The 553,706-nt window shown below is 43.4% G+C and overlaps 5 protein-coding genes, 1 long non-coding RNA gene and 1 pseudogene across 12 annotated transcripts; 4 read left to right on the forward strand and 3 right to left on the reverse strand.

Annotated features, from left to right (window-relative positions):
- Positions 1-44,229: 44,229 nt before the first annotated feature.
- Positions 44,230-56,514, forward strand: LOC144605502 (suppressor of IKBKE 1-like). Its single transcript, XM_078420854.1, has 6 exons — positions 44,230-44,297; positions 48,045-48,205; positions 50,395-50,500; positions 51,836-51,975; positions 52,349-52,462; positions 54,701-56,514. The coding sequence occupies exons 2-6, from the start codon at positions 48,047-48,049 to the stop codon at positions 54,791-54,793; spliced, it is 612 nt and encodes a 203-aa protein (XP_078276980.1). The 5' UTR covers positions 44,230-44,297; positions 48,045-48,046; the 3' UTR covers positions 54,794-56,514.
- Positions 56,515-86,941: 30,427 nt separating this feature from the next.
- csde1 (cold shock domain containing E1, RNA-binding) lies at positions 86,942-171,243 on the forward strand. Of its 3 annotated transcripts, XM_078420855.1 has the most exons (20): positions 86,942-87,026; positions 100,248-100,600; positions 111,899-112,097; positions 117,204-117,313; positions 122,179-122,277; positions 128,512-128,609; positions 132,151-132,232; positions 133,655-133,783; positions 137,801-137,926; positions 139,050-139,262; positions 139,554-139,694; positions 142,312-142,476; positions 146,485-146,592; positions 150,383-150,558; positions 153,036-153,148; positions 156,513-156,632; positions 157,863-158,041; positions 161,504-161,667; positions 164,537-164,669; positions 167,799-171,242. In XM_078420855.1, the coding sequence occupies exons 3-20, from the start codon at positions 111,899-111,901 to the stop codon at positions 167,844-167,846; spliced, it is 2,403 nt and encodes an 800-aa protein (XP_078276981.1). In that variant the 5' UTR covers positions 86,942-87,026; positions 100,248-100,600; the 3' UTR covers positions 167,847-171,242. The 3 variants fall into 3 exon arrangements, with proteins under 3 accessions (XP_078276981.1, XP_078276983.1, XP_078276982.1); XM_078420857.1 differs by lacking the exon at positions 139,554-139,694 and having other exon boundaries at positions 167,799-171,243; XM_078420856.1 differs by lacking the exon at positions 122,179-122,277 and having other exon boundaries at positions 167,799-171,241.
- Positions 171,244-185,919: 14,676 nt separating this feature from the next.
- Positions 185,920-223,096, reverse strand: LOC144605507 (uncharacterized). Of its 2 annotated transcripts, none has more exons than XR_013548860.1 (3): positions 223,016-223,096; positions 222,294-222,509; positions 185,920-186,799 (listed from the first exon to the last, which is right to left on the reverse strand). It is a non-coding gene; the product is annotated as an uncharacterized LOC144605507 (long non-coding RNA). The 2 variants fall into 2 exon arrangements; XR_013548859.1 differs by lacking the exon at positions 223,016-223,096 and adding an exon at positions 222,860-222,952.
- LOC144605506 (AT-rich interactive domain-containing protein 2-like) lies at positions 222,462-373,240 on the forward strand. Of its 2 annotated transcripts, XM_078420863.1 has the most exons (21): positions 222,462-223,193; positions 223,936-224,029; positions 270,016-270,113; positions 308,587-308,720; positions 310,080-310,298; positions 313,789-313,856; positions 323,248-323,317; positions 325,974-326,221; positions 328,926-329,022; positions 331,332-331,541; positions 333,904-334,065; positions 334,760-334,829; positions 336,565-336,699; positions 341,111-341,316; positions 348,718-351,080; positions 357,271-357,467; positions 361,482-361,620; positions 363,382-363,470; positions 366,310-366,433; positions 367,420-367,511; positions 370,215-373,240. In XM_078420863.1, the coding sequence occupies exons 1-21, from the start codon at positions 223,108-223,110 to the stop codon at positions 370,345-370,347; spliced, it is 5,034 nt and encodes a 1,677-aa protein (XP_078276989.1). In that variant the 5' UTR covers positions 222,462-223,107; the 3' UTR covers positions 370,348-373,240. The 2 variants fall into 2 exon arrangements, with proteins under 2 accessions (XP_078276989.1, XP_078276991.1); XM_078420865.1 differs by lacking the exons at positions 222,462-223,193; positions 223,936-224,029; positions 270,016-270,113; positions 308,587-308,720 and having other exon boundaries at positions 310,233-310,298; positions 326,024-326,221.
- A 23,559-nt stretch (positions 373,241-396,799) lies between these two features.
- Positions 396,800-503,833, reverse strand: LOC144605508 (DENN domain-containing protein 2C-like). Of its 3 annotated transcripts, none has more exons than XM_078420868.1 (20): positions 503,723-503,833; positions 457,119-457,211; positions 453,370-454,470; positions 442,821-442,969; positions 438,378-438,487; positions 434,618-434,809; positions 432,403-432,499; positions 430,113-430,157; positions 427,222-427,409; positions 424,377-424,486; positions 422,356-422,425; positions 421,277-421,354; positions 416,978-417,118; positions 414,648-414,796; positions 412,875-413,052; positions 411,405-411,446; positions 406,170-406,275; positions 404,953-405,187; positions 400,584-400,670; positions 396,800-399,596 (listed from the first exon to the last, which is right to left on the reverse strand). In XM_078420868.1, exons 2-20 carry the CDS (start codon positions 457,178-457,180, stop codon positions 399,590-399,592), a joined length of 3,147 nt encoding a protein of 1,048 aa, XP_078276994.1. In that variant the 5' UTR covers positions 457,181-457,211; positions 503,723-503,833; the 3' UTR covers positions 396,800-399,589. The 3 variants fall into 3 exon arrangements, with proteins under 3 accessions (XP_078276994.1, XP_078276992.1, XP_078276993.1); XM_078420866.1 differs by having other exon boundaries at positions 404,953-405,192; XM_078420867.1 differs by lacking the exon at positions 503,723-503,833 and adding an exon at positions 503,202-503,290 and having other exon boundaries at positions 404,953-405,192.
- On the forward strand, positions 449,301-450,624 carry LOC144605332 (cardiolipin synthase (CMP-forming)-like; annotated as a pseudogene).
- Positions 503,834-521,764: 17,931 nt separating the features above from the next.
- On the reverse strand, positions 521,765-522,364 carry LOC144605227 (achaete-scute homolog 5-like). Its single transcript, XM_078420326.1, has one exon. It carries the CDS (start codon positions 522,362-522,364, stop codon positions 521,765-521,767), a length of 600 nt encoding a protein of 199 aa, XP_078276452.1.
- Positions 522,365-553,706: the final 31,342 nt, after the last annotated feature.

The following is a 553,706-nucleotide window of genomic DNA, read 5'->3' on the forward strand; positions in this document are numbered from 1 at the left end:
ATTATCAATACTCACTTAAAAGAAACAGGTAATTTAAAGACAAGCAATATAACATTTTAAAAGGCAAATTCTGCCTCATAACTCTTAATAATTTATGCCTGAGGAAATAATTTATTGCACTCCTAACAAAGAAACACTATGTTATTTGCACGGAGTTCAAAAGCATTTCATGATGTACCAGCTAAAGAACAATGGGCAGAGAGAGCAGTTAATAAAAGCTTGATGGATAGGACATTGGAAACAATAAAATTCCTAGACTCATTAGACTCTGTTTCAGTGCTTTAAATGCCTGTCTCTGTTCACTACCAAACTGGAACGGTTCGTCTTTCCTGGTCAACTTTCTCAGTGGATCTGCCAGTGTAGCAAAGTTTTGAATAAACTTTGCACAGTAATTGACCAGTCCTAGAAAGCTCCTCATCTCAGTTGCATTCTGAGGTTCACATGCATCTGCAACAGCTTTTACTTTAGCCTTTGCTGGGTTCAGTCCTTCACTTGTGAGTCTGTGTCCCATGAAATCCATCTCAGAGACGCCAAATTTGCATTTGTTTTCATTCACAGTGAGACCTGCTTCTTGAAGTTTAGTCAACACTAGCTTCAATCTCCTGTCATGCTCTTCATGAATTGATGCATGGACGATGATGTCATCTGATATGTTTGCTGCTCCTGGTACACCCTGAATCACTCTGTGGATTTCGTACTGATAGATCTCAGTGGCAGCATTGATTCCAAACATCAGTCTTTTGTACCGATATAATCCGCAGTGAGTGACAAATGTTGTCACCTCTCTTGACTCTGGATGTAATTCCAATTGGTGATATCCCCACTTGAGATCAATTTTGGAAAACACTTTACTGGTTGATAACTCTTGTAGCACCTCATCGATTGTCGTAATTGGGTGTCTTTCTCTGATTATTGCTTCATTGGCTCTCCTCATGTCCACGCACAGTCTGATATCATTATTGGGTTTCGGCACTATCACTACTGGACTCACCCATGGTGTCGAATGTTCAAATGGCTCAATAATGTCCTGATCAATCAACTCCTTGATTTTAACTTCTACTTTCCCACAAAGTCCAAATGGCGTTCTCCGCACCAGTTGTGCTCTCGGCTTAACAGTTTCATCAATGGCTAACTTCACTTGCCAGCCTTTCAATTTTCCAACCCTTGGAATACTGAGTACATTCCTGCCTCATGTCATCATATGACTGCACTGAATTGACATGCACTCAGATGTGAAGAACTCCCAGCTCTTGAGCTGTACTTCTACTGAGCAGGGGTTCTCCCTTCTCCTCTATCACCACAAATTCTGCATCAGTTTTTCTATCTCCGACTTCTACTTTAGCCGTGAAACATCCAATGGTCTGCAATGGTTCAGTTGCGGTGTATGGATATAACTTCCTACTACACCTCCTTGACGTGCACTTGATTTTCTGCTGTTTCAAGCATTCCCAAAGTGATCTGTCAATTATGTTGCTGTCGCTATCAGAATCTACAATCACTGGCACTGTAACACCTTCGATGGTCACTGCAACTTTCTCCAGATGGCTATCATTCAATGTAAACTGATAATTCCTTTTAACAGCATGCTCACCAGGTTCATCACTGTCTTCATCACTTCCGAAATCACCTTCTACGTGACGGACGTGACTCTTCTTTTTCTGCCATGGTCTGTCTACCTTATCACTGGACTTCCCTTTCTTCCTTGCCTTGGAAAATTCACTTGTATTGTCCCTGGCCTTACTTTTACATTTCTTTGCAAAATGATCTTTGCCTCCACACTTCCTACATGTTCTACCTTTTGCCGGACAACATGCATCTTTCCCCATGTGTCCTTTGTTGCCACACCTGTAACACTCAATCTCACGTTCAGGCTTACTTCTTGGTCTACAGTCAGACAGTCAGTTAACTTGCCCAGTCTTGGAATCTTTCAATTTCATGCTGTGAAATTGTCCCTCAACAGCTTCCAGTGCCGCTGCAATCAACAAAGCATCATTAAGGTTTAACTCACCCCCTTTTTATAGCAGCCTTCTCCTGAGCTTGTCTGACCTGCAATGCTGGACAACCTGATCCAATAACTGGTTTTCCACATCAGCAGCCACATATTTGCATCTTACAGACACCTGTCTGAGGCTCGTCACAAATTGAGCAACAGTCTCGCCCTCTTCCTGTTTTGTTTTACGGAATAAATGGCATTGAAATGTAGCTTTCGGCACCACCACACAATGACTGTTCAATGCATCAACGGCTTTCTCATATTTCACTTGGATTGCTTACACCGCAGCGGTATGACCATTGACTTCTCTAACTTCAAATAGCCCTTGCTTTCCCTCTTTCTCTCCATCCCCTCCTCTTTCCCAGTTTTCCCACCAGTCACACTGTCTCCGACTACATTCTATCTCTGTCCTGCCCACTACCCTGACATCAGTCTGAAGAAGGGTCTCGACCCGAAACGTCACCCATTTCTTCTCTCCAGAGATGCTGCCTGTCCCACTGAGTTACCTTCGATTTAATCCAGCATCTGCAGTTCTTCCCTCAAAAGCATAGTTCAGCTTCCATTGCTGTTGGAGACCATTTTGCCAGGTCCTGTCGAAAGCAGATAAAGCAACACACGTCCTTATTTAATTCAGAAAATTTATAAAGTTTAAAAAGTAAACTCTCAGAAAAAATATGTGAATAAAGACATTCCCACTGGCAGGAGAGAGAACAGCTGGGAGAACATTGCTGAATTTCTGTAAAATTAATTGAGCTTTCTCATTGCCATCAAGTTCTTGGTTTTCCTCATTTAAGCCATAATGGCAAAACCATGTAGAGCAGCTGCAGAGAAATTTATCAATATAATACTAGAAATATAGAGGCTTATTCGCTTAAATAATAAAATTTTAAAAGCACACTGTTCCTAAGATTTGTTGTTAATAAAAATTTACAGTTATGTAGGAAAGGATACAAGTAAAATGTGTGGTGTCTACTTCGGCACCATCAATATATACTGGGGTGTGTGTACCGTTTCGCTTCCTGATATCAATTACAATCTCCTTTGGCTTGCTGACATTGAGGGAGAGGTTGTTGTTTTGGCACCTGGTTACGAGGTTTGCAATCTTCTTCCTGTACCCCATCTCGTCATTATTTGATATCCGGCCTGCTACGGTGGTGTTATCTGTGAATTTGTAAATTGAGTTTGTTGTTGCAATAGGCCTGGCCATATGGACTGCCTTAAATCAAAAGTTTTTCTTACATATTATGAAATTGCATGTAGGTCTGGCTTGGCTTGGCTTGGCTTGGAACTAAGCACGGCTTGGAGACACAAGAAACTGCAGATTCTGGAATTTTGATCAAAACATGAATGTTGGAGGAATTCAACAGGTCAAGGCAGTAGCTGTTCAGCGAATGGACAGGCACTTAGTTTCGAGATACAGCAAGGAAACAGGGCCTTCAGCCCACTAAGGCCGCACTGGCCAACAATCCCCCGTACACTCGTTCTATCATACACATTTGGGACAATTTACAAAATCAATTAACCTACAAACCTGCACGACTTTGGGATGTGGGAAGAAACCAGAGCAGCTGGAGAAAACCCACGCAGTCACAGGGGGAAACGTACAACCTCCATACAGACAGCACCCGTATTCAGGATTGCATCCGGGTCTCTAGTGCTGTGAGGCAGCAACTCTACCATTGCACCGCCAATCATGGTTTGATAGTCACAAACATTCTAATTATTATTGAAATTGCTGTCAGATTGAATGAAGATAAAGTAATTGCACAAGAAATAAAGTTTCATTGCTCTAGATTTCAGTGGGAAATGTATGCAAGTATAATTTCATTTTTATAATTTGGCTGTTAATCCCACACCACACGCCCCAAAGACCAAATGAAGTGAATGTTCATTGTCAGTGAGTCTAAACCCTGGTACAACCCACAGAAAGAATAAGTGGGATATATTCTCCATTAGAGGATATTTCACCACCAGCTTCCAAAAGGTAGTTAGAAATGAGCAATAAATGCTATCCGTAGCACTTATGTAAATTAATAACAAATTACCCAAACTCTCGCTCTCTGTTCCACTTCATCATCAAAAATATACTTAATTATGACATGTGTTTTGCTTTGCAGATAGCGAGTAGTTATTTTCAAACCAACTCTGCAATAAATGTGGATTGGAATTGATAATAAGACAGTCCATCACACAAACCAGCCCCCCCTTCCATTAATTCCATCTACACCTCACGCTGTCTCAGCAAGGCCGCCACCATATTGTAGGACCAGTCTCACCCCGGTCACTCCCCTCTCCCTTCGGGGTGTAATTACACAAATTTGAAAACGAAGACCTCCAGATTCAAGAACAGTTTCTTCACAGCTATTATCAGGCAACCAAACGGTCCTCTCATCAGCTAGCGTGTGGTCCTGACCTCCCATCTACCTCATTGGAGACCTTTGAACTATCTTTAATTGGACTTTATCGGACTTCAGTGTTATATCTGCACTAAATTTTGTATCCTTTGTCTGCACACTGTGGACAGCTTGACTGGATAGCAAGCTTTTCACTGTACCTTGGTACATGTGAAAATGATAAACTAAACTAAACTAAAAAAAGATTCTGGGAATATTTTATCTTTGCTTGAGGTGTTTGAATGATGATTCACTTGCCTTGAACCATTGCTTTAGTTGAGATCTGCACAATCAATTTCCTGTATTGTCAAATATGTTGGACCCCTGCAGAGATCACTTTTAGTAAAAGCATTCACATAAACAAGGAAATCCTATTGTTTAAATTCAATTATGTCAATGTCCAAACTTGCCCTTAGGTCACCTTATTTTACAAAACATACTTTGATTCTGGTAAAGGATTAACAGCGAGTTTCTAGATATAATAAACCTCTGATCATTTAAGGACAACACCTTCACCAATAGCTGCAAGATATGCTGGAGTTTGAAATTATAGACTCAGCCCCAGGGCCACAAGGCCCTTGTGTATGTAAAAGGGTCTCGACCCGAAACGTCACCTATTCATGTTCTCCAGAGATGCTGCCTGACCCGCTGAGTTGCTCCAGCATTTTGTGTCCGTGTATTAACCACCATCTGCAGTTTTTTGTTTCGACATAGGGCCACAAACGTGTTTGGTGAGAGAGAGAGATACCTTGTTTCCTCATTATCTGCTTTCTGCTCTATAATCTGGCAATATGAGGGCGAAGCCTCTCCCTCAGGGCATGAGTAGGAGGAAAAGAAAATGGAGAAGGAAGTAGTTGTAAGGCAGTACGGAAGGATGACCCTTTCTGAATGTGCTTTTGAATCCCTGTTGCTTAAGTGGGCTTCTCCACCAACTGAGGGCAGAAACAGAGAGGCAGCACATACCTCAATGCAAAAGGACGCTGCCTCCATTTTGATTTTGAATGATGTGGCAAGTTACCAGTGCCTAGACCCTTACAATATCCAACTATATCAAATAGAAGTCTCTGCATTATTCTGTTATTTAATAACATTGCTATTGCCTATTCCCTCAACATCAACACCTGGAAATTGCCACTGAGCTGAAAGTTTCTCGAAAGTGGAATTTAAACACCATAGCTGCAAGATATTTCAGAGTTATATATGACATAGTAGGGCAATAAAGTCCCAAATTCTCAAAGCCTTAAATTAGGCTTCAGGTTTCAAGGTCAAGGTTTCAAGGTCAGTTTATTGTCACATGTTCCAATTAAGGCACAGTGAAATTAAGGTACATCTTAAATTAGGGTTCTCAGAAGGTCCATTTAACTCAAAAGACTCAAAAAGACACAAAGTGCTGGAGTAACTCAGTGGCTCAGGCAGCAATTCCGGAGAACATGGATGGGTGAGTCTGAAGAAGGGTGCCAATCCAAAAAGTCACGTGTCCATGTTCTCCAGAGATGTTGCCTGGCCCACTGTGTTGCTCCAGCACTTTGTGTCCTTTTGTGTAAACCAACATTTGCAATTCCTTGTTTCTAAACTCAAAGATTCTACAGAATGCTTAATCTCATTACGATAAAAACAGCCCTTTGTACTTCCACTCCCATGGATCATTCTAAGCTTTCACTGCCTGCAGTGAGTGTCATTTCCAACTTAATTGCAGCAACTCACCAAAACTTCCTCTCCCCCTCAACCCAGACCATGCAGAAAGCCACATGCAAGACCACGCATGGCTATAATCACATGACCCAACCTAAAGCTCCACCTTCAATGCTGCAGCATTACAGCAGAACTGCCAGGCTCGATTATTTACTCAAGTCACCGACGGTTTAATACTTGAAAAGCACTAAAATAATTCATGAATGTTAATTTATAGTGCTTTTACAGGACATATATGGGTATGAAAAACAGCTAAACCTATAACTGATAAATATTGCATCAATGAAGTATGGTTGCCAAAAAGGATACAGTAATAGTTGTAAAGTGGTGACTTTATAAAGGCTGAAGGGGATGCTGGTGTGGTTTCTTCCTGGATGTCCTCCAGCCTCTGGACAGTAAAAGGGTAATTTTTTTAACTAATATGTACAAGAACCGACTAGAGGACAGGCCATCCTAGACTGGGTATTGTGTAATGAGGAAGGATTAGTTAGCGATCTTGTTGTGCAAAGCCCCTTGGGCAACAGTGACCAGAATATGGTGGAATTCTGCATTAGGATGGAAAGTGACACGGTTAATTCAGAAACTAGGGTCCTGAACTTAAAGAAAGGAGACTTTGATGGTATAAGATTTTTCTAGGATGCTTTCTGATTATGTAAATGCACCATGTAAAATCCACCAGTGGTGCAGGCAACAAATAGTTTCGACTTTTACAGACATTCACAAATCAAATTTGTCCATAAAACACTCACTGTGGGAAGCTTTACCACAGTGTTGGAGACAAAAAGAACTGCAGATGCTGGTTTACAAAAAAAGACAAACTGTTGGATTAACTCAGCAGGTCAGATATCTGGAGAACATGGACAAGTGACATTTCGGGTCAGACTGAAGAAGGGTCCCAACCCAAATTGTCACCTATCCATGTTCTCCAGAGATGCTGCCTGCCCCACGGAGTTACTTCAGCACTTTGTATCCTCCACAGTGTCATAACTAATGACATCAAAGGAAAAAACAAAACCAATAGGAAAGAACAATTACTAAAAATGTAGTGGGAGAAGAAACTAGTTCTGCCCTTTTGTAGGAACAGATGTATGTTTAAATATTGGACTTTTCAATTTAATAATGATATGGGAGCACGGAGTGTCCATAAGTCAGGGATTGTTAACCTGGGGACGGCTAGTAATTTAATACAAAAGGCACAAAACCAGCAGTCTAATTCTATTGCATGCATGTTTCTTTCTCTTTGTCACACGAATACAATAAAGCCTCTCTGAAGAAATGCGAATTTACTTATCTTAAATTTAATGATACAAAGTGTGAAATTATGCATTTCAAATTTACAAATGGGGATAATTAAAGTGGCTGCAGGGACAGAAGGCTCCAGATGTATGCACACAAATCTTTGAAGGTAATAGGGAAAGGTAACAATATTGTTTTTAAAACACATACTAGATCATAGGGTTTATAAATAGAAGAATGAGAATTATTTTGACACTTCACCACACTACTCAATTGAGGGATTAAAAATGAAACAACTTATCCAATGTGTTATCTTCCTTATGAGATTGAGGAGATTCAATATGTCAACGAATACTCTCTTGAACGTCTGCATGTGTACGGTAAACAGCATATTGACTGGTTGCATCATGGCCTGGTTCGGTAACTCGAACGCCTAGGAACGAAGGAAATTGCAAAAAGTGGTGAACACTGACCGATCCATCACGGGTACTGACCTTCCCACCATCGAAGGGATCTACAGGAAGTGCTATCTCAAAAAAGAAGCCAGCATCATCAAGGACCCACACCACCCTGGCCATGCTCTCATTTCACTCATGCCATCAGGAAGAAGGTACAGGAGTTTGAAAACTAACGTGTGCAAACTGCACACAGACAGCACCCACAGTAGGAATTGAACCTGGGCCTCTGGCGCTGTGAGGAGGCAACTCCATCAGCTGGGTCACTCTGCCACCCTTAAGGGTTCTATTGATGTCAGAACCCAGTTTCCATGCATTTCAAGTAGGAACAGTCAATGACCCACGCATTCAAAGGAATAGGGATGCCGCTGATCAGCTGCTTTCACTGTGCAACCCTCCTGTTGATGCCCATTGATGAAACTAAAGCAGATACCATTTTTCTTGCAATTAAAGTAGTGCTAGTTGGTTTACGTCAGTGTTTAGTGAATGACCACAAGATTAAGAGCCTGACCTATAACCGAGGTTGCTTTTTTAAATGGCATAGACGATTTTCACACAAACAATATACATCCATTGTGATATTCATAATTCTTCATATATCTTTAATTACCTTGTCTGTTTAATAGTAAAGATGTATTGAAACTGAATGCTGGTTTGGCACTCCCAAGAATTACAGGTTTCAACATCTTCTACTCTTAAAAGTGAGTAAGTTGTAAATTATGGTTTAAAGTAATTTTCTTAATTTTTCATAAAAACAAAGCATAGCCAATATTGTTATTAAGTTGCTTAAAGTCAAAGTTTGAATTTGTGACTATAGGAGTGAGGGGATAGATGGGAGTTAAGATTTAAAGAAACAATAACAAACATTTATTACATATTTACTGATTTTTGAAATGAGATAAGGATATCATGGAGGGATGATATTCCCAGTAGTGTAATATATACATTATTCTTTTTATTTGGATAACCTCAAAGGTCTTTTGAAATGCGTTTCAAATATTTTCACCATAAAACATTGGAAGGGAACAGGAATTTATCCCAGTGGGATGAAGAAATTCATTATCACTTTAATAACCCTGGAAAGCTCTTACTTGAAATAATCCACCAATAGTTCTTCTGTGAAGCACACTTGTAAGATGTCATATTGCCCTCGTTTCCCTTTACAGACCTTCATTATCATTGCAAACTTCCATTGCCAAGTGGTAGGTATTTGGGTGTATGGGAATATGTTTTTAATATGGTTTTTGTCAGCTGTCATATTACAAAAGACAGATGGAATACATATAGAATGAACAGGCGGCACAGTGGCGCAGTGGTAGAGGTGCTGCCTTACAGCGCCAGAGACCCGGGTTCGATCCTGACTTCGGGTGCTGTCTGTAAGGAGTTTGAACATTCTCCCTGTGACCGCGTGGGTTTTCTCGGGGTGCTTCGGTTTCGTCCCACATCCCAAAGACATACAGGTTTGTAGATTAATTGGCTTCAGTAAAATTGTAAATTGTCCCTAGTGTGTAGGATGGTGCTAGTGTACGGGGTGATCGCTGGTCGGCATGAACTTGGTGGGCTGTAGTGCCTGTTTCCGCACTGCATCTCTAAAGTCGGAAGACTGTGACATTAATCAATGTGCAATGCTGATTTGATGCTGCCGTTTTCTCTTTGTATTTCCACCTAACACTAAATATTCACCTCACACAGCTGAACACACATACAACAGATACATTAGCATGTTTAAAATATTAATTCCTTGAAGGTTGGTGCCTGCCTGATTTTTGCTGTGTAGCTTTGATTCCGCCATTGTTCGTCTCTTCCAGAATTCTTAAAAAACATCAGTCTACAGGGAGTGCTGTGCTAGGGGCTGAGTTCACTTTGACTTTTCCAGTTTCTGCAATAACCATTTGGTCCCAGATGTGGGTGGTTTGATAGCCGTTCCCCCAGGAGTGCACCATAACAAGCTGACAGCATAGAGAGCAAACCAAGCTGTTTGAAGAGGCAGAAGGGAGAAGGCCTGACAGCAGAAGGCCAAATACACTGAGGCTCATCAAGGAGCAAGTCTCCAACAATTACCTCAATTAATAGCTGTCCGTGAGCTGCCTCCAATTCACTGAGGAAGCATTCACTGAAATGTGGAATATGTTGCAGCCAAAACTCCAACTATATGTGAACCGCTTCAATGGCACTTGCTGAAGGCTGCCATCAACTTCTATCTGTATGAAGAAACTGCAGATGCTGGTTTAAACCGAAGATAGGCACAGAATGCTGGAGTAACTCAGCGGGACAGGGAGCATCACTGGTGAGAAGGAATGGGTGACGTTTCGGGTCGAGACCCTGAAGTCAGGTCCAGCATTTAGCGTCTATCAACTTCTATCTGCTGGGCTCCTCTCAGGTTTGGAGCCTGAGATATCTATAACATATCCCAGTTAGCTGTTCATGAGGAATATCGGGAGGGTAGCTGGGGCAGGCTATACAGGAGGTGTTACGAGGCATTATAGGTGCTCTGTTTTCCTAGATAGCGCAATACATCTACATCACCTTATAAATGGGACAGTTTTTTCACACTCTGGGTGAGACAATGTAGCCACAGAATCATACTGTTCCATTCTGGGCTCTAAATGCTAATTCCCAATAGCAATGTGGGAACATAGTCAGCAGATGGACACTGCTGTTCAAGATGATGTCTCACTGCTGCCTTCGCAAGGGTAATTGATTGATAGTCAACCAATGTAGTAGCACAGCAGTAGAGTTGCTGCCATACAGCACCAGACCCAGGTTCGATTCTGACTCCGGGTGCTGTCTGTACTGAGTATGTACGTTCTCCCCATGACCATGTGGATTTTCTACGGGTGCTCCAGTTTCCTCCCACACTCCAAAGACGTATAGGTCTGTAGGTTAATTGGCTTTGGTAAGAATTGTAAATTGTCCCTGGTGTGTAGGATAGTGCAGGATGATCGCCGCTCGGCACGGACTTGGTGGGCTGAAGGGCCTGTTTCCGTGCTGTATTCCCAAACTACCCGAAACGTCACCTATCCATATTCTCAGGGATGCTGCCTGACCCGCTGAGTTACTCCAGCATTGAATGTCTTGATTTGTAAACCTGCATCAGCAGTTCCTAGTTTAAAGATTGTCTACTATCATCAATGGACTCCATGATATCACTGCATTGTCCCATCTGTTGCATGGCAGTATTTTGAACATTAAAGCAGAAGCCTCACATAGCCGACCAGATACACGAGGGAGATGTTGTACAGTGATACAGCTGAGGGTGGCCTGGTGACCTAGCAGTTAGTACAGCTGCCTCACAGCTCCCGAGACAAGGAATTGTTCCTGATCTCAGGTCCTGTCTGCACAGTTTGTACATTTTAGCCATGACTGCAATGGGTGCTCCAGTTTCTTCCCACTTCCCAAGTACATGGTGGGGGGAGGGCTATAAATAGGCCTGTAAATTACCCCCTATTGTAGATTAATGACCAAAAAATCTAAGATGCGTTATTGGGCAAGTATGGGAGAAAATAACTTGAGGGTACGGGGAGATTGGGACTTCTGGCATTGCTACCCTGAGTGTCATAAACCATCCAATGCATCTTATGCCCTTCTTCTGGGGTGTTGTAAATAAAATACAATCATAAACATTGTTTATATGATCAGTAGAAAGACAATTCAAGTAAGATACCATGTTACCACACAGTTCTAATGTGTGCCGTGTGCAAACATTGCCTTCGGAACCAGGAACTCAAATGGTGAGCTTGGACAGCTTACACCAGAAATATTGATTTCTCTACCTTCAAGTAATCCTTGCATCCCCTCCCTCTCTGTCGCTCCCCCACCCTGCCTTCTGGTTCTACTAGTTTCACTGTCATTCTGGTGAGTTTCATTGTCATCCTGGTGAGTTTCATTGTCTCTATAACTTATTTTCACATGCCCCACAGCCTGTTTCCTTTATCATCGTCAAATTTTTGCATATTTTTCATTGATTTGTTCTAAATCTCTCTTTATCATCATCTATATTTCTTGTTTCCCTTTCCCCTGACTCTCAGTCTGAAGAAGGGTCTTGACCAGAAATGTCATCTATTTCTTTTCTCCAGAGATGTGCCTGACCCGCTGATTTACTCCAGCATTTGGTGTCTATGTTCAGTTTAAACCAGCATCTGCAGTTCCTTCCAACACTCAAACGGTTAATTTGGCTGCCGCTGATTAGTCCATTACTGCGTCAGAAGGATGTTATATTGTATCCAGATGGTTCTTCTCTTGATAATTGACTATTGCTGGTCATGATCTGGTTTCCAAATGTTTACTATGCTGCTGTAATTAGTTGCTATCTCCCTCATTAATGGAATGTAAACCACCTAGTTAGTTCATTCGTAGAAATTCACATCAAGGAAAGTTTATGGAAAGGACCAATCTCTAAGCTAACCTGCAGGGCTTCTGTGGAGGGTAGCTTATGCAAAAGCTCGCAAAAGGCATCTTCTTTGTCTCACAACTGTTATTTTCAGAAACCATCTCGAGGGCCATTTCAGACTCCTTGTACGGAAAAGTCATTCAACGCAAATCTTTCAACACAAATCAACAGCGAGAGATCTTGAGCAAAACATAACGGGGAACTCAACGGGTCAGGCAGCATCTGTGGAGGGAATGGATAGGCGACGTTTTGAGTCGGGAGTGTTCTTCAGTAAGGGATCTTGCCCTGGGCTGAACTGGTGTAATCTGGACATCCCAGTATCAAGCATCATTGCTGAGAAAAGCACTCTTGCGCAAGATTCCAACAGCAACATAAACACTGCACTGCACAGAAATCTGCCTCTCCATTTCAAGTGCCAGCCCACATCTCACCCTTGCACAAGTTACCCGTTGCGATCTACCTCCTCACTCGGGTGGATCCCAATTACAAATTTGGAATTTCATCATATGGGAGATATTTTGCAGTGGGAAACTGAAGCTTATTCCTGTCAGACTGAGGTTTTAGTTCACTTTTGGCACTATAAATTACAAAAAGCTTGTTCTTATAAACAGAATCCTTTCAATCATTATGCAGCATTTCAATCCAAAGATAACATGAAATTGTAATTACCTTTACACCAGGGTGATTACAAGTCTGAGGTAACTTGATGCCTCAGGAATCAGTCAGGGCTATTTTCTACATTTGCTTTGCTTGGCATTAAAAACAAAAAAAATATCCAGGAGCACATAATTCATAAATATTTCTTATGCTAAGACCAGAAATTCCAAACGAAGAGCAAACAATATGAAGCAAGGGGATTTGTAACGTTAAACTTCTTTTCAATAAAGAGGAACTTTTAATCCTGCCAACTCAAGAACCCAGACAAGTAGGCAATTAAAAATTAGTCATGAGAAATATGCTTTAAAATCATGCTGAAATTCTGTGGGTTCCAAAGCTCTGGATTTCGTTCCTGAGTTGTTCAGTGTCTCCATCTCTCTTTTAAGACCACAAGACCACAAGACGTAGGAGCAGAATTAGGCCATTCAGCCCATCGAGTCAAATCACCATTCAATTATAGGTAGACACAAAATGCTGGAGTAACTCAGCGGGTCAGGCAGCATTTCGGGAGAGAAGGAATGGGTGACGTTTCGGGTCGAGACCCTTCTTCAGACATCCCTTCTCTCCCGAGATGCTACCTGACCCGCTGAGTTACTCGATTTAAACCAGCATCTGCAGTTTTTTTTCCCGCCATTCAATTATGGCTGATCTATTTTTCTCTCTCAGCCCCATTCTCCTGCCTTTTCCCCTTAGCCTTTGACACCATTCCTAATCAAGAACCCATTAATCTCCGCTTTAAAAATTCCCAAAGACTTGACCTCCATGGCCGTCTGTGGCAATGAATTCCACAGAGTCACCACACGCTGGCTAAAGAAATTCCTCCTCATCTCCATTTTGTCGGTAGGTCTTTTTATTCTGAGGCTGCACCCTCTGGACCTAGACTCTCCCATTACAGAAAACATCTCCATGTCCACACTATTTTCCTATTTCTTCTTGAATTGGCTCCTGGCACACTTGACCTTTTTTGACCAAGTTTTTGACATTCTGCATTGATATTTCATTAAATGACACAATGTCAAATTTCCCCTTAATAACACTTCCACAGGGCTCCTTCAAATGCTTGACTAAATATTTGGAAATTGTACACTATGCACTCGAAGCAAAGTCATTAATATACATTAAGGAAAGTAGTGTTCCTGCTTCTGACTGCTGGGGAACTCCACTTTACACTTCCGCCCAGGCTAAACCACTTTTCGTTAACACTCTCTCGTAGGTCCACTCTTCCCTCTCACCCCACTCTACCCCAAAATTGGTGGCCAAAGAAAAGTCCATCTGGTGTATTTTCTTCTTAACTCTGAACAGATAACTTTGCTTCTTTTTTTCTCATGGTACAATATTCTCCTTAATTAACACTGCCCCCCTCCTTCCCTCGCTTTATCTTGCCCGAAAACCTTGCACCCTAAATATTTAACACTCATTTTTTTTAGTTTAGTTTAGTTTAGAGATACAGTGCACAAACAGGCCTTTTGGTCCACTGAATCCACGCCGACCAGCGATCCCCGCACTCAAACACTATCTTACACACTTGAGGGACAATTTACAATTATACCAAGCCAATTAGCCTTCAAACTGGGGACTGGAGACTATAGTCTTTGGAGACTATTTTTTAACCAAGTCGCTATTATTGTCTCAATTTCACCTACAACTCACCAACCTTGTTTAATCCACTTCTTATCTTTATCAATTCTATAAATCCCTTTAGTAGTAAGTGAAACAATAAAGAGATGAGAACAATTTTAAATTTGGTAGAAAATATCAGAACAGACTTGGTAACAAATATACAACAGTCTCATCTGTGTTGCGCAATACCTGAACAAAACTCAAATGCTGGAGGAACTCAGCGGGTCAGGTAGCATTTGTAGAGGGAATGAACAGATAACATTTCAGGTCGGGACTCTTTTTCAGAGGGGTGAAAGCAGGAAAAGAGAGATGGGGTTGGGACAAACCCTGACAAGTGATAGGTGGATACAAGTGACATATGGTGGAGTATCTGACAAAGGCTAGAGACGAAAAGGAGACAAAAGGGGGCGTCAGATCAGGAGAGGCAGAGTAAAATGGAAAGCCAGGGGAGGGATATAGATGGAAGGGGTATGGTACAGGGAAATGAGGAGGGAATAATGTTCTTTGATTTCTCTGAGAATTTCTTTGTTCTGTGAGAATCATGTTCTTTGATTTCTGTAGTGCCTTCAACACCAACCAGCCTGTGCTTCTGAGGGACAAGCTGGAGCACACAGGACTGGATCATCACCTCACATCCGGGATTCTGGACTACCTCACCAACTGCCCAGAGTATGTGAGGACAAGGAATTGTGTTTCTGACATGGTGGTCTGCAGCACAGGGAACAGTTTTGGCTCCTTTCCTGTTCACCTTGTACCCTGCAGACTTCATGCACAGCTCAACCAACTGCTATCTGCAAAAGTTCTCAGACGACTCTGCCATCGTCAGCCTCATCACAGATGACGATGACAGGGAGAACAGAGAACTGACCCAGGACTTTGTGGACTGGTGCCAGCGGAACCGCCTCCAGTTCAATGCGGGGAAAACCAGGGAGATGGGGGTGGATTTCCGCAGGTGCAGCCACATCCCCTCGACACCGATGAACATCCATGGAATGGACATTGAGAGAGTAGACTCTAATAAGTACCTGGGTGTTTACCTGAACAATGAACCTGACTGGACTGATAATATTAATGCACTGTGTAAGAAAGGCCAGAGCAGACTGTACCTGCTGAGGAGACTCGGGTCCTTTGGAGTGCAGGGGGCACTCCTGAGGACCTTCTTCGACACTGTGGTGACATCAGCCATTTTCTATGGAGTGGTCTGCTGGAGCAGCAGCATCTCAACTGTTGACAGGAAGAGACTTGATAAACTGATCAAGAAGGCCAGCTCTGTCCTGGAATGCCCCCCTCGACTCAGTGCAGGCGGTGGGAGAGAGGAGGATGATGGCAAAGCTATCATCACTGCTGGAGAACGATTCGCACCCCATGCAGGACACTGTCACTGCACTGAGCAGCTCCTTTCGTGACAGACTTCTTCACCCCAAGTGTGTGAAGGAGAGATATCGAAGGTTCTTCCTGCTGCTGTCAGACTGCACAATTAGCACTGCTCCCAGCAGACCAGTAAATAAAGATAATTACCGTTATTTTATTTTTTAATGAATGCTTATTTATTTTTGCTATCCACTTTGCTGCTGTGGGACGAATAAAGGATTATTAAATTAAATTAAATTATATTAAAAAGGAAAATAGAGGACTCGAGGATGTCAAACATAATTAATGTAGATACAACATTGTTATATATGATAAAATGATGGAAAGGTGTAGACAAAGTTGTCATTTATTCACTTAATTTTTCCATTTGATGTGAAGTTGATACCAATTAAAATTTGATGCACATTGCTAGGCATTCTAGCTTCTCGGTGGCATTAATAGAAAAGTAACCAGGATGTTTGCTAGATTTAAGATTCCTCCTTCCCTTACCTGACACTCTTTTGTCTCCTTTTCAACTCTTGCCATTGTCACATACTCCAACCATCTGCCAATCAAATCCCCCTCAGAAACAACACGGAAAAGGGCTCTTCGCCGAGTTTGCGCCGACCAGCGATCATCCCGTACACTTGCACTAACCTATACACACTAGGAACAGTTTTTACAACTTACCATAGCTAATTAACCTACAAACGTGTATGTCTTTGGAGTTTGGGAGGAAACCAGAGCACCCGGAGAAAACCTATGCAGTCATAGGGAGAAGGTAGAAACTCCATACAAACAGCCCCCTTAGTCAGGATCGAACCTGGGTCTCTGGCGTTGTAAGGCAGCAACTCTGCCGATGCGCCACTGTGCCGCCCCCTTCTCTTATATGTGGCTTGTTAGGTTGGGTTCTGGTCAATGGATACTGCCAGGATATTGATGATAGGGGACTCAATGAAGGTAATGCCATCGAGTACCCTTGCTCGGTCTGAAGAAGGGTCCCTACCCAAAACATCACCTGTCCATGTTCTCAAGATGCTGTCTGATCAGTGAGTTACTCCAGCACTTTGTGTCCTTTTGTGTAAACCAGCATCTGCAGTTCCTTGTTTTGATCCTTACAAGGTATTTGGACTCTCCCTTGTCGGAGAGACTCATTGCATGAATTTTACTTCATTTGTTCAAGTACATGACTGCCTTCTTGTCCTTACAACCAAAACAGGGCAATAAACGACAATCATGCCATAAAAATAAAGGATAAATCTTAAATTATAATAGTAATGTGGTACAGAAAAGCTTAAATTTCAAGAAAGCAAAGAAGGGAATTCCATACTTAGAGATTCAACTTATTGAGTTCAGCGGACAGATGGTGTTTCCGTCTTGCTCCTGATGATATGTTTTATTGCAGATTGTTTACGAGCCCTGCCACAGAAAAACATGTCTCCCACTGTAAATCTAACACAGTTTATTTCTCACTTCCTCATTTATGTACACAGACTGTCTTTTCTTTTTCACAGCTGGTAACATTTTGTGAAGTGTTTTATATTAATACTGTGGCTAAGTGCCAGCTCATTGAATACCCTTTGGTTTCTCACAGACCATTTTCTGAGGATTTTTGGCATCAGGTATTAATTCCACCAATATTTATATTCATATCACATGAACGACCTTTTTAAACTTACACTGGGGATGCCCAAGATCCAATATCGGTTCTGAAAATCAGCATAAAATTGCTCTAATCTGGGCAGGTGTCATTTAAGGTGATCAGATCCTCACTCTTTTATTCCTCTGCCAAAATGAGCAGAGAATTTATATGTTGTATGTATTGACGACCAAACCAGTTCAAAGGACATGTCCCCGGAATCCAGTGTTGTTGAGGTTTTCCTGCTGCATTCACTTGCAGAAGGAATCTTTTGAAAAAAGGGCCTTGTTTCTCACAACCTTGAGGAACACAGCGAACCCAGTGATCCTGTGGCAAGATCCTGCAGTGAATGTCCTCCGTTTGACCGAACGCAGGCACCCAGATTGTGTCAAAGCATCTAATCCCAGAGAGTGGCCAGGTTAGTCATTTGTAGGAACTGAGCATAAATTTAATGTCCCTGCCACGTAAAGTAAAGGGAAATTTTTGATTTATGCTCACGTTCCTTCATCTGTTGTACAGCTGATTTAGAGCGACAATTATAAATCCAATTTAAGGTTAGTTACCTCATTTAATGGACTTGAGGAGAGGAAGTACATCTCCATAATGTTACTGTCAAATCTGTTTACAGAGCAGAGTTTTCTAAAGGGATCTATTGCTTAAACTGTATTGCCATAATCATATTCCACAGCACCCAATTTATACATTACAGTGGCGCAACTGGTAGAGTTGCTGCCTCACAGCAGCAGAGACTCGGGTTCGATCCTTACCTTGCCTGCTGTTTGTGTGGAGTTTGCATGTTCTCCCTGTGACTGCGTGGGTTTCCTGCAGGGTGCTTTGGTTTCCTCCCACATCCCAAAGACATGCAGGTTTGAAGGTTAATTGGCCGCTGTAAATTGCCCCTCGTGTGTCGGGAGTGGATGAGAAAGTGGGATAACATAGAGCTAGTGTGAATGGGTGATTGATGGTCGGCATGGACTTATGGGTTGTATTGTTAATCTCTAATCTAAAGTGATCATAGACGCCATGCCCTATTAGTCTTTTATGTTCCAAAGTCATGATTCTACACATTCTTAATCACTATTTCCCTGGCAGAGAAATCAAGACCCTTAACTCAGTTTCTAATTCATTTTTCCTCAGGACTTCAAAAGCACCTCGAATCTCGGGAACTCCTTCCTTCCTTCCTTCCTTCCTTCCTTCCTTCCTTCCTTCCTTCCTTCCTTCCTTCCTTCCTTCCTTCCTTCCTTCCTTCCTTCCTTCAATGCTGCCATTTTCTACAATGTCCTGGACTCAAAAGCAAAACTTTTGATCATCAGGACTTTAGGTTATAATTAATTTAATTTAGAGATACAACATGGAAACAGGCCCGAGACTGTACCAACCAGCGATCACCTGTACACTAGTTCTATCCAACACACTAGGGACAATTTACAGAAGCCAAATAACCTATAAACCTACACATTTTTGGAATGTGGGAGGAAACCGGAGCACCCGGAGGAAATCCACGTGGCCACAGGGATAACGTTAAAACTCTGTACAGCAGAAGTCAGTGTAGGAAATTACTGCAGATGCTGGTAGAAATCAAAGGTATTTATTCACAAGATGCTGGAGTAACTCAGCAGGTCAGGCAGCATCTCAGGAGAGAAGGAATGGTTGACGTTTCGGGTCGAGACCCTTCTTCAGACTGATGTCAGGGGGGTGGGATAAAGGAATGATATAGGTGGAGACAGGAAGATAGAGGGAGATCTGGGAAGGGGGAGGGGAAGAGAGGGACAGAGGAACTATCTAAAGTTGGAGAAGTCAATGTTCATACCACTGGGCTGCAAGCTGCACAAGCGAAATATGAGGTGCTGTGACTTCAATTTCCGGTGGGCCTCACTGTGGCACTGGAGGAGGCCCATGACAGAAAGGTCAGACTGGGAGTGGGAGGGGGAGTTGAAGTGCTCAGCCACCGGGAGATCAGGTTGGTTAAGGCAGACTGAGCGAAGGTGTTGAGCGAAACGATCGCCGAGCCTGCGTTTGGTTTAGCCGGTGTAAAGAAGTTGACATCTAGAGCAGTGGATACAATAGATGAGGTTGGAGGAGGTGCAGGTGAACCTCTGTCTCACCTGGAAAGACTGTTTGGGTCCTTGGATGGAGTTGAGGGGGGAGGTAAAGGGACAGGTGTTGCATCTCCTGCGGTTGCAGGGGAAAGTGCCCGGGGATGGGGTGGTTTGGGTAGGAGGGACGAGTGGACCAGGGAGTCACGGAGGGAACGGTCTCTGCGGAACACAGAAAGGGGAGGAGATAGGAAGATGTGGCCAGTAGTGGGGTCCCGTTGGAGGTGACGGAAATGTTGGAGGATGATTTGTTGGATACGCTGGCTGATGGGGTGGAAGGTGAGAACGAGGGGGATTCTGTCCTTGTTACGAATGGGGGGAGGGGGAGCAAGAGCGGAGCTGTGGGATATAGAAGAGATCCTAGTGAGAGCCTCATCTATAATGGAAAAGGGGAAGCCCAGTTTCCTGAAGAATGAGGACATCTCTGATGCCCTAGTGTGAAACACCTCATCCCGGGCGCAGATGCGGTGTAGACGGAGGAATTGGGAGTAGGGGATAGACTTTTTGCAGGGGACCGGGTGGGAAGAAGTGTAGTCCAGATAGCTGTGCGAGTCAGTGGGTTTATAGTAAATGTCAGTCACTAGTCTGTCCCCTGTGATGGAGATGGTGAGGTCCAGAAACGGTAGGGAGATGTCAGAGATAGTCCAATTATATTTAAGAGCAGGATGGAAATTGGTAGTGAAGTGTATGAAGTCAGTGAGTTCTGCATGGGTACAAGAGGTAGCACCAATGCAGTCGTCGATGTAGCGGAGGTAGAGTTTGGGAATGGGGCCAGTGTACATCCGGAACAGGGATTGTTCGACGTACCCGACAAAGAGGCAGGCATAGCTAGGGCCCATGCGAGTGCCCATAGCTATGCCTCTGGTTTGGAGGAAGTGGGAGGAGTCAAAGGAGAAGTTGTTAAGGGTAAGAACCAGCTCTGCTAGGCGTAGGAGAGTGTTAGTAGATGGGGATTGACTGGTTCTATGGTCGAGGAAGAAACGGAGGGCTTCAAGACCATCCTTGTGCGGGATGGAAGTGTAGAGTGACTGGACATCCATGGTAAAGATGAGGGAGTGGGGGCCTGGGATCCGGAAGTTATCGAGGAGACGGAGAGCATGTGAGGTGTCTTGGACGTAGGTGGGGAGGGATTTGATCAGGGGGGATAGGATGGAGTTGAGGTAGGTGGAAATAAGTTTGGTGGGACATGAATAGACAGAAACAATGGGTCTGCCGGGACAGTTCTGTTTATGGATTTTAGGTAGGAGGTAAAATCGGGCCGTGCGGGGCTGGGGAACGATAAGTTTGGAGGCATTAGAGGGTAGAGCGCCGGAAATGGTGAGGTCCGTGATGATGTTGATGATTAAAATCACCCGTAGTCTGGATTGAACCCGGGTCTCCTGCGCTGTAAGGCAGCAACTCTTGTTGCGCCACTGTGCACTCGTCACTAATGGACTTCACAATAGGTTACTTGCATTTCGTAGCTGCATTAGGGTGGCACATTATTATTCTAGTCCATGCAGTGTACCTGCTGCGTGAAATGTTGTGAGACCAATCATTAACAAAAGGAGGTCTTTACCTCTATAAAGTGAAACAACGAACCTGTCATCTCTGACATGTTTGCAGTGACTTCATGCGGGAAATTTGGAAGCTGATTTCAAAAAGGATTAATCAAAAATAAATCAAATATGGTAGTCTCTGGAGCCAAAATGCATCACTGCTAATAAGTTGCAGATGACGGGTCTGCCCATATATCACTTTATATAGGTACGGATCTTGTTAAATTCATGACTCATCTTACAATCTTTCATTCCGTGAGTGTGTTGCGTAGACTAGTGTCACAAAACGTTAGCCTGACTCACCTATCAAATGCAAGTAATCTCCTTTTATTGTAATGCTACCATTTTGGCACTAAAAAGCGTTTTACTAACATGACTGAGTTACGCTTACGAAGACAAATTATCCAGATGTGTGGTCTGCCTTTCTTAACTGGCTTAATTCCTGACAATTATTTATCCAAACTCACCAGTCAGCATATTGTAAGATGATAAACTACGGAATTACTGAAGAAATGTGACGTCCACTTTGATCCCAAAAGTATGCTCTCCCATAAATAAAGAATCTTTCAGACAATGAAGCACCATTAACCAAAAATACTACTGATGAAAACTGTTAGAGCATGGACTTGGAATATGACACTGACACAAATATACTTATAAAGTATTTCTAGGATACACAATTAAATATCCTCCCCATAGCTACTTGTCACAAACATTGGATCTGAATAGTTTAGTTTAGTTTGGAGATGCTGCATGAAAGCAGGCCCTTCACACGAGTCCATGTTATTCCACTTTTACATCCACTCACTACACATCAGGGGAAATTTACAGAGGCCAGTTGATCCGACAAATCCGCATGTCTTTGGGATATGGGAGTACACAGGAGGTGGTCACAGGGAGAACGTGCAAACTCCACACAGATGGAAACTGGTTATTCCCCATCACTTCCAGAACTATGTGCATCTAAACCCATTCAAGGTCAGGATCGAACCTGGGCCTGTGGTGCTGTGAGGCAGTAGCTCTACCAGGTGCACCACTGTGCCTTCCACATACTGTAATTATTTGTGGAGAACTTGAATGAATCTAATTCCAACACAGTAAACTAGAAACTGTCAGCAGAATGTTTGACCAATGGATCAGCTGGTTGAAAATGAAATAACATCTTATAAGGTTTTATTATGAAGTAGATCATCCTCAATATTTTGGCTGAGCAACTGAGCAGCAATCTATTAAGCTTTTACAGACCCCTCGCAAAGGAGAAATCTGCCTACTAAAACATTCAAAGCTCCAATCGTCACACATTAAGGGCAGCACAGAGGTCACTGCCTCACTGTGCCAGAAAACCAGGTTCGATCCTGCCCTTGTGGAGTTTGCACGTTCTCCTTGTGACCGCATGTGTTTCCTCCGGGTGCTCTGGTTTCCTCCCACATCCCGAAGACACGCGGGTTTGAAGGTGAACTGGCCTCTGTAAATTGCCCCTGGTGCATGGGGAGTGGATGTGAAAATGAGGAAATATAGAACTAGAGAGAACGGATAATTGATGGTCAGCGTAGACCTGTCCACATAGATCTGTCATCACTCCTCAAGAAAACCAACAGAGCCACCTCATTCCTTACATCTGCTGCATCTTCAACTGTTCCTTTAGCTGGTTATTCCCCATCACTTCCAGAATAATGATCATCTAAACCCATTCCCCTTTGTGTCTGTCCCTGTCCCTGCACCGTATCCTTGAACTACAGCAATGCATGTGCTGAAGGTACCCACATACTGCAGAGAGATAGAGTCTCAGGACTTTACCCAGTGACAATAAAGATTGCCAAAACACATTGGTGTGTGACCTGCTGCACAAACATGTGGCTAATTCTGTTCAAATGTGTTTGCTGTTCTTGTACTCTGAGTGATGGAGATTATGGGTTTGTGAAGAGCTGCCAAAGAAATCTTGTTGAGTTTCAGAGGGGAATTTTGTAATTAATGGACACTGCAGCCCTGGTATAGCTTCGGAGGCACGAGGGAATGTTTAAAGTGGCTGATGGGGTGCCAGACATGTCAATTACTTTGTCCTGGATAGAATCAGACCGTGTGAGGATTGTTAGAGCTGCACTCATGAAGCAAAAGCTGAGCATTACATTACATTTTTGTGGATCGTGGAGAATTAGATGGATCAATTTCCACCAAAATCAGAGCTTCTGACCTTCCCCTTTCATCTTTGGGGAAGGTCAAATATCTCTAAGACAAGATTGTATATGGTTAGTCCAGTTTCTAATCAATCATGACTCCTTTGAATTGAATGGTGCCTGCCTTGTTGAAGTTCGAGTTTATTTGAGTTTAGCTTATTGTCACGTGTACTGAGGTACAGTGAAAAGCTTTTGTTGCATTAAAAACATTTCCTACACAGCTTTTGTTGCAAGCTAACCAGTAAGCGGAAAGACAATGCAGGATTACAATCGAGCCATCCACATGATGGCATGATAAAGGGAATAATGTGTATAACGTTTAGTGCAAGATATGATCTCAGCCATTTTCTGACCTCATGTGGAATGAAATAAGCTAGCCATTGTTTATGTGCCATGTTATCATTGTAGGTGTACATCTGTTTCTAGCCTTCTTACTGTTGCATTATTCATTATTTACAACTGGATATTGCAGGACTGTGGAATATTAATCTGACCCATTGACTGAGGGATCACTGAGTCTTGTTGATTAACTGCAGCTTCCACTCAGTATGTAATGAAACCTATGCTTTAGCCTAACCAGCATCATCCCATGCTCATTTACACCATTCATTAAACCAGGATTGGTCACCTGGTTTAATGCTACTAGTGGAGCAAAAAAATGGCGTGTAATGAGGATACAAATTGTGGTGGAACATAAATTTGATGTTTAGGAAGGACCTGCATGCTGGTTTAAACCGAAGATAGACACAAAAAGCTGGAGTAACTCAACGGGTCAGACATCATCTCTGGAGAAAAGGAATAGGTGACGTTTCGAGTCGAAACCCTTCTTCAGACACTGATGATGATAACCAGGGTACCCAAAATGCTGGAGTAGCTCAGCAGGTCAGGCAGCATCTAGAAGAGAGGGAATGGGTGACGTTTCGGGTCGAGACCCTTCTTCAGACTCGACCCGAAACGTCACCCATTCCCTCTCTCCTAGATGCTGCCTGGCCTGCTGAGTTACTCCAGCATTTTGTGATACCTTCGATTTGTACCAGTATCTGCAGTTATTTTCCTACATAACCAGGGTACCCGTTGAATGCCCAATTTTCTGCAGACTTGTCTACTTTGAATCCATCTATTCTGAACAATGCAATGCTAGTACATTATTCCCTTTATGCTGTATCTGTACATTGTGTACGGCCTGCTTGCAATCATGTATAGTCTTTCTGAGGACTGGATAGCATGCAACAAAAAAGCTTTTCACTGTATACATGAGTACACACTGTACACTGTACACAAAGCTTTTCATTGTACACATGACAATAAACTAAACTGAATAAACTAAATAGTCCCACATTACTCGATGGAGGATATCCTCAGTGTGAGCAAGGGAGGGAAGTTCATCAGTTGCAGATTTAATCTTCATTTATTTATGCTAAATTCTGGTTTTCCTTTACAAACAGCACTGATAAAGCAAATGAAATGTGAATATTTCCCACTTTAGATCCTTGGATTTCCATTGCACATATTTTAGATCAGAAATTATTGGAAGCTCTAACTTTGATTAGGGAGCAACTTCAGAAACAAATAAAAGAACTACCACTGAATTCTTAATTTCAAAGAGGCATAAAGATATGGGTTGATAAAACGTATGCATGACTGCATGCATTCAATTCAATCTATAGTTTTCTTTAGTGATACAGCGCAGAAACAGGCCCTTCGGTCCACTGAGTCTGCTCTGACCAGCGATCACCCCGTACACTAATATTGTCTTCCACTCTAGGGACAATTTACAATTCTACCAAAGCCAATTAACCTATAAACCTGTATGTCTTTGGAGTGCAGGGGGAAACTGATGCACCCGGAGAAAACCCACATGGTCACGGGGAGAACGAAAAAACTCCATACAGACAGCACCCATACTCAGGATCGAACCCGGGTCTCTGCGCTGCAAGGCAGCAACCTCTACCGCTGCGCCACTGTGCCACCAGGAGTGTCTCCGGAAGTCACTCACATGGCAATCGATCCCTCGGAGAAACTCCCACCAGGTTCCGACCAACCATGGATAACCTGGCGCACTCAACCTACTGCGGACAGGCATGGGGAGGAGCAAATTGAACATGCTGAAGTGGGGATATACTGAAGATGTGGCACACTGCGAGTGCGGACTATGGAACATCTGAGCTGCATGACACACGCACTGTAATGGATTTTGCAGAGGCCAACGATGTGGCACTAAAATTTGCTCGTTATTGGCAAACAGCTGTGTGATGACACGAATAAATAAATAAACTGTGCCACCAAAATGGAACCAGATTAACTTGCAATTGATCATGTAGCACTCAGTCCTCCTATGTGAGCTACTCACCTGATCTCCTAATGCTTACCACTGATTCATTCCTATACATTTCTTGTAGGTAACATACAATGTCCTACACAATATTACTGTAGTGCTGTTGAACAGCTTTATGTTAAATCCAAACTGAAGTTTCTTTTTTTTTTGGAAAGTAAATATCATTAGTCTAAAAAAAACAGAAATAATGCAAACAGGCAAAAAGCCACGAATGTATTCCAAAAGAAACTTGTTTACGTTTATCCCCAAACACATTTTTTGACAATTTTTCAACTTCAACTGAACCTTATAAATAGTTCACATTATTGAATCATATATTATAGTCAGTCAGGATTTGTGGGAGTCATAAGAGCGCGAGAGAATCTCTGGACCCCATTGTGTGCTGTTAATTTATTGTTTATTTATAGACATATAAACACTTACAGTTCCCAGGGCGCCAATTTATAAAAATTCCAAGGCTGGTTTCATTCCTCGTTGGTAGCATTTCACTATTACAATGTTTGGTCATCTTACATTTTTTTCTCTTAAAATTGGCACCACTAAGTTTACTGTCAAATTGAGTTTTGTACAATTGGCCAAACACAAGGACTGTTCTAACTGACTTTTTATGATTTTGTGTATGCCACACATTCTATTATTCTTGACAACGTAACATGTTTATTGCAATAGATTTTGGACAAATCAACTCAAATTTAGGACGGCCATTCACCATTCATTATATCTGAATCAAAATATGTTCTGCATGTATAAGTAGGTCATCAAGGAGAATTGTACCTCTTAGGATGTTTCACCTCATCTTGTTTAGTTTAGTTTAGTTTATTATCGCCACATGTACCGAGGTACAGAGAAAAGCTTTTGTTGCTTGTTATCCAGTTAAAGAAAAGCCTTTACATGATTACATTCAAGCCGTCCACAGTGTACAGAGAAAGGATAAAGGGAACAACATCTTGTGTAAGATAAAGTTCGATAAAGTCCGATTAAAGATATTTCAAAGGTCTCCAATGAGACAGATGATGAGAGCTGGTGAAAGGACGATTCAGTTGCCTGATAACAGCTGGGAACAAACATTGTGGCTAAGCAGTGACTTTAGCATCTACCTGCTAACCAATTGTCCATCTTGAACATAATGAGGAATAATAACACTGGGAGAGGACTTAAGAGGAGGCCAAACAAGAATGGAACAGATGGGTCAAATGGCCTACTTCTGCTCTGTAGACTATATATATGGTTTAAAAACATTATCCTGTTTATTAATACATTAATAATCCAGCCCATTAGGGACAGGCGGGAAAACAAATTGTAATTATTATTTTTCACCACCAAATCAGCTACATTTCAAGAACATAGTGCTTGCAACTGTGGTAGATCTTCCAGAGGGATTCCCTTCAGATTGGAAGATCCAAATCCCCACATGAAAGAAATTCTGGTGTAAAAAATAAACCTTCATACAAGTTTGTCCTCTAAATGTTAAGGATGCCTTGTGGCCTGGGTAGAATTTTAGTAGCAGACTCTTAGTAAAAAAAATTGTAAATGCAGATGTGATTTTTACAATTATGAGGCACCTGGATTTGTCAGACATACTGTCATCTTTAAAATGTACAAAAGATTAAATCATATTTTACAAGCTGATATCTAATGGTATTTTTGGAGCTTCACTGCGATCTAGAAATTCATTTAAGCCCCCGATTTGGTAGCTAATGGACACAGGCCATGAATCTTACATTAAGTCCAAAGGTCTTTACAATTTACAGAAGCCAATTAACCTACAAACCTGTAGGCCTTTGGAGTGTGGGAGGAAAGCAAAGCGGCCTGGGAAAACCCACACGGTTACAGGGAGAACGTACAAACTCCGTACAGACAGCACCCGTAGTCAGGATTGAACCCAGATCTCTGGCACTGTAAGGCAGCAACTCTACTGCTGTGACACTGTGCCACCCTATTTCATCAATTATTTTTGACCATCCTTGATCAATAGATATTAACATACAAAACTAATTTCCATTGAAGAGAACACAAAAGTGCTGGAGTAACTCAGCAGGTCAGGCAGCATCTCTGGAAGACATGGATAGGTGACATTTCAGGTCGGGACCCTTCCCAAAATGTTGCCTATCCGTGTGCTCCACAGATGCTGCCTGACCTGCTGAGTTACTCCAGCACTTTGTGTTCTATACAAGATCCCAGCATTTAAAATTCTTAAAGGATTGGAGAGGTTAGATGTAGGAAAAATGTTCCCGATGTTGGGGGGGGGGGGGTCCAGAACCAGGGGTCACAGTTTAAGAATAAGGGGTCGGCTATTTAGGACTCAGATGAGAAAAAACTTCTTCACCCAGAGAGTTGTGAATCTGTGGAATTCTCTGCCACAGAAGGCTGTGGAGGCCAATTCACTTGATGTTTTCAAGAGAGAGTTATATTTAGCTCTTAGGGCTAAAGGAATCAAGGGATATGGCGAAAAAGCAGGACCGGGGTACTGATTTTAGATGATCAGCCATGATCATATTGAATGGCAGTGCTGGATCGAAGGGCCGAATGGCCTATTCTGCACCTATTTTTCTATGTTTCTATGTTTATCTGCAGTTCCATGTATCTAGTTTTCTTTGAATGATTTTTTTTACCCTTTTCCATGCCAACCAGGTTTTATAAACCAGGAGTTAGTCCCATTTGCCTATGTTTGGTCCATATCCCTGTAAACTCTTGCCATCCCCTATACCTAAAATGAAGTGTCACAATCTCATCCTTATTACCAGTGTATCTATGTTCACAGCACAAAAACAGTCCAGAATTTAATCTTAACATACTAAATCTGTGTTGTGTTCCCACACAACTTATCCACAACCTAAAGCTGTAATCGACCCATTTAACTCAATAAAAAAGGAGAAAAACCATTTTCAAACTATAGTTTCTGCCCTTAACATGCCCCCAAATATTTCATCCATAAAAGCTGGCAACCATAAAAGGAATATCTGCGATCATACAATTGAATCTGACCATAACATCACAGTATGCACCTTTATATCATAACAATGCAGGTAAAAATACACTAACCCTATTAAAGCACAATGCTCACAATTTCCCTGATAAACAAATTCTGCAGAATGCTACAAATTAGTTGCAAAGCTCTAATCTCTTTGACAAGACACAGCAACTCACTGCCATGGATTAAAAGCATTAGCACATTAACCCCAGTAACCCTATTTCTCTGGCTGTTCATGCTCTGAAGTGTTTGAATCCACTTCTATTAGAAGGTCAGCAAAGACTTGCTCTTTCAGAAGTGCAAAAGTGCCTCCACATCCTGTTACTAATTGAACCTCTTTTGGCTGATCTCTCACATATCCAAACTACGAAAAACAGGCACCAGGGCCAACTGCTTGGTTTTGGAATAAATTGGATGAAAGGGGAATTAATCTCAACAAAATTCTTGCCCGTTTTTGTTTAAAGACGAGGAGCCTTTTTGATGTTTTTCCAAAGTAAGTATATTTATGATCACATTTACAAGCAATGAAAGTGTGCAGGATCTGGGATCTTCCACAGTTTCATAAGAAATCAAAGCATGGTGATGGTCCCTCGAGCCTCATCCACCATGAAGAACATGGAACCGAAATCCACTTTCTTGTCCAATATTCATGTCCAAGAATTTTCCTGGTCCAAAAATACTGACTCCAATCTTAAATGAGCAATTGACCATCCATAATACTCTGCAGTAGAGAATTTCAAAGATTTACAACTTTCCTCGTCTCGAACTAGGGGGAATACAATGGCGCAGCTGGTAGAGCGTTGCTTGAAAGCCAGAAACCTGGCAATTCTTTGTGTACTGCCTCAAACGAAATCTACTATTTTTACACTACAATTGTTGCACTCTTGTACTGGGGTGTCGAACTTCAGTTGTCGAACTATTTGAAGCAACTTTTCAAATGTTGATCTCAGCGTTAGAGTTGCTGCCTTACAGCCCTTGCATCATCGGAGACCCGGGTTCGATCCCAACTACTGGTGCTGTTTGTACGGAGTTTGTACGTTCCCCCCGTGACCTGCGTGGGTTTTCTCCGAGATCTTCGGTTTCCTCCCACACTCCAAAGACGTAAAGATATGTAGGTAAATTGGCTTGGTATAAGTGTAAATTGTCCCTAGTTTGTGTAGGACAGTGTTAATGTGCAGGGATCGTTGGTTGCTGTGGACTCGATGGTCTGAAGGGCCTGTTTCCGTACTGCATCTCTAAACTAAACATAACTTCTTGTCTGCTATCTGGCTGGAAATGCTAATGTTTTCAGTAACTTGTACATCTTAACAACAAAATGGATTCCATCTGCCCTTCTGCAAAGTTCTTTCCAGCTAAAAAGTGTTCCATCCTTTCCACATGATTAATCCATTATTCATTTGAACTATTTAAAGAATATAAAGTTCCAATTATGGCCATTTAGAAGAATATGCCACTAAGTAACTACTGCATTGCCTCTAAAATAAATCAGTGAAACATGGCTCAGTTTCAATGAACTATACTGATCCACAGTTCCAGAGAGAAAAAAACAAAGATTATGAATCATAAGCAATGCATACACCAGAAAATATCCTAATTAGTCTTTGTTCCTGCCCTTCACCAATTATCAAGATGGCACGGTTCAATGTATTCAAACATCATGTAAAATCAACACTCACAATTCAGCAGTAAAAACATGTCCTGTTCTTTGGCAGGAAGCCATTTTTTGTTTGCAGTCACCCACCAGAAGAAGTAGATAACAGTGAGTTTACAGAACAAAGTTTGCCCATCGCTAAATTGTTCTCATAACATAGGAATGTCGCAAGCTGCCATACCAAAGGCTCCTCTGACAATAATAGGCCTAAAGAAACCAACTGCTCTGGAAGGCAAATGCAATGTGAGCATTGATTTTGAGAGGAATGCAAAAGCAAAGATGTAATGCTGAGGCACTGGCCAGACCACATTTGGAATATAGTGAGCAGTTTTGAGCCCCATATCTGAGAAAGGATGTACTGTCAGTGGAGAGGGTCCAGGGGAGGTTCAGGAGATTATTCCCAGGGATGATTGGGTTAATGTATGAGGAACGTTTGCCTCTGGTCCTATAAGATCATAAGTGATAGGAGTAAAATTAAGCCATTTGGCCCATCAAGTCTACTCCGCCATTCAATCATGGCTGATCTATCTCTCCCTCCTAACCCCATTCTCCTGCCTTCTCCCCATAACCTCTGACACTCGCTGTAGTTTAGAAGGATGAGGGGAAATTTACTGAATAATGAAAGGCCTTGATAGAGTGGATGTGGAGAGAATGTTTCCAGTAGTGGGAAAGTCTAGAACTACAGGGCACAGCCTCAGAATAAAAACATTACCTTTAGAATGGTGATGAAGAGGGTTTTTTAGCCAGAGGGTGGTGAATCTGTGGAATTCATTGCCACAGATGGTGGTGGGTATTTTTAAAGGCGAGATTGATGGGTTCTTGATTAGTAAGGGCGCCAAATGTTACAGAGAAAAGGCAGGAGAATTGGGTTGTGAGGGAAAAATAGATCAGCCATGATCAAATGGCGGAGCAGACCTGATGAGCCAAACGGTCGCATTCTGCCTCTGTGTCTTATGAACTTATAGTCTTACAGACATCGTTCCAGCTTCTCTTTCACAGTCCTTATTCTTTCAGTCTCTTTCTCCCACTCACACAGCCAACCGCACCAACTCTCAGCCACCCAAGCACCTAAATATATGCATCGACCCTTACATTCAGAGAGACACGTACAGGGAAACAGCCAGAAATAAGGCAACCATGTCATTGTGAAAACCTGAAGTAATGACCCTGCCCTCAAATTCATCTGGAGCGTCTCTGACACCTTCCGCCCTTTTCATCAGTGCAAGCTAGAATACTCACACTTGTTAGAGTTCTCATAGTTCCCTTGTTAGATGATTACTAATGGAACCTCTTTTGGCTGATCTCTCAAATATCCAAATTGCAAAACACAGACACCAGGGCCAACTGCTTGGTTTTGGAATAAATTGGACGAGAGTGGAATTAATCTCAACAATCCGTTTAGTTTATTATAATCTGTTGTCAAGTCACAGGCCTCAAAATCCTCCACGACACCAAGATTATCTGCAAAAATGAATCAGTGCTACTAAGGACGTTATTGACCATTGTTCCTGAATTGGTTACATTGTGTAGGAAGGAACTGCAGATGCTGGTTTAAACCGAAGATAGACATAAAAAGCTGGAGTAACTCAGCAGGACAGGCAGCATCTCTGGAGAGAAGGAATGGGTGACGTTTCGGGTCGAGACTCTTCTTCAGACTGGAGGACTGGAGGTTACATTGTGTTCCTTTAAAACTCCAATTGACATGTTAAACATAGAACATGGAACATAGAACAGTGCAGTACAAGAATGTGCAGCATGGTGGCGTAGAGGTAAAACGGCTGCCTTACAGCGCCAGAGACCCAGGTTTGATCCTGACAACGGGTGCTGGCTTTATGGAGTTTGTACTTTCTCCCCGCAACCGCGTGGGTTTTCTCCAAGATCTTCGGTTTCCTCCCTCACTCCAAAGACCTACAGGTTTGTAGGTTAATTGGCTTGGTTTAGAATGAAAATTGTCCATCGTGTGTGTAGGATAGTGTGAGTGTGCGGGATTGCTGGTCGGTGCGGACTCGGTGGGCTGAAGGGCCTGTTTCCGTGCTGCATCTTTAAACTAAACTAAACTATACTAAACAAGCCCACCGGTCCACAATATCTGAGCCAAATATAATGCCAAGACCAACTCCTATCTGTTTGCACATAATCCATGTCCCTCCATTTCCTGAATATTCATATGCCTATCCTAAAGTCTCTGAAATGCTACCATTGTATATGCCTCAACCACCACCTGTGCAGTGTGCTCCAAGCACTCACCACCTTCTGTGTAAAAAAACTTGCCCCACAAAACACCTTTTAACTTTGCACCTCTCACCTTAAAACTATGCCCTCTTGTATTTGATAATTCCATCCTGGGCAAAAGGCTCTGACTGTCTATCCTGTCTGTGCCTCTCATCATTTTACATACTTCTATCAGGTCTCCATGTAACCTCTAGTGTTCCAGACAAAACAATCCAAGACTGTCCAACCTCTCCCTATTGCTAATATCCACTAACTCAGGCATCATTCTGGTAAACCTCCTCTGCACTCTTTCCAAAGTCTCCACATCCTTCCCATGAAGTTCCCAGAACTGCACACAATACTCTAAATGCAGCCTAATCAAAATCCTATAAAGCTGCATCATGACTACTCACTGCCCCGACATATGAAAGTAAGTACACCATATGCCCGCTTTACCATTCCACCTACTGGTTTTGTCACTTTCAGTGAGTTATGGACTTGGACCCATGATCTCTCTGTACATCATAGCTGTCAAGGGTCATGCCATAAATTGTATATTTTCCCCTTATATTCAACCTCCCAAAGTGCAGCACCTCACGCTTGCTTAGATTAAGCTCCATCTGCCATTTCTCCGCCCATTTCTGTAGCTGATTTATGTCCCACTGTATACTTTGAAGCCCACCTCACAGTCTGCGACCTCAGCAATCTTACCATATGCAAGCTTATTAATCAACTGGTCTATATTGATGTCCAAGTCATTAACCTATATCACAAACTACAGAGATCCCTGGGGAACTCCACTAGTCATAGAACCTCCAGCCTGAATATTTTCCTTCCACTATAATCCTCTGTCATCTGTTAGTAAGCCAGTTCTGAATCAATAGGACCAAGTCCCTGTTAATCACATGCATCCTAATCTTCTGGATCAGTCCACCATGGGTGACCGTATCAAATGCCTTACTGAAATCCACATAGACAACATCCACCGCCCTACCCTTGTCGATCACCTTTGTCACCTCCTCAAAACTTGATCAAGTTAGTAAGTCACAATTTGCCGTTCACAGAGCAATGTTGACTGTCCCTAATTAACCCATTTTCTTCCAAATGGGAGCAAATCTTATCGTGAAGAATTCACTCCAATAGCTTCACTACCACTTACTTGAGGTTCATTTTCCTATAATTCCCTGGATCTTTTTGTAGTTTGCCACGCCCACCATCGACCACCCATTCACACTAGCTCTACGTTATCCCATTTTCTCATCCACTTCCTACGCACTGGGGACAATTTTACAGAGGCAAACCTACAAACCGACACGTCGTTGGGTGTGATATTACATCGGAGCACCCACACGGTCACAGGGATAGCGTGCAAACTCCACACAGCCAGCACCCGAGGTCAGGACTGGACTTGAGTCTCTGGCTTTATGTTTTACCAGCTGCACCACCATGCTGCCCATTTTCTGTTTTTTTTTTTCTTCAGATTTTCAACATCAGCAATTCTTTCCTTTTCAACGAATCCTCTGTTTGGAGCCAAGAGAAGCCAAATGTAACCTTCTCCTTATCTACCCATATGTGGAGAAAGAAATGAGAGTAAATTCAGTGCACAGATTCATTTTTCGCTTTCTTTTTGCATCAGGTGACCTGTAACAAAAGGAAGCACGAACCGATGGCTTTGACCTCTTGTCATGAAATTGGAATGACTGGGAATGGTTGATATTACACATGCAGCCCCTTGCCTCGAAGCTTTCAAGCTTCTGCGATCAGACGGCACTTCTAGATAAGACCTCACTGTTACCAGGTTGAATAGAAAGCAGCAGATAATGCAAAAGTAGAAAACCTATAGAGTTGGGTCTGTTGGTAAAGCCACTGTTTTCAGTAGGATATTAAGCTGGAAAGTGTCCAGAGAAGATTACGAGGATGTTGCCAGGACTCATGTGCCTAAGCTATAGTGAGAGGTTGGACAGGCTAGGACTTTATTCCTTGGAGCCCAGGAAGCTGAGGGTAATCCTATGGAAGTGTATAAAATCATTAAGGGAATTGATAGGATGACTCTTGTATGCAGGATAGGGGAATCAAGAACCAGAGGACATAGAGTCATAGAGTGATACAGTGTGGAAACAGGCCCTTCAGCCCAACTCGCCCACACCTCCAACAATGTCTCAGCTGCACTAGTCCCACTTGCCCGCGCTTGGTCCATATCCCTCCAAACCTGTCCTACCCATGTACCTGTCTAACTGTTTCTTAAACGATGGGATAGTCCCAGCCTCAACTACCTCCTCTGGCACCTCGTTCCATACATCCACCACCCTTTGTGTGAAAAAGTTACCCTTCGGAATCCTATTAAAAAAATTTCCCTTCACCTTGAACCTATGTCCTCTGGTCCTCGATTCCTCTACTCTGGGCAAGAGACTGTGCATCTACCCGATCTATTCCTCTCATGATTTTGTGTACCTCAATAAGATCTCCCCTCGTCCTCCTGCGCTCCATGGAATAGGGACCCAGCCTACTCAACCTCTCCCTATAGCTCAGAGGTTAGGGCTGATGATGCACACCTTCACGATTCTGTACCTTCTGCTGGATGGCAACAGGGAGAAGAAGGAATGACCCGTTGGGACAAGACTTTGATTATGTTGACTGCTTTTCTGCGGCAGCGAGTAATGTAGATGGAGTCAGCGATGTAAAATCTGTCCTGCGTGATGGACTGGGCTACATCTACAACTCTCTGTAATTTGAGCAGAGCTCTTCTCAGGCCATGAAAGATTTTGGTGAACTGAAGTTGGAGGAGTGCACAGTATACTTTCCATGGTGCATCTGTAGATGTTGGTAAGGGTCACTGGAGACATGCTGGATTTCCTCAGTCTCCATGGGAAGTAGAGGCGTTGGTGTGCCTTCTTGGCAGTCACATCAATATCGTTGGTCCACAAAAGTTCACTGGTAATATTAACACCAAGGAACTTGAAGCTCTTAACCATTTCCACTTCATGCTATATATTTACAGGTCTTTCAATATGTTTGCTGTTGTGCTGAGGTGTTACATGCTTTCAATAAACTTTTAAAAGAGTTTTGAGTTGCTCTTCAAATCCTAGTTAATTTTGATTCAATTTCATCGGATGTAGAGGTGAATATAAATAATAAGTATCAGGAAGGTCCACACACCTGTGATGTCCTACAGGTTGTCCAAATTTCTTACTTATCCTTTTAGGCTTTGCCTGAAGCCAATGCTTGTCTTGCTGTTTCTCATACTCACCCAACCCCTATTAGCTCAGCAGCCAGACTGCCATGTCCCTACCCCCCTACTCGAGGCTGACCAGAGTCAGGGGTTCACCTCCAAGTTGTGCTGCTAGGACCATCACTGGGTAGAGATAGCGTAAATGTACATTACATACATTTTAAAAACCATTGGTGGGCACAATCAGAAGCTCCGGGAGGAGGTGATAGCCTTTTTCAGCAGCCCTTGTAACTGAAGGGCCTGTTTCCTCACTATATCTCTAAACTAAATCTCCAGCAAGATTTTTTCCCCCAAGATGTATTCCTTTTTTGTTCCTTACCATTTCCTTTCTATCCTTTTCTTTTGTTCTTTAGACCTTTCTCTGTTCTTGGACTGGCCCGTGTTACTTTGCTCCACCAGAATCAATTGTCTTTCATTCTTTCCATTTTAAGACTCAAATAAATTAAAACGATGATTTGAAGCTCGCCTTTCTTGTTTCCCCAAACGCATCCATGTTATTGGTGCATTTAACTTGGTGATTGCTGACCGTTCGATTGCCTCCAAGTTAGGATGGTGCACAACTCAGAGGGGAACCTGCAGGTGGTGGTGTTTCGACATACCTGCTCCTCTTGTCTTTCTTGGTGGTAAAGTAGTGTGTTTGGGAGGTACTGCCAGAATGAAGGGGTGTAGCTGATCTCTTTCAAGCATGGAGCTTTAGGGGTTTCTTTGTACTGTTGAGGAGAACATTCCTGCTTCTAATTGCCCACGAGGAAATATTTTAAAATTGACCATTTCTGGGTTCTTTGTTACCACTTCTTAATCAATCACAACCTATCAATAAAAGACACAAATGGCTGGAATAACTCAGCGGGTCAGGCAGTATCTTTGAAGGACATGGATAGATGATGTTTCAGGTCGGGACCCTTCTTCAGATTGATCCATGTACTCTAGAGCTGCTGCCTGACCCGCTGAGTTACTCCAGCACTTTGTGTCGTTTTGTGTAAACCAGCATTTGCAGTTCCTTGTTCCTACATTTTATTAATAGATGTAGTCAGACTTAGAGTGACACAGTAGAATCTGATTTTGAAGGCTTTGCCTATCTGGTTGAAATGGTGTATGGCTCAAAATGAGGTAAGTTCAGAGGAGTGAGATGCTGCCAATGTATAATTCTCCCATTTGCAACTCTCAACAGCAACAAAGGGTTAGAATTGGAGGGGAGGGTGTGGGAGGAGGGGGCAGCATGTGAGCTCTGTGCCAAAGGAATTTATTCACAAAATGCTGGAATAACTCAGCAGGTCAGGCAGCATCTCAGGAGAGAAGGAATGGGTGACGTTTCGGGTCGAGACCCTTCTTCAGACTGATGTCAGGGGGGCGGGACAAAGGAAGGATATAGGTGGAGACAGGAAGATAGAGGGAGATCTGGGAAGGGGGAGGGGAAGAGAGGGACAGAGGAACTATCTAAAGTGGGAGAAGTCGATGTTCATACCACTGGGCTGCAAGCTGCCCAGGCGAAATATGAGGTGCTGTTCCTCCAATTTCCGGTGGGCCTCACTATGGCACTGGAGGAGGCCCATGACAGAAAGGTCAGACTGGGAATGGGAGGGGGAGTTGAAGTGCTTGGCCACCAGGAGACCAGTTTGGCCAACGCGGACCGAGCGCAGGTGTTGAGCGAAGCGATCGCCGAGCCTGCGCTTGGTTTCGCCGATGTAAATAAGTTGACATCTGGAGCAGCGGATGCAATAGATGAGGTTGGAGGAGGTGCAGGAAAACTCTTCTCTCGACTTGAAACTCACTTGTAACCCACTTCTCCCTTCCCTTTCGAAAACAATTTGCCATTTGTTACTGTCTAGTTACTATCCTAGTCCCACAATAACCATGCCAAAGTAATAGGTGCAAGCTTGTAACGATGGAGAGGACGCCATTCAGCCCAATGGGTTATGCCAGCTCCCAGGTCAGTAATCCCATAAATCCAATAAAGTATTCCATTCCATCAGTTCCATTCTCCCACTCCTTATTTCCCTGAAACCTTGCAATTTATACTAACCCATTAACTTCCCTTGACTCCTTATCGCTGTCAACCTACACCAAGTAATTAACAACCTCTCTGTGATGTATGAGCTTTGAAAGAGAGAGATTTCAAATATGATTCTCAACAGTTTTAATGATTACCACCATATAATGATCTTTATTTTAGCTATTAGCACTGGTCATTAGCACCCGTCCTATGGTAAATACTTTTTTTTAACCAGCCAAAACAAGCAACTGTGGGCATTCTGCGATAAACCAAAGTCAAGTTTGAAGGATGGTCCCGACCTGAAATATCATGAGGCCATTCCCTCCACAGATGCTGCCTAACCCGTTGTGTTCCTCTAGAGCTTTGTATTTTGCTAAATTATTTTGTGGCTCCAAAAATTGCAGCCAAAGGCACTTATGGACTTTGTTTCGACTCAGTCATGAATGGGACATAGCAATGGGCAACACACCATAATGAAAGAGCAAGGAGACCAGCACCAAAAGGAAGAATGATAGCTTGGAATGCCAACCTTCTGGGATACGTGCTAAGAAAATTGGAGAGTTTAGTTTAGTTTAGTTTAGTTTAGTTTAGTGATACATTGTTAAAACTGGCCCCTCGACCCACCAAGTCCATGCCAACCAACGATCACCTGTACATTAGTTCTATCCTGCTCACCAGGGATAATTTGCAGAAGCCAATAAACCAAAAAACCTGCATGTCCTTGGAATGTGGGGGAAAACCGGAGCACCTAGAGAAAACCCATGTGGTCACAGGGAGAACGTGCAAACTCTGTACAGGCAGCACCTGTTGTTAGGATCGAACTCGGGTCTCTGGTGCTGTAAGGCAGCAACTCTATTGCTGCGCCACTATGCCGCCCGAATATTGAAGTCTTGGTTGATTAACCTTTCAGTTTGTTTTCTTTCTGCCCCCTTACCTTTGTTCGTTCAACAAATTAGCACCAGATATGTGTAGCTTTGAGTTCGCTGGAACCTAGATAAAGCTGACTTTGGTGCCTGTTAAAAAGATGCTCACTAATGACAATCAGACAGAGTCCAGTGCTGCCTTCAGGTTTGATAGGTGATAATGTGTTTAAATGGAAACGTCCAGATAGAAGCTGAAGGTAAAACAGGACAAGGCAGAGCAAAGAGAAGTCATCAAGGACAGAACTGTGGTATCTAGCGCAGTTGCTGAGTAAATAAATAGGAGTAACAGTGAGGTAGTACGGCAAGAGTCATATTGCTTTAGTCTGGATACGGGATGTTTACAATGAAGAAGCACAAACAAAAAAGACAGATAATGAAGTTGAATGATGGATTACAATCCAACGCTTATCAGACAGTTTATGAGGGCTATTTACAACAGAAGCTCAAGAGCAGTAAAGGTCAAGGATGAGTACAGCCTGACCTTCTCTGATGCATGATGTTACACAGCTGTACCATGTGAACCTGTCCCTCTGCAAAATGACTCATTAGGGATAGACAACCACTCACCAGTACCAGTATCTTTCCTGATGGGATCAGCATTCACTGCTGAAAGCGCCTTATTACCAGTTCTTAATTTACACCTTATCTGCCTTTTTATACTCTTTTTTTGTTCCCTTTTAAAACTTTCTATATTCTCTGAAAGTTTGCCCATATCGGGGTGGCACAGTGGCACAGTGGCACAGCGGTAGAGCTGCTGCCTCACAGCGACCCGGGTTCGATCCTGACCTCGGGCGTTGTCTGTGTGGAGTTTGTAAGTTCTCCCTGTGACCATGTGGGTTTCCTCTGCGTGCCCCAATTTCTTCCCACATTCCAAAGACGGGCAGGTTTGTAGGTTAATTGGTCCTGTAAATTACCCCTGGTATGTGATTGCAAAAGTGGGATAAGATTACTGTACGATTCTATGCTTCTACGACTCTTAGACAGAATTAGTGTGACTAGGTGATCAATGGTCGCTGTGGACTTAGTGGGCCAAAGGGCCTGTTTCCATGAGATATCATTAAACTAAACTAACCTCATTATCTTTTATCAACACTTTGTCGGTATTCTTCTTGGGCAGTCCCTCAAAGTTGAGGGCGGATCAGGTTATCCCTGGATGTTGAACAGCTTCCATTTTACAGAGGGAAAGAGAGCTGGAAGAGAGGAAGGGCAGAACAAAGCAAAGCAGGTAATAGGTCGATTGTAGAGCAGGAGAGCTGCAGGCATCACAGAGGGAGCAGTGAGTGAGGGGTCTCTCTCCAGTTAAATTATTCTCTTAATTATTTAATATGGTTTAAATTAATGTAATTTCCCTAATTTTCTGTACTGAGGAAATATTTATGTCCAAACCATCAATCATTCCTATTATGTAACAGTGAGAGACAATATAGCTTTGAGGAACAGCACCTTATCTTTCAAACAGCCACATGGCAGCGTGCTGTCCTGAACAACTTCAGATAGCGAGCATTTCCTGCACATTCTGCTTTCCTTTCAGATTTCCAATTCCTGTAGTGTTTTCCTCTTTCAATTTAAGATTGCAATTTGTTTCTCCAACATACACTGCCTCGGTTTTGTTTCTTTTTTTTTCTTTACTTGTCTAACTGCACTCTCTATCAACTTTTGTGCCATTTAATGTCACTTAGTGGCGACGCTGGTAGAGTTGCTATCTCGCAGCGCCAGGAATCCAGGTTCAATCCTGACCTCTGCTGCTACTTTGGTGGAGTTTGCACGTTCATCTTGTAACTGTATGGGTCCCCCTGGGTGATCCGGTTTCCTCCCATGTCCCAAAGGCATAGGGGTCAATACGTTAATTGCCCATTGTATTTTGTTCCTGGTCTATGAGTGAGTGGCAGAATATGGTAGGAGCTGAATGTCAGGAGAATGTGAAATTAGCATGAATGTACATGGGTTGGTCAGCATGGACTCGGTAGACCAATGGGCTTGTTTGCATGATGTATCTCACTGTGACTCTATTTAATTATTCTTCACCTTCTATTCAATCACAAACATTCACTTTCATTGCATCTTCCCCTTTCTACATCGTAAAACTGTTGTTTGACTTTTCCCAGTTTTGCTGAAAGATCATTAAAAGATCTCCTTTTCTCACCTCCACTGCCTGGACTGTTGAGAATTTAGGCAGTTTATGTATTCCCAGGTCTGCCATAACTAGCAATTTTCCTCTGAGATCTTTATTGCTCCAGCTAGCAGCATCTAAAGGCTGAAGAGTTATTTTCATCTGCCTGTTTCCGCAATAATATTCATTTAAAAACCATTTAAACATATAAAAATATATATTTTAAACACTAAGTGCCAGAGAAACTCAGCAGGTCAGGCAGCATCTCGGGGGAGAATAGTTTGGGTCGAGACCTTTCAGGATCCTCCAGCACATTGTGTTTTGTTCAGGATTCCAGTATCTGCAATCTCTTGTGTCTCCATCAAACATCTATAAAAATTGCTGGAGTAACTCAGCAGGTCAAGTAGCATCTCTGCAAGACACGGGTAGGCGACGTTTTGGGTCGGGACCCTTCTTCGGATTAATTTTTAAAAGATGGATCTCTTGCCGAATAGCCATTGAGGTCACATTGTCCCGTTTTACTTGCAGAGTCTCCAAATAGAGGCCAAATATTTAATTAAAGACAATAGACACAAAAAGCTGGAGTAACTCAGCGGGTAGACAGCATCTCTGGAAAAAGGGAATAGGTGACGTTTCGGGTCAAGACGCTTCTTCAGACTGAAAGTTCGGGGATAGGGAAACGAGAGATCGACGGTGATATCGAGAGATTTAGAACAAATGAATGAAAGGTATGCAAAAAAGTAACAATGATCAAGGAAATGGTCCGTCGGTGGCTCTGTGTTAGGTGTGTTCCAAATATTTAATATTTAATTAAGTTTATTTAATTATTTGGGTTATAAGCCCATGGTATCAGGCAACTGAACCAACCTATCACCAACTAGAGGGCATTCCTGACCTATCATCAACCTCATTGGAGACCCTTGGACCATCTTTAATTGGACTTTACTGGACTTTATCTTGCACTAAACATTATTCCCTTTATCCTGTATCTGTACACTGTGGGTGGCTTGATTGTAATCATGTGTAGTCTTTCCACTGACTGGATAGCATGCAATGAAAACAAAAGCTTTTCACTGTACCCTGGTACACATGACAATAAACAAAACAAACTAATATACAATTGCTCAGCAGTGCAGGATCCAGAGCAATAAAGCCACTAGCTCACAGGTGGAGCAATAGAATTTGCCCCCAAATATTTACTAGTGGCAAGTTTGCCGAGAGATTAAACAGTAACTGGTTTGACGAGCTTAGCCATTGAACATTCCTTTGAGGGCCTGCCACTTGGAATTGTGGACTACAAGTCCGTGGTGAGAGGAATGGCTCTCTCTTGATGGGGTCATGGTTAATGCGGTTTGGGTTTTGTTGGTGGGTCAATGGAGTTTGGCAGATCAGTGGGTTGGGAGACGAGGGGCAGGATTCAAATCAGATTGGCAAATCATTGGATAGGGGCATTAGATCCTAAGGAGGGGTGGTTCAGCTAAGCATCAGAAAGCTTCTGCCTGAAGAAGGGTCCCGACCCGAAAAGTCATCTGTCCACGTTCTCCAGAGATGCTGCCTGACCCGCTGAGTTACTCCAGCACTTTGTGTCTATCTTTGGTATAAACCAGCATCTTCAGTTCCTTTTTATTACACACCAACATGATGCCACCCAATCAAATTCCTAGATACTTATTCCTCTGTCTCCTAATCTTACCACCTGCAGCTTTTACTCGGATCCCCTGAAGTTCAGAACTTCAGCTCAGTTTCATGAAGGAATTACACAATGTTTTAAAAATATATTTTTTCCACCTCAAACACGCAGCTGTAATAATGTTTTAATGTTTGCACTTTAAAATGTTCTTTTCAGCTTCCAATTTTATGTTGCATATTGGTGTTAAAATGGTTCTGTGACCTTTTACTTTTTCCTTCCTACTGCTCTTTGGTGTTCAGAGAAATACTGGAACTGACGTCCCCATCAGAGAAGGAATGGCTGTGGTGACATCTAGTGGGCTCCTCTGCACCCACTTTCAGCAGCGTTTAAAGACAAAACCCATCGCCAATGTTTAATTAGGGCCAAAAAGATACTTCTTAAGAAGAGTTTGTTAAAGGAAGTGAATGAAGTTTAGAGAGGATCTTTGGTGGCACAGTGGTGCAGCGGTAGAGTTGCTACCTTAACGAGCAAGAAACCCGGGTTCGATCCTGACCACCTGTGCTGTCCGTACAGAGTCTGTATGTTCTTCCTGTGACAGCGTGGGTTTTCTCCGGGTGTTCCGGTTTCCTCCCACATGCCAAAGATGTGCAAGTTTGTATGTGTAGGAAGGAACTGCAGATGCTGGATTACACTGAAGATGGACACAATTTGTTGGAGTAATTCAGCGGATCAGGCAGCATCTCTGGAGAAAATAAATAGTTTGACATTTTGGGTCAAATCCATCGTCAGACTGAGAGTTAGGTTTGTAGGTTTATTGGCCTTTGTATGTTGCCCGCGGTATGTAGGGGGATAAGTCTTTGTGTCTTTTTCTTTTGAAGTTCTGAAGGACCATGATGTGCAAGTTTAAAGATCCTTGGTGGTGGAAGCACAGAAAGATAACGTGGTAAAGAGGGCGTATGGGGTACTGGCCTTTGTTAATTGAGACATTGAATCAAGAAGAAAAAAGTTATGCTCCAACTTTATGGCCTTAGGTGTAATAATGTATGTGTTTATGGTCACCGCACAATAGGAAGGAGGTGATGGTGCTGGGGAGGCTATGGAAAATATTCACCAGGAATTACAAAGGACATAATGGTTCAGTTATGAGGAGAGGACAGGTCTGTTTGCCCTGGAGGCAGACGTCAAGAGGGGTCTTGATTAATGTAAATAACATTTTGAGGGGTATGGATAGGCTAGACTGCTGGAAATATTTTCCTCATCAGAAGACATAGGCTTTGGGTAAGAGATTCAGATGGGACCCAAGGACTATCTTTCTCACCCAGAGAATGGTATGTGGAATGCACTGCCAGTGGATGGTGAAGGCAGAGTCACTGGCAGTATTTGGGAAGTGACCAGACTGGCATTGGAATTGCCCTGGCATTGAGAGCTATGGGGCAAGTGGGGTTAATACAGATGTATTGGTGTCTAGCATGAATGTGGTGGGCCAAATGGCCTGACTCCATGCTGCATGACTCCAATAGGGTCATGGTTTTAAGTGGGGGTGGCCAATGGACAGGTAGTGTGTACGAAGGAATTGTAGATGCTGGTTAAACTGAAGATAAACACAAAAAGCAGGATTTGTAACTCAGTGGGTCAGGCAGCATCGCCGGAGGAAAGGAGTAGGTGACATTTCGGGTCTAGACCCTTCTTCAGACTGAGAGTCACCAGTCAGGGGAGAGGGACACGAGAGATATAGATGGTAATATTGAGAGATATAGAACAACTGAATGAAAGATATGCAAAAAAAAAGTAACAATGATCAAGGCAACGGCCTTCTTGTTGGCTGTGGGCTGGGTGTTAACCAGTTGTACAGGCAATGGACAGGCAGGTCGGGCTGGAGACAAATAGGAGGCCGGGCGACGGGCGCTAGGACCCGCGCGGCGAGGGCTCGGCAGCGGATGTGGCGGAGCAGGAAGTGGAGGGAGCGAGCGGGCGGGCAAGGGGCAGAGTGAAGGAGCGGCGCGGCCCTGAGGTACAGAGTGAGGGAGCGGCCCTGGGGTACAGAGTGAAGGAGCGGCCCCGAGGGACAGAGTGAGGGAGGGACAGAGTGAGGGAGCGGCCCTGGGGTACAGAGTGAGGGAGCGGCCCCGAGGGACAGAGTGAGGGAGCGGCCCTGGGGTACAGAGTGAGGGAGCGGCCCCGGGGTACAGAGTGAGGGAGCGGCCCTGGGGTACAGAGTGAGGGAGGGACAGAGTGAGGGAGCGGCCCTGAGGTACAGAGTGAGGGAGCGGCCCCGAGGGACAGAGTGAGGGAGCGGCCCCGAGGGACAGAGTGAGGGAGCGGCCCCGAGGGACAGAGTGAGGGAGCGGCCCCTGAGGGACAGAGTGAGGGAGCGGCCCCGAGGGACAGAGTGAGGGAGCGGCCCTGAGGGACAGAGTGAGGGAGCGGCCCCGAGGGACAGAGTGAGGGAGCGGCCCTGAGGGACAGAGTGAGGGAGGGACAGAGTGAGGGAGCGGCCCCGAGGGACAGAGTGAGGGAGGGACAGAGTGAGGGAGCGGCCCCGAGGGACAGAGTGAGGGAGGGACAGAGTGAGGGAGCGGCCCCGAGGGACAGAGTGAGGGAGGGACAGAGTGAGGGAGCGGCCCCGAGGGACAGAGTGAGGGAGGGACAGAGTGAGGGAGCGGCCCTGAGGTACAGAGTGAGGGAGCGGCCCTGAGGTACAGAGTGAGGGAGCGGCCCCGGGGTACAGAGTGAGGGAGCGGCCCTGAGGGACAGAGTGAGGGAGCGGCCCTGAGGGACAGAGTGAGGGAGCGGCCCCTGAGGGACAGAGTGAGGGAGCGGCCCCGGGGGACAGAGTGAGGGAGCGGCCCCGGGGTACAGAGTGAGGGAGCGGCCCCGGGGTACAGAGTGAGGGAGCGGCCCTGAGGGACAGAGTGAGGGAGGGACAGAGTGAGGGAGCGGCCCTGAGGGACAGAGTGAGGGAGCGGCCCCGGGGGACAGAGTGAGGGAGCGGCCCCGGGGTACAGAGTGAGGGAGCGGCCCCTGAGGGACAGAGTGAGGGAGCGGCCCCTGAGGGACAGAGTGAGGGAGGGACAGAGTGAGGGAGCGGCCCCGAGGGACAGAGTGAGGGAGCGGCCCCGGGGTACAGAGTGAGGGAGCGGCCCCGGGGTACAGAGTGAGGGAGCGGCCCTGAGGGACAGAGTGAGGCTCCGGCCCTGAGGGACAGAGTGAGGGAGGGACAGAGTGAGGGAGCGGCCCCTGAGGGACAGAGTGAGGGAGGGACAGAGTGAGGGAGCGGCCCCTGAGGGACAGAGTGAGGGAGGGACAGAGTGAGGGAGCGGCCCCTGAGGGACAGAGTGAGGGAGCGGCCCCTGAGGGACAGAGTGAGGGAGCGGCCCCTGAGGGACAGAGTGAGGGAGCGGCCCCTGAGGGACAGAGTGAGGGAGCGGCCCCTGAGGGACAGAGTGAGGGAGGGACAGAGTGAGGGAGCGGCCCTGAGGGACAGAGTGAGGGAGCGGCTCCGGGGTACAGAGTGAGGGAGCGGCCCAGAGGGACAGAGTGAGGGAGCGGCCCCGGGGTACAGAGTGAGGGAGCGGCCCCGGGGTACAGAGTGAGGCTCCGGCCCTGAGGGACAGAGTGAGGGAGGGACAGAGTGAGGGAGCGGCCCTGAGGGACAGAGTGAGGGAGCGGCCCTGAGGGACAGAGTGAGGGAGGGGCCCTGAGGGACAGAGTGAGGGAGCGGCCCCTGAGGGACAGAGTGAGGGAGGGACAGAGTGAGGGAGCGGCCCCTGAGGGACAGAGTGAGGGAGGGACAGAGTGAGGGAGCGGCCCCTGAGGGACAGAGTGAGGGAGCGGCCCCTGAGGGACAGAGTGAGGGAGGGACAGAGTGAGGGAGCGGCCCCTGAGGGACAGAGTGAGGGAGCGGCCCCTGAGGGACAGAGTGAGGGAGCGGCCCCTGAGGGACAGAGTGAGGGAGCGGCCCCTGAGGGACAGAGTGAGGGAGCGGCCCCTGAGGGACAGAGTGAGGGAGGGACAGAGTGAGGGAGCGGCCCTGAGGGACAGAGTGAGGGAGCAGCGCGGCCCTGAGGGACAGAGTGAGGGAGCGGCCCCGGGGTACAGAGTGAGGGAGCGGCCCAGAGGGACAGAGTGAGGGAGCGGCCCCGGGGTACAGAGTGAGGGAGCGGCCCCGGGGTACAGAGTGAGGCTCCGGCCCTGAGGGACAGAGTGAGGGAGGGACAGAGTGAGGGAGCGGCCCTGAGGGACAGAGTGAGGGAGCGGCCCTGAGGGACAGAGTGAGGGAGGGGCCCTGAGGGACAGAGTGAGGGAGCGGCCCCTGAGGGACAGAGTGAGGGAGGGACAGAGTGAGGGAGCGGCCCCTGAGGGACAGAGTGAGGGAGGGACAGAGTGAGGGAGCGGCCCCTGAGGGACAGAGTGAGGGAGCGGCCCCTGAGGGACAGAGTGAGGGAGCGGCCCCTGAGGGACAGAGTGAGGGAGGGACAGAGTGAGGGAGCGGCCCTGAGGGACAGAGTGAGGGAGCGGCGCGGCCCTGAGGGACAGAGTGAGGGAGCGGCCCCGGGGTACAGAGTGAGGGAGCGGCCCAGAGGGACAGAGTGAGGGAGCGGCGCTGTGGAAGGTGCCGAGTGAGGGAAGCGGCGCCGGTACCAGGGTTGAGCGGGTTGGGAGCAGCGACATGTCGCCAACTCCACACAGTGTTGGAGTAACTCGGCAGCTCAGGCAGCATCTCTGGAGGGCCGGGATTCCGCTTCACACTGGTGCAGAGGGAGGGGAGGGGGCAAAGCTTGGCAAGTGATAGATGGATGCAGGTGGGGATGATTCGCACACGATTGGACAAAGGCCAAAAGGGATCAGATAAAAGGAGATCAGATAAGGAGAGGAGAGAGTGAAATGTAAACTTGGAGTGGGATAAGTGAAAGGTGATGGGGAAGAGGTCAGGAGAGTAGGAGAAATGGGTGCGTGCTGTGGAGAGCAAAATAGTGGGAGAAATGGTGTGCACTGGGTGGGGGAGAGGGCAGGATTGTGGGAGAGTTGAGTGCTAACTGGGTGGGGGTGAGAGGCGGGGGAGTGGAAGAAATGGGTTCTGGTTGATTACTGCGCAAACACCTCATAAGTGATTAACTCGTGCACTGGGGTGGGGGTCTAGAAGGGTGGGTGGGTGGTTACCTAATTTTGGAGAATTCAATGTTCATTGGGTATGAACAAGTGGAACATGAGGTGTTTTTCCTCCAATTTGTGTGGCCTCTCCCTGGCAATGGAGAAGGCCCAGGACAGAACAATCAGTAAGGGAATGGGAAGAGGAGTCAAAGTGGTTAGCAATTGGGAGATCCAGCAGCAAGCATAAGTGCTCAAAATAGTTGCTGAGTCTGCGCTAAAACATGTTGCTGCTACTCGTGCTCAGTTCCGGCATGCCCCCTGACCCCAAGGCAATCATTTGAATCAAAATGGCATACACATATTTGCCAACCAATAGTTTTAAAATAAAACCAGAAATGTTTACTGGTGCAGTATCTCAGTCAAGGGTCAAAGATCACAGAAACGAGACCTTCAGCCCAAATGGTCCATGCCAACCAAGATGCCCCATTGGCCCGAGACACACCCATATCCCTCTGAACCTTCGCTATCCATGTATCAATCCAAATGTCTTTTTAATATTGTTATTGTACCTGCCCCAACTACTTAATAAACCAAATGATTCAGGTTTTTGCCTAAAAGGGCAGCATTCGATCAGTCCCAATTCCAATGGTTGATCTCTGTTCCCTAGTGATGACATGCACAATCGATAAGGTGCTGGCTGATGCCAAGTCCCTGGTGGAGCGACTGAAGGATCATCATAATGCAGCAGAGTCCCTCATCGACCAGACCACCACCCTCAACAAGCGGGTGGAGAACATGAAGGAAGTCGGGACTGGAATCTCGGATCGGGTGAGATCAAGATCAGTAGACAATGGAGCCTTCAAATCCCACCGTACTGTTCCTCCAAGGAACCCTCGATCCATGTCTTTATGATTCCTGATATACCCACACTTCTCATGGTCCACTTAAACTTGTGTTTACAGTTTCTCCATGATTAAATTTTCCCTCAGCATCTTGCCCTCATCTTGGGCTTTTTCCCCAGTCTTGCTGCCTGTCCCGCTGAGTTACTCCAACATTTTGTGTCTATCCTCATTTGTTGCCCTTACCTCGTTGCTTTGGAAGTAGTGTTAGAGGGCTGCCTACTTGAACCATTGCGTTACGTGTAGTGGAGATAATTCTGAAGGGTCCTATCCCGAAACGTCACCTATCCACGTTCTCCAGAGATGCTGCCTGATCCGCTGAGTTACTCCAGCGCTTTGCATCTTTTTTTTCTCGTAAACCAGCATCTGCAGTTCCTTGCATTCATAATTCCCCAGCACTGTTCACCATTGGTCCTCCTTCACCCCTTTGCCTGCAGCACAACCTTCATTGCTGATTCATCCTCTACCTCCACAGTTACTGCCTGTCCCGCTGCAACATTATGTTTTTACTCCAGATTGCTGCATCTGCAGTCTCTTGTCTCCTGCCTTCAATGCTTTATGTCTACCTCTCTCATTTCTTACAAAATCAATCTTTTGGGCCAGGTTTCGAGTCCTGTGATCTACATCTCACTTTTCTCAACTCATTATCCTTTCTGTAAATTCCAAAATTGCAAGCTACCCTTGTTAATTCTAATATAAACTGCACAGGAACAGGTCCATCGGCCCACATGTCTGTGCCAGACATGATGTCAAGACGAGGGGATAGAATGATTAGTGAGTGCATTTTGCAGTTGTTCCGTTCTATTTGTAACTTGGCCTTTGTGATATTTTCCCATGTGTACGTTCAGTATTAAGACACTGAGTGGGATTTTGTTGCTCAACTTTTCAGTAGGGGTGTGATCATCTGGTGATCCAGGTCACACCTTTACAGTGATTCCCCTACTTGTTCAGAAGTGCTAAAGAGAAAGTGGAGCAGATTAATGAAGAACATAGAACAGTTCTGTGGAGGAACAGGCCCTACGGTCCATAATGTCTGTGCCGAACATGATGCCAAGACCAACTCTTATCTGCCTGCACTTATCCTTCCATTCCCTGCATATCCATGTGCCTATCCAAATGTCCCTTAAATTCCACTATCCTATGCGTCAACCTCCACTCCCAGCAGCACATTCCAAGCATTCTCCGCCCTCTGTGTCAAAAAACTTACCCCGCACATCACCTTTAAACTTTGCCCCTTTCACCTTAAAGCTATGCCCACTTATATCTGATTGTTCCACCCAGCGAAAAAGATTCAGACTTGCATTATCTGTGCCTCTCATAATTTTATATACTTCTATCAGGTCTCCCCACAACATCTGGCATTCCAGAAAAAACAAGCCAAGCCTGCCCAACTTCTCCCTGCACCTAATACATGCTAATCAAAGCATCATTTTGGTAAACCTCTTCTATACTCTTTCCAAAGGCTCCACATCCCATCTGTAATGGGGCAACCAGAACTGCACACATTATTCCAAATGCAGCTTAACCAAGGTCCTTTAAAACTGTATCATGACTTCCTGACTCCTGTACTCGATGTCCCAACCTATGAAAACAAGCATACCAAGAGATGATGCAAACAGGCTTTGAGAGAGTCTCAAACAACATTTGTGCTGGTTCAAGGCTTTAAAAAAAAAAATATAGTCATATAGCATGGAAACAGGCCCTTCAGTCTAACTTGCCCAAGATGTCCCATCTACACTTGTCGACCTGCCTCTATTTGGCCCACATCCCTCTAAATCTACACCTTTTCTATCCATATATTTTTATCGTTTCTTAATTAATCTCTAATTAAAGAACCATTGCTATCATAAGAAGAAGGGTCTCGATCCAAAACATCCCCCATTCCTTCTCTCCAGAGATGCTGCCTATCTCGCTGAGTTAATCCAGCATTTTGTGTCTATCAAATGTATAGATATATTTTATGAACCTGAATGCAATTTTTGTAGTAAAGTGGATAACCTTCTCCAGGGCAGTGAGGTAGGGGTAACAAATGACAGTCCAAACAAAAGGAACAAAGGTGAAATAGTGTCAACTTGAACCGTGAATTGCTTCGTAATTTTGATTTTCCCTTATTTTCAGAACCAAGAAGATTTTGCAAAGTTGAAGAAGATGGCCAGTTACAAACCGTACCCATTCCTTTCTGAGGAGAACACACAGATACGGGATCTGAAGCAGGAAAATAAAGGTTTCTCCTTTCTTACCAATTAAGACCTTGGTGGCGAACTAATGGCAGATTATTCTGGTTCACAAAAATATAAGACTCCAATTTAACAGCTATATTATGACTTGTTTCTAGCTTACCAGAGAATTCCTGCTGGCCAAATTGGGCTCTTGTTTTTCCTTATCCCTCGTGTTCATGCCAAGTCTGCAGATTGTGAAGGTCATGGCTGATTTAGAGCTGCCTTTGCAGTAACTTCGCAAGCTCGAACATTAAGGAGAATTCCCCATTGTACAACTTAACCTCTTGCATCACTCTCCCTTAACCAAGGGTTTTATCTTATAATCCCTGTGATTATTCCACACTCTCAAGATTGAATTAGTAACATTCATGACAGAGCAGCAGCTGTCTGCGAACCTTAAAAATAAGGTCTAAGTGGCATTGCCAAATTGTGCCTTTCTTGGTCTGTGGTTGTGTACATGCAGCAGGGAAGAGGATTCCTGAAACCCCCAAAAGAATGAGGGAAGGAAGAGGGAACAGGACAGAGCAGGAACGAGCCCTTCAACCTATTTTACAAGGATGTTGTCAGCGCTCGTGGACCTATGGTATCAGGAGAAGTTATGTAGGCCAGGACTTTATTTGTTGGAACGCAGAAGGCTGAGTTTCGATATTGCAGAGCTATATATAAAATCATGAGGGGAATAGATCGAGTGAATGCACAGTCTTTTTCCCAGGGTAGGGGAATCAAGAACTAGAGGGCATAAGTTCAATGTGAGAGGGGAAAGATTTAATAAGAGACTTGAAGAGCAACTATTTCACACATAGGGCAGTGAGTATATAGAACAAGCTGCCAGAGGAAGTAGTTGAGGCAGGTACTATGATAACATCTAAAAGACATTTGGGCAGGTATGTGGGTAGGAAAGGTTTAGAAGGATATGGAACAGATGCGGAGAAATGGGACTAGCTTAGCTGGGCATCTTGATCAGCAGGGACGAGTTGGGCTGCATGGCCTGTTTCCATAAGATAGACACAAAAAGCTGGAGTATCTCAGCGGATCAGACAGCATCTCTGGAGAAAAGGAATAGGTGACGTTTTGGGCCGAGACCCTTCTTTCTGTTTCCGTGCTGTATTGACTCCAGGTCATCTTGGATGTTAAGATAAGCCAGACACACCTTCTTCCTTCTTATTCAGAACTTCTCTGGAGGTGGCAGGCAGGCTCCCTGTCTCCTCGGTGTTGTGCAGTGCCCTGTTATACAATTGCAGTTTCATTTCACAACAAGGATTAACCTGTTATCTAAGTGGTCTAAAGTTAACGCAGTTGTCTCTTACTTAACTTGCTGGTGATTGTCTTGTTTCTCTCAGATCTGTGGCTTTCCCTGGAAGAGCACCGCTATGCTTTGGAACTCATTATGAGTAAATACAGGAAGCAGATGCTGCACCTTCTTGCCGCTAAGAAACTGGATAGCACACCAGTTACCAACATGTACCAGGAGCATTCCCAGGTAAAAAAACTGCAAACTGATCCTAGTTTAAACCAGGAAAAATCGCTCTGAGAGGTTGTGTGTCTCAGTTTTTAGTATTGAGTCAGTCCATTGCTGTTTGTCATCTACATCAACGATTTGGATGAGAATACACAAGGCATCACAAAATGCTGGAGTAACTCAGCAGGTCAGGCAGCATCTAGGAGAGAGGGATTGGGTAACATTTTGGGTCGAGACCCTTCTTCAGTCTGATCTCATTGACATTTGTAGTATTTCACATGGCTCTTTCAAATACCTACATCGTGTTGGTTTTAATTATTTACAGGACTGACCTTCAGATTTGCTGACTTCAGCTTTTCCGGGTGATAATTATTGCTTCTTCTTGTACCCCCAGGAGCTGCAAACTCACATTGAACAGATCTGTGACATGGCAACAGTCATGAGGAAAGCTGTACAAATCGACGATCCAGAATATTGCCAAATTCAAGAGAAGATAGCCCAGATGGAGGTAGGGTTTTCAGTGCGTGCTCCACAGGATTTCAGGTGGTCGCTGAGGCTACACTGTACTGATGCGGTGCCACAGACAACACCCGTTTCTGTTGGCAAAGCCAGATTCTAAGTTATTGTGCTTCACTAATAACTTAGCAGGATGCACTGGTTGACCTTGGGGCAGCACGGTGGTGCAGTGGTAGAGTTGTTCCCTTACAGCGCCAGAGACCCGGGTTCACCGTAGCCAGGATCAAACCAAGGTCTCTGGTGCTGTAAGACAGCAACTCTTCGATATGACCAGTGTTTCTCTCACACCCCCCCGTTCACAGCTATTATTTACATGGTCCCGGATAGTGAGTAGGTAGGTATTCAACAACAAGCATTCATACTCTAAGACTAATCCTCTGCTCATCTCGTTCTGGCAGCAGTTGTGGGGGGTACAGTTTGATTGCAATTGCACATGTAGTTAAACATGCTACAATTCACTAGCTGGGAAGACACAGCCAAATTGTCACCCCCTATAAACCAGCTGCTTGGCATTCAAAAATGCATCCAAGAATAGGAGGGACTTGAAAGATAGACAATAGACAATAGGAGTAGGCCATTTGGCCCTTCGAGCCTGCACCACCATTCAATGTGATCATGGCTGATCATTTTCAATCAGTAACCCATTCAACAGTCAATTTATTTGTCACATACACATAAATGTGCAGTGAAATGAAAGATTACCCACAGTCCAACAATATCTATATTATACTAAAAGTCAGATCTCGTGAATATATGTTATGTATGTATCTGTGATTTCGCTGATTACGGCAAAACGGTAAACCGTAGCGCCACGATTTTTGCGCCGCCTTAATCACCACGCTGACAGCTGCTGGAAAATGGTTTTTTTAATTTATTTTGGTCGCATGTTTTTTAAGTTACAGAGGTTTTAAAGCGCTGCCCCCCCTGGTTTATTGAAGGTTTTTAGGGGGGCGCTGTGGTGCGGCTGTGCTCAGTACGCATGCGCGGCATCTCCTCACTTGGATATATATTTCACTGATTCGGCTGATTACGGCAAAACGGTCAACCGTAGCGCCACAATTTTGGCACCGCCTAATCACACCGCTGGACGCTTGCCGAAAATGATGTTTTTATTTAATTCGGTCGTTTATTTTTTAAGTTACAGAGGTTTAAAAGTAAAGATATTTTTTCTCTCCGTTATTTCGGCTGATTTCGGCAAAAACGGTGAACCGTAGCGCCACGATTTTTGCACCGCCTTAATCACCACGCTGAACGCTGCTGGAAAATGTTTTTTTTATTTGATTCGGTCGCGTATTTGTTAAGTTACAGAGGTTTTAGTAATAAATTAAAAAAATCAGCCGTTTTTTCAATTGCCTTCAGCGTGTGACGTCAAAAACCTCGCGCAACCCCCCTCCTACTGATTTATTGAAGGCTTTCAGCGTGGAGCTGCTGTGTGTCTGTGCGTATGGGCTCACCTCTCCTCTCTCCCCTTGCTTCTCTCTTCCCTCCCACACCCGGGAGACCCTCTCCCCGCTATCCCCCCCCCCCCCCCCGGACCTTTCACTGATGCGCTCCCCCGCCCCCCACGGACCTTTCACTAATGCGCACCCCCCCCCCCGGAACTTTCACTGATGCGTTCCCCGCACCCCCCTCCCCGGGACCTGTTGGTGCTGGGGAAAGAGAGAGTTGGGGAAAGGGGTGTGCTGGGGAAAGGGGGGAGAGTAAGAGTGTGTCTGGGGGAGAGAGAATGGTGGCGGGGTCTGAGAATGGGGAATGGGGAGGGGGCTTGGTGGTGGGGGAAATAGGGGTACTGGGAAAAGGGGAGGTCGTGGTGAAAGGGGGGGTGTGGGGAGATTAAGATTGGGGTTGGGGGAGGAGAGAATGGGGGGTGTGGGAATGGGCCCAACGGGCCCTCTTCGCTAGTGACCAATAAAAATAAGCAATAAAAATATGCAACAACACACAATCATAAACCAAGACCAAACAAAAAGAAACATCCGTCACAGTGAGTCTCCTCCAGTCACCTCCTCACTGTGATGGAAGGCCAGAATGTCTTTTCTCTTCCCCTGCCGCTTTTCCTGCGATCAGGCTGTTGAAGTTGCCACGTCGGGGCGGTCCTGCCTTCTCCCCATACCCCCTGACTCCACTATCCTTAAGAGCTCTATCTAGCTCTCTCTTGAACGAATAGATTTGGAAAATGACTTGAAATGCACCATGACTAATGTTTTTTTTCCCTAACTTTCTTTCCAAGCTTGAAAATAAAGAATTACGGGAGCTTATGTCATTCAGCAAGGAAATAGCTCTTCAGGAGAATGTTGTTCAACTTCTTCACTGTGAAAAGTAACTACTGGCTGTGCTGGACGGACCCTGAATCAGGTAGCTGCACTGACTTAGAACCGATTGACTGATGTCTCCAAATGGTAACTGGCTCTGTTACCACCAGCGCTGCTAAGACTGGGATGGAGCTAGAAATTTCAACCAGAAGCTACTTTTTAATTTTAGTGAGAATTCTTAGTAGAATACTTCCACTTGCTTTGGAGAAGCTTTGAATTTGCAGGTTGCCTTTTCCCATTACAGCTCTTCCAATATTGACAATAGTCTTCAATAGCTGCCCATTCCACGCATCGTCCTGTGTGGAAGAAAACAGCAAGAACTGAGCCACTGGATTTCTTCAAACCCTGGATTTGTTCCATCAAATACCAACAAGACAAGGACCCCGAGCTTGGCAAATCCACCTCTGCCTGCTTTTAATTTCCAATTGGTTCTCCAACGAGAAAGATTATCTGCAACTTTAATGCATTGTAATGAGAAACAAAGGGTTAAAAAAGTGGGTCATCCACTCTGACTTTAATGCTTGTAACTTGAGTTTGATTAAAAATAGTGATGAAGAGCAGTATTGATAGCTAGTTTGAATTTTCTGATGCAGTCACATTGGCTAATGAAGCCCCGGGCTTTACTCTAATTGTGTCACCTAATCTCAATCTCTATCCTTTGCCTCAAAAGGGAGAGGAATAAGCTAGGAATCTTGTCCCTTGTCCCGTTTTCTTAATTTTAGAGTAGGGTTGTGGCCTTACAGCGCCAGAGACCCGGGTTCTATCCTGACTACGGGTGCTGCCTGTACAGAGTTTGTACGTTCTCCCTGTGACCGCGTGGGTTTTCTCTGGGTGCTCCTGTTACCTCCCACACTCCAAAAATATACAGGTGTGCAGTTTAATTGGCTTCGGGAAAATTGACACTAGTGTGTAGGATCGTGCTAGTGGATGGGGATTGCTGGTTGGCATGGACTCTGGGCCGAAGGGCCTGTTTCCGTGCTGTATCTCTAAAATAAAGTCTAAACTGGAGAGAACAGTAGGGATGCCCGTGTGTTTACCTCAAGACAGATCAAGCTGTCTGTGATGGCTCAAACCATGAAATAGGTGCTTGATTCTATCTATAGCAATTTTACACAGACGCTCATCCTCCTACATCAGGCACTGAAGTACTGGCCCTGCTCAATGTGGGTCAACACCATCAGAAGTTTTGGGGGCCAAGTAGATAGAAAACCTGCAGAGCACAAAAAGTTAACAGACTTGTGCTCGTCTTCTCTGAGCTGAAGTGGTGACAGTGCAAGTGTGAGTGTGTTATTTGCAACACTTCTGCTGGATCCCACTCTTGGAAAATTGCTTTTCGCTAAACAGAAAGTAGACTTCCCCCATTAATGTTTCGGCAACACATGAGACAATTCAGTTGCTTCATTTCCCTTCGTTGTTTCTCCCATTAATACAGGCCTAGAACTATGACTAAAAGCTTACTATCACTGAGCTCCAGATATTTTGCATCATCCATTTAATCCTGCTGTGATGCAAAATGGTGAGAGAATGTGGTGCACATTGGATTGAAAGGGGGAGACAATGGGGGAAGCTTTGCTCTTTGCATTTCTCTAAAAGCAGCCTGAAGCCTGGGGTTTATGGGAAATCTGCCGAGCATCTAATTTAGAAGCCTCTGAAACTAAAGCTGGAATCTTACAATTTGCTTGGCCAAGACCGACTGTAAATACCCAAATAAATTTCTGTTTGTATTTTTTAACCAATTGTTGCAAAATGTATATAATTTTGTGTGTTTGTATCATGAATGCACACATAGGTCAGAGCCCAAAATACATGTTCTAGTAGCATGGTGGTGTAGCGCCAGAGACCCAGGTTTGATCCTGACTACAGATGCTGTCTGTACGGAGTTTATACGTTCTCCCCGTGACCTGCATAGGGTTGCTCTGAGATTTTCAGTTTCCTCCCACACTCCAAAGATGTACAGGTTTGTAGGTTAATTGGCTTGGTATAAATATAAAACTGTCCCAAGCATATGTAGGATAGTGGCAATGTGCGGGGATTGCTGGTCGATGCAGACTCGGTGGGCCGAAGGGCCTGTTTCCACGCTGTGTCTCTAAAATTAAAACTATGTTTGGAATTTTACCTTGCAACCACAAATTATGCAACCCTTGTCCTTTCACCTCTTCCCTTCTCACCATCCACCGATGCAAAGTATTTCTAAGTGAAGCAGCGATTCACTTGCACTGTTATAGAATATTAGAGCTGTTCAGCATAGATACAGGCCCCCACGCCACATCTTGTCCATGCCGACCAAGTTGGCATTCTGGGCTAGTCCCATTTGATCCATAACCTTCTAAACCCATCCATATATCTGTCCAAATGTCTTCTGAAAGTTATAATTGTGTCTGGTTCTATAACTCCCTCGGCCAGCTCATTCCAGATACAGACTAACCTCTGTGAAAATGTTGCCCCTGAGGTCCCTCTTAAATCACTCCCCTTTCACTGTAAGCCTATGCCCTTTGGTTTCAGAATTTAAATCTCTGGGAAAAGACTGTGAGCGTTCACTTTATCCATGCCCACCACGAGTCTGTACACATTCAAATATATCATGCCTCAGCCTTTTACATTTCAAAGGAAAAAGTCCTAGTCTATCCAACCTTTCCCTACGACTCCAGCCCGCAAATCCAGGTAACGTCTTGGTGAAGCTCTTTGGCACCCTCTCCAATTTAATGTCCTCCTTTCATTAGCTGGGTGATCAGTACTGTACGCAGTACTCCAAGTGTGTTTTCGCCAAAGACTTGTCCAGCTGCATCATGATGGCTGAACTTTGGTACTCAATGCCTTCCCAAAGGGTCTTGACCCGAAACGACACCCATTCCTTCTCTCCAGAGATGCTGCCTGCCCCGCTGAGTTACTCCAGCATTTTGTGTATCTTATAAATTTGTATCTGCAGTTCCTTCCTACACATAGATAGATGACATTTCTGGTCAGGACCCTTCTTCAGACACTGAAGCAGTACCAAAACGCTGACTCAAGATACCTGATCTGTTTGGATAGTGTGCAAAACAAAAATTTTCACTGTACCTCAATACACATGACAATAATAAACCTAAATATTGTCGACCACAATGGTCCAAGATTAAATGAGCGACAACTGGCCCAAGTCTTTGACCATAGGAAGAAATGGGAGTTTGCACAGGATATGAATGTGGAACACTAGACTGGGTTCAGACATGTAGGGAGATTAATTTAGGAAAAGCTATCTTGGACTAGAACAAACCTATTCTGTTGTTTGAGTAATAAAAACGTCTTTATTGCCATATATGATCCGGACATCATCTTGTATATATCCTGCTCACCAGAGGCAAACTAATTTTTCAGTAATAAAAACAGAAAATGCTTAAAATGCTCAGCAAGTCAGGCAGCATCTCCAAAGAGAGAAACAAAGCCAGTGTCTCAAGCCAGGGACATTTCTTCGGAGTTTATTCAGCAGCTGTTTAAAGTATCCAGACACTGAATATTGCCGAAGGAACACAAAGTGCTGGAGTAGCTTGGTGGATCAGGCAGCATCTGTGGAGGGAAAGTATGGACGACATTTTGGTTTGGAACCCTTCTTCAGAATCAAGATTCCAGACTCTGCGAGTTTTCCAAGCTTTGTTGCTTTAGTCATGAAAGTATAGCAACATGATTCAGTACCAATATTTTGCGAAGGGAAAAATCAACTTAAGTTAATGCATTTGATTGCTAGCCAGTGACCCCTGCTGGAAAGTGGTGCATGTGCAAGTGGGATGAGGATAGCCTCTGGCTTGGAAGTAATGCCCCTCTTAATCTACAGGAGGCAGAGCAGCAGGGTGGTCTGAACCGTATTGCTCCTTCATTAACGCATTCAGAAGAAAAGTTGACATTTATTATAAACAAAGGGAAGAATAAAGTAACCTGATCTGCACAAAATTTGTTAGAGATAAAGTTATGTTCCTTTGCAAACTCCACGTTCTAATCAGGATGTACATTGTTTTTGAAGATAGAGTATTTTGTTGTGTCTATGTTATTTGCCATGAACATACAGATTTTTAATCATCTCACAGAATGTAATCTCGAAATTGATGTAAACAATTCCATTAGTTTCTAATGCTAAATACGGTCTGAAAATATTAATCTAGTTCAAACTAATCAATGTTTTTAGAATTTCCAAGATAAAAATTGTTTTTGATTCCAGAGTGAAATCATGAGTGCAAATTGGGAACAGCCACAGACCCAGCACCATCACCACTCCTCTTCCATTTCTTCCCCATACTTCCTCTGACTATTTGCCATCCCGAAGGCAAGTATTATGTGGTAATAAAAGAACATTGTGGTCAGAGTCACACAGCAGGGAAACAGGCTATTTGGCCCAACTTGCCCATGATGACCAGGATGCCCTCTCTATGCTAGTCCCACCTGCCCATGTTTGGGCCATATCCCTCTGAACATTTCCTATCCTAACACTGAGTCATGAAAAGAGAAAACTTTGCTCAGACAATCTTATTGGAGTTTTTAAAGGGATGAGGGAGTAGATAATAGAGTACATAGTAAAAGTGCAAAAATGCACTTGCATTTTCAAAAGACCTTCAATATGGCACCCCATAATTGATAATAAATAAGGTAAAGGACAAGCAGATGGATTGCTGGCTCAGGCATTCATATTTTCTAATGGATTATTAAATATATGTAATAATCCCACTGCTATTTCTTCCCAATATTCTTTTGATAGACTTGATGCAAGCCATTTGGATCAGCAGTGTTCACAACATTGAATTTGATTTAGCTCATTTAATATCCCTTTTCGATTTTAAATGTACTCATCTCATCACTGAAAGTCATGTCTACTTTTTTCCTTGTCCTGGTAAATATAGAAGCAAGATAATGATTCAATATTTCTGTCACTTTACATTTAATATGGCTCTCTACGACATTGTCCTGACCACCCCAGTAGCACCATTCCCATAAAAATTACACAAAGTGCTGGAGTAACTCAGCGCGTCAGGCAGCTTTTCTGGAAGACATGGATGGGCGATGTTTCTGGTCAGGACCCTTCTTCAGACTGAGAAGTACTTTTTGAAAGTAGATATACCTTAAGGAGATTCCACAGTGGAGTTGAAAAATGTAGGAACAAGGAACTGCGGATGCTAGTTTACACAGTGAACTGCACAAACTTTTGGAGTAATTCAGCTGCTCAGGAAGCATCTTTGGAAGACATGGCTGGGCGATATTTTGGGTCACGACCCTTCTTCAGACTCTATTCCTATCCCCATTCCAATCTTCCTTTTTTTTTAACACATCTGTAAAATAATGTACTGTTGTTTTATGTTTTGTGATGATTTAATTATGTGTTTCCCTTTTGTTTTCATTGTAATTTCGTCTCAGCGTCCCTTTCCTCTCCCCGCATAGGAAAAGGTGTTCTTCTCAGTACCTCCACCCCCACCCACCCTGTCATCCTGACTGGAGTCAGCAACTTATTGTGTGTGGTATCGCAGGACCCAGCCTATCTCCTGTTCCACTCATAAAAACGTGCATTGGCATATTTTTTATGCCTCATTAAAATCTGCAAATTGAAAATGATTTAATAATTTACCATCTCCAGCAAGAAATGACAACAAAACTTTCCGTTCGTCTTCTCTTGATGTTTAGTTTACTTCAGTTTAGAGATACAGTGTGGAACTAGGCCCTTCGACCCACATAATCCATGCTGACTAGCAATCCCTGTACACTAGCGCTATCCTACACACTAGGGACAATTTATAATTCTTACCAAAGCCAATTAACCTACAAACCTGTACATTTTGGAAACCAAAGCATCCAGAGAAAACCCTCATGGTCACGGGGAGGACATAAACTCCACACTGACAGCATCCGTAGTCAGGAGCGAACCCGTGTCTCTGGCGCTGTGAGGCAGCAACTCTACGCTGCGCCACTGCCACCGTGTTTTATTTCAGAATCAAGATTCCATAATACTTGTCTTCAGGACAGGAGGCAGTGAGAGAAGTGATTTTAATTTTAGAGAAGTGAGTTTAATTTTAAACACTGATTCTAATTTCAATCATTGATAAAAGGTTTCTACTCCCACTATTCACATCCCAGGATATCTTATTCACTCTTTCTTCGGGGAAATTAAATTCATGCTTTGTACAAGGTGATACCTCGTGTCAACTCCATTGCAGCAATTTAAGTGAAATGGAGCAGCTGTGATGGGTTAATTTAAAAACGGAGTCAGGCATTGTGTGTTGAAATGCTACAGATTATTCATGCTGTCAAAAGAGGCAAAGAAGAGGTGTAACATTAAGGAACAATTGAACAGATTGCTGTCTGCTCTGAAAAAAAGGGTTTCTGTTGGCTGTAACAAGATCTTTCATATTGCTTCAGTCAGTCAACATATGGAGTTTGACATGACTAATGGGAATTTAGACCTTGATGCATTTTATTTTAATAACTAGACCGTGCATCACAAGCCCCGACGCTGTGTCAAAGGATTCTGACTCTGTAAACTTGCCCTGATCATTTGCTTCTCTATGAAGTTCCTCCAACAACAGATCTGATTTGTTGGATACCTCTAACTGAAGCTTACTACAGAGTAAAGAGTAAGTAAATGAAATCTGGGTATTATGCTTTATGGAAGCATACTTGGGTGTAATACTTTATGGAAGAAAGTATCAATTCAGCTAAATCTGGAACCACCTTACTAAAACGCCAGGTACCCAAAACCCAACCGATGAAGGAAATATTTCTTGTCGGGTCAGGTCTGGTTTGCCTACTTTACAGCATTATCTGGAAAAATAAAAATAAAGTAGTAAACGTAAAGTTGTGAAATGCAGATCAGAACTGCTGCTGAAACCCTGAAACCACAAGAAGAGTGTTAAAAATCTCCAGCACATCACACATTGGCCGAAGAGATAAGGAAAACTGGATTTATATTACACAAGGATAACCTTGCACCAGAACTGCTGGGAATACTGTTCTTTGCAATCATATAGGGTTTATTTTTGGAACTGTGTAGAAGCCCACAGGTGAGGGAGTGAGGTGGAGAGTTAAAGTGACAGGCAACTGGAAACAGGGTCAACAATGCTGACTTACTGGAGGTGTTCATCAAACCTGCATGTAGTTACTCAAATGTAAGGGCAACCATATTGTGGACACTGAGTGCAGCAAACATTGGAAGAAGTGGCGGCACAGTGGCGCAGCTGTAGAGCTGACTTGTGCGCAAAGCCTGGTCATTGAAACAAAAATTATGGAGATGGAGGAACGGAAAGAATACACTGGGTGGCACAGTAGCGCAGCGGTAGAGTGGCTGCCTCACAGCGTCAGAGACCCGGATTCGATCCTGACTATAGGTGCTGTCTGTATGGAGTTTGTACGTTCTCCCCTTGACCCGAGTGGGTTTTCTCCAGGAGCTCCGGTTTCCTCCCACACTCCAAAGACATACAGGTTTGTAGGTTAATTGTAAATTGGTCCTAGTGTGTATAGGATAGTGGTCGTGTGTGGAAATCGCTCGTTGGTGCAGACTCGGTGAGCTGAAGGGTCTGTTTCCATGCTGTATCTCTAAACTAAACTAAACAATGGAATACTTCCAGGAGGTATTGCAAAATGCTGGAGTAACTCAGCAGGTCAGGCAGCAACTAGGAGAGAAGGAATGGGTGACGTTTCGGGTCGAGCCCCGTCTTCAGACTGATGTCAGGGGGCGGGACAAAGAAAGAATATCGGTGCACAGGAAGACAGTGGGAGAATTGGGGTGGGGGAAGGGAAGAGAGGGACAGAGGAACTATCTAAAGTTAGAGAAGTCAATGTTCATACCGCTGGGCTGTAAGCTGCCCAAGCGAAATATGAGGTGCTGTTCCTCCAATTTCCAGTGGGCCTCACTATGGCACTGGAAGAGGCCCATGACAAAGGTCAGAGTGGGAGTGGGAGGGGGAGTTGAAGTGCTCAGCCACCGGGAGATAAGGTTGGTTAAGGCGGACTGAGCGACGATGCCCTCCTACTGAATACTTCCAGGAAGCAAGATAGAAGGAATTATGATAGATGTAGTTGTGGGAATCTTGGAGCTTGCATTGAATCATTGAAAGATACAGCATGGAAACAGCCCTTTTGACCCACTGAGTTCATGCCAACCATCAATCTCCTGTTCACGTGAATACTATATTATTCCACTTTCTCTTTCATTCACCCACACACCAGGGGCAATTTACAGTGGCCAATTAACCTACAAACCCGCTCATTAAAGATACAGTGTGAAAACAGGCCATTCGGCCCGACCAGTGGCCATCCCGAAAACACTAGTTCCATCTTACTAAACATAATTTATAATTTTACCAAAGCCAATTAACCTACCAACCTGTACATCTTTGGGATGTGGGAGGAAACCAGAGCACCCGGCAGAAACCTACGCTGACACAGGGAGAAAATGCAAACTCCACACCGACGGCACTCAATGTCAGGATCAAACCCAGGTCTGTGGTGCTGTTAGGCAGCAGTTCCACTCGCTGCGCCACTGTGCCGCCCCCATTGTGCTGTGGATATTGTCCCCTATCCTATCCCTTCAGTTGGAGTGAGAGAAGTCTAGACAAGGGAGGGAAAAGTGTAAGATGGGCCATAGGAAAGTGAGAGCAGGGTAGAAATCGACTGCAAAGGTACTGAAAGTTTTGAGCTCTGTACAGGTGCAGGAAACAGCACCAAAGCAGTTAATAAATACTTCAATGAACATGTCCCTTTATGAAAATATAGTGTCTCTGCAACATGATAATGTATCATTGGGGATAAACACAGACTTCTTGAGTGGAAATTTGGTCTGAATCATGAAAAGGATTTTAATTTTCCCCTCGTATCCGCACAAACCGCCAATGATATTGCAGTACAGAGTGGTGCATACAGAATGCCGGTGATTGCTTTGGTAAGATCTTGCCATGCAGCTTTTGCTTCAGGTGTGGGTGGTTTAACTTGTTCAAAAATGTTCAACTTCATTTGATACAATAACAAGTATTGTGACTGACGCACATTATCAGTAGGGTTTATGTATATCCCATGTTGTTTGCTGTATGTTTTGTCTTCTTTCTATTTAAAGGAATTTTTGTTTCCATTTCTGTTATCCTGACTCTAGACACTGACTAGCCTTGAAAGGAAATAATCTATTATTGCGAAGACAGACACAAAATGCTGGAGTAACTCAGCAGGTCAGGCAGCATCTCTGGAGAAAAGGAATAGGTAACATTTCGGGTCAAGACCCACCGATCCATTTTCTCCAGGGACGCTGCCTGACCCGCTGAGTTACTCCAGCATTTTGTGTCTATCTTTGGTGTAAAACCATCTGCAGTTCCTTCCTACACATTGTGTCTAATCCGTAATTTAGTTTGCTATGACCACTGGTACGTGCTTGAAAGTAAATGACATGACTTGCCTTACATCATAGAACTGTACAGCACAGGAACAGACTCTTTAGCCCACAATGTCCGTGCCGACATGATGCCAAGTTGAACTAATCTCTGCCTGCACGTGATCCATATCTGCATATCCATGTACCCATCTAAAAGCCTCCTAAATGCCACTATTGTATCTGCTTCCACCACCAATACTGGTTTCATGTACCTGCCACTCTCTGCGTAAAAAAACTTGCCCAACACATCTTTAAGCTTTGCCCTGCTCACCTTAAAACTATGCCCTCTGGTCTTTGACATTTCCACAATGGAATAAAGGTTCTGACCGTCTACCCTATCTATGCCTCTCGTAATTTTATAAACTATCAGGTCTCACCCCACACTCTGACATCTAAAGCAAAGCCCACCACTTCTGTCAAGGGTAGCAGGTTAATCTGTCTGTTTTCTCTGCAAGTGCTGCCTATCCTTCTGTAATTGGTTCTCTGCTTTAGTTTCCATTCAATTGCAGGTGTTTGAGCCTATTGATTCTAAAGAGTCTGAGTATTCTGACTGAAGTCTGGCCCACCAAAGATTGGCTGGGTGAGACCTCATGGCTCATGCAGCTAAGAACGACCTTTGGCCAGCAGAAGCCAGAGGCTGAGAAATGTTTCCATAAACAGAATGGTATCAAGTGGCGAAACGGTGGCGCAGCAGAAGAACGGTGGCGACGTTTCTTACGGCGTCAGAAACCCCAGTTCGATCCTGACTATGGGTGCTGTCTGTACTCCCAGTGACCACGTGGGTTTTCTCCAGGTGCTCCTGTTTGCACCCACATTCCAAAGACGTGCAGATTTGTAGGTTAATTGGCTTCTGTAAATTGTCTCTAGTGTGTAGGATAGAACAAGTGTACAGGCAATTTGCTGGTCAGCACGGACTCAGTGGGCCGAAGGGCATGTTTCCATGCTGCATCTCTAAACTAACCTCTAAAAATGCCAAGTGTTTGAAAACCTCTGAATCAGATATTATCTCATTTCTGTTGTACAAAACTCAGCCAACATTTTACATGACATCAGCTGTTGAAACTCACTCTCATGACTATGTTGAAAATGCGAGAAAGGTCAACCGGTCATCATGAGAAACCAAAGGCGAATTTACTGCGAGTTTTTGCGTAAAATAGCCCACAACCCAAGTAAAGTCAATCACTTTGAAGGGTTTCCACTGATTGTCGGGTTGCAAACCTCAAAGGCTCTTAAAATGAAGAATTTTATCAGATATATTAATAGGGCATGGAGCTCTTCAAAGTGTTCAGCTGTTAGAAGATGGAATGGTATTCCTGCCAAAGTAATGAAATGCAGTGGTCAACAGGCTGGGTGACCATGTCTCAACTCCCACATGCAACATTCACAGTGAAGGGAAGATAGACCGGAAATGGTACCTTCACGAGTGCCAAGTCCAGAAGGCTTCCGCGTGTAATCCATTTGTGTGCAGGTGGTGTCAGTGTTTGCGTTGTTCATGTGTGCAAGTGATGTGTGTGAGAGATCATTATCTTGGTGTGATGTGGAAATGAAGGTGATGGTGGTGGTGCCAATGCTGTTTGGCATGGGTAATAAATGGACACTTTTCCAGCAGAGCCTGCCTCTCGTAAATAAATGTTTTTAAAAATCTGTTCTCCTTGTTTTTCCAGATTTTGCAGATCTGTTTAAGAACCCTGGAAATCAGTGCAGCAACATTGTGCTGGCAAATAGTGGTGTGACCTCAGTGTTTTAGGTGGGGAAAAAAGTTTACAGTTTAATTTATTATTGTCATGTGTACCGAGGTACAGTGCAAAGCTTCTTTGTTACGTCTATCCAGTAGACAAACGTACTATATATGATTACAATGAAGCAGTCTACATTGTATGCATACAAGATAAAGGGAATAACGTTAAATGCAAGATGAAGTCCAGTAAAGTCCAATTAAAAGTTGTCCAAAGGACTCCAATGAGGTAGATGGTAGGTCAGAACTGCTTTCTAGTTGGCGATAGAATGGTACAGTTGCCTGATAACAGCTGGGGAGAAACTGTCCCTGAATCTGGAGGTGCGCATGTCACACTTCTGTGCCTCTTTCTTTGCTGGTGGCCAGCGTGACGTGTGGATGGAGTCAACGGAAGGGATGTTGGTTTGCGTGATGGTCTGACAAAAAAAGTCCACAACTGTCTGCAATTTCTTGTGGTCTTGGACGGAGCTGTTCCCACACCATCCTGAGGTGCATCCTGATAAAATGCTTTCAATGGCAAAGGATTGCCACCCAAGCATGTTGCTTTCTCAGGATGGTGAATGCTGACAGTCGTGGCAGTAACTGTTGTCCAGGCAAGAGGGAGTTTTCCAGACCGCCCCGATGGTCGTTTAGGTAGCGGAAGGGATCTGGAGAATGAGTAGGTGGTTGCTCACCAACAGAAAACCTGTTCCGGCTGGGCAGTTGGAGCTGTAATATTTATGGGACTGGTCCAGTTTCCTGATCAGTGGTGATACAGGTGATGCTGGTGGAATTGGAAACAAAGTAATTTATGATCAAAAGGGAAGTGATTGTACTTTCCCGTCTTGAAGATGGCCATTGCCTGGCATGAGTTTGCTTTGAATGTTATTTGTCGCACACCCTGGAATGAAGAAGGAACATTTCTGAAGATCAGAAGTTCTCGATCCGAAACATCACTCATTCCTTCTCTCCAGAGATGTTGCCTGTCCCACTGAGTTACTCCAGCATTTTGCGTCTGTCTTCTATGTAAACCAGCATCTGTAGTTCCTTGCTACACACGACTATTGCTCATTCTGTTCTGATCAATCGGATGTCCAAACTTCAGATCAGATGACTAGTGATTCATTCGAATGTATAAAGAGTCCTCGCATTAAAAATACAGATTCCTTCCCCACCTGCAGGTAAATGCAAGCTGTGAGCCGAGTAATTATTGACCTAGCTCACTGAGATTGCATCAGCCACACATTTGCTGTCATGCTTTGATTTCACTGGCAAAACTTGGGGATCTCGGTAAAACTACAGCTCACGTGGGAGCGGAAAATGTTAGTCAATATTGTTTTGACTGGGAGTCAAACATTGATTGGAATCCCTCCATCTACTGGAGGTTATTGCAGATGCAGACCTGATAGTATTCACATATAGCCTTTTCTTTGACTGGATAGCATGCAAACAAAAACTTATCACTGCACCTCGGTGTACGTATCAATAATAAACTAAACTAAGCTTATAGAGTTGCAAAATGACTTCCTGATTCTTGGACTCAATGCCCCAACCGATGAAGACAAGCATACCATACGGCCACTATACTACTCAATTTAATTGTGTGGCTACTTTTAGGGAGCTACTGTTTTGGACCCCAAGATCCCCCTGACATTAATGCTGTTAAGTGTATGCCATTAACCTTACATTTGAATGCAACACCACATACTTGCTAAGTTTAGTTTAGTTTAGAGATACAGCGAGAAAACAGGCCCTTCCGCCCACTGAAGCCATCCACAGTGCAAAGATAAAGAATAAATGTTACAACATTTAGTGCAAACATATAACACTGAAGTCGATAAAGTCCATTTAGGAAAAGTTCAAAGGTCTCCAATGAGGTACATAGGAGGTCAGGACTACACTATGGCTGATAACAGAACCATTCACTTGCCTGATAACAGCAGGGAAGGAACTGTTCCTGAATTTTCAAACTTCTGTATCTTCTGGAAATCCTTAGAGGAAATATTAGAAAGAGTTTTGGGCCAACGTGTTCCTGTAATAGTGAAATGCAAAGCTGACGACATTAGGGATCATTCGATGAGAAAGAGTATTGAAGGCTTCTTCAGGAAAAGAAAGGAAACAAATATCAGGGAAGGCAATTAGAATTGAAGGTATCTCATGATGAATATAGTGTGTGTAGGAGAGAATTTAAGGAGGAAATTAGGAGGGCAGAATGGGTCATGAAACGTGCTTGACAATAAGATTAAGGAGAATTGCAGGACATTCTATAAGTACATAGCGAACAAAAGGGTAACTAGGGAGAAAGTGAGGTAATCTATGTGTGGAGCCAAATTGTTTTGCATAAATGTCAGAGTAAGAGTCTCTTCTTTCGTATGTCAACCACAACAATCAAAATTGGCAATTGGTGCTTCAGAGTACCGTAGTTGACGCTTTGCTACAAATTTTGCCAGTTCTGTAGAACTACCCAGGGTGGACAACAAGGATGTAAAGCAGCTCCCACCCTAGATAAGAATAAAATACCGTAGATACAAATGAAAAATTACTGCTACTTAACTTTTCTACGTTGAACAAACCATCTGTGGATTTACAATCTGTGTCCCTGCCTGATGCAAAATATTTTGAATTTGCTTACTGACAAAGTAAGAGTTTTCTTCCAGCCCGTCAATCGTTCCTGTGGCAGGAATACACCACATGGTTTTTCTGTGTAATTGTTGAAAACATACATATCAGGCATGAAAGTGCACCGAGAACAGTAAGATGAAAAACAATCTACATGCAGCTGGTGTCAGTTACGAAAAGCACAAATAAAATATGGAGCACCTACCTCAAAAACGTGGCATGTCTCACACTGTGGCGAAGCTTCCAAGTGTTGGAAGATGTCAGCTTTCAGATTGCAGAGAGAAGTATCAGAGGTTATCTAACTGCTGGCTGCTAATGCTAATGCTAATGCTAATGTCGCACATATCTGCTCTGCTGGCTTGCTTGTGAGGGATGCTGTTCAAATGAAATGGTTCAATGGTGCCACATTTCCAGAGTCGAAAGTACCATACACCCAAAGACGGAAGCAATTCCCGATCCAGCTAAGTGCCATGCTCCTGATGGTTGTGTCGCTGCAAGGCAGCATATTGTTGTGGTTTATTGGGACTTATCTCCTAGCTCTAATATTGTTCTTGCGATCAACGAGTACTACTGCCTGTATGAAGAACTGTGGAAGAAGGTCACTTCGGGCCACGGGCCGTTGCCATACCCCGGCAGCCGGCCTAGCTTGCCCGCCGCGGAACTGGGAACCCTCCTGGAGAGGGAAGCCCTCGAGCCCATCTCCTGCTCGTCCCGCAGGACCGGAGAGGAAGGATATGGTGTAGAGGGATATGGACCAAATGCAGGCAGGTGGGACACCTTGGTTGGCATGGGTAAATTGGGTCTAAGACTGGGTTAAATGGAATTCCATGCTATATGACTATGGGTCTAAGACTGGGAAACTACTGTTGGCCATGATTACAATGAATGGCGGTGCTGGCTCGAAGGGCTGAATGGCCTCCTCCTGCACCTATTTTGTATGTTTCCATGGCCCCAAGACTTTAGATTCTAAGGGGAGTAAGAGGCACCCGTGGCTGACAATAGCAAAGAAGAGCGGGAAACCAGAGGATTTGGACTCTTTTAAAGAGCAGCAGAAGATAACTAAAAAGGCAATATGGGGAGAAAAGATGAGGTACGAAGGTAAGCTGGCCAATAATATAAAGGAGGATAGTAAAAGCTTCTTTAGGTATGTGAAGAGGAAAAAAATAGTTAAGGCAAATGTGGGTCCCTTGAAGACAGAAGCAGGGGAATTTATTACGGGGAACAAGGAAATGGCAGACGAGTTGAACCGGTACTTTGGATCTGTCTTCACTAAGGAAGCTACAAACAATCTCCCAGATGTTCTAGTGGCCAGAGATCCTAGGGTGAAGGAGGAACTGAAGGAAATTCACATTAGCCAGGAAATGGTGTTGGGTAGACTGATGGGACAGAAGGCTGATAAATCCCCAGGGCCTGATGGTCTGCATCCCAGGGTACTTAAGGAGGTGGCTCTAGAAATCATGGACGCATTGGTGATCATATTCCAATGTTCTATAGATTCAGGATCAGTTCCTGTGGATTGGAGGCTAGCTAATGTTATCCCACTTTTTAAGAAAGGGGGGAGAGAGAAAACAGGAAATTATAGACCAGTTAGTCTGACATCAGTGGTGGGGAAGATGCTGGAGTAAATTATAAAAGATGAAATTGCGGAGCATTTGGATAGCAGTAACAGAATCGTTCCGAGTCAGCATGGATTTACAAAGGGGAAATCATGCTTGACTAATCTTCTGGAATTTTTTGAAGATGTAATAGAAAATGGACAGGGGAGAGCCAGTGGATGTAGTGTACCTTGACTTTGAGAAAACCTTCAAAGAGTCCCACATAGAAGATTAGTGTGCAAAATTAGAGCACATTGTATTGGGGGTAGGGTACTGACATGGATAGAAAATTGGTTGGCAGAGAGAAAGCAAAGAGTGGGGATAAATGGGTCCCTTTCAGAATGGCAGGCAGTGACTAGTGGGGTACCGCAAGGCTCGGTGCTGGGACCGCAGCTATTTACAATATACATTAATGACTTGGATGAAGGGATTAAAAGTAACATTAGCAAATTTGCAGATGACACAAAGCTGGGGGGCAGTGTGAACTGTGAGGAAGATACTATGAGGTTGCAGGGTGACTTGGACAGGTTGTGTGAGTGGGCGGATGCATGGCAGATGCAGTTTAATGTGGATAAGTGTGAGGTTATCCACTTTGGTGGTAAGAATAGGAAGGCAGATTATTATCTGAATGGTGTCAAGTTAAGAAATGGGGACATACAACGAGATCTGGGTGTCCTAGTGCATCAGTCACTGAAAGGAAGCATGCAGGTACAGCAGGCAGTGAAGAAAGCCAATGGAATGTTGGTCTTCATAACAAGAGGAGTTGAGTATAGGAGCAAAGAGGTCCTTCTGCAGTTGTACAGGGCCCTAATGAGACCGCACCTGGAGCACTGTGTGCAGTTTTGGTCTCCAAATTTGAGGAAGGATATTCTTGCTATTGAGAGCATGCAGAATAGGTTTACTAGGTTAATTCCCGGAATGGCGGGACTGTCATATGTTGAAAGACTGGAGCGACTAGGCTTATATACACTGGAATTTAGAAGGATGAGAGGGGATCTTATTGAAACATATAAGATTATTAAGGGGTTGGACACATTAGAGGCAGGAAACATGTTCCCAATGTTGGGGGAGTCCAGAACCAGGGGCCACAGTTTAAGAATAAGGGGTAGGCCATTTAGAACAGATGAGGAAAAACTTTTTCAGTCAGAGAATTGTAAATCTGTGGAATTCTCTGCCTCAGAAGGCAGTGGAGGCTAGTTCTCTGAATGCTTTCAAGAGAGAGCTAGATAGAGCTCTTAAGGATAGCGGAGTCAGGGGGTATGGGGAGAAGGCAGGAAAGGGGTACTGATTGAGAATTATCAGCCATGATCACATTGAATGGTGGTGCTGGCTCAAAGGGCCGAATGGCCTCCTCCTGCACCTATTGTCAATTGGACAGGTACCTGGATAGCAAAGGTTTAGTGGCAAATAGGCGAAACACCGGCAGGTGGGATCAGTGCAGATGGGCCTCTTGGTCGGCATGAGAAAATTGGCCCAGAGGACCTCTTTCTGTCCTGTATGATTCTATCACTCTAAAACAAAGGATTTCACTGTATCTAGGTATATGTGAAAGTACCATTGAAGCACAGCGGCTTTACTGGAAGATTTATTCCATCACTGTTTTACATGTAGAATAAGTGAAATAAAAGCATGTTTGTGAATCAAAATGCATAACATCCAATAGTCTGGCAAATCTGCTAGTCCAGCACCAGCAGAGTCCCAAGGGTGTTGGAATATCAGAAGTTTACTTATGTAATAACTAGTCGATGATAATATTCATTCTCAGCTGACTTGACTAACTATTTGAGCATGCCGCTCAAAGTAAGGTACATTCTCCTGGATTGAGCTCAATTCTGAAACGAAAAGCCTGCTTGCTGCACTTGCCCTCATTGAAATTAATGTAGATGAGGCTATTTCTGCTCCAGGCGACCTCTCTGATGTTGCCGTGAGCAGCCGAATGGGAGACTTGCCAAGGTCTGCTGCAGCTGCCTGGGAAGTTCCTGTGGGGAGGAAGTTTAGAGTCAATGTGACCTTCACTTCAGCGGAGAGAGCAGTCCGGGCTTGAGAGCATGGTTGAAGGTCTTTGTACAGAATGTCATGTATCTCAGAGAAGACGGCCTTGGGAAATCTGTGCCTGCGAATCTATTACTCTTCAGAGAAGTCCCGGTAGGTTCTGGGGTATTTCTGAAGGGTCTCTGGGATTCGGCTTCTTGTGGGTGGGCATGCGTGAAATCCCCAACCCATCCTGAGTGACCAGGAGTGCCCACGCCGGTGATGTCACAAATGAGTCACCCACTGAATGAGTAGTGCACCAGCTGAATTCTGGAGGAAACACTGCGGTTAGTTCGGGCACGTTGCACGGACTCTGCAAGGTGTTCGAGCAGCAGGCTGTCAGTTCTGCCGCTACCTAGCCAAGGCACCTGATTTCAGCAGAGCTTTCCTTCAAATAGCAGGGGAAGCAACTAACCAGCACCAAATGCTCCTGGTTTCCATTGAGATTAATAATTCCCAGTGGTTGTGACGTGGAACTTTCAGCTCCAATTTATCTAATTACATTAGTCAAATTATTGTGTCATCGGATACATGGAATTCATTCCCACAGACGGCTGTGGAGGTCAAGTCATTGGGTATTTTTAAGGCTGAGATTGACAGATTCTTGGTTAGTAAGTATGCAAGGGTTATTAGTAGGCAGGAGAATGTGGTTGAGAGGGAAAGATAGATCAGCCAGATTCTGACAGTCCACCTTATCTATGCCTCTCACAATTTTATACATTTCTATCAGGTCTCTCCTCTCCTCCAGCATTTCAGAGAAAGCAATCCAAGTTTGTCCATCCTCTCCCTGTTGCTAAACCCCCCAACTTCAGGCATCATTCTGATAAACATCCTCTGCACCCTTTCCAAAGCCTCCATGTCCCTCCTACATAGATACATAGAAAATAGGTGCAGGAGTAGGCCATTCGGCCCTTTGAGCCAGCACCGCCATTCAATGTGATCATGGCTGATCATCCACAATCAGTACCCTGTTCCTGCCTTCTCCCCATATCCCTTGATTCCGCTAGCCCTAGGAGCTCTATCTAACTCTCTTTTGAATACATCCAGTGAATTGGACTCCACTGCCTTCTGAGGCAGAGAATTCCACAAATTCACAACTCTCTGGGTGAAAAAGCTTTTCCTCATCTCAGTTCTAAATGGCCTCCCCCTTATTCTTAAACTGTGGCCCCTGGTTCTGGACTCTCCCAACATCGGGAAGACGTTTCCTCTATCTAGCGTGTCCAATCCCTTAAGAATTGTATATGTTTCTATAAGATCCCCTCTCATCCTAAATTCCAGTGAATATAAGCCCAGTCGTTCCATTCTTTCATCATATGACAGCCCCACCATCCCTGGTGCTGTGCTGCACTCTCTCAATAGCAAGAATGTCCTTCCTCAAATTTGGAGACCAAAACTGCACACAATACTCCAGATGTGGTCTCACCAGGGCCATGTACAACTGCAGAAGGATCTCTTTGCTCCTATACTCAAATCCTCTCGTTATGAAGGCCAACATGCCATTAGCTTTTTTCACTGCCTGCTTTACCTGCATGCTTACTTTCAGTGACTGATGTATTGTAATTTAGTTCGGTACCTCGGTACCGAATGACAAATAAAGCTCTGTATTCTGTGTTCTCTGTATTCTGTACAAGGACACCCAGGTCTCATTGCACTTCCCCTTTTCCTAATCTGACACCATTCAGATAATAATCTGCCTTCTTGTTCTTGCCACCAAAGTGGATAACCTCACATTTATCCACATTATACTGCATCTGCCATGCATCTGCCCACTCACCCAACCTATCCAAGTCACCCTGCATCCTCATAGCATCCTCTTCACAGTTCACTCTGCCACTCAGCTTTGTGTCATCTGCAAATTTGCTAATGTTACTTTTAATTCCTTCATCTAAATCATTAATATATATTGTAAATAGCTGAAGTCCCAGCACCGAGCCTTGAGGCACCCCACTAGTCACTACCTGCCATTCTGAAAGGGACCTGTTAATTCCTACTCTTTGTTTCCTGTCTGCCAAATAATTTTCTATCCACGTCAATACCCTGTGCTAATTTTGCCCACTGATCTCCTGTGTGGGACCTTATCAAAGGCTTTCTGACAGTCCAGATACGCTACATCCACTGGCTCTCCCTTAACCATTTTACTTGTTACATCCTCAAAAAAATTCCAAAAGATTAGTCAAGCAAGATTTCCCCTTCGTAAATCCATGCTGACTTGGACTGATCCTTCAATCCCATCAGTCTACCCAACACCACTGCTATCCAAATGCACCACTATTACATCTTTAATAATTGACTCCACCTTCTTCCCCACCACCAAGGTCAGGCTAACTGGTCTATAATTCCCTGCTTACTCTCTCCCTCCTTTCTTAAAAGGTGGGATCACATTAGCTACCCTCCAATCCACAGGAACTGATCCAGTATCTATAGAACATTGGAAAATGATCACCAATGCATCCACGATTTTTAGAGCCACCTCCTTGAGTACCCTGGGATGCAGACCATCAGGCCCTAGGGATTTATCAGCCTTCAGTCCCATCAGTCTACCCAACACCATTTCCACACTAATGTGAATTTCCTTCAGTTCCTCCGTCACCCTCGATCCCATGTCCCCTAGCTCGTCTGGGAGATTGTTTGTGTCTTCCTCAGTGAAGACAGAATCAAAGTATCTGTTCAACTCGTCTGCTATTTCCTTGTTTCCCGTAATAAATTCACCTGTTTCTGTCTTCAAGGGACCCACATTTGTCTTAACTAATCTTTTCCTTTTCGCATACCTAAAGAAGCTTTTACTATCCTCCTTTATATTCTTGGCTAGCTTACCTTCGTACTTCATCTTTTCTCCCCATATTGCCTTTTTAGTTACCTTCTGTTGTTCTTTAAAAGTTACCCAATCCTCTGGCTTCCCGCTCATCTTTGCTATGTTATACATCTTCTCTTTTAGTTTTATATACTGTCCAGATTTCCCTTGTCATCCATGGTTGTCTCTTACTCCCCTTAGAATCTTTCCTCCTCTTTGGAATGAAATGATCCTGCATCTTCTGGATTATTTCTAGAAATTCCTGACATTGCAGTTCCACTGTCATCCCTGCTAAGGTCCCTTTCCAGTTAACTTTGGCAAGATCCTCCCTCATGCCTCCTTTGTTCACCTGATTTTACCTTCTCCCTCTAAAATTGCAGATTAAAACCTATCATATTATGGTCACTACCTCCTAATGGTTCCTCCACCTTGAGTTCCTTTATCAAATCTGGTTCATTACACAACACTAAATCCAGAATTGCTTTCTCCCTGGTAGGCTCCAGTACAAACTGCTCTAAGAATCCATCTCAGAGGCACTCTACAAACTCCCTTTCTTGATTTTCCCAGTCTACCTGCATATTGAAATCTCCCATAACCACCGTAGCATTACCTTTGTTACATGCCAATTTTAACTCCTGATGCAACTTGCACCCTATATCCTGGCTATTGTAGAAAACTACCATTATGGTCTTTTTGGCCTTACAATTTCTCAGTTCTATCCACAATGACTCTACATCTTCTGATCCTATGTCACCCCTCGCAAAGGACTGAATTTCATTCCTTACCAACAGAGCTACCCCACCCCCTCTGCCCATCCGTCCGTCTTTTCGATAGGACGTATAACCCTGAATATTCTTTTCGATACGACGTATAACCCTGAATATTCAGTTCCCGGCTCCGATCCTCTTGCAGCCGTGTCTCTGTAATTCCCATAACATCATACCTACCAATCTCTAACTGAGCCCTAAGCTCATCCACTTTATTTCTTATACTTCATGCATTCACAACAATCCAGATGCGAAGAAGCTGAGAGAGAGCTGGGCTGACTTGACTCCCACTGGGCGAGCAGTTCCGGCACCCTTGTGAGTTTGCATACAAGGTGACAAATGTGAGCTTTGTGGAAGTGTTTCCCGGCACGGTCATTATTCTCTGAGAACTGTGGATAAGAGTGTGGCTCCTGTGAAGCCAGGTTAGGAATACCATATTGTCATGTGACTGGGCACAGAGAGATTCTTTGCTTGCATACACAATGTACTGAGCCCTTATGTGCAGCCTGCAGAAGTGATCCTCTTGGATACCTGGGATGTCTAGAAGGAATGTGGTGTCTTCCCAAGAAGATGGAGTTTGGAGACAATCACCACCAGCTTCAAGAATAGCTTCTTCTCAACAACCATCAAACTCTTGCACATTACACAGCACTACTGTCAAACTATGGACTGTTAAGATTGCACTGAGGACCTGTCTTTTTTTGCACTACTATTGGGTTTATTAATTTATTGAAATGTAATTTAGTCAAGTCAAGTCAAGTCAATTTTATTTGTATAGCACATTTAAAAACAACCCACGTTGACCAAAGTGCTGTACGTCAGTTCAGGTACTAAGAAACGAACATAACAGCACATACATAAACAGTTCACAGCGCCCCCTTAGAGGGCCTCAAACGCTATTATACATTATCTTTGTGGATTGTGCTAGGCCTGTAATGCTGTTGCAAATAAGAATATAATTGTCCTGTTGTCAATACATATGGCAAATGAAACACCCTTGACTTGTTAGATTAAGAGTGATAGCCACTAAACATCAGGTTTAGAAAATATAAATGTTACATTTTACTTGGAAGAATAATACCAAGTAAAATAAACGAGAAGGCATAATTCTCAAAGGGGAATATGCGCACAGTTAGTTGAGAGTGGAAGGGCAAGATGAGTAAGATGTGTTTAAAAAAAGCAAATAACTTCTTGTGCTTTATAAATAATGGTATTGAGTAGAAGAGAAAGAACATCATAATGAACCTTTATGAAATGCTAGTTCAGTCACCAATGACGTATTGTATCCAATTGTTGACGGTGTGCAAATTTACAAAAATAGTTGTGAGGACGAGGGGCTTTAATTATTTAGAAAGACTGAGGAGATCTGGTAGAATCATCTCGATAGAGTAGCTCAAAATTGTGCCCTGTGGCAGAGGGGTCAAGAGTTAGTGGTCCGAGATTGAAATTGATTTTGCAAAAGAACTGGAACAAATATAATGAAGCGTTTTTCCTAAACAGCACATGGATAGGGTCTGGGATGCACTGCAGGGGAAGAACTTGTGCAGCTAAGAGGACAGGATAGGTGGTGTGGGACAGACTTGATTGTTCTTACACAGAGCTAGTACAAGATGTAACAGATTGAATGGCCTCCCTTCGTACTGTGATTCTATGATCCTGTTTGCAGGAAGCAAGGTTCGGTGCTCCGTGTGAGTCGTGTTGAGAGTGGAATGTAGAATGGTGTGCAGCAGAGGGGTTTTATGTCAGGTTTTTGTGTGCTGGCCCCTTTAGTCATCTGATCCATTAACTTAGGCTGTTTAATCAGCGAGGAACAGTGACTATCATTCCAATTGATCTGGTGGAAAATCTCTGCTTTAGTGGTTAACATATGAGCTGCACAACAATTTAGAAACAGTGGTGATGTTAATAGAGATGTTGGTGGATGCATCGAAGGAGTGGTCAGTGAATATGTTGAAACTCATTGTGGATGAGGACAGTAATTAGACCCTTGAACAGATCTCTGATGTTGGCTTCATTTGGTTGAGTTAGATACTAAAAGAAAAGTATTAGCAAGCATGAGCATTATAGCTAAGAATGAAGATATAATGTTTGCAAGCGAGCAAAATTGCTTTACTCCGCACCAACCCAATTCTCAATGGTGCAGAAATTTGTTTCGAAAGGAATTTAAAGCTTTGGCTCCATATATTCTCCTCCACCCGCATTGGAATGATCTGACATTGTTGCGGGTCGGAACTATTCTTCAGACTGAAAGATAGAAGTGGGGGAGGGGGAGGAACTGGAGGCGAGAAAAGACCAGAAAACTCATGGGAGGTAACAGATAACCCCAGCCAGGATGGGTGGAGTCCATAATGGCCAATTGTTGGCTGGGGAAGGTGTGCTAATGAGAGAGATACAAGGATGTGAACAGTGGAACTGCAAGATTTATACCATGGGTTATAATCCGCCCAAGCGAAATATGAGGTGCTGTTCCTCCAAAATTTGTGTTTGGCCTCCAATTCACTGTAGCATTAAATTCAGAAGTTCCAGGAATAGAATTAGTCTATTCGGCCCATCAAGTCTACTCCACCATTCATTCATGGCTGATCTATCTTTTCCTCTCAACCCCATTCTCCTGACTTCTCCCTATAACTCTTGACACCCTTACTAATCAAAGCATCAAATGCCAAAACTCCACCCCCTTGAACAATTTTCAGTCCCATTCCTAATTTACACTTGTCCATGCCCTTTGGGACAATGGATTTCAGGATTTACTCAAGACTCCTATCCAACTGTGGCTACTATGTCTAGATTTAACTACATCTAATAGAAATTTGTCTACATAATCCAGAATAATAACTACGAGTTTTAAAGATGATGTAGTAATGACATTGGAAAACAAATATATTTAAGATTCAGAGTTGTACCGAAGTTAGCAGAAGAAATAACTTATTTGTATGGTGTGCACAGTATCTTCATGTGACTGCTGGTGTTCCTGAATTATGAAGCAGCTGTCTTTGCTTCTAAATATATCAAACAGCATCACAAGTTCCTTCCTTTGATAGAGTTTAATTTCATTGCCATGAGCTCTACCAAACATCAGACGAGCACGCTAGTAAAAACCATCGACATGACGAATTAATTGAGGATTTCAGCAATCTCGCATTTATATTTCAGTAATATCTCATCAATATTTCCATTTTTGTCATCTGGATGAGAATTGGGTGAACAATTGAAGGATAGGGCCAAAGGTCAGGTTTGTTGCTCTTGCATCCCCTTCCTCGATCTTACTTTGCATACTTTCAAGGTCATGTTTATGTTTCTGTAGTTGAGGCACAGTATCTCTTTGCAGAACACAGATTCGGTATCCTAGCAATGGAAATACACATAGTGCATCACAAGACCCACAGTTCAAGCAAGCAAAACAAGGATTTTGCCACACACACACCCAAAACAACAACTATGGTAACAATATTCATCCTCTGAGTTTATGAATTTTCATGTTCATTACCCTAACTAGTTAAACTAGTTACTTGCACCATAATGTTTAGATTATTACAATAAATATTTCCATGGACAGAAATTCTGGAGTGAATTGCTGATGCAATTATGTCCTGAAGACTTTAAAGATGCAGCCTGGAAACAGGACATTTGGCCCACCGAGTCCACGCTGACCAGCGATCACACCATACGCTAGCACTATCCTACACACTAGGGACAATTCACAGAAGCCAATTAACCGACAAACCTGTACGTCTTGGGAGTGTGGGAAGAAACTGGAGCACCTGGAGAAAGCCCCCATGGTCACAGGGAGAACGTGAAAAATCCATACAGACTTCACCCGTAGTCAGGATCGAACCCGGGTCTCTGGCACTGTGAGGGAGCAATTCTACCACTGCGCCACTGTGCCGCCCACAACTCCAAGATAATTTCAGGACTTCAGAGTTCTTCCTGCAAATTTCAAACAATAAAATGTTCTGTACAGGAGAAACTGCAGATGCTGGTTTATACCAAAGATAGACACAAAATTCTGGAGTAACTCAGCAGGTCAGGCAAAATCTCTGGAGAAAAAGAATAGGTGACGTTTCGGGTCGGAACCCTTCTTCAGGCTGAAAGTAGAGGTTGGGAGGGGTGGGGAATATACTGGAGGTGAGGAAACATCCGGAACATGTCAGGGCCAGCAACAGATGACCTTGATCCAACCTTGTGAAAGCAGACACTAAATGATCAATAGATCATTCATCCCAAAAAGAATAAATATCAACCATTCACGCGGAATGTGAACTTGAGCTGTACTTTGACTTTAATGGTTGGAAAATACGAATTTCAGAGATAGCTATTACTACTAAGTAAGTATGAAAATGCACACCTCCAGATTAAGGGACAGTTTCTTCCAAGCTATTATCAGGCAACTGAACCATCCTATCAACAACTAGCGAGCGGTCCTGAGCTACTATCTACCTCATTGGATCTTTAATCGGACTTTATCTTGCACTAAACATTATTCCCATTATCATGTATTTGTACACTGTGGATGGCTTGATTGTAATCATGAAATCATAGTCTTTCTGGTGACTGGTTAGCACGCAATAAAGGCGTTTCACTGTACCTCGATACATGTGACAATAAACAAAACTGAACTACTGTGTAAGAAGGAACTGCAGATGCTGGTTTAAACCGAAGATGGACACAAAATGCTGGAGTAACTCAGCGGGACAGGCAGCATCTCTGTTGAGAAGGAATGGGTGACATTTCGGGTCAAGATCTTTCTTCAGACTGAAGAATTCACCCATTCCTTCTCTCCAGAGATGCTGCCTGTCCTGCTGAGTTACTCCAGCATTTTGTGGTCTATCTAAACCAAATTATTAATCAGTATTTAGCCAAGTGTGCATAAGCTGCTTTGGGGAATTATATCCATTGGATTCCCTTGCCACTGTATTCTCAAGGAGAGATGGAGTTGGGAAAGAGAGAAAACATGTTAGTCTCAGTTCAAATTTAATTCCAAGTTCCGACGAAGGGTCTCAGATCTAAAACGTTAACCGTGTTTCTCTTTCTCCAGATGCAGTCTGACCTGTTGAGTGTTTCTAACATTTTTTTCTTCTCCAGCATCTGCACTATTTTTCATTGACAAGTATTTTCTTCTGCACAATGAGCTTTATATCCCCCTACAGTTATACCCAAGCCAGATTCAGCAGAAGTAAGATTGATCATCCCACATTTAGGTGTAGGAAGCAACTGCAGATGCTGGTTGAAACCAAAGATAGGCACAAAAAGCTGGAGTAACTCAGTAGGTCAGACAGCATCTTTGGAGAAAATAAATAGGTGACGTTTCGGGTCTGAAGAAGGGTCTTGCCACCTATTGCTTTTCTCCAGAGATGCTGTCTGACCCGCTGAGTTACTCCAGCGTTTTGTGTCTATCCCACATTTCGGTTTAGGTTTATAATTGACACGTGCACCGCGGTACAGCGTAAAGTTTTGTTTTGCATGCTTGCCACTCAGATCAGATACTTTACATACATAAATCAAGTTAAACTCAAGTACAATAGGTTGAGCAAAGGGGAAGATGCAGGGTGAAACAAAGAATTGCAGATGCTGGTTGAAACGAAAGATAGAGACAAAGTGCTGGAGTAGCTCAGCGGGTCAGGCGGCATCTCTGGAGAAAAGGGATATGTCCGAAGAAGGGTTCCGACCTGAAATGTCACCCATCCTTTTTCTATAGAGATGCTGCCTCACCCATTGAGTTACTCAAGCACTTTGTGTCTATCTTTGGAAAGATTCGGGGTGTAGAATATAGAAATATAGTTCTCAGAGCACATAATATAGTTCTTATCTATCTATGTACAGCTGTGGAGGCTGACAAACCTGCATGAATTATCATTCAGTCAAGGCTTGAAAGAAATTAAACTAATCAAGGATTGCCTGATGCCCCTGATCTTAATTACTAAAGATACGCAGTTATATTGGAATATGTCCCTGGTTTAATCACAGGTCTAACTGATCTCAGCTGGAACAGTGGTAGAAATTCATCTCTAGAAAATGGAGAGGAGAATTGGGCAGGACTTCTGCTCCTGAGTACCCTTGTTACTTGTAGCTGTTTTTGACCAGCTAGTCTGTGTTTTCTTCCATTTGGTTGTCCGAGGATGTAGTTGGGGATGTGCGTCGCTGGTAAAACTATGACGTAGTTGACAAATCTACTGGAATTTTTTGAGGATGTAACTAGGAAAATTGACAGGGGAGAGTCAGTGGATGTGGTGTACCTCGACTTTCAGAAAGCCTTCGACAAGGTCCCACATAGGAGATTAGTGGGCAAAATTAGGGCACATGGTATTGGGGGTAGGGTACTGACATGGATAGAAAATTGGTTGACAGACAGAAAGCAAAGAGTGGGGATAAATGGGTCCCTTTCAGAATGGCAGGCAGTGACCAGTGGGGTACCGCAAGGTTCGGGGCTGGGACCCCAGCTATTTATGATATACATTAATGACTTAGACGAAGGGATTAAAAGTACCATTAGCAAATTTGCAGATGATACTAAGCTGGGGGGTAGTGTGAATTGTGAGGAAGATGCAATAAGGCTGCAGGGTGACTTGGACAGGTTGTGTGAGTGGGCGGATACATGGCAGATGCAGTTTAATGTAGATAAGTGTGAGGTTATTCACTTTGGAAGTAAGAATAGAAAGGCAGATTATTATCTGAATGGTGTCAAGTTAGGAGGAGAGGGAGTTCAACGAGATCTGGGTGTCCTAGTGCATCAGTCAATGAAAGGAAGCATGCAGGTACAGCAGGCAGTGAAGAAAGCCAATGGAATGTTGGCCTTCGTAACAAGAGGAGTTGAGTATAGGAGCAAAGAGGTCCTTCTACAGTTGTACCGGGCCCTGGTGAGACCACACCTGGAGTACTGTGTGCAGTTTTGGTCTCCAAATTTGAGGAAGGATATTCTTGCTATGGAGGGCGTGCAGCGTAGGTTCACTAGGTTAATTCCCGGAATGGCGGGACTGTCGTATGTTGAAAGGCTGGAGCGATTGGGCTTGTATACACTGGAATTTAGAAGGATGAGGGGGGATCTTATTGAAACATATAAGATAATTAGGGGATTGGACACATTAGAGGCAGGAAACATGTTCCCAATGTTGGGGGAGTCCAGAACAAGGGGCCACAGTTTAAGAATAAGGGGTAGGCCATTTAGAACGGAGATGAGGAAGAACTTTTTCAGTCAGAGAGTGGTGAAGGTGTGGAATTCTCTGCCTCAGAAGGCAGTGGAGGCCAGTTCGTTGGATGCTTTCAAGAGAGAGCTGGATAGAGCTCTTAAGGATAGCGGAGTGAGGGGGTATGGGGAGAAGGCAGGAACGGGGTACTGATTGAGAGTGATCAGCCATGATCGCATTGAATGGCTCGAAGGGCTGAATGGCCTACTCCTGCACCTATTGTCTATTGTCTATTGTCTATTGTAGTAGATATAGTGGCAATGTCAAATTCCAAGAGAGAGTTTGACCTTCGTCTGTATCTTTGAACGTCCCTATTACTCCCCACAGATGCTGTATGTAGAAACTATATAGTTATACAATCTCTTTGGATTCTGCTTAATTTTATCTGCCAGAGCAATCTCAAGCCCCTTTTTTTCCCCCTGATTTATTTCTTAAAGTATACTCCTCAATCCCCCTGTACTCCAACATGGATACACTTGATCCATTTATTCTTTATGGATAAGTTGTTTATCCAATTGGATATATGATCAAATAATGGATTGTGATTGAATACAGTTAACATGAATGTAATGGATGATTGATTCCTTCAAAACAGTACCTTTGAATTCTATTAGACATTTCTAGATTTAATAATAGTTTGTCTTCTTCATACCAATTATAACCTGGCCTAAATTATATTTGTGTGCTTTGGTTTGCCCAGTTCCAAGGCCGGGGTGGAAATCATGAACTTTATGGCGAGTCTGGAGGCTTGTTCTTTGTTAAAGAAGTTTATTGCGGCAGCAATATTCGATTACAAAGTATAACAAACGAAATTACTACCATTAAATCAAACTGTTCGCTTCGAAGTTCTCTTCCCACTCACTGGTTTTGGGCGCCAAAACCACCACCTGACCTTGCTGGCCAATCCGAGGGTTCAACTCTCAGGACCAATCCCTATGGTCGCTACATGACCCCCCCAGAACCCGACGTACGGAATCTAGCAGGGAGCCGGATTTCGCGACCAGAACGAGTAAGGAGAGGGGCTGCAGGAACCAGAGGAGCAGGGGGTCCCGGATCAGGTGGAATTGCAGGAGGCCGGCCCCGCCGAGGCGGTTGGCCGACCAGGACAGGGCGGTCCTGATCCAAGTGTGCAGGTTTGAGCCTGGACACAGACGAGCTCACTCCTGCCCCCAACATCCAAGGTGAAGGTGACCGTGCCTTTACGCAACACGCGGAACGGCCCTTCATAGACCCTCTGCAACGGGGAACGATGGGCATCTCTACGCAGAAACACAAATTCACCGTCCTTCAAGGCAGGCGGTTCATGCACCATGGGACACCCGTGACGTGAAGTAGGAACCGGAGCCAGGGAACCCACTCGCGCCCGGAGGGATGCTAAAACCGACGGAATCGAGGGCTGCTGACCAGAGGACTCCGGAAGGAAATCCCCGGGCACTCTGAGTGGCGAGCCATATACCAGTTCCGCCGACGTCTCTGGCGGTAGGGCGCTGACCAGGTAATAATACTTTGTCTCGTCCACCGAGATGTTTCTCAGGTGGAACTGCGCTTCAGCATGGGCAAACCAAAGGTGTGGTTGATGTGCCCAAAACGGAGGAAGATGAACGCTGACCGCGTTTAGCTGCGGTACGCCGGGCGTTAGAACCGAAGATGGGGCGTCTTGTCCCTCCATGGTAGATGATCGGCTAGATCACGTCGGGGTCACCAATATGGCGAGTCTGGAGGCTTGTTCTTTGTTAAAGAAGTTTATTGCGGCAGCAATATTCGATTACAAAGTATAACAAACGAAATTACAGACAACCATTAAATCAAACTGTTCGCTTCGAAGTTCTCTTCCCACTCACTGGTTTTGGGTGCCAAAACCACCACCTGACCTTGCTGGCCAATCCGAGGGTTCGACTCTCAGGACCAATCCCTATGGTCGCTACAACTTTCTCTTTATTTTTTTTAAATCATCTTTTGCATCATAACCTATTTCCAAATAAAAGCCAATGACAGTGACACACAATAATTTTATTTCTTATCTTCCCAAAAAATGTGAGATTGCTTCTTGCTTTGCTGAGCTGCATCGTGATATTCTGACCAAACCAAGGAATCACACTTGAAAACCAGGAAGCCTTCCATTTCATCCTGAGAGAAAATTTAATAGGTTGCCTCATTAATTGCTTATTTACTTCTCCAGAGACTAAACTAGTTTAGCTTCGAGATACAGCTTGGAAACGTGTTCTTCGGCCCACTGAGTCCACACCACCCATCAACCACATATTCACGCCGGTTCTACGTTCTCCCACTTTTTCATCCTACAAACTTTCACATCTTTGGGGTGTGGATGGAAACCAGAGAACCTGGAAGAACATGTTAATCATAATTCAATATTTGATTTACTAACCAACAGAATGTATGGTCATAATGAGAACATGTAAACTCCATATAGACATCAGAGGTCAGGATTGAACACGGGTCTCTGGTACTATGAGTTAGCAGGTGTGCCACTGTGCCGCCCAACTTGATTTCATTATTCTTTATAGATAAGTATAGAGTTGGTTATTTGATCAAATAATGGATTATGTTTGAATTCCAGTTAACATGAATTCAATGGCTGTTATTTCCTTGCATCTCTCTCCACAGCTGGTAGAGGTGCTGTCTTACGGCGACAGAGACCGGGCTCTGATCCCGACCTTGGCTACTGTCTATGTGGAGTTTGCATGCTCTCCCTATGACCACGTGGATTTCCTCCAGGTGCTCCAGTTTCCTCCCACATCCCAAAGATGTGTGGGTTTGTAGGTTACTCATCTTCTGTAAATTGTCCCTAATGTGGAGGGACTGGATGAGAAAGTGACATAAAACTAGTGTGAACAGATGATCAATGGTTGGCGCGGACTCAGTAGGCCAAAGGGCTGTTTCATTTTTGTCTAAACTAAAGTTGCTGTCTGACCCATTGAATATCCAGCAATATAATTTTTTAATAATCTAATGAAGAGGCTAAATGGCATATTTTTAAATATGCTTTGTAAAAACCTATTTATACTTTCTCCCCCTCTGTTATCAGGCTTTTGAATAGTCCTTCCAGAAGCTACGCCAATGTTCGATTCACCTCTACCCCATCGAGGATATTGGACTTGGTCCAAGGAACGGATGCGCTATAATGCTGAGAACTATATTCTGCACTCTGTATCTTCCCCATTGGTCCATCTATTGTAGGTTTGAGCTGATTGTATCTATGCATGGTCTGTCTGATCAGTTTAGATGGCATGTAAAACAAAGCTTTTCACTGCACCTTCACTAAAGAAATGTAACAGCACAAGTTGACCCAGGAGAGCATCCCAGGCAGTGACCCTTCCCTTCCTATTATCTTCCTCCTCCTCTTGTTTCCCCTCTCCTCCCTTCCTCTTATTCTCTTCCCTGCCTCCCCTCCTTGCTGCTTCCCCCTCTTATTCTCTTCCCTACACCTCCACCTCTTTCCTTCCTCCTTTCTCCACCCACTACTCTTCCCTTTCTTTTGTCCCCTCCTCCGCTTCCCTTCTTTCTAATCCTCCTCTCTTCACATCCCCTCCTCCGTTCCTTTCTCTCCCATCCCCTCCTCCACCTACCCTCGTCCTTTCCTTCCTCTTCCGTTCCCCTCATTTCCTTCCCACTTCCTCTCCTCCACCTTTCCTCCTCTCTTCCTTTCCGCCTTGTCTTTTCTTCCCCTCCTCCCCTCTGCCTCATGTCCCTTCCTCCTACTCTCTTCCCTCCCTCCTTCCCTCTTACTCTTCCCTTTCTTCTTTCCCCTCCTCCTCTTCCTTTGCCCCCTTCTCTTCCCCTCATCATCTTCTCTTCCCCTCATCATCTTCTCTTCCCCTCATTGCCCTTACTTCTCATCCTCCTCCTCCTCTCTTCCCTCCCTTCTTTCTTCTACTCTTCCTTTCCCTCCTTCTCTTCCTCTCATCTTCCCTTCCCCCTCATTGCCCTTGCTTCTCATCCCCCTCTCTCCCCTTCCGTCTGCTCTCTCCCCTCCCCCCCTCTTCATCCTCTGCTCTCCCCCTTCCCCCCCCTCCCACTTCTTCCACAGCCCCTCCCCCCGCTCCGCACTCACGCGGGATTTGGCCGCTGCCGCGGGCGTCATCGCGAGATCCAGGCGGATCGCTACGTCATGTGCCGTGCTGCTCATGGCGGCGCTGGAGTGCTTCTGCTGTTGGGGTGAGTAGCGGGGATCGGGACTCCGCCGGCCGTCGCCCGTCTCCCATCCTCTTCCCGCACGGGCTGAGCATGCAGTGAAGCCGGCGGTGCGTGTCCCGGCGGGCGAGAGGGTAACGGGGGAGAGGTGCGCTGCGAGTCCGCGGCCGGGGCCTGGCCCTGTCGACCGCCGAGCTGCGCCACCGCGGGGGGAGCTGCTGCTGTTATTGTCCGTCATGTTGCTCAACGCCCCCGCGCCCACCATTTCCTCAGCCCCCGGCCTCCATTCTTATTTTCTTTCTCTTCACCCCCCCCAACCCCATGTAATTTTTTTTAACGTGCGTGTGGATCACCTTTTATGGGGTTGACGTTGATGGATGTGGCGTGGAACCAATCACGTGCGAGGAGAGAGGCGGGATTTCCGCCGCCACTTGTGGCGATGGTTTCCGTTTCCGGGCGGGTGGGGCGTTCGGGTGTCTGATGGGACTACAAATACCATGGTGCACCGCGCCTCTATCCCTCCCCCTCCGGCCCGGAACATCAACCCTCTGCACCAGCAAGCGCAATTGCGCAATCTCGTTAGCTGGCTGTAAACAAGATTAGAAGAAGCACGAGCGATACATGCAGTATTGTGTTTCACTGGAAAGTAGATTTCCTTGTTAATCTGTCAAATGTTGCGTTAAATATTGTTAAACATTCCTATGCTGTCCATTTCAGGATTAAGTACAGAACAAAGGTTTAGGCGGTGTAATTATACTACTAAACTAGAATACGTGTATTTGATTAATTGAATAGCTTCTCGAGGGCTTATGCTTGGAAATAGTGTGAAATTGTTAATCTTATAGTTATAGCCAACTTCAAACATTGACGTTAGTATTTATATGGTTTAACCTTGATAAACCAGTGGATCCAGGAAGGATGTTTTACTTTATTGAGGAGTCGGTTGTAATGAAATAGGGGGGTGGTAATTTAGGAAATGTTGGATAGGCTTGAAAGGCCATATGGCCCACTCCTCGTGGCTCTTGGGTTGTATCCTGGTTTGTTAGTTAAAAATAATTATATATGTAGGTGTTCACAATTTTAACATTCTAGTCAACTTCCAGGATGAGCGGTTAAAGTATTTGCTGAAATGCTTTTGTCAGCTTGTGTAATCAAGAAGAATGGTTTTAGTTTTAAATAGTAGTTGCATGATTAAGTCCATCTTGTGTGTATATAAAATATCCCAATCTCTGGTTAATATAAAATGTTGTGATGGCATGACTTTGGCTTAAGGAGATTCACTTGGCTAATTACTGGGATGAGAGAGTTGCCCTGTCAAGAAAGGTTAAACAGTTTGAGTCTGCATTCTTTGGGAGTTGATAGGAATGAAGGGTGACCTTATTCAAACATAGAAGATCCTAAAGGAGCTTAACAAGGTAGATACTGAGATGTTTGCATGTGCATGGGGACGGTTACAAAATAAGGGTTTGGCCTTTTAAAACTGTGTCGCAATTTCTTCAGGGGGTAGTGAATCTCTAAAATTCACTGCCTCAAGGGTGGCTAATGCCAGATAATTTCATGTATTTAGGTGACAATAGTTTTGAAAAAAAATAGGTAGCAAGGTTTATGGGAAGCTGCCATAGAACAGGTTGCAACATAGATCATCTTTGATCATATTGAATGGTGTGGCAGGCTTGAGAGGCTGAGTGGCAGACTCCTTGTGTTAAGGGGTTCAGTAGAACAAGTGGATCTGAGTACCAACTTGTAGTTGTTAATCAGAAGCTGTTGCTGCGATCTCCATGTGTGCATTGGAGACCAAGTTTATTCTTTGTTTTTGTTGGATTGTTCAATTATGGGACATGGTGTCACAGGCAAAGCCAACAATATTTGGCATCCCTGATTGCTTCCTGAGCTCAGTGGCTCGCTAGGCCATTTGGGAATAGCCAAGAGCCAATTACAATGGTGTTTGGAGTTGAAACTGGGGTACAGTATTTTGTGTAGGAAGGAACAGCATATGTTGGTTTACATGGAAGATAGACACAAAATGCTGGAATAGCTCAGTGGGACAGGCAGCATCTCTGGATGGAAGGAATGGGTGATGCTTCCGGTGGAGAGTATATTTTGTTGAGCCAGCTGAGTTTTTATAATTTAGTATTTTAGTGGTTTTAATTACTGTCACTAGTTTTGTTCCAGTTTTATTTATGAATTTACATTCCTCAGCCTTGATGATGAAATTTTTAAGCTTCTTTCCAGGCCTTTATTCCAGGGGTATCAACATTGTTCAGTGAATTAATCATTAAGCACCATGTGGCCTTGCTATTGTTAGTACTGAGGCTAAAACAATGCCTGTTAAAATTCTTATACTGATTGTCAACTTGTAACACTGCCACATCCCACACCCTTTCTGTATCTCCACCAGCACTATACCTAGCATCAAAGATAGCAGAACATCTTGGGAATAAATTTGTAAAGCTATTTATTTGGAAAACAGTATGCAGTTTTCAGTTGCATCAATATACTTTAGAGCACTGAATGAAATTTAAAGGTAAACTTGCTTTGATGTATTTTATTGGTGAGATTATAACAGTTTGTCTTTGCTGCTTAATTTCTGCGAAACTGGTCAATCAGAAACTTCAAGTAGTAGTTGTGAGAGTTACTTTGACATGATCATTCTAGCTTTCCACAATTTTAGTAGTGTAGGTGGGTACGCACCACCTTTTAAAATGTCAACCTTTATTGTTGGCAACCTTCACCATTTCCTGCATTCTGGGTATTTAATCTTGTGCTGCTTAATAATAAAGCACTGGACATTTTAGTATCTAGAAATCCATAAAATTATAGCTTGTTCTATCCTTTGAGAAGGACTATAAATCGGTGAGTTTTGGAAGTTGTGAAATCAATGTTAAACTTGGAGACTAATTTCATAATTGTCATTGATCACTAATGAGCACCAATTAAAATGTGTACATTTGAAGCAATGTGAACACCCCCTGAACAACGGCTGTTTTAAAGATATTTGGTTTGTTTTTACGGTTTATTCAATTCTGGGTGGTGCAGAAACTCACTTGGCAGCTTGATGTGAGTGTGCTTCCCAATGATGAGCTCGGGTCATTCATTGAAAATAATGTGCTGATTCACCACAAAATGTGATGCATTATGTTGAAACCCAGCAGGTTTCCATAGAATCGTCAACAGGAATTTTAATTTTGGTGACTGTTAGGATTTCTTTAAACCAGTAGATTTTGTTTTGAATTATCAGGACTGTTATCTAGCTGTTGCAATGTGACATGGCTCGCTTTTTATAATCTATATATTTTTCCATATATACTATGGTTTTCATCTGGAGGAAAAGTAATTGTCATGCTCATACAGCAATGAAACACTCTTCGGCCCAACTTGCCCATGCCTTTCCAGACTAGTTTGGCACATATCCCTCTAAATCTTTCCCATCCATGTACCTGCCCAAATGTCTTTTAAATGTTTTTATGATAGCCACCTCAACTGTTGTAATGTTAATATCTTCTTTACTAAAACTCTCATCTTGTTTGTATATATATGTGTCCGTTTGATCCTGAAATACAGCCAAAATGGTACACGATAGCGTGACAATTTTAGGCCCACCTTACTCACCATTGCCCTGGGGTGTGCATTAGCGAAGTTTCATTCAAATTGGTGTTCTATGTTTAAAGGTATTGACATTTTAAAGTTTAAAAAATCACTTCTCCATTTTCCCTGGTCGTCAGCTGCATTTGATGTCACGATGGGACCCGCCAGAGTGACTGGAATGGCGGCCAATGAGGGGGGGTGGGCTGCTGAGCCGTCGAGCTGCCGCTGCTGTTGAGCCATCAAGCTGAAACTTTAATAAATGCGCTTCTCCCCCCCCCCCCCCCCGGAGGACCGGAGCCTGTCCCAGCGTGCTCCACGCCTGACCTTCCTCCCGTGGTGCAACGCGGCGGCAGAGGGTCAAACAAGATGGCCACCAAGCTGCCACAGGAGAGGTTTCCACCCAATGGGTCCATGGCTCGCTCTGGCCGACTTGATGGCTGCCCGGGGCAGAAGTGAGTGGCCTCCTCTCCCCTTTCCTGTCCCCCCTCGCCTGCCCATGGCCCCTGGTGACACTCCCCAGCCGCCAACAGGACCATGGATTGTCAGTTGAGGGAGGGTTGCCGGGCCCGCAGGAGAGGCTTGCACCCAACGGGGGTTGCCGCGCCCGCAGGAGAGGTTTGCATGGAGGGTTGCTAGGCCCGCAGGAGAGTTTTGGATCAGTTGGGGGGGGGGGGGGTTGCCGGGCCCGCAGAAGTGGTTTGCTTCTAACGGTGGTGGGAGCGCCCACAGGAGAGATTTTGACCCAACGGGTCCACGCCCATCTAGTGATTCACTAAAATTATACTCTATTCCAAGTGAAGTTTTAACTAAGCATGCTGCACCATTTTGGTACTGGAAATGAGAAACATTCATTTGCAGGAATGAGTTGGCCCTGAGGATTAATATTTAATTTGAACCATTTTAGATTTTTCCCTGTTACTCTCTTGTCGTATCAAAGTCCTACTTAATTTGTCTTGTAACTACTTGAGCTCCTTCAATCTGAACTCTTCCATAAGTGGAAGCCACTTTAAGAATACATTTTCTTGAACTCTTAACATCTCCCATCTGTCCAGATTCTTGCACCACTTTCCTGATATTCCATTTAAAATTTCTTGGAGCAGTTGGTGGCTGCTTTCCTGTCATTTAAACCTTTTTATTCCAAATAGATTGCAGAGTTGAATTGTGCATAGTTACGCTGCTTAATTTATTTTTCAAATCATAGCCCCACTTTCCCAAATCCACTGCAGTCCATTTTCTTGTAATGTTCTGACATAATTTGTAAATCTGTGGTCAGTGTCACACTTAATAAACACGAATATAATGAAATCCAAGAATAAACTATTATGATTGGACCTATTTGAGTAGCAGTCTAAATCAAGACTGCATCATTTGCTGGCTTCAGCCATCTTGTGATTCTTCATGCCACATTGCCCTCTTGTATCACATATGATTTTCATTTGGAGACTCCTCACCAAAATGCACATGGGACAGTTGGTTTAGTTTGTGGAAAAACCAACATTGATTGAAACTGATTATCCAGTAGAATATTGTTGGGAATGTTTAGTATCTAACCAGGAAAAGCACAAATTCTATTGGATATGATGTCGCAATTTTCTTCTAGCTCGCAGGCGAGTGAAACATGTTTACCTTGGGATTGTCTATAAAGCCCTTCTCAATAATGTGCTGAAAATGAACCAGATTAATTTGTCTGTCTTGTCGATTGCTATTTTCAGAAATATGCTCTGTCTGCCAAAAGCCTGAAAGTGATATTTCTTCTTTCAGCAATAATTGCATAATCCTACTGTAATGGTGAAAGCATGCATCCTTTCCATCACAAACACTTCAGGAAATGTTACTGTACATTCCAGCTTAATAGATTCATTGAGACAATGTATTGTAGATGGTGGAAATCAAGTAAAAACTAAATCGTGGTAATCATCAGCACAAGTGATGTGTGGTGAAAGAACTAAAATAGTTTCAATTCAACCATTCAGCAGATTGGGAATGTATTAGTATTATGCATTTTAGAAAATAATTGGGGAGGAAGAGGGAAATCACAAAGTTTGACATAAAGCAGGGTCTCCAGTGAATGTTTTTACCTCCCCAGATGCGAAGAGAAGTCTCTTTATTCCATGGGGTTGATGCTGGGTAAATCATATCATTTCATGTATGCTATTGATTAGATTGTATGACAGACGACATGAGAATTCATTATTAGTTGAAAAATGTTGGATGTGGGTTAATAGAATGGGCGGATTTTGGGCAAGATGACATTTTATTCCAGAACAGTACAATGTTAGTTAATTACTTTAAAGAAACTTCAATTTCACACGTCTGAAAAACCAAGACGGTGAGGAAAGCAGTAAGTGCTTTGCATCTGAAGTATGTTGCTGAACAGAACATTGGTTCAATAATAAGGGGGGGGGGGGGGGAAGAGAAAATTGGCAAAGGCATAGGGGTGGGCAATTCTATACCACTTTTTTGAAGAGCTGGCAAAGTATCCTAATGTTACGATTATCATCAGATGATTCCACAACGTTTTTAGAAAAGTTTCATCGCAGTATTATAATTGGAACAATAAACTTTTGTCTGAAGAAGGGTCTCGACCCGAAACGTCACCCATTCCTTCTCTCCTGAGATGCTGCCTGACCTGCTGAGTTACTCCAGCATATTGTGAAATAAACTTTTGTTCTTTTTTTTGGGTTAGATTGCTTTACTTGGGCTTGAATGTTTTCCCACAGATCTGAATTGCATTGTAGGAAAATAACCCTATTAGGTGATTACACATAATGTTGTAAGGTCAAAGTGTGTGACACACGGAGTCGCTTAAGTCATCTGGAGTACATGGCAGCTTACGGCATACATTATTAATACATGCAACAGGTACCTTCTTACCTTTAAAAAGCCGCCAAAAGGCCAATTTTTGTGCTGTAAAAAATTAGGAAGAAGCTGGAGGATCTGGCGGAGGAAGAGGAACCAGGAGAAGGGCTACCAAGCCCGCGGATGCAAGAAGCAGCTGGGAAGACGTCTGGCAAGCTGGCGGGAGACGGGGAAACGCCGCTGGGAAGGGAGCCGGGAGAGCAAGGCCGAGAAGCAGAGGGCCGCCGACTGGCTGGCGGGGGAGAAGAAGAGGAGGAGAGAGGGGTTGAGCGAGCTGGGAGAGGGGCAGTGGGATGAACCCGAGCCGAGGGGCCTGGAGGTCTGCAGGGGCAGAAGCAGCAAGCACTGGAGGTTGGCGACCCGCCGGGGCCTGAGGGCTAAGGGCCCAGGGAGCCGTGCTCGAAGGCCTTGGAGGAGGAGGCGATGGAACACGAGGAGTGGAGTGTCGAGCCCAAAGAGGAAGAGGAGCCGGGGAGAGGCCAATCGGCAGCGGAGGCTGAGCAGCAGCGAGAGCTGGTCTGGGAACCGGGGCGGATGACCAGGCCCTTGCCTCGAGGTGTTGAGCATCGGTCAAGTGGAAGTGGACCCTGGCTGACGTAGAGGGCGAGCGGGGAGAAGGGCTGGAGGGCCAGCAGGAGCGGTGAGCGGCCGAAGAACCGCAGAAAATGAGGCGCGGAGCAGGGGCGCAGAGCCTTGAGGAGTGCGGGAACGGGGAGAAGTGTTGGGACGCCCGGAGCACCGGGAGGGAGCCAGAGACGCGCTGATGGGAGAAGACCAACCGGAGGGTCCGGGGAAAGCCGAGCTACAGCAACGTGCGGGTGCAACATTGAACTGCAGTACATGGCGTGCCCTCCAGTGGGCGTTGCGTGGCAACTGTACGGGTCAGGGGCCGTGACTTCGCCTGCCGTGAAATCACTCTTATAGTCTTTTACTCCTATGTATCCTACAATTATTTTCTCTTTTAATTAAATGACCTAGAGCATGATAGTTGCCCTCCATTAACTGCCCACTCGTCTGAAGAAGGGTTTCGATCCGAAATGTCACCTATTCCTTTTCTCCAGAGATGCTGTCTGACCCGCTGCCTTGCTCCAGCTTTTTGTGTCTATCTTCAGTTTAAACCATCATCTGCAGTTCCTTCCCACACACTCATATTTTATCCCAGCTACTGTTTTCCAAAAATAATCTTAAATTAAGTGTTAGCATGTTAATTTGGCATTGGGGGAAATGAATTGTATTGAAACCTAATTTGCAAGAGCAACAATATTTACAAGAGGATGCAATGCAAATGGAGTCACTGATTAAAAACATAGCTTTTCGTCATCCTAATCCTTCCTAGCTTGGGTTGTATTCTCATAGCTAACAAGATACGGTGATTTATATGAGGAGAAATCAAACTCTACCATGTGGTCTGTGTGATTTTATTTTGGCACCATGTAACCCTGTAGGGAATTACAGGCAATTGGAACAATCAATAGAATGTGGTGCTTTAATCCCAAACGATACGCACGGTCCCGTTAGTCTATACTAATACCATTAGTATTTTTAAAGTGTGATGTACAAATGGCAATTACCAACACAAACTAATAAGAATTTTAAAAAACTTTCAGGCATCCGGAACAGTAGCCAGTGTAAAGAATAAAAACATGCTATAGACTCTATAGGATGCTTTTATTCTTTACACTGGCTACTGTTTTGGTTGCCTGAAAGTTTTGTTTTATTCTTATTAGTTTGTGTCAGTAATTATGTGAGTACATCACACTTTTAAAATACTAATCCTTGAATGATAAACTATTATGAAGCTATTGCTGTGATTAATGGTGACACAAGAGACTCCAGATGCAAAATAGTGCTGGAGGAACTTGGCAGGTCAGACATCTGTAGAGTGAAATGGACAGGTGGCGTTTTGGATTGGGACCTTTCGTCAGACTGATTGAGTAGAGGAGAGGACGCTCGTAAAGAGGGGTGAGGGGAAGGGATGGAGCAAAAAATGGTAAATGATAGAGGAAGGGCTGGTTGGCAGATGAGGGAGATAGTAACAAAGGATGGTGAAGTTGATTGGAAAGTACAGATATGGAATCATAAAGACAGAATAGGAGATTTGAAATGTAAAATAGAGACAAGGGAGGGAATTTGTGCTTACAGTCAAGGGATGTAGGCAAAGTACTAAACAAGTACTTTGCACCTGTTTTCACCAAGGAGAAGGATGTGGAGGATGATGAGATCAGTGTGAAGAATATTAATATGCAAGGGCAGTTTGAGATAATGTAAGCGGTGTTGGGGCTCTTGAGGAGTAGTAAGGTGGATAAATTCTCAGGGCCTGATGGAATCGGTCCTGGGTTATTGAGAGAGAAATAGAGAAGATTGCAGGAGATTTGACAAAGATCTTTGTCTTCTCTTGTCATTGGGAAGGTCCTGGAGGACTGGAGAGTAGCCAAAGTTATTCCTTTGTTTAAGAAGGGAAGTAGAGAGATTTGATAAAATTATATACTGGTGGGCCTTGGTGTTAGAGAAGCTATTGAGAGAATTCTCCAGGATAGGTTTTACTTTCATCGGAAAAGAATGGTTTAATTAGGGACGGTCAGCAAAGCTTTGTGCTTGGCAGGTCGTGTCTTACTAACTTTGTTTTTTGAGGAGGTGATGGTGATTGATAACAGTAGGGCGGTGGATACATTTTAGTAAAGCATTTGATAAAGTCCCCCATGGTTAGCTGATCCTGAAAATGAAGATGCATAGGATTAACAGTGACTTGGTCACATGGATTCATAACTGGCTTAGTGGTAGAAAACCAAGGGTTGTGGTGAGAGTACAATATTCAGACTGGAGGTCTGTCCAACGGAGGTTTGCATGGATCTGTGCTTTTGTTGCTTGAAATATACCTACCTGACATGGATGTAGATGGGTTGGTTAATAACTTTGCAGATGTCACAAATTGTTGCAGTCGCTGGCTGTGGGGAAGGCTATTAAAGTAAACAGTGGGGTATAGATCAGCTCCAGAAATGGACAGAGAAATGGCGGATAGTGTTTAATCTGAGCAAATGTGAGGTTTTGCATTTTGGGAGGTCAAATGTGAGGGAAAATATGCAATAATGTCATGACCCTTAACAGCATTGATGTACAGAGGGATCTTAGGATCCAATTTCATAACGACTTGAAAGTTGCAACACAAGTTGATAGGGGGTATAAGAAGCCATATGGTATTCTTGCTTTCATAGATTGGGCATTGAGTATAAGAATCGGGAAGTCATGATGCAGCTTTCTAGGACTTTGGTTAGGCTGCATTTAAGTATTGTGTGCAGTTCTGCTCAGCCATTACAGTAAGGATGTGGTGGCTTTGCAGATGGTATAGAGAAGGTTTATGAGAATGATGCCTGAACTAGAGGTATTGTTTACAGGGAGAGGTTGGACCGACTTGGATCGTTTTCCCTAGAATGCCGGAGGTTGAGGGGAGTCCTGATGGAAATGTATAAAACTGAGACGCATTGACAGGGGAGACTGTCAGAATCTTTTTGTCAGGATTGAAATGCTAAAGGGCATAGCTTTACGGTGAAAGGGGCGAAGTTTAAAGGAGACGTGTGGGGCACGTTGGTGGTGTAGTGCTGGTGGAAGCAATGCAATAGTGTAATTTAATTGACTTTTAGATAGGGACATGGATATGCAGGGAATGGAGGGATATGGATTATGTGTAGGCAGATAGGAATTGGTCTCGGCATCATGTTTGGCATTGACACTGAGCTGAGGGACCTGTTCCTGTGATGTACTTTTCTAAAACAAGAGGGAGAGGTGGTGGATGGAAGGGAACCTAGAACAATATTTGCACAGGAACGGACCTGTGTTCCACAATATCAGTGCCGAACATGCTGCCATGTTAAACTAATGTCTTCTTGCATGTGATCCATATCCATGTGCCTTTCTAAAGTCCTCAATCATGTGGATGAGCTACCAGAGGGATGTTACCGCATGCCTTTCTACAATCCATGTAGACAACATCCACTGCTCTACTCTTATCTATCACCTTCATCACCTTTTCAATAAAGACTTTCTGTGGACAAAACCGTGCTAACTTTCCCTAATTAACCCATTCTCTTCACAATGCAAGTAAATTCCATTCTGAAGAATCCTCCCTATTTGCTTCCCTGCCATTGACATGAGGCTTGCCAGCCTATTATTTCATGGTTTATCTATAGGTTCTTAAACATAGGAGCAAAATTGGCTGCTCTCCAGTCCTCCTGGGTCTTGCCTGTGATAATGGAAAATGTCTTTCTTTTGCCTCTTTCCATAACCTGGGCTAGATTATGTCAGGCCCCTGGGATTCATCAATCTTAATTTGGTGCTTTTAAGAGATCTAACACCACCGCCACCACCTTTATTTCAAACGGCCCTAGCATATTAATATTCCCCACACTGATCTCGCTGTCCTCGTGTTCTTCTCCATGATGAATACAGATGTGAAGTACTCACTTAGTACCTTTCCTACAACCTCTTATTTTAAGCATAAGTTTTCTCAGATAACCTTGAGTGGTCCTACCTTCTCCCTGTGTTACTCTTGTTTTTAATGTATGTTATTAAATACCGAGGGATTTTCTTTAATCTGACTTGCCAATTACATTTCATGGGTCCTTTTGACCTTTCAAATTCCCTGCTTGTTTCTTTCCAGTTTGAGTCATTTTTCTCAAAGAATCTGTCTGATTGCATCTTTTTAAACATTACATATGCTTCCTTATTGACCAAATTCAGTCATTCTCTTCATCCAGGGTTCCCTTACCTTGCCATCCTTATTCCTTCTCATTACTAGACATCCCTGTCCGTCCTTCGCTACTTCATTAGTCTTTAAACTACTCCCACATGAATGATGTGCGAACTTGTCCAATGCCAGCTGCTCCCAATTTTTTTTTCTCTAGCTCCTGCCTAATAATGTTATAATCTGTCTTGCCCTAATTTACTACTTTCCCTACGGTCCAGGCTTATTCTTATTCATAACTTTCTTTAAATTTATGGAGTTGTGAACATTGTTCCAAAAATATTCTTTCACTGAAACACCTTTCACCTGGCCATGCTCGTTTTCCAAAGCAAGGTCCGATATGTTCCCTCCTTGGGTTGGACTATCCTCTTACTGCTTCAAGAAATTCTGCCGTGCACTAACAAAATCCTAATTACTGTTGAGAATTAAAGTCAACCATCCCTTTGCCTTCACAGATGTTGCTTTTTTACATTCTGTAATCTATCTACACATCTTGAAACTGGGTAGAGGTGGAAAATAAAAATGGGGACAATGAATAGGGAGAGGGGAAAGGAAATGGGTGTGGGAGAAAGTGTGTGCACATGTGGGAAACTGGGTAGATGAGAAGGGAGCTGGGGCATTTTATCTGAAATTGGAGAATTCAAACTGTTCATGTGCTCGATGCAGGCTACCCAAGCAGAATAAGGTACTGTTCTTCCAGTTTGCATGTGGCCTCACTCTGGCAGTGGAGAAGGCTGAGGGCAGCAAAGTCAGTAACTCCTACCTATTTCTCCCCTCCTGCTACTTTCCTCCCTCTGTCTTCAGTGTACAGCTCTCAATCCTGCCCCTTAACCTCCTGCTTTTATTTCTATTCCAATCATCTGCCTATCAAAACCCCCCACTGGTCTTCAACTATTACCTGCCATGTCTTGTCCTGCCTCTCCCCTCTTCCATCTTTCTTCTTGCCCTCTACATTCAGTCTGAAGAAGCGGCTCAACACAAAACATCCCCTATCCATGTTCTCCAGAGATGCTGCCTGACCTGCTGAATTACTCCAGCACTTTGTATTAATCAGCATCCGCAGTTCCTTGTTTCAGCATCATTCATGCCATTACATTGTAAGCTACTCAAGTGGGATATGAGGTGCTCGTATTCAAGTTTGCGTGTGGCCTCGTTCTGGCAATGAATGAGGCCATGGACAGAGATAACCCTACGGGAAGGGTGATTGGAATGGTTACTACACACAGCAGATCATCAGGGCTTGATGGAAAAGGGTATGGTGAAATGGTGGCCTAGTTTATGGTTGGTCTCGCCAATGTAGAAGAGGCTAAATCAACGCAGTGAATGGAGATGAGAGGAGGTGTAGGGACAGATGTTGAACCTCCTTTCGTTGCAGGAGATAGAACAGGATGAAGGCAGGGTGGAAATAGATGAGCAAATAAAGGAATTGTGGATTGAGTGCAAAAAAAGCAGATGGGGTGGAGATGTGAAGGTGGGACTGGTGGAGGGAATATGTTGAAGATGGTGGAAATGTCAAAGAATCAGGGTTTGGATATGGAGACTGATGGGGTAAAAGGTGGTACCAGGGTAACAACCCCTGTTCTGTCAGGGAGGAGGAGGGGGAAAGAGCAAAACTGTGGGTAACAGAGGAGACATGGGTTAGGGTTCCATCTGCAACTAGGGGAAATCCATACTTGCTGGAACGAGGATATCGTGATGTTCTGAGAGCAGATTCAATAGAGATATAGAAACTGCAAGTAAGGTATGGTGTCCTTGCAAGAAATTAATGATCCCTAATTCACTTTGAATAAATGTTCACATCTTGTACTTTTCTCTATTGTATCAATTTTGAGCTCTTAGTGGCTCAGTTTTTATTCGAGCTGTTCAACTTGCTGTGGGGTTTTCTTGACTTTTAAAACTGTTTAAAGACTTGCATTTCAATCACTTTTAAGTGGAGCGAAGTTATCAAAAGGTTATGTAAAGATTCCTTGACCCGAAATGCTGGATCTGATTCTTTCCAATGCTGTTTAACCATCAGTGCTCCAGCATTTCCAATTTTAACATTGATTCTATTGTCTTTCCAGTATGAAGTGAAATATAACTGAATTTACCATCTGAAACTGCTGCTTCAAGTTCGGATCACGTTGAGCAATAGAAAATTAAGCTGAACAACAACCAAAGAGCAAACCACAGCTGAAAACTTGATCCGAAACAGAAGTTTGTGCCTACTCAACAGCCTACAAAGAGCACATCCCAACGCTGCTAGACCTTCTACACTTCTTGTTGCTGTCCTGGGATGCTCTCTAGTGCAGCAAGAATAGGAATTCTCTGCTAGCTTGGTAGATCCTTCTCTGTCTCTGTCCACCCAGCATTTGTAACCGAACGTGTGCTAAACAGATCAGACAGCAGTGCGTGCAATATTCAACATCACTTCAAGGTATGTGATTCACTTGGATATTATCTGAGATTAAACAAATTTTGCTTGAGGTGCTTATTGAAATGTTTCTATCACTTGGAAAAAAACAATTGTTAAATTAATTTACATTATAGAGAAACATGTCTTTAATCTGGGACCATTTAATCTTGCTAGTTTTTCATTCCTTTAATAACTGCTCATTTAGATAAAAATTGAGGTGTTGATGGGGCAACGGTGAGCAGACTCAAGTGGGTCACAAATTATCCATGATTTCATTGGGGCATGTCGATTTGGAATTAAGTCTGTTTCAAAGAATGCATCCCAACAATTCAGGCTGGAACAACAATTTTTTTATAAAAGGAGCTTGATGGTAGACTGGTAAATGGTTAAAAGGTTTGACACTGGTAAAGTAATGCACAGAAAGCATACAGAGATCATTGAGATTGGACTAGGTAGAAACTTTAGGACTCTAGTGCATGCTATATCTTTCTGACCCACACCAGAGTCACCAAGTAAACTCCATTAGATCGGACGTTATTCCATTTCTTTCATGTGGGTGTTGAAATTTATTTTAATGCTTAAAGCTGTTTGAATTGCAACTGTTCTTTTAAGAAGTAAAACAACCTTGGGCACAAACCTTGTAATTGGCGAAGATTTTCATCACCCAGCTTGTAATGGCTGGTTGACAACGCAAACTAATCAACTATGTGTCATTCAATGACCATGTCTCCATCTCCAAATTCATCTCAAAATAATTAACTGAAGTCAACAGCAATAGCAGTAAACTTCATTTGCTGACAAACAGATGTCCAGCATGTAATCCCAGTAAAATGAATGATAATTAGTCAGCAAATTCTGTCTAACCAGTTTCTAGTTGGTAAACAAATTGGTTTTAAAATCATGGTTGTTCTCAGAATCATAGAAAATAAAGGCACAGAAGACCATTCAGCCCACTTTAATGCTGGCTAAAATGAGCTGGGTTAATCTTACTATCCGACATGTACCTATAGGCTATGGTTCATTAAGTCCTCATCTAGGTTTTTTAAAGTATGGTGGTTATTTCTGCCTACTCCACCTGTGGGCACCCAATTTCTCACTCCCATGCCCCTTCACCATTGAGTGAAACTTTCAGAATTCTCTAATATTTCCTTCTGTTAACTTAAATCTACTCCACAGATAGGACCTGTTACGTCTGGCTGCTCTTTTGCTACTGTACTTGTCTCTATGCCTCAACTCTATCCTATTTTGCCTTGTTCAGTCCCTTCCCACCTACATTCAGCACACCTCTTGTGTTTGCCATTTTGACAGCGTCCAATTCCTTGGCTCAGACATTTCATTTTCACTGTGGACATCATCTTTATACACCTCTCTCGCCATCAGGAAGGTTTTGGGGGCCCTCTGTTTTCTGAAACAAAGACCCAATATGTTCCTCTCGATGGACACCTAACTGCCGGGAAGAATTTATTACTCTGAACAGCTTGACTTTCAATTTTTCACATTGTTTATGAATCAAAGGTAGAACCATGGGCATTGGAGTGGGCCCCAGCTATGTCTGTATTTATGTTGTCTATATGGAACAGTCCCTGTTCCAAACCTCCCACAGATACTGCTTGATCTACTGAGTTTAGCAATTTGTTTGTTTGTTTCACATTTCAATCTTTTCTGTTTAAATTCAATACATTTTAAGCATATCAGTACTCAATGTATGAAAGACATGTGCACTTCATTTTTTCCATGACCCCAGCGACCCAATCAGTCCCCTTCCACCATCACTGAAAGGTTCCACAGCCATATGTACAAACTAGGTCTTTATGCTCCTCCGTATTTGTCTTCAAAAATTGAATTTTTAAACACACAAGGTACAGATATTTATTGCAACTGATTTGGATTGTTGATTTGGTCCTCAACCCTAAAATGTTGTGCACTCTTGCAGGTGATACAAGTGACTGGTGCATGTATCTGACATCAGTAATTTTTTTCCTGTCGGAAAGAGTACATCTCTTAGTGAAAGTTAACTTTTACACAGTTGTCTTAATGTATGTTCACAATCACTTTTATTTATCTGATTCATTTGTAAAATAATGATGGGTATTATAAGTGAAGAGATTTACTGCTTGTGTAAAATTTCAGCCTCCAGTGGGTGGCACAGTGGTGCAGCTGGTAGAGCTGCTGCACCACAGTGCCAGAGACCTGGGTTTAGTCCTGACCTCGGGTGCTGTCTGTGGAGTTTGCACGTTCTCCCTGTAACATCGTGGTTTTCCACACCCCAAAAAGTGCAGGTTTGTAGTGTGAATCATTTCTGACTTTGTTCGGAAGCATTTAGTATATAACCGCTTTTTCGTTTGCTAGTCGGTCTATCCTAGCAATGGAAGTATTTGCATTATTGTCATTTTAGGAAGCAGGATAAAAGATTGAGATGATCAGATTAGGATTTGCAGGTGTAACTGAAAAAATGTGGATGGAGTATTCTCTGTAATTTCTATATAAATCAGAAACTGCTCAATATAATTACACCCTCCTGCCAATAAAAGTTAGCACAAAAGAAAGTTGCCCAATTGCACAGATATAATGTAATTTTCCCTTGACATGGCCAAGCTGAGCAGTTTTCAAAGATGAAATATGACTGGAATGGGATGCAGAGATTTGGGGTTATATAAACTTTTTTAATCTGAAGGCTAATTTCCTCTTGCCTCTGTCTCAGTTTAGTTGTGTTCAAAATTTTTAGCAGAGGTTGCTCCAGGTTAAAAGCTAACCTGCACACGAGAAGCACATTCTTCCTGAGAATAATTTGATGTACAATACTGAGGAGAGATTCATGGAGGCTCTCAACATTAACCAGTTGAGGTACTGTGCAGTGAATTCATTTGGTTAGCATTTTTAACTTTGCTCTGCTAATGCAAGGCAAAATTACATTCCAAATTTAGTTCTGACACAGCATAGAAATTTGCCATGACAATAGAAAAATTTCAATTCGGGGCTGAACTTATTCGTTTGCCATAAAGTGTTGAAATGTAATCACTAATTAACTTGCAATATAATGTTTAACTAAATTAGAACTTGGTGTAGCGATAGACTGAGTTGCTGGAGTGGTTATTGGGTGACTGTTCTGCTTTATTTTAAATTTGAAAGAAATCAAACAAGTACCTCTATTGAATTGTACAGTGTTAAATTCAAAATACTTAATGTCCTTGTTCTTAAAACCACCTTGTGCTATAGGCTGGCTTTGTAAGCTAGGTCCTGCTGAAGAGATTGTGTCAATAAAGCATTGATATGAATTTCAAAAAGTCATTACAATTTTAGATGCAAGTACCATTCTTCACCGTAGACATTAGTGGATGCAAGTTCAGGGTAGGTTCTCAAAAAATCATCTTGACTTTGGGAGCAGTAGAAACAACTGGATTTTCTTCCAGTTACATTTACTTTTTGCAGACAACGTTTCTTCTATTCTAATGCTAGTGGGAAATTTTGGGGAATGCTGCTATCCATTATTTGATTTTGAAACAGATTTTTTCAAATTAGACTTTCCTGCATCTTTGCTCAAAGGGCTTTTAAAGTTGCACCATTATTTTGAGTTGGCAAGAGATAAAACAAGATACCTATCACAATTGGTGACATTGTATACAAAACTGGATAAGTTGTTTTTACTGCAGTTATGCAGTGGGCTTCTCGTTTTTAAATGCCTTGCATCTAAGAGAATTTTAGAGTGATTTGTTTAAAATTGTGGTATCTGATATTTGTAACATTGGATGGCATATTCAGTGAAGGGAAAGGAGAGAGACAAAATAAATCTCTAGATTAGATGTAATACTTTGGCTCTTAAAACAAATTGTCATCTGACTTTGAAGTCATCTCTGGAATGTAAATGGCACTTTTTATGCACACCTCATTCTGTTTAAATAGCAAGAAATGTATGCAAATAATAATATCAAACTGAAATGTTCTGTAATTTGGCATATCTTGATTGTTATTTTGAACTGTTTGCAGCTGTACAATATTATTTGATAAATTTTTCTTTGGCCTATGCTGAGATGAAGTTTATAAATATAACACTAAACTTGCAACATTTGCTTCAAGTGGCAATGGACTGCCAAAGTGCTCAAGTTTTCCCTAATTAAAAACAAACCTTGGTCCCATTGTGTTAATTATAGTTGTGGGTAGGCCATTTTAGCATCCTAAATTTTCTTGTTGATTTTTATTTCAGACTCCATTTATTGAGTGAAAGAAATGTGGATGTTTTAATACAAAAGCTTTTTGACAATGATGCAATGAAAGTTGATTTGTGGTGGCATTGTGGAAAAGCTTAGATTTTTTTTTGATTCTGAAAGAAGCAGAGATAACTGGCTTGATCAGTCTAGACAACAATTAGCAGCATTCTTGGGTTTCTGGATTTGCACAAGATTGACCTTAAGAGAGCAGTATGTTTATTTATGTGCTTTTAAAACTGTTGTACCATTCACTGGCTCCTCTTTGTCTGCTGCGTAGAATTCACTAATTTGGAGTTTTTGCATTTTTTGAGAAAAAGCAAGTGGGAGTTTTACATTTTCAACTTTTCATTTACTATAGGCTGCTTTTTAAAATGGATTGTATTTCAAAACTTGTATTTATAACAACAGTTGCATTTTTAATATTGGGTATTTTTTCAGCTGTTATTTTAGATGAGTGGAGTTGGCATACGATAGTGCACATTAAGTAATCTTTTTCATTTAAAATTATTGGAAACCATCCCTGTGAAGATTACTTCCATGTTCTTCAGGACTAATTGTTCTAAGGATGGTACCATATGCATGTATCCTATATTCCTTTTGAAAGCTCCCTTGATCTCTTCTGCTATCTCCAACTCTGAGGACCCACGAGGGAAAGTGTTTCTTGAAATTTGGGCCATCTGAGGAGGCAAGCTGTGTTTGATAAATGTGTTTGTATAATGCAGAATTCTAGGATTAAAAAAAAAAACCCCAATTCTAATGGGTGCTGAATTCACGCTTTTGCAGGTTTATAAATTCTGTTTCGTAGGTGATACTATAACTCGCAATCAAGTCGAGTATTTTATTGTCTTATGTCCTGAAATGGAACAATGAAATTCTTACTTGCGGCAGCAAAACAGCTATGTAAACATAGTACTCAGTAGACACCATAATAAACAACAAAAAAGCTCAACATATAACAACAAAAGAAACAAAATGGTTCTAAGACAAAAACAAAGCCCCAAGTCACTAGTGCAATCAATGCAGTTTATATTTCGGGGTTTAGTAGGAATTGTTAGTGTTTAATAGATGATGGATGTTGGAAAGAAGCTGTTCCTAAACTTGGATGTTAGTTTTCAGGCATCTGTCGTCTTCCCAATGGCAGGAGTGTAAAGAGAGTGTGGCCAGGGAGGTGTGGGTCCCTGGTAAAGTTGGCTGCCTTTTTGTGGCAGTGTCTCCAATAGATCCCTTTGATGGTGGGAAGGTCCCATGATGGACTGGGCAGTGTTCACTGGGTTTACCACTTTTTGTAATCTCCTTCATTCTTGGGCATCTGTATTGCCGAACTAGACTGATGCATCCAGTCAGTATGCTCTCTACCTGTAGAAGTGCAAGAGAATATTTGTTGACTTAAATCTTATAAGGAAGTAGAGGCATTGATGGGCTTTCTTTATAATTATGGAATAATAGTATTCAAATGACCCAATAATCTTTTTGAAAGCCGTTTACCCATTATGTTTTTATAGGAATTCTTTACTTCGAGTTGTTGGGTCAGAGTTTTTATTCCAAAGTATTAATTCTCGGCCGAGTTTATCTCTGCTCTTGGTTAAGAGTGGAATAGAATTAACTCTGGATTTTTGTTGATGATGATGTAGAAAAATGCATGAGGAATGGGTGAGACTTAAGTGCAGTTGTAAATATTAACAGTACAACCATGGTCCATAACCCACTGTTGGTAAAAGATACACTTTTCTCTGCTATGAAATTATTGTTGCCTATCTGTCCTCAGTGGGTAGGAGCAGCAATATAAAATGGTTTTTGTAATGTTTGATTTAACTGGATGTATGGTAGCATGTGGATACAAGGAGCTGCAGATGCTGGTTTATAAAAAAGAGAGAATGCTGGAGTAACTCAGTGGGTCAGGCAGCATCTGTGGAGAACATGGGTTGGTGATATTTCAGGTTGAGAACATTCTTCCCAGAAGAAGGGCCCCGAACCGATAAGTCACTCATCCATCCTCACAGAAGATGCCATCTGATCTGCTGAGTTACTTTAATATTTTGTGTCTTTGTGTGGTAACATGATTCTTTAAATAAGTTCTGGGAACCAGTGTCTGTAATATTCTGCATTTACAAAATGACCGATTTTTAATTGGTCAATTTGCTTAGTGTTCTTGAGTCTATTCAAACCTGCAGTAGCTGCAATCTCCGTAGAAGGATCAGTCCATCTGAAGCACCGATGGTCCAGTCAGATTTGCTTGTTGCTGCTTTAACAAGCATGCCTTTTATTGTATTTCAAAGCACTTCAAGTGAATTATTACGTTAACATTTGTTTAGTATTTTAAAGACCAGGCTTTAATGTTTTGTGTGCAGCCTGTATGTTCCACTTTGTGGAAGGATGAGGGGGGATCTTATTGAAACATATAAGATAATTAGGGGATTGGACACATTAGAGGCAGATAACATGTTCCCAATGTTGGGGGAGTCCAGAACAAGGGGCCACAGTTTGAGAATAAGGGGTAGGCCATTTAGAACGGAGATGAGGAAGAACTTTTTCAGTCAGAGGGTGGTGAAGGTGTGGAATTCTCTGCCTCAGAAGGCAGTGGAGGCCAGTTCGTTGGATGCTTTCAAGAGAGAGCTGGATAGAGCTCTTAAGGATAGCGGAGTGAGGGGGTATGGGGAGAAGGCAGGAACGGGGTACTGATTGATAGTGATCAGCCATGATCGCATTGAATGGCGGTGCTGGCTCGAAGGGCTGAATGGCCTACTCCTGCACCTATTGTCTATTGTCTATTGTCTATTGTCAGCACATTTTCCCTAGAAATCTATGATCTTGTATCTTAAAACACTTGAATGTTTGTTGGTGGGAACAAGAATGGTATGCAGTGCCTTTTCTCAGCTCAACTAATATACTCTATACTGTTTATTAGGAGCTTGCTATAATGTTGTGGAGCAGTAAAACAGTGCTACGAGTATCGGTTTGTCATAAATGGCAAAGAAGAGCATCAATTTTCTCTGCTGGGTACATAATATGAAAAATATATATTATTTGGATGGCTGTTATCCATTTTGAATATAACTGGTAACTTTCATCGTACAAATAGGCATGCGTTTATTGACTTCAGCGCTTGGTTTGCATTTAAGTCGTAAATACGCAAAATACAAGTAAATCGCTGTTTCATGTGCAAAAGATGATTGCTGAGATGGAAGGTGGAGGTGGAAGACTGAATATTGAACGTTCTTGCTTGCATTGGAAGGGGTGGGGGGAGAGTTCTTGTCCCCATGGCCGGAAGCAAGATCAGGTAGGCCACAGCCTGTTGTGGGAGGGGGGAGGCCGCCGAGCCAGCGATGATGATGATGGACATCATGGGCAAGGCGCATGTTCAGCAGGAGAGGGACTGGGATCTGGCCTACTGCACCCTCAAGGTTGGCTGTGGGAGGTGCCCCCAGGGCACAAAGGTGGACAGGTGAGGAGAGGGTCATCTGTTCGCTGGTCGATCCACACCTCCAAGGAAGGAAGTGGCTGGAGGCCCGCAACAGCCTAGTGTTTGCCTGGATCGGGCAATGCTCAAGACCCAGAGCATAGACTGAACTTTGAAAATGGCACCTAAAACATGGCATCTCCTGCATGTGGGCTCAGTGGACTAGTTCTGTACACTGCTAATCATAGATTGTGCTTGGGGATGACAATACTTTACTGGACTATGTAAGGAAAGAATTTCACTCTGCGTTTGCACATGTGACAACAAAAGCACAGTTGAACCATTGAAATGGTGCAGCAGGAATAGTTCAAGTGGCGAACAATGGCTGGAACGATGCACTTTGTGGACAATCTTGTAAACATTTTGGCAGTGTGATTGGAAATGAGCTTATCTTCGAATTTGTGATGTTCTAGAAGAATCTGGCAGAGGATAGAAATGTGGGGAAGTATAACTGAAAAATTGGTCAAAGATTTGGGCATAAACACCTTTACAAGGGTTAGAGGTAGGAAGAATTTGAAGAGAGTGTGATTAACTAAGATCCAAGGTAGGTTGACTAATATGATATCCTTTTAGCAGAGTTACATTAGGTATACTCTGTAACTAGATTTTACTTCAGAATAATCATAATTGATTTGTATCCCTCGCCAGTTAGGATTTATGGTGCTATGAACACTGAACAGCAAAATTGCATCAGTGGTGATTGGTTTATTTTGAATGTAAACCATGAGATTCTATTAATATTTAAAACTGGGGGTGGGGGGGAAACAGTATTTATGTGGATGATTGTGTCGCATTTTCAGTCAGTGACAATAGAGACACGACTGAACCAGCTACCTTAGTTGGCAAATGTTCTAAGCAGCTGCATAGAAGTGAGCTGTTTTAGATGTATCTGGCTTTGGGTGGGGGGCGGGGCTGATTTGGCTGCTGCAGCATTTAATAGCACCAAATCACATTTGTAGTGACTGGTACAGATGACTGTATCACCATTTTAAACAATGGAGCATCAGAAGTGTTTGGAATAGTTTTCCATGTCTGCTTGGCATTCTTCCATTCCACCACAGTCTCCCCCCCCCCTCCCTGATGTTCGTTCCTGTTCTAACTGCAGTGTGCTACAAATTTATCCTTTGCAAACCTCAAGCTTGGATGAAATTCAGCTGAGCTTGGCCCGGGTGGGTGTGACCATTAAAAGCATTTTTAAATGACCTGGCCATGAATAATAATGTTCTGATTACCACTTCTGCTGAGATCGCCAGTGGACTAAAGATTGAAGCCTGAATTTTCCTAGTTTGCATGGGTCTGCTTGCTAAATTGAGGCCTAAGCCATTTTTGTGATTACTGATTGTCTTCAATGTCCAGATATTATGGCACATACTGAAAATTAACATTTGTGGTGAATTTAACATCCTTTTCATATGGAATGTCCTTTTCATATGGGTGTTGTTTACAAAATGAAACTGGGTTTTCATAGATTTGTTCTATGATGCTTTACTTTCGCACTCCAGCTATAAAATGGAGAATCTCTACGCTGCGTCTTCAGAGCATCATAATCCTTCAACTTCCAGTACTCCCTGTCACCCTCTTTCAACACGTTCTGCCTCAATCAGTGCTAAAAAACAGAAGAGAATTCCACTTTATCAGAGATCAGTAAGTGGGGAACAATTGAGTATTTAATCTCATGTGCTAACAGCATGTAGTAGCAGCATTAGTTTGTGAACTTGGGATATAAGCACACTTGCATGGACATTGCTTTTTATTTACACCCTCAGCTTTTAACTATTTTTAGGGTGTTAGAGCATCGTTAATTTTGTAGTTGGTAATATAAATTTATCTATCAGCCACTTCTGTCATAATCTTGTAAACCAAATTTAAATTGAGGCATGCCAATAGTTGGAGCACATGGCTATTTGGTGACAGCCTGCTTGATGTTGCTGGCTTCTAAGATCTTTCTGGGAACAAGTCTAAAACACCTGGTATAGTTTACACCCTTACATGAGCATCATGTGTAAAAGTACTTTGCATCCTAAAGATTGTAGAAAGTAATGACCTTGGTCATTACAATTGGTCATCAGATATGGGGAGAACAGACTGGCTAATGTTTCTGGTATCGATTTTTCAGTTAAATGAGTTGGACACTATTAAAATCTGGGCCGAAAAGCTGTTCTGCTTAATTGCAGCAGGTTTTACTTTTCAGTTCTGAGTCCCATTTAGCATGAGGAAATGGAAATAATCTCCAATATTCAAACAAAATGTCACCACCCAATCTTTGTATCCTGTTATCTTGTGGCTGTCTTGGCTATTAAAGAACTACTATAATGGTTCCAAATAAAAATTGTCATGGTAGGAGCTACTTGGATCTTTTGATTTGAAGCAAGCATTCTAATTTGTCAGCATCAGCTTTTTGGATCCTAATGCTCAAAGCTGGTTTGTATTGCTAATTAAACAATGATTAATGTAGATGCATGTTGAATTCAAACTAACAAACATGCACCTAGTGATTTTATTTATTGTCCTTTTTTTCTGCATCTGTTTCTAAATCATTTAGTTGCAAATAATGGGCCAGTCTGAATTTTAATCTTCACTTTAGAACGTTGGTTGGATAAAACAACATGCAGGTAGTTCTGCTATAATTCCTTAACGTGAATTGGATATAAGATGATTGCTAAAATTGGAAATGCAATTTGCATTTGAGGCCAAATTATTTATAATGAGATTTTGATTGGGAATTGGAGAGGCAGTTAAAAGTTACTTTGTGAATTGTAAAGCAGAAAAAAAAGCTTTCTTGGATTTATATAGTATAGGGGAAAAAGTTTCCCTTTGTCTCAAGTACACAGCTACTACTATATCCACTGGTGGTCATTGAAATTGACAACCAATTGCTCTATTGCCACTTGTACGATGAAACTCTTAAAGAATGATGTAACATGTAGCCTTTAGTATTTTTAACATGCAGCAACAAAAATGAACTTGTACAAAAGACCTATTTTTGAAAATCATATAAGGTTTCTTAGGAATGCAACTATTGCGTTATAGCAGAATTACCTGTACTTTGTCATGAATATTAATCATGTTGTGAATATTGATTATAATTGATCTTTATTCTTTCAAACTTCAAATGTACATCGTATATTAATGCTGAAAATTAGAACCCTGGAGTAATTGTTTTAATTCCCTGAAAGCATTTATCTTTAAAGATTTTTTTTCCTCCTTGCTAAAATATTTGACGTCGAAATATAGTGGTCATTATTTAATTTATAAATGTTCCAAAAATGGTATTATGAAGCAACAGTTCCTGCATATTAGTAACAAAAGCAACCAACCTCATTCTGCAGTATGTGATGAGTAATCGAAGAATGTCAGTGAATCTGCTTAGTGTTCTTCTGCTGTTTCTCCCCTTTCTCATCCTACTCAAATATTGCTTTCTCATTCTGCAATTATCTGTGTTCTATTTTTTAAATAGCACTTGAATGGCTTGGTGAGATTTGTTATAGAAACCATTACTAATTTTTTGTTTAGATTTCGTTACATAGGTAGTTTTATTTTGACCGTCTGCATTTGTAATTAATGTTATCTGGTTGCAGCCTGTATTGGTTTGTAGTGAATTGGGATGTTCTTTTAGTTAAATTCATGAATATCTTTTTTTATATATCCTTGTCGCAGATGAGCTTTGATCCAAACCTCTTGCATAACAATGGCCACTCTGGTTTTGCTAACGGTACCTCAGGAGCCCTGCGCGAAACTGGTGTTATTGAGAAGCTGCTGTCATCATATGGTTTTATCCAGTGCACTGAACGTCAAGCCAGACTATTCTTCCATTGCTCACAATACAGTGGTAATCTCCAAGATCTGAAAGTGGGAGGTGAGAAATTGTCACGGCTTGATATGTGTAATGTTCTAGTTGTCCATTTTATGGGCACTCTATTTTGTTTTACTCTGTATGAAGTGGAATAATGTTATAAGTAGGACGCTAATTTATTTTAAAATTCCTTATTTCAATTCAAATAGTTAATTAACAAGTTTGTGTAAAATGTGTGTGTCGTGCTTATGTTTAAAGCTTTTTAAATGCACGCCATTAAATTCTACATTTTGCCTTTCTGACATGGGCAGTATATTCAAGTGAATGAGAGCACAACTGTTTTTCAATGAAAACTGCTGAGACATCCAATGCCGGGCTCCCCATCCGCAATGTTGTGTAATAGGATTGCCTGGCTATAGAACAGGGATTGGTGGGACTCTTTCAAAGTAAATCTGTATTTCACAAATGAGCTTGGGTATTTTGTTTTGGCAGTTTTGTGCATGCATAACTTGGAATTTTGCCTAAATGTAGGGCAATACATAAATAGATGAACACATGTTTGTTTTTAAGAAGTGGCAGAGCTGACCCACTGTAGACAGTTGACTCAAAGGAATAACAATAAAACTCTTTGAAAAGGATAACAAAACATTGAAGTGGAAATTGCATTAAAGAATATCAACAAAAAAAAATTTGTAGTTAAATCATGGTTACCAAGACATGCAAAGTCAGTCAGAAGAATTAATCTGAGGCCTTATTATCAAGAAAAATATCTAAGTCAATGAGTATACTTTACTTACTTGGGTGGTTGGCTCGACTTCTGTATTGGTGTCGTCTTGAAGTTAAGGTGGTTTTAGTCTTGGGCAGATAGAACCAGCTTCGCATTTTGTAAGACGCATTTTACTCTGGACCTCTGTAAAGGTCTTTAAATTATGTTGTTTAAAATCTACTTAAAATGATTAAGATTTTCATTCACCTTGTTAAGAATTCACAAAGTTAGTGATTTAAAAAAGTGTTTTGATGCTGTTTAGCTGTGTGTATAGGCATTGGCTTTATCCAGCTAAATGGAGAAGATGCCACAGACTCATGCTGTGACTTGTAGGTATCTTGGAGTCACTTGCCACAGAATATCTTATCTTTGACATGCTGTGGTTTCTGTGGTTGATCCATTTCAATTTTAGGTGATCCGAAGGCCACTGAGTGATTTGAAAGTGGTAGTGCTAATGAAAGTATTTGGAGATGTTTATATTCTTATGGACTTGGTCATTGACTATCAGATCATGAGGTTTAGACTACATCAGTTTGAGCTTGGACAGTATCCAAGTCTTATTGGCAACAGTCATGAATTATTTCATTATGAAGAATTTCAAATAGATCTGAACTTTGCCATCTATGGATAGCCTACTTTACGACCAAACGACGAAGGGAACACTACTGATGATGCAGCTGAATACCTCGATACTGACTGGCCGTTAAAAGGCCACAGCCATATTCTTTTTGTGCCTGGTACAACCCCATCCACATAAATTTATCTTCCCTTCCTGAGGCTATGCAACGATAAACATTCAAGATAAAGGTAAAAAAATTCTGTATATGCCACGTTAATTTTCTTGTTCAGGGAAAAACTTTCAAGACCGGTACTGAACTGCTGTTCTGAGAAAACTCCTTGGCTTTTTTACTCCTTGGAAATATTGGCTCCCCATCACTATGGAGGGGTTGCATTATTGGAACACCAACCATATTGCGATTTTATTTTGTGTAAAGCAATCCTCCTTTGTCCCATTGCATCTCTTGTTATAAGCACAAATGTATTCCTATGGGATAGATATTAGGTGCAGGAGTAGGCCATTCGGCCCTTCGAGCCAGCATCATTCAACGTGATCATGGCTGATCATTCTCAATCAGTACCCCGTTCCTGCCTTCTCTCCATATCCCCTGACTTCGCTATTCTTAAGAGCTCTATCTAGCTCTCTCTTGAATGCATTCAGAGAACTGGCCTCCACTGCCTTCTGAGGCAGAGAATTCCACAGATTTACAACTCTCTGACTGAAAAGGTTTTTCCTCATCTCTGTTCTAAATGGCCTACCCCTTATTCTTAAACTGTGGCCCCTGGTTCTGGACTCCCCCAGCATTGGGAACATGTTTCCTGCCTCTAATGTGTCCAACCCCATAATCTTTAATGTTTTGATAAGATTCCCTCTCATCCTTCTAAATTCCAGTGTATACAAGCCGAGTCGCTCCAGTCTTTCAACATACGACAGTCCCGCCATTCCGGGAATTAACCTAGGAAACCTGACGCCCTCAATAGCAAGAATATCCTTCCTCAAATTTGGAGACCAAAACTGCACACAGTACTCCAGGTGCAGTGTCACTAGAGCCCTGTACAACTGCAGAAGGACCTCTTTGTTCCTATACTCAACTCCTCTTGTTATGAAGGCCAACATTCCATTGGCTTTCTTCACTGCCTGCTGTACCTGCATGCTTCCTTTCAGTGACTGATGCACTAGGACACCCAGATCTCGTTGTATGTCCCCTTTTCCTAACTTGACACCATTCAAATAATAATCTGCCTTCCTATTCTTACCACCAAAATGGATAACCTCGCACTTATCCACATTAAACTGCATCTGCCATGCATCCGCCCACTCGCACAACCTGTCCAAGTTACCCTGCAACCTCATAGCATCTTCCTCACAGTTCACACTATCACCCAGCTTTGTATCATCTGCAAATTTGCTAATGGTACTTTTAATCCCTTCATCCAAGTCATGAATGTATAATGGATGGCTTTCTCTTGTTTGAAACCATTTTATTGGCAATGACACAATGACCTATCGCAATGATTTAACAGCTGTATTCAAAATTAAAGTTGGGGATGGGGGTGAGTGGAGAAAATCGATAAGGCTTGTGCAAAATAAACAAATTTTGTCAAATTTTATTTTGTCAATCAGTAGTGTGGAGCATTAAAATTTGGATAAAATGTCACATTGATGCATTGACAAAACTCCTTTGCCATGCCCTCAAGTCCATGGGCCGGTGGAGAGAGGTGTGGAGTGCCTCGCTCTTCAGCTGCAAGGTATTTTCTCTGATGCGCAAAACTCGTGCAGGAAAGGATTTGGGAACTTGAGATATCTGGGAAAGTGATGGGATTTGAGGATCGGATTTGACCTTGGCCCCTTGCTCTGCCAGAAAATTTAGAATGGTTAGCCCTTTTTGACCCATCTTTTAAGAGTGGCCTGGTTCAGTTTTGTTCTTCTGCACCTTCTGCAGAATTTATCTCTTCAATGTATCCTATATTTTGCGAGTTCTCAAGGCTGTGCTCCGGATAATTTGGTCCAGACCGGCAAAGATTTAAATCTAGTTGTTGATACAACTTGGCTGTTCCTGTGAAGCAAACATTTCCCACTTGGAAGTCAAAAAGCTGTACACATTTCCTTTCCGACCGTATTCATAAATATAGTGCAGTGTCAACTCTGGGAATCCCTTGAGCCCGACGCATATATCTTTTTAAAAGGTTGGTAGACTACTTACCAGGTCTTGTTAAGAGTAAATGCCAAGACCTTGGTATGTACTCTTACCAAGTAGATAACGAACTCAAATTTATTTAGATTGTGCCTGTGTCAATCTTTAAAGGATACACCCAATTTTGTGTTCCTGTGTTATGCAGTGATGGATTTGTGGTTCAGTACTGTTTTCCAGTCTTAGACAGTCAAAAAGCACGGAAAGGGGCCGTTGGGCCCAACTTACCCATGCCAACCAAGATGCCCCATCTCTACTAGTCCCACCTGCTGGTGTTTGGCCCATATCCCTCTAAACCTTTTCTATTCATGTACCTGTTCAAATGTCTTAAAGGTTGTTGTTGTACCTTCTGGCAACTCGTTCTGTGTACCCACCATCCTCTGTGTGGAAAACGTTACCCCCAGGGTTCCTATTAAATCTTTCCTCTCACCTAAAACCTATTTTCTCTGGTTCTTGATTTCCCCTACGCTGGGTCAAAGACTGTGTATTCACCCTCTCTTCCCCTCATTATCTTATACACCTCTAAGATTATTCCTCGACCTCTAGCACTCCAAGGAATAATGTCCTAGCCTTTCCCTATAGCTCATGTTCTGAAGTCCTGGCAACATCCTTGTATATCTTCTCTACACTCTTTCCAGCTTAACAACATACTTCCAACAGCAGGGTGACCTACTGTAATTTTGGATAACCATCTTCGCTATCTATGATACTGCCCACTTTGGTGTCATCTGCAAACGAGCTAATCATGCCATCTGCATTCTCAGCCAAATTGTTGCTCTAAACCACAAACAGCAATGGGTGCAGCACTGATCCCTGAGACACACCATAGTCACAGGAACAGGTTCCAGGCCTGTATCCCTGTTATAATGTCGCACCCATCTGCTAATGCAGTACCGCTGTGATTAGAGTAGGATCTGCACCCTGGTTCTGGACATTGGGTTGTGCCAACATGCTCCCTGACCTCAGTGGTATCCTTTACTGGCCCTCCAGGTGGACAGTACTGGTGTTAGGAGGTTAGACAATCCTGCAGCTACAATCTCCAGGGTATTCATTTGGATCCCCTGCCTTTTTTCTGGTCATGTTAATTTGCCCCTTTTAAGAAACTTATTTTCCTTGGGATGTCTGCCCAATTCCATTTTTTTGTAAGAAGTTTGGAGTCCTGTTTCAGTTTAAATGGGAAATCAATTTTCTCTAATATATGACTGGGGGCCCTACATGAGGCTTGGCTAGCCCAGGTGAGATGGAAATGGACCATGCTGGGTTGGGAGATTAGTGAGTGCAGGTGGATAGTCCCCTGAGCAGAAACTGTGTACCATGGAATGAAATTAATATTTTGTTCTGAAACTTGAGTAGATAATCATGCAAAATATATCAAATGGTATAACTGTAATATTCCCCAGAATGCAGATCTTGCTGAGTTGCTCTAAAACAATTACCACAACCTGTGGGAAGTACGCACATGGGATGCACCCATTGTATTCAACAAAATAGGTGTAATTGAGATGTAATGTCTGCTTGCTACCTCAAACTATTATCTTGCATTGATTGTTAATGAAAATATTGCACATTTGTTTAAAATATATGTACAAAATTGACAATTTCATGTTGTGGCATAGTAAGAGCTCCATGATAACCCATCTGAATAATCTGCAGATGATGTGGAATTCGAAGTATCCTCTGACAGGCGGACTGGAAAACCTATTGCTGTGAAACTGCTGAAAGTAAAGCCTGAAATTTTGCCTGAAGAAAGGATCACTGGTCAGGTAAAGACAATTACATTGCTGCATTGAGACCAGGGAGCTATCTTGCCAGCATCATTAACACTATTGGAAAGCGTTGGTGGGAATGTGGGGAGAATATAAAACTGGATTAGTGCGAATGGGTGTTTGAAAGTCAGTGCAGACTTGGTGGGCCAATGGGCCTGTTTCCATGCTGTATAATTCTGGCTCTTAGAACTTACCCACTGTAAACAATAAGTATTTACTATTCTGTAAAGCTACAGTTCTGAAGCTAAATTTACAATGCATTATCTGCTCCAAAAGCAAAGTAATTGTATTTAACAGGGATTGAAGTAGTTATCTTTTGGAACAACTGTCTTACAAACTTCAAATTGAGTTTTTCTTATAACAGCATGCAGGAAGCCTGATATTTTTCAAATCCTAAAATCTTAATGCTTGGGATGGGGATGGGTAGTGGGTGAAGGAAGGTCAGTATGTTAACTTCTTTGTTCTCCACATACCATATGTAGTTCCCTTAAATCAATAAATCCAATGGAAAGCTGATTGAATTCCTGCTCCTTTGAGAGAGTACCTTGTTTGCATCTCCCACCTGGTGGTATTGAAAGTAATTGTCATCTGTTGGGCTTAGACTTGAGGATTCAAGTTTGAAATTTGATATCCTTCATCTGGATGGAACTTGTGTGAGCAACATGAAAGAGTGATGCTTATTGATTTTCAGCTCTTCTGTTTTTGGAGCCCTAATTGAATATAGATGGACTATTTTTAATGAGCCACAGTTGTAGTGAGAACCTCTTAATTGATGGAACAGTCATAATTGACAATGTGCTGGCTTTCTGAAACTTCCATTCGGTGCTTCTCAGGAAAGATTCTTTATTTCCCCCCAACTTTGGCTGCTCCATGCAAATGATCTTTAATCACAATCCAATTTGTGTGCTCTTCCAATGCAGGCAACTTTTGGTAAAATCTTGAGTTTATCCTTCAGGCACAACAATGACTGGATTCGCAAGCACTTTGGTTCCACTTGATCCTCCATCTGTTCACACCTTTTTCTCTTGTGTTGCTGTCTGGTTAAATTTAAAAGTTCAATTGCGTTCTCCAAATTGGATGCAAGAAACTGTTCTCTTCACGTTAAGTAATATTTTGAGGAAAACTGGGCTAACGAGTACCAGCAATCTTAAGTATTACTGTCATGTTTGTAGAAGCTCTTCGGTATTTAGGTGATATTGTTTTCATCCATGAAGTGTGTGCTTTTTTTGATCTCCTCTGGAAAATCCTCTTTTGTTCCTTGTATTAAAAGGGTTATTTATATTACCAAGCACCTCTACCAGCATTCTCATTATTTTGAGATTAAAACTCATTATGCTGATTTCTGTTTCATTACTTCCTGGCATCACAGCCCAAACGAATATCTGGTGTAATCATTTTGGGCGGGTGAGAGAAGCCACTCAATGGTGCTGCTTAATTACCACTAACTTTATTTCTTTTAATCTCGGGTACCCTGCTCAAAAGGCCATGGCCATTCAACTAGATTTTTAAACGTATAAAAAAAAAAGGTTTTAAACATATAAAACTACAAATTCACGGAGCAGTTTTAATATCCACAGTAAATTGTTTGGGTCAAATACTGTCAAATTCTCTTTTTGAATTCCAATCTAAAGCATTATACTTAGACGTGAAAATCGCATCAGGCAAATTTCAGATGCCTTCAAGAAAGCAACTCTAGTTGCACTTTCACTGATCAAGAAATGATTGTGCTGAGGAAAGGTATGATTGTGCAACTGTCATTAATTGGATGATAAATTCTTTAATTGTTGAGCCAAATATTCCTGGTCCATACACATTTGATTTGTACGGTAAATGTGGGTAGGTCAAGAAGAGACGTGAAACTCTGGATGGTTGACCTGGGCACACAGTAGCTTGCAATATACTGTTGGACTATACCTGGTACATTTATAGATATGGTAATCATGATTTAGCATTGCTAATATTTGGTGGTGGTGTTCTTGGGTTTACATATAGGCTTCATTACCAGTGTTGAGCATTTAAACCATTATTTGTATTTTTAAAAAAAAACAGAATTGAATTAAGTTGCTTACACTTATGCCCCGTTTAGGTGGAACATTAAAGATCCTGCCTTACTCTAATCTGCAGATATATAGAATGCAGTTGTGTATGGTTATAGTATTTGAGCCCATCTGTTTTGGTCTTGCAGGGAATAAAATAAATGAACCTTCTCAATGGAGTCGCCCTTTTTTGGGACTAGCTTTTTTATTAGTGACTCTCATTTGATATTTAACCTTCATCTTTCTCTTTCCCCTGGCTGCCTCAAACTATAATTAAATCATGGCAGATCTATGAGTCAGCATATTTAACAATGGTAGAATTGTCATAAAGGGCCAGCACCTGGTGACAGTAATAAGATCTGCCAATTGTTTGGGGAGGAAGAGGATAATTGCATGACAGATGTGGCAATCTTGTACAAGCAGATTGCATTATGCATTTCCCAATAGCCTTCTCATTCCCTTCATGTTGACTTTGATTCCTGCACCAAAAAGTGGGCAGGAGAAAGTGACATTCACCTATTAATGAGTAGCTAGTTTGTGAAAATGGGGATTGGTCTGCGGAAGGAATCCAGACCCCAATGCAAACTATACTTGCCAGGAAATTCAATCATGGTGGTGTTTTGGGTTCAGTGAAATCATAATCACTAAATTGGGCATATTATTATTGGTCCTGTGTGCATATTATTATTATTATTTTATTTGCTGAATTTTGTTAAACTAAGGGGTTAGTCCTTAGGGTATTTGAGATTGTGTATCAGTACTAGCAATCAAATTTAGACAACTCGAGCTGCCAAAGAATATTCTCATAAAGACTCCAAAATCTGTCCAATATGGCAGGGGGTAAAACCCTTAAGCCCTGAAGGGAAATGGGTTCCAACCAACACTAAATCATCAGATGGCCATCTATTTTGAAAGAATGAGTTCTAATTTAATGTATCTTTATTTGAACAAGGTAGAGGAGAAGGAATTGGTTAATTCCAGTTATGTCCTTGAATTTTACTTACTTTCTGGACACTTAGCTTTTTGAACAAGGAGAAGCATTTGCATTAATTCCTTTCTCTGATAACTGAAAATACCAGTTTAACTATGGGCCACAGTTACAGGTATTTGGTTTTAAATACGGCAACCAGTGCACACTGGGTAGTGAAGAGGAATGATCTCCCATTCTTGGTAGCATGAGCTTGCCTTGTGTGCAGTTTGTAATGCCTTGTGGTCTGCAATGTTTATATAAAAAAGGTGTAGAACACTTCCATTGTGATGCACAAGAATTATAAACTGCATTCTGTACTCCACTAGTGAGGCTGAATGGGTAATCTATGTTACTAAAATTATGAAGGGGAGGACAGTAGTATGAGTTTGGTATGGATGTGTTTATTAATTAGCTTAGACGATATCAAATGTGGGAAGGTGTCATTGTGGCTTGAGCATCAGCCAGTAGGGTGAGTGAACAACTATTTCTCAATAAACACAAGGAATTGCAGATGCTGATTTACAAAAAAATAGACCTACGGTATTTCTCAGTGCTGTTTTGTTTTGAGATTAGGGCAGTTTTCTTGTAACACTTTATTTCATGTGGTAACTAAATTCTAGGTTTAACAACATTCCACTGTTATTACTTAATTTAATCCATTATTTACCTATTTTACAAATGCCAGGATTTGGTGCTAACAGGTGGATATTTTATTGGATGCTTAGCCTGGCAGAATATAGTCTTTCTGCTTATTATTTAAGATTCTACTGTGGAGATGCACATGGTGTGTGGAGGATAATGAAAAAAAATACTGAAAACTTCCATTTTGTGTTGAAGTAAGTCAACGTACTGGTCCTTTAATCGCCACTCTTCTCTGGTTCTGGGCCTTGCTTTAATAATCGGGTTCTTGGATATAGCTTTCCATTTTGTTGTACTTTGTTCCTGGTTCTAGGGAGCTCAGTCTGACCTGCTCTGGCTTTCTTAATGTAAGTACTCTTCTCAAAATTAATAAACTTTGTAGTGGATTTGAAGAGGTTTTCTGCATGTAACTTGGAAAAGGAATTCGATAATCAACAGCAACTATGTACATTTTTTCATTTGACAGCGTCTAAAGCACTTTTACAGCAAAATATTTTAATTAAAATGTGACTCCAAGCCACATAAGGAGGAATTAGGTTGGATGACCAAAATCTTGTTAAAAGTAGATTTTTTGTTTTGAAGGAAAGGGGCCAAGAAGTTAAAAGCATAACCACCAATGGCAGAAGGGCTAAATTTGGGGGGTGTTCAAGGGCAAATCTTTTAAAGGGACAGATGAATAGTGGGTTCCCCATTGTATCATGATTTTCTTTCTCCCCCATGGTATGTGGAGGATAATATCTTCATGTTTGAATGAAACTATACTTATTGGTGTGCAAGTTACCTTTCTCTAATGGAACAGTGTCATCATATGTTTTGACTATTGTTGTCTACAAGTTTCTGACTTTGTAAGAGAACTGTTTTTGCCAAAAAAATCATCTGGAAATCAGGGGTTGAAAAGTTAGATGTAGTGGTTTGGAAACAGACACTGGAATTTTAATCAGTTTGTCGGGCCATTGCAGGTCTGATTAGTTTGAGTACCGAATTACTGCTGCTAGATATGTGCTGTAATGTGAATAGAATAGCTAGTGGCAGAAATCTGGTACTATAATAAGTCAAGTTTTTCTACCAATTCGTAAGACATTGGAGGAATATTTTCTGCTGGTCTAAACCCAAAAACTAGACATACCTGGGGCCTTTGACCAGTGGCATTTTCAACCCCTGGAAAGCCTTCATGTACCCTCCTGACATTATTCTTTGTTATGTCATGGTATGTCCAGGTTGTCTGTGCTGCTCCCCTTAACCTTGAGAACAAATCTGGGCTGAAACCTTCATCTCCTGGTCAGACTTCAGGCAGTGTGTGCTATGAACGCAATGGGGTAAGATTGGATTTTGTCTTTCCAGGTAATAAATGATTTCAGGTAGGTCGCCCATATAGGCACTTGAGTTTAGGCATGCATGCATACGTCAGCCAGATTGATTTTAAATTAGATGGTTCCTATAAATATGGGTAACCTCTTGCCTCAAATTCCACTCCCTATTAACCTTGTTCTGTGCTAATTTTGGCTTTTACCATTTGGGTAGCATTTGAACAAAAAATCCGTTAGAGCTAAAATTAGTTGAGCCTTTACAAAACTAGAGTTTTAAGTATAGAAATGTGCCGAATTAAACAACAAAAATACTTTGTTTGGCAAAAGCATGAAAATGTCCAAATGTAGCTTTAAATTAATAACCAATTTTTACAACTGCAGGATTTTGGATCCAAGCTTAGTCCTTCAGTGAATGGTGTGCATGGTTTTTAAACACTGGTAGATGTTTCACTTTCTAAATTTGATGCAAATGCTTGTTTCAGTCCCTGAAAAACATTGGATCCTTTGCAGAACATTATCAACATCTATTTTACCTGCAGGTGCCTCATTAGCAAGCTTCAAATTACCACCCTATCCTGGTTTGATATTTTAAAAAGCAGTGGATTAGTGGGGAGCACATCGGACATGAGAATTTCTGGGTATACTAGAGATGTACATGGATGACCCTTGCAGAAGTTGCATGTTTTGACAGCCTGAAATAAGATTGCCATAAATGATGTGGACTACTTTGTGTCTTGTGCTTTTGGTCAGAGATTTTGGGCCCTAGCTTGTCTAAGCAAAGCAGACTTTAACTTTACATAAGTAATAGAAAGGTTTCAAGGTCAATTAGGTCAATCCCTGTTGTTTTTTGAAGTGTAAGACTTGACTGTCAGTTCATTTGGAAGAGCTTCCAAATGTGGGAAATGTTTAAATTATTATACTTGAAAATTTTGTCTGTAGTTCCAAGGGAGTAGTGCCTTCTATAAATCTGAGCTGTATAATTTGAATCCTTCCCTCCCGCTGCCTTGTTCCAATTTAAATGTGGATTGTTTCAAGTAAAGGTTCAAAAACGTTAGTCAGCCAGCCAGCCAGAATAATTTTAAAGTTTGAGTTTGTATTGATTTGAACGATTTAAACTATACTTTGCTTAATGTATTGGCTGTGTGTTTCTCAGCAAAGAGTTAATCTCTTGAACTAAAACATCAACTGCAATACATTAAGGCAAATGCTTTAAATGTTTCAATGAATGGCCACATGCAGAGGTTTGAAACTATTGTATTGACTTCATGCTCTTTAATTGAAGTCTGCACAAAGGTTGTAATTGCAAAAGGTTTCTGATTTTGCTTCAGGATTTGGTAACAGCAGAGCCTTAAAATTCTTGCTCAGTTGTCACAAGGTAGAAGTGGGGAAACCAGTAGTCTTCAATATCTATTCAACTGCTGGAACTAAGTTGGAAGAAGGACAAATTTGCCCTCGATTTGTTTTTCTCCATGAATGTTTTGGTGTGTTCTTAGTTCATTCTACATTATCCTCTACATACCATGAAAAAGAAATCCAGTAAATCCACTTAAAGGTATTAAAATTGCTTATTCCCCCTACACCCCTGCAAAGTACAATTGCACCTGTATAGGATAACAATGGAAAGCTATAAATGGACAATCTGCTTGTACTGAGTTGTTTAACTTTCTGCCTTGAATTTTGCGAAATCTTCCTTTTGCCAAGTACCAGATTCCAAATTTATAACTAAATGTTCTTGCTGCCCTCTTATTCTGTTTTCTGTTCACAAAAATAACAATTGGTGGAATTTGTTTTTTCCGGCTAGTTTGCTAGTATTTCACTATTTTGTACATGCCTTCTGTGCATCAGGAGCTGGGAGGGTGTTGTAGGGTTTAGGGGGTTGTGGAGAGGTGGCAATGGTAACATGGGATGGGTGAGATGACTTAAAACCCCAATTAATAATATTTGAAGAGGGTCTGGTGTTGATTGAGACCTAGAATGGGAGACCCCATTTAATCTGTGCTGCTTCAAAGCAAGCCATAGAAACCTAAAGGTCACCAACGGCAGTAGATACAATTGGTCATCTGTGATCAAATTTTGCATATTTGTTTTACTGTGGAAAGTGTTGGATGTGGCAAACATTTTTAAAGTGTGATTTCATGATGGGAAGGCACTGGTTAGATGTTTGGATTGATGCGCTTGACCTTGGAAATTGCTTTGCATTACATGTGCCGCCGACAAGGCAGCATAGTTATCAATATGTTGGTAAAGACGGTTCCTTGTGGGGAGCTGATTGCCATGCCTAGTTACTGCTGAACTATGTAATTGATTCAAATTGTCCACGCATAATCATTTGTCTGTACTTGGCTAAAGTCTTGAAGACTTTTCTGGAAAAATCTTTTATCAAAGAATAGTGCAGTTAATATTGTTCATATGAATACATTAAGGATATTTTTAAATGTTTTATGTAATGAAGGCAAATGCTGGAAATACTCAGTGTAAAACAGCATCTACGGAAGGAAACAAATATTTTGGGGTGAAGACTGCAGAACTGGGAATGCTCTATAGAACATAAAACTATACAGAATGGTTACAGGTCCTTTGACTCGCTATGTCTGGACTGACCATGATGCCATTTGCCTACACTTTATGTATATCCCTGTCTATTTATGTACCTATCTAAACCCCCTCTATCACATCTGCTTCTTCCACTTCGCCTGGCAACATGTTCCAACCATTACCACTCCATTTTTATAATTTAATAAATTGCCTCATAAATCTCATTTTCAACTGGGCTTTAATATATAGCATATCTATCTACCCTATGCCCAGTCTACCTTTAGTTTGTATGAGATGATGTATGAGACCACATCTTGAACAACTGATACAGTAGATGAGGTTGGAGGAGGTACAAGTGAACCTCTGCCTAACCTGAAAGGACTGCTGGGGTCCTTGGACAGAGTCGAGGAAGGAGGTCCCTCCCCCACCCAAGTCGCACCAGCTTCTCGTTCTCATCTAGCAAACTGCTAACAATGGCCTGTTTCCTTTATCATTATTACTTTTTTGCATATCTTTCATTCATTTGTTCTATATCTCTCTACATCCCCATCTATATCTCTTGTTTCCTTTTCCCCGATTCAATCTGAAGAAGGGTCTTGACCCAAAACGTCACCCATTTCTCTCCAGAGATGCTGCCTGTCCTGAGTTACTCCAGCATTTTGTGTCTGTCTTTGGTTTAAACCAGCATCTACAGTTCCTTCCTGCACATGTAAGAGTGATGGGCCTGGCTATTACCAATGCAACACAGGTAAAGCACAATCATCATCTATCCATTTGACTTGGTCTTGCCCTTTCAGAGTTGCTCCTTTTTTCACCCTGTCCATTCTTACTGCCACACTGCAATTTTAAAACTACCATTTTTATTTCTTCCCCAGTTCTGGCAAATAAATTAAAACATTAACTCTTTTCGCCTCTCTTCTCCTCTCCCCTGCCACAGATCTGCCTGACCTGAGTATTTCCAGAGTGTTCTTTTTTTATTTGGGATCTATCACATCTGCAAATTGTTTCATTACCTTTTTTTAAAATTCCAATCCCACGTGTAGACCAGGACCTTCTGTAATATCCTTGACTTGAATTATTTCTATTTAATGCTAATGGGAATAATATGTGAAAGAAGATGGATAACTGAATCTTTTTTTGGCTCCTCTGAAGGAGTTCCTGGTTTTCACTCAGTGCCTGCTATAATAATTTGATTTGGAAGCTATTGGTGTCCAGAAATATTGTCAATCTGGTTGTAATGGAGTGTTGTCTAATTACAGGCAAAATTGGATGTGATTTCACTTTAAAATCGAACCCAGTATTACCATTGCTTAAATCTTTTTGCTGTTTTTCTATCATCTATCTGTTTAGGCGTTTGCCAAAGATAATTAAGTTCTCCCTTTCAGTTTCTTTGACATTGTCAAACCATTCGGTCCCAATAGGATGCAAATCGTATTGTTTAGCTCCATGTGAAAACATTTGTTCAGACCACTATGATTGTGATGGAGGAACAACCGAGGTTATCTCCCAACTTAAAGTAGTGAGTGAAAATTTTGGAATTGGAAAAGTTCTACTTTACAATGGAGTTGTCCTGTCATAGAGTGTGGGGAGAAAAAAAGATGGCCATGCTTGTTGGTACTTGGCTTGCAATCTTGAACTGTTACATAAAGCTGTCCGTCAAGGCTGCAGTGTTTGATGTATGCAGGATTCAGTATTGTGTTGCAGATCATCATGCAAGAAGACCATGAGCCTTTAATTCCAGGTATGCTGAGTTCTGTTAAATTAGTCTTGATCTGTTTAAACTCTATTTTCATTCACTTCCTAACAAGGGTAGGAAGGCAGAGGAAAATTAAAAACAAAATGCATTTTTTTCCTTTCGCCTTGGATTCTTACCTAGTAGGAAATGCTGTATTCTTGAATTTCCCTGTTGGTGACTACATCTGATTGTTTCAGTAGCTGCTCCTAACACCCTTCAAAGAAGCAGTACTTAGTTTGGTTGGAACATAGAGGGGGAAAAAAGGCATGTTGCCACTTGACATTGATATCCTATATCAGATGCATGTGCTATTTCTTCAATCGGGTGGATCAGTAACCCAGTACCAAGACCTCCTGTAAATTCAATCCTGTTAAAACTGTCATCCACAAATGACTCTGGAAATGACTATCTTTCTAAAGCTTTCTAAAGATCAGAAGTGCAGCTTCTTGAGACCCAAAAACACTGTTGCGTGCCATTTTGATTATGTTATAGTCTCTTGCATAAATAGCTTTAAATGTCTCTAGTGCAAAACTTATCTTGCAGGGAATTATTACTGGAGTTAGATTCTATAGAACGTCTGCTCATTTTCCTGGGCTAAATGTGTTAATTGCCCTCAAGATTGGGTTAATCATTTGAAACATGTTATTTAAAAGGGGAGCAATTGCATACAAAAAGTAAACTCATAATTGGCACATTCAGAACTAAACTAAACCCAAGTGTATATGGGAGACTGACCTATGAGGAATTTTGCAATATGTGTGTGATATGTTGAGCATGTGGGTGATGTTTTTTTTACACAGCAATCGGTTTCCCTCTTAACACCATGATGCAAGAGTGTTGGGGGAATCTGCCTTATGGCCCTGTCAAACCGGTTACCCTCATCAAATATGCTTATTTGTTTGAGTGTTAAATATTTGTAACATTTCGCCAGAGGATTAGTGGACCTGGTATATTTGTTAGCCCTCTTCAGTGCTGAAACTTGAGGGGAAAATGGGAACTTTGTATTTTATGCTTTGCTACTAATTACAAATTACTTCAGGTACTCAAGTTGGATTTTTATATTTTAAGTGATCTCTCATCTCATTTCCACGTTTGTATTTGTATTAAAGCAAATTATTTGAATGTTCACTTTTCTTGCCTCTCAATCTCCACAGACTAATTTCTTAGGTCTCCACTGTTTGGCTTTGGTGGGGATATCATAAGGTGAAAAAATCTAAAAAAGAGGTCAATCAAGCATCTTGCTAGCTTCATCTACAAACCGAAAAGTTAGACAAGCATTGTTAAAAAGCAGTCCGGGAGGTGGTGGGATGGGATGGGATGGGGGGGGGGGGGGGGTTGAGAGAATAACTGGTGTGGTAATTGTGATGGTGCCCCATGTAAAAAAAGGTCTCTTTAGAAAATGAAGCAACATTCCCAACTGTGTTTCATCAGTTGGATAACCAGGTTATCAAGATGAGACAACTGCAAAATTTGATTTTCCCTCCCAAGCTGCATTAGTTTTCAACACGCCATTGACCTTGGTGGCTCTGGGTTTGGGGCAATTGGTCAGCGTTCCTTCTGTTCAGAACCATCTGAACAAGAGTAGCATGTGAGAGATTTGGATGAAGGTAGAATAACATTTGATTGATTATCTGCATTTAGTTAAGATTGACTGCAGTTTAGTAATTATTGGTCATTGCAAATTTAAATCCAATTGGCAAAAAAATAAGTGGTGATTAGAGCAAGTAAAAACATCAATGTGGAGCATCACATTTCTGAGCCAGTTGGTGCCATGAAAGGAAACATGATTGGCATCAGCTGTGTACTTTCCACTTGCTTGTTAAAGAAAATATTCAGTCTCACAAATATGCAATGTCATATATATCTGACCTTATTCTATTGTACCACAATCATTTTAATATGTTAATTTTTAATTGGTTTGGCCTGTGATTGTATTTAAACCACCAGATCTAATTAATTACTTTTTGGTTTAGGAAGTGTTTTATCTGACATATACACCTGAAGATGTTGATGGAAATGTCCAACTTGAAACAGGAGATAAAGTTTCTTTCTCCATGGAAACCAATAAACAGTACGTATGGTCTCCTTCATTTCCTGAATCTGTATGTAATGAGACTCCTTGCTTGATAAATTCAAACTGCAGCCCTATATTCTGAAACTAATGTCTGATCAGATGGCATGTGCAATTTTCATAAACATGCTTGCTTCCACTTAAATAAAATTTTGCTGTTAAGCTGTATCGCTTTCCAATAGCATCTCAACAAAATTCACTCATAATTTGAAAGGCCAGCCATATAACGGCCTGAATGTTCAAAATGATTTTGTATAAACCTCCCTTGTGGACATAAAATACCTGTTTTCCATACCACACCACAACATTTGATCTTTCAAACTGGCTTTAATTTTAAGCACATAGTTTCTACCTATCAAGCATTAACACAAGTTTCTACTTATCAAGCATTAACACAACATCCTGGAGGTACACGGGAGGTAAAGCAACATATTTTCAAGACAAACAGATTTAGCACTGAAGGTTGAGTTGTCCTCAAATTAATAAGTGAGAATTATTTTGAGCTGTGGGTGAGGTAAAAGGAATAAAGGCGATATCTGTGGTAGGGTGAATACCAAGATTGGCCATATGACGCAAGCTGTTGTCCAAGATGGGGTAATAAATGATTGTTAATCATATCTGAACTACTTCAGATAAATTAGTTGTAATTCATGGTGTCATCTGGGAAATATTAGTTTTTACCTATTACGGACGTACTTTGTGCTCTCCATGCCCACCTCCCGCCATTACCCCTGCATATCCGTTATGTTCACTTTTACAGTTCTGATGAAAGATCAACAACCTGAAATATTAACTGTCTCTTTACACGAGCTGCCTGAACTGCTGTGCATATCTAGCATTATCTGTTCTCCTGTGTAAGAAGGAACTGCAATATGCTGGTTTACATCGAAGATAGACACAGGACACGTTTCGGGTTGAGACCCTTAAGACTGTTAAGGCTCATTCTGAAGAAGGGTCTCTACCCAAAACGTCACCCATTCCTTCTCTCCGGAGTTGCCACCAATCCCGCTGAGTTACTGCAGCATTTTGTGTCTAACTTATCTGTTCTCTTTTTGGATTTCGAGCTTGGAATACATTACCTTGGGTGGTAGTCGAGGCAGATACGATAGGTTCAAGAGGTGTTTGGATTGTGGAAGTGCAGGGATTAGAGGGATATGAATCGTGTAGAGGCAGGTGAGATCAGTTTAACTTGGCACCATGTTCAGCGCAAACTTTGAGCTTAGGTCATAGATTCTAGGAAAATCTAGTCATAGATTTTGACTGCCTACCCTACCAGTTATTCTCATGCTTCTATCAGTTCACCTCTCAACCTCCTTTACTGCCGGTAAAATGGCCACAGATTATCCATTCTCAAAATTAATATCCTCCAATCTAGACAGCATCCATTTGAATCTTTGCATTCTGCAAATGCAACTACGTCTTCCTATGGTGTGGCAACCAGAACTACATATAATACAAAGTTTGACTAAACCAGCCTTTTGTTAAATTGTATCCAAATGTCATTAAAAAAAAAAAAACTTGCTGAGATTAACTTTCATTTGCCACTGCTCTGCCCAACCATCCGTCTGATCTATCCTGCTGTAGCTTTAAACTACCACCCATTTTCCTGTCATCCATACCTCAAGTTCATGTCCAGGTTTTAATGTATATCACAAATACCAAAGATCCTAGCATCAGTCACTAGGATACACCACTATTTTCAAACTTCCAGTTGGATAACTATCCTACCACCACAAACCTCTGCCTCCTCCATGCTAATTCTGGATCCATTTGGTCAGCTTGTTTAACTTTCTGTACTTTACAAAATTCTATGTCGATAATATCTACAGCCCTACTTTCTTCAATCTCCTTTATTACAACCTCCCAAAAAAACCACAAAATTAATGAGGGATAATTTTTTCTTCCCAAAGCTATGCTGGCAGTTCTTAGTTTCTAGATTCTTCGTTTCTACATGAACCCTATTCCCCAGTAATTTCGCCAATTATTCCCTACCACTGACATAAGTGCTCACTGGCCTGTAATTATTGATTTATCCCTGCTGTACTTTCTGAATAAATGTGCAACATTATATCGAGTTGATTACCTCCTTGTCTAACAAAGATGCACAAATCTTTCAGGACCCCAGCAATCTCCTCTTGCATTTTCATAACATTCTGGGTTAGATCTCATTAGGCTCTGGGTTAGATGTCATCACCACTCTTGTGTGTTCAAAGACATCTTAAAACTTCATATTAACTTGCTCCAGTCTAGCTACCTATTCCTCCCGGAAGGGCACACCTTCCCAAAGTTGTAATTGATGAATATCTTGGAGGAATATTCATTTAGGACCTGCCTACATACCCTGGCGACACACATATTAGCCCCTTTGTCCCTAAGGAAACTTGCTCTTTCCTGAGATGCCCTCTTGCTCATCATTTGACAATTGGATTTAATGTAACCATTTCATTAGTCAGATATTTATAATTCCCCCCTGATAAATGCTGGTACTTTTGCAGAATTTGCATTCTAGTTAACAAACTGAACATGATGCTTGTGTAGGCAGTTTCATTTGATGCAAGAAGTAGCTTCTTCATGTGAACTACCTTGTATGTGTTGTCCAAGCTATCCAAAATTTCTAGCCTACTCTGCTTATTTGCACTTGGCAACATGCAACCCCTTCCACTTCTCCCCAGCCCCCATCACCAATGCCAACAAATGACAGATGACGTTACAGACCAGTAAGACCAGATCAGGGAATTTGTGTTGTCCCAGTGCTGCTAGAGCCATATGTCTGACTCAGCTAGCATGCCGAGTATATTTTTACTTGTAAGCCTTTATAACTAAATTACAACAATATTATTACTCACTGACTCCCCACCCGACCCCAAACATATTGGTAGTCACTGGGTTAGACTGCTTCACACCAAGTGGTCAGGAACCGCTGAAGAACTTTGGCGTGTGCTCTGCATGCCTTTATCTCATCTGCAGAAAATCATTGAGGTAACTTTGTTGGAATGCTTATCTGAGTTTTTTTGTGATGTTTTAACTGCATTCTGAGAAACATATGGTAATTTTAATATACCTTGAGTGCATAAATATAATTCAACAAGTACAAATACGATTTTATGAAATTTTCACTTCTCATGGTAGACTGTTTCTTATTTGCTATGTGGCGGACTTGACGTGCTGGCTAAACCAGTATCTGTCCAGATGTTTATTCACAAAATGCTGGAGTAACTCAGCAGGTCAGGCAGCATCTCAGGAGAGAAGGAATGGGTGACGTTTCGGGTCGAGACCCTTCTTCAGACCTGTCTGTCCAGATGTGTTTTGTTGGCTCAGCTATTACCTATTGAAGTGCCAGGAAACTCAGCTTTTACTGTATTTTAATTGGCATTTGTGCAGGTTAATCGTGGATATGTTTATTGTACATGAAGTAATTTTTAGGTTAATTATATATGAATGTGTGAGGCAAAGCAGAAATAGGCCATTCAGTTTCTCGCCAAATCTAATTGTTCAAATTAATTAAATGAGTTCTCTAATTACAAAATCTTGTCTTTTTCAGTACTGGTGCTGTAAACGCTCACAATATTGTACTGGTGAAGAAGAAACAGGGCCGATGTCAAGGTGTAGTTTGTGCCATGAAGGTACGTTTCCTATTTAGAGACTTGTTATCATGGAAGGGATTGATAATGGTGATGGATGGAAAGCTGGTAAATTTCTTTTCGCAGAAAGATAGCAGATTTGTTTGTAAAGCCGAAAAGTACAGGGACAAAATAGTGAAGAAATTTGAACATTCAAGGGCAGTTGAACCTTAAACAAAATCTGCCAAAAAAAAATTGGATTGGTTTAATATTCTTACTGTTTTATATAGTGCATCTTTTGTGTCAGTCCTGAATATGACAGCTCTAAGTTTTGGTTATAAGAAATAGGAATGGAATATTTTGCATGCTGAAGCCTGTTCTCCCATTCATTTAGATAATGTTTGATCCTGTACCTTGAGTCCCATGTTTTCTTTTTGCCCAGTCTCAATACTGGGAGTCCCTGAGTTTAGGAGGTGGAGGAACAAATACAGAAAATATTTAGCATGTTTCTTTAATATCGTTAGATTTTTCTGTTTCCTTGTAATCACACTTCTTGGTTTGGCTAGATAAAATGTCATATTCCCGCTGTAATCTACTGGTATGTTATGGTGTTAAATAACAATATGAATATTTAATTATCATTTACTTGATTCATCCGTGATTTAGATTTTCAGAGGTAAATGAAGAATTGTGTAAGAAGGAGCTGCAGATGCTGGTTTAAATTAAGATGAATTGTTGGGTTGTGGGAAAAGGAAGCAGGAGTGGCTTGTTTTGCACCTCAAGCCTCTGACCATTGAATTGGATCATTGCTTATCAGAGCGACAATCCATGGGTCATGCTCAGTTGCCTTGTCCCCTGATTTTCTGAAAGTACCTCTGATTTTCAGAATTTGATTGAAGGTGCCTTTTTTAATTAAAAAAAATCATCCTTTATTTTGTTGGCAGTAGTTTCTTTGGATTTTAGGACAATGAAGGTTTGTAAATTTGATATCAGAAAACTATCTTTTAACTCATCCCAATCTTGTTGCTGTGGACTTCAAAAGAGGAAACATAGTGGCGTGTTTCAAAAGGGTCAACCAAATATGTACCTTAATGTGGTTTGAGTACTTTTCTGAATTGCGTCCAATATTTAGAACATACAGCATGGAAATTGGGCTGTTCGGCCCAGCTCGTCCATGCTGGCCAAGTTGGGCCGAAGGGCCCGTTGACATTTTGTTTGACGAAGTTAGTCACAAGTTTTGCTCGTATCCTTCTAAACCTTTCCTATCATGTACCTGTCCAAATGTCCTTCAAGTTTCAATACAGCAGGGAAATGATTGTACCATTGCAAGTGTACATTTGTTGTGGAAATTGTTGCATATTTTAACCCAAAAAACACAACCAAAATTTTATCAGAAAAAAATGTAAGTTTAATCCATGAGGATTGTATGCATGGATGTAATTTAAGGATATTGTGTCAATGCGAATTCTTTACTGAAATTTACAGGAAGCATTTGGATTCATTGAAAGAGGTGACCTTGTGAAAGAGATCTTCTTCCATTATAGCGAATTCAAAGGAAATTTGGACACATTGCAGCCTGGTGATGATGTGGAATTTACGATCAAAGAAAGAAATGTAAGCATTGTTGAAGGATAACTAATGTGGGCATATTTAAGGTGTGGGCGTACGGGTACAAAGCTAAAGCAACTGCTGAGGACAGCTTTACACGTGGGGGCGATGGTGAAACATCAACAGTAGTTGGGGCTGGAGTTAGACCCAGACTCTGAGGTGGAGAGAGGATGAGGGCTCGGATCAGAGGATGGAGTGGCGAGGAGAAGTCTCATGGTTAGCATGGGGATGTGAAGGGGCAGCAGGACCCAGCAGTCAGTGTTGTCACGGGTTTGAAGGCATCTAGCGGAGCGATAGGTGCCAGGAGGGTCAATCAAGAGGAAGCTATTGGAGCTGTTGCCGGCCTGGAACAGGCCCAGACTGCTGTCAAATCAGGCCGCATCGATGACCCGGGCCTGCCAGTGGCTGGGGATGCAGTGAGGATCGGCACAGACAGTGGCCCTGGTTTTAAGATACTGGTTCTGGAAACTAATTGGTAAAGTGCAAGACAAATTAAATTAACTGAGTGCTTGCCTAGCGTTTTACGAATGCTGCACCTACCAGGATTTAATACACACGTTATCCTTTATAAGAAACAATACTATTTTGGCTTTTCTTTGTCCTGCACTCAAACCTGTTCTGCCATACAGTACAATCACGACCCATTATCTCATATTCCTGTTTTTTTTTTAAAGACTCCTTTGTTGTCCAGAAAGCTCCATCCCTTAAATATATTCAGTTACTTAAACTCCAGTGTTATCTGATAGGGAAATCCATAACTTCAACATCCAAATGAGAAAATTTCTTCTAAAGGAACACTGACATGTATGGACAAAGATGAAATGTACAAAGCCATATGTCGATCGTATGCACAGGCAGAAGCTGATGAGACCTATTTTTACAAAAATTTTGCAAAGAACATGTTAAATTTAAATGGGCGGCATTTTTTCTCCCTTAAAGCTTTGGCCTATGGTTATGTAATCCATGAGGATTAGGAATCTGTTTTTGGGAATAGTGACATCTAGTGTGAGGATGAAAAGTGTCATCCTTTAGGCATACTGTGGATGTTCATTTTATTTGAGTATGAATTCCAGACTTTAAAAAATACTGGAAATATATATGTGCAACTTGTGGCTGATTTTCTCAAATCTACATTTATACACGTCACGTTGAACTATATATATATATATATATATATATAAACATAGCACAAAAAGTAAAGACATTTGTGTTTGGTAGATTATTTCTTTGTTGTAACAATGCTTCTTGGCAATAAATCTTATACCGTTGGAAAGCCTGTTTATTTCCCTTTTAAATGGTGCCACATTTGTAAGGAACATGCATTTGTGGGATGAGCAGCAGAGCTGAGTATGTGGGTTGCGCCCATGAAAAATCTGCCAAATCTCTGCCAATGCCAAACAGCTTATTCTGCCATTGACTCTTGTTCGGTGTTGTTTGGTGGATTGGATGATTGAAGTCTGAAGAAACAAGACATATTGGCAATTTAACAATTTATTCATTTAATAAACAGGAGCCTCAGTAGCGTGTGGAAGAACCATACACAGCCACAACAGCCTGGCACCTCCTCCTCATGCTGGTCACACACTGTTGTGGGATGGCATCCCATTCTTCAACCAGCATTTGTCGCAAGTCAGCCAACGTGGTTGTGTTGGTCTCTGGCACGAACAGCACGCCCAAGCTGATCCCACAAGTGTTCAATGGGGTTGAGGTCAGGACTGCTGGCAGGCCATTCCATTCTCTCCACTCCGAAATTCTGGAGGTAGTCTCTGAGAAACCCTGCTCTGTGGGGGCGAGCATTGTCATCTTGGAGGATAGAGTTCGGTCCCAGACTGTGGAGATATGGGATTGCCATTGGTTGCAGAATCTCATCTCGATATCTCTCTGCATTGAGATTGCCTCCAATGATGACAAGCCTCGTTTTTCCAGTGAGGGAGATGCCGCCCCACACCATCACACTGCCTCCACCAAAAGATGTTACTCTATCGGTGCAGCAATCAGCAGAGCGTTCTCCGCGTCTTCTCCACACTTTGACCCTATGATCCAACTGCCGTAGGCAGAATCTGGACTCATCGCGGAACATAACGTTCCTCCACATGTTCAGGTTCCAGTGCACGTGTTGCCGACACCAGCGCAAACGGGCCTGACGGTGAAGGGCAGTCATGGCAGGCCTCCTGGCAGCCCTATGAGACCGGAGATCGGCTGCGTGCAGTCTGTTCCGAATTGTCTGGGCAGAGAGCCGTCGGCCATATCGTCCTGCAAACCTTGACTGCAAATCTGTAGAAGACAGCCTACGGTTCCTAAGTGCTGACAGGGTGAGGAAACGGTCTTCTTCGGGTGTCATCTTCTTGGGACGCCCACTTCGTGGCCTGTCTCTGACATCCCCCGTTATATGGAACTTGGCCTTCACTTTGGAGATGGTACTAGGGCTCACTCCAAATAATGCCGCAACTTGGTTTTGCGGAACACCAGCTTGAAGTTGCCCTATCGCGATCAGTCAAACGTGGCATGCCGATTCTTGGAGCAGACACCTACTGACCACTGTAGCAGGGCCCATGCTCACAGATGCTGCCAATCAGGTGCCAATCAGGCACCTGATTGTCAGCACCTGGGGGTACCAGAAGCTCAAAACAAGTCAATAGCAAGTCAACAGCAGAATAAGCTGTTTGGCATTGGCAGAGAAGATTTGGCAAATTTTTCATGGGCGCAACCCATATACTCAGCTCTGCTGCTCATCCCACAAATGCATGTTCCTTACAAATGTGGCACCATTTAAAAGGGAAATAAACAGGCTTTCCAACGGTATAAGATTTATTGCCAAGAAGCATTGTTACAACAAAGAAATAATCTACCAAACACAAATTTCCTTACTTTTTGTGCTATGTTTATATATAGCTGAGGTTTTCAATTACAATCTAAGCCTATGCTTAACAAAAAGATACAAAGTATGGAGTAGCTCAGCGGATCAAGAAGCTTCCAGGGAGTACACATGGATAGGTGACGTTTTGGATATACCTCGGCCTGCTGGACCTCATTTCCCTTAGGTAGCTTACATTGGTATGAACATTGAATTCTCCAACCCTTTTTGTCCCTCTTCCCTGTGAACCAGCCGGATGCACACCCATTTCTCCCCCTGTCCCATTCTACCTATATCCCTTCCTCTAGCTTCACAATTTACATTGCTTGTCTCCTTACAGCCTTGTCTTTTCATTTCTGGTCTTTATCCACCCATCTGCCAATAAAATTCCCCCTCACCTGTATCCACATCACTTGTCCCACCCCCCATCTCTTTTCAATCTTTTGAATTTTGTGTTAAGATGGGTCCCGACCCAAAACATTGCCTTTTCATGTATTCCAGAGACGCTGATTTACATTTTGTCTTTTGTGGGGAATGATTGGGGTAGTGTTCCATTTTTAAGGCTCGGGTGACGTGACCAATCTGTGTATTCAAGATTTGTTAACTGAATCTGCCAAATTGAGATGTTAAATGGCAGAATCCTTGGATTATAATTTTGGCTACATTCATGACTTCCCTTTATAATACATTTTGTTTCCTTCTGAAATAAGGTGAGAGCAGTACATCTGCTGCCCTACCTGAAATGATGCTTCCATTAACTGCGAGCAAGTAAAATGATTTGGTATTGTTATAACAATGGCACAACATTTTAATCTGCCATAATATGCAACTGCAGGCAGATGTGATGTGACTGAATGTGTACTTAATCTCAGAACTATGAGGATTCCATATTGTAAAATCATAAAAGATTCCTTTACATCAGGTTTCTTACTGTTACAGCCATCTTAATGGGGTAGGATGTTTTATGATTCTAAGATGTGCAATTCTTTAGTAAATATCTAGGAAGCTAATCCTAACTCTTGGTTGTTAGAAAATTTTCAAAACTATTTTGCTCATTTTGTACATGCCCAGATTTAAAACATATTCAGAAAAAAAATTTAAATGCTCAAAATAAATTTTTGAAATAACCTTAGTGAAAACACAATGGTCTGATTTTTGTTTTTTTCTAGGGAAAAGAGGTTGCCACTGAAGTGAAACTGTTACCCCAAGGAACTGTTATATTTGAGGATGTTAGTATTGAACAGTTTGATGGAACTGTCACAAAAGTTATTCCAAAAGTAACCAGTAAAACCCAGGTAAATGTAGTACAAGTTGCTCTTTTTTAGAAGATACAAGTTCTTAAGTGCAGGATTGAATCGCGGTAACAAGTGTTCTCTGGAAAATATTATGTCCAATAATTCTATCACCATTTTTTGTAACTCTTCAAAATATTAGTAAATGGGCAAACAATTTTATGTTTAAACATTCTAACAAAAATTGGCATTAACTGTTGCTTCAGAGGCTGTGAGAAGAATCTCAAATCAAAAATACAAATGGGAAAAACAGGAACCAAAAAGAACACATCATTTTAAGTACAAGTGCATAATGCCCAAATGCAAGGCATAGAACACATAGAACAAGTCGTAGTACAGCACAGAAACAGGTCCTTCAATCCACAATATCTGTGCCAAACATGATGCCAAATTTAATCCCGTCTGCCTGCATGTGATCCACATCCCTGCATATTCATGTACCTGTCTAAATGTCTCTTAAACAACACTTTTGTATCTGCTTTTACCAATACCCTTTGCAGTGTGTTCCAGGCACCTGCCCCTATTTTTTAAAAGAATAAACGTCCACATACATTTATGACTGAGAAATAGAATTCATTGTGAATTAATGTCACGTTATAGGAGTAGAATTAGGCCATTCGGCCCATCCTGTCCTTTCTGTCATTCAATCATGGCTGATTTCTGCCTCCTAATCCCATTTTCCTGCCTTCTCCCCATAACCAGTGACACCATTCTAAACAAGAAATGTCTAATGTTAGTGATAGCAGTGAGAGGCATGGGTTACAATAAAGCATTTTCACTAGACTCTTGTGATTTCTATGCTAAATACCATTAGTGGTTTGACCTTTATGGTTTGTCTGCTAATGTGACAGTAAATGTCAACATTTTTGAAAATTCACAAAACCAGTTCAAGCAAATGAATAATAAAACCACTATATTCCATTACATGCAGTCCTTTTACAGTTTATTAATCCATAAACAATACCAGCCACCGTGATAAGATTCTTCCCTGCAAAAATGTTTCTGAAAAAATTACAAAATGTATTTATTTTTAATTTGGGTTTACTGTTTCAGCAATATTTTTCCGAATTATTAATCTTTGCATGCTATTACTTTACCTACTGTAATAGTTGTCACTTTTTTTTAGACTGATCCTTTGCCAGGACGTATCAAAGTAAACTTCACCATTTCCAAAGAACTTCCCTTTGGAGATAAGGACACCAGATCTAAAGTTACTTTATTAGAAGGTGACCATGTCAGGTTTAATATCTCTACTGATCGACGTGACAAATTAGAACGTGCTACAAACATTGAAATCCTGACTGATTCTTTTGAGTTAACTGCCGAATCCAGAGAACTGGTAGGTTTTTATACTTTAAACCACTCTTCGTAATCTATCCAATATACTGTTAGGATACTACTAGATATTAGTGACTTTAACAGCCACTATGGTATTATAAGGGGAAACAAAGTAGCAGATGGTGAGGTTAACAGTTGGGAGCACGAGTTAAGATCACCATTTAGATTTTCTACTGTGTCTAAAGACTCTGCTAAGGAAAGTTAAATATCAATGGAGATACTTCCACATTAAAATTTCCAAAGTTGTGTATTCTCCTTCCCTGAAGAGTTACAGGTTCTCTTGTTTCTATAGGGTGTGATTGCAGCTATGAGAGATGGATTTGGTTTCATTAAATGTGTAGATCGCGATGCTCGAATGTTCTTCCACTTTAGTGAGATCATGGATAGTCTGCAGCTCCACATCTCGGATGAGGTTGAATTCACAGTTGTCCCCGTAAGTGCTTTAATTATTGAGTGCTTTTATTAAAATCTAAATACAGATGTGTTCAACCTAATAATGGATCAGTACCCTTGGCTTCAGATCCTGGCTTGTTACTCGCTCTGTATAAATGACGTTGTCTCTATTTCACGTCTGAAGTTAGCTTGATGACATTATAAGCAAACTGCCTGTATATTATAACATTCCAAATTGGTAATTAATGTATAGTACTGTAATTTTAGTTCCAATTGGAGGAATACTAGGTCTGGTAAATATAAAATGCTACTTAAGAAAGGAACGGTATCTCATGGAACATATATCATCAAGTCCTTTACAAAGGAAGAAAACTGGGATGGGGGAAATGGGGGGAAAATAATTGAGTAAATGAAAGTTTGAAATCTCTAATGCCGAGTTATTAGAGGCAGACTGAGTTTTGTGTAGGAGTAATGTCTGCTTGCCCGCTACATTTACAACGTGTGTTAATCACCCATTGTTTTAAACTCAGTGCCAGATTTTGTTTTTGATACAAATATAAGAATTTTCAAAAAGTCTCACTGGCCTATTCTTGCATGCACACCAAGGTGTATTTAAAAATGTGAAATTTTGTGATCTTGCATTGTGTGCTTAATACACACTTATTTTCTCTTGTTCTATGGGAAGATGAACTCTTACAACAAGAGAAGGAGGATTCAGGATTGGAAACGGGTTTTCATTATACCTGGGCTCCTCCCAAAGTATAGTTGAAAAACAGGAAGAGTGCCTAATTCCATTTGTTGGACTGTGTACAGTAAAGCCACGTAGCTGAATGTTGACCAGCGTTTAGTATTCAGTTTCCCCGCAAGCCTTGTGAGAAATGTCTTCATCAAAATGAACCACTTACCCAATTCCTGTGGATTTTGGTTATCTAGATCACTAGGAACTTCATAAGACTAACAATAAAGCCCAATTTCTGGGGATGTGCTACTTCAGAGCAAGATCAAAGAGAAAGCTGTAATTATAATGATAATTTAAGCTGAAACCCTGCCAAATGGCCAAATGTTATGTCGCCAACAGTAGGGACAGGTGATCGGATCAGCCATTTGGCAGAAGTTGGGAGGTAAATCACTCGGATAGAGTTGGCATTTAAGGAAGGAACACCCAGATGGTCACACTGTCCCATGGATTTATTGCTGGATTAACCTGTGATGGTGATGAGCTAGCTCTGATGTCTGGGCGAATCGACTGACTGGAGTTCTTTGTGGACATATTCCATCCTTCCCTTCTGAGGTCCCCACCTGTTTTGAAAGGATATCCATAATATAGGTGTCCAAAAAAAGCATGGTGCCCTGCCTCAATGACTATCATCACGCCCATTGTGATGTTATCTTGAGGTTAGTTATGACATCAATTCCTGCCTCAGGACCTGGATTCCCCCCCCCCCCCCCCCCCCATTCATGTACCGCCTTAACACATCAGCATTGGATGTGCTCACACTGGCTCTCCTCTCTCACTGGATCACTTGGACAATAAAAATGCATGTCAGGCTGTTGTTCATCGACTCTTGGTGGTCGACACATCCCCTCTAAACTAGTCATTAAAGTCTGACCTGAGTTGTGATGCAATTGGATCCTCAATTGCCTCATTGGGGGACCTCAATCGGTACGAATTGGCGTCAACAATCCTTGTCTAACCATCAGCACAGGAGCACCTCAAGGCTGTGCTCAACCCCCTGCTCTATTCTCTGCCCATGTTGCATAAAGTGGAAACCACTGTCAGGTCCATCCAGGGTATTTACCTCCCTACCATCAAAAGGATCTGCAAGAAGTGCTGCCTCAAAAAGGCAGCCAATGCCATCAATGATTCACACCATCCTGGCCACACTCTCATCTTGCTGCTCCCATTGGGAAGAACTGTGATCTCCTGGTTCAAGAATAGCTTCCCATCATCCATCAGGCTGTTGAACAGTGCACAACTCTAACTACATCCCTACTTCAGCAGCCCTGATCAATGGACTGTCTTTGGCTGCACCGCTTACTTCCGTTTTGCACTCTGATAGTTTGGTTACCTAGCATTACTGATTTAATTTATTGTACATTGATGATTATATATTTAATTTGTGTTATTACATTAATTGGCTAGTAAAAGCTGCAGCAAGTAAACATTTAATTGCTCTGTCCCCAATGTACATGGCGGTTAAACACTCTCGAGTATGCTGGGTTCTGCTCTGAGCAGACTTCAGGGAGAGAAAATGTCAGATATAAAATTAAGATTACTGTATTCACATTTAATGTTCTGCTGGGACAGAATGGTTACTTCTGTTCTGCTGTCATTTAATCCCCAAATCGGACTTTAATGCAGCAGGTAGTAATTCAGTCAAAGATTATTGTAAATGCAGAGGGCAGGGAGACAGTCCTTCAAAGTAAACTAAGTCTGTCTAGTTGAGAATGGTGCTGAAGAAGAATGAAGGCGCTTCCATATTTTACACTTCTAATCAGAACAGTGTTCAAATTATTAATTCAGATATTTTACAGAAATATTAAACATTTTAGTCTTTGTCTATAGATTACACAGGGTAAAATTATTTCTTAGCAAAAGTCTATTAGGTATTAGCCTTATCTGTAAAAATCTGTAATTAAAGTTTGTTTTTTCTAAGGATGTCCTTTCAGCTCAAAGGAACCATGCAATCCGCATTAAAAAGCTTCCAAAAGGGACGGTGTCATTTCACACCCAATCTGAGCAACGTTACTTTGGAGCAGTGGAGAAGGAAGCTGCTGGTACAATATCCAAATCCACCAGCCCGGCTAAAAGTAAAGAAAAGGTAATATGAATTGCTTATGTGGTGCATTGGATTCAGGCTGCTTTAAGATGTCGATTCTGTAGAAATTTTGAGATGTTCTCTTGAATTCCTCAAAGCATCAATTATTTCCAGATCAAAACTGATTACAATACGAATGTTATACCTGCTTTAGAAATATAAATCAAAGCTGTTAGATATCTGTAGTTATTCTGATCATAGAATGATGATGCTGAAAGTGAGCTATGTTTTTCAAAGTGAGGGCTTTTAATGTAGACTTGATTTTTCTCACTTCAATTGTGGGTCAATAATAAGAGGTCCAGGTCATAGGTTTAAAACAATGGGAAAAGATCAATGATAAAATGTCTTTTCACTTAATTATCTGGAACTGCGTGGTATCTGAAAAGTGATGGAAGTTGGTTCAGTAAGTCATTTAAAAAAGATTGTGGACTTGAGCACGAGTTTAGAGTTGCAGAAAAAAAGGGTACGGAACCAAATGTCTGCTCTTTCAGTAGGTGGGTGGAATGGCCGTCCTCTGTATTGCAGGCATCTGGCTGTGAAAGAATCGTATTGATTCTGGGCTGGATCTCAATGCATGATTTTTATGTAGCTGCTGGAACCAGTGTCGGTTAGGGTACAGTTGTCTCATCTTGTACAATTGCTTCCAAACATATCCACTAATGGATTGTACGAAGTGTTCAATTTTTTTGTGGAGGTATTGTTATTAATAATGACTAATGAAAATTTTGTTCATCGTTCAGCACATTTGGTTACAGAATAGTTATTCTATTTATATTAAAATTAAGGCACAATGCCAGGTTAGAATTTAAAATCTTTTTTCCCCCTCTGCATGAGTGAGGAAGGCTTCACTGCAAATATTAAATGACTGCTCTAACCTAGCCATAAAATTCAGGCTAGATCTCCCATCAAATGCTACAGCAACTTCAACTGAGCAATTCATTATGGCAGAAAAAGATTAACTAATTGATCTCCATAAACCAAGCTTCATATGGGTTTGGGGTCTTTAGAAGACAGTGATGTTTCTACCTTGCTGCTTCATTTTCTAACTTTGAAGTCTGTGTTTCTATCCTCAGAATACAATTTTGGCTAATGTCACAGGTGTTATGATGGTGTGAATAAACTAGATTGCAATTCTTGTAAGCGTACAATGTTCAAGTCTGAACAGAGTTTGAAGAAGGGTCTTGACCTGAAACATCACCCATTCCTTCGCTCTGGAGATGCTGCCTGTCCTACTGAGTTACTCCAGCATTTTGTGTATATCTTAGTTCCTCCCTGAACATTCAATGCTCAATGGTTTCTTTATTGTCACGTGTACCAGGTACAGAGAAATAAATGTTTGCATGTAGCTCAGCAAGACTATCCTTGTACATTAGCACAATCCCCCGGTTAGTACAGAATGTACAGAACTGCCCACTGAATCTGTATGCAAGAGGCATTTTGCAGCCCTAGCTGCAACTGTCCACAAAGGCCCTTTGCAGCCATCGCCTCCATCCAGTTGTCCCACGGACTGATGTCCCTCTCCACACCCGACCCTCTTCAGCCATTGTTCCCCAGAGAGGGGGAGGGGCATGGAAGGAAAGACCCCTACAGACTAACATTGCTTTTTAACCATTTAAGCTTTCTCTAGGAACTTAAAGAAATTTCAATGACTGCATGATCGGGACGGATCAGCATCAAACAATCCATTGTACCAATTTTTCTAATGATCCAACAATATCCATATGATTGTAATCATACTATCCTCGGTCATATATTTCTAGGGTAGCACTGTTTTGGGAAGTAATGGAACTGAAATATGATGACGTTACCAATGGGAAAAAAAGCTGAAAGTCATTTTCGTGCTTAATTATTTTTTCCCCCTTCCTATTTGCTGCCTTTTCCTTTCAGCTGAAGGAGAAAGGATACCAGAGTTATAAAACTCCTTTTTATTGTGTGACACCTTTTGTTCAGGAAAAATGGGAGAATCCTTGCAAACTCTGTTTGTATTCCATTAATACATGCTGCCTTTTCTGAATGGGGCATATTTAGGCTTTTAATGGAATGAAATTTTAGCATGGTTTAGTTACAGTACAATTAATATTTGTGGTGACGCAGATTGAATCTTTTTGTGGATAAACAATTCTGGGACGTTGAATGGCTAATTTTAAATAATAAATTGTAGGGCTTTGCAGTGAGCAAGTTATTAGCTTCAATTTGTTTTTCTTGTAGCAGATGGTTATAGCCAGCAGCCAGAGATTATGCCAAATGATCAGACCAGGCTTGCATGCTGTCCAAGACCATGTGAGCAAGGACTTATGACAGGAGTTGATAGTTAAGCTGAGCACCATATAATCCTCAACTATTCACACTCCAAACTTAAAATAACAGGAAGGTTATTGAGGAACTTGAGGCAAGGGTCTGAAGAGTTTCAGTGGCAGTTTCATTGTTTGTGCTTGGAGTTTCTCCCACCCTAATTCATTTTCTTAATTAGGAACATAAGGAGCCCATCTGGTCCTTTTGTGTTTGATCTGCTATTCATCATGATCATAACTAATTTGTCTACCTTTCCCTTTGTGCAGAAATAAATGGGTCTCTTTGGAATGAACTCAGTCCTTCAGGGTAAAGAATTGCAAAGATCCGCATGAGGAAATCTCTTATTTCTACCTTAAATGGTTGTCTGCTTATTTTAAAACTGATCACTTGTTCCAGACACCTGAGGTTGATCAAATTCCATGCATTTATCCTATAATGCCCTGTGAGACCTTTGTACGATTCAGTGTGATCACCCCTCATTCTGAGTACAGTCCCAGTCTGCTTAAGCACTCCTTTGCATGACAAACCACTACAATGTTTTGACCCACCACGTCTGGCAGTCCTAGGAATTGACCTGATGAGCCCTTCCTTCATCCCCTCTAATCCCTATACATCCCCTTGGAGAAGGGGGACCAGATCTGTGTATACAATATTTCAGACTTAGTTTCAACAGGACCCTGGAAATTCAGAACAAAAAGTATATTTTCTTTTGTGTTCAACTCTTTGGCAATAAAAGCCTTGTTCCTTGCTGTACCCGCACGTACTATTCAATTTTGTGCAAAGGCACTCCATATCTTTCCCTTGTCTTTCACGCTGTTCCCTCCCACATATTTATTTCCTGTTGCTAAGGAAATTCTTGATGAATACCATTTAGATATGATAGTGCTTTTCACAAGTGAAAGTTTTAGTGTCATAGTCAGTTATATAGTATGGAAACAGGCCAATGAGCCCAACTCGTCCATGCGAAGATGTCCAATGACATCAGGCCAATGAGCCCTGAGCTAATCCTACTTGTCTGCATTTGACAATATCCATCCTTGCTATCCATGAACCTGTGCAAATATCTTAAACATTCGCATTTGTACCTGCCTCTAACTTCTTTTGGCAGTTTGTCCATAAACCCACTGTGGAAAAGGTTGCCACTCTAGTTCCTATTAAATCTTTCCCCTCTCATCTTAAATTTATTGCATCTAGTTTGGAATTACCCTATCCTAGGGGGAAAAAACAGACCATCCACAGTATCTATACCCTTTTAAAGAAAGGGTATACCCTTTTGAAGACCCGTCTGAAGAAAGGTCTCGACCCGAAACATCACCCATTCCTTCTCTCCTGAGATGCTGTCTGACCTGCTGAGTTACTCCAGCATTTTATGAAATAAATACCGTCGATTTGTACCAGCATCTGCAGTTATTTTCTTACAGTATCTATACCCTTCATGATTTTATAAGTTAAGGTAATTTCCTCAGCTGCCTCTGCTTCAGAGAAAAGTCACATCCTCTCCTATGAAAGAATGTAACCTTTTAAAATATTTCAAGTGTTAACGTTACATTTTAAAAAGTGGATTTTTGTGGCATGTCTCATTTAATGAAAATGGTTAAACTTTATTGGAATTGAACGAATCTGGCGATGAAGACTGTTTCCCTAACTCTGGTCTGACTTGTGTATTACTGGTGAGCTGACCTCCATTGTTGAACTTTTCCTGTTTTGTCATTTTTTTAGGATTCGGAAGAGGGAGTAATTGCATATGATGAAGCTGGGATAAGAATGACTGTACCATACCATATAAAAGAACTGGAAGGGTGTCCAATTCCACAGCTTGGTGATAAGGTATGTGAAGCTTGGATTTACCAGTTCAATTTTACATTTGTTACTTGGGTTAAATGTCAGCTATTAAGCATATTTTTAATGACAACTGAACAAAATGTAATACAAGTCTTAAAAATTGTTCCCTTACTAGATCTTGTGAAGAATTGAAGGTGCCTTCACTCTGGGGTGCATTTTGGGGTACAAGAGAAATGTAGAATTTCTCTGCTGCAAGTTATACGAACCACAAAAATTAATTCTTCTGAAATTATTTTATTAAAGAGATTATCCTACTGAAGAATTTACATGTGAGGATTTGAGACCAAAAGGAGTGTAAGGTTTGAGGATGGTTGGCGTACTGTGGGATGTTTGTGTGGTACCAGGAACTCGAGTACAAAAGACTATGGAATGCACTAGTGAGAAGAAATAGATATTTTTCACTTTTTTACAAGATGTCGGATACATTTTCCTTTCATTTTCTGGTGATCCCTAATTGCCAATGTAGTTGTTGTTTACCAGCACTGAGCAATTGCTGTCAGTGAGGTGAACACACACACACACACACACCCACACTGAGTTTGTTGGGTAGGTCGTTCAAGTTTCTAGACATTGTATTTTCCCTTAGATGGCATTCAGCTTTTTTTTTGGAGCTAAATGTATTCCATCACATTTCCGTTGTGTTGGTAGAAAGACTTTGCAAAATCAGGAGGCAGATTATTGATTTTTGATTTTTTTTTTCTTCCAGTTTCCAGTGTTTCTGTCAGTGAGTGTTTGTTTCTTTCTGTCCTTAACTCTCACATCCCACCCATGATTTTATGATGGGGTATACTGATAATACCATTGCCTTTTAATTGCATGGCAGGATGCTCTTTTGATTATTCCACTGTATGCCTTTTAGTGATTAACTATTATCCCTTTCACTGAAATTTCCCCACCTCTTCAATTGTTGCCATGATACTTGGGTATAATTTGCCCCTTTTAAATTGAGAAGCCGGTGCAAAGCCACCATGTGGCCGCAGTTGAGAACAGCAGAGTTATTTACCAATTTTTTTTAATCCAATGTTGCATGATAATTTTGAACTTTGGCTATGTTGTGTACAGGTGTAATTACTGCAGGCAACTAGTATGTTCCCAATGGGTATTCTCATTGAAGTATTGCAACAGGATATATTAATACATTTAGAAATGGTAGTGTCTTTTAAGTTGCACATTACACGTGCAATGGTTAACAATTATATATCTGTTTACAAGTCCGTAGGTCCTGTAATATTACTGAAGAAAATAATTTTGGCTTTATTGCAGTTATTCTTCTGTACTCGGAAAGAGTAAATTTTGCTTCACACTTATTTATAATCTGGTATGCTTATCACGATTGTTTCAGACCCATTATTTTGCTTAAGAATGCAATTGCTGACTGCATTTGGGTCCTGAGAATTAGTTTCTTCAGTTTAAATAATCTTCAAAACAGTATTAATTGGGGATAAATTATGCAGTCCCAAAAAGCCAATTCACTGCCAGTGAGTTTAGGTAAAACCATAATGGGCACAATATTCATAAAATAATTCAGAACCCCTGTACATGATATAGATGCCTTTTGAAAAGGAACTTCATAGAATTCACCACAGTAGTTAATATCAGAGAAGGTAGACATTTACAAAAGACTTTAAGACTACTTTAAGCACATTTCCACTAGCAAATTGTACACTGAATATGGTTTTGGAATTGGGCAATTTACGACTGTGCATGTCTGGACCCTTAATTTGATCTGGAATAAACCATGTTTCTGTAAAGGCATTAACATTGCTTCCAATCTATCTAAATGCTTTCAAGTTTTGGTGACATTGTCTGGATGATAGAAATATAATTTTCTCCAGAGACCAGGCATGCAATAAATTAGAGTACCTTCCAAATGAGATCTTGCAATGTGTAGGAAAACTCTTTGATTTTATTAGTTGGTGAAACAATTTTAAGTGCGTGAACCAAAACAATTTTAAAGGAGCTTGTCCAATTTTTTTAAAGTTGGCCCCATGCTCGGGCACATGGGCAGAAAGGCTCAAACACCTCACCATATGGAGTGATTCTGTACTGTTCTGGAAAGAATTGGAAATTAAGATGCCTCTAAACTGAATATAACATCACACAGCCTTTATTTGCTTTCTTGCATAAATACAATTGCTAGAATGTGAAGAGAGAGAAAAACAAGCAGCTGGAAAAACTGGGAGGGTCAGGCAGCACCTGTGGAGAAAGGAGGATGGTCACAGTTTCGCCCCTGATGCAGCATCACAACCAAAAATGTCAACCATACCGTTACCGCCTCAGATGCTACTTGACCAGCTGAGTTCCTCCAGCTGCATACTTTTTTTGGCTACAATTTTTTTTATGGCTCAGCCTAAAACAAATCATATCTATTGTGTAAGTTTCATCTTTTGCTTCATAAAGCAATTTGTTTAGGAACCTGTTTGGATTTGCTAGTCCTAACTCATGACATCTGAGACTTAATAAATGTGTGAAAGGTAGTTTATACCATGGAAAGCAACTGGATGAAAAATACTTGTTCCTGTTAAGGGAATGACTGATATCATGATCTGATATAAATAAGAAAATAATGAATAGAGAGGTTTGGGAGAAATTTATTTGAATTTATTGAAATAAATGATTTGAGAAAAGAATAATTAATACACATTCACTTAAAGAACTGCTGAAAAGATTTTACGAGCAGGAATTTTTTCATTGGTAAATAAAAGGGACGGGGAAATGTTTGCTTAGTTGACTTAATTATCTGTTAAAAACATGCTACATTTTTTACTTTTCACCTGCCCTTTATGAGTTTCGGGGTTTGCAATATTTGATCCAACTGAGATTCTTGGCTTCCGATTGTTTTCTCAGTGGAATAGTGTAGTGCCACAGCATTTTTTCTTCGGTTGAAAGAGTAGTGCAGATATATTCCTTTGTCATAATATTAAAGGGTGATGGTAAGGGATAGGTTTGAAAACTAGATCCGCAAGGGACATTCCTTCTCTCCTGAGATGCTGCCTGTCCCGCTGAGTTACTCCAGTATTTTGTGTCTACCTCCGTGAGGCATATTACAGGGTAATGTTTGGGTTGTCTGCTGCATGCTTTCTTTTCAAGATGTTTTCTATCTTTGGATGCATTACTAGTAAGTATGTGTTGATTTACCTCACTTTGTTGAAATGAAATGTATTATGAATTATTTCTGATGCATTGATCTGCCATATAAAACAGCTGTGTTTTGCAATTTGTGACAAGTTGCCACTGAACGATCAGGAACAGCAGTGCTCCAGTTCCCCTGTCTTTTGTAAATCATGAGCACAATTTCCTGAAATTCACTGAAATGACAAAACCTATCTTCGTGTTTTAAAACTAACCTTTTGAAGTGTGTCCCTTGCTCCTGTGGTGAATGGCAAAACCTATTTTTTATGGACTACAAATACAAAGGCAAAATTGTAATCCCCCTTCCCTTGAGTGGATTGAGGCCCCTCAGTTATTTAATATATACATAAAACAAACTACCTTTGACTGATACTATATTTTAGTGACCATTCTGCACGCTCATTACAATCACAACCAGCATTTTGGTATCAGTTGTTCATTGGCATCACTTCAGGTGAAATTACAATGGAAGAAAGCCACAAGAAGCTATGTTTGATCTGTTCTAGTACTATACCCCTGTGTGTATTTCCATCAATATATCCATGCTAGTATTAATCAACGATTTTGTTATATGAGAATATATTGTGATTTTAGGAAACCGTTTCTTGCTTAAAAGATCTCTAATTTCTAATCTTTCATACAGATTGAATTTAGCATTTGTGAAGTTAAAAGAACTGGTCTACAGAGTGCAGTATCAATCAAAATTCTAAATCGTAACCCCAATGTCAAGAGACTTGTAGGATATGTTGCAGCATTGAAGGATAACTTTGGTTTCATTGAAACTTCTCAACATGATCAGGAAATTTTCTTCCACTACAGGTGAGCCTCATTTGCGCTTGCACTGTATTTACTAAACATCATCTGAGTGCATGATGACTTTTGCTTGCATTTTTTGGTTACAAGAGCCCTTGGTTTTTTTTTCTCAACAGGTTTGACTATTTAGATTTGGTGTGCATTTTGCTAAAAATGGTTGCATAATTTTGTACTAGGCCACGTTGGATTTGCTAAGGCTGCCTGGTGTACACCTCAATTATTCTTGCAAGACTGCAAAAAGTAAACACAGCCACAGGGAAAGAAAGCATGGTAGTGGGATGTGGTTGAACATGGGTGGTGATGTGTGTTAAAGTATATCTGCTTCACGGAACGCCTTGCATTCCAAACCATGCATCCAGAGAAAACAATTCAAGTTTGTCCAAACTCTCCTTGCAGATAATACCCTCTAATCGAGGCTGTATCCTTTCCAAAGCCTCCACATTCTTGTAATGGGGCAACCAGAGTTGTATGAAATACTCCAAATATGGCCAAACCAAAGTTTTAAAGCTGCAACATGACTTCCTGACTCTTGTACTTAATGGCCTGACTGATAAAGGCAAACGTGCCATGTGCCTCCTTTACCACTTTATCTACTTGTGTGTACTCTCAGGAAGCTATGGACTTGGACCACAAGGTCCCTTTGCATATCAATGCTGTTGAGGGTCCTGACATTAACTGTCTGCAGATAGTTCTGCTATAACAAGATAGTTGTATTCCTAAAAGAACCTTGCTTTTATTTTTTTTTAAAGTTGATTATAAGAACATTAGTGCCACTGAGGGAAGAGGGCCAATACCTAGAGAGTTTGAGACTCGCAATAAGGTTTTTCCCTGCACGCTTTTCAAAAACAATGGGGGGTGTTTCAACACCATTGAATATTTTTGTTACTGCAAGTGCTAAATGCTGCATGTTTCAGTGTTTAATAGTAACATTGCATATCTGTCAATAGAAGTAAGTGCTTGTTGTTTTCAATGGCCTCTCGTGGTGAAACTGATAGACTGCTTAATGGACAATGGTACTTGATTACTGTGGTGAAGTTACATGGAAACAGTTTTTCCCCTGGAATTTGTAAACTGACGAGCTGAAAAAAGTCTCAGGGAACAAAGCAGCTCATGGTCCTCTAGTTCCCATTCAGAATTGTGTTGTAAGCAATTCGACCCAGATAATACGAATACTGTTCCCCAATTCATCAGTTCTCGTATTCAAATCATATAGACATGTGCATTGTGGCAGAACTAACTGTACTTTGCTTTGCCAAAGTGCAACCTCTCACTTGCCCAGATTGAACTCCATATGCTGTTTCTCTGCTAATATGTGTTACAGATCTATATCTTTTGAAAGCCTTTTTCATTGTGTGTATCTCTACCAATTTTTGTCCTCTACTAACTTGCTAAATCAGTCCATCTACATTTTTATCCACAAAATGCTGGAGTAACTCAGCAGGTCAGGCAGCATCTCAGGAGAGAAGGAATGGGTGACGTTTTGGGTCGAGACCCTTCAGTCTGAAAAAGGGTCTCGACCCGAAACATCACCCATTCCTTCTCTCCTGAGATGCTGCCTGACCTGCTGAGTTACTCCAGCATTTTGTGAATAAATACCTTCGATTTGTACCAGCATCTGCAGTTATTTTCTTACATTTTTATCCACCTCATTCCTAGTTCCACCAACTCAATGGATGTTTCCTTTCTGCCACAAAATTGTTTAAATATTATATTTTTTATTTTTTTTATTCTGAAAGAGGAGTGCAATAATACACCATGATTTTCTTTTCAATTTATACAGGCACGGGTCTTTATTCTTTTTGCCCTGTTTCACATGAGGAATTAAAACTTATTTGCATCTGTCTTCAATAATTTTTATAGATCAAGAATTCTTGATACAACATGTACTGAGATTTATTCTTGGATTTGATTCAGTTTAGAGATGCAGTGTAGAAACAGGCCCTTAGGCCCACCGAACCCACGCTGGCCGGCCTTCGATCACCCATGCACTAGTTCTATGTTATCCTACCTTTGCATCCTTCACACAAGGGGCAATTTACAGTAGCCAATTAACCTAAAAATCTGCATGTTTTAGGATGTCGAAGGAAACTAGCACCCGGAGGAAACCCGCTTGGTCATGGGGAGAACGTACAAACTCTGCACAGACAGCTCAGTCAGAATCTTTGTTGTGAGACCGTAGCTCTACTGCTGCACCACTTAATGGAAGTGCCGTTGTGGAATGCTGTTAATTGGCCGGTTCGATGATAGTGGGTTATTATTGATCTTTGCTGAACTGAATTTGCAGACCAGAACAGTTGTTCATAAAATGTGGCTTTTTTAACTGGAATGGCACTTCAGTCTTTTGGCCAAAATATGACTCTTTTAATGCATTGGACTTGGCACAGAATCTATATCTGGATGTCTAAGCTGAAGAGACTTCATTCTTTTAAGCATTGCTATAGTTGTGTTTGTTTCATTTCATGAATTGATTTTCCAATTCCCAGTGAATTCTCGGGTGATGTCGATGAGTTGGAGGTTGGGGATGCTGTCGAATACAGTTCGTCAAAGGGAAAAGGAAACAAAGTGAGTGCTGAAAAAGTTGCCAAGATTACAACAGGTAAGAACCAGATTAACTTTTTATTTAAATGCTTGTTCTTTTAATCTCGTGTTACAACTGCCAAATGACATTAAGAATTCGAGTTCTGATTTTTGGATTCTTATGGTTGGTTAAAATTCCTAGGTAACAATTTTGATGAGACTCTTAAGCGCCCAAAGAATATGGTTACTTACAAATTCTGTCTGCAGGTGACCACACCAGAATTTTGGTCCGTGCAGTCCTGCAATCAGGACATGTCACAACAGGATACACAACTGCATCCCACTTATTCCATGTTGAAGTTGCCAGAGGTTTTGTTGTACTATCCTCTTAGAAAGGTGTTAATACCTGAAACCAATAGAAACCCAAGCAAAAGTGTGTAGATCTATAATGTAAATCAGTGACTTGGTGTTTTGTTTTGACCATTGTGCCTAGAATTTCTTGAGTGCAGACATGAAGAAATTTTATGGATTACTTTATGTGGAATTGATCTAGGAAAATATTCAACCAATTGAATAGGATTCTATGATGTACTTGACTTGATGTGACTCTCACTTTCGTCGCACTTTAAAAAAATATTTTCAGCATCTTGGGTGTAAAACTCATTTATTATTTATTATTGGTTTTTATTGATATTGGTACTTGTTGTGTTGGTTCCTATGTTTGTGCGATTGTCTTTGGAAGATTTGCACTGTCGCACTGTTTCAGATGTAGCACTTCTAATTTCGTTGTACTGTTCGTACAATGACAATAAAGGCATATTATTATTATTATGTAATTTTATGCTCGTATTAATATTTATGATTCTGTTTTGTATTAATGTTATTACACTAAGTATTCTGTAGGGTTTTTAATCTTCAGATTATTTTTGTTTATTCACTTGCACAGCAGTTTTTTAGGTAGTTTCATCAAGAATTTGTACTGTTTACCTCTAAAATCTGGCTGTAAATTACTGTTTGTATTTCCAAAATCAATCTACATTCCCAATTGCTGTATTCAGGGTTTTGGTGAAATGGATATTGTTAAACCATTGAAAATATTAAATATTCTCCCCATGTAATCTAGGGCTTTGCATGGGCTGCCTTTTTTGTTAGGCCACAATGCAGTGGTGGAAAGATGAGAGGCAGTGCATTGAAATCTCTTCAAGTTCTATCAGATTTGATCGATTCTTCTGTGGGCTATCAATCTGAAATATTGGCAGTTGTGCCCACTGCTCTCATTAATTTATCCACAAGATAACTTCATCCATATTTATCCTAATACAACCCTGGTCTAGCCCAATCAGATTCTCTTTATCTTACTTAACCTTTTCTGTTCCAGATCTGATGAAGGGTCTTTAACCTAAACATAACTATTTCTCCTTTCATAGATGCTGTTCAACTTACTGATTGTTTCCAGTATTTTCTATTATTATTTTAGACAATAGACAATAGACAATAGGTGCAGGAGTAGGCCATTCAGCCCTTCGAGCCAGCACCGCCATTCAATGCGATCATGGCTGATCACTCTCAATCAGTACCCCGTTCCTGCCTTCTCCCCATACCCCCTCACTCCGCTATCCTTAAGAGCTCTATCCAGCTCTCTCTTGAAAGCATCCAACGAACTGGCCTCCACTGCCTTCTGAGGCAGAGAATTCCACACCTTCACCACCTTCTGACTGAAAAAGTTCTTCCTCATCTCCGTTCTAAATGGCCTACCCCTTATTCTTAAATTGTGGCCCCTTGTTCTGGACTCCCCCAACATTGGGAACATGTTATCTGCCTCTAATGTGTCCAATCCCCTAATTATCTTATATGTTTCAATAAGATCCCCCCTCATCCTTCTAAATTCCAGTGTATACAAGCCCAATCGCTCCAGCCTTTCAACATACGACAGTCCCGCCATTCCGGGAATTAACCTAGTGAACCTACGCTGCACGCCCTCCATAGCAAGAATATCCTTCCTCAAATTTGGAGACCAAAACTGCACACAGTACTCCAGGTGCGGTCTCACCAGGGCCGGGTACAACTGTAGAAGGACCTCTTTGCTCCTATACTCAACTCCTCTTGTTACGAAGGCCAACATTCCATTGGCTTTCTTCACTGCCTGCTGTACCTGCATGCTTCCTTTCATTGACTGATGCACTAGGACACCCAGATCTCGTTGAACTCCCCCTCCTAACTTGACACCATTCAGATAATAATCTGCCTTTCTATTCTTACTTCCAAAGTGAATAACCTCACACTTATCTACATTAAACTGCATCTGCCATGTATCCGCCCACTCACACAACCTGTCCAAGTCACCCTGCAGCCTTATTGCACCTTCCTCACAATTCACACTACCCCCCAATTTAGTATCATCTGCAAATTTGCTAATGGTACTTTTAATCCCTTCGTCTAAGTCATTAATGTATATCGTAAATAGCTGGGGTCCCAGCACCGAACCTTGCGGTACCCCACTGGTCACTGCCTGCCATTCCGAAAGGGACCCATTTATCCCCACTCTTTGCTTTCTGTCTGTCAACCAATTTTCTATCCATGTCAGTACCCTACCCCCAATACCATGTGCCCTAATTTTGCCCACTAATCTCCTATGTGGGACCTTGTCGAAGGCTTTCTGAAAGTCGAGGTACACCACATCCACTGACTCTCCCTTGTCAATTTTCCTAGTTACATCCTCAAAAAATTCCAGTAGATTTGTCAAGCATGATTTCCCCTTCGTAAATCCATGCGGACTCGGAATGATCCCGTTACTGCTATCCAAATGCTCAGCAATTTCGTCTTTTATAATTGACTCCAGCATCTTCCCCACCACTGATGTCAGACTAACTGGTCTATAATTACCCGTTTTCTCTCTCCCTCCTTTCTTAAAAAGTGGGATAACATTTGCTATCCTCCAATCCACAGGAACTGATCCTGAATCTATAGAACATTGAAAAATGATCTCCAATGCTTCCACTATTTCTAGAGCCACCTCCTTAAGTACTCTGGGATGCAGACCATCAGGCCCTGGGGATTTATCAGCCTTCAGTCCCATCAGTCTACCCAAAACCATTTCCTGCCTAATGTGGATTTCCTTCAGTTCCTCCATCACCCTAGGTTCTCCGGCCCCTAGAACATTTGGGAGATTGTGTGTATCTTCCTCAGTGAAGACAGATCCAAAGTAACGGTTTAACTCGTCTGCCATTTCTTTGTTCCCCATAATAAATTCCCCTGCTTCTGTCTTTATTACATCTGCAACTTTTTGGTCTTTTGTTGAAATGTTTCATTTATTTTCCTTTATTTTAGTAGGCAGTTTTGCAAAATGAAACAGTAATCCTCAAATTATAGTTTTGCTGCCAGCTATTTAAAATTACAATGACTGGTGTGTTTCCCATTTTAATGTTTTCTTTTCCCATTTACAGTAAATGATCCCAGTGACGAAGTGTATCCAACGGTCTATACTGGTAAAGTGTTGAGGCCATTGCGCAGTGTCGATCCACAGCAGGCAGAGTATCAAGGACTTGTTGAGGTCATAGAGGAAGGTGAATTTCTGTTGCATTATTTCTGAATGATTCTGTAATCATTCCTTTTGAGTATTTAGCAGATTTGATGTGCTTGTGGACAGGGGAGGGCGAGAGAAACAACTGTTAACTCCTGTTTATCTCTGCCTCCCTTCACGCCCCCCCCCCCCCCCCCCAATATTACAACCTTCATCTATGTCTTTATCAACCTCTGAGTAGACACCCATCCATCCTGCTTTCTGTGTTCGTGCATCATTGGTGTTGTTCGGCTATCCCTCCAGTCTCGATGACTCGGATTAGCTTTTGGTTCCCATATCTCTTCTTTCATAATTTTCATCCATGTTTTGGATGGATGGATCATTTTTTGAATTTCATTTACACCAGTAATTTTCTTCAGGCCTAGAAATGCCCAATTCCTTTCCCCACAAACTTTATATTTGTAACCCTATTCTCTCTCCCTTCCCTGCCACCAACCCCTGGTTTCAAACAATTGCTAACTTGCTAAATGGCACCTTGTGCTTAAACTTCATCTCCTTGTTCTTTCATAACTTAAAATCCAGGTCTTACTAAACTTGGTCACCACTCCCTATTATCTATTTGTTTCTCATTATACATCTGAAGCATCTTGCATTCTATTTGCCTCAAGTTGCTATTAAAATATTTTCAAACATCTGCTCAATTAATGTTGAGAATGGAGAAAGTACTAATAATCAGAATAGACTGGTATTCTTTAACACAATTAATGAATTCATCTTTTGTTCTTAATCCTAGTTTGAATCTTAAGGTTCATGAATTGTGGTCATTATTACTTAAGAATATTAATATTGGTCTCATCTTATTTCTCCCATGGCTATATTTCCCTCAACTGTTCTCTGACCATCGATCCTAATGATGCCAACTCTTGCAGTGTGCAAATAGCCATTTGTTATGTTGAAGCCCATACAATGATTATTCAATGTGGACTAAAACCCTGTTCTGTCCCCTCATTGTTTGCACTTTCCTGCAGAGAATCATTCATTAAAGGCAAAGAGCATTTTTTTGGCAACCTGGACCACAATACACAAGTCACTTGTAGCCTCAAATATGTTCTTAAATTGTGCCCGGACTTTCAGATTTAATGGCTTACTGCAGGGGTGCAATAAATTCTGAAAGTAGGCTAAATTCATTTTTCATAAACATTGAACCTTCACGCGAAACTTTATGCTGAAGACATTTATACTATTTAGTACTGAGGAGTTTGTGTTCTTGCAGGGTCTGAGAAAGGTGAAGTATATCCTTTTGGCATCATCAGTTTGGCCAACAAAACAGATTGCCTTCAGAAGGGTGAAACTATCAAGTTCCAGCTATGCACAGTGGCTCAGACAGGACAGAAGTTGGCCTACAATGCCACAACTTTACGGAGAGGCACTGTGGACTGTGTAAAAGACCAGGTGAGAGTTAATGTTGTTTGAACGGTTTATTTCACTGGATTCAGCGCATGGGCTTTCTGGTATACTTCCTCTTGGGTAGCTGTTTCTGACTTTTCACTAATACGTAAAGCTAGTGCAATTTGACATTGAGACCCCTTGCTGCGATAACAGATCCTTAGATTGACTTAAACTATTTCTTCCATCTTTTTGCCTGAATGTCAACAGGCCAACAATTTCCTAGATAATTGGTGGGGGCAATGCAGAGTTGTTAGAAGTGCAACTTTGAAATCAACGTGACCTTCATATGCATTTAAAAATAGGTATTCACTTTTCAAATTTGTTTGATATTTGACGTGATTACATTTTTATTTTCATGAACTAATTGGACGACTATAATCTAATATTTGTAATTGTTACAGTGGAGCCACGACAATATGTCATGTCCGGTTGCTTTATTGCCCTGATTTTAATAAATGTTTGGAGATTTGTAATTTAGTTATAACTGCCACGAGAGCTGTAGCATATTGCAGAGATGTGAAGGTATTTAAGAAACCACCAGATCTAGTTCTTTTAGTGGTGAATTTTGGATTTAAGCTATAGTGAACATTTTCAACGAAACAAAGTGATACACATCTTTCCTTGTACTTGATGATTTGATGAATGTGGCATTTGACATAATGTGGCAACAAGAAAGATCCCAACATTGATTCATTTTGTATCCAGACTAAGGTCAACAAGGTTGGTAGCGAAGATGGGGGGAGAAATATTGCAGTGAGAAGATAAAATAGGCCAAGATCCTTGCAATTGCCCCCCACGATTACCTGAAAGACAATCTCTAGTATCTTTTTCGAATAAATATTAAGCTACAGTATACAGCACACTAAATAACCTATGTACCCATGGCAGAATGCCGGTTTGCTATCTTGTTGCAAAAATAAAGAAATTGGTGTGTCTAGATAAACATTAATTTTATGATGGTGTAATTGAGTGACTGACCGCAACAGAGCATTTTGCGTAAGACGTGCTATTTCATGCATCCAGTCATCACAGAAGCTGGAGATTCAGTTGCCATGGTTATTGGAATCTTGAATGAATGGAAGGTGGACAATTGAATGTCCAACCCTGGGTTTGGGCACAATTACTAAGCGTTTCATAAATCAGTCCATTGTTACTTACATTTGCCAACTGTGTTGACTGGGATTTGGCCATGATTCAACAATGAATTGGTCACAAGCCAAAGAACTGGTCACCTCCATGATTCAAGTGTTTCTTGATGAGCAATTTTGATAGTGTTAGCACTGTAACAAAACTACTTTCCCTTCACCAAACATCCTGCCTGTCCCACCCTAGTCCGCCAAGTCCAAACCTTGATTTTCCCTGCTGTCCTCTTGCCATCTCCCCTTCACCCAAACTGCCACAATCTTTAACTGCTAAACACTGAGACCACTCACTGACCGTTGCCATTTGCCAGGTGCGCTGCTGACTAAAGTCCCAGCCGCTATGTTATCTGTAAGTGGTCCCTGTTCAAACCCTTCCTGGCTGCTAAGAGAACCACCACAAGACACTTTCTTGCTGAAGGCTTCTGTCGTCAGATTGTGGTCTCCTCGTACTCTGGGATGGTGATGTGCTGCTATCGGCTATGGAAATATCCCTGCCCTAGTTAGTTACAAATGTTTTGAAAGCTGTTGCTGTCATTTGACTCAAAGTATTCATTTTGAATTACTGAAATATTCATCGTATTTGTAATATTGCAGGTGTGTACTGCAGTTTACTTAACACTGCATCAATCTTAATCTGTTTTTAGGAATGCAACACGACAGTGAGTTTGGTTATTCAGGACAGAAGGAAATCTCTTGTTACTTACAGAATATACATATGAACATTTAATCTGTGCAGTTCTCATTATGTTTGATCTGCATTTTGTAAGCTTTGTAAGCAGTACCCAGCCTAGCCCTGCGGGAATGGTTTCCAAGGCAGTGCTTAATTTGCGCTGCATTTTTTAAAAGGGTGTATTGGGGGAGTAAGTTTCACTGCCCACGGATAGATCTACACATTGCTACCTTGCCTTATCACCTCCCCCTCCAACAAGTGCACAGAGTCACAGGATCCATTTGCTGAGTAGGATTTATATTCCATCTGACAATTAGCAATTCTTGTTAACAGCTTGTTTTATGTTAATTAAAATTTTCAAGAAGAGATATTTTGCCAATTAATTATATTTTAAACATGTAATGTGAGTTTGAGTTTTTAATAATCTTGTGGTTGAAGGAATTGACGGCAGAGTTGAATGTATCACAGGGGATAGATGACTAACCTTAGAAAGGTTAGCTCATTTGTTATACAAACGCATAATGGAATCTGAAGTAGAAACATGCCACACATGTTGAGCAAGTCAAACAACACAATGTAAAGAGAAATATAAAATGTAAGAAACACTCAACCGGTCATCTAGGAGGTGGGGTGATCAGTGGTCGGCATGGACCTAAGGGCCAGTTTCCATGTTCTATCTCTAAATTAAATTAAAAGAATAATAACTTTCTGTTAATTGCCTTTTAAAGTTAGTTATGGGCCTGAAAGAGATTCCCTTTGTAATAATGTGCAAGAAGGAACTGCAGATGCTGGTTTAAACCGAAGATAGGCACAAAAAGCTGAAGTAATTCAGCGGGACAGGCAGCATCTCTAGAGAGAAGGTACTAGTGACGTTTTGGGTCGAGGCCCTTCTTATAATGCTCTTCCCTTTATAATGTCCTTCCCTCCACCTTCACTGCAATGAAAACTGACCAACAGTCTCAGACCTGAAATGTCAACTGTTTCTCTTTCCACGGGTGCTATCTGACCTTGGTTTTCCCAGCCTTTTTGTATTTTCTAAGCTGTGCAGTTTTAACTTGTGCAATCTGAAGAGTAACGTTAACAATTCAGGCATGATTTTGTGCATATGTATAACCAGAATTAAAAAAGGTAAGCAATGCCTCACCACCCCCAAAAAGACATGTCCTTGATCTCATCCCACTTGACCTGCAAGTACTCAGTTGCTATTTTACAAGAAAAAGTGCTGTAGTAACTCAGTGGGTCGGGCAGCAATCAGGCAGTCTGAAGAAGGGTCTCATCCCAAATGTCAGCAATCCACATTCTCCAGAGATGCTGCCTGACCGGCTGAGTTATTCCAGCACTGTTTTACTTTGCCTTGTTTTTGTCAGGTTGTCTGGTTGACACTCTAAAGTAATAACCAAATACGATCTTGTCCCTGCACTAAATTCTTCATTTACGACCTAAATTATAAAATTTTGTTACCGGAGTAACTACCTGTTTTTTGTGTGCGTGTGTAATCTTTCAGCTCCTCAGCTTTTGCTTTCGTTTCTTTGGTCTATTATTTTACTGAATGCTCTACAAAAACAGTTCCTTGAAGAGCATTTTAGTGTGACCCACGTTTCTAAACTACTTTAGTTATTCATGTGTGGGAATATTTGACTTGTGTTTTCCCAGTTTGGCTTCATAAACTACGAAGTTGGTGATGGTAAAAAGCTGTTCTTCCGTGTGAATGAGGTATTGGATGGTGTGGAGTTGCAGCCTGGAGATGAAGTGGAGTTTTCTGTCATCTTAAATCAGCGTACAGGAAAGTGTAGTGCCTGTAATGTATTCCGTATCAGGTAAGCTTCTGGGGTAAATCCGCAACAATAAGTCATTGTAATCAAATATTGCAAAATGTTCCTTTGGAGGGAGAGGGGTTAAATAGTTTGTGCTCTTCGGTATTGAATTGACATTACAATTGCATGCATTTTAAATACAAGGCAGCATTTGCTTTGTTCACAATTTATATTGGCACTGTGCAGTGATGGACCAAATCCAGTTTAACTTCCATTGTTGAAATCCAGCATATCCATTGTAATACACATATTCCCCCCGAGTACCAACTGGCTCAACCTCACAAGGACACCTTGTGGCTTTTGTGTTTCTACACACTCCTTCCAATTTTCCACATCAATTTGTGCTGTGAGGTAATTGGATTGAGATTTGTCTCATTCGTTTCATTCAAGGTCCTTGCAGCAAAATCAATAGAACGAATCTGCTGTTGGATACAGCTATGCTTCCCTGTATGGAGGTCTAACTAGCTCCTTTCATGAAATGCAGGATTATGCTTGCTACCTTTCCATCTGTAGGAACTGATCTAATATCTGGAAATGAGTACAGGCCATCGATGGGGAATGACGTTGCTGGCTGTATGTATGTGCTAATTGCTTTGGAACTGCACTAAAAATCTGTTTACCACATTTTAGTATTCTGTGCTTTAGCCTTTAAATTGACAAACTCATCGATTTGCCTATTTTAAATGACAATGTCTTATACCACAATTCTATATTTTAAGGCTAATTGGAATGAATATATATTATAACAAAAATCAAATAAATGACTTCTCGCTGTCACGTGAAGTGCCAAATCTTCAGGGGATTTTGCAGCTGATTGATGCAACTGCACTGTCCTTGTTTATAAATGTAAACAAACTCAAACTGTCCTTTTATATTTATTTTCCATATCACTTGAAATAAAATTTACTCTGCTTATTTTCTTAAACAGAGCAACCTTACGTAGGCTATGCACAGACCTTTATGTTGCTTCTTAAACCAAAATTACTTGATTCTAAATGTCTAAAGGAGAGTGCAATTTATTTGCTGTGTTCTGGATACTCTAATTGCACCTCATTCATTCTAGATCTGTAGTGTGAAGGTTTTCTCTGTCTTTTGTGAAGATGGACATAAAATACTGGCTATTTCTCTGAAAATCTGTGTACTCTCCTCATTTCCCATGTAAAATTTCCCTTCTGGTTGTATTCCTTCACCAGAGGAACTTTCTTTGCACTCACTGGTTCCCATATGGACAACATTAACTAGATTCCTTCCCACCCCACCATCTCCTCCTCCTTGATCTCCAATTCCAATGAGATGTGCTTAACTTTGCCACCAGAGAAGGAATGTAGCCTTGATGACTCATGAGTGCCGAGAACTGCATCTAATCCCCAAACACATTGTCCCCATTTACTGTTGGATTTGTTTTAACTTGCCAGATTTGAATAGCTCCCTGTAGTATGGTGCTGTGGTCACTTTGTTCATCCACGTCGAGTCCTTGCACTCATCCAGATAGGCTGCCAGAACTTGCACCTGTTGAACAAATGCAAGGAATAAGACTGCTCTGCCACCATTTTAATTATAAAGATACCTATCACACCAAGTCACCTTGATCAACCCTGATTTTTGTTTAAAAAGTGGTGCATTGGTTTGGGAGAAAGGGGAAAATATTTGAAGCTCTCAAGCAGATTTCCTTCAACTTGCATGTTGTCTAAAAGTCCAGTAAAAATAGATTATTTTATTGAAAATGAAGAATGTTCACCAATTCTGGTAACATCTTTTAATTTTCTTGAGGCCAAATTGTGTTGGCTTCTATTTGTCAGCAGAAACAATAAAACTTTCATGTAGAGCTGTCGAATCAGATCAATATGTGGATAGAGACCTTGCACACTATGTAGTTATTCATTGTAAACAGTATTGGTGTCTGAAATGTGATTCTAAACCCTCTATTGTTGATAACCTATGTACTCTATAGAGAAAAGAACACATTTATTGTCTAAGATGAATCCAATTTAAACATCAATAAAGTTGCCAAGTCCAAATTTGGGTTTCTAGCTGCATTAGGTATCCAAAATTGCTACCCTTCCACATCATGGCATTAAGATTTTCTCTATATCACTGCAAAACATCCTTCTCAATAGGTGCCTGAGGCTAGTTTGTGAGAGGATCAAACAAAGTTTCCTTTACTGCCTGGGCAGTTTAAATCACTTACACAGAAGTTAGGGGTAGGCTCCTTGGCCCTGGATGCTGCTCCACCATTCCTTGGTGAGTGGAAGCGAGTATTCAATCAGGGTCCAGTAGCCGGAAGCTGAACTATTGCGATTTCTGGATGGCAGATTATCAGTTTGTCATAATTTCTCTGCTGATTGTAATCTCAGCTCAGCATCTTATGTTCCCATCTACCCATGATAATCTTTCACTGCTCGCATTATCAAGAATCTAAGTTTAGAATAGGTTGCTGTTGCTTGAATGTTTGCAGTATAGTTGTACTAACCATAAAGAAAGCAATTTAAGACACATCCTTTGCAAATTGCAAAATTAATAGTTTATAAATATTTCCTTTGATTGGCATAGCCTATTTATTTTCTCATTGAATGTTCCTTAGGGTCAGAAGATCATTTAAATCCCCCTATAGTTTTTTTAACCACATTATTCAAGCTGATGTACCTCTTAGATGTTAAATTAGAATAGCCTAATCTGGTGTTAAAATATCCTATATGAGCACTAGTTAACGACTTTTGCAGTTAACCACAATTGCTCTCTCAATTTGAGCAAGGATAATCAGTGTAGTAAAATAATTCTGAACTAATGGCTTGATTCTTTTCTATGTGGTTTATGCAGCCTAATAAAGCAACTTAAAATACTCACACTAGACATGTATATTTCTCCTTTTTAGTGAAGGTCAAAAGCTTGTGGCAGCACCACGTCCTGATCGCCTAGTACATCGTCTGAAGAGCATCACCTTGGATGACGCAAGTGCTCCAAAATTGGTTGTGGTTCGCCAGCCAAAGGGACCCGATAACACCAAGGTAAATGCTATTGATTACCTAGTGTCTCTCACATTGGGGGTAGGGTATTGACATGGATAGAAAATTGGTTGGGAGACAGGAAACAAAGAGTAGGGATTAACGGTTCCCTTTCAGAATGGCAGGCACTGACCAGTGGGGTGCAGCAAGGCTCGGTGCTGGGACAGCAGTCATTTACAATATACATTAATGATTTAGATGAAGGAATTAAAAGTAACATTAGCAAATTTGCAGATGACGCAAAGCTGGGTGGCAGTGTGAATTGTGAAGAGGATGCTATGAGTGACTTGGACAGGTTGGGTGAGATGGCAGATGCAGTATAATGCGGATAAATGTGAGGTTATCCACTTTGGTGGCAAGAACGGGAAGGCAGATTATTATCTGAATGGTGTCAGAATGAGTGTCCTTGTACATCAGTCACTGAAAGTAAGTATGCAGGTACAACAGGCAGTGAAGAAAGCTAATGGCATGTTGGCCTCCATAACGAGAGGAGTTGAGTATAGGAGCAAAGAGGTTCTGCAGTTGTACAGGGTCCTAGTGAGACCACACCTGGAGTATTGTGGGCAGTTTTGATCTCCTAATTTGAGGAAGGACATTCTTGCTATTGAGGGAGTGCAGTGTAGGTTCACAAGGTTAATTCCCGGGATGGCGGAACTGTCATATGATGAAAGAACAGAGTGACTGGGATTCACTGGAATTTAGAAGGATGAGAGGGGATTTTCTAGAAACATAAAATTATTAAGGGATTGGACATGCTAGATGCAGGAAACATGTTCCCAATGTTGGGGGAGTCCAGAACCAGGGCCACAGTTTAAGAATAAGGGGTAGGCCATTTAGAACTGAGATGAGGAAAAACTTTTTCACGCAGAGTTGTGAATTTATGGAATTCTCTGCCTCAGAAGGCAATGGAGGCTGATTCACTGGATGCATTCAAAAGAGAGTTAGATAGAGCTCTTAGGGCTAGCGGAATCAAGGGGTATGGGGAAAAGGCAGGAATGGGGTACTGATTGTGGATGATCAGCCATGATCACATTGAACAGCAGTGTTGGCTCGGCCGAATGGCCTTCTCCTGCACCTATTGTCTATGTATCTATGTTTTTTAGAATAGGATACCAACTTGGTATTTTGTATGGACAAGTGGAAAGATAATACAAACATTGATACTGGGGAAGAGGCAGGCGATTCATATATGGCGAGCAAATATCAAGGGTCCTGTAAACTAAAGTAGATGGATGGTCCTGACTGAAATGTATCTCAGGTGATTGAGAGAAGCCCGAGAGGGGATTGCCGCAGCTCGGGGTTATCTTCGTGACAAGCCTGATGGCTTGGAGCCATTGTGCAAGTATTGTTACTGAAAGGGATCAGACAGAATTTAGATGTTTTCTAACGTCATGTCCATAGTGGGCAAGTTATTGGGGAAAACTGAGGGAGAATAGATTTAGGAAGGCATAGATTAAACAAGGAGAGTCCACATGGATGTAAAGAAAGATGGTATTTGACTAGAAAATGAACTTTTGCTGCCTTCCATATAGATTATATGGATCCCAGCAAAATGTTTGATCACATTTCATGTGGCAAACTGATTGGAAAAGTGAAGTTGCAGAGTCTCGAGGTAGAATTTCCCTTCAATGGCTGAACAATTTTTTTTAAATCGTCATTAGTAGAAGCCTCTTCAATCTGATTTTGTTTTTAAATGCGGTTCACTAAACACAGGTCATAATAATGCAAATAATTGACTGGACTTTAATCCTTGTGCCTCAGTGAACAAGATGCACCCAGAGCATTTGAAGCATTATTTAGATGTCATTTTAGCACTTTCATCCAAATGTAGTCGACTATATTTTCCACCATAAAATTTGAGATGATGGGTCGCAAAGTTATTTTTTAACTGCGTCATCTTAAGTTGATTATAACACAAACTAAACTCTGAGGTTATCTCCGGATTAAAGTTCTGCAGCTGTTTTTCTAGAGTTTGAAAGAAGTTTATCTTCCTCGGTGAAACAGTAAATTTGATCAGTTCACCTTCCCTCTTCCGAGCATCCTTTTGTCATTTTTTCCTGACCTGAGTGTTACCGCATATTACACCACTTTCTATAGAAGTCAATGATTTGGCAAATAAGGAAATGGGCTTGTGTAGGAAAACTGATGGGCAGAATGTGGTTGTGGTATGTATGCATTGTAGTTTGCAAAACACTATCTATATCCTACTAACTGGAAATGCTGCCAAAATCTAAGTAGCTGGAAGCTTCAATAGAGAAACGAAATGTGGAATTTTATTCAGAGAACATTTCACACCCTCCCGTGGGTGTAGAGTTTTCTATTGAAGAATAGGTTCATGGTTCTGAAGAAATGAAACAATTATAGCCCACTTCTCAGTCCCATGAATGACCATCTCATTTGACATAGAACTGAGCCACAAGTATTGTATTAACATTTCGTTAACACTAATTTTGGGATGAGGCTGCAGTCGTGACGGCATGATTTTTGTTTCCTTGGTTGAGAATGTTGTTTTTAACAGTTTTCTGGTTCCTGACTGCTCAATGGGTCCATATGGGAGGATTGGGTATTGTAGACTGTAGAACCACTGATATCTATTCTATCCTCCTAACTTTTCACACTAACAAAATCTAAACAGCAGGAAGCCCCAATAGAGAATTACACTGTCCCTTCCTCCCTCTTTCCCCAACCCCTTACCCAAAATATTGCCCTGCAGATGCATAACATCCGGAATTACGATATTGTTGATTTGTGACCTTTGGACTTTGCACCTGTAGAAGCACTGTGTTCAGTGAAGCAGAAGCGGGGGTAGTGTGGGGATGGGCTGCCAGCCTCTCGTCTTTGTGAATCAACTACAGTAGAGCACCTGCTGTCCGTCTACCACACTAGGGTTATTTTTGATCACTTTAACCATTGCAAGTTTGACTTGCAAATGAAGCAGACAGTTATTCCAGATCAGCTCACAATTAGCAGTTACAGTGAGAAGAATTTATTTCCTGAGTTTTATCATACTGATTTCTGGCCAACTTGGCAGTCTACACAATTAAAAATATATATTCTAAAGCCTGTGTGTGTTAACTTGGTTCTGGTGTATCCAATATTGGAAAAATAACTATTTTGTGTTTTATCTTGCAGGGATTTACCGTGGAGAGAAAGATTCGTCAAGCAGGAGTCATAGATTGATTTCTTTTCTTCCCCCAGCAAGCACATTACCCAATGCAGTATCTTCGGGGAGGGAAGGGTTTACGCAAGGTTATCTGCCTCCACCACCCTCTTGTGTTTCCTAGTCCTACATGGAAAATGGAGCACAATTTATCTATTTTCAAGCAAAACTACAGTTCTACCACTTGTCTGTGCTTTTATCAAAAGCTTAAAAAAAAGTACAAAATGAAGCAAAAACAAAAAAAAGTTTTAGAAAAATGGTGACGCACAGGCTCGGGGCAATGAATGAGCAGAAAGCCTTAGTTTCACAGCCTTTTGGGAGCTTGATTTAAAATCCAAAAAAGCATCTTACATCAATGCTAATTTGAAATTTAAGTTTATTTGCCTTTGTTAGTAATGAGAGAAATCTGAAAAAGAAAAAGCTATACAACTGAAACATGAGTGCTGGCTTTCATTAAACCTTTCAGTACAAGTTTGTTGATGCTGTGGAGCACTGCAGCCTTGGAACATATTTTCCCTATTCCAGAAACTAACAGATTTGTGCATAAAAACAAATATCACTGTTATTTCCCACGAAGGGCACCCTGTGTAATGCCGAATGGAAAAGGAAGCGGCTGAATTTTTTTTAAAGTATATTAATGCATCAAGATGGAAATGTTAATCGTTGGTACTGTATATATGCCTTTTGCATAGAAACAGGGAGACTAGTTGATATCAAGCATTAGTAATCAAAAAGACTGGTCTGTGTTCCTATACCAAATAAGATCAGGAATTTAATTGATGTTGATGTGGGACAGAGGCAGTATCCCGTTTCTGTTTCGCCTCTGCTCACAGTTTGGGGTTTGTCTAAACTGGAGAATGCTTTGTTCTTGCAAGAAGGGAAAACAACTCCTGGCTTTCTCCTGTGTCCCTGTTAATGGTCATGAAAAAGAAACTAGAATAAAAAGTTTTACCATAAATTTTGAACTCTCGAGTGGACTTTGTCTACCCAGATGACTACACATTGTCATTCAGTGAGAATCTTTCCCTGGATTACACTGCTTAAACTTGGATAAATGATTTGGTTTAGACTGTGTCCCCAAGTTACAAATAAACGAAGCACTGGCCAGGAACTTTACAGTTGAAATTCCAGAGAATCTAGGTAAATGCGGGTGAGCATGAAACCTTCGTTTCAACTAAGATTGTCAATAAAGTCCGGTAAAAGAATTACTTGTTTTGTCACTGCCTGTTCCAGAATTCTGCCACTTTCCAATAAGGAGCGTTCATTATGGTAGGGGGAAGGGTGAAGAATAGAAAGTTTAATATAATAGAACAAACTGGCCCCCACACATCTCAAACCAATTATCTGCATTTAATTAGTTCCTTTAAGACTGGTGCTTCACATGCACATGGTTAAATCAAATCTGATAATAAGCTACACAGATATTGATGCAGGTGAACAAAAGGTTTAAATTAAATGGAGAGTTAGATAGGGAAACAATTCCAGAAATATTTACCTCATTAGGGAAAGATTCTGCTCCAATGCCTGATCTCGTATCACTTCAAGTCATAAATGTGTGTAGGGAATAGGGTTTGCAATGAGGCTTTACATTGAAGTGTTGAATTGGAAACCAGTGAATAATAACATGCGGGCAGTTGGTGATCTGGTCACCCGGCACGTCGGTCTGTGGAATAGTTTTAGACAAGCTCAAGTTTGTGTGATGGAAGGTAACAGACTTGCCAAAGCAGCAATGTGGCTGAATGATTACAAGGATATTGGTCAGCTGAAGCACAGTTACATTTGTGCCATGCCAGAAGTGAAAGCAGCTAATATTTACAAAGCAGATTTATAATCAAACCATCTGTCTACACCAAGACGGTACACCAAGACGGTACACCAAGGTTAGTTTGGGGAGTTATCAAGAGGAGAGATGAAGTTGAAGGCTGCGCAGTGAATTTGTAGTGGAGGTCTATGTGAAACTAAATTGAGAATTAAAAAAATATATATTTGCTGCCTGATGAGCAATGACCAATTGGAGATGGAAGAGAGATGCATTCAAGAGAGAGCTAGATAGAGCTCTTAAGGATAGCGGAGTCAGGGGGTATGGGGAGAAGGCAGGAATGGGGTACTGATTGAGAATGATCAGCCATGATCACATTGAATGGCGGTGCTGGCTCGAAGGGCCGAATGGCCTCCTCCTACACCGATTGTCTATTGAGATATAAACTGGAAAGTAGTTACTGCATATATGCAACTTGCTATCTCTTTGAATGGTATCAAACAAGTAGTATAAAGGTAAATACGAGATGGTGCTTTATCGTATGACTATTTGGAAATTTTAACTTGAAGAAATCAGTGTTGGCAATAAAAAGGACATTGTCAAAGTATAAAGAGATAAAGCATAATCTTGATTGTGACATTTCAATAGCTGCAGTTACACATCTCACTGGTGTGGCTGAAGAAGGGGGAATAAATGAGGGCAAATCGTGATGGTATGAAAATGAGCTGGAGAAATGAAAAACAAGGCTTTAAGGGGGCAGCTACGTCAGTTGAGAAGAACGAGGAGCCAGTAGGGCTTTGATGCACAACCAGGCCTGGAAGCACATGATCCAGTTTGCTGGGTAGAACACATTTTTGGCTCTTTGCGTGAGTGAAGATGAAGAATGCCCATCTCCGTTCCTCTGCCAATGTTACTGGTGTAATGGCAACTACGACAAGTTTGTCAGATGAGCCAAAGAATAGAGAATTCATTGTATGTAAGTGTGACTCGCAGCTTGGTGGGTCTGGCACCTTTCATAGACACCATCTCCTGGACATTGTATCCAGTTATTGTGCTGATTGTGAACCGCCTCTAATTCTTCCCTCTGTTGGAATTGTCATGAAGTGCACTACCAGCCACAAGGTGCCTCCATTTAGGATTGGAATGGCACTTGCCAGGAAGTTTGTATTGAACTGGTACAAGTTGTATATTTGGAATAAAACGCGCGAGTGTGGGAAGAATGTGCCAGAAGTGTGCAGTACCATAGGATCATTTGCATCCTTGAGGGCAGATGGGACCTCTGATTTCTCCACTTGGATTAGTATTGCACATCAGTTTCAGAACTTTCCATATGAGACTTGTATCTCCTAGCACTCCAATAACACAGGGGAATGCAAGTTTGCATGCAGCCATGAAGTAGTGTCCAGCGTTGAGATAGTTCCCTGTCAAGATGTTACTGCGAGTGTCGTGTGAACTTTTGTGCATGAGAGAAAGATTTATTTATTTGTTTGACCCCCATACGAAAGAACCTTAGACATGCAGTCAGGTCAACCTACAATGTCAAGCTACATTTTGGATTCTGTCCGAGTCAAGATTGTTACCAATTGATACACTGGTAACATTTTATAATTTGGTAAGTCAAATAATGAATGCTAATAAATGGAGTTCACTGCCAAAGTGTCCCACTCAAACAGCAATAATGTTCGGAATTATTTAATATGGATTTCTCCTGATCTGTTGCTGGGGTTTAAGCATATAACAGGTGACGGAATGGCAGGACTTTCTTTCCCTGTTACTACATTTCTGCATTGTCTGATCCCAGGTTATGTTTGTGGGGGGGGGGGGGGGGGGTGGAGGCTGCCCTTAGGTTTATAAAATCATGAAAGACATAGATAATGTGAACAACAGATGGACACAAAATGCTTGAGTAATTCAGTGGGATGAGCAGAATCTCTGGAGAGAAGGAATGGGTGATGTTTCGGGTCGAGACCCTTAAGACTGATGTTGCGAGAGGGAGATACATAGATAAGGAAGTGCAAGCTGTGAAAATACAACGGAATGGAGATTTTTTTAAATGTAGAATAGATCATTGTTAGCTGGGAGAAGGTAACAACAAAGCAAACATAACATCCAGTCAGAGAGAGTAAGACTGCTCAGAAAACGGGGGGGGGGGGGGGGGGGGGAGCGAGGGGGTGAGGTGGAGAGAGAAAAATCAAGGGTTATTTGAAGTTACAGAAGTCAGTGTTCATGCCGCTGGGGTGGAAGCTGCCCAGGCAAAATAAGAGGTGCTGTTCCTTTAATTTGCACTCGGCCTCTGACAATGGAGATGACTCGGGGCAGAAAGGTCAGTATTAGAAGGGGGGTTAGTGTTTAGCATCCGGGAGATCAGGTAGTTTAGGCGGACTGAGCAGAGGAGTTCAGCGAAACGATCGCCGAGCCTGCGCTTGGTCTCAATAATATAGGAATCTAAACCTGGAAGAGCGGATACAGTGGATGGTTGGAGGAGGTGCAAGTGAACCTCTACCTCACCTGAAAAGACTGTTGGGGCCCTTGGATGGAGTAGAGGGGGGAGGTACAGGGACAGGTGTAGCATCTCCTGCAGTTGCTGGGGAAAGTACCGAGAGAGGGGGTGGTTTTGGTGGGAAGGGACAAGTTGACCAGGGAACAGCTATGGTCTCTGCTCCTGGGTAGGCGTAGGTTTAAGGTGGGAGGGGAAAGATTTAAAAGGGACCTGGGGCTCTTCCAGAATAGTGGCAGTGAATAGATGTGGTCACATGATGGATCAAATGAGGGGTGAAGATAAGGGAGGGAAGCCATGTATCCTGAAGTTTGTACTGCCTTGTGATTTAAGCAGGGGTTACCTATCTAAGAAAAGGAGGGAGTAATGCCTTGCTGTGGCAACTGTAACCTGCCAGCTGAGCATGGCTATGATAGACATGGACAAAGATAATCATGAAGAATCACAATGTTCCCCTTTTTGATTTCTGCCTGGCGGATATTGCATTATACGCCAAACCAGTCTGGAGCCTCTCCATTCCAGTGCCCTGCATTGTGTATTATCTGACTGCTGCACGTCCATAATCAGGTGTCCGAGAAAGAACTACCAGGAGCCTTGACATCGAAATCCTGGAAAGGGGGGGGGGGGGGGGGGAAGAGAGATGGCGTCTTATTACCGATTGTCTGCTACAGCAGAATAAGGGGGCGAATATGTACATTACTATTTGAAAAACTCATTAAACATACCCTACACATTAAACAAAGTACACAATACCTTGGGACAGTTGCAGAGACCCGAGTTCGATCCTGACCTCTATGTGACTGCCTGGAACGTGTGGCCAGGACCGGTGATGGATACAGGTACGATAATGGCATTTCGGAGACGTGGATAAGTACATGGCTATACAAGGAACGGAAGTATATGGTTTATGTGTAGGCAGATCAAAGTTTGCCTTGGCATTATGGGGTGATGGGCCTGTGCTGCACTGTTCTAAATGAAGCCACAAAGAGAAAAATAAGTCATGCAGAAACAGCCTAAAAGATACAGTACTGGATGTGTTCAGAACTGCACAGAATTCCGCACAGTATTAAATACCGTGAATTACAGCATCGCATACCTCACTTGTTAAATAAACAAAGCAATGTGATGATGCTGTCTCAAAACTCTAGACGATTACATAAAATGTTATTTTGGATTTGAAAATATAATTTTCATGAAGTTTTTCTCAGAACTGGCAATGAGAAAGAGTCATACAACTTGGAAACATCCCAACTCATCCATGCTGATCAAGATGCCCGATCAGAATTAGTCCTGTTTGGCCCACATCCCTAAAACCTTTCCATCCACATGTTTTTTAAATGTTATCGTACCTGCCTCAGCCACTTCCTCTGGCAGCCCATTCCATTTGCCCACAACCATCTGTGTGAAAATGTTACCCCTCGGGTTCATATCAAATCTTTCCCTTCACACTTAAACTTATGCCCTCCAGTTCTTTTTCCCATACCCTGAGGAAAAGCCTCTGCATTCTATCCTATCCCCCTCATGGTTTTTATAAGATCATCCCTCGGCCTCCTGTGCTCCAACGAGTGAAGTCCTCGGCTCCACAACCTCTCCCAAAAGCTCAGGCCCTCGAGTCCTGGCAACATCCTCGTAAGTCTCTGCACTGTTTCCAGCTTAATGGCATCTTCCCTATAGCAGGATGACCAAAACTGAACATAATACTTCCAGGTGCGGACTCACCAGTATCTTGTACAACTGTTACAATGTCCCAGCTTCTGTACTCAATACCCTGACTGATGAAGGCCAACATGCCAAAAGCATTCTTCACCGCCCCATCTACCTGAGACACCACTTTCAGGAAACTGCTTGTATTCCTGGATTCCTCTGCTTTACAATGTTTCCCCGGGACCCCACCATTCACTGCAAAGTTCCTGCCCTGGTTTGACTTCTCAAAATGAAACACCTTACACTTACTAGAATTAAATTCTATTTGCCATTCCTTAGCCCAGCTGATCTAGATCACACTGTAATTCTTGAAACCAATCTTCACTGTCTACATGGGCCTGTTTCCATGCAGGATTTTTCTATTCCATAGAGGCATATGAGCCACCCTCCAGTCATCTGGCACCTCATCCATGTCCAACAATGATTCATATATATCAGCCAGCAATTTCCTCTCTAGCTTCCCACAGTTAGCTGGAATATATCTGATCAGGCCTGGGAGATTTATCTACCTTCATTATGTCTTAGAACACTAAACATCTCCTCGATTGAAATACAGATCATTCTCAAGGCATCTCCATTGACTGATCCAAGTTTCTGTGCCTTCATGTTTTTCTCCACTGTGAAAGCAGAGGAGAAACAGTCATTAAGGACCTTGCTGACCTTCTGTGGCTCAACACATAGATGACCACTTGGTTTCCGAGGGATCCTATTCTCGAGAGTTATTCCTTTCCTCTTAATGTATTTTAAAAATTTCTGTGAATTCTCCTTCATCTTATCTGCCATCTAAACAAAAAACTTACCAATCAAGTCATGCATTCTCATCCAAATGGTTGATTATAGTTGATAAATAGCAATGGGCCGATGTGATCTAGCCTTTCAGAGCAGCAAACCATGCAGGACCTTATTGAAAAGCCATGCTGATCAATATAGACAATGTCTCTCAACATGCCCTCATCAACTTTCTTGTTTTTTTTCAATCAAAGTTGCGAGACATGGTTTCCCATGAACAAAGCCATAAAGACTATCCCCAATCAACAGCTGTCTTTTCAAATGAACATTAATCCCTCAGAATCCTCTCCAGTAACTTTACCACAAATATTGGGGATTTTGGTCTATAATTCCCAGGTTTTTCTTAGCAGCAGTTCTTAAAATAAGTAATGGGTAAAACATTACATTAATGGCCAGAACCACCTCATGCTCCCTTTTTGCCCTTCTTCAGTACACTCCTCAGTCCCCTAAACTACTCCAGGGATACGCTTGACCCTAGCTACCTATTGCTAAAATTGTGGTGCCACTGGGAGTAAACATCGTGCCTTTTTCTTACGGAGTGTCAGTTGGGTGAGGGTAAAGATTGGTGATAATGTGCGAGCTCATCACGTTGACAGATTCTCCTGCAGCCAACAAATTGATTTGTGACTTTAAAATATTCATTCTGCCTGTGGCTGGGAGCTCAGACACACACAGTGATCCTCAAATACTAACTCAGAATTGTTGGTTTTTGTGTTGGCTTTGACACTCCCCACAGGGTTAGATACATTCTGACACACAGGGTTTGTTGGTTGAGAAAGTGGTCCGATACAGTTAAGCTTCTCTCATGCCTTGCCTTGTTGCCCCTTGCCTGGATGGCTTTAGTTTTAGTTTAGCTTATTGTCACGTGTACCGAAGTATGGTGAACATATTTTTTTTTGCCTGCTATCCAGGCAGCAGAAAGACAATACATAATTACAATCAGCCGTCCACAGTGTAATGATGCTGGTGAATATGTCCCGTTGATGGTTTCAAGCCACAACTTCAGCCTGGTCGTAGTTATACAGCGTGGAAACAGGCCCTGTGGCCCAATTTGCCCATGCCCCATGTACGTTAGTCCCACCTGCCCACATTCAGTGTTTAACTTCAATGGTTCAATGGTGCTTTATTGTGACACATACCGAGGTACAGGGAAGTTCTTCTTTGCATACAGTTCAATGAAGCTATTACTATACATAAGCACATCTTAGATTCAGTACGAGTGTATCGGAATAGTTCACTGAGACAGTGTACAAGAGTCATCAGGTTTGTGCAATTTTCAAGTCCAAGTTGTAAGTGCATAGTTAATAACCTGGCCATAAAGTCTGGTTGTCATGCAGATTTGGCCTCCTCCACTGCTGCATTGTCGCTGCAGGTCTTGTCCTGTCCGCATGCAGATTAAAGATAGTCCGAGGGTCTCCAATGAGGTAGATCGCAGCTCAGGCCCACTCTAGTTGATGATAGGATGGTTCAGTTCCCTGATAACAGCTGGGAAGAAACTGTCCCTGAATCTGGATCTGTGTGTTTTCACACTTCTGTACCTCTTGCCTGATGGGAGAGGGGAGAAGAGGGAGTGACCGGGGTGAGACTCGTCCTTGATTATGTTGGTGGCTTGCTGAGACAACGTAAAGTGTAGATGCAGTCAATGGAAGGCGAGGTTCATTTGTGTGATGGTCTGGCTCCGTCCAAAATTCTGTGCAATTTCTTGATGTCTTGGATGGAACTGCTCCAAAACCATGCTGTGATGACCCGCGACCCCCGCACATTAACACTATCCTGCACACACTAAGGACAATTTACACTTATGCAAAGCCAAATTACCTACAAGCCTGTATGTCTTTGGAGTGTGGGGGGAAACCGAAGATCTCAGAGAAAATCTACGTGGTCATACTGTAAGATTTGAGAAGTTTTCCCTCATTCTGCAAACAACAAAAACCAAAGAGCTGCAGTTTGGACATTTTACACGGGAGACTGGGGCTGATAGCGGAGAAAGGCTGCGGTCAGTTTACCAAGGGATGTCACAATCCGTGGGTCCTAAAATGGCCGCGGGACCTCGTGACCAGCCACAAAAGCAAAAACCTTACAGCCCAGTCTCTAGGTTTCTGCAAAGCCACGGCCAGAACAATGGATGGATATTGGCCATGCAGAAACCTGCGAAACCAGGTCGAAGTCCAGACACCGGGGCACTGACATCAGCATACTCACAATGCCCCAAGCCGACCTACACAGTTAATCTCGTTAAGGGGGCACAATAGCCCATAGAAACCTACCTGGCAGGTGATGGGAAACCAGTTAAACCCATCACCTCTCAACGAGAAACAGATTAACAGACCGTCTAGCCATCACCGGTACCCCCGGACATAACGCAGAACAGAGAGAAAACTCAAATACCCATCTTTGAAACAAAGAGATCCCGAGATCTGGCGGGAGATAGGACGGGTCAGAATTAGTATAACTGGCCACGACTTTTGGGTTTTAAACTCATGCAAGACAGAAGTCAGAGGACGCAACAAACGGCACGGAGAACGGAGACTCACCGAGAAGAACGGAAGGAAGAAACTTATGGAACAAGCACGACCCTCACGGAGAACAGCGGAGAAGCAGCACGAACAGCCAGTAACCCCAGTAATAGCCCCATGGTGAGCATGTACCCCGATCCTGCACATCCTGGACATAGTTTAGTGTAGAGGGGAGGGTGGTTTAATTAATGTGGGTGTATAAGTAAATATGTGTTGGCCAATTTTGCGATGTGTAGTACGTTCCCCATCTTACAGTCGTGTATATGTCTTGTAGAACTGTACGTTTTAGAATTCAGAGTAAAAAGTATTCATGTATATGTCTTGTAGAACTGTACGTTTTATGATTCATAGTCAAAAGTATTCATGTATATGTCTTGTAGAACTGTGCGTTTTATGATTCATAGTCAAAAGTATTCATGTAATTCGGTATGTGTCTTATAGATATGTCTTATAGAACTGTGAAGAGCATTCATGTACAATAGTCCCAAGCGCTCAATAAAAGCCTTTTCCATTAAAACCCTGGTCTTCAAATCTGGTCTGGTTAAGTTTTTCTGCACTATCAACGCTCCTGCATCTAAGTCCAGTGTCTAGAACCGTAGGGGGTGAGTGGGTCGAACCACTCACGGGGAACCAGTGTGCACGGCCTGGTCAAGGGATCAGAGCAAGGCACGGGGACCTTAGGTCGGGCGAAAGCTCGGCGCAGAAAACCCCTTGCAGATAATGGCGACCACGAAGGGACACTGGCAGCAGGATGATAGTGTGCCGGAAAAAGATTTGAAAACTAGGGACGTAATGGACGAGCGCATTGCGGACTATGTGTTTAGCAAGGTGAATATCACCAAACAATGGATGTGCGTTTTATTAGAGGACAAGCGCCCGCTGGATGCAGCGATCCGGTGGACGGCCAGCAAAGCCCACAAGAAAGCTGTGGAAAAGGCGGTCTGGCTGACCTGCTACAAAAAGCAGGTCCAGCTCTTGGACCGCGTGGTTGTGGCACAGGCAGCCCAGATTAGGGAACTCCTTGAGGAGGTAGAGGAGAAGGCTGCGGGTGGGAACCAGTTGATAGAGGCTCTGGACTCTTTAAACAAGGAGCGCCGGGTCGTGACCAACCGCCACGAAGCCAGGGTAGAGCTGATGGAGTGTCAGATCACTGAGGCTATGCTCAGTGAGGGCAAGCTCAGGGAGCAGTGCGCTTCCCTGAGCCGCCAGCTGGAGACCCAGGAAGAGAACCTCAAGGGGGTTAGGGCAGCCTATAAAATGGTTTTGGAGGACAGGTCGGAAGGGGCCGACCACGAGACCTGCCTGCAGGAGATAGAGGGTAGCGGAGTGCTTTAAATAAAGCAAGCGGGCTGGTCTATCTAATGAACCCCCCAGCGAGCCAGTCGCTGGCGGTTGCGAAGGTCCCGGTTCCGGTCCCCAGAAAGACCGTGGTGGCTTCGGCCCCCAGACTCCACAATTCCCCTAGCTACGAGGCATCCTGGAAAAGGGGTAGTGTAGGGGAGAGAGAGAGAGAGGAGCTCCCGGTCGAGGACTCGGCACCGGCACCCATGTGCCCGGTCCTGGAAACCAGACGGGGACCCACCTCGCTGAATGGGGACGCCGGACCCATTCAGAGCGAGATCGTGGTGTCCCACAGCTCCCAGCAGTTAAGAGCTATGATCGGGCATGTTGCAAAATTGTCCGAATCAGGGGACCCTTCGCTGCATTTCAGAGAGATAGAGCAAACCGCCGCAATCAACGGTTGCGACGAGGGAGAACGGGCAAAATTGTTGCTGTTCTCCCTGGACAGCTCGATCCTCCAATGCCTCTCAGATGAGAGTAAAAGAGGGACCAGGACCTACGATCTCCTACGGGACGAGGTCCTAGAAGTTTTGGGGATGGGCGATGAGGGTCCATTTGCCCGATTGGGGAAGACCCTCCAGATGGAGGGAGAACCCCCAAAGGTTTTTGCGGCGCGACTGTGGTCAGTATACCAGAGCAGTTGCCCACACGTCCCCGCGCGGGATGACCTGGTCGGGAATGGGAGAGCCCAGTGGCTCCGATGTTTGGTGTCAAACAGCCTGGCGGCCATCAGGGAGCAGGCGAAAGCCTGGTTTGATCCCACAAATAGTACGGAGGAGGCGGTTTTGGACCGTCTCACGGTAGGGTATAGGAACACCCGGGGTACGTCTACCCGACTCGTAAAAGGGAAGGTGCACGTGGCGGAGGCTACTGCACCGGCCCAAAAGGAGTGGCGACAGGAGGGTAACCCTACCGCACAGTCCAAGTGTTTCAGGTGCGGTAAGGTGGGGCACTGGCGGAAGGATTGCAGGGCCCACACCAAGGAAGATAGGGTTGGCACCACCCTGCGCGCCGATGTCCCAGTTAAGCCTGAGATTATCGAAACGATGATCGAGGTAATGCGGTCCCTCATGGCCACACAGGGGAAGGTGGCAGTCGCTACCGGCTCCCCGGGTGCGGGGGGGGGGGGGCACTGGACATTCCCCAATGACATCAGCCGGCACAGCCCGCCTATCTGTGTCCTCTCCGCTGCGATGCGCGGAAGAGGCCGCTTGTGGAGATGGTAGTGGAGAGGCAAAGGGGCAATTATCTGTTAGACACGGGGGCTTCATGCACCGTGGTCCACACAGAGGAACACTTTGACTCTCCCCTGTCCACGGCGGTCCCTTTCGCACTGGCGGGGTTCACAGGGAAGGAACAGGCTGGCGCGCGTTCCATCCCACTGTCCATTCATTTGGGAGCACTCCGCACCACATGGGAGTGTATCCGGATGAAATGGACAGCAGGGGGTGGGAAGGGGATTAGGGGAAAAGAGGGGAAAGGGACTCTGTGCACCATGAAGCCGCCCGAGGGTTACGACCTCGAGCGCATGGTGGCGGAGGTCCCGGCCGAACTGCAAGAGTGTGTGGGGAACAACCTGAACGCGTTTGCGACCCACAAACACGATTGTGGTAGGGTGGGTAGTTATAAGCCGGGAGCACAGGGGTCAAGCACAGGGGCCAGCCCTGTGAGTGGGGACTCACAGCCAAGGATGAGGCAGGTCACGCAGACAGGCAAGGTTGCCTGCGTGAGGGGGGAGGACATTCTCCAGGAATGGAGAGTCTTGCGTTTTGGGTGGGATTCAGACGAGGAAGGGCCTGATCAGCTCGACCAGGGGCTGGATCCCATTACGGAGGAGGAGTCGTCGGAGGGGGACTACAGTAACGTCCTCGACTCAAGCACCAGGAAGGCGGGGGTAGCGGGCGGAGGCTCACCACCTGTAGGTACAGGCAGGGTGAGGCCGGATGCCGCGGGTATACCCAGCACCAAGGGGGCAGAGCTGGATGAGGCGGGGCCAGGGTCGGCAGCTGCGGGGGGTACCCGAGCTGCGACACGGCAGGAACTGGTCCTCAGCCAGGCTGTCCAGGGGGCAGTGCCTAAGGTGACTCTCCGTAGGTCTAGCAGGGAACCTCAACTTAGAAAGTTTTGGCCAGAGGTCAATCACGCCCCGAGGTACGGGAGCCAAGTGAGGAGGAGGGAGTTATCGCTTCAGAGGAGATTTAGCCCCCGACAGGCAGCGACAGGCTGCGGAGGATCAAAGGTGGGAGACAGCGTGGTGCAGCCGCAGGAGACGAACCGCTGCAGCCCTGACTGGGATTAGCTGAGCCGCCCGGGGAAGGCGGCGCTGTATTATATTTTAGAATAGATAAGGATAAGTATTTTAGATAAGGATAAGTATTTTAGATAAGTTTGTGGGGAGAGTTTAGATAAAGTTGATGCGTCCAGGATGTGTGGGTGTGGGGTGCAGGCTGGGGGGTCAAGAGACCCGCCCGCAGAGGTGTTAACAAAGCCAAGCGCTCCCCAAGAGGCTGGCTATACCATATTTTATCTGTTTTCTGGAGTGGAAGGAGGCACTCGTATGGTGGATCGTTGCCACGGCGATCAGATGTGGGTGGGCCTATCGGGGCCGCACCAAGGACATCATCGTCTACGGCTGCACCGGGGACACGGCTCCCATCGCGACCGATGGGACTGGAAGGAGAGAAGCGGAGGAGACCACAGTTCACTTCCATGAAGGCCGGTGGCTGGGATCGAACTCTTCAGAGTATTCCAGCGCCTCAGGTTTTGTTTATCGGGACACTTCGTTATTGTGCCCGAGAGTCAAGATCATCGCCCAAAGGATAAGCGCCACCGTTGGCAAAAGGATCTGCCTGGTATGCACGGGGAAGGTCCCCGCGAGCAGGCGGTGGTGGCTGAGGAAAACGAGCGGGACAATGGCCAACTCCACTGTTGAGTGGGAGAGACTTGACAACAACACTCACAGAACTATTTCTGTGACTAAAGAACAGTTGAGTGTGTGTTGGGACAAATGGTGGGAACCGGATGAGGGGATTTATATGTGTATGTGGGGTTCGAGGTATCGCTGCCCCACGGGCAACAGCATATTTTTCCAGAGACAGTGGCAGGATGACGGCAAGGGGATGAGGTGGGATGTTAGCTCACGGGCTTGTGGGGCCCCCTTTTCCCCGATCCCGGTAAACGCCACTGAACTCAAAATTGTATAAAGAGTGATTGTGTTGAAGGAATGTACAAAATGTATCGTTTTGCTGTTGTGTTGTTTTCATGTCCTACATTAAAGCTGACACCAGTAGGAGGATAGCGGAGGCATCGGCCTGGGACAAGGTGTGAGTGTATAGGTAGACATGAAATGTAAATATTTGTAATATAGTTTTGCCCGGGACACGGACAGTATAGGTCAGCCTAAAAGATGGGGACTGTACGTTCGCAATGGAGCACTAGTTAGTTAAAACCTCAGGGGTCTGGATGTGGAGAATCGGGAAAACATTGCTCAACCACATTATTTAATTGATTCGATAAGCTGGGGTTATGCAAATCAACAGGAGGGACTGTAAGATTTGAGAAGTTTTCCCTCATTCTGCAAACAACACCAAACCAAAGAGCTGCAGTTTGGACATTTTAAACGGGAGACGGGCTGATAGCGGAGAAAGGCTGCGGTCAGTTTACCAAGGGATGTCACAATCCGTGGATCCTAAAATGGCCGCGGGACCTCGTGACCAGCCACAAAAGCAAAAACCTTACAGCCCAGTCTCTAGGTTTCTGCAAAGCCACGGCCAGAACAATGGATGGATATTGGCCATGCAGAAACCTGTGAAACCAGGTCGAAGTCCAGACACTGGGGCGCTGACATCAGCATATTCACAATGCCCCAAGCCGACCTACACAGTTAATCTCGTTAAGGGGGCACAATAGCCCATAGAAACCTACCTGGCAGGTGATGGGAAACCAGTTAAACCCATCACCTCTCAACGAGAAACAGATTAACAGACCGTCTAGCCATCACCGGTACCCCCGGACATAACGCAGAACAGAGAGAAAACTCAAATACCCATCTTTGAAACAAAGAGATCCCGAGATCTGGCGGGAGATAGGACGGGTCAGAATTAGTATAACTGGCCACGACTTTTGGGTTTTAAACTCATGCAAGTCAAACGGACGCAACTCATGCAAGACAGAAGTCAGAGGTCACGCACGCTGCCCTCGGGACGGCTGCTACGGAGAGGAGACGGTGGCCCACCTCTTCAAAGAGTGTGGATTTGCCAAGAGAGTCTGGAGAGGTCTGCAGGGGTCCCTGTCACGATTCATTCCGAGCAGCTCCGTCACAGAGGACTCTGCTCTACGGACTGTTCCCAGGGACGCATTCCGAGACTGACATCGAGTGCTGCTGGAAGGTCATCAACTCGGTGAAAGACGCTCTTTGGTCTGCCCGATCTTTGTTGACCTCCCAGCGGAGCGAGCTGTCCGTCAAGGAATGTTGCCGACTGGCCCACTGCAGACTGCAGGAGTACGTGCTGAGGGACGCACTGAAGCTTGGTGCAGCCAACGCTAAGGCCCTGTGGGGGAGGACCACAGTCTAGGGTCCTTCCGCTGCTGGACATGGGGGGCAGGGTGTGGTGGAGAGAGACGCCCCTCCAAATAAGGGATACTGGGTAAATGTATGTAAATTTGGAAGTAAATGCCTGTATTGAATGTGTAACCTCCGGAAATGTCGGATGGGTTTGTTTTAAAAAAGATGTTTTGTAAATGATATTTATTACTTGAATAAAGTATTTTTTGATATTAAAAAAAAAAGAAGTCAGAGGTCATCAGGTGTGAGGTGCTCTCGGGGCTGCTGTACTTGGCGCAAGTGTGGCCCGTCCCTCCCTCCTAAGCCAAGGGGATCACCCGGGCCGTCTTCCGCTTCATCTGGGGGTCGGCGATGGACCGGGTGCGACGAGCCAAAATGCACAAGTCGGCAGACAATGGGGGTAAAAGCGTGCCCAACGTCGCCCTCATTCTGATGGCCACCTTCGTGTGTGGCTGCATCAGGGGGAGCATAGAGCCAAAGCACGTGGGCACCAAATGCCACTACCTGCTGAGGTTCTACCTGTCCCCGGTGTTGCGAAGGATGGGCCTGGCGCAGATGCCACGCAATGTGCCAGTCAGCTGGACATTGCCGAACCATCTGTCGTTCGTGGAAAGGTTCTTCCGGACCAACACCTTTGACCACAAGTCCATCGGGCAGTGGTCAGCACGGAACGTCCTGCAGGCACTGCAGGGGAATCACTCCATGGATCCTGTGGCGTGGTTCCCAGAGCAGACTGCCCAGCTTGTCTGGCAAAATGCCTCATCGCCAGAACTAACCAACAAGCACCAAGACCTGGCTTGGCTGGCGGTGAGGGGAGCCCTCTCAGCCAGATCCTTCCTGCACCGCCGGAACCTCACTACCAGCGCACGCTGCCTCCGGGACGGCTGCTACGGAGAGGAGATGGTGGCCCACCTCTTCACAGAGTGTGGATTTGCCAAGAGAGTCTGGAGGGGTCTGCAGGGGTCCCTGTCACGATTCATTCCGAGCAGCTCCGTCACAGAGGACTCTGTGATCTACGGACTGTTCCCAGGGACACATTCGGAGACTGACATCGAGTGCTGCTGGAAGGTCATCAATTCGGTGAAAGACGCTCTTTGGTCTGCCCGAGCTTTGTTGGCCTCCCAGCGGAGCGAGCTGTCCGTCAAGGAATGTTGCCGACTGGCCCACTGCAGACTGCAGGAGTACGTGCTGAGGGACGCACTGAAGCTTGGTGCAGCCAACGCTAAGGCCCTGTGGGGGAGGAGCACAGTCTAGGGTCCTTCCGCTGCTGGACATGGGGGGCAGGGTGTGGTGGAGAGAGACGCCCCTCCAAATAAGGGATACTGGGTAAATGTATGTAAATGTCTAAATGAATGCCTGTATCGAATGTAACCTCCTGAAATGTCGGATGGGCTTGTTTAAAAATATGTTTTGTAAATGATATTTATTATTTGAATAAAGTATTTTTTTGATATAAAAAAAAAAAAAGAAGTCAGAGGACGCAACAAACGGCACGGAGAACGGAGACTCACCGAGAAGAACGGAAGGAAGAAACTCACGGAACAAGCACGACCCTCACGGAGAACAGCGGAGAAGCAGCACGAACAGCCAGTAACCCCAGTAATAGCCCCATGGTGAGCATGTACCCCGATCCTGCACATCCTGGACATAGTTTAGTGTAGAGGGGAGGGTGGTTTAATTAACGTGGGTGTATAAGTAAATATGTGTTGGCCAATTTTGCGATGTGTCGTACGTTCCCCATCTTAGTCGTGTATATGTCTTGTAGAGCTGTACGTTTTATGATTCATAGTCAAAAGTATTCATGTATATGTCTTGTAGAACTGTGCGTTTTATGATTCATAGTCAAAAGTATTCATGTAATTCGGTATGTGTCTTATAGATATGTCTTATAGAACTGTGAAGAGCATTCATGTACAATAGTCCCAAGCGCTCAATAAAAGCCTTTTCCATTAAAACCCTGGTCTTCAAATCTGGTCTGGTTGAGTTTTTCTGCACTATCAACGCTCCTGCATCTAAGTCCAGTGTCTAGAACCGTAGGGGGTGAGTGGGTCGAACCACTCATGGGGAACCAGTGTGCGCGGCCTGGTCAAGGGATCAGAGCAAGGCACGGGGACCTTAGGTCGGGCGAAAGCTCGGCGCAGAAAACCCCTTACAATACGGACAACATACAAACTCCGTTCAGACAGCACCCGTGGTCAGGATTGAACCCGGGGCTCTGGCGCTGCAAGCACGTTTACTGCTGCTCCACCGTGCCACCCTAGGTCTAGGTATAAGTGATAATGTTTCAGAAATATCCTGTAATTCTTCACCACCGCAGTCTTTCGAGTACTTACATCATCTTTGATTGTAAATCCTGTAATTGTTCAGACAAGTGAAGCATTTTTCCCAGCCAAGAGAATCCAGAATGGCTTTGGAACATACATTCAATGATAAGGTTAGACATGGATATCACTATCTTAACAATGTCTGAAATGCAGCATTATTGCACAGAATGTACTGATATCACTGTTTATTCAAGCATATACTTTCTTTGTTGGTTGTCCTGCTGGAGTCTGATTAATTAGATGAGGTGTTAGAATTCCATGTCTTGTTGGCAGAGAGTTTACTCAGCAGACAGACCCAGAGTATAAAGGTTGATCCTACACTGGATTAAAGATCAATGGCAAATGTACACTCTTGATGGTCTTTATAAACACAAAAGGCAAAAAACAACAGCAACTGCACTTCGAGTTCCTTCGTACTTGTTGTCAGTGTACACTACAATTAATAAACTTTTAATCTATCATGAATTAGAATAACTTCCACCTTATAACGCAGAACAATAACTGCTTTCATTACTACAACATCCGAGATATCTGTCATGCTCAGGCATAAATAAGTAGCTTGAGACACACAGTATTCTTAAACTAAAGTTTAGGTTTATTATGTAGGAAAATAACTGCAGATGCTGGTACAAATCGAAGGTATCACAAAAAGCTGGAGTAACTCAGCGGGTCAGGCAGCATCTCAGGAGAGAAGGAATGGGTGACGTTTCGGGTCGAGACCCTTCTTCAGATTTAGGTTTATTATAGTCACGTTTCCCAAGGTACAATGAAAAGCTTAGTTTTACATTCTATTCAATAAGATCAGATAATACTAAACATCAATTTGGGGTTGGCACGGTGGCGCGGCAGTAGAGTTGCTTCCTCAGCGCCACAGACCCGGGTTCGATCCTGACAAAGGGTGCTGTCTGTACGGAGCTTGTATGTTCTCCATGTGACCGCGTGGGTTTTTTCCCAGGTTTCCTCCCACACTCCAAAGCCATACAGGCTTGTTGTTTACAATTAGGTGCATCTAATTGGCTTCAATAAAATTGTAAATTTTCCTAGTGTGTAACATGGTGCTAGTGTAAGGGGTGATCGCTGGTCGGCTGGGACCCAGTGGGACGAAGGGCCGTTTTCGCACTGAACTCTAAAGTAAATACAATCAAGTCCACTTCAGTCCAATAGGGGGAGCAAAGGGGATGATACAGAGTGCAGAATATAGTTTCCAGCATCAGTTCCATAGACAAAATGCAGTGTCTGCAATGAGGTGGAGGTGAATCGGATGGAAGGACCATTCAGAAGCCTGATAGCGGGGAAGAAGCTGTTCCTGAGTCTGATGGTAAACACTTTCAAACCTTTGTGCCATCTGCAGGACGGGAGCAGGGAGAAGGAGAAAAAGGAAACATGCAAACAATAACAATTACTACCATCATCTTCATTTTCTCTCTCCAACCTTCCCTCCTCCACCTGCATCTTTTCATATTCCTCCTGCTTGGTTTCCTGAAGGAAAAAACAAAGGAAGAAGACTGAACAGAACAGTGATGTACATTTAAGATGCATCCAAACATCCTGGTGCTGTGTAGCAGCACACGTACTGAGAACAGACTGCATTGCTGATCTCTACCAAGGGGACATGAACATTGGTAAAAAGGGAGATGAAGGACATTGAATAACCTTCTCATTATCCCATATTCTGAGGCTTGACGTGTGTGGAGGATTGAGGGGTGCCCGGATAGTGATAGGATAGCAAGTGAGGATTGTACGGATTGTGATGTAACAATTCAGATGTGTGAGTGAGATTGAGTCTGAAGAAGGGTCCCGACCCGAAACGTCACCAATCCATGTCTTTCAGCGATGCTGCCTGACCTGTTGTATTAATCCAGCATTTTGTTTTTTTTGTAAACCAACATCTGCAATTCCTAAACCAAGCAGATTGCAAGGTACAATATTTCAATAGACAATAGACAATAGACAATAGGTGCAGGAGTAGGCCATTCAGCCCTTCGAGCCAGCACCGCCATTCAATGCAATCATGGCTGATCACTCTCAATCAGTACCCCGTTCCTGCCTTCTCCCCATACCCCCTCACTCCGCTATCCTTAAGAGCTCTATCCAGCTCTCTCTTGAAAGGCATCCTGATGCCTTCATCAAAATCATTGATGTGGATCGAACAACTGAGATCCCAGCACCAACCCTGCAGCACACAAGTCAAAACCATTAATGACCCTTTCATTTCCCCCGCACAGTGGCTCAGCGGTAGGGTTACTGCCTTACAGCGCCAGAGACCCAGGTACGGGTGCTGTCTGTACGGAGTTTGTACGTTCTTCCTGTGCTCTGGTTTCCACCCACACTCCAAAGACTTGCAGGTTAGTTAGTTAATTGACCTCTGTAAATTGTAAATAGTCCCTAATGTGTAAGATAGTGCTAGTTTACGGGGTGATCGCTGGTTGGCGATGGACGTATTTCCATGCTAAATCTCTAAAGTCTAAACTCCCCCCATTTTTCCCTCCTCCCCTGCCCTGACCCCTGACTGACTTTGTACTCTTCTCCCCCCCACCTTCCATTCCCCCAAACTATTCACACCGTCGATTCTCAAGCTGCACAATTCGCAACTCTATAATCCTTTTGTTTCACGCCTTGCGTGTGTTCATCTCTGGCCTTAGACCAACCATCTGCCTATCTAAATCCCCCTTGCCTGTGTTCACCAATTACCTGCCATGCTTTGTCCTCTCCTCCTCCCCGACCCCCCCCCCCCCCCCCACATCCCTGCAATCAGTCTGAAGAAGGGTCCCAACCCAGAAACATCATCTATCCATGTTCTGCAGGGATGCTGCCTGCTCAGTTACTCCAACATTTTGCGTCTTTCTTTAATTTCCTCTCTGTTTTCTGTCCATTAATGAATTCTTAAGACACAACAGGATATTGCCCCCAGTATCACGTACTTTCATTTTGTTTAATATTCTCTCGTGTGGTGCCGTTTGTAGTCTACATACCAAAATCAACTGGTTCATCTGGTCTGCTAGATACAGCCTCAAAAATCTCAAAGATATTATTCAAACGTCGAGAATCCCCAGAATCCAGGCCATTCCCTTTTCATGCTGATATCATCAGGCAGAAGCAACAGACCCCCAAAGTCCCACATCACCCAGTTCAGTAACAGCTATATTCCTATAATCAACAGGGTTTTGAACCAACTTGCTCAACCCCCATCCTACCTCGGCACCGGAGCATCACAACAACTTCTTACATTACCATGGACTTTTTTCCAAATCAATAAACTGTCCTTGTTCCAAATGAAGCCTGGCACCGTTCCCCAAGTCTGCTACATCGATGACTGCATTGGAGCTGCCTCCTGCACCTGTGCATAATGTCAGGTTGTACCTTACCCAAGCAGTACTGTTCTTCCAGTCGATAGACACAAACTCAGTAACTCAGAGGGTCACGCACCATCTCTGGAGAAAAGGAATAAGTGATATTTTGGGTCGAGACCCTTCTTCAGACTGAGAGTTAGGGGAGAGTGAAACTAGAGGCATGAAAAGGTTCAGAACAAATCAGAGCTGGCACCAATGGCCAAGGAGCCCACAATGGTCTATTGTTGGCTGTGGAGGAGGTGATAACAAAGGGATACGAACAGTGAAATTAGTAAGAAGACTAGGATGGGGAGGGACGGAGAGAGGAAATGCAAGATTTCCTTGAAATTAGAGAAATCAATATTCATACCGCTGGGGTGTAAGCTGCCCAAGCAAATATGAGGTGCTGTTCCTCCAATTTGCGTGTGGCCTCATTTTGACAGTGGAGGATGCCCAAGACAGAAAGATCAGTTTGGGAATGGGAATTAAAATCGTTAACAACTGGGAGATCCAGGAAGATCCAGGGCCATGGAGGACTTGCTGATAAAGATTGATTATCACTCATAGGATCATTATGTCTTTTCCAAGGTAAGGCTGGACTGCCATTGCTGTAAGGTGATCCTTATACTGAACATTTATCTCTTCAGTCTACTTCACATTGCACCAGTCCACCCACCACAGCTGAACTTGCTGATGATCATTCCCTTGAAACACAAACCCAGAACGTGAACACCAGATCCTGACGCTCCAATCCCCGAGCACCCCTGGCACTGGTGCCAATCCCCAAGTGCTCCCAATGTTTACACCAAGGAATCACCCAATTAACAGTGGCGCAGTGAGTGGTACAGTTTGCTGGCTTACAGCGTCAGAGTCCCCTGTTCAATCCTGACTGTCTGTGCAGAGTTAGCAAATTCTCCCTGTGACTGCGTGGGTTTTTTTCAGGCGCTCCGGTTTCCTCCCACGCTCCAAAGACGTGTAGGTTTGTAGGTTCATTGGCTTCTGTAAATTGTGCCTTGTGTGTAAGATAAAATTAGCTTATATATAATAGGTGATCGCTGGTCAGTGCGGACTCGGTGGGCCGAGGGGCCTGTTTCCACGTTGTGACACTAAACTAAACTAACAAGAGTTTAGACAGGCACATGAACAGTATGTACAGGCAAATGGGATTAGGTTAGATTGGCACAGACATTGTAGCTGAGGGGCTTGTTCCTGTACTGCACTGTTCTATGTTCTGTTATATTCCCCACAACTCCCAACTGTTTCGATCTCCAATCATACAGAATATGAATCAGGTACAGAAAAAACACTACTAAAATTAACAGAAATAGTTATATCTCATTTCCAATTTCTTCATTATGTATTATATATTGATCAGGACTTTTATTGCCTGCCTTATAAAACTTATATAGCTGCAATCTAATGATTCTTACCTGATTGCAATATGTTGTTAGTTATTGACTATATAACATTCAAAGTTGGTTTGGGCAATACAAGTTAACGCAATTGATCTGTACTTTAGACTTTAGAGATACAGCGCGGAAACAGGCCCTTGGTCTCACCGAGTGCACACCGACCGACCAGCGATCACCCCATACACTCGCACTATCCTACCACACGAGGGACAATTTTCAATTTTCAATTTTACCAAAGCCAATTAACCTACAAACCTGTATGGGAGGAGACGGGAGCACCCAGAGAAAATGCATGCAGTCACAAGGAGAACGTACAAACTCCAAACAGACAGCACCCACAGTCAGAATCAAACATGGGTCTCTGGTGCTGTAAGGCAGCAGCTCTACTACTGGATTTATTCACAAAATGCTGGGGTAACTCAGCAGGTCAGGCAGCATCTCGGGAGAGAAGGAATGGGTGACGTTTCGGGTCGAGACCCTTCTTCAGACGAAGGGTCTCGACCCGAGACGTCGCCCATTCCTTCTCTCCCGAGATGCTGCCTGACCTGCTGAGTTACTCCAGTATTTTGTGAATAAATCGATTTGTACCAGCATCTGCAGTTATTTTCTTATAGCTCTACTGCTGCACCTCCTATTGTAGTCCTATTGTAGTTTGGCAAAACTGGCTGTAATTAGATGAGTTTCAATGGTAAAATCATTAGTCATGTACTGAATTGTTACTACAATTTACATTAGGTCTGAAGAAGGGTTTGGACCTGAAACATCACCTATTCCTTTTCTCCAGAGACGCTGTCTGACTTGCTGAGTTACTCCAGCTTTTTGTGTCTATCTTCGGTTTAAAACAGCATCTGCAATTCCTTCCTGCACATTAGTCGTGCACTTTACAGTATAACAAAATAAACGCATAGAATATAGCATTAAATAACGACAGGGAATTAATTCACTCATCCCGAGATTCAGATTCTCTCAAGTTAAGAACAGGCCAATTCTGTTTCATATCTTCTTTCGCAATAACTTACAATATCTTACTTGTCACTGTCTCCTTTTTGAGAACGCAAACTGCAGAAAAAGAAATAATGTTAAAAAAAGCCCCTTGTTGTGTCTATTGTGCAGATCTCAACATAGTTCAGATAAAGTTAAATACTATGCAGTGCTAATTATTCTTGTGATATTGGCAAAAGCAGTTGTCATTTTGTACACTGATGGCAAAGGAATAAATGTTGATCAAGAAACTGGTGGGATATGGTCAACTTCTCAAAACAACAGCCTCTGTATTTAACATGTGCTCGAAGAAGCAAATGGGGAAGGTCAGATTTATTGAAGTTAAGTTCAAAATATGATATGGTGAGATTTGATGCTTTTGAATGTAGCAGAATCGGTGAAATAAAATCTTGGCTTCAATCAAATTTCCTCAAACTCAACTGCAACAAATCTGAAATCATCATCATTGGTCCAAAAACGCTCACCAAATCCACCCAAAACTTCATCCTCAATATTGATGGTCTCCCAGTATCCACCTCCCCTCACATCCGGAATCTTGGAATCATCTTTGATCAAACCCTCTCCTTCGACAAACACATCAAACACATCACAAAGACAGCCTTCTTCCACCTCAAAAACATTGCCCGTCTCCGTCCATCCCTCTCCTTCACAGCTGCAGAAACCCTCATCAACGCCTTCATCACCTCCCGTCTGGACTACTGCAACAGCCTCCTCTATGGTTCACCCTCAAAAATCATCAGTAAACTTCAATACATTCAAAACTCCGCTGCCCGTCTACTCACCCACTCCCCGATCATATCACCCCCGTCCTTTACAAACTCCACTGGCTCCCCATCCCCCAGAGAATCCAGTACTAAATCCTCCTCATGACCTACAAAGCCCTCTATAACCTGGCCCCATCCTACCTGACTGACCTCCTCCACAGACACACTCCCACCTGTACCCTCCGCTCTGCTGCTGCCAATCTCCTGTCCCCCCCCATCCGGACCAAACTCAGATCCTGGGGGGACAGGGCTTTCTCCATCGCTGCTCCCACCCTATGGAACTCACTACCCCAAACCGTCAGAGACTCCTCCTCACTCACCACATTCAAAACATCACTGAAGTCTCACCTCTTCAGCACTGCCTTCAACCACTGAAGGTCACCTCACCTTCTGTCTCCTTTCTCTGTTCGTTTACTTATTTATCTATTTATTCACTTCTCTATGTTCTAGAAATCCCTGTAAAGCGTCTTTGAGTGTTTGAAAAGCGCTATATAAATGTAATGCATTATTATTATTATTATTAACAGTTTGAAATAACTGCTTTAAAATCAGTGTGGAATTATTGGAAATGTGTAAATAGAACAGGAATTAGAGGAATACAGATCATGTAATGGACCGATAGATCAATTTAACTTGGCATCATGTTCGGCACAAACATTGTGGGCTGAAGGGCCCCATTCCTGTGCTGTTCCATATGTGGGAAGGAACTGCTGATGCTGGACACAAAGTGCTGGAGTAACTCTGTGGGTCAGGCAGCATCACTGGAGAAAAAGGATGGGTGACGTTTCGGGTCGGAACCCTGAAAGTAGAGGGAGGGGAACTCTTTTCTCCAGAGAAGCTGCCTGACCTGCTGAGTTACTCCAGCACTTTGTGGTCTATCTGTACTATTCTGTTGTGTTCCATGTGTATAGTGCAACTGTGAATGTGAGTTGTGATGAATTGAGTTGAACTCGTGACTGTTGGTCTTTTATTTTAATTGTAAAGTAATGCAGAATGTAGCAGAGTCAGTTAAGACCTGAACTTGCTGAATCTTTCATGAGCAGAACTAATTAAATATTTATAGTGAGTTCGCAGCCTGTTGCTGGGAGTTCATCAAAGTGGAAGGTGGGAAATGGTGTCAGAAAATCTAACCTGCTTCCACAAGAATCTGTTAATTTAATTTAGTAATTTCCACATGGAACCACATTAAAGGAAGCTAAATTATTCAACCTTTATCACTTTAATGATGTTTACATTGATCTTTCAAATTCTAAAAGGACTATTTGAGATTAAATGTGCATCAAAACCACCTGAAACAAATTGCCACAGTTAGACCATTGATTCTTTGTTCAACAAACAAATTGCTGGAGAAATTCAGCAGGTCAGGCAGCATCTGTGGAAGGAAATGGACAGGCGTTACAGTGGCGCAGCAGTAGAGTTGCTGCCTTACGGTGCTAGAGAACCAGGTTAGATCCTGACTATGAGTGCTGTCTGTACGGAGTTTGTTCTCCCTGTGACCTGCGTGAGTTTTGTTCAGGTGGTCCAGTTACCTCCCATACTCCAAAGACATTTGTAGGTTAATTCGGTAAGTTGTATAATGATCCCTATTTTGTGGGATAGTGTTAGTGTATGGGGTGATTGCTGGTCGGCACGGATTTGGTGGGGTGAAGGCCCTGTTTCTGCACTATATCTTGAAAGTTTAAAGAATTGGAAACAGGAAAAATGAAGAAACAATCGTGAACATTGTAGCTTGGGACAACACAGAGCATGAGGCAACAAATTCGAGGGTAGACACAAAATACTGGAGTAACTCAGCGGGTCAGGCAGCATCTTGGGAGAGAAGAGTGACAGAACTTCTTCAAACTAGACATACCTTGAGGAGAATTCGCAGTGGAGCGGCAAGATGTGTAGGAAAAAACTGAAGACGGGTCTTGACCGACATCAGTCTGGAGAAGGGTCTCGACTGACATCAGTCTGAAGAAGTGTCTCGACCTGAAACGGACATCAGTCTGAAGAAGGGTCTCGACCCGAAACGTCACCCATTCCCTCTCTCCTGAGATGCTGCCTGACCCGCTGAGTTACTCCAGTATTTTGTGTCTACCTTCGATTTAAACCAGCATCTGCAGTTTTTTTTCCTACACATCTTGCCGCTCCACTGCGAATTCTCCTCAAGGGATGTCTACTTTGAAGAAGTTCTCCTCCTCTCTTCGACGAGGGTTTAGCAACATGCTCTCTCACTGCTCCCCCCTCTGCGATTCCTCCTGCCCTCCAACTCTCTCTGACTACATCCGATCTTTGTCCCGCCCCCTCCCCTGACATCAGTCTGAATACGAGTCTCGACCCGAAACGTTACCCATTCCTTCTCTCCCGAGATGCTACCTGACCTGCTGAGTTACTCCAGCATTTTGTGTCTATCTTAGGGATTATAACATCTAGTCCTACTAATCAATCTGAAAACAACAAATTTGAGGATCGTTCTGTCCATTTCCCCAGTTCAGATCTTACATTTATCCCCACTCTGAAAAGGGGTACAAAATATCATACACTGTTACAATTCTCTTAAAAGGTCCCACCAACAACATTTTTCCTATACTGCCATTAAATATCTGGCAGAGGATTCTTAGAGCTCACACTGGCCATTACATCCTTTAATTAAACACTGCGAACTTCAGAACTCCTTCTCATATCCTGGAAGATGCAGGTTGTGTAATTAAAGCATAGATTAAAGCACAGTGCAGAGATCGAGAGGATAGATAGAGATGCGTTAGCAAAGGGGAGATAGGAACTGTTTACATCCTCCATCTCGGGGCCACAATAAGGTGAAAGAAAGCTGTTACATTTTTACATGGACCATCTCACATTCTTAGGATTCACAAAGCGTTTAGCACTTGATTAACTGCTGTCAATGAGTCATTTGCTCAGCGTGTCAGGTTCCTCTTTATTAAAGTCATAGTCATACAGCATGGAAACAAGCCCTCCTGTCCAACTCGTCCATGCCAATCAATATGCCCCATCCCATTTGCCCGCGTTCAGCCCTTATCTCGTTAAACTTTTCATATTGATGTATCTGTCTAATTGCCTTTTAAATGTTGACGCAAGGATCTGCAGATGCTGGTTTACCAAAAAAAGACAGAAAGTGCTGGAGTAGCTCAGTGGGTCAGACAGCATCTCTGGAGAACATGGGTCTGAAGAAGGATCCCAACCCCAAACGTCGCCCATCCATGCTCTCCAGAAATGTTGCCTGACTCAATTCAAGTTACTCGAGCATTTTGTATCTTTCTTTTACATGTTGTGACCAAAGTCTGTGTCTCTTTTTTGCTCTGGTTTATTTTCACTCACATGTTTAGACTGTATCCTTATTGTTTTGATGTGTTGATGCTTTATTCTTAATTGTTAACTGTATGTTTGTGTTGTCATTTGTGAGCAGAGCACCAAGGCACATTCCTTGTATGTGCACATACTTGGCCAATAAACTTATTCATTCATTCATTCATTCATTCATTCGTTGTTATTGTTCTGGGAGAGGAGAAAGCAGAGCTGTCCCGATGTGCAGGAGACAACACTGCTGAGAAATTATGTGTGGACTGAGCCGTCAGTAGCCGTGAGACAGTGCTGATCATTATTTACTGCAGTTCTTTGAGGAAGTAACACATGCTGTGGATAAAGGGGAACTGCTAGATATGCTATATTAAGATTGTATTTTTGATTTTTATTCTCCAGAGATGCTGCCCGACCCGCTGAGTTACTCCAGCACTCTGTGTCTATCTGTGACTTTGTGAAATTCCCTTCCACAAAGGGTGATGAAAGCAGAGCCTTTGATTAGGTAGATAGGCAGATAAATATCTGATAAGCAGGGAGGTAAAAGTGACCACAGGTGGACGAGGATTGTCATGTTGTGAATTGGATTGACAAGATCTTAAGTAAATCGGAGCAGGCTTGAGGGGTGATTGGTCTGCTTCCAAACCATATGGTTTTTTGTAACACATGGCATGCAGGGAATGAAGGAATATGGATCATGTGCAGGCAGATGAGATTATTTTACCTTGACACCATGTTCGGCACAGACATCGTGGGCCGAAGAGCCAGTTCAATGTTACATGCAACGGTGATACAAAACACTTGTCCGCCCACTGTTGGAATATTGCCAGACAATATGGGACCCTCGCCAGAAAAATAACATTGGCACCCTTGCCAAGGTTCAGAGGCGTGCAGCACGGTTTGTTTGTGACGATTACTGAAGACAGTCAAGTGTCTCCGATATGTTAAATCGCCTTGGCTGGGAGTCGCTGGAATCAAGACACACCTAAGCCCGCTAATGTACAGTCGACAAAGAGACTCATGGCATCATCCCCAGTAACATATCTCACTTCATTCAATCCAATACCCAGAAATTTACAAGACAGTCCTCGGGTCACTTCATTATACTAGAATTAGAGCAAACTAAAATAGCAACCTACAGTCCCAGAGTGGAACATCCTTCCCGACCCCACCAGATGTGCACCAACCTTGTCATTCTCCAAGTCACAGCTCGACAACTTGGACATGGACCATCTCACCGAACTTGTCCACATAAAAATCTAAATAACTTTTTTGCAACCAGTATCCATGCGAGTGAAACCTGCACAAGATCGCCCTGCTGTTGGCGGTTGTGCAGTAGAAAACAGAAACAAAAACAGATAGGGTGATTGCCGGTGATGAATGCACCAACAGGTCACACATTGTATGGCAGTGCCAACCGATGTATGAGATGGCAGTGTTGACACGAGGTGAAAATGCTGACTAACCGTATTGCGTGTGCACGTGTGAATCACAAGTGTCAACGTATGAGATGAAGGAGTGTGATGGGAGTACGGTGGTAGTTGTGGAGACACAGACGGCACTAGCATTCTGCTGCGTTGGATTGTAAGTTTAGCCAAGCCTGCGGCAAGAACACAATTAAATCCTGATAAACGAACATTGATTAAAAATTGATCAGAATGTCTCTCCGGACATTCTGTGAGGAACCAATGGACATCTGCATAAACAGGCTGTGAGCCGAAGAAAATGAGGTTCCATGGGGTTACTTTCCAAAGACTTAAGAACAAACATTGTAGGAAGGAACTGCAGATGCTGGTTTACACTGAAGATAGACACAAAATAGCTGGAGTAACTCAGCGGGTCAGTCAGCATCCCTGGAGAAAAGGAATAGGTGACATTTCGGATCCAGACCCTTCTTCAGACTGAGTCAGGGGAGAGGGAAATGAGAGATGCAGAAGGTACATAGAATAAATCAATGAAATATATGCAAGATGGTGGTTAGGGCTTATGACAGAGGCCCGAGATAAAAAGTCACAAGGAGTGAGGCAAAAGCATTGAAGAGTTGCGAATTGTGAAGTTGCGGAAAAGGTATGTAGGTGGAAGTGGAGGGGGAGGGGAGAAATAACATCCCCATGTTACTGGGGATGATGCCATGAGTCTCTTTGGAGACTGTACATAAGCGGGTTTTGGTGCGTCTTGACTCCAGTGACTCCCAGCCAAGACGATTTAACATATATGGAGAAATAGTCCAAATGGGAAATAAAGGAAACAGGCCATTGTTAGCTGTGGGCTAGGTGAAAACTAGATACAGCCAATGAAACTCACCAGGATAACAGTGAAACTAGTACAACGATTAGGGTGGGGGAGGGTCGGAAGTGAGAGGGGATGCAAGGGTTACTTGAAGTAAGAGCTTGAAGTAACAGCTTGCAGCCCAGTGGTATGAACATTGACTTCTCCAACTTTAGATAGTTCCTCTGTCCCTCTCTTCCCTCCCCCTTCCCAGATATCCCACTGTCTTCCTGTCTCCACCTATATCCTTCCTTTGTCCTGCCCCCCCTGACATCAGTCTGAAGAAGGATCTTGACCCGAAACGTCGCCCATTCCTTCTCTCCTGAGATGCTGCCTGACCTGCTGAGTTACTCCAGCATTTTGTGAATAAATACCTTCGATTTGTACCAGCATCTGCAGTTATTTTCTTACACTACTTGAAGTAAGAGAAATTAATATTCATACCGCTGGGTTGGACGCTGGAGTGAATTTTGTTCAGAGTCAGAGTTAAAGAGTAATACATGAGAGTTAAATTTTCAGTTTTAATTAAGAATTAAAAGTGCATAAAGTTGTTAACGTATAGAAATTACACCAGTGCATAGCATTTTATGGGGTTTTCGTATAATCTTCAGTAATTTCTTGTAAGACGGTCTAGTATTTGGTGTGCTTGTATTTGTAACATTAGCTCTGTCTGAATAAACTTTTACACAAGTTCTGGGTTTGCCTCCGCACCATTACCTGCCCAGTAGTTCAGTAGTGTAAGAGACAACGACCTACCCAGGTGCATGGGTCCAGTGACACAGCCTTAGGCTGCATGGGTGTTGCGATGGTGCATGCATGCTGCATGCATGTGATGATGGGAGCTGATAGTGTATGTGTGCATGACAACATGGCTAAGCAAATAATGCAATGTGTTCATGTGTTATAGGAGCAGAATTAGGCCATTTGGCCCATCAAGTCTACTCTGCCATTCAATCATGGCTGATCTATCTTTCCCTCTGAACCCCATTCTCCTGCCTTCTCCCCATAACCCCTGATACCTGTACTAATCAATATGTGCTGTCCATAACCGAGGTGAGCCCTGGATGGTCAGGAAGAGAGGTCAGAGGCATCAGAGGCCAGGGGCATCAGCGGTGATGTTTCCCAACAGAATCAACCATGTTATCTGCTGGGGATTGCTCCAAATGGACCTGTACTCTGGCAGTGTATGTGCTCCCACAATGTTTGTGCCAATCATGGTGCCGTTAAACTGATCTCGTCTGCCTGTACATGATCCATATGCCTCCATTCACTGCTTTTCCATGTACCTATCTAAAAGCCTCGCAAACACCACTATCCTATCTGCCTCCACCATCACCCTGGCAATGCGTTCTAGACCCCCATCTCTCTCTCTCTGTAAAAAAACAACTTGCTCCTTACATCTCCATTAAACTTTCCCCCTCTCACTTTGCAACGAGGCCCTCTAGTGTTGGACATTCCCACCCTGGGAAATAGATTCTGACCCAATCTATGCCTCTTGTAATTTTACATACTTCTATCAAGTCTCCACTCAACCGACGTTCCTGAAAATATATATTTAGCTGAAATCTATAGCTGAAATCGTCTGATCCAGGCAGCACTCTAGTCAAGCTCTACTGCACCCTCTCCAAAGCCTCCACATCTTTCTTGTAAATAGGGCAACCAGAGCTGCATGCAATACCTCAAATGTATTGCCTAACCAAAGTCCTATAGCATCATGACTTCCTGACTCTTTAATGCCCCTAGCAATGATGGTAAGCATACCATACGCCTTCTTTACCATCCTATCTATCTGCACTCTATTATGAACTTGGACTCCAAGATCCTCTGCACATCAATGCTGTTAAGGGTCTTGTTTTTAACTGTATACTTTCCCCTTACATTCAAGCTCACACTTGCTCGGCTTGAATTCCATCCTCCATTTCTCCAGCCATTTCTGCAGCTGATCTCCGTCCCACTTTATCTTCTGACAGCCTTCCTCACTGTCTGCAACTTCTCCAATTTTGGTGTTGATTTGGTATTGTATTTTACACGTCATTCTTCATCTTGTTCTTCAGTCATCAAGTAACACACACAGCTGGTAAATTTCATATACCCTGCTTTCATTGATCTTACCAGGACATGGCAGTGGGTGTCACATGACTTGTTTATGTATTTGTCTAAATAGGCGGGTTTACTGAACGGCACAAGAAGAATTCAGTGAGGAGACGCAAGGAACTGCAGATACTGGAATCTTAAGCAAAACACAAAGTGCTGGAGTAACTCAACAGATCAGGCATCATCTGTCGAGGGAATGGAGAATGAGTATTCACTAGTAAGTGAAAAGCAAATGGCATCTGGTCAACCTTGCTTTAAATTTAAGGGCGGCACGGTGGTGCAGCGGTAGAGTTGCTGCCTTACAGAGCCAGAGACCCGGGTTTGATCCTGACTACGGGTGCTGTCGTACGGAGATTTATGGCGTTCTCCCCGTGACCGCGTGGGTTTTCTCCAGGTGCTCCGGTTTCCTCCCACACTCCAAAGATGTACAGCTTTGTAGGTTAATTTGGCTTCGGTAAAAATTGTAAATTGTTCCTAATGTGCAGGATAGTGCTAGTGTATGGGGATTGCTGGTCGGCACAGACTCGGTGGGCTGAAGGGCCTGTTTCCGTGCTGTATCTCTCAAGTCTAAACTAAACTACACGTCAATGTCAGTTAACAGAAAATAATCAATCAGCTGTATTTAGATGGTTCTTGGATGGCAATCAGAGTGTTTCTAAGGTATCAATAAGGTTTCTCCTTAACATTTAAAAAAATGAATAAAAACATCCTGAAAGGCTAGTTAAAATTCTGTGCTATAAATATATGGCAACGATGCAGTTTACATGTTTTGTTTTTAGAATGCTGCAAGATGGTTTTCAAACTGCACAAAGAATATAGACAATTAGAACAGTCTGAAGAAGGGTCTTGACCCGAAACGTCACCCATTCCTTCTCTCCAGAGATGCTGCCTGTCCCGCTGAGTTACTCCAGCTTTTTGTGTCTATCTTTGATAATTACAATGTTGTTGCAGGTCAGTGATGAAAAACAACTGAAGAGTAAAAGTGTTGGAGATTAGTGAAGGGAAGTGAAGACTTTGTCAAAGTTGTTCCATGTGAGGGATTTTATTCCGGGTGTCACCTGTGCAAACTTTATGAGCGATCGTGAGTATTCAAACAGCTAACAGCCTCAGTTAAAAATATGAAATGTTCCCAAGGGCAGTAGTAAATGTATAAATAACCTGTGCAATTAATTACATCTAAAGTCATTTTAAAGGAACAATTGAGGTTTTTACAGTCAGATACTGAACCCTCCGAGGATCATTACCTGATGTAAAGGGCATACCTTTTAATTCAAGCTTGGGGTCTGGTAGCTTCAGAAGTGGCTGGAGCCTGCACAGATCATACAGGAGGGCAGGAATGTCTTGGAGTGAGTTGTCCAGAAAATGATCACCTTGCAACTAGAGAGAGCTCATGGGAACAAGAAGCGGGTGGTCACGTCGGAACAGGGAACTGCAGATGCTGATTTACAAACAAAGGACACAAAGTGCTGGAGTACCTCAGCGGGTCAGGCAGCATCTCTGGAGAACATGACTAGACGAGGTTTCGGGTCAGGACATATCTTCGTGACTGGTCATATGCCCCGTTAGGAAGGGGCGCACACTGTATGAACTTTTAGCGTTCTCAGACAGATCAATGAAAGTGAATTTGCTGCCATATGGAGTGCAGACAAGAGTCGATACACAGCACAGTGGGGAAATGACAAATGACTGTCGATAAACAGCAGTGGAAGGGCTTTAGATCGTTTAGAGAAAGGCAGATATTGCTCTAATCCTTATTCAGTGATGGCAGGCAAGAAGGTGCTGAGCCCCTGGGGGCAGGAGACAGTGACCAATGCCTTTGAGGAAAGACTAGATGTGGGGGATAGACCAAAGGCAATGTCTCCGACAGGGTAAAGCCAAACATGTTAATGAGGTGTGCAGAGCCATTTGTGCTTCTTTGTCTGTGTTGATCAGGTGTTGCTAATAGACTATATGGCTTTGGCACAAACCAGCAGGTCAGGTTACACTAAGCTAACTTAGAACATGGAACAGTACAGCACAAGAACAGGCCCTTGGCCCACTGAGAACAAGAACTTCTTTAGCCAGAGGGTGGTGAATCTGTGGAATTCATTGCCACAGACTGCTGTTGAGCCTATGACATTGGGTATTTTTAAAGTGGAGATCGATAGGTTCTTGATTAGTAAGAGCATCAAAAGTCACAGGGAGAAGGCAGGAGAATGGGGCTGAGAGGGAAAAATAGATCAGCCATGATTGAATGGCAGAGTTGACTCGATGGGCTGAATAGCCTAATTCTGCTCCTCTGTCTTATGGTCTTGAAAGGGATGATGTGGAATGAGGTCAAAAGGACAGCCATCTGTGGAAAGTCTGGATAACATTGGAAAACGTGCACCACGTTTACAATGCATAATATTTGATGACACTGCATGCAAAACTCATGCTCCCACTCCGTTGTCATGATTTTCGGGTGAAGTCAATGTTACAATATTTATGTTTGTTGCCTGAACACACGAGCATTTTGGATGTCTTAGAATGGAAGGAGAAATTGAGAGTAGGGGATAGCATCTTTTTGCAAGAGGCAGGGTGGGAGGATGTGTAATCTAGATAACTTTGGGTCGGTAGGTTTGCAGTAGACGTCAGTCGATAACCTGTCCCCTGTGATGGCGATAGACAGATCAGGAAAGAGGAGTGAGGTGTCAGAGAAGGTCTAAGTGATAGTCCACTTATATATAATTGAATAAAACAAAATGTACTTTGCTTTGTTCAATCTCCCCTTCCCCTCTCTTAAGGCTGAGAGATTTATTCACCATAGCCCGAATGTTACAAACTTGTTAAAGATTACCTAATATAAAGCACACATCTGAAACCATCCATGTCCAGCAAAGGTCTTGCAGTACTAGCTTTCCTATCAAACAGAAACAAATCTCTAAAATCAATGAGAATTGAAACAGCACTGGTTCTAAATAGGGGGTTTCCCATTGATTTTTAACAAAAAGCATTAGCTGGGTCACCAGGCTCAAATTAGCTATGATGATGTCAAAGCAGTAATGCACAAAGACTGATAGCAAGAACTGCCTGTTCTGCACATTCTATCATGTGTGAGTGATTCTAATAAACTCCACTATGTGGACTTGTTGACAGACAGGCGAGCTGCATTTAATTTGTGCGTTCGCAAACTGCAAATACAATTGGAACCAAGCCAACACCGTAGCAATGAGAAACGAGGAACATGCAGCCCAGTTCAGATCCAAAATCTAGTAGGAGTTTTTACCACACAGATTAAAGAACCTAGAACAGCACGCACAGGAACAGGCCCCTCAGTCCAAGATGTCATGATGACAAGTTAAACTAATCTCCTCTGCCAGCAAGTGATCCATATCCCTCCATTCCCAGCATATCCATGAGCCCATCTAAAAGCCTCTTAAATGCCACTATCGTGTTTCCCTGCACTTCCACCCCTGGCAGCGTGTTACAGGCACCCATCACTCTGTGTAAAGAAAAACTTTGCAAATCTCTCACTTTAAATATATGCCCTCTAGTATTTTACATTTCCACCCTGGGGAAAAAAATTCTGATCGCCTACCATTGCTATGACACTCATAATTTTATAAATTTCTATCATGTCTTCCCTTAGAAGACTTGAGAGAAAACAATCCAAGTTTCATTGAAGGAATCTTTGGAAAACATTAATGGTTTTCAAGAGACCCAACCTCCTCCTTGATCTCAAACAGCCCTTGCACATCAGTACACCCCACGCTGATCTCCCGAAACTCCATGTCCTTCTCCTTAATTAATACCAACGCAAAGTAGACAAAAGATCTTAAGACAGAGCAAAATTAGGCCATTTGGCCCATTGAGTCTGCTCTGCCATTTGATCCTGATTGATTTATTTTTCTCTCTCAACCCCGTACTCTTCTCCCCATAACATGGAATTAATGTGAATTGGTGATTGATATTTGGTGTGGACGGTGGGCTGAAGGGCCTGTTTCCATCCTGTATCTTGCGTTCATTTATTTAAATCAAAAACTTTCCAGCCCAACTCATGTAGGTGATGGATATGCCTGAGTTTTTGCATTTGTCTGTACTGTACACGACACTGCCAATGTAGGAAGCACGGATAAAAATACTACAAATGTTCTACTATTGTGATAGTACCTAATAGGTTGGCAGCCCTCAATGAAGAAATGTCATCAGGGGAATGCATTAAAAGTTAGAGGGTGGAGACTATGGAGCTGTGGCCACCCTTAGTCCTGCTTGGTTAGGGGAGACATGTAGGATGATCGGAGAAGGATACCAATTGCTGGAGGAACTCAGCGGGGTCCGGCAGCTTAGGTCCTGTCCATGTTCTTCAGTGCTGGAGTAACTCAACGGGTCAGGCAGCGTAGGTCCTATCCATGTTCTCCAGTGATGCTTCCTGACCCACTGAATTCCACCGGCACTTTGTGTCTTATTTTTGTAAATCAGCATCTGCAGTTCCTGGTGTCTAGGATGATTGGAGGGAAGCAGCCCTCTTATGTAGGTTTGATGCTCTTTTATGTAGCATTGGGAGAGGGATAGACCTAATAAATCCAGGTAAGCATACCTTTCACAGTAGATGCTGACCCCCGACAAACAAACGGATTCTGTTTTTCCATAAGTGGAATTTTTCCATGTTGAGAAAAACACAAAAATCACTCGATATGGTAATCATACCTCCACAATGTTATAATGACTGGTATCAAAAGCACAAAGGATTCAGATAAAAGGGCAATTACTAAAAATGGACAGGGAGAGAAGAAACTAGTCCTGCATTTCATTGGAACCAATTTATGTATATATGTTGGTACACATGTTGAACATTTGGATTTAATGCTATTATTATAGGAACTCACATGCAAGGGTGCCTATGAGTTGAGTGTTTATCATCCACAGACAATCTCTAATGGGAAAACTGAAATGAACCGTTGTTATGGAAAAATAATAAAAATTTGGAATGAGAATGCTAGCACAGATTTACTGAAGGCAAATTGTGCGCAATAGACTTATTTAAGGGCATATTCGAGGATGCAGATGAGATTTGCAGGAATGATAAAAGGATGGGATCTGCATCGTATGGGAGGCGCATTCCCAATCTCGTTGTACCCCTGCACAATGACAATAAAGATATATTGTATTGTATTGTATGACAGACACTGTAACTGCACTCCATTGAGCAGAGAAAGTTGCAGGAAGATTTCACAGGAGTGCTGAGAGTTAAGGAATAGAATACTTAAGAAGAGGATCCCTTGTCCAAACAATATTCTGAAGATTTAGTTTAAACAGGAATGGTTTAACAAAGTGCTGGAGGAGCTCAGTGGACAGGGAGCATCTGTGGAAGGAAACGGACAGGCAAAGTTTTAGGTCAGGGCCATTATTCAGACTGGGACCCACAATCAATCTGAAGAAAGGTCCCGACCCGAAACGTTGTCTGTCCATTCCCTCCACAGATGGTAATGATCCAGCGAGTTCCTCCAGCATTTGTGTTTTGCTTAAGATTCCAGTATCTGCAGTTCCCCTGTGTCTCAATGGTCCAACCACATTCTAATGCCAGACAAAAACCTAAACACAGCTGGAGTCAGGGTAATAAAGATCAAAGATGTTCTACCTAAACCCATTGAATATATCCAGAAGTTTGCCCTATCACAACAATTGCCGCCTCCTTGTGTTTCTATTTAAAATTTTCTATGGATAATTAAAATATTTTAAAAGTTGATCTCTCAAAAGCACTAGGTAAGAATGCACTAGGTGTGTGCAGATCATAAATTGTAGGCTGTGTAATCCTTGGAGAATCAAATGAGATCAAATGACAATCTTTTTGGGTCCACAGATGCTATTTGACCCTCTGTGTTCCTCCAGAATGTGGTTTTATTTTCCAGATTTCTGCATCTGCTATTCTTCATGTCTCAGGTGAGAACACTATTGAAGCACACAATCCCTTGCATCAATCCAGCCAGGACAAATACACTTATTCAAAACTCCTGGCTCTAATTTTTGGCTATGCATCACGCTCCTGTTAGTCATAATCTAGAATGCAGCACTCGAAAGAAAGATGAAAGCACACGAGATATATAATCGAATGATAAAGATTTTAGGACGATGAAGGAACGAGGGAGGGAATAAATAGATGTTTTCTTCTGGTATGATGGAATGAAAGGCCTTCTGTGCCCGCATTATTCAATGATTATTCCTCTTGCTCACATATGTTTAGATTGTCAACTTACCTACATGGATGGACAATCGGCCTCAGTGCACTTTACCTTAGAGTCTGGATCTTTTTTTTTTTACATCAGTGACATACAGAGGCTATCAATATATCAAAATTAAAGAAAAAAGCTGCAGTGCTAATAATCTAAAGTAAAAACAGTGAGAAGGGAAACAGTTAACATTACTGATTGAAGACATGCTTCTATTGTCTCCTTATGAGCGTTTTCTATTCCAATTGATATCAACGTTGCAGCTACAGCACTCCACAATTTACATCAGTGGCCTGGGTGAAGGTAAGTTTATGAACACAGGAAAGGAACAGAATATTCTTAACATTCAGTGGGAGAATTGTGGCAGGTGAACGGTGTAGAACCATGCAGGAATATGCTTGCGGGCATGGCTAATAACAATTGCTACCTGTATTTAGCACCTTTCACATAATAAAATATCCCAAGGCACTTCACAGAAGCATTATCGAACAATATTTGATACCAGGTGCAGGCACTTCAATCAACGAGGGAACAGTTAAGATCATGGGCAATCATGAAATCACTATTGGAGTAGGGATTGGTGGGTGCAACACTATACATTGAAAGAGTTAACAAAAATAGCTAAGAATGAGGTCATGGAAAGGATAGAGAAACAAAGATGAGCATCTTACAAATTGATGTTTTTTTAAATTGTAAAATACAGCATGGAAACAGGCCCTTCAATCCATGTAGTCCAAGGATTGCATCGCCTACAATTTATGATTTGCACACACCACCACGCTCGTTCTACTTTCAGAACCACTCCCTACATACTAGGGGCAATTTACAGGGGCCAATTAACTTACAAATCCACATGTTTTTTGGGATGTAGGAGAAAACCAGAGCACGCAGAGGAAATCCATACAGTCATAGGAAGAATATGAAAACTTCACACAGACAGCACCCAAGGTTAGGTTTGAACCTGGGTCTGCCATTATGAGTTAGTAGTTCTATCAGTTGTGCCATTATCTTATTGAACCAACAGCCAACGTGGGTCCGCAAGCATAAGGGTGATGGGTAAACAGTATTTGATGCCAGCTAGGACAGCAGAGGTAGATGATTCATTTGATGAAAGAAAGTATCAGAGGCTGCTGATCGGATGGTGCAAAGTACATCATGAGGATCTCATGTGGTGTTACACATGCATTCTAGGATAATCCTGGACTAGCAAACTGTTTCAACAGATGAAAGCAGCGCTTTATGTGATCTGGCAGTTCTGGCAATACTAACCTGCAGTGTTAACCTGCAGTTCTGGTATAGATAGGGTAGATGCACAGTCTTTTGCCCAAAGTATGGGAATTAAGAACCAGGGGACATAGGTTTAAGGTGAGGGGGGGAAGATTTAATAGCAAGCCGAAGGGCAACTTTTTCAGAGAGGTGGGTAAATGGAACCAGCTGCCAGAGGAGGTAGTTGAAGCTGAGACTAATAACAACATTTGAAGGAAAGGTTTAGAGGGATATGGGCCAAACACAGGCAGATGGGACTAGTGTAGATGGGGCATCTTGGTTGGCATGGACAAGTTGGGCCAAAGAGCCTGCTTCCATGCTGCATGACTCCATGACTCTAACATGAAAGCTAATAGGGTTGGAAGGGGCATTGGTGGGCAGCAATCATAAAAAAAGGCTCAACATCCGAGGACCTACACGCCACTGGAGATAAATGGGATTACTATGGATAGGGTGGGCAGCTTTAAATACATGGGAGTCCACATCACGGTGGATCTGACATGGACAACACACATTGCCAGACTGGTGAGTAAGGCAAGGCAGAGCCTTTACCACCTCAGACAGTTGAGGAAATTCAGAGACCCTCTGAGGATCCTTCAGTGCTTCTACTCTGGGGCTGTAGAAAGCATTTTGTCCGGAAACATCACAATCTGGTTTGGGAATAGCTCTGCCCAGGACAGGAACGCTCTGCGGAGAGTAGTGCGTTTGGCTGAACGCACTGTGGGAACTACACTCGCCCCCCTGCAGGACCTATACACTAGAAGGTGCAGATCCAGAGCCAACAACATTATGGGGGACCCCTACTACCCCAGCAACGGACTGTTCCAGCTGCCACGGTCAGGCAAATGCCTCCGCTGTCACACTGTGAAATCATAGAGGATGAGACGGAGTTTCTTCCCACAGACCATCAGGACTGTTAACTCTCATATCACCAGGGACTAATTTAATTTACTGTATTAATTTATTTTTGTGTTAAAAAAAAAAGAATTCTATTCTGTTTTGTAGTTTTAGCACAATCCGCAGGCGTTGCCACTTTCATTTCACTGCACATCTAGTGACAAATAAAGTTGACTTGACTTGATCAGGGATGAATTTAATATGGCTAATATGCTGAGATTAGCAAGGCTAAGTGGATGGACCTGAATATGGGCTATCTGGAGAGAGTCTATTTAAGGATAGGAGGTTAGCAAGTGCAGAGGAAAGATAACACAATCTATTGAGAAAGACTTTGCAATTTTCAAGAAGTAGGTGATTTTTTGGTGTAAAGTACGAGGGAGGAAAGCAATGGAAATATGCCATGAAGAAACTATTTGTGGTACGTGTTTGGTCAATAGAAAATGAGGATGTTAAACGAAAGGGAGGAGAGATGGAATGAAGTGAAAAGGAAAAAATGTGGGGTAAAAGATCAAAGTGATTGAGGCAAGTGATGGAAGGTGAAGCCAAACAATGGGGCAAGACTGAGCTTCTACAATTATATACATGAATTCCTTTTAGACAAAGCCAACTGTAATTATTCTGGGGAAGAAGGAACTGGTGGAGGCATTAAAATATGTTTTGCATCTGTCTTCACTTCAGAGGACATAGTAAATGTAGCAGAAAAGGAGGGGGTATTGGGATCCAAATGACAGTGATGAATTTAAGGTAATTAACAGTATCAGGTGAAATAAATTGAGAAAATACTGGAGAAATTAGAGACTAAAATCCCAATAAATCCTCTGGACCCGTTTTTCAACATCCCAGGGTTATAAAAGAGGTAGCTATATATTTTGCTTGGGCAGCTTACAACCTAGTGGCATGAATATTGATTTCTCGAGCTTCAAGTAACCCTGGCATTCCCTCTATCCCTACCCACCCAGATCGCACCAACTTCTCGTTTTCACCCAACAGCTGACAATGGCCTGTTTCCTTTATCATCATTACATTTTGCATATCTTTCATTCATTGTTCTTTATCTCTCTACATCATTGTCTAAATCTCTCGTTCCCCCTTTCCCTCACTAGTCTGAAGAAGAGTCTCGACCCAAAACGTCACCCATTCCTTCTCTCCTGAAATGCTGCCTGTCCGGCTGAGTTACTCCAGCTTTTTGCGTCTAGCTACATAGAAAGCAGATTAGTGATGAACACTGCCATTAAGGAAAGCGAGAGACAAAATAGGGAACTCCAGCTGGACATTAGCCGTTGGAAAAATGTTGGATTCCATTTAAGTATATGGTAACGGTTAAGTTTAGTATCTAGAGTCACAGCCTATGGAAACAGCCCTTCAGTCCACACTAACAATTAACAACCCATTTACACTAATAGACATCACTTTCATTTTAATTTTTTGAAATTTAAACAGAATGCTAAAGCACCCTTCTGCAAGACCGTTGTTCGCTCCCATCTGGAATTGTGTTCAAGCTTGGCTCTCAAAACGATTAATAGAAATGTCATTAGTTTAATGTATAGTTTACAAACCTTCAGATATAAAAGCAGGAATCTCAATTTCTGGCCATACAAAGCAAGGACTTTTGAAGATGTAATTGATGCAATTAAAACATCTCTATATTTGTACTTGTGTGAATTATATCCATCCATTAGAACAAAATGATTTACATTGAAATATTATTGGGAGATATTGAGAAATTCCTCATTTCACAGAGAACTTTGGAATAATTGCCAACTCATGCAGTGGGTTTAAGTTCACTGCAGCAATCAAAAGGGAGCTTATTTCTTGGTTGAGTCTCATATTTCTGTGTAAGAAATATAGTGAGGATGTTTGGTGACATCTATTATGGTCATTATTCTCCTGGAAGTCATTTTGGATTGACTTGAGATTCTGGGAGAGACCTCCCATAACTCTTTTTCCCAAATCACCTTTGGCAAGTTTTTCTTTGTACCATTTAGATTGTGATTACAATGTGTGTCTTTTACATAATGTACTGCAAGAACACACAAAGACTTTTCAACTACATCTCCCATATCTTCAATCTCTACAAGCCAGAAGCAAAAATGTTATACATAAGAACATCATGATCTCCAAGTTTTTTTATTTCACAAGACACACACCTTCATGACTTGGAAATAAAATTACTTTCTTTCATTGCCTCTGGGACAAAACCCTAGAAATATTTTCTTAACAGTACCGCATGGATCTCAATGCTACTGCAGCAGTTGAAGGATGCCTACCATTCTTTTCCAAATGAACTTGCAGTTGCACAATGAATGCAGACTGTGCCAGCAATGCAACTTTCTGCAAATGAATAAATAATCGGCTGAGAAATGCTTCAGGGTCAGCACATCCTGGGGATATGCATGATATACTATAAATACAGGTTTCTTCTTTCAATTATCCTGGTTGTTCATGGGACCCTGCCGTGTAAAAATGGTCTGTCACAGTCACTGGGATAAGAATAGACATTGTATCTCAAGTAATTAATGGCATGTAATGCTTTCAGGTATTTTGCTAAATCACCAAATAAATGAACGTATTATATGTATGCAGAGTGCAATTGGACGTGCAAGCTGCATCTTTGGATTTTTGGCCCATATTTTGCAGAATAACAATAGCAAAACTGTCAGCATTCACTCACTTTACCCCCACATAATTGACAGCAATTAGAAGATTTGTGTGACTGTAGATGCAGAGAAGAGAAGTTGCTACTGGCAATGTGTCTCTCGTAACAGCCACTGGAATCCTTCACTGGATCCACATGGAGTTCAGCATGGGAGAGGGAATTTGGGCTTAAGTACTCACCTGAGAATTCTGTGCAAGGTCCAAGGAGTATTCTCCTCATGATCTAAAAGGAATGAAGTAGCTGGAAAAGCCTCAGGTAAGAGAGTGATTATATAGAAAGACATTTAGATGGGTGTTGGTTTAAAAATACATTCCTAACTTTTTCTAAGAATTTTGAAAAAAAAATCTTATGGCTTGCTAATTTAGATTTCTTTGAATGTGTTCTTCATTGCAGATATGTAGTTTTAAAATTTTAATTGCAAGATTTTTTTAACAAGTCTTGGAATGTCTTTGGCAAGTTCAGAATGGTTCCAATGGACAATCCTTACTCTGATAAGGAGGTGGAAATCAGGAGCCTACATAGAGTCAACACACACCCACAGCTATCCTGCCCACTCATTTTTCTACAACCTCTCCTCTGTGCACACTGATCACCTCCCTTCTTCAACCCCTCTCTGCCTACCTTAATTAGGAAAGGGAAAATAGATTATGAGGGAAAACTGGCAAGGAACATAAAAACAGACTGCAAAAGCTTTTATAGATATGTCAAGAGAAAAAGATTAGTTAAGGCAAATGTAGGTCCCTTGCAGTCGGAAACAGGTGAATTGATCATAGGGAACAAGGAGATGGCAGACCAATTGAACAAATACTTTGGTTCTGTCTTCACTAAGGAAGACATAAACCGTCTGCCGGAAATAGCGGGGGACCGGGGGTCTAAAGAGATGGAGGAACTGAGGGAAATCCAGGTTAGTCGGGAAGTGGTGTTAGGTAAATTAAATGGATTAAAGGCAGATAAATCCCCAGGGCCAGATAGGCTGCATCCCAGAGTGCTTAAGGAAGTAGCCTCAGAAATAGTGGATGCATTAGTGATAATTTTTCAAAACTATTTAGATTCTGGAGTAGTTCCTGAGGACTGGAGGGTAGCTAATGTAACCCCACTTTTTAAAAAGGGAGGGAGAGAGACAACGGGGAATTATAGACCAGTTAGCCTAACATCGGTAGTGGGGGAAATGCTAGAGTCAGTTATTAAAGATGTGATAGCATTACATTTGGAAAGTGGTGAAATCATCGGACAAAGTCAGCATGGATTTACCAAAGGCAAATCATGTCTGACGAATCTTATAGAATTTTTCGAGGATGTAACTAGTAGAGTGGATAAGGGAGAACCAGTCGATGTGTTATATCTGGACTTTCAGAAGGCCTTCGACAAGGTCCCACATAGGAGATTGGTGTACAAACTTAAAGCACACGGTATTGAGGGTTCAGTGTTGAGGTGGTAGAAAATTGGTTGGCGGACAGGAAGCAAAGAGTAGGAATAAACGGGTCCTTTTCAGAATGGCAGGCAGTGACTAGTGGGGTACCGCAAGGCTCAGTGCTGGGACCCCAGTTATTTACAGTGTATATTAATGATTTGGACGAGGGAATTGAATGCAACATCTCTAAGTTTGCGGATGACACGAAGCTGGGTGGCAGTGTTAGCTGCGAGGAGGATGCTAGGAGGCTGCAGAGTGACTTGGATAGATTAGGCGAGTGGGCAAATGCATGGCAGATGCAATATAATGTGGATAAATGTGAGGTTATCCACTTTGGCGGCAAGAACAGGAAAGCAGAGTATTACCTGAATGGTGACCGATTGGGAGAAGGGGAGATGCAACGTGACCTGGGTGTCATGGTGCACCAGTCATTGAAAGCAAGCATGCAGGTGCAGCAGGCAGTGAAGAAAGCGAATGGTATGTTGGCATTCATAGCAAGAGGATTTGAGTTTAGGAGCAGGGAGGTTCTGCTGCAGTTGTACAGGGCCTTGGTGAGACCGCACCTGGAGTATTGTGTGCAGTTTTGGTCTCCTAACCTGAGGAAAGACGTTCTTGCCTTAGAGGAAGTACAGAGAAGGTTCACCAGATTGATCCCTGGGATGGCGGGACTTACATATGAGGAAAGACTAGATAGACTGGGCTTGTACTCGCTGGAATTTAGAAGACTGAGGGGGGATCTTATAGAAACATATAAAATTCTTAAGGGGTTGGAGAGGCTAGATGCGGGAAGATTGTTCCCGATGTTGGGGGAGTCCAGAACCAGGGGTCACAGCTGAAGGATAAGGGGGAAGTCTTTTAGGACCGAGATGAGAAAACATTTCTTCACACAGAGAGTGGTGAGTCTGTGGAATTCTCTGCCACAGAAGGTAGTTGAGGCCAGTTCATTGGCTATATTTAAGAGGGAGTTAGATGTGGCCCTATTTGCTAAAGGGATCAGGGGGTATGGAGAGAAGGCAGGTACAGGCTACTGAGCTGAATGATCAGCCATGATCATATTGAATGGCGGAGCAGGCTCGAAGGGCCGAATGGCCTACTCCTGCACCTATTTTCTATGTTTCTATGTTTCTACCTACCACTGTCACCCTTCCTTTAACTGTCCCTCTCAGTCTCTCTCCCTCAGGTCCTTCCCTCTTAGCCAAGTCAAGAGTGTTTTATTGTCATATGTCCCTGACAGAACAATGAAATTCTTATTTGTAGTAGCACAACAGAATACGTAAACACAGTACTCTGTAAACAATATACATATGTACACACACACACATATATACACATACATATATATAGACATACACATAAAAACAAAGTAGCAATAATAGTGCAAAAAGACAAAACCAAGGCCTCCAATGTTGATGTAGTTCAGAGTTTATTTGGAGGTTATAGTGTTTAATAGCCTGATAGCTACAGGGAAGAAGCTGTTCCTGAATCTGGACGTTAGTTTTTAGGCTCCTATTTTTTCTTCCCGATGGCAGGAGTGAAATGTGTGGCCAGGGTGGTGTGGGTTGCCTTCCCTCTTAACTTTATCCAATCTCCTGCTGCTCACTCCCTCTTAGAGCGAGGCTCGACACTCTACAGCCGATCACCACAGCTCATCTTCTTCAGAGCTGCACCCTGACTGCTCTTCCACCCCAGTCCCAGGAGCCATGCTGCACAAAGCCTATGGCCTAGACCAGAACATCATCCAGCTAATGTTGAGAACCTTCAGGTGTCTGCTAGATATCAGCAGGTCCATCACCCAGTGCACTGCACTCAGCTGGAAAGTCCTGGTGCATGCTTTCCTGTCCAATAGGAAGTAATTTGTTCTACAGGTGCATAGGACATAGAGTATAGGAGTAAATTATTATTTTCACCAGTAAAGGAACAAGCCCTTTGGCCCAAAGTGCCCAGGACAATCATGACGGAAAGTTAAACTAATCTCCTCTGCCTGCATTTGATCCACAGTCATTCAAATTGCCGCTGACAAACATTCCCATAGCACGATGCTGCCACCACCATGCTTCACCGTAGGTATGGTATTGGCCAGATGGTGAGCGGTGCCTGGTTTGTTCCATTACTTTGCTTGGCATTCTGGCCAAAGAGTTCAATCTTGTTTCTCATGGTCTGAGGGTCCTTTAGGTGCCTTTTGGCAAACTCCAAGCAGGCTATCATGTGCCTTTTACTGAGGAGTGGCTTCCGTCTGGCCACTCTACCATAAAGGCCTGATTGGTGGAGTGCTGCAGATATAGTTGTCCTTCTGGAAGGTTCTCCCATCTCCACAGAGGAACTCTGGAGCTCTGTCAGAGTGACCATCAGGTTCTTGGTCACCTCCCTGACCAAGATCCTTCTACCCCGATTGCTCAGTTTGGCCGGGCGACCAGCTCTATGAAGAGTTCTGCTGGTTCCAAAGTTCTTCCATTTAAGAATGGCGGAGGCCACTGTGCTCTTCGGGACCTGCAATGCTACAGAAATTGTTTTATACCCTTCCCCAGATCTGTGTCCTGACACAATCCTGAGTCGGAGGTCTACGGACAACTCCTTCGTCTTCATGGCTTGGTTTTTGCTCTGACATGCACTGTCAAATGTGGAACCTTATATAGACAGGTGTGTTCCTTTCCAAATCATGTCCAATCAATTTAATTTACCACTGGTGGACTCCAATCAAGTTGTAGAAACATCTCAAGGATAATCAATGGAAACAGGATGATCCTAAGCTCAATTTTGAGTGTCATAGCAAAGGGTCTGAATACTTATGTAAATGTGATATTTCAGTTATTTCTTTTTAATTACTTTGCAAAAATTTCTGAACACCTTTTTTCACTTTTTTATTATGGGGTATTGTATTATGGGGTATTGATGATTAAAAAAAAAAGAATTTAATCCATTTTTAAATAAGGCTGTAACGTAACAAAATGTGGAAAAGGTGAAGGGGTCTGAATACTTTCTGAATGCACTGTATGTTGCAAGGAAAACATTATAAGGTGGTGGAAAGCTTTGGGAATTATAGGTCCCAGGTTGTCTTGATCAAGCATATTTACACTGATTACACAAAGTGTCACAAATAACTGTACATATCTACATTGTTAAGAAATGTTAGTTTGAAGTTCAGATATTTTCACAAGTGGCTACAGTGATAAATAATAACACACAAATGAATCAATCTCCATTAAAATAGTCACCTTCCCTCTATTTGCAGCACAATGTTTTGTTTCACTTTGGGTGAAAGGGAATATGTTTAAATTAGCTTTTAATAATAAGTTCTATTGTTATAAAACAATTCCTGCATGTATCTGTATACTAAAAATAAAGCTCAAAATAAAGTGAGATTAGAATGTGTAAAATAAATCATTAAAACATTCTCAACTTCAGGCAGAATTTATTGTTCATCCTGATAAGACAATAATGAATCACAATATACGACAAAGTGATTAAATGCTTAAACATTGGGCTAATTGTCATTTATTTTAAAGAGAAAGTATGGGACATAACAAATATATATGTATATATATATAATTCAGCATCAGGTTGAATTAGATGAAAAATGTTTCACTTATCTGCTTTGACATCCCTTCCAACAATTTCTTCATAAATACTACCTAGAATTCATGTTTGAATTGCAGATTTTCTGTACATCGCTTTCCTTCCTCGACATTTTAAGTTAGACTAGATATCATCTCGATTTACAAAATTCCATTTAAATCATTGTATTACCAGCTTATTTTACCTTTCCTTCCTCACATTCCTCATTCTTTGTAAACCTCTCACTGAGTTCTAACTGGAGTCATATCCATAAATGCTAGAGTTCCCAATCCGATCACTGACTAAATCTTAGTTTACTTTAGAGATAGAGCCGGAAACAGGCCCTTCGGCCCGCTGAGTCCGCATTGACCAGCGATCCCCTCACATTAATACTACCCTACACAAGGGACAATTTTTAAAAAACATTTATACCAGCCAATTAACCTACAAACCTGTACGTCTTTGGAGTGTGGGTGGAAACCGAATGTTCTGGGAGAAAACCCATGCGGTCAAGGGGTGAACGTACAAACTCCGTACAGTCAGCACCCATAGCCAGAATCAAACCCGGGTCTCTGGTGCTGCAACCACTGTCAGGCAGCAACTCTACTGCTGTGCCACCATGCTGCCCTTTTACCTACAAAAGAGCCAACTTTACTTACAAACAGAAAGGAAATGAATGATTACTTAATTTGATAATAGATTAAAGGGATGAATGCTTCATAAAATAATTCTTAATGTAATAACAATGCCAGACTGTTTGCTCAAATGTTTAATCTTATCTGATAAATCTGCATAATTTGTTATCCTATGACAAATAATTTGTTAAAATCCTTATTTTCTTTCAGTTATACCAATACAAATAATTCTGAGTGTCTTAGAACAACAATTAAACTCCACTATGAGGAACAGACTTTTGAGAAGGCAAAAAAGGAAATTAAATGAAATTTTCTTTTGTCACCTCACTGGCATTAGGTAATGCACAGCCACTTTATCGTTAACTAAACAAATAAAGCTAATTGTTAAGCAGATCATATTCCAATCGAGTGCCTGAATGGGCAAGTGGCCAATGTCATCGTGATACATATCCGATTTATTCCAAAAGCTGCTTAAAAATTTAACATCAGCAAATGCATGGCTTTCAGTGTTGTTCTTTTAACTTACACAGAACAGAGTCTATCACTAACTCTGCACATTGCACAGATAATGTACAAGTACTTAAACAGAAGCAACAGGAACTGGAAAAGTCCTTGTGGCCAAATGAGCATGTTCTGCTGTACAACAAGATTATGGCTGACTCAACTTTCCTCAAATCCACTTTCCTGCACTTTTTCCCATTGCCATTGATTCAGCTCTTAAAAGTCTATCTCAGCATTGAATGTTTCAATGATTTACACAGCAGAGCTTCTATGGGAAGGAATTCCACAACATTTGAGAATAATTACTTCCTCATCTCAGTCTTAACAGAGTGCCTCCTATTCTAAGGCTCTGTCCTCTGGTCTGAGACTCTTTGACAAGACAAAACATTTCCCAGCATTTGCACTGTCATGCCCCCTTGAAATCTTATACGTTTCAATTTTATTGCCTCGCATTTTTCTAAACAGTACAGACCTAACCTCTAACCTTTGATCATATGACAAATATTCCAAATCTGGTGTCTTGTACAGCGGTGGCAAGACTTCTGACCTTCTTGGCTGACAGGGGCAGCATTCCATTAGCCTTCCCGATTATTTGCTGCACATGTATGCCAGTTTTCTGTTTCCCATACAAGAACTTCCAAATTGCTTTGTGCTACAGCATTCTACATCTCAACAATAGCGTTAGATTGTCCTTCTTTCCAAAGGGAACAACTTCACATTTCCACATTATAGTCTGTTTGCCAACCTTTTAACCTTTCACTGGACCTCTCCGTAGATTGTATTCTTTGCAAAAAATATTTCCATTTACTTATGTGCTGCAGCTTGATCACAATATAGTTGTTTCATCCCTCTAAATCATTAATCTGATGTAGACATCTACAGTGCCAACACTGATCCTTGAGGAACTATTGGTTACAGGATACCAACCTGTAAATGACCTGGAACAAAGAAGAGTACAGCACAGGAACTGGCCCTGCAACCCACAATATGTTCATGCCAAACATGATTCCTACCCAAACTAATTCTTTCTGCCTGCACATGCTCCATATCTCTCCATCCCCAACATACTTATGTGTCTAAAATTCCCTTAAATTCCCTACTATCACATCTACTCCCTGCTCGATAATCAATTTTTCATCCATAATATCTTCCATACTAGGTCATTTTTTGTACACACCTTTTGAAAATACAAATCTAATAGAATGCTTTAAAAACATCAATAATGAATTATCATAAATGCAACATTTGTAGTAAATCCCATTAAAAATCATAATCATAATAGTAATTTATTAGCCAAGAATGTTTTGCAACATAAGAGGAATTTGATTTGCCATACAGTCATACCAATGAAGAGCAGGACAATTCCTCAGGACAATTATTTTTTACATAACACAGACACAAACAAAAATTAGTACACATAATAATCTTGCTTTTTCCAGTATTGTATGACATACTGGTGCTGCTTTCTGCATTCACAGAACTCAAAAACATCAGTACCTTTGCTACCAGTTTCCGCAGCTGTTCTCGCATCTGACTCTGTGCCTCCATTTTTCAACTTTTCCATTTCAAGAAATGGTCAGTAATCAATGTCAGTTACAAATCCAGTCTCACACATCTATTTTAACTCCAAACGTATTTAGAAACATAGAAAATAGGTGCAGGAGGAGGCCATTTGTGATCGTGGCGGATCATCCACAATCAGTAACCTGTGCCCAACTTCTCCCCATATCCCTTGATTCCACTAGCCCCTAGAGCTCTATCTAACGCTCTCTTAAATTCATCCAGTGATTTGGCCTCCACTGCCCTCTGTGGCAGAGAATTCCACAAATTCACAACTCTCCGGGTGAAAAAGTTCCTCCTCACCTCAGTTTTAAATGGCCTCCCCTTTATTCTACGACTGTGGCCCCTGGATCTGGACTCCCCCAACATTGGGAACATTTTCCCTGCATCTAGCTTGTCCAGTCCTTTTATAATTTTATATGTCTCTATAAGATCCCCTCTCATCCTTCTAAACTCCAGTGAATACAAGCCTAGTCTTTTCAATCTTTCCTCATATGACAGTCCCGCCATCCCAGTGATCAATCTCGTGAACCTACGCTGCACTGCCTCAATTACAAGGATGTCCTTCCTCAAATTAGGAGACCAAAACTTTACACAATAATCTCTGGATTATTACCAGGGCCCAATACAACTGCAGAAGGACCTCTTTACTCCTATACTGAAATGCTCTCGTTATGAAGGCCAACATGCCATTAGCTTTCTTCACTGCCTGCTGTACCTGCACGCCAACTTTCAGTGACTGGTGTACAAGGACACCCAGGTTTCACTGCACTTCCCCCTTACCTAACCTGACACCATTGAGATAGTAATCTGCCTCCTTGTTTTTGCCGCCAAAGTGGATAACCTCACATTTATCTATATTATACTGCATTTGCCATGCATCTGCCCACTCACTAAACCTGTTCAGGTCACCCTGCAACCTCCTAACATCTTCTTCGCAGTTCACACTGCCACCCAGCTTTGTGTCATTCGCAAACTTGCTAGTGTTACTTCTAATCCCTTCATCCAAATCATTAATATATATGGTAAACAGTTGCGGCCCCAACACTAAGCCGTGCGTCACGCCACTCGCCACTGCCTGCCAATCTGAAAAGGACCCGTTTACTCCTACTCTTTGCTTCCTGTCTGCCAACCAATTCTCTATCCATGTCAACACCCTACCCCCAATACCATGTGCTCTAATTTTATTCACCAATCTCTCGTGTGGGACCTTATCAAAGGCTTTCTGAAAGTCTAGATACACTACATCCACTAGCTCCCCTTCATCCATTTTACTTGTCACATCCTCAAAAAATTCCAGAAGATTAGTCAAGCATGATTTCCCTTTCATAAATCCATCCTGACTTGGACTTATCCTTTTACTGCTATCCAAATGCACTGTTATTACCTCTTTAATAATTGACTCCAGCATTTTCCCCACCACCGATGTAAGGCTAACTGGTCTGTAATTCCCCGTTTTCTCTCTCGCTCCTTTCATGAAAAGTGGGATAACATTAGCTATCCTCCAATCCACGGGAACTGATTCTGAATCTATTGAACATTGGAAAATGATCACCAATGCATCCACTATTTCCAGAGCCACTTCCCTGAGTACCCTGGGATGCAGACCATCAGGCCCCGGGGATTTATCAACCTTCAGTCCCATCAGTCTACCCAATACTATTTCTCGCCTAATGCAAATTTCTTTCAGTTCCTCTACCCCCCCTAGATCCTCTGTTCTCTAGTACATCTGGGAGAATGTTTGGTCTTCCTTAGTGAAGATGGATCCAAAGTACCTGTTCAACTCTTCTGCCATTTCCTTGTTACCCATAATAATTTCACCCATGTCTGCCTTCAAGGGACCCACATTTGGCTTTGCTACTTTTTTTTTCTTAACATATCTAAAGAAGCTTTTACTGTCCTCCTTTATATTCTTGGCCAGTTTCCCTTCGTACTTCATCTTTTCAGTCCCTATTGCCCGCTTTGTTACCTTCTGTTGTCCTTTGAAAGTTTCCCAATCCTCTGGCTGTGTTATACATCTTTTCTTTTAGTTTTATTCCATCCCTAACTTCCCTTGTCAGCCACGGTTGCCTCCTACTCCCCTTAGAAACGTTCTTCCTCTTTGGAATGAAATGATCCTGCATCTTCCGGATTATGCCCAGAAATTCCTGCCATTGCTATTCCACCGTAATTCCTGCTAGGATCCCTTTCCAGTCGACCTTGGCCAGCTCCTCTCTCATGCCTTCATAGTCCCCTTTGTTCAACTGCAACACTGACACTTCCGATTTAACCTTCTCCCTCTCAAATTGCAGATTAAAACTAATCATATTATGATCACTACCTTTTAAAAGGGTTCCATTCCATTCTTCCAAATTTTATCATATTAGTTCTGCACTAGTTCTTCCGTGATGTCTGTTTGCACTGTTGTGCCTTTGCCTCTACCACAATGAAAATCTGCTATGCTTCCTGCTCTCTTCTCCCCCCCTTGCCAAAACCAGAAAAAAGAACAGACCCCTTGTTTATACTGTTCAGTCCATCAACCTCCACATTCAATTTCTCCCATTTTCAATGAGATTCCACCACAAGGCACATCTTTCCCCCGCCCCTTGCCGAATTCCAAAGGGGGCATTCCCTCCATGACGATCCAGCTCACCATTCCATCCCCATTCCCTTTCTCATAGCAGTTTCACATTTAAGAGCAGGAGATGCAACATTTGTGTTTTTATAACCAAGCAGCAATTTCAAGTTAAGCAACAAGCCACTTGCACTACTTTCAACCTAACCCATTTCTCAAAAAATGTGGCTGCATCTGTGTTGCATTCATCAACTGCAGATTGGGTGACTGCTTTGTAGGACACATCTACTCAGTCAACGAGGAGTGTAAGAAAATAACTGCAGATGCTGGTACAAATCAAAGGTATTTATTCACAAAATGCTGGAGTAACTCAGCAAGTCAGGCAGCATCTCAGGAGGGAAGAAATGGGTGACGTTTCGGGTCGAGACCCTTCTTTAGACTGATGTCAACGAGGATGTTGCCTATCACTTTAATTATTCATCCTACTCTAACTCGAGCTCCACCTTTAGTCTCCCATAGTATTTTAATGAAGCTTGATGCAAGCTCTAACAGCACCTTATCTTCTGTCTGGGCATATGTCTGCACACTACTAAAGTGAGTTCAGCAATTTTGGGTAACCCGAGTCAGAACTTGTCAGTACTGATGCAAGCAAGGTCAGCCATCTGTAACATTAATTTGTTTTTTGTTTTCTTTTTTCACAAACTCAGGTGATTTGCTGAGTGCTTCCAATGTTCTCATTTGTGTCAGGATTTCTAGCATCTGCCCTTTTTTTCAGTTTCTGTAAAGTTGTTTCTATGATTAGCTATGATTAACTTGTATTCATTTCCCTCCCTCAAGTGGCACTGAACGCAATTGGACAACCTTCGTCTCCACCTTGTCAGATATTCCCTTTGTTCTCTCCAACCTCCCAGCAGGTGCATGTTTTCTCACTTTTCCAGTTCTGATGACGGGTCATTGACCCGAAAAGTTGAAACTTTGAATTTCTTTCCGCAGATGTGGTCTGACCTGGTAAGCACCCGAATAGTACTGTACAATCTTTTCAAGCCAGCATTTCTCATATTTAAAGGGGTGCAAAAAACGATTGTAAAAATATACAAAGTCTACAAACATAAACACCTCTACTCAACGTTAACCAATGTTATCTCGTTATAAATAACCGTCCAAATATTTACTGTAAACCCAGCATCAGTTGGTGACAACTATACTGTTCAACTTGCATATTTAGGGAGATCAAAGGAGGCCGATTACCAACGATTTCCTGCCTCATCTGTACAATAAAACCTTAACCCATCTTTAAAACAAAAATCAGTTTCTTTAGCACAGCCTGACACCAAATCCTTACACATCGCCATTTTGGGATTTTGACGGAATCAACTTAGCCCATCGCGTTGCATGGCGGTGGATGAAGTTCATCACGTAGTACCCTTTCACTCAATCCGTCGGGATACAAAGCAAAAAGAAACTACACAACCGCGCCAGTCGCTGAAGAACCTCCGTTAACGATCTAGACTCCTTTAAGTTCGCCTCCGAGCATGGCAAACTACACTTCCCGACCATTCGCGCGCGCTCAAGCGCCTGCGCACTTACTTCTAACGGCACCTCCGCCAGCCAGGGAACCCAGCGATGCACTGTGGGAATTGTAGTCACATTCCAACGACCCGTCCTTGTTCTTCAAAGCCCCGCGACTGTGGTAAAACTCCAACTCCCAGGCTTCCCCGAAACGAGCAGGCAGCCATGGCGGCGGGTTGTTTGGTGGAATTGCAGGACCCCCCCTCTGGCGGGTAATTGCTCGGCCTTCATTGTCTGTGAGGGAAGACAGCCAGTGAGAGAAAAAAAATTCGAAAAAAATTAAAATTCGAATCGTTTATTTTGCAGGGGAAAAAAATATTAGCTGCAAATTTTAATCATAAAAATTCGGAGCCGATGGAGAGAAAGGAACCGAGCTCTTGCCAAAACCCCCGGCCCTTTGAGAGAAAAAAAGCAGGCGAGAGACGGTGATAAGGAGATTAAAATCTCTCCCCCTCCTCCCCCCCTCACAGGCTGGCAGGGTTGTTATAGGGAGAGCGGCGGAAAATATAGTCTCCCGGTGAATCGAACGGCGCGGGCCGAGCCGCCTCGCCTGCGAGCAACGGGCTCACTCGGGAAAGCCTTACGCTCTCCCGTCTCTTGCCCGGCGCTCTCCCTCCTCCTCCTCTCCGTCTCTTGTCGTGGCCAGCGATGGCTCGGGCTCGGGCGCCCGACTCTCCGGAGATGGGGGAGAAGAAACAGTAAAAAGAAGAACATACAGCAATCCTTTAGGATTAATTTACCTCCGGAGATCCCCCTCCGACCCTTCTTTTTGGTTTTATTATTTATTTGGGGGAGTTTTTTTCGTGTGTGTGTGTGCGAGAGAGGGATTATTATGGCCAAAGCTCCGAGTAAAAGCGGCGGCTTGAGGACTGGCAGGAGTTTCCTGGATGAGCTGCGGCACTTTCACAGGAGTAAAGGGTAAAGAGAAATATATTCGCCAGAAAATAAATATAACTTTTAATGGAAGGGGGGGGGGGGTGTATTAACCGTCTAAAATAATACAAGGGGAGGGACGAAATGTGTTGCTTTTATTCGGAGGCCTTCAAAGGCTTTCAGTTGTCACTCGGTATCTGAACATGCACCAAAGGCGACAGGGAATGGGAATTATTTCATTGTAAAGGATGAAATATGTTCACTTAAACTTTTTTAAATGGTGAGGGAGGTCGAAGAGCAGAAGGCTCGAGTATTAGTTGCCGTTGTTGCCTTGTTTTTGCCTCTTTTTTTTGCCAACAGTGGTTCTTGGCAAGGGAATTAAATTTCATTCGAACTCTTTTTTAAACAAAACAAAATCATTCGAATTACAATTTTAAATTCTGCGCAGTGTGGAGTTGTAATTATCTGTCAGGTTGAAGGGGGAGTGGCGGGGGGCTTCTGAATCGCTGAGAGTAGGAGGGATGTCGAATTTTAAGCATACCGTTTCAATTTGTTATAAAGTATTTGCTTTATAATTTGTCATGAGTTTGGATTTGACGCAAAAACCTGACCAACTTTTGAGACATCATTGGCAATAAGAGATTTTTTGCACATTTAAGCATGACGTTCATTTTGCTTCAAACTTTGAGTGGTACTTTTTAAGGCGATTGCTGCCTTTGTAAACAAGTGTTGTTAAAAAAAAGGTAAAACAATATGTAAACAAGATTTTATTTTTAAATGTTTTTAGGACATCCTTTAGGAAGATCCCGATCATCGGAGGGAGAGAGTTGGATTTGAGTGTTTTATACAGTAGAGTTACTTCGCTCGGGGGATTCGCCAAGGTAATTTAGTCATATGTGAAAAATATATATTATGCCGTTTAAATTTTATGGAGGTGCATATTTGATGCCCCATCACCATCCTTGTTTCTTAGAGGTCATGCGTGCGTTTGTTTACGACTGATTTGTTGGGTTAAAGAATATAAAACGTTGATTACTGTGAATTTTTTTACAAATAGATTCCATTGTTTACTGAAAACAGCGTGAAACTCACAAGTCTCTGACATAACTCTAAATACAAGCAGTGAAAAAAATCCCACAAACTTACAGCGTTTCTTTCCTAATGAATTTGTGGATTCCCAAAATGTATCGTTATTAACTATTAAAGTATATAGAAAATCTAGCTGTGGTATATTTAAAGACTGACTGCTAATTTGGTTTACGTGAACCCATACAAAGTTTGCCGCCTCTTTTAAATATACAATAAATATCTATGAAAATAACATTTATTTTTTTTAATGGGAAAAAAGAAACAATCGGGTTCTTGTAGAAGATGATTTATAGGGAATTTTGAAATACTTCGTTTTAGCTAAACGAAACGGTTTGTGTGAGCCCTTTTAAGGCCTGTCTCCTAGTCGGAGTGTGGAGCGAGTGAATGAACTGAAAATTAGCGACTGTGTAACATCAGTAATGTGAGCGGGATCCGTGAGAGTCAGTAATGCAACCGTCTGCTGCAATTAAGGTCTACTCTTAAAGGGGATTGATCGCTTATTTTGTTAAAGAAAGAAAATTGGTTGTTAGGCTTCTTGCACAGCTAGGCCTTGTAGAGGCCTAAATCAATATGAATTAAAATAAGAATCTACAAAAGGCATTTTTGACCTACAGAAACCTTTACTTGACATTTTGGAGATTGGATAACATTTTTTGACCACATGTTGAATATTTGTAAGAAAATACCCAGCATTAATGAAATATAAAGGTTCTCTTTCATAGATGCTTTCCACATTAACCTTGACAGAAAATCACTTATTTGTTGCTGTCATTGCCATAAGACTGGTGCCTCTTCTCATTCTTTTGTGCTGTGTGTGTTTTGGGGGAGGGGGTAGAAAGAAACTACTTATTTAAATTTACCAAATTGGGTTTGGTAACCTGGTATTCATTTGAACAAACTGCAGTTACTGATGGTTTGCTGCAATTGATTTTTTAATATAGATATATCTACATGTTGGATGAGACTATGATAATACTTTTGAGAATTGTGTGCTTCTATTACTCTTTGAAAGGTCAGGAAAGATTTGCTGTGGATATATATGAATAGTTTGTGGCGAGTTGAAAATCAAATTCCAGTGGCTGGAAACCGGTATTAAAAACAAAATGCTTGGATGCTCAGCAGGTCAGGCAGCATCTGTGAAAGAGAAACGGTGAACATTTTAGCTCAAAGACATTATGACTTCTAAATTGTTTCTCTTTCCTCGGATTCTATCTGACCTATTGAGTATTGCCAGCATTTTCTATTTTCAGTTTGTGGAAGTGTTGTATGTTGGAATGAATTGTACAGCTTTGGATATCATTGAAGTGAGATGGATCAGAATTTCATACATGTCACAACAATGGTAATTAAATGGATCTGATGGAAATTGGGATATGGGAAGGAGTATCTTGGATGATCTAAATTTATGGAAGGTTAGTTTGGACAACTTTGGAATAGTTGGGTAAAAGAATATGGATTAGGATTTCAGCAGCAGTTCTGCTGAGCCACTGATAGAAATTGGTAATATTTTGTGTCTAGGATACGTTGGAGAGAATATAGATTTGTATGTCTAACTTGGTGTCAAATGCCAGGTTTCTATACTGTTCAGTTCAGCCCAAATTAGTTGACCAGGAAGAATTGGTAAAGAGTTTTGTGTTGGGCAATGTTTGATGGGTGGGTGGAATCCAGTGCAATCATGATTAAAGGTGTTGTATCTGGTCATTCTATTATTTGACTGGAAGAAGTTTGACCTATCCAAGATTAGATATTGTATAAGGAGTCTGACCGTTTAACAATGTAGGGCTTAAAAGTGATAACTGGGAGGCAGACATCAGTTATCATCTCTAGATTAGTTATCATCTTTAGAAAGTAAAATAGTTAATGGTTTACCAAAATAGGTGTAATCAGGCAGAACGTGATGTCTTGGGATAATATTGTCAAGGAATATGGTGGCGATGTGTGTGAACAAATTAGATTTGAAAGCATAGTTGTGCTTGGCACTCTATCTATATTAATGGGTCAACATAGGCATAGTGCTGCAACTGATTGAGGTTGGGTCAGCCATGTCTGTTTCCATCCAATTCAACTGTCAAAAAATTACATTTAGTTTGTTTTGGGGGAATATAAAACATGGTAGATGTTTTATTTCTAGGGAGTGCTATATGGATTAAAAAAAGATTTGGTTTATGTGATTTAAAAAAAGTTTCTTGGGCCAGAGTTTACTAATACTTTTTCTTTCTCTGCCCCATTTCAGAGAATTTTTGCACTCTTAATTGAAAAAACTATTGAATCAAAACTTTTTGTGTTTTAATTGTGCCCCAACTCCCTCAAGTGTAGCCTGCTCCATCAAGGGATCTGCTAACACTTTGAAAGCTTCAGAGTTATTGATAAGTGAATGTGATCCGAAAAGCCGAATCTATGCTGTCACCGTATTAGGATAATGAATCGGGTAGTTCAATCAGCTATCCCAATTTCTAAGAAGGTACATCAAGAATTTTCCTCAGTTCTGTAGAAATATCTTTAATTGTTTATTGTTACGTGTTCCGAGGTACAGTGAAAAGCTTTTGTGTACTATCCAGTCAGCAGGAAGACAATACATGATTATCATGTGTCTCAGAAGATGCCTAAATTAAAAATATTGAGTGTTCTCCAATTGCAAAAAAAAAGATATTAATGTTGTTTCATCATATAGAAGCTGGGAGGATTTTTGAATTGGGTGGTATAGGAAAAGAATGTGCTAATATTTTAAAAGTGAGGCCTGATTGGGTTGGATATCTTGATTGTTTTGGAGTCTGTATACCTTTTTGAAAATGATTAGTTTAAATTTATAATTGCATATCGCAAGCCACTAGAATCATAGAGTTGTTCTTGCACAGAAAGAATCTATTCAAACCAGAAAGCCTGATAGCTCTTTGAAAAATACTTCCCAGTCCCAGTTCACCAGCTCTTACCCCGGGGCCTTAAAATTATTCTGTCAGATATCTATCCCTTACCCTCTTGAAAGTTGTTTCTATTAGTTTTCTAGGTAATGAATTCCAGATCACAACTCATTTTAAATAGTTCCTGATATTTGCTTTCATTCACTTTGTGTTTTCTTATTTCTGAACTATCAATTGATGGGATCAGCCGGTCTCAATTTACTCTATCCAAACTTGTCATGATCTTGTCCACCTTAACAAATCTCCCAACCTTTACTCCAAGTAAAATAACCCATCTTCTCCCATCCAACTTAATTGCCAAAGTTCCTCATCCCTGAAACCATTCTAGCAAATCTCTATTCACAGCCTCAAAGACTTTCACACCCTGTCTAACATGTGATAACCAGAATTCAAGAATTGAATGCAATAATCCAATCCAAAGATGAAATCAAAAAAAAAAATCCTGCTTTTGTACTCTTTGCATCTACGTATGAAGCTCACATACATGTGCTTTACAAAACTCTCACTTGTAACTATTGTATATTTCAAGATTATTTTGGAAAAGGCAGTTCCAAAATTCTCCCCCCCCCCCCTAAAAACCCTGCATACATTTTGGCTTTGTATTAGGCCTTTAGGCCTTGGCTACCCATGGGACATTTGTCCAACTTGTCGTTCCTCATGCTCGAGCCTGAGTGGAATGGAATTGGGCCTGATTCTGTCCTTAATACGTTCTTGCCTTAGAGGGAGTACAGAGAAGGTTCACCAGATTGATCCCTGGGATGGCGGGACTTTCATATGAGGAAAGACTGGATAGACTGGGCTTGTACTCGCTGGAATTTAGAAGACTGAGGGGGGATCTTATAGAGGTTGGAGAGGCTAGATGCGGGAAGATTGTTCCCGATGTTGGGGGAGTCCAGAACCAGGGGTCACAGCTCAAGGATAAGGGGGAAGTCTTTTAGGACCGAGGTGAGAAAACATTTCTTCACACAGAGTGGTGAGTCTGTGGAATTCTCTGCCACAGAAGGTAGTTGAGGCCAGTTCATTGGCTATATTTAAGAAGGAGTTAGATGTGGCCCTTTTTGCTAAAGGGATCAGGGGGTATGGAGAGAAGGCAGGTACAGGCTACTGAGCTGGATGATCAGCCATGATCATATTGAATGGCGGTGCAGGCTCGAAGGGCCGAATGGCCTACTCCTGCACCTATTTTCTATGTTTCTATATACACAGTGCCGCAGTAATTCCAACACGTTAGGCAGCATCTCTGGAGAACATGATAGGTGACATGTTGGATCGAGTCCTCATTCTGTCCTTGTCTTATGCAAGCACTGGCTTTAAGAGTATTTGCGTAGTGATCGTAATGTGGGAACTCTGGTTGTGTTCTTCGTACTACATTAGAGCCAAATGGCTTGCTATTGTCTACCTCCAATTGTTTTGTCTGGTGTCTATTAAAGCAGGAATTGAGTGTAGTCTGTGGGCCTAATTATCTCCCCAGCTAGTAATTTACCAATGGAGCAACTGAGCAGGACAATTTCAATTGTAATTTGTTGTTTTGAGGAGGTGAATTCCCAAGTGGATAATGACGTGATGTACCTGTGGCATTTTTTATGTAGACATCTAAAATTCTCTCGACATTTATGCACAAAAAGCTCTTTGCAATAGTTAATCAAGTAGAATCACATCCTTGGCAATTTCATTCTCCCTTTTGGCTCTCTCGTCTAACGTCATTGTACCCTGATCTTCCTTTCATCTTTTTTCTCGATTAAACTGCCATACTGATATTTATAGTCACTCCCGCGACTATGCAGTTAGATTGATCTTGCACTATTTCCCAACACTCTCCTAATTCCATTTTCTTTCAGTTTCTTAAAATAACTTTCCCCAACATACAGCTGCATTTTCAAATTTTCATCTGCTTGGGGATTGGCATTCCATTTTTCATAATATTTGTGCACCTACCAAATTGTAATACCACATCCTCACTTTCACCTTTTTCTCATTATGCTAGCTCCAATTAAAGCCAATTCACACCTGGTTAATCCTTTTATTGCTGCATCTGGCCAGATCACTGTGGTAATATTGGATTCTACCCTCTGCTGAAACAATTTGCGATTCCATGACTGCTGTAAAATATTAAAAAAGACCCCTCGCTTTTCCTCATACAGGTTGCTCCTTTAAATTGCCAACTCTTCCCACCTTCAGTCTTAATTTGGACAAAAAGGAACTCGTGGACTTTAGCTACTTGCGTCTCTTCTTTAGCGCATTGGGCCTTAAGCTTCATCTAAACCCCACTTCCCATCCGGAAATGATCTATCAACTATCATCACCTCCTCCTCTTTGCACCCTTTCATGAATTAATCTTGTACCTGAGAAATACCTCCTGCTTCCTTGATCTTGTTGTGCTAAAGCTGCTGGTGAACAACTTTCCCTTGACTTCCATGTTAGCTGATGGTTCCCTCTCATCTCATTATTCTTAAAATCTTCTGTCAGCACTCAAAATAAATCCTTGAACTCTGTTCATGAAAATTTAGGGTCCACTTATGCTCCTGAGAAAATTTACTCTCAGAGAAATCTGTCATTTTACTATGTTTCAGGCTTTCATAATTTTATACATCTCAATTAAATCTATCACCTTTGTTCAGAGAAAATTATCCCAGCTTAGTTATTCTCATACCTACAATTCTTCAGGCTTGACACAATTGTCATATAGTTTCTCTGCCATCTGCCTTGTGGTATCACATCCTTTCTGTAGTGTAGTATCTGAACTGTGCCTTAACTATGTCATGCAGCTCTAGAATGACTACCTGCTCTTCTGCTCAGAGCTTGAACCAGTGAAGGAAAGTATCCTCTATGCTGTCTTAAGTACCGTATCTATGAAAGTATCCTTGCGAATCATGTATTCATTGGTCTGGACATTGAATACAGGAGTTGTGATGGCATGTAACCACTCGACAAACTGCCTTTCTGGTCACCTTAGAGAAGGGTTATGAGGATGTTACCAGGACTGGAGGGCTTGGGTTGGGTTCTCAGGAGAGTCTGGATAGGCTGGGGCTGTTTTCATTGGATGATAGGAGGTTGAGGGGTGATCTAATAGAGATATATGAATCATGGGTAAGGTGGATGGTCAAAGTCCTTTTCCAAGGGCAGAGGAATCTAAAACTAGAGGGCATGATTTAAAATGGGAAAGATTTAAAAGGGACATAAAGGACAGCGTTTTCTACAGAAGGTATTGAGTATGTGGAACATGCTGCCAATGGAAGCTGCAGAGGTGTGTACAATTACATTTTTAAAAGACATTTAGACAGGTACACGGACACAGGTTTTGGAGGCATATGAGCTAAATGCAGGCAAATGGGACTCGCTCAAACATCGTGGTCATCATGGATGAGTTAGGTCAAAAGAGCCCGTTTCTGTACTCGATGCCCTTAATTGTGGACAAGCATTCCAAATCTTGCTCTGTTTCTCTGCAGTTCTCAGTAACTTACAATTTATTCCCATGCTTTATCCCCCCTCAAATGTCGCTCTAATTGAATTCCTTTTGCCACTTTTGCCCCACCTACACAGCCCATTGATATCTTATTGGGTCTTTCTTGATTTTTCACTGTCAGTGTTTTTGTCTTCCTAACTTTTAGAATTTCATCCCAGCATCTGTACTCCAGGCATTTTACATTGTTGCACGTCAACATCTGTTGCTTTATCCTGCCCTGTCTATTCTTCTACATCTCCGTACTGACTTAATAAGTTCTCTTGAATGGATTTCAAATCCTCTAGCCCTTCTGTCCTCTTATGTGTTGTGCTAGTAAATTTTAAGTGAAAAGTGAAATTCCCAACCATCTTCTTCTTAGGCCCCCCCCCCCCCCCCAGGTCATGGCTGACCATGGGTAATGCACACCTCGGCTAGAGCAGTGTCGCTTGTGGCTGAATAGGCCAATGCGGGAGTGACAGTCTCTGTCACAAAGGTCACATTTGTGTGGTCGCTGGTCTGTTGAAGTTGCTGCACTCCTTTCTGCGTGCCTGCTTGTCTGCCGCTGCGTTCATCAGTTTCTCTTCCCCCGTTTTAAGGTGTTGGTTTAGGGGACCTCTCCACCTCATGCGGTCAGCTGTAAGGCTCTCCCAGGGCTCCATATCGATGTCGAGCGCCTTCAAATCTCGCTTGCAGACATCCGTGTAATGTAGCTGGGGGTGGCCGATGGTTCTCCTCCCAAATGTCAGCTCTCCATAGAGGATGTCTTTTGGAATACGGCCATCCTCCATGCGGTAGACATGGCCCAGCCACCGCAGCCTGCGCTGCATGAGTAGAGTGTACATACTCGGAAGGCCAGCGCGAGACAGAATCTCGGCATTGGACACTCTGTCTTGCCAGGATATACCCAGGATACGGCGGATGCTTCTAAGGTGGAAGGTGTTAAGTCTTGTCTTCAGTCTGGCATATGTTGACACAGGTGTTATAGATTGCTATCTTCATTGTTAGCTTTGGATTGGTCCACACTCGAGTTGTGAGGCGAACGAGAGTTGTAGCTGCCTTCCCGCTCCTCTTGTCAGTCTCTGTGTCCAAGGAGAGGTTGTCGGTGATGGTGGAGCCGAGGTACTTGAACTGATGGACGGCATCAAGTTCGTAGTTGTCGATGGTGATGACAGACGGTGCCTCTGTATCCTGTCCCAGGACGTTCAGGATGGTCAGCCCGAAGTCCTTGCAAGCCCGATAGAAGCGGTGCATCAGTGACTAGTTCCTGGTGGGTGTGGACACAACTGCTGTGTCATCGGCGACCATGTCTCTGATGAGAGCTTCACGTACTTTTGTCTTGGCTCTGAGGCGGGTGAGGTTGAAGAGCCTGCCGACTGATCTAGTACGCAGGTAGATCGCCTCTGTTGCGGTGCCAAAGGCATGTTTCGGGAGCAGAACGAAGAAAATCCTAAAGAGCGTGGGAGCAAGGACGCAGCCTTGTTTGACGCCACTGCGGATGTTGAAGGGCTCCAAGAAACTGCCATTAAATTGCACTGTTCCCTTCATGTTGCTGTGGAAGTTCCCAACCATCACAACCCTGGTTATTTTTGGACATCCCTCTGACCATTAGTTGACCTAATGTACACTTCCATCAATGTGTTTGCACCTTTTTTATTCATGTGTTAACATTTCTAGACATTATCCTTTTCAGAGCAGTAATTATTTCATTTATGAATTTTGTGGGTCTCTGCATATTTCTTAAAAACCCTGCAACGAGGAACATTCTGTTTTTTGCATTGTTTTTGCAATGGCTAAAATTTGTGCCCACAGTTCATTGTCCTTTATTCCCTGGACTCCTTTGAATGAAAATATAAATGATTAAGCATTGCCAGTTTACTTTTTTTTCCCCTGCAGCTTCCAAACTCGTTCTTCGGCCTTCTAGGTTTGTTTAGTTCCCTACTTGCGACATTCAGTTTTTGCCAGCTGGTTTCTGAAATGCTGTGAAGTCTGTCTTCTCCTTGCCAAAGTAGTTTAAGCCCTCACCAATGGTTTTGCAGACCTCCAGAGAAGAATATTGGTCTTTGTCCTCTGTTGAAGTGGAATCTATTTGCCTGCAGATGTCCCACCTTACTCAGAACAAGCTCCAATATTCTAAGCCCTCCTGCATCACATCTTTAGCCATTTTAACGTTCTTGTTATTTCTGAACTCATTGGCTTATGACAAATGTTTGATATATTTGGTAACATTGCAGTTTGGATAATGCTGTTGATAACTGACTCATCACAAAACAAACTTTTAAAATTGTTATCTAATCCAACTTGTGAGTAATCTGATTTTAAGTAACTGAAAATTACTATGAAACTACACAGGACTGAATGTTTGTGTAGGTGTACACTGCTCAGATTCTATGTTAATTAAGCAATAGTCCAAAAACTTTAAGTGCCTATTGGTGTTTTTGTGCCCAAAGATGTATGATTTAAGCTTTTTGTGCAAATAAGATAAACTGGCTTTGGTGTTAATTCATTTTGAGAGCTAGTTTCCAGTGTTATGTTTCTTAAACTAAGGTAGAATATCGCACAGACTTAATTTGAGTTGGACACAGCCGTTGTGTTAATTTAGACATTGGGGAAATTTTGTTGAAGGCAGTTCAATGTAGTGGAAACTGCTGGTCATAATGGGAGTCAAGTTCGGGCAGATCTGAGATGAAATTCAATCAGATTTTTATCAAATAAATCAGTGAGCATGCTGATTTTAATGTTAATTATAGTAGCAATGAAGGAGGAAATCAAGCAGCTATCCACAAGTGAACTCTTCTGCCCAGAAGGAAGAGTTGGGCAATCTGTGGTCTCACGATGGAGGAAATGCCTATTTGCACACAGTACATATAAGAGGAACTACTTGTTCTTATAATGTTTGGAATCTGGATAGTTTGGATGAACAAATTAAATTAATGGATTTTACAGTTATATTTTTCTGAGATGCACGGGGAATGAAGCAGAATAAGAGTGGGGAGAGAAAGTACTCTGGAAAGGGAAAAGAGGGGTATGTTACGCGTGGAAATATTGTGATGCCTTGCAACAAATGTAGAAGGTACTCCTCAGGGGGTAGACTCAATCTTGCCGTTGTCGGGACCAAGCATATGTGGAAAATTGTTACAAGTATAATCTACCACCCTGTCTTCAGAGGTGATGGTGAAAGAGGAAAATATTTCATCATTAGCAATATAGAAATGATTTTCAAAGCAGTTCTAACTGGAGAAAACTGATAATTTACACCATGGACCTTGGGGAAGAAGCCTCATCCAATCAGTTTCCAAGTCAAAATCCCCAGCCAATTTTTAGAGACGTCAAGGAAGGGGAAGGTCAAAGGGTACAATAGTAAAGTGCTCAAGTTACCAGACCCAGCACCAGTCTGGCAATTGGAGAATTAATCAGAAAATATATAATCAGAAGGAGGCCTTTTGGCAATCATGACCATGCCAATCCGAAAAGAACTATTCACCCTAATTGCATCGTGAGCATTTTTTTTTTAGGCATTGCAGGCCACGATTCTTCAAGTGCACATGAAGTAGCTGCTATACAGGATAAGAGTATATTCAATCACTTTTAGGCATTGAGTTAGACATAGAAAATAGGTGCAGGAGTAGGCCATTTCCCCTTCGAGCCAGCACCGCCATTCAATGTGATCATGGCTGATCATCCACAATCAGTACCCCGTTCCTGCCTTCTCCCCATATCCCTTGATACCTCTAAACCTAAGAGGTGTACAAATTGTATTGGAGTTTCAATTTTCTTGGTAAAAAGGGGAAAATAATCCTGCCTCTTTACTCTGTTTGGGTCCCTCAATTTATTTACCTTGATTAAATCATCTTTATACTGTCCGTTCCAAAGAAGGCAATTCCAGCTTATCCAACCATTACTCAGTGCTACAGTTTTCCAATCCTGGTAAAAGGGAATGATCACTTGGGGATTGTATCATCTGTATTCCTTCTCAATAATCAGTGGAAATTGGGTGTGAAGGGAGATTGCAGATAGCTGTAAAAATTATAGGTGTGTTAGTGGGAGATTTCTTTTTTTGGGTCTCCCATAGTGTAAATGCTTGGGTGAGGTAGAATTTGTTAAATATGTCCAAGAATGTGTGCTTAATCAATATACAGAGTGCCCCACTAAGGAGGGCACAATATTGGTGGTCCTCTTAAGGAACGAGTAGAGCAAGTGACAAGTATCAGCTGGGAGGCGTTTGGGACCAGTGACTATAATTTCGTTAGTTTTAAAGTAATTATTATCGTGAAGATAGGACTGGCCCACATTAAGGTTCTAAATTGGGGATAGCAAGTTATTTTTGGGGGGGGGGGGGGGGTGGAACTGGGGATTGATGTAGACAAGGCTGTGGATCTTCTCTATGTGGACCTCAGCAAGGCCTTTGACAAGATTCCACATGGTGGCAGTATGGAAGGTTAGATCGCTTGGAATCCAAGGTGAGCTAGCCAATTGGATTCAAATTTGGCTTGGAGGAAGGGGTTCAAAGAATAATCGTTAAGGGTTGTTTTTCTGTTTGGAGGCCTGAGACCAGTGAAGTGCCTCAGGGGTCAGTACTGGTTCCACTATTTTTGTATCTACATTAATGATTTGATGACAATGTAGCTAATGTTGTTAGTACATTTGTAGATGACACCAACATTGATGATATAGTGAACAGCGAGGAAGGATATCTAAGTTTTTAACAAGATCTAATCAGTTGGGAAGATGGAGCAGGGAGTGGCAAATGGAATTTAACCCTGGCAAGTGTGAAATGTTGCATTTTGTTATGTCAAGCCAGGGCTAGACTTGCACAGTAAATGGTAGAGCCCTGGAGAGTGTGGCAGACCAGAAAGATCTAGGAATACAGGTGTATTTTCCCTAAAAGTGGTGAGTCAGGTGAACAGTGTGGTGGACAGGTCACTTGGCACACTTCCCTTCTTTGAGATGGATATTGATTACAATGGATTACAAGGATATTGATCATGATGCAACTGTACAAGTCATTGGAGAGGTCACAATTGGAGTACTGTGTGTACTCTGGTCACCCAACTGAAGAAAGGATGTCAGTAATTTGGAAAGGGTCCAGAAGAGATTCACTAGGATATTATCTGGGCTTGCAGGTTTGAGCTATGGGAAGAGGTGATAGGCTGGGACTTTTTCTTTGGAACGTAAAAGGCTGAGGGGTGACCTTATTGAGGTATGCAAGATCATAAGGGCATGGATAAAGTGACATTCGGTCTTTTTTCCAGGCTAAAGGATTCAAAACTAGAGGTTATTGGCTTAAAATGTGACAGAACGATTTAAGACGGACATTGGGGGCAACTTTTTCACTCTGATGGTAGTCAGCATCTCAAACGAGCTGCCAGAGGAAACTATAGAAGTGGATACAATTATGACTTTTAAAAGACGTTTGGGCAGATATATGGATGGGGAGGGCTTTTGAGGACGATGGACCAAATGCAGGCAAATGGGACTAGATGGGCATGGATAAGGTGGCCTGAAAGACATCTCTGTTGCAATGCTCTGTGACTAAATTTTGGCACCCTATTGCCATCACAATAGGGATGACATCATAATCCCATCACATTTTTCCTATCATGTGGTGACTAGGATTGTATACTGTTCCCAAGATGTTGCTGAACTAGAGTTGTAAACATTCTCCGTTCGTGTTAAATATAGCAGCTAATAAGGAAACTATGCCTTTGTAACTACATCTTTGACCTGTCCAGCTCCTTTTGGATCTATAGATGTACATTCCAATGTTCCCTTGCTCATCTAGCGCATTCAGTATCATGCCATTTATTATATCTTCCCTTACCTTCTTTCGTCTCTCCTTGCACTTCTGTGGGTTAAATTCCACTTGCCTTTTTTTCTGCTCAACTGACCAGATTGTCCTCTTCTTTCTCGAGCGTTACTCGTCCGTACCAACCACACAGCCAGTTTTGGTATCAGCTGTAATTGTAAAATTGTAGGCCACATTCAATCTTGTTACCCTTGAAATTGTTCATGGTGAGTCTGATAATACAGTCATAATGTTTATTAACTATTCACAATTTATAATTGGGATAATTAGTACTTGTTTCATCTCGGAATTAAATTAAAATAAAACATAATTACTGCAACAGTTTCACTAGTTTCTCTAATAAGGTTTGCTGTATATTTGGATGTAATACTTTTATATTGGATTTGGGATTAGGGGTAGCACACATTCAGTGACAGGCTGTGCACATAATCTTTGACACGGGAAATGGCAGTCGAAGCATCAATTGGAAACACCAAAGATACACAGCAAAATGAACTTTCCAAATGAGTCCAAAGCAGTATTTAATTTTTTTGAGAACATATGCTTAATTGTAATGGAAGTGTACATATGTTCACAGCACTATTGCACAGGCTTTTTCTCTGACCTGTTCACTGAAGTCCAATTTGAGCTTCACCATCAGTTGGCTTCAGACCTCATCACAGTTTTGGTGCAAGCAATGAACAAAAAAAGTACATTCTTGAGGTTAGGTGAGATTGCCCTTGACATCAAGGCAACATTTACTTGCACTGCAGGTAAAATACTGAAATCATTGGGGCCAAGGGACAGGCACACAACGGTTGGGGTTATCGCCTACACAAGGGAAAATGCTTGTGGTGGTTGGAAATTGATCAACCCAACTCCAAAGCATTATTTAATTGCATTTGCAATTTCTTAGGTGAAGCAGTTCATCCAGTTTGGAGGAATGAGAAAGCATGGATTGATGTAGCAAATATCATTCAGATCACAAAGTGCCAACAATTGACCATTTTCATTAGCAGTCTAACAATCTTGATATTCAGTGGCATTATTAAATATCCAACTGGTATCCAGGGAACATTATTGATCAGATACGATCATTGACCAAATGCCTATCTGGAGCAGCCACTTGTCACGATCGGAGCAGGCCAGAGGTTGGGTATCTGTAATGTTCAATTCATGGCCTGATATCCTAAAGCTTTTTGCAATAATTATAAGGCACAAGCCTGGTATTTGATGAAATACTTCCATTTGTCTGCTCTGCTAAATATTCATAAGCTACTGTGTTTAACAAGTACAGAATGCACTGTTTTTACTTGTATAGACTACTACAGCAGCACTTTCCAAATCTGTTATCTCTATAATGAAGTTAAATGAAGTTCCTGACAATATCAGGCACCATCCTGACATGGGAAATTGCTGTTGAAAATTTATCTACCCTATTCCATTATTGGGCCCGAATTTTGGAAATTCCTACCCAAGAGCATTTTGAGAGTACTTTCACCAGCTGGACTTAAACGTTTCCAGAGGATCATAAGTATCTTCCCAGGAATTGACCTTTGTTGTACTTTCTCTATCTTAGGAAAACCCTTCTCAAAGGAGATCAGACTTGTTATACATTTTATTCTAGATATAGAATCAACAGGGCCTATATTAATTGTAGTAAGATGTTTTAAAATCTGTTCTCAGTTCCTATTGCAATAAAATGCCCTTTCCCTCCTTAATTGCTTGCTGTGGCTGCACATTATCTTTCAGTGATTTGTGTACAAGAACATCCAGGCCTATCTGAGCACCAACTTTTGCCAGTCTCACGCTGGCTTGGAAAACAACGAGCATTGCTTGTCTTAATCCCATTGCTGGCTTAAGGTATTCTCAACAATACTGAGAAAACCGTGCCAAAGGAATGGCAGAGATGAGAAGGCAGCATGCTATTGTGCTCTCAAGGCTCTCAAACTGTTGGCTTACCAGTAAAACCTAGGTTCTGGAATGTGAATAAACAAAAATGTTTGCATTTATAGAGGTGGATTGTAGGAAAGATGTTCCAAACAAATTAAATGTATATAATATATGGGAAGAAACTGCAGATGTTGGTTTAAACCAAAGATAGACACAAAAGCTAGAGTAACTCTGGGTCAGACAGCATTTCTGGAGAAAAGGAATTGGTGACATTTAGGGTCGAGGCCCTTCCTCAGACCACTGGGGAGAATATTAATTTGGTTTTTGTTGTGTTGGTGTGACCCATGTATGCGCCCAAAATTTAATAGGAAATTTTAAGCAACGTCTGTGGAAAATGAAATGTCTGATGTTTCAGGTCCGAGACCCCTTGTCAGAAATGGGAAAGAAAGAAACAAAACAAGTTAGTTTTCAGTTGCAGTGAAGATGGGAGAGAAGTGGAGAACAAAAGGAATATCTCTGCTGTAGCAATACAAAGTGCATTAATGTGGTAGCTAAATGTACACTGTGTCTTTATCTGTGTTATGTAATGATAATGGGAGGACAAAGGGATGTTCCCCACAAGCATTCTTTTCATAGATGATGCCTTATTTGTATATTTCCAGCAATTTTTATTTGATTTCATTTTCTAGCATCTAAATTCTGATTTGATTTTCACATGTCATGAATAGTTATTTGTGGCCTGAATATGTCGGTGACAATGTAAAAGGTGTCTTTGGAGCGTTGGTGTAGCAGCAATGAGGATGCATGGAGTACTGTCATTATTCCCAATATCAGGAGAGGAATTTCTAGGCTTGTGTACAATAAAAATTGTGTTGCAGGTACTGTGTATATATTGGAAACAATGGTGAACTTCTTAAACAATAGTACATTGGGTGTTCAAAGGAGAAAACTAGATTGTAAGCATTTAGGAAGAATGTCGGGCTTATAGCTTTACTGGAAGCATGAGGACATGGGAAGTATAAGGAGGCAATTCAGTCCTTCAGACCTGTTGCTTCTTTCAATAAAATGATTGATTTAAAAAAAATCTTCGAACACCAATTTTCTGCACTAACCATATATCTCCACTCCCTTGAATCTAAACATCCATTGATCACTATCTTGCACACACATTTGTGCCTAGGCCCCATGGTCATCTTGGGTGGAGAATTGCAAAGGCCACTTACCTCTGGATGATGTAATTTCTTTGTGTGTCAGACCTAAATTACCATTTCCGTATCCTGAGACTCTAATTTATAGTTTTAAACACCCCAGCCATAGGAACATGATAGACTCTGTCACTTTCCAAGAATTTTGAACATACTCAATCAGGTCAGCTTGGTTGGCATGGGCAAATTGGGCCGAAGGGCCTGTTTCCGTACTGAATGATGCTGTGATTCCCCTCTGCTGTTCTGTACACTGTTTATTTTTCTTTTGCACTAACATATACTCGTGTATAATATGATTTGCCTGGATAGCACACACAACAAAGTTTTACAGGTGACAATGATAAATCAATGCCAATACATATGAAGTAAGCCCATGCCTGAACTTTTTTTTAACACGTGCATCTATTTATATTTTTATGTTAAGGAACCAATTTGAAAAATATTGTGATTCGTTTCCAGACCATTTGTGTCAAATGGCTCCCAGTGTACTGTTCTCATAAAGCTGTTTTTGATTATACAGTAGCAGCCTTCACTGCTTGTAATTATGTCATAGAGTATTATAGTACAGAAGAAGATATTGATCAGCTGTTATGTTCAACAGATGGAATGTAATCCTGATAAGCGTGTAGTGATGCATTGTGGGAGGTCAAATAAGGGTAGATCATGCACAATGAATGAATGGTACGACCCCAGATAATATTTGACGTGATGTATAAGTCTAAGTTGCTGAAGGTGGCAGCACAGGTAGTAAGGGTGATAGAGAAGGCATGTGGGATGTTAATTTTCATTAGTCAGGCAACATCTTTGTAATCTCCTCGGCCACATTTCCAGAACAGTCGTGTCTTTTCTGTACTGTGGCAACCAAACCTGCACACAGTATTCCAGATGTGGCCTGACCAATGTTTTATAAAATTGTACTGTAACTTCCCTGCTCTCATCGTCTTTGTTAGTGCACAGAGTATGAGTATCCCATATGCTGCCTTTACCACCCTTTCCATCTGTACTGCCACCTATTGGGGATCTTTAGACGTATACCAAGTCAGTATTCTCTTGGGCCCTACCATTCATTATGTCATTTCTCTGCCAAATTTACCAGCATATCAATACCTTTGTGTCGCCCAAGTCTATCCTCCTATAGTCACCGTGGAAATAGTTTATTAGTTAAATATTTAAATACATAAAATGAATTGGTATTTCATTTGTTAATGGAATTTAGAACATTTGGACTTATTTCTGTTTAATTGAGGTTGTGGTGACGACTTGAGTGTTATCTGTATTGTTTATCATGGGAAGTCAATGCTACTATCCCTAGCGGATAATGAGGGCCTAATATATTCCAATGAGATTGCCTTTCATTTAAAATTAAAGCAGTATCGGCTCCATCTACGTAATATCTTGTCATGTGACAAACCATTCTGGGAATTGTTGGTATACCTTGCTGCACTCTTGAGTTACCCCCAAGACTGGTTTTCAAGCGCACAAACACAGATGTTAACATGTTATTCTACTCATCATTTTTTTTTCTGCCCCTTTGGCAGAAACATTTGTACTGAAGTCCTTTGTCTATGTACTTCTCTTCAGATAGTTCCCTTGAAACAGTCTTTGCTTCAATAATTCCCAAGAATGTAGCATTCAAATGCTCCAAATTTCTATTTTAAACAAAGGACTTCAAAGATTGTGATTTTGGAATTATTTCCATTGACATGCACAAATGAGCATGAATAATAGTTCAATGGTACTTTCTTGTCGCCTATACCTAGGTACAGTGAAATTCTTTTTTTGCATGCAATTTAATAAAAATCTTGCTATACAGAGGCACAATCATACTAGGGTACAAAAATGTAGATTATACTAAAACAGTACACTAGTCACCACGATTCTAACAATAATTTGTATGATGCAGGTTCCAAGTTGTTGAAAATGTACAGTCTTTACTTGGCCATAAAGGCCCATTGTCCTGACAGTGGCTCTGGGTTGGTGTAGCTGGCCAGCCGATGTTGTTGGTGTCCCCCACCGCTGCTCCAGATAATGTCCAATCTGCGCGCTCAGCCATTTGGAGCCGCGCCTGATCTAATCGAGCCGCAGGCTGCTGCAGGGCCTCTTGCTCCCTACTGGCGCATCGGCCTCATCTCACAGGGCCAGTGTTCAGTCTCTGTGCCCTGGGCACCTCCCGTCGCCAACAGCTAGCACACCTCCAAGGGCATAGGAGTTAAGGCCCAAGCCCGCTTACCAGCACTGTTGTTGTTCTGCGTCTGCCATCGCTGCCATCTTGAATAAAGAAAACTTTTTTTTTTTTAAATGCCCAAAGTGATGTGGTGGTGGATGAGCACCAAGGTAATATATTAGAATGAAACGATGCCAAGGACTTGGAAAGACGAGACTTAAATTAAGATTAGTACAGAAATAGGAGGAACCTCTTGCATAATTTTATTCAAAATGCCTTAAAACAGCACTTTCAGAAGTGCAACTGGAACTAAATTGATTCCTAACAAATTCATACTTTGAAGCTGGAGTCACTAGAGCAAATTTGGAAAAACAACAGCTACTTTGTATGTGCCAAGATCCCTTTCGCAGCAATTTAATAATCGCCTAATAATCCACTTTGTTAGGTGAAGTTAAAGGATAAATATTGGCCAAGACATTGAAAATAGCTCCACTGCTCAACTCGGGAATAATATTGTGGGATCTTTTGCATCTGGTCACAAGGCCACAACTCGCTTTTATCTGCTGGGGGCTTTACCACATTCCCTATCGACAGAATTTCCCATCCCAACGTCTAACTCCAACAGACATCCGATCCTAGCCACTTCAAGGCCTCAAATTGCATCCAAACTGCTTCTTGCTCCCATCTTACCTATTTATGCACAAATCCCTCTCCTCTATTCTTAGTTTGCTCTTTCCATTTTTTCCAACTTTCACTCCTACCCAATAGTCATCTGTTCTCCCTTATTTCCTTCCCCTGACTCTTTGTCTCAATTCTCCTTCCGTTCTATCCCTTTCCTTGAATTCTGCTCTGACCTCTTTCAACTTGCATTTCCAGAGATTGGCATTTTACTAGAATAAGTTACTATTTCTAGTTTCCACATCAGTCTTCTGAATGGCATCTCTGAATTCAGTTTCTAATTAAGTCTGAAATTATGGGTGGTATTGTGCAGTGAACTGGGAATTGGACATTCCTTACTCGTTTCCCATGAAACTTTACAGACCGTTTTCATCAGTTGAAACACCTTCCCAATCCATTCCCGAAGGTGAAGCAAATCATTACAACTCAGTACTTAGTCTTCTAGATAGTATTTCAATAGCTAATTCCATCAAGTAACGAGCCAGTACTTTCAATTTTTATTAAGGGCTAACCCCTGCTTTATGATCAAAGATACCATTCTTTGTTGATGTATCAGCAAAATTTCATCTTTAAGCAGAGGTGGTTCATTATAGGTTCTCCCGAATGACATTTAACAAGCCTATTTATTGTGAAAGGGGTTGTCTTTTTTTCTCACTTGCTGCTCACCCTTTGTTGTTTTTCTATTCTTGCTGCTTTAGTGCACTCTGTAATTTGGTCTTTGAATTACCTTGCATATTATATTGATCCTCTGATATTTCTAAAGCTGCATAACATTTTAGATCATCCAATAACAGCAATCCTTTCTGCCTCTGTCTTGGGACATAATATACTGTAAATCTTTGAATAACACTGACCAATTTAACTGGTCAGTTAAATTTCTTTGCTGTTGGAATGAGCACAGATAGGAAAACATTTGTACTGATTTTACCAAGCAGGCATCTTGGAGTAGGCTTGTCAATATCAGTCGCCTTTGAGGCAGCTTCATTGAAAAACCATGCAAGGAAATGCAGTGCACCTGGTTTTATGTTTCTCAGGCATGTTATAATCAGTACAAATGAAATTATACAAACTGGTTTTAATTTAACGGGCCAATGTATCAATGACTGGGAGTATTGACTGCTTCAATGAATGCATTCATGTCACATCGTGTTCTTAGTGCACTGAGCTATGTCACAGGAACCTGAGTACATTGGAACTGTTTGTGAAAAGTGTGCACCTGTCTACATTAACGCCTTTTGGGTTTGAACTTGTACTAGTAATCCTTGACAGTCTTAACTTCAAGTTAAACCTATTAGAACTGCTGCACTATTTCCCTATTATAGTTCATATTTAAATAATAACTTTTTCATCCTACACTGTTTGTGAAATTTCAAATTACATCCATATCCATCAAAACCGGAATTGTTGCAGGTTAATGTGCTTTATTGTTGGAAACTACCTGCGGTGTTTTACTCTATATGTTATAAAATGCAATATATAGATATTCACATATTGACAGCGTCTAATCCTGATATTATACACATTTGGGGTTGGAATGTGAGTGGGTGGAGTAGAGAAGGGACAGAATAATGATATACAATAAATTGTTTAAAGCATGATTTTTGAAAACTGTTTTACACCCAAGGGTTTTTAAAAGCAATGTTCAGCTATTCATAAACTAAGCAGGACATATATCTGCAAATCTTCAAGCTGTTTCTCCTTTCTCCTTATCTTGTATCCCCTTCTGTAATTTGCACCTTTTTGGGGAAATGACTTGAAAAGATCTTCATGCCAAAACTATATGTCATGATATACACCATTCAAAAACATCCTTCCCAATTAAGTTGAAATCATGGTAGATGGGTAGTGATAAATTAATGCTTTGAAGACTTCAAACAATCAATGTCTTAATATTGCAACAGAAGTAGTCATTGAAGGATCTGGATAATATTTTTTGCAATTTGCTTTAATAATCAGACTGTTAACGGAATAGTCAATACAGGAGTGGGAAAGATGAAGGTTTTCTACTCGTTTTCTCTCGTCCTCTGTGCCTTTCAGTTCATAAAAAATAGATGCTAAATGGAAACCAGCCAAAATAAAGGTTTGTGAATTAAAAATCGAGTTGGCTATTAACTTTTTTGGGAAAATAAAACTCGCAGGGTGATTAAAATAAACAGAAAATGTCGGATAGTCAACAGCTCAAGCAACATCAATGTAAACAAAGTTTTAATATATTTCTAGATTTGCTAGAATGTATCTTCACAGCTGTGATGTTAACAAGGCCATGTTTGTAATATTGTATCTGACTAACCCTGTCTTCTTTAAAAAAATAAAAATAAAAAGCTCCTGGATAAATTTATGAAAATAAGTGCAAAGTTTTGAAACAACATGTTGGGGCACGATCTTTGTATATATTGCTGGTCACTGAAGGAACGATAAGTTCGATTAAGACTTTGGTATTGCTTTATTGTTGTGTGTACTGAGATATAGTGGAATTTTGTGTTGTATACAATACACACTATTACTTTATATAGACACAAAATGCTGGAGTAACTCAGTGGGACAGGCATGAGAGATTGAATGGATAATGTTTCGGGTCGAGACCCTTCTTCATACTGATGTCGAGGGAGGAGGGAGATACATAGACCAGATTTTTCTCAGTGTCTTTTGTTGCCACATGTCATAAAGCCATGTTCATTTGTATCTCTGCACTTTAAGTATTTTATGTTTGCATTATTTCTCACTTTCTGTCCTTCTAAGTTTAAAAAAATTGCAGTAGAATCCAGTTTGAGTTTTCATTTTGAGTATCCAATTTGTTTTGTGTTGGAACATTCAAATAAGGTTAAGTGAAAATGTTTTATTTCCTTACAATGGAAATGTAACATTGGAAAAGGAATATTTTATGGATCTATAATTTCACCAATCCCAACCACAAATTTTGGAATGTTTGCTATGAGGAATACATATTGCCTCACAAAAAAAATCATGCACAGGCAACACTTTACAACTTTTAAGAAATCTATTTTTGTGAATGTTTAATAGATGACAGATCTGAGTTGTAGCAGATTTTTCAGAACTAAATATGGCCTTTGCCTCAGATGAAAGAAGAAATTAAATTCATATAAATTCTGCAAGCATTTTTTTTGTTCTGCAAATAACAGAATTGGGGAAAGTGCAGGGTCTGTGTGATCAGATCTTGGGCCTTTTGGGGATTGATGCAAAATAAAGTGATGCTTGAATTGAAAATAAAGCATGCTGTCCAGATAGAAATATTCCAAATAAGTTTTAGATTGTCTACAAGATTTTTTTTTGTTCATCTGCAGAGTCTTAGCTGAGTATTGTTATTCCTGCCTTCCAGCAATGTGTCCAAAAATGCACATTTTGGATAGTTATGCATAGTTATAGTATTTTACTGTTTCCTTTACAAAGTACTCAGCCAGATTTTTTTTGCAAGGAGTTGAGAATAATAAATTTGCAGAATGTTTTTTGAGCATGTTTTTCAAAGTGACTTCAAGCCCATCTAACTAGATATTTGCAAGTGTTTCATGTATATACTGGTATCTTGCTTAACAGTCATGATGCTTTTCCAGGAATAAGAGTTCTAATACAATAGTCTGAAATTGGGTCATTAAGATATGATATATGTGTTATTGACAGCATAACTATGATGGAAATCAGGCAAGACCCACTTCCTTCCCTGTTTCTGTGTTGCAGTGCCGGTAATCTTGCATGAATACCTGCATTTCCCATGGCTGTGCTGGGAACATGATGAATTCTGGCCATTTGGAGTTTTCAAAATAATTAATTACCCATGCTTTTAAATGCCACAATTGGGCAACCTGAAGCAAGCATGAGGCCTCACAATCCTAAAATGTAGGCCGAGGACACCACCCTGTATGGCATGATGAGTGTAGGTCATTGGCAGAGTCTGTTCCATGAATTGACTGACTGCAGGATACTTTAGTCTTATCAGCTGTTGTCTATCAGCTGTGGCTCATCCCAACTGAAAGATCTCTCAGCAGTGTAGCCAGTCCCCAGTAAAAGCCTGCATGTGTTAGCCAGGATTCAGCCCCGAGACCCACATATTTCAGCACCGAATGTCCGCACTGCTCCCCCAAGCCCATTAAACGCCGGTCTCACAGGCAGCTTCTCTGGACAGAACAAAGGGGAAATTCATTGCTTTGAGAATGCCAGCAGAGAATGATTTACGCCAGGTTCCTGGCGTAGCAATGCATATCAACAGGGCGAGGGTTCACATCAGGTTCCTGTCATCCAAGTTCCTGGCACTTCATTAAGGAAGGCAAAGATTTGTTAGATTCCTGGCACAGCAGATTCCTAGTCTGGTAGCGCACAGCCTGCGAGGTGTGCCTTTTTTTAAGTATGGGGGGAAATGTACATGTTCGTGTTTGGTCTGAAGGATCAAGAGCAAGGATCAGTGCTTTGCTGGGTAGTATTAAGTGGAACATTGATGTAAGTGCAAGTTGTTTAATTTTAATATTTTAATTTAGCTTCCTGACCATCACTCTTCTGAGGGGAGGGGGGGGGGCTTTTTAATGCTTGGGCAATGTCATTTATTAGTAATATTTTGATGTGGACCATGAAGGATAATCTGATGTCAAAAATGTGTGTTTATGTGTTACATTTGAGCCTGCTTCTAAAAAGTGTTATGGAATGATGTAGCCATGTCTTTAGACCTGGCCATATTTTGGTTGGGTTGCAATGAGAAAAATGTGACATTTTTTAACTCCACATTTCACATTCTTGGATTGACTGAGTTTTAAGGCAATTTGAAGTATTTTTCAACTGAAGTCACTATGTAGGAAATCCACTTCCAATTTGCATACACCAAGATCCCGCAAATGTGATAATACCGATTCAGGGAGGTTATGTCCTTCTTGCTATTGTGCATGTGTTATTGCCCTGACATTCTTCTCGATCTTGTGTAGGATTCATACCAGCATTCGTACCGTACCAGCATTCTTCTGGATATTTCTCACCACATTGTCGAACCTTACCTCCAACAAACTTTCTGTGGCAGTTAATCCTCACAATTAATAGGAAGTTGTTCAACCTATGTTCCAGAATAGATACCAGCCAAACCTTGGTAGTCAAGTTGCAATTTGCAGATAAGGCTTGTGTTTGCACATGCTTAGAGGTTGAGCTCCAAGACATCGACTTATTCACCAAAACAAGTGATAGGATCTGCATAAAGCTTGAAGTTTGCAAGCTCTGCAACCACTCTGCTCCAACTGCACCAAGTTACCCTTCGACAATAAGGATTCTTGAAACTCTGAAAAATGTAGAGCACTTCCCATTTAGGCGCAACCTCTCGACAATGCTAGTCATCGATGATAATGGGGTTATGGGGAGAAGGCAGGAGAATGGGGTTAGGAGGGAGAGATAAATCAGCCATGATCGAATGATGGAGTAGACGATGGGCCGAATGACCTAATTCTACTCCTATTGCTTATGATAAAATTCAACACAGCCTTCAGGGCTCCAGCGTAACTTTTGGTTGATAGAAGAAAAGACTATTTAAAGACCCCTCAGATCTGGCACAAAGCTCGTGCTGACATGTGTAGCAGTAATCCCTCCTCGCTTATATGCTCTTGTGACTTGAATTGCCTGTAGTAGGTATTGTGAGAGCAGGGAAAGATGCTATCAACAATGTCTCTTCAAACCCACCAAATTTGCAGGTTGGCAAAATAATGCTGGTTATTGCTGACAATAATGATGTCCTTTTCCAGTGTAACATCCCAGTATTTAATTCGTGGTTAATGTCATTTGGCTATGTTGGGCTAGCAATATAATTTGCGTTTCTGGTACAAGATTGCCAAAACCAAAACTCTATTCGGAGCCTTTGAAGGAGACTATTGTGTGGACAGAGAAAAGGTTTTGAGGATAGACACAAAATACTGGAGTAACTCAGCTGGGACAAGCAGCAACTCTGGAGAAAAGGAATGGGTGACGTTTCGGGTCGAGACCCTTCTTCAGACTGAGCCGAAACGTCACCCATTCCTTCTCTCCAGAGATACTGCCTGTCCCGCTGAGTTATTCCAGCATTTTGGTTCTATCTTCAGTTTAAACCAGCATCTGCAGTTCCTTCCTACAGGTTTTGAAGATGCATGCTGTAGGAAAGAGGCCATTAAACTGGAAAGAGTGCTGAGAAGATATAAGAGTATGTTGCCAGAACTTAAGGGCCTGCTACCTGGTATCACTCTGTTTTCAAGCTTTGAAGAAATGCGACATCCCCCTTGAACATGTGGCTTCTGACCCCTCAGAATGGAGGAGGGGGGGGTTCATGATGGTATTGAGAACTTCAAGACCATGCATTGGGAGGATATAAGAGCCCTGTGAAGTGGAACCAGGAGCATACTACCTCGCAACTGCCAAGCTGCCTATCTTGTCAGCTCCTGATGGAAGAGTCCATTGTTCCTAAAGTAGCCATGTTGGAAGCTTGTCCTACTTGATGATGTGAGATGACCCAAGTAGAGAAGATAATGCTGATTTTAATGAAGTCAGTATGGCCGCCACACTAGGATTAAACTCCTCATTGAACAAATACATCAGAGGGAAGGAGGTTCTCTCTTTTAACATCTCATTTGAAGGACTGCATTCTCTTATTTCTCCACAGGAATTTTATATTCAAGCCTTTGGAACCTGATTTCATTTCATAGCCTTCTGACTTGGGTGAAAATGCTACAGGGTACCACAACTGGCACACCATTAGAAAACAATTGCTTTCCCTGCCCCCTCTTGTTTTTGTCCCAGTTCTGTCATTTTTGTTCAAGATCTTATCCAAGTGTCTACCTGCCTTGGTCTTTTTGAATAAATAAATCACTATCAAGTGCATCCAGACTTGTGTAACTAACAGAGCAAGGTGAATATTTTTGAGATGTCAGACACTGCAACTGTCAGATTTAACTATTTTTTATGCGATCAGATAGAGATTCAGTTTGAGCCATTTTTCAGTGTTATTACTCAATAAGTGGATTCTTTCTGCCTCTCTGGACATCTGAAAAGACTGCTGCTTTGAATTAAATTCTGTAATATCTAGTGGAAACGCATTCAAGGGACTGCCAGTGATGTTTATTTCATGAAGGATTGTTGTGAAGTGTGATCCAGATCTCAGTGTGTTCATCTTGTCTGCTCTGTCTCCATGAAGCTCATTTCCAGTGGGCTTCATTTGCTATTTATAATAAAATGTCATAGGAGCAGGTTTGTGTTTTCCGCAGTGATTGGTCTACTTGTGCTGCCCATAGCTATGGTTTTGTATCTCCAGTTGCTTCAGGTGCTTAAAAACGTCATGTATTTAGGTTTATGATGGAGTTTCTTGGGTTTGTTCCTTCAGTTACTAATTGATAAAACAAGTGATCTTCATCTCATGTCTTTGTAATCAGTAATGCAGTTAGGTTCTGTCATTTTGTCACTTGGTTTGACCCAAGCACACAAGTTATGTCTGATTTTGTTTTTTCTTGCCGTGCAACATGATATGAGTCTCCATAATCTTTCAGATGTGTTTTAATATGGTAACCTTGTAGAAAAGTTACATTCTACCTATTAACCTAACATAGTTCTGTGCATTGAAGTCAAGTCTTGCTGGCATGAGATGACAGTTACCATAGGCAAAATATGAATTGTTCTATTCTAATGTTTATAGGTGAGAGAGGTTGGGATATGCGTAAGACTGTTTTCCCCCTTTGTAATGTTCAACATTCTTGGCCTGGTGATTATTTGGATAGAAGTGTTACTAATTTATTGATGCCAATATTAGTTCCATTTGGAGAGGTGCAGAAAAACTCCATTAATAAGGTATGCTGAGGTCTTTGGTAGTGTTGCCAAGCAGTGTTTTGGGACTATTGGATGTTATTCCTGATGACATTCCAACACATTTCGATTCACTATTTTCAGATGTAGCATGGTAAAATATTTTTTTCCAGTGAACAAGGTGAGATTCAAGGGAGTGTGGAGAATGGGTACTGAAACTGGGGAGTAACAAAGAAACACAGGAATTGAGGTCTAGGTGACTTTCAATGGAGTTTTGAAGCTGGAGTCTTGGCAGATTTTGAGGAAATGCTGGAACTGTGGTCTTGGCATGTCAGATGCCAAACTATCAGTGTTTCTGGATTGTAAGACAATGGATTGTTAGTGTTTTTCTTTTTTCTATGGTCAACAATGGGTTTAACATCAATATTTGGTATCCTCAATAAGTTTGTTTTGTTGTTGGTGCTGCTGCTTATGGCTGTATATTTTGGTATATGTGGGGATGATGGTAGTTACTAGACCAGTCGTCCAGAAGCTCAAATCATCATTCAACCCTTCTCCCAGACTGGGGTGAAATCTTAACTCCTATCTATCCAGAGGACTAACTTCATCAGCAGAACTGTAGTCCAGGAAGGTGGTTCTTCTCTACTTTATTTTGGGTATTTGAGGATGGTCAATAAATGCTGGCCGTGCTTACTATGAGTTCATCACAAAAATTAATTTTAAGCACTTAAATTATCAGGAGAATATTCAAAATATATGCAATGGAACAATGTGTGTAGGAAGGAACTGCAGTCTGAAGAAGGGTCTCGACCCGAAACATCACCCATTCCTTATCTCCAGAGATGCTGCCTGTCCTGCTGAGTTACTCCAGCATTTTGTGTCTACCTGCAATGGAAGAATAATAGTATTGTTACTGACCATTGAAGGACTATGCTATTTACACTGAATTTTTTTCTTCCTTGACCAGCCATGATTTATAAACCATAATTTGTCATGGGATCTGAGGATAATGATTTCTATTTGATGCTCTGGTCCCTTTGTCAGTGGGATTTAAGATCAAAATTGCTACTTTCTGTTTCATTTCAAATGCATTATTTGCATCAGATATAGGTAATCTAACTTGATGGCTTTTACTTTTTTTTCGAAATCTACTTTGTTGTTTGTTTTCTCAAGCTTTCTATCATGTAAATGTATTCCATACATTTACACACAAAACAGTCGATTACGTTTGTAATTCTTTGGATCATCATTGGCAATGATATCAGCTTTACCCCAGATTTTTACGGAACCATTTATAGATGAATTGTTGGAATTAATGCTTTAACAAATGTATGTTCTGAGAACTATTTGATGTAGAAATCTGAAAATGCATATCACCTCCAAAACCATGCTTGGAATTTCTGTTTCACTTCAAGGGTGCTGAACATTGAATTGAATGAAATACTTTATTGTCACATGTGACAAATCACAGTGAAATTCTTTGCTTGCACACCCAAGGTATGCAAATAGTCGCTACGTAAAGGGCGCATTAATATTTTAGTAGAATAGAAGGATATCTTCAAGAGTTGATTTCCTTCTGAGTGTATTGCAATGTCTCTCATATGGCATTTGATATGCAAAACTGTTTGGAAATATTTTGTTATACTCGTTTTCTTTTTTCTAATTTTCCACATTTGGATCTGTTATTTTCTACACACTTCATCTTAATAATATATTCCTTTATTCGTCCCACACCGGGGATATTTACAGTGTTACAGCAGCAAAGTGGATAGCAAGAGAGCAAGAGATCATTCATTATCAATAAAGATACATAAATTGTCATCAGTTTTCTGTGTTCTTAGCTGTTATTGTTGACTCGTCTGCTGGGAGCAGTGCTGGTTGTGCAGTCTCACAGTCTAATGACATGCCAATAAAATTTATCTTCAAGAAGCGATTAAATAATTCTGCAACCCGTTGTGCTCTGTTTAACTCTGATTTATATGAAACTGACTTTCATAGCAGTTGGAAAGCTGACCATGTGCAGCACTGCTTTTGGACCATATGTGATATTATCAATGTAGTTAGCGAGCTTGAAGTGAATTATAATCTGCAAAAATAATCAGAGAAAAATCACAAGTTTCCGTCAACAATCATCCGAATTAATTGCTGTATAATGTGGTCCCAGTAGAGCATTGTAAAACTTCTGCTTTATCTTTGTGGTGATCTTAAACACTTAACAGATCAATCTGATCATACTCGAATGAATTGGATTTCCCAGTGGGCACATTGTTCTTCAGAAAGGAAGAATAACAGCCATCCTGGTGAAATCTAGATTTATTCTAAAGACAATCAAACTGAATATGATGTAAAGGTGTACACTTTTTGGAGGTAATCATTGATTTTGATTCTTCAGGAGAAGCCATTGGAACATGAATTGTTTGGGTTGCATTCCATGTCGGAAGTCCATTTATTAAGTTTTACTTGAGTCTTAGGCAGGTTGCTATGCCAAGCCGCACCTACAGCCTGGGTGAGTGACTGGACAAGGATTCCCCCTTTATTTAGTAACCCTGCATCATGCTTTGTCAGATATCCTTGGCATACTTGTTTGCTCCATTTCCAGAGTGTGACCAAAAAGAGCAGGATATTTTTGTTGATTTGCTTCTGCTGAGTGAATCAAGCAAGGATCATTGATAGTACTTAAAATTGAACCCCATTTAACACTGAGACCAAGGCTAAAATCCAAGCCAGCTAATCTGTATTGGCAAAGTTGCAAGATGGTTTTGTATATGTGAAGCTAGCTAGTGTTGTAGACTGTTGGGTGCATACCTATCCAGCTGTAAAATATTTTGCTTTCATCTATAATTTTATTCCATGAACTGAACGAAGAAATAAAAACTCCATTTATGATTAAATAAGTGAGATCGTAATAGTATTAGATTAGAATTTGTTACGATTAAGATTAAGCCAGTAAAGAAGACCCAAAATATATTGTGAACATATAAAATATAGGATTAAATTAGCAAAAAATATACGTTAAAAAAAATCATCATTCCAACCAAAGATACTAGAGGAACAAGATGGATAACTCCGTTGAAATCGCCTTTACTGAAATGTAGTACGCAAAGGAGCATAACGTCCGCCATTTTAGTAGGCAAAACCCGCCGTTCCCTATGCCTCTCGCAATGTAATCAGCGTTTTGGGGGACATATGTGTGATGATACCATTAAAATGCAGAATATATCTTGTCTATCAATTCACAGATTTTTGTTATTTTTCTTTTAAAATGTTTCTGCCTACTAAAATGGCGCCATGACATACTACGGTTTTTAGGGTCGAGTGGTCTATCTTGCTCCTCTAGTATCTTTGATTCCAACAGCTTCTAAAGTCTAGGAATCTATCAGTTTCCGATCAGTTTCAATGTAAAATCATTGGTTGCAGTGCAGAGTTCAAGAATTTCAGACAAAAACCATATAAACTTGTCTTCAAATATCTTTAACCATTAAATCTTAAAATAAAAATATATGTAATATATATGTGGACACAGCAAGAGAAACAAGCGCCTTGACAGAATGTGCAATTTTCTCTTGAGAAAACTGGAATTGAAGAGCACTGTCATAAAGCAGGGGTTTAATCATTTAAGGCAATAATAAAATGAAAATCTTTTTGAGGGATGTATATATTGGAATTATCTCAGTGTTAATCGGATGTCCATGTGCATTATTGTAGTCCAAGCTGTGAATATTGCTAGCCATTATCTGTTCAAGTTATTCCTTATTTGATTAAAGTGGCAGTGAAATGATGTTGGAAGACCAGTAATGTCACCCAGACTTTGTTAGGCCACCACACCATTGAAAGTTTGACCTTTAAAGCCCTTGGATTCTGAGTGATCACCCTTGACTTTGGCTCGAAGGAGAAGAATAAAATGGTCTTTGCTTACTGCCTGGAACACTATTCTCAGCCTTCAAGATTAATGTACGTGAAGTATTATCTTCCAAAAAGGCACACACCGCCCTTGTCCTTGTTGAACAGTTGCTCAGAAACATTGACATCTTCCTCCATGATTCATTTAAGTTTTTTGGGAAATTTTTGTGCAGCCACAGTATCTGTCATTTTATCCTTTTCTGCCGGATGAATGTTATGGAGGATTGCATTCTTATTAAAATGTTCAAACCAGCCATCATGAAGGGTTCTAATATGTTAAGCATTTGGTGGACATCAGCACCATCTACCAAATTTGCTTCTGTTAATTGCGTTCAGTTTGTATTCCAGTTTAGTATTAATGTTAATAGCTTGCTGGGATTTCTTATTGGTGCAATCTTCAGAGTAGTTCTGGTGTCCTTTAGCCATATTGAAGGATGTGTAAAATAAATTATGAAGAATCGTGGTAATGACACTGTGACCTCAACAATCTCAGCAAAGCCAAAATGGCATGGGTGAAAGTACGAAATGCATTATATGCAGAGCTGGTGCACATTTCCTGTGACAGGTCTATAAATTGTGGTATTACGATGAAAATTACAACGAAAAAAATCGTAAATTTAATGTTTGTAAATTGACGATTACCTGTATGTAAAAGGTAAATCGTCTTCCCTTGGGGTCAAACGCAGGAGGAATTATAATGGTAAAATGGCCTAGGGAATAGATACATTTATATTAGTAATATTTAATAAAGAGTGAGTATTAGATCAAGGAGACCAAAAGGCGATGACATCTATTTTGGTTGATTTTCACCTTAAGGTTGCAGGGGAAAAAAGGATTTGCGTAAGATTGGTGTAAACTCTAGTTAATGGTTGGTATTGTCTGGTAGGCCTGTTTCTGTGCTTTATAGCTTTATGACTAACTATATTCAAGACAGAATGAAATTTATGGAAATCAAAAGGAATGTGGATTGGACTGGCTCCAGGACTTGGAGTAGTGGATCAATTGTGACAAAAGCTATAGGCTTGTTTGCGGTTCCAGAAGAGCATGGTAATAGATCCTGGGATGGTGCCTCATTTATATGATTGAGTACAACTGCATTAAGGTTTTGCTTGATCAGTTAGCGAGATGGATTATCTACCTTGCGCAATTAGCCAAAAGTAATGTTTTAAGTTGATATTTAGGTTCTGATTATTTACCATTTATTGGAGATCGTCAGCTCCATATATAGACAATATTAAATCTTAGGTGTCGTCTTGCTGAAGGCAGTAATTGTTACAATAGTTAACCAACCATATTTGTCAACCCTCAGAATAGTCTCCTTGCCTACTACCACAGATGTTAGGCTCACTGGTTTATAGTTCCCAGACTTTTCCTTGCAGCCCTACTTGCATAGAGGCGCAGCATTAACCACCCTCCAGTCATCTGACACTTCACCTCTCTCCAACAATGATTTGTATAACTCAGCCAGGACTACTGCAATTTCTTTTGTAGCTTCCCACAGTGTTCTCACATATGTGATCAGGTCTAGGAGATTTGTTTAACTTCATACATCCTCCTAGGACATCGAGCACCTCTTTCACTGAAAATACTGTCCTCAAGACATCTGTTATTTGTTATTTGCCCCAAGTCTTTCTCCACAGTAGAAACAGTAGAGAAAAAATTATTGAGGACCTTGCTCGTCTCCTGTGTTTCCACGCATAAATGACCACTTTGGCTTCTGAGGGGTGCCATTCACTCTCTAGTTACCCTCTTTCCCTGAAAGTACTTAAAATATAATTGCTGCCTCTTGTCACGTGTTTGTCTTGTTGATTTTCTCCTTTAAGAATGCTCCTTAGTCCCTTAAACTACTCCAGGAATACACTTGATCCCATCAGTCCATCTGTCTATGCCTCCAATTTCCTGATCAAACCCTATTTTTTTTTTGACATCCTCGCTTCTTTTCTCCCACTTGCCTTGGCCTTCTCACTAACAGGAACAGGCGTACTTTAAACTCTCAATAAGTAAAGGCTTACTTAGGGCATGAATATGGGTCAAAGCTACTTGTCTCTTATCTTGGCTACATGCAGTAGTCTTTGTTCCAACCTTCTCTGGTATCATTCCTTAACTGTTTCTCCACATTGCCTGTATTGATGCTTCTTCCTATACCCATGCGTAACATCAATTTTATCATCTTCACTATCCTATTCTCAAATAAAGGGAATGTTTTTGGCATTTCTCTCCCCTTTCTGCATCCCCATCTCCATCTCAGGGAACAAACTGTCTGCAGACGTTTTCGATACCTTTGACTCCCATAGCCGCCTAGAGTACACTTCTTCCCTCCCTGGTCTCTTGTAAGGATATCACCCCACTCCCCAGATTCTTCATCTCTGCCCCTCGGTTCTCAAGATGAGGCCTTCCTTTTCTTCCATGTCCTTTTTTTTCAGCAAACTTTGTTCCTTTCTATTGTGGTTGATGGAACTCTCTCACATTTTCTTCATTTCTTGTATTTTTGTTCTCGCTCCCCCTCCTTCTTCCAAACAAAACATAGTCCCCTAGTCCTCTCCTTTCACCCTATTAGCCTCAGTATCCAGCAAATCATCCTTCATTACAGCCAGCTGCAACAAAATCACACCACCAGTTGCTTATTCCCTACCCCTTTCACTCCCTCTCTGATTCCCTCGTCTGCACACCCCTCCCTGATGCCCACCAATTTTCTCTCCAATTACAGGAGGTGCAACACAGTCATGCATCACCCCTCCTAGTTCCACCCATCACCATCTAGTTCGGTCTCATTCATCCTCCTTTCTTTATACAGGCTATCTTCTCTCTCCTCTCTCCTCTCTCAATCCTGATGTTGGATCTCGAGCAGAAATGTTGACAATTCCTTTTCCCCCCCACTGATGCTGCATGATCTACTGAGTTCTAACTGTTGGCTTTTAACTAAATTGTTTTTTTGCTTGCAGCAATTTGTTTTAAACTAAATGATTCTTCTAAGCTGGACTAAGGTTTGGATTACATAGAAACATAGAAAATAGGTGCAGGAGAAGGCCATTCGGCCCTTCGAGCCAGCACCGCCATTCATTGTGATCATGGCTGATCGTCCCCAATCAATAACCCGTGCCTGCCTTCTCCCCATATCCCTTGATTCCACTAGCCCCTAGAGCTCTATCTAACTCGCTCTTAAATCCATCCAGTGATTTGGCTTCCACTGCCCTCTGCGGCAGAGAATTCCACAAATTCACAACTCTGAGTGAAAATGTTTTTTCTCACCTCAGTTTTAAATGGCCTCCCCTTTATTCTAAGACTGTGGCCCCTGGTTCTGGACTCACCCAACATTGGGAATATTTTTCCTGCATCTAGCTTGTCCAGTCCTTTTATAATTTTATATGTTTCTATAAAATCCCCTCTGATCCTTCTAAACTCCAGTGAATTTGTTCTAAACTCCAGTGAATTTGTTATAAACTCCGGTGAATTCCTTCTAAACTCCAGTGAATTCCTTCTAAACTCCAGTGAATTCCTTCTAAACTCCAGTGAATTCCTTCTAAACTTCAGTGAATACCTTCTAAACTCCAGGGATTCTTTAAGATAATTCTACTGATCTTTAATGCAGCCTTGTATGCTACACCCACTCCAGAGGATCTCGTCTGTTTTCTTTTGCCTGCTCATACTTTTGCCTATTTTCTCCAGTTCTGAGGTTTTTTTGGTCTCATGTTGGGATATGATAAATCACAAAGGCATTAAGCAGACTGAACCTCAATCCTATCTCTTCACCTTTCCCCACCTAAATATATTTGCATGCTCTAAACTATGAAAATGTCTGACATTACATTTTGATAAGGATAGCGAACAAGTAGGGATGTTGACTTGAATGGAATGAGGTGAATGTTCTGCATGTTAACTTGGTGTCGATGTAAACCAATAGTGAGATGTTTTTGAAGCACCATTAGGTGGAATAACACACTTCTAAAGAGGTAAAAAGTCTACTGCTATTATATTAAACGTGCTGATTATATTACATTGCATAATGCCACACTATTAATGAATACAGAGATGATTCATTTTTTTCCTTAGATTTCAGTTAATCTCTTGAGGTGCTATTTTTTTTTCTCCCTGATCTTGCTTCATTTTTACATTTTGCTTTTTTTGTCTGCTGAATTTTCAAAGGCTTAGAAGAATTTAAAGCTTTAAAAAGTCATGCCTTGAAGTTTGGTTCTAAAGAATTGACAGATTTTTTTTAAGTATAAGTTCATAAATTGCTTTGGTTAAATGTCAGACTAGTAATCCAGAAATCTGGACTAAAAATTCAGATACATCAGTTAAAGATGTTCGCTTGTCACCAGCATCTTGAGGGCTATTGGGGAAGGGGATTAAATGCTGGCTCTTCAACTTGCACTCATATCCTGCAACTAAATATCAATGAATTGTATATAGTAGCTTTCTTACCACCTTGTGTTGTGTATTTCTTTTAAAATATTCACATCCAGTTAAGGACTTGATGACCTTTATATTTTTACTTGCATGCCCTTGTCTAGGCTCTCTCTTTTTGCTTTTTGCCCTGTGTTGTAGCACAAAATGAGTGACAAAGCAAGTTTTTGGCCCCCATTACAAATTTATTTCTATTGTGTGCCTTGCGAGTAGTTGGAGAAAAACCCAAACCCATATCTTGCATGCCATGATCACTTCCATTTCCCTTTTTGTTAGGAAGGTAAAAAAGTTGTTGTTTATTACCTTTTAAAAGTGATGGTCAGTCATTCTATGTGAACAGTAAAGCTTTCAATCATCGAACCTTACCACTGCCTTTTCATTTTATATGATTGACTCCTAATTATATTCAACTGATGTGGAACATACTGGACTTTTATAAGCCTTTTAAGTTAAAATGCCTGGAACCAGTTATTTGTAGGTCTATCTCCTCCTATTAAATCAGAGCTTTAAGGTTAGGAATCATCAGCTGCCTGACCCACCGAGTTTCTTCAGCAATTTGTTTTTTTATTCGGGATTCCAGCATCCACAGTCTCCTTTGTCTCTATTTTACTGCTCCATTGTGAAATCTCCTCAGATATGCCAACTTTGAAGAGGTTCTCTGTCCCATGAAGAAGGGTCATGACCAGAAATGGCCGCTGTCCTTTTCCCTCCTTGGATGCTGCCTAACCTGCTAATTTCCTCCAGCTGCATGTTTTTTCTCTCTCAAGACTCCAGCAATTGTAGTCTCTGGTGTCTCCAGGAATTATTGTTGTCTATCTCCTCTGAACTCATTGGAAATAATTAATTTAATGTTTTTGTTGTCCAATTCAAAGTAACTTCATGATATTTATACTCTTAAAGCAATGCTGGTGATTTTCCAGTATCCATGCGACAATTCTTTGTAACAGACTATTCGGCTGGCTTTCATGCACGGGGTGATCATGGTATTGGGGAGCTGCCAGTGCAACTATAATTGTACTTGTTGGAGAGCCATTAGAATTGAAACTTGGGGCAGATATCCTGGGTGTACTTTTTTGCATCTCTTCCTTCTCAATATAAATATCTTCAATCTGAAGGATGTTCCTTTGTAACTTCCATAGGCCTGGGTCCAATCATGGAGAGGAGGATTTGTACCCAACACATGTTTAAGTCATTATAGCTCAGCACCACCATATGAATACATGTATCCAAGGAGTGAACACTGCCATATTATTTTCCAAAGAGGTTAGTTGCACAATTCTTCCAGGAAGTCTTAGACACAAGGAACTGTAGATGCTGGTATACAAAGAAAGACATAGTGCTGAAGTAACTCAGCAGGTCGGGCAGCATCTCTGGAGAACATGCATAGGTGATATTTCAGATTTGGACCCTTCAGACTGATTGTAGTAGGAGGGAGAAAGCCAATTGAGAGGTGGGGGTGGCACAAAGCCTGGCAAGTGATGGGTGGATATATGCGAGGAGGGTTTTCACCTACTGAGTTACACCAGCACGGCGCCATCTTCTAGGAACACTGTTTTCAATCTTGGCCGCAAATTTCCAAAGTGCTCATTTCTCAATCATATGTTGCACTGATGTTTCAAATGATGCCCTTTCCCAAATGAATGCTTATTGTAAGTCTTATTTGAGTTCCAGTTGTATGCTGGAACAGCCCCAAAATTTGAATTGTAACATAAAGTTTTACCAGTTGTCACATTTGCTGGAGGTTAAAAACAAAATTAGTCACATAGGTAGACAAGGTGTGTGAAATGGTGTATAGTTAGTTAAAATGATGGATTTCAGCTCCATGTCATGTGTTTCTTTGCAGTAGAATCTTGAAAGAAATCTGATGTCGGATATGTTTTGGTGTTAACTGTTCAAATGAAGTTATGCTGTGGATAACTGAAGATTGTAACAAGCATTCTATTTTAGCAATGTACTCTGGGGAAAATAGTTTGCATGTTCTGCAAAGTTTTTTTTAAAGAAGGCAGTGATATATAAAAAATATCCTGAATTTTTAAACCATCTAAAAGCTGTTCTGATGTTGCTTGCTATTCCTTTTGGTATTAGTATGGTTGAGAAAGCAGTCTATGGTTCAACTGTAGGTTGCCAATCGGTCCAGTGATTTCAGATGAGGTGAAATTGAATAGTTATGATCTTTCTGCAGCATTCAACTTGTGAGTGATGGTCTGACTTTGGCCACAATTTGGGCTTTACCCCCATTGGCAACTATCAGTTTCTGAGATTTAGTTTAGTCTTGACCTTTAGCTCTGATGTCCAGGTGGTGTGGAGGAGTCAAGATACGGTCAAGAATGATGCCATGATATTTTAATTTTTCCATTGTGGTTGAATGGCCAGCCACGGAACTGAATATCAATTATAGACACAAAAAGCTGGAGTAACTCAGCGGGCAGGCAGCATCTCTGGAGAGAAGAAATGGGTGACATTTCGGGTCGAGACCCTTCTTCAGACGAGTTAGGGAAAAGGGAAACAAGAGATATAGACGATGATGTAGAGAGATAAAGAACAATGAATGAAAGATATGCGAAAAAGTAACAACGATAAAGGAAACAGGCCATTGTTAGCTGTTTGTTGGGTGAAAACGAGAAGCTGGTACGACTTGGGTGGGGGAGGGATAGAGAGAGGGAATGCCGGGGTTACTTGAATTTAGAGAAATCAATATTCATACCACTAGGCCGTTAGCTGCCCAAGATAACTATGTGATGCTATTCTTCCAATTTGTGTTCACTCTGACAATGGAGGAGTCCAAGGACAGAAAGGCCAGTGTGGGAATGGGAAGGAGAATTAAAGTGTTTAGCATCTGGGAGATCAGGTAGGTTCAGGCTTCCTTCTCTCCAGAGATGCTGCCTGTCCCACCGAGTTACTACAGTTTTTTGTCTATCTTCGGCTTAAACGAGCATCTGCAGTTCCTTCCCCCACTGAATATCAATTTCCCCTCTGGCTTTCAAATTGTTCAAATGGAAGCCTGACACAACTTGGCAGAATTTGGTCATAGTCACCATTTTTGTGCAGTAGTTTTTGAGAGAATACAGAACTTGAATATTTTTTCAACATTTTTAAAGAATCTTTAGGCTGGCAAGCCAGGACCATATCATCAACATGTTTGTAGAACTGTGATGATGTAGGATGGAAGTCATTAGTATTATTGTTCCGGGCAACACATAACATGTATGTTGAAGAAGATGCCAGGACTGAAGTTCAAGCAAGCCCATTAGTGATTGTGCATTGGCAGCTGATTTGACCTCGAATGTGGTTACTGATCATGGAATTAGTAATAGGATGTTCACCCAGCAGATGATTTTGGAGCATTTCAGAAGCATGCTGCCAACCATATTGTGCCAAAGGCACTGAGGATGTCTAGGAAAAAGGCACTGAAGATGTCAACAGGTATATCTCCTGAATCCAGCTTTTATTGGGAGGTCAATTACAGGACCTGCTCAGAACATTTATGCATTATGGAGTAGGCATTCCTGCCGAGAGTGCCTAACTGGTTCTAAGTTAAGGCACAGTCTATTTTGTAAAAGGTATTCCATGACCTGGTAAGTTACTGAGAGCAAGACAATGAGCTGGTAGTTCTGAATCATCATATTTTTTCCAGCTTAACAACGACCACTATCTTGGATTGATGACAGATGTTTGGACTGGTGCCTGTGTTCTGCTAGCCACACCCTTTCCACTGGTCTGGTACTGTTTAGGAATTCTGCTTAGAATCCATCAGGCTCTGCTACTTTTCCTAATTTGCCATTTGCTCCTGTGTGTGAGGATTTGAAAAGCATGCGCGTTTGGGACGTTGAAAAAAATCTACAAATCTACAAATCTACACATCAGTCTGAAGAAGGGTCTCGACCCGAAACGTCATCCATTCCTTCTCTCCCGAGATGCTGCCTGACCTGCTGAGTTACTCCAGCATTTTGTGAATAAATCGATTTGTACCAGCATCTGCAGTTATTTTCTTATACTACATTATCGCGGTATTGTCTGGTTATCACGGAATCAAGGAATATGGGGAGAATGCAGGAATGGGGCACTGATTTAGGATGATCAGCCATGATCGTATTGAATGGCGATACTAGCTTGAAGGGCTGAATGGCCTACTCCTGCGCCTATTTTCTATGCTTCTATCACCCCTGCTGGTCTGTGTCTGAGTTTTATTTACAAAGTGGACCCGTTGGGCCCAAACCTCTCCTACATTGGTGCAGCACCCCCCCCCTCCCCCCCCTCTCCCCACTCTCCTCAACCCCCCTCCCTTCTCCCCCACTTCCCCCTCTCTCCTCCCCTCCCCTCCCCTCCTTTTAAACATTAAAATGTGAATAACTTAAAAAATATAACACCAATTTCAATAAAACTACTTGCATTATCACTAAAGTGACAATGGTGAGTAAGGTGGGCCTAAAATTGTTGCACTATCGTGTACCGTTTTGGCTGAAGTTCAGTCACAAACAAGATAACAAACGAGAGTTTTAGTATATAGATGTGAGGGCATGGCATTTAGTGTGGTCTCTGGGCAGTTGGCTGCTCCCTGGCAATGCAGATGTTCCCATGCTTTTATGGATCAAATCTGACGTCGATGTTTTCCACTGTTTCCTTCTATCTTACGAGACAACCCTCACTTCAGGGAGTTGAAAACCACTTTGTGCCATATCAGAGTCGTCATTTTCCCATAGTTTTCTGAGGAGCTGATCACTTGTTGAAGTGCAACGAGGGTGAAGACTTTTCTGAACATCTTGGTAACACAATTAGTGACTATTATTTTGAGAAGTGAAATCAAGCATTCGTTGTTTTGAAGTTGGGCGAGAAATATTGTTAATGGTGTTTTTGTGTATCTGCGATTATGCACAATGGTGCTCTTCTGCTGATTCCAGTTTGATTTTATTTTGAGTTAATGGTTGGTAGTTCTTGGCCAATGTGAATGAGACATGAGTAGCATTGGGAGTTTGAGGTGCGATGAGCAGCACTCTAAAAGCCAATCAGTGTTTAGTCCAGAAGGGCTCGGCTTTGAAGCTCACATCCCTTGAATTAGTAATTAGTGAGAGAGAGAGATGTATTTATGAAGGTCAATCATTTCTTTTCCCTAACAGCCACCCTTTTGGTCAGTGGACTTTGATAGTTACAAGACTCTGAATTTCACAAGCAGGAACAAAAAAGGATCAGTGTCTAGTTCCCGTGCAGGGACGTTAGAAGTGTTAAATAGTCAGGGTTGAGTAAAAAAACATTAAAAGAACATCTCAATTATCCAAGCAAAAAAAGGGTGGGCAGTGAAACGCGACCTACTGCAACTGGCAAGGTCATCTTTCCCTGATTAGAGTCTGCTTCGGTTGGCTTCTGCTGGTAACTGAGCAAGTCATTCTTCCCTTCCCTGGCTCAGAGGCCTTTCTTTAAAGCAAAAAGTTTAAAATAATTGAAGATTTCCTTTGAATTTGCCCCCATCCTGAACAAACGAGATTTCAGCAGAGATCAAACTTCCCTTTCTTCTGCCTATATCGGTGTAACTTTTTGCAAAGTCACATTTGAATTACATTTCAGGTGATTAAATAGTTTCAATAATTGCAATGGGCATGACATTGCTGGTGGAGGTTCAGGTGGGAAAAGACAAATTCTAACGTTGCTTTGTCTCAACCTGTTGTTTCTTTACACATGGCATCTCACTTTAATGATCTGGAAAACTTGGGCAATATCAGTGATCAGGGGACATAAAAGTAATACATTCAAAAGGAAAAAGCAGGTGTGAAATTTTCAGGCTTGCATTCTCCCCATCTGAAGCCCATTGTAATTTTGTCACCTCACATTAATTGTAACTCAACAACAGCCATGAAATTGTCTTGCTATCTGGAATGTAGTTCAGATTGTGACTTTAATATAGTGAAATCGTTTCAAAGAGTGGATATTGAACAAAGGGAAGGTGAAACTAGGAACAGTCCAAGCTGAAATCCTGCTTGCTCAGGCCAGGGAGTGGGAATGGGAAAATTAAGTAAAAAGTGAAGGGAAAAGCCAAAGCTACTGGAATTTTCTCTGGAAGGGAGGATTTTCCAGTCATGAGGTTGCTGCAATTGGGTAAGAGTGATTTGCTCATTTACCATCAGATGTCAGCCAATGAATCACTGGTTATAATCACAAAATGCTGGCATAACTCAGCAGGCCAGGCAGCATCTCAGGAGAGAAGGAATGGGTGATGTTTCGGGTCGAGACCCTTCTTCAGTCTGAAGAAGGGCCTCGACCCGAAACTTCACCCATTCCTTCTCTCCTGAGATGCTGCTGAGTTACTCCAGCATTTTGTGAATAAATACCTTCGATTGTACCAGCATCTGCAGTTATTTTCTTATACTGGTTATAATCAGGTCAACTGTGACTTAATGAATCATGGACAGATTGGCCCTCAAACTAATGATGAGTATGTAAATCTTGGATTGTAGTTCAGACGTGAGGAAAAAGTGGAAAGTTATTATGTTGGTTATTTTAAAGTTACTGTAATCTCTCAAAGGAACCACAGAATGCTGAACTGCTCCATTGTCATTTATTACACCTTTGAGGTGTTACTTGCACAGCCAATGGGAATTTAATTCCTTCCCAATGTTAAAGTGGATGTGCTGGGAAAGACACGAGTCCTGTATTGTTGAAGTTAGAAGTGTGGATGGTTGGTTGCACTGAAGGCTATAAATAAACTCTTAGGCCACAGATATAATATTATAAATTGTAGGCATTTGTGGTTTGACCATTTGATGGGGATGGAACTGGGTCATCTGATTTTAGCCTTTTTGCATCTTTTGGCAAGGCTTTATGTGACATGGGTGAATGGTATTTCAGATTACAATTGGGATGATCAATCAAGAAAGAAATTTGTGTTTTTAGCATTGAGGCTGTCACCAATTGCTGTTTTTCATCTTTCTTTTTCTGTGTGACTAAGCCAAATGCTGAATTTTTGGTGGATCCAGTTCACTAGTTTCATACAGGATCTTCCTGGAGGCTGGAAGCAAATGAAGAATGCAGCCAAGTAAAATGTAAAAGATAGACAGACAAAGTGCTGGAGTAACCCAGCGAGTCAGGCCGCATTTCCGGAGAAAAAGAATGGGTGACATTTTGGGTCGGGACCCTTCTTCAGATCCGACCCGAAACATCACCTACCAACATCTGCAGTTTTTTGTTTCTATAATAAATTGTAAAGACAGTGTAATTGTATTCAGACACAAGGAACTGCAGATGCTGGTTTACAACAAAAAAAAGTATTGGAGTAACTCAGTGAGTTAGGCCGCCATGTTTCAGGGTGGAAACAAGGGCCACCATTCCATGTTCTCCAGAGTTACAGCCTGACCCACTGAGTTACTCGGGTACATTTTTTTTTGCTTAATCGTATGCAAACCATTAATATACACTTTTTGATTCTGTTGTGACTTTGGACTATGACAAATTAACAGATGGCATTCACCATGGATGGAGACAGTTTAATGAGATGAAGTTTATGTTTTTTGGTTTGGGTTAGCACATAACCCAAGGGTTCAAAAGTTTATGCAGAAATACCCCGTTTTAAGATCATGTTACTGAAATGGCATTTGATCACAGAATTATAGAAAGAAAGCATTTTTGGCGACGGGCTTCATTAGACTTGCAGTGCCGTTTAAATTGCTTGCTTACTTAGTGTTATCCTTTGCATGAATAATGCATTATTCTCCCCATGTAGATCCTTAAGGAACAGTTTTAAGGCAATTATTATCAGTTGGGTGTTGAAGTTAATAACTGGGGAGAAAGCTGGGGTGGTGCATTGCAGTCCTGTCACATTCTGAAATGAATAGTGGGCAATTAACAACTAACACGAGCAGCTCCAAAAAATATTCAACTTTTCAATAATTGTGAACCCTTCACATCTCCTAATAATGTTGAGACATTTAAATTTTCCTTCTGACTATGTGACATGCGGATGAACACAGTTTCTCCCCATATCACTGAGCTCACAGATGTAGGTTTTTCTACACTTGCACCTTTGTCTTCTCTCCAAGTTTATCTTGTCGAGTAAACATTTGATCCCAATGTTCACTTGGGATTTAGCACCCATCATGCCTTTCTGTGCCCAAATTAACTGATATTACGTATTCCTCCTGTGGATAGTTAGTCATACTATTATATGACCAGAGGCTATAGCCTTGGAATAAAAGGACGCCTTTAGAAAGGAGATTGAGAAGGATTTTTTTTTGTCAGAGGGTGGTGAATCTGTTGAATTCATTGCCACAGAAGGCTATGGTGGTGATTGATAGATTCTTGATTAGTGCAGGTTATGGGAAGAAGGCAGGAGAATGAGGTTGAGTGGGAAAGATAGATCAGTCATAACTGAATAGTGGAGTAGACTTGATGGGCCGAGTGGCCTAATCCTGCTCCTATAACTTGTGAACAGATCAGTTAGCATCTGCAGAGAGAGAAAATAGGAATCCTGAGTGTCTATGATTTGATGCACTTCTATTTCCACTCTTTAATGTAATTGCGACATCATTGACAGCTATATCTTCTGCTGCCAAGGTCTGAAATCTTGAAGCACTTCCATTAGCCATTCTATATCTCTATCTCTTTATTCAAGATCATCCAAAGTTACAATCCTTTTTCATTTTTGGTTGTCTGTTGTAAATTCTAAGTATACTCATAACTTGGATCATATCTTTGCCCCTGCACCAAAGCATAGGATATTTTACAATATTAAAACAACAGTAAAACTCCACTGATGGGTCACCCTTGGGACTTTGGTACTGGACTGGCTGGTTTTCTGGACTACCAGAAAATCCCAATTAATATTAATATCTAATATACTTTTAATTCAAAAGATAGACACAAAATGCTGGAGCAACTCAGTTGGGACAGGCAGCATTTCTGAAGAGAAGGAATGGATAATGTTTTGGGTTGAGACCCTTCTTTGGACTCGGGTCTCTGGTCTCAACCCATAACGTCTCCAGAGATGCTGCCTAAGTTATTCCAGCATTTTGTGTCTATCTTCAGTGCTAATCAGCATCTGCAGTTCCTTCCTGCACTATACTTTCTACTACTTTTAGAAACTCTATGCTATTACAATTTATTTCCCTGTGAATCAGTTAAGCTTTTTGGGAGTGGGCACCGTTGTCTTCATAAGTGGGGAAGGGAACCAAGTAACTTCTGGTGAGCCAGATGCCAAACAAGCCAGGATTTCCACATATTCAGATGTTTGATAATTATGTTTAACTGTATGTAGTACTGGTGATGATTGTGATGATTAGGCACTTCTAAAGAAGAAGTAATGCAGATAATGTAACTAATACTTTTACCCATAACTCTTTCTTTACTTCTGCATTTGCAGAGGATTTCCAAACATGAATTACAGACGAAACCTGATTTTATGTACTCCAAATTTAAATAAAACTGTTAGGATAATGTTTTCACTGGTGGCTGTAAGGTTTTCAATAATGTAATTAGTGATAGGAGCAGAATTAGGCCAGTATGGCCCATCAAGTCTACTCTGCCATTCAATCATGGCTGATCTATCTCTCCCCCTCACCCCTTTCTCCTGCCTTCTCCCCATAACCTCTGACACCTGTGCTAATCAAGAATCTATCTATGCCTTAAAAATATCCACTGACTTGGCCTTCACAGCCTTCTGTGGCAACGAATTCCACAAATTCACCACCCACTGACTAAAGAAATTTCTCCTCATCTCCTTCCTAAAAGGACATCCTATAATTCTGAGTCTATGGCCTCCAGTCCTAGATTCTCCCACTAGTGGAGACATCCTTTCCACATCCATTCTATCCAAGCTTTTTACTATTCTGTATGTTTCAATGAGGTCCCCCCTCATTCTTCTAATCTCCAGCGAGTACAGGCCTAGTGCTGACAAATGCTCACCATCGGTTAACCTACTCATTCCTGGGATCATTCTTGTAAACCTCCTCTGGACCCTCTCCAGATCCAACACATCCTTCCTCAGATATGGTACCCAGTATTGCTCTCAATATTCCAAATGCAGCCTTACCAGCGCCTTATAGAGCCTCAACATTGCATCCCTATATTTGTATACAAGCCCTTTTGAAATAAATGCTGGCGTTGAGTTTGCTTTTTTTACTACTGTTTCGACTTGCAGACTAACTTTTTGGGAATCCTGCACCAGCACTCCCAAGTTCCTTTGCACCTCCAATTTCTGGATTCTCTCCCCATTTAGAAAATAGTCTACGCCTTTATTCCTACTACCAAAATGCATGACTCCACACTTAGCTGCACTATGTCTAATGGCATTGTTATTAGTAGACGTTTTGAGGAATAAAATTGCAGCTATGTGTGAGTAGTAGTAGTTCTGTTGAGCTGATATTTGCTCCTCTGAGACTTTCATGCAGTGATGTCTTGGTTTTTTGGTGATTAACTGAACAAAATGTAAACCTTGTGCCATGTGGTAACTATTGGACATCTTGTTCGCATGAACCTCACTATCTAAAATATTGTATACAGATCAAGGTGATTAACGAAAGGAAGGATATAATTGTCTTAAGCGACGACAGTGAAAGTTCACCAGGTAGATTCATTGGAATGCATTTTTATGGTATGAAGATAAATTGAAGCGCATCTGAACCAATACTCTCAGGTTTAGAAGAATTTGGCATGATCTCATAATGAAATGTTAAAAATTCTCAAAATGAAATGAAAGGTTGAATATTATATAAACCACGGTTATTTGACACATCGGTTCTACATTTACATCAGGACAACAGAGAAGATTCCTCATATTTACTGGTATGGAAATTATTTTTATCAGGTTGATATTCTTGATACTCCGCCATATTTAATATTTTTTATTTGGCCTCTGTGGTTAAATTAGATATGGAGGGACTTGTGTGTTGGAATAACCAATGCGTTGATACCCACAATGATGTGGATTTTCAAAGACCGATGCATGTGATACCAAGTTACCCAGGTGCCTGAATTGAATCCTACGCCAGAGGCGATGGAGTCATTGTTATTGTACACCTGATGCAAGATTTTGACCTAAAATGTCCCCTATCACTTTCCCTCCACAGATGTTGCTTGACACATTGAGTTAGCATTTTGCTGCAAATTCCAACATCTACAATCTCTTGTCTCCATGATTATTGTAATGTTCAGTCATATAATGTGATGCAAAAGCACAAAAATTTGAAAATACTCGGGTCAGATAGCATATGGTAAAATAATTCTGGCGTAATCACTGTTTCAGTTACAATTAAAGCTCATGACCAGAAATGTGAACTTACTGCAGCATGATTTACAGAGCAATGTTGCTTTTTATGTTGGAGTTCCAGGCTCCACAGTATTTTGCTTTTGCTTTTAATATGAATAGATTTGTATTCACCAGACAGTAAAAACACCTGTTAGAGGTTTTATGGAAGAAAAAATACACCACTAATATCATAATTTTGATTTTATGCTCATCAATGTTTCTAATATGTGAAATCTTGACAAATGCATGGAAAGAAAATGTCAGCACGCAATATATGAATTAGCTGAGCTCAGCTCTAATTACTGTAATAGATTTTGCCAGTGTAATTTTAAGATTTACTTAATATTAGTAGTAGGAACATGTGATTTGGTCTCATTTTTGGTGCATACAACCTTAATATGCCTACATTTACTTCTCAGGTTACAGATAAAGGTCTCTGGGCAGATCTTTTGGAGGAGTTCAACTTTCCCAAAGGTTGCGCCAATGCAGCTTTTGCTTTGAAGCAGTACTACCTGAGGTGAGTGAAAATGAGAAGCAAATAGTTGTACTAATTGCATGTTAGATTTTTCTGTGCTGACTCGAGTAGGTGTGAAACTTTACAGGTTAAGCAAATGTTAATTGCTTAGCCGTTTAATTATTTTTCTCAAATTAGTTGTATCTAGTAGCAGAACTACAGTTTTTACCTCTGCATTTGTTAATTTTCTATATTTTATGAAAATTTTGGCTTATTGCAATTGTATAATGCTTCTGAAAATGAACTGAATGCAATGAATGGATGGGCTATGCAATTCCCTTTCCAGTTAGTACTCGTAGATAGAATCCAGAATATTGTCATGCAGTTCAAAAATTATGATTCTAATTTATAATGGAGGGAGAATCTAGGGAAGAGGTCTTGCATTTTTACAGGCACCATGCCAACAACAAAAAATACTTAAATAAAAAGTATAATAGTAATAAATAAGGCTGTGAGCTGCCGATGCTGTGTGAGAAGTTATTGCAGTGGCAAAAATGGCAATATAGCATAAGAAAAATAGGATTGGACACAAAATATTTTTGTTGACAAAGTGTTTAGGAAGGTGTTGGGGACAAGTTTTGCCTTAACGATTTAAAGCTAATAATTTGGTCAGGATCTTGCTGGCATTTACCAGTTTAAATGGAGCAAGTTCAAGACTTAATTGTGTTTATTGTGAAATGTGGAAGTCCCAAGCTTACTGATGAAATCAAAATGCTGGATTCATCAGATTGCTTTGCACCAGGATTCCTTATAAATTATCTCTTACAACCTTCACAGTTAAACGTGAATAAATTCTATAACCTCAGTGCGGAATGTGGAATTGCATATTATAAAACCAAGAGGAAGATTGCAAAAATTGAGATGGGAACTGCAGAAATGCTGGCTGTAATGGGTGGACACGTTCTTTATTACTAGGGAAGTGCCAGTGATGTTTTGGAAAGTGTTGCAAGGACATCCTGCAATGTCAAAGCAGTTTGTTTAAATGTGGAGGTCAGAAAGCTTCTAGAAATTATAAATCAGCAAAATATTGATAGCCACTTAAGGTCTGAATTGATTAAGCAATCGCTGATTTGTTAAAGGCAGACCATGTTTGTGTAACCTATTCATTTTTGATGGGATAAGAGATTGATGAAAATAATGCATCAGGTCCATCTCTGGTTAGGAGGATTAGAGCCCATGAAGTTTAGGAATAGAAAACAGTCCGGGGAAAAAAATAAATTTCAGATTGAAAGGAAGTAGGTATGGGTGATACCCAAATACCCAAAAGTTGTTGTTAGTGACAGTGTCTGTTTGATTTTATACTAGTGCTTTGAACATGGATGTGCAGGGGTTTATTTTATCACAGATTGCAAGGGCTATATGCAGTGAGATGTATTGTGATAGCTAAGAAGGCATAGAGGCACAATGGAATGAATATTCATGTGGCAGATTAAATTTTAAAACAGATGTGTAAAGTCATGCATCTTGGAAGAAAGAACAAGGAAAGACAAAATGGACTTAAAAGTGCAATTCTAGAGAAGAGGAAGCACCGAAAGCCTGATTTTGCATAAATCTTTGAAGGTAACTTGGGGGGTAATATATGGTTTAGAAAAAAACCCAGATGGATCCTGGGTATCATATATGCTGTACAAAAGTGAGGAATTGGCACAATTTTGTATGAGCTTAGTGCTGGAGTAGGTCACTTGAAACACTGAAACGGCTCTGACATTTAATAAGATGGTTGATCTGACTGTAGCCTTTGGAATTAAAGGGAAATGTAAGAGTTGGTGTTTGGGGCAGTTCCTGTTTGATATATGCTTGTGTTTTGGACATGGATGTGTAGGGGTTTGTTTTATTACAGATTGCAAGGGCTCTATGGAGTTAGGTGCATTGTGATAGATATGAAGGCATAGATGCATGATGGAATGAATATTCATGTGGCAGATGAAATTTTAATACAGATGTGTGAAGTGATGTGTCTTGGAAGGAAGAACATTCCCACCTACCTCTGGTACCCTTGCTAATCATGTATCCACCTGGCTGTGTCATAAAAATTGGTAAAGATGCCCCAGACCCCTGAGAACAAAAAAATGACCATATCTTTGTTCAATAATAAGGATTAACTTATTTGCAACCGTGGCTATCAAGTTTTAGGTTCTCCATAAGAGGAAATGTCCTCTCAACAGCTGCCCTGTCACAAGTACACAAGAAGGAAGGGCTAGTCGTTTACCCAGTCCCTCAAGCTTGGCCTGTATTCATGGCTAATCTATCCCAGGCTTTAAATCCAGTGTGCCAGATCTTCACAGTCCTTAATCCCCCAATATTTAAATACTTTATCTACCTCTACTTTAAATACGTTTGTTGAGCCAGCCTTCACACTCTCACCTTTTCTCTCCATTATGTTCCATTTACCAGGCATTCTCTATGTATAGAGAAATAAACTCTACTTCACTTTACCCTATCTTTGCCCACTCGAATAAACAGTTTATTTTCTATTGAAGCTCCTGTTCCCTTCTACTACTTTCCTCTTATCTTTGTGTCATCGGTAAATCTAGCAGTTATGTCATCATGGCCCCATCCAAGCCATATTCATAAAGAGTACGTGGCCCCATCACCTTTCTCTGCAGTACACCACCTGCTATGGTTTGCCTCCTAATGGGAAGATGATTCTTTTCTGCCTCGGGTGCTGTCTGCATGGAGTTTGCACGTGACCACGAGGGTTTCAGTTTCAGCTTAGTTTATTGTCACATTTCCTCTGGATGCACTGGTTTCCTCCCACATCCCAATGATATGTGGGTTTGTAGGTTATTTGGCCTCTTTAAATTGTCCAAAGTATTTGGGGAATGAATGCAAAAGTGGGATAACATAGAACTAGTGTGAACGGGTGATCAATGGTCAACATGCACACAGTGTGCTGAAGGGCCTGTTTCCATGCTGTATATGTAAACTTAAACTAAACATTTGTAGCTAGTAAAGGTGCCAACGGAGATTTGTCTGGTGGCAGTTGGGAGTATTTTGGGGAGTAATGCCTCTTGACTAAGTTGTCAGAGCTTCTCCCATACCAGAATGGGATAGTGAGGTTGGCTCTTTGCATCTGGATCACCAATGTTCTGGCAGAGCAACAATGTCAGTGAGTTTTGGGTCACTCTGTTCTCTTTATCTAAGGATTAATGGATTTGGATTTGAAGTAATTGGCAAAAGTGTGGGCGGGGATGTGAGGAAAGTTTTAATGCAGCCTGTGGCATGTATCTGGTGTGAATTGTGAAAGTATTGCAGACGTTAATTTGGTTGATGTTTTAAAGAGAATTGAAGAAAAATTTAAAGGTAAAAACTATTCAGGTGATTGGGATTGGGACTGAGTGTATTGCTCTACAGAGTTACTACAGGTTTAACCAGCCTGTTTTTCGCTATACTGCACTGAAATTCAACATATTAAAGGAAAAATTCAAATGAATAGATACAATAGGATCTAATTCTATGAAATACAGGCAACAGATCTGTTTAGATTTTTTGACTTAATAACTAGCATTCATTTCTGTAGATTGCTTTGTGATCAGCACGCACCAGTACCTAACTATAAGCCTGCTTATAATTGGAGGAGGTCCTCATTGTAGACTTGCTCAGACCTCAACAGATGTAATCTGACACCGAAAAGGCAGACGATCTTCCATCATTATTTTGCACTTAGAATTCAGTGTCAGAGCTCAACAGGAAAATCATCGTGAATTGGCTGAGAGGATGTTTTGGACTTCCACATTTGTATCGATGCCCTGAACTGTTGCATGGCAATGAAGTTAAGAGGATGGTGTTGCTCCAAAATTCAGGCACATAATTAATGTTTGTAGTCAACTGAATTCAAAATCTGAAGGTAAAGGCACTGTTGTTGGTGAACAAAGCACTAGTCAATAAAGTTAAAAAGGTAAGCTTATCCTGCCTTCCTTCGGTGATTTCTGATTCACTTGATCTGTTTATTTATGTTGTAGTGATGGTATTTTGTGTCGTTATGATATGCATAATATTTAATTTATTTCATGTGTTGTTTCACGGTCAGATGTCATTTAAAAAAAAAATGGATCTGTTCAAATTGGTGGCAATTCACTTTTAACCATTTCTTGACCCTGCTTTGTTCCCTATATTGATTTTTTAATTGTTGATGTTGATAATTTGCTGTTCTTAAATCAAATATTTACTGAACACTGCACTCCTTTCGTGTAGTTTTCCTGTAAATATGTTTGTTTTTATTTTCTTGTACATTCTTCTGGATGTGCCTGGAAGCAGATTTTTAAAAAAGCATTCAACTAATCAGTGTAGATGGACAGAGCAAATAGTTGATGTTTATAATGCATACGTATTGGACTGAAAAATAGAATGCCAAACATGAGAAAGCAAGGGAAGAGTAATACTATCAAAAACAGTATAATAATATTTGTAGTGAATCAATCACTGAAAAAAAATGGGGGAAAGGAATTATGTACCTTGGTCCTTGCATCTCCTTCCTTATTCAAAGCTTTTTTTTCCAATACGAGAAATGGTAAATTTTATGATCCTTCCGAGCAATGCACATACTTGGTTTCTGCCAGCTGGGAGTGGTGTCTGTAGCACTGGAGTAATTGTACTTTGAAAGCAATATATCAGCTCTTCCAAAGTAATACACAACTTGCACACCAGCCAGCATAGATCCATCAATATGTGTTAATATAAAAAATTCCTCTGATTTTCATGAAAGGAATTTCATGATGGAACCTGAAAGAAATGGCAGTCTTCCTGTCAAGGAGAGCAATCCCCAAACTTCCAGGGTGAATATATGCTCTGTTGACAGTAATCGCCTTACTAGCCTATTGTAGCCTATTGATTGATCATTGGTAGCAAATGATCTGCTGAGGTTTATGGTCTCCAACAGAGCATTGGTGTTCTGATCTTCGCAGTTGCTGTGCTAAGTTCCCACATCATGGCCGTAGGAGCTGCAAACATGACAGGAAATTGGATTTCGGAAATGTGGCCCAAATCCATTGTCTCGAGATTGAAGAGGAGTAGAAAATGATTGGTCAACAAGCAAACAATTCTAATGAGCTTCAATAATTTCTGGTCAGGCAGAAATAATCAGCAGGTCAGGCAGCATCTGTGACGAGAGAATCAGAGTTGATGTTTCAGGCTGATGATCTTTCACTGTGCAGCACAGTGACACAGCCAGTAGAGCGCTGCCTTGCAGTTCCAGAAACCTGGGTTCGATCCTGACCTCGGGTACTGTCTGTGTGGAGTTTGCATGTTTTCCCTTTGACCGCGTAGGTTTCCTCCGGGTGCTCCCTTTTCCTCCCACACCCAAAGATATGTGGATTTGTATGTTAATTGGCCTCTTTAAATTGGCCCTAATGTGTTGGGACATGAACAGAAATATTATACGGATTTTTCTTTCATAATCAATGTCTACTCTAAACAACTTTGTTATTATTTTCAAAGTTTCTTAAAGATTCCAGAATTTTACCTTCTATCAATGTTAGGCGATGGTGTCGTCTTGGAATTTCTTCTTTCGCTAGGTTCTGGGGCACCCAACCATTGGCTGAACCATAAAAAATCTGAGTGTGATTCGATCCAAAAGGCATGACAGAAAATGTCCATTGCCATATTCAAACTGGGCAAGTCGACAAACTGGGATGCTCTAAACCACTGTGCACTACAACACTTCCTGGAATATATTATGAATCATAAATCTCATTGGTAATTCCCCCCAAAATTGTTATTTTGACTGAAATACAACATGATCCTTACAGTGCACATGCAGTCATTCCAGTCCAAGATTGGCCCAGCTTTTGTCCATAAGTTCATAGGAGCAGAATTAGACTATTTGGCCCATTGAGTCTACTTAGCCATTCAATCATGGCTGATCTATCTTTCCCTCTCAACCCCATCCCCCTGCCTTCTCGTAACTTTTACTAATCAAGAACCTATCTCTATTTTAATCAATCTCTATTTTAAAATTACCCAAAGATTTGGTCTCCACAGCTGTTTGTGGCAATGAATTTCACAGATTCATCACCTTGTCAAATTGTTATTGGTAAATGTGTATTAAATGCTTGTTCCATTGGAATCTCCATACCATTTGTAGTTGAACATATCCTTTTTGACCCACATGCTTAAACTTTGTTTCTAATTTAGTCCAGACATAAGGAGGGATAAAGATTTGATCTGCAGATCAGCTAAGGCCTAAATAAATATAGGCAATAAGATATGATGTTGCGCTACTCTCGTGATGTGGAATACCAGGGTATGGAGCAGTCAGATTCCAACTGTGCCATCTATTTTTGCACGGAAGTGGATTAGTACTGGGGAAGTGCGAAGAAAATTTGAGCAATGTGGGCTTGAGGGTAGATGCAGGGTTGATGTTTCCCTTGGTGGCTGTGCTTAGAACCAAACTGCCTATTCCTGCTTCTATTTCTTAGAATGGTGGACTTCTGTGGAATAATTATTTGTGGGGGGTTTTTGAGAGAAAATTGTGACTAATGCAGAACATGATGTTAGATATCCAATCAACAGAATTGAGGAGAATCAAGAAATTCTGGGGACTAGCGAATTCTAGCGAAACGTCTCATTTTACAACAATGGAAATCTGAGTCTAGCCCCACATCCCACCAATGGCTGAGGGAGCTCGGAAATGTGATTCACATGGAAGGCCTCCGATATAAACTTGCCAACAAGGAAAATGTCTTCCTGAAAATCTGGAAACCTCTTCTCGACAAATGGTCAATAATTCAGCAGAAATGAACTGACTCGTATACCTCATGTGTTTGACAGGATGAGATAAGGTCCTATTCATGGTGTATCACATCCACATATCTTTGGGCCATTTATTCACAAAATGCTGGAGTAACTCAGCAGGTCAGGCAGCATCTCGGGAGAGAAGGAATGGGTGACGTTTCGGGTCGAGACCCTTCTTCAGACTTCAGACTTGGGCCCATACTTGTTGCCAATGTTAGTTTTTGTTTTGTTTTGTCTCCTGTTTTTTTTTTGTTTATTTCCTTCATTCCCTGAATAATATTTAGTATTTTTTTTAAAAAGGTAACTTTTATTTTTTTCTTCTTTGTTTGCTGTTTGTTTTTCTATACTTTGTTTCAATCCTTATGCTTTGTTTTAACTGGACATTACTTTATCTTGCCTCTGTTTTAACACCGAGTGCTGCCATTGTAAATGTACACATTACCTGTCCTTAAAAAATTCAATTAAAAAATATATTTTTTTTAAGAAAAAAATTCTGGGGACGGGCAGAGTATGGTGTTGTCAGATTTCGTTTGGTTTGATTATGTGGATGATGTAGCTATTGCGTAAGATTTAGATAGGGATAAAAAAAATAAGAGACTGGATAGATTCCTGCAGAAGTGTGGACAATAGACAGTAGGTGCAGGAGTAGGCCATTCGGCCCTTCGAGCCAGCACTACCATTCAATGTGATCATGGCTGATCATTCTCAATCAGCACCCCGATCCTGCCTTCTCCCCATACGCCCTGACTCCACTATCCTTAAGAGCTCTATCCAGCTCTCTCTTGAATGCATTCAGAGAATTGGCCTCCACTGCCTTCTGAGGCAGAGAATCCACAGATTCACAACTCTCTGACTGAAAAAGTTTTTCTTCATCCCTGTTCTAAAATGTGGCCCCTGGTTCTGAACTTCCTCAACATTGGGAACATGTTTCCTGCCTCTGACGTGTCCAACCCCTTAATAATCTTATATGTTTCGATAAGATCCCCTCTCATCCTTCTAAATTCCAGTGTATACAAGTCTAGCCGCTCCAGTCTTTCAACCTAGGATAGTCCCGCCATTCTGGGAATTAACCTAGTAAACCTATGCTGCATGCCCTCAATAGCAAGAATATCCTTCCTCAAATTTGGAGACCAAAACTGCACACATGACTGGTGGGAAGAGATGCTTCAGTTGAGATTTAATTGCAAGTGTGGAACTCGAAAATGACCCTTCTAAGCTGGACAATGAAAGAATAAAGTAGGGTGGTGTGATTAATCCTATTGGAAAAATAGCAGAATGATAAGTAAAGGTGGTGTATTGGAGTACAAAGGATAAATTTTAATCGAGTTTTCATTGCTCTTGACAGTTTACTTCTCAATTAGGTAGTTTGGCTGTTGTAGGTATAGCATTAAATGCTGCCAGTGTTATAGATTTTACCTGGTTATATTCTGCTGATATGTTATCTTCCCACAGGCCATCAGGACTGTTAACTTTTATAACCAGGGACTAAATTTTGTCTTCTCTATATTAACTTTATTAACTTTATTTATAGCCTGTAACTGTAATTCTTTTTTGTTCACAATCCGCAGGCATTGCCACTTTCATTTCACTGCACATCGTGTATGTGTATAAACTTGACTTGACTTGAGATCTTGCCGCTTTTGTCAGTATGATTTTGGGCTGTTTCTGCTTGTAGAAACAACAAATGCAGATGCTGGTTTACAAAAAAAACACAGTGCTGGAGTAACTCAGCCGGTCAAGCAGCATTCCTGGAGAACATGGATAGGTGATTTTTGGGGTCAGGTCCCTTCTTCAGACTGATTGTGATGGGGGTGGGAAGAAAGCTGGAAGAGAGGAGGGCCAGCAAGCGGTGGGTGGATACAATCGAGTGAAGTTTTGGAAAGGCAGATGATTGGACAAAGGCAAGGGATGAAAAGACTGATGGTGAGAGGTAAGGATAGAAGAGCTACAAATTGTGTAGCCAGAAAATGGAATGGAGGGGGAGGAAGAAATGTTGCGAGTCTGGATGGGGCACAGGGAAGGGATGGAGGGAGGGGAGAATAGGAGGAGAGGGGTGGGTTTTGCTAAGTTACCTAAAATTGGAGCATTCAATGTATATACTGTTGTGTTTTAAGCTACCCAGGCAGAATATGAGATGCTGTGGCGTGCGTTGGGGAACCTGAAATAAAGCGAGCAGCCAGGAGGGTTAAAGGCAGGTATTTTAATTGGTAAATCGCTAGCCACTATAATGCTGGGCGGTTGTATGTTCTCTCCGCTCCAGAGGATATCTGGAGACTGCCCCAGTGCCAAAAACTCACCCACTATTTAGGCCCAACACCTGGGCCCTCCCCGGACTATACCAAGTGCCGAGGGGCTCGATGCACTGGGTGGCCTGACCTCTGGGAGGCGCCACAATGATGTTCTTCCAGTTTACGTTTGGCCTCACTCTGGCAGTGGAGGAGGCTCGGGGCAGAAAGGTATGTAAATGGGAAGAGTTAAAATGGTTAAGCCTCGGCGGACAGACAGAGTGTTCGGCCAAATGATCACCGAGGCTGCCCTTGGCCCCCTTCCATTCTGCCTTCATTCCATCCTCTGGCTTTATAATTCACATCCTTTGTATCATTATCTCGCATCTTTAGAATTTGCATCTCTAGCCTTTGTTCAACCATCTGCCTATAAATTACGCCTCGCCTGTATTCACCTATCACTTACCAGGATTTGACCTGCCCCTCTTTTCCAGCTCTCTTATTTCCCCCCATCACAATCAGTCTGAAGAAGGGTTCTGATCAAAAACATTATCTATATTCTCTATAGATGCTGCCTGAGTTACTCCAGCAATATGGTTTTTTTCTGCTTCTGCATGGGCTGTTATTTCATGTTGTTATCCATCAGATTGCTTGGAAGGAATTGATTCACAACATGCAGGAACACAGAAAATAGTTTGACATTGGTGCACTAGAATTTGAAAATGCAAATAAGTGGCAATCATTCAGTAATTAAACAACCTGGATGTACCTGAATTTTCAGTTGATATGCAAACTTAAACTTTTAGTACATTTAAATAATCGAGGCAAAGGAAATGATGGGATATTCAGCACATTTTGAAGGTTGACAAAAAAAGCTGGAATAACTCAGCGGGTCAGGCAGCATCTCTGGAGAGAAGGAATGGGTGACGTTTTGGGATGAGACCCTTCTTCCTGAGGAAGGGTCTCGACCCGAAATGTCACCCATTCCTTCTCTCCAGAGATGCTGCCTGACCCGCTGAGTTATTCCAGCTTTTTTTGTCTACCTTCGATTTATACCAGCATCTGCAGTTTTTTTTCCTAGAGCACATTTTGAAGATCTTTCCTGTGCCTGTGCCAGGTGGTCATTCATCTTTGTGCTTCACTTATCTTTGTGCCTCGACCAGGGTTCATGTTTTACGAAATCATCAGTCAGCATACTTGTGTCTCATTTGAATTACGTCCGGACTTGAGATCTGAAGTTTAAATTAATCGTCTTTACTCAGGAATGCTGTTGGTGACGGTTTTGCATACTAATTTTCTGTGGTTACTTGCTAGTTAATGAAACTTTCCAGATTTTGAAAGCTTATTTGTAATCAAAGATTCTGGTCTAATTTCTGGACTGGTTAGAAGTTTTCAATGTATAAACCCTGCTTCGGTTGAGATTTCCTGTCTTGAGTTCTCCAATAAACAGTGCTTGCAGGTGTTTCTTATAGCAGGATAATTAGAGGATGATTTGGTCCATATAGTAAGTTATTTCTCCACGTTATCAGTGTTTCTTAATTAATGAACAAGGCATCCTTCATTGCTCAGCTAACTAATCTCTGTTTTTTCAGTACAATTAAAATCACCGTGCTCCTCTTTAAATATCTCCTTAGGATGACTATCTCTCCATTTTTTTGCTGGTCCCAACAGCTGTTGTCCAATTTTGTGACATTCAGCCAGCATTGGCCACTTGAAATAGTTGTTCAACAATAAATGTTTTAACACATGCTTCAGCTTTGATGGCAAATGTCTTGGTGAATGTAAAAGTGTATGTGGCAAAGACCATGACTTGAAAAGAATGCTAAAAATGTTGGAAGTACTTGAATTGGGCACTACCTGTGGACAGAGAAGTAGTTCACATCATCTGCCGATGCCTTGGCATTACCTGTTGCAGAAACCTTGTTCTATGCTTCTGTTACCTCAGATCTTGTTTATTCCAACTTACGATTGGTAAGCCTTTTCTCATTTTGCACACTATGTAACACAATGGTAATGGTATGATTATGCTGCTGGACTTGGTGTAAAGATGAGAGTTCAAATCTAATCATGGCAATAAGTGAATTTTAAGTCTATCAAGTTAATGATCCTGAGGTTTTACACTGCATGTAAACAGTCTGTTCTTCCCAACTAATCCATGCCAAACAAGACGCCCCTCTAAGCTGTTCCAATTTGCTTGAAGAAGGTCTCGACCCGAAACATCACCCATTCCTTCACTCCAGAAATGTTACTGTGCAAAATGAGTTATTCCAGCATTTTGTGTCTATCTTCGGTTGAAACCAGCATCTGCATTTCCTTCCTACCCATTTGCTTGTGTTTGGTACATGTTCCTCTAAATCTTTTGCATCCATGTACCTATTCAAATGTATTTTAAAAGTTGTAATATTACCTGTTACTACCACTTTCTATACAGCTCGTTATATATACAGCTGCCGCCGTCAGTGTGGAAAATTATTTTCCCTCCGAACCCCCATAAATCTTTTCCCTCTCACCTGAAACCTCTGCAATCTGTTTTTAAACTCCTCTGCCTTGGGAAAGGTATGATTTACCCAATTTATGTCCTTCATTTTATAACCCCTCTAAGGTTACTCCTCACCTTCCGTCTCCGAGGACAAAACAGTCCAAGCTTATACAATCTCCTGAAGCCCTGTGGTCTAGCTGACCACAGTGCAAACTCCCCTGTCATTTTTTTATGTTTTAGTGGGGTGCTGTAGGTTTTGTTTATTTGTTTATTTGAACAGGTAACCAATCAAGTAATCAACAAAATAAAATAATGCAATCATTCATTACTTAATTTCCAATTTTACCACATTGATTTTGGCTTATGTATTGAGAAACTGTTTTTGGACTTTTTCTGTTCTCCATGGTTAATGATGGAACAGCCAGTTACAATTTCCTGAACTCTTTCTACCGATCTTTCTAAAGCTGCACTAAGATGTGCTTTATCTGATAACGGCCATTAGTATTAGTTTGCCACATCTATTGCCATTTCTTACTGGTGGTTTTAGGGTGATGTTTAATGAATTCCTATACAGATTGTCAGTAGTGCTTTATTTAAAATCATTTCCACAATAAATGTCTTAAAGTTTCAGAGTTATGCAATGGTATTAGGATAATAAACTAATAAGCATTTTAATGAAAAGTTATTTTGTGATTCTTTGTGGGATGATTCACATCCCCAAGAAAGTGTACAGTCAGTTTCTAAAATAAAGTTCAAGGAATTGGTGGGATGAACAGTAAAACAACACAAAGACTGCAGTGCACCTCGGATGTGTTATTTTTTCCATCAGCACAGACTCCTTGCTTCTTGCAGGACCCCTACATATCTTGTAGCATCCTAACCAGTAAAGCATTTTAGTCATGTGGGTTTGGCAGGGAGGGCAACAGAACTATTTGATGGTCGCATTTGATGGTTGCCCATGGGGGTGGAAAAAAAGTTGAGATTTACAGTCAACCTGAAGTGCAGAAACACAGACTGAAGGTTGTAGTTTTGGAAAGATTACAGAGATAAGGAAAAAAGAATCTTGTTGAGAATCTTAATTAAATCATTACTGGTTTTAAAGACAAAATACTTTTTGTTGAACGATTTAAAGTGAAAGGTGAAGTATTTTCAATTGAACCATTCAAAAATATTATTTTCATTGTTTAATATTGTGCTTAAAACATATTAGCAGTTATCATTTCATGGGTAAAGGATTAGTTTCAGTACATCTACAGAATTCTGTCTGGACCTGGCCTGTTCTCTTTCTTCAAATTCCAGCAAATCAAATTGTTTAGACTACAAAACCAACTGAAGACTTCAGTGCAGTGCCTGGGTGATTTTGTGGTTTAAAGTACTGCCTCTTCATCTCCAGCAAGTTAAATTTAACTTGAGTTGAAAACTGTGGTTCCACAATTGAGATAACTAACTCGGTTTTCGGCAGCTGTAAAAAATTATTTGTTGATTCCAATGTGCAAAATTGCTTAATTCTCCCATCGTAAGGCAGTCTTGGGGAAATAATCTAGAAAAAAAATAAATCAAAGAATACAGTGATACTCTGATAATCTGCTGCCTGGCTATTTGGAAATGTTGAGGTTGCTCATCTGGCTCACCAGGCGATGGTTCCTCCCACAAGTTATACTCACAACATCCTTCTAAATTTGCTGGGTTCACAGTGAAATTTATTTTAACACTGTGTAACGTCTTTTTTGAAGAAAATAGATTTGAAAATATGTTAGGGTATCAGTAGAATTCAATAGTCCAGAGAATCTGCTAGTCGCTCCACGAAGATCATGAACTTGCCTGAATTTTTTTTTACTGTGCACTAGTTCTTTATTGAAAATGATGTTGAGTAGGATGTGTTTGCAAAATAGAACATTTGCACCAAATGTTAATATTGTAGATACTCATAGATACTTGTACGTTCTCCCTGTGACCTGCGTGGGTTTTATCTATGATCTTCGGTTTCCTCCCACACTCCAAAAGACATGTGGGTTTGTAGGTTAATTGGCTTGGTATAAATGATAATTGTCCCTAATGTGTGCAGGATAGTGTAAGTGTGCGGGGATCGCTGGTTGGTGCAGACTCGGTGGGTCAAAGGGCCTGTTCCCTAAACAAAACTAAATCTGTATCTCTAAACTAAACTAAAACATGAATGCACAGATGAAATCCACTTGGTCCCTCAAGCCTTCATCGGTTCTTTGTCGACCCATCTATTCTGTAGTGAAATAGTATAATTGCCTTGCAGGCCATGCTGGAGATTGCCTTGGGTGTTCATTCTTATTTTGTAATATCTTTACAAACCTACAGAAAAATATGTATCTAGTAAATCATTCGAGCACACAAAATCACTTTGTATGCTTAAATGATTTATAGATAGAAATTTTCAAGACTTAAGGTAGTTGCTTACATGTTTTCAACCCCCTTTTGCAAGTAAATGCTAAAATCAGATTGTTTACATTTGGATTGCATTAACTTGTAATTTAGCATGCTGTGACATCAACCATATTTTTTTCCCTGTAATTATGGCATTATGCAATTCTCAGTTTCTGAATTTATTGAAATAAATGTTTTCTCGCAGCTCATCAGATTTTAGCAAATGCATACTTTGGAAATCAAAGCTATTACCTTTCATATAATAAGGTAACATTTTATTTACAGTAGAATTCAGCAACCATAAAACATACATGGAACAATACAGCATAGGAACTGGCCCTTTGGCCCAACAATGCTAAAACCGAATATGATGGCTGCTGCGCTTGATCCATATCCTTCCATTTCCTGCAAATTCATGTGCTTATCTAAAAGCCTCTTAAATTCAACTATCGTATCTGCTTTCAACACCATTATGGCGAGTCTGGAGGCTCGTTCTTTGTTGAAGAAGTTTATTGCGACAGCAATATTCGATCACAAAGTTTACATAATGAGATGACAGACAACCAATAAAACTAACTGTTCTCTTCGAAGGAGTCTCTCAACTAACTCCTTTGGACGCCAAAACCACACATGACGACGCTGTCCAATCAGCGGTCTCCCTCCCTGGACCAATCCTTACGGTCGCACCCACACGTGACATTGCTGGCCAATCTGAGGGTTCGACATCTAGGACCACTCTCTTTGGTCGCTACACCACCCTTGGCAGTCCATTCACAGAACCCACCATTCTGTGTAACAAAAAGCTTGCCCTGCACATCTCTGTTAAACTTTACCCCTCTCATCTTAAAGCTGTGCACTCTAGTCTTTATAATACTTCCATCCTGGAAAAAGGATTTGACTCTTCACCATATCTATGCCTCTCATCGTTTTATATACTTCGATCAGGTCTCCTCAGGTCCCGCACTCAAGAAAAAATAATCCACGTTTATCCAGCCTTCCGGTAAACCTCTTCACCCTCCCCAGAGCTTCCAAATCCTTGCTGCAATGAGGCAATAGAGCTGCACAATGCTCCAAATGCAGCCTAACCAAAGATTTAACCAATGCCCTAACATTACTTCCTGACTCTTACCCACAATGCTCTGTCCAATAAAAGCAGGTATATAAGTCCATTTACTTGTTACTATACAAGTCCATTTACTTGTTGCTACTTTCAGGGAGTTCTGAAATTGGACCCCAGTATCCCTACATCCATGCTGTTAAGAGCACTGCCATTAACAGTATAATTTCCCCTTGCATTCAACTTCCCAAAGTGCAATATTTCTCACTAGCTCGGAATAAACACCATCTGCCATTTCTCCGCCCACATCTGTAATTGATTTACATTCCACTGTATCCTTTAACAGTCGTCTTCACTGAACACAACTCTAGCAACATTGGTGTCGACTGCAAACTAACCAGCGTGTCCACATTTGCTTCCAACTCATTTATATATACTTTTGGGACACCGCTGGTCACAGACCTCCAGCCAGAATGACACCCTTTCATCACTACCCTCTGCCTTCTATGTGTCTTCTCAGTTCTAAATCTAAACTACCAAGCCACTCTGGATCACGTGTATTATTATTTTGGATATGGCTATCATGAGAAACTTTATTAAATGCTTTACTAAAATCAATGCAGATAACATATGCTGCCTATTCAATCAATCACCTTCATTACCTCTTCAACCTCAAATAAGTTTGTAGGACATGACTTGCTGCTGCCCTAATTATCTCATCTCTTCCAAATGTGAGTAAATCCTCTCTGGAAGAATCCTCTCTAATAGCTTCCCTACCACTGAAGTGAGGCTCGCTGGCCAACAATTTCCTGGTTTATCTTTAGTTCCCTTCGTAAAGGAACACCACTGGCTACTCTCCAGTCCTCTACAGAAACAGTTTGTGCTGTTTGGATGTTTGCTGCTGTGGTTAGAGGTTTCTGCTGGCAAATTCTAATCGAATATTGTTGAGTCACGACATATGGTGACAGGTATTCCTGGGTTGACTGTGCCTGAACCCCTCTGTCAGTGGATCACCAACTTACTGACAGAGAAAGCAGCATGTGAGGCTGGGAAAGCACATCTCTGACTCGCTGACCCTCAGCATTGGAGCGCCGCAAGGCTGCGTACTCTCCCCTCTACTATCTCTTTACTATCTCTACACCAACGACCGCACCTCCACGGACTCCTCTGCCTGCGGCAGCTGAGAAAGCACAATCTGCAACAGGAAATGATGGTCCAGTTTTATACTGCCATCATAGAGTCTGTCCTCACCTTCTCCATCATGGTCTGGTTTGGTTCAGCCACCAAGCATGACATCTGGAGGCTGCAACGCATCGTTTGATCAGCCGCGAAGTTTGTTAACTGCAACCTTCCCCCCTCCCCCCACCTGTCAAAGCAGCCACAGCCAGACATAAAAACAGCTTTTCTCCACGAGCAGTAGCTCTGCTCAACAACCAAAAGTCTAGCCTCCTTTTGATCTGGTATTTTATTTCATTCTTCACATGTTTAAATTATAATGTTTCTTTCTTAATTGTTTACTGTATATCATATTGTTACTTGCGAGCAAAGCACCAAGGCAAATTCCTTGTATGTATACATACTTGGCTAATGAAATTTATTCAATTCAATTCAATGCTTGGAAGAAAATAGTTGGCTGGATAATTCTTGCTTTGCTTTTGTATGCTTTTGTTGTCTGTTAGTGATGGTGTGAGCAAAATAGACAATCACAAATTAGGTAATCGTCTTGGCACTGGGTATGAAATTCACAGTTGTGGACTATTTGTTTACTAAATTCAGATACCTCTGATCCTTCTGCCACTATCTCCACTCTCAATCACTATTCACTATATTCACTGAACTGTATTGGTTTCTAGCTCAGTTTTGATTTCAAATTTCTCGGCCTTTTTTTAGTCACATCCCATCATGGTCTCGTGTCTCCTTACCTCGCTAACCACCTTTAGCTCCATAACTCTTTGATCCTGATGCTCTTTCACATCATACATTTTAACTCACTTATTTGCATCATTCGGCTGGAAAAAAAAGACACCAAGTGCTGGAGTAACACAGCGGGTCAGGTAGTATCACTGGAGAACATGGATAGGTGATGTTTTGGGTCGGGATCCTTCAATCTGAAGAAGGGTCCACCCAAAACACCACCTATCCATGTTCTCCAGAGATGCTGCCTGACCTGCTGAGTTACTCGTGCATAGAAACATAGAAACATAGACATAGAAAATAAGTGCAGGAGTAGGCCATTCGGCCCTTCGAGCCTGCACCGCCATTCAATATGATCATGGCTGATCATCCAGCTCAGTAGCCTGTACCTGCCTTCTCTCCATACCCCCTGATCCCTTTAGCAAAAAGGGCCACATCTAACTCCCTCTTAAATTTGGCCAATGAACTGGCCTCAACTACCTTCTGTGGCAGAGAATTCCACAGACTCACCACTCTGTGTGAAGAAATGTTTTCTCATCTCGGTCCTAAAAGACTTCCCCCTTATCCTTAAGCTGTGACCCCTGGTTCTGGACTCCCCCAACATCGGGAACAATCTTCCCGCATCTAGCCTCTCCAACCCCTTAAGAATTTTATATGTTTCTATAAGATCCCCCCTCAGTCTTCTAAATTCCAGCGAGTACAAGCCCAGTCTATCCAGTCTTTCCTCATATGCAAGTCCCGCCATCCCAGGGATTAATCTGGTGAACCTTCTCTGTACTCCCTCTAAGGCAAGAACGTCTTTCCTCAGGTTAGGAGACCAAAACTGCACACAATACTCCAGGTGCGGTCTCACCAAGGCCCTGTACAACTGCAGCAGAACCTCCCTGCTCCTAAACTCAAATCCTCTTGCTATGAATGCCAACATACCATTCACTTTCTTCACTGCCTGCTGCACCTGCATGCTTGCTTTCAATGACTGGTGCACCATGACACCCAGGTCACGTTGCATCTCCCCTTCTCCCAATCGGTCACCATTCAGGTAATACTCTGCTTTCCTGTTCTTGCCGCCAAAGTGGATAACCTCGCATTTATCCACATTATATTGCATCTGCCATGCATTTGCCCACTCGCCTAATCTATCCAAGTCACTCTGCAGCATCCTAGCATCCTCCTCGCAGCTAACACTGCAACCCAGCTTCGTGTCATCCGCAAACTTAGAGATGTTGCATTCAATTCCCTCGTCCAAATCATTAATATACACTGTAAATAACTGGGGTCCCAGCACTGAGCCTTGCGGTACCCCACTAGTCACTGCCTGCCATTCCGAAAAGGACCCGTTTATTCCTACTCTTTGCTTCCTGTCCGTTAACCAATTTTCTATCCACCTCAAAACTGAACCCTCAATACCGTGTGCTTTAAGTTTGTACACCAATCTCCTATGTGGGACCTTGTCGAAGGTCTTCTGAAAGTCCAGATATAACACATCGACTGGTTCTCCCTTATGCACTCTACTAGTTACATCCTCGAAAGATTCTATAAGATTCGTCAGACATGATTTCCCTTTGGTAAATCCATGCTGACTTTGTCCGATGATTTCACCACTTTCCAAATGTGATGCTATCACATCTTTAATAACTGACTCTAGCATTTTCCCCACTACCGATGTTAGGCTAACTGGTCTATAATTCCCCGTTTTCTCTCTCCCTCCCTTTTTAAAAAGTGGGGTTACATTAGCTACCCTCCAGTCCTCAGGAACTACTCCAGAATCTAAAGAGTTTTGAAAAATTATCACTAATGCATCCACTATTTCTGAGGCTACTTCCTTAAGCACTCTGGGATGCAGCCTATCTGGCCCTGGGGATTTATCTGCCTTTAATCCATTTAATTTACCTAACACCACTTCCCGACTAACCTGGATTTCCCTCAGTTCCTCCACCTCATTAGACCACTGGTCCCCCGCTATTTCCGGCAGACGGTTTATGTCTTCCTTAGTGAACTTTGTCATTTTTCTGTAAACCAACATCTGTGGTTTCCTTTATTTCCATATTATCCTTGGCTGCACAGGTCCTTGATTCTAGCATTTGGTTTGCCAACACTCGTCTCCTTTTTGACCTCCCTCTGCTGTCCCTTTGCCCCAGCCTCACAAACTCAAATACTGGTATTTTCCTGGATGGTTAAAGCTCCAATAACAGTCAAGGCTCAACATCATCCAGGACAATGCCTGCTTAATTGACATTCATTCCTTGTACTGTCAGTGTGACTGCAGTGTGTGTCATCTACAAAATGCATTGTAGTTACTCAAACCCTCAAACCCATGACACCATCACAAAGAATAAGGACAGCCTGAGGCATGGAAACAGCACCATCTGCAGGTTTCCCCTCCATGTTGCAAACCATCCTGATTTGGAAATAAATTCTTTCTTCCTTCATGGCTTGATGAAAATACTACAACTCCTATCGAACAGCATTCTAGAAGATTTGTCTCAATCACTCTTAACGATTTCTCTAGATGAACAGTAGAAAGCATACTATTGGGATGGCTTGGCTTGGTAACCACTCTGCCATGAACGTGAGACATTGCAGTTGATAATGTTACCAGCCCATCATACAGACAAGCCTTTGTATTCATCGACTCATTTACACTTAACCTGCCTTGGAAAAGCAACCAAGGTAATCAAGGATCCTTTTCACGCCGGTCATCCCATCTCCTGTCAGGAACAAGCTTCTTCCCCACTATTATCGGACTATTGAGTGGTCCAACCATAAACTGGAGTGTGGTCAAGATCTTCCAACATGCCTCATTGTTGATACTTGCTCTGTTATCTAATGCTGTAACACTATATTCTGCACTTTCTGCACTATTTTTCCCTTTGCATTACATGTTGTGTATGGTTTGATTGTACTCGTGTATAGCATGATATGATTTAATTGGATAGCCCTCAACCAAAAGCTTTTCAGTTTTGCAGTACACATGACAATAATAAACCAATGATAAAAATAATCAAATACCAATCTTTATCAGATCTGTCAATCGGCATCGACCATGTCTGTATGATGAGCATACTGACATACTATGTGTGGTATCCCAGCTGCACGGCAGCGGATAGGAGAGCTCTTCAACGGGTCATCTGCAGAGCGCAGAGGATCATTGGGATACAGCTACCAGCCCTGGAGGACAGCTACAATGCACGCTGCCTCAGGAAAGCCACCAGCATCTACAAGGACTCCACACACCCATGCCACCATCTGTTTGAACTACTTCCATCTGGCAGACATTACAAGGCCTTCTACGCCTGCACCTCCAGACTAAGAAACAGCTTTATTCCTATAGCTGCTCTGAATCGGACCTGCTGAGAGCCTGCCATGATCTGTCTCTGCCCCCAGGGTCATCTGGCACAACTGACGCCTGCATGAACCTTTTTTGCACTTTACCTTGTTTCCTTTCCCCCCCCCCCCCCTGTTTTCGTTTTCGCCGCGATCTATTTATATATTTTGTAGCATCGATATGGAAGTGGCATTCTTAATCTCGTTGTACTTGTACAATGGCAATAAAGATATTGTATTGTATCGATATTAATACCAATCCACTAGTGGGCGAGTCTAGGGCGAGAGCTTATAGCCTCAGAATTAAAGGACGTTCTTTTAGGAAGGAGATGAGGGGAAATTTATTTTGTCAGAGGGTGGTGAATCTGTGGAATTCTTTGCCACAGAAGGCTGAGGATATTTTCATGGTGGAGATAGATAAATTCTTGATTAGTACAGGTGTCAGAGGTTATGGGGAGAAGGCAGGAGAATGGGGTTAGGAGGGAGAGATAGATGAACCATGATTGAAGGCGGAGTAGACTTGATGGGCTGAATGGCCTAATTCTCCTATTCCTTATGGCCTTATAACAATCTATATCAATACCAATACCGATCTATCAGTATTCAAAATAGGTGCATGCCATCCTGTTGAGCATCTGTTTCCAAATAAATTTATTAATTGCCACGCAGTGCACATATTAAAATGGTAACCAACGCAAGTTCCAGCATATCCCACTTTCTCATCCATTCCCTACACACCAGGGGCAATTTACAGAGGCCGATTAACCTACAAATCCACACTTCTTTGGGATGTGGGAAGAAAACGGAGCACCCAGAGGAAATGCACGGTCACAGGGAGAACATACAAACAGCTCTACGCAGACAGCACCTGAGGTCAGGATTGAACCCAAGTCTCTGCAGCTGTGAGGCAGCAGCTCTACCAGCTGAACCATTGTGCTGCCCAAATGATGAACACTTTCAAGAATTATTTAATCAATTTCACCCTTCTCGAGTCATGCTCAGTTAAATTATGTTATACTTTAATAAATACATTCAATAAATTTAATAGAAAAACAAGTAACTGCCAATGCTTGTTTACCAAACAGAACACAAAGTACTGGAGTACCTCTGTGGGTCTGTCAACATTCCTGGAATACATTGATAGGTGATGTTTTTGGTCAGGGCCCTTCTTCAAACTGATTGTGTCGGTGGAGAAAGATGAAGAGGTGGGGGTGGGCAGAATTGTGGTGAGCAATTGAAGAATTGAAGTGTGCCAGTCCGGTTGGCCTTGTACCACATAGCAGCATGGTTGCATTTCTCCTTATTTTCTCAGGATCTGTCACCCATGTCTTTCACAGTGACAAGTGTTGGTTTTGACAGGGTTACCTGCTCTGGACCACTACCCAGCCAAGCCTTAATCAAAGTGCTGAGTTCCAGAGATAAGGTGAGAGTGACTGCTCTTCATATCAAGGAGCCCAGGTAAAAAGAAGTTAGTTGACATCAAAGCGAAAACATTTGAATGGTTGGGGTCATTTTTCACAAGGGGAAATGATTGTGTTTGAGGTCAGTCATTCCAGCCCATCATTCTGTGCAATTCATTGGGGTAGTGTCCTTGATCCGAACATCTTGAGCTGCTTCATCAATGAACTTCCATCACTTTTGCTGATTGTGCAATGTTCAGTATCTTCAGTTGTATTGTTTCCTGTTCAACAACTGAAGCAGCTCATGCCTATGTGCACCAAATCCAAGAACCCCGAAGCAAAATGGAAAGTTGTATTTGTGCCAAAAAGTGACAAGCAGTGAAACATTTCCAACATAAGAGTCTGACCACCTAACTTTCACAGTCAATGGTGTTACTTTCACCTAAACTCTACATCATCCACCTGGGGAATTACCAGTGACCAGAGGCGCAACAGGACAAGCTGTACGAGTAAAACATTTTTTTGTTTTTAATCACAGATGTTGCTAATTTGAAATGAAAACAGAAAATTCTGGATTAGTTTAGCTGGCCTGGCAGCATGTGTGGAAAGCGAAGCATTGTTAATGTTTCAGATCAAAACCTTTGTCAGAATTAACGGCTTTTCAGTATTTTCTGATGAATTTTCTGAAATATTAACTTTATTTGTAATTGCATCAATATGCTGGGCCCAGGGCAGATCATTAAAGATGTGTACACGCAGAAACTTGAAGCTGTTAACTTTCTCCACCAGCTTTTCCTTCCTAAAGTCAATAATCTGCTCCTTGGTCTTACTAATGTTGAGAGCCACCCTTCCATTACGCCACCCAAGTAGTCCTACCAGTTTCACTGTTATCATGCTTAGTTTCACTCTTTCACTTTTTATCACCACCTCCACAGTCAACAATGGACCATTGTGGGCTCTGCCTTTCCTTGATCATTGTTGCTGGCTTTGATTTGTCCTTTTGCATACCTTTCATTCATGTGTTCTTTGTACCTCTTCCTATCTCTTGGTTTCCCTCTCCCCTGACACTCAGTCTGAAGAAGGGTCTCAACCCGAAACGTCTTGACCCTAAACGTCACCTATTCCTTTTCTCCGGAGATGCTGGCTGACCCGCTGAGTTACTCCAGCATTTTGTGTCTATTCCTTGGGAACCAGATTGTTGTACTGACAGCATTCAACCAGATTATTGATCTCCCTCCTGTACTCTGATACTTGTTATTTGTCTAGCAACAATGATATCAGTGAATTAAAAAATGTTATTGGAGCTATGCCTGGCTACAAAGTCATGGGTATAGAGAGAATAGAGCAGGGAACTAAAGATTAATAATGTGCTGTATAGGCAGTTTCTGCAGCTTATGTGATGTTTGCATTTGTTTCTAGAGTCCATGTTCATTGGAGCATGATTAGATTGGATTAGATTAGTTTATTGTCATATTCACCAGGGTGCAATGACATTTCTTGTTCACATGAAGCTCACAGAGTAGACATAAAGTAACGATAAAACAAATACAGCAACAAATACAAAACAGCAGAATGGTGCAAAATTGTACTGTGAAAGTAGTACAATGACAGAATAACTAAATGAGAGAGCTAAGAATAAGAGTATGTGGCCAGCCCTCCGGGAACAGGGTATGGAAGAGGTGATCTGTTCAGGATTCAGATAATAATGGGCAAGAAGCTGTTCTTAAATCTGAACTTCCAAGCTTTCACCACCTCTATCTTCTCCAAGAAAGTAGTAGAGAGAAAACGGAATATCCAGGGTGACAGGCAATCTTGCCGATACTTCCAGGCTTCCTCATTCAATGCACCAGGAAGATGGATTGGATGGAACAAAGTGACAACCCTGTGGTGGACTAGAATGTGTTCACCACTCTTTCCAGGTTCAGGTGGGCTCAAGAGAAGAATAGTTGCCCTACCATGTAGAAATTCCTGCGGATATCCTGATGGACATGTGTATTTTTACAATAATGGAGAGATTTTGAGGAACAAGATTATTATTCAGGTTTTTACACCAATACACTGTTCTTAACAAAAATCTGCCCAACATGTGAAACCTTTATAATTAACAGATATAAATTAGATAACTTCAAGACCGAAAGTCAAAAACTTTTTTCATGACAGACAAATTTTAATCGTTTTACCATCATTTTGGACACTAAAAATGTGACGTAAAAACTCTGCCACATTTAGTCATGAATATTTAATTCATAAATAAACTTCATATGGCCCCTCATACATATATGTTTTGATAATGATATAGGGAAATATCTTCATCAATGCCAGGAGAAAAATACATTAACATGTCTGGTATTCTGCCTAGCAAAGATCCTGTAACGGTCATTGTGCTTGGTGTCCATTGTCACAACGACCGTTATCGGGGTCGGTACCTCTGTAAGTTAATCCACGGAAGCTCCAAACCTCTTCTGCTTTTCACAATCCCTAACAAGGTATCCTATGGTAGTAGTGATTTTGGGGTTAGATAATTATTTTTTCTTATATTCAAATATAATATATCTAAAATATTGTGGTGTCAAAAACACAATGACCGTTCATGATATATTTTTCAACTTTTTAAAGTCAATAAAAAAAATTTGGGGAGAATAAATTGGTCATCAAAACTAAGAAACTGAGCCAATCTTCAATTTGGCAACACGCTATCTCTTGTTCACCTTTCGTACGGACCAAGTCGCTGACTTCATTCCTTCATGTCAACTTCCGGAAGCTCCACAACGACCGTGACAGAGACAAAAAACATCAGACCCATGTCAGCTACAAAGCTGTTACAGTGTCTGTGTGAATACTGTGTGAATATAAACTATTGGCAAGCAGTTGTGCGATGACACAAATAAATAAATAAATAAAACTTTCTCCTGCAGTCCCTGAACATGAAATGCCTTCAAGTAGGTCACAACAACAGTCTGAAGAACAAGGCATTTTTATTATATGTATGTATCAAATACGACTTGGTAATTTATTTCAGACTTTGCTTCAGACTGAAGAAGGGTCTCAACTCAAAATATTACCCAGATGACAATAAAACACTGTTGACATCTCCGAAGGACATGGATAGGCAGCGCTTCAAGTTGAGAACCTTCTCCAGACCAGATTGTCACCTATTATTTATAGCTCAATTATTTACCGGCAATATCTCCCAATTTAATTTATGTTGAAGAAACCAGGATCTGCGGATGCTGGTTTACAAACAAAGACAGATTATCTGCCCATTATCCCATTGCTGTATAGTGAAGGTCTGTGAAGTACTTTACAATGAGGTGCTTCAATACAGCTATTACTACAGTTATGAAATACATCCTTGGCTATAAAGCATTTTAGAACGGGCTGAAGAGCACAATAGAAACTAAAGTGTCGGAAGGAACTGCAGATGCTGGTTTAAACTGATGATGGACACAAAGTGCTGGAGTGACTCAGTGGGTTAGGCAGCCCCCCAGGAGGACATGGACAGGTGATGTCCTACAGAGCGCCGGAGCAACCCAGTGGGTCAGGCAGCCTCCCAGGAGGATGTCGACAGGTGACGCCCCGGGTCTGGACTCATCTAAGCAACAACAGAAATGTCTGAAGAAGGGTCCCGATCCGAAACGTCACCCATCCACGCCCTTCAGATACGCCGCCTGACCCGCTGAGCCACTCCAGCACCCCGCGAAACTTCACCCACGTTCCCCAGAGACGTCGCCTAACCCCTGAGCCACTCCAGCACTCCGCGAAATGCCACCCACCTCTCCAGAGACGCTGCCCGATCCGCCGAGCCACTCCAATACTCTGAAACGCCGCCAATCCACGCTCTCCAGAGACGCTGCCCGACCCGCCGAGCCACTCCAGCACTCTGTGAAACATCACCTACCCACACTCTCCAGAGATGCTGCCTGACCTGCCAAGCCACTCCAGTACTCTGTGAAACATCACCTACCCACGCACTCCAGAGACGCTGCCCGACCCGCCGAGCCACTCCAGCACTCTGTGAAACGTCACCTATCCATGTTCTCCAGAGATGCTGCCTGACCCGCTGAATTACTCCAGCACTCTGAAACGTCACCTATCCATGTTCTCCAGAGATGATGCCTGACCCACTGAGTTACTCCAGCACTCTGTGAAACGTCACCTATCCATGTTCTCCAGAGATGATGCCTGACCCACTGAGTTACCAGCACTCTGTGAAATGTCACCTATCCATGTTTATACATGGTCCCCCCATTTCAGGGCACCATGTTTGGGAAACATGGCTTCACAGGCGATTGTAATTGCTTGGGTGTGCTTAATTGCCTCCTTAATGCATGTATAAGAGAGCGCTCAGCACCTAGTCTTTCCTCCAATCTTTGCATCACCTTTGGAAACCTTTATTGCTGTTTATCAACATGAGGACCAAAGTTGCGCAAAATGAAATTTGCCTTTACTTACAAATGAAGCCAAAGATACAATGTATTGTGACGTATGTTATTTCTTATGTAACACGCGTCGCGGTGTCCACTCAGATGGATGCAGTATCTACTACATGATCAGGTGAATGAAGTGAAAACGGTGTTCATAAACATAGAAAGGAATAAGAAATACGTGCACTTACTGTGCCAACCAGGTCCCTGGTGGACACCACGCCACAACCCTTACACAAAATGTATTTGTGTAGTCTGATGCCATTTCTGGAAACTTGGCATCAATATTCTATCTTTGTTTATATTTTCTGTTGATACTATGTTAGTCATGAACCCAATAAAGTGCTTGTCAACTTTTTTGAAGGAATTTGAAATTTGACCCCCTTTGTCACATTTGTGCCAGTATTGATAAAATACACATGTACTAAATCCTCTCGGATGCTTAAGATAGTAAATATGCTGATGCATTTTCTTGATCAGCATCAAGGAATCAGGCAGGTTAAATTACTGGAGATACAGAAAGCTTAAGAACCTGAAGCTGTTGACTACCTCCACAGCAGATCCGTTGATGAGGACAGGATTGTGTTCAACCCTTTGTTTTCTTTTCTCAACAACAACTCTTCAGCCTTACTGACATTAAGGGCTAGGTTATTGTCCTATCACCATGAAACAGGTTTGTGATTTCTTTCCCACAGTCTTATTGTTGTTGATCAAACCGACAACGTTCTCCCCGTGACCTGCGTGGGTTTTCTCCGAGATCTTCGGTTTCCTCCCACACTCCAAAGACGTACAGGTATGTAGGTTAATTGGCTGGGTAAATGTAAAAAAAAATTGTCCCTAGTGGGTGTAGGATAGTGTTAATGTACGGGGATCACTGGGGCGGCACGGACTTGGTGGGCCGAAAAGGCCTGTTTCCGGCTGTATATATATGATATGATGATATGATGATAACAGTGGATTGGTGAATTTAAAGATCAAGTTAATGTTGTACTTGGCCACAAAGTCATGGCTGTACAGGGAGTAGAGCAATGGACTAAGCATATAACACTGAGGCACACCAATTTTGAGGCCACGCTGGAGGAAATATCATGACCAATTCTAACCAACTAGATGCCCTAAGGCCAAGGCTCAGACGTTTAGCAATGAGCTTATTTGATATGGTGTTGAAATCTGAGCTGTAGCCAATGGATAGCATTCTGACAACTGTGTTCTTATTGGCAAGGTGATCTAGAGTGGAGTTTAGTGCTAGAGAGATGATGTCCTCCATAGACCTAATTTTCCTGTTTGTAAATTGTAAGGCATCTAGATTGTCAGGAAAGAAAGTGGTGGGGTAACTCAGCGGGTCAGGCAGCATCGGTGGAGAACATGGATGGGTGACATTTCATGTCGGGATCCTTCTTCACCTATCCATAATCTTCAGAGATGCTGCCTAACCTGCTGAGTTACTCTGGCACTTTGTCTTGTTTTATAAACCAATAACTGCAGTTCCTTGTTTCTCTTGATTGTCTGAAAGACTGGGACAGTTGTGTATTATCAGTCTATCAAAGAACTTCATTGCTGTTCATGTTAGAGCTACTGGGCTGTTTTCATCGAGACATGTCACTTTATTTTCCCCAGTACCTGAATTGTGGTGTTCATCGTAAAGGGTATGGGAGGGTAGCCGATAGGCCGTTAATTGTTAAGATTTGGTAGGTGGTTACAATTTCCTTCTCACTTTATTCCTTTTATGCTTCTAGCACTCATCAGCTTTCATTTTAATGATAACTCTATTGTACCTTCCCCCAAATCTACCTTTATGTCTCTATGAATGAAGTGCTTTGTCTGTGCTGTTGATTTCACAATAGCATACAACTCTGAGGAACTGTTGGAACTGTATGTTTAAAAGATAAATATTGCAGATGTCTAAATTCCAATTGAAGTTCAATACTCAGTGCTGGGCTTGATGGACAATCATGAGGCTCATTTGGCTAGTGATTAGTGAGATTTTTTTTCTGATCCAAATGAAACTTTTTCAAAGTAGTGCGAAAGAAATTGTAGGTAATAGTACCAAGCGGGACAGTTTGACCTGTCATACTTCTTCAGTTGGAGCTACCTACTCATTACGGGGCTGGCAAAGAAGAGGGCCATTCAATCCACAAGCGAAGCTGCAGAGAAAGCCACTAGATGGCTTTGGATTACGAGGGCTGATCCTTGGGCGGTTGCTGCTGAGACGCAAGTCGGGGCCTGATCAACCCCGGCTGGGTGTCTGATGTTGTGAGACCCGAAACACCCGATGACCCCAGGTCACATCACTGAGGATGCGTCGGGAGGGATGTATCTTTCACATTCACATATGTCCATTTACTAGCTTTTTTTTTCATATCCTTTCTTTTTTTTAAATCGTCAAGTATTATTTAAGAGGTAATTGTACATTTCAATAGGCACTCACAATAAAGAACTTTCAAATAAGAAGATGAAAAGAACAGTAATATTACAAACAACAATGGAAACAGACGTGTTCTAACAGAGTACTGTAAAAAAAAAAATCCACAAAGGAACAATCACATTAAACACTTAAGACCCCATAGATGAAAAGCACCAAAGGAACAATTGAAGGTGAGGAGAGAAGTATACATAAAGTACAAAGTACAATACGAGAGAGTGGTGCAGGGTAAAAGGGATAAGGAGAGGTAAAAAAATATGGAAACAAAGAGGATGTATGAAAATTATTGGTTAGGTCACAGGAAGGATTTGGCAGGATGTAACTGATAGAATTTACTCATAATTTATACAGATTTTTAAAAGATTTTTTTTAGATACCTCAAAGCAAAAGTAATTAAACTAGGAGATTCCAGAATCAGGAGATTAGAATGCCATTTGACCTCAAGAAAAAGGAATGTGAGTAGAAGGCCTGCTCTGCAAAAGGTGGATATCGGTGATCTGTGCCAGGATTTATTGTAATTTACTATATTTTACTGTATTTATTATAATTTACTGTAATGATTTAGACTTTGTAATCTGAAACATGAAGTGAGCCACAATTAGATTGCTAAAGTTTCAGATCTTTCTGAGGCTTTTGTAGAAAATAGCCATGTCCTCCCTGACAATATTTCAAATGGTTGAAGGTGGAACAGGTTTTCTGAGGTTTAAACCAAGACTTCCATACTGTAGGTTTTTCCCGGAGCAGGTTGCAACTTCAACTGTGCTATTGAGGTAGTCCTGTGCTGGAAATGAATCGATCACTCTGCAAAAAAATGTATAAATTTGGAGTAACATTTGTGGAAGTTCAGAAGTTGTTTAAGGATCTGTTATTAAAGGTCAATTGCACATTCAAATTTGTTCTCAACAGATATTGGGAGTTCATTGTATGAAATTATGGGAATCTAGGTTGATTTCATTGTTCTCAGAATTGTCGTGGCTATTGTTCTTTGTGCATTAACCTTATTTGCATAACAACTCTTAAACCAGGTCGAGTGGAAGTGCTTCAGTATTGAGAATGTCAAAGCCAGCAAAATTGTATGTAATATTCTAACATTGCTACTTTGTGTCTGCCTATTTTCGAATGAGGAGCGACTGTGGGGTTGAGTAATAATGGAAAAATCAGGATGGTCGGCCAGTTTTGCAGCACCATTGGAGAGGGATTCACATTTAATTTAGTTTAAATACTGCACGGAAACAGGCCCTTCAGCCCACCGAGTCCATGTTGACCCGCAATACTCCTACACTAGCATTATTTTACACACTGGGGACAATTTACATTTTTTACCGAAGCCAATTAACCTATAAACGTCGCAGCTGCGGCTTGCCTGCAGTCCGTCTGTCTTTTGTGTTTTTTGTTGTTTTTGTCTGAATTGTAGTTTTAATATGAAGTAGTGTTGTATGTTATGTTTTGGGGGGGGTGGGAGGGAACGGGAACTGTAAAATTCTCTCTCCAGAACGGAGACGTGACCTTTGTTCTGTGTCGTGTCTCCGTTCCTGCTGCGGCCTACCACCGGCCATTCACCTGGGACCACCTGGGGCTCTGGTTCGCAGAGCCCACGGCCCGGACTCACCACCTGCGGCGCTGGCTGCCTGCGAATGCTGCGGGAACGGCTGAGACTCGTCTCCGGAGGCTCCGGCGCGGGCCGCGTGGACGTCGGAAGCCCACAGGCCTCTGGTTGGGGGCCGACATCGGGAGCTCCGGCAGCGGCAGAGGCAACGTGTTCACCCGCCCCAAATCGCGGGGCTTGGGTCGGCCCGCCACGGACCTTTCACCGCCCAGCGGGGGCTTCAATATCGGGAGCCCCGACTGCCCCGACGTGGCAACTCCAACAGCCTGACTGCGGGACAAGACGGCAGGGAAGAGAAAAAGACATTCTGGCCTTCCATCACAGTGAGAAGGGACTGGAGGAGACTCACTGTGATGGATGTTTCTTTTTGTTTGGTGTTAGTTGTGATTGTATGTGTTATTGCATTTTTATTGATTAATCTTATTGGTCTTATTGTTCAACTGCGGGTAATGTTTCATTTTACTACACATTTATGTGTATGTAACAAATAAACGACTATTGACTATTTAGAGTGTGGGAGGAAACTGGAGCACCCAGAGAACACCCACACAGTCACAGGGAGAATGTACAAACTCCATACAGACAACATCCACGGTCAGGATCAAACCCAGTTCTCTGGTGCTGTAAAGCTGTGCCACTTGCTCCCTCCCGACTGCCTAAATGTGACCTGCAAATGAGGGAGTTGTTGGGGATGTTTCTTTATTCTAGCAATATTGACAGAGATATAGAAGGAATGCACAATAAGCAACTAGAATTATTGGCGGGATGGAAGGAGTGGTTTATGAATAGTGATCGCAAAAATTTGGCAGTGTACCCTAAAGGGAAGATTGAGTTTGATTGCTCTATCGAGGATTGCTCAACAGTGGGGGAGCATTTGGAACCACTCTCTCGCCCTAGCATGTTGTGTATAAATTTAGAGTTTCAAATTACTTATATAGTGTATTTCATACACTGTTGCAACATACAGAAAACACCAACCTTCAAGTGGTAATCATGTTAGAGCGTGTTAGTATGAGCATCCTCTATCCAACATTAAAAAGGCTCCAAAAATAACTTCAACCACATTGACCAGCTGGAGAACTGAAGAGCCCATTTGTGCTTGAAATGGTGTCAATTCAAAATTGGAGAAACAAAATTGCAGTTACCAAGTGGTCAATCTTGTGAAAAGGCTCTCTTGGGAATGATGGCAGCAGCCAAAATTGATTTATTCAAATGGAAATTAGATTACTTTTGGAAATAACATTTTTGAAATATGGGATTTGAGACATAGAATTTAGTGTAGTAGGTTAGAGAGAAAGCGGTTCTGTAAGTTCACCATCACTTGGGTTTTCCTTAGGCCATTTCAGAGTCTGTTGTAGCTTAATTGAGAGATTGCCTGGCATGATTAGTCAACAATTACATTACTATTTTGTAATTGCATGAAGCAATGATAGGGGGCAAAGTTGATGAATGCTCAAAGTCTCCACTGGATTGTTGTAAAAAATCAGTTTGATTCACATATGTTCTTCAGGGAAAGAAATTTGATCTTGCTAGTCTGCTGTATACATGACCCCAAGCATATTGCAACATGATTACTTTAGCTTTTCTCAAATATGATCAAGCAACCCATGCATTTGTATTAGAATTGCTTTGAAAGCCAGTAATAAGAATAAAATCTGGTAAACTATCTGGTATCAACGAGGCACATCAACCGAGTATCAACCTAGACATGTACAGCCACACTACTGGCAATTATACCTAAGTGGAAAATTGTCCATGACTGTCATGTTATTAAAAAACAGGACAAATTAATTTCAGTGAATTATAGTTAGCTACACGGTTATACAATAACCTCTCACAGCCCCCCCCCCCCCCCCCCCCTTCTCTCTCCCCGTGCCCCAGCTGGACTTCCACCTATTTGTCCCTGCCTCATTCACCTACATACCTTTCCTTGCTCTGGCTTCACAATTTGCAACTCGTCAATCCTTTTACTCACACCTGTTTTAAAAAAAATGTCTGGCCTTTGTCCACCTTTCTACCTATCAAAAAATCCCCAACTGTGTTCACCTATCACATGTCACGCTTTGTCTTGCCCCTCTCCCTTACAGCTTTCTTTCCAGCCCTTCATCCCACTCCCCACTCCAACCAGTCTTAAAAAGGGTTTTGGCTCGAAATGTTCAAATTCATGTTCTCCAGGAATGCTGTCCAACCTGCTGAGATACTTCAGCATTTTGTGTCCTTTTTTGTAAACCAGCATCTGCAGTTCCTTATTTACACTTAAGTTAGTTACAGTTTCATCCATTTTCTCTGATCGGGCTTGTATTTTTTCCTTTAGAATGGAAAATGGCCATAAAGGCATACTTGGAAATTGGGGGTTTGTGTTTTCTTTACATCAACAGTGTAACAGCGCTGACAGAAAATGTTGACCAGATTTTCAATATACTGCACATTGATTTGAAAATGCACTGACCTATTTCCGTTTGGCTGTTTGACTTTGGTCAATGTCATAGGTGAAAAATCTAAAAGCTGAAAGGTATAGATGGAAATGCTCTACAAAACCAAACTGAATGATTAGGTGGAACCCCCCCCCCAAATTTCACCTTTGTTGTTTGGAGTGAGAGTTTTTCTTTCAAGAGGTGTTCAGCAAAAGTTTGATAATCAGTTATCTGACTATTCAGCAATCCTGAAAATTAGCAATTCGGTTCATCATGATGTTTCCTAAGCTCCTTTTCAGCTCTCAGGGAGGGAGAGCAGGTTTCTGCACTTCCTTATGCTTTTGGGGCCACTGAAATGTTATTTTGATACTGTATAACATTTTAAAACGTTGGAGTTTTCAAAGAAATAATATGCACTAGTTTGCAAAATCTGCCAAACCTGCATCGCCAGAGTCCAAGTATGTTCAATTATCAGAGTTGCACTGTATCATCTGCAAAAAATGTGCACATTCCACTATCCATCAAAACAGCTTGCTGCATTATTAAAAGAAAACTAAGAACATATCATGGTTGTTTGGACTACATTCCATGGCAGATTACAAAATAGGTCCCCTTCAACTCCAAAAAATGTCAGATTGTATGAAATCCACCATTACAAATGGAGCAGAATTAAAGCCAGCTTTTATCTCTGCATCCAACAAGTCCAGAACCAGGGGCCACAGTCTTAGAATGAAGGGGAGGCCATTTAAAACTGAGGTGAGAAGGAACTTTTTCACCCAGAGAGTTGTGAATTTGTGGAATTCTCTGCCACAGAGGGCAGTGGAGGCCAAATCACTGGATGAATTTAAGAGAGAGTTAGATAGAACTCTGGGGGCTAGTGGAATCAAGGGATATGGGGAGAAGTTGGGCACAGGTTACTGATTGTGGATGATCAGCCATGATCACAATGAATGGCGGTGCTGGCTCAAAGGGCTGAATGGTCTCCTGCACCTATTTTCTATGTTCTATGTTTCTATGCAAGGCAAATTCAATTCAAATTTCAAATTTATATCAAGAGGACTGGAATACAAAAACAGACGTAATGCTGCGGCTCTATAAGGCGCTGGTCAGTCCACATTTGGAGTAATGTGAGCAAATTTGGGCCCTATATCTGAGGAAGGATGTGCTGGCTCTGGATAGGGTCCAGAGGAGGTTTACTAGAATGATTCCAGGAATGAGTGGGTTCACATATGATGAGTGTTTGACAGCACTGGGCCTCAACTCGAGGGAGTTTATAAGGTTGAGGGGGGACCTCATTGAAACTTAAAGATAATGAAAGGCATAGAGTGGATGTGGAAAGGATGTTTCCACTGGTGGGAGAGTTTAGGACCAGAGGTCATAGCCTCAGAATTAAAGGGAGCTCTTTTAGAAAGGAGGTGAGGAGGAACTTCTTTAGTCAGAGGGTAGTTAATCTGTAGAACTCCTTGCCACAGAGAGCTGTGGAGGTCAAGTTAGTGGATATTTTTAAGCCAGAGATAGACAAATTCTTGATTAGAATGGGTGTCAAGGGTTATGGGGAGAGGGCAGGAAAATGGGATTAGGAGGCAGTGATCAGCCATGATTGAATGGTGGAGTAGACTCGATGAGCTGAATGGCCTAATTCAACTTGTGAACTTGTCAACAGTCAACAGAGCTTTATTAGTCATTCGGTACCAAGGCACCGAACGAAATTACATAGCAGTCACACAAAAAAAAAGAACACAAGACACATGACCGCAACACAAACGTCCATCACAGTGACTCCAAACACCCCTTCACTGTGATGGAGGCAACAAAACTTCCACTCTCTTCCCCACGCCCACGGACAGACAGCTCGTCCCCGACCGACCCGCACAGTCCCCGCAAGGGGATGGAAGTCCCCGCGGCCGAGCCGCACCGGGCGCTGAAACATCTCGCGGCCGAGCCGGGCGATGGAAGGCCCCGCGGCCGAGCCGTGCGCAGCTAAGTCCCGCGGCCGCGCCGCGCCGGGCGATGTTAGGTCCCGCGGCCGAGCCGCACCGGGCGATGGAAGGCCCCGCGGCCAAGCCGCACCGGGCACTGTTAAGTCCAGCGGCCGAGCCGCACCGGGCGATGTTAGGTCCCGAGGCCGAGCCGCACCGGGCGATGTTAGGTCCCGCGGCCGAGCCGCGCCGGGCGATGTTAGGTCCCGCGGCCGAGCCGCGCCGGGCGATGTTAAGTCCAGCGGCCGAGCCGCACCGGGCGATGTTAGGTCCCGCGGCCGAGCCGCACCGGGCGATGTTAGGTCCGGCGGCCGAGCCGCACCAGGCGATGTTAGGTCCCGCGGCCGAGCCGCACCAGCGATGAAAAGTCCCGCGGCCGAGCCGCGCCGGGCGATGTTAGGCCCCGCGGCCGAGCCGCACCCCGCGCCGTGAGGATGGGACCTAAAAGAGAAAGGTTTCCCCCACCCCCCCACCCACACCACCACCCCCCCACCCACACCACCACCCCCCACACATACACAACCAAAAAAAAAAAAAAAAACCCATCCCAACACCGACACACAACAAAAAAAGAAGGAAAAAAGACAAACAGACTGTTAGCGAGGCGCAGCCGTTAGGCGCCGCCACTATGTGAAGTGGCAGGGATCCTGGATTCTTCTAAATAATTTTTAATGGTTTTCTGTTTGCTAATAGACTTCACCCTCTGGGTTGCAAATTGTTCATAGACATGTTTTATTGATCCATACCTATGTTATCATTTTGATTTAGTTGTGTTTGTTTAGACCAAAGGTTGACTTATTAAGTAGAGGTTTTCAATAACAGAAATTCAATTTTGCCGAACACTTTAAAAAAAATGAAATATAAAAAAACTGAATAAGAATAAAACCGAGAAATGTTTATGCAGGAAAGAGTGCAGAGAAGATTTAAGAGGACGTTGCAAGGACTTGAGGGTCTGAGTTGTAGCGAGAGGTTTGGCAGACTAGGGCTTTATTGCTTGAAGCACAGGAGGCTGCGGAGAAACCTTGTAGAGGTACATAAAATCATGAGGGGAATAGATTGGGTGAATGCACAGTTTTTTACCCAGGGCAGAGGAATCCAAAACTATAGGTCATGGGTTTAAGGTGTGAGAGGAATGATTTAATAGGAACTTAAGTGGCATGTTTTCCACTCAAAAGATGGTGGGACATGGAGCGAGCTGCAAGGTGAGGTGGTTAATGTAGGTTTTAAAAACATTTAAAACAGCATTTAAAAGACACATGGACTGATACATGGATAGTAAAGGTTTAGAGGGATATGGGCCAGTTGCAGGCAAATGGGATTTGCTTTGCCTTGGTCGGCATGGATGAATTGGGCCGAAGGGCCTTTTCCTGTGCTGTATGTCTAATTAAAGACACAATCACCAAAATGTTGGAAGATTAGGTGAAATGTGCTACCAAATGATGTCTACTCACCAGTTGCCTACTCATTGGCCCACAGTTGAATCAAGCCACCTGTTCCTCTGACAATACTACTGCCTTGGACCAAACATGGATGTAGAATTACATTCGCAGAGGTGAGGTGAAAGTTACTGCAGGGGCCCAACAGCAAAATCTCATTTAACCAAATGTAGTATGGAGAAATGTTAGTCTAAGAATCTTGATGGTATAGGATGAGCTCTCCACTGGCTAGAGTCAAATTTAATATGAAGGAAAGTGGAGGTGTTTTTACATAACAAAAAATCTTTCTGGATTTGCTGCTAGATTCCTCAACACAACAAGCAAGGAAAGGTACATGGACCCTAGCAGTCTGCATAAATATCTTTAACTTTTCGTAAGTGTAGAAGTGCTCACTGATAGTAGAGTGTTTGTTTCCCTTTGAAACTTTTCATGACACAATTCATGTCTACATGCAGCAAAATCTAGACAGTTGAGAGTTATTACTCCCTACACACTAGGGGCAATTCTATGGAGACCAATTAACCTACAAACTTGCATGTCTTTGGAATGTCGGAGGAAACCCATGTGGTCACAGGGAGAACGTGGAAAAACTCCATGCAGACAGTACCTGAGATCAAGATGGAACCCTGGTCTCTGGTGTTGTGAGGCAGTAGCTCTATCAGCTGCGCCACTGTTTCCAATAAATAACTTTCATAATTTCTGCAAATGACCATCAACACATTCCAAAAATTACTTTGCCATTGAATATTCTTAATTAAAGTAATTTCAGTTGAAATGTTTTGTAATAAATTAATTGCTCTTGGCTTTGCAACTATATATGTGGGGGCATGGCTGTGTTCTGCAGCTGCGGCTCACCGGCAGTCTCTCTGTTTTTTTTGTTGTTTTTTTGTCATTGTCGTTGTTAAATGTACGTTTTGTTTTATTTTTAATTCTGTGTATGTAGGGGGGTGGTGGGGGGGTTGGGGGAAACCTTTTTTCAAATCTCCTCCTCAACGGAGATGCGACCTTTACCGTGTCGTATCTCCGTTCGCGCTACGGCCTAACATCGTGGAGTCGGCGGCCTCCAGCTGGGATCGACCTCAAAGACTCCGGTCGCAGGGCCTGGACTTACCATCTCGGAGGCTTCGGCCGTGGGCCCTGCAGACCGCAACATCGGGAGTTCGCAGGTCCCTGGCTGGCGACCGGCTTTTGGGAGCTCCAGCCGTAGCAGCTTCGACCGCCCCGAAGCGCGAGGTACGATCAACCCGCCCGCAGGCCCTTCATCGCCCTGCGTGGCTCGGCCGCAGCACTTTCCATCGCCCGGTGGGGGCTCAAGACTTTCATCGGCCTGCTTGGCTCGGCCCTGGGACTTTCCATCGCCCGGTGGGGGCTCAGGACCTTCATCGGCCTGCTTGGCTCGGCCCTGGGACTTACCATCGCCCGGTGGGGGCTCAGGACTTTCATCGGCCTGCTCGGCTCGGCCCTGGGACTTTCCATCGCCCGGTGGGGGCTCAGGACTTTCATCGGCCTGCTCGGCTCGGCCCTGGGACTTACCATCGCCCGGTGGGGGCTTCAAAAAGTTGGGAGCCTCGATCACCTCGTGGCACCACGGGAGAAGAATGAGGAGGAGATAAGACTTTGCCTTCCATCACAGTGAGGGTGTGCCTAGAGCAATCACTGTGATGGCTGTTTTGTGTAAAAAATTATATCTGTGTGTCTTGTGCTTTTTAATGTCTACTGCCGGACCCTGACGTGAGAGGACGCTGGCGTTGTGTATTAGCCGCTTTTCCGTCAGGATAGTTTGTCTGTTTGTTTCTATGTTAATTGTTTTTGTAAAGCGCTTTGAGCATGTGGTAAGGCGCTATATAAAATAAATGGATTATTATTATTATTATTATATATGAAACTGTGGAAGCATCTATAGCAGCATTGATCTTTTTTACTCAAGTTCACTTTTACAGTAAAAACACTGTACTTTGTGAAGGCCTACGTGATGTGATGTTCTTTATTTGCAGAGTGATTTATATGTAAGTGATTGCCAAGGCACGGTTTAAAGATGGTATTCTGCAGAGACTGCACTGTTGCTTTAAATCTTCTACTATCCAATATAATCTCAGTTAAATGATATTTACTTGGATGCTGTCAGTTACTGAGTTCATCTGGGAAAATCATTGCTTTGGTATCGAATTGATAGTATCCATGTTGGCCATTATTTCTTTTAGTCTTGCCATTTTTCCTTGAATATTCTTTCTCTGCACACATTTTACCAATTACTTTTAAATTGGTTGAATATTAACTTATGACAAAGCAATCCGTGCTTTACTAATCCTGTTGTATAACAATGGTGTGTGTGTGAAAACAGCTTATTTTTCTATATTAATCTTTGCCATAGTTACTAGAAATTATCTTTCACTTTATATTCTAAATAGTTTCAGATCTTTGAGCATGTGCAGTTTAAATCAGATAGTTTTGGTTTGTATATCAATACCAGACTTAAATGTTTTTTTATATTCTATTTTCTGTTGGCCCTCTGTTCAGTATTAATATTTTAGTAATTAAATATACCAGTTTTCAAAGGCGTATGTGAAGCACTTCAGTTATAATAAATACCTGTGTTCTGTTTAGACTCGTCGACTACAGTATAATCTCAAGAAAATATTCATCAGCTTAGTACCAATGTGCTTTATGCAGGTACCTGGAGAGCTATGAAAAGTTGCATCATTTCGGTGAGGATGACGAAGTACTTACACCAACTAATTCTCGACCACATGCTACAGTCTCTGGGGTTCATTTGTTTTATAATCGTCATCAGCACATTATCCCAGGTAAGTGCTAATGAGATAAAATGCAGAAGTAATTAACTGACTGACTTATACTGGAGATTGATTTAGAACTCTAAACAGTGAACGAACGTTCTCAGTTGCTGCTTTTTTAAAGATGAATTCTCTTAACCCTCCACTTTTGAGAGTGAAGTACTCATGGATGTTGGCGCTTTCAAGCCAATTGTACAACAACCCTAATCTATCTATTTCAGTTACTTCGCATGTGTGAAGTTGTTGGACCATGACTTTACTACAGAGCAGTTTTAAAGTAGTCTTTGACTGTGGTAGAATTATAGAATGACAGGGCACAAAAAACCCATTCAGTCAATTGTGTCTGACAGCTATTTGCAATTCGTTCAATTTCCCAGGCACTTCAGATTAAACTCATTAGAGTTAGTGTTGAATCTGCATCATATTTTGAGGCAATGCATTTCAAAATCCCTTCTAACATTGCCCTTAGTTCTTTTAGCTACTACCTAAATTATGTCCTCTTGTTATGGGCCTTCTGCCAGTGGAAACATTTTCTAATTTTTACAGACCTTTCAAGGTTTTGACCATACATTAAATTAAATTCTTAGTGCAGCGAAGGTTGACCTCTCTGGACTTTCCATGTAACTAACATTCTGCATCCCTGGTGTTGGCATCAATCTCCTCTGCACCCTCTCTTTGCTCTTTACTTTCATCTTAAAGTATGGCACCCAGAATCCACCAGTTCTCTTTCATAGTCATGAGCATTTATAAAGGATTGATCTTTCATTCCTAGTTTATTCATTTCTGTTGCTAAAAGTCTTGGATTCCTATGTACATTTTTAGCCTTCCAACGTGTCATAGCATTTTCAAGGATTTTTGTATGTATACTTCTATAGAGGCACGGTGGGTGTGGAAATATCTTTCTGTTCCTGTGAGCTCTTGTAAAAGCTGCTTAATTTATGTTGCCTATCTTCAATCTTTCTACCAAAATCCATTGCATCAACGCTGCATTAATTTCACTTTATCATTTTGCCTATATTCTTTGGAAGGCTGTAACTTTCCTCTACATTTTTGGCTTGTCATGTCATTTACAAACTGAATCTATGTATATTGCTCTGAGTTTTCATCTATCGGAAAATGCAGGAGTGTACATTTGGACACAACTAGGACATGTCACACCATTCTTCTATTTGTGCAGAAAAACAACCTTTCACTGTTACACTGTTCTCTAGCTCTTAACCAAATATTGTATTCATATTATTTTCTGGTCCTGCCACCAGATGAACTATTCAGCTCTACCGCTAACATTTTATGCACAGCTTTGGCAATTGAAAACTATTGTAATCATGGGGGGGGGGGAAAGAAACTTAAAACTTTTCTTTCATTTTCCAGAAAGTGTACGTCGTGGTTATGGCCTATTTACAGAATTTACTACAATCAGTGACTATAATAAAGTGGTGCTCTCTTTACTTTCGGGACTTCCCAATGAAGTGGACTTTGCAATTAACGTTTGTACGTTAATGTCACATGGAAACCAACAAATTCTGCAAATGGAAAAAGATCCAAAGGTTGTTACACTTCTTCTTGCACATGCTGGGATTTTTGATGATAGTAAGTAATATTTTTTTAATCCATAATTGCAAACATAAATTACAGCATTTAAATGGAAGTAGTAATGTTCCTGAAGTAATGGCATAGGAGGAGGGATTACATGCTTTTATCAGAGCAGTAGTAAAGAGCTGGACAATTTGGATAATGAGCAGCAATGGGAATTTTGTAACAGTGGGAAATTATTGATAAGGAGCAAATGAGCAGTAAATTAAAAGTTTCATTCCTCTCTAAAATGTCAAAACTACAAGGTGTTAGATAGAAAATAATTAAGTAACCTCACCAGAAGAAATAAAAATAGTAACCTTGTAATTCACACACTGTGTGGAGTGGTAGAACTAATAGAAAATGAAGGAAGCATCTTCTATCTATATTGTATATTCGTCAGTTCGTGCGTACCAGAAATACAGCCAAAACAGTACATGATAGCGTAACAATTTTAGGCCCATCTTACTCACCATTGGCCTGCGGTTCAAATGGTTGTTATATTTTCAAAGTTATTCACTTTTTAAACTTTAATAAATCACTTTTTAAACTTTAATAAATTTGATTGGCTCTACCACCTCCCCCCCTACGTGGGGTCCAGCGCGTCCTGATTGGCTCCCTCCGCTCCCCCTCCCCCCACGTGCGGTTGATTGATTGGCTTGACGCCCGATTGGTCGCTGTTCTGGGTCCCACGTGGGGGGAGCACCACAGCAAAGCAACGGCCGTCGCCGTCGAGCTGCCGCTGCAGGAGAGGTTTGCACCCAACGGGTATACAAGTTGCACTGGCCGCCTGGGGCTGGGGTGACTGGCCTCCTCTCCCCTTTCTTCTCCCCCCTCGCCTGCCCACGGCCCCGAGGGAGAGTCCCCAACCAGCCATGGGTCGTCAGTTGGGGGAGGGTTGCCAGACCCACAGGAGAGGTTTGGGCCCAACGGGTCCACGCCCATATAGTATTGTTAAAAAATTGCTGTACTGAATGGTTAGCAGTTAGTTTTAAGCTTTAATACAGTAAGTGAAAAGAAATTGAATACACATTTTAACTGTATTTAATTATATTTAATTTTACTGCTAACTGATAATTAGTGAGTTGATCACAGTAATTAGAACTATTAACATCAACCGTAACCATTTATTTTATAAATGTCGGCCTCAAATTACACTAATTTTGTTCAGGAAATGAACTGCAGACTTGCATCTAGGCAGATGAATGACTGAGTATAAAAGACATTCAAGTGAATAACTTGTTCATTGCAGTCGTTAGAGAGAGGTAGGAAGAAATGTTCACATTGGTGCATTCTGAGCCATGTTGGGGTAAATGTCCTAATAGAAAACGTACAATAGAACTATAAATAACATGGGAAAAGAACACCTTTGACATTATAAAAGTTTTACTTTTTCATTTCTAATGTGAAATGAATTGAAAGAATTGGTCAGTGATGCATGGTCACAGAGCTTCAGGTTAAATGTTTTTTTAAACAAAAGAGAGAACTGAATAATTCAAATAGTGTTTTGTAATCATTGTTGCACCTACGTATTTGGTACACTGGTTTCCCACGGTGCTGCCTTGAAGATAGTTGATTCATTAATGCGCTCATCACCTTCCAATCTCAATGTTCCGAGCTGCTAAAGCCAGGCACCTATTGTGAACTGTTACTGCCTCCATTGTTGCACATTGCTGTGCTTGAAATTTCGCCTGTAGACACCTGCCCCTGTCACTGGCAAATCACATCGTAGCCATTGCCTTGAACAGTGTAACGGTTTGATTATGCACCAACCAGGTGATGAGAGAGAAAACAAGAAAAATCTCATACATTCTAGATCATGTTTCAGCTGCATCTGTACATGATGGTATATATAGGGGTAACCACCTTGCAGTTGATTTGAATGAAGTTGATTGTACACTCTCCATGTTAAGGGGCACAATGGCCATTCGAAATGGGAAATATTTAAGGGAAATTCAGCAGCCCAAAACTGAGCATCTACTACGTCCCATGGGCCTTCAGCAGCACATCAATGTTCTTCCACAATCTCTCATTTTTTGGCATAGCATGAATCACACTCTGTCATACGCCTCAACCCTGGTTCAATGAGTGAAGAACAGCATATCAAGGAGTAGAGGCATTGGATATACCAACAATAACTTGAAGCAGCAGCAGATGATTACAGGCATGCTAATCGTCAAAATTGCCATTGCTATCATAATCGATGGGAAAAAAAGCCAGAAAATATTAAATGTTTTAGCAAGATACCGTGTACAGGAATTCACAATAGGTTCCTGGCACAAACACCCTGTCGGAAAGGCACATCTTAATATAAAATGCCAGCATGGAATTTAACACGGACATGCGAGGTGTTGCATTTTGTTAAGTGAAATCAGGGAAGGGCTTTGACTGTAAATGGTAGGACCCTGGAGAGTATGGAAGAACATAAAAATCTAAGTGTATTGTACATAGTTTCATGAAAGTGGCAACACTTAGGGTGTCGAAGAAGGCAATTGGCTCAATTGCTGTCATCGGTCAGAGCATTGAGTACAGGTGTGGATACTTGTGTAACATCTGTACAAGTTTGTGAGATAGCACATAAAAAATAGGTGCAGGAATAGGCCACTTGGCCCTTCGAGCCAACACCGCCATTCATTGTGATCATGGCTGATCATTTACAATGAGTACCTGTGCCTGCCTTCTCCCCATATCCTTTAATTCTACTAGCCCCTAGAGCTCTATCTAACTCTTTAAAATTCATCCAGTGAATTTGCCTTCACTGCCTTCTGTGGCAGAGAATTCCACAAATTCACAACTCTCTGGGTGAAATAGTTTCTTCTCACCTCAGTTATAAATGGCTTCCCTTTTATTCTTAGACTGTGTCCCCTGGTTCTGGACCCCCCCAACATTGGGAACATTTTTCCTGCATCTAGCTTGTCTAGTCTTTTTATGATTTTATGCGTCTCTATAAGATCCCCTTTCATCCTTCTAAACTCCAGTGAATCTTTCCTCATATGACAGTCACTCCATCCCCAGGGATTAACCTCGTGAACCTACTTGAAGTGTTATGTGCAGTTTTGGTCGCCCAGCTACATGAAGGATGTCATAAGCTGGATAGGGCGTGTAAAAGATTCACAAAGATGTTACTGGGACTGGATAGTTTGGGTTATGAGACTGGATGGGCTGGGATTGTGCCCTGGTGGTTGATGGGTGACCTTAGAGGTATATAAAATCATGAGGGCCATAGATGATCAATTGCTGCAGTTGGACATGCATATATGGTGCATTATTCATGGAAATGCTGAATGCTTAAGGTGAATGGGATGCCAATGAGGCAGATAACATAATCCTGCCAATGCACTTTGATATTTTTCTAGGTAAATTAATATGCTTGCATTCTTGTGCTCTCTAACTCTCTGCTCAATATAATATTTGTTAATGATATATTTGCAGTTGCATATGTATAGTTTGCAATTTGTTTCAAGTACCTTGTTCCCAGTTTGCTTCATGTATATTCTCTTTGTTTTAGGTCCAGGAACCTATTTAAATGTATATGAATCAGAATGGAAAATAAAATCTGGAAGAGACTTCATAAAGGTGACTGTTTCTGGCAGATTGTCGCACGCCTATTTTGTAGTTAATTGGAGTGCAGATATCTAGAATGTTTACTTAAATGTGTTTATTCTGCACCGTGGTTCAAAGTGTAATTATTTTGAAAGTATTTTTGACTTAAAATGTATAGCTTTAAATTTTTTTATAGCATATGCATACTTTAGAATCAAGGTGGTGAATAAGGTTGACAAACTGAAATATTTGCCTGACCAGTTTACAGACTTGTTCATATGAGCTCTTGTGAACTTCTCTTTTGGAATCCGCTTTCACGCTTTCATTTGAGCAATCTCATTTTTACCCTAAAACAAAATAAGCTAAGCAGGATTGTGTTGAACTATCAGCCTAAAGAGAATGTAATGCACTACCTAGCTTGCCATATACATTGATTTTAATTGCTTAGCCCCTGTTTAGGTTTCCAGAATGTAAAACCCCATTTCAAGATGAACTTTTTCCTGCAGGCATTTGTCTAATAAATTTGTCCAGCCTATTTAGCCCATGCTCATTTCTCCCATTTCCACAGTTAAAAGCTGTGGCAACCTGCTTCCCAAATTCAGCTTCTAATTGGCAAGACCCACTGTAACCTTGAACCTATCTGCCAAAAATGGTCGCTCCAGCTTCCAGAAATATATTGATCAATATTTGAGTATTTGCCCCAAGCCATTCCTGCCATCAAAATGGTCAAAGATTTTGAATGTCTTGAATTGAGTTTTTTGGCAGCACAGTGGTGCATCGGTAGAGTTGCTGCCTTACAGCACCAGAGACCTGGGTTTGATCCTGATTATGAATGCTGTCTTTATTGAGTTTATACCCTCTCCCTGTGACCGCGTGGTTTTTCTCCGGGTGCTCCAGTTTTCTCCCACATTCCAAAGACGTGCAGATTGGAAAGTTAAGTGGCACTAGCATGTGGGATAGTGCTAGTGTACGGGCGTTCGCTGGTCGGTGAGGATTTGGTTGGCCGAAGGACCTGATTCCACGCGCCGTAGCTCTAAAGTAAACACACACACACAGACTTTTAACAGTTAGCATATTTTAAGTGCATTGAAGTTACCAGTTTCATAATTGCTTCAATTCACTTAAGGGAAATTATCTGAAAGTTAACCTGTGCCTCTCAGATCAATTCCACTCCACGTCGACTTGACTTGTGAAGAGGTTCTGAACTTACACACATCAAATTGGTGTAGGTTTTTGCTGAAGGCTGGAGAAATTGCCTCTTGACTTTTGTGGGTTCAGCATTGGAAATCGGAGGAAATAACAGCAGTGAAGCCAACTCAGGATGCTTCGATCTTTCATGTTATCATATCATATCATATCATATATATACAGCCGGAAACAGGCCTTTTCGGCCCTCCAAGTCCGTGCCGCCCAGCGATCCCCGTACATTAACACTATCCTACACCCACTAGGGACAATTTTTACATTTACCCAGCCAATTAACCTACATACCTGTACGTCTTTGTTCACATGGGTAGACTTGCAAGTAATTTGGATTATTAGTCTGCCGCTTTTTTAATAAAAATAGTGTGACACAATGTTAAATGATGTTGTAATGGAGTAACAACCATGTTCAGTGGAAAGTCGACAGTACCCCTTTTATATATTTTCAGCAGGTTTATATTGAAAAGATCATCGTGTTCCCAAAATCTAATATTATATACAGTGTAAATAACTTCAGTGTTCATGGTACACAGGAGTGGTCAGTTTACTGCATGTCAGTTCTTAGTCTGTGTTTCACTTGGAGTCCAGCGGATCTTTTTATTAGTTAAATTGGACTGCATTAGTGATTAACTCTACTCTCAATTTTGCATAAGGTTCCGAATGCACACAAATATATGTAACAAAACTGAACGATGGAAAAGTCAGGTTACCTAGCAAGGGTTTTGTTTGTTGCACTTATTAAACTTTATCAGCAATAAGTTTCCGTACAAGCAATGGTTCTATGCTTTCTTCCCTGAAGTTTTAATGGAAGCTTAAAAAAGTGTTATTTTTATTAAGGAGATGGCTACTCAGGCTAGCAGCATGTTTCTTGTAATACCATTTGACACTAGAATTTCTGGTGGTGAGAAATAAAAACAATTTTGTATTAACATAAAAAAACATAAGCTTAATGTCAGAATTAGGAACAGTCTACACAGGTGATCAGCCTTTCTACCTTTGACCGGCACAAAATTTAAATCCAGTCTGGAATGAGGAGATACAAATCTCTTCTGTTAGCTATATGTGTTCTGTAAAAAATAGTTGATCTGCTTGCTGAGTTGACTCGAGGGACTAATACTAAATCACACTATATTCAACGTTAATTTACGGTATTATTTTGAATGCCATTAGAATGGAAGCTGCAGGTCTAGGCAATAAGGCATGGTGGGAGAATAACTTCCACACTGATGCTGTGGGCATGGTCTCTCATGTTTCAGGCTGAGTAGAGGAAATGTGAATGCATTTTAATGTGCTGCATTTAAACCTAACACAGGATGCCCAAATTGAAAAGTACACCATCTGTAGCATTATCCTCGCTCAGTTTGACAGGATCGAGTTATTTTTTAACTTTTTAGGCAATGGATAGCTTTTTATTTCATCTTCCTGCTACACACAAAATATTGGAAGTTGAGAAAAGGAAAAACTAGACAAAATTGTATGATATATCTAGTGGCATACATACTGACTTCAATATTTTCCTTTCCTCACCTTAACTTGAAAATGAGAATTGCAAGTTGACAGCATTTTGAAGGAAAATATGGTCATTACCTTTGTTGAATTAGATTTATAATTGGAATGTTTTCTGTATGTGTAAGCTAATAATTAAACCAAATTAAGCCAAAGGCTCAGAGCGACTGGAATTCACCTTAACCTGTTAGCAGCCTAAAAGTTAACAATTGACATACAGTATTAAGCAACATTTGTTAATAAAAATGCAGCTCAGCATAAAGGTGCCATCAATTATGTCTTAAATAGTGCTGAAGAATTGAGGATCCCGTAACCTGGTTATCAAATAACGCAGACACATTTTCTTGATCTCAAAGAAAAATACTTTGTTGATGGCAACAATTGAATAGTGCCAAGGTGCACATGCATTATGTATGACAGTAAATCTATTAACATGAGTGTTATTAAGTGAGGGTAAACAGAAGCTGTTTCTGTGCAAGAATCTCCAGTGACAATGGGAGATCCTTTCAGGGTAACGGGAGAAAAACTGTTTGCCCAGCACGGTTATGTTATTTCTGACACTCTTGTTGGTGCCGTATATTTAGAAAATCACAAGATACTCTTGTGGCACATCATGGCATGGCAAGAAAAGGTCCATATTTGCCATCCTTGCTTTTGCGGTATAGCTAAGCTGCTGTCAGACAATCTAAAGCAGAGACCGTTCCCTCCGCAACTCCCTGGTTAACTCACCCCTTCCCACCCCCTCCCCAGGTACCCTCCCCTGCAACCGCAGAAGATGCAACACCTGTCGGTACACCTCTTCCCTCGACTCTGTCCAGGGACCCCGACAGTCCGTTCAGGTTAGGCAGAGGTTCACGTGCACCTCCTCCAACCTCATCTACTGTATCTGTTGTTCAAGATGTGGACGCTTATACATCAGCAAGACCAAACGCAGACTGGGCAATCGTTTCTGCGGAACACCTTCGCTCAGCCCGTTTGAATCAACCTGATCTGCCGGTTGCTGGACACTTTAATTCTCCTTCCCATTCCCACACAGACCTTTCTGTCCTTGGTCGCCTCCATTGTCAGAGTGAGGCTAAATGCAAATTGGAGGAACAGCATCTCATATTTTGCTTGGGCAGTTTACAGCCCAGTGGTATGAATATTGATTTCTCTCACTTCAGGTAGTCCCGGCATTCCCTCTCTCTCTATCCCTCCCCTATCCTAGTCGCACTAGCTTCTCATTTTCACCCTACAAACAGCTTACAATGGCCTATTTCCTTTATCATCGTTACTTTTTTGCATATCTTTCATTCATTGTTCTTTATCTGTCCACATCATCGTCTATATCTCTTGTTTCCCTTATCTCTAACCAGTCTGAAGAAGGGTCTTAACCCGAAATGTCACCCATTCCTTCTCTCCAGAGATGCTGCCTGTCCCGCTGAGTTACTCCAGCTTTTTGTGTCTAATCTAAAACGAGCATTTGGGTTAGCATTGGTTAGGAGATATTAGGGTTTTATATCTGTTCATAACAGTTTAGTTTAGATACAGCAGGGAAACAGGCCCTTCGGCCTTCTGAATCAGTGCTGACAAGTGATCCCCGTACACTAGCCCTATCCTACACACTAAGGACAAATTACCATTTTACCAAACCCAATTAAGCTACAAACCTGCACATCTTTGGTGTGTGGAAGGAAACCGGAGCACCTGGGGAAAACCCACACGGTCACGGAGAGAACATGCAAACTCCTGTAGTCCTGATCGAATCCAGGTCTCTGGCACTGTCAGGTAGCAACTCTGCTGCTGTGCCCACCTGCTGCCCTACATTATTGATTGTACAATGCCGATCATGTTCAAAGCAAACTCTGTTGGGTTCATCAACAGACTATTTTAAACATGGGTGGCTATCCAAAAAGGGCTATTTCCCCAGAAACTTAATACTCTATTAAAACAATAGTTCCCAATACTTAAACAGACTTTAAACTATATTACCCATGTCTATTGGTGGTGAGGGGTAGAGCATGCTTGCCAGCAATCTCTATCTCGACCATCGAGAACATGTTCTGTAATTGGATCCTGGTCGAACCAGTTGAAGACACTTGTTTTCCATGAAACTATAGATGTAGGTTAGGTTTCAACCAACAGTGATGCCAACAGTCTCAAAGGTTTAAAGCACCACTGAGTTACTAGAATATCATGTGGCAAATCACTCCGTATCTGGCAAGCCACCTGAGCTTGCCTCACTGGTCACACTAGGTCACTCTTTCTTCCTGAATGGTTTCAGGTGTGATCTTCTGAGGGAGGCCAGTTTCTAGTTCCTATTTGATCAGAAAGGTGCTGTGCAGCACAGGATTTTTTTTGTAAGTGTTGTCTCTGTCCTATTACGGAGTGACGTGGTGAGTCTGAGCCCGCAGGTTCACCTGTTGCTGTGCAGGTGTTTTAGTCTTTAGAGATATAGCACGGAAACGGGCCCTTTAGCCCACCAAGTCCATGCCGACCAGCGATCACCCTGCACATTAGTACCATCCTAAACATTAGCGACAATTTACAATTTTACAAGCCAATTAACCTACAAACCTGTACGTCTTCATAGTGTGTGAGGAAACAGAGCACCCGGAGAAAACCCGCATGGTCACAGGGAGAATGTACAAACTCCATAAGGACACACCCGTAGTCAGGATTGAACTCGGGTCTCATAGAAAATAGCCACACTGAATGAAAAGATTACATTCTGCCAGCTTAGGAACTCTGGGATGAGTCTGAGATGGATTGAATCAGGTGGCAACAAACCACTAGTGTGACCCTGACCATCCAGGAATCGCAGCTCGTTGGTACTGAGTAGATCATCGATAATGTGGGTCCTACAGCGCAGTAGCCTGGAGATTCCATTATGTTGCAGAGCATTGGGAAGAGATAAAAGCAGAGTGGAGGCCTCCTTGTTGGGTGGATAAGTGGAAGACAGGCAAATGGTTTCTTAGCCAGTTTGGTTGTTTTCTGCTATGAACACCCTATAGTTTCAAACTGTCATGGGTAGCTGCAGGCACACTATCACAAAATTGCCCACTTTGTTGGATTATTGAGGTAAATTGAGGTTGTTTAAAACTGAGATCTGTCCAGGGACCTGTCATTGTCATTAGCCTGGATTGTGCTGGCTTTGGTCCTGTGCTTGAACTTGGTGCCTGCAGTCTGTCCAAGCCCATATTTACCTGGGTTGAATGTGGAATATTTACCTCGCTTGCGCTCTGCACCCAGAGTTCAGTGGCATGGTCTTGATGGCATTGTCAGGAGGCCTGACCCTGAGTGTCCCTGATCTTTGACACCAGGCAAAGCTGGGGACACAGCTGTGCCAGCTATGAAAGTTGTTTGATGTCAACTATTTTTAAATATTGCTAACATTCAACAACATTTATAAAAATAAAGAAGGGTCTTGACCTGAAACGTCACCCATTCCTTCTCTCCAGAGATGCTGCCTGACCCGCTGAGTTACTCCAGCTTTTTGTGTCTATGTTCGATTTAAACCAGCATCTGCAGTTCCTTCCTACACATTTAAAAAATCAAGTTAAGCTTAAAGTAGTTTTTTTTTTTCAATCAACATTTTGAAAAAATATATAATTGTAATTCTGTCGCGTATTTTTTAAGTTACAGAGGTTTTAGTAAAAAACAAAAAAACCCAGCCGTTTTTTCAATTGCCTTCAGCGTGTGACGTCAAAAAGCTCGTGCAACCCCCCTCCTACTGATTTATTTAAGGCTTTCAGCGTGGCGCTTCTGTGCGTATGGGCTCACCTCTCCTCTCCCCTTGCTTCTCTCCTCTCTCCCACACCCGGGAGACCCTCTCCCCGCTATCCCCCCCCCCCCGGACCTTTCACTGATGCGCTCCCACCCCCCCGGACCTTTCACTGATGCGCTCCCCACGGACCTTTCACTAATGCGCTCCCCCCCCCCCCCCCCCGCCGGACCTGTTGGTGCTGGGGGCAAGAGAGAGTAGGGGAAAGGGGTGTGCTGGGGAAAGGGGGGAGAGTAAGAGTGTGTCTGGGGGAGAGAGAATGGTGGCGGGGTCTGAGAATGGGGACTGGGGAGGGGGACAACAGGGGTCGTCCGGAGGGGGCTTGGTGGTGGGGGAAATTGGGGGACTGGGAAAAGGGGAGGTCGTGGGGAAAGGGGTGTGTGGGGAGAGTAAGATTGGGGTTGGGGGAGGAGAGAATGGGGGGTGTGGGAATGGGCCCAACGGGCCCTCTTCGCTAGTATATAATAAAAACACTTACAAAACAATTTAAAATATTTAAAAAATATATATTTTTGTAAAATAACTTCACTTTTGTCTCCCGATTCTTTGCACTGTAATCCTTGAAATCAATGAGTTTTTGGATCCTGGGCCTGACCTCACCTTCATAGAATCAGTGTACGAAGGAACTGCAGATGCTGGTTTAAACCAAAGATAGACATAAAATGCTGGAGTAACTCAGCGGGACAGGCAGCAATTGTGGAGAGAAGTGGATGACGTTTCGGGTCGAGACCCTTCTTCAGACTGACTCGGGGGAGGGAGATAGTTAGATAAGGAAGAGTGAAGGTGTGAAAACGGTAAAGGGAATGATGATCAAGGAAAATGGAGAATTATTTGTTAGCTGGGAGAAGGTAACAACAAAGCAGAGATAAAATGTAGATGGAGACAGTAAGACTGGTCGGAGATCTGGGAAGGGGGAGTGATGGAGAGAGAGGAAAAGCAAGGGTTACTTGAAGTTAGAGAAGTCAATGTTCATATCGCTGGGGTGTAAGCTGCCCAAGCGAAATGTGAGGTGCTGTTCCTCCAATTTGCGCTGGGCCTCACTCTGACATTGGAGGAGGCCCAGGACAGAAAGGTCAGTGTGGGAATGAGAGGAGCAGTTAGTGTCCAGCAACTGGGAGATCAGGTACGTTGAGGTGGACTGAGCGGAGGTGTTCAGCGAAACGATCGCCGTGCCTGCGCTTGGTCTCGCTGATATACAGGATTCCTCACCTGGAACAGCGGATACAGTAGATGAGGTTGGAGGAGGTGCAAGTGAACCTCTGTCTTACCTGAAAAGACTGTCGGGGTCCTTGGATGGAGACAAGGGGGAGGTACAAGGACACGTGTTGCATCTCCTGTGGTTGCAGGGGAAAGTACGTGGTGAGGTGGTTTGGATGGGAAGGGACAAGTTGACCAGGGAGTTGCGGAGGGAACGGTCTCTGTGGAAAGGGTGGAGATGGGAAGATATGACTGGTGGTGGGATCCCGTTGGTGGTAGCGAAAATGTCAGAGGATCATGTGCTGTATGCGACGACTAATGGGATGGAAGGTGAGGACTAGGGGGACTCCCTGTTACGACTAGGGGGAGGGGCAGCGAGTGGAGCTGCGGTATATCGAGTAGACCCTAGTGAGGGCCTCGTCTATAATTAGGTGTTCCATACCAGGACATCGGAGATGGCCTCATTCTTTAGGGAATGGGGGTTCCCCTCTTTTAATCATACTGTCTCCGACTACACTTTATCTCTGTTTGCTTTGTTGTTACCTTCTCCCAGCTAACAATGACCTATTCTACATTTTCCTTGATCTCAATTCCCTTTGCCGTTTTCACACCTTCACACTTCCTTATCTATCTCCCTCCCCCTGCCGTCAGTCTGAAGAAGGGTCTCAACCCGAAACGTCACCCATTCCTCTCCTGTCACTGAGTTACCCCAGCATTTTGTGTCTATCTTTCATAAAATCAGTCTTGCCTGCCGATTTCCTCTAGCAGTTTTTCTGCTCCAGATTGCAGCTTCTATGGTCATAATTTCATGTTTATCCAATTCAGTGCATGTAGGTGACTTATGATATAATTGCATATTAGTGTTTTTTTCATGTAGTGCATAGTTATATGTTTAACTCCACACTAGTGTCTTTTTGAAGCCATATCTACCATCTTTCATATAGTTTATTAGCTATAGTTTATATGTGACTGCAAATGTAATTGCAGTATTTATTATGGAAAAGAGCATTTGTAGAATGTGATCCCAAACATTTAGGAATGCATTGCAATCAAAAAAGTCTCGCCCCTTAATTTAAAAAAAAATCCACTTTGCAGTGCCTGATCGACTTTAGCATAATGGAAGGAACTATAGAAACAGAAGATAGACACAAAATGCTGGAGTAACTCAGCGACAGGCAGCATCTCTGTAGAGAAGGAATGGGTGACATCTGAAGAAGGGTCTCGACCCGAAACGTCACCCATTCCTTTTCTCCAGAGATGCTGCCTGTCCTGCTGAGTTACTCCAGCATTTTGTGTCTATCTTCAGACTTTAGGAGAATGATCAGGGTTCGTCAGGAAGTTCAATGCTTCCACGATTACACAACTTCAATGATCTATTTTTTGTTGATGTTGTTTGGAGGGCCAGACTGACAGCCTAGGTAGCTTCAAGGGGCACTTGTGTAATCGTGGAAGCGCTGAACTTCCTGATTCACCCTGATCATTGTAATCCGCCACAGCTCCAATGTCGAACTCTTCATGAACCAATGGATACGCCAACTTTTTACAATTTACCAACAGGGGATTCGGGTGCTGAACCTGCACCAGGCTAGAATTGTTGCAGATTCATTGACTCCAATAATTCAAGTGAAGGAAGAATGGCTTTGAAGGAGGCGGATGCTTCGGGCAGATTAAGTTTCCTTAAATAAAATGGTTAGAATGATTTCTATGTATTATCATGGTATCCTGCAACTACTAAACTTTCAAAATTGTTAACAGTTTTGGAAAGATACAGTTGAAGACCATGAAGTCCGGGAGCTTATCGGAGAAAAAAGTCTCAAACCTAAAGGTAAGAAAGTTGATTAACAGCAATAGCGATAGCTAGTGTAAATATTAAACTGTTAAAGAAGAATGCAGGATAGTAGTCCCAAAGGTCGACGAGACTTAGGTGTTCGTATGCATTTGCTGAGTTGTCTTTCTTTTATAAGGTGAAATTCTACTCCGAAACAAATCCTCCTGTGTAGGATACATCCTTTCCAATATGAGATTTCTAACCAGCTCTCTTGTGAAAAAACATAGTTTAGATTTATGTTTCAAGGTTTCAAGGTCAGTTTATTGTCACATGTACCAATTAAGGTACAGTGAAATTTGAGTTGATTTGAAGAAGAGGCTTTTGCAGGAATCCTTTGTTTTTCTGGGAACGGTGGCTAGGGAGGACTGGTGCTATCTTTGATACGTGTTATTTAGATATATGTTCTGGACTCGTTGGGTGAAGAAAGAGAATTTGAAGTTGAATTTTGGTTTGAAAAGGTGCATTGCTCTCAGCAGATGGTGCTGTTGTGATTTTATGATCTATTGGTTCATGTAGCAGTAGCTTCACCTGCTGACAGCAAGTGATATTACATGTTTAAAACTCCCCCCCTCCTCCCCCTCCATGCAGCATACTAGACGGGCAATGCCGCAATGTAATGACAGTTGCAGCAGAATTAAAGGTATTTAAAACTGACTTCAGTTTTATTTAAGGAGCTTCCAAGAAGTATTATCACATAGCTGTTAGAGCATATTTTCATGCCATGATCATAAATATGCAATATGAATTTTATCCAGAGGCAGGAAAAAATTATGGTTATTATTACAATACTCAGCAACAGAAACAATGTTTTAAGGTTTTTGAATCCAATGGTATTTAAAGTATGTTATAAATGTTGAAAAATTGACTGAATTTCATAGAATTTGTTAGAGTTTTTTTGTAGCCTGATACTAATCAGTCTCATTAATATCTTATTAAATACAGATTCTACATTTATGTATTTTGTTGCTCCAAAATACAACGAAACAGTTGTTGCCAGTTATTACAGAGTAAATTTTGGATCACTGGTAAAGTAACTGCACTTAAGTCACAATTGTAGTCTTTTTGTTCAACCTGATGCTTGTTTTATTGCCGAGTGCAAGTGAATTCAAAACAAGTAAATTTGCTTTCTAAAATTCTTTTTTTTTTGTTCTGGGGAGGACAAAGTGATTTCCCATTATATTTGTGCTAAACCTAATGCTAAGAGACATCAGCATGAAGAGATAACATCAATTTTGATGGAGTTGTTGACAGTAGAGAGTGATATTGATGGTGCTGTCCAGGCAGATCATGCCATACACGACTACCACAGGCAGTGCAAAGAGAAAGTAGAGTGCAGAATATAGTGTTACAGCTATTGTACCGTATAACAATAAACAAAACAACCAACCATTCACTATTTTACGCTACTTTCAACTTTCACTCCAACTATATTTAACTCTGTCTCTCAAAAGTGGTCAACATAATCAAGAACCACTCACACCTCGTTATTCTCTTTTCTTCCCTCTCCTGTCAGACTGAACATAGAAAAGTTTGAAAGCCCATACCTCCAGATTCAAAAACAACTGCTTCCCTGCTGTTATCAGATGCGTGAACGGACACCTCATATCCTAGGGATGAATTCCCGATCTTCCAATCGACCTTGTTGCAGCCCTTGCACATTTCTATCTTCACCTTGTCTGTAGCTGTAACATTATTCTGCACTGTTTATTTTTTCTTTTCCACTATCTGTTGTATTCATGCATGATATGATTTGCCTGAAAGATTTTCATTGTATCACAGAAAACATGACAATAATAATAAACCAATACGAAATGTCACATGCAATAAAATGTGTACGTTGTACATTGGAAAAGATGTTAGCTATTCAAGACAAAAATGCTGTAATCAGCTCCAGTGCCAAAACTTACCAGTTAATTCAATGTCTAAATTGCACCCATGAATCTTCTCTGAAACATTATAAGTTAAAAAAACCTTTAGAGAAGAGAGCAAATTTATGAACATATTTGATTAAAATTTAGAAACACAGGCAAGTATGTTTCCTCCTTAGTTATATGCTTAGTATATAATTCAAATTTCTTTTCTTTTGCCAATGGCTCTTTGCAACAAATCCCATTGTAATTGACTGCTATTGGCAAGTATTTTCCTTGTCTCTAAATAATCTGTGATTTATAACACACAAGAAAATTGGAACTTATTCTATAAAAGTGAGCAAAACAAAGTGCTGGAGTAACAGTCACGGTCTGAAGGAAGGTCATGACCCGAAACATTACCCATTTCTTCTATCCAGAGATGCTGCCTGACCCGCTGATTTACTCCATCATTTTGTGTCTATCTTCAGTTTAAACCAGCATCTGCAGTTCTTTCCTACACTTTGTGCTTTACTCTGGATTCCACCATATGTGATTCTTTGTCTTTTATAAAACTGACCTGGCCTACTTGCATAGACTTCAATTGATTTGTGATTTTTAATTGAACGTGGCGATTCTACGTAATGGGGTATATTACTCATTTTTAATTAACCATTTGTGTTAGTTCTATAGTGGAATTAATGCCACTTTAACAAAGATTTTGAAACCTGTATTGTAGGGCGTGCAAAATGACTTTAAATATCATAATTAAGTAATTTTGTTTCAATGTTTGCTCCTTATGGTAGAAGTTGCTAGCGATGATGGATGGGACTCTGTCTTGTTCCACCCTCCACAGAAATTGGGTATCAATGACCTGGAAGGACAAAGGGTGCTGCAAATAGCTGTTATCATCCACAATTTGTCCATGGAAGAAGGGAACGCCAAGTTATTAGCTAACCGAACGTGCCTGAGGTTTCTGCTGCTATGTGCTCACAGTAAACATGTATCACTTAAGCAAATGGGATTGGATACACTGGGAAATGTAATGGCAGAGGTAAGATTTTTGTTTTTCCATTTGTGGATTGAGCTAAGCTGCTCTATGTTGAATATGTTGGAATTGTAAAAAAATATGAAAAGCACTTATTGTTTGGAACTAGAAATATCTCTTATTTATTTAATCTCCAGTAATATTTACATTACGGCAGCATTTCAAAATGACCTTTCCATCAGAGGTTATGGATTATTCAATCTGAATATCATCTTGACATTGCATCGGTGTTCGGTGGGCAAATTATTTATTCACCACCATTTATTTGATTTCATGACAAAATAATAAAAGATATTGAAATACCCAACTTCGCAGTAGTTTGAATGTTGTCGGTCTGCAGGCAGATTCCTCACAGGATGAGGACGGAAGAGGGAAGGTGGTTTTAATATTTGGTTGGGTAAAAATCGTCTTATGGACATTAATTATTTTTATTTTTATGTTTTGATAAAAGCTTTTTTTTTAACTTGAGGCAGTTAAAGGGATTTTAATGTTTTCCACAAATTACACTTTAGGTTTCTGATATTTAAATTAGTTGAGTTAAGGAGGAATTTGGATACATTACATTTAAGATGCTTCAATTAATTTGAATTCAATAAATAAGGGGTCTTATCCATAGAACACAACATTTTGAGTATTAAATTGCATCTAGTTGATTTTTCTGGCGTGAATAGGATTATTGTATGCCATCTTGAAACTATGGCAGTTACCGAGCACAAAAATCCACACATGACTTGGAACGGCTTTGTTCACATGAGCTCAGAAGGAGTGGTGGGTGGATGGATGCTTCTTAACCCGGATGAGGTTATAGCCAATATCACTGGTCGCACAACAGGCCAATCCACATCAATGAACACGAAGACACCAATAATTTGGTTTATCTCTTAAAGAATTCTCATCTAGTTTGAAGGCAGTGCCCAAAGAGGCATTCTGCAGTAGAGAGTAAAGGAAAGATATTTAGTGTTGCTAAAAATACATTAACTGCTATATAATAGTCAAAAATTGTACAACATGAAACAGGCCCTTTGGTCCACTACGACAATGTTGACCATCATGTTTATTTATAAACATGCGGACAGGGCCTCCAGATTACGGAACATCACCTGAGCTGTGACATGCTGCATGACACATGCACTGTAAAGGATCTTGCAGAGGCCAATGACGTGGCACTAAAGTTTGCTCGCTATTGGCAAACAGTTGTGTGATGACACCATTTAAAAAAAATCTATACAAATCTCTGTTGCCTGCATTTAACTAATAGTACAACTCCCCTCCTCCCTCAGCTCCACTCCTGTCACACTGGAAGCATCAATACACCAGAATGCTGCCAATCTTGCCCATTCCTTAACATTTATGTAACTGCTACAATATCTCAATCCCATGCATTGATCCAGGCCTTGGGATTATTTATCATACTAATGAGGCTTCTTGCATTTTTAAAAATGCAGTGTGGTCTTATCAGACCTTCCACACTTCCTGTCTTGGCCTTCCTACTAGATTTGGTTGCTTTAACCAGTTTACAAAATTCTTTCAAAAAGGTTCCCACAACATCAGATGATACTAAGCTGGGGGGTAGTGTGAATTGTGAGGAAGATGCAATAAGGCTGCAGGGTGACTTGGACAGGTTGTGTGAGTGGGCGGATACATGGCAGATGTAGTTTAATGTAGATAAGTGTGAGGTTATTCACTTTGGAAGTAAGAATAGAAAGGCAGATTATTATCTGAATGGTGTCAAGTTAGGAGGAGGGGGAGTTCAACGAGATCTGGGTGTCCTAGTGCATCAGTCAATGAAAGGAAGCATGCAGGTACAGCAGGCAGTGAAGAAAGCCAATGGAATGTTGGCCTTCGTAACAAGAGGAGTTGAGTATAGGAGCAAAGAGGTCCTTCTACAGTTGTACCGGGCCCTGGTGAGACCGCACCTGGAGTACTGTGTGCAGTTTTGGTCTCCAAATTTGAGGAAGGATATTCTTGCTATGGAGGGCGTGCAGCGTAGGTTCACTAGGTTAATTCCCGGAATGGCGGGACTGTCGTATGTTGAAAGGCTGGAGCGATTGGGCTTGTATACACTGGAATTTAGAAGGATGAGGGGGGATCTTATTGAAACATATAAGATAATTAGGGGATTGGACACATTAGAGGCAGGAAACATGTTCCCAATGTTGGGGGAGTCCAGAACAAGGGGCCACAGTTTAAGAATAAGGGGTAGGCCATTTAGAACGGAGATGAGGAAGAACTTTTTCAGTCAGAGAGTGGCGAAGGTGTGGAATTCTCTGCCTCAGAAGGCAGCGGAGGCCAGTTCGTTGGATGCTTTCAAGAGAGAGCTGGATAGAGCTCTTGAGGGGGTATGGGGAGAAGGCAGGAACGGGGTACTGATTGAGAGTGATCAGCCATGATCGCATTGAATGGCGGTGCTGGCTCGAAGGGCTGAATGGCCTACTCCTGCACCTATTGTCTATTGTCTATCAGTGCACTTAACAGTGCATAAAGTTACCAACAGCATAGCAGATAAAGGAACTTTGTGGTACAGATTAGAATTTGATAAGATGTGAGCTGCCCAAATATAGGACATGAATTTGCTTAACTTTTTCATACACCAGTTCAATTTGCTTCATTAGAATCAATCAATGTGCATATTTGCAGTTAACAACTTTACTACATGACTTGCTTGGATCAATTCAGCTTTCAGGATTCTCATGTTTATTTTTCTCTACAGTTGCAATTGGATCCCATAGACTTCCAGAGTACCCAGGTGATTTTTCACACCATTACAAAATGCCTTCATTCTTCAGACAAGTGGTTTCGAATTCGAGGTACGTCTGCCATCTCTCTGCCTATCCCCCCCCCCCCCCCCCCCACCGTGAAATTTTGCTGCCTCCTCCTTACCTCCCAGCTCCTCTCCCCTCCCAGCTCCTGGCCTTTCTGTCCACCTCCGCCAAGCCTATCTAAGCTAGTCCCACGTTCCTCCTAAACCTTTCCTATCTACGTACTTGTCCAAATCTCTTTTAAATGTTGTAATTATGCACTTCCTCTGGCAGCTTATTCTGTGTACCCACCACGATTGTTTTGTTTAAAATCATTCCCCTCACTTTGAATTCTAGTTTTAGAATCCCCTACTCTGGGGAAGAGGGCTGTGACTATCTTATTTCTGCCCTCATAATTTAATAAACCTCTCTAACGTCATCCCTTAGCCTTCCATTGAGAATAAATGGAATAGATTTATTCCATTGAGAATAAATCCAGCCTATCGTCTCATAGGTAGTAAAGCTCTCTATTCCAGGAAACATCTTGGTGAATCCATGGGTTTCTTTCCAGTGCTGCCACTTCCTTCCTGCAGTGTGGCAACCAGAACTGTACAAAATACTTGAAATTCAGCCTGACCAATGTTTTGCACAGCTGCAATGTGATATCCCAACTCTTATACTCAATGTCTATGAAAGCAAGCTGGCCGAATGCTACCTTTACTCCCCTATTCACCTGTGTCACCATTTTCAGGAAGCTGTGAACTTGCAGACCAAGATCCCTGTGCACATCAATACTTCCGAGGTCCTTGCCTTTTACTGAATATGTCCTGTTAGTATTTGACGTCCAAAAATGCATTACCTCGTGTGTTCATGGATTAAATTCTATCTGCCACTGCTCCATCCAACTTTCCAATTGATCTATGTATCCTTTCAAAACCTTCTTCACTACTACTACACAATTTTTTGTGTTGTCAGCAGACTTGTCAATCAGCCCACATACATTCTCATCCTGGTCTTGCCAAGGCCATTTCATGTGTTCAATTTTCCCTCCAAGTTTAGTTTAGAGATACATCGTAGAAACAGGCCCTTCAGCCCTCCGAGCCCATGCTGGCTATTGATCACGCTATTGCTGTTCTTCCATTTTCTCATCCACTCCCTACACATAAGGGATCAATTAACCTACAAACTTGCACGTGTTATGGATGTGGGAGGAAACTGGAGCACCAGGAGGAAACCCACACAGGGATAATGTGCAAAGTCCACACAGACAGTACCCAAGGTCGAGATCGCACCCGGGTTTCTGGCACTGTGAGGCAGCAGCCCTATCAGCTGCGCCACTGTGCTGCTTCCTTACGTTCCCTCAGATATCCACAATAAACCTCAAAGGACTTGCACAAAACCAAATGCCTATGCCTGCAGATGCTTCCTTATTTCTAATCAATTCTTCAATTTCATTTTGGCTATCCCAAGCTATTTCAACTTTCTTACTAAAGTCGTTCTTGATCATCAAATATTTCATTGCTCTTTGAGCAGAATTTATCCTCTGACTGTGCTCTGCATTGCTTAATAAAGTCGAAAGCAAATTAAAACATGCAAAATTGCTTTGATATTGTTACGCTTTTCACATGGTTTACTCCATAAATTATATTGTAGATTCAGTTACTTAATAAGCCTGGAAGAGCTGGTAAAGCAATTCTGGCACAGAGTAGGCGTTTCGACATATTTCCGCAGCACCCCTGTATCGTGGCTTGAGAGATACTGATCACACCATGTGTTTGGGGCCAACAAATTGCATACCTATGGCCAGTACAGCATAGCTGATTGACCATGAATGACCTCAATTTCTTCAATAGTTAGTTGGGTGTCTAAGTTGTGTTAAAAGGATAGGCCATTTGGAGACCAGAACAAATCATATGAAGTAGGAGGGACTTTGGAGGGACACGGACCAAACGTGGACAGGTGGGATTAGCGTAGCTGGGACGTTGGTTGGTGTGGACAGGTTGGGCCGAAGGGCCTGTTTCCATGTTGTATCACACTCTGACTCTGTGACTCTAAGTAGGATAACTCATTTAGAATGATCGTACCTTTTGCACTCAACTACTGAAGTGTCTTCAAGGCACAGTATGATTATTTCAGACATGTAATGAGGGGGCACCTTCTTTGCATGATATTCAGAACTTTGGTGAGCAGGTGGCAATGGGTGCGACTTGAATTTGCACGATCACAACTTTTTAGTTTTAACTGTGTGATTCATGGTTTATCTGTTTTCTCTCGCAATTTATTTTTTAAATGCAAAGCCCTTTAAATGATGCATGTTAAGAAAACAGTGTTAATATGTCATATTAATGTTTAGCATTGATATATTTTCTTGATTTTAGGTATGGAGATCTTGGCTAAACTTTGCAAAATTGAAGAGAATGTAGATATTATCTGTGAATGTGTGGAACAGGAATCCTATCGTGAGATTGTGAACCATTTATCTCTCCAAGATATATTGCTGTTACTTGCTAGTTTGGAAGCTCTGTACATGCTATCAAGTCTGGGAGAGATGACCTGCACCAAAATCATCAAAGTGGAAAGAAGTATTGGTAAGTTGAAATGTTGAAATGTGGGTGATGCCTGCTTTTTAGTCACAAAGGTAACACTGTGATATTAGTAATCGTTTTTTTGTATATAGATACTTAATTAGAGAAAGATTGCAAGTCTAAGTTCCCCATGGTTTTATCTCCATTCATTAGTTGGTACTTTAGAAAATGTTTGTCCCTTGGTGAGAGATCAGTATTGCCATCAGAAATCTTGGCTCATAAGATGTAATGCTGTCTCCTGGTGCCTTATTTTAAGGATCGAAAGGGAATTTCTTTGCAATTCCTAATGTTTAAAAATTATAAGAACAAGAAATATAGATGGGTTGAATAGGAAGAATGCTGAAATAAAAACACATGGGCAGAGCAATCGGGTACCTATACACTTAAGTGCTTATGTGTATACACCAAATATATTGGTCCCATTGTCCTGGGCAATTCAAGAAATCTTGTTTTTGTTTTTGGAAAATACAGAAGCAAGCATCATTTCTGTTACTAACATGTAAAATTTGTATCTTCAAAAGAGTAAAGTTTGGTGGAATCAATTTTGAATATATCTCCTTTATGTTGACATACAAGAGAAAGTGCTGCATTTGTAATAGATGGTGAAAATCATTTAAAGTCTCATCTGAAATTCCACAGAATAAATAAAAAAAATAGTGCAGCCCTTTGCATTTAGGTGTATTTCATGACTTAAACCCTCAAAGGCCTGGCAGTAATATTTATAGCACCCACATCCAGTCACGTATTCCCAGACTTTCTTAACTGCAGAAATGGTTGTTCTATCATTTTATTCACAAAATGCTGGAGTAACTCAGCAGGTCAGGCAGCATCTCGGGAGAGAAGGAATGGGTGACGTTTCGGGTCGAGACCCTTCTTCAGACCAATTGCCTTTAATAAGTGACCAAAATACCATCACTGTTTCTGAATTTTACAGAATATGCCTTCCTTGTGCTTTTGCTCTTGGCTAACCAGGGCCATATTGAGGTGTGGCAGTCAAATCTGTGCACAGTGCCCCATGTGTGGTGAAACTTGGCTTTGATTGGTTGTAATGTAACTTCTATCTTCTTGCACTCCAGCCCCTCAGACCCCAGCGAATAAATCCATTTTGATTATTGTTTGGATATTTAGGGTGGGGCAGCAGCACAGCTGGTAGAGCTGCTGCCTCACAGCGCCAGAGACCCAGGGTCGATCCTGAACTCAGGTGCTGTCCTTGCGGAATTTGCATGTTCTCCCTGTGACCATGTGGATTTCCTCCAGCATCCCTAAGACACGTGGGGTTGTAGTTTAATTTGCCTCTGTAAATTTGTCCTAGTGTGTTGGGACTGGATGAGAAAGTGGGATAACATAGAACTAGCATGAACGGGTGATGAATAGTTGGCGTGGGCCAAAGGCCTGTTTCCATGCCTTATCTTTCAATCAATTCAGTCACATTTTTATGGCCTACACATGTTAACCCTTTCATCTTTTGGACCTCAACTCATTCTACTTTAACGATTACTTAAATGCACAGCTTCTCATCTTTGTATTATGAACAACTTTACATGGTTTTCTATCACATCTATCGTATAAACCATTCAGAAATGTAAATTGTTTCATCCAAACCACAGATTCTTATGGATTACCTTTAGATGCATGTGGTTCCACACGTTCTGCTACTCAATTTTATAACATTTTCTAAACCGATGAATAATTACCCCTAAATTCTATGAACTTCAAGTTTTTCATATGGAGAATTGTATCAGATGCCTCGTCTGTGTCCTTATAAATAATATCTCCAGACATTCTCCTACCTGCCTCATTAGACACCAGTTCAAATTATAAAACATTTGCATTTGTCAGTCTACTCTTGAGGGAACCCCCGTCCAATTAGATGAAAAATATTTTAAATCATTATCTGGGAAATAATATGGGAACCACAACAATAACTGTCTTATAATTTCCTAACTTCCCTCTTTTTAATGTTTTTAACTAGCAAAGTGAAATGCAATATTTTCTAATCCAAAGAAATGATACCTGAATCAAATTTGAAAGTTATAAGGACATCCGTGATACCTCTGATTCCTCTGATACCACATGATCTGTGATTCTCTTCAAGCTATGGGATGAAAGGCTTTTAGCCCAAGAAATTTGTCTCCTGCTTTCTCAGAAGTCCTGGAGAAAAATCTAAAACCACTTATGTTAATTCAGGTGGCTGCTGATTTAAAAGCAGGAATGTAGGCTTCTACTTTTGAAATTCTTCTTTACTAATCTATTTGTTCTGTATGTTTGGCTTAATATTGTTTGCAGTATGCCCATAGGTATAAGATGTTCTGATTTATATGGAACTTTTTTGATTTAATACTTTACTAAAAAAAAAAATCTTCAGATCAGCTTGTATGCCTGGTGTCTGTGGATACACAGAACTTCCCCCCTGATGCGCTAGCAGCGGTCAAGGTAGTTGAACAGCAGGGCATTCCTCGACCAGCATCCGAAACCACTCGGTCAGTTACGTCAGACAATGTTTCAAACCACAACGCCCCTGCAGCAGGTATAGTATTTAATTCCATTGCAACTTGTTAAAGATTTTGGCAATATTTAAGATCTTGTTAGTGTTTAACTAGTGTGTGTGAAATACATAAGATGAAGCAAAGAAGTCTTGGCGTTATTAAGATACAGTATTTCGGAAAGGTGCATTGTGTAGCTATCTATTTATCTTGTTTACATAAATCTAATCTTGTGATCAGAATTATCCATCAGTTCTATTTGGATATTGTATTAGGTAACATCACCTAATCTCGACCTGTACTGTGGTGGAGCAGCAGTCATGGAAAGGGGAAATTGAATTGAGTTTCTATTTCTAATCTCTTAAGTTAATTGTGCTGATCTGCAAGATTGCATTTGTGTTCAAGCTATTTTTAATCCTATGATTTCAGTGGTTCATCTCAAACCTAATGCTAATTCCAGCACTAAACTTGCTTGCTATTGAGGATTTTTTACTAGAATATGAGGAACTAATTTAATAATGCGCAAGTTAATGTCGTTCTCTTACAAATTTAACTTTTAGTTAGTTACTTTTATGGATTTAGTTGCTACAGAAGAATAATAATTTTCAGAATTGGAAGAGATAACTGCAGTTCAATGCAAAGTTAGCAAGTGTGACTACTGATCAATAGAACCTGCTTATTCCAGCTAAATTAGAACGGATTTTGTTTGACTGCTGGTATGTCTTCTGATTTCCAAAGCACCCAGACCAGTTGCTGTCCCTCCTGTTGGCCTCTTAGAATTGGACAGTGAGACATTTACATGCCAGTGGTAAGTGAAATTTGTTTTTATAAAGTCTTTTTTATTTCAGTATAATTGTGCTATTTCAGCACATTTTCTGCATCACTTTCCTTAAGAAATTCTTATTGAAACCATTATCTAGTTTGGATAGTTCACAACAGTATCATAATTTTATTAATGTCTGTGACCTCAAATACTTAATGCCATTCTATTCTCATAAAGCTACCACCCCACCGTGATGAGTTGTCTTTTCTCTCTAATACTTTAATTGCCTCTGTTAATTCTTCAATGCAACCTAGTTTCATGCATTTCACTGCCTCACTGAACTAGCCAACGAGTCTGAGCATATTACTGATCACACCAGAACTTCTAGCAAGGTTGCCTTTCAGCATAAAGGAGAACTGTTTTTATTACTTTATCCATGGGCTGTAAAGCTAAATTGTCATTTTGGTTGAATGCATGAGGTTAAAGTAGCAGTACATGCATTGACTGTTGAATTTATCTCTTTCCTCCAAGTTCTTTGAAATTATAAGATAGGAGCACAAAAGAGGGTATTTGGCCCATGTGTCTGTGCTTTTCTTTTGAAGGAACAATCAAAAACAAAGTTCACTGCCCTGCATATTTTCCATGCTCTAAGTTTCATCATCTGCTTCATGCAGTTATTCCCTAATATGTTTCTGAATCAACTAGTGTGTCTGGCAATACAGCAGCTCCTGTTTAAGAAGAAAAAAATCCAATCCCATCTCTCAATTTTAGTTGCTGTATTGAATAATATTGCCAGTGACGTTCAGTTCTTGTAAACAAAATAAAAGTTAATGACCCGTCAACAATGGCACTGAATCAAAAAATTGTTTATTCCTTAATCAGTCAAGAACTTCATGTTATTGTAACCATTCTGTCATCTCCATAAGTCGGTGCATTTCAATGAAATACACATTCCTCGCTATTTTTGTCCCACTTTTCTGTAAAATAATGTTGCTTCTGCCATCTCCTTTGATCTTTTCCATAACTTGACTGTCTTAGATGATAGTAGATCAGAACATTTGAGCTCATTGTTTTGGCTTTTGGAAAGAACAGTTATCTCTCCGTGTGCTGCCTCCTGCCTTCGTTTTCGTAAGCTGTAACTTCACGCATGTTTTTTTCAAATGATTTCTCAAGTATTCTCTTTTAATAAAATTCAAAAAGGACAGCATTTGCGAAATGTAATTGTTTTGATTTAGTGATCATGCTAAATGTTTTTTGAAACCAAGCTTTGTAAATTTCACGTTTGCCTATGTTATTTGTCTATGTTACTGTGCTGGTGTATGGGGATTGCTGGTCGGCGCGGACTTGGTGGGCCGAAAGGCCCATTCCCGCGCAGTATCTCTAAACTAAACTAATGTTTAATCTAATCACTGCCAAGTTCCTTTTTCGAATATTGCCCATGACCCGAGTATACTCGGGGGTGGCATTGAACAGGTTAAACTCTAGAATACATTTTGAATCTTTGTCTGAAATTATTATTCTTACCAATTCCTATAAAAATGTTTCAAGCCACCTGTCCTTTACATAAAAATCTGCATAAGGTCGTGGATTAAATTAATAGGGTAGAAAACACAACATTGTTTGGGAAAGCACAGCCAATGCAGGAAAATTTACTGTCCCAAGCTGCAAATACGTAGATTTACTTTAATTCCTTAAGATATTCCACTTCCACACCATTCCAAATGGCTCTAATGGGAATAGAAGATGAATGTCGTAACAAGTAATTTTTGTTCTGTTTTAGGTTGAAAGCCAACTTTGAAGAAAGTGCAGATAGTTCGATCTATCGAGTGGACCTATATTCTGAATACCTCTCACTGTGCAGTAAACTTGGAAGTGGTGCCATTCTGACATCTACAGGGTTTACTAAATGTCTCCGGTAAGTTGAAATCTAACTGGAAGTGCTCAAAGTATGTATCAAACAGAGAGTCATCGTTTTCCTATTTATATTAAGTGTCATTTCAGATGAGGGTTATAAAAATGACAGATTTTAACTGACTTCATGATGCATACGGCTTGCACCACTACTGCCTTCTTTCTAAGTCCAAAATCCCTTTTTCTACCACTATTTTAGAATCACTCGATGAAGCTTTTATTTGATCCATTATTAAGAACTTAAAGCAGTGCCTCATCGATAGAACTGAAGCAATACCAAACATATAAAGTATCATTTAAAAGATCTGATTAATTAAAACTTTTAGATTATTCTGTGCCTGAGTGGATGTTAGAATGTTGAACAGGCCAGAGATTTTGTCAAATCTTAATTTAATGCAAGTTCAGGTATACACTGGGCATTTGAATAACAGAACAGAATCTCATGACTGAAGGATCCAATGGCTCTTCACATGCATTTTTGATTTTGAATTCTGTGCAATATTCATCAAGTCTTAAACTATTTAAAGTGAAGGGAAGGAAGGAGGTAATCTGAAGCTAGTTCCGGGATATGAGAACTGGGCAAGTGGAATCTGTGTAGGAAGGAACTGCAGATGCTGGTTTATACCGAAGATCGACACAAAATGCTGGATTAAATTATTGGGTCGGGCAGCATCTCTGGAGAAAAGGAATAGGTGACATTCCCGGTCCAGACCCTTCCGCAGATTGAGATTCAGGGGAGAGGGAAACTAGAGGTATGAAAAGGTTCAAAACAATTCAGAGCCAGCACCGATGACCAAGGAAAGTTGGAGTCCACAATGTTCCATTGTTGGGTGTGGAAGAGGTGATAACGAAGGGATACGAACAGTAAAACTAGCAGGATGACCAGGATGGGGGAGGGATGGAGACAGTGGGAATGCAAGGGTTACTTGAAATTGGAGAAATCAATATTTGTACCGTTGGGTTGAATGCTGCTCAAGCAAAATATGAGTGGAATATCAGTACAAGAGTTAGGAAAATTAATCAATAATTTAATGTTCAGAATAGTTATGAAGTTGAACAAGGTGCATTAAGCATGGAGTAAGGGAAAATTCAGGTGAGTTGGGATCAAAAATTGGTTGCCAAAATAATACTTGAAAATTGGAACCTTCAAACGATGAACACTGGGTATAAATGCATTCACACAAAGAGTAAAGGAACGATATTCAAAACAGTCTGGATGACTAAATGTATACGGTTAAAGTAAGTCAGATAAATAATGTTTAGGAAAATTAGAAGGTTCATTATACTGTAGTGAGTCAAACTAAATGTATTAAGAGTTGATCATAAATAGCGAATGAAGGGCAAAGAATGGACAAGATAAGACTCGTAACTAACTTTAAGAAAGGAATACAAAAGATTTTTAGGAACAAATAATTAGTAAGAGGGTATCCAGGGGATTGTTGGGTTGATTAGAAATCAAAATGTAATCATGCAGCGATTGTACTAATAAACTTGCATCAAGAGACCAGGATGCTGACGATGTAAACAGTAAAGGATGACCTTAAAAACTTGGCAGCTTTCCAAATAAAGAAGTAACGGTCCAGATTGGAAGCAAACGGGTATTGAGGACATACCTTGGATATGGAGAATTGAAAATGTTCCCTTTTATTTTAGAGGGTGTGGAGGAATACACAGGGTTATTAGCCATTAGTGATGGGGAAAATACATTAAAACAATAATCCGGGAGAAAGTTAATTGGTATTTAAGTAAATGTACATTTTGTAAATGATATTCAGCAAGGATTTATTTAAAGCAAATTGTTTTACCAACTTGATCTATTTATAAGCCACTTTTGCAATGAGAATTGTAGTGTCAATGTGTGGCATTTGAAAAGCATTTGACAAAGTACCAAATGAATGCACATTAGCAAAATTAAATCCTAAAAGTTTCAAGGGTCAATGGCAGTATGAATACAAAATTAGCTAATGGACAGAAAAGAGGAAATGGAAGAATGTATTCTGTGTTGCTTTCAGGGTCAATGTTAGGACTTATTATTTTGATGGGCATAATGCCCTTGACTTTGTAGGTGATATAAAAGTCAGGAACCCCTTACCAACAAGGTATAATAAACTACCCAGGGACGGAGATGATTGGTGATGTGAGCAGATAAAGCTGAAAAAACTATAAAGCAGGAGAAGTAGAAATATTATCCAAATGGTACAGTTTTAAGCAAGGTGTACAGGGAGATACTAACAACTGCAGATTCTGGGATCTTGACTGAAAAAACAAAGGGCTGAAGGAACCTGGCAGGGCAAGCAGGTTTCCTTTCATTTCCAGTTAAATATTTTCCATATCTTGTATTTTCCAAGATTATAAATAAATCTAAGAACTAAGGATCCCTTTAAAAAAAAAATGGGGTCCCTTATTCAGACTGATTAGAAGAGGGGGACAGAAATCTGAAAAAGAAAGGGTGGATTGGCGCAAAACCTGGCAAGTAATAGGTGGATACAGGTGTGGGGAGGGGGGGATGATTGGCAGACAGGTGGAGTAAGTGACAAAGGCTAGAGGTGGAAATGATGCAAGAGCTTACAACCCAATTATATGAACATTGAATTCCCCAATTCCAAATAATGCTCCCTCTTTTTAATCCCTCCTCCCACCGTCCCAGTCACCCTACTTCTTTCCCCTCCTCCATACACTTTTCTTGCATCCCTACTTCTCATTTTACACCCTCACCCCCGCTTTTCCCTCTCCCTTTCCACCCTTCCTTATGCTTCCTTCCGGCTTTACTTTTCACTACCCTTCTTTCCTATCTGAGACCCTATTGTCTCCCTTTCACCTCCATCCAATCAGCCCACTCCACTCCCCACCTGTATTAACTTCTCAACTTGTCAGGTCTCCCTCCCCCCACCTCTCCTGTCCAGCTCCTCACCCCTCCACCCCCGCGGAATGACTTATGACCTGAAGTATCACCTGTCCATTCCCTTCACAAATGTTGCCTGACCTGATGGTATACGTCTAAAGCAGGTTATGGACATTGCAATTAGAAGCAGAATTTGATGGCTCCTCATGCCTGCTGAGCCGTTCAATAGATTGATGGATGCTCCTTTATCTCCTCTCCCCTGCCTCGTCTCCGTTGCCCTTGATTTTTCTTTGCTCCCAAATATTTTTTGACCTCTATATGGAATGCACTTATGGGGTCTTAGTGTTGCACAGAAACTAGCACTTCAGGCCAACTCATCCATGCCAACCAACGAGCCTAACTGCACAAGTGCCATTTGCCTGTGTTTGGCACGTATGGTACCAAACCTTTCCTGGCTGTGTGAAAAGTTGCCCTTCATGTCTCCTTTAATTCATTCTCTGAACTTACAAATTAGATGAGAAACAAAAAAAGTTGGACCTTTGCTTTAACATTTATGTTGCATGCTTAAAACATTTTCAGCACATTGAAGTGTTTGCACTCATTTCCAGTGAAACATTTTCCACATCTTGTATTTTCCATGCAATCACACTTCTAAATAAATCTAAATTTAGAATTAAGGATCCATTTTTGAAAAATGAATGCGGGAATAAAATACAGAAGCATAGAAGTTGTGCTGAACCTCAATGAGACATTGGTTAGGCTTATGCTAGGTTACTGTGTTTATTTCTGGGCCCTCCGCTATAGGAAGGTGACATTAGAACATCTGTAGAAATGTACTAGAATAAAAGTGGTAGAATGCTGGGAAAACTCTGTCAGAGAGCATCAATGCAGAGCGAAACAACGTTAACATTTTGGGTCAATTACTTTTCATCAGATCTTAGCCACTTGAATATTTTCATAATGTTTATGTTTTTTTTCAGATTTTGTGCACCTGTTTGTACTTTTTGTTTGAGTAATTACTAGGATCGTACTATGGAGGAATAATTTCAGTTATATAACATACGAGATTCTGTGATTGCTTTTAGGGTAGTGAAAAATAGTGGTTGATGGTGTTCATTAGTGAATAATCACAGAAGGGTCAGTAAATAGAGGACATTATATTAAGTTAATTGACAAAGGAACCAGAGGTGATAAGGAAAAAACTTTTATTTGGGATTTTTTTGTTATCTGACATGCACTCTGTCAGGTTGCTGAAAGCAGATTTAATGATATTTAAAAGGAGCTGGATATGTATGAAGGATGATACATCTAAAGAGTGAAGGAAAAACTGGGCAGTGATATTAATTGAATAGTTCTTCTTAAGACCTGGCACTGGCACAGTGGGCTGAACAGCCACATTCTACATCCTGCCACTCTCAGATACAATGTCTCTACTCAATCGTATTTAGTTTATGATGGTGACTAGTCGGTGTACAACTTGCAAAGTAAGAAACACGCAAAGGGAAAATCATTGTCTGGATGCTATAATCACTCAAAAACGTTAACACCGTTATTTTTATAATCTCTGATTTAGGTTGACCTTTCCGAATCATACAATAAAGAAGATAGAAGATGCTGGTGCTAATGGTCAGTCCCAGTTTCATGTGGTTGGGATCAAACGTAGGGCAGTACCTTTACCTATTGGAGCAATTCAACAAGAGCAGCAAATGCCAAACCATTCCTTGGTCACAATGAAAACCGGTTCAACGTCCAGTACAACACTGAATACCATTGCTATCGGTAAGAAAATGGGGAATGTCTTTTAATTCTATAATCTTAATTTTCAGGAAAATAAATGCTATTTCACTGACATAATCATCTTCTAGCTTTTAGCATATTTTAAATTATGAGAACAATTTCCATCTCCAAGAGTCGAAGAGCGGCTACTAGTGTGCACTGCCCAAATAGCTACTTTGATAACATTTTCACTTGATGTGGACCATAAGTCTAAGAAATGTGAAATTCATTTTGCACTGAATTTTACAACAAATATATCCAACTTGCATTTAAATCACGATGCATACATTTCATGCAGGTGACCAGATTACTATCCAAATTACTTATGATGGTACTCATGTTTTTAAAAAAGGTTTTATTTTAACTATGTAGGAAAGAACTGTAGATGCTGGTTTAAATTGAAGGTCGACACAAAATCCTGGAGTAACTCAGCGGGACAGGCAGCATCTCTGGAGAGAAGATTCTTCTGGAGAGAAGAGTAACTTCATGAGTTACTTCAGCATTTTGTGTCTACCTTTTATTTTAACTACTCAGCCAAATATTGGTGTTTTCAGTCATGTATATAAATATACAAACGTTAAAGCTTATTAACAGCCCTATTTGTATTCAGAGTGCTTCCAAGCAATAGCAAACCAGAAATGGTTTTCTTATTTAAGATTCAGAATTATAGCTAATATTCTTTACAGTTCGTTTAAAATCATCTTTAAAGCCTTTTTTAGTTCTGGAGATCCAATAACATGTTTGGTAACCTCATGATTGATTTCAACATTTTAAGGCTTTAAATGTAGTATTTTTGTTTACAAAATATTTGTCATTGTTACTTTGTTTTTCCTAAATTCTCTAACTTTACTTTCTTTGATTAGTTTATTCTCCACAAAATCATCCCACTGTTCATTTGAGGCAGGATAAATTTATTTTTGTGAAAAACCTTCTCAAATGTTAGCAATTTATGTTTGAAAAAATTCAGGTATTCTCCAGGAAAGGACTAATTTTTTGTATAGATGCTGCTTCTCTGGCTAAGTTTCGTGTAGAGATACGGTGCGGAAACAGACTCTTTGGTCCACTGAGTCTATGTCGACCAGCAATCACTGTTACACAGGCACACACTACACACTAGGGACAATTTTAGATTTTTACCTAAGCCAATTAACCTACAAATCTGTATGTCTTTGGAGTGTTGGAGGAAACCGGAGCACCTGGGAAAAACGCGGACGGTCACGAGGAGAACGTACAAACTCCGCACAGACCGTCCCATAGTCAGGATCTCAAGTGCTGTAAGGCAGCAATTCTTACAATTCAGACTATACTATAGTTGTAGTATGCAACTATATTGTTTTGGAAGGCATTGGATTTCTTGCCTTCAATCTTTATATTTGGAGCAAATGGGCCATTTTTTAGTTGGCACTTTATAATTGGTAATATGCCACCGGGATCTGTGTTGTGACCTGAACTATTCAGCAATTTTTATGAATGACTTGGAGGAAAGAACCTAGTTCATTATAATTAAATTTGGTGAAGTTAGAAAGATGAGAAAGCAAGTATCAAGGAAGACGCAGACTGCAAAGTAATATGGACACCCTAAATGACCGAGGAAAATGTAGGTGGGTGGAGTACGAGTTATCTGTTTTTTTAGGATGAATAGAAAAAAATGTATTAATGGAGTGACGCTGCTTTATAGTATGATCTGATCGTCCACATATATGCAACATAAACTGACATTTAATTAGGAGAGCAAATGGAATACTGGCCTTTACTGTAAGGGAGTTGGAATATAATAATAGGAAAGTCTTGCTGAAATTCATGCTACTCTTGTGATATTGCGTAGAGTTCTGTTCTCCATTTTAAAAAAGGGATATGCATGCATTTGAGGTAGATTCCTGAAATAAAGGGCGTGCATGATTTTTTTTAATGGATAAGCTGAATGGATATAAACACCAGAATATTTAGCAATAAACTCATTGAAACCCTGAAGAGGATCACTGTTATAAGAATGCTTTTCTTTGCAATGGAATCTTGCGGGCATTGTACCATTTAAAATGGAGGTGAGATTTCTTCTTTGGGCCACAAATCTTTGGAATTCTTAGCTCCGAGAGTTTTGGAGCCTGCCACAGTCCGGACTAAATATATTTCAAGGCTTTGGTTTGAGGATAATGAGGAACAGGTCGTAAGGCACAATTGCACAATTAAATCAGCCATGATCTTGTTAAATTATGGAGCAGATTTGATGGACTCTTGTTCGTTATGTTCTATGGTGGAATTTTATTTGATATTCACTTATTGGCAATTTGAACAACGGATTGGGGATTCTTGGAGACATTTTCAGAAGCAGCTGGGCTCATATAAGCACATCAGAGGCTACTGGGCAGGCCTGAAAAAGAAACCTCTTAGGCCAGCTGTGTGGATTTATGTTGTGCACCACAGATCTATGATATTATATCGAAAGACCAGCATTCTTCTGCGTTGGCTCGAGGTGGAAGAGTATGTGTCTATCTTTAACTTGCAATTATCCAGAAACATTCCCAATTATTTGGATAAGTACTTTATCTTTATTAGCTGACTTTTATTACCCTTTGTATCAACTCTATTCAGCCACTTCATCTTGATCTGTGGGATATATGTTTTTTGCTCCAGAGGATTTGTTTTTTCCTTAATATTTTCCAATACTTCATGTTGGTGATCACATATGTTCCTGACTTGGACCTTCCGTCTCATTGTTGAGGCATTTGCCTTCTGCATTGAAGAAAGATGCCAAATATTTGTGTAATGCTTCAGCCTTATTCCAACATGATTTTTCATTCCTTTCATTGTTTCTATGGAAACCATGTTTACTTTTGCAAGTGTTCCTTTCTTGCGTAGTTGCCAAAGCTGTAACAATCTGTTTTATATGTCTTGCACATTTACTTGCACAAGTCTGTCTTCTCCTGCATCATCATTTTTTTGTCATTCTTTGCTGCATTCACAATCTCAGTCTTGCTGCTTTACTCAGCAATGTTATAATCCATCTAATACTCCCATAATCGCCTTAGTTGTCCACAGATAGATTTCTTTATTTCTCAGGGGAATGTGTATTTGTTCAGAGTATTGAAATATTTCCTGAATTGCTTGCCATTATTTATCTACTGACCAACTTTTAATCTAATTCCATATCTTTATCATTGCCTTTATATTTCAAATCTCTAATTTTTTCTGACTGATCCGTATGACATTCCAACAGCTTGCTGAACTCTGCTTTATTGTAATATTTCCTCAGACGATCTCAGATTGCTATTAACATCATCTCAATGCAAAAAAGAAATGTATTTTAGCTTGCTTCTTTGTTGTTTCTATTGTGTATTTCAGAAAACTTCTCCAAATTCATTCTTTGAACTCTTCTAAAATGCATTTCCTCATTTAATTTCTCAGAATGTACCATGGCTAAAATTCCAACATGATCACTATTATTTTTGCTATGTACTTTTCCTAGTTCTCGTGTAATTCTTTGTCCAATTATATTGGTGATTTTAGGGGCCTGTGAGCCACTCCAAACAGCTTTATTTGGTAAAAATCTGAAATAAAAATGGAAAATGCTGGGATCACCTAGCAGGTGAAATTGCATCAGGAGAATGATAAGGAGATTAACTCTGCCTAGCAGAGTCCACCAATACTCTCCTCTGCCTAGCAGAGCTGGTCCTTACCCTCAACAATTTCTTCTTCGACTCCTCCCACTTCCTCCAAATCCAAGGCGTAGCTATGGGCACTCGCATGGGCCCTAGCTATGACTGCCTCTTTGTAGGGTACGTCGAACAGTTTCTGTTCCAGGCGTACACTGGCACTATCCCCAAACTCTACCTCCGCTACGTTGAGGACTGCATTAGTGCTACCTCCTGCACCCATGCGGAACTCACTGACTTCATCAACTTCACCACTAATTTCCTGCATTCAAATTCACTTGGACCATCTCCGACATCTCCCTACCATTTCTAGATCTCACCGTCTCCATCCCAGGAAACAGACTACAGACTATTTTAGCTTTGAAAAACTCCTTTATTGCTTTAGCAGTATGTTTGGGATCATTTTCTTGCTGTAGAATGAACTGCTGGCCAATGAGTTTTGAGGCATTTGTTTGAACTTGAGCAGATAGGCTGTGTCTATATACTTCAGAATTAATTATGCTACTACCATCAGCAATTGTATCATCAATGAAGATAAGTGAGCCAGTACCTTCAGCAGCCATACATGCCCAGGCCATAACACCCCCACCACTGTGTTTCACAGATGAGGTTGTATTCTTTAGATCTTGGGCAGTTCCTTCTCTCCTCCATACTTTGCTCTTGCCATCACTCTGATATGTTAAACTTCGTCTCATCTGTCCACAAGACCTTTTTCCAGAACTGTGGTTGCTTTTTTAAGTACTTCTTGGCAAACTGTAACCTCGCCATCCTATTTTTGCAGCTAACCAGTGGTTTGCATCTTGCAGTGTAGCTTCTGTATTTCTGTTCATTAAGTCTTCTGTGGACAGTGGTCATTGACAAATCCACTCCTGAAGAGTGTTTCTGATCTGTCAGACAGGTGTTTGGGGATTTTTCTTTATTATAGGGAGAATTCTGTCATCAGCTGTGGAGGTCTTCCCTGGCTTGCCAGTTCCTTTGCGATTAGTAAGTTCACCAGTGCTCTCTTTCTTCTTAATGGTGTTCCAAACAGTTGATTTTGGTAAGCTGATGTTGGTTAGCTGATGTCTCTAACAGTTTTATTCTTGTTTCTCAGTCTCATAATGGCTTCTTTGACTTTCATTGTGTGCAACTTTGGTCCTCATGTTGATAAACAGCAATAAAAGTTTCCAAAGGTGATGGAAAAACTAGAGGAAAGACTCGGTGCTGAGAGCTCTCTTATACCTGCATTAAGGAGGCAATTAAACCCACCTGATCAATTACAAACACCTGTGAAGCCATGTGTCCCAAACATTATGGTGCCCTGAAATGAGGGGACTGTGTATAAACACAGCTGTAATTTCTACATGGTGAAACCAAAATGTATAAAAATAGCTTTTAATAAAATCTGACAATGTGCACTTTAACCACATGTGAATTTTATTATTACAAATCTCAAATTGTGGAGTGCAGAGGCAAATAAATAAATGATGGGTCTTTGTCCCAAACATTATGGAAGGCACTGTATAGCGGGGGTTAATGGTGACAAAGTGACAATTCAGACATCCGAGTGTAAATTGTTGTGAGTACAGGGCTGTCAGATCTACCCTGGAGGTCAGTCTGTGCTACTGGGGAGAGAATAACTGATCCAAGATCAAAGCTGGATAACCTGCAGTAGACATGGACATTTCTCATACAGACAAAATGGGTTACTAGAAATTGTTGAACTTATTAAAAGAGTCCGGATTACTATAAAGTGTCCATTTGGAAGATGAGGCATTCTTCCTCGAGCTTGAGTTGGACCCTATTGTAACAGTGTAAGAGGCCATAAACAAACTTTGCAGAGTGTCAAGAAAGGTAGACACAAAAAGCTGGAGTAACTCAGCGGGTCAGGCAGCATCTCTGGAGAGAAGGAATGGGTGATGTTTCGGGCCGAGTCCCTTCAGACCAGCTTCTGCAGGTCTTTCCTACACATAGAGTCTTAAGGAAAACAGGCTGCATGCATATACACTGCTAAGTCATCACCCATTCTGTTTTTTGAATACTCCAGAGTAGAAGAGGTCATATTGTTAACACTAAATGTTTCCACTAGTTTGAAGGAGGTTTTTATTTTGTTTTTTTCAATCTTTCCCTTCGGTTGTCAAACTGAAATATTAACACCATTTCTCTCTTCTCAGATGCTGCATAATCTTCCGAGTATTTCCAGCAGTTTGTTCTTATTTGTCTTTGGGACTATAGGTCATACCTGTAGAAAGCTATTTCTGACCCTCTGACTGCCAGTCCCAGCTCCAGATCCATTTCATTCCATCTCCCTCCACATGAATGGTCTACAATCTGTGTTCAGATTGACTATCCTTCCAACAGTCTGCATGTCACATTTGTGGAGGCATCAAATGCATAATACCCGCTAAGCTATGTCTACGACCAAGGATCATACTTGCCTGATTTGCAGTTAAATCCTTTTATCTCTGACTACAGGGGAAATCTGGTATCTCTTTACCAATTTAACATCTCATTTAGACCACTATCTAGAAAACCGAGCAAAGGAATAATAGACAAATGTATGCAACCTTCTGCCTTTTACTTCGTCAACTTTGTGCTCATAAATACAATTTAGTGAGCCTCTTAAGTCATCGCTATCTATATATGAGATACTACTCATTCACCCAGATCAAGAACCTTGTGAAATGTTGCTTGTCACATATGCATTGGCTTATTGATGCTCTTTGTTTACTATCTTCCAAATAACTAGCAACCCACAGTATATTTTGCCAGTCATTATGCCGTTGGTTGGTTAAACAATAACTTAATTTTATAACACCTTAGCACTAATGCAAACCATTTGCACACTGAACGTAATAATTTTTAAGCAGATTGAGAGCTGCTTGAGGAGGTAAACTGGAGCTTCTTCATAAATAAGATATATTTAGATGGGTGTGTATGGAGAATACATGAATATTTTAGGAATAAATTGATGACTTTGGAGAGGAAATAGATGAAGTAAAGCCTGCTTCTGTGCTGTATACTTCTATGAATCTTCGATATTTACAAGATGCGGGATTTCAATTACATGGATAGTTTAGAGGGCCTGTTTTCTTTAGAGAAGAGAAAACTGAGGCAATTTAATAAATTTAAATTTGTGATGGATTTGGAAGAAGTTTATAACAAGAAACTGTTTTCAATGGTAAACATTTGATAGATAGCATAATTTCAGAGTGACTAGCCAAATTAATAATGTTGACATTCAACTTTTTCAGTTAGGCTTCTGGCTTCAAGTATATTTGAGTCTTGAAAGATAATATAAAAATTGCAGAGATTTAGCAAAATGGCAGGAAGTGGGAAAAGTCAATGCAGCTAGATCAGTTAAATTGTCATATTTATTAGATTATTCAGTTTCTATGAATTTGTGATGCAAGTGTCATATTTTAAATGATCTAGCTGATTGGGAGTTAAATTCGGCCTATTAATGACAGAGGGTTCACGATTTATTTGCTGAGGTTGTAATTTGCGTTTGAATTTTGTGCAAACATATTCAAGTATTTGGAGGTGTTCAGTTGTTCATAGAACACCTTCAGTGGTAGAAAAAAATGAGGAACAGAAAATTTAGGAAACAACAAGAGAAAAATAAAGCAACAATTTTCATGAATCATTCATGGAATCCTTTCATGCAGTTATATTTGGATTCATGAAGAAAGGGCATTTCCATCTTTACAGAATGCTATTGCAATAAAATTGTATATATCTTGCATTTAAATACTTATTTTTCTGTTGCTTCTAGGTACTGCTACTGCTGTTCAAAACCCTTCTGTTCAGGTGCATAGAAACCTTGTATCTACCTTTTCTACAAGTCAACCAGTCACCCAAATTCTCTACACAACTCAGACCCAGAGTGTTACCCCGCTGCCTCCTGTGATAAGTACACCTGTCCAGCATCTTCAGTACTGTACTATTGCAAACAAAGGAATACAACCTAATACTATTCTAACATCTGCTGTTCATCCAAATTTTCATTCTGGAGTAACCACAGCAGTTTCTGGAAATGCTGTAGTTCAGGTTGCAGCAAGCAAAGTTACTACTGCAGTGCAGCTGCCCACCATGACCGCCTCTGTTCATCTTCCTCACGTTGCAGTTGCTCACCAATCTCTAGCAGGACAGCAGCCTGCCTGTTCAACCTCAACGGTTTCTGTTCTCCATCAGACGCTGCCCAATTCGCAATTTGCTTCAAGAACGCAACCCATTACAAGTTCTGCCTTATTTTCCCAAGGACCACTGATCCAGTCTTCTACTGCCCAACCTGTGCAGGTGCACCTTCAATACACAGCAGCTCCCACTACTGTTGTGCCACCTGCTGCACTTCAGCTACCAAGCAATCAGACTTTTACCATTGCAGGCAGCCAAAACTCTTCACAGACATTTCAAAATATTAGTCCAACGCCATTAACCATTGTCAGCAATTCCACCCAGCTTCAACAGCAACAGCCCCAACAAAGTGTTCAAGTGATAGTAGGACATCAAGGCCAAGTTTACCCTGCCAGTTTTCATCAGATTGTTCTCACAAATCCTGGTGGAATTTCTTCTGCCCAAATGCCAACATCTTCTTTGGTGAGCCCAAGTACTTGTGGGCAAATGGTTTCTGTCCAGCAGCCCCCAATTCAAGTCCATGTTCAACAGCCTTCCATGGTAGGTCCGCAACCTAATACAGGTGAAACCAGCGTAATTAAACAGTTGTTGCTTCCTAAACCACCACCTCATTCACAAGCTGGCAAGCTCCTACTTCCTGTTCCGCAAGTATCATCTTCGGTTACCAGGGCTCAAAGTCCTCAGATAGTTTATCAAATGATGGCCAACACAGTACCGAATGCTCAACCCCAATCTCAGCAGCTGGTTGTGAGTCAACCAAACTTACAAATTTTACAGCCACACGGAGGCCTACAAACTGTGCAATTTATTCCTGGCCAGTTCATTTCTACCACCAGCCCAAGCACTATTCTCCAGGGATCGCCTCTAAATCAACAAGTCACGGTCACTGTCGTACCAAATACAAATTTAACCAACACAGATGTGAATCAATTAAATACAAACACAAACAGTCTTTCTGGAGACCTTAGTGGAAAGCCAGTCACCAGTACTCAACCTATCCGGCCGTCGTGTACCACTATCAACCAAAGCAACTCAATGGTAGATGAGTTTGAAGGAGAGAAAAAAGTTTGTCAGAAAACTGATGATGTGAAAATGTTTAATTCGCAATCTCAAGACCAACCTTTTGGACAGATAGAAAATATTACTGTGGCTAATGCTTACAATTCGAGCAATGGACACATAAATGGAAAACTTGATCAGACTGGAAAACTGCTTAATGGGGAAAGTAAGAAGGCGAACCCCAGCTCAGGGATGAATCATTGTAATTCTGTGGGAACTACATCAGTTTTACAGGAATCAAAAGCTAGCAGCGAGAGAAACTTGACAAATGGAGATCCAATTTTAGAAAAAACTGGTGCAGTAGAAATTAAAAATGCATTAAAAAGACCTATGATCAATGGGGATTCTGATTTTGCAAAAGGTGATCGTTCACACTTGGGAAAGGATGTTCCCAGTGAGAAATCAGTAGGGTCTAACCACTTGGGGAATGGGGAAATTCTTAACCAGGAGCAGCAGGATGTTCAGTGTCATCTGGATGGTGAGACTAGTCAACTGGGAAAAATGTGCAATGGACCTTCTTCAGTTTCCAGTTCGAAATTGCATGGACACACTACAGTAATAGTACAAAATCCTACAGTTCAATCACACCGGAACTCCATATTATCGACTGGAACTTCAGCAGTCACTTTTAACGTAACCATGCCTCTGCCTCAACACAACGGCAATGTGCTTGTACAGTCCAACTCTCCAGAGTCTTTGCAAATGATCACCTGCCAGAACAGCAGTGCAGTCTCTGCGTCAAAGCTTTCTACCTGTGAAGGTCAGCCATCTCGCCAAGCAATCAAGAGGCCTGGTGAAGAAGCGACTGGTGTTTCCATGGCAGGTATCCCAAATAAAGTAGGGGTGAGAATCATGACTGTTAGTGACCCTACAAAATCTGGTAGCAACACCATGATGGTGGCTGTTCCCGCTGGAGCCACCATTAATACAGCAACAATAGCAGTAAGTATATAAGATGCGCTATAAATTTAAATTATTCCAAAATAATTTAAAAGATGCTTGTAGGGCTTTGGCCTGAACATTTAAGCAAATTCCTGTATCCCAGTTGGCAATACATGCAATATATGTACAATAATCGTCTAGGGTATTAAGTAATTGCCTAATTAGATTTAACTCATTTTGTCAACGTATGTAGCACGTTATTTAAAAGGGTAACCTTGGAAACAACAGGCCATTAGATCTTGGAAAAAGAAGAGTAAGAAGAAATATTGAAAAAAGACCTTCATAAATGCAAACACAAAGAGATGGGAATATATTGAAATTTAAAATAAATTGAGGTCGGTCATTAGTGGAATGTCTCAAAAGTGCGACATGAATTTTGCAGGACAAAACAACCAAATCGAATGTGGAAAAGTTACGATGTAGAAGTGAGCACCAGACATGAATGATGAAGGCATTGTGGTAAAATTTTAACTAAATATGATGGCCTTAATTCAATGGTAGTGGTCTTACCTCTCAGTCAGAAAGTCAGAGATTCATGCCTCTCTTATTGAACATGCATTCTTGATGAGTCTTGAAAATTGCATTGTGTTTTTGTACTAAAGATTTCTACCGGAAGAAAAGTGCAGTTAAAATTGTGAACTAAAGAAGTTAGTTTATTGGAATTGAGAAACCAAGGACTAACTTGAGTATGCAGCACAGAATGTAGATTCAAAGTGCTTTAGCTTCCACTCAATGTAAAGATGTAGTTCAGCCCAACACACAGCCCAAACTGCCCACCATTGACTCCATTTACACTTCTCGCAGCCTCAGAAAAGCAGCCAACATAATCAAAGACTTGACAAACCCCAGTCATTCCTTCTTCTCCTCTCTCCTGTGGGGCAGATGGAACAGAAGCTTGAAAATGCGCACCATCAGATTCGGGAACATCTTTACTTCTGTAGGCAGGGTTCCGAAAGGTCCTTCCATTAGCCAGTGCAATCCGATTCACTTCTATACCATTGTGGATATTGGACTTGTTCTCTTGAACTTGTGGGCTACAATGTGAAGAACTATATTCTACACTCTATCTTTCCCTTTGCTCTACTTGTTATACTAGAGTCTGGCTTAATTGTATTTATGTACAGTATAATCTATTAGATTGGATAGCTTGCAAAACAAAGCTTTTCATTGTACCTCTGCAGAGGAGACAATAATAAACCGAAACCAAGAACAAGAATTTGATGAGCTTGTAAAGCTGGGAGAAAAGGTGCTGCTTTGTATTTTTCAAAAGAACAATTTAAATGGAAAATAACCATATCTCACAGCAATTGTTCACATCATGCATAATTAGATTTTAATTCATTTAGTAAACAGCAGACCTCATGAGCCCCATGGAGTGGACCTGTGCCATGTGGGAAGCCTGTGATCACATGCGTACGAAGTGTATTTGATTTTTATCTACAGTACAGTTGTAAAAAGGGGGGGGGAGGTTCCTTTTCAGAACCGTGTAACTGAATTATGATCATTGCCCCAAAATGTGCTCTTCCATTGCCCAGTTTATTTCCTTAAAACTATGTCTCATTGGGGTTGTTATGTGCCACTGCAAGTGATACATAACTGAACTACTGCAACATTTGTGGTCCAGTCACAGGAACGACTAGGAGGGCAGGTGTTTGTGTCAGATTCCCACCACCCCAGTTTCTGGCATAGTAATGCTTGTAATTGCTCATGAATCATACATATACCATATTTAATACTGGCTCCATTAGTACTCGCATTAATCGGACCACATTTTGAGTACTAAACAAGGTAGCAATGTGTCTTGGGACGTGATGGTGCCCAAGTAGTGGAAAGAGTGAACCTGCAGAGTAATGGGATACTTTGCCCTTGTTTGTATTGAGCTTGTGTACATTGTAGGAGCAACACGAATTCAAGCAAATGGAGAGTACTCTCTTCCCTCTCCTAATTTGTGCTTGTGAATGGTTATATTTTTGGGGTATCAGGATGTGATTTCTGCTCTTGCTTTCTGCTATAGCTACTTATTCATGCCAATAGGAATTTAATTGCACCCTTGTGTATATGCAATCAACTAATCAAATCTTCATGGTCATTCCTATTATGTTGCCAATCCTGTAACCCACAGGATATTGATGGCAGGGGTCTTGACTTTGGCAATGCTGTTGAACTTTAAGATGGTTAGACTGTTATTAAAGATATTTATATTAATGGCTTCCAAAAAATAAATTGTCATTGCAGTTTTTTAGGTGTTCATTGGATTTTGAAAGCTATTATATGGATGTTGTTTCTAATTGTTTTAAAGTATGCAGGGATGCAGGAGCTGTCTATTGTGTTTACAATTGGTAAATCTTTTCCAAAAAAAATCTTTCACACTTGATGTGCTAACATGATATTTATTTGTACTGTTTGATTCCTAGAAAATCTTTAATATACAGTAGTAACAAAATCTCCAATCAGGGGACAGTGACTGGGGTTCTGAAGAGAAAATATTGAATTAAATTCAACAGAGTGATCACCGGTGAACAGCTTGGGAAGAAGCTTAACTTTGTATTCTGCAACTCGGGGGAAACCAGCCTTTCAAGAAAGGCAATGTAGATTTGTGATGCAAAAGAAGAAAGTGTGGCCTTATCTCCTGCTTCAAGTATCTGGGTGTGATCTATCAGCAATGCTTGAGCAAGCAATGTGACTGGGGTGACATTAGCCTTGTAATGACAAGTATGGAATGATAAGCTATTAATATCATTAACAAATAGTTAAATTGTGTTTGAGAGAAGTATCTTCAGTTTAAACAACTATGACTGCTTATCTAGATTTGTTCTGAGTATTCTGGATTAATTTTCACTGTTAATTAATTTTCAATGATGAACGGTAAATTGGGTGTAATAATATACTTATCCTAGTTAGATGGTGAGAGAGATACAAAAGCTGAAATATGACTCTTTCCACATTGTTTAGCTGATCATCTGTGGTGTACATATTCCTTATACACCATATACCTACTGTTAGCCATAGAAAAAAACCCACAAATGTGTGGATTAGTGGAGCGGAAAATTAGAATTTTTGATAAGAAACATGATTTTTGGTTAGAAAGGTATAATTGTTTCCCCTATATATTGTAACTAATCACACAAACCTTAAAGACTTTCTCTGTGCAAATGAATCCTTTTTGCTTTTCTTGGTCGTGCTTAGCTGTAGTGATGTGGTAATAGGACGTGTATTAACTTTGGTTGGATGCCTCCGCATAAAAATAAATTTAATTTAAATAGTGCACATTATCTTATTACTGTCTATCTGCTCTAATGGGCAACAGTATTTCTGTGTGAGAACTGCAAAATTCTCCGTTTAAACTGACTGTTCCAAAACACAAACATTGTAGGTGGACTTTGCAGTTGGATAGCATATGTAGGAAGTCAGTGAAAATAAATCAAGATGGTCATGAAAGATATTTGAACAAATGTAATTCCAACAAGGATAGACCAAGGATGAGAACATTCACTGATGAACGGACACAATATCATTACATTGGAATGTTGATGTTATCTGCTCAGTGGCCTGGTGTGAGATCAACCCGTTTCTTTCTTCTGGCATTCTCCAGTATGAAATGGTTAAAGTCAAATAATATGTTTTCTCTTCTGATAAAGAAATATTGGACATGGAAACTGCTGTTTCGCTTGCCTTAAATTGGTGCACCTATGCTTGAGTTCCACAGCTAAATCTTAAGGCAAGAAGAAACTGCCCTTATCAGACCAACTGAAAATGCACCCAGACAATATCCAGTTTTTGACTGGACCACAGGTTTGCCTGTCAACGCCAAGTCATTCATCATAAATACGAGAAGAGTATATATTTTTTTTTTGGTGCTGAATTAATCATTTTTCAACAATTCCGTAAACGGGTAGTACTAAAACTGATCTTGACTATCAATGTGGATCAGACAGTTGTGAAGACCCATAATTACATAAAACACAGGTTGTAGAAGCAGATCAAGCATAACATGTACACTTATTGGCACTCCTAAATAATTGTCATTGTAAACTTTGAGAGGCATTATGAATGTACCAACTTTGGTAAATTTCAAGCTTTAGATTGAGTATTATATTTTCACCACCATCACAACTACAGCATCTGAATGTAAAGTTAGTGTTAAATTGTTATATTGCTAGATTTTTTTTTGACCTGTGTATATTGAGATTTGAATGGTCTTCTGCTGCCCCTAGTATGAAATTGTTTGTCCCCATTAGTACAAGCTATTGAAGCTCTCATGTGGCCACTGTCCTTGCCTTCATGGGGGTTTAACATATCTGCTCATTTGCTGAGTTATTGTAACCTATGGTTGCATATTATCGCATATTTGCACAAGATTACATTCCTACCCCAACCCCCATTTGACCCCACTAAATGACAATCACTGAATGGTGTAGAGTGTTGAACTAGGATCTTCACAACCAAGTCTGATCCATGTCCAATGTACTTGCAACTCAACTGCCATTGTGCATCAGAAGAATAGATTTTGTTTGATCCTTAGTCATTCAAAAGAAAGTTGAGATCAGTTGTAGTACTACCCATTTACAACTTTGCTGCAAAATTATTAATTCAGCACCAACAAAAAATTAAAATCAAGAGTTTATTATATTTATGATGAGTAACTTGGCATATTTAACTTCATCAGTACCATTGAAATGGGTAACTTTGACAAATATGTATTGTCGTCTTCAAGGGTTTGCAAACTTGCAACCACATTTTCTCTGTGACAGTGGTGATTACATTTCTTGCAATTCTGGTTCATTACACTGCAAATTAGATTAGAGCAAACATTAGAGTGGATGTTTAATGTACTGTAGAAAAAATAAAGCCCAGAATATCACGGAAACCAATGTCCCTTCCACTGACTTCCTCTATACTTCACACTGTCTCGGCAAGACCACCAGCATAATCATGGACCAGTCTCACCCCGGTCACTCCTTCTTCCCTCTCCCATCAGGCAAGAGGTACAGAAGTTTGAAACCACATACCTCCAGATTCATGGATGGGTTTCTTCAAAGCTGTTATCACTCAACTGAACCGTCCTTTCACCAGCTTGAGAGCAGTTTTGACTCCCTATCTGCCTCATTGGAGACCCTCGAACTCTCTTTACTCAGACTTTATCTTGCACTAAATGTTATTCCCTCTATCCTGTATCTGTAAACACTGTGGGCGGCTTGATTGTAATTATGCACTGGATAGCATGCCAATAATAAACTAGACTAAACATTCCACTGAGATACTATTGAAGATGCCATCGTTCAGATGCATCATTAAACTAAGGCCCTGCTCTGCCAGGTGTTGTAAAAGATCCTATGGAATTATTTTGAACAGAGCAGAAGAGAGTTCCATTGTTCACTGGCCACATATTTTTATTCTCATCAGCATCATTGACCTTGACAATTTTGCAATGTCTGTGCAGGTTTGGAAACATACAGCCGCCTTTTCCCCATTACAGTGAAAAAGCTTAAGAACCTTATTAACTCAAAATAACTTTGTGCCCTAAAGCCATTATCTGCAGCTGCATCTTTACATTTTCATATACAAATCTAATATATGCATGATCTGTCTTAAATACATAGTTTCAAGAGTATTGCACCCTATCCAGATTTGATAATTGGATATTCCCAATCCATTGATCATCCATTCTGACCAGTTAGATTGTTCAAATATTTGTGCATGTGGGTAATGTGAGGAAGTTCATTTGATGACGTTTTTTAAAAGTGTCTCAGATAAGTCAATGAATAGGTTAATTTAGTATTTTAAAGCATTTGTTGAGTATTTATTTTATTCTGTAAGTTTTCCAGAGTTTTCCAACTGTAAATGCTGCGCAGATAAATTGAGAGCCTGGGTGTGATCTGGCACAGGAAAAGAGTACAATTAAACTTGTCCAGAAAATATATCCCAGAAAAAGTTTGTCCAGAAAACAACCTCTTGATGTTAGTAAGAAATTTCTTTAAGTAACTGAGCAGTTTTTTTAATCAATCTCTGCAGTTTGTTATATACTGACATCATGAGAAAATTAAGCATTCATCTGTTTGGCCAAGGAGCATATTTTCTGTTAAGATTTATTTGTAATTAGTTGACACACCGTTTGATTGTATTTGTTATGATTTTCTCAAAACGTTGAAAATACAACAGTTTGGTTCAGAATGCTTTGTCTTGTTTACAGGGAGTTCCTAAAGTGGGTTCTCCTGTTGCAGTGTCCGTTCAGCAGACAGTGAGCCAACACCCACAGTCGCAGATTTCCCCTGCAGTGGAACCGTTTACGGGCCACCAGACCTCTGAGGTTTCGGTCTCCTCAGCTGAAACGGAGTCTGTCAAGAAAACTAGCCAGAGCTTTATGTGTCTGTGGAAAGACTGCAAGAGGTCAGTCACATATTCAAACTGCAAAAAGGAGAGACCAACTCTAACTCCTGAGTAATTACTTTGTGTCTGCTTAGAAATGGTACTGCCAATATTGCTAAATATGGCATCTCATCTGGGTAAATAGAATTTAGTTGCACAAATTGCAACTTTGCAGCCATAATTATTGAATGTTTGTTCATTTCAAGAATTAGTTAAGCACCCCTCCCAACCTTTCCGAATTTGGCGGAAAATTTCCGCTTTCTTATTTCATTTCCGCCATTCCGATTTCGCCTCACATTTTTCCGCAAAACAGTCGGTAATTGCAATTTGTCAATTCGGCCACTAGGGGTTCCGCGAGAAATCCCCCCCCACCCTGGAAGTCTCCCCGAACATGTGGCACCTAGGCTGGGCAAGGCAGCTAATCTCAACCTCATCGGGACTTCCATGGTCAATTTGTCAATTCGGTCACGAGGGACTCTGCGAGAAATCCCCCCACCCTGGAAGTTTCCCTGAAAATGTGGCACCTAAGCTGGGCAAAGCAGCCAATCACGACCTCATCGGGACGTCCATGGCCGATCGGTGGCTTCAATTTGCAACCTGCGGCCGGGGCTCTGGAACTCCAGCCCAGCTGGAGCCAGCACATCTATCCCCATAGCCGACTTCCTTGGCCTGCTGGATAAACCAGCGAAGCTCTGGAACCAAGAGTGCCAGGAAATCAGTGGTGGAACTGTAATGAGTAAATATTAAATTTAAGTGCAAGATTGCATAACTATATTGATTGAGACGGGTTAAAATATAAAACAGCAGAAAAGCCAATTACCACCTTTTTGGGCTGATTATCAATTAATGTGCGAATTTACTTCAACAAGTACTTCGTATACTTAGTTGAGTCGCATATATCAACTCTTCATTACTTAGTTATACATTTCATGACCATTGTTATTTTATTCAATACCAAGAGAATTGGGATGTGTAAGGAAAAAGCAAAATAGAAAAAACAAAAACAAAACTATTTTTTCTTTGTGTTGCAAAAAGTATCTGTTCAATAACCTTTCTGTATATAGCAGAATATCTGACATTGTACATATAGTCCAAGAACTACAGACTGTTGGAAATGACAGTTGTTTTTCACACATTAATGTAGCGCAACGCATTCGACGTGCAAACTTTTTGTGCTGAAAAGTTGCTTTATGCGCCATATTATGAATGATGTAAAATTCTGAATTTTGGACGTCAAAATTATGAGTTAAATGTTGGGAGGTCTGGTTTAGAGATACAGTGCAGAAATAAGTCCTTTCGGCCCACCGAGTCCGCACCGACCCGGGATCACCCACACTTCCACTATCCTACACAATGTACAATCTTTACCAAAGCCATTTAACCTACAAACCTTTGGAGTGTTGGGAGGGAACCGGAGCAACTGGAGAAAACCCATACCGGTCACGGGGAGAACGTACAGACTCCGTACAGAGAGCACCCGTAGTCAGGATCGAACCGGAGTCTCTGGTGCAATATGGCACCAGCTCTACCGCTGCACCACTGTGCTGTCCTACTGTATTGATATTATTGACAATTTTTTTTTTAAAGTACTTTATCATGAAAGTAGTAGTGAACCGGATACATTAAGACCAATTGTGACCAAAGAGTGTTAAATTAAGCTATTAAACAACTGATTCAGTGGCAGTTGTACATACAAGATGCTGTAAATACAAATGTATCATAATCAGTTCTTGTTCAAAGCTGCCCTACCTGGAACATCGCAGAAATGTTATCAGATCTGTCCCTTCTGCTAGAAGATAAGGTCTTTGCGAGAATCATATCTAGCTGTGACTTTTAAACCCATATTAGCCAGCAGTTGAACTCTTTCCTCATCTAATTCCCACAATACCCCTCTATCCCAATTATGCAAGTGTCTGAGTGCTCTTCCTCCACCCATTGCATATACATCCTCCATTGTGCATTAACCTCCCCTTGTCTCGCTGGCCCACCCATACCCTTCCAGCTTTCCTTACTATCCTCTGTCTTGCCCCCTCTTCTGCCATATCCATGCTGAGTATTTGTTTTCTATGCTGATTGGAAAATATTAGACAATATCTCGAGCTTGATTGCTTCATTAATCTTAGTGATCTTAGATAATCTTAGTGATGGCAGTGGAAGTCAATATGTACAGAAAACGGGGCTTCCCCTCCTCCATTATAGATGAGGCTCTCACTAGGGTCTCTTCTACATCCCGCAGCTCCGCTCTTGCTCCCCCTTCCCCCACTCGCAACAAGGACAGAATCCCCCCTCGTTCTCACCTTACACCCCAACAGTCAGCGAATCCAACATACCATCCACCAACATTTCCGTCACCTACAACGGGACCCCACCACTGGCCATATCTTCCCATCCCCTCCCCTCTCTGCGTTCCGCAGAGACCGTTCCCTCCGTAACTCCCTGGTCCACTCGTCTCTTCCTACCCAAACCACCCCAACCTCTGGCACTTTCCCCTGCAACCGCACGAGATGCAACACCTGTCCCTTTACCTCCCCCCTCAACTCCATCCAAGGACCCAAACAGTCTTTCCAGGTGAGACAAAGGTTCACCTGCACCTCCTCCAACCTCATCTATTGCATCCGCTGCTCTAGATGCCAACTTATTTACATCGGCGAAACCAAGCACAGGCTCGCCGATCGCTTCGCTGAACACCTGCGCTCGGTCCGCATTAACAAAACTGATCTCCCGGTGGCCGAGCACTTTAACTCCCCCTCCCATTCCCAGTCTGACCTTTCTGTCATGGGCCTCCTCCAGTGCCATAGTGAGGCCCACCGGAAATTGGAGGAACAGCACCTCATTTCGCCTGGGCAGTTTGCAGCCCGGTGGTATGAACGTCGACTTCTCCAACTTTAGATAGCTCCTCTGTCCCTCCCTTCCCCTTCTCCTTCCCAGATCTCCCTCTATCTTCCTGTCTCCACCTATATCCTTCCTTTGTCCTGCCCCCCTGACATCAGTCTGAAGAAGGGTCTCGACCCGAAACGTCACCCATTCCTTCTCTCCCGAGATGCTGCCTGACCTGCTGAGTTACTCCAGCATTTTGTGAATAAATCGATTTGTACCAGCATCTGCAGTTATTTTCTTATACTATATGTACAGTCTCGCCCACCGTCCACCCCGTCTCTTTTTATTCCCTCACCTCCCCTTCCCCCCCCCCCCCCCCCCCCCGCCCCCTCAAAGACACAGAATGTCCCTCAGGAAAGGAGGTGATGGAGCAGATAGGGAAGGGGAATAAATGGAGATATTCCCCTTTCCTGTCTTATTCCCATTCCCTATCTGCTCTTTCGCCCCCTTTCCCGAGGGACATTCTGTATTTTTATGGCAACCTTGCTTAGAAACATAGAAAATAGGTGCAGGAGGAGGCTATTCGGCCCTTCGAGCCAGCACCGCCATTCATTGTAATCATGGCTGATCGTTCCCAATCTATAACCCGTGCCTGCCTTCTCCCCATATCCCTTGATTCCAATAGCCCCTAGAGCTCTATCAAACTATCTCTTAAATCCATCCAGTGATTTGGCTTCCACTGCTCTCTGCGGCAGAGAATTCCACAAATTCACAACTCTCTGGGTGAAAAAGTTTTTTCTCACCTCAATTTTAAATGGCCTCCCCTTTATTCTAAGACTGTGGCCCCTGATTCTGGACTCGCCCAACATTGGGAACATTTTTCCTGCATTGGGAACATTTTTCCTGGAGTTTTCTTGCTGTCCTAGATAGATTTGACAATCCCATTTAGACTTTAGTAATCCACCAGATTTGATTGTTGTTGAGTAAGATGACCTCAGTTATGGCAGTGGTGGCTCGAATAGCAACAAGGAGATGAGCAATGATCATTTTAGGATATTTGCCAAACCAAAATTCTCCAAAGGCAGGATTGATAAGAAGCATTGTATAACTAACTTTTTCACAACTTTAAAGGAGAGACGTTAACTATCTTTACATGGTTAATGTAAAGTTACATTAGTAAATGTACATGAGATTAATTTTTGCTTTGGTTATTTACAGGTGGTTTGAGGTGCCCTCCCAGGTGTTTTACCATGCAGCTACTGAGCATGGAGGGAAAGATGTGTACCAAGGACAATGTCTGTGGGCAGGCTGTGAGCCACTCCCTCGGCAAAGACTGTCCTTTATTACACACTTGCAGGTAATATGACTTTCAGTTATGTTTACTACCTATCTAGTTTTAAATAATCGCTATAGTTTTTTCTAATTGTCATTATGTGCACAAATAGCGCAAAGCATATGTAGGAAAGAATCAAAGTGGTGAGAGATTATTGATTAGTTCCTTTTTCACCATAACAAGTAAACACTTTAATAGAGTTGCCAAAAGTTAGACTCAAAGCATATAAATATAATTCTGCGTAAATTCTAATTTCCTCCAAATCTTGCACATCTAATCTACTGTACCATTAGACAATTAATTAATAATTGGACAATATATTATGCAACTAGACATTAAAGAGTTGCCACCAAAAAAATACTCCCATTGTTAGCTACAAATCTCAGTTGTGATTAGTTTAAAAAAAAATCAAAGTGAAACAAAGTAATGGAGTTGCGGTCATTAGCCAATACCACCACCTATTATAAATTTTCCCAGCATGTGCTTCAGTCAGACCAGATAGATTTTCATGTATTGAGATGGGGCTTCAATGTACACAATGTAAAATTTGAGTTTTCAGAAATTCACAAGAGGGACAAGTGTTAAGACCAACTGAAAGAATTGTTACCCCTAGTTTTCATACTGATAACATTAGAGCATAAGTATATAGAGGAGCACCGAAATAGGTTGGTCTGACCTCCTGCCTCCAGAGGTCACTGCCTTCTTGTGGGTGTTAACTAGATACTTATCAAAAAAGGTTCCCCCAGTCTCTATGAGCATAGAGAAATGGGGGATTTGGGAGCAACGAAGTTACTCAAATACATGCCATCTTCATGTAGTGGCCAGGGAAAGGAAAGTAATAATAAAAGACACAAAAATGCTGGAGTAACTCAGCAGATCAGGCAGCATCTCTGGAGAACATGGATAGGTGATATTTTGTGTCAGAGCCCTTCTTCAAACTGATTGTAGTAGGGGGGAAGAAACCTGGAAGAGAGGTGGGAGCAGGACAAAGTCTGGCAAGTAATTTTTAAAAGAAACTGCTTGAAACGCACGTGGCCGCAGTAGTGAGTCTGGGCCAGAATATGGTCATAGAACAGGAGAGCAGCAAGAATCATGGGGGAGCAGTGAGAGAGGGTCTCGAAGAACTCCCATCGAACAGATGGTTCTTTAGTTTAACTGAACAGCAAATGAAGACATTCTGTGTAGCATATATGCGGTTTTCAATTGATGTTATGTTGCGGAGTTTGGAAGTTTACTGTAAATGGATTACTACTTTTTTCCTTTCTAATACTTGCACTGAAGATTTGAAAACATTAGGTGAATGAAGATTGTGCAAATATTGTGAGACCACAGCAATTTTTTTCTGACCATTAAGAAGCACATGATGGAGGTTTAGGCTAAATCGGTTCTTGGAACAGGATACTGATTTTTGTTCTTATTTATTTTCGAAGGAAATGCTGTACTTCCCTGGGCAACATTAGGTAGGGAAGGTTTACTTAGTGGTTATGATGTTACCTCGCCGTTCTTTCTGTCTCATGATCGAAAAGGATGGTTGCTACAAGCAAAGTGCAGTTTAAGATCAAGGTGATCAAAATACCTACTTGGCAGACACAAATAAGAAAATTGAAGTTCTTTATTAAACAGAGGTGGAGAGAAGGAACATATTTTAATGAAATATTTAAGAATGTCATAAGACTTGATGCATTGAGAATAGGATGATTCAGTTGAATGTCGATACTGTAGAAATTTAATATTTTCACTGAGTTCAAAACATCAGCCATTGTTTTAATTATGTCATTTAAATAGGACAAACACTGTTCAAGGGAGACTTTGCTCAATGGACTGAAGAGGTTGGAGCAGAAAGCACAAATTAATAATACTCAAGGTGCAATAAGGTAAATGCCCTCCTCTTGGTCTGGTACTGATTATTCAATGTATGATGGTACTGTTAAAAGATGGGTTCCTATTGCAGATGGTCATCTAATTGATCCTCCATCTAGGCTTTCTATTAGTGAATTCTGACTGGAGAACTGACTTTTTTTCCCAGCAAGCAAAAAGCTGGCACAAAAACGGTGAGTTGAATAATGGTTTTCTCTGCTGTGATCTTGTATGGCTCTGTGACAGATTGTACATGCACACCTATGTGCATGAAGTGAGTGGGTAGTTTTGGTTGGACTGGGATATGACACAACGCTGAGCAGGGTAGGTTAGAGAAAGAGCAGATCTTTTGATTTATTGGAGTGTGTGTATTGAGAAAAAAATTCTGTGTTACAAAGTTAACTATCTTCTAGATTCTTTTGTAATTAATCTGTTCTTCACTGGGAGATAGTGGCATGGCAATTTTATCGAGCATCATTTTGAATTTTTAACGCATGTTTCTTAACAAAAGAAAGGATGTCAAGGTTTATTAGATTTATTAGAATATTAGTAGAGTGAAAGACTAGTTAGGTGGAGGTCAGAGAAAAGATTGTTCTTTAGCACAGATAGATAACGCTAGATGTAATAGGAGTATTCAAAACCTTGAAGGGTCTTGATAGAGTAAATAAAGATTTATTTATTTTCTAATGTCAGAAACTTTGACAATTAAAGGTCACAGCATTCGGGGAATTTGCAAAAACATTAGTCATGGAAAGAGAAAATTGGCTTTAGAAATGCGTTACCTGAAAGTGTTCAAGCAGGTTAAATAACTTATTAGTGCAACTGGATAAACATGATAAGGGGAGATTTGTTGGACTGGAAAGAAATCACTTGGTATTGGATAGCTCAAAGAAATTATGTAGATGTAACAGATATTCTCTATTTAGTTTACTTTAGAGATAAGTTCAGAAGTTCATAATACAGATATAGCCTTCAGCCTACTGAGTCCACACTAGCCATTGATTACCCATTCACATTAATTCCATGTAATCCCACTTTCACATCCACTCCTTATACACTGGGAGCAATTTACAGTGGACAATTACCTTACAAACCGGTACGTCTTTGAGATGTGGGAGGAAACCAGAGGCACCGAAAAGAAACTTGCACGGTCACAGGGAGAACTTGCAAACTCCACACAGAGAGCACTTGGTCAGGAATGAATCTAGGTCTCTGACGCTGTGAGGCAGCAATGGTAGCAGCTGCTAATAAATTGCTCTGAATCATGATATATTAAAAAGATTCAACTTCAGTCTTTTTTACTTTCCAATTTGCACCCAAGTACTTCAAATCTGACAAGAACACAATTGTTGCTCATTATTTTCTTTCACTGTTGCTTTGTACTTTGTCCACAATTTACTTTACAACAAAAGCTTTTTCTAAAATAGGGGCGAAATCCTAAGTATTTCCAATGACTATTTATGATCTTTGTCTTTCATTTTAGAAATGTAAAGGTTGGAGAAGGAACATCAGTAGTTACTATTTCAGTACAAAGCAGGTTGTTCTATGTTACAGAATCTGCTAACACCTGTCAACTCCAGTTTAGTGAATTTAACACATTTGGGCTTGGAGCTTAATAACTATAATCAGTTAAAATGCTCTGATGACATACCAGAGAGGATGTAGGCATCATACATGAAGTTCGAGAGCCATGAAAGAGATCATTAAATAAATGCTTCCAATTACATAGGGTATTATTGAGTGCATCTTGAAAAATGTGTATGGATTTGGTCTCCTTATTTAGGAAAGGATATTAATGTGATGGAAGAGGTTTGGCGAAGGTTTGCTGGACGAATGAAAATCAAAAGAACTGTTGATGCTAGGAATCTGGGGGGAAAAAAAGCAGGAAATACTGGAAACTTATAGCAGGTCAGATGGTTTCTGTGGAAAGAGAAACAATTAATGTTTTGTGTCTGAGAAGCTTCTAGGCCCCTTTTTAAACTAATACCTAGAATAGTCCTGTTGTCTTCTGGACAGTGGAGCAGGCTAAGCTTATACTCGTGAGAATTTAAAGAGTGAAAGTGGACTTGTTTTTAAAAATCTGAAGGGTTTTAGCAGTGTAAGTGCAGACACGTAGTTTGCGTGTGGGGAAAACCAAGCGAATGGGATCGCCATTTAAGAATGGGTTGTCCAATAAAGAAAGTGATCAGGTGATTTTTAAACTCGAGTCATGAGTCTTTACAGTTCTCTTCCTCAAAGGACAGTGCAGACTTAGGTCTTTGAATACTTCAAAGCAGATTTTGAACAATAGTTGATAAGTAAAGGCATTAAAGGTTATCATGGTTAAATGGGGATGCAGAGTTTTAGTTACAATTGGATTCACCATAACCATGTTGAATGGCAGAGTGGGCATGAGGGACTGCTCCTACTCGCAATTCGTACATCCACCAACCTTCTTTATAGCTTTATAACTTTATAGAAATGTATAGCTTTCTGTATCTTTGTAATTCAATAGCAAAGATGAAATAACTTCTAATGGTGACAATGTTGATTTTGTTTGTTATTATTCTAGATTGTCAATTGTGGCCCTTTCAATTATCATGAGCATTTCAATTACCATGTTGATTTGTCTTGCCTGAGTTTATTTTCAGGACTGTTTATTTCTCAGAATAAAGTTAGAGGTCTTTTGTGGCACTGGCACTTCAGTTCTTAGATATCTTCTGGGGATTGTTAAGTGTTCTGAGTTTGTTCATTGCAAGTTATCACTTTGGATGAATTGTTGATTGCTGTTTACATATGTCTCATAGTTGTCTTTGAATTAATAATGCATTGTAAATTGGAATTCCACGCATTAATATGTCTTATTTTATTATTCAGGCAGTCTCCATCAGAGATTACGTCTCCGACAACTAAGACTCACAAGGCCTTGGCTAACCATCCCAGTGCTGCCCTAATGGCTCTAAGGAAAGGCTCCCGCAACCTTATTTTTAGGAATTACTTGGTAAATAAACCGTACAAACCTTCTGGAAGGGAAACATTTTAATTTTAACTTAAGAAACTGCTGAATATCTGCCTAGCTTAGTTTGAAGCTCAGTCACGTTTAAGTCAGATAGCCAGCTCTGCATTCAGATTCCCCTCCAGGATTTATGCTCATAACCTTGGCTAATGTTTCAGTATACTGCTCAATGGAATTGCCGCCTTTCAAGTGAGATACAGAAAGGAGGCTTGCAATGAAATAAAGAACCATCAAGAAAATCAATGTGTTGTACTAATGTCATAGTTAACATTCCTTTTTCAATTAACATTATGAAAAAATTGTGGACTGTTCACAGATTGTGAGATCTAATACTGGGTTCTCAAGTTTTTTCTCTAGTTTATTAAGCTTTCGATATGCAGATAATGGCCTTTACCCCCTCCTACACTGAATAATAAACCTTACTTCAATAAGGAGATGAATGATGTATATATCTAGTAAATGAGCCAAATGAATCTTGGGTCCGATCCTTGATCTGCACTGAGTTAGCTGAAGGGTAACTAGAGTGTTGTAATTATTATCAACTTAGGAGGGCAAAAATCAGTCATGGGCTTGTAATTTCTGCTTAGTAACTGGAAACTGAATGTAGATGTTGATGAGGACAAGATTAAATTCAACAAATTGGACAGGGTTCAGTGTCCAGACCCATTCCTTGCAAGTGATTAAGAATTCATGAGAGGAGGAGAATATTAAGGAAAGCGAATGAGAGGCACGTGGGCAACTGACCACTATCTTTGAATTGTAATCTGTTCTTGCGAATTGGATAGCAGCCAAGAGTTTAACCTTATCGGTATTGCTAGTTTTCAGTTGCGCAGTTGGAATGAAAGGTAAGAGTATGGACATGAACATGAAATCTTATCTCTATTAAAGAAAGGGCTGTTTCGCTCCTTGTTAATTTATTGTATAAGGTGTCTAGTTACCTGGATTTTTATTCTTGTTCTGTTCCTTGGCAGGATGAGAAGGAAGTGCCAATTGTGAAGCACATTCGTTTAACCTCTGCCTTAATCTTGAAGAATATTGCAAGATACTCTGAGCTTGGACGAATGTAAGTTGGATTTTACCTTTTATAACATGTATTCTTTATTTAAGGATGACCTTAAGGCAGTGATTATAATATGATAGAATTTAACCAGTAGCTTGAGAGGGAGAAGCTGAAATCGGATGTATCAGTATAACTGTTGAATAACGTTAACTATAGAGGCATGAGGGAGGAGCTGGCTAAAGTTGATTGGAAGGGGACCCGTGGCGGAAATTACGATGGAGCAGCAATGGCAGGAAATTCTGGGAGTAATTTGGAAGGCGCAGGATCTTTTCATCCCGATGGGGAAGAAAACATACCAAGGGAGAATGAGGCCACTGTACTGTGGCTGACAAGCGGAGTCAAATATAGTATAAAAGCAAAAGAGAAGGAATATAACATGGCAAAGCTTAGTGGGAAGCTAGTTGATTCGGAAGCTCTTAGAAACTAAGAGGCCAATTAAAAAACACAGTAAGGGGAGAAAAGGTGAAATATAAAGGTAATCTTGCCAATAATGTAAGAGGATACCAAAAGTGTTTTCAGCTATATAAGGAGTAAGAGTGGACATTGGACTGCCGGAAAATTATGCTGGAGAAGTAGTAATGGGGAACAAAGTCAAGTTGAATTAAAATGAAAATTAAAATGATGAATTAAATTATTTTTTGCATCTGTCTTCACTGTGGGAGACAACAGCAATGTGCCAGAAATTCAAGAGAGTTAGGGGGCGGAAGTGAGTGCAGTCGGCATTACTGAGAAAGTGCTTAGGAAGCTGAAAGGTCTGAAGGTGGATATGTCACCAGGACCAGATGGACTAAGTCCTACCCCCCCCCCCCCCCCCCCCCAAGGTTCTGAAAGAGGTAGCTGTAGAGATTGTGGAGGCATTAGTAGTGATCTTGCACGAATCACTAGTCAGGAATGATTCCAGAGGACTAGATTCTTGCAAATGTTTAAGAAGGGAGTGAGGCAAAAGAAAGGAAACTGTAGGCCAATTAGTCTGACTTCTGTGGTTGGAAACTTTTAGTCCATTATTAAGGATGAGGTTTCAATGTACTTGGAAGCACATGATAAAATAGGCTGAATTCAGCATGGTTTTGTTAAGGAGCGAATTTGCCTGATAAATCTGTTGGAGCTTTTTGACAAGGTTACATGCAGGGTAGACAAAGGAGAGTCAGTGGATGCTGTTGACTTGGATTTTCAGAAGGTCTTTGATAAGGTGCCACATGTGAGGCAGCTAAACAAGATAGGAGCCCATGGTATTAGAGGCAAGGCACTAGCATGGATAGAAGATTGCTGATTGAGAAAGCAAAGAGTGAGAATAAAAGTGTCCTTTTCTGGTTGGTTGCCGGTGTCGAGTGGTGTTCTGCAGGGGTCCGTGTTGGGTCCGGTACTTTTCTTGTGGGTTAATGATCTGGATGATGGAATTGATGGCTTTATGGCCAAGTTTGCGGACATGAAGATAGTTGGAGGGCTTGATAGTATTGAAGAAGCAAGGAGGCTGCAGGACTTGGGCAGGTTGGGAAGAGGTGGCAAATAGAATGCAGGATAGCAAAGTGCACGGTCATACACTTTGACAGAAGGAATAAAGGCGTAGACTACTTTTTAAATGGCAACAGAAATCGGAGGTGCAAAGGGATTTGGGTGTGTTGGTGCTGGATTCCTCGTAGTTAATTAGCAGGTTGAGTTGGCGGTAAGGAAGGTATATACAATGCAAGCATTCATTTCAAGGGGACTAGATTTTTAAAGTGAGGATGTAATGCTGAGGCTTTATGAGCAGCTGGTGAGGCTACATTTGGAATATTGTGAGCAGTTTTGTGGCCCATATCTCAGGTAGGATGTGCTGGCTTTGGTGAGGTTCTAGAGGAGGTTTAAGAGAATGATCCTGGGGATGAATGGTTTAATGAATGAGGAGCGTTTGAAGTCTCTGGGCTTGTATCGCTGGAGTTCAGAAGAATGAGGGGGGATCTCGTTGAAACCTACTGGATAATGAAAGGCCTGGATAGAGTTGACGTGGAAAAGTAAGTTCCCAGTAATGGGAGAGTCTAGAACTTGAGGGCACGGCCTCAGAATAAAATGATGTACCTTTAGAATGGAGATAAGGAGGAATTTATTTAGCCAGAGGGTGGTGAATTTGTGGAATTCATTGCCACAGGCAGCTGTGGAAGCCAAGACATGGATATTGGACTAATACAGCTCCGATGTCTTTTGGTCTTATTAAAATGTACGAAATTCAGTTCCTACTACAGCTGACACTGAAAGACGAGCAGTAGCTCTTTTGAATTTTCAAATACACATCCATTGAGCCAAATACATTACAGAAGTAACTCAGCAGATCTGGATAGGCGACATTTCGGGTTGGGACCCTAGTTCAGATTGGAGAACATGGATAGGTGACATTTTGGGTCAGGACCACCTTCGGACTGACGATTCAGGTCAGAAGTCTTCTTCAGAGAAAAGTGCTGCCTGGCCTGCTGAGTTACTCCAGCATGTCATGCGAAATCATTTAGTGAAGATTCCAGAATCTGCAGTCTCTTGTTTGTACACATCCAATGATATAGCTTTCCACTCAGATATGCTTTTTGTGTTCATTTTAAAATATTTTATCTGTCACTTACACTAGAGTAGTAGTTCAATGATTCTTGGGAATAACACTGGTGTGCAATAAGTAAATGTTTGTGCAGTTTTAAATTCTGATGAGCAATAGACATCAAACTGTTTTGCTTCCTGCCTCAGGTTGCTGAAGAGGCATGAAAACCACCTATCCGTACTGGCCATCAGTGGTATGGAGGCTTCCACTGCACTTGCTAAATGCCTTTATGAGCTAAACTCGCAAGAACAATCAGAGCCAACAGAAAGCAAATGCTGACAAGATTTGGACATCCATAAAAATCCAGCAACAGCAAACAAGGGCCAAAGGAAGAAATTGAATTATTGTGCAGATGAAGAACTGGAACCTAGCTGTCTACATTTTCTACCCGTTTGTTATAAAATGAAGTTAAAAGGTCTGATCTTTCTCAATGATTGGTTTTGCAGGAATGTCCCAGTTTTGCCATAAAATGGAACTTCCTGTATCACCTTGAACTCTCATCTCGGCGTTTCCGTCTGACAGAAGGTTTTTTGACACCTGAAGATGTGGTCAGTCCAAAAGGAGAACAGTAGCCAGATCACATGCATGCACGCACGCACATCAAAGAACCTGAACAGACTAACTGCTGGGTACTGTGACCAGGCATCTGTAACGCTGTACAAGTCAGTCTAGGCACCTGTAACCTGCATCTGGAAGCCTACAACTTGACTTGCTATTCTTCCTATGAGAGATTAGAAAACAAAATGCCCAAGAATGTCTGTCCATATATTTATAAAAAAATCTCATATTTCATTTCTTTGTACTTTTTTCAAAATGTTACAAATTTATCGCTCTTGAGAGCATCGATCGATCTCTGGTGTTCCTACTTATTCAGTAGGTTTCACTTGCCCTGAAATCCTGCAAGAAGCCCATTGGCCTCTGGTCACAACATGTGCCAAGAGCTGCAGTCCCTTAGCTTTCTGCCAGGATAGAATTTCCTACACTGAGATGTCTAGATACAGCTTTGCATTCAATGTTTATGGTTTTAAAAACTGCAAACTGCACAACACTTGAAGTTTTCCCACTTTGTCCCCTCTTTGAAGTGGAGCATTTTCCAATTATTTATTATCTATGACTACCCACAGTTTTGATGTCCCCATTTCAATCTTGTAAATATTTGTGAATATCAAAGATGCCTACATACCATTGCAGGAGAATGAAGGGTGGAGGAGTGCAACATTGCAAGTAGTGAAATCTGGGTGGGCGCTAGGGATAGAGCCTGAAACAGCTGCAGGTCAGAAAGACCAGGTGTCTCTCTCTCATCTGCACCAAGTGGTATTTTATCAGTTGCAGTGTGAACTTTGTGTCACTAGATGTCACCAGCATTGTTTTTAAAAGCACCTCTGGAACTAGTACTAGTAACAAAGCTTACCGGACGGACAGAGGTAAACTGAGTGCAGCAAATTTCCCACTGCAGTCGATGCTTCTTATTTGGGACACCAGGGTGATATTTAAATCTTCCTATTTATCAGAAATATTTTGCTTCAAAAGGGACAATCAGTATAGATCGAACTGCGTGGAATCAATAGGTTTTTGAAGAAAATATTCCATGTGAAAATTTGCACCCATCAACCCTCGTCCCTATTAATGGCATGAATTTGTCTTGACGGCACCTTTTAATTTTTATTTGGTCAACCTGCACCTCTGACTAATATGAAGAGTAAGCGCCCACCTAGAATCAAAGGATCTAAGTTTTTGTATGTTACCTGCCATATGTATGTAAAAGCATATACATAAGACACTGCATCAAACAGTGTGGAACTTTGTACATAACTTCACAAAGGTACTGATGCTGTATAATAAGATTGGCACAGTTTTGTGCAGCTGTGGTTTTTGTATTATACACCATGTAAAGCTTTTGCTTGTTATGAAATAATATATCACATCATTTTTCTATAAAAGGTAAAAATTCCAAAAGAATTTAAAAAAAAATCTGTTATAGCATTTTTCCTGAGATTAGGGCCCATTTTAGAAAACCTTTAGTCGCAGCACAACCTTCAGAACTTGTATAGGATTTTTTTTTTAATTTGTAAATGTATTTAAATACATGATGTTTTATACAGCTTTATTTTCACCTGTTATATTTGTAATTTGTGTAGGTGTGATAGTTCCCTTGTTATTCCTTTGTTCTGTTTTTTACCCGTGACATATTAAAAGTGTTTTTTAGTGTACAGTATAGTGCCTCCGCTTTTGGTACAATGTGGCTTTCCTGCCTATGGCTGGTTTGTGTTCCCTTGGTTTCTTTTGTGTGCCTCACCACTGATGATCCTGAAATGGTGGGATAAAGAGGGAATATATCATAATTAAATATAATCCACATTAACTGTAGGATGTCACTTTACTCAACAGATTAAATCTGAGAGGATCAGACATTCACAGACCAGCAATCACCTGAGCTTAAGTGTTGTTCAACATTAGCTGATCTCATCCACTTGTAGTTCTGCAAATGGCCTCGGCAGCCCTAAGCAAGTGAAAGGAAATGTAGTTATGTTCCCACTCTGATAACTGTTAAACAGCATCTTCCAGAAGTGCATGTGAAAGGTGTTGAGAATCACTTCATGCTTCGCTATCGTCTCGGTGTATGAGTTTGCAAAAACATTTTATCTGGCCTAGGCTTGAGGGGGATACCTCTAAAGAACTAAATCCTGATAATGACTTGAATGCCATTTGGAACATGGGCGGTGGAGAGGAGGGGGAGAAACAGTGTGAAAGAGTGAGCATTCCTCAAATACAAAGCAATCTGATAATTATTAATTCTCCAGAACGGGCATCACTGCAGCGCACACTGCAGAAACCAAAATATTCAGAATAAATCCATCTTTGCTTTATAGCTTTGCAGTTATTGGAAGGCACTTAGCCAGTCTTGAGGTTTGATTGACTTTCACAAACTGCTTGAGATTTACTCATTCAGTTTCTGAGCAGCATCTGAAGCCATTGATTAGATTGCCATGTTGTAAACTGTCCCAGATGTCCATTATTCTTTGTGTAATTGCAAGAAGTATATAAAAAAATAATTTAGTATCTCCTAGTACGTTCAGCAGAACTTTCACCAAACTGCAATGCAAAAAAAAAGTTTTTTTAAAGAATGTATTTTAAGATGTATGTGCAGTACTGTTTTTTGTGCACTGTATGACCCGAGTTCTGTTTTACAGTAAAAGTATAAAATATGGAACATTTTTGGTCGTTCTTCATAACGTGACTTTATTATCTAATTTCAAAGTTTAAGGTAGATGAGAAATTTAAGAGAGATTTTGTATAAACCATCTAATTTAAGGTCAGGTTACCAACTCAACAAGAGAATGTAAACATTTTTAATACGTAGACAAATATTGAACATAACATAAGGCCTTACTATGGGTTAGCGATAATAGAAATGGTCTGCCCCCCCCCCCCCCAACTCGAGCTTAATCGGCCAACATTTGTCAGATCAGGTTGGGTGTATCGTCCATTAATATTGTTTCCGTTACAGCATTCAGGTTCTTCTCCAAGTAAGGCTGATTTGCTCAGTATTAATGTGTGTCGCCTCTATTCTTGATCAATAGCAACCCAATAGCTGGGGTGGCACAGCTGGTAGAGCTGCTGCCTCACAGCACCAAACGCCCAGGTTTGACCCTGACCTCGGGTGCTATCTGTGTGGAGTTTTTTACGTTCTCCCTGTGACAGCGTGTTTTTTTTTACAGGTGCTCCACTTTCCTTCCACGCCCAAAGATGTGCGGGTTTAATTAGCCTGTGAATTGTCCCCAGTGTATAGAATGTGAAAGTGGGATAACTTAGAACTAGTGTGAACGGGTGATCAATGGTGGGCCAAAGGGCCAGTTTCTCTGCTGTATCTCTAAACTAAACGTATTTACAGCGCAGTCTATTTCCAGCTTGACTGCAAATGCAGCAGGTTTAGGTACAAAATAAGTGCCTGGTTCAGTAACTCGAACGTCCAGCAGTAAAGGAGGCTGCACTAAATGGTAGATATTGCCCAGTCCATCACGGGTATTAACATCCCCACCATCGACGGGATCGATAGCACTGCCTCAAGAAGTTAGGTAATATCATCAAAGACCCGCACTGTCCTGGCCATGCTCATCTAGTTGCTAACATCAGGGTGAAGGTACCCGAACCTGAGAACTGACCTCCAGGTTCAAGAACCGCTTCTTCCCAACTACTATCAGGCTCTTGATGCGCACAGCTCAACCCTACCTCAGCACTGAATCACTTTGGACTTTGCATGAGGTTGCATTATGGATTCAGTGCAACATGTTCGAGACCACTTCATCCAGTGTCAATGACTGGTGGTGTCACCAGTTTCTTCAACAAATGCATTGACAACTGTGTTTTGACAAAGATAAATGGGGTCAATCCTAATCTGAAGCCTTGGATGTACAGGGAGGTTCACTTTCTGCTGAAGTCCACATCCAAGGCTTTGAAGAAGGACGATCCCTCATTACATGAAGGCCAAGTATGAACTCTGCAACACTGTTAAGGATGCCAAGAGACACTTCCAAAACAAGCTGGAGGCTCAATTCAATCAAGTGGATGCTGTGTTACTGTAGCCTGATGATCATCAGGGCTACAAGCTGAAATCAAGGGCAATCTGTGGCAAAAGCACAATACTACCAGATGAGAATGTGTTTTACACCCATATTAAACATAAATAAGGTTCCACCAGTCTGAAGAAGGGTCTCGACCCGAAACGTTGCCCATTCCTTCTCTCCTGAGATGCTGCCTGACCTGCTGAGTTACTCCAGCATTTTGTGAATAAATACCTTCGATTTGTACCATCATCTGTAGTTATTTGCTTATACAACTGCCTAGGTGAGGTCTGCTGTATGATTTTACCCAATTGTATGCAAAGTCAAAGAATTTCACTTTACCTAGGTACATGTGACAATAAAGTATCATTGAAAGGATTGATAATGGCTCACTTCTGTGCCAGTCTTCTGCACAATCTAGACCCCTTGCAATCCATGTATGGAAAAGATAGGTCTAAAGAGGAAGCCACCCCATTTGCACTACACCCAGCTCTAGATTACCTTGACAATGAGCACCTACGTTAGGATGCTAATTGATGAAAGTATTGTCAAGCATGCCTGTTACCCTGGCTTTTCTCTCTTCTATTTTCAGGGAAAAGATAAAGGGGTTTGAAAGCCCATACATCCAGACTTAACAACAGCTTCTTTCCCACTATGATCTGACTCCTGAACCCACTCACCTCTTCCACACAACTTTCACAAAGGTGCTGCCATTTACCCTTAACTCCATCTCATTTGTTATTGTACGTTGATATTTTTTTGGACCTCTTCGGATGGCACTACAATCTTACAGCATTCTCTAGTTTTTCACTATTTATTGTCACATTTATCAGTACTGTTTGCATTCTGTGTACTCTGTGAGCTTCATATGAATGAGGAATTTCTTTGCACTCCAGTGTAAATGACAAAACGCTAATATGAACTTCACCTGAATCTGAGAATGTTCCCATGTTACTGTGTTCGTTGGTGAAAAGGCTTTTGTGTTGGTGTGTGAAGATGTCCCAGAGTTGGTGAAGGTGACCCAATGTTCATGTTGGTGGGTGAAGATGTCGCTGTGGTGGTGTTGGTTGGTGAAGATGTTCCTGTGATGCTGCCTGTCCCGCTGAGTTACTCCAGCATTTTGTGTCTATCTTCGGTTTAAACCAGCATCTGCAGTTCCTTCCTACACATGTTCCTGTGTAGGTCTGGTTGGTGAAGCATGTCCCTGTGGTGGTGTTGGTTCGTGGAGATGCCCATGTATTGGTGAAGATGTTCCTGTATTGGTCCGGTTGGTGAAGATGATGCTGTGGTGGTATTGAAGACATCTATGAGTTGGCACTGGTTGGTGTAGAAGTTTCCATATTGGTGTTGGTTAGTGGAGATGTCCCTAAGTCAGTGCTGGTCACTGAAGATGTGCCTAAACAGGTGTTGGTTAGTGAAGATATCATCATGCTGGTGTTGGTGGATGAAGATATTCCTGTGTAGGGATTGGTTGGAGAATATCGCCCTATCGTGCTGGTCGGAGAATCACCCCATGGTGAAGTTGGTTGGTGAAGTTCCCTTGAGTTATGTTGGTTGAAGATATCCCTGAGATGTGTTGGGTTGGTGAAGATGCCCGTGTGATACATAGATACATAGACAATAGGTGCAGTAGTAGGCCATTCAGCCCTTTGAGCCAGCACTGCCATTCAATGTGATCATGGCTGATCGTTCACACTCATGCCTTTCTCCCATACCCCTTGATTCCGCTAGCCCTAAGAGCTCTATCTAACTCTCTTTTGAATGCATCCAGTGAATTGGCCTCCACTGCCTTCTGAGGCAGAAAGTTCCAAAAATTCACAACTCACTGTATGAAAATGTTTTGCCTCATCTCAGTTCTAAATAGCCTGCCCCTTATTCTAAAACTGTGGCCCCTGGACTCTGGACTCCCCCAACATCTGGAACATGTTACCTGCATCTAGCGTGTTCAATCCTATAATAATTTAATATGTTTCTATGACATCCCCTCTCATCCTTCTAAATTCCAGTGAATAGAAGCCCGGTGGCTCCATGCTGTGGTGGAGTTGGTTGGTGAAGATATTTCCAATCTTGGTGGGTGAAGATACCCTTGTGGTGGTGTTGGTGATGGAGATATTCCTATGCTGGTGTTGATGGATGAAGAAGTCCCCGAGTTGGGGTTGGTTGGAGAACATGACCTGTTGTAGTGGTACTGGTTGGAGAATATCAGTCACCCCGTGGTGATGTTGGTGGGGAACGTTGAAGATGTCCCTGATGTGCGTTATATAAGAAAATAACTGCAGATGCTGGTATGTTGGTTGAAGATGTCCCTGAGATGTTGGGTTGGTGAAGATGCCCTTGTGATACATAGATACATAGACAATTGGTGCAGGAGTAGGCCATTCGGCCCTTCGAGCCAACACTGCCATTCAATGTGATCATGGCTGATCATCCACAATCATGCCTTTCTCCCATACCCCTTGATTCTGCTAGCCCTAAGAGCTCTATCTAACTCTCTTTTGAATGCATCCAGTGAATTGGCCTCCACTGCCTTCTGAGGCAGAAAATTCCAAAAATTCACAACTCTCTGTGTGGAAAGGTTTTTCCTCATCTCAGTTCTACATAGCCTGCCAACAAATAGCCAGCAAAATGCTGGAGTAACTCAGCAGGTCAGGCAGCATCTCAGGAGAGAAGGAATGGGTGACGTTTCGGGTCGAGACCCTTCTTCAGACTGATCCCTGAGACGCGTTGGTTGGTGAAGATATTCTCCTGTTGGTTGAAGAATGTTCCTGCTGGGTTGGAGCCGGCGGGTTAAGATTACCCTTGGTTCCTCCCCGCCTTCAGTAGAACGAGGCTCTGCTCAACTCCTGCAGATGTCGCTCATGCGAGTGTATCGCTTGCCCTTTACCCCAGCCAGGAACCGCAGTACGTGCGCTCCCTCACGCAGGCAATGGCTCCATGCACACGCAGCCCATCGCCAGAGGGGAGCAGCCAGGAACTTGGCCAGAGCACCCCTGACTGCGGGAACCGTCCGGGTGGACCCACCCCACCCCCGTCCCGGGACAGAGCGGAGGAGGGTCGGGCATTGTGTGGGACGGAGATACCTCCTCGCCAGCTGTGGGGGAAGCAGCCAGCGGGACCAGCGGGACCAGCGAGCCAGAAAGTGCAACATCTTAGACTTAAACCTTCCCACTTCCCCAGTGTTTGCAGAGCGCCGCACAAGCCTACAGGTGAGCGATCTGAACTACCTGAGACGCGTGGATGTACCTGAGAACCTTGCCCAACCCGGTGCCCTGTCCCATCCCATCGCCCACCGACCACCGACCCCCACCTCCCTCCCCTCCGCCTACCCTCCAAGTGAATGCGAGGGAGCTAGCTGTGCCTTACTGCAAGTATTGCCCGAGGAAAGAAACTCAGAGGGAACACTCGGCGCTGCTCGACCCTGGCAAAGTTTCACGCTGAGGACTTGGTGACTCTACTTCCTCGAGTCCAAGGAATTCCTCCCTCCCTCCCTGACTCTCAAGTCGACCCCTTTGCTGGTTCCTTCTCCCACCATTAGCGCCCACTTAGTGTGGCCGTTCTAAGAGCAACGTTTTAATGGTCAACGGGGGCTGGTGGAGAGGAATCATTTGAACCTTTGCTGGTCAGTTACTCTCAATAAAAGGCCAAGGAGTTTGGTGCCAGGAATGGAAGTGCTGACTGGGTTCTCCGCTCACTGAGGGATCTTGAGACCTCAGCTGAACTCGTCACAGAGATCACGACTGAGACCATCTGGCCCAACTTCCATCAAACTTTACCAACTAAAGCTTTGGGTAAACTCAGATTGCTCCTTAAACAGCTTTGTTGCTCCAATTTCTTCCCTAGGGCGAGGTTTCCCTGAGCTGATTACTTTTGCTCCCTCTGTAGCTCTGTGCTGGTAATGGTTATTAATTGCAACTGCCTGAAAATGAGAGAAGACCTATCTTTAGGTCTTTGAGCATGGATCCTGACATGTTCTTTAGCTAGAAGTGTGAGCTACGTTATTGACTTGGAAGTGTACAACTAAGGGTGTAAATGGTTATTTACAACAAAAAAAGTGTCTAAAAATAGACGTTGATATCATATCAGAACTTAAATACTTCTGTGAGAGCAAGTGCACCACCTTGATTAATGGCTACTCCTGGCACCTTGCCAGCTGGATATTTCTGTCATCAGAGTCTGCTCCTCCCTTGTCCTTCCCTCACTGATTGCGATGTCATCATTTTGTTACGTTTCCCTTAAAACTGTCTCATCCTTTTGCCTTTCCAACCTTCCTTGTGCCTATCCTGATTTCCACGTGTGTCTGCCCCCTTTCCCACATTATCCTCATATCTTGTGGTCCCCCAAATCCTTTGAGGACGGTCCTTGCACAACCTCCTCACTTGTGCCCCTCCCCCCCCATCTCTCTCTCAACTAACCTCCCATGCCTCTCCTCTCATAGATTCCACCCCCACCCTCTCACCACTTTCCTCTCATGAGCAGCACTTTGGTGATGACCTCTTCTTGAGACCTCCACGTTCAAGACCACCCTTCTCGAAGCCAAATCTCTCACTGCCACACTAAACCTGTTCCTGAACCCCGCCCTCATAATCTCCTTGGTAACCCCTTCACCATCAACCCCAAACTCTCTGCCACTTGACACTCCCCTTTGCAAACCCCATGCCCATGACCTTACCCCAGTTCACAACTCCATCGCATGCAAAGTGTCATCCAACTGCGTACCCTATTACTTATGTTCACAACATCCCCCATCTTGTGTACCCTTTAACCCCACAGCCACCCACCCCCCGATTCTCTGAAAACCAGCAAAAATATGAGCCAAGATTTAAAAGAGGTGGGCAATTGAGTTGTGAGTGTTGCATCTTTCCCGAATGAGATGGATTTTACATGGATAGGACAGGTTTAGGGGAATATGGGCCAAACGCAGACAGGTAGGAATAGTGTAACTGGGACATGTTGGCGGTGTGGGCAAGTTGGGCTGAAGGGCCTGTTTCCACACTGTATGACTATGACTTTATGAGAGCTGTGAGCAATATGTATTGTCTTAGAACCAAATACAAAAAATTGTTAACAGTGTCATAGAGTCAAACACAGTAAAGCCCCTTCAGCTCACCATGTCAATGCTGGCCTTTTATCTATCTACACTAAACTCATTTGCCTGCTTTACAACTATATTACTGTAACTACTAGATAAGAGATTCCACTGAAGGTGCATGGAGTAGGGTCTTAATTTCCAAGCAGAACCTACTGTGTGCAAAGGGTCAAACATATCAGTGTGTCGAATGTGTGGTGTGGAAGAAAGGTGTTTCCATTCATGGGATCTTTCCACAGTATTGAGAAAAGAAGAGAGCTGCTTTATTGAGACATTGAATCGAGCTGGGATCAGTGTCCCGGCAAATTGAATAACTGGGACTATGGATAGAGTTTTAACATAATGGAATATACAACATTACAGGAGACACAGAGAACTGCAGGTGGTGGAATCTTGCATGGGACACAAAGTGCTGGAGTAACTCAGCAGATCATGCAGCGTCTCTGGAGAAAAAGGATGGGTGACATTTCGGGTCGGGAACTCTTCTCCAGAGATGCTGCTTGACCCGCTGAGTTACTCCAGCACTCTGTGTCGATCTTCTGTAGAACCCTGCTGCACAGGTACCTGTGTCTGGATTAAGTTAAATGGCTGCGGATTAAGTTAAATCCAGGAAAGGATTGTCCAGTGAGATGAAATTTGAATTGTGCAGAGATGTGGGTGTTGGTAAGCAGTGAGCACCAGGAAGAAACTGAGCACATGTTACATACACAGAGTGCTGTAGCAATTGAATTAAAGAAGAGTGCAAAAGTAAAGTGAAAGACGCTTTATTCTGAATGCGCAGAGCAATTGTATAAAACATATGCACAAGTGCAGAGATTGAGATGAATATTTTGATGTGATAGCTATTATGGAGATATAGTTGTAAGATGACCAAGAATAGGAACTGAATATTCCAGGGTACTTGATGTTATGTGAATACAGGAATGTTGTAAAGGATGGCTGCCCTGATAATAAAGGATGATATTGAACTTTAGTGCCGAAAAGTCGGCGCAGTGGTAGAGTTGCTGCCTCACAGCGCCAGACATGCGGTTCGATCCTGACTACGGGTGCTGTCTGTATGGAGTTTGTACGTTCTCCCTGTGACCGTGTGGGTTTTCTCCCAAACTCCAAAGACTTGCAGGTTTGCAAGTTCATTGGCTTCGGTAAAATTGTAAATTGTCCCTAGCATGAAGCATAATGTTAGTGTAATGTAGATGGCCGGTCGGCGCGGACTCGGTGGGCCGAAAGGCCTGTTTCAGTACTGTATCTCCTAAAGTCTTAAAGTCTGGACCAAAAGATTAGAAAGAAGAATAAGTTTAAGCGGAAATAAAATGTAAGAGGTATCAGGAGTAGTCTATCCCCCCTAAAGGAAGCTATATTATTGGACTGATTATCTGTTGAAATGTGACACCAATAAGCAATAGCCACGGGTAACATTAACCTTCAAGTACATTAGACCATTCCAATTGTCAAAAGTAGTTTTGAGCTCATGAAATGTACCCGAGTGTTTTTTAGGTGAATTCTGAACTATTCTGATGAAAGGTGATGTAAACGGTTAACTCTGTTTCTCCATCCACAGATGCTGTCCGACCCGCTGAGTGTCCCCAACGTTTGATATTTTTTATCTCAGGTTTCCAGCAACTGCAAATTTTTGCTTTTTAAACCCTAGATATCTACCAGGGAAGAAACTGTTTCAAATGTGATCTTTGTAATAAGACAGGAATAATGAGTAATCTCATAGCAAGTTGCTCTGAGGGCAGAGTGATCACAATAAAGTAGTATTTTACATTTAGCTTGAGATTGACAATTTGACACTCGCAACTGAGTGTTAAACTCAAGTAAAGACAATTATATAAATGAGATAACATGTGTTGATTATGATAGATTATGAATTTCTTCAAATGGAATCACAGATTTAAAAAAAGTTAGACATTTATTAGGTATAAATGCCATTAAGAAATAAAAAGTTAACCTTTCATGTTTAAGTCAGGAGGTTAAGGATAATATTTGATTTTAGACTTTAGAGATACAGCATCGAGCCCAGAGTCCGTGGCGATCAGCAATCACCCCGTACACTGGCACTATCGTACAGACTAGGGACACTTTACAATGCACAGAAGCCAACTAACCTACAAACCTCTATGTCTTTAGTGCATGGAAGGAAATCGGAGCACCTACACGCTCACTGGGAGACTGTACAAACTCCATACAGGATCGAGCATGGGTCTCTGGCACTGTGAGACAGCACTTTCAGCTCTGTGCTACTGTGCTCTGCCATTGTGCCGCCCACTTGATTAAAAGAAGCCAAAAATGTTGCCAAGAAGAAAAGCAAAGCTAGTGGATTAGATGAATTTTATCAGCCAGCAAAGAATAGTTTTAAAAAATGACATAAGGAATTGGATTGACTCAAACTGCCAGGAATATAAAACGATTGCAACAGGCTTTACTTGTATTTAAAAGATAAAGAACAGCTAATGTAAATGTTGGTCCATTGGAAGCTGAGGCACAGTAATTAATAAAATGGAACCTGAGACCAACTAACCTAAATTAGTCGCCAGGAAGATGTGGAATCGCTCATTGAGTAAGGGATACAGAGTGCTTAGAAAGGCATAATGTTTAATGATTAGGCAGAGTGACATGGCCTTATGAAAGAGTTCAAAAGTATTAGGAGCAGAAGTAGGCCATTCAGCTCATCTAGTGTATTCAGCCATTCAATCATGGCTGATCTATCTCTCCCACCTCACCCCATTCTCCTGGCTTCTCCCCATCAACCTTGACACCCGTACTAATCAAGAAAGAGAAATGATGTTCGGCAAATATAATAAAGTTCTTTGAGATGGAAGTTCAGGATGGGTTTAGTGTAGTTTATTGTCACGTGTACCAAGGTACAGTAAAAATCTTTTGAGTGAAGGAGAGACAATGACTGCAGTGCATTTGGATTTCCAAAGGTCATTCAGTAAGGTGCTGTATTTCAGGTGGTTCGTGACGTTTCAACAGTCAGAGTATGGCAAGATTGGTAGAGCTGTCTTCTGGCAAAGGGATTGATGGGGATGAGTGCCACTGAAACCGTTTGCATGCCCCGTGGATAACAATACATTCTGTAAGCGCAGGTTGGAAGCAATACTGGCTCCACACAGGAAACTCTGTCTTCCCGTCAGACTGGCGAACAGCCGAAGCCTGAGAGAGTCCAGGATCCAAGTCAGCCTCTGCCTCGCGCATACTGTGTATCTCAGCTCACTGTGCGTGTGACAGCGGCTGACGACATTCTGGAAAGTCATCGTTTGGACCAACTTCATCTTCTCCATCTGGGACCGTGCAATGGCGTCATCAGTTCCAAGGGGTCAGGGCCAGAAATGTCGTCTATCCATTCCTTGCACAGATGCTGCCTGACCCACTGAGTTACTCCAGCACTTTGTCTTATGCTCAGGTTTTCAGCATTCAAGATTCAAGATTCAAGATAGCTTTATTTGTCATCCAAATTGGACAAAATTCAGTCACCCACAGTCCAACAACAAAAGCATTAAATAGGCATTAAAATTACACAACCCCAAAAACACACAAAAAAAGAAACATCCATCAAAGAAACATCCATCACAGTGAGTCTCCTCCAGTCCTCTCCTCATTGTGATGGAAGGCCACAATGTCTTTCCCTTCTCCTGCCGTCTTCTCCCGCAGTCAGGTTGTTGTGGTTGCAACATCTGCAGTTCTTTAGACTTGAGACTTTAGAGATACAGCGTGGAAACATGCCCTTCGACCCACCAAGACCGCACTGACCTGCACACTAGGGACAATTTTACTACTTACCAAAGACAAATAACCTACAACCCTGCACATCTTTGGAATGTGTGAGGAAACAAGTGCACCCGGAGAAAACCCACTAGGACACAGGGAGAACATACAAACTCCGTACAGACAGCACCCACAGTCAGGATTGAACTTGAATCTGTGGCACGGTTAGGCAGCAACTCTATCTATGCGCCACTGTGCCGCCCCTGACTTAAATCTCTGACGTAAATACTGTTCACCATTTACACTTGTGGCATTCCTCTGGGATTTCCAGTGTTTCTTCCCCTGCAAGCAACTGCAGGCTTTCGCTGTTGTTATTTGCTGTATTTGGAAATGATGCAAGTTTTTCTGTTGAGTTGCAGTTTGAGCAGCAGATTGCCGTGTGAGTGGCCACACCAAGTGGGCACACCAAGACTTCCCTGGAATCGATGTCAGGAGCTCTCACCTACAACCTAAGGGTTTGTTGCCGCGTGGCTTGCTGGCTTTCCACTTGTCACAGCTTCTGTCTCTCCCTGCCTTACCGCACACTCAGTCAGCACTGCTCTTGCAGTAACACCACACCCATGCCATAACAGAACCAAAGCACTCACATTATTCACTGGCCTTTCCATGATGGCAGCAATCATACTTGCCCAGGTCTGGAGACAAAAGAGTTCAGTATGATGAAGGGTCTCAACCCAAAACGTCACCTATTTGCTTTTTCCAGAGATGCTGCCTGACCCGCTGAGTTACTTGAACATTTTGCGTCTATCTTCAGTGCAAACCAGCATCTGCAGTTTCTTCTTGCACTAAAGAGTTTAGTTTAGTTTAGTTTGGGGATGCAGCGTGGAAATGGGGCCGCCACTGCCCATCGGTCACCCATACATTAGTTCTATCGTACACACTAGGGACAATTTACAGAGGCCAATTTACCAACAAACCTGCACGTCTTTGGAATGTGGGAGGACACTTAGCACTCTGAGAAACCCCACGGTGAGAACGTACAAACTCCACACTGACTGAATTGTGCCCGGGTCTCTGGTGCTGTAAGGCAGCAATTCTATCACTGTACCACCTGCTGAGCCTGTTATCTCTCTTCAGCCAATCTGTACACTAACCTGACCCCCAGAGCTTGGACCAGGAATGTTGTGACACAGAGGAACAAGAACTGCAGATGCTGGTTTACAAAAAAAGGACACAAAATGTCAGAGTAACTCAGCAGGACAGGCATCATCTCGATAGAACATAGATAGGTGGCATTTCGGGTCGGGACCCTTCTTCGGACTTAAGACCCAATTGGCTGTAGAAGGGTTCCAATCCGAAATGTCACCTGTCCATGTTCTCCAGAGAAGCTGCCTGACCCGCTGAGCTACTCCAGCATTTTGTGTCTCTATCTTTGGTGTAAACCAGCATCTGCAGTTCCTTCCTACATATCATAGTCAGTTCTTGTTCAAAGCTGCACTACCTGGGATATTGTTTATGTATGTGCTGTTATGTTTGTGTACCATTGTATGTTCGTTTTCTTAGTACCTGAACTGATGTACAGCACTTTGATCAACATGGGTTGTTTTTAAATGTGCTATACAAATAAAATTGACTTGACTTGACTTGACATAGCAGAAATGTTATCAGATCCATCCTGTCTGCGAGAAGATAAGGTCTTTGTGAGCATCACATCTTGTTGTGACTTTTAAACCCATATTAACCAGTAGCTGAGCTCTTTCCTCATCCTGTTCCCACAATACCACTCCATCCCAAATATGCAACTGTCCGGCTGCACTTCCTCCACCCATCGCATATACGTTCTCCAGCATTCTGACATGGCCGCCTCTTGTACAGTCTCTCTGTTTCGCTGCAAGGTCGCTGATTGCAATTGATTTTGTGAACCGGACTTGAGGATGCTGATTGTGCTGGGATGAAGTGTGGCCTCAGCTGCCTTGCCACTGCATCTAACAGGTTGACCATTGTCACCAAGTGTCTCCACCTACTCCCACCAAAGGTATGGATTCCTTTCGCTCAAGAATCGCCACAATTTATTCCTCGGCATTTACAATTACACCTTCTACAAGAATATTTGCTTTGAACAATGCATCCGGTCTATCATAGTTTAGTTTAGAGAAACAGCACAGAAACAGTCCCTTCGGCCCACCGAGTCCGCACCGACCAGCGATGCCCGCACATTAACACTATCCTCACTAGGTAAATGTAAACATTTGGTTTAAACCAGCATCTGCAGTTCTTTCTTGTGCACCTCTCAGCCTCCTTTGCTCCAAGTACATGCCAAATGGACGGACCTTGCATTCTATTGCATTTACCGAATTTCCTAATAAACTGCATGGTACAGAATCTTGAATGAATGCACCACCAGACTCAGGAACAGCTTCCTCCCCACAGTTATCAGGCTACTCAAGGGTCTTCCATAAGCTAGAGTACAGTCCAATTCTCCACTATCTGAGTGGGACATTGGACTTTGTCTCTGGTACGGCTGTTACAATGCTGAGAAATATATTCTGGGCTCTGTATCTTTCCATCCGCTCTGCCTATTGACTGGAGTTTGACCTGATTGTACGTAAGTATAGTTTTATCTGATCTGATAGTGTGCAAAACAACTCTTTATATTGTACCTTGATACACACGACAATAATAAACCTGAACTAAGACACTGGTGCCATCTCATCGTTGATCCTTTTTATTTCTTGCTTCAGTGTTGAGGAGTTTGACTGCAGGCGAAGAGTCTCAGCTTGGCAGTGCAGACCCCTGCCATCTTCCAGTGTGGTGAGTTAGGGTCCCCTTAGATACAGCTCTTCGGGCCAACGGAATCAAGGGATATGGGGACAAAGCAGGAACAGGGTACTGATTTAGGATGATCAGCAATGATCATATTGAATGGCGGTGCTAGCTCGAAGGGCCGAATGGCCTATTCCAGCACCTATTTTCTATGTTTCCTGTTTGGCAGTCTGTGATGTAAACTCACATGGAGTGTCGGAATCTTACAGCCAGCGCACGCTGCCCTCGGGACGGCTGCTACGGAGAGGAGACGGTTGCCCACCTCTTTGCAGAGTGTGGATTTGTGAAGAGACACCCGAGAATGATGCAAGGCTCCTTGTCACAGTTTATCCCGATCAGCTCTGTCATAGAGGAGACTCTGATTTATGGACTGTTCCCAGGGACACATCCGGAGACAGGCATCAGGTGCTGCTGGAGGGTCATCCACTCGGTCAAAGACGCTCTTTGGTCTGCCCGAAACTTGTTGATCTCCCAGCAGACGAGATGTCCGTCAGACTGTGCACCCTTTCCAGCTTGACAACAACCTGTTGACAAACTCCTGGAAATATTGGAAGGAACACTCAATGTTGGAAGGGATGATCAATATTGGAAGGAACATTCAATATTGGAACATTCAATATTGGAATGCTCAATATTGGAAGGAACGTTCAATATTGGAAGGAATACTCAATATTGAAAGGAATACTCAATATTGGAACATTCAATATTGGAAGGAACACTCGATATTGGAACATTCAATATTGGAACATTCAATATTGGAATGCTCAATATTGGAAGGAACGTTCAATATTGGAAGGAATACTCAATATTGGAAGGAATACTCAATATTGAAAGGAATACTCAATATTGGAACATTCAATATTGGAAGGAACACTCGATATTGGAACATTCAATATTGGAAGGAACACTCGATATTGGAACATTCAATATCATATCATATCATATATATACAGCGCGGAAACAGGCCTTTTCGGCCCACCAAGTCCGCGCCGCCCAGCGATCCCCGCACATTAACACTATCCTACACCCACTAGGGACAATTTTTTACATTTACCCAGTCAATTAACCTACATACCTGTATGTCTTTGGAGGAATATTGGAAGGAACACTTGATATTGGAACATTCAATATTGGAAGGAACACTCGATATTGGAACATTCAATATTGGAACGCTCAATATTGGAAGGAACGTTCAATATTGAAAGGAATACTCAATATTGGAACATTTAATATTGGAAGGAACGCTCGATATTGGAACATTCAATATTGGAACATTCAATATTGGAACTTTCAATATTGGAACTTTCAATATTGGAAGGAATACGCAATATTGGAACACTCAATATTGGAAGGAAGCGAACACTCAGCATTTCCTTGGACAGTTTCCTCCCTTATCTGGCTTCCTGTTGCATAAGTTAATGCTGAACTATTCCATGTGATGGCTGAACCCAATTCTTACCACTCCCTCTGCCGGAGGGTTTTCTTCAGAATCTCCCTGGTGAATACGTTCCATTCATGTCCTTAGTTCTTGTTTCTTCAGTGCGAAATAGCTCTCCATCTACTCCTTTGAAGACCTCAATCAGTTCATGAGTAAGCTTTTCCAAAGTAGCCCCAGCTTGTTTAATCATTCCTGATTATTAATTTAGTTCAGAGATACAGGGTGAAAACAGGCCTTTTGGCCCACTGAGTCCGTGCCGACCAGGGGTCACCCATACACTGGTTCTATCCAGTGCATTAGGGACAATTTACAGAAGCCAATCAATCTGGAAGTCTTTGGAATGTGGGAGGAAACCGGAGCACCCAGAGAAAGCCCCCGTGGTCACAGAGAGAACATACAAACATTGTACAGACAACAGCCGTGGTCTCTGATGCTGTCAGGCAGCAACTCTACCGCTGCGCCACGGTGCTGCCCCTATTTGGAGTATTACGGGCAATTCTAGTCGTCCAGTACAGGAACCATGTAGAGGCTTTGGAGAGGGTGTTGAGAAGGTTCACCAGAACGCTGCATACATTAGAAGATTTCAACTACAGGGAGAGGTTGGATAAACTTGGATTGTTTTCTCTGGATCATTGGTGGTTGATGGGAGACATGATAGAAGTATATAAAATTATGAGGGGTGTTGATGGGGTAGACAGTCAGAACCTTTTCCCCAGGGTGGGAATGGCCAACACTAGAGGGCGCAGCTATAAGGTGAGAATGGGAATGTTTAATGGAGATGGAGAATGGGGAGGGTCTGGAACACATTTCCAGGGATGGTGAAGGAAGCAAATACAATAGTAGTGTTTACAAACCATTTAGATGGCCACATGGAAGTGCAGGAAATAAAGGGGTATGGGTCTTGTACAGGCAAATCAGATCAGTTTTTCTGCATCATGGTCAGCACAAACATTGTGGGCTGAACTGTTCTATGTTCTGTAACGTTTTGGAGTTTTATTTTCCTTCTCTACTACAGACTTTGAAAACCATTTTATAATTCACAGGCCAGAATTCTGCAAATTCTTCCTAAAAATAAAATGCGGCACAGTGGCGCAGCAGTAGAGTTGCTGCCTCACAGCACCAGAGACCCGGGATCGATCCTGACAATGGATGCTGGTCTGTGCGGAGTTTTTATGTTCCTCCCTGTGGCTGCCTGGGTTTCCTCCGGGTGCTCCGGTTTCCTCCCACATCCCCAAAACGTGCAGGTTTGTAGGTTAATTGGCTTCTGTAGATTGACCTTAGTATGTAAGATAGAACTAGTGCACAGGGGTTGCTGGTCGGCAGGGACTTGGTGGACCAATGGACCTGTTTCCGCTCTGTATCTCTAAACTAAACTAAGCCTCCAAGTAATAATCTAACATGTCACATATACACAGTGGCCATCATCACAACAAGGCACTGGCAGTGAAGCTCTCCCTCCACAAGGGGGCACAGTTCCTGGGGCATCGTGTGGATGAAAGGGTTTGGTGAGGAGCCAAGACCACAGTGTTGTGTACCCATTCACAGGGACGATTGGGAGCTTCCTGAGTTTTCCTAAAGGCAGTATTCCCAAATGGATCCTGACTGTTTCTGTGAGGCATACTTTCCACAGAGAACTGGGGAAATGCACTGTGACTGTATTTCTCTGAATTTGCAGCAAAACTTCCTTTGTCAGGCGAGGTCAGTGTGTACCACAGGACATGGCTGATTGAAACCAAGGAACATCACAGACTCTGCCTTCAGTGTTTGCCTGTGTAATCCAGAACATATGTACAACGCAAAACTTCTTAAAGACCACCAGTCTTTGAAAACTGATTAACATTTTATTTCGTTGAGATAATTCTAAGTTATTTATAAACAAGCAATTGGATCTAGCGCCTCCTTTTGACGATGTGGAGATATCCGCCTGTAGTCCTTCCTCCAGCTTCACAATTCACAACACTTCAATCCTTTTGTCACATACCTTTTGTCGTTTCATTTCCGGCCTTTGTCCAACCATCTGCTTATCAAACGACCCTCCTCACCTGTGTCGGCCTGTTACCTGCCAGGCTTTGTCCAGTCCCTTCTCTCTTCCCACTTTGAGTTGAGTTGAGTTTATTGCCACATGCACTAATGCATGCTAATCAGTCAGCGAATCTGCCTGACCTGCTGAGACCCAGCACTTTGTATCCATGTTTCCTTTATATGTTATCAGCATTTATAAAGAGGTTTTATAGAAACAACATGGAAACAGGCCCTTTGCCCCATCCGAATCGATGTTCTCCCAAATACACAACCTCTACCATCTATAAGGGCAAAGGTAAAAGAACCAAACCTAAGTACCTCAAGTAACCCTATCAATAGACAATAGGTGCAGGAATAGGCCATTCGGCCCTTCGAGCCAGCACCACCATTCAATGTGATCATGGCTGATCATTCACAATCAGTACCCCATTCCTGCCTTCTCCCCATACCCCCTGACTCCGCTATCCTTAAGAGCTCTATCTAGCTCTCTCGAAAGCATCCAGAGAATTGGCCTCCACTGCCTTCTGAGGCAGAGAATCCCACAGATTTACAACTCTCTGACTGAAAAAGTTTTTCCTCATCTCCGTTCTAAATGGCCTACCCCTTATTCTTAAACTGTGGCCCCTGGTTCTGGACTCCCCCAACATTGGGAACATGTTTCTTGCCTCTAACACGTCCAATCCCTTAATAATCTTATATGTTTCAATAAGATCCCCTCTCAACCTTCTAAATTCCAGCGTATACAAGCCTCGTCGCTCCAGTCTGTCAACATAGGACAGTCCCGCCATTCCGGGAATTAACCTGGTGAACCTACGCTGCACTCCCTCAATAGCAAGAATGTCCTTCCTCAAATTTGGAGACCAAAACTGCACACACTACTCCAGGTACGGTCTCACTAGGGCCCTGTACAACTGCAGGACCTCTTTGCTCCTATACTCAACTCCTCTTGTCATATAGGCCAACATGCCATTAGCTTGTATTACTATTACTACCAAATATTACTATTTCCTCAGTGCTCCCACCAACACCATGTGGAAGCACCTTGACAAGGGACTGCAAACTATCACCTTCTCAAAGGCTATTAACGATGCCACATAGATTAAAAAAATTACAATGAGCACAAATCATAAGTAGTTTGTAAGAGTGCCTCAGTCATTGAAAAGCAAAAGATATCAATGCATTGTAAATTACATTGATCCATTTCAGAGCAGTGAACAGATTCAATACACTGATATTAACCAACTGTGACTCTGTGGACTTACTTCATGGCTGACGAATGACAGAAAAAGTCCTTTAATTTGCCCGTAGTAGAGTAATTGTAGAAATAGACCAGCTTTGTGAGGGTGATGTCAAGATACGGAAGCAGTGGTTGGCAGCGTAAAGACCAGGTAGCCACGAAAAAATGGTACAAATTTAATTGGTAAATGGTAACAAATAGCAGTAGAAAAAAATGGCCATTGGGAGGTTCCTAGTCTGCAGGGTGCAGTTATCAAACATACAAACTCATTGAACCAGAGGGGAGAATTGTTAGGAAAAGTTATTTTTTATATGCATTGTGCAATTTTATATTGGCTTAAGAATACAGTAACTCCCAATTGTTCACGATCATACAATTATTTTTCCATTGAATGGATGTTACTTTTATTAGCTATTTAGGGAAAAGTATATTTAGTCAAGTTTTAAAATTGGAGAGAGTCGATGGATAAAGATACAAACGAACTGGAAAGAAAATAGATACAAAGTGCTGGAATATCTCAGCAGGTCAGGCAGCATCTATGAAGAACATGGCTGCCTCACCAACAGTCTGTCTCGCCCCTTCCTTCTTTGTTGTTTTTTAGTATGTGTTAAATGTATGTTTTAGTGTTCTTTAGCTTGTTTTATGTGCGGGGGGGGGGTTGGGGGAAAGTTTTTAAAATCTCTTACCTCGACGGAGATGCGATTTTTTTTTTCCTTATCGTATCTCCATCCGCACTGCGGCCTAACATCGAGGAGCTGGCAGACACTGCTGGAGACCAACTTTGGGGGCTCCAACCACGGGAGCCTGCAGGACTTAACATCATGGAGCTGGCGGTCCCTGTTGGGGATCGACTTTGGAGCTCCAACCGCGGGAGCCTGTGGACTTTAACATTAGGGAGTTCGCGGTCCCTGGTTAGAGAACGACTTTGGGAGCTCCAAGCCACAGGAGCTTCGATCGCCCCGATGCGGGAGCTTCGATCGCCCCGACTGCGGATGGTTTGACTGCCCCGAACGCAGGAGAATAAAGAGGAAGTTGATTAGACTTTATTGCCTTCCATCACAGTGAGAAACGTGGGGAATCTGCTGTGGTGCATGTTTATGTTAACTTTTATGTAGTTGTGTGCCTTGTTGCTTTTTTAAAAAAAAGTATGGCTGTCTGGTAATTTGCGTTTCACTGTACCTTAATTGGCACATGTGACAATAAACTGACCTTTGAACCTTAGGTGACGTTTCAGGTCGATACCCTTCTTCAAACTGAGGAAGGGCCCCGACCCAAAATAGCAGAGATGCTACAGTGCTGCTGCAAGTATGAATTTCTTGCTCTATCTGGGAATTGTTCTATCTGGGACTTAGGACAATAAAACACTCTTGACTCTTCTCTCTTAACCTGTTAAGTTACTCCAGCACTTTTTGTCTTTTTTTTTGTATCCCATCATCTGCAGTTCCTTGTCTCTTAAAGGAACTGGAAGTTGTGTCCTTCTACACCACAAATCATAAGCAATTCATTATCGTCCCTTGGTCACTGAAAAGTGGTCACATCGATTTAATGTAATGAATTTCAATACATGTTGTGGTTCGACCAGATTTAAGATGCTGGAACAAGGCAGCAGAGACTCAGTGGCTCCAACACACCCAGATAGCCTTTGTTCCTTGCGCTTTCATTGAGCATTGTTAGAACAATGTACGGGGATGAGACATAGGTCCATTAGAGAGTCAGAGTGGACAGCTATGTGCTGAGCCGGAAGAAATGGGGGAGATATTAAACAATTTCTTTTCTTCGGTATTTACCGAGGAGAAGGATATTGAATTATGTGAGGTAAGCGAAACAAGTAGAGTAGTGATGGAAATTAGGAGGATTAAAGAAGAGGAGGTACGGACACTTTTGAAGAATATAAAAGTGGATAAGTCTCCAGGTCCTGATAGGATATTCCCTAGGACATTGAGGGAAGTTAGTGCAGAAATAGCAGGGGCTATGACGGAAATATTTCAAACGTCATTAGAAACAGGGATGGTGCCGGAAGATTGGCGCACTGCGCATGTTGTGCCTTTGTTTAAAAAAGGTTCTAAAAGTAAACCTAGCAATTATAGACCTATTAGTTTGACGTCTGTGGTGGGAAAATTAATGGAAAAGATACTTAGGGACAATATATATAATTATTTGGATAATCAAGGCCTGATTAGAAACAGTCAACATGGATTTGTGCCTGGAAGGTCATGTTTGACTAATCTTCTTGAATTTTTTGAAGAGGTTACCAGGGAAATTGATAAGGGCAAGGCTGTGGATGTTGTCTATATGGACTTCAGTAAGGCATTTGACAAGGTTCCACATGGAAGGTTGATTAAGAAGGTTAAATCGTTGGGTATTAATAGTGAGGTTGCAAGATGGATTCAACAATGGCTGAATGGGAGATACCAGAGGGTAACGGTTGAGAATTGTATGTCAGGTTGGAGGCCAGTGTCTAGTGGAGTGCCCCAAGGATCTGTGTTGGGTCCACTGTTGTTTGTCATTTACATTAATGATCTGGATGATGGTGTGGCAAATTGGATTAGTAAATATGCAGATGATACTAAGATAGGTGGAGTAGTTGATAGTGAGGTAGATTTTCAAAGTCTACAGAGAGACTTGGGCCTTTTGGAAGGGTGGGCTGAAAGATGGCAGATGGAGTTTAATGCTGATAAGTGTGAGGTGCTGCATTTTGGTAGGACAAATCAAAATAGGACGTACAGGGTAAATGGTAGGGAATTGAGGAATGCAGTGGAACAGAGGGATCTGGGAATAACTGTGCATTGTTCCCTGAAGGTGGAATCTCATGTGGATAGGGTGGTGAAGAAGGCGTTTGGTATGCTTGCCTTTATAAATCAGAGCATCGAGTATAGAAGTTGGGATGTAATGTTGAAATTGTACAGGGCATTGGTGAGGCCAAATCTGGAGTATGGTGTGCAGTTCTGGTCGCCAAATTATAGGAAGGATGTCGACAAAATGGAGAGGGTACAGAGGAGATTTACTAGAATGTTGCCTGGGTTTCAGCACTTAGGCTACAGAGAGAGGTTGAACAGGTTGGGTCTTTATTCTTTGGAGCGTAGAAGGTTGAGTGGGGACTTGATAGAGGTTTTTAAAATTTTGAGAGGGACGGACAGAGTTGACGTGGGTAGGCTTTTCCCTTTGAGAGTGGGGAAGATTCCAACAAGGGGACATAGCTTCAGAATTGAGGGACAAAGGTTTAGGGGTAACATGAGGGGGAACTTCTTTACTCAGAGGGTTGTGGCTGTATGGAATGGGCTTCCGGTGGAAGTGGTGGAGGCTGGCTCGATTTTATTATTTAAGAGTAAATTGGATAGGTATATGGATAGGAGGGGATTGGAGGGTTATGGTCTGAGTGCAGGTAGATGAGACTAGGTCAGGGAGAATGGTCGGCGTGGACTGGTAGGGCCGGACAGGCCTGTTTCCATGCTGTAGTTGTTATATGTTATATGTTATAGGAACAGAATTAGGCTATTTGGTCCATTGAGTCTACTCTGCCATTTGATCATGGTCAATCCCGATCCCGATCAGTGGCCCTGAGACCGAGGGCCCAGATTGAGGACCTGCCCCATGGACTGGGAACCCACCGGGAGGTCCAGCCTCACCGTCTCGAATGGAAGGAGTCGGAGTGCCAGTACGTGGACCGGCTGTGGGAGGCAGTGGGAGGCACTCGACGGGGGAGTGGGCCACTGGAGGCCCTGCTACAGCCTGGGGCTCGGCTGGACTCACAAGAGGCCGAGCGCGTGGACCGGACATGGCCTACAGCGGTGGAGCAGCGACGGAGGACACCACGGCTACACCAGGCCAGGACTATGAACTTGATGAAATGGCCCCAAACATGGCGGCGCCAGCATTAAATGCAAAATGAATTTCACTATGTAATGTTTAATTGCATGTGTGACAATAAATATCCATATAAATAAATATCTATTTTCCAACTCAACCCCATTCTCCTGCCTTCCCCATAACCTTTGATGCTCTTCCTAATCAAGAACCTATCAATCGCCGCTTTGAAAATGCCCCTTGTCACAGCTATCTCCACGACGCCTCTTCCCATCCCTGCATTCCATTCTCGCTCGCATCCTGTCGGCTCCGATGGCGAGACTCTCCACACCTTCATCTTTGAGATGGTTTCCATTTTCCCTTCACCGTGGCTTCCAATCTACAACAGTTGACGGGACTCTCAATGAGATCTCCTCTATTTCCAAGCTTCAAACTCTCACCCTCCCAGCTCAAAGGCGAGATTTCTTCTGGTCTAAGTTCATAAGATACAGCAGGGAAACATTGACCGAGTCCATGCCGACCATCGGTCACCTAATCACACCAGTTCAATGGTCATCCCACTTTCTCATCCACTCCCCACACATTTAGGAGAATTTACGGATGCAAAGTAACCTACAAACCTGCACGACTTCGGGATGTGGGTGGAAACTGGAGCACCTGGAGGAAACCTACAAGGTCACAGGGAGATAGTGTAGGATAGTGTCGTGTATGGGATCGCTGGTCGACATGGACAAGGTGGGCCGAATGGCCTATTTCCGCACTGTATCTCTAATTAGTTTAGTTTAGAGATAGAGCGTGGAAACAGGACCTTCGGCCCACCTTGTCCATCTCGACCAGCGATCCCATACACTACACTATCCTACACACTAGGGACAATTTACAATTTTTACTGAAGCCAATTAACCTACAAACCTGTACGTCTTTAGAGTGTGGGAGGAAACCGGAGCACCAGGGGAAATCTCACGTGGTCACAGGGAGAACGTACAAACTCCACACAGACAGCGGCCGAGATCAGGGTTTAACTCCGGGTCTCTGGCGCTGTGAGGCAGCAGCTCTACCAGCTGCACCACCGTTTCAACGTTACCAGCCTCTCCACTCGACAGATCATCCACTGTGATTTCTGGCACCGTCTATAAGGTTTCTGCCCAGCAGATTCATCTCCCTCTCCCCCTTCTGCATTCCTCAGGAACCGTTCTTTCCACGGCTCCCAGATTGTTTCTTCTCCCTTTCCATATTTCCTGTCTTGCCGGGCGAGATACAACACCTATCCTTTGCACCTTTCATTTTTCCCTTTCTGTTATCCAGGGACACAAACATTCCTTCTGGGTGCAGCGGAACTTCACTTCCACACCTCACAACCATTCGGTATTCACGGTGTGGTCTCTTCCATTGATGTCAAACGCCGATCGGCAAGCTTGGTCGCAGTGGTCTTTCAGTCACCCATCATGTGACCCTCAGACCCAATCTGACCTCTACTCCCAACAACAACCAACCTCAGGCCCAGCATCTCTGGGCACATTGTAGACTTCACTATTTAATAGTCAATAGTGTTTAATTGTCATAAGTACCAAAGCGGAACAATGAAATACATATTTAGAGAGTCCTCCAGCACGAAACAGGCCCATCCACCCAACTTGCCTATGCCGACCAAAATGCCCCATCCACACTAGTCCCACTTGCCCGTGTTTGGCCCATACCCCTCTAAACCTTTCCAATGCATGTACAGGTCCACCACCGATTTTGTTTGGCAACTGGTGGTCCCCTTTAATCCGGACAAAAATGCTGAGTGCACTTGAAGTCCCCCCTGGAAGTTCCCCCGAAAATGTGGCGCCTCGGCCAGGTGAGGCGGCCGATCTGGATCTGGATCTGGATCTGGATAGCACGCAACAAAAAGCTTTTCACTGTACCTCGGTACACATGACAATGATAAACTAAACATACCCCTCCATTCCTTGCACACCCATGTGCATGGACAATACTCATCGAAGAGGAAATGTGAGAGTTGGTTCAAAATGTTTATTTTACAATTCACATGTAAACAAATATCTGTTGCAGTTATGTCTCCTAGATACACAGATAGCCCTGCAGCGCCAATGGATCACATTGCAAGGGTTTAATGCTACGTGGTACCGCACCAGACCTCTCTGGTGTCGCTGGCTTCCGACAATTGGGTTTACTACAACAGATTCTCACTGCAGTTCTCCGAAGATACACCCCATCCTCCGGTGTAGCTTGGAGTGCCAATAGTTCAGGACCTTGTTGCTCCTGGCTTGGTCCCTAGAGCTCGATAAAAGGCTCAGCACCAGGAAGGATCAGAACATAGATTAACCAGAGAGAGAGAGAGAGAGAGCGAGAGAGAGAGAGAGAGAGAGAGAGAGAGAGAGAGAGAGTGTGTAAAGTGTCCAATCACCCTCTGTGTAACAAAAGATTTGTACAAAAGTTTTTACAAAATAATCTGTACAACGCCACCTCAGAATACCACAAAGCGCTTTACATCCAATGAAATAGTCTGTGAAATCTTTCTCCATACATTACGTCCAATTCATTGGCAAACGACGGGTAAAGTCAGGAGAACGGTTTGTGCAAATCAGGTCCCAGGGAGATAGTCACACCTGCCCGCAGGTGCAGGTCTGACCCGGGACAATTGGCTAAAATAGACCAAACTTTATGCAGGTACAAACACAAAGATAGCGTGCCGTACCAGGGAGGAATGAGAATTTCCTCCCCATTTACTGTAGTGTTTTTGATGTACATTCTTTGGCTATTCCAACAAACGGCGATATGGAATGAAAAACATTAAATGCAGCAAACACTCAGGAGACCCGGCAGCATCTGTGGGGAGAGAGAGTTGACGTCTCAAGTCTGAAACCATTTTTCTTTTCCTTTCCAGAACAGTTTGACCTCAAAACGTTAACTTTCTCTTTCCACAGATGTTGCCAGAACCGCTGAGTGCATCCATTGGGGGAATGGCACGTCTATTCTGACTGAACAAGGGAAGAGACGTGGACTTTGAACTGTTTTGGAACTGAGAAGACAAGAGCCATTGTCTGGGCCCAGAGCTCAGTATTGCAACATCTGCCTTTGGTCAGACCCTTAGGGCTGTGTGGCTGTGACTGTGGATGTTTCTAGGAAGTATGGTACCAGGACTAGGACTGTTGGATGCTTGTAAGCTCAAAGGGCTCCCTCCTACTGCTTGGCAAGATCTTTTGCCATTTAATAATTCTCTATCCTGGTTTCCATGGATGAATTAATCCCTCACAGACCGTATCAGGTACGAGTGTTTCAGTCCGATTAGTATGGATGTTTGCATTACCAGGAGAGCAGCCAATGAACATCACCATTACCAGCTCAGAAACATTAACAAAACCCATCGACACTCTGCTGAAGATGAATCTTACTGAGTGTACCAGGGCTGAGAGACCACAGGCCACATTCACACTCTTGAGCCTTGCAGGAATCACAGCCGATGAGATGAATTACATTTGTGAAGCGTTCACGGAATCCTCGCATCCACTGGATACAGGAAGTTCCCAGCCTTAACAACTCTGGCACTCTACTAACTGCATGAACACAGGAAGCTTCTATTATGCTCTGATATCCCAGTGGAAGCTTGCTTTGAGCCTGAACTTCACCCAGCCCTTGCTTCTCAGTTTGACATTTGTCCAAGCGGCTTCAGTCACTTCCCCACCGACGTGAGGAAACTAAAAATCAGAGAGATCTCCCATTTTGGATCACTTTCTAACGATTTCTAACGATAAGAAATATATCCAACTGTAACTTTCCTTAACATACATTAACATTTTCCAAATCCAAGATATTCCACTCGAAACAATCAGGATATTTAAAGGAGAAATTCCTTTTAATCCCTCCCCTCCACCATCATGACTCCCACATTGACTCACAATGATCTATTTCATTATAATTCTATTACATATTTTGACTGGGTAGACCTCTGGAGCCAGTGTGAGATGCAGGGGTCCTGATTTAGCCCTCGGCTGGCTGCTAACAATCACCTATCACTCTTCGTATATGTGTCCACCACCAAATTCAAGCCCGGAGTGTTGATCCCGGTCATAAAATGAACCACCAGCTTCCAGAGTGTGGGACACTGTGAGTGCACCAGCGTGAGTGAATCCACACTCGGACATTGATAGGGAGAGGGGAGGGGTTGGTGCAGGGTAAGAGTGCAACGTACTTTCCCGATACTCTCATCTAAAAGATGGCCACCATGCCGCTTTGTGTCAAATCTGTGATACTCGACAAGCGAGATTAAGACACCAATTACTTCAAGGAGGACCCACGTCCTGAGAACACATTCAAAAATAGTGAAAGTCACACTGAGGACGACTCTGTGAATGCTTTTGCCCGCTGCGATACGTGTGGTGTGGAGTGGAGTTAGACAGAACGGCAGAGCAATCTGAAGTGGACATTTGGTTAGCAGGGACAGCTCTTTGTGCGTAGATCACCAGCATTGATCCAGTGATATCTTTCATTCACAATCTATCTCGCATCGGAACCTCTTCATTTTGTTGTGGGCCCGAAAACGGACGTGCTGTTATAAAGCAGGCTGCCAGTCCTTATCAAAGGAAAATCCAGTAACTTGTCAGAATAATTCTTCCAAAGGGAGTGCAGCAAACACGCACACAGACGCACACGGGCATTGTGGCAAACTGCACGAGCCAAGGTCACTCCAGCCTGTCCCATGACCAGCAAAGGCAAATTCTGGAGCGAATGTTTCCGGTCCATATACTGCCTGGTTAGAAGATGCTTCATTATAGACCCCCGTGGTGAAGTCTTGGCATGGCCAAATCTGGTGTCATTTCTTGGAAAGAAATTTCATCTTATTCCCTGTTGGTGAGAGGGGGAAAAAAAAGGTTGAATAGTCAGAAGGGTAATCAAGTTACAAGTTATACACGCATGGTACACTTGTTCCTCCCCCAATAGAACCCAGTTGAGCTGTGGCATTATACGTTCATTTCAAGTAACAGCCATACATCCTGAGTACCGATACTGTCTGTGTGGAGTTTGCACGTTTTTCCTGTAATCATGTGGGTTTCCTCCGGGTGGTCCCACATCCCAAAGACATGGTGATGGCTTGCCAGTTAATTGGCATCTGTAAATTGCCCCTAGTATGTAGGGAGTGGATGCGAAGGTAGGATAACGTTGAACCAGTGCGAATGGGTGGTCAATGATCGGCATGTTCCATGCTTGTATCTCCAAATTAAACTAAACATCATAACACCAAAGTCAAGCCCATTTTCCAGCATAATGATCCATGACGTCTGGAAATAAGTGGATAGGACAGGTTTAGAGGGCTATGGGCCAAATGCAGGCTGGCGGGACATGTTGGTCGGTGTGGGCACGTTGGGCTGAAGGGCTTGTTTCCACACTGTATGATTCTATGACTCTATGAGGTGGCTGGAGTATTGCAGGAGCTGCCACGCGAGATGATTATCACAGGGTAATAATTCTCAGGGTAGTGAAGGAGGGTTGTTACCATATAATCTATATTAAAACCATGAAAAGAAAGATCAAAGCACACAATTCTGGAGGGTCTCAGCAGGTCAGGCAACATCAGTAGAAGGAATGAACAAATGTTTCAGTTCAGAACCCTTCGAAAGATTCTGAAGAAAATTCCCGACCCAAATGTCGCCCGTCTATTTCCTCCACAGATGCTGCCAGACCTGCTGAGCTCCTCGGGCACTCTGATTTTAGCTCGAGATTCCAGCATCTGCGGCTTCTCGTGTCTCCACAAGGAAGAGGAGTTGGTTGCCGGGCAGAGCAACTGACCGCGGACGCCGGTGGAAGGAGGACTTTGAACTCATCAATACTCACCAAGGCCTTTGAGGAACCTGTTGACGCTGCTTGGTCCAGTTTCGGGGATGGTCTCCAGATATTCTGCAGCTCGGACCTCGAAGAGACCTACAATGGGAACATCCAGATATCACTGGTCAATAGAGATCTCGGCTTCATCCATCTGCAAACACAACTATTCCCTCAGGATGCGAGTTGGGATGTGACGTGGCGGGTTGCGGGAGGGGGAGAGCATTGTAAATGACATGACTGTATGAGGAGATGGGGAGACTTGGAGTTGAAGACTTTGAGCTGGTTCTTTCTGTTCTATTGGTCATTCATCACTCATACCTCTTCTCCTCTCTTCCTCTCTTCCTCTCTTCCTCTCTTCCTCCCCTTCCTCCCCTTCCTCCCCCCCCCCCCCCCCCAAAGCCAGGACCTCCCTGTTCAATGGACAAACCTGCACAGCAGCAGTGCAGCACAGCGCCTGGTTGCGATGATGGTCTGGGTCTTTACTGGGACGAGGAGGGTGGTGAATCTGTCAAATTCATTGACTTAGAGGCCGCAAATGGATATTTTTAAAGCGGAGATTGACAAATTCTTAATTAGTAAGGGTGTCAGGGGTTATGGGGAGACGGCAGGAGAGTGGGGTTGAGGGGGATAGATAGATCAGGCATGATTGAATGGTGGATAGGCTTGATGGGCAGAATGGCTCAATTCTGCTCCAATAACTTATGAAGTTATCAATCTCTCTCCATCACCATTTTGTGCACTGTTCGATCTGCTCTTTAGTTTGGCTCAGATTATGATTGTCACATATTGTCACAAGCTAATATTGTAAAAAGCTTTTGTATCCAGTCAAATACTATACATGAACACAATCAATTCATCTACCATGCACATATAAAGGGTACAACATTCAGCGCAAGATAAAGTCCGATTAAAGATAGTTCAAAGGTCTCCAATGAGGTAGATGGGTCAGGATTGGTCGGAGGACTGATAACAGCTGGGAATAAACTGTCCCTGAATCTGGAGGTGTGCGTTTTCACACTTCCGAACCTCTTGCCTATTGTGAGAGGGGAGAAGAGGGAATGACCTGGGGGGGGGGGGGGGGGGGGGGGACGACGACACTGGTCCTTGATTATGTTGGTGGCCTTCCCAAGGCAGCTGTTTGATTTTATAATCAAAAGCAAATCAGCACTTTCCAAAACCAGGCCTTATGAACTAAACATAACATTTGAGAAGCAGCGTAATGGAATAAATATAAAACAGGCATTGGGAAGACAGCATCAACTTTCAGCATTGGCGGCATGCAGCTGGTCTTGCAGCAGGGTGGCACAGCGGTAGAGTAGCAGTCTTACAGCGCCAGAGACCCGGGTTCGATCCTGACTACGAGTGCTGTCTGTACGGAGATTGTACGTTCTCCCCGTGACCTCGTGGGTTTTCCCCGGATGCTCCGGTTTCCTCCCACACTCCAAAGACGTGCAGGCAAATTGGTTTTGGTAAAATTGTAAATTGTCCCTAGTATGCGTAGGGTAGTGTCAGTGTGCGAGGATCGCCGGTCGCATCTATGATATGATAGACACGAAAAGCTGGAGTAACTCAGCAGGACAGACAGCATCTCTGGAGAGAAGGAATGGGTGACGTTTCAGGTCAAGGCCCTTCTTCAGACCAATAAAACTCCAAATGCTCAGATAACTGCCAATCTAATGAAAAGCCCAATTGTAATGGCACTTATTTTCACCCCATCTTAAAATGGGTTCCACAAAATGAAAGTTGCACATAGAGCTGGAAACCTTCGTGCGACAGGCAACTGTTCTTTCTGTCGATGATTGTGGGCTGATTTGATAGATGATTTGGTCTCTTCCTGTCTATGTGTGAACACTCTTGCTCATGTAGCAAGTCACAAGAAAGCCTGGCTTCAACCAGCCATACCAAATATACCCAAGGGCCACAGTCAGAAGCAGCCCAACATCAACTTGTTGGGCGGCATGGTGGCACAGCGGGTAGAGCTGCTGTCTCACAGCGCCAGAGACCCGGTATCGATCCTCACCTCGGTTGCTGTCTGTGCGGAGTTTGTGTGCTCTCCCTGTGACCACGTAGGTCTTCTACAAGTGTCCCAGTTTCCTTCCACTTTCCAAACACATGCATGTTTGTAGGTTAATTGGCTTCTGTAAATTGTCCCTAGTGTGTCGGATGCAAAAATGGTCTAACATAAAACTAGTGTATGAATGATCAATGATCAGCGCCACTGGAAATAAATGGGTCTACTGTGGATAGGGTGAGCAGTTTTAAATACCTGGGAGTCCACATCAAAGAGGATCTGACATGGGCAACGCACATTGCCGCACTGGTGGGTAAGGCAAAGCAGCGCCTTTACCACCTTAGACAGCTGAGGAAATTCAGAGTGTCTCTGAGGATCCTTCATTGCTTCTACTCTGGGGCTGTAGAGAGCATCCTGTCCGGCAACATTACAGTCTGGTTTGGGAAAAGCTCTGCATTCGGCAGAACGCACCATGGGAACTACACTCGCCCCCCTGCAGGACCTGTACATCAGGAGGTGTAGATCGAGAGCAAGCAAGATCATGAGGGACCCCTGCCACCCCAGTAACGGACTGTTCCAGCTGCTACGGTCAGGCAAATGCCTCCGCTGTCACGCTGTGAAAACGGAGAGGATGAGACGGAGTTTCTTCCCACAGGCCATCAGGACTGTTAACTTTTATAACTCCAGGGACTAAATTTTGTCTTCTCTGTATTAACTTTAATTTATATGCTGTAACTGTAATTCTTTTTTTGCACAATCCGCAGGCACTGCCACTTTCATTTCATTGCACATCGTGTATGTATGTGTATGTGACAAATAAACTTGACTTGATCGGCCTGGACTATGTGGGCCAAAGGGTTTGTTTCCATGCTGTATCTCTAAACCAAGCTAAACTAAACTTCTTCAGTGCAAAGCAGATCGGTGACACCCTCAACATCAGCTGCTAGATAGATTAATGGAGCTACCGACATTACACCAGCTGATGTCTTCACACAAAAGGAATAAATTGGCTGAAAACCACAAGATCGAGCCAAAGGAAATGAACTACATAAACAGTGTTACCATGATAGCATGTATAATTGTGCTTGAGGGAAGATGGGATCGTTGCTGATAACATTATACAGAAATTATACAAAATTGCAGCTATTTGTTTTACACAAACTCACAATTTGGGATTGGGCTATTAAAAATAGCATTAAGCATGGGTTAGGATTAGAAAATTGACCAGGCAAGGGGTACAAACCGGGCAATGTCGTCAACTGCAGACCTTAAGATGAAGTGGTGGAAATGTTAAAAAAAACACTGGAACAAACACCAGTGTATACTTTACTAGGGGCTATGTTTGGTTTAGACAAAGTGCTGGAGTAACTCAGTGAGTCAGGCAGCATCGCTGGTGAAAAAGAATAGGTGACGTTTTGGGTGGAAACCCTTCTTCAGTCTGAAAGGTTCTGACACGAAACGTCAAGACTGAAGAATGGTTGCAAGGGTTCCTACCTCAAACGTTCCCTGTCCCTTTTCTCCAGAGATGCGGCCTGACCCAGAGTTATTCCAGCACTTTGTGTCCAGCTTTGGTATAAATCAGCACCTGCAGTTCCTTCCTACACACTATGTTCAGTTTAGTTTAGAGATTTAGCATGGCCCACTGGGTGCACGCCCACTATCGATCACTCGTTCACACTAGTTCACGCCCACCATCACCCGTTCACATCAGTTCTATGTTACCCCGTTTTCTCAGCCACTCCCTGCACATTAGGGGCAATTTACAGAAACTAATGAACCTACAAACCAGCACGTCTTTGGGATGTGGGAGGAAACCGGAGCACCCAGAGGAAACCCAAGAGGTCAGAGGGAGAACGTGCAAACTCCACATAGATGGCACCCGATGTCAATTTATTGTCTGCTGTGGTGTCAATGAACAGAAGTTGGCCTTTCCCAAGGGCAGGGCTATTGGACACAATTTTATTTGGAAAAAGTGGAAAGAGGAATAAGTTCAGAAAACAAGATTTAGGAATAGAGACACAAAACCACAGAGAAAAATAAAATCTACAACCACAAGCCTAATGGAAAACACCAGAAACTACTCAGCGAACAAAAGTTGATCAAATCAACCATGGGGTGGATTACCATGATTATGGAGCCGTTGATTTTGCTCAGCCATCGAGGAGCTGCAGTAACATTGTACTCTTCCATATCTCTAGTTTCCCTCTCCCCTGACTCTCAATCTGAAAGGTCTCGACCCGAAACCTCACCCATTCAGTACAAACTCCATACAGACAGTGCCTGTAGTTAGGTTTTCTGGCGCTGTGAGGTAGCAACTCTACCGCTGCGCCACCGTGTCTCGGGGAAGTGGGGAACAGCAGCACTAACCTTTGACGCCACTTTTCCGGAGCTCTCTGTCCTGCACGAAGCCAGCGAACATCTGTGTCTCCATGAAGAGCTCCAGGAACTGTCGGATGCTCTTGGAGGTGTGGGACTTGCGAAAGGCATCCCTCTGGAAGCACCGCTCGCCTTTCTCGTTGACCGACATGTGGAGGGAGTAGTGGCCTGCGATCTCCACAAAGAACCTGACGCACGCTTCCGACACCAGTGTGCTGAGAGTGTTCTGGGCTGGGGAAAGAGAGCTTGAGTTTAGTTTATCGATTGTCGGATCCTGTAGTCGGGGTTGGCTCCCAGACCTGGGAGGCCTGGAATCGAGATTAGTTTATTGTCGTGCAAACTGAGGCACGGTGAAAAGCGTTCGTGGCGCGCTATCCAGTCAGCGGAAAGACTGTACATGATCATAATCGAGCAGTCCACAGTGTACAGATACAGGATGAAGGGAATAACGTGAATAACGTTTTAGCGCAAGATAAAATCCAGTAAAATCTGATCACAGATAGTCCAAGGGTCTCCAATGAGGTAGATGGACTGCTCAGGACTGCTCTCTAGTTGTTGGTCAGTTGGTTCAGTTGCCTGATAACAGCTGGGAACAGACAGGATGAGCAGTCACTACTGTAGAAAGTACAACAATTTACACTATATTTACATTTATTTTACACAATTTCCCAAACAGGGTTTGGTCACCCAAGATGCCTGCAAGAATTTTCTTTGGAGTTCCTGAGTATTTCGCCTCTTCGGGGATCCCACAGTGTCTTTAGACGTTAGACTTACAGCGTGGAAACAGGCCCTACGGCCTCTCGAGTCCGCGCTGACTAGCGCTCACCCCGTACAATAGCATTATCCTACAGGCTAGGGACCATTTCCAATTTACAGAAGCAAATTAACCTACAAATCTGTATTGCCTTTGGAGTGTGGGAGAACTCGGAGAAATCCCGCAGGGAGAACGTACAAACTCCATACAGGCAGCATCCGTAGTCATGATCGAAACCGGGTCTCTGGGTCTGTAAGGCAGTAACTCTGCCGCCGTGCCACCGTGTGTTGGCATGGTTGGAGTGTCTGAGACTGATGCTGGCTAGATTGTCCTTGTACCTGTAACCTCATCACACCGTGTGGATATGACAATAAACTCGAGGTGATCATTAAGCTGCTGATTTTCTAAGCAAGCAGCATGTGACAGTCTACTCGCTGCAGTTCATTGTACTCACCAGCTCCCTCTCCCTCCTCTGTCGCAAGCATTTCACTTTTCTGCTCAAAGATTAGCTCCAGCGCGGCTTGCAGTTTGTGTGGAATGATGAAATCTTCGTCATCCATCTGTGGAGACAAAAGTCAGGAGATTTAGCCATGAAAACCATACCCCCAAGACTGTGGAGCACTCTGATGGGAAGACACAGAGTGCTGGAGTAACTCAGCATCTCAGGCGAACGTGGATAAGCGACGTCGCGGGTCAGGACCCTTCTTCAGGCTCGTTCCCGAAGGTGGCTTAATTTAGTTTTTAGTTTAGAGATGCAGCGCAGAAACAGGCCCTTCGGCCCACCGAGTCTGCACCGACCAGCAATCCCCGCACACTAACACTATCCGGCAAACACTAGGGACAATTTACAATTTTACCGACCCAATTAACTGCCAAACCTGTACGTCTTTGGAGTTTGGGGAAGGAAACCGGAGAAAACCCACGCAGGTCACGGGGAGAATGCACAAACTCAGTGCAGGCAGCACCCGTAGTCAGGATCGAACCCGGGTCTCTGCCGCTGTGAGGCGGAAACTCTACCGCTGCGCCACCGTGCCACTCTATGGCGGTGCAGCAATTTATAATTCATGCCGACAGAGAGGCTCAGGCTCCACAATCACAGTGGGCTTCACATGGGCTTCACGTCCTTCACATGGACGTCGGAAGCCCGCAGGCCCCTGGATGGTGGCCGACATCGGGACCTCCGGCAGAGGCAGCGTGTTCGCCCGCCCCGAATCGCGGGGCTTGGGTCGGCCCGCCGCGGACCTTTCACCGTCCGGCGCGGCCTGGAATAGGCCGTGGACCTTTCACCGCCCAGCGGGCGCTCCAATGTCGGGAGCCCCGACCGCCCCGACGTGGCAAGTTCAACAGCCTGACCTCGGGAGAAGACAGCAGGGAAGAGAAAAGACATTTTGGCCTTCCATCACAGTGAGAAGTTGACTGGAGGAGACTCACTGTGATGGATGTTTCTTTTGTTTGGTGTTAGTGTATGATTGTATGTGTTATTGCATTTTTATTGATTATTCTTATTGGTCTTAATGTTTCAACTGTGGGTAATGTTTCATTTCACTACACATTTATGTGTATGTGACAAATAAACAACTATTGACTATTGATTAATGCAATGGGATTTCAAGAATGCCATTAGCAATTGGTAAACACTTTAGACTGTCGTTTGGCAAATACACACAAACCACAGCACGAAATGTTCTGAAGCACATCAGTACCATGGAGCCACAACATTAACGTGGATGAGATCAGATTACTTCTATCCCCAAGGAGGACATCAAATAGTCAGGAAATCTCAAAGAAAACAGGCAAAAATACAAAAAGGACTGCAGGAAGCAGGAAACCCCTAATAAATACTTCCTGTTGCCCAGTCTGTGTGGAGCGACACACACGTTTTTTTGTTGTTTTAGAGATACAGCATGGAAACAGGCCCTTTGGCCCACGGCGACCATCAATCACCCATTCATACTAGTTCTATCCCACTTATCCCAGTCACTTAAGCTACCCAGTTAACCCACTTTCTCAGTCACTCCCCACACACACACACTAGCGTGCAGTTTATGAGGCCAATTAACCTACAGACCCACACATCTTTGGGATGCGTGAGGAAACCCATGCAGTCGCAGGGAGAACGTGCGAACTCCACACAGGCAGCACCCGAAGTCAGGATGGAACCCGGGTCTCTGGCGCTGAGAGGCAGCCACTCTACTGCTGCGCCACTGTGCAGTGTAAATGGGGTGGGTTTATATAGACGGGGTATATATTGGTGTGGGAATGAAGATCAGAGTCAGATGTGGCAGGGGTGGATAGTGCTGGCTGGGGAAGGGTGGTTGTTCCAATAGTTACTGGGCCCAGGTGTGAAGTTACCCCTCCACTCTCATGTTACTCATTCCACTAGCTAGACGGGAACATATAATGGCAACAATCCATTGGTGTCAGTCAAATACAACGTGCAGGTCTACCTCTGATTTTCTGGCAACTGGTGGTCCAACCCTCCCCCTCCCCGTTTAATCCAGACAAGCACCTCCCCCCCCCCCCTCCCCCCCTCAGAAGATACCCAAAAATGTGGTGCCTAGGCCGGGTGAGGCGGCCAATCTCAACCACAACGGATTTGCCCAGGGCTCTGGAACTCCAGCCCAGCCTGAGCCAGCAGATCCACTCCCATAGTCGACTTTGCGGGCTGGTATCCCCGCTCTCCTCCACCCTCCACACCCTCGACCATGACCTCTGCTGGTCCGGCAAAAAGGCTAATCCATAAAGGCACTAGAATCAAGGGTGCTGGAAAATCAGGGGTGCTGGAAAATCAGGGGTGGACCTGCACCGATGGGAAATTATGGCATTATCTGGTGGTTTCAACTGAGGGTGTGCTTTTCCTTGTTCTTTCTTTACCACCATCGATCCTCAAGAGGGAAACTTGATCCTCAAGGGGGGGAAATCGTGGGGTACTCAATTGGGGCAGCTCCTCGAGGCCTTGAGACTTGCTGCATTAAGTCAGAGGCTCAGATCATAGGGGAGGTTCGGCGTGCATCTCCATTCCAGCCCCAGTCACATCCACTGAAAATCCTGAATCATCTGTGCTCGATGCTCAAGGCATGGAGTCTATTTAAGCAGGAATGTGTTTACAGTGGTTGCTTCCTTCTGTGGTCGGGTGCAGAGGGAATGAATTGTACTGTACAACAAGCCGCTTCCAAAATGACTCCATAAAATTGCCTTCGCCATCTAAACACTAAAGCACCATAAAGCTAAACTCCTAAATAAAGATGGTGGAGAGGTTTGTTTCTAAAAGATTATTTACTTTCAAGATGAGAGCGATTCAGCAAAGGCTGGAGGGGTTAATGGTGGAGGGGTTCTCTGTATCTTGACCGAGCAAAGGACACAAAGTTCAGAAAACCCCAGTGTGGCACAGAAGGAAGTCTCCAGTCCGAGTACAGAAGTTGGGAGGTCACGTTGCAGTTATATAAGGTGTTGGTGAGTCCACATTTAGAGCATTGTGTTTAGTTTCGGTCACCATGTTGTCGGAAAGATGTTGTCAAGCTTGACACCAGGTTCACCAGGATTTACCTGGATGTTGCCAGGACTGAGCGAGAGGTTGAACAGGCTGGGACTCTATCCCTTGGAGCGCAGGAGGATGAGGGGTGATCTTAGAGAGGTGTACAAAATCATGAGAAGAATAGATTGGCTAGATTATCTTGCCCAGAGCAGGGGAATTGAGAACCATGGCTTTAACGTGCGGCAGGAACGATTTACTAGGAATTGGAGGGGTAACTTTTCCACACAAAGGGTGTCGAGTGTATGGAACAAGCTGCCAGAGGAGGTAGTTGATGCATACCATCGCAACGTTTAAGAAACATAAAGACAGGTTCATGGACAAGGTAGATTTAGAGGGGTATATGGGCCGAAAGCAGGCAGGTGGGACAAGCTTAGATGGGGCATGTTGGTTGGCATGGAGAAGTTGGGCCGAAGGGCCTGTTTCCACGCTATATGACTCTATGACATCATCACACATGGAGATAGTATTGCACTTACAGCATCGATGTACAGAGGGATCTTGGAGTCCAAGAGTATAGCTCCCTGAAAGTGGCAACACAAGTAGATAGGTGGCATACGGTACGCTTGCCTTCATTGGTCAGGGCATTGAGTATAAGAGTCAGGAAGTCATGCTGCAGCTTTATAAAAGCTTGATTAGGCTGCATTGAGAGTATTACATGCAGTTCCAGTTGCCCCATTACTATTAATATTGATCTGATTTACGATTGTCACACATACAGAGCTACAGTGAAAAGCTTTTGTTTGGGTGGTGTCCAATTAACTCAGATAGTACATTAAGCCATACACAAGAACAACAGGTAGAGCAAAGAGAAAAAAGTACCAGAGTGCAGAATATCGTTTCGCAGCATCGTAATGTTACAGTTCCAGAGAAAAAGTCCAGTGTCTGCAATGAGGTAGATTGGAAGATTGGGACTCTAGCTTATGGGCTGACAGTTCAGAAGTCTGATAACAGAGGGGAAGAAGCTGTTCCAGAGTCTGGTGGTGCACACTTTCAACTTCTGTATCTTCTACCCAACAGGGGCGGGAGAAGAGGGAATGAAAAAGGTCCCTGATTATATTGGCTGCTTTCCCGAGGCAGCATGAATTGCAAATGAAGTTAATGGTGGGGTGTCTGGTCTGTTTGATGGACTGGGCTATATCCAGAACTCTCTACAAGTTCTTATGGTCTTGGCCAGAGCTGTTCCCAAACAGGATGTGACGCAGCGTATGCTTTCTTTGGTGCATCTGTAGATGTTGGTAAGAGTTGTTGGAGGCATGCCAAACTTCCTTCGTCTTCTGACAAAGTGTGCTTTTTTGGCCATAGCTTCAATTGGTAATATTTAGGTCAAAGGATCCTGAAACTCTGAGCCATTCCCACTTTGTTACCATCGATACTGATTGGGGCATGTACCACACCATGCTTCCCGAAGTCAATAACTAGCTCCATCATCGCGCTGACATTAAGGGGGAGGTTGTTGCATCGACACAGAGTTACTCAACTCTCTGTCTCCTTCCTGCATTCAGTCTCATCATCGTTCAAGATCCGGCCCACTACACTGGTGTCATCTGCAAACTTGTAGATGGAGTTAGAACTTGTGTTTGGAGTTACAGGAAGGATGTGGAGGGCTTTGGGAGGGTGCAGAAGAGGTTCATCAGGTTGCTCTCTAGATTAGAGGGTACAAGCTGCAAAGAGTGTTTGGACAAAGTTTAATTGTTCTCTCAGGAGCGTCGGAGGTCGAGGAGAGACCTTATAGAAGTTTATAAAATTATGAACGGCATAGAGAGGGTAGAATCTTTTCCCCAGGATGGAAATGTTAAGGACTAGAGAGTTATAGATTCATACGGCGTGGAAACAGGCCCTTCGGCCCAACTTGCCCACACTGGCCAACATGTCCGAGCTACACTTGTCCCACCTAGAAGGCATAGCTTTAAGATCAGCAGGGGAAGGTTTAAAGGAGATATGTGGGCAAGCTTTTCATTTTACATAGAGAGTGGTGGGTGCTTGGAACGCGCTGCCAGAGATGGCGGTGGAAGCGGATACGCTAGTGGCATTGAAGAGGTTTTTAGATAGGCACATGGATTATGCAGGGTTCAGGTTAACTTGGCATCATGTTTGGTGCAGACGTTATGGGCCAAAGGGCCAGTTCCTGGGCTGCGCAGTGTTCTATCTCCTTACCTTTCTCAAGAACTTGTTGGTACATAAGTCCACCACCAGCACCTGGAGAACAGACAAGCAGCGAGTTAACATTGTTCCCAGATGATCCGGCACTTCATACAGGCACACAGCTCGGTCAAACCTGAACCCACTCTGGTCTGAAGAACTCAAACTGTCAAACCATCAAGTGGAATGTGCTAGAAAAACTGGAGGCACAGAGGTTTCAGACCAGATAACAGTCATTTGCTCCTGAGACTGAAAAGTCCACCCACACAGTGACTGGAGTGCTCCGGTTTCCTCCCACACTCCAAAGACGTACAGGTTTGAAGGTCAATTGGCTTTGGTAAAGATTGCAAATTATCACTGGTGTGTCGGATAGTGCTAGTGTACGGGGTGATCGTTGGTGGGCCGAAGGGCCTGTTTCTGCACTCTCTCCAAACTAAACTGACTATGGACCTTACACTACTGAGGTAACTCTACACACTTTGGCTTGCGCTATCATGGCCTGGAAAAAAAGCTGGAGTAACTCAGTGGGCTAGGCAGTATCTCTGCAGAAAAGGAATAGGTGACGTTTTGGGTCGAGACCCTTCTTCAGATTCCGTTCCGGGTCGAGACCCTTCTTCAGGTCCAACCCAAAACGTCACCCATCCCTTCTCTTCAGATTTATTGTATGTTTATTTGTTGTGTTGTTGCATCTGATGGGGTCTGTAAAGCTGCAGCCGGTAGGAATTCCATTGTTAAGGTTCCGGCACGTATGACAATTAACCACCCTTTACCGCTGACCTGTCGAGTTCCACCAATTGTTCGTTTTGAACATAACACGACCCCCCAGAAATATTAGACAATTTAGTGATAAAAAAATAACTGCAGATGCTGGCTAATACACAAAAGGACACAAAGTGCTGGAGTAACTCAGCAGGTCAGGCAGCATCTCTGGAGAACATGGATATGTGACATTTCGGATTGAGACCGTTCTTAAGACCCTTGAAGACTTTTAGAGATCCAGTGCAGAAACAGGGCTTTTCGGCCCACTGAGTCTGCACTGACTAGCAATCACCCTGACACGAACACTAACCTGCACACTATGGACAATTTTACCAAAGCCAATTAACCTACAAACTTGCACGTCTTTGGAGTGTGGGAGAAAACCCACAGGGTCTCAGGGAGAACGTACAAACTCCATACAGACAGCTCCCATGGTCAGGATCGAACCTGGGCCTCAGGCGCTGTAAGGCAGCAACTCTACCGCTGCGCCAATGTGCTGCCCCTGAAGTATCACAACGCAAAACGTAACCTATCCATGTTCTCCAGAGGTGCTGCCTGACCTGCTGAGTTACTCCAGCACTTTGTGTCCTTCAGTGATAATTATGAACCCACGATCATTGAACTCGCACCAAGGCTAGTCTGCAATTCTATCTTTTAGAGAGACAGGTACTTTTCATTTCCAGGACCGAACAGGCGATTCCCGATGTTTTTTTCCCGAAGTCTCACCTCCTCGATCGGCAGGTCGTTCAGCAGAGGCAGCGAGTTGGACAGGATTCCGATGAGGAAGGGTGTGGGAGAACACGCGATGTCGATCATGACCGCGGGGAGCACGGGGATGTAGGTGTGCTGCCAGGTGAACGGGTAGAGCATGGCTACAGCCGCGTGCCCACACTTGGAGAGGGTGCTGGAAAACAAGAGGCAGCAGGTAAACATCACCATCACTAACTAGGGCAGCAGGTAAACATCACCGGCACTAACCAGGGCAGCAGGTAACCATCACCGGCACTAACTGGGGCAGCAGGTAAACCTCACCCTCACTAATCGGTGCAGCAGGTAAACCTCACCCTCACTAATCGGTGCAGCAGGTAAACCTCACCCTCACTAATCGGTGCAGCAGGTAAACCTCACCGTCACTAACCAGGGCAGCAGGTAAACATCACCATCACTAACCAGGGCAGCAGGTAAACATCACCGTCACTAACCAGGGCAGCAGGTAACCATTAGAAAGTGGACAGAAATCCAGGCGGCAGGAAGATTGGAATAGAAAGCCGGCCGCAGGGAAAGATGGCCGACAGGTGTTCATATTGCGCTCACATTCCTGACGCGAATGAGTGGATGAATTTCAGTGGATGAATAAGCCAGTGGATGAATTCCAAAACTCATGTAAACGAGCAGACTGTGTGGGAAGGAACTGCAGATGCTGGTTTTCACCGAAAATAGATGCAAAAAGCTGGAGTAACTCAGCGGGTCAGACAGCATCTCTGGAGAAAAGGAATGGGTGACGTTTCGGGTCGAGACCCTTCTACAGATGTTGTGTTCCCTTAACCACTTCAAGGCAAGAGCTGAAAATTGGTTGTTCCAAGCGCAATACGACGTGGAGAGGTTAACCCAGGCAAGGGTAGATAAAGGTTAGAAGCTCGAGGGTAGAGGATGCGTTAGCAAGAGAAGAGAAGTAACAGTGGTATCTAAATCTAATTAGGAAGCAGTGGAGTAGGCTGAGTCTCTATTCCATGGAGCGTAGGAGGACGAGGGGAGATCTTGCAGAGGTATACAAAATCATGAGAAGAATAGATCGGGTAGATGCACAGAGTCTTTTACCCAGAGTAGGGGAATTGAGGACCAGAGGACACAGGTTCAAGGTGAAGGGGAAAAGATCTAATAGGAATCCAAGGGGTAACTTTTTCACACAGAGGGTGGTGGGTGTATGGAACAAGCTGCCCGAGGAGGTAGCTGAGGTTGGTTCTATCCCATCTTTTAAGAACAGTCGGACAGGTACATGGATAGGACAGCTTTGGAGGATTGTGGACCAAGCGTAGGCAAGTGGGACTAGTGTAGCTGGGACATTGTTGGCCGGTGTGGGCGAGTTGGGCCGAAGGGCCTGTTTCCACACTTATCACTCTATGGAAAGAATTACAGCCCCAGATTATTACCTCATGTTTCGACACACACACACACATTCTCAAAATCAATACCAACATTCAACGCCATTGAACCCAAGAATTAAAATGGATCGAATTTATGCTCAACACTGGCCTTTTTCCACTCTGCTCATGGATTTTTATCAGCGCACCCTTTTATTCTTATCCCCTTCATGCATTTATCTGATTTCCTCAACAACGCTCCTCTGAAATTCCTCTCAATTGCAGCTGTGTGTTCCAACTTCTAACCAGTTACCAAGTCTAGACGCCTTGCCCCCAAAGTCCTCCTTGGATGGCCCCCAGCTCCTGGTTTACGAAGCAGATTATCCTTGTGTGCACAACTCGCTTTCAGGGGTCTTACCTGAGCTTATCTGCGATGAAGATCACTCTCCGCTCCAGGAGGAGAGAGGCAAACACGTGGATCACATGCCGGACGTTCAAACAGCCAAAGAGGCATTCAAAGTCTACGTGTTCCAGTCTGGAGTCAGCGGGCCGACACAGCTCAATAACCTGTAGGACGTCAGCCTGGTTTCAGTGTGGGTCATGACAGCTTAACCAGCAGCAGTAACTAGCAATGACCAGCAATAACAGGCACAAGTAAAGATTACTGACGACAATCCCAAAGAGGGAGTTGTCGGAGGATGACAATGATCCCAAAGATAATTACGAGTGAAGTTAGAGAAAATTGCATAGTTTGGTTTGGTTTGGTTCGGGGCATCGGCAGAACTGCTGCCTGACAGCTCCAGGGTCGATCCTGCCTACGGATGCTTGTCTGTATGGAGTTTGTACGTTCTCCCTGCGATCTGTGTGTGTTTGCTCTGGGTGCTCCCACACTCCAAAGACATACTGGTTTGTAGATTAATTGGCTTTGGAAATTTTTTTGTTGTAAATTGTCCCTAGTGTGTAGGATAGTACAGGGGTTGCTGGTCACCATGGACTCGGTGGGCCAAAGGGCCCATTTCCGTGTTGTATCTCTATAATATGCTATACACTAAGCGGTTCTTATGTCAATAACAGTATTGGGCATGTCCCCACCCACCATTACAGCAGCTGCTTGGATGAGGTTTGTCACTATTGCTGTGCTCCCGCTCACCATATTCCAGTTACTAATCCTGTGGTTGTCATTTTCCCAGTGTGGTTTCCCAGTTAACAGCATGGAAACAGGGTCTTCAGCCCACAGAGTCCACGCCAACCAAAAAAACACTTGCTTCCACATCCCCAGGGCATGCAATCTGTTTTACAGGCCATCGGTATTTGGATGTTGTGTTTGTGTTAGGAGGTAGGAAACCCGACAATTGGGTTGCCAACTATCTCACTCCTAAATAAGAGACAAGGTGATGTCACCGCCCCGCGCCCCACTTGACCTCACCCAGCAAGCGGCCACGTGCTCCCACTCTATCAATGGCGGTCGCCCGGGCCAGGAGGCTGGTTGCTACACAACCTCCGTTAGGTGGCGCCCGGGCCTCCGGGCCTACGCTGTCCGGGCCTAGGCTGTCCGGGCCTACGCTGTCCGGGCCTAATACAGGACAAGGGCGGTCCCGTACAGGTCAAACCAATTTTGCCCAAAATACGGGATGTCCCAGCTAACCCTACAGTTGGCAACCCTACCCAGCAACCAAATTCACACAGCAAAGCAGCGCGGTTTGGCCCAGGAACAAATATTGACCAAGACATTTAGAAGTCTTTTGTTGTTCTTCACAATTGTATCATTGGATCTTTTGCATTTCCATCTGAGGGGACAGACAGGACCTTGGTTTACCATCTCACCTGAACTACAATGCAAGTTCCATAATCTATTGCAGCACGACAGCGCAGCAGTGTAGTTGTGGCCTTACAGCACTTGCAGCACCAGAGACCCGGGTTCAATCCCGACTACGGGTGTTGCCTGTACGGAGTTTGTACATTCTCCCTATGACCACATGGGTTTTCTCTTAAATCTTCGGTTTGCCCCCACACTCCAAAGACGTGCAGGTTTGTAGGTTAATTGGCGTGGTATAAGTGTAAATTGTCCCTAATACGTGTAGCTGTGCCAGGATCACTGGTCGGTGCAGACTCGGTGGGCCAAAGTGCCTGTTTCCGCACTGTATCTCTAAACTAAATTAAACTAAACCCTTCCGCATGGCGCTAAAGATGACTGAGGTACTTGTGGTAGAAGCTCAGCGGCAAGTAGCACTGGCATCTAATTACCAAGCGAGTTACATGGAACTGTACAGTACAGGAACAGGTCCTTTGGAACATCATGTCCATGCCGAGCCGCGATCACCCACACACTAGTTCTATCCTACACACGAGGGACATTTTACAGAAGCCAATTGACAAGGCAGCTGGGTAACCAGCATTGACGATTGTCAGAGAACACCTTCCCATGCCAACTACCCTGCTGGAGGCCATCTGTTGCTGGCCCTGATTTGGCTTGGTCTCTTCTCACCTTCAGTTCTTCACCACCCCCCTTATTTTCAGCATGAAGAAACATCTTCTATCCTTTACCTCCAGGGATCCAGGATTGAGGTTTCTACTGAATATTCTTACCGTTGGCTTGTATGCTACCCAAGTGGGACTAGCAAATGGGACCAGCTTAGATGGGGCACCTTGGCTGGCATGGACCTGTTGGGCCAAAGGGCCTGCTTCCATTGCTGTTTAACAGTATGTCTCAAGTCCCATTTTTTGCCGAGGAAACGCACCAATCATTACCTCATTTCCTGAGCCCGGGAGGAAGTTCTTCACGGTGATGACGCGGCCAGGAGCAGGGAAAGGGGCCTCCATGACGCTCCTCATGAAAGGATGGACCAGGGCAGGCGAGAGCTCCCTTCTCTTCTCCACTTCATCTAATATCTGGGGCAGGGATGCAGATAGACACAGGATGGTGAGCAGAGATGAAAGGTCTGCTGAAATGCAGAGTGCATACCAATTAAGCACAAAGAGCTGGAGTAACTCAGCGGATCAGGCAGCATCTCTGGAGAAAAGGAATAGGTGATATTTCGTGTCGAGTAACTCGTGCATTCCTTTCTCCCACCCCCCCCCCCCCCCCCCCCCGTAGTCATCCCACTGGTTCCACTGTTTACAACCTTGTCTCCCTGTCGTTAGCACATCTTCCCCAGCCAACAATGGGTCATTGTGGGCTCCACCCTTCCTGAGGTCATTTGTTGCCGGCCCTGTTTTGCCCTGGCCTTCTCTATCTTTCAGTCTGAAGCAGGGTTCTGAGCTGAAACGTCACCGATTCCATTTCTCCTGAGATGCTGCCTGACCCGCTGAGTTACTCCAGCATTTTGTATCCATCTTGTTTTAGTGAGCTCGGTCTTGTCAGACTGACACGTGGTTATGGCAAACGTGGACTAGAAACTGGCACAAGGTGGCAAATCGTAGCAGTGGAGAAGGGTGGTGTGTAGAATGGGGAGAACATGTTGAGGGCTGAGAACAAAAAGGCAGCGATCGCCCACATGTAGTTCCCAGAGCTTCAAGTATCACGCTGGGTGAGATAAGTACCAAGAAAGGAAGCTTGCTACCAATGCCTACAGCTCAGCGTTGCAGGAACCCTTTCAGAGTATGGATGGTGCTGGCATAAAATTATAAAAAAGACATCAGGAAGGAGGGGTAAAAGAGTGAATAGTTGAAAGATATGGCACGAAAACAGGCCCTTCCGCCCACCAAGTCCACGGCGACCATCAATCACATGTTCACACTAGTTTAGTTTAGAGATACAGCGCTGAAACGGGCCCTTTGGCCCACCGAGTCCTCGTCGACCAGCGATCGCCGCACATTAACACTATCCTACACACACTAGGGGCAATTTACAATTTTCACCGAAGCCAATTAACCTACAAACCTGTATGTCTTTGGAGTGTGGGAGGAAACCGGAGTTCCTGGATAAAACCCACGCGGTCGCAGGGAGAATGTACAAATTCCATACAGACAGCACCCGTGGTCAGGACCGAACTCGGGTCTCTGGCGCTGTGAGGCAGCACCCCTATCGCTGCGCCACCGTGCCGCACCTAACTTGCCGGGAGATGAATCCACGGTCTGGCACAAGTTGGCGGGTCTCAGCCTGTGTGGCAATCGAGAAAATTGGAGCCAGATTCTGACTTAAAATTGCCATCTCTTATAATGTTAGTGCAATCACACTCTGACTAGCATTATTCAGTGGCTTCTGCTGAGAACCTCGATCATTTTCATTACTAGGCTACACACTGGGTGATATTTTATTGCAGCCGGCGGATGTGAAGGGGATCAGATTTTACGATGCAGCAATACTTGCAGCTGTTTCTGAGTGAAAGAGCAAAATGATTCGTACGATTACTTAAACGGCACGGTGGCGCAGCGGTAGAGTTGCTGCCTTGCAGCGCCGGAGACCCGGGTTCGATCCCGACTACGGATGCTGTCTGTACGGAGCTTGTACGTTCTCCCCGTGACCTGTGTGGGTTTTCTCCGAGATCTTTGGTTTCCTCCCACACTCCAAAGACGCACAGGTTTGTAGGTTAATTGGCTGGGTACGAGTGTAAAATTTTCCCTAGTGTGTGCAGGATAGTGTTACTGCGTGGGGATCGCTGGTCGGTACGGACTCGGTGGGCCGAAGGGCCTGTTTCCACACTGTATCTCAGAACTAAACTAAAAAAAAAACGAAGTTACTGTGCTGAATGTGAACCTGGCCTTTCTCCAAAAACACAAGAGGTGCTGGAACAGGAAATACAAGGGATCCCCTTAAAATACACCAGAGGCCAGACCAGTAACAGCAGGTAACAATCTGAGGCAACAATCAGTCTTACTGCTGCTTCCTGCATTTCCTATTTAAGCACTTCCGAGGTTTGTTTAGGCAGGAACTAGTTGCGGGCTTTTATCTGGCGGATTGTATACAAAAGCTGCACATCCAGGAACCTGAGAGGGCCGCTGAGATTTTTTCTCAAGTGAGAGGGGTTGTCAGGAAGTGGAGGAGAAGCTATTTAAAGGCTTGGCCTTGCTTTCTGCACACACACACCTTCTCCCTCATCCCCCCCACCCACCCCCCCATCCTTCCCACTGGACCGGGTTAGTTCTCCGTACATCCCGGTCGGTGTCAGGAATACGTGGGTGGGCAACATATTGACGGCAGCAGATGAATAATATTTTAACCTAAAGCAGGGATGCAGATCATGGAAACAAAGCCCGATACAACACTACAGCATTACAGCAAAGGAACAGGCCCTTCGGCCCACAACGTCTGTGTCAAATATGCCACCAAGCTAATCCCATGTGCCTGCATGTGAGCCGTATCCCTCTATTCCCTGCATATCCATGTGTCTATTTAAATGCAACTGAAACAGCACCATCCTACGTGCATTCACTTTGAAACAAGCAACTACTGATGCCGGTTTACACAAAAGGACACGAAGTGCTGTAGTAACTCAGCGGACTAGTCAGCATCTCTGCAGAACATGGCACCATGGTGGCTCGGCGGGAGAGTTGCTGCCTTACAGCGCCAGAGACCCGGGTTCGATCCTGACTACGGGGGCTGTCTGTACCAAGTTTGTACGTTATCCTTGTGATCTGCGTGGATTTTCTCCGCAATCGCCGGTTTCCTCCCGCGCTCCAAAGACGTACAGGTTTGTAGGTTAATTGGCTTGGTATCATTGTAAAAATTGTGCCTAATGTGTGTAGGATAGTGTTAGTGTGTGGGGATCGCTGGTTGGCACGGACTCAGTGGGCCGAAGGGCCTGTTTCTGCGCTGTATCTCTAAACTAAACTACACTCAGCGGGTCAAGCAGCACCACTGGAGAACATGGACAGGTAACCTTTAGGGTCAGAACAACTTCTTCAGACTGAAGAAGGGTCCCGACCCAAAACGTCACCTATCAATGTTCTCCAGAGATGCTGCTTGTCCCGCTGAGTTACTCCAGCACTTTGTGTCCATTCTACTTTCAGTACTGCCCCTGGCAGTGCGTTCCAGGCACCCACCATCTTCCCTGTAAAACAAACTTGTCCTGCACTTCTCCTTTAAACTTTCTGTACCCTCTGATCTTTGGAGTTTCCACCAAGGGACAGAAATTCTGTCCTATCTACCCTATCCCTGCCTCTCATAAATTTATATACTTTTATCAGGTTTTCCCTCAACCTCCCGCCAGCCAGAGGAAAAATAGGGCAGTGAGTTTGTGATCATGGCACAAAGTAGATAGAAGTGGACAGTTTCTAATAGCTAACGGGTCAAAAAACGAGGAGCTGTTGATGAATGATGAATGCAAGAGATTTAGCACAGTTTCAAGAAACTCTTGACATCAAGTTGTGAGGTTATTGAAATTACTTCCAAGTTAAGCAATGTGGTCATGGTGGAATAGCAATAAATTAGGTTTAGATCTGATCGACACCAAAGTGGTTGATTGCAGGAATATGTAGAAACAGAGGTCGCAGTCTTTAGAAATACGTTTATACGAAGGATCAATGGGACCACTTTGATGGATCAGAGACCCGTTACCGTATCTAATTTCCAGAGTTTCTTGTGACTAGATTTACTGGCATGGTTTCTCACCCCCTTTCCCAGACTGGAAACATCGCTACGTTTAAAAGCCCAGTGCTTCACCATTAAAACGCAGCCGTTCAAGTTTGTGGACACCCCAGTGTGTGTCAAAGGTCAAAGATCCTGTAATGGGGGCAGGAAGGTCACTGTGCCCGGTAACAAGATGGCACACAGAGAGAGACAGACACGCACAGACGGACACACAGGCAGACGGACACAGGCAGACGGACACACACGCAGACGGGCACACGCTGACAGATAGATGCACACGCAGACAGATAGACGACACACGCAGACAGACACACGCAGACACACGCAGACAGACACACGCAGACAGGCTCACGCAGACAGACAGACACACGCAGACAGACACACGCAGACAGATCGACGCACACGCAGACAGATCGACGCACACGCAGACACAAATAGACAGACGCACACGCAGAGATGCACACGCAGACACACGGGGACACACACACACACACAGACACTTTTCGATTTGCTTTTACCTTTGAGAAGAGATTGAAGCAGCCTAGACGACTGACGATACAATAAACCTCCGGCAGTCTTTTACCTTTCCCATTCGGCTAGACAAAGCACATGGAATGAAGCAGATGAAATAGTCAACTCAAAATAGTTGGAAGGTAACATCACACTTCTATGATTCTAAGCCTTAAACTGACACAGTGGAACAACCGTCACCTAGGCATGTCAAGTGTGTGGGGACATCAATCATCCCCAAAGCCCCGTCCATCTCCGACGCTCCTCTGCCACCCCCTTTCCTCGTAGCACCCTTCTGGATAATCCCCCTGCCCCTCCAGAGTGGCACCCTTCACTTTGGGAATCGTTGATATAAATTACATTGAGATGGTCTGTCAGCCCCAAGTTGGGGAATCGAGAACCAGAGGACCTAGGTTTAAGGTGAGGGGTAAAAGATTCAAGAGGGACCTGCAGGGTAACTTTTTCGCACAAAGGGTGGTGGATGTATGAAACAAGCTGCCGGAAGAGGTAGTTGAGGCAGATGCTTTTGCAATATTTAAGAAACATTTAAACAAGTAGAAGGATACGACATGTTTAGAGAGTGCAGGAAAAAGCGTCTGAAGAAGGGTCTCGACCCGAAAAGTAACCCATTCCTTCTCTCCTGAGATGCTGCCTGACCTGCTGAGTTTCTCCAGCATTTTATGATACCTTCGACAGGTTTAAGAGAGATATGGGCCAAACGCAGGCAGGTGGGACTAGTATGATTAACCTGTTAATTAGCATGGGTGCCAGGGGTTATGGGAGAAGGCAGGAGAACGGGGTTAGGAGGAACAGGTAGACCAGTCAAGATTGAATGGTGGAGTAGACATGATGGGCCGAATGGCCTAATTCTGCTCCTGTCACGTATGACCTAGTGCAGGTGGGACATGTTGGCGGTGTGGGCAGGTTGGGCTGAAGGGCCAGTTTCTACGCTGTAAGGCTCTAATCACTAGGACTAACCACTAGGTCTCAAACACAGCTCCCCTGCTACTTTTTAGCTAACACACAATTTGTGGAAATTGGTATTCCCACTGTGCAGGTGCTGGGTGGGGATGAGTGAAGGACTTACCAATAGCTTCCTGCAGTACCCAAACCTCCTGCTTCCATCCTCACCGGTCAGAACAAAGGAGAAAGTCTCACTGTAGACACAAGGATGACAAACTGGTAACAGCCACCATTAATCAGAGAACATCAATGGCAAAATGCAAATGCTGGAGGAACTAAGTGGGTCAGGCCGCATCTGCGGAGGGAATGGGCAGCCAACGATTCGAGTCGGGATCCTACTTCAGACTGATCATCAATAGCAAGCTCTGCTACTGTTAAGATGTACCATTAATGACAGAACATGCATCTATTGTTCGTGGCTTGTAGTCATGCTTAGTATTTTGTAGTATATCTTTTGCATGCAATGACTGCTTGAAGTCTGCGATTCATGGATATCACCAGTTGCTGGGTATCTGGTGATGCTCTGCCAGGCCTGTGTTGCAGCCATCTTTAGCTTATATTTGTTTTGGGGGCTAGTCCCCTTCAGGTTTCTCATCAGCATTTAAAAGGCATGTTCAATTGGGTTCAGATCGGGTGATTGACTTGGCCACTCAAGAACTGACCATTTTTCAGCTTTGAAAAACTCCTTTGTTGCTTTAGCAGTATGTTTGGGATCATTGTCTTGCTGTAGAATCAACAGCCGGCCAATGGGTTTTGAGGCATTTGTTTGAACTTGAGCAGATTGGATGTGTCTAAACACTTCAGAATTCATTGTGCTACTACCATAAGCAGTTGTATCATCAATGAAGATAAGTGAGCCAGTACCTTCAGCAGCCATACATGCCCAGGCCATAACACCCCCACCACCGTGTTTCACAGATGAGGTGGTATGCTTTGGATCTTGGGCAGTTCCTTCTCTCCTCCATACTTTGCTCTTGCCATCACTCTGATACAAGTTAATCTTCGTCTCATCTGTCCACAAGACCTTTTTTCTAGAACTGTGGTTGCTCTTTTAAGTACTTCTTGGCAAACTGTAACCTGGCCATCCTATTTTTGTGGCTAACCAGTGGTTTGCATCTTGCAGTGTAGCCTCTGTATTTCTGCTCATGAAGTCTTCTGCGGACATTGACAAATCCACACCTGACTCCTGAAGAGTGTTTCTGATCTGTCGGACAGGTGTTTGGGGATTTTTCTTTATTACAGAGAGAATTCTTCTGTCATCAGCTGTGAAGGTCTTCCTTGGCCTGCCAGTCCCTTTGCGATTAGAAAGCTCACCAGTGCTCTCTTTCTTCTTAATGATGTTCCAATCGGTTGATTTTGGTAAGCCTATGGTTTGGCTGATGTCTCTAACAGTTGTATTCCTGTTTCTCAGTCTCATAATGGCTTATTTGACTTTCATTGGCACAACTTTGGTCCTTATGTTGATAAACAGCAATAAAAGTTTCCAAAGGTGATGGAAAGACTGGAGGAAAGACTAAGTGCTGAGAGCTCTCTTATACCTGCATTAAGGAGGCAATTAAACACACCTGAGCAATCACAAACACCTGTGAAGCCATGTGTCCCAAACATTATGGTGCCCTGAAATGGGGGGAACAATGTATAAACTAAAGATACTAGAGGAGCAAGATGAACCACTCCGTTGAAATTGCCTATACTGAAGTGTAGTACGTAAAGGAGCGGAACATCTGCCATTTTAGTAAGCAAAACCCACCGTTCGCTATGCCTCTCGCAGTGTAATCAGTGTTTTGGGGGAAACAGTATGTGTGATGATACCATAAAAATGCAGAATATATCTCATCTATCAATTCACAGGTTTTTGTTATTTTTCTTTTAAAATGTTTCTGCAAGTTTCTGCCTACTAAAATGGCGCCGTGACATACTACGGTTTTTTAGGGTCGAGTGGTCTATCTTGCTCTGCTCTATTATCTTTGGTATAAACACTGCTGTAATTTCTACATGGTGAAACCAAAATGTATAAAAATATCCTTTAATAAAATCTGACAACCACAGGTGATTTTTTTCTATTACAAATCTCAAATTGTGGAGTACAGAGGCAAATAAATAAATGATGGGTCTTTGTCCCAAACATTATGGAGGGCAATGTACCTGGTCAGCTGGGAGACTGGAGTCCATTCGTTGATGTCTGGAAAGCAGAACTGCGGGATGGCCTTCAGTCGGTCCTCGGCATCACGGGCCTGCCTGGTCGCCTTCTCCAGCTGCAACACAAGGGGTGAATAAGCCTCTCGTCAAGCAACCAGTCAATGTTTAGTTCAGACACAAAATGCTAGAGTAACTCAGCGGGACAGGCAGCATCTCTGGAAAGATGGAATGGGTGACGTTTCGGGTCTCGACCCAACTTCGGACTGGTCTCGACCCGAAACATCACCCACTCTTTCTCTGCCCGGCGGGGGCTTCAATGTCGGGAGCCACGACCGCCCCGACGTGCAGCGGCGGCATCTTCGCCCGCCCAGGATCGCGGGGCTTGGGTCGACCCGCTGCAGACCTTTCACCGTCCGGCACGGCCTGGAACGTGGCAGCTTCAACAGCCTGACCGCGGGAGAAGATGGCAGGGGAAGAGAAAAGACATTCTGGCCTTCCATCACAGTCAGGAGGTGACTGGAGGAGACTCACTGTGATGGATGTTTCTTTTTTTTGTTTTTTGTTTTGTGTTGGTTGTGATTGTGTGTGAAATTGTTTATTTTTTATTGCTCTATTCCTGGATTGTGGGTGAACTTTCATTTCACTGCACATCTTGTATGTGTATGTGACAAATAGACTTGACTTTCCTACACACAATGTTTAGTTTAGCTTAGATAAGCGATACAGTGCAGAAACAGGCCCTTCGGCCTACCGAGTCCACGCCGACCAGCGATCTCCGCACATTAACACTATCCTACACACACTAGGGGGATAATTTATATTTATACCAAGCCTGTGTAGCTGGGTCATGTTGGCCAGCATGGGCTAGTTGGGCCGAAGAGTGATACAGTGTGGAAACAGGCATTTTGGCCCAACTAGCCCTTGCCAGCCAAAATGTCCCAGCTACACTAGTCCCACCTGCCTGCGTTTGGCCCCTATCCCTCTAATCCCTTCCTATCCCTGTAACTGACCAAATGAATTACTGTTAAAACACAAAGTACTTGTGCAAAACACCAGGATAATCGTTCAAACAAGAAAACCAAGCCCAATGCAAAAGTAGTATCTAAACTACCACTTATGCTATAGATCAACAGGGCGGCATGGTGGCGCAGTGGTAGAGTTGCTGCCTTGCAGCGCCAGAGACCCGGGTTTTGATCCTGACTACGGGTGCTGTCTGTATGGAGCTTGTATGTTCTCGCCGTGACTTGCATGAGTTTTCTCCAGGAAGCTCCAGTTTCCTCCCACACTCTGAAGACGTACAGGTATGTAGGCTAATTGGCTTGGTATCAATGTATATGTTTCCCTAGTGTGTGTAGGATAGTGTAGGTGTGCAGGGATCGATGGTCAGCCAGGACTCGGTGGGCCCAAGGGTCTGTTTCTGTGCTATATCACTATTACTAAACTAAGACAATGCTAACTTCATATTCGGTAATAGGCTATCTACATGTTAACAAACACACAAGCTAAGTGTTTAACCAAGAAACCCAATCCCGCTGCCACCTAAAAATCCAAAATGCCTTTACACAGTTAAACTACTGAACAAAAACTAGGTGTGGAGATGGCAGTATATCATTGGGGGTATCAAGTGCGCACTGGTCTGTTAAATGTTATGATAGAACCTGCCTCAACTACCTCCTCCGGCAGCTCATTCCATATACCACCACTGTCCTTTGAGTAAAAACAAGTTGCCCCTCAGGCTCCTATTACACCTTTCCCTCCTCACCTTAAATATATGCCCTTTGGTTCTTGATACCGCTACTCTGGGTAAAAGACTGGGTAAAATACCTTTTTATTCACAAAATGTTGGAGTAACTCAGCAGGTCGGGCAGCATCTCGGGAGAGAAGGAATGGGTGACGTTTCAGGTCGAGACCCTTCTTCAGACTGACGTCAGGGGGGCGGGACAAAGGAAGGATATAGGTGGAGACAGGAAGATAGAGGGAGATCTGGGAAGGAGGAGGGGAAGGGAGGGACAGAGGAGCTATCTAAAGTTGGAGAAGTCGACGTTCATACCACCGGGCTGCAAACTGCCCAGGCGAAATATGAGGTGCTGTTCCTCCAATTTCCGGTGGGCCTCACTATGGCACTGGAGGAGGCCCATGACAGAAAGGTCAGACTGGGAATGGGAGAGGGAGTTAAAGTGCTCGGCCACCGGGAGATCAGTTTTGTTAATGCGGACCGAGCGCAGGTGTTCAGCGAAGCGATCGCCGAGCCTGCGCTTGGTTTCGCCGATGTAAATAAGTTGACATCTACCTTATCCATTCCACTCATGATCTTATGCACAAGCCACAGGTCAAGCCCAATTCACACACACCAATGCTCCTTGTCCACCAGTAGCACGGTTCACAAAGCACATGGGAAAAGTAGGCCATTTAGCCCTTCAAATCTGTTCTGCCGTTCATAGTGAAACATCTAAATTTAGGAACCTGTTCGAGCTGTCTCTCTATGCTAAGTTTAGAGATACAGCATGGAAACAGGCTCTTTGTCCACGCCGTGATCACCAGTACAATTGTTCCATCCTACAATCTAGGGACAATTTATAGAAGACAATTAACCAACAAACCTGCACGTCTTTGGAGTGTGGGAGGAAACTGGAGCACCCATAGAAAACTCACGCAGTCACGGGAAGAAAGTACAAACTCTGTACAGACAGCATCCATAGTCAGGATCGAACCCGGGTCTCTAGAGCTGTAAGGCAGCAACACTACCGCTGCACCTGTGTTCAACCAGGAATTCTTGGTCAATGTACACAAGAACATGGACAAGTGGTCATGCCACTAAATGTACACACACAAGGGGTGCAATCAGTCTTACCTTACTCGGGAACTGCTGTGTGACCTGTGGCTCATAGTTATTAGAGGGGGCCTTCTTGCGAAGAGATACCACCACAAAGTACTCAAAAAGCTGCTGTTCCTGCAACTCGATTAAATCTCGCTCCAGGGTTTGGTAGCGTGCGTTCCTCTTCAACGTGGAGTGCACATACACCAAGCGCTGACTGTGTGCTGCAAGCATTAAAACCATGAAAACATTAAAACCACACACAAACAAGCACTGCAGCAATATAATACAGGAGAAATCTACTTTCGGGCAAGCCAAGGGCTTTTGAAGTCCGAGGAGCAGAATTAGGCCATTCGGCCCATTAAGTCTACTCCGCCATTCAATCATGGCTGATCTATCTTTCCCTCTCAACCTCATTCTCCTACCTCTGATGCCCCACACTAATCATGTATCTGTTAATCTCCCCCGTAAAAATATCCACTAAACGTGGCCTCCACAGGCGTCTGTGGCAATGAATTCCACACGTTCACCACTGAAGAATTTGCAGTCAAGAAGCAAATTGGAACAGAATTATTATTAGATGACACAGTGCTGTTGAACTCCCGGGCTGGTGACATGCCTGTATAGAGCAACATGCCAGCAGGAGGGATACACATGCATGAAAACATCGGCGGATGGATTATATGCCATCAACAGGCAGCTCTAACATATGGGTTATGTTGGTTGGTTGCCAACACAAGAATCCCAACATGGTTGTGTTTATGAGATTGTTTCAAGTTGTTAGATAGAGTGATACAGCGTGGAAACAGGCCTGTCGGCCCAGTTTACCCACACCGACCAACGTGCCCTACTTACACTACTCCCACCTTTGGCCCATATCCCTCCAAACCCTTCCTATCCATGTACCTGTCTATATGCTTCTTAAACGTTTCAACAGTGTCTGCCTCACCTACCTCCTCTGACAGCTCGTTCCATAGACCCACCTATTCTTCACCCTTGGTTCCAGACCCTTGCCGTCACGGCATGGGGGGGGTGGGGGTGGGGGTGGGTGGCAAGGTACCTATCCACATAGCCGGCCGCGGAAGTGGGGACGGATCTTCCGGCTCCGGCCGGGCCTGAATTCCAGAGCCCTGAACACAGACGGCAAATTCGTCCCGCCACTCGGCCGTGGACGTCGGCTATGGGAACGGATTTGCCAGCTCTGGCCGGGCTGGAGTTCCAGAGCCCCGGCCGCAGGGGGCAAATTTAAGCTGCCAATCGGCTGCGGAAGTCCCGATGAGGTCAAGATCGTCCGCCTCACCCAGCCTAGGCACCACAATTATGGGGGGATTCCAAGTGCCCCCCTCGTAATTTTAACCCAGTTTAAAGGAGCCGCTGAACCACCAGTTGCTGGAAAACCATTGGTGGACCTCTATGTCATGTTGTACAGCAACCTCACAATGGCACTACACTCCTCTGTCCTCAGTAGCTTGCCTCATTAAACCCAAGGGACAAATCCCAGCATTCATAACATCGCTACACACCATTAGTTACATTAGACTGACCACATTGTTGGCACGTATTATTCACAAAATGCTGGAGTAACTCAGCAGGTCAGGCAGCATCTCGGGAGAGAAGGAATGGGTGACGTTTCGGGTCGAGACCCTTCCTCAGTCTGAGGAAGGGTCTCGACCCGAAACGTCACTCAGTCTGAGGAAGGGTCTCGACCCGAAACGTCACCCATTCCTTCTCTCCCGAGATGCTGCCTGACCTGCTGAGTTACTCCAGCATTTTGTGAATAAATCGATTTGTACCAGCATCTGCAGTTATTTTCTTATACTACTTGTTGGCACGTATGACCCCAGACTCCCAAACCAGATGCCCCATTCTACGTACGCCCTGTCACAGGAAAGGACCACGTGTCAGACAGAGGAAAAGACGCAAGGATGTTTAGTTTAGTTTATCATTGTCATGTGCACCGAGGTTCAGTGAAAAGCTTTTTGATGCGTGCTATCCAGTCAGCGAAAAGACTATGCATGGTTACAATCAAGCCGTCCACAGGGTGCAGATACAGGATAACGGGAATAACGTTTAGTGCAAGATAAAGTCCGATTAAAGATAGTCAGATAGATGGAAGGTCAGGACCACTCTCCAGTTGGTGACAGGATAGTTCAGTCGGCTGATAACAGCTGGGAAGAAACTGACCCCGAATCCTGAGGTATGCATTTTCACTCTTCTGTACCTCTTGCCTAGTGGGAGAGGGGAGACGAGGGGGGCGAGACCCGTCCTTGATTGTACTGCTGGCCTTGCCGAGGCAGCGTGAAGTGTAGACGGAATCAATGGAAGGGATGGGCTCATCATCCCCTGTGTCTCCAGTGAATCTCTGGTCCACAACCACTCAGACTGAGGAAGGAGCATTCAGAATGGTATCAAGAAGGGATGGTCTATGGATGCTCACAACGTTTACCAAGGTGACTACCAGTACACTCGCCAAAGCAACTCTTGCCCCATTGTGCAGAGTCTGCAGTCCCATATTAACCTGCTGCAGGACACATAACCTTTAGACACAGCGCGGAAACAGGCTCTTCAGCCCACCTAGTCCGTGCCGTCCAGCAATCATCCCGTACACTGACACTATCCGACACACTAGGGACAATTTACAATTATACCAAACCAATTAACATGCAAACCCATACGTCTTTGGAAGGTGGGAGGAAACCAGAGCACCCGGAGAAAACCCACGCGATCGCAGGGAGAACGTACAAACTCCGTACAGACAGCACCCGTAGTCAGGATCGAACTCGGGTCTCTGGCACTGTGAGGCAGCAACTCTGCCGCTGCGCCACCCCATAATCGTAGGATGTAATCCTTGATCCCAGACTGTCTCAGAGTAAAGACCATTGTCAACGTTCTATCAAAATGCACACGCCCATGAGGCACTCCATTACCTTTCTGCTGCTCCTCTGTATCACTCTCCGTCTCACTGTTGTCATCTGAAAGATACAAGAATACAGATGGATTTGAAATATTAAAATGGCACATGGAACTGCAGGGAATGGAGGGGTGTGGATCAGATGCAGCTAGAGGTAACTTGGCATATTGTTTGACAATGGTGCTTTATTGTCACATATGCAAATACACAGTGAAATGTTTTTCTTACATACAGTTCAGTAAACTATTGCTGTACCCAAGAACAATCTCCGATTAGCACAGTGTACAGAAATAGTCGTCTGAGACCACTTGCAAAAGACGCCAGGTTTTGGCGTCTTTTTCACAGTCCAGTTCGGCCTCTAGTTCTTATGAGTGGTTCCCAATCCAGGCAAACCCCAGGCTGCTGCCTTCCTTGGTCGAGTGGATCGATCAATGAATCAACGTCCCTCTCCTCAGCCGCCCACCTTTGTAGCCCTGGGGCGCCTCCTGCAGGCAACCTCGAGGGTGTGGTAGGCCAGACCATGGCTCCTTCTCCTACCGGCCTTCTCCTACCATCCTACATGGTCCCTTCTCTCTGGTAGGAGCAGGAGCCGTGGTCTGGCTTACCGCTGGTCTCTGGTCTTCGAGGGATGAGCAGGGGCTGGCATGGCAGCTTCCCTGCTACAGGCCACGGCCCGGGTTCGATCCTGACTACGGATGCTGTCTGTGCGGAGTTTGTACGTTCTCCCCGTGACCGCGCGGGTTGTCCCCGGGTTACTCCAGCATTTTGTGTCTATCTTCATGCTTGCTACTGACAGACAGCAGATTGTGAGCCTTTACTGTACATGATTAAGGGCCACACCATGCAATGGCTCAGGAATACCGCAGTAGATTCACTGAACTGACTTGTTTCGGAAGCGTTCATCAGACATGCAGAGGGCAGCCTCAGCTTTCCCAGCAAGAATAGTTCACAGGAGTAGTTGAACAGTGAAAAAGCCGTCTCCTGAATAAAACCTGCAGCCTTTACTTTAGCATTAGAGACACAGCGCGGATAAAGACCTTTCGGCCGAATGAATCCATGCCGACCAGCGATCGCCCCGTACACTAGCACTATCCTACACACAAGAGACAATTAACAATTTTACCGAAGTCAATTAACCTACAAACCTGCATGTCTCTGGAGTGTGGGAGAAAACCGGAGCACCCGGATAAAACCCACGCAGTCACGGGGAGAATGTTAAAAACTCCATACAGACATAACCCGCAGTCAGTATCGAACCCCGGTCTTTGGCGCTGTGAGGCAGCAACTCTACCGCTGCGCCACTGTGCTGCTGTGATATTTTTGGTCACATCACCTCTTTAACTAGGCTTCCTATCAAAGCACACACGAGCTCTCTATCTCCCCATCACTCACTATCGAAGCACACACAAACTGCACAGTGGGTCAGTTTGACCTTTGGCAAACCACAGTAGAATCTCCACTCACTATTTTAACCATTCTTTTGGAATTATTTGTAGAAACAGAAAACTGCAGGTCCAGGTTTATGCACAAAAGGACAGAAAACGCTGGAGTAACTCAGCAGGTCAGACAGCATCTCAGGAGAACATGGAGTAGTGACATTTTGGCTCGAGACCCCTTTTTCAGACTAATTGTAGGGGGGTGGGGGGGAAAGAAAAAAAAATTGGAAGAGGCTAGAGGCAAGAGAAAGCATGGCAGGCAATAATAGGTGGACATAAGCGAGATTGGCGAGGCGAGATTGGCGAGGCGAGATTTTGACAGGTTGGAACAAAGGCCAAAGATAAGAGCAGAAGGTGAGAAACAGGTTTGACGAGTTGCAGAGTGTGGTGGGAACCCAGGTGGGGCTGAGGGTGGGGTTAGTTAAACTAACATGCACTCTTGGGATGTTAAGGACGTTGCTGAGAGCCCTGTGATTCCGTACTGTTGCAATCATCAACTTTCTCAGCCAGTGCCTTTCAGACAGTTTCCTACCAACATACCAAACACAATGCACCACTCTCAGAGAGGAGTTATCTGAAGTGACAATCTGTCATTGTCTGCCTCGTAATAACCTATATCCTGCTGAATAAGTGGTAACGCCAGTGATCCCCACAGTGAGTGGAACATACTCCGAAGAGCACGAGGGGAACTAAAAATATCCACTGTACAACTGACTTTTATATCATCTAAACTCAGTTGTGCCACAACCAGATTGTCAGCAAGACATTGTTTGTACAGACTTTCCAAAAATTCTAATGTATAACATTGCTCATATCTCTGCATCTACAACATACATTTAAGTTGTAAACATACGGATGTAAATTTTGCACCTTTCTGTGGTGTGGACTCGGGACCCGATGATGTAAAAGCCTTCACTTTTTTCTTTCCTCGTTTAGCATCGTACGCGGCCTGGATCTTCAAAACGAGCTGGAACAAAATGGCCGCAGTTAATCACCGCGGCAACACTGTGCCGTCTACCTGCCAGAGTCTGTTAACACAGGGTACCAGTAACATAGGATGATACACCACGAAGCAAACACCGAAGATGCTTTCTACAGTTTATAAGTTAGGCATAAGCACTGCAGCTCCAAATACTGGGGACTGCTTCCTATAGAAGGGACAGCGGTAGAGCTGCTGCCTTACAGCACCAGAGACCCGGGTTCGATCCTGACTACCGGTGCTGTCTGTACGGTTTGTACCTTCTCCCTGTGGGGGTTTTCCCCAGAATCTCCGGTTTCCTCCCACGCTCCAAAGACGTGCAGGTTTGTTGGTTAATTGGATTGGTAAAAATTGTAAATTGTCCCTAGTGTGCATAGATAGTGTTAATGTGCGGGGATCGCTGGTCGGCGTGGACCGAAGGGCCTGTTTCCACACTGCATCTCTAAACCAAACAACAAAAAAGTACAAGATGCAGCATTCAAATATTGGAGTTCCATAACAGGTACCTCTGAATGTACAATGTAATGTCACGCCTATTTGATTGATGTAATTTTGAAGTAACACACTTGTTTCATTTGAGACCATAGCTTGATTTACCCGCTCGTATTTTTGGAAAGATGCACCCAAATTTACTGCTGGCAGCTTAGTCATTTAAATGTTTCATTTACACATTTTTAAATTACGCGCTGTTTTTCAAGCACATAACCACCGCATAAAACACAAGGTGCCTGTTAGGTGTCAGAGGTTATGGGGAGAAGGCAGGAGAATGGGGTTAGAAGGGAGAGATAGATCAGCCATGATTGAATGGCAGACTTGATGTCCTAATTGACCTAATTCTGCTCCTAGAACTTATGACCTTACTAGTAAAGACTGATTATAGTGGGGTATCCCAAAATGCTGGAGTAACTCAGCAGGTCAGGCAGCATCGCAGGAGAGAAGGAATGGGTGACGTTTCGGGTCGAGACCCTTCTTCAGACTATATATATTCAGATTATACTGGGGTAAAACACAAGCTGACACTAAAATACACCAAGTGCTGGAGTAACACAGAAGGTCAGGCAGCATCTCTGGAGAACATAGATAGGTAACATTTCAGGTTGGGACCCTTCTTCAGATCTGAAACGGTCCCGACCCAAAACGTCACCGATCCATGCTCTCCAAGAGATGCTGCCTGACCCGCTGAGTTACTCCTGCACTCTGTTCTTTTGTGTAACCTAAATCTGCAGTTCCTTGTTACTAGAAGCCGACTCACTTCATAGTAACACAAGTCTGAACCCTTCAGGTCCCAAGAGCGATGAAGAGTCCTGACTCAAAAAGTCACCTATCAACATCTTCCAGAGATGCTGCTTCAACCGCTGAGTTACTCCAGCACTTGGTGGTTTTTTTCCCCCAGGAAGTGATAGGTGGATACAGGTGAAGGCAGTTTGATTGATAGATGGGTGGAGTAAGTGACAAATGTTAGAGGTGCATAGGAGACAAAAGGGCTTCATATACGGAGAGAAGAGGCATTTCATTTAGTTTAGAGGTACAGCGTGGAAACAGGCCCTTCAGCCCACTGAGTCCACACCGACCATTGATCACCAGTTTACAGCAATCCATGTTATCCTACATTCTCATCCACTCCTTTCACACTGGGGGCAATGTTACAGAGGCCAATTAACCTACAAACCCAAGATAGACACAAAAAGCTGGAGTAACTCAGTGGGTCAGACAGCATCTCTGGAGAAAAGGAATATGTGATGTTTCGGGTTGAGATCCTTCTTCGGACTCAACTTATTCCTTTTCTCCAGAGATGCTGTCTAACCCGCCGTTACTCCAGCTTTTTGGGTCTTCGGTTGGAAACCAGCATCTGCAGCTCCTTCCTGTACTTCACCTACAAACCCTCACCTCTTCGGGATGTGGGAGGGAACCGGAGCACCCGGGGGAAACTCACGCGGTCGCAGGGAGAACGTGCAAGCTCCGCACAGACAGCACCCTTGGTCAGGATGGAAGCTGGGTCTCTGGCGCTGTGAGGCAGCAGCTCCACTATCTGCGCCACTGTGCCGCCCGCAAGTTATGCAAGTGGATCATTGGCGTTGTTGCACAAACAACATCATCTTAACTCACCAGGGGGATCTTCTTTCTTTTCTTCACCAGTATGTCTCCAGCGGCAGAGTCTTCAAGGTTGCCCGATAGGGACAGCGGACTGGAGCGGAGCAGAGGGACTGTGCCGTCTTTACCAACCTTCCTCTGGTCTGCCACTTTCAGAGTTTTACTTTCCTGAGCTTGTCCCAGCAGAATGGGGGGTTTTGGTGGAAGCTGACAAAAGTGGAACAAACATACATGCATTAGATTGGGGGGGGAGGGGGGGGGGGTGGGGGGGGTTAGGTCACCAGCTCTTGGCCACAATGAGTTGGAAAATAGCCCCGTCTTTTCTACACAATACTTCAATATCTGCCAATAGAGATATCGGCCCAGCTTGCCCATACCGACCAGCATATCCCATTAACACTGCCTGCGTATAGCCCATGTCCCTCCAAACCTATTCTATCCATGTACCTGTCCAAATGTTTCTTAAATGTTGTGATAGTACCTGCCTCATTTACCTCCTCCAGTAGCTCATTCCATACACCCACCGCCCTTTATGTGAAAAAGTTACCCCTCAGGTTCCTATTAAATCTTTCCCCCCCTCCCCTCACCTTAAACCTGTGTTCTCTTGTTATCGAATCCCCAACTCTGGGCAAGAGACTCTGTGCATCTACCCAATCTATTCCTCTCATGATTTTTTCCACCTCGATAAAATCACCCCTCATCCACTTGCACTCCCAGAAATAGAGTCCTAACCTGCTCACCTCTCCCTAGAGTTCAGGCCCTCGAGTCCTGACACCATCCTCGTAAATCTTCTCTGTACCCTTTCCAGCTTCCCCCCCCCCACCCCCCTCCCCCCCCCCCTCTCACCTTGAACCTAGGTCCTCTGCTTCTCGATTCCCCATCTCTGGGTAAAGGACCCTGTGCATTTTTCCCTATCTATTCCTCTCGTGATTCAGGCAATATAGGAGTAGGTTCCAACTCAAATTCAGTGAACGTAGCCGCTAGAAAACTGCACTGCTTACACAACAGTCCGCTCAGGCCAGAGCCAGACAGAACAGAAGCAGGCCCTTCGGCCTTCCATGTCTTTGATGGCCATTTATAAAGTTACGTTGGAAATTTTTTACACAACGTGCGATGGCCTTCAAACGTTGTAATGGACAAAGTCCACAAAAAAGCAGCCCAATGATCAGTCGTTTGGTATAAAGGCTAGTACAAAGAAGCAAAGCCCTGGACTACCCACTCACCGCTACTGCCTCTGTATCTGAATCACCACTAACAGTAACCTTTACAGTTACCTTTGTGATGAGTTGGTTGGCTCTCAGCTTCAGGGATGCGGTAGACTTTGATTGCTGCTAGAAAACCATGCGGTGAATTACAGAGGCTTCCTCCCACTCACTCCAATCAGGGCCTGCGCACTTGACTGCAGGCACTCAGTTACTTCTGCTGTAATAAACTGGGGCTGGGACAGCTCACAGTTTGTTCAATGCAGTCAATGGCAATTATGTGGTGCCCCTTCCAAATATTCACTTAGATAGCAATTGATTCAAATCTTAAAAATATATAGTGTGTGTACATATACACACACACACGTGTATATATGTGTGTTTACATATTCATACATGTATGTGTGTACACATATATTTATACACACATATACATATGTACACACACACACATATATATAAACTCTGCCCTAGATCCAACAACACCCCTGTACTTTGCAAAAACACCCAGCAATCTTAATTTTGGAATTTTGAATTAATAACTTGAGAAGGACGTCCAACTTTCTGCTGCCTTTGTGTGAAATATTCCCTGATATTAACCCACAGGTCGTGGAATCTGATTCATACAACTCTTCAGCCCAACTTGCCCATGCTGACCAAGATGCCCCATCTACACTTGTCCCACCTGCCTGTGTTCAGCCCATATCTCTATAAACCTTTCTTTTAAAATGTTGTTATAGTAGTTGCCCAATACTCTCCTCTGGCTGGTGTAGGTTGATTATCATCACGTGTACAGAGGTACAGTAAATAGCTTTGTTTCGCATACTCCCCAAACAGATCAGATAGTAGTTCACGTAAATACAATCAAGTCAAACTCAAGTACAATATGTTGAGCGAAGGGGAAGATACAGAGTGCAGAATATACTTCTCAACATTGTAGCGCACCAGTTCCATAGACAATAGACAATAGGTGCAGGAGTAGGCCATTCGGCCCTTTGAGCCAGCACCGCCATTCAATGTGATCATGGCTGATCATTCTCAATCAGTACCCCGTTCCTGCTTTCTCCCCATACCCCCTGACTCCGCTATCCTTAAGAGCTCTATCTAGCTCTCTCTTGAATGTATTCAGAGAATTGGCCTCCACTGCCCTCTGAGGCAGAGAATTCCACAGATTCACAACTCTCTGACTAAAAACGTTTTTCCTCATCTCAGTTCTAAATGGCCTACCCCTTATTCTTAAACTGTGGCCCCTGGTTCTGGACTCCCCCAACATTGGGAACATGTTTCCTGCCTCTAACATGTCCAACCCCTTAATAATCATATGTTTCGATAAGATCCCCTGTCATCCTTCTAAATTCCAGTGTATACAAACCTAGTCGCTCCAGTCTTTCAACATATGACAGTCCCGCCATTCCGGGAATTAACCTAGTAAACCTATGCTGCACGCCCTCAATAGCAAGAATATCCTTCCTCAAATTTGGAGACCAAAACTGCACACAGTACTCCAGGTGCAGTCTCACTAGGGCCCTGTACAACTGCAGAAGGACCTCTTTGCTCCTATACTCAACTCCTCTTGTTATGAATGCCAACATTCCATTGGCTTTCTTCACTGCCTGCTGTACCTGCATGCTTCCTTTCAGTGACTGATGCACTAAGACACCCCGATCACATTGTACGTCCCCTTTTCCTAACTTGACACCATTCAAATAATAATCTGCCTTCCTATTCTTACCACCAAAGTGGATAACCTCACACTTATCCACATTAAACTGCATCTGCCATGCATCCGCCCACTCACACAACCTGTCCAAGTCACCCTGCAACCTCATAGCATCTTCCTCACAGTTCACACTGCCACCTAGCTTTGTATCATCGACAAATTTGCTAATGGTACTTTTAATCCCTTCATCCAAGTCATTGATGTATATTGTAAATAGCTGCGGTCCCAACACCGAGCCTTGCGGTACCCCACTAGTCACTGCCTGCCATTCTGAAAGGGACCCATTTATCCCCACTCTTTGCTTTCTGTCTGTCAACCAACTTTCTATCCATAGACAGAGTCCAATGTCTGCAATGAGATGGAGCTGAATCAGAAAGTGCCCGAGCTTATGCAAGGACCGTTCAGAAGAATGATAACGGAGGAGGGGATGGGGGGGGGAGGAAGCTGTTCCTGAGTCTGGTGCTGCCGCTTTCTGGATTTTGTACCTTCTGCCCAACTGGAGCAGGGAGGAGGAATGAGCAGGGTGGGACAAGTTTCAAGATTCCGAGACCTGCATGTGTAAAGGACACACCATTTACAAACAAATTTAAAAAATAGGTGCAGAGTGGGCCATTCAGCCCTTCGAGCCAGCACCACCATTCAATATGATCATGGCTGATCATCCAGAATCAGTATCCCATTCCTGCTTTCTCCCCATATCCCTTGATTCCGTTAGCCCTAAGAGCTATATCCAACTCTCTCTTGCAAACATCCAGTGAATTGGCCTCCACTGCCTTATGTGGCAGAGAATTCCACAGATTCACAACTCTCTGGGTGAAAATGTTAAATCCTCTAAGCGGTTTGAGATTCATACCCCTGGAGGCCGCCTGGGACGGTTTGTCGGCGATCCCCAAACTCGCCTTCCTCTGGACAGGAGTGACGGGGTGAATTTGACGTCTTCATATGGATTTTCCTTAGACGGACCTGAAGGCAAAGCGGAGGAGGAACATATCATTCAGGATGCCTTGCCTGTGAATACAAGAACATTAGGAAATAGGAGCAGGAGAAGGCCACTCGGCTTCTCTACCCTGCCCCACCATTCAATATCATGGCTCATCCACTCCAGGCCTGTGCCAGATCCCAAAAGCCCACAGCCTCCAGTCTTTCAAACGTTTATCTCCTTCCTTAACTTTACTTTAGACTTCGGAGATACAGCCCAGAAAGAGGCCCTTCAGCCCACCGAGGCCATGCCGGCCAACACTCGGGACAATTTACAATTTTTAAATGAAGCCAATCAGATTGACTTCATTTAAAATGAAGTCCACAATCTTTGGAGTGTGGGAGGAAACCGGAAGCACTCGGAGAAAACCCAAGGGGTTACAGGGAGAACGTACAAACTCCTTAATTTTTCTTATTCGTAGTTTAGTGCATATTTACTTTTGTTGTTGCATCTAATCTGTTTGTAAAGTTGCAGCTGGTAAGAATCTCACTCTTCCAATTCATTACAGTGAATATGACAAATAAACATGTCTGAATTTTGAAATGGAAGAAGTTAGCAGGTTATTGTAATTAAATGTAAATGTAATTTATTGAACAGTTTTTTTAATAAAGCAGCTTCCTTCTACAGACCAAGAGCTTCCAGCTGATCGTATCTCAGATACCACCACCTCCTCTCACCAAACATGGTACAGGTTTTAGTTTAGTGCAGAGATACAGCGTGGAAACAAGCCCTTCAGCCCATCGAGTCCACACCGAACAACAATCAGCCATGCACTAGTGTTACCCTACACACTAGCAACAATTTACAGAAGCCAATTAAGCTACAAACCTAAGATAGAAGCATAATGCTGAAGCAACTCAGCGGGACAGGCAGCATCTCTGGAGAGAAGGAATGGGTGACGTTTCGTGTCAAGATCCTTCTTCAGACTGTTACAAACCTGCTTGTCTTTGGAATGTGGGACGAAACCAGAGCACCCGGGAAGACACACACGGTCACAGGGAGAACATACAAGCTCCGTACAGACCGCACCCATGGTCAGGATCGAACCCGGGTCTCTGGCGCTGTAAGGCAGTAACTCACTGCGCAGCCTACAAAGTTGGTCTTGGGAGCCCATTTCCCTGCTCCAGGTGAGGGCTGTTGACTAACGCACGAGACGTGTTGACACTGGAGCTCCGGGACTCTGGTGGAGCAAAGTACTGCTCTAACTGTGAGGCTCCATGATGTAGAGTCCCGCCCGACAGCTGCGAGGCTGAAACTAAAGAGGAGGCCCCGGGTTTCCAACAACACCCTGCTACCGCTCCAGCAAATCAGCTGGCAATCTCTCGCACATTCCAGGAATTTGACAGGCAATTTGTAACACGGGATATAAAGTATTGTAGCGACGCTCCAGAGGACTGCTGGACCTCTTCCAACCAGGCGGAAGGAGTCTGTGTGGAGGCCACTCTGTATAATGAGCGGCTGAATCCCATGCTGGCCATTTGCCCAGTTCCCCAGCGGTCCCATTGTGCTTGAGCATGGAGGACGTGCTCTTCACCCGTCTCACCCTGCCCAAAGGGCAGCACGGCGGCCCAGGTGTTGCCTCAAGGCGCCAGAGACCCGGGTTCAATCCCGAGCTCGGGTGCTGCCTGTGTGGAGTTTGCATGTTCTTCCTGTGATCACGTCGGTAACCTCCGGTTTCCCCACATCCCAAGTTTCAGTTCAGCTTAGCTTATTGTCACGTGCACCGAGGTACAGTGAAAAGCTTCTTATTGCGTGCTAACCAGTCAGCGGAAAGACAATACGCGATTACAAATGATCCATTTACAGTGCATAGGTACACGATAAGGGAATAACGTCTAGTGCAAGGTAAAGCCAGCAAAGTCCGATCAAGGATAGTCCGAGGGTCATCACAGAGGTAGATAGTAAGAAGTTCAGCACTGCTCTCTGGTTGTGGTAGGATGATTGTTTATAGGATATTTGGCGGGACTGTCATATGTTGAAAGACTGGAGCGACTGGGCTTGTATACACTGGAATTTAGAAGGATGAGAGGGGATCTTATCGAAACGTATAAGATTATTAAGGGGTTGGACACGTTAGAGGCAGGAAACATGTTCCCAATGTTAGGGGGAGTCCAGAACAAGGGGCTACAGTTTAAGAATAAAGGGTAGGCCATTTAGAACTGAGATGAGGAAAAACTTTTTCAGTCAGAGAGTTGTGAATCTGTGGAATTCTCTGCCTCAGAAGGCAATGGAGGCCAATTCTCTGAATGCATTCAAGAGAGAGCTAGATAGAGCTCTTAAAGATAGCGGAGTCAGGGGGTATGGGGAGAAGGCAGGAACAGAGGGGACTGATTGAGAATGATCAGCCATGATCACATTGAATGGCGGTGCTGGCTCAAAGGGCCGAATGGCCTCCTCCTGCACCTATTGTCTATTTGGCCTCTAGTGTGTCCTTCGGAACTGTGCGCAATTATTCCCTGTGATGATGACAGGGGTGCTACGCAAATGGGACAGTGTATATGACCCTAGTGTGTACATGGGTGATGGAATACAGGGAGAGTTGATGGGAATGTGGGGAGAGAGAAAAAAAATTAAAATGAGTGCAAACAGGTGGCTCATACTCACTGTGGACTTAAGGGGCCAAAGAGCGTTTTACAAGCTGTGGGCCACTACGAGAAATGTAATACAGGGTGTTTGGGAATGGAGTGTCGTTTGACCTATGAGGGCAGATTGAACAATCTACTGCCACATCCTGGAGAGATCACGTTTTATTGAAGTGTATCAAATGCTCGCAGGGCTCGATAGTTTAGCCCCGGTGTCGAATATCAGGAGGTCAGTCTCAAAATAAGGGTCAACATTCATGGAGAGCGGGAAGCAAAAATGCCTTCATTGGAGATTAAACCAAATGGCTGGGATTATACCAGAGAGGGCTCTGGAGACTCGGAGATAGATAGATAGATAGATAGATAGATAGAGAGAGAGAGATTTTAGAATAGCAAGGAAATCAAAGATTGAGAGGTCAAAGCAGTTGAGGGGCATTGAGGAAAGGGACCAGTCTTGATTTACTGAATAATGTTGCAGGCATGAGAGGACTAGTAGACTGCTCTCAGTTTATATTTCTTTCCTTCATACTTGCAGGGGAATTAAATCTGAAACAAATCCTATCTTTGGGGAGAACTTGTTTTTCAAGAGACTGCAAATGCTGGAGCCTGGTGCAATAGAAAGCTGCTGGAGGATCTCAGTGGGTCGGGCAACATCTGTGGGGGTGGGGAGAGAGTATTGTCGATGTCTTTGGTGCTTCACTGATGGGCGGCACGGTGGTGCAGCGGTAGAGTTGCTGCCCTACAGCGCCAGAAATCCAGCTTCGAACCCGAATACGGCTGCTTGCCTGTATAGAGTTTGTACGTTCTCCCAGTGACCTTTTTTCTCATCTGTACTTTTTCCTTTTTGCTTGACACCTCCCAGTGTGACCTCTGAGACCTCTGGGTTTCCTCCCGCACTCCAAAGACGTAGAGGTTTGTAAGTCAATTGGCTCAGTATAAATGTAAACAAATTGTCCCCAGTGTTTGTACGATAGTATTAATGTGCGGAGATGGCCAGTCGGTGAGGACGGTGGGCCGAAGGGCTTGTTTCCGTGCTGTATCTCAAAAACTAAAAAATAAACTAGAAAAAACTTCAGGTCGGAGAGTAGAGAGGCAAAATAGCTGCTGCAAAGAGACAAGGGGGAAAGTTTGAGGTAGGGGCCAGCAGGTAGACCGAGGAGAGGTGACAGGCAGAAGAAGCCATGTGGAAGAGGAAGGGTGGAGTTGGGAGATGGAGAGTGGAGAACGATGAAGTAGGAACCGCACGGCCTACAGTGCTGGAGGGGTGAGGGGAAGAGGGAGAGAGAGAGAGACAGGAGGTGTCAAGCAAAAAGGGAAAAATACAGATGAGAAAAAAGGTCAGGTAAGCACAAAATGCTGGAGTAACGCAGCAGGTCAGGCAGCACCTCGGGAGAGAAGGAATGGGTGATGTTTCGGATCGAGACCCTTCTTCAGACTGATGTCAGGGGAGGGGGTGGGACAAAGATAGAATGTAGTCGGTGACAGTAAGACTAATGGGAGCATGGTCAGCATGGACATGGTAAAATAGCCCATTTCTGTGTTGTACAACTACGATTTAATTGAAGGAGCCACTTATTCCCCCCTGACCTCTGGAATTTCCATTCCCATTGATCGTTTAATAAAAGAAATAAGGAATTATATGAAGGGGTTAATACATAGAGGAGCAGTGAGGTGGAAATCACCAAAAGGCAGAGTAGAAATAACCCACTGACCACAGTCAAATTAGACTCCTTACTTATAATATCCTCGTAGATGTTCTCCTCGGACAGAGTATGGGGAAGTGTCTTCTCGGTACCTTTGCCACCTTGTTCGTGTTTTTTCTCCAGCCCCGCAGGAGTCAGGAGGAGCTTAAGACCATCCGCGTCCTCAAACTCATAGGATTTCCTGCAAAGAGAGAGAGTAGTGATACACGGACACGAGGTTCCCAATATCTTCCTGAATGCTCCTTCTCCATGTCGAGCAGCTATGGGCCAGGGGTTCCCACCGTTCCTACCCTAACGATGCTTGAAGAACATCCTTGGATCTTTCCCATTTGTAAAGTCTTTCCACGTCAGACCACTGAACGCTCATCACCAACCAACAGATAAACTGGGTCAATTCAACAGCTCGCTACAGCCAAAAGGCACAATCCAGATCTGAAGACTCAAGTGGACGGGAAGCAGTCAAGCAGGGATTTCTCCTACAGCAGTTAATCCCATTCCCAGAGCACGCGTCACTTTTCCCACACTTTCATCAAAGATTAGCTGTTGAGGGAGAAAGAAGGCCAAGAAGGAGGTTTTATTTGGTGAACTGGTTCTTTATTGACACCGCCCAGTCCATCACGGGTACTAACCCCGCCACCATCAAGCATCATCAGAGACCAATACCACACACTCATTTCACTCCTGTCATTGGGAAGATGATATAGGAGCCTGCAAACTCTAATGTCCAGGTTCAGGCTATTACACAACTAAACAGCTATTAAACCTCCAAATAAGCTCTGAAATATAGACTTGTGTGCGCCTCTCATGCATTTTTTTTGTTATTTATATTGTTTACAAAGTACTATGTTTACATATTCTGTTGTGCTGCTACAAGTAAGAATTTCATTGGTACGTGTCAAGTGTGTTTTATAGCCACATGCCCCAGAAAGAACAAAGTACAATGATATTCTTTTTTTGTATACAGTTCAGCAACAATCTTACTATATATTACGCACATTCGTACCCAAGATCAAGAGTGTACGCCAGTTGATGCCTCCCTAGACACCATCTGCTTAATTGAAGAGTTTCTGCACTTCTGGTTACATTGTAAACTGGCTAAAGCTCGGTTGAAATACCAATGGATGGCGTAGGCAGACTTTCCCCATTCATTCTCCTCTCCAGCTGTCAAAGTGCCCCATTGAAGAGATGGTCAAGCCCAGAGACCACGAGGGGGAGGTGTGTGAGAAGTACATCACAGGACCTAGTCACACAAGTGCCAACTCCACAGTGCTTGGAATGCAAGGTCAGTTACACAGCGTAAAAGCAACCCCCGCATCAACTGCTCACAGAGTGCAAGGAAAATAGACCCCTTGTTCCGTCATTTTCTCCCGAAACAAATTTCTTCTCTCTCTTGCTGCCTGCTGGAATGGTGCCCCTCCCCTCCCCCGGGATCCCAGCGCCCTCTGACACTTTCCTCGAACTGGCATTGTTCATTGTGAGAATCAGCACAAGACAGATTGATGAATCCAGATCCTGACATCCTGGTGCAGACATCCAGCCAGCAGGGGGAGCACATGTAGCCTCCCCCAAACTCCTAGGCAAAAATAATAGAGCAGAGCAAGATAGACCACTCGACCCTAAAACCATGGTATGCCATGGCACCATTTTAGTAGGCAGAAACTTTTAAAAAGAAAAATAATGAAAACCTGTGAATTGATAGACGAGATATATTCTGCATTTTTAGGATACTGTTCCTCCAAAACACTGATTACACTACGAGAGGCATAGCGAACGGTGGGGTTTGCTTACTAAAATGGTGGACGTTCTGCTCCTTTGCGTACTATATACTTCAGTATACCTGATTTTGACGGAGTGGTTCATCATGTTCCTCTAGTATCTTTGCTCTTAAGACAGACACACACATACACACACATACACCTACATCTTCCCAATGCATGGAGCTGAGCAATCGAACATGCTGGAGTGGGGATATACTCAACATGCGGCACACTGCCAGTGCGGACGGGGCCTCCAGACTAAGGAACATCTCCTGAGCTGTGACCTGCTGCATGACACATGCACGGTAAAGGATCTTGCAGAGGCCAACGACGTGGCACTAAAATTTGCTTGCTATTGGCAAACAGTGCTGCGATGACACGAATAAATAAAATGCAATGATCAAAGAATCCACCTGACATTGACCTGGCCCATTATGTTCTCATGGTTTTCATACCTATCGTTTTCACTCCTTACCCTTCCATGTCTCCCTCTCCCCTAATTTTGTTTAGTTTAGAGATACAGCGCGGAAACAGGCTCTTTTGGCCCACCGGGTCCGCACTGACCAGCGATCCCCGCACACTAACACTATCCTACACCCACTAGGGACAATTTTTCCATTTACCAAGCCAATCAACCTACAAACCCATACTTCTTTGGAGTGAGGGAGGAAACCGAAGATCTCGGAGAAAACCCACGCAGGTCACGGGGAGAACGTACAAAGTCCGTACAGACAGCACCCATAGTCAGGATCGAACCTGGGTCTCCGGCGCTGCTTTCGCTGTAGGGCAGCAACTCTACCGCTGCGCCACCGTGCTGACAGTTTTTCAGTCTGAAGAAGGGTCTCGACCCGAAACATCACCCATTCCTTCTATCCAGAGATGCTACTTGTCCCGCCGAGCTACTCCAAGATTTTGTGTTTATCTTCAGTGTAAACCAGCATTTGCAGTTCCCTCCTGAACATGTTTTCATGGTTGTTAGCCAGAAGCCAGGCCTAATGTCAGAAGGAACTGGCGGACTGGTGCTCTGATAACAACCTGTCCCTAAATACCACCAAGACCAAGGAGCTGATCATGAACTTCCGTAGGTCACACAATGGGGAATACGCCCCGATCTTTATCAACGGGGACAGTGTGGAGAGAGTGTCCAGCTTCAAGTTTTTGGGCACTCACATTTCGGAGGACCTAACATGGTCCAATAACACTGCTGTGCTGGTCAAGAAGGCACAGCAACGACTGTTCTACCCAAGAACACTGAAAAAGTCTGGTCTACCCCAACAGCTGCTGACGACATTCTACCGCTGCACCATAGAGAGCATCCTAACACATGGCATCCCTGTGTGGTGCCTCAGCTGCACGGAGGCAGAGAGGGAAGCTCTTCAGCGGGTAGTCCATAGAGCTCAGAGGGCCATCGGAACACAGCTACCAGCCTTGGAGGGCATCTACAACACACGATGCCTCAGAAAAGCCACCAGCATCCACAAAGACTCTTCACACCCCTGCAACAGTCTGTTCGAACTTCTACCATCGGGCAGACGATACAAGGCCTTCTACACCCGCACCTCCAGACTCAGGAACAGCATTATCCCCAGGGTCATAGCTGCTATGAACCAGTCCTGCTGAGCCGGATGGTCACATCGCACAGTGAACCGGCACTGATCTACTTGCACTTTATTCTGTTTTAAAACTGTTACAATTTGTTTCATTGGGTTGTTTAAATTAATACTGACTAGCTAATTCATTTATTGCGTCGTATGGGAGGCGCATTCCCAATCTCGTTGTACCCCTGTACAATGACAATAAAGATATATTGTATTGTATTGTATTGTATGCTGGGGTATAAACTGCCCAAGTGCAATACGAAGTGCTGTTCCTCCAATTTGCATGTGGCCTCACTCTGACAGTGGAGGAGACATGGGACAGAGAGTTACTTGAAATTAGAAAAATCAACATGGTATGGACGTCCCCTCTCCCACTCTTAAAACATGAATGTGAGAGACTATGATGGATTCTCTACCATTCCATCACACTGTTTAGGATCCTCCCATCTGGATCTTGTGACAACGTACAAAAAGCTAGTCAATTTATGGGAGTGGCGTGGTGGCGCAGTGGTAGAGTTGCTGCCTTACAGCGCCAAGAAACCCGGATTCAATCCTCACGACGCGTGCTGTCTGTACGGAGCTTGTACCACCTCCCTGTGACCTGCCTGGGTTTTCTCCGGGATCTCCGTTTTCCTCCCACACTCCAAAGACGCACAGGTTTGTAGGCTAATTGGCTTCGGTAAAGTGTAGGAATGCAGATGCTGGTTAGACACAAAAAAACTGGAGCAACTCAGCGGGACAGGCAGCATCTCTGGAGTGAAGGAATGTTTGACGTTTCGGGTCGAGACCCTATTTCTTCTGAAGTACATCTCGGTACAGACCGTAAATTGTCCTTAGTGTGTAGAATAGCGCTAATGTGTAGGATCGCTGTTTCCGCTCTGCACTAAACAAAAACACGGGGAAGGTGGTCACTAATTGGCAACCTCAGGAAACAGACTCGCAAATTTTGAAACTTTGTTGGAAGTTTTTGGAAGGAGTCACGGTTTGCTCATCAGTGTCTCAGCCAAGATTAGGACCACAATAGTGACTCACAGAGACATAGTCTGTCTGCATCTCAACAGGGATCATGAGATCATACAATCAGAATGGAAGGAAAACAACAAGATTACATCCCAATACAGTGAAACTGTTAACTGGGCCTCGGTTACTTGCATGCATCAGCTCTGCTTTCCACTGTACCTCACTCAGTACACGTGACAATAAACTAAACAAAGCTAAACTAGCATTAGGAAAACCACCAACCAGATTGATGTTTATTCACAAAATGCTGGAGTAACTCAGCAGGTCAGGCAGCATCTCAGGAGAGAAGGAATGGGTGACATTTCGGGTCGAGACCCTTCTTCAGGCTGATGTAGCACTTTTAATGGAATGAAGCCTCCGTAGAATTTAAAAATGTTTAGTTATCAGGCAAAGTTTCACACCATTCCACATGCAGGGCAGCACGGTGGCGCGACGGTAGAGTTGCTGCCTTCTAGCGCCAGAAACACGGGTTCGATCCTGACTATGGGTGCTGTCTATACGGAGTTTGTACGTTCTCCCCGTGACCTGCGTGGGTTTCCCCCGGAAGCTCCGGTTTCCTCCCATACTCCAAAGTCGTACAGGTTTGTAGGTTAATTGGGTTGGTAAAATTGTAAATCGTCCCTAGTGTGTGTCGGATAATGTTAATGTGCGGCACGGACTTGGCAGGCCAAAGGGATTGTTTCTGTGCTGGATCTCTAATACTAAAAACATCAAGTCATCCGTTTTGTCTTTACTGCAGTCAAGGTGTCCAAGAGGCAAGTTTATGTGGGAGAAGGAGCCAGAGAGATTTAGAAAGCTCTGAACACAGCCCTAGTTGGGTGACGACTGGACAACCATTGGTGGCCAAAGGACGGGTTGTGCGAGATACAAGATCAAGATTGGAAAGACTTTGAGGGCATCGTGGAGCTGGAGGAGCTTGCAGTGAATGGGAAGGGTGAACCCATTTCAAAAACAGATGAAAGCTTGAACATAGGGCAGGCTACAACACTGGACTCTGTCCAGGGACCCCCTGACAGTCCTTTCAGGTTAGGCGGAGGTTCACTTGCACCTCCTCCAACCTCATCTACTGTATCTGTTATTCAAGATGTCGACGCATGTACATCGGCGATACCAAACGTAGACTGGGCGATCGTTTCGCAGAACGCCTTTGCTCAGCCCGCCTGAACCTCCCTGATCTCCTGGTCGCCGGACTCTTTAATTCTCCTTCCCATTCCTACACAGACCTTTCTGTCCTAGGTCTCCTCCATTGTCAGAGTGAGGCTAAACGCAAATTGGAGGCACAGCATCTCCTATTTCACTTGGGCGTAGGAATTGGAACGCAATGTTAATGCTGTACAAAAATTTGGTAAGGTCACATTGAGTACTGTGGGCAGTTCTGGTCACCATTCTATGGAAAGCAGGTTTTCAATGTGTAAAGGGTGCAAAAAGAAATGTACAAGAATGTTACCGGGTCTGGAGGGGTTGAATTATGAGAGTTGGACAGGTTGGGTCTTTCCCTGGAGCGTGGGAGGCTGCGAATCAGTCATAGAGTCAGCGCACAGAAACAGGCCCTTCAGCCCTCCATCTTTGTCCATGCCGACCAAGATGCCTCATCTAAACTAGTCCCACCTGCCCGCATTTGGCCTATATCCTTCTAAACCTTTCCTATCCACATATCTGTCTAAATGTCTTAAATATTTGTATAGTACCTGCCTCAAAGCAACGGCTCACTCCATATACCCACTTTAACCATATATACACACTCGGTGTGAAAAAGGTTGCCCCTCGGGTTCCCATTAAATCTTTCTCTTAACATGTAGATAGGAAAGGATTGGATGTGTATGAGCCAGGGGGAGGGAAGTAGAACGAGCTAGATTAGTCAATTTGGTCAGCATGGACCAGTTGGGCTTAGGGTTGCCAACTGTTCCGTATTAGCCGGGACATCCCATAATTTGGGCTAAATTGATTTGTTCCGTACGGGACCGCCCTTGTCCCGTATTAGGCCCGGGGGGTGCTGCAGGCCCAGATGCCGCCTAACGGAGGTTGCAGAGCAACCCACCAACGCCCTGGACGGCCGCAAATGGTGGAGCGGGGTGGGGGAAGGGGGGTATAGAGTCCTGTCCCGTCCCGGTGCGGGGATGTTCAATGCGGTGGGTGAATGGCGGCGACTCTCCCACTGACGGCCCTCGGGGGGGGCCTGAGCCTGTTGCTGCGCTAATGGTGCTGGACTCTGGGCGGCGTGAGGAAGGCGCTGAGCCGGCCGGGGAGAGGAAGGGGGACAGGGGAGCCGAGGGCAGATCCAGCGCCAGGCTCAGGCCTCGGCCTCCACCAACACCCGGCCTCTGCCACCGCCGCCACCGCCATTCCCCTTGGCCCACCTCAGGCTCACGGTTACCCGGTCACATCCAGGCCCAAGCCCAGGCTCCGACTGCTTCCCCCGGCACCAGGCCTGGCTCTCCCACCGCTATGGAGCCGGCAAACCCGCCCCTAAGAGGCAAACGACCGAGCCCTGCTCGTACCAGAGGGCCGCGGAGGAGGGCGAGGAGAGAGCGGCGGCCGGCACCGGGTCTCCAGAGCTGTAAGATTATTAAGGGGTTGGACACGTTAGAGGCAGGAAACATGTTCCCAATGTTGGGGGAGTCCAGAACAAGGGGCCACAGTTTAAGAATAAGGGGTAGGCCATTTAGAACAGAGATGAGGAAAAACTTTTTTAGTCAGAGAGTTGTGAATCTGTGGAATTCTCTGCCTCAGAGGGCAGTGGAGGCCAATTCTCTGAATACATTCAAGAGAGAGCTAGATAGAGCTCTTAAGGATAGCGGAGTCAGGGGGTATGGGGAGAAAGCAGGAACGGGGTACTGATTGAGAATGATCAGCCATGATCACATTGAATGGCGGTGCTGGCTCGAAGGGCCGAATGGCCTACTCCTGCACCTATTGTCTATTGTATGAAAATCCATGGACAATTCCAAACTTACTCTGTATGTCAAGGATTGGCTTGTCACCATACTTGGGTTACCTAATAGTAGAAGAATTCTTCTTCTTGGTCTTTTTACGTTGGCGGGCATTACTGATCTGTTGGATGGGTACATTGCACGAAACTGGGTGGATCAAAAATCGGCTTTGGGGAGTGCATTGGGACCCATTAGCAGACAAAAGTCTGACCAGTGTTCTGTACGTCAGTCTCATGTGCTCCTCTCACTGTTTTGGTTCTAATGCAAGATGTCATTTTGGTTGCAGCGGGTTTCTATATTAGATACCGAACGGTTCCAGCACCAAGAACACTGAGCAAATTTTTCAACCCGTGTTATGCTACTGCCCAATTGAAACCAAGTTTTATCAGCAAGGTTAACACTGCAGTTCAACTTGTACTGGTGGCTGCATCACTAGCAGCTCCAGTTTTCCAGTTTGTGGACAGTGTGTTCCTTCATACTTTATGGTACGTCACAGCCCTGACCACGGCAAAAATACTGTGCAAGTCGTGAACCAGGCAAAGTAAACCAAACTGCATGGTTCACAAAGCAGGAAATGGATCTTGATTTTTATGCAGAAAAGACATTGATTAAAATAATACACAACACAAGAACACAAGAAAATAGGAGCATGAGTAGGCCAACTGGCCCCTCGAGCCCGCTCCGCCATTCAATACGATCATGGCTCATTCTACCCCAAGCCCCGTTCCCACTATCGCCCTTCTTCCCACCCAAAAGAACTGTGTGATCTCCTGGGAGAGGCGAAAAACCAGATAAAAACCCAGGCCAATTTGGGGAAAAAATCCAGGAAATTCCTCTCCGACCCCAAGCTAGGCGATCGAAACTTGTCCAGGAGATTACTCAGGTCTTACTATACTAAACATAGCTCATGTCCACTTCCCTGCCCGCTCCCCGTAACCCCTAATTCCCTTGTCTATTAAAAAACAATCTATTTCCGTTTAAAATTTATTTAACGTTCCTGCTTCCACAGCTCCCTGAGGCAGCGAATTCCACATAATGTACATATATATGGATTTTTTTTCCCTACAAAAATACGAATTTAATAATAAAAGTTTAAAAATCTGGAAAAAAAAATTGGTGGAGCGGGAGCACGTGGCCGCTGGCTGGATGAGGTCACATCGGGCATGGGGCAATGACATCACCTTGTCCCTTAATTGGGAGTGAGATAGTTGGCAACCCTAGTTGGGCTGAAGGGCCTGTTTCTGTGCCATTCAGCTCTATGGTAGCAGGCAATCTTTGTGATTGAAAGGGAAAAGGAAATAGACATTTAGCCCCAGATGAAGTTGTTGTGAAGGTGTGACCCGTCTCCCTGGCAATCGGCAAGGACGTGGTTGGGATTCACAAGGGAATAGTTTGCAGCTGGAGCCAAAGACAAAGCTGTGGTTTTCCTAGCGATGGGCTGGAACAAGGATTCAGCACGAGCAACGCTGAATGTTGGACAAATGGTCTGGAAACACCAAGTGTATGGAACGGAGGGGTGGGTTCATAAGTTCAAGGAGCAGAATTAGACCATTCGGCCAATCAAGTCGACCCTGCCATTCAATCATGGCTGATCTATCTATCTCTTCCTCTCAACCTCTCAATGGGTACGGCACGGTGGAGCAGCGGTAGAGTTGCTGCCTTACAGCGAATGCAGCGCCTGAGACTCAGGTTCGATCCTGACTACGGGCGCCGTCTGTAAGGAGTTTGTACGTTCTCCCCGTGACCTGCGTGGGTTTTCTCCGAGATCTTCGCTTTCCTCCCACAGTCCAAAGACGTACAGGTATGTAGGTTAATTGACTGGGTAAAATTTAAAAAATTGTCCCTAGTGTGTGTAGGATAGTGTTAATGTGCAGGGATCGCTGGGCGGCGCGGACTCGGTGGGCCGAAGGGCCTGTTTCTGCGCTGTATCTCTAAATCTAAAAGCTAAATCTAAAACCCCATTCCCCTGCTAATCAAGAATCTGTTCTTACTAATCAAGAAACTGTCACCCTCCGCCTTAAAAATATCCATTGACTTGACCTCTACAGCCACCTGAGACAATGAATTCCACTGTTGTGAGGCAGGAGAGGATATAGTCACAGGAAATGTGGTTGAGGTTGTCAATGGTGCACAGATGTGAAATAGGAGGTGAACTAGAATAGATTCTTGGAGCAGGACTAGAAGCAATTTCAGGGCGGGAGTGTGGAACCACACAAGGACAGCACTCTTCAGCTGGACTAGACAGGAGCGGAGTTGAATGAGAACACTGTGGTTACCTGTACTAAAGATGGCTGAACGAGCAACGAGTGTGGCACGGTGGCGCAACGGTAGAGTTGCTGCCTCACAGCGCCAGAGACCCGGGTTAGATCCTGACCATGGCCGCTGTCTGTACGGAGTTTGCACGTTCTTGCTGTGACCGTATAATATTTTTTTCGTTCAATTTGCATAGACTAAGAGGAATCATTCTGGTTGAAGTTCTTCCTGATGACAAGGCATTATTTTTCTCGTGCTGTCAAAAGTGTTGACACCTTAAAACTCAGTTTTCAAACGAGGAAGTAAGGTGAAGATTGATATATAGTTAGCAGTCTACTACGGAACTGTCTACATTCTGGTTGACAAGGGAGGAAGTACGGCGAAAGGGAAGGGAAGCAAGGACCATAAAAAGTTAGACCAACAAAACAAGTGAATGGATTACAAGACTGTTGAAGTGCTCTGAATTTGTCCTATCAATAAACACAACAGAATGAGACAGAGTGGTCACAGGGTGACAGAAGTATCTTGATACTCAAAGTCAGGTACTTACCATTGCAACATGCAAAACACTTGGATTAAACACTACCTATAATCAAACATTGCAGTAAATCACGAAGATAGACACAAAGTGCTGGAGCAACTCAGCGGGTCAGGCAACATTTCTAAAGAAAACAGATGGGTGACGTTTCGGGTCGGGACTCTTCTTCAGACACCATCCATCCTTTTTCTCCAGAGATGCTGCCTGACCCGCAGAGTTACTCCAGCACTTTGTGTCTATCTTCGGTATATACCAGGATCTGCAGTTCCTTTCTACACACTGCAGTAAATGAACCGCACCGGTTAATATGATATTTCAGTGGCAGCTTTCACATTGCCAACCCATGTCAATCAGATGGAAGCTACAATGCACACCCTGGTGTCATGGCCTGGCATCTACCCACACCTTTCAGTCATAATGGTGTGTGATAAATTGGTCTCTCCTCCAAAAGTAATAGGCTCCAAAATGAATGGAGGTTGGCCTACCTTTTTGCCTTTATTAGTTGTGCTTCTGTCCCGAGTGTCTTGGTTGAAGGAGGGGGGTGGGCTGGCAGTGGGGGAGTGGACTGGGCATTTTCTTTTGCAGATATTCCCTTTTCTTGTGAGGCAGAGTCACCAGGAGTTTTATCTACCGCATACTTAAAGGTCCGTCGAGGTTTAGGAACGGGATTAATTCCGCGCGATTCTTCAGCTTCCTCAGAATCTGTGTTGTACACGTTCTCCGTATTCCTACTGGCAATCTCTCTGTTCTTAAAATTCGTCAAATCCAAGTCTTTTTCAGTTGAGCTGGAGCTTTCCCGCTTCCTTTTCAGCTCCAAGGCAGATATTGCATTTTCATCCTGTGGAATGTCTTGCATCTTCTTCCAAAATTTCTGGGATGTGTAAAAATTCCCTGGAGGTAGCAGCTTTGCAGAATCTGCAGTGTTCTTGGCCAAACTATCCACTTTCTTTGCTTGAGGGAAGACAGGAGACAACACTCTCGAGTTAGCTTCTCCCCCATTTTTCTCAACAGTACTGTTCACCTTTTGGTCACTTGCATTCCATCCTTCCCTGAAATCCAGGCCCAGGCTTTTCACTTTCACTAGGTCTCGCTTGTTGCCACCCGCCGGGCTCTCAGTTTTTGCCTCAGAAGCAAGTGGACTGCCGCACTCTGGAGGTAGAATGCCCTCCGGGGGCTGGACCGTGCTGGGGACGACGTTCGATTTCCCCTCCCATTGCAGAATCTTTTGTTTAATGTTGACGGCACGGTGGCGGGGGATGAAGTGATCTGCGAGATTGGGGGCACTGCCCGATGAGTGCATCTTCTCCAGTAAGCTCTTCACAACCAGTCCATTTTGAGCACCGCCCCCCCACCCCGAAGCTCTGTGTCTGGGGGATGGCGTCTCATTTGGCCTGGTTATGCCCGAACCAAGGTCCGCAGAGATCACAAACTTTCCCGAAGGTTCGACTTTCTGGGCTCCAGTGTTGGGGTTAACCTGGTCCAAATTCCTGGTCGGAGGACAGCTGTACTTCCGGAGAACGTCGCACGTTGAGGTACGAGAGGTTTGGCTCAGGGAATCTTCGATTCTTTTCACTATGTTCTTGACGCTGCCAAGACAAAAAACATATGACTGTATTAAAACCTGATTAGTCACTCTGTTGACTGGGAGGCGGAACAGCAAGAGGGGGGAAAATTGGCAGCCAAGAGTCAAAAGGGACTACTACTTGGCGGGGAAGTGGGAAAATGAAGCCAAGGATTAATAATTGTTCACTTGACGATCAACCGCATCGGAGCTGGCAGCTCGGATGGATAACGTCCAGTTCATGTGTAACACTGAAAGAAAAATAGTTTTACCAGAACATTAGCGACCAATCATTAAAAAAAAACCTCAGAGACAACTCATGAGGTAAGATTGAGAAGCCTTCAAGGAATGCCATTAGTAGGCACCAATAAAAAAAACATGTGCCATTAATATTGAAACACTTTTAAAGTCAACTTAGTTTTCTGTCCTGTGTTTTTTTTAAAAAACAAACAGAGACCCCAGTCACTGTAGCATCATAACAAATATCCTATATTTCAAAAAAATATACGTGTAGATAGGAACTGCAGATGCTGGTAATCATGTATTGTCTTTACGCTGACTGGTTAGCATGGAACAAAAGCTATTCACTGTACCCGTGACAATAAACTAAACTAACTAACTAATACCGAAGATAGACACAAAGTGCTGGAGTAACTCAGCAAGTCAGGCAGCAATTCTGGAGAAAAAGGATGGCTGACATTTAGGGTCGGGACCCTTCTTCAGACTCTCAGACTCTGAAGAGGGTTCCGTCCCAAAACGTTACCCATCTTTTTCTCCAGAGATGCTGCTGAGGTACTCCAGCACTTGGTGTCTCTCTTTAGAAAAAGACATATTTGTCTCAATTAGCCAGTGACAGGATTCCAGGAGTAGGAATTCACTTTTGGATCTCCGGAATGGCAAAGAGCCAGATACTGGAGGAGAGGGAATCAGACGGTGTGTGCTGTAGGGGTGAGAGGCAGGCACAGTTCCCCATGTTGTGTGGCCACCCAAGTGGGGTGAGAGGGAGAGGTGGTGGGGGTGTGGATGAACAATGCTGTATCATTGAGCGCATCCTCTCTAGAGCTCTGGCTGCACTTGCATTGGGTCAGGAGAAGAGGCGACCATTTGTCAACTCTCTCGTGCCTCGTTGCATAAGGCAACGGATGGCACAGCTGCTGCCTCAGAGCCCAAGATACCCGGTTCGATCCTGACCTCCGGTGCTGTCTTTGTGGAGTTTGCACATTTTCCCTTTGTTTGTGTGGGTTTCCTCTGGTGTCCTCCCACCTGTGAAAGACGTGCGGGTTTATAGGTTAGTTGACCTCTCAGAATTGCCCCTGGAGTGTAGGGAGTGAATGCAAAAAAGCAGGATAACATCGAACTATAACATCAGCATGGACCAGTTGGGCCAAAGGGCCAGTTTCCACGCTGTACGACTCTACTAGTATGAATGGGTGAATACTGCGTTGCTCCAGATTGCAGCATCTGCAGCCTTTGAGATTTTAGACTTTAGAGATACAGGGTGAAAACAGGCTCTTCGGCCTACCAATTCAGTGCCGACCAGCGACCATCCCCGTACATCTACACTATCCTACACACGAGGTATAATTTACAATTTTTTTAAAACTGAGGCCAATTAACCTACACACCTGCGTGTCTTTGGGATGTGGGAGGAAACCGGAACACTTGGAGAAAACCCATGCAGTCGCAAGGGGATCGTACAAACTCCGTACAGACAACGCCCGTAGTCAGGGTCGAACCCAAGCACTGTGAGGCAACAACTCTACCATTGCGCCACCGTGCCACCCAATTTTGGAATTTCAAATGCGATGGCACATCAGGAGGTGTAGATCCAGAACCAGCAACATTATGGGGGACCCCTACCACCCCAGCAACGGACTGTTCCAGCTGCTACGGTCAGGCAAATGCCTCCGCTGTCACGCTGTGAAAACAGAGAGGATGAGATGGAGTTTCTTCCCACAGGCCACCAGGACTGTTAATTCTCATATCACCAGGGACTAATTTAATTTACTGTATTAATTTATTTTTTGTGTTAAAATTTTTATTTTTTAAATTTTTGTTTCTATTCCATTTTGTAGTTTTAGCACAATCCACAAGCGTTGCCACTTTCATTTCACTGCACATCTTGTATATGTATGTGACAAATAAAGTTGACTTGACTTGACTTGATCCCACCAACGATCATCATCGATAGCCAGCAGGAAAGGAAATCTGCCATCCTTTCCCCCCACCAATGCACCATTGCGGTCGATCCCGAACTTTACATGCCTAACTTTACTAACTTCAGTTTAGTTTAGAGATACAGCACGGAAACAGGCCATTCAGCCGATGGAGACTATGCCGCGCATAGACGGCCAATTCACACTCGTTCATTGTTATCCCATTCTCCCGTCCACTTCCTACACACGACGGGCAATTAACCGACAAATCCGCACGTCTTTGGGATGTGGGAGGAAACCCACATGGTCACAGAGAGAAGGTGCAAACTCCACACAGACAGTACCCGAGGTCGGGATGGAACCCGGGTCTCTGGCACTGTGAGGCAGCAGTTCTACCAGGTCTTGCAGGTAATTGGGGATGGTCACTAAATGCTGGCAACATCAGTCACTTCTGCAACACTGCGACAAATTAAATGAAAACGGTACATGGGTAGCACAATAGCTCAGATCCACTGACCTGCTGGAACCCAGGGGATTGCGGGGGCTGATCGAAGTTATTCCAAGCCTGGTCTCACTCATTACTCCATCCCCAGACAGATCTCACTCTCATCTAGAATGGAAAGAGACAGAGTGGTATTTAGACATGAACGACGTTAAATCAAAAAGCTGTCAAGAATATAACAATGGAGAGAGGTTGTCTGAATAAGCTATTATAACAGGGTAGCTGGATTCCTGGAAGCAGTAGTTTACACATCCAAAGGAGGCAAGTTTAGTTTAGTTTAGAGATACATCACGGAAACTGGCCCTCTGGCCCATCGAGTCCATGCCGACCATCGATTACCTGTTCTCGTTAGTTATCCCACAACACATTTGGGGCAATTTAAGGAGGCCAATTAACCTACTTACAACTCCGCGCGAGACTGGGATATGGGATGAAACCAGACCACCCAGAGGAAACCCACGTGGTCACAGGGAGAACATGCAAACTCCACACGGACAGCACCCGAGGTCAGGATGAAACCTGGGTCTCTGGCGCTGTAAGGCAGCAACCCTACCGCTGAGCCACTGTGTCGCCTGAACCATTTAATCACTATAAACGTTCAATCCCTCTACCACCCGTGCAGGGTGGTTACAGTGTGCATTGCTGTCAAAATGCGCTGCAGTTGCGTACTAAACCCTGGCAGCATCTTTCACATCCATGATCTCGACCCCCAAGAAGGGCAAGGCAGGTGCATGCAAGCAATGGCATGATTTCAATAGTGAATTTGACAACCATTTAAAAGTTAGTTGAGAAATTGTCAAGTGGAAAAAAAGCTGTCTTGGAATTAAACAGTATTGGGGACAAAAAAATATGTTTCTATGTAATCTCCCGCCAGTATTCAGGCACCATTGTCTCTTAAGAAAATAATTTATTAGTTTCACCACTGAAACTAAAGCCATTATGTCTATAGTCACTTATACCACAATACCTTAAGAAGCAATATAATGTACAGCCTTTAGTAATGTTAGCGTGCAGTAACAAAAGTAAACATTGCTATTGAAAAAACCTTTATTTCTGAAATTCTGGCCACCCCACTATAGGATGGATGTGGAGGCTTTGGAGAGGATGCACAGGAGGTTTGCCAGAATGCTGCCTGTATTTGAGGGCCTCAGCTCCAAAGAGGTTGGATAAACTTGTATTATTTTCTCTGGGACGAAGGTTGAGGGGTGACTTGAGGGAAGAATGCAAAATGACGAGAGACATTGATAGGGTAGACAATCAGAACCTTTTTCCTCCAGGGTGGACATGTCCAACAGTAGAAGGCACAGCTGTAAGGCGAGAGGGGGAAAAGGTTTAATGGGTGTGTGCGCGGAACGTGTTTGCTTACACCGAGTGAGTGGGGCCTGGAACGCATTGCCGGGGGTGGTGGTGGTGGAAGCAGATACATTAGTGGCGTTTACGTGACTTTTAGATAGGCATATGGAAGTGCAAAGAAGAGAGGGATATGGATCACATGCAGGCAGATGAGATGATTAACGGCATCATGTTTGGGGTGAACATTGTGGGCTGAAGGGCTTGTTTCAGTGCTGTAGTGTTCTTTCCCCCACAGGCCACCAGGTCCACAACTTGCTGCCACCTCCTGAGTTCAACATCGGTCCAAGATCCTGTGCCCTGTTTTCGCTCATCTCCCTCCCACACAGGTTGTGTAAAGAGAGACAATCTGGTCGTCGGTGGCTCTGCAACACTCAACAGCCGATATACACAAGATGGGTGACTTACATGGGAGCGTTGGAGGGCAGGCGGAAATTCAGAGAGCAGGAGAAAAGAGAAAACTATGCTTAATAATACAAATCCATCTCCAATTATGCCACAACTGTAGGTGCTTTTAAACAAAAATACTGGACAATGTTTTTATTCTCCTGGCTTCAAGTTCGATCTTTCCAGGTAAGTGTGGGAAAACCAACTATCCATCATGGTATGATATCATAGAGCATCATATAATACAGCAGAGGGCAGCACTGGTAGAGATGATGCCTTATAATGCCAGAGATCTGGGTTCGATCCTGACTACGGGTGCTGTCTGTATGGAGCTTGTACGTTCTCCCTCTGACCGTGTGGGTTTTCTACAGGTGCTCCAGTTTCCTACCACACTCCAAAGACGTACAGGTGTGTAGGTTAATTGGCTTGTGATAAGTGTATATTGTCCCGAGTGTGTAGGATAGTACTAGACATGGGGTGATCATGGTCGGCATGGACTCGATGGGCCGAAGGCCCCGTTTCCACGCAATATCTCCAAAGTCACAGGACAAGGCTTGCCAGCCCACAATGTCTGTGCCAAATGTGATGCCAGGATAATCTAATCTCATCTACCTGCACCGAATGTATATCCCTCCACGTCCATTTGAACAGTATATCCACAAGTCGTAGCAATAACCTTCAGGCATTGCCTGACTTCCTGCTATCCTCCACTTTGTGTGGCTCATACAGATTGACCCTGCCCGCTGAGAAGGGTAGGGCAACACTTATTGGTGCTAAAGATAGACACACATTACTGGAGTAACTCAGCTGGTCAGGTAGCACCTCTGGAGAAAATGAAACATTACCCAACCTATGTTCCAAATGTCAGGCATCCTGCTGCCTGACCCGTTGAGTTACTCCAGAGCTTGCCCAGAGTAGTGGGAATCGAGAATCAGAGGACATAGGTTTAAGGTGAAGAGGGAAAGGAAACTGAGGGGTAACATTTTCACACAACAGGCGGCAGGTGTATGGAACGAACTGCCAGCGGAGGTAGGGACTATCGCAATGCTTAGGAAACAATTAGACAGGTACATGGATAAAACAGGTTTAGATGGGTAGAGGGGCCAAAAGCAGGCAGGTGGGACTAGTGTAGATGGGACATGTTGGTTGGTGTGGGCACGTTGGACCGAAGGGCCTGTTTCTACACTGTATAGCTCTATGACACTTTGTGGCTATCTCTGGTATAAACCAGCATCTACGGTTCTTAGCGTCTATATTTATTGGTGCTACCTCAGGAGTTCTGATTTTGCAAGCTGCCGTTTGTAAAGTTTGGAGATGGGCATCAAGCTACGAACTGAGATTCAAAAGCATTTTAACGGACCAATATGTTGTTATTGGGGATGGCGTGATGTTGTGAGGGAGGCGGCTGGCAAGATGAGAAGAGGCACAAATACCAGTTGAATATCTCGTGCAGTAAAATTCCATGGGATTCCGCACTTTGCCGCATGCATCTTTGCCAGGTCAAGGACACGTTCTACAGACGTTCACTTGTTCAATAACCACTTGGAGGAATGCACAAAAACTCCCACTGCTTTTGAAACCAATCCACCTTCACACGTCGGTTTATTTACATGTTGAGTAAAGTGCAGGGACTGACAAATTGAGCCCTTCCACTGAATCCTGATCTTTAGACTTTAGAGATACAGCGTGGAAACAGGCCCTTCGGCCCACCGAGTCCGCGCCGAGCAGCGATCCCCTGCACACTAACGCTATCTTACACGCTCTAGGGACAATTTACAATTATACCAAGCCAATTAACCTACAAACCTGTACGTCTTTGGTGTGGGAGGAAATCGGAGATCCCGGAGAAAACCCACGCTGGTCACGGGGAGAACGTACAAACTCCGTACAGATCCTCACAGCAAAGCTGGGCAGGTCACGAGGAGAACGTACAAACTCCGTACAGACAAGCACCAGTAGTCAGGATAGGACCCGGGTGTCTGACGCTGTGAGGCAGCAACTCTACCGCTGCCCCACCATGCCGCACAACTGTAACATTTAGGCCAAGCAAGAAATGCACTTTACAGAGGTGCCTTTCTTCAGCCGAATCATTTAAACAAACCCTTACCTGCTCTAAGCTACAATGCTCTAAGATCTCAATACAGAAAGTGTATCAGAATGAACTGCAGATGCTGATTTACAACAAAGATAGACACAATAGACAATAGGTGCAGGAGGAGGCCATTCAGCCCTTCGAGCCAGCACCGCCATTCACTGTAATCATGGCTGTTCACAATCAGTACCCCGTTCCCGCCTTCTCCCCATATCCCTTGACTCCACTATCTTTAAGAGCTCTATCTAACTCTCTCTTGAAAGCATCCAGAGAATTGGCCTCCACTGCCTTCTGTGGCAGAGAATTCCACAGATTCACAACAGGGAGAAAATGTTTTTCCTCATCTCAGTTCTAATGAAAAAGTTTTTCCTCATCTCAGTTCTAAACCTCATCTTCCTCGGCTGAGTCTGCTGCTGCCGCCTGTATCGCTCTATTGAGAATAGACGCAAAGTGCTGGTGTAACGCAGCGGGTCAGGCAGCATCTCTGGAGAAAAAGAATGAGTGACGTTTCAGGTTGGGTCAGCTCTGAAGGAGGGAAGAAAGAGGGGTAACTTTTTCATGCAAAGGGTGGTAGGTTTACGGAACAAATTGCCAGTGGAGGTAGTTGAGGCAGGTACTATCACGATGGTTAAGAAGCAATTAGACAGGTACCTGGATAGGACAGGTTTAGAGGGCTATGGGCCAAACGCAGGCAGGTGGGACTAGTGTAGATGGGACATGTTAGTCGGTGTGGGCCGAAGGGCCTGTTTCCACACTGTGAGACTCTATGTTTCCAGAGAGACGAGGAAAGAAAGTACTGAGCTGTCTAAATCACATTGAATTTCATTAAGTAACTGGCAAGGTCAGTAATATCTCAAGCAAATCAGAATGCAGCTCATTTCGATTTAGCGTTTCCATGGAAATGACCTCAGGCAAGCACATGACTGCAGGTACATTAAGACAACTGGAAAAGCAAACTGGAGCAGATCTAATCTTTAGACGTCACTTTTTATAGAGTTGAATGTAGTTAGGGTGGTGATTTACAGGCCTCGCCCTTCTATGTTTAACCTGCGAGTTAAGTCAACGAGCCTCCACAGCTTTTTTGGCAACACAGAACTCTGAGAAAATAAGCTGGCCATTCAGCCCATCCATCCTATTCTATCAGATCATGGATGATCTGTCAAGATTCAAGTGTGTTTTGCGTAGGAAGGAACCGCAGATGCTGGTGTACACCGAAGATAGACGCAAAATGCTGGAGTAACTCAGCGCCTCGGGAGAAAAGGAATAGGTGATGTTTCGGGTCGAGACCCATCTTCACACTCGTTGAGTCTGAAGTTACTCCAGCATTTTGTGTCTATCTTCAAGAGTGTTTTATTGTCATATGTTCTGAAACGGAACAATGAAATTCTTACTTGCAGCAGCAGCAGCAGGACAGATTTGTAAACATTGTACTTAATAAATAACATAATAAACCAAACAAAAGAAGAAGCTCAATTTTAAAAAAGTACTCAATATTATGCAAAGATAACAAAACAAAGCCCAAAGTTCCTAAAGCAACCCAGGCAGTTCGTAGTTTAGTCAGATTTGGTAGTGTTTAATAAACTGATATTGGTTGGGAAGAAGCTGTTCCTGAACCTAGATGTTGCAGTTTTCAAACTGCTGTACCTTCTTCCCGAGGAGTGAAATGGGAGCTGTGCCAAGGTGGTGCGAGTCTCAGATGATGCTGGCTGCCTTTTTGAGGCAGTGCCTCCTATTAGATCCCTTTGAGGGTGGGGAGGTCAGTACCCATGATGGGACACATGTGCATCTTGATTCCCCTGTGCATCAAGATCCTGTCCTTCCCCATCAAAAAAATATCTCGACTTTAAAAGCTCCCCATTACCCCTCCAACCCAGCCACTCCTCCCCTCCTCAACTGACTCCAAAGACGTACAGGTATGTAGGTTAATTGGCTGGGTAAATGTAAAAATTGTCCCTAGTGGGTGTAGGATAGTGTTAATGTGCGGGGATCACTGGGCGGCACGGACTTGGAGGGCCGAAAAGGACTGTTTCCGGCTGTATATATATGATGATGATATGATTGGGGAGATGGCCCGACACTTTCATGACACAGTGTATGAAGGAGGGCTTCCTTCACTGGCCAAAGTTCATTCAAATGATAAGCCTCTTTGTTCGGGACTCCTAACGGAGGTAAGAGTTCCTATTTTTCCTTTAAGTAGTCATCGGCTTTCTCTAAATGGCACAGTGATGCAGCTGGGAGAGCCACTGCCTCAATATAATTCTGACTGGTATTGAATGGCCTCAGTGCCTTGAAGTCATGCCTTCAATTCTGATGGTTTCTCAAGTGTCACCATACTGGGGCCATGACGGAGGTGACCTCAACTTTTCTAGGTGCAATTAAACCAAAACACAGAACTTTCACTGACTGCCCGGTAGATCGAGACAGAGTATCTGAATACCGAAAGTCAAACATCAATCCTCATCTTATTTACCATCCTGTTCCTTGTTGAAACCCTGCAAATGTTTCCACAACCTCCATTGTTGGTCACTTCTACATGCGTTAGTTTAGTGTAGCTTAGAGATACAGTGCGGAAACAGGCCCTTCGGCCCACTGAGTCTGTGCCGACCAGCAATCGCCCCGTACACTAGCATTAATCATTCACAATGGAGACAATTTACAATTCTTAGCGAAGACAATTAACCTACAAACCTGCATGTCTTTGGAGTGTGGGACGAAACCGGAGCACCCGGAGAAAACCCACGCTGTCACAGGGAGAATGTACAAACTCCATACAGACAGCGCCCGTAGTCAGGATCAAACTCCGGCCTCTGGCGCTGTAAGGCAGCAACTCTACTGTGCCAGTCCTTTAGTGTGGCCCCCTTATGCCGACAAGACCTCAGTTTAGAAACTTCCCTTTTATTCCCCTGATAAACTTCTCCAATTGCAAATGAGTGTTTAAATTCTCCACAATGCAGAAAAGAACTTCAGTGTTGACCAAACGGGCACAGTGGCAGAGCTGGTAGAGACGTTGCCTCACAGTGCCAGTGACCTAGGTTTGATCCTGACCTCGGGTTGCTGCCTGTGTGGGGTTTGCAAGTTCTCCCTGTGAACACGTGGGTTTCCTCCGGGTGCTCTGGTTCCATCCCGCGTCCGAAAGACGTGCGGCTTTGTAGATTAATTGGCCTGTGTAAATTATCCGTAATGTGTGGGGAGTGGATGCGAAAGTGGGATAACGTAGAAGTAGCTTGAGAGGTGAACGGTGGTCAGAATGGAGTCGATGGGCCGAGTAGCCTGTTTCCACGGTGTATCGCCAAATCTAAAAAATCGATACACTTGTCACATCATGTCAGTAGCTTCTCTTGGAGGATAAAGACCCTGGCGGACAATTTATTATTACATTGGCTGATATTATTGCATGGTCACTCTGGAGAATGTTTGATGTACTACTGGTAAGTTGATAAATACCGCACAATACATTATCACAGATAGTCAAGCAATGAGCCAATCATTTATTTTTGCTCTGGGGGATGTTGGGGGCAGTATTCCAACAGCAGTAGCTAAATTGGAATTGAAAGGATTAGGGCCCGTATAAATCTCAATGTATCTGAACTATCTCAATGTATCTGAAATTAAAAGAAAATGTCAAAAGTAGAAAGATTCAGTAAGTGAAGCAGCATCTGTGCGGGAGGGGGTGGGGAACAAAACAGTGGTTATTTGGTTATTAACTTAATGATTATAATTTATTACAGTTATTAACGAGGCAAAGCACCCGAAGAAGGGTCTCGACCCGAAACGTTGCCCATTCATTCTTCCCGAGATGCTGCCTGACCTGCTGAGTTACTCAAGCATTTTGTGAATAAACCCCATTATAAGTTGTCAGAGCAGTTGAAAGTTGAAGCACTGATATTGACTAAAACGCGAGATTACAGATTCATGTGAAGACCATTGCAAAGTTGTATGCAACCAAGAGGCTGTGTGTCATCTTGCATTTTGTGGGCATTATTTTGGTTTTCAAAATAGTTGCCCTGGGTGTATTGACAAAAGAGCCTTTCTTGGCAGTCATTAAAATGTTAAACCACGCACAGTTACTATTCCACCAGGGCAACTTCATCAAACATGTGGTTCATCAATAACCGCACAGGCTTTACCACAGTTCAGCACAATGCCGTGCAAATTCCACACCACACACATTGTTGGTGCACAGTACAATGTACAATGATGTATGTAGCACTGCGTGTATTACTGCACAACCTCAACTTGCTTCTATTATTTGGCGTCACATTCCAATCTCATAGACACTTGCTCAAAACACACTGCAGTTTACTTGAAAGATGCATTACAACACAAACTGTACTGCAGAATAACTGTGCATATTCCATTCTGTTAGGGCGGCACGGTGGCGCAGCCGCAGAGTTGCTGCCTGACAGCGAATGCGGCGCCGGAGACCTGGGTTCGATCCCGACTACGGGTGCTGTCCGTACGGAGTTTGTACCTTCTCCCCGTGACCTGCCTGGGTTTTCTCTGAGATCTTCGATTTCCTCCCACGCTCCAAAGACGTACGGGTATGTAGGTTAATTGGCTTGGTAAATGTTTTTTTATTTTTATCCCTAGTGGGTGTAGGATAGTGTTTCTTTATCCCTAGTGGGTGTAGGATAGTGTTAATGTGCGGGGATCGCTGGTCGGCGCGGACACGGTGGGCCGAAATGGCCTGTTTCCGTGCAGTATCTCTAAACTAAACCCTAAACCATAAACCATAATGCATACTGTTGCGCAGTTTGTATCATGAGAACTTTATATTATTATTTTTCGAGTGAATTAATTCCAATATGACTTCACAGTTATTATGATTGTAGTTATAGCGCATAGGACAGTACAGCGCAGGAACAGGCTCTGTGTCCCACAATGTCTGTACTGAACACACTGCCAGGTTAAACTAATCTCCTCTACCTATAATCCATTTCCCTTCACATCCATATGCTTACTCAAAAGCCTGTGAACTGTCATTATCGTATATCCGCCCCCACCCCCACCACCCCTGGCAATGCATTCCATGCACCCACTACTGTGTGTGTGCCTGCACGTCCACTTTATATTTGCCCCTCTCATTGTCAAGCCATGGCTTCTAGTCCACGACATTTCCATGCTGGGAAATCGGTTCTGACCATCTACCTTATCCATGCCTCTCTTAATCATATATATTTCTATCAGGTCACCGCTCAGCCTCCAACGCTCCAGAGGAAACAATCCAAGTTTCTCCAAAAGGCAAGACAAAGAACTGCAGATGCTGATTTACATTGGCAAGGCCAATCGTTGAGTAGGCTCAGTGAACGTTTCGCCGAACACTTGCACTCGGCCTGCCAATGTTGCTAACCATTTAATTCCCCTTCCCATTCTCATACTGACCTTTCTGTCCTGGGCCTGCTCCATTGCCAGAGGGAGGCCACATATTCCGCTTGCATCTCAGGAGAGAAGGAATGGGTGACGTTTCGGGTCGAGACCCTTCTGAAGAAGAAGGGTCTCGACCCGAAACATCACCCATTCCTTCTCTTCCTGAGATGCTGCCTGCCCTGCTGAGTTACTCCAGCATTTTGTGAATAAATACCTTCATCTGCAGTTATTTTCTTACATATTCCGCTTGGGTAGCTTGCAGCCCAGCAGTACGAACATTGAATTCGACAATTTTATTTAACCCCCGCACCTTCCCCCCCCCACACCTCATTTTTATTCCCCCCCCCTCCCCTGTGCCCCAAGCTGGACTCACACCTATTTCTATCCTACACTCCTTCCTCTAGCTTCACAATTTGCAAATCTTCAATCCATCTGCCTCACATTCCCGTTTTCATCCCTGGCCTTTTGTTCCAACCATCTGTCTATCACCTGTGACCACCTATTACCTGCCAAGCTTTGTTCCGGCTTTCCTCTCTTCCAGCTTTCTTCCTCCCCCCCTCCCATCGAACTGAAGGACAGTCTCGACCCAAAACATCACCTATCGTGTGTAGGAAGGAACTGCAGATGCTGCTTTAAACCAAAGAAAGCCACAAAACTCTGGAGTAACTCAGCAGGATCTCTGGAGAAAAGGAATAGGTCACATTTCGGGTCGAGGCCCTTCTTCAGACCTATTCACGTTCTCCAGAGATGCTGCCTGACCCGCTGAGTTACTTCAGCACTTTGCGTTCTTCCACGTCTGTCCGTCTCTTATTATAGCTAGTACCCTTTGCTCAATGCAGTTGAACATTAACAGGTTTAAGGATTCAGCCATTCCTACAGTTGTTATCAGTGAGGTTTTGGACCATTGTCGACTGGAGCTTAGAGCACCCAGATTTCCCTAAAGCCCGTGTCTATCCGTGTGCGAGATCGCATGTTACATTTACACCGTTCCGGTCCATGCACATATATTGATCTTTCACTTCACATTTACTTTGCCAGGATCATCCGACACAAACGCAACTTTCACCAGAGAGAGAATGGAAGCAAACTCTCAAAACAAACCACACGGAGCACTGATAGAAAGAAGGCAGGACTGCTGACTTGCACATTTACTTTATTCTGCAGACATTCATCTGGAACAGATTCCCGCTGGAGCTTTAGTCTGCTCACCAACCACAGTTCCCGGTAAAAAAACTGAACTGCAGTTAGAACACATCTTCCAGTTGCAAACCACTTTACCTCCCCTTCCCATTCCCATACTGACATTCCAGTCCTGAGCCTCCTCCATTGCCAGAGCGAGGCCACACACAAATAGGAAGAACATATAGGCAACCCATATTTCGCTTGAGTAGCTTACAAACCAGTAGTATGAACATTGATTTCTCTAATTTTAGTAATTCCTGCTTTCTTTCTTTCTTTCCTCCCCCCCCCCACCCCCCCCCCCCCCCCCATCCATCCCCCACTCCTTCCCCTCCCCTTGCCCCAGTCACCCTGGGTACAAACACCCGCTTCCCCCTTCTTCCGTCACTCAACCCCCCCTCCCTCTCCTGCCCTCCCCCCACCCTTCTTCCCCTAAAAGTCAGGTAACCAGTTCCTCAGTTCACAACAATGATCCCTCATGGGATCACAGCATCCCCAGACAACAATCAACTTATCAGGAACCTCCCTACACCAGGGCATCTGTTGCTGGCCCCGATTTAATCTTGCTTCCAGCTCCTCTCCCCCCCCTCCTCCCCCCCACACCCCAATCAGTCTGAAGAAGGGTCCCGACCCAAAACGTCACCCATCCATTTCCTCCAGAGATGCTGTTTGACCCGCCAGCATTTTGTGTCTATCTTTGGCATAAACCAGCAGTTCCTTTTTTATTACATTACGGTCAGAACAAAACTGTGCTGGGCTTTAAAAAAAAAAATATTCAAGCATCAGCTTTGAATCCAAACCAACGTGCTTTGTGACTTTGGTCAGACGCCCAGTCTGATTGTCGGTTCATGAATAGGGATGAGAGATCTAGGCCTGCCAGTGGAACAATTGCATTGCTATCCCAGTCAATTCAATTGGTGCCAACATTCCTCATACCACATCAGCTGTGGGGCAGCCACTGCCTGCCTCACAACCTGCTGAAACTGGTACCAAGTATCTGGACAGAGCCCCTTTGTCAGTCACCACTCACAACAGACGTGTAGCTACAACGCACTAATGGTTTTGTTCTTCATTTCTGCTGACAGCTAAGAAAATAGATGCAAGGGGAATTGGAAACAGCCCAACTCTGGAGTCGTTGTGTTTTCAGGAGGGGAATTGGAAACAGCCCAACTCTGGAGTCGTTGTGTTTTCAGGAGGGGAATTGGCCTTTCTCCTCCCCATTTCCTGCATTTTAATTAAGGTGCATTCAATGTGTTCTCTCACTCGATGGACATCTAACATTCAATACAAAGTTGACTTGTATCGGCAAAATTGACTGTTTAGTTTAACCGTCTGTCTAGTTTAGTTTATTGTCACGTGTACCGAGCGAGGTACAGTGAAAAGCTTTTGTTGCCTGCTAATTAGTCAGCGGAACGACTATACATGATTACAATCGAGCATAGGCACAAAAAGCTGGAGTAACTCAGCGGGCGGGGCAGGCAGCATCTCTGGAGAGAGGCCATCCTCAGTGTACAGATACATGATAAGAGACTAACGTTTGGTGCAAGATAAGCACAAAACGCTGGAGTAACAGCAGAACAGGCAGCATCTCTGGGTAGAAGGAATGGGTGGCGTTTCGGGTCGAGACTCTTCTTCAGACCAGAGCAGGATAAAGTTCAGTCAAGTCCAATTTAAAGATAGTCTGAGCTTCTCCACTTTTGAACCTTGGTGGCTCACCCAGTGGCTCAGCACTTCAACTCCCCCTCCCATTCTGACCTTTCTATCATGGGATCAGCCAATCTTCCCTGTCCCGCCTGCAACTGGTCCAAAACGCCGCAGCGAGACTCCTGACGGGTACCCGTAAAAGGGACCACATCACGCCGATTCTGGCCTCTCTCCACTGGCTCCCTGTACGGTACAGAATCAACTTCAAGCTCCTCCTATTCACATATAAAGCCCTAAATGGATATCCCCCCCCCCCCCCCCTACATCAAAAATCTTCTAACCCACCTCTCTAACTCCAGGTCCCTCAGGTCGGCCGACTTGGGGCTACTCACTATCCCGCGGTCTAGGCTTAAGCTCAGGGGTGACCGCGCTTTTGCGGTTGCAGCTCCTAGACTGTGGAACAGCATCCCTCTCCCCATCAGAACTGCCCCCTCCATCGACTCCTTTAAGTCCAGGCTCAAAACCTATTTCTATTCCCTAGCGTTTGAGGCTCATTGAGGAGGCGCTGTGAACTGTTTTGTATGTGCTGTTATGTTTGCGTGCTACTGTGTGTTTCATTTTTTTTCCTTTGTACCTAATCAGATGTACAGCACTTTGGTCAACGTGGGTTGTTTTTAAATGTGCTATACAAATAAAATTGAATTGAAAAAATGGGCCTCCTCCATTGTCATAGTGAGGCCCAGGGCAGATTGGAGGAACAGCATCTCATATTTCGCTTGGGCAGTTTACACCCCAGCGGTATGAACATTGACTTCTCCAACTTCAGATAATTCCACTGTCCCTCTCTTTCCCCTCCCCCTTCCCAGTTCTCCCACTGTCTTCCTGTCTCCTACTACATCCTATCTTTGTCCCGCCCCCTCCCCTGACATCAGTTTGAAGAGGGGTCTCAACCCGAAACGTCACCCATTCCTTCTCTCCTGAGATGCTGCCTGACCCGCTGAGTTACTCCAGCATTTTGTATCTACCTGCTCCACTTTTGAGGTAGATAATGGCTCAGGACCACTCTCTAGTTGTTGATAGGATGGAAACTGCCCTAGTTATTTTAACTGGCAACCAACAGAGGTGAAGCCTTGCTTTTTAAACTTCAGGTTTGTTGTCCGTCTGCCCAGATTGTGTAGGGAGTAGGTTTTACTGGCAAACTAGTGAGGAATGATCTGTTCTTTAAGTTAAATGAAGTCACCTCCCATTCTTCTAAATGAGACGCATCTTCATTTGTCTTAAAGAAAATAACTTTCCTTGAAGTTTAAAGTTTAAAAAGATGTTACCAGGATAATAAAATTCCATTCTTTAACACAGTGAATCTCTCCTAATGGGTCATTTAGGTTTCAATCAAGTCAGTTATCAGATGCTTATTTGAAGTACTAATTATGAAATGTAGAAATAAGGAACTGCAGATGCAAAAGAATAGTGCTGGAGTCTGAAGTCTGAAGAAAGGTCCCAACCTATCCATGTTCCTCAGGAATGCTGCCTGACTCCATCATTTTGTGCACCTGTTTTTTAAAACCAAGTAGAAAAACTAGGTGTTTAATCTAACCATTGTCATCTTTCTCTGATAACAGGCATTGAACAAGCTCAGTCTGAAGAAGGGTCTCGAGCCGAAACGTCACCTATTCCTTTTCTCCAGAGACGCTGCCTGACCCGCTGAGTTACTCCAACACTTCCAGTCACGAGTGTTTCATTGTCGTATATGTCCCAGATAGAACAATGAAATTCTTACTTGCAGCAGCACAACAGGATATGTAAACATAGTACATAGTACACTGTAAACAAAATAATAAAGGAGAGCAGAAAAAAAAGTTCAATGTGTGTATGTTGTATAGGAAAATAACTGCAGATGCTGGTACAAATCGAAGGTATCACAAAATGCTGGAGTAACTCAGCAGGACAGGCAGCATCTCAGGAGAGAAGGAATGGGTGATGTTTCGGGTCGAGACCCTTCTTGAGACCTGCTGCCTGACCTGCTGAGTTACTCCAGCATTTTGTGATACCTTCAGCGTGTGTATGTTCGTCATTTACTGCAATGTTTTTTGCATCCATCTTCAGTGTAAACCAGTATTTGCACTTCCTTCACACACAACATGATTTGCAGTTTGTGTCTGCAGCAAGAAAATTAGGTTTTAAATCTACGGAATGCCTGGGCAGCATCAGAAATTAATCAGATAACTGCCGAGCTAGACACAAAATCACAAACAGGCAGATTCCAAGCTTCTTTCTGTGAAGTGTCCAACGACAGAGGAAACAGTACAGTGACACGCAGAGTGCTGGGTTGGATGGAAGCCAGGCCACTCTGCAGCATTGGCTATGCAGAGCTGTTCAGCACAATAGTAAATAACAGCACATTGTCTTGTCGAGCGTGGAAGGAAGCAACTCAAACGTTTCCAACAATGACAATGACAGAGACAGAGAAGACATCCGGCAGAGAGTCAGGCAGGCAGACGGCAAGACGTGCTCAGACCAACCTCTCATTCCCCGCCCAGGCTCCTGTTCCAATCTGCGTGAACGATTCCCACTCTCTCTGCTAAACATGAACTTAATCCACCGCCCCAAAGATCAGCAAGGGTCTCGACCCGAAATGTCACCCATTCCCAAGATGCTGCCTGCCCCGCTGAGTTACTGTAGATAGATTTTGTCTATCTTCAGTACCTGTTTACTGCCTCTCTCCTGGTGGCTGAGCACTTCAACTTCCCCTCCCAGTCTCCCGGTGGCTGAGCACTTCAACTCCCCCTCCCACTCCCAGTCTGACCTTTCTGTCATGGGCCTCCTCCAGTGCCATAGTGAGGCCAACTGGAAATTGGAGGAACAGCACCTCATATTTCGCTTGGGCAGCTTGCAGCCCAGCGGTATGTACATTGACTTCTCCAACTTTAGATAGTTCCTCTGTCCCTCTCTTCCCCTCCCCCTTCCCAGTTCTCCCTCTATCTTCCTGTCTCCACCTATATCCTTCCTTTGTCCCGCCCACCTGACGTCAGTCTGAAGAAGGGTCTCGACCCGAAACGTCACCCATTCCTTCTCTCCTGAGATGCTGCCTGACCTGCTGAGTTACTCCAGCATTTTGTGAAATACCTTCGATTTGTACCAGCATCTGCAGTTATTTTCTTACACAAGGAATATATTATTATTATTATTATGTCATAGTTTTGCCTCCTTATTACTGGTTCTGCAGTCCTATGGGATGTCATGCAGCCTACCCAGATTGTATGCCCAAATGTCTACTGATTCAGTCATACCGCACGGAAACAGGCCCTTCAACCCAACTTGCCCATGATGACCAAGATGCTCCATCTATGCAAGTCCCACCTGCCCACGTTTGGCCCATATCCCTCCAAACCTTTCCTATCCATGTGCCTGTCCAAATATCTTTTAAATGTTGTTATGCAATGGCTTGCTTCTATTTTTGGCATCACAATCCAATCTCATAGGGGATCCTCGGACTATCTATGATCAGAATTTACTGGACATTATCTTGCACTAACGTTATTCCCGTTATCATGTGTCTGTACATTGTGTATGGCTCGATTGTCATCAATGTAGTGTCTTTCCACTGACTGGTTTGCACACAACAAAAGCTTTTCACTGTACCTCGGTACATGTGACAATAGACTAAACTCAACTATTGATACCTGGGATAGTTCGACCTCAAATGGATGTGTTGATCATGCTTATTTAGATTAGGTTTATTGTCACATGTACTGTGGTACAGCGAAAAGCTTTTGAGTGCTATCCAATCAGCGGAAAGACTATACATGATGACAATAGAGCCGGTTCATATTGTACAGAGATACAGGATAAAGGGAATGACATATAGTGCAAGATAGAATCCAGTAAAGTCCAATTATGCTTCCTTCAATGTATACATGTCACCTCCCTGATCATATGATTTTCAACCTCGGTCCTTTAGTTCCCTTTCCCATCCCAAAGACGTGCAGGTCGGTGGGTTAAATAGCGGGTCCAAACGATTATTAGTAGACTCAAAATGCTGGAGTGACTCAGTGGGTCAGGCAGCATCTCGGGAGAGAAGGATTTGTTAGTTCCAAATGATTGTTAGTTCTGTGAACAGATTACAGACAAATAAGTGGGGAAATGGAATTGACAGGATTGTTCCGAGAGCTGGCATAAAGTTGAAGGGCTGAACAGCCTCCTGGCTTGTAAGAGAATTTGGGAATGTTTACGATGAAAGAATTTTAGTATCACTTCTACAGTAATTGCAACAGATCTTGGTCTAACATTTACCTCACATCCCTTTTAGTGCAACGTGTAGATTCCTTCACATCACACGTTCGCGATTTACCAGCAGAAATAAATTTGAAGTGACTTCAAACTAACCAAATAAACCAGAAATCCAAAGATAAACGCACAAAGCTGGAGTAACTCAGCAGGGTCGGGCAGCATCTCTGGAGAAAAGGAATAGGCGACGTTTTGGGGTCGAGACCCTTCTTCAGAGAGAGTCAGGGGAGAGGGAAAGGAGGGATATAGTGGTGATTATAGAGAGATAGGGAACAAATGAATGAAAGATATGCAAAAAAGTAAAGCTGATCAGGGAAAGTTGGAGCGCCCAATGGTCCATTGTTGGCTGTCGGCTAGGTGATATGCAGACAGTGAAACTCAACACAACGACAGTGAAACTAGTATGACGAATAGGGTGGGGGAGGGACGGAGAAATCCAGGTGGTTTAAGGCAGCTGCTAGTCAACGTAATGTGTGTTTTTCATAACCTCATGTACCGAGAAAGCACGGGGCGATTAACAAAGAAAGTAAAAGTGAAGCATGTGTGGAGAGAAATCTCCACAAGTACTGGACCATGAAAGGGTTAACACAGAACAAAAAGTTAAAAGCTTACATCACGAGGCCTCTTTTGGCCCCGGTTCCTCTACATATCACATAGTGAAGCCTTTACGGTCCCTTTACAGTCTGGCTCTCAGGGTAACGCTGCACTCAGCCATAATTTGCAAGTTAAAAGGAAGCCTTCTTGGCCAAGTCTGGACGCTTTATTCCTGCTGGTGATTCAACGTTGCACTGGGACAAAGAATAGCTAAATATCCACTTTAATCAATCCTTCGCCTCAGAGTGAAAACATCAAGAATTCACTGATCAGGCTGGGCAGTGTAGAGATGGATGAAAACTGACGATAGTTATTTGCACTTTCAGAAAAGTATTAATATCTCTCAACCAACTCATCTTGAAAATGCTAACTTGTGACCCGGTTTACAGCTCGGCTCTAAGAAAGTCAAGATTGTCTCAGTTACAACAACATAAAAGGACAAAGTACTGGAGGTCTGGTAGCATCTCTGTAGAGCATGGATTGGTCTTAAGGAATAGGAGTAGAATTAGGCCATTCGGCCCATCAAGTCTACTCCACCATTCAATCATGGCTGGTCTATCTCTCCCTCCTAACCCCATTCTCCTGCCTTCTCCCCATAACCTCTGACACCTGTATGATAGGCAATGTTTCAGGTCGGGAATCTTCTTCAAACTGATTGTCGTGCGGAGGGAGTGGAGATGGGGAAAAGAAAATTGGACGAGAGGTCGGGGCAGGACAAAGGACAAAGCCTGGCAAGTGATAGGTGGATATGTGGAGGGGGTTGATGGTTGGACAAAGGTCACAGATAGAAAGACAAACAATAAGTGCGGGACTGGATAGAGTGAATTGTGAAGACAGAGGAAGGAATATAGATGGGGAAACAAGGAATACAGAGGCTGATTTACTCCCAAAAAAGACAAAGTGCTGGAGTAACTCAGCGGGAAGGGAACGGGGTAGGGTGGGGAAAGAGGGGAGAAATAGGTACAAATCCTGGTGGGGCACAGGGAAGCGATGGGGGAAATAGGGAGGAGGGGGGTGTTGTTTGTAGGTTAGTTACCATCTCAATTAAGTTTGTGCAAAGGCAACTTTCATTCAGTTAGTTTAGGCGAACATTTTCTTATCAACAGAAACGTGGTTTCAAATTAGTGCCAGGGATGATTTTATAACCAGAGTAAACTCTTGTAATAACGGACCACATTGGGGGTGGGGGGGTGTCCGTTATTGCCGATTGTCCACTATAACAGAGCAAGGGGTTTTCTTCCCCCGGGCCAGAATCCTGGAGCCCCGTGACTGTGAGCCCAGTGGGACCTCCCTCACCAAACGCAACGGCCCAAGAAGGCCACCGCGGTATCTCCCTGTCCAGCGTAACCGGGGAACGGCAATAACCGTTGCCCCTGCGGCTGTTCCCAGCACCCAGATTGGTCGTTGGTGTGGCGGGTTGAGGAAACCCTGTCTCGCTTCAAGTCAGACTCCCCCGACAGGTGCCCGCCCGGACCTCAGGGTGAAAGGACATCCACCTTTAAGTCTGAAGAAGGGTCTCAACCCGAAACATCACCCATTCCTTCTGTCCAGAGATGCTGCCTGACCCGCCGAGTTACTCCAGCAATTTGTGTCTATCTTCGAATAGAAACATAGAAACATAGAAAATAGGTGCAGGAATAGGCCATTCGGCCCTTCGAGCCTGCACCGCCATTCAATATGATCATGGCTGATCATCCAGCTCAGTAACCTGTACCTGCCTTCTCTCCATACCCCCTGATCCTTTTAGCCACAAGGGCCACATCTAACTCCCTCTTAAATATAGCCAATGAACTGGCCTCAACTACCTTCTGTGGCAGAGAATTCCACAGACTCACCACTCTCTGTGTGAAGAAATGTTTTCTCATCTCGGTCCTAAAAGACTTCCCCCTTATCTTTAAGCTGTGATCCCTGGTTCTGGACTTCCCCAACATCGGGAACAATCTTCCCGCATCTAGCCTCTCCAACCCCTTAACAATTTTATATGTTTCAATAAGATCCCCCCTCAGTCTTCTAAATTCCAGAATAAACCAGCATCTGCAGTTCTTTCCTACAAACCTTAAACATTAACTCAGTTTCTCTTTCCAAAGATGCTGCCTCACTTCCCAGGTGTACAAAGTTCTTTTTAAGCAGCCAACAATTGTATTTTTGTGGCTGCAACCTAAAAGATACGAAGGACTGATTGCCTGTTACATTGTTCAATAGAGTCAAGTGTCGATCTGAGCAACGGAGCACAATTCCTCTACCTCTTTTTGCCTCCGAAACAATGAAACCAGGAGCGTTGAACTGCTAGTCCGGACTCTCCTACAACCACATTTCCACAATGGCCACAACATCATAGTCCCAAGCATCAATCCAGGCTCTATGTTTATCTGCCTTCTCTACAATACTCCTTATCGCTAAACCTCAACTGATGGGTTGAGTGTACAGAAGCGCAGTGCCCCTCATTTGATTTGTCTGTACTTCCTGCTGACATTTACTGCAGCGCATTTCAAAACCTGTTCTTATTTTTCTCTCAGAATCGACTTCTCTTTCTGAGGACTATTGCGAAAGGCCGACTGAAGCTGGGAGATCAAGGAGCCACACAACCTTCAAACACTCAGTCAAACTACTTCTTTCTAAATAGCCTACACCAGCTGATATTTCATCAGGTTCCGGAGAAGTTAATTCATTGCTAAACACTTTAATTCCCCTTCCCATTCCCACACTGACCTTTCTGTCCTGGGCCTCCTCCATTTCTGAGAGTGAGGCCAAATGCAAATGGGAGGAACAGCACCACATGTTCTGCTGGGCAGCTTACACCCCAGCGGTGTGAATCCTGATTTCTCCAACTTCAAGTAAGCCTTGCATCCCCTCTCTCTCTCTCTCTCTCTCTCTCTCTCTCTCTCTCTCTCTCTGTCCCTCCCCCACCCTAGTTGTTGTACTAGTTTCATTGTCGTCCTGGTGAGCTTCATTGTCTGTAACTTGTTTTCACCTAGTCCACAGCTAAAAATGGCCTGTTTCCTTTATCATTGTTACTTTCTTAGCATATTTTCCATTCATTCGTTCCATATCACCACCTATATCTCGTTTCCTTTACCCCTTACTCTCAGACTAAAGAAGGGTCTCGACTCCAAACGTCACTTATTCATTTTCTGCAGTGATGCTGCCTGACCCGCTGAGTTACTCCAGCTTCTGGTCTACCTTTAATTAACAGCAATATATTAAGGTAGCATTATACCCTCCCCTACTACACATATTTACTGGGGGAAAAAACCTAACAATCTCAGAACAGAGTAGAAACAAGGAACTACAGATGCTGATTTACAACAAAAAAAAAAGACACAAAGTGCTGGAGTAACACAGCAGGTCAAGCAGTACCTCTGGAGAACATGGATAGGTGATGTTTCGGGTTGGGACTCTTCTTCAGAACATATGCTGTTCATGCAGTAATATCAGGTCAGTTTGTACATCAGTTTAGTTTATTGTCACGTGTACCGAGGTACAGTGAAAAGCCTTTGTTACGTGCTATCCAGTCAGCAGAAAGGCAACACGTGATTGCAATCGAGCCATTTACAGTGTATAGATACATAAGGGAATAATGTTTAGTGCAAGGCAAAGCCAGCAAAGTCAGATCAAGGATAGTCCGAGGGTCACCAAGGAGGCAGATAGTAGCTAAGCACTCCTCTCTGGTTGTAGTAGTTCACAGCCAATCCTTCTAACCCCCAATTCCCAAGGCATCAATAGTCAATCACACATACAGCTATCACACTCCAATGCACAGTCACTGCTGGCTCCATTAACAATGGCAGCAAAAACCAGAACACTGAAACACGGCCTACAAAGCAGGCACTCCACATTCTTATGTCTTGGGACGGCACGGTGGTGCAGCGGTAGAGTTGCTGCCTTACAGTGCCAGAGATCCGGGTTCCATCCTGACTTCGGGTACTGACATGTATGGAGTTTGTACGTTCTCCCTGGGACAGAGTGGGTTTTCTCCGGATGCTCCGGTTTCCTCCCACACAGGGGTTTGTAGGTTTAATAGGCTTCTGTAAAATTGTAAATTGCCCCCAGTGTGTAAGATAGTGCTAGTATATAGGGTGATCGCTGGTGGGCCAAAGGGCCTGTTTCCGCGCTGTATCTCTAAAGTCTAAGAGGACAGTCTAAAGTCAACACACCGCCAGTTTAAACCTTCGTTGTTTTTGTGCTACAGTCTATAATGGGAATGGTTACAGAATGGTTTGACACATGTGATGCCAGGAACAATAGATTTGAGGAAGATCTCATCAGCAAAGAGCACAAGGTCAGTGTCGGTCACAGTTCATCTTCCAACACCTCCCGGATGCTGTGAGTTAGAAATGATTAGCGGGCAGTCAGCTTATTCAGCACGAGGCAACAACTGAACTTGCAAACCTTCGTGCTCTGTCGTGCTCAGTACCATAGTGGTACAAACATAATCGGGAACTTATTCACACGATCTTCTGATTCTGTTTAGTTACGACTATGTTTGTTCCGTAACTAAACTGTTCACACCGCAACTGCCCAGGCCAATGCTTTTCACTGTACCTCGATACACGCGACAATAAAATAAACGAAATTTAGATTAAATTTTTTTTTAGAGATACAGCGCAGAAACAGGCCCTTCGGCCCACCGGGTCCGCGCCGCCCAGCGATCCCCGCACATTAACACTATCTTACACCCTCTAGGGACAATTTTTAAAAAACATTTGCCAAGCCAATTAACCTACAAACCTGTACGTCTTTGGAGTGTGGGAGGAAACCGAAGATTTCGGAGAAAACCCACGCAGGTCACGGGGGGAACGTACAAACTCCGTACAGTACAGCACCCGTAGTCAGGATCGAACCCGAGTCTCCGGCGCTGCATTCGCTGTAAGGCAGCAACTCTACCGCTGCGCCACCGTGCCGCTCAATAAACCAAACTAGATGGGAAAAGGAAAAAAGTAAAGGCAATCAAACAAAACGGTGGCCCAGCAGTGAAGCTACTGCCTTACAGTGCCAGAAACCCAGGTTCGATCCTGAATATGGGTGTAGTCTGTACAGAGTTTCTATATTTTCCCCATGACCTTTGTGGGCTTTCTCCAAGATCTTTGGTTTCCTCCCTCACTCCAAAGATGTTTGCTGGTTAATCGGCTTGGTATAAATGTAAATTGTCCCTAGTGTGTGAAGGATAGTGTTAATGTGCGGGGATCGCTGGTCGGTACGGACTCTGTATAGGTGACATTTCGTGTCGAGATCATTCTGGAGGTGCTACAATCTTCCAAAATGCACTGTGCCATTTGCTACAGTTTCTCCTCAGTTCAGTTTAAAGCTTCAGAAAAGCTTTTGTTGTGTGCTAACCAGTCAGCGGAAACACAATACATGATTATTAAAGAGCCATTTACAGTGTATGGAGACACGATAAGGGAATAACGTTTGGTGCAAGATAAAGCCAGTAAAGTCCGATCAAAGATAGTCCGAGGGTCACCAATGAGGCAGATAGTAGTTCAGGACTGCTCTGGTTGTGGTAGGTTGGTGTAGTTGCCTGATAACAGTCGGGTAGAAACTGTCCTGGCTAACAGGACATTGTAACCATTCTGCACAAAACTCAAGTTTTATTCAAAGTCCTGACCTGATGCATTGGTTTTATTTGTGAGGTCTTTTATCTGCAACCTTTAGCTGGAACTCCCCCAGATGTGAAAACTCCTTCACTGTTTTAAGCAAATCAATCATTTCACAACTTTTAAAAACACAAATCATGGAATATCTGTATAGTTTTTGGCATGCCCCAGTGAATCAACCATAGGAAAAAAAAAATTTATTCTTTGAAAAAGCAGCTGCTTTCAATGGTGCAAGTCTTGCAGGGCATCCTGGACAATACAGCTCACCCCCTCCATGACACACTGGTCAACCTGAGGAACACCTTCAGCAACAGACTGGTTCCACCAAGATGCAACACAGAACAACACAGGTCCTTTTCCCCAGTGGCTATCAAACTATACAACTCCTCCCCCCTTCTGTCGTGGGCTAGACTGACTCTTCCCTAATCCCCCCAATCTTTGCACATCCCCAATCCTAGACTTTCCACTCGTCACTTTATTTTCATCTTTCATGTATCTTGTTGTGTTTCATGACTGTTGGCAGGCCAATTTCAAGTCAAGTTTATTTGTCACATGCACATACACAATGTGCAGTGAAATGAAAGTAATTACAGTTACAGCATATAAATAAAGTTAATACAGAGAAGACAAAATTTAGTCCCTGGAGTTATAAAAGTTAACAGTCCTGATGGCCTGTGGGAAGAAACTCCGTCTCATCCTCTCTGTTTTCTGCCGAACGCACTACTCTCTGCAGGGCCTTCCTGTCCTGGGCAGAGCTGTTCCCAAACCAGACTGTAATGTTGCCGGACAGGATGCTCTCTACAGCCCCAGAGTAGAAGCAATGAAGGATCCTCAGAGACACTCTGAATTCCCTCCTGGGATAAACAATGTTCTATGGTAACATTTCACAAAATGCTGGAATAACTTAGCAGGTCAGGCAGCATCTCAGGAGAGAAGGAATGGGTGACGTTTCGGGTCGAGATCCTTCTTCAGACTGATGTCAGGGGGGCGGGACAAAGGAAGGATATAGGTGGAGACAGGAAGATAGAGGGAGATCTGGGAAGGGGGAGGGGAAGAGAGGGACAGAGGAACTATCTAAAGTTGGAGAAGTCGATGTTCATACCACTGGGCTGCAAGCTGCCCTAGCGAAATATGAGGTGCTGTTCCTCCAATTTCCAGTGGGCCTCACTATGGCACTGGAGGAGGCCCATAACAGAAAGGTCAGACTGGGAATGGGTGGGGGAGTTAAAGTGCTGGGCCACCGGGAGATCAGATTGGTTAATGCGGTCCGAGCGCTGGTGTTGAGCGAAGCGATCGCCGAGCCTGCGTTTGGTTTCGCCGATGTAAATAAGATGACATCTGGAGCAGCGGATGCAATAGATGAGGTTGGAGGAGGTGCAGATGAACCTCTGTCTCACCTGGAAAGACTGTTTGGGTCCTTGGATGGAGTTGAGGGGGGAGGTAAAGGGACAGGTGTTGTATCTCATGCGGTTGCAGGGGAAAGTGCCCGGGGATGGGGTGGTTTGGGTAGGAAGGGACGAGTGGACCAGGGAGTTACGGAGAGAACGGTCTCTGCGGAACGCAGAGAGGGGAGGGGATGGGAAGATATGGCCAGTGGTGGGGTCCCGTTGTAGGTGACGGAAATGTTGGCGGATGATTTGTTGGATCCGCTGGCTGGTGGGGTGGAAGGTGAGAACGAGGGGGAATCTGTCCTTGTTACGAGTGGGGGGAGGGGGAGCAAGAGCGGAGCTGCGGGATGTAGAAGAGACCCTAGTGAGAGCCTCATCTATAATGGAAGAGGGGAAGCCCCGTTTCCTGAAGAATGAGGACATCTCTGATGCCCTAGTGTGAAACACCTCATCCCGGGCGCAGATGCGGCGTAGACGAAGGAATTGGGAGTAGGGGATAGACTTTTTGCAGGGGACCGGGTGGGAAGAAGTGTAGTCCAGATAGCTGTGCGAGTCGGTGGGTTTATAGTAGATGTCAGTCACTAGTCTGTCTCCTGTGATGGAGATGGTGAGGTCCAGAAACGGGAGGGAGATGTCGGAGATAGTCCGGGTATATTTAAGGGCAGGATGGAAATTGGAAGTGAAGTGTATGAAGTCAGTGAGTTCTGCATGGGTGCAAGAGGTAGCACCAATGCAGTTGTCGATGTAGCGGAGGTAGAGTTCGGGGATGGGGCCGGTGTACGCCCGAAGAGGCAGGCGTAGCTAGGGCCCATGCGAGTGCCCATAGCTACGCCTCTGGCTTGGAGGAAGTGGGAGGAGTCAAAGGAGAAGTTATTAAGGGTAAGAACCAGCTCTGCTAGGCGGAGGAGAGTGTTAGAAGATGGGGATTGGCTGGTTCTACGGTCGAGGAAGAAACGGAGGGCTTCGAGACCATCCTTGTGGGGGATGGAAGTGTAGAGTGACTGGACATCCATGGTGAAGATGAGGGAGTGGAGGCCTGGGAACCGGAAGTTATCGAGGAGATGGAGAGTGTGTGAGATGTCTTGGACGTAGGTGGGGAGGGATTTAACCAGGGGGGATAGGATGGAGTCGAGGTAGGTGGAAATAAGTTCGGTGGGACATGAGCAGGCAGAGACAATGGGTCTGCCGGGACAGTTATGTTTGTGGATTTTGGGTAGGAGGTAGAATTGGGCCGTGCGGGGCTGGGGAACTATGAGATTGGAGGCACTGGGGAGTAGATCGCCGGAGATGATGAGGTCCGTGATGGTGCTGATGATAAACGTCTGGTGTTTGTCGGTGGGGTCATGGTCCAGGGATAAGTAGGAGTTGTCGTCTGACCTTGGTCCGGTAGAGGTCAGCACGCCAGACTACCACAGCACCTCCCTTGTCAGCGGGTTTGATGATCAAGTCCGGGTTGTTGCGGAGTGAGTGGAGGGCTGCACGTTCAGGAGGGGAGAGGTTAGAGTTAGTCAGGGGAGTGGAGAATTTGAGGCGGTTAATGTCACGCCGGCAGTTGGAGATGAAAAGTACTAGTGGGGGTAGTTGGTCAACCGGGGGGGTCCAAGAGTAGGGGGTCTGTTGGAGACGGGAGAAGGGGTCATCAGTGGGGGGTGAGGACTCCTTCCCATGGAAAAAGGCTCGGAGGCGGAGGAAGAAGAGCTCCACGTCATGGCGGACGCGGAACTCGTTAATGTGGGGGCGGAGGGGAACAAAGGTAAGGCCTCTGCTGAGGACAGATCGTTCGGTGTCTGAAAGGGGGAGGTCAGGGGGATGGTGAACACCCGGCAATGGTGGGGGTTGGGGTCGGATGAAGGCAGGGGGGCAGGTGGAGGTGGAGGGGATGTAAGGTGAGGGGGTGGTGGGTTAGAAGGGCAGAGGGGGGCATGAGGACAGATGTGGGGAGTACTAGGGGTCGCCTGGCTAGAGGGGGAAGGGGGAGATCCAGTGGAGGACTGGCTGCGGTTACCTGCAGTAGAAGGTGGGCAGTAGGACCCAGCGGTGCTGTGGGACTCGGGCTGGTGGGGGCTGTGGGCCCAGCGCGGTGTCTGTGGGCCGGGTGGTTACCTGTAGTAGAGGGTGGGCAGTAAGACCCAGCGGTGCTATGGGACTCTACCTGGTGGGGGCTGTGGGCCCAGCACGGTGTGTGTGGGCCCAGCACGGTGTGTGTGGGCCCAGCACGGTGTGTGTGGGCCCAGCACGGTGTGTGTGGGCCGGGTGGCTACCTGCAGTAGGAGGTGGGCAGTAGGACCCAGCGGTGCTGTGGGCCCAGCGCGGTGTCTGTGGGCCCAGCGCGGTGTCTGTGGGCCGGGTGGTTACCTGCAGTAGGGGGTAGGCAGTAGGACCAGGCGGTGCTGTGGGGCTCTGCCTGGTGGGGGCTGTGGGCCCAGCGCAGTGTCTGTGGGCCCAGCGCGGTGTCTGTGGGCCGGGCGGAGCTGCGGCCTGTTGTTGGTCCCGGGGGCCGGGTACAGCGACGCCTGCGACCTGCTGCTGGGTGGTGGAGCGGCGCGGGTCGACACGGTCACTGGGGGAGGCCCGCGGGGAACTGGAACCCATCTGCAACGTAGATTTCTTTCCTTGTCTCCTCTATTTAGACAGTTATTATCCAGACGGTATAAATGACTAATTTTTCCAACCAAGACACAAAATCTCGCACGAGTCCGTGTCACATTTGTTTCTCAAATGCACACCTACTCCAATAGCAGATCAACATCAGTTTGCATTTTGCCTAGGAAGTAACTGCATCTGCTGGTTTATACCGAAGATAGTCACAAAATGCTGGAGTAACTCAGCGGGTTAGGCAGCATCTCTGGGGGGGGGAGGAATAGGTGACGTTTTGGGTCGGATCCCTTCTTCAGACTCTATTCTGTTGCACACAGCATCGGGAAATTTATTTTAATTGGAATCTGGCCATAGTGTCAAGAATGCAATTATCACGTCTGTTTTGCCAAACTACGAGAAATACCGAGAAACTACAGTTGTTTGGCTTTTTAAAAAGGTCATATCCTTCACGGGAAACAGGACACAGAGGAACTGACTTCATAAGGTCACGTTAACTTTGACCCACATGCCTGTACCTGGGTTTTGAGCTGGCTGCTCATCATTCCATTAGGAATGTGGAATAAAAAGATACTCGTACTGGGGGCAGGGAGGCAGGTAGGCAGGTGCCAAGGCTTTAGTGAGGATCATTCAATGCCTGCTGTCCAAACATTCCTGGTTAGGGAACTGAAAACCTTTTTAAACCCAGTTTTTGCCCTTAACAGGAACTGACTGCATTTCCTGTTTTGCTGCAAGAGATTGTGGAGTTTTTCCTCCACCTCCTTTACTCGCGTTTCTCCCAGTTTGTGGAGCAGCCGAGACCAACCACAGGAATCACTCAGCTTTCCATCCGCTCCCCACTGCCCCTCCTCGTAGCGCTTGGCTGCCATGCGATGCATCACGTATCAGTCCACCACACATTGCCGCCCAATATTAACTGACACCCTTGCACACAGAGATAAACTGGTTGCGGCACGGGCAACCTCTCTCTGATGTTGCATAGCTCAGCGAGGGACTAGTACCCAAAGAACACAACCTGTAGCTAATATGGACACAAATGCTGGAGTAACTCAGCGGGTCAGGCAGCATCTCTGTAGAAAAAGGATGGGTGACATTTCGGGTCGAGCCCGAGGAATGGTCCTGACTCGAAACGTCCAGAGATGCTGCCTGACCCACTGAGTTACTCCAGCAATTTTTGTCTAACTTTGGTATAAACCCGCATCTGCATTTCCTTCCTTTTACAGCCCATAGCTCGACTGGACACGCAGCACACAATGGCTGCACTGCGACTAGAAGGACAGCCTAGGGTGGACATTACATGGTCTGTAGCTTGGGGTTTCGGATAAATTCTACTAACGCAGTACCTGATTGTCATTGATGGTCACAAAGGCAGAACTACCTTTGTTTGATCAAGAGTCAGTGTGTTGAATTGTCATACGTAACAAAAACTGAACAATTACATTCTTATTTGCAGCAGCATTACAGGCCTACAAACACAATACTCCTGGATTAACTAGTTGCTATGAGGCCAACAGTTGGTATCACACAAACACCAGATGAATACACCTTGCAGCCTTGCTTAGTGATCAAGAGGAAACCACCCAGATACATTGGAGAAAATTATTTGTGCATAAAATAGTGTAGGAAGGAACTGCAGATGCTGGTTTACACCGAAGATAGACACAAAATGCTGGAGCAACTCAGCGGGACAGGCAGCATCTCTGGAGAGAAGGAATGGGAGATGTTTCGGGTCGAGTCTGAAGAAGGGTCTCGACCCAAAATATCACCCATTCCTTCTATCCAGAGATGCTGCCTGTCCCGCTGAGTTACTCCAGCATTTTGTGAATAAAATAGATTAATTGGGAAGAGAACAATGACTGTACTCAGCGGAATTACTCAGTGAATTCTACAGGAGTCCAGACCAACAACCCTCCCTCAAACAATGGCAACAACAAAATACTTATAAAAAGAAAGACTGGATAGACTAGGCTTATACTCGCTGGAATTTAGAAGACTGAGGGGGGATCTTATTGAAACATATAAAATTCTTAAGGGGTTGGAGAGGCTAGATGCGGGAAGATTGTTCCCGATGTTGGGGAAGTCCAGAACCAGGGGTCACAGCTTAAGGGTAAGGGGGAAGTCTTTTAGGACCGAGATGAGAAAACATTTCTTCACACAGAGAGTGGTGAGTCTGTGGAATTCTCTGCCACAGAAGGTAGTTGAGGCCAGTTCAAGAGGGAGTTAGATGTGGCCCTTGTGGCTAAAGGGATCAGGGGGTATGGAGAGAAGGCAGGTACAGGTTACTGAGCTGGATGATCAGCCATGATCATATTGAATGGCGGTGCAGGCTCGAAGGGCCGAATGGCCTACTCCTGGCACCTATTTTCTATGTTTCTAAAAGATCTGCTGTACATTTGTCCTTGTCTGTGCCTTTAACTCAGATGTTTCCCATAAGCTATGGAACTTCTTCAGGGTATATTAAAAATAAAAGCAAGCTCAAACGAGAATATCATGCAAATCGGTGTAATGAATTGGGACTGGGTTTAGTTTAGAGATACAGCATGGAAACAGACCCATCGCCCCACCGTGTCCACGCTGACCGACGATTGCCTGTGCACCAGCGCTATCCTACACATGAAGGACAATTTACCAAAGCTAATTAACCTACAAACCTGTATGTCTTTCGAATGTGGGAGTAAACCTGAGCACCCGGACGGAGAAAACCCATGCGGTCACAAGGAGAATGTAGAAACTCCATACAGGCAGCACCCGAAGTCAGGATCAAACCCGGGTCTCCGGCGCTGTAAGACAGCAATTCGACCACTGCACTACTGTGCCACCCAGTCTTTCCTCACGACAGAGAGAGACTGCCTTCTGACAAGCTGTGTGTAGCTACAGACAGTCAGCCACCAAGAGGATACGCAACTGACTTGTGAAATCTCAGGTGAAATAGTTCTGTCAGAATTATTCGCATTGGAAAATAATCACTTTGGCAACCCAATTCAGCAGCCCTTTATTGTCTCAGCTTCGAGATCTCTAGCTATGTCTCGACTAGAAACCAATAATTCCACTGAGGGATAGACGAGAGGGTCAGCCAGCGTCTCCAGAGAAAAGGATTCAGTGAGCGGTCTCAACCCGAAACGTCACTATCCCTTTTCTCCAAGACAGGCTGGGAGTCTTGGTGGGGGCGGGGGCGACTGATGAAAGACCTTCAAGAAAGAAAATTCAGCAGGTGGCAGCACGGTGGTGCAGTGGTAGAGTTGCTGCCTCACAGCGCCAGAGACCCGGGTTTGATCCCGACTAAGGGTGCTTGCCTGTATGAAGTTTGTACGTTCTCCCCATGACCTGTGAGGGTTTTCTCTGGGTGCTCCGGTTTCCTCCCACGCTCCAAAGCCGTACAGGTTTGTAGGTAAATTGGCTTGGTGTAACTAGGATGGTGTTAGTGTGGATAGTGTTAGTGTGCAGGGATCGCTGGTCGGTGAGGACTCATTGGGCCGAAGGGCCCGTTTCCACATTGCATCTCTAAACTAAATTAAGATGAATCGGACAGTGCCCTAGCTTATGGAAGGACTATTCAGAAGCCTGATCACAGAAGGCATGAAGCTTCAAGCCTCTTCTGCCCAAGGGGAAGGGGGAGAAGGAAAAATGACTGGGGTGGGAAAAGATCTTTGATTATGTTGGCTGCTTTCCCAGGCCAACGTAAAGTGTAGATGGAGTCAATGGTGTGGAGTATGGTCGGTACATTGGACTGGACTTCATCCAGAACTTGTTCCACTGGACTTCATCCAGAATTCTGCACAATTCCTTGCAGTCATGGTCAGAGCAGTTCCAAACCAAAGGCACACAAAGTGCTGGAGTAACACAGTGGGTCAGACCGCATCTCTGGAGAAAAAGGATGGGTGATGTTCCAATTCGGGACCCTTCTTTGGGATCTTGACTACGGGTGCTGTCCGTATGGTGTCTGAAGAAGGGTCCTGACCCGAAACGTCACCCATCCTATTTCTCCAGAGGAGGTTCCCGAACCTACTGAGTTGCTCTTGCACTTTGTGTCTATCTTCGGTATATTGCAGTTCCTTTCTACACAGTTCCACATCAGGGTGTGATGCAACCCTTCAGGATGCTTTCTGTAGGAATTTGTAAGAGTCCTTGGAGACAAGCTCGATTTTTTGGTCTCCTGAGGAAATCAAGGCTTTGTTGTTCCTTTGGCTGTTACTTCAATGTAATTCTCATTAAAGGACATTGCTGGATTGATTCAACGTATTGATTGATCTTTTCAAGGTATATAAAATCAGGAGAGGAATAAATCAGGTAGACGCAGAGTCTCTTGCCCAGAGCAGGGGAAATCGAGGACCAGAGGACCTAGGTTTAAGGTGAAGGGGAAATGATTTAGTAGGAATCTAAGAGGTATCTTTTTCACACAAAGAGTGGTGGGTGTATGGAGCGAGCTGCCGGAGGAGGTAGATGAGGCAACGTTTAAGAAACAATTAGAAAGGCACACGATAGGACAGGTTTAGAGGGATATGGACCAAATGCAGGCAGGTGGGACTAGTGTTGATGGAACATGTTGGCCAGTGTGGGCGTTGGGCTGAAGGGCCTGTTTCCACACTGTATCACTCTATGACTTTAGAACTTAATAGTCATAACCCGTTTACAACTATCCAATTTTAACTTCTGCACTTTAAAAATAAACCTTAATTTTAATTCATGTGGCACATTAAGTTGCAATTGCAATCTCTGGACAAGGCCAGGAGCAAACTGACTGAAACCACCAAGTCTGAGCAAAGCTCCCTCCATGCCCCCAAGCATTCAGTTCCAGCAAACCTGGCGTTTCATTGTTGCACCATAGTCCCAACACTGACATTCTTGGCAGCTGCCGACTTGGTGAGTCAATTTGTGATGGAGTTTCTCTGCAGTCAATTACCTGAAAACAAATAGTTTCAAGTCTCCTCAGACTAATTTCTTATCACACCCTTGTAGCCAGCAAGCAGTGTAGGAAGGGACTGCAGATGCTGGTTCACACTGAAGATGGACACCAAGTGCTGGAGTAACTCAGCAGGGCAGGCGGCATCTCTGGAGGAAACGGAAGGGTCAGGACCCTTCCTCAAACTCTAGGTGCAGAGTAACCTGGTGTGTTACCAGCCTTGAGCAGAACCTGCACCCAGATCCCAGAGGTGGAAACAAGTTACACCAGCCACATATCACAAGTAGTTAACCGTACTACTCCATAGAAGTATTTATTCTGTTGCCAGGATGTGTACACTGTGTATGACTCACTGACTTCCTATTCAGCTGATCAAAAAAAACAGGTATCACAAAATGCTGGAGTAACTCAGCAGGTCAGGCAGCATCTCTGGAGAGAAGGAACGGGTGGCGTTTTGGGGTCGAGACCCTTCTTCAGAATCCCTCTGTGATTCCTTCTGCCCTCCAAGAATCTCCAGAGATGCTGCCTGACCCGCTGAGTTACTCCGCGTTTTGTGATACCTGCGATTTGTACCAGCATCTGCAGTTATTTTCCTACACAACTTGACGCTCCACTGCTCCACCTTTCTCCTCAAGGTATGTCTACTTTGAAGAAGTTCTCCTCCCCTCTTCGACGAGAGTTAAGCAACATGCTCTCTCGCTGCTCCCCCCTCTGTGATTTCTCCTGCCCTCCAAGAAACTCCAGAGATGCTGCCTGACCCGCTGAGTTACTCCGGCACTTTGTGATACCTTCGATTTGTACCAGCATCTGCAGTTATTTCCCTACACAGTATGACCATTCTGACCACCCAGTATGACCACCCATTCCTTCTCTCCTGAGATGCTGCCTGACCTGCTGAGTTACTCCAGCATTTTGTGAAATAAATACCTTCGATTTGTACCAGCACCTGCAGTTATTTTCCTACACAGTATGACCAAAAAAAACAGGTAGCTGTTGGAGTGAGTTACCTGCACTGCACTGCACTACGCAAAGGGTTCCAAGCCAACCATTCTGTTGGGAATGTTCCTACATGAAGTCGGTCACATTTCAAAACTACGATTATATCTCAAGCCGGATACATGGATAGGACAGGTTTAGAGGGATATGGGCCAAATGCAGGCAGGCGTGACCAGTGTCGGTGGGACATGTTGGCCGGTGTGGGCAAGTTGGGCCGAAGTGCCCGTCTGCACGCTGCAAGACTCTACGGTGATTTTGATTGCTGTACAGGATAACAAACCTAATTCTAAGTTGTCCTTTGCAATTTTCCATACAGCGCAGCAAACTAGAGCCTTTACACATGGTCATTTTTTGGATTGTGTCCATCCATCTGCCTGTCAAATAACCCTCCTCACCTAGGTCCAACTATTACCTGCCAAGCTTTGCCCCAGGGGCACTTTTACAGAAGCAAATTAACCTACAAGCCTGTGTGTCTTTGGAGCGCGGAGCACCCGGGGAAAACCCACGCGGTCACGGGGAGAACGTACAAACACTGTACAGTCAGCACCCATAGTCAGAATCGAACCCGGGTCTCTGGCGCTGTAAGGCAGCAACTCTACCACTGCGCCACCATGCTACCCTGAGAGATTCTTTCCTCTCCTACTTCAGAAACCCTGGTAGTAACCACAGCCCATGAAGACTGCCACAGAAGGCAGTAGAGGCCAATTCACTGGATGAATTTGAAAGAGAGTTGGATGGAGCTCTAGGGGCTAGCGGAATCAAGGGATATGGGGAGAAGGCAGGCACGGGTTATTGATTGTGGATGATCAGCCATGATCACAATGAATGGCGGTGCTGGCTCGAAGGGCCAAAAGGCCTCCTCCTGCACCTATTTTCTATGTCTATGACTCACACAGGTGTAACCCAAGATACCCTCCTATTCAATCCAAGGACACGTGCCAGCTGAGAACGTGTTAAAGTGTGAGGTATTTTATCCTTTGGCGTTCCGTGATCCTTAATTGTCACGGTACAGTAAAAGGCTTTGTTTTGAGTACAAGCCGGTAAAACCGTACAGCAGACCTCACCTAGGCAGTACACAAGTTGGCCATGTGTCTGTCGCTGCCAAAGTTACAAACGTTCACCGAACAGTCCTATGTACTGCCTGCCGCCATGCGTGGCAGAGGTCGTGTGTGTTCTCCCCCCCCCCCCCCCCGCCCTCCTCCCTCTCAGTTATCGACAGCCCCCCGCCAGGACCCCCTTCAGATGAGACACAAAGTGTTGGAGTAACTCAGCGGGCCAGGCAGCTTCTCTGGAAAGAAGGAATGGGTGACGTTTCGGGTCGAGACCCGTCTTCATGGTCCCCCTTCACCCTGGAAGGGACCCCTTCATTCTGGACGTCCCTGCCGGGCCCCCCTTCATTCTCGCCTGCCCTCCGCCGGCTTCTCCCTGCAGAATGGGCCAAGTAACATCACAACCAACGGGCCAGATCACAACTTTGTCACGTCTAGCTGTGACGGTCAAATGGTTTCTCCGGAGGTGGCAGTTCCCAGCGTGCCCACCATGAACGACGGCAGGGCCCCAAGATGCGAGTGCCCGAGGGAAGGTTGAAGCAATCGTAAACATATTCAGCAGGAATTGCTGAGTTGATATTCAACTAGGCTTCCAACGGAGATCTCCACTGTCCCAGAAACCGATTCCATTCAATTCCCCAGCGATAACAAGAAACAGCCAAGACCATTGGATAAAGCAACAGCTCTTATTTTCCAGTGAAGCACTGCACTTGTACAAAGATCTGAGATCCTTGGGCAGATGGTACACAACAGGCCTCCATCAGCTTTAAACCAACCTGTATTGCAGTTGCTTCGATAACCGTGCAGGGGGGAAAGGAAAAGGAAAATTCCTTTCAACAACCAAGGAAACTGGTTCAGTTTTGCTACATTCAATTCAATGTAAAAGCTCAAATGTGAAAGGGTGGTGGCAGGGCGAATACTTAATTCCTGCGATCCTCAAGTTGCGACAGGTTGGAGAAAGGAGGGCCGGGACATGTTCCATACATCCTTCATTCCGAGGTAAGGAGTGCCCAGGAGATTCAGCAGCAGCCAGGATACTGGTGCCAATTGTGCATTAGCCCAGAGAACATTCACTTTTGGCGTTACAAGGAGGCGGGGGCACAGTGTGGTGCAGCTGCCAAAACAAATATCTCACTGTGCCAGGGCGGCAGGTTCAATCCTGATCATTGGGTGCCATCTATTGTTGATTGTGCGTTGTTCTTACATGTGTGTATGCAAGTTTAGATACATATAACAGCCCATCACACAAACCAACCTCCCTTCCATCGACTCCATCTACACCTCACGCTGCCTCGGCAAGGCCAGCAGCATAATCAAGGACGAGTCGCACCCTAGCCACTCCTTTATCTTCCCTCACCCATCAAGCAAAAGGTATAGAAATGTGAAAAAGCACACCTCCAGATTCAGGGACAGTTTCTTCCCAGCTGTTATCAGGCAACTGAACCATCCTACCAACAACTAGAGTGCAGTCCTGACCTACCACCTACCTCATTGGAGATCCTTGGATCATCTTTAATCGGAGTTTGCTGGCTTTTCCTTGCATTAAACGATATTCCCTTATCATGTATCTGGACAATTACTCAATTGTAATCGTGTATTGTCTTTCCACTGACTGGCTGGTACCCAACAAAAGCTCTTCCCTGCACCTCAGTGCACATGACAATAAATTAAACTGAACTAAACAAACAAGACAAAAAATATTTATCTTTGTCTCTGTGTGTGTGTGTGTGTGTGTGTGTGTGTGTGTGTGTGTGTGTGTGTGTATATTTACATATTCTGATGTGCAGCTGCAAGTAAGAATTTCATTGTTCTGTCTGGGACAGAGGACAATAAAACATTCTCGACTCTTGATCTGTGCGGTTGGTGTCTGCCTGTTCTCCCTGTGACCTTGTCCATTTCCTTTGGGTGCTCCAGTTTCCTCCCACATTGTACTGGTTGGTTAACTGGCCAATGTAGATTGTCCCCAGTGTGTAGGTGAGTGGTGGAATCTGGGGGAGGACGATGGGAATATGCGGAGAAAAGGTTACGGGGAAAACTGATGGAAGAATGGGGTTGCTGTGAGAGCGGGAATAGTCTTGATGGGCCTAACAGCCTCCTCCTACATCATAAAGCGAGGTGAATGGGTGTGCTTCTAATTTTTTTTTTTTTTTTTGAGATAAATTTTTTATTGGAGATAGGTACATCTTTACAGTCATACATTTTTAAATTGATAATATTGTCAATTATTATTATATTGTCTCCAATACCTTTTGCCCCCTTTTTTTTTTTAAACTAGATAGAACTAAAGAAATAGATGAAGTAAAGAAAGAAAAGAGAGAGAAGCAAAATAAAAACAAAAACAAGAACAAATTATAAAGATAAGGAAAAAGTTAGTTAAAGAAGAATGGAAAAATTTATTAAAATAACAAAAACTTCATTCGAGATATATACGTACATTTCAAAGTATAGCATTTCATCCATTCTTTAGTCCGAGTGCTAGTCAGGTTCCTGTGCTGAACCATTCTGACCCTTTAAGTAATCAATAAAAGGAGACCATATTCCAATGAATAATTCCTGTTTGTCCAACAGGGAAAATCTGATTCTTTCCACGTTTAAGGTCTCCGTCATTTCTATAATCCACATTTTGATTGTGGGGACCGTAGGGCCTTTCCAAAATTTTAGAATTAATTTTTTTCCCGTTATTAAACTATAATCCATAAAGTTTCTTTGTATTGTTCTAAATGTTTGATTTAATTCTAATATTCCGAGTATAATTAATTTTGGATCTGGGTCCAATTGTGTGCTGGTTACTTTAGATATTATGCTAAAAATATTTACCCAGAATTTTTTAATTTTTATACAGTTTGCGAACATATGAAATAATGTAGCTTCTATTTTAACCTACTCTCTACCATCCACCCATTGTGTAATTCCAGGTTGGAAGAGCAGAGCAGAGCAGGGCCATGAAGTAATACAGTGCAGAAACAATCCCTTAGACCCAACTCACCCATGCCAACCAAGATACCTACATCCTTCCTTTGTCCCGCACCCCCTGACATCAGTCCGAAGAAGGGTCTCGACCCGAAACGTCACCCATTCCTTCTCTCCCGAGATGTGTGCCCGACCTGCTGAGTTACTCCAGCACTTTGTGAATAAATACCTTCGATTTGTACCAGCATCTGCAGTTATTTTCTTATACCTAACCAAGCAAGTCCCACCTACCTGAGCCTGGCCCATAACCTCCAAACCTTTCCTATCCATGTACCTGTCTAAATGTCTTTCAAATATTGTAATTGTGCCCAACTATACCAGTTCTGCTGCAGCTCATTCCATGTACACATCACCTTCTGTGTGGAAAATATTACCCCTCACTTCCCCTTTGGATATTTCCCCTCTCACCTTAAATCGATGTCCCGGAGTTTTAGTCTCCCCTACAATCTGGGGGAAAATACTGCGGCCGTTCACCTTTACTCCGCTGTTCATAATTTTATAAACTTTAGAGATCGTGTGGAAGCAGGCCCGAGGCCCATCGAGTCCACGCTGACCTGTGATCGCCCCGTCAACTAGCACTATCCTACATGCTCGTGACGATTTACAATGTACAGAAACCGATTACCCTAGAGACCTGTACGTCTTTAGATCGTGGGAAGAAACCAGAGCATACCTACGCAGTCGTGGGGAGACGTACAGACTCCCTAGAGATGGCACCCGCAGTCAGGATCAAACCCAGGTCCCTTGCCGCTAGGCTACTGTGCTGCCCTAGATTGTAGAAGCTCACTCCTCAGCTTCCTATACTGGAGAAGAAAAAAAAACCCCTACAGGACAGTGGAGTAGCTGGTAGAGCCACTGCCTCAGAGCACGGGAAACCCGGGCTCGATGCTGACCTGGGGTGCTGTCTGTGTGGAATTTGCACGTTTTCCCCTTTGAGCGTGTCGCTTTCCCCCGGATGCTCCGGTTTCCTCCCATGTCCCAAAGATGTGCGGGCTTGTATGTTAATTGGCCTCTGTAAATCGCCATCAGTCTGTCGGGAGTGGCGGAGAGAGTGAAATAAGAACTAGTGTGCAGAAGCAAGGAACTACGGATGCTGATTTATACCAAAGATAGATACAGAGTGCTGGAGTAACTTCTTCAGAGTCTGAAGAAGGGTCCCGACCCGAAACATCACCCATAGAACTAGGGGAAAAAACTGCAGATGCTGGTACAAATCGAAGGTATCACAAATCGAAGGTATCGACCCAAAACGTCACCCATTCCTTCTCTCCAGAGATGCTGCCTGACCCGCTGAGTTCCTCCAGCATTTTGTGATACCCATAGAACTAGTGTGAACGGGTGATGGATGGTTGGTGTTGGCTCGGAGGGCCGATGGGCTTGTGTCCATGCCATGAACCTAAACTCAAAACCTCCACATCCTTTGAACCTAAACTAAACTCAGGATTTATAACTCAAATCCTCCACATCCTTTGAAGTGCACCCGCGATGTTTAAGGAGGAATGTAACAGAGTTGCACAAAATTACGCAGAGCAATCAGAAGAAGCCCTTACCCTGGCAGTGTCAATAGCTGAAGGCGCAGGTCAAAGAACATCGGCAAACGAGATAGAGGGGAGAGGGTCAGTCATGGTAATATTCTGCCTGAGAAGGGGCTCCAAATAAATTCAATAGTCATCTTCAAAAGTTGTCAATAGTGAGACCCAGCGCAAATTGGAGGAACAGCATCTCATATTTCCCTTGGGCAGCTTGCACCCCCGCAGTATGAACATTGACTTCTCCAACTTCAGATAGTTTCTCAGTCCCTCTCTTTCCCCTCCCCCTTCCCAGTTCTCCCACTGTCTTCTGTCTCCTACTACAACCTATCTTGGTCCCGCCCACTCCCCTGACATCAGTCTGAAGAAGGGTCTGAGTTACTCCGGCACTGTATGTCCTTCTGTGTAAGCTAGCATCTGCAGTTCCTTGTTTCTGAACTCTCAGGTTGCTGATCATTCATCAGAATCAGATGATGGGGGCTCGACCCAAAATGTCACCTGTTCCTTTTCTTCAGCGATGCTGCCTGACCCGCTGAGTTACTGCAGCATTTTGTGTCTCTCTTCATGGTTTACCAGCATTTGCAGTTCCTTCTTGCCCACTGAACAATTCCTGTATTGTTTTGCAGCTTTATGGCACTTTGGTTAGTATGCTTTTGGAGTATTGATCATGGCGGAAAGGCTGTTTGACTTATAGCCACTTCATTAACTAATTGGATGTTTCTTGGTTGTCTTATGTTCCAACTGGTAAACAAAAAACTGATGCACTTTTTCACCCCCTAAAATAACATTGATGAAAGGAACAATTGTAAAGAGGAAGAATTGTAAAGGGCATCGTTTCTCAAGGAGTAGGGTCTCTACCCGAAACGTTACAACATTCCTTCTCTCCGGAGATGCTGCCTGTCCCGCTGAGTTATTCCAGCATTTTGTGTCTATATCAGGTTTAAACCAGCATCTGCAGTTCCTTCCTGCACATGGGTTGGGTTTTGCTATATTTGGCCTCCCTGGCTGTGACTGATGGACATGTTGCATGGACAGCAAGGGGTTAATTAGAGACCGTCTTGATCCATTTAGATGTAATAGGTTTCTCCGTGCAATGTGAAGAATTTCAAAGAATGTCTCATCTAGCCTTTGGGTGCCCAAAGAAGGCCAGTTTACTCTGTGTGAATGGCTGGTGTATTATTTGTCACTCTCACACTCTTGCACACTTGGTTCCGACTGGACAAAGGCTTTTCCTATTAGCATCCCACCATCCAAGAATGCAAGAAATCGCAGAGAGTTGTGGACGTAGCCCTGACCATCAAGCAAACCAACCCTCCGTTCCATTGACTCCACCTACACTTCACGTTGCCTCGACAAGGCCACCAGCATAATCAAGGATCAGTCACTCCCTCTTCTCCACTCTCCCATCAGGCAAGATGTACAGAAGTTTGAAAACGCATACCTCCAGGTTCAGGGACAGTTTCTTTCAGCTGTTATCATTAACTGAACTGTCTTCTCGTCAGCTAGAGAGCTGTCCTGAACTCGCATCTACCTCATTGGAGACCACTAAACTCTCTTTAATCTGACTTTCTCGCACTAAATGTTATATCCTTTATCTGTAACTTGTGGATGGCTTGATTGTATAGTCGTTTCATTGACTAGATGGCGACATAGTGGTGCAGCAGCAGAGTTGCTGCCTTACGGCGCCAGAGACCCGGGTCCAATCCTGACCAAACCTCATGCAGTGGCTGCTGAATCATTGGGAATGGGTGTGACCAACACACTGCTCAGTGTTGTTGTGCTTGCTGCCGTTATCTTAAATGTAGAGAGCAGAGAAAAGTCGTACAGCCATCATGCCTCCCTGAAAGAATTGGGTTAAATCAGAAGAAGGGCCTCGGCCCGAAACGTCACCCATTCCTTCCCTCCCGAGATGCTGTCTGTCCCGCTGAGTTACTCCAGCGTTTTGTGATACCTTCAAAAGTTGAATAAGTACTTGAAAATAAATCTCCTGCAAGTGTTTGGAAGAAACAAGGAAGTGAGCCTAATTTCTAATTTAACCCAAAGATAGACACAAAAGGCTGGAGTAACTCAGCGGGACAGGCAGCATCACTGGAGAGAAGGAATGGGTGACGTTTCGGGCCGAGGCCCTTCTTCTGATTTAACCCAATTCTTTCAAGGAGGCATGATGGCTGTACGACTTCTCTCTGCTCTCTACATTTAAGATAACGGCAGCAAACACGACAACACTGAGCAGTGTGTTGGTCACACCCATTCCCAATGATTCAGCAGCACTGCATGAGGTTTGGTCAGGATCGGACCGGGGTCTCTGGCGCCGTAAGGCAGCAACTCTGCTGCTGCACCACTGTGTCGCCATCTAGTCAATGAAACGACTATACAATCAAGCCATCCACAATGCAACATTTAGTGCGAGAAAGTCAGATTAAAGAGAGTTTACTGGTCTCCAATGAGGTAGATGTGAGTTCAGGACCCCTCTCTAGCTGACGAGAAGACAGTTCAGTTAATGATAACAGCTGAAAGAAACTGTCCCTGAACCTGGAGGTATGCATTTTCAAACTTCTGTACATCTTGCCTGATGGGAGAGTGGAGAAGAGGGAGTGACTGATCCTTGATTATGCTGGTGGCCTTGTCGAGGCAACGTGAAGTGTAGGTGGAGTCAATGAAACGGAGGGTTGGTTTGCTTGATGGTCAGGGCTATGTCCACAACTGTCTGCGATTTCTTGCGTTCTTGGATGGTGGGATGCTAATAGGAAAAGCCTTTATCCAGTCGGTACCAAGTGTGCAAGAGTGTGAGTGTCAAATAATACACCAGCCATTCATACAGAGTAAACTGGCCTTGTTTGGGCACCCGAAGGCTAGATGAGACATTCTTTGAAATTCTTCACATTGTACGGAGAAACCTATTGGATCAAGACGGTCTCTAATTAACCCCTTGCTGTCCTTGCAACATGTCCATCAGTCACAGCCAGGGAGGCCAAATATAGCAAAACCCAACCCATGTGCAGGAAGGAACTGCAGATGCTGGTTTAAACCTGATATAGACACAAAATGCTGGAATAACTCAGCGGGACAGGCAGCATCTCCGGAGAGAAGGAATGTTGTAACGTTTCGGGTAGAGACCCTACTCCTTGAGAAACGATGCCCTTAATTCTTCCTCTTTACAATTGTTCCTTTCATCAGTTATTTTAGGGGGTGAAAAAGTGCATCAGTTTTTTGTTTACCAGTTGGAACATAAGACAACCAAGAAAAATTCAATTAGTTAATGAAGTGGCTACAAGTCAAACAGCCTTTCTGCCATGATCAATACTCCAAAAGCAGACTAACCAAAGTGCCATAAAGCTGCAAAACAATACAGGAATTGTTCAGTGGGCAAGAAGGAACTGCAAATGCTGCTAAACAATGAAGAGAGACACAAAATGCTGCAGTAACTCAGCGGGTCAGGCAGCGTCGCTGAAGTAAAGGAACAGGTGACATTTTGGGTCGAGCCCCCATCATCTGATTCTGATGAATGATCAGCAACCTGAGAGTTCAGAAACAAGGAACTGCAGATGCTAGCTTACACAGAAGGACACACAGTGCCGGAGTAACTCAGCGGACCAGGCAGCAACTCTGGAGAACATGCATAGGTGACGTTTCGGGTCAGGACCCTTCTTCAGTCTGAAGTGCCGTCTATCCATATTCCCCAGATTTGCAGCCCGACCAGCTGAACTACTCCAGCACTTTGTGACCTGAAAGTTCAACTGCTTCTCTCTCCAAATGTGCTGCCTGGTCAACTGAATGTTTCCAACATTTCCTGTTTTGATACCATCTTTATAATTAATTCGTACCATTTATAGCACCTCTATAGCTTTCCGCTATCTTTAGTATTCCTGTGATTCCGTCAATTGGCTCAACGGCACCTTATTGTCACATGTACCGAGCTACAGTGAAACTCTATTTTGCATACAGTTCAGTAAAAGTATTACAGGTCCATCACCGATTTTCCGGCAACTGATGGTCCGGCACCTCCTTTAATCCGGACACAATTACGAGAGCGCACTTGAAATCACCCCCGGAAGTCCCCCCCTGCAAATGTGGCACCTAGGCCGGGTGAGGTGGCCGATCTCGACCCCATCTGCGGGACAAATTTGCTCCCTGCGGCCATTTTGGCAAATCTCGGGTCGGCAAGGGTTGGCCCGGTCGGTAGTCCTGCCCGGAAAGCTGCCCCTCGGTCCGATACCCTTCCAACCCTCATCTGTGGAATTCTCTGCCACAGAAGGCAGTGGAGCCCAATTCACTGGATGTATTCAAGAGAGAGTTAAATTTAGCTCTTAGGACCAACAGAATCAAGGTATACGGGGGAAAAAGCAGAAACAGGGCACTGATTCTGGATGATCAGCCATGATCATATTGTTCATATTGATTGGCGGTGCTGGCTCGAAGGGCTGAATGGCCTACACCTGCACCTAGTTTCTATGTTTTCGAGGAGCCTGAGAAATGCAAGTTTCGCTGTCAATTTAATTTGCTTTTGATAATTCTTTTACTTAAGATTCTAGCAATGCATGGTACTTTCCAGACACGGGAAGGATATAATTAGTGGGTCAGTGATGTATTGCTGTATCATTATTTCATGACCCCTGTTGTTCCGGCAAAATGCATAATAAGGCAAGATCTCTGGAACCAATGGTGCCGGAAAATCGGCAGTGGACCTCGGTTATATTTAGGCACAATCTTAGATTAAGTACAAATGTATAGGAATAGTGCACCGAGACAGTATACAAGTCACTAGGTTTTGGGCAATCAAAGAGAAAGACCAAGTCCTACTTAACCAAGGGACATTCGCTCCAGTTGGTATCTCAACTTCTTACATATTGATATGGTTCGAGTAGTCAGCTCCCTCCCCATACCACTGATATACTCTCTCTCGAGAGGTATGGGTGCCAGAGGTTATGGGGAGAAGGCAGGAGAATAACTGGAAGGAGAGATAGATCAGCCATGGTTGAATGGCAGAGAGGACTTGATGGGACGAATGGCCTAATTCTGCTCCTATCACTTGTAATCTTATGAACCCAAGCAGCAAACTTTGTTAATTCCACCACTCAGATACCGTCCCAGCCTCTCCATCTCGTCCCATCTCGGCCATTCTGTGGCTCAGTGGCAGGCCGCTCCCCTCCAAGTCACGTTAGTGTGCTCAAGTCTCCAATCTGACAGTCCCGAGCTGACAAGATCATAGATCATGTATTCGGCCCACTGATTCCCTGCACCTACGTACACATCCCACATTCTCATCACACCTCCCACAAATTCCATGCCATGGAGTCACGCAGCGTAGAATCAGGCCATTTTACCCATCATGTCCACATCAACCAGTGGGCACCATTCCACAGGAATCCTCTCTTCCAGCACTTTTAATAGTACTACTATAGGGATACAATGTGGAAACAGGCCCTTCGGCCCGAGTCCACGCCGATCAATATGCTAGCACTATCCTACACACTAGGGACAATTTACAATTTTAATTAACCGACAAACCTGTGCATCTTTGGAGCGTGGGGCGAAACTCAAGGAAAATTGTGGAGAAAACCCACCATGAGAAAGTACAACCTTCATACAGACAGCATCCGTAGTCAGGATCGAACCCGGGTCTCTGGCACTGTCAGACAGCAACTCTACCGCTGCGCCGCTGTGCCACCCACTCGGCCCATGGCTTCAATGCCAGGACAATTCAAGCATTCATCAGTGACTCTGCTTCCAGCAGTGCATTCCAGATACCCACCACTCCCCGGGTCAAATTCCCTCTTACTATCTAGAGCTGTGCCTCGGTCTAACTCCACATCCTCTGGTTTTATTCAATCTGATAAGGGGTAAAGATTCCTGTCATGTTCCCGTTCTACTTCGCTCATCATTTTATACGTCTCACTTAGATCCCCTCAACTTCCTGGAGTCGCGGTGCGTGGAAACAGGTCCTTCAGCCCAACTTGCCCTCACCGATCAAACATGCCCTATCTACACTAGTCCCACCTGCCTGCGCTTGGCCCATATCCCTCTAAACCTATCCTATCCATGTACCCGTCCAGATGTCTCTTAAACGTTGCTCCAGGGTAAACAGTCCTAGCCTCTCCAGTCTCGCCTCATAACTGAACTGCTCCGTCCCTGGCAACAGAGGTGTACAAGATCACGAGGGAAATAGATCAGGTAAATGCAGAGTCTTTTACCCAGAGTAGGGAAATCAAGAACCAGAAGACATGGGTTTAAGGTGAGGGAGAAAAGATTCAATAGGAACCCGAGGGGCAACTTTTTTTAATACACAAAGGGTGATGGGTGTATGGAACGAGCAGCCTGAGGAGATAGTTGAGGCAGATAACATCACAACGATTAATAAACATCTGGACAGGTACATGGATAGGACAAGTTTAGAGGGATATGGGCCAAAGGACCTGTTTCCACGCTGTACCACTCTATGTTTTGCTTTCAGGACTCAACAATGCCACAATTCCCTGTTTACATCAATGACTACAAGGTTATAAAAGTACCATGTGTAGGAGGGAACTGCAGATGCTGGTTTACACTGAAGATAGACACAAAACGCTGGAGTAACTCAGTGGGTCAGGCAGCATCTCTGGAGAGAAGGGGTGACTTTTCGGGTCGAGACCCTTCTTCAACCTTTTGAGAGTACCAATCAGCTTCAAGTCATCTTGAGGCAAGCCAAGGTCAAGAATGCCATTGTATAAGGTGCAAGTCTATAGAGGCTGGCTGTGCCCAGCTGGGCTAATCTCCACTCTACTTCCAGGGCTTATTTAAGGGATGTTTAACAAGTGCATCGTCCAACCAAATGACTGCCTGCTCCATCCAGCTGGGCGTTATGTCAACTCACAATCTCCTCCGTCGCCCACAAAACTATCTCGCATCCAGATGCCAGAAAAAAAAATTGTTTCATAGAAACATAGAAAATAGGTGCAGGAGTAGGCCATTCGGCCCTTCGAGCCTGCACCGCCATTCAATGTGATCATGGTTGATCATCCAGCTCAGTAGCCTGTACCTGCCTTCTCTCCATACCCCCTGATCCCTTTAGCCACAAGGGCCACATTTAACTCCCTCTTAAATATAGCCAATGAACTGGCCTCAACTACCTTCTGTGGCAGAGAATTCCACAGACTCACCACTCCCACTTCAACATTTTTCTAATTATAACCACAAAAAAAAAATATTTGAGGGAAAGCAGAAAGTATGGGTTTGCATCACACATCATCAATATCAACCCAAAGGTCAACCTTCAGGTTAATAGAGACTCCACAACAGTGCTTGAGGATTGGAAACCATACTCCTCTCCTCTGGCTTTCCCCCCACCCCTCCCCACAAGGACGCCGGCTTGTGCTCCAAACATTGCCCCCGGAGAGCTGGGGGGGGGGGGTTCATATAGAGCAGAGGCGAAGCTGCACACGCTCACTGGTCTTCGCTAAATCTTCATGACACACACTGTGTGCTCAGATGTGGAAACGCGGCGGCCGCAGCAGTCCAAAGATCGGCAGGCCGGGTTGTGGGGAAGGTTTTGGGAACAATACCCAGTCTGCCTGCCCCAATTCCTCTCTCCTCTCCTCCCCTCCCCACCCTTCCCTTCCCCTCCTCTCCCCACCCTTCCCTTCCTCTCCACTCCCCCTCCACTCCCCACCCCTCCTCTCCACTCCCCCTCCTCACCCTTCCCCTCCACTCCTCACCCTTCCCCTCCCCACCATTCCCCTCCTCTCTTCTCCCCACCCTTCCCCTCCTCTCCACTCCTCACCCTTCCCCTCCACTCCCCACCCCTCCTCTCCACTCCCCCTCCTCACCCTTCCCCTCCACTCCTCACCCTTCCCCACCATTCCCCTCCTCTCTTCTCCCCACCCTTCCCCTCCTCTCCACTCCCCACCATTCCCCTCCTCTCTTCTCCCCTCCCTCTCCACTCCTCACCCTTCCCCTCCCCTCCACTCCACTAGCCACTGGACTCCTCGCGGTTAACAGTAGACACAAGTCAAGTCAGGGGGAGGGAGTGGGGGGGTCTAATCACAAGGACGAAACAAAAGTCTCTCTAAAAAAAAGGGACCCCGCCCTCGCAGCAAACCAGAACTCGACACATTTGTGTCTGTCTTTTTGTTTTTGGACACACACACACTGCGGTCCGGAGCCGGAGCCGGAGCCGGAGAGATGATCTGGAGTCATTCACTCACCTATTTCCGCAGTCTTCCAGTCCACTTCCCAATCTCGCACAGTCTCACCAAACACGTTGCCAGGAACAAGCAAGAAAAAAAAACTGCCCGCACTAGTATGGGAGAGGGAGGATCGAGGGAACTCCAGACTGCCCGGTTTAGTTTTGTTTCTTTTTTGTTTGTTTGTTTCAATCTCTCTCTCCCTCTCTCTCTCTCTCTCTCTGTCACTCTCACTCTCTCTCTCACACACTCTCACTCACGCACTATTGTGCGTGTTTTAAATCATTTTTGACAGGGAAGGAAGGCAACGCGAAGAAGAAATGGTCTCGGGCCGGTTTTGGACGAGGAGGAGTTTGAGTAAGTTTGCAGAGTTTCTTATTGGAAGCCCGGCGAAGTAGCCGCCCTCTCCCGTCTTTTTTTTCCACACATTTACGTAAAATCCTACTCCGCGGACGAAGGCAGAGGAACGGGTCACTAGATAAGCTTTTAAAACAACAAACTTAACAACACATTAAGGTAACAAGACGCGTGTGTGTCCTTACCAGCCCAGTGTCCAGGCTGCTGTCAATGTCCATGCTGCCGGCCGGCCGGCGCTGACTCAATGTATCCAATTGGACTGAAGTGCTACACCCGGGCGGGCCCCACACACACACACACACAACTCAAGTGCGCCTTGCAAACTTATCCACTCTCACTGTGACTGTGTGCAGACCGAGACAGATCCTGAGTGGACGGATTTCTCAAGCGGAAGTCGTGTGCCTTGCATACTAGTGTGTGAATGACAGAGGAGTCCCAGCCACACGGTGCAGGCAGAGGAGCAAAGAACTCCAGCAGAAAAAAAACCTGCAATGCAAACGTTACTCGCACACACGGAGTGCAGGCGCAAGGAACTGCAGATGCCGGTTTACACACAAAAGACACAAAGTGCTGGAGTAACTCAGCGGGGCAGGCAGCATCTGACACACACACACACACACAAAAGACACAAAGTGCTGGAGGCAGAATCTGAAGAACATAGGGATGTAAGACAGCTGATAACTTAACGAACATTGAATTCTCCAATTTAATGTAACCGACCCCCCTTCTCTCTCCCCCGTGCTTCACTTGGTTGCACACCCTTTTCCACCTTCCGTCACCCCCTGAATTCCTTCTCACCACATTTCACGCTTCTTCTATCACACTTGTATCTTTATTCCCCTATTCTGGGTAAAAAAAGGAACTGCATTCACTCTATGTATTTCCCTGACGATTTTATACACCCCCCTCCTCTCTCTATATACACACACCATTCAGCCTCCTGCACCCCAAGGAATAAGGTCCCAGCCTACCAAACCTCTCCCTATAGTTCAGGCCCTCAAGTTCCAGCAACACCCTCATAAATCTCTGCACCCTTTCCAACTCAATGACATCTTTTCTATAGTAGGCGACCTAAACTGAACACAATGCTCCAAATGCAGCCTCACCAACACTTAGCTTTATTAAACTACAGTAAAACTAAATTAAATAAGTTTTAGTTATTCAATCAGCGAAATAGACTACAGATGATTACAATCAAATGTACAGATACAGGATAAAGGGTATAATATTTAGTGCAAGATGAAAGTCCAGTAAGGTCCGATCATAGATAGTCTTAGGGTCTTCAATGAGCTAGATGGTAGGTAAGGGCCACTCTCTTTTTGGTGGTAGGATGTTTCAGTTGCCTGATAACAGCTGAGAGGAAACTGTCCCTGAATCTGGAGGTGTGTATTTTCATACTTCTGTACCCCTTGACGTCCTTGATTTTGCTGGTGGCCTTGCCGAGGCAGCGTGAAGTGTAATTGGAAGCATGGAGTGGGTAGATGGCAGCTTGAAATGTAGTTATCTCCCTCGTGCTAGGGCTCAAGGACAGCAGGAATTTAATTCTAGTCGAGGTTGGCTGGGTGGAGCAAGGGGCAGTGAGGGAATATTAAAGCAGCGGTCAGCATAGAGGTGTAGAACTACACAGCATGGAAACATGCCCTTTGGCCCAATGCCAACCAAGTTGCCTCTAAACCTTCACTTATCCATGTACCTGTCCCAAGTATTTTTTAAACGTAATTGTACCAGCCGATCCCACCTTCTTTAGAAGCTCATTCCACATACCCACCACGCTCTGTGTGGCAATTTATTTTCCTTGGGTTCCTTTTAAATCTTTCCCCTCTCACCTTAAATCTATGCCCTCTAGTTTTTGACTCCTCTACCCTCGGAAAAAGACTACCACCATCACCTTATCTCTACCCCTTAAGATTTTATACACCTCTATCAGCTTATTCTTCAGTTTTGTGCACTCAATGGTTAAAAGTTCCAGTCTATCCAGTCTCTTCTGAAAAGAGAGCCCTCCAGTTGAGTTGTGTTGAGTTGAGTACGGACAGTGATGTAGAGAGATATAGAACAAATGAATGAAAGATATGCAAAAAAGTAATGATGATAAAGCTAAACAGGCCATTGTTAGCTGTTTGCAACATAAGCATGTACAGTAATGTTAATAATAATCGCGATAGTTGCCTTGGTACAAAATCAGGTGTTATAGAAAAACACGGTATAAAAACTATTGTGTCAACTGGGGAAAAGAAGTTAGAGAGTTTCAGACCCGCAATAACAATGTTATTTTTCCTGCAGAATTTTCAAAACTAAAAGCCTTTTCAATTGCAATAAGCATATTTTTGCCACTGCAAGCTAAAAGTACTAAAGGCTGTATGTTGCATGGTTTAATAGAGTATTCTTGTATGTGTCAATAGAAAGGATTGCTTGTCAACTCATCTTTAAAGTGGCAGCTGTGTTCTTACGAGACAACGGAGGCTAATTACTGTAGGGAAGTTATATTGATGCAAGTTTTTTCCCCTGTGCTGTTTAAATCCAAGACAGCTTTTTTTTTCCTGTGTGCCAATTTCCACAGTAACTTTTAAGTAGTTCTCTAGTTCCTGATCAAAATCTTGTTATAACCAATTCGGTCAACGAAATACAAATTGTGTTTCCTAATTCATCACTCACTTTATATCAAATTCATATTTTCGAAGCATGTGCTATAGCAGAACCGCCTGTACATAGTGGTAGGGAAAATTTCCAGTGAACCCAGTGAATTTAAAGGGAAAGGGAACCAGAACCGGGTGGATTTCAGCTTGTATGTTTCTATTGGTGATCCGATCTCACTCCTGCTCTGGCCACCCACCTGGCTCCAGTCACGGCTCCCCAGTCCTGGCTACTCGCTAGATCTCTGGCTTTGACCACACAGTCCAGATTCCAGGCTCCCACGTTAACGAGTGATCCAGATGCCGAAACATCTGGCTTTCCGATTGATCGGATTGCCCGGAAGAAATGTAAGGTGATCAAAACCAGAGCTCCTCGGAAGGCGACCGAGATGGAAAATAATATGGTGCAGAGAAAGGGAGGGTGGGTATAGCTGACGTTAGAGTGACAATCCAACTGAGAACCAGACGGAATTTAGAAAGTACAGGGAGAGAGTGAGGAAGGAGATAAAGAAAGAATGTTCAGAAGGACAGCCTGAAGAAGGGTTCCCACCTGAAACGCCACCCATCCCTTTTCCCCAGAGATGCTGCCTGATCCGCTGAGTTACTCCAGCATTTTGTGTCTATCTTCTGTATAAACCAGCATCTGCAGTTCCTTTCTACATGTGAATAAAGAGAGGATATGGCAGCCAACACAAATAAAGTCTAAAATCTGCGATAGGCTTTTAAATGGGAAAAATAAATAAAAAGAGAAAGTGCAAGGCAGACATGGGACCAAAAGAGATTTAGTGCTAAAGGAAAATCTTTACCACAGTCATAGACAAAGAAGTAGCTGAGATGTCGCACAGAATGAAAATCTGACAAGGCACTAGTAAGACTGTCCTTATTGCAGATAATTCACCAAGTCCACATGGGAATCATTCAGACTTGCTGAGAAGAGAAAGGCTTGAGATAGCAGAGGCATTGCCCAGAACTTTCCAATTAGCCTTAGATTCAAGGAATGAGCCAGAATAGAAGCCATTTGCAAATGTTTACTTACTGAAAATGAAGGGAAAATGAAGGGAAGAAAATCTCAGAGGCCGGTCAGTTTACCTCAGACGTGTGGAAGCTTTTAAAAACAATAATCCAGAAAAAATCATAACAATCAATTGGACACTCTTATGGATACTGTTATAAAAAACAGTTCTTATTTGTAAAAGGCAAGTCTTGATTGGCAAATCTGATTGAATGTTTAATGAATTCACAGAAGACGCAAGAACATGGTACAGTCAAGAGACAAGAGCGATGATTTCTGATAGTCCCAGACAGATCAATTAAATTCTTACTTGCAGCAATACAACACTCTGCAAACAATAGAATATAAACGAGAAACTGGAGTAACTCAGCAGGTCAGACAGCATCTCTGGAGAAAAGGATTAGGTGACGTTTCGGGTTGAGACCCTTCTGCAGACTAAATATTCTCTATTTTTTCACTATTTATATACTAAATATATATATATATATATATAAGAAAATAACCTCAGATGCGGGTACAAATTGAAGGTATTTATTCACAAAGTGCTGGTGTAACTCAGCAGGCCAGGCAGCATCTCGGGAGAGAAGGAATGGGCGACGTTTCGGGTCGAGACCCTTCTTCGGACTGAAGAAGTCTGAAGAAGGGTCTCGACCCGAAACGTCGCCCATTCCTTCTCTCCCGAGATGCTGCCTGACCTGCTGAGTTACTCCAGCATTTTGTGTATATATATAATATATATATATATATTATATATATACACATACATAAAATAAACCTGCAGTATCTATGGAGTCCCAAAAGCTTTTTGATAATGTGCCACATAATGGGCTTGTTAGCAAGATCGTTAGCAAGATTGATGCTGTGGAATAAAGGAAGGATCACAACTTGTGTGCTGATGATGAGAAACAGAGTGATGAATTGTCTTTGAACAGTGGGGTTCCTCAGGGTCAGTGTTGGGGCAAACACTTTACTATCATTTCCTGGATATGGTTGGGTATGATTTACAGGGACAATTTCAAAATGTGCAGGTAACACACATTCAGGCACATGCATACGCACATTGAAAGAAAGGTTGTCGGGGACACCTGGGACACTCTAATGAAATGAACGTCCCGGTGGCAGATGTATTTTAATGCAGAAATATGGCCAGTTCATTGGCTATATTTAAGAGGGAGTTAGATGTGGCCCTTTTTGCTAAAGGGATCAGGGGGTATGGAGAGAAGGCAGGTACAGGCTACTGAGCTGGATGATCAGCCATGATCATATTGAATGGCGGTGCAGGCTTGAAGGGCCGAATGGCCTACTCCTGCACCTATATTCTATGTTTCTAAGTGATACATTCTGATGGGAAGAACAAGGAGATGAGGCAACACAGAGATACAGCAAGTAGAGCTGCGGCCTTACAATGCCAGTGTCCTGGGTTCAATCCTGACCTCTGGTACTGTCTGCGTGGAACTTACACATTCTCCTTGTGACGGTGCGGATTTCCTCCAGGTTTTCAGGTTTCCTCCCTCCTCAACAGATGTGTGCGTCGGTAGGTTAACTGACCACCGTAAGCTGCCCCTGAGTGTGGAGAGGAGTGATAGAATTTGAGGGGAATTTGATAGGAATGCGGGAAGTGTAGAATGCTTTTAGATAAGATTGGAATAAATGGGTGGTCGATGGTCAGCATAGACTCAGTTGGCCGAAGGGCCTGTTTTGGGATGTGTCTGTCACTCCACATCACATAAACGATTCAAATGATTGCCAAAGGCACCATAAACAGCATGAGGAAACCACAACTTCAGTGCAGTAAGTAAATTACATCTGGAATGGTTCATCTAATAGGGTGGAGGCAGCAGGTCTACACCCTATTGTAGCTTCCTATTTTTCTCCCCATCTCTGCCAGTTTGCTAACTTTCCCCAGCTTCAACGAAGGGCCATGGAATGGAAACGTTATCTCAGTTTCTGCCTCTTGCCCTGACCTGCTGAGCATTTCCAGCAATTTTTGCTTTTATTGCAGATTTAAGGTCATAAGATCATAAGTGATAGGAGTAGAATTAGGCCATTCAGCCCATCAAGTCTACTCTGCCATTCAATCATGGCTGATCTGCCTCTCCCTCCTAACCCCATTCTCCTGCCTTCTCTCCATAACCTCTGACACCTGTACTAAACAAGAATCTATCTACCTCTGCCTTAAAAATATCCACTGACATGGCCTCCACTGCCTTCTGTGGCAAAGAATGTCACAGATTCACCACCCTCTGACTAAATAAATTTCTGCTCATCTCCTTCCTGAAAGAATGTCCTTTAATTCTGAGGCTATGACCTCTAGTCCTAGACTCTCCCACTAGTTGAAACATCCTCTCCACATCCACTCTATCCAAGCCTTTCACTATTCTATATGTTTCAATGAGGTTTCCCTCATTCTTCTAAACTTCAGCGAGTACAGGCCCAGTGCCAACAAATGCTCGTCATAGGTCAACCTACTCATTCCTGGGACCATTCTTGTAAATTTCCGCTGGACCCAAAACATCCTTCCTCAGATATGGTGTCCACAATTGCTCACAATATTCCAAATGTGGGCCTTACCAGCGCCTTATAGAGCCTCAACATTCCATCCCTGTTTTTACATACAAGCCCTCTTGCATACAAGCTTTCTGGCGTCTGCAGTTTTTCTTTGCTTTTTTAGACAGATTCCCACACCTTACATTGTCCACCCATGTCTCTCAGTACCCTCTCACCAAACACACCTGTTGTTGAAAGTGAATTAATGCTTGGCGGAGTGAGGGTGAATATACATTTCTTATTACTGATGTCTAAGTAATCGTGCTTTTACAGTCGAACATTTATTTTACTTTGAAGACAGGCACAAAAAGCTGGCGTAACTCAGCGGGTCAGGCAGCACCTTGCGGGAACTGGTGACGTTTCGGATCGAGACCCTTCTTCAGACTCAGGGGAAAGGGAAACGAGAGATACAGAAGGTACATAGAACAAATTAATGAAAGGTATGCAAAATGCAACGATGATCAAGGAAAGGTGGAGCCCACAATGGTCCAATGTTGGCTGTGGGGAAGGTGATAACGAGTGATACAAACAACGAAACTCAGCAGAACGACAGTGAAACGTACGAAGATTGGGGGAGGGACGGAGAGAGAGGGAATGCAAGGGTTACGAAGTTAGAGAAATTAACATTCATACCGAAGGTAGATACAAAATGCTGGAATAACTCAGCGGGACAAGCAGCATCTCAGGAGAGAAGGAATTGGTGACGTTTTGGGTCGAGACCCTTCTTTGGACTGCTGGGTTGTCAAACGAGATTTGGATCAACGCTGGAAAGAAGGAAATGAACTTCTGTGGGGAAAGGGCAGGAGATCATGCTTGATGTGTTCACCATGCAGAGGGATAGCATAGTCATGAAGGACTGAATGGCATCCCTTTGCGCTATAATCATCCCATGGATCTGTGTTTATCTCAGTCGCTTTCAGCTGTATCTGATCCCAAAGGCGGGACGTTTGGTCCAGGGAATGGCAAGTGTGCCATCTACTGTTCGCGGTTGAGATCAGCACCTACACGAGAATTGATGTCATAGAAATGCTCTAAAGGGTGCTGCAGTAAAGTTGCTGCCTTACAGAGCCAGAGACCTGGGTTCAATCTTGACTACGGGTGCTGTCTGTACGGAGTTTGTACGCTCTTCCCGTGACCGTTTTTTCCTCAGGTGCTCCGGTTTCATTCCGCACTCCAGAGACAAACAGGTTTGTAGGTTAATTTGGCTTCGGTAAAAATTGTAAATTGGCCCTAGTCTGTAGGATAGTGCTAGTGCACATGGATTGCTGGTCGGTGTGGATTCAGTGAGCCAAAAATGCCTGTTTCTGTGGTTTGGCCATACACTGTGAGAACCATGAAGGAACAATGTGATAAACGTCTTGATTACTGAAAGTAAGCATGCAGGTACAGCAGGCAGTGAAGAAAGCAAATGGCATGTTGGCCTTCGTAGCGAAAGGATTTGAGTATAGGAGTAAGGAGGTCCTACTGCAGTTGTAGAGAGCCATGGTGAGACCGCAACTGGATAATTGTGTGCAGTTTTGGTTTCCTAGTTTGAGGAAGAACATTCTTGCTATTGAGGGAGTGCAGCGTAGGTTCACCAGGTTAATTCCCAGGATGGCGGGACTGACATATGATGAAAGAATGGATCGACTGGACTGAAATTTAGAAGGATGAGAGGGGATCTAATAGAAACATATAAAATTCTTAAGGGATTGGACAAGCTCGATGCAGGATAAATGTTCCCGATGTTAGGGGAGTCCAGAACCAGGGGTCACGGTTTAAGAATAAAGGGTAGACCATTTAGGACTGAGATAAGGAAAAACCTTTTCACCCAGACAGTTGTGAATCTGTGGAATTCTCTGCCACAAAAGGCAGTGAAGGCCAATTCACTGGATGTTTTCAAGAGAGAGTTAGATTTAGCTCTTAGGACTAATGGAATCAAGGGATGTGGGGAGAAAACAGGAACGGGGTACTGATTCTTGATGATCAGCCATGATCATATTGAATGGCAGTGCCGGCTCGAAGGGCCGAATGGCCTACTCTTGCACCTATTTTCTATGTTTCTATGTTTCTCTGACAATGCATGTGTTATTTTAAATCATGATATTGGTTAACAAATATCATGCAATAAAAATCACTGGGTGCGGTTAGAGGTGAGCTAATTTAGTTGAGTAATGAGAGGCAAAGTCTTGGCATAAAGATTTAGCCTGCGATGAGAAATTCTGCGCCAGAGATCACGGATGCTGTCTGTACGGAGTTTGTACCTTCTCCCTGTGACTGTGTGGTTGTTTTTCCAGGTGCTCCAGTTTCCTCCCACACTCCAAAGGTGTGCACGTTTGTAGGGTAATTGACTTTCGTAAATTGCCCCTAACGCTTGGATGGAACTAGTATGTGGGTGATCGAGGGTTAGCACGGACTTGGGGGGGGGCCGAAGGGCCTGTTTCCATGCTGTATCTCCAAACTAAACTAAAATATTACATAGGAAGGAGGATAGAGGACAGAAACCGTATTATGCCCTCATTCAATTATATTCCCTGTTTATCTGAATATCGCCTGTTGGTTTCTACTGCCTGAGGACACCGAGTCCTTTAATTTGTTCCCCTCATGTTGCAGAATGATTGGATCAGCACTTCACTTGCACTGATATTGCACTTGCACTTTCACTTACATCAGTCGGAAGAAGGGTCTCGACCCGAAACGTCGCCCATTCCTTCTCCCCTGAGATGCTGGCTGACCTGCTGAGTTACTCCAGCATTTTGTGAATAAATACCGTCGATTTGTACCAGCATCTGCAGTTATTTTCTTGCACAGATGAGATGCTACATATCTTGCACAAGTAAGTACTACTTTAAAAGGCTGACATTTCTTTGGCAACATTGGGGTCGACATGCAATAGTTCATGCTTTATGTTTCCTTGATCCTGCATACAAAATAATTATTAACTCCTAGTTGCATCCAATATTAATTAACACAAGGAATAGATTAACGATAGAAAATGCTGGAAACACCCAGCAGATTACAAACCTGTTATGCCGATGCTAATAAGAATTTCATTGCTCTGTCTTCAGTATGTAAGACAATTAACCAGCAAAGGGAAACAAAGGGCTGGAGTAACTCAGCAGGTCTGCAGGCATCTCTGGACAACATGGATAGGTGACGTTTCAGATCGGGACCTTTTTTCAGACCGATTTTTCTTTAGTTTCGTTCCGTGTAGTTTAGTTTAGAGATACAGTGTGAAAACAGGCCCACCGAGACCATGCCGACCAGCGATCCCCGCACACTAACACTATCCGACCCACACTTTACAATTTTACCGAGCCAATTAGCCTACAAACCTGTACGTCTTTGGAGTGTGGGAGGAAACCGGAGCACCCGGAGAAAACCCACGCGGTTACAGGGCGAACATACAAACTCCGTATGGACAGCACCCAGCATCAGGATTGAACCCGGGTCTCTGGTGCTGTAAGGCAGCAACTCTACCGCTGCACCACCACCACACAGATCTGTTTCATTATTGAGGAGACAGCTAACCCTCTCTCTACCACTGGAATGACAGCTCGTATTTTTGTGCTTTCATGCCTGGAACCAGGCTGGAACTAACAACCTTCAGCACAGAGGCATAAGTGTAATCCAACTAAGCCACAGTTGAACCTGGGAACCAAATACCAGAGTGAGGGTATGGGTTTCCATCTGGGGAAGTGAGTAAATGTGTGAAAGGGCAGGGAGTTTTGTTGGTTTGGCTTCATCCCTGCTTTGGCATTCTTCTAATTCCAAGCACATGTGAAATGCTTTAAATCAAATGTTCTCTTCCTCTCATTTTCAATATTACATTTCAAAGTTACTTGATTTCACTCGGTTTAATTGTTGGCATGATTTTCTAGCATTTCGCGTGTGAAAATTAAAAGAAACTGCAGATGCTGGAAGTCCGAAAAAAATTTAAAAACCCAGAAAATGCTAGAAACACTCAGTGGGTCCGACAGTATCTGTGGAAAGTGAAACATTAACATTTCTGGATGAAGGATCTTCAACCTGAAATGTTAAGCCACACTTTCCACAAATGTCAAGAGCGTTTAATTGTCACATGTATCGAAAACGGAACAATGATATTCTTACTTTCAGGTCTGTAATCTGCTGGATGTTTCCAGCAATTTCCATTTTTTTACTGTATTTATTGAGTTGTTTAATTCAAATCACTGGTTCGCTTTTTTGTGAGGTGTGTAGTTTAGAGATACAGCATGGAAGCAGGCCCTTCGGCCCGCCGAGTCCATGCTGACCATTGATCACCCGTTCACACCAGTTCTATGATATCCCACTTTCTCATCCACTCCCTGCACACACTAGGGGCAATTTACAGAGGCCAATTGACCTATAAACCCGCACGTCTTTGGGATGTGAGAGGAACCTGGAGTAAAACAACGGGGGAACGTGCAAACTCTACGTTCTCGAGGTCAGGATGGAGCCTGGGTTCTCTGGTGCTGTGAGGTAGCAGCTCTACCAGCTGCACCACTGTTTCACTTTAATGGGATCAGAGTTGCGTGCATGAACTGGTGGAAAGTGAATTTACGTCAGACACCAGGGGAGATACCTTGGCATCACAAGTTCGGAATACCATGTGAGTCACAGCAGTGGAGACTCAGATAAGTGAGCTAGTAGACAGGTCTGGCTGAGAGTGAGTGTCTGCTCCCATTGTTCTGCAGTCGGTTTTGTGACCCTTTCATTTGTTGCTCATCAGTTATTATTGATGAGTCAGCAGGTTGTGACATCCATTCCCACCACAACATCTGGGCTATTCATAAATTCCTACGGAATGGAGCAGAATTAGGCCATTCGGCCCATCAAGCCTACTCCACCATTCAATCATAGCTGATGTACGATATAATACGATACGATAGAACTTTATTTATCCCAGTCATAAAACGCAAAAATACATGAGACATGAAATTAAAGTGACAAGTTGGAAAGGATTGGGGATGTGCAAAGATTTGGGGGTAAGGGAGTCAGTCCACCCCACGACAGAAGGGGGAGGAGTTATACAGTTTAATAGCCACAGGGAAGAAGGATCTCCTGTGGCATTCTGTGCTGTATCTTGGGACCAGTCTGTTGCTGAAGGTGCTCCTCAGGTTGACAAGTGTGTCATGGAGGGGGTGAGCTGTGTGGTCCAAGATGCTCCGCAGTTTGAGGAGCGTCTTCCCCTCCAAGGCCATCTCCAGTGAATCCAACTCCACCCCCAGGATGGAGCCAGCCTTCCTGATGAGCTTTTTAATTCTGTTGGCATCCACGGCCTTCGCCCTGCTGCCCCGGCACACAGCAGCAAATAAGATGGCACTGGCCACCACCAATTGGTAGAACATCTGCAGCATCTCACTGCAGACATTGAAGGAGCAGAGTCTTCTCAAACAGTACAGCCGGCTCCGTCCCTTCTTGTACAGGGCCTCAGCGTTCCTGGACCAGTCCAGTTTACTGTCCAGGTACACTCCAAGGTATTTGTAGTCCCCGGTTAACTGCACATCCCTCTCAACACCATTGATGGAGACAGGGGACAGGGGTGTTCCTCTCCTCCTAAAGTCCACCACTAACTCCTTAGTCTTGTCGGTGTTGAGCTGCAGGTGATTCAGCCCACACCACTCAACAAGGTCGTTGACGACATCTCTGTATTCAGATTCCCTCCCCCCACTGATGCAGCCCACAATTGCAGAGTCTGCGGATGGCAGGGGTCCGAGTTATAGCTGAAGTCCGAGGTGTAGATGGAGAACAGGAAGGGAGAGCGGACCGTCCCCTGTGGGGCCCCTGTGTTGCTCACCACCATGTCCGAGGCACAGTTCTGTAGCCTGACATATTGTGGTCGTCCAGTCGGGTAGTTGGTGATCCAGGACACCAAAGGAGCATCCACCCGCATCTTCATCAGTTTGCCCCCTCATCTATCTTTCCCTCTTAACCCCATACTGCCGTCTTCTCCCCATAAGGGCGGCACGGTAGCGCAGCGGTAGAGTTGCTGCCTTACAGCGAATGCAGCGCCGGAGACTCAGGTTCGTTCCTGACTACGGGCGCCGTCTGTACGGAGTTTGTACGTTCTCCCCGTGACTTGCGTGGGTTTTCTCCGAGATCTTCGGTTTCCTCCCACACTCCAAAGACGTACAGGTATGTAGGGTAATTGACTGGGTAAATGTAAAAATTGTCCCTAGTGTGTGTAGGATAGTGTTAATGTGCGGGGATCGCTGGGCGGCGCGGACTCGGTGGGCCGAAGGGCCTGTTTCTGCGCTGTATCTCTAAATCTAAATCTAAAATAACCCCTGACACCCGTACTAATCAATAATCTATCTATCTCTGCCTTAAAAATATCCATTAACTTGGCCACAGCCATCTGTGGCAGTGAATTCCACAGATTCACTACTCTCTGTGACTAAAGAAATTCCTCCTCATATCCTGAAGGAACGTCCTTTAATTCTGAGGCTCTGACCTCTGGCCCTGGACTCTTCCATGAGTGGAACCATCCTCTCACATCCACTCTATCCATGCTGTGTGTCGAAAGGAACTGCAGATGCTGGTTTATAGCGAAGATAGATACTAAGTGCTGGAGTAACTCAGCCGGTCAGGCAACATCTCTGGAGAAAAAGGATTGGTGACGTTTCAAGGCGGGTCAGTAGCATCTGAAGTAGGGTCCAGACCTGAAACGTCACCCCGTCCTTTGTCTCCAGAGATGCTGCCTGACCCGCTGAGTTACTCCAGCACTTTGTGTATATCTTCTGTACATAAGGAGGAAGGTTCTCGACCCGAAACGTCACCCTTTCCTTCTCTCCAGAGATGCTGCCTGTCCTGCTGAGTTACTCCAGCATTTTGTGTCTCTTTTCTGTACATAATCTGGGCTGGTGTTTAAGGTCTTGCAGAGGAAGTGTACCCTTGGAGATGACAAACTGACATAGGAATGCAATTGCAAATTGCTGTTAATCTCAGCATTAAGTCAATGCAAATGGATTTTCCCCAGAATGACACATGATAATATTTCTATGCAAATTCCAGGGCGCTTCCTTGCATAAATGGTACTTGTGAATATCTTGCTACTTCGATCGCAAATGTCTATCAAATTACTTTAGTTTTTGCTTAGTTTAAAGATACAGTGTGGAAACAGGCCCTTCGGCCCGCTGAGTCCACGCCAACCAGCGAGCGATCCCTGTACACTTACACTACCCTACGCATACTAGGAACAATTTAGAATTATACCAAGCCAATTAACCTACAAACCTGTATGTCTTTGGATTTTCTTCACATGTTCTCAGCATGTATAAGGGAAACCTTGCAATGCTGTTATAATAACACAGTACATTGGCACCAGGGCTCCTTACAAGGAGAGAAGATCTAAAACACACACTGGTGCACTATTTTACAGCCTTTCCCGACCCAAGCCATAAGCGGAGGCATAATCTTGGATACAAATGATCCCATGAGACTATTTCAAAGGAGAGCAAAGTTCAACATTGTTCCTAAAACATCACTACAGTATTTCATTGCTATTATTTGCGGTCTTGCCCTGTTCCGTTCCACTGCTCTGTGCCCACTTGTTAAATACTCTGCACTCCAAGACTACCTCATTGACTGTGAATTACTTTGGAAAGTCCTGATGAACTGAACTGCGCTAAATAAATGCAAAAGGGAGCCAAGTTGTGGAGTAACTAAAAAACGGAGACACAAGGAACTGCAGACGCTGGTCTACAAAAAGAGAGACAAAGTGCTGGAGTAACTCAGAAACGGAGACACAAGGAACTGCAGATGCTGGTCTACAAAAAGAGAGACAAAGTGCTGGAGTAACTCAGAAACGGAGACACAAGGAACTGCAGATGCTGGTCTACAAAAAGAGAGACAAAGTGCTGGAGTAACTCAGAAACGGAGACACAAGGAACTGCAGATGCTGGTCTACAAAAAGAGAGACAAAGTGCTGGAGTAACTCAGCAGTGCAGGCAACATCTCTGGAGAACATGGATAGGTGATGTTTCGGGTCAGGCCCCTTTTCTTCAGACCGTTTACACAGTGAATGGTAGGGCTCTGGGAAGCGTTGTAGAGCCGACTGATCTAAGAGTGCAGGCACATATTTCCTTGAAGGTGGTCCAAAAAAACTTTTGGCACCAAGACCATCATCAGTCAGAGTATATTTTGGAAGTTGGGAGGCCATCTTGCAGTTACATAAGATGTTGGTGAGGCTGCATTTAGAGTATTGTGCTCAGTTCTGGGCACCATATTATAGGTAAGATGTTGTCAAGTTGGGAAGGGTACAGAGAAGATTTACGAGGATATTGCCAGGACTCGAGGGTCTGAGATATATGGAGAGATTGAGCAGGCTGGGGTTCTATTCAAGAGAGAGCTAGATAGAGCTCTTAAGGATAGCGGAGTCAGGGGGTATGGGGAGAAGGCAGGAACGGGGTACTGATTGAGAATGATCAGCCATTATCACATTGAATGGCAGTGCTGGCTCGAAAGGCCGAATGGCCTCCTGCACCTATTGTCTATTGTATTCCTTGGAGCACAGGAGGACGAGAGGTGATCTTATAGAGGTGTATAAATTCACGAGAGGAATAAATCGGGTAGACGCACAGAGTCTCTTGGGAATAGTGTGGATGGGACATGTTGGTCGGTGTGGGCAGGTTGGGCCGAAGGGCTTGTTTCCATACTCTATGACTCTATGACTATGACTCCATCTAAATCCATGTTAGCTCAGTTCTGGGGCAGTTTGTTAAGTGAGGCAGAGTTGTAGTACTACCCTCTCCCATCAGAGGGCAGTGGAGCCAGCATTTGTGCAGCTTGTAAGTGGACCCCAGGGTGTCATTGTCTGAGTAGGTTGGATCATTGAGCTGATATTATTTGTGAGACTGTGTTTAAACTGGTTTGGTCTCTCCCCCTTAATTCTTTGCAATGTTCATCAGGAGTAGGAAACAGAATTGACCGCTGACAGAGAAAGGGAGACCCGAGGAGTTATGGTAGTGTTGAAGCAGCGTAAAGTCGAGAATACAGAGGTCCTGTTATTTTTGTTTACTTTCCTTTAGAGATGCAGAGTGGAAACAGTTCCGAGTCCACCCTGACCAGCGATCCCCGTACACTAGTACTATCCTACATACTAGAGACAATTTACAATCTTTACCAAAGCCAATTAACCTACAAACCTGCACGTCTTTGGAGTGTGGGAGGAAACCGGAGCGCCTGGGGAAAACCCACGGGGTCACGAGGAGAACGTACAAACTCCGTACAGACAGCACCCGTAGTCAGGATCGAACCCAGAAAGTTGGGCAGAGAAATGGCTGATAGAGTTTAATCTGGACAAGTATCGGATGATACATTTTCAGAGGTCAAATGCAAGAGGAAAGTATACAGTAAATTGCATCACACTTGGGAGTTTTAACATACAAGGGGATCTTGGGATGCAAGTCCATAGCTTTGTGAAAGTGGCAACACAAGTGGGGGACCAGATGTATTCAAGAGTGTGTTAGAGACAGCTCTTAGGGCTAATGAAATCAAGGGATATGGGGAGAAAGCAGGAACGGGGTACTGATTCTGGATGATCAGCCATGGGCCGAATGGCTTACTCCTGAACCCATTTTCTATATTTCTATGTTTCTATGACAGGGTGGCAAATAAGGCATATGGTATGCTTGCCTTCATTAACTGGGGCATCGGGTGTAAACGTTAAGATCTTATGTTGTAACTTGATAAACTTTAGTTAGGCTACATTTGGAGTATTGTTTTGGACCCCATGTCTGAAGAAGAATGTACTGCCATTGGAGAGGGTCTGGAGGAGGTTTATAAGAATTATCCCAGGGATGATTGGGTTAAAGTATTATGAGCGTTTGACAGCACTGGGCCTGTACTCGCTGGGGTTTAGAAGGATGAGGGGGGACCTCATTGAATCTTACCAAAGAGTGACAGGCCTGGATAGAATGGATGTGGAGAGGATGTTTCCACTAGTCTAGCATTGAGCCTAGTCGAGGAGAGTCTAGAACCAAAGGGCATGGCCTCAGATAAAAAGGACTTACCTTTAGAAAGGAGCTGAGGAGGTATTTCTTTAGTAAGAGAGTGGTAAAACTGTGGAATTTATTGCCACTGATGGCTGTTTATCCCATTGCTCCTCGACAGGCTTCTAAACCCATTAAACAATGGCGCCAGAGTGTGGAGACATCTCTGCATGTTAGTCCCAGAGGAGGATCTAAAATCATAGGTTGATAAGTCATAGGAGCAGAATGAGGCCATTCGGCCCATCATGTCTACTCCGCCATTCAATCATGGCCGATCCCTCTTTCCCTCTCAACCCCATTCTCCTGCCTCCCCCCAATAACTTTTGTCTCACTTACTAATCAAGAACCTGTCATCTGATGTAATCACTCCACTCTTTTAAATCTTTTGTTTCTTTCTGTTAATCTCGCACTATTTTTGGTGATTCTGATAATACTCTCATCTCTTCCCACTTTGGACATTGGACTTTATCTCTGGAGCTTGTGTGGTACAACGCTGAGAACTGTCTTCTGCACTCTGTATCTTCCCCTTCACCCCATCTATTGTGCATGTTTGACCATAAAACCATAAGGCATAGGAGCAGAATTAGGGCATTCGGCCATCGAGTCTACTCCGCCATTCAATCATGGCTGATCTACTTTTCCCTCTCAACCCCACCCATCTGCCTTCTTCCAGAAACCTTCCACATCCTTCCTAATCATGAGCCCATCGCCTTCCACCTTAAAAATACCCTGTGCCTTGTCCTCCATAGCCGATTGCGGCAATGAATTGGGCTAGATTGTATTTATGTATAATATTATCTGATTGTATTGTATAGGGTGTAAAACAAAGCTTTGTGCTGTACATGTGTCAATAATAAACCTAAACCTTTATTATAATTCATAGTTCTGAATTGTAAGTATCCCTCTGTCCTTTGTATCTCATTTATCCCTGTTTCCTAGTCTGTATTCTGGTCACACTATGGTACGTGAACATAGGGCACTACAGCACAGGATCAGCCCACAATTCGGCCCACAATGTTTGTGCTGAACATGATGCCTTGCTGAACTGACTGCATCTGCCTGCAGGTGATCCATATCCCTCCATGCCCTGCAAATCCATGTGCCTATTTAAAAACTTATTAAACGCCATTATTGCATCTAACTCCACCACCACCACCCCTGGCAATGCGTTCCAGGCGCCCACCACTCTCTCTGTGAACAAAAACTAGCCTTGCACATGTCTATTATCTTTCTCCCCTTTCACCTGCCTCTAGTGTTGGACATTTCCACTCTGGTTGTCCTGATTGTCCACCCTATCTATGCCTCTCATCATTTTACATACTGCTATCAAGTCTCCCTCGACCTCTGAATCCCCAGAGAAAACAATCCAAGTCTATCCAACTCTCTCCCTGTAGCTGATACCCTCCAATCCAGGCAGCATTCTTGTGAATCCTCTCCGTGCCATCTCCAAAGCTTCCACACCTTTTTTTAATGGGGCGACCAGAATTCCAAATACGGTTTACAAAGTCCTACAGAGCTGCATCGTGACTTGCTGACTCTTATTTTCAATGCCCCACCCCCGCAATGAAGGCAAGCAAATACCATACAGAAGATAGAAACAAAGTGCGAGAGTAACTCACATGATCAGGCAGCACCTCTGGAGAAGAAAAGATGGTGATGTTTCGGGTCGAAATTGAAGTAGGGTCCCAACCCGAAACATCACCCGTCCTTTTTCCCCAGAGATGCTGCCTGACCCGCTGAGTTACTCCAGCACTTTGTGTCTATCTTCTGTGTTAACCAGTTTCTGCAGTTCCTTCCTACACATAAACCACACGCTATCTAATACTTGTGATGCCACCTTCAGTGAGCTGTGAATTTGGACTCCAAGATCCCTCTGCTCATCAATGCTGTTAAGGAACATGTCATTAACTGTAGAAAACCTTATTTAAAAAAATCCCAACGTTGCACAATTAAACATCACCACGCCATGAGTACGTTTTATTTATTAAAATGGTGGTCCTTCGTAATAAAACAGCGGGCTGTGATCAGGGCTATTGGGTTCATTGTCTAGTGGTCGATTGTACATCAGCTGTGATCGATGCTCCTGGCCTCTGACTCTGACTCGCGGTGCGGATGAGATTGTATCGATTCCCCATCACTGTTTGGGTCCTGGATGGAGACGGGAGACTTCTGAGCCTTCCTGTCCCTCTGGGGGTCCACCGTGAGCGGCGAGGGGCTGGCCGGGTCGCGGGTGAGTAAGTCCTGCAGGTATTTGATGTACCTGACCGCGGCTCGCAGCGTCTCCACTTTGCTGAGACGCTTCTCGGACAGCGGTCCCGGCAGGTGGTCGCGGAGCCTGGCGTAGCCCTCGTTCACGCACTTCACCCTCTGCCTCTCCCTCTCGTTCCTCTTCTGGATGAAGGCTGGCTCGAAGGGGCAGTCGTAAACGCCGAAGTGTCCGTGGAAGGGCACGTATGGAAAGACGCCGCCGTAAGTGTCGTAGTAGGCGGCCTCCAGGTTGGTCGGGTAGACCAGAAACGGGACGTGTCCCAAACTGTCGGCGTGAGGGAGATGCTGGCTGAGATGTGTGGACGGGTCAGGCGCTAGGGGAACGCCCAGCTGCATATAGTTGGCAGCGCCCACCGCCCGGCTGTCTATCAGCGCCCTGGAGTAGTTACTGTTCATCCTGGACCTCCAAGAGAATTGGGAGAGGAAGAGGCGACTCTACTGTTGCTGGAAACATTCAAGTGGCTCCTGAGATGACGGATGAAGTCTGGCTGAAGATCGGAGAGGCTCCACTCGCCCCCCGCTCCTGAAACATCAGCCCCAAGACACACTAGTGTCGGTGACTCCTTTAGACCAGCCTGGGCTGGGAGCTGCCGTCTAACTGCGCTCTGAGGCGGGCGGATTGTGAAGTAGCTGGGGATAGGTGTGTGTGTGACGGGCCGAGGGGCATTTGTCCGAACGGAGCGGCCGCCGAGGGATAGTATTGAGGATCTTCACTCGGTCCACATGTCCTTTACCACAGCACAGGTGCGTGGCACAACAGCGCCCTAGAATGGAAAGAAACGATTTAAGAACTCTTCGATATTTGCACAATTGCTAACAGTCGCATTTATAAATTCACTGGGATACAGAGCATAGAAACAAGCTCAGTAATCCTGCTCCTTTTTCCTTCCCCTTTCACCGTCCTCCCCCCTTTCCTCCTACCTTCCCCCTTCCCCCCTCCCTCCCCCTTCTCCCGCCCCCTTCCCCCCTCCCTCCCCCTTCTCCCGCCCTCTCCCCCCTTCCTCCCTCCCCTCCCCATCCTCTTCCCCTTTCCCTCCCCTTCCCCTTTTGTCCCCTCCCTCTCACCACCTCTCCCCGTCCCTCTCCCCCTTCCCCATTACCTTCCGCTTCACCCCCTACCCCTTTCCCCTTCCCGACCTCCCCTTCCCCCATTCCTTCCTCCCCCCCCCTCCCAATTCCCCCATCTTTCCCGCTTTGGCCCCTTTCCTTACAGAGCCATACAGCACAAAAACATGCACTTTGGCCCACATTGTCCATGTTGAACAAGTTGGCAATTTGGACCAGTCCCATTTGTCCCATATCCCTCAAAATATTTCCCTTCCTTTTCTCCAAAGATGGGGCCTGACCCGCTGTGTTACTCCAGCTTTTTGTGTCTGTCTTCGGTTTAAACCAGTATCTGCAGTTAATTCTTGCACATCCTAACCACGTATCTGTCCAATATTTTAGCGTTCCACAACTTCCAATTCCTCGACCTCAACTTCCAATATTCCACAACTGACATAACTAACTAGAAAGTGTTTCGAGTGAAGATTAAAAAAAAGAAAAATCAGGGCTAAATTAAAACCATTGTGGCTGATGAGATATCTCCACCCAAAACATTCAGGGGTATGTAGGAAAGAACTGCAGATGCTGGTTTAAACTGAAGATAGACCGCGATTTTCCGCGCTGTATCTCTAAATCTAAATCTAAAAATCTAAAAAAAAATCTAAATAGACACAAAATACCGGAGTAACTCAGCGGGACAGGTAGCATCTCTGGAGAGAAGGAATGGGTGACGTTTTGGGTTGAGACCCTTCTGAGACACAGAAATCCCAATTGTTTTTCTGGTCGAATTTGTCTTCAATACTTGAAAACTGATGCAGGATTTGTTAAAGTTCAAGGAAGCACAAAATAGTGAGAAAAACTCGGCTATGAGACATACAAATAGCTCTTCCATAAGCTAGGGAGTATACCCGATCTTCCAACCTACCTCATTGCAGACATTGTACTTTTCCCCTGGAACTGTAAAGCTACAGTGCTGTAAACTATATTTGGCACTCAGGTGTGTTTCTCTTTGTTCTACCCGTTGTAACTGTGTTTGGTTTGGTTGTGTCCACGTATAGTACAACCTGATTTAGTTGAATAGCAAACAAAAACATTTTCACCGTATCTTAGTACACGTGACAATAATAAACCGATACCAATATATGTTTCGAAGTTTCCTGGAACAGTGGTCTTGGAAGAGTATAAGTTCTCTCTGAATTGCTACCAGTGACAAAAAAGGTTTACAGTGGATATCTCTTGAAAATGGATGTGGGCATTATGATACGTAATTAATGGGTGCCCAACAATTATGAGACATGCATCATGTTAAATTTGTCAAGGATATTACTTTACATGATTGCACCCAGGAAGTTATCTTACATGATTACTGCATGCAGCCAAAAATTGCCCTGCTGACTGCATCACCAGAGGGCCCTTCGTTTATCACCGGCCTAGGGTGCCCTTCAATCCACTTCCATGGCAATAAACCGATGGTCACCTGCATTGGGACCGTGGAAGTGAACCTGTGTGCTCTGATACACATCGAGGAGCGACTGAGTGACAGGGCATGGATTTGTAACAGAAAACTGGAGATTTTGCAGCGAGTTTAGTTTAGTTGAGTTTGGAAATACAGCGAGGAAATTGACCCTTCGGCCCACCGAGTCCACACCGACCAGCGATCCCCGTACAATCCTACACAATAGGGACAATTTACAATCTTTACCAAAGCCAATTAACCTGCAAACCTGTATGTCTATAAAACAGATGATCTAATCATTTGTGGAACCATACCATGTGCAGATTGGTCACCACGTTCCTTAAGTTAACAACAATGATCACACCTGTTGTGGTATTTATTCACAAAATGCTGGAGTAGCTCAGCAGGTCAGGCAGCATCTCAGGAGAGAAGGAATGGGTGACGTTTCGGGTCGAGACCCTTGGTGACGGTGAAGTGTTTTGACACATCCTGGAAGTCGTTACATTTCTGTGAAGGGTCTCGACCCGAAACGTCACCCATTCCTTCTCTCCCGAGATGCTGCCTGACCTGCTGAGTTACTCCAGCACTTTGTGAATAAATACCTTCGATTTGTACCAGCATCTGCAGTTATCTTATACATTTCTGTGAGCATTGAGTTGTTGATTACGCAAAACTTGGTTGAAGTGCGTGTGGGGTGAGGTGTAACAGATGTAGCGAAGGGCAGAATACTGATTGAACAGAAATAATTTAGTATAGTTTGGTTTAGTTTAAAGTTACAGCGTGGAAGCAGCCCCTTCGGCCCACCGAGTCCGTACCGAGCAGCGATCCCCGTACACTCGTTCTACCTTTCACATCAGAGAAACATTTACAGAAGCCAATTAACCTACAAACCTTGGGATGGGGGAGGGAACCGGAGCACCCGGGGAAAACCCACGCGGTCACATGGAGAACGTACAGACGGCACCCGTAATGCGGATGGAACCCGTGTCTCTGGCGCTGTAAGGCAGCAACACTACTAGTCACTGTGTCACTGTGCCGCCCGGAACGGTGACATCCCCATGAGGCTTCTAACCCTCTCCAAACCACTGGAATGACAGCTCGGATTTTTGTGCTTTCATGCCTGGAACCAGACTGGAACCAACAACCTTCAGCACAGAGGCACAAGTGTAATCCAACTAAGCCACAGTTCAACCTGGGAACCGAATACCAGAGTAATGGTGTGGGTTTCCATCTGGGGAAGTGAGTAAATGTGTAAAAGGGCAGGGAGCTTTGTTGGTTTGGCTTCAAACCTGCTTTCCCATTCTTCTAATTCCAAGCCAAAGTGAAACGTTTTAAATCTAATGTTGTCTCCTTTTCATTTCGGAATGGAACCCGGGTCTCTGGCGCGGTGCTTTACGCCACTTCCACCTCTGATTGCCCACGAGGTTGATTTTCGGCTTGCCTCTTGATTTCGCTGGGTAGCACCTTGCCTGTCATCGAAGGCATTTATTCACAAAATGCAGCAGGTCGGGCAGCATCTCAGGAGAGAAGGAATGGGCGACGTTTCGGGTCGAGACCCTTCTTCAGACTGACCTTTCTTATACTACCTTGCCTGTCATCGTCAGTGGCCGTTCACTTCGACACTGGCCGACACTGGCCGACGTGAACGCACCAGTCTTCTGCACTGACGTGTCTATTGTTCCGGATACAGGTCCTGCCCGTCTTACGAACGCCCGAAGATAGACACAAAATGCTGGGGTAACTCAGCGGGACAGGCAGCATCTCTGGAGAGAAGGAATGGGCGACGTTTCGGGTCGAGACCCTTCTTCAGACTGATGTCAGGGGAGAGGGCGATACAAGGAAGTGTAAGGTGTGAAAATAGGACAAATGGAATGGAGATCAAGGAAAGTGTAGAATAGATCAGTTAGCGGGAGGAGGTAACGACAAAGCAGACAGATATAATGTAGTCGAGGACAGTCAGCCTGGTAGGAGAACTGGGATGGGGAGGGATGGAGAGAGAAGGAAAGCAAGGGTTACTTGAAGTTAGAGGTCAATGTTCATCCCGCTGGGGTGTAAGCTGCCCAAGTGAAATATGAGGTGCTGTTCCTCCATTTTGCGCTGGGCCTCACTCTGACAGTGGAGGAGGCCCAGGACAGAAAGGTCAGTGTGGGAATGGGAAGGTGAGCGGCTACTCTTCTGAACGCCCGGCTTGTGCGCAGCCTGTGCTTGTGAACGAGCGATGGATGGCGAGTCCGGCGGGACGGACTGACCGGCTGCTGTGGGTCAGGGCGCACCATCTACTGTGGGACTGGGCTCACCATCTAGTGCGGGACTGTGCGCACCATCTACTGTGGGACTGACTGTCCATCTACTGTGGGACTGGGCGCACCATCTACTGTGGGACAGGGCGCACCATCTACTGCGGGACTGTGCGCACCATCTACTGTGGGACTGACTGTCCATCTACTGTGGGACTGGGCGCACCATCTACTGTGGGACAGGGCGCACCATCTACTGCGGGACTGGGCACAATCTACTATGGGTCAGGGCGCACCATCTACTGTGGGACTGGGCACCATCTACTGCGGGACTGGGCACCATCTACTGTGGGACTGGGCACCATCTACTGCGGGACTGGGCACCATCTACTGTGGGACTGACTGTCCATCTACTGTGGGACTGGGCGCACCATCTACTGCGGGACAGGGCGCACCATCTACTGTGGGTCAGGGCGCACCATCTACTGTGGGTCAGGGCGCACCATCTACTGTGGGACTGACTGACCATCTACCGTGGGACTGACTGACCATCTACTGTGGGACTGGGCACCATCTACTGTGGGACTGACTGACCATCTACTGTGGGACTGACTGACCATCTACTGTGGGACTGACTGACCATCTACTGTGGGACTGGGCACCATCTACTGTGGGACTGACTGACCATCTACTGTGGGACTGACTGACCATCTACTGTGGGACTGGGCACCATCTACTGCGGGACTGGGCGCACCATCTACTGTGGGTCAGGGCGCACCATCTACTGTGGGACTGACTGACCATCTACTGTGGGACTGACTGACCATCTACTGTGGGACTGGGCACCATCTACTGTGGGACTGACTGACCATCTACTGTGGGACTGACTGACCATCTACTGTGGGACTGGGCACCATCTACTGTGGGACTGACTGACCATCTACTGTGGGACTGACTGACCATCTACTGTGGGACTGGGCACCATCTACTGCGGGACTGGGCGCACCATCTACTGTGGGTCAGGGCGCACCATCTACTGTGGGACTGACTGACCATCTACTGTGGGACTGGGCGTACCATCTACTGTGGGACTGACTGACCGGCTGCTGCGGGACTGGGCGCACCATCTACTGTGTGACTGGGCACATCATCTACTGCGGGACTGACTGTCCATCTACTGCGGGACAGGGCGCACCATCTACTGTGGGACTGGGCACCATCTACTGTGGGACTGGGCACCATCTACTGTGGGACTGGGCGCACCATCTGCTGCGGGACATTCGGTTCGCGACCGCAATTCCGATTTGCGGACTGTTCGGGTTACGAACAGTTTAACCGGAACGGATCTGCGGACGGCCTTCGGTAGTAAAGTCAACTCTGTGTCAGCGCCCCGATGGCGGATCTCGCCAAGGCGAGCGAACGAAAAAACTTGGAGATAGACACGAAAAGTCGGAGCAGCGCAGCGGGTCAGACGGCATCTCCGGAGAAAAGGAATTATGTTTCGGGCCGAGACCTTTTTCCAGACGCAAAACGACCCCCCCCCCCCCCCCACGATTAGTATCGCACAGCGGCTTTGGGTGCAAGATTCGGCCATTGGCCATGGTCACTCGCTTTGAGATGCCAAAAAGCTGCACCTGGAGTTATCTTCCTACGTCAACTCTTGCGCTAAAGTTGCCAAGGAGGAATAATCCCTCAGCCCGTGGCAAACCTTGGATATCTTGGCACAGAGTGGCACAGCGCCTTTCCTTGTATTGAGTGTTGATAAAGCCCCATGGGCTTGCATGGGCTGGAAGGGCTGAATGTCCTCTCTCCGCGCCGCAGCTAACCTGTGATTATGGAAGATGGTGCCCGGGTATGATAAAGCCTCGCAGCCAGGGGCTGGACTGGGGATGGCATTAGGGGCTGGACTGGGAGTGGCATTAGGGGCTGGACTGGGAGGTAGCATTAGGGGCTGGACTGGGGATGGCATTAGGGGCTGGACTGGGAGGTAGCATTAGGGGCTGGACGGGGGGGGGGTGGCATTAGGGGCTGGACTGGGGGTTGGCATTAGGGGCTGGACTGGGAGTGTCATTAGGGGCTGGACTGGGAGGTGGCATTAGGGGCTGGACTGGGGGTGGCATTAAGGGCTGGACTGGGGGTGGCATTAGTGGCTGGACTGGGAGGTGGCATTAGGGGCTGGACTGGGGGTTGGCATTAGGGGCTGGACTGGGGGTGGCATTAGGGGCTGGACTGGGGGTGGCATTAGGGTCTGGACTGGGAGTGGCATTAGGGGCTGGACTGGGGGTGGCAGTACATTGTCTAGTTCTTTTTGTTTGACTGGCACAGACGGAGTTGGGCTCCGCGGCTCAGCTGGTAGAGTTGCTGCCTCACTGCGCCAGAGACCCCGGGTTCGATCCTGACCTATGGCGCTGTCTGTGCGGAGTTTGTACGTTCTCCCCGTGACCGTGTGGGTTTTCTCCGGTTGCTCCGTATTCCCCCACATCCCAAAGGCGTGCGGGATTCCATCCCAAAGGGTGCAAGATTCGGCCATTGGCCATGGTCACTCGCTTTGAGATGCCAAAAAGCTGCACCTGGAGTTATCTTCCTACGTCAACTCTTGCGCTAAAGTTGCCAAGGAGGAATAATCCCTCAACCCGTGGCAAATCTTGGATATCTTGGCACAGAGTGGCACAGCGCCTTTCCTTGTATTGAGTGCTGATAAAGCCCCATGGGCTTGCATGGGCTGGAAGGGCTGAATGTCCTCTCTCCGCGCCGCAGCTAACCTGTGATTATGGAAGATGGTGCCCGGGTATGATAAAAGCCTTGCAGCCAGGGGCTGGACTGGGGATGGCATTAGGGGCTGGACTGGGAGTGGCATTAGGGGCTGGACTGGGAGGTGGCATTAGGAGCTGGACTGGGGATGGCATTAGGGGCTGGACTGGGAGTGGCATTAGGGGCTGGACTGGGAGGTAGCATTAGGGGCTGGACTGGGGATGGCATTAGGGCTGGACTGGGAGTGTCATTAGGGGCTGGACTGGGAGTGGTGGCATTAGGGGCTGGACTGGGAGTGGCGTTAGTGGCTGGACTGGGAGGTAGCATTAGGGGCTGGACTGGGAGGTGGCATTAGGGGCTGGACTGGGGGTGGCATTACATTGTCTAGTTCTTTTTGTTTGACTGGCACAGACGGAGTAGTGCGCAGCAGCTCAGCTGGTAGAGTTGCTGCCTCACAGCGCCAGAGACCCCGGGTTCGATCCTGACCTATGGCGCTGTTTGTACATTCTCCCCGTGACCGTGTGGGGTTTTCTCCGGTTGCTCCGTATTCCCCCCACATCCCAAAGGCGTGCGGGTTTGTAGGTAAATTGGCCTCTGTAAATTCCCCCTTTGTGCGCAGTGCGGATGAGAAAGTGGGAGAACAGAACTAGCGTGAACATGTGATGGGTGGTGGGCCTGTACTCGGTGGGCCGAAGGGCACGATTCCATACTGTATCTTTCAATCAAGAAGGATCGAATGGCTTTCTACCTTCTGATATATGTTTTCCTATTCTATGATTCTATAAAGGGAGGAGAGAAGTGGGAGGGGGGGGGGGGGTGGGTGGGGGAGGCTAGTGGATTTGATGGAAAGGAGTATCTTGCACGTTATCCAGACATTGTTTACCAGACGTATAAGAAGATAACTGCAGATTCGGGTACAAATCGAAGGTATTTATTCACAAAATGCTGGAGTAACTCAGCAGGTCAGGCAGCATCTCGGGAGAGAATAGGTGGCGTTTCGGGTCGAGACCCATCTGAAGAGTCTCGACCAGAAACGTCGCCTATTCTTTTTTATCCAGAGATGCTGCCTGTCCCGCTGAATCACTCCAGCATTTTGTGTCTATCTTCGGTTTAAACCAGCAACTGCAGTTCCTGCACAATTAATAATAATAATAATAATAATAATAATAATAAACATTTATTTTATATAGCGCTTTTCCAAATGCTCAAAGACGCTTTACAAGAACAGTCAAGACATAAAAACAAACAAACAAACTGTCCTGACGGACAAGCGGCGAACAAATAGCGCCAGCGTCCTCTCACGTCAGGGTCTGGCAGTAGACAATAAATAACACAAGAACAAGAACACAAATTGGTTTGTGGAATTGATTTGAGACTCTGTTTAAGTATGCATGTCCCCTTCATTTCCCATTTATATTTGATCTTTAAGCTTGGAATCGTTTTGTTTTTAAACCGATATGTCTGAAACGTTGCGGAAATATTTTTGGACATATTTCGACATTTTTTTAAGGCGGAGATTGATAGACACTTGATTAGTATGGTTGTCAAGGGTTATGGGGAGAAGGCAGGGGAAGGGGTTAGGATGGCGAGATAGATCAGCCACGATTGAATGGTGGAGTAGACTTGATGGGACCAATGGACTAATTCTGCTCCTAGAACTTATGACCTTCTGAAATGATACTCTGCATTAAATGCGGGACTGTAAATGGAGCCACGTAGAAACAAGGTACTGCAGATGCTGGTTTAGCAAGGAAAGACACCCTTCTGAAGGGTCACGACCCGAAACGTCACCCATTCCTTCAATCCAGAGATGCTGCATGTCCCGCTGTTACTTCGGCATTTTTTAATCTATCTTCGGTGAAAACCAGCATCTGCAGTTCCTTCCTGCACAGGTCATTCTTCACGTTCTCCAGAGATGCTGCCTGACCCACTGACCCACTCCAGCACATCGTGTCGTCTTTATTTTTTACATCAATCCCGTGTTATTCATCTCACATTCCCATCAACGTCTATCATTCACCTGCACGTCGAGAGAATTTACTCTGGTCGGTTAACCAACGGACCCAAAACACAAAGTGTTTGTGTTTTCTAACGAGGGAGGTGAAGAGTAGGTGGAACTCCACAGCAACTTTGTTTGAGGAAGGAACTGCGGATGCCGGTTTAAACCGAAGATAGACACAAAAAAACTGCAGTAACTCAGCGGGTCAGACAGCATCTCTGATTTCAGAATGCAGGTTAATTGGCCACTGGGAAATTGCCATTAATGTATCTGGAAGTGGATCTGAATGTGGAATAACATGGAACCCGTGTGAGCGGGTGGTCGATATGCCCATGGTGGGCCGAAGAGCCCTTTCCACGTTGTATCTTTAAATTAAACTAAATTAATATAATAACGACGATCAATTATAGTTCCGCAATCCCCACTCGCGGGAAAAGATGTTCCGAAGCGCAATCCAGTTATTCTGTAGCCAGGAGACTTCGCCGGCATCTCTCTCTCTCTCTCTCTCTCCCCCATATCTCTCTCTCTCCCCCATATCTCTCTCTCTCCCCATATCTCTCTCTCTCCCCATATCTCTCTCTCTCCCCATATCTCTCTCTCTCTCTCCCCCATATCTCTCTCTCTCTCCCCCATATCTCTCTCTCTCTCCCCCATATCTCTCTCTCTCTCCCCCATATCTCTCTCTCTCTCTCTCCCCCATATCTCTCTCTCTCTCCCCACTCTCTCTCTCTCTCTCTCTCTCTCTCTCTCTCTCTCTCTCTCTCTCTCTCTCTCTCTCTCTCTCTCTCTCTCTCTCTCTCTCTCTCTCTCTCTCTCTCTCTCTCTCGCTCTCTCGCTCGCTCTCTCTCTCTTAGAAGCTCGTTCCATATACCCATCGCACTCTGTGTGAAAACGCTGTACAGTTCCACTGTTCGCATCCCTGCATCCCTCGTTGTCACCTCTACCCCAGCCCGGTCATTATGGGCTCCACCCTTCCATGGTCATCTGTTCCTACGCCTCCGATCTACTTTCAGCCTGAAGAGGGGTCTCGACCCGAAACGTCACCTACCCTTTTTCTCCAGAGATGCTGCCTGACCCGCTGAGTTGCTCCAGCACTTTGTATCTATCTTCACTCGCAGCTGAATTGGGTTCCTGCACAGTGATGCGGATATCAGGAAAGGGCTTTCGTGTACGCACAGATATGTATCAGAGAATAGGCACCAGAGGGGTTTCGACATGCCAACCTTCTACAGACGGGCGAGGGAAGGCATTCTGACGGGATGTATCTCAGCCTGGTTTGCAGACTGCTCTGCTCTTGGCCGCCTGAACCTACAGAGAGAGGTGAACACAGCCCGGTCCACCACCGGCTAGGCACCTCCTTCCACCCAGCCCATCTTCACCAGGGCGTTGGGCGTTGCATCAGGAAGGCTGGAGTTATCAGCAAGGATACCTGCCACCCCGGCCATTCCCTCCTCCCTCCTTTACATCCCGGGAGAAATTACGGAAACTTGAACGCTTGGGTGTCCAGTTGCCAGAACACCTTCTTGCTCGCTGTCGCCCAACTCCTGAACCAGTCGCGCAGGCCATTCTCGTTTCTCGCTTCTATCTCCTGCGAGAAGAAGACGGAGCTAAAAGCCCTCATGTACAATCGCCAGAACAGCTTCTTCCCCACTGCGATCAATCTTCTCTTTTCCCACCCGCTCTCCCGAGGTGCTAACTCACATCCTCTTTAGACTTTAGACTAGTTTAGTTTAGTTTAGAGATTCAACGCGGAAACAGGCCCAGCGATCCCCGCACACTAACACTATCCCACACACTAACACTAACACTAACACTATCCCACACACTAACACTATCCCACACACTAACACTATCCCACACACTAACACTATCCCCCACACTAACACTATCCCACACACACTAACACTATCCCCCACACTAACACTATCCCACACACTAACACTATCCCCACACACTAACACTAACAGTATCCCACACACTAACACTATCCCACACACACTAACACTATCCCACACACTAACACTATCCCACACACTAACACTATCCCACACACACTAACACTATCCCACACACACTAACACTATCCCACACACTAACACTATCCCACACACACTAACACTATCCCACACACTAACACTATCCCACACACTAACACTATCCCACACACTAACACTATCCCACACACTAACACTATCCCACACACTAACACTATCCCCACACACTAACACTATCCCACACACACTAACACTATCCCACACACTAACACTATCCCACACACTAACACTAACAGTATCCCACACACTAACACTATCCCCCACACACTAACACTATCCCACACACTAACACTATCCCACACACTAACACTATCCCACACACTAACACTATCCCACACACTAACACTCTCCCACACACTAACACTAACAGTATCCCACACACTAACACTATCCCCCACACACTAACACTATCCCACACACTAACATTATCCCACACACTAACACTATCCCACACACTAACACTATCCCACACACTAACACTATCCCACACACTAACACTATCCCACACACTAACACTATCCCCACACACTAACACTATCCGCGCACACTAACACTATCCCACACACACTAACACTATCCCACACACTAACACTATCCCACACACTAACACTATCCCACACACTAACACTATCCCACACACTAACACTATCCCACACACTAACACTATCCCCACACACTAACACTATCCCACACACACTAACACTATACCACACACTAACACTATCCCACACACTAACACTAACAGTATCCCACACACTAACACTATCCCCCACACACTAACACTATCCCACACACTAACACTATCCCCCACACACTAACACTAACACTAACACTATCCCACACACTAACACTATCCCACACACTAACACTATCCCACACACTAACACTATCCCACACACTAACACTATCCCACACACTAACACTATCCCACACACCCCACTACACTAACACTATCCCACACACTAACAACTATCCCACACTAACAACTATTCCACACACACTAACACTATCACCCACACACTAACCACTATCCCACACACTCACACTATCCCCCCCACACACTAACATTATCCCACACACTAACACTATCCCCCACACACTAACACTATCCCACACACTAACACTATCCCACACACTAACACTATCCCCACACACTAACACTAACCTACACTCACACACACTAACACTATCCCACACACTAACACTATCCACACACTAACACTATCCCACACAACACTATCCACACTATCACTATCCCACACACTAACACTATCCACACACTAACACTATCCCCACACACTAACACTATCCCCACACTAACACTATCCCACACAACTAACACTATCCCACACACTAACACTATCCACCACACACTAACACTATCCCACACACTAACACTATCCCCACACACTAACACTATCCCACACAACTAACACTATCCCACACACTAACACTATCCCACACACACTAACACTATCCCACACACTAACACTATCCCACACACACTAACACTATCCCACACTACCTCAACACTATCCCCACACACTAACACTATCCCACACACTAACACTATCCCACACACTAACACTATCGCACACACTAACACTATCCCACACACTAACACTATCCCCACACACTAACACTATCCACACACACTAACACTATCCCACACACTAACACTATCCCACACTAACACTAACAGTATCCCACACACTAACACTATCCCCACACACTAACATTATCCCACACACTAACACTATCCCACACACTAACACTATCCCACACACTAACACTATCCCACACTAACACTATCCCACACACTAACACTATCCCACATACTAACACTATCCCCACACACTAACACTATCCGCGCACACTAACACTATCCCACACACACTAACACTATCCCGCACACTAACACTATCCACACACTAACACTATCCCCACACACTAACACTATCCCCGCACACTAACACTATCCCACACACACTAACACTTATCCACACACTAACACTATCCCACATACTAACACTATCCCACATACTAACACTAACAGTATCCCACACACTAACACTATCCCACACACTAACACTATCCCACACACACTAACAATATCCCACAACACTAACACTATCCATACACACTAACACTATCCCCACACACTAATATTATCCCACACACTAACACTATCCCCACACACACTAACACTATCCCACACACTAACACTATCCCCGCACACTAACACTCGGGACAATTTACATTTTTTACCAAGCCAATTAGCCTACAACCCTGTACGTGTTTGGAAGCGTGGGATGGAACGGAGAAAACACACGCGGTCACAGGGAGAACGTACAAACTCCGTGTAGGCAGAACTTGTAGTCAGGGTCGAGCCCGGGTCTCTGGCGCTTTAAGGCAGCAACTCTACCGCTGCGCTACCCCTTTAGACTTACTTTAGACTTTAGACACAGTAGGTTATTTACTAGTATGGTTATTCCGTTATGTACTAAAAAAAATCATTTGCACTACTTCAAATTGTACTACATTGCACCATTTGCCTTTTTGCACTGATAGTGCTATCTTAACATTACTGTACGTCTACCGTTTACTCTGTGAGTTTCATGTGAACAAGGAATTGTATAGCACCCTGATGTTTCTGACAATATACTAATCTGCGCGGAATAAATATCCTGGATAGAGGGGATGTTAAGGGGATGTTTCCACTATCGGGAGAGTCTAGGACTAGAGGTTATAGCCTGAGAATTAAAGGTCGTTCCTTTAAGAAGGAGACGAGGAGGTATTTCTTTAGTCAGAGGGTGGTGAATCTGTGGAATTCATTGCCACAGACGGCTGTGGAGGCCGAGTCAGTGTTTATATTTAAGGCAGAGATAGATTCTTGATTAGTACGGGGGGGATCGGGGGTTATGGGGAGAAGGCAGGAGAACGGGGTTAGGAGGGAGAGATAGATCGGCCATGGCGGAGTAGACCTGATGGGCCGAACGGCCTAATTCTGCTCCTATCACATAACCTTATGACATCTATTTGCAATTGTAGAGACCAAAACACAATTACTTTCCACATGATATTTCTGTCCCTTTATTCATAAATCGTAGAATTATAGAGAGATGCAGCACGTAGACTCTCGCCCATCGAGTCCGTGCTACCACAAACCACCCATTCACACTCACGCATCATCAATCCCGTTTATTATGGACAGAAATACTCTTTTTTGCTCCACCATTGCAATGCAGGGAGAGATATGTGACAAATGTTTCTCGCAGCAGTTAAATACATGAGGCACAGGAGACTGCAGATATTGGAATCTGGGGAAAGTAACAAACTGCCAGAGGAACAGTGGGGAAGAGGGAATGGAACCAGTTTGCGTGGTGAAGTTGACTTATCATCTGCTCCTCAGTCTCCACGCACTCCACCCTGTGTCTGTTCCCTCAGGATTGTGCGGGGATTGGCCGAGCAGCATCTCAGTGGGGTAAAGACTTGTCTACGTTCGTGGTCCACACTGCATCAGCGACCATGTAGGCACCGGTGGGTTGCGAGAGGCAGTCTCTGTTCCCTTTGATGGACCCAAGCGATCTTTATGGCAATCAAACAAAGTGCTGGAAGAACTTAGCGGATCAGGCAGCATCTACGGAGGGAATTTATTTCACAAAATGCTGGAGTAACTCAGCAGGTCAGGCAGCATCTCAGGACGAGAAGGAATGGGTGACGTTTCGGGTCGAGACGTCTCGACCCGAAACGTCACCCATTCCTTTCTCTCCTGAGATGCTGCCTGACCTGCTGAGTTACTCCAGCATTTTGTGAAATAAATACCTCCGATTTGTACCAGCATCTGCAGTTATTTTCTTACACTACGGAGGGAATGGTCAGGGAATGGTCTACGGAAGGAATGGTCAGGCGGCTGTTTCGGCCTGTATCCTTCTTTCAGACTGATTATCTGTCTGAAATATTATTATTAATACTGAAGATCAATATTTATATAATATATTATAATATAATGTATAACATTGATACAAATATTAATATTGGAATTAGTCTTGAAGTCAGTCTGAAGAAGGGTCCCGACCCGAAACATCGTCGGACTATTTCCGTCCACAGACGCCATCTGACAGTTGAGTTTAGAACAGAGATACGGTATGAAAGAGGCCCTTCGGCTGAGCGAGCCCATACTGACTATCACCACCCGAGTCAAGTCAAGTCAAGTCAAGTCAATTTTATTTGTCACATACACATACTCGATGTGTCCATCCCAATTTCTCGTCCACAACCGACGCATTGGGCCATTTTTTTACAAGGCTGATGAACCTACACAGCCGCATGTCATTGGGATGTGCGTGGAAAACCGGAGCACACGAAGGAAACACAGAGTCTCTGGAGGACGTGCAAACTGCACACATTCAGCGCCCGAGGTCAGGGTCGAACCCGGGTCTCTGGCGCTGAGGCAGCAGCTCTACCAGCTGTGCCACTGTGTGATTGAGATCTTCCGGCACTTTTTGTTTTGCCTCAGGTTTTAGCACCTGCAATTTCTTGTGCCTTGATCCCTATGCCTACTTGCAAGAACAGACGGGGCTCCAGTTGTTGTAGAAAGGAACTGCAGATGTTCGTATATAGCGAAGATAGACACAAACCACTGGAGCAACTCAGCCGGTTGGGCAGCATCTCAGCTTACTTTCATATAAAGATACAGCGCGGAAACAGGCCTTCGGCCCACCGAGTCCGCGCCGACCAGCGACACACACTCCTCCCCCCCCCCCCCCCCCCCCCCCCCCCCCCCCCCCCACATTATCACCATCCTACACACAGTCGGGACAATTTACATTTGCTCCAAGCCAATTAACCTACAAACCTGCACGTCTTTTGAGTGTGGGGGGAAACCGGAGCTCCGGGGAAAACCCACGCTGGTCACTGGGAGAAGGTGCAAACTCAGTACGGACAGTAACCGTGGTCAGGATCGAACCCGGGTCTCTGGCGCTGTAAGGCAGCAACTCTACCGCTGCATCGTCTCTGGAGAACAAGGATGGGTAACGTTTCGGGTCGGGACTCTTCGTCTATCTTCGGGGACTTGAGTTGCTGCTTTAGAGAAGCAGCTCTGTTGTTCCACAGCACAACATCTCACTGCCAACCCTGGCCACCCATCTTCCTTCTCCAGAGGCGTGCACTCCAGCTGCCGAACATCCCGGTATAGATGCAAGAATAGGACCAGCATCTATCTGCAGTCCTTCCTACACAAGGGTAGACCTAGACGGTGTCTTGGTTTAGATGGCCCAGCTGGTCAATTTAATCGACTGCCTATTAGATGAGGGAAAAAAGATACAAAGTGCAGGAAACTCAGCGGATCAGGCAGCATCTCTGGAGAACAAGGATAGGCGACGTTTCCGTGTAAACCAGCATCTGCAGTTCCTTCCTCCAGGAGAAGTTATCAAGACCTGTTGAGCACACCGAGTCAAGCGGCTTCAGACCAACCGACCACATTGAAGAAGTCTGAAGAAGGGTCTCGACCCGAAACGTCACCCATTCCTTCTCTCCTGAGATGCTGCCTGACCTGCTGAGTTACTCAGCATTTTGTGAATAAATACCTTCGATTTGTACCAGCATCTGCAGTTATTTTCTTATACACATTGAAGAAACGATTAGGACTGACCAATTAATTAATAGTTGGAGTCAGACTTATCACACTGTACAAAGTTTGACGAGTCCCTGATCTCAAAGAATAGGCTTGACTTGAGATTGAATGTTGTGGCTCAGTTACCACTTTAGCTCAGTTAACCCACAACATTTTAGCTATTCTTTCAACCCCAATCTCTATTAACTATAGCGAGGAAGTAAAGGGAAAGAATAAGAAAATAAGGAGTGGTATTCCTGGGCGCGGTTTTGAATAAATTGCCAATAAACAGATCACACAGTCCAGTGTAAGAAGTAACTGCAAGTGCTGGTTTAAACCGTAGAGACAAAAGCTGAAGTAACTCAGCGGGACAGGCAGCTTCTCTCCAGAGATGCTTACACGCCGATCTCTATCACTACAAATAGTTTGTGTTTATTCACTGTATTGACATCAAAGTGTATATAAGAAAATAACTGCAGATGCTGGTACAAATCGAAGGTATTTATTTAACAAAATGCTGGAGTAACTCAGCAGGTCAGGCAGCATCTCGGGAGGCCATTCCTTCTCTCCTGAGATGCTGCCTGACCTGCTGAGTTGCTCCAGCATTTTGTGAATCAAAGTGTACACCATGGCCCCTGGTTAGATTTCACCCAGAACTGCAAGAGTAGCCTTGGATTCACAATAAAAGAGATTGATAGTAAAATTCATTCTCTGTTTCCCCCTCTCCCCCGTCGTGCTGAAGATACAACGGCCTCAGAGCACATCCCCTATCCCTGTCCTCCAGATCCAGGAGCAGCTTCCACTCCTGCACAATGCTCTCGTAAGCCAAGTGACGCAGCGGTAGAGTTGCTGCCTTACAGCGCCAGAGACCCGGGTTCGATCCTGACTACGGGTGCTTGTCTGGACGGAGTTGTGCATTCTCCCCGAGACCGCGTGGGGTTTCTCCGGGTCCTACGGTTTCCTCCCACACTCCAAAGGCGTGCAGGTTGAGAGGTTAATTAGATAATTAATAAATTACATGGTAATTTATCCCTGGTGTACGGGTCGGCGAGGACTCGGTGGCCCGAAGGGCCTGTTTCCACACTGCATCTCTAAAGTCTAATACTAAGAATTGTCCCGACCTCCCAGTCCAACTCGTTGCGACCCTCGTAGTATTTAAACATCTGCACTTTTCCTGTAAACGTAACACTATATTCTGCACTCTGTTTTATTCATGCTGCCTGACCCGCTGAATTACTCCAGCACTTTGTGCGCGATGCACTCCCATTGAATCTGCCCGGAGAGCGCACAAAACGACGTATTTTCATTGTAGGTTGGTACACGTGACAATAACTGACCCACACAAGTAATATGACATCTCCATTTCCTGGCAATCTTCAAACGACCCTTTCCCAAATTGTTCCAAATAAGACTAATAATAAGTTAAGACATAATAATAAATATTCTTTCGACTTCTGCAGATGAAGATAAGGCACTAATTTTCAAGCTTATCCTCTCTATTTAAAAGCCATTAACTTACCTTGCAGATATTTTTTGTTTCTTCCAATATGAAAGATCTATGTTTTTCTGTTGTGCTTTCAGTGAACACAGTTAATTCTGTAATCCCAGTCGCGGTCGGACTAAGGACCGTCTTGAACACGATGCAGACCCGGGTGGAGCCGATATATATATATATATATATATATATATCCCGCTTCGCAAGTTGTGTGTGGGTGTGTGAGTGCGTTAAAGAGAGAGTGCACTTTGGCAGTAGTCTAACCCGTGGATCTCATTAACATCCTGTTAGTTGGGACAACACACACACACACACACATACCTGATCTCACTTCAAACATTCGCACAGCCCCAGGGCACTCGTTGCTCGCGTCTGAGTCAGACAGTTGGGAAAATGCTGAGGGTAGACACAAAAGCGCCGGAGTAACTCAGCGGGTCAGGCAGCAACTCTGGAGAAAAGGAAGTTAAATATGGCCCTTGTGGCTAAAGGGACCAGGGGGTATGGAGAGAAGGCAGGTGCGGGATACTGAGTTGGATGATCAACCATGATCATATTGAATGGCGGTGCAGGCTCGAAGGGCCGATTGGCCTACTCCTGCACCTGTTTTCTATGTTTCTATGAATGGGCAACGTTTCGGGTCCAGACCCTTCTTCGGACTGAGAGTCAGGGAAAAGTGAAACGAGAGATATGGGCGGTGATATCGAGTGATAGAGAACAAATGAATGAAAGATATGCGAAAAGTAACGACGATCAGGGAAAGGTGGCGTCCACAATGGTCCATTGTTGGGTGTGGGCTGGGTGGTAAAGAGTTATACAGACCATGAAACTCAATGGACCGACAATGAAACTAGTAGGGTGACTATGGTAGGGGGGGGGGGGGGGGGGAGGGAGAAAGAGAGAGCAAGGGTTACTTGAAGTTAGAGACAACAATATTCATACAGTTGGGTTGGATGGAGATAGATGCAAAATGCTGGAGTAACTCAGCGGGTCAGGCATCATCTCTGGAGGAAAAGGAATAGTTGACGTTTCGGGTCGGGATCCTACTTCGTGCCCTTTTCCTCCAGAGAAGCTGCCTGACCCTCCGAGTTACTCCAGCACTCTGTGTCTTTTTTTTCGGTATAAACCAGCATCTGCAATTCTTTGTTTCTCCATGGTGGATGCATATGTTCGGAAAGCAAAGGAATGAACATTACTGCCAGGTGACTCAAAGTGCCTGAAGAAGGTCTCGCCCAAAACATCGACCCGAAAGAAAATATTATACTGAAGTACCTACCCTTTCTCCATTTTGTTTTTGTTCAGAGGATTTCAGATGGAGGCATTTCTTGGCCTTAGAAGATTAGGGGCGTTCATCAATAGATTTTTGGGCACTAAGGGGGAAATAAAAATGGGTGATCAGAGAGGAGTGGATAAATGTTGAATAGGTTAGCTTCCTAATGAATGGCAAACTTGGCTCAAGAGGCCGAAGTTGTTATTTCTGTTGTACAATGCTATTTCTCACGGTACAATCTGGCTTTTGTGTAACATCGCAGGACCACAGGGCAGTTGTAACAGATCCATAGGGCGGCGTTGGAGGAAGATATGGCAGTGACATTTAAGAAACTTTTGGTTAGGCATTTGGCTATGGAGAGGATGGAGGATTGTGGATTCTTTGCAGGCAGATAACAATTGGCACCGTCATGTTCAGCACAAACATTGTGGGCCGAAGGGCCTGTTCTTGTGCTGTATTGTTCTAAGTTTCTCCTGTGAGAGAAATAAGAACCGATTTTATCAGGGCAGGAAATTGGGGCAGCATAAACATACCACACCGTGTACCCACAGAGTTGCAATTGATTTGAGTTCCAAGGCTTTAGTATTAAGGATGTTAGATCTGGTGTTACCAAGCTTGCCTTGAAATCAGCATTGCAGGGCGGTTACCTACAGAATAATCTTTTTAAATTAAGTTAATTATATGAATGCAATATAATAATAAACATCATAATTACTAGTTAGTGTTAATTATATTTTACCTGTGTGACAATAGATCATTGCTTACAATTGTCTGAGTCCAGAGACCATTAAGAAAAGTGTAGTTTCGAGTCCGTTAAAGGAGGATTTAGTTCACAAACTGAGTTCACAACCAGGTTCCCCCTTCCTCACTCCACACACTGAGGTCTCAGGGTACACCCTATTTACATGTATCATTCACTGTCTGTACCTCTTCCTGCTGAATAAAACACTTAAGAAACAGGGCGGCACGGTGGCACAGCGATAAAGTTGCTGCCTCACAACGCCAGAGATCAGGGTTCAATCCTGACTCCAGGTGCTGTCTGTACGGAGTTTGCATGTTCTCCCCCTGACCGCGTGGGTTTTCGCCCGGTGCTCCGGTTTCCTCTCACACTCCAAAGACGTACAGGTTTGTAGGTTAATTGGCTATTATAATTGCCAATTGACCCTGGTGTGTAGGATCGTGTTAGTGTACAGAGATCGCTGGTCGGCACGGTGTCGGCGGGCCGAATGGTCTGTTTCCTCGCTGTATCTCTAAACTAAACTAAACTAGCATCGCTGGGAAACATCGGCAAATTCTGCACAAAAGAACACAAAGTGCTGGAGTAACTCAACAGGTCATGCAGCATCTCTGGAGAACATGGACAGGTGACATTACTCCAGTACTTTGTGTCCTTTTATGTATTAACCAGCATCTGCAGTTCCTTGTTTCTAGTTCTGCATGGATCACTAATGGTTAGAGGTAGACAAAGTGCAGATGTTGGTTTACAAAAAAAAAAAGACACCAAGTGCTGGAGTAACACAGTGGGTCAGGCAGCATCTCTGGAGAACATGGATAGGTGACTTCTCGGGTCCCCTATCCATGTTCTCCATAGATGCTGCCTGACCTGCTGAGTTACTCCAGCACTTTGTGTCCTTTTGTGTATTAACCAGCATCTACAGTTCCTTTTTTTTCTAATTCTGCACAGACCACCAAGAGTTGGATGTAGACAAAACAAACTGCAGGTGCTGGTTTACCAAAAAAAAGACACATAGTGCTGGAGTAATACAGTGTGCCAGGCAGCATCTCTGGAGAATATGGAAAGGTGACGCTTTGGGTCAGGATTCTTCTTCTATCTTGATTGTAGTGAGGAGTGGTGGGGGGGGGGGGGGGGGGGGGGGGGGGGGTAGAGGTTGGGAGAAGACTGGAAGAGAGGTGGGATTCTACTTTTTTAAAGTCGAGGTGTTGTGCAGTACTGCCGAAAGCTGTGGGGGATGATAATAGGAATGTCAACTGTTGGTTGGAATATCTGTTCGACACTTGCTGCTTCCATGTACTTTTTTCTTTGGTGTTAGACTTCCCTTGCTATGCATGTATTGACCTGGCTAAGAAAACAATGTCAAAGAGGCCTCCTCTTTAGGAACTAAACCATTGAATACAGCACAAGAGTTCCCATCCCAAAGCAGTAATTCACCACATGGAAAGAGTGGGAAGTACTAGTGGGAAGTACTAGTGTGACCATAATACACGAATACACTGAAACATTTTTAAGTGCAGACTTTGGAGGTAATGTAATCTATTTTTGCCATTGTCCTGGGAGTAAAAAGATTTTTTTCTGTAGACAGGAAAGGCTGGATCCAGAGTAAGTTGTAGAGTCTGGAGTATCTGATTCGTACCCCAGTATGTACATTGCACTGTGCCACCTGCAGAGTGAGGAGAGATGCCAGCGAGGAAGCAGGGCCGTCGGAGAGAGTGGAGGGCGGTCAGTGAGAGTGGAGGGCCGTCGGAGATAGTGGAGGGCCGTCGGCGAGAGTAGAGGGCCCGTCAGTGAGATAGGAGGGTCGTGGGGGAGAGTGGAGGGGCGCGGTGAGAGTGGATGCATCCATCATAGAAAATAGGTGCAGGAGTAGGCCATTCGGCCCATCGAGCCAGCACCGCCATTCAACGTGATCATGGCTGATCATCCACAATCAGTACCCCGTTCCTGCCTTCTCCCCATATCCCTTGATTCCGCTAGCCCCGAGAGCTCTTTCTAACTGTCTTGTGAATGCATCCACTGCCTTCTGAGGCAGAGAATTCCACAGATTCACAACTCTCTGGGTGAGAAAGCTTCAAGATCAAGATTCAAGATTCAAGATATCTTTATTTGTCATCCAAAAAACAAGTTTTTTGGACGAAATTTCGTCACCCACAGTCCAACAATAAGAGCAATAAAATAAGCAAATTACACAACCCCAACCAACACAAAACCCCCCAAAAAGAAACATCCATCACAGTGAGTCTCCTCCAGTCCCCTCCTCACTGTGATGGAAGGCCAGAATGTCTTTTTCTCTTCCCCTGCCGTCTTCTCCTGCGGTCAGGCTGTTGTCGTTGCCATGTTCCAGGCTGCGCCGGACGGTGAAATGTCCGCAACGGGCCGACCCAAGCCCCGCTGCAAGTCGGGGCGGTCGGGGCTCCCGACATTGAAGCCCCCGCCGAGCAGAGAAAAATTCCGTGGCCTATTTCAGGCCGCGCCGGACGGTGAAATATCCGCGGCGGGCCGACCCAAGCCCCGCGATCCGGGGCGGGCGAACACGCTGCCGCTGCTGGAGCTCCCGATGTCGGCATCCACGCGGCCCGAGCCTAAGGCGAGTCGCAGCTCCTCCAGCAGCCTCCGAGGACGGCCGGCTCCGGTGGTGGTCAGTCCGATCCGCGGGCTCCTGCGAACCAGAGCCCTGGAGGCCGCCAGCTCCAGGAGTTGGGCCGATGGTAGGCCGCAGCAGGAACGGAGACACGGCCCAGAAAACAAAGGTCGGGTCTCCGTTCGGAAGGGACACCTATTTACAATGTTACAGTTCCCCCCCTCCCCCCCACATACACACATAGTACACAAACACAAAAACACCACATCACAACTACAATTAAGACAAAAAAAACAACAAAAACACAAAGGCAAACGGACTGCAGGTAAGCCGCAGCTGCTAGGGCAGCGCCGCCATCTTCAGCTTTTCCTCATCTCAGTTCAAAATGCCTTCCCCTTATTTTTAAACTGTGGCCCTGGTTCTGGACTCCTCCAACATCAGGAACATGTTGCCTCTTACTCCCCTTAGAATCTTTCCTCCTCTTTAGAATGAAATTATTCTGCATCTTCTGGATTATTTCCCAGAAATTCGTGCCATTGCTGTTCCACCATCATCCCTGCTAGACTCTCTTTCCAGTCAACTTTGGCCAGCTCCTCCCTCATGCCTCCATAGTCTGCTTTGTTCAACTGCAATACTGACACTTCTGATTTAACCTCCCTCTCAAATTGCAGATTAAAACTGATCATATTATGGTCACTACCTCGTAATGGTTCCTTTACCTTGAGTTCCCTTATCAAATCCGGTTCATAAAGCAACACTAAATCCAGAATTGCCTTCTCCCTGGTAGGCTCCAGTGCGAGCTGCTCTTAGCATCCATCTCGGGGGCACTCTACAAACTCCCTTTCTTGGAGTACCAACCTGATTTCCCCTGTCTACCTGCATATTGAAATCTCCCATAACCACCGTAGCATTACCTTTGTTACATGCCAATATTAACTCCTGATGCAACTTGCACCCTATATCCAAGCTACTGTTTGGGGGCCTGTAGATAACTCCCATTAGAATCTTTTTGCCCTTACAATTTCTCAGTTCTGTCCACAATGACTCTACATCTTCTGATTCTATGACACCCCTTGCAAAGGACTGAATTTCATTCCTTACCAACAGAGCTATCCCACCCCCTCTGCCCATCCGTCTGTCTTTTCGATAGGACGTATAACCCTGAATACTCAGTTCCCAGCTCCGATCCTCTTGCAGCCATGTCTCTGTAATTCCCACAACCTCACACCTACCAATCTTTAACTGAGCTCCAAGCTCATCCACTTTATTTCTTATACAGTACTTTGTGCATTCATATATACTTTTAATTCGGTATTCACCTCCGCTCCCACACCGGTTCCTATTTCACCCGACCTTACCCTCTTATCCCTTCTTGAACTTCTTTCCGTCCCATTAATTCAGGGGTCTTTTGTAGCTTTTCCTGTGCTCTCTTTCCCTTTAACTCCATCCTTATACTTCCAATTTGTTGAGCCCTCCCCCCGCTATTTAGTTTAAACCCACCCGTGTAGCACTAGCAAACCTGCCTGCCAGAATGCTGGTCCCCCTCCAGATAAGGTGCAACCCGTCCCATTTGTACAGGTCACCCCCACCCCAGAAGAGAACCCAGTGGTCTATAAATCTAAATCCCTGCCCCCTGCACCAGTTCCTCAGCCACACATTCAGATCCCCAATCTCCCTGTTCTTGCTCTCACCAGCGGGAGGTACTGGAAGCAGGAGGGTCGTGGGTGAGAGTGGAGGGGGGCCATCGGAGAGAGTGGAGGGCCGTCGGAGAGGGAGGAGGGCCGTCGGTGAGAGAGGAGGGTCGTCGGTGAGAGTGGAGGGTCGTCGGTGAGAGAGGAGGGTCGTCGGTGAGAGAGGAGGGTCGTCGGAGAGCGTGGAGGGCCGTCGGAGAGAGTGGAGGGCCGTCGGTGAGAGAGGAGGGTCGTCGGCAGGGGTGCAGTGCTACTGAATCTTTCTGTAGAAAACAAAACAAAATAAACAGTGAGGAATTTGAACGAGCGGGGAATCTAACAGCGGCCGCTCAGGCACCAGTGGCAGCTCCAGCACCTAAACAATTAGCACTGCAACACTGTCCATCTGAGAGCCGTCGCCCACGTGAGTTCTGGCGGCCGGTGGGGGACGGGCCGCCGAGAACAAAGAGGGACCCAGTGTGTGGGGGGGGGGGGGCTTCGAGAACAAAGAGAGACTGGGGGAGGGACTATCCAAGCTCGAAGAGGGGAGGGACAGGACAAAATGTGGCAGGTAATAGGTGAGGTGAGAGGGGTGGGGGATGTGGAGATGTTTGGACAAAGGCAGGAGATGAAATAAAAGACGTGGGACAAAAGGACGGCAGGATTGAAGAGTTGCAAATTGTGAAGCCAGATGAAGGAATATAGGGTGGAGGGGAGAAATAGTTGGGGCACAGGGGAGGGGGAAGGGGAAGACAAAGGGGTGGGGCAGAAAGGGGAGAGGAAATGTAGAGGGTTATTAGAGGTTACCTACAATTGGTGAATTCAATAATCCTCCAGTGGCATTTCAAACTACATGAACTAGCTTTCCAACTTCAAGTGATCCTATTCTCATCAAACACTGCAAAAATGAATGTGTAGATCAATACTTCAATATATCCAACATGAACACGCTGGAGTACGATAAAGCAATTCTTGCCATGAATTGTGTTTTGAAGTGTGGTATTAGACAAGTAATAATTAAAGAGTCAATGCACAAAGTCAACCAATTACTAAAAAAAAATTAACAAAGGCAAGTAAATCCTAAGTTTTTGTTTTACAATGTATGTCGTTAAGCTGGCTTTGAATTGGAGATAGCAATGAAGTGCTGTTTAATTTTGCACCAGGTTTACTGAACACATTCTGCAGATGAAGGATAATTTGATTTTCGGAGGCAAATGAGCGTTAGGAATTGAAACTGATCTCACAAATTCTGGTATTAAACAAAAAAATTGTCACTTGACCCACATGTTAAACGGTTCTGAATGCACGGATTAGCTGCCAGGCTGCTCGATGCTAGGTTTGCTCAACAACGTCTGCAAGTGATGTAAAAAAATAGTAACCACTGCATTCCCTCTCTCTCCACTCCCCCCCCCACCTCACCCTAGTCATCCTGCTAGTTCCACTGTTCGCATACCTTCGTAATCACCTCTTCCACAGCCAACCGTGAAGTTTTGTGCGATCCATCTTTCCTTGGTCATTTGTGCCAGCTCTGACTTGTTCTGAACCTTTTCATACCTTTAGTTTCTCTCCCCCCCCAATTCTCAGTCTGAAGAAGGGTCTCAACCAGAAACGTCACCTATTCCTTTTCTCCAGAGGTGCTGCTTGACCTGTGGAGTTACTCCAGCATTTTGTGTCGGTCCATCTGCAAATGATGGTTCAGTTATGTAACGCCAAAGACGTCAGGATGTTTGGCTGTGTAATATAGATGGCCACCAATTGATTTTAAAATATACAGTCATGAGGATGTAAATACAAACATTAGTCAAAGTTCTCAGTTTATTAGTAGCTCATGCTAATCTTGCATTTGAACACAAAGATTCTAGAAGTTCTCACGTCTGCAGTTTATCTCAAAAGATAACAAAATCCATATTTTTACATTGTGCTCCGAGATATTTTGTTGTAGAATTGAAGTATCTAGAAAATAATGTGTGAGCTACCTTATTATCTTCTTTGCAAAGCTATAATAAAAGAAAAGAATGATAGTTGAGATATATAACATAGTCATGTTTACTTGTGTAGGAAGGAACTGCAGATTCTGGATAACTCTGAAAATAGACACAAAATGCTGGAGTAACTCAGTGGGTCAGGCAGCATCTTTGGAGAAAAGGAATAGGTGACGTTTTGGGTTGACAGACTTCTTCAGACATCCGCGATCTAAAGAAGGGTCTCAATCCAAAACGTCACCTATTCCTTTTCTCCATAGATGCTGCCTGAACCGCTGAGTTGTTCCAGCATTTTGTGTCTAGTCCTGATTACTTATTGGTCTTTATAAACAAAGAACAGACAGGACATTACAGAGATGACACAAACACGTCTCCTTTTTAAAATTCTCAAAGCCCCTTTAGTATATCAGCAATTACTTATTTGCAAAGGACTCACCAGACTCTACCTGGAAGAGTAGGGCTGTAATATAGTTCAATGTCTTCCAGAATTTAAGTGAGACTGCACCAGAAAATGGTTGAGAATTATGCCTTACACCTCCTTTCCCTTCCCTCACCTCAAAGAAGATTGAAAATAGAAATAGGTTGAAAAATGACCACTGATTCCGTGGATTTGAATACTTGACAAGTATGTTCACAAAATGAGCAACTTCAGCTCCACTGACAACGTATGATCAAAGAGCTGGAGGATTTGAAGGTAGTAACATTACCAAATTGAGACTAGACTAAAAGATTTAACATATCAAAGTCCTTGGCCATCAGTTCCACAATTCCCCTTGTCAACTAGCTCAAAGAAAATTATTTTGAAAAGGTTGAAAAGCATTTAACTCACCAGATTGCTATCACCCACATCACTTGTCCTCGTCCTTGGATGTCATCTCCCTGACAGACCATTCCACCTTCTGCTGGATTACATGGCATGTACACTTCAGAAGCAGGCCATTCCGTCTAATCAATCCACGTCAGTATTTATACTCCACTCTAGCGCCACCTCCCCTCTTTTTCTCATCCAAATAGTCTTCATTTATTTAAAATCAAACACATTTCCGATGAGGAAGAAGTACCTTTTCCAGCTAGGTCCTCGCAGCAAGAATTGACAATCCCACTGAATCTCCTCACAACACACCAGCATTTTTGCCTTATAAGGGCAGATGTGATATTAGACATGTAAAAATATCTCCTCTTTGTCGGAGTTATACAACACAGAAGATAGAAACAGCCCTTTCAGCCTAAACTGTCCTTGCTGACCAATATACCCCATCTACGCCAGTTTCACCTATTTGCTTTTGTCCCATATTCCTCTAAACCTTTCCTATTCATGTACCTGTCCAAATGTCTTTTGATTGTTGTTATAGCAACTACTTCAACCATCTCCTCTGGCAGCTCGTTCCATATACCCACCACCCTCTGCAGAAAACGTTGCCCATCCAGTTTGTATTAAATCTTTTCCCTTTCACCTTAAACCTATGTCCTCCAGTTCTTGATTCCCCTGTCCTGGGAAAAAGACCGTGCATTTACCTCTCTATTCCCCTCATGATTTTATACACCTCTATCAGATGTCCGAGGAGCAAAGTTAGACTATTTGGCCCATCAAGTCTACTCCACCATTCAATCATGGTTGATTTATCTTTCCCTGTAAACCCCATTCTCCTGCCTTCGCCCCATAAGCCCTGACACCCTTACTAGTCAAGAATAATTAAGATTACTCCTTAGCTTCCTGCGTTCCAAGGAATTAAGTCCGAGCCTGACCAACCTCTCTCCATAGCTCATGCCCTTGAGTCCTGGCAACATCCTCATAGTCTAGATTGTCTGTGACTGCCTTGTTCAACATGAATACAGCCGGTTAAAGTTATTAGGCTGTCCAGTTAAAACGCATTCAGTTAGTTATTTCCCATAGATGCCCACATGGGAAGACTCAAATAGACGTGCAATTGAACATCAATAATAAGTTGGCTATTGATGACAATTTTTGCCTTATTTTGCTTATTATTACAATATCTGCCTGCTAACAGCAGATACTGAATATATTTCTCAAACTTTAACCAATAATACTCTGTCCAATCCAGCAAACTAACCATGCTGGGGGATTCACAATGCTAGTATGGTAGAAATAAAATTGTGTCCAACCATTTTACTGTGCAATAATTCTCAATATCAAAGTGTGGTAACATCAGTAGCGATCATCCATGTTAATACACATTCAAAGTGTCACAGAGCAAAAACGATTGCCTGCTCTCAGGATCATTATAAATTCAGAGCTTGTTCCTTGTGGTTTCTATATATTATAAAATAAAAATTAACTTCATCCTATGTTTCACTGGATGTTTGCCAGGAAGAGTATTAAGGCATTTCAGGATAAACTCAACATTGCAAGCTTTCCTATAAAAGCTTGACTCATCGTTTAAAGCAGAAGTAGTTTAGTTTAGTTTAGCTCGGAGATACAGTGCCGGAATCAAGACCTTCGGCCCACCGAGTCCACGTCTACCAGCGATCCCCGTACACTAACACTGTCCTATACACTTGGGACAATTTACAAATTTCACCAGGCCAATTAGCCTACAAACCGCACGTCTTTGCGCGTGTGGGTGGGAAGCAGAGTTTCCCGGAGAAAACCCAAGCAGATCAAGGGGAAAATGTACAAACTGAGTACAGGCCGCACCCGTAGTCAGATTCGAACCGGGGTCTCTGGCGCTGGGAGGCAGCAACTCTACCGTGCGCCACCGTGCCACCAGTACCAATGAAAAATTCTATGGAACAATGAAGGCAACCACCTTTAGCGAGTCCTCAGCTCTCTATCCCATGCAAAGGGACATGATATAATCGTATCCATCAGTGAGTCTGTGTTCTGCTGTTGGGAGTTTAAATGTCACCTCAAAATTAAAAAAATTCCCGCAGCATCATGGTCAAAGCCTGCAGGTGCACTGAAATACCAGGAATGCTCTAAAGCAAATTTATCAAGAAACTTTTCAAGGGCTTAATTAAACTCAAGATTCAACACGGTACCCATCCTCATGCAGAAATGTCCAGTAAAATGGCCAGATTCACAGTGCTTGGTCAACAGCTCCTCCTCATCTCCTTTAGAAAGGAGATGGTACACGTACTGTACAGATAGGTACACGTGACATAAAACTAAACTAAACTAAAACTAAACCAAACAGACACAAAATGGTCTGGATGGAGTGGATGTGGAGAGGATGTTTCTACTAGTGGGACAGTCTAGGACCAGAGGTCATAGCCTCAGAATTAAAGGATGTTCCTTTAGGAAGGTTAATGATGAGGAATTTCTTTAGTCAGAGGGTGGTGAATCTATGGAATTCTTTGCCACAGATGGCTGTGGAAGCCAAGTTAATAGATATTTTTAAGGCTGAGATTGACAGATTCTTGATTAGTTAGGGTGTCAAGGGTTACGGGGAGAAGGCAGGAGAATGTCGTTGAGAGGGAAAGATAGATTAGCCATGATTGAATGGCGGACTAGACTTGATGGGCCGAATGGCCTAATTCGATTCCTTTAACTTATGAACGTGAACAGTTCCAAAATTCCTCTTAGTAAAATTTCCAGAATGCCTCTTATCTACAATCACAAGGGAAGTCAGTTTGAAATAGCTTAATTCAGCAGATTGCCGTCACTAACACTGCTGCTCCAGAGGTGATGTTTAAACAGCAGAACGAGGACACTCTAGCTTTGTGGCAATACTCTTGTATTATACAATGTATCTTTGTGCATGAGAGCTGATTATTTTTATTCAGTTGGCCAGTGTTTGAGAATATTTAGAATTTGCACAAGGCCAGTAGTCCTATAATGAAGGACCATGACATCTCACACTCAACGTTGGAACACGGAACTGCAGATGGTGGGTTACACAAAGGGACACAAAGTGCTGGAGTACCTCAGCGGGTCAGGCAGCATCACTGGTAACATGGATAGGTGACGATTCGGGTCGGGACCTTTTTTTCAGATTTTTTTTTTAGTCTGAAGAAGGGTTCCGACTTGAAACGTCACCCATCCATGTTCTCCAGAGGTGCTGCCTGACCCGCTGAGTCACTGAAAGTGTTCATGGTTTGCACTTTAACACAATCAGCCATGATTCTCTACATTAAATTCCCAAAGAAGCAAGATACTTAAAACGTTTTGAAATCCAATGAATCGAGGATAAAACAAAAGGTTCAAAGGCTTTATAATTCTGCCTTACATTATTAGAAAGAAAATTAAAAGAGAACCAGGAATGGAGTTAAACATGACACAACCTGTGGCTACGGGTGTCAGGAGAACTGGAAGCTAGGCTAATTAACAATGGAATGTGAAGTACAATTAGAAAACCATCATCGCGAAGGCATTCACTGTTCCAGAGTAAATGTAAACTAAACATCTGCATTATACAGCGATCCAGCTCATTTTCATTTTAGTTTTAGTTTAGTTTGGTTTAGAGATTCAACGTAGAAACAGGCCCTTTGGCCCACCGAGTCTGTGCTGACCAGCGATCACTGCACACCAACACTATCCGACACACACTAGGGACAATTTTACACAGCCAATTAGCCTACAAACCTGTACGTCTTTGGAGTGTGGAAGGAAACCGGAGCTCCCAGAGAAAACCCACGCTGGCCACGGGGAGAACGTACCGACTCTGCACAGACAGCACCCGTAGTCAGGATCGAATCCATGTCTCTGGCGCTGTAAGGCTGCAACTCTACCGCTGCGCCACCGTGCTGCCCCATCTGATACAACCTTCAATTTACTTTAGTTAAGACATTTCCAGTGGGAAGACTAATTGTAGCCCCAAGTCATCTTACAATGATAAAGTTATGGAAGAGAAAGTGGTTTCCCCATTAAAAGCTCCAGGATTATTGAACTGTT

This window comes from Rhinoraja longicauda, chromosome 24 (assembly GCF_053455715.1).
Source record: "Rhinoraja longicauda isolate Sanriku21f chromosome 24, sRhiLon1.1, whole genome shotgun sequence".
NCBI classification, from domain to species: domain Eukaryota; kingdom Metazoa; phylum Chordata; class Chondrichthyes; order Rajiformes; family Arhynchobatidae; genus Rhinoraja; species Rhinoraja longicauda.

Coding starts and splice junctions, on each gene's coding strand:
- LOC144605502 (XM_078420854.1), top strand. CDS start 48,047: ATGACATGCACAATCGATAAGGTGCTGGCTGATGCCAAGTCCCTGGTG. Junction 48,206..50,394: donor GGACTGGAATCTCGGATCGG/GTGAGATCAAGA, acceptor CCTTATTTTCAG/AACCAAGAAGATTTTGCAAA. Junction 52,463..54,700: donor AGAAGATAGCCCAGATGGAG/GTAGGGTTTTCA, acceptor TTTCTTTCCAAG/CTTGAAAATAAAGAATTACG.
- csde1 (XM_078420855.1), top strand. CDS start 111,899: ATGAGCTTTGATCCAAACCTCTTGCATAACAATGGCCACTCTGGTTTT. Junction 132,233..133,654: donor GTGTAGTTTGTGCCATGAAG/GTACGTTTCCTA, acceptor TGAAATTTACAG/GAAGCATTTGGATTCATTGA. Junction 137,927..139,049: donor AAGTAACCAGTAAAACCCAG/GTAAATGTAGTA, acceptor ACTTTTTTTTAG/ACTGATCCTTTGCCAGGACG.
- LOC144605506 (XM_078420863.1), top strand. CDS start 223,108: ATGGCCAAAGCTCCGAGTAAAAGCGGCGGCTTGAGGACTGGCAGGAGT. Junction 331,542..333,903: donor CAAAGTGGAAAGAAGTATTG/GTAAGTTGAAAT, acceptor AAAAATCTTCAG/ATCAGCTTGTATGCCTGGTG. Junction 357,468..361,481: donor CTGTGGAAAGACTGCAAGAG/GTCAGTCACATA, acceptor GGTTATTTACAG/GTGGTTTGAGGTGCCCTCCC.
- LOC144605508 (XM_078420866.1), bottom strand. CDS start 457,180: ATGAGTGAGACCAGGCTTGGAATAACTTCGATCAGCCCCCGCAATCCC. Junction 417,119..421,276: donor GCTTCAATCTCTTCTCAAAG/GTAAAAGCAAAT, acceptor TCCCTGCCCCAG/ATATTAGATGAAGTGGAGAA. Junction 414,797..416,977: donor TCCCGGGCTCAGGAAATGAG/GTAATGATTGGT, acceptor GACGTCCTACAG/GTTATTGAGCTGTGTCGGCC.
- LOC144605227 (XM_078420326.1), bottom strand. CDS start 522,364: ATGAACAGTAACTACTCCAGGGCGCTGATAGACAGCCGGGCGGTGGGC.